This window comes from Chionomys nivalis, chromosome 4 (assembly GCF_950005125.1).
Source record: "Chionomys nivalis chromosome 4, mChiNiv1.1, whole genome shotgun sequence".
Lineage (NCBI taxonomy): Eukaryota > Metazoa > Chordata > Mammalia > Rodentia > Cricetidae > Chionomys > Chionomys nivalis.
In genome coordinates, this window is record NC_080089.1 from 52,277,438 (window position 1) to 52,854,153 (window position 576,716).

The 576,716-nt window shown below is 41.7% G+C and overlaps 10 protein-coding genes and 1 pseudogene across 20 annotated transcripts; 6 read left to right on the forward strand and 5 right to left on the reverse strand.

Moving 5' to 3' along the window:
- The first annotated feature begins 21,749 nt into the window (after positions 1 to 21,749).
- Positions 21,750 to 95,586, forward strand: Exph5 (exophilin 5). 2 transcript variants are annotated; one of them, XM_057766756.1, is made up of 6 exons: positions 21,750 to 22,049; positions 59,778 to 59,938; positions 62,286 to 62,442; positions 74,456 to 74,525; positions 81,650 to 81,785; positions 86,309 to 95,586. In XM_057766756.1, the coding sequence occupies exons 1-6, from the start codon at positions 21,931 to 21,933 to the stop codon at positions 91,558 to 91,560; spliced, it is 5,895 nt and encodes a 1,964-aa protein (XP_057622739.1). In that variant the 5' UTR covers positions 21,750 to 21,930; the 3' UTR covers positions 91,561 to 95,586. The 2 variants fall into 2 exon arrangements, with proteins under 2 accessions (XP_057622739.1, XP_057622740.1); XM_057766757.1 differs by lacking the exons at positions 21,750 to 22,049; positions 59,778 to 59,938; positions 62,286 to 62,442 and adding an exon at positions 63,651 to 63,776.
- On the reverse strand, positions 35,163 to 35,575 carry LOC130872589 (40S ribosomal protein S12-like; annotated as a pseudogene).
- Positions 95,587 to 97,535: 1,949 nt separating the features above from the next.
- Poglut3 (protein O-glucosyltransferase 3) lies at positions 97,536 to 112,882 on the forward strand. Its single transcript, XM_057768767.1, has 8 exons — positions 97,536 to 97,766; positions 99,963 to 100,160; positions 102,013 to 102,299; positions 102,925 to 103,141; positions 105,081 to 105,277; positions 106,822 to 107,016; positions 108,633 to 108,737; positions 109,837 to 112,882. Exons 1-8 carry the CDS (start codon positions 97,568 to 97,570, stop codon positions 109,960 to 109,962), a joined length of 1,524 nt encoding a protein of 507 aa, XP_057624750.1. The 5' UTR covers positions 97,536 to 97,567; the 3' UTR covers positions 109,963 to 112,882.
- An 8,884-nt stretch (positions 112,883 to 121,766) lies between these two features.
- Positions 121,767 to 146,178, forward strand: C4H11orf65 (chromosome 4 C11orf65 homolog). Its single transcript, XM_057768809.1, has 8 exons — positions 121,767 to 121,847; positions 126,430 to 126,522; positions 131,558 to 131,611; positions 134,856 to 135,056; positions 137,109 to 137,239; positions 140,029 to 140,199; positions 142,636 to 142,691; positions 145,833 to 146,178. Exons 1-8 carry the CDS (start codon positions 121,767 to 121,769, stop codon positions 145,982 to 145,984), a joined length of 939 nt encoding a protein of 312 aa, XP_057624792.1. The 3' UTR covers positions 145,985 to 146,178.
- Positions 146,179 to 149,196: 3,018 nt separating this feature from the next.
- On the reverse strand, positions 149,197 to 255,897 carry Atm (ATM serine/threonine kinase). 8 transcript variants are annotated; one of them, XM_057769046.1, is made up of 63 exons: positions 255,754 to 255,897; positions 254,884 to 254,985; positions 254,683 to 254,795; positions 252,509 to 252,654; positions 249,594 to 249,758; positions 246,798 to 246,963; positions 244,278 to 244,516; positions 242,490 to 242,653; positions 241,017 to 241,183; positions 238,130 to 238,501; positions 237,343 to 237,537; positions 235,856 to 235,951; positions 234,379 to 234,604; positions 232,138 to 232,263; positions 230,063 to 230,188; positions 229,047 to 229,136; positions 226,953 to 227,124; positions 225,843 to 226,042; positions 223,705 to 223,787; positions 223,452 to 223,607; positions 220,800 to 220,875; positions 220,542 to 220,672; positions 218,492 to 218,621; positions 216,636 to 216,809; positions 215,481 to 215,647; positions 213,439 to 213,685; positions 212,603 to 212,718; positions 211,325 to 211,451; positions 210,476 to 210,675; positions 207,172 to 207,343; positions 206,519 to 206,683; positions 205,258 to 205,390; positions 204,457 to 204,552; positions 202,614 to 202,785; positions 199,584 to 199,725; positions 198,083 to 198,259; positions 196,877 to 197,054; positions 193,506 to 193,593; positions 188,826 to 188,981; positions 186,490 to 186,577; positions 183,422 to 183,510; positions 183,228 to 183,330; positions 182,348 to 182,496; positions 181,271 to 181,375; positions 179,671 to 179,790; positions 178,286 to 178,520; positions 177,437 to 177,604; positions 176,338 to 176,451; positions 175,312 to 175,526; positions 174,569 to 174,776; positions 173,563 to 173,676; positions 172,747 to 172,905; positions 171,699 to 171,837; positions 171,517 to 171,599; positions 170,109 to 170,249; positions 169,072 to 169,188; positions 164,267 to 164,416; positions 160,923 to 161,088; positions 159,500 to 159,586; positions 157,552 to 157,666; positions 156,287 to 156,350; positions 153,959 to 154,095; positions 149,197 to 153,851 (listed from the first exon to the last, which is right to left on the reverse strand). In XM_057769046.1, the coding sequence occupies exons 2-63, from the start codon at positions 254,953 to 254,955 to the stop codon at positions 153,668 to 153,670; spliced, it is 9,171 nt and encodes a 3,056-aa protein (XP_057625029.1). In that variant the 5' UTR covers positions 254,956 to 254,985; positions 255,754 to 255,897; the 3' UTR covers positions 149,197 to 153,667. The 8 variants fall into 8 exon arrangements, 7 of the variants coding, with proteins under 7 accessions (XP_057625029.1, XP_057625030.1, XP_057625026.1 ...); XM_057769047.1 differs by having other exon boundaries at positions 218,501 to 218,621; positions 255,521 to 255,897; XM_057769043.1 differs by having other exon boundaries at positions 255,521 to 255,897.
- Positions 255,898 to 256,217: 320 nt separating this feature from the next.
- On the forward strand, positions 256,218 to 298,462 carry LOC130872444 (protein NPAT). 2 transcript variants are annotated; one of them, XM_057766337.1, is made up of 18 exons: positions 256,218 to 256,373; positions 265,678 to 265,796; positions 267,714 to 267,774; positions 268,703 to 268,775; positions 271,181 to 271,221; positions 271,797 to 272,021; positions 273,211 to 273,292; positions 274,923 to 275,010; positions 275,650 to 275,741; positions 275,822 to 275,909; positions 278,670 to 278,766; positions 280,142 to 280,270; positions 282,705 to 284,327; positions 287,774 to 287,889; positions 287,970 to 288,078; positions 293,292 to 293,352; positions 293,446 to 294,565; positions 295,806 to 298,462. In XM_057766337.1, the coding sequence occupies exons 1-18, from the start codon at positions 256,337 to 256,339 to the stop codon at positions 295,881 to 295,883; spliced, it is 4,239 nt and encodes a 1,412-aa protein (XP_057622320.1). In that variant the 5' UTR covers positions 256,218 to 256,336; the 3' UTR covers positions 295,884 to 298,462. The 2 variants fall into 2 exon arrangements, with proteins under 2 accessions (XP_057622320.1, XP_057622321.1); XM_057766338.1 differs by having other exon boundaries at positions 293,449 to 294,565.
- Positions 298,463 to 298,527: 65 nt separating this feature from the next.
- Acat1 (acetyl-CoA acetyltransferase 1) lies at positions 298,528 to 326,539 on the reverse strand. Its single transcript, XM_057766339.1, has 12 exons — positions 326,404 to 326,539; positions 317,056 to 317,103; positions 315,001 to 315,118; positions 314,413 to 314,508; positions 313,926 to 314,026; positions 310,729 to 310,872; positions 309,673 to 309,823; positions 307,555 to 307,650; positions 305,566 to 305,679; positions 304,792 to 304,856; positions 302,282 to 302,439; positions 298,528 to 301,413 (listed from the first exon to the last, which is right to left on the reverse strand). Exons 1-12 carry the CDS (start codon positions 326,464 to 326,466, stop codon positions 301,293 to 301,295), a joined length of 1,275 nt encoding a protein of 424 aa, XP_057622322.1. The 5' UTR covers positions 326,467 to 326,539; the 3' UTR covers positions 298,528 to 301,292.
- A 4,160-nt stretch (positions 326,540 to 330,699) lies between these two features.
- Positions 330,700 to 378,896, reverse strand: Cul5 (cullin 5). Its single transcript, XM_057767040.1, has 19 exons — positions 378,759 to 378,896; positions 367,241 to 367,350; positions 363,745 to 363,844; positions 361,901 to 362,077; positions 359,442 to 359,583; positions 356,898 to 357,043; positions 356,736 to 356,816; positions 350,781 to 350,874; positions 348,903 to 349,033; positions 348,577 to 348,684; positions 347,649 to 347,713; positions 344,586 to 344,718; positions 342,040 to 342,171; positions 339,854 to 339,977; positions 338,929 to 339,104; positions 337,786 to 337,947; positions 336,813 to 336,931; positions 336,165 to 336,288; positions 330,700 to 334,251 (listed from the first exon to the last, which is right to left on the reverse strand). The coding sequence occupies exons 1-19, from the start codon at positions 378,780 to 378,782 to the stop codon at positions 334,057 to 334,059; spliced, it is 2,343 nt and encodes a 780-aa protein (XP_057623023.1). The 5' UTR covers positions 378,783 to 378,896; the 3' UTR covers positions 330,700 to 334,056.
- A 17,201-nt stretch (positions 378,897 to 396,097) lies between these two features.
- Rab39a (RAB39A, member RAS oncogene family) lies at positions 396,098 to 416,013 on the reverse strand. Its single transcript, XM_057768163.1, has 2 exons — positions 415,787 to 416,013; positions 396,098 to 397,744 (listed from the first exon to the last, which is right to left on the reverse strand). The coding sequence occupies exons 1-2, from the start codon at positions 416,011 to 416,013 to the stop codon at positions 397,318 to 397,320; spliced, it is 654 nt and encodes a 217-aa protein (XP_057624146.1). The 3' UTR covers positions 396,098 to 397,317.
- A 40,965-nt stretch (positions 416,014 to 456,978) lies between these two features.
- Slc35f2 (solute carrier family 35 member F2) lies at positions 456,979 to 506,409 on the forward strand. 2 transcript variants are annotated; one of them, XM_057767943.1, is made up of 8 exons: positions 456,979 to 457,147; positions 489,574 to 489,749; positions 492,636 to 492,763; positions 495,356 to 495,515; positions 496,590 to 496,746; positions 497,757 to 497,809; positions 499,166 to 499,320; positions 505,100 to 506,409. In XM_057767943.1, exons 1-8 carry the CDS (start codon positions 457,038 to 457,040, stop codon positions 505,286 to 505,288), a joined length of 1,128 nt encoding a protein of 375 aa, XP_057623926.1. In that variant the 5' UTR covers positions 456,979 to 457,037; the 3' UTR covers positions 505,289 to 506,409. The 2 variants fall into 2 exon arrangements, with proteins under 2 accessions (XP_057623926.1, XP_057623927.1); XM_057767944.1 differs by having other exon boundaries at positions 496,590 to 496,638.
- Positions 506,410 to 539,132: 32,723 nt separating this feature from the next.
- On the forward strand, positions 539,133 to 543,320 carry Sln (sarcolipin). Its single transcript, XM_057768921.1, has 2 exons — positions 539,133 to 539,197; positions 542,741 to 543,320. The coding sequence occupies exon 2, from the start codon at positions 542,816 to 542,818 to the stop codon at positions 542,909 to 542,911; it is 96 nt and encodes a 31-aa protein (XP_057624904.1). The 5' UTR covers positions 539,133 to 539,197; positions 542,741 to 542,815; the 3' UTR covers positions 542,912 to 543,320.
- Positions 543,321 to 576,716: the final 33,396 nt, after the last annotated feature.

Consider the following 576,716-nt stretch of genomic DNA (forward strand, 5'->3'; position numbering starts at 1 on the left):
TACTCGTAGACATATCCCCACAATCATGACCTAGACTGGACTATTGCATTGCATTCTGGTCAATATACTTATAGGTGCCAGCCCTGTAACACTCTGTGTGGAGTAAGAATGAAACATATAGCAAATTCCTTCCCTCACCACTAATCGGTTGCCACCGTGCTCAATAGATATGATGTATAAAGAGAAACTTAAGGGGAAACATGATGTAACAAAATTAGGCATACACATTATACACTTTCTGCTGCAAGTTAACTTTCCCAGTACAATAATAATTCAGTTGGCGTGTCTGGCTGAGCACTAACTCAACAATGATCTGCATTACAAATGCAATTGTACTCTTTATACAACTAAACCGTGCATAAACTCATATCAAACTTCTTGTTATTTGTGTAACAAGTATTTTTCAATCTAGGAATGGAAAAATTTTAATTTACCCCGGTAGCTTATCTAAGAAGGAACAGTCTGGCCTCGCTAAAATATGAGCTCCTCAGAGGTTTCTATAACTTATGAATTTTTTTACTGTTTGCACACTCCTTGAACCATTAACTGAATAGCTCTTCACCATATTCCTGGACTGCTCGGGAAATACGAAAGGTCGAGTGATCCGTTGATTGGCCTGTGTTTTTCCCAACAAGGCCAAGAAATTACATTCTTTTCTGGGAAACATTTTGTTATTTTTATTTTTTAAAAAGACAATCTTGTTTTACAAACCAGTCCCAGTTTCCTCTCCTCTCCCCTCATCTTCTCCCTCCCACCCCCCACTCATTCCTCAGAGAGGATGAGGTCTCCTTTGGGAAGTCAACAAAGTCTATCACATCGCTTGAGGCAGCACCAAAGCCCTCCCCCACTGTATCTAGGCTGAGCAGAGTAAGGGAACGACATTAGTAAAGTACCACCACTGACCTCAGAATCTCAGAATGTGTTTCTTTCAGCTAGAGTTGTCTTGCCCTCTAAGTCTCCTTGGATGTCTTGAATATACCTGTTAAGAGTACAGCGCAGAAATGGTCAGTGGAAATATGAACATTCAGAATCCTAATACAACATCAATATGAACTAAGTAACTAGAGCTAGTCTCTAGTTCTGTGTCTGGGTGATGTGCCTGAGGGGGGAAAAACCCTACCATTTAATACAAAATACTATGACATAAAAGAAGTTTTTATTATTGAATTCTTGATGATAGATAAATATAACTTTGAGTCCATAATACCCAATAACAGTGAATAAATACACTTCATTGTTTTTGTTTATTGGGAAGAGGAATACACAGTCAAGGGAACTCTTGGGCATCTGACCAAAGAATTTTGTTTCTACCACCAAAAACTGCCCATCCATGTGCGTTGCTGCTATATTCACATGGCAAGGAAATGAAATCAACCTATCTGTGGACTGAAGAATAGTTAACAAAAAATGTGGCACATATACAATGATATTTTACTCAGCTGTAAAGGAAAATGAAATTAGGATCTTTGTAGGGAACTTGATGCAACTGGAAATCATCATCTTATAAAGCAAGGTAACCCAGAAAGACAAATGCTGCATGCTCTCTCAAGTATGTCCATAATAGCCATTTTTATATGTGTGTGTTTATGTGAGAGAGAATATAGAGACCAGGAAACTAGAAAGAGACCCATCTCTTAGAAGGGGAAACAAGCTTTGAGGAAGAGGAGTGGGTAGAGCAATAGGGCATGTTTGAAAGGAAAGTGGACAGGAAAGTCCTGGGGGTAAAAGGGTGTAAGTGGGGCTGGGGATCGAGGAAATGTGGGAGGAAACGTGGTTGGGGAAGTGTCAACTAAAACTAAATATGCAAACGGCAAGGGAAGCTTGTGACATTGTAAGTAAACAAAAAGGAAGAAAGTTAGAGAGATGGCTAAGTGATTAAAGCATTTGCTGCACAAGTGTAAGCCAAAGGTCAGATCCCCAGAAGCCGTGTAAATGCTGGGTAGATACGGCAACCAGCCTGTGTTTCCAGCTCCAGGAAGGAAGTCTGAGGTGGGGCAAGCTGGCATAGCCGGTCTAGATGTGGCACTGAGCTGTGGGTTGGACTGAGAGATTCTGTCTCAAGGAATGAGGTGACAGTGATCAAGGAAAACAACCAGTGGCATCCTCAGGCCTCCACAGAGAGTGCACACATGTGCATACACATGCCCCACATACATGCAAACGTGCATACACACATGCACACACAGTAATAAGAAAATAAGAGATAGAGCTCAGAGTCAGAACTGTGGTACTTTCTAGTATTGTCTTTGACTTCCCAGAGTCTGAGGGTTTCCTCATCTGTAATAACCCAAGAGTCCCCGACACACAAACACAGCGCCTGCTGTCACTGGAGCTGAGGATCCTTCACTGATTTTTTTTAACACTTGCTATGATTTTTATGAGCTCTAGTAAACTAGAAATTAAAAATCAGATTTTTGCCTCTAGAGTCAAGAGTCTTAGCAAATGTATTCAGTTCATGAATCACATTGTAAAAGAACGAAGGAAGAGAAAAATAACATTCTAGTTCTACACTCTGAAGATGCTAGTGAAAATGAACACACCAACCTAGGATTTTAGAGACGGTTGTAGAGGAGCAGTTCAGTGCAGGGCAAAGCAAGCACGGATTTCAAAAAGAAGCAGAATTAAGGTCACATCAAATTCATCCAAGAACTGCTTTTGTCACTTTGAGCAAGATGCTTCTAAAAACTGGATGCTTCTAAAACCTGTTCTCTTCATAGAGAGGAAAGTTATAAAATATGAAACATAGTTTTATTCAGTCTACTTTTCCATATCATTCAAGGCTCATTCTTCTCTCATATATAACTAAGAAGAAGAAACACTGCCAGGGCTGGGGATGGAGCTCTGCGGGTAGGGTGCTCACCTACCTGGGATGCTTGGGCTCCTGAGTTTGGTCCCCACAACCACAGAAACACTGCCAGGGTTCACATGTGCAGGAGGCAGAGGGGCACACACCTATAACTTCAGCACTCAGGAAGTACAGACAAGAGGATTAGAAGTTCAAGGTCATCCTTGGCAACACAGTCAGTTTAAGATCAGCTGTGGTTAGATGAAACCCCATTTTAAGACAGAAAAAAAAAGATTGCCAATTGCACACAGTGCTTTTCTGTAATGAAGAATTTTTTAGTTCATATCTCTTTTTCCTTAAGATGGAGTTCTTATTATATTCCCCAGGCTGGTCTTGAATTCATGGTCCTCCTGCCTCAGTTTTCAAAATAGACTAGATTATAGGATTGCGTCTCCTTGTTCATTCTGATGTCATATTTATTGAGAGAGCTATTTAATTATATTTATAAAGGTAAAAAGAAAAAATGCTATAAAAATAAAACATTAATATTCCTCAAATATGGCATAGTGACTTTTGATTCGGTCACAATATCCACATCTCTATCTGTTATCACCTCCATGCCAGTAGTTCTTAGCTGGTGGGTTGCAACCCCTACAGGGGGTCACATGCCAGATATTTACATTCTGATTCATTTGAGTAGCAAAATTATAGTTATGAAGTAGCAACAAAATGATTTTACGGTTGGGGTCACTGCAACACAGGGAACTGTATTAAAGGACCGCAGCATTAGGAAGATTGAGAACCACTGCTCTATGCCATCAAAAGCATTGATAATATTCATTTCTTTTGTGCATCCACATGTGTATATGTGCCTTACAGATGCATGTGTATGAATATGCACATGTATGCATATACATATAGAGAGAGGCCAGAGGTCAACCTCAGATGCCATTCCAAAGTCTCTCCACTCTCTGTTTTGAGGCAGCTTCTCTCAGTGGGATCTGGGACTCACCAATAGGCTCGGCTCACCGGCCAGAGAGCCCCACGGATCCGTTCATCTTCACCTCTCCAGCACTGAGATTACAAGCATGTGGCACCTTGCCTTGTGCTAACTTGGGTGCTAAGAATTGAACTCAGGTCTTTGTGCTGTGCAGCCGTCACTTCGCTGAGAGACAGACACAGCACTGGAGGCCCCCTTTCCTTAAACGACGTAAGTATACTTGCCTTCAAGATCTTCTTCCAAGTCCTGCTTTGATGTTGTAACTTTCATGCCTCAAGAGACAGCAACCAGGTAACGATAGTTTGCCTGTGAGCTGCCTTTGTGCACAGAGACTATGCAGTATCACCCGCTGCATGATGCATTCTGAATCCAGAGACATTAGGTATGGGAAAAGTGCACCTTGGCATGGTGAAATTTGGATAACACTTGAATCTTCAAAGACCTACTGGGAGGGTTAATAAAATACATTAGAAGACTTAATGATATGCTAGCATACACACAAGCAAATAGTAGCCATTATATTAGGAGTCACAGCAGGGCTGCTCTGACTCCTCCCCAGGCTGCTGGAACATTCTGAACTAAGTAATCACAAACTCTCAGGCTTTTGCCTGTCCTATTTCAAGTTTAGCATTTTTGTAGATGACGGACTTTAAAAGTGCAAAGTAGCCATAGCCAAATAAAATATCCATTTCATGCTCTCAGCTCCTCCATCCCAAACACCCAACACAGAATCCCGTGGCTCTCCCTGTCATGTAGATGCCTGGCAGCACCACTGCAGTGTGAGTCTCTTTTCCTTTCCTGTTTCCCATCTCACCTTCTCTGTCCCCATGGACACTGTCCACTGCTCATGCTCCACCACAGCCCCGTGGCCCCAGATCCACGGTAACTGGCCTGATTTAGAGAGTCAGATTAGGCAAACCGCAGAGAGCTGTGTCAATTAAAATATCACATTTTCTTTTGACAGTAAATGTAGAATATCCTTAGGAACTCTTGGGATTTTATTCATTGACTTAGGTCTCCAGTAAGGAGTCTGAGGACACTCCATCTATAGAAAGGAATGGGGAGAGATGCCCCTCTGAGCTGCTCCGCCGAGAACAAGGCAATGGTCCCAGACTGAGGCCGCTCTGAACCTTCCGTTTAGGAGACCACATCTTCTCTGCGAACTCCCTAACATGCTCTAACTTTTCAGACAGGCCTTGTAGTAAACTTGGACTAGGGCTTGGAGTGGAAATATTCTAAAAACGCCTGCTAATGGGAGCAGGGTAGGAGGTGGGGGATGAACAAGGGTCTCATACCAGGTAGGTCAGGCACGGCAATGTCCAATAGGTCAAAGCATTTCCATCTTGCATTATTGGCATTTTGGATGGGGAGGACTCCCCGAACATGAAAGAAAATTTATCCTCCCTGACGTCTGTGAAACTAGATTCTAGCCATGACCCATGTGCATCACCCCTTCATAAGGACCATCAAAAATGTCTCTGGGCATTGCCAAAAGGTCCCATGGGGAAGGGGCACAAAACTGTCCCTGGTAAGAACCACTGGCGTAGAAGAATATCAGCAAAGTTCAGAGTTTATTGTGAGACACCAACAGCCCCCAAAGGAATCTAAAAATGAGGAAGATTAGTTCAGTCAAGGATAGTTTTCAGGAGTGGTTACTGGCATTGGCTTTAGCTCTGAACTCACCCCTCTCTCTTGCATTTATCCTCCTGTTCCTTCCTCCTTGCCCTCCCTCTCCCACCTTCCTTTTTCTCATATTGAGGATATAACTTTGGCATGCAATGAGTAACCCTTCGAAACAGAAGTGTTTGCAATGTGTGCATGAACAATTTTCAAATATCTTCATATTTTTAATTGTGTGTGTGTATTTGCATGTGTATGTGGAGGCCAAAGGTCAACCTCGGATGTTGCTCCTCGGATGCCAACCACCCCATTCCTTGAGGCAGTTTTGTCATTGGACCAGTGAGCCCTGGGGACCCAGCTGCCTCAACCTCTCCAGCGCTGGGTGACAAGCATTTCCCACCACGTGTGTACCACCATGCCTGGCTTTTTTACCTGAGTGCTAGAGATTCAGCTCAGGTCAGCACGCTTGCCTGACAAGCAGTTACCTAACTGAGTTATCTCCCTCTTCAGACCAGTCCTCTGAGACTCTGGGGTAAAAGCACAAGAAAAACGGAGGACCCGCCTTCTCATCTACTCACCAACTGTACACTCAACCGTGGAGAGAAAGAGTACTGAAGGAAAGCTAAGTTCAACTGGTGGCTTCGGACCCTTCAGTCTTTCCGGGTTATTAGCTTGTACTGAATTTCCATTTTGAGAATCTAGTGAGCACCAACATACTTTTTCATGCTGTGATATAGGATTGTGAGGTGATAAGGTACTCTTTTGGGAAGGAAATGGGAAGATGGAATGCTTCGCAGTGGATGCAAGCTTCTGTATGCACAAGTCTTGTCCTGCTGCAGATCCAAGCACTGCTATTGCTCCTGATTCCTACTCAGGAAGCCGGAGTGAACCCAGAGGTTTGCATTCTTAGCAAGTAACCCTATTGGTTCTGGTCTTCAGACAATCCTTTGAGATAAACCAGCACCGAGTGGAGGTTAAAGTAGTATTGCTAAAACTAGTTAGAGATGCATGATTAGCCAGCAAAGATAGCGTGCAACTTTCTTCAATGAGATGAGGTTTTAAAAAATTGCTTTCCAAGGAAGAGCTCAGAAAATAATAGGTCAGAATCCTAGGGCTATAGAAATGTCTCTAGACTTGATTTAAGGGCAGGCATCTGGCAGCTGTCTCAGCTTTTGCTTGATGCAACTCTGGGTGGAGGTATGAAAGATTAGTGAAGGGGAGGGATTCCTCACACGGATAAATCACCCTGTGAGGAAAGTGGGTAATTGCTTGGCGTTTAGGTCATTATGCATGCAAATTAGAAGAGAATATATATATATATATATGTGTGTGGAGCCAAAAGAAGCAAAACAATTGTTAGCATATTGAGCCACCATGCCGGTCACACCATCATTGCCAGCCGCCAGAATGTAAGTACCAGCAATGATATGGGTTTCAAGTGATGTTCTGACAGTCATACCGAAGCAACAATTTTCCTTTGGAGGGTGCTTTTGACATTAAATGAGGGGAAATGATTTTTTTTTTCTGGTTGTTTCTATATTTCTCTCACACTAAAAACCAGAAAAATTTATTATAGAACCAAACGAGTTTAAAAAAACAATTTCTCTTTTCTAAATTTTTGGTTTTTTAGTTCTGCTTTTTATTTTATCCTTTAAAAAATTATTGAAAATTTAATATTCGGTGTTAATATGGATTGTTTCCAGCATGGGACTGTGGGATTGTTTATTCTTTCAGTACTGAAGAAAATGAATGACACATTGACGGTGATGGGAGCAAGGAAAACTCTCGATGACCTCCTACTTTGCACAGTTTTTCGTGTTTGCGTTGTAGCCATTGTCTGGCACAGCTGGTGTTTTTCTAGACATTAGCAGATCCATATTTCAGGAGATTTCTGGTTTTATTTTTAGTTCTAGACTACTTCTTGTGAGCCTCAGTGTGATGACTTCCGGGTGGTCATAACTTAAGCTCACTATATTCTGGGAGGACGGATGGAGATTATTTTCAAAGGTTTCTAAACTTAAAAAAAAAAGTCTATGAGTGGTGTGAAGGTGAGCTTGGGTCAGAGAGTGTGAGTTCAGTGAGAGAAGATGAAGCCACAGTCTCTGCTTCAGTTTCATCTGTCTCTGAGGGAGAGAGTGACCCCCGGTGCCGTGAAAGGAAGAGCTACCTGTGTGGATGAGTTTTGAGGAAGGCTATTGCCAGGCAGCAGTGAATCATAAGAGGAAGGGAGGGGAAAGGCTTCGTACACTAATGAGTCTCAGCTGAGTGTGTAGCATGAAAACTTCCTCCAAAGGTTTAACATTGAGGATGTCTTATAATCTCTAGAGAAAGTCTGAATTTAAAAGTCTCTGAAAAACTCAGTGAATAACTTACTTGACAGTAAGTTAAGTGACGCTGGCAAAAGACACACAACTCTTCTGGAAAACTGAGGCAGGTCAGTTAGAGCAATACAAAAGGATCCATGAGAGAGGCTAAGATGAAGCCAGCCTCCGAAGGGGAAGTAGGAAGACAGTGGGAATGACCGGAGAGCACGGAACAGACCGCGTGCCAGCAGAGACGACTGTTCGGATGTACCACGCAGTCTGACTGTTGGTAAGAGCAGTCGTCTCAGCTCTGTGAACTGTTTCCCAGTCCCTGGAAATTTCAGTACTTCTCAACCACAGAGACTCTACTGGGAAGGCCTCACAGCAGGGTCACTGCCTTCCTGACCAATCCATGCCTGAAAGCCATTGACAGGGAAAGTTTCTCAACCCAGATGTTCTTGTCATGGTGTCTCACCGCCACACCCCACTTCCACCTGGAACTTGGGGGATGAGTGGCCTAGTATCCTCCTCCCAGAGATCCCTTCCCATCTCTGAGACCATCATTCCCTGTTATCCCACTCTTGGGAAATGGTTTTCTTGTTGAATGACTTCTTTTTAAAGTCTGTCCCTTTGATAAAGTTTCATCCAGCTCAGCCATTATCTAACTTGTTTATTTCATGAGGGTCTTTTTTTGATGAAAAATAATTCTCTTTCCAAAACTCTAAATCAGGTCGACTGTTACCAGAATGTCCCTTCTGATCTAGTCACCAGGTACTGATACAGCCACCTGTAATGCCTATTCTCTCATGAATAATGGCCTGAAGGCTTCCCAGCATCCTTTGAGAGCCCAGCCATCTTCTGCCTTTCTCTGAAATCTATATCTGTGATCCTAGAAACAGCCTTTGCTTCCTCCAGGTCAGCCCACAAGGAAGTCGTGTTCCTTGTAACTATCAGAGCTTATTAGGTGTGTCTTCCACCCACATACGGAAATCCTAGCTGTTACAGCATCAGACTCATGTGGAGCAAGCGGGCTGTAATCGGGAACAGAACAGCTGTGACTTACAAGTGTTTACCATGCTCTTGCCTTGATGCTGTCTCGATGAACTAAGTCCATGCTTCATATTTTGGGAAGACCGAGTAAATGACAGTGGGATGTTTAATGCACCGAAGTTATATTGGACTATTCTGTATGCAACCAGCTGGGAAAGGTTTATAATTTTATCAACAGGGACAAAAATAAGGAAATGCAATCAAAACCATTTTTATTAGCGTATAATTCACATTTCCATATAATCAATTCTTTTTAAGTAGAATGTTCAATAACATTTAGAGTACTCACAAGGTGGTTTAACTTTCACTTCTGCCTAGTTCCAGAACAATTTAAGTACCTCCAAATGAAAATCAAATAACACATGTAGAATGATTTTAAACTAACTTTAGAATTTATATATGCTTTACATAGTATTTGTAATATGTGCTAGATTTCTAATTTTTTCATCCTCCTGCTCCAATATAGTCCATTTTATATTAAAGATATTTTCACAGAAGTGAGAATATAATGAATTACATAGGAGAAAACCTTCCTAGCCCAAGAAAACTGTATTTCTAGAAAACTACTAGGTAGCCTAAATCTATACAGAAGACACTCTTCAAAAAAGGAGGCGTAGGCAATAAAGGTGAAAAGTTGTTTAAAATAATCCAGGCAGGAGTTTGGAGGAAATGAAAATAAAAGTAGAATTAGACAAAAGAAACCAAGAACAGCTGGAGGGCATGCTCTGCAGAAGCCAGTGCGTGTCTATGGAATGAAAGACTGGACAAAAAATGTCTATTCATCTAGAGAAATGAGTGAATAAATGGCTGCCTTGGAAGTGGATGCCGGATGTGAACTGTTTTTAAATCAGCATGCTAAGTAGTGGACATTTTCTTTTTTTAATTGATTTTTATTGAGTTCTACATTTTTCTCTGCTCCCCTCCCTGCCTCTCCCCTCCCCCTTCAACCCTCCCCCAATTTACTCAGGAGATCTTGCCTTTTTCTACTTTCTACTTCCCATGTAGATTAGATCTATGTAAGTCTCTCTTAGTGTCCTCATTGTTCTCTAAATTCTCTGGGATTGTGGTTTGTAGGCTGGTTTTCTTTGCTTTATGTCTAAAACCCACATATGAGTGAGTACATGTGATAATTGTCTTTCTGTGTCTGGATTGCCTCACTCAAAATAATGTTTTCTAGCTCCATCCATTTTCCTGCAAAATTCAAGATGTCATTATTTTTTTTTCTGCTGTGTAGTACTCCATTGTGTAAATGTACCTCATTTTTCTTATCCTTTCTTTGGCCGAGGGCATTTTCGTAACACCTTTTGTTGTTGAGTGCTTTCCTGCAGCCCCACCCCCCTCCCGGCTCCTGTCCTCTCCCTCCTTCAGTAGTTCGCCTCTGATTCCATGTACCAGGTATAGCACAGTTCTAGAGGGAAAAAAACTGATTGCATTCCAATACTTAAGGCCAGAAGGAGAAGGGCCTCTTTTACTGCATAAATCCTTGTTTATAGGCTTGGACTGGGCCCCGTGTGGCTGTAAATTTACATGACTGTTTCTGAGTCAATCTTGGGGAAAGCACTCCTAGTTTGTATCTCTGGATGTGTTAGGTGCATTTTTCTCCCTTGTGACTATTAGTCAAGATATATTATTAATTTTCAGGTTTGTCTGGTCAACCCCTGGACCAGAAGAATGTCTGGAATGACACATATTTTGTAACCATCGGAAGCATAACAAAGTTCATTAAGGCACCAGCATATTTTCATCAACACAATAATTAACTTAATGGAGTTTAGCAAGGCATAGAAATTAGTTGATTCCAGTTCATTTGTGCTTAAAGTGATCACTTGGGGGCTAGCAAGATGGCTCAGCAGAAAAAGGTGCTTGTGGCTGGGCCTGCTGACCTGAGTTCAGTCTCCAGGCCCACGTAGTAGAAAGAGAGACTCAACAGCCTCAAGTTGTCCTCTGATCTCCACAAGAGTGCTGTGGCACTAGCATGCCCACACACACAGATACATAATCACACACACAATAGTAAATTTTAAAAATTGAAAAAAATGAACACGGTCCTAGAAATGGCTCAGACTATGAAAGTGTTTCTCACAAGCTTAACAGCCAGAGTTCAATTCCCAGATCTCACAGTGGGAATAGAGAATAAATTCCCAAAAGTAATCCTCTGCCTCCAAGGGATCTGACACCTTCTTCTGGCATCCACTGCATGTGCACACAGGTGATGCACATAAACTCATTCACGCATATATGTATGCATTAAATAAACATTCTTAAATTAACAGTTATAGAAGACAGTCTATGTCAGGGACCGTGAGTGTGTTTGGCAGGAATATTCTGCTCCCTGGGGAAGCCCCCACCCCATGCCCTTTGCAGGTCATTCTTGTGGCTCCACAAGCTCATCTTTAGGCTTACCTTGTATGTGTCATCCAATTGTCGGCTGACACTAAACCACCAACAATGTGAAACAGCATGTTTAGCAAAGGAAGACAGGTAATGCCATAAAACAGGTGATGTGAAGACTGGGACATGTGTACAGTTCCCGTGTGTTTGAAGCTTGCCTCATGAATCAGAAGAAACAAGGAACAAGATAAACAAGGGACCAAAAGCAAGGACTTAGAACTCTTCCAGGTTACCTTATGGGGTCTTGATCAGTAAAGGTAGATCAGAGCTCAGCCCTGATGATGAGCTTTGGAATAAGAAACAAAATTGTCCATCCCTATTCAGTGGAAATAGGGATTTGCCTACACACATTCCACAGTACTGAAGAACTCCAATCTTGGCTCTGGTCACATCAAATGAACAGTAACTGGACCTACTTTAAGATCTAGACTCATAAATGAAAAGGAGAATGTTCATGTAGATTGATTTAGAAATCACAGACACGGCAGAGGTGTGGCTCTGTTGGTAGAGGGCTTGCCTAGCATGCAGGTAGCCCTGGGACTGATTTCTAGGCACAGCGTTCAGGAAGCGCAAGGTTGTCTTCAGACATGTAATGCTCAGGCCAATCTACAAAAGACACCATATGAAAGAAAACGTCACAGGGAGGTAAAAGCCTTCCAAGTTAGTGTTAGTCAATGCTTGATGAGATGGAAGTGGCATATTAATTAATTGCAATGAGCCAGCTAATTGGAGGTTGCAAAGATACTGTTGAGACCGATGAGAAGGCTACAGATGTGGAAAGGAAGACAGCATTCAATTTTACTCCACTCTTTTCTCCTGGGAGGACATTCCTTTCACCTGAAAGGACCTGGGCTTCATCTTCTAAGTTAATACTTCCTTTCACGGCCCTCCACTTCTCCCTTTCTCTATATGCAGTTTGGAAGCAGCATGGGGCATGGTCCGCTCTTCCCACTAGCTCTCTACATTCCAAGTTATCCAGGTGGTAACCCCATGAGGGCAAAGGCAAACTTAATGGGTTGACATTCTATTGCAAACAAATAGAAGCTGTGATTGTTGGAGAAGTTAGCTACCTAGAACTCTATAGTCCTGTTGAGAGCTACCTAGAACTCTATAGTCAAAAGCTACCTAGAACTCTCTAGTTGAGAGCTACCTAGAACTCTATAGTCGAGAGCTACGTAGAACTCTATAGTCGAAAGCTACCTAGAACTCCATAGTTGGAAACTACCTAGAACTCTATAGTCGAGAGCTACCTAGAACTCTATAATTGAGAGCTACCTAGAACTCTGTAGTCTTGTCGAGAGCTACCTAGAACTCTATAGTCGAGAGCTACCTAGAACTCTATAGTCTTGTCGAGAGCTACCTAGAACTCTATAGTCTAGAGCTACCTAGAACTCTATAGTCTTGTCGAGAGCTACCTAGAACTCTATAGTCGAGAGCTACCTCGAACCCTATAGTCTCGTCGAGAGCAAGCTTGCTGTTCTTCGCTCCACTCCATGGAAGGGGGACTCTTGCTTGTCCTGCTCTCTTTAAATGATGAGTAGATGACCCAAAATCAAACAAAAGATTTACTTGCAAGGTGTAAGCTGAAGTGCACACAAGTGTATTGGGGTCCACTGTCTTCTAGTAAGACACGGAAGCAGGCTCAGTCTCCAGAAGGAAAAATGCTCCAAGAATGGAGACCATAGAATGCTAGTTAGGAGCTAGGTACTATGAAAAATATCAATAATTTAAATTCAGGCTGGGCATGATGACACCTGCCTGTAATCCCAGCACTAGGGAGTCTGAGGCAGCAGGATTGCTATAAGTTCAAGGCTTGTTTGGGATGTGTAACAAAACATGGTTTTAAAAATCTGCTTCTGAGTCAGACGGTAGTGGTGCACACCTATAATCCCAGCACTCGAGAGATAAAGGCAGGCGGATCTCAGTGAGTTTGAGGCCAGCCCGGTCTATAAGATCTAGTTCCAGAACAACTGGGGCTGTTCCACAGAGAAACCCTGTTTAAAAATAAATAAATAAATAAATAAATAAATAAATAAATAAATACCCAACCAAACAAAAAGAACCTGTTTCTGTAAAACACTTTCAAGTTCTCAAAAATAGTCAAGCAAGATGGCTCAGCTTGTGCAATGGCATGTGTACACATACATGTGTGTATGTGCATATGCTTGTGTGCACACACACATTAAAATAAAATGTACTACTCTCTATGAAGTTTTAAAATATTTAAATCCAGCTAAACTTGGAACTCTACAGAGGTTTTCAGTAGCAGTATAAAAAGAATTGCTCAATACCTGCCCCCCTTGACTGCTCAGCCTGCGGGTGTTCAGTTGTGACTATAGCTATAGCTATGCAGTTTTGGTACTGTGTTAATCACATCAAACAGATGATATTTTTATGTAGTTTTAAATCTTGTTTTTTTCTTTTCATCAAGAGAAAATATTCAACTCTACTAGCAAACTTTCTTTAAACTGTACAATGAGGAAAATAAAACTTCTGGCTTAGTTTGAGCCACCATGAGATTAGAGGTAAGTGGTATCTTAATTGCAATGATCCAGTTAATTAGAGTCTGCAAAGAGGCTGTTGGTCACCATGTATGGGGAAAGGAAAATGGAACATTCCATCTCCCACACTGCACACACACAGGGATAACACAGACACACACACGCCCACATCCAGCCCTGTGGAGAATGTCAGGGTGATAGTCAAATATGGGAACAGTCTTTACACACACGCCCACATACAGCCCTGTGGAGAACGTCAGGGTGATATTCAAACATGGAACAGTCTTTAGTTAGGTGTGGTTATACCTCCTTTTTCTTTTACAATGTTGGTATCATATTATAACTCCTATTTAAAACAATTTTAACCCCAGCATCACAAATGATTTCGGGTGAGTTCCTCTCAGAGGTTTGGAGTCAGAGAAGATGTATCTCGAGATCCTTCCCTGTCCCAGAATTGGCAAGGTGGAGGGAACAGTGTGAGGGACAGTGGAACAGAATCCAGCTGGCCACCTGACTGGGGAGAATCACTCTCTCCCCTCATGTCCCTCTCTTCTCCTCCCCCATTCCTCTCTTCTCCCCCACCACCTCCTATTATTCCTCTTCCTTCTCGCTTCCTCTCCCCTTTGGCCTGTATCATCGGATTCTTTCCACAACCTTCTGAGGTGGGCTCCCTCATTACCCTTTCCTGGCAGGAGGTGAGATTGCCGGCCCAGTCACACATCTAGAGTTAGAACGCAGACTCCCAACTCCAAGCCCAGGCCCTTAAGACAAGATATAATCTTTCCAACCTTGCTTACTTGTCTTATCAGACTCCTGTGTAGTCTCCAGTATTCTTTGATGTTTGTTTACCAAGGTCTATAAATATTAGCCTAGAATATGCTCATCTCTCTCCTGCCGAGGTGTCTAGATGCTTACCTCTTCTTAAAAAGTCCTTCTCCTGGCTGTCTCAAGGCTGGATCCAGACATCTTTTATATAGCCACTTACTTGTCTGTACAGAGTCGCCTCCCTGGCCACTCCATGTAAGGAGTGTCCTCGCCTTCTCCCAGGACTTCCTCTGCCATTTTGCCTTGTTTGCTTTCTTCATGTCACTAATCACTCTTAGAAAATATATTATCTATCTGTTCCTCCAGGAAGGTACACTCAATGAGGACAGCTGTTGGGTGTTTTGTAATTCTGTGTTTCAGGAACCTGGCGTAAGACCTGATTTATGATAGTTGAGGCCCTTAGTCCCTAAGCCACAGTATCTAGGGCAGTGGATTATATCTTGCATGAAGGTGATGTAGATTGCAGAGACAGTACCTGTCTACACCTTACCCACATTCCTTTCAACCCTATATCCCTTGGAGGACGTGCACTTACTTTCCTATTCCAGCACAAGTCTGGCTTCTTCTCTACTTTAGACTCGAGTGGCATCTTATCATCATCTTCCTGCCTCTCATCACCCCTCCCACCCACTACCCAATTTATTTGGATCACCATACTTATCACCTCTAAACTTATGTTGTTGTTGTTTTTAATATCTCCACATTAGTAAGTAAACAATGTTCTTGAGAAGACTATCACTGCTGCAGAATTTCCAAAATGTTTCCCAACAGACAGATACTCACAAATACCTGTTCATAGAGCCAACTCTGGCCAATTATATGTCTCTTTTTGGTTCTAATCATCTAATCATTCAAATAGTTTGTTTGTGTATGTTTGAGACAGGGTCTCAGGTAGCCCCAGGCTGGATTCAGACCTGCCCTGTAGCTGAGTCTAGCTCTGAACTCCTGATCCTCCTGCCTCAGCCTCCCAGTTGCTGGGATTACAGGCACATGTAACCACACCTAGCAAGTCTAATCGTTTTTAAGTGGATTTCTTTGTTTTTTTCCTAAGTTTCTAATTTGCATGTCTAGTCAATTTTCTCTTCTGAGAATTATAACTTTTGCTTTTCTTTTTACTATATTAACAGAACCACAACAGTATGAGGCTATACAGATACTAGTATATCTCTTTGCTTTGTCCTTAATTAATCAGTATTAGTTATGACGTTGCTAATAACTGAAACAAACTAATTCTTTATCATGCAAAGTAAATCTTTATAATCCCACTTTACTAGGGTTGTTTGGTTGCTTGGTGAGTTAATTTTGGTTAGCAGTTGGTTGGTTAATTGATTGGCTGGTTAATTGGTTGGTTGGTTGGTTGGTTGGTTGGTTGACTAGTTGAGTTTTGCTTTGTTTTTGTTTTGTGCTGTTTATGGACAAAATATTTCTGTGTATCTCAGGCTGACATCAAATTCATGATCCTTCTCCCTAATCTCCCAAGTACTGAGGCTACAGGCATATACCACCACACTTAGTACTAATTTAGAGTAAGGTAGGTTAGTTTTAGCCATAAACCACCTTGAATTTCACAAAGAAGATTTGATCACAGACTTTTCTTACTCTGATTTCCTGATGGGGTAAATTCTGGGATTTTGTTAATATTGAAACATAATTATGGGGGAAGGGGAGAAAACAAGGGCTCATATAGACCAGGCTGTCCTTGAACTCTGGCTCTTCCAGTGCCTTCCCAGAATGCTAGAATTATGGGCTAGAATTATAGGCATGTACCTCCACACCAGGCTGAAAGAGTCTTGTATTTCTGGAATAAACTAGCCTTTGAGTATTTCTGCCTTCTTTTGTTTTCTGGCACTTTTGGACCTTCAGCACATCTGTGGTCCCTATGGTATAGTGACTCATTTGTTGGGTTTATGTCTGTTTATTGAGCTGATTTTTTTTTCATGTTCTGCTATCAAGTTAGCAGTACTCTCACTGAATATGTGAAAATATGATGTTTATTTTTTGGGTGTTCACATAAATCCCAAGGCCCATTGTCTCCCTCCTTTGTCTTTTGAGTACAGTAAGAACACTGAAAACCATGAACGATGCAGGATTGCACACTGGACCTCACAGAAAAGCAAGGGCTGCTCAGCCCTGGGTTCTGCCAGGTTTCTAGTGTTTTGTTTTAGGGAAGGATGCCAGGCAGGATTTTTTTTTTTTAGATTTAAATACCAGACTATCAAACTGGCTTGAGTGAGCGAGAAGTTCTTATCTCCTTACCTCATCTAGGACTTTGGGTTCCCAAATGATATACGTATGCCATCTGTCACATCAGGCCTCAGTGACTTTCTTAAATGCCCCTGACATCCTTATGAATCCCTCATGAAGTTCATATTACTCAGAGGTCCAAGATACTGCATTATCCTGGGGAAGTCTATGCAGTCATGCAAGGGACATTACACATTATGGAACACTTTCATGTAATGTCATTTCTAAAAATCTAAACATAAAATCATCATGTAAATAATAAATAAACATTAAATAACCAACAAATGTTTTGTTCTTTTATGCATTCTTACATTTATACATGATGGACCTTATTATGGGGAATAAACACCCCTTCATTTTTCTGAGGGGACTCCCATGAATGGAATCTCACTGAACCTCTCTGCCTGACCAGTACTTGTCCCTTTCCAGGGTAGAAAGAGGAGTAAGTTATCTGACTCAGGTGGTAAGAATATGAATTCTTGCCAGGCAGTGGTGGCGCACGCCTTTAATCCCAGCACTTGGGAGGCAGAGGCAGGCGGATCTCTGGGAGTTCGAGGCCAGCCTGGTCTACAAGAGCTAGTTCCGGGACGGGCTCCAAAGCTACAGAGAAACCCTGTCTCGAAAAACCAAAAAAAAAAAAAAAAAGAAGAAAGAAAAGAATATGAATTCTTTCCTGCATGCTTTTCATGGGGAGATGTTCCTCCGTTAGAAAGTTGGGAGCACTTGGTAGCTATTATCTCTGCCACACAGCATCTCCAATGATGTCTGCTCCCAACTCAAGCCTTGCTCGGGTGCTCTTCCTCAAGGCGGATTGGGAAGAGTTGAGAGGAAAAGCCCCACCCTGCAAAACTGCACCACATGCTTACATTAAGCTCCACCGAGAACAGTAAGCCCGAGCGCTGCGTCTCCCTCTGTGACAATCAGTCTTCATGGCCATCTTGTCAGGATTTAGCACCACAGAAGAAACAAATAAGTGGCTGGCTCTGTGAGGACTTTTCCAGAGGGTTTGACTGAGAGAAGACCCTACTCTAACTGTGGTCTTCCATGCTGTACAGGCCTGGAGTCTCAGACTGATTAAAAATGAGAAAGCAAGCAGCATGCACCAGCATGCATTGCTCAGGGCTTCCTGACTGTGGGTGCAATGCACCCAGCTGCCGCAGCCTCTGATAACCACAGCTAGTGACACCCATTGCTGCGTATCTTCCCTGCTGCCACAGGCCTCACACTCTGAGACAAAATGAGCCCTTCCTGAGTTACTTTTCTCAGGCATTAAGTTACAGCTGCAAGAAAAATAACTGATACATCTTCTATATCATTCCTGTGTTATGGTCCCCAGTTTTTTTTTTCAGCCCAACAAATAGTGCTGCTTTGACAGTCAAGAATTCATGCTCTGTGCGTTGTAGGCATCTCTGTGTCCAAAGAACATTATTCATAGATGCCATTTATTAAATATATAAGCTCTGTTATCTCTGCTAGTTGCTTTGTGTCACCATTAAATTTTTACGCTAATCCTGTATGACTGGTTCTGTCATGATCTTGATTTTATAAGTTAAAAACAAGAGTAAATGTTTAGAGAGTTTTGAGGTCAGTTTTTTTTTTTTTTCATGGAATCGTGACTCTGTAACTGTGGATGCAGGAGTGAGCCTCGGGGGGACTAAGACAGAAGTTTCTATCTAGATTTGCAAAGCCAGTTACCGAAGAGAATGGTGAAAACTGAAGTCAAAGATTACAAACTCTGTTCTCGCAGCCTTCCATCTCCTCATTACTAACAAAGGCCCGACACCAATGTCTTATTTTCAAGCTGCCGTGTATTTGCTTGTTAAGCTGAGCGATGCCACCAAGCGCACCCCATAATCTGCTGTTGAAAGAGAGTGTGCAGGGAGACGGGCCAAAGTAGGTCAGGAAGATAGTACTGTGAAAAAAGTCCCCCTGACCCCGTGCTACTTCACAGTGGCCCCCCAGGGCCAGAGGGGCTTGCAGTGGCAAAAGTTGAGACATTCCGTTAAGTGATATGATCTGCTTTCCTCTTGACTGAGTGGTTATCAAGAATCCTTCTGCTGGAATTTGGTCTACAACCTGGAACAGATAGACCATGGGAGGTTCCCAAAGATTGTTTGTTCTTCTATCCAGCTGTTAGCATTAAAATCCAAACTGATGAGTATCTCTCTGGCTGAAAGGCTGGGAAGGAGGTTGCCAAGGTTGCCAGATGCTAAGATTGCACACAGCTGGTTGAGTAAGCGCTAGCCTTCCTTTAAAGCCCTGTGGTCATAATCCCAATGAAACCATTCTAAGCAACCTGTGCGGTTTGCAGGGCAGCTCCTGCCTGCCCCATCCACCAAAGTTCTCAATATAAAATGCCAGAATAAAGCTTTCCCAATAGGATGCCCTATGGAGCCATATTGAAGGATGAAGCATGAGTCAGTGCCAATGATGGAGCTGACCATGAAAGTTCTAGGCTCAGTCTTACTCCCTGTACACCCTTTACTGAATCCATCCTGTTTGCTCTCTAGGTTTTGGCAGTCATATTTAAATAAATGACTTCTCTGTCCCTTCTTCAAAGGATCCAGTCCTTGCAGGGTACTGATTGCCCCATGAATGAACTGCAGGTACTTCAAACTCCATATATGTCTTTCTTCTTCTACCTATTCTTCCTTGTCTCTGGCCATCAAAGTCATCTTCTGAAAGCTCAATTCCAACTGTGTCATCATCATCTCCCTCAAAACCTGCGCTGGCTGTGCGCTGTTCATATAGTACAGGGTATATTCCTTAGGACAACATTCACAGCAGATCTTAGCCTTATTTATTCTTCCTGTGCTCTGTAGCCCAATGCTCCTAAACCTTTTCACTGCTGTTCCTTCTGAAATCTTTCAAAAACTAATCACCCCTCATGAAATGCTAATGTTATAGATATATTTATCTACCTGTGTGTCATGGGTATATCTTTGCCTTATACATAAAAAGGTAAGTTTTTCCTCCTATTGGAACTGTATGCTCTAGGCTGAGGGTAGTGGTACATGCCTATGATCCCAGCCCTCGGAACGTGGAGCAGCAGCAACAGCAGATATTCAGGGCTGTGCTTGCCTACATACCTCAGCTACAGGGATTGTGAGACCCGCCTGGGCTACATGAAACCTTGTTTCAAAAATAAAAGAAAATGTATGTTTTAGCCAAAGCAGATCAAGTACTCACTAGTCCTCATATACACACCTGGACTTTTTAGCTTCGGAGTTTGTGCTCATCGTGGCCACTGATCAGAGGAACCGAGAGACCCTGGGAAGATCCCGAGAGCGCATTTCTGTGATCTAACCCACTGCCGTTCTCCTTGCCTAGAATAGAGCCGTATATCTTCTCCCACCGCCGTCTGTCTTCTTCAAACCTTACTCTTGCTGTTTCAGCCCAAACGCCACACCTCTGCACTGACCCATCTAGCTAAAACTAATTTCTTTTGTATGCTTAGGGGTACTTTAATACTTCAACTGTTTTTAATAAATGTATAGATACGTGCACATAAGCACAGGAGCCCAAGGATATCAGGGGCACCAGATCCCCCGGCGCTGGAATTACAGGTGGTTGTGAGCTGCCCAATGTGGATGCTTAGAGCTTGATCCAGGTGCTCTGCAAGAACAGCAAATGCTTTAACCTCTAAACCAGCTTTCAAGCCCAAGAGATTCTTTTTATTAAGTAATTATATCTCTATCCATGCTAAGTTCCTCGCGGGATTATGAGGAAAGGACTATGTTGTTCAGTATGTAAACAGTGATCCAGAATAGTTTAACTGCAATTAGTTCACTGATTAAAAATAAAAAAGTTGGGGGTGGGGGAGCACGACTATCCACATTAGAAAATTGGTATGTATACCTAATAAATGAATAAAGGAACATGCAAGAATAATTGAACAGTGTGTGACAGATTTCAAAACCACCATCATTAACAGAGGGGCGATTTATGAAAGAGCTCTGTGTTGTACAATGGATGTGTAGAGTGGATCCCCACTTCATGCAGATAATAGACACCCACAAAAAGTCATCTCAAAGGGTAGCTGTCCCAACACGCCATCAGTGATCATCAAAATAAGCCATAGGGCCAGAGGCAAAACCAGCCATTTTTTACTTCGCGGCTTTGTTTGTTTTTCTTTTATGGGGGTTTATTTACCGGGAAAAGATGGTGTGTAGATGTTAGAAGCCACTACTGTCACATCAGAAAGGACCAAATTAAAGGTGTTGGGACATACATGTTCATTGGACAAAATTGTTTTTATGTAAAGAAACGTGTTTTTTGGAGAGGCATTCATAATAATAAAAAAAAAGCACACAGATGCTCATCTTGGGAAATATCTGACTTTATTTCATCATGGAATAATTGTCTTTCTAGGAAAAGCAACTTCTGTGGTTGCACAGGATTGCAATGTGCTCCCGACACAGGTGCTTTCTAATACCCTTGGCCTCGGGGGCCACCTTCTAGAATAACCTAAGTGGGGTTTGTCATTTGTTAGCTTACCAAAGTCTGAGAAGGACTTTCTCTGAGAGTCCTTCTCTGGGAGTGTGTTTGTGAGGGCAGTAGCAAGATTGGCAAAGAACCCGTTTCTACGGGTAACCTGGTGCCAGTCCTTCTACGAGTCCCTCTGAGACAAACGGCCCTGGAGTAAGTTTAACCTTCCCTGGTCTTTCAAACGGGGTAACCCCTAACCCTCAAACTCCAACTGGCTGCTTTTAGTCAGGGAAAGACAGGATTAGTTAGTTGTGAGTCATTTTCCTTCTGTCTTTCTACTAGCCGAGCTCAAGTTCTTCCAGCCAACAGCAACAGTCAAGCAAATATTTTGGGGCTAACACTTAAGGATAAGCCTCACTTAGAGGCAGAATTATGTAGGCTTGTTTGCTTAACAAGTCACATAGAGGGTGGGAGGAAGCGGGGAGGAGACGCGGCAAGGCCCGCCCCCCCAGATGCGATTGGCTCCTTCTCTTCATTTAGTCACTCGGTTTGCATCTCGGTTGGACAGGTTGAGAGAAACATGTCATTAAGGTGTTGTCAAAAGGAGGACTGTATGTGTGGGCCGGTCCCTAGGTTTGTGGTTTTAGCTTTTCAAAGGCGCGGAGCTATTATGGGCTATGGGATCAAGTTCGGGAAAACTAGTCTTCTTTATCTTGAAAAATGGCTTTGTAACAGGAGGCGCCAAGGAGCTTAAGTACACATAACTCGCACACGGGAGAGAAAATGACGAAAGTTCCTCAGGGGTTTGATTTCAGTTTCCTAAACGAGGAAGAAGCCAGGAAGATCCTCCAGGTCCTGGAAAGAAATGAGGAACTCCGAAGGGCAGAGAAGGACAGGATCAGGTAGGAGCGCACTCCTCCTGTGTGTTGGGGAGGAGGTGCCTGGGCCTGCATCTGGGGGGGAAAGGGGGGTCTGGGAATCCAGGGAACCGCTCTGCTCTCCCGGGCACCTGCTGGCACCCTGCGTAGTTGCTGCTACCGGGTGGGAAGACGTGGAACCTGTGTGGTTTTCTTTCTGTGGGTCTCCAGATGCCTTCCGGGTGCTCTCTCCAGGCTCTCCATCCCCACTGGGGTTGGCTGTGAGTCTCCGCGGGGAGGAGGGAGATTGTAGCTACTTCTTCGCATTTTCTGTGCCTAGGTCCCCACCTGTTCAGGACACCTGGGCGAACCTCGGCTGAGAGAGGTTCAGACATCTCAGGGGTTCAGGTGCCTCACAAGCCACTAGGGAAGGGCTCTGACCGTTTGGGGCACGTGAATTATTGTGGGGCATTCCCGAGAGCTGGATCCTGGCAGCTGCTCCCTCCAAACCGGAGGCCCAGGGCGGGAGATCCAGGAACTTGTCAGAGTCCTGCGTGGGTGAATGGGACTTAGACACGTGGGGTTGGCTGCGGTGTGGTGATGTAAGAAGGAGTTTCTACGGGATTTAACCAATGACCTTATTATTAAATACAGTGTTATAGGTAAGGGAGGAATAAGTTACTAGCAAATTAAATTCAGAAGTGGTTAACTGGGGGTATAAATCAACCTTCTCCCAATCCCTGCTAGGGTAGGGACCCACAGACCTATCTAAGTCTTCTGCAGCGAACTGTGGGTAGAAATTCAAGATATCCCTCAGGCTGCAATGTAAGGCATAAGCTGGAGTTTAGAAAGCCGGTGAAGTCATCAGGTTCCCGTTTCCTCCCAGCCCCTCCCACGCCCAACCTTCTCTCCCTAACTTCAAAAGAAACCCCTTCAAGAACAATCTTCAAATTGGGGGATGCTTTTAGTCTTTGCAGAGATGGAAGACACTGTGCCCGAAGCTCCGTCTTCACCTTCCTTCCTCTCCTACAGGACTCTCTGGGGGACAAGGGGGAGGCTGCAGGGCGGGGGGGGGGGGAGCCACACATTTGAAGTTTCAGAATGGAGATCTTACCACACTCTGCTTCTGAAAATCAGGCTCCATCCCCTCCAGCTGTGTAAAAAGTCTTCCTTCTGAAAACAGTGTACAGTGTATCCACACCCATATTGGCCATACAGGTATCACCCAGCTCAGAGATGGACATTAGACCTTAATAGAGATAGCTCGAAAGCATACATAATCCCCAGGCTCCCAAACTGTAGTTCTGAATGTGTTATTGGGAATATTCTTTGTCTCTTAAGAGAAGGTGGCCATTATGTATGAGGGGAAAGCAAGGGCAGAATTAGGAAATGGTGAGAGGGAGGAGAGCTTGCATTTAGGCACCAACTTGGCCCTTTTTAAATTATAGTCTTGGGAGTTCCAGTGGCAGTACTCATACAAACCGGTAGTCCTAGAAATACTGATATAATTTATTTTAAATTCCATTCAAGGGAATTTATTTTGTACTGTATTAGAGTTATGTAAAACATAACACCTGAAGGGAAGTGGAGGAAGGGTGTGTAGGGCATCTTTATACTAATTTATTACTGTTGTGTTTATATTGTATGGGTGTGGTACATGTGTGTGAGGTGAGTGCACATGTGTATGCATCTGCATAGTCCTGGAAGCCAGAGAAAAATGGCTAGTGTCCTGCTTTATCCCTCTCTGTCTTATGTCTTTGAAACGGGGTCCCTCGCTGAACCTTGAGCTAGGCTGGCTGGTGGCTAGCGATCCCCATCAATGCTCCTGTCTCTGTCCCTCACATCTCTGGGGTTACAACCCTCACATCTCCAGAGTCACAACCCTCACTTCTCTGGGGTTACAGCCCTCACATTTCCGGAGTCACAACCCTCACATCTCCAGGGTTACAACCCTCACGTCTCCGGAGTCACAACCCTCACATCTCTGGGGTCACAACCTTCACATCTCCGGGGTCACAACCCTCACATCTCCAAGATTGCAATTCTCACATCTCCGGGGTCACAACCCTCACATCTCCAAGATTGCAATTCTCACATCTCCGGGGTCACAACCCTCACATCTCCGGGGTTAGAACCCTCATATCTCTGGTGTTACAAGCATCTACCACACTTGGATTTTTATATCCGCTAGTGCTGACTCAAGTCTTTCGCTTGCACTGCAAGTGCTCTTATACCCCTCCTGCTCCTTTAAAGTAGCTTTAGAGTTGCCCGAGCCCTTGCCTTGTGCTTTCTCTACTGCAACTCATGTTGCCCACATCAGTTGCCTTTAGGGGAAATGGGTCTATGCATAGGTGGCGAATGCTGGAAGATCAGCTATTGGGTGAAAGGCTGCAATACATCTTCTGATCTCATGACGCTCAGGTCAGAAATGAAGCACCAACAGAAAGAGCTACAATGCTAGTACGAACATCAGCTTAGAACTATTGTGTTAAACTACTAAAATGATCATCCAAACAGCTTGAAACGTCACCACTGCTGACACATAAAACCCCTTCAAGGAAAGTAGATGGTTGTATCAAGTGTCCAAAGCAATGACTTCTGGCACCTTTTCTCCTGCTTACTTCCTTGCTCCCTCTCTTGAATACCCCTATCTCCATGGGATTATCTACCATCTTCCAGCCCATGTTCGTTCGTCTCTGTAGCAGACAGTGGCCTCCAGAAAGGACTGGGTATAGCTTGGAACCCAACTGTCTCTTCTGCTCCTTATCTCAACAAGTATGATCATTATATTTTCCAACTAAGAACTCAGGATAGCTGACTTATAAGATCCCTGTAACTTCAAACAGCTCAAACCTTTGAGCTGTCTGAGAGATGCTGGGGCCTTTACGCTTCCTCAGAACCAGCTTCAAGATCTCTTGAGTAGGACAGTGAGGGACAAGATAGGGGAGTTTGACTGTTTGATGATGGATTCGCTTGTGTTTCTTATAGATTTGAGATGTCAATAGAAGACTGAAAGGAATTCCTATAGTTAGAAATATAGGATGGCACAGTTACACAGGGCCAGAGGGTTCAGATATAGATGTCAAAACTACAGGAATAGCTGAGATCCCAATGTAGGAGACAGGTGCCCCGCCCCTGACTCCCCAAGTGTTCTTAGTCATGCAGAGATGTCCCCGAATCTTCATCAGCCCTTGATCTCTTTGGTTCCTGTTTCTGGGAGAGGATTTGCATTTACTATTACAGTGGAATATTTATTTGGAAATTTATTCAAAATTTTAAGGGAACCACCAAGATTCAAGTTGATAAGTAGGCAAAAGAGAGAAGTAGACCAATCATACTTGAATATACATCAGAAATAAACAAAAGAGATGGGGAAATGTTGAGTTATAATCAGAAAGGAAAGTTAACTTTGAGATACCCACAGTAAGCATGTTATTAGCATCATAAGTAGATTGCAAACCTTTTCCAAAAGTTTTGCTTTTATTATTTTTAATTGTGCATATAATGCATATTGGTGTGTGGGTCTGAGCATGTGAGAGCAGGTGCCCATAGAAACCCAAGGGGACATGGAATCCTCCAGAGGTGGAGTTACAGGTGGTTATAAGCTGCCTGATGTGGGTATTGGAAACCAAACTTGGACCCTCTGCAAAATCAGTCTGCATACTTGACTGCTGAGCTGTCTCCGCAGTCAACCCTAGTGATCAATAGCACATTTTGGTTAAACTTTGCCTTTGACCCAGTTTTCCATCTCTTAGATATTTCTCATCAGTAGGAGGCTTAAGTAAGAGGAGATAACCATAGCAGCCTTTATTAAGTACTGCCTTTTATATAATAACAGTAATTATTGTCATAATAATAGCAGCTAACATTTACTAGGCAATACTGTATGCCGGTCGTCACAGAAACATGCTGTACAGCTTTAACAAATCTTCCCAATAACCATGTTAGGCTTACTTTTTAGTTTCCATTTCACAGAGAAGGAAGCTACTTATAAAAGCTGAGTATTTTGTCTAAAGTAATAGAATAGAATTCAAATCTAAGTCTGTCTTAGAATTATTTTTTTTTCTGTCAACGTTGAATGATAGTCACAGCCATTCCCTGGGACACAAATTATGATATTTAACAAGCGCAAAACACTTGCCCAGAGTCCTTTAGTTCACAAAGTACAAATCTAAAACTTGATCCAAGATCTTTCTGGCTTTAAATAACTTTTATTTCTCCCATATTGAATGTATATGTATTTATCTGTATAGATTTACCTCTGTATGGACTTTTATATAATTGCTTTTATTTTCATCCTAAATCTGATCAAACAGAAATTTTTACTTTTCTTTCTTGAAAGCTAACAATAGGGCTGGAGAGTTGGCTCAGTAATTAAGAGCACTGGCTGCTCTTGCAGAGGATCTAGGTTCAATTTATAGCATCACCTGGTGGCTTACGAACATCTGTAACTCCAGTTTCTGGGTTCCTATCTGCCACCTCCTTCTGACCTCCACGAGCCCTAAGCATGTACACCATGCATATACAAACATACATACAGCCAAACATCATACACATAAATTTTTTTAAATTTTTGAAGCAAAAATAGGTTACAATAATTGTACTGAAGGCTGCCACTGGCTGGGAACTTGCATTTTTTCTAATTCTTACAATGTTTTAAATCTCCAGTCTCACTAGAAGCTGCCAGCACACAAGACATAGCTTGTGCGAATACCAACAAGCCAGGCAGTGTGTGTGCTGTGTCTCGGCACAGCATCACCATACACTACTGCTGCAAAAAGCATTGAAGTGACGCTCTTGCTTTGCTAATCCAGCTGGCAGAAAATCCACAACTGAAATCTTTAATCTGAAAACACTTCCTATTTCCACTGACTGTGGAAGCAGAGAACGCAGTGACCCTAGGTAGTTATACTGGGTACTTCTGTTATTATTGTCACCAAAAACAGAATATGCTTCATAGGATTCACTCTGGTCACGGCTGGAGAAGGCAGTTTCCATGATGACAGAGAAGGTGTGAAGGAGATCATGGTTGTGGGAATGGTGTTTGTATTTCATGTTGGAGGACCAGAACGTGGAGAAAGAAGAATGCTAGAACTCAGCTAGCTAGCCTTCTCGTTCCCTTTTCTTCAATCTAAACCCAGCCATGGGATGGTGTCTACCCCAGCCAGGGTCAGCCTTCTGCCCTCAGTCAATCCTCTTGGGGAACACCCCAGAGACATACCTAAAGGCATGTCTCACTAATACCCCAGTGGTTTCTTTTTCATAGATTCCCTGGGTGAGAATCATTGGGTCTCACTTGCCAGTCCAGTCTAGCCATTCGGGAAATTCCAGGCTCAGTGAGAGACCTTGCCAGTAAATAAAATGGTAAAGAAAGGATTAAGGAAAACAGTAAAGTTCAGTAGGCACACACGCGCGCGCGCACACACACACATACACACATACACACATACACACATACTAAAAATGCCTATTGCACATTTTAACATCAGTATCTTGTATTTTATTTACTTATTTGGAGGGGGTGGCATGTGCACACATGTGCACAGTACATGTGTGAAAGTCAGAGGACCATGTGCAGAGGTTGGCTCTCTCAGTCCATCATGTAGGTCTCGGGAACCAAACTCAGGTTTTTAGGATTGGGGACATCTTTACTCAGTGACCCATCTCTCTGGCCCTCTATACATTTAAAGTTTTTTTGTTTTTGTTTTTATTATTTTCGAGACAGGGTTTCTCTGTAGCTTTTTGGTTCCTGTCCTGGAACTAACTCTTGTAGTCCAGGCTGGCCTCGAACTCACAGAGATCCGCCTGCCTCTGCCTCCCGAGTGCTGGGATTAAAGGCGTGCGCCACCACCGCCCGGCTACATTTAAAGTTTTGAGATTGTTTATTTACGTGTGTGCGCACACGATCACACGCACACGGGTGTGCATGCCCCAGTACTTGTGTAAAAGCCAGGGACAACTTGTAGGAGCTGGTTCTCTCCAGGGGATGGACTCTGGCTGTCAGACTTGGGGGAAGGTGGGTTCTCCAGCTGAGTCTTCACACTGGCCCTCTCTATAGATACATTACATAAGGCTATACTCCTAACTGTTAAAATAGTTACGTCTTAGGAATAATATTTAATTTCCTTTCCACCTTGCTTTTGAGGTCTCTCTTATTATTTCTGCTGCTGAATATGCCAGGCTAGCTGGCCCATGAGCTCTCTCTGCCTCCCATTTCCTACAGCAGTGCTGGGCTCACACGTGCAAGGCGCTCATTCCCAGGGCAGTGTTGAGCTCATGGATATAAGCCTTTCTGTGGGTTCCAGAGAACAGGCTTGATTTTGCATCCTTCTATTCATTTTTGAGGGAGGATCCCCTTTATCCCAGATTGCCCTGATATTTTTTAAACAAGAAATGAACTTGTCAGATCCTATTCTTGAATACATATAGTATTTTTAAGATATTTTCCATAATAGCTATAATATATTGCATTCCTATGAACAGAATATGAGAGTTCCAGATTTTGTCTTAGTTACTCAGGCTGCTATAGTGAAATGAACACCTTAGCATAAGAAGTTCATTGTTCACAGGTCTGAAGCTGGGAGTCTAATACCAGGTCTAATATTGAATATCAAATGTTTTCAATATTTTTATTTTACCCCATCTTATAAGTTTGTGGTGTTATTATATTCTATTTTGCATTTCCTAATGACTAACGATCGTAAACATTTTCATGTAGCTATCTGCTTTTCATCTCTTCTCTTTGATGTCTATTCAAATCTTTTGCATATTTTTGTGTTGCTCATTTTCCTACTGTTGGTTTTTTTTAAATTTCTATATATATCCTGGACACCACCTTTGAGGAGTGCAAGATTTTACAAGCATTTTCTTTCCAGTTGTAGCTTGTTTCATAGTATCTTTACAGAACAAAAAGATCACTCTGATGAAAACCAATATACAAAGTTTTCTTTTGATAATTGTGCTTTTGGTAGCATTTGGAAAACTTTTGCCAGACACAAAAGCACAGAAATCTTTCTCCTATGGTTTAAAGGGATTTTCTTTCAAGTCTGATGTATTAGATGGTTCCATTTTTGAAACATTTTCATACATAGTAAGCAGTTTAGCTTGGGCTTCATCTTATTTCCTGGCTATGGATGCCCACTTATCCCAATATATTTCTTAGACAGTCCCTCCTTTGCTGACCTACTTCTATGCCTTTGTAAAAATATGTATTGGGTTGTGTTTCTGGACTCAGTCCTATTTTTCTATCTATATGCTCTTTCCTTAATAAATACATTTGCTTAATTTCCACGGTTTTATAGTAAATCTTAACATCAAAATTATAGAGATAATTATTTTGCCTCTTATGTTCCTTCACTTTCCTGTATTAGTCTTAGATTTACCTGTGTGTTATTAGTGCAAATCCACACTAAGGCTCTTGGGTCTCAATATTTTGCTAAACTTACATAGATATGGTTTTATTTCTTCTTGTCTGACAGGTATGTCCTTTTTCCTTAGGGCTTCCAACATGGCACTGAGCAGGGCTGTAGGGGTATACATGCTGACCTTGACCCAGAAGCTTCAGTCTTTTGGCGTTAAATGCGATGTTGGTTACACTTTTATTACAGACACTTTGCATTAGAGTTTATTTCTTGCTGTTGAGATTTTTGGTCAAATGCTTTGAGACAAAAGTTAATGCATCATGCGGTTTTGTATTTTTAGACTCGATATGGTGTTTGCGGTCACCACCTTTAAAATACTAATATTGTTGCAGAAATAAACTGTGTTTTTGAAAATGCATGCTGGTCTAACCTCCAGTCCCTCAGTGTGACTCTTGGAGAGAGGGCTTTCACAGACAGGTAGATGACTGAAATGGGATCACTGAAGGGAATCCACAGTAATGACACTAATATCCTCATTTAAAAACTCTGGACACACGGAGCAGACGTAAGAGAGAAGCCATGTGCAGACTGGCATTACAGTTACACAGGAAACGAATGGTCAGGAACAGGGCTGGTCATGGCCTGGTCATGTGGAGGAAGCAGGACCCTGCCTCACTTGATCTTGACCTGCAGACTGTAGGACCATCCATCCATCCACAGTCACACAGTTTCTTTAGTATAACCCTTATCGCAGGACTTTCTTACCATCGGGCTAGCACACAGGCACATTCTCAAGGTAAGCCCCATTGGTCAAGGGTGTATCGCTACTATAGTTAAATTGGTTTGCTAATATTTCCTTAGTTTTGACGTCTGGACTGGTGAAAGATACTGATGTACTGTCTTTCCTATAACCTGTTGTTTTGCTTTATTTTTGAGACAGACTTATGTGTAGCCCCGTCTGTTCTCATACTTTGCAGTCCAGGCTGGTCTCCAACTTTTGATCCTCCTGACTCCTTTTCTAAGCATTGGGAATACAGGAACGAATCACTATGGCATGCTTAGGATTTATATCTGGATTTTTGTTTTGGGGGTTTTTTGTTTGTTGGATTTCTATGTTTGTTTGTTTTTTGTTTTGTATTGTATTTTGAGAGGGGGTTTCTCTGTGTAGCTTTGGAGCCTATCTTGGAACTCACTCTGTAGACCAGCCTGGCCTCAAATTCACAAAGATCTACCTGCCTCTGCCTCCCAAGTGCTGGGATTAAAGGTGTGCACTCCCACTGGCCAGCTGATTTTTGTCTGTTTTAATGCTGAGTAACTCTGGCTTTGTTACGGATTCTCTCCTATTCCTGTGAGAGAGAGTTGAACTTCTTCTATAAGCATTTGGGAAAAGTTCCAGAAATAGAGTTTAATTTTCTCAAAGATTTTAATTATAAATCAAATTTCTTTAATGAAACCAGGCTTTTCCAACTAGATTTCCCTGCATAAATTGTGTAGTTGACAGTTTCAGAGAAATGAGTCCATTTTGCCTAAATCATCACATTTATGTATATAAGGTTGTTAGAGTATGTTTCTTGGGGGCTACATTAATAGTGTCTTTTTTGACATAGTGACCATTTCTATCATTGCATGAGTGCATTTATTTAGGTCTAGCATTTTATTTCCTATTTTTTTATTCCTCTTTTTCTCCTCTCCTGCCTGCAACATTAAAATATTTTAAATATTTATTTATTTTCTGTTGGAAGGGGTACACATATGCCACAACACACAATGCGGAGGTCAGAGGACAATGTGAATGATCTGGTTCTCTTTTTCCACCGTGTGGATCCCAAGGATCAGACTCAGGTCCTCAGGCTTAGTAGCAATCGCCTTTATCTCTTGCAGCCTTTTTAAGTATTCTTTTCAAAATTGTTTACTGAAGTTTTAACTGTTGCCAATATACAATATTCGGTAGTTGCTCTGGGGTTAGATACATACATACATACATACATACATACATACATACATACATACACACACACACGTCTTTTTACAAAATAATCACTATTTTGCTAAGGCAGGTGCTACCACACCTGGGCCCTCTTTATACTTTCTAGTTCCCTGAAGCCTCTATCAGTCCTCCATCTTTTTGAAAGATGTAGAGAGAGGGGGAAAAAAATTAAAGCTGGGTGCGGGAGTTGCCACATCTTAGAACCGCAGCAGCTCCCATCAGAGCGATCTCCCTCCCTGGGTGTTTCAGCAGTGAGCATGCTTGCTCCCAGGAGACCCCTTTCCTGCACCCCAAATCCAAACTAGAGGCACCTTCTGGACACTTCTGGCTATCTCCCGTCCCTTCTCTGGGAATCGGTTAGAATCCAACTGAAAACCAAAAACTACTCTGTGTATAAGGTAGTGAACTGGCCTCGTGGCGACAAACAGAACCAATGAGGAGAGGGGGAGTGATGGCGAGTCAGGGGAAGGCGGTAGGGTACGTGGAACCTGCACCACAGGGGTATAGACGCCAAAGCACGCTGGGGAGTGGTTCTTCTCAGGTAATGGGGAAGAAAAAACAAACTTCTGATCTGTTGTGCTGGCCAATTTCCAACCAGCAATAGTTAAGCAACCGGTTGGCTTGTAAAATTCCTGAATGTTTAGTAATGAGAGCCAGTGCGAGCCAGCTCTAAGAGTCACCGTTTTATACATAAGAGGGTGTTCTCTAACCCTCTGGGTCCTGCAAAAGAAAGAGGAGTCCTGGTGGGTGTGAGTCAGTATCTGGAGATGATGCGAGAAGGTCATTTGCAGAAATTCCCTATCTAAGTCAGTCAAGAGAGGGGAGCAAACCCTTGGCTTCCCTCTTCCTCCTTACCTATTAATTCCTGCAGGACCACAGTCAGAGCTCTGCAGAGGATGCAGGCAGGTGTCCTCTCCCAGTAGCTAATACCCACCCCTTCTTTCTTCCCATAGTTTTGCCTCTCCTTTGTCGCAGTTTGGAGTCTTTCTCCTAGCGCTGCTCATCCGCATTCGCTACCCTGCCTGAAGATTCTCTGGAGCATCCCCCATACGCAACACTCCTGTCCAGATTCCGTGCTTTTTTCTTTGCTCTTTCCCTACACCAAGCACCTTGAGAGGTGCCCTATTCTTCTGTGGCTTCCCCAGCCTGCTGCTTCTCTCTGCCTTGCTCCCTTCTGTATGGAGCAGTTCCTTCCCAGAAGGGACTGTGACCAGGCACTATCATACATGTAAAAGACAAGGTCTTTGAACATAGACTCAGGGCAGAGCCCCTTAGGTACTGGAGGCTCCAGATCTGAAACTGAGAATTGAAGGACTTGAAACTGGACACCTCCAGGCACAGGCTGCTCACACCCCATACCCCTCTTCCCAGACCTCTGGCTCTGTTGTCCTCCAATGGGATGATCCTCCTTGACTCAGATTCTGGGTGAGGGTCATGACTGTCATGCCAGTCGCTTGCAACTCTAATCAGCTGCTCTGAGTGAGGCCAGGCACCCGCTCTGAAGTTCCTCCCGGGTGAAGCTTAGTGCTTCGCGCCTACACAGAGGCTGAGGCTGTAAATGATTGGGTTCAGCTGAAGTGATGCAATGCTGTCGTGGCAGACACGAGACTTGCCTGTCTAAGGGACTAGCTGTGCACCTGCCTTCTCCATGCTCACTCAGGTCCTTGACACATCTGCTGGGCATGTTTGGCATCTATGATGACATGTCCCAGGCCATTGTGATTCTTAGCTATGGCTGATTTAAGAAACTCTCAAAACTACCAATGCCTGGCCCCACCTCAGTATAAACTGGCTTCCTGCCTGCCTTCCTTCTTTCCTTCATTCCTTCCTTCCCTCTCTCCTTCCTTCCCTCCTTCCTGTCTTTCTTTGTCTTTTCTTTTCTTCTTCCTTTCTTTTTTTTTTTTTTTTTTTACTTAATGTCTGAGATTCTAGGGTTCCACTTACCATGAATGTGAAGCTCAGTTCATGAAGAAACCACAAGTCTTGGAATGTAAATTCATATTAGAGAGGCTTGGGGTCCAAGGAGCCTACTGGAAGCTTCAAGGATACAGCATGCCTCATGTGCTGGGCTTTTATTAGGAGGAACTACCTGTAAAGACACTGTACAATCAGCCGGGCGGTGGTGGCGCACGCCTTTAATCCCAGCACTTGGGAGGCAGAGGCAGGTGGATCTCTGTGAGTTCGAGACCAGCCTGGTCTACAAGAGCTAGTTCCAGGACAGGCTCCAAAACCACAGAGAAACCCTGTCTCGAAAAATCAAAAAAAAAAAAAAAAAAAAAAAAAAGATACTGTACAATCATCAAATCATGCTTACAAGGAATAGGGGGTTTTGCTTAGTATATCACTAGGGAGGACAAAGACAAAGGAGTATGAACAGAAAAATATGAAAATATAAGAATCCCGTACATCTCAAGAGAAGCCTATTCCAGCTCCTGTGCACAGATCATTTCCTTCTGTCCTTAGTGAGCCGGGGCTCAGAATGTCCCTAGGTGCAGAATGTGTTTCTTTCTCGGACAAAGCTGTTGAGAATATCATTTGTTCTTTGACAATTTCATCCCTGTACACAATATATTTTGATCATGCCCAACCCTGCCCCCCGTCCTCCTGGACACAGACCAACACATCCTCCTGCCACAGGCATGGTCCCCCCAAAACCGCCGAGTCTAGTTAGTGCTGCCAGCTGGAATATTGGCTGAGTTTGTTGGTTTGATCTTGTGCAGGTCTTATGCAGATAACCGTAGCTGTGGTGTGCTCATCGGTACAATAGGCACGTTGTGTCTACAAAATACCATCCACAGCACATTTTCCCAGACTCGTGTGCTTTCCCGCCCCTTTTTGGTGACATTCCCTTAGCCTTTGATAGAGTGGGTGGTATAGATGTCCTGGTTATGCATTCAACATTCACTTATTCTCAGCTCTTTGTTAATCTGTATTGCCGCCCACAGCAGAAAGAGGCTTCTGTGGCTGAGATTGAGGGCAGCACTAATCTATGAGTATAGCCATAAATATTTAGAAGACAGTTTCTAACAAGTCCGTTTAGCAAAAGAACAGCAATAGCTCCCCCTAGGGCCCATGAACTCCTGACCATGGGTGACAGGCATGTGGAACAGGCCTTTTTAAAGCTCCTCAGATGAGACTAACGCTAAGGGACCTGACAGCCCCTGGGCCCTTGGATCATGTACTTCAACTGTCCCATCTTTCCTCCACTCCACTCCTTTGCATGAGTTGAGAGAATGCTAATATTTCAGGAAATCCTGTGCTAGGGAGGAAAAAGCCTGGGGTCCTGGCATAGACCTTTTGAGGGGACCATCCTGCTGCAAACATTAGGAGCTTTGTTTCTGCTATTTCCTGATTTACAGTTGCTTGACCAATCAAAGCTATCTTCTGCCCCTGGAGCTGTGTAGTCAGGCAACTGGAAGAACCACCTTTTGCTTTCATTGTTTTTATTTTACACCACCCCAACCCCTCCAGTGCAGGTTACTGTACACACAAGGCTGTGATGGCCATAAGCTGCTCAGGTCCTGGTCCCAAGAACAGACTTCCTTAAGCTTCATTATAAGGTATAGTTCTACTTTGACTGTTGAATGGTATTTCTTTCTCTTTCTTTCTTTCTTTCTTTTTTTTTTTTTTCTGTGTGTGTGTGTGTGGTTTTTCGAGACAGGGTTTCTTTGTAGCTTTGGAGTCTGTCCTGGAACTAGCTCTTATAGATCAGGCTGGCCTCAAACTCACAGAGATCCACCTGCCTCTGCCTCCCAAGTGCTGGGATTAAAGGCGTGTGCCGCCATCACCACCAGGGTTTTTTTTTGAGCCAAAATTTTTATTTATTCATTTCTTGCACTTGAAGTACTCTTCGATGACATCCTTGGCCTGAGATTCTTTGCCATAGTCCTTAACCACTACACAACTGCAACCAACTACTTTCCGTGGCTTTCCCTCTCGATCAGCCTTACAGAGTCTACCCATTCCCCGAGATTCTTGCTGCCATCAGCCTTAATGAGGTTGATTTGGTGCTCAGCACAAAGGGCCTCCACCAACTTGACAGTCATAGGCTCATCACAGTTGGATGCAAGCACACAGAGATGGGCTTGGCGCTTGTCTAAGGCTTTGGCAGCTTCGCGGATGCCACGTGCGAGACCATCGTGGATGAGGGCGGTCTTCAGCACCTCTTGAAGAGCAGTGTTGACGTCCATTACACCTCCAGCAGCAATGCCTTCCTCAGCCATGGCGGTGGATTACGGGTGAGGCCGAATCTTGAACTCACCCGTGGCTCCGCCTCCGCGCATCTCGGGCGGCGGCAGGGGAAAAGCCACCACCAGGTTTTGAACAGTATTTCTTAAATGGCTGCTGTGTACTTGTGTGTGGCAGCTCTCTTCTCCCAAACGCCATGGAGATATCTAAAAACTGACTTCAGGGGTTGTGCAGATTTGAGGGTCATTTTAACTTGTTAGCTGGATTACATATAACATTTGTACTTGAGAGTGCACTTACATCACGTGACTTTCCCTTTTCAGCCCAGATAAAGCACTAACAACCGACCAAAGAAACAACTCCAGAGAGGTTTAGCTTCCTGAACCAGAGTTTTCAGAACTCCAGATGAGGGGTTAGCTACAGAATGTGGGTGACTAAAGGCAGCTGTATTGCTGCATTGCTGAAAAGCTCACACCAGGATGGATAGGATGCAGGAAGGCTGCATCCCCAAAACTACCCTGAATGGCTTACTTGGCTGAGCTGGGTCAGTCTCCTCTCTCTGGCAGTTGTTACTGCGAGAATAACCTTAGGGAGGCGCCTCGTGGCCTCGCAAGTTTCCGGAGCTCCCTGCACTTATGAGTTTCATTTACTTCTGGAGTCTTGAAGGACATCCCTCTAGGAAGGAATGTTTCCATTTGGAGGGCATGGCTGCACAATAACTTAGAAGTTCCTCCGCAGGACCAGGAGCCAAGTAAGGCCTCTGCTCGCTAGAAGTCATCCCTAAGTAGCTGGTGTTCTTTCAGTCCTACCATTTAAAAAGAAACACTCCTATGTGTGTGTGGGAGGGGTGGCAATGGCCCTACACGCCACTGGGGAGTATATGAAGAAGAGTATGGCCACCCCTTCAATGTTGTCAAGCGATCTCCATGCACCACAGTCTATTTCTACTGTAGGTCGCCATATAACATTGGCTCCAGAGGAGGCAACCGGAGAGGTCGATAAATGAGGTCATGTCTATCCACAGCTGTTTAATTACCTAGCCTCTGCCATCCAGGCCGATGTCTTTAAACATTTATGAGTAACATATCCCCTCCAGGTTAGCTGTCTCTACCTTCAAAGCCGTGGCAGATCCCACCTTCTCTGGCTTCGGTTGAACTTCTTCTTACTTCCAGTTTTCTTCTTACTTCCTTGCAGGCTGCCTTTTAACACCTCTTCTGTGCTTTTGAAGTGGGTCTGCTGGAATAAGCCAATATAAAAATGTATGGTGCGCGTGTGTGTGCACATATGTGTGTGCATGTGTGCATGCATGTGTGCGGAGATCAGAAGCCAGCATCAGAAACTTTCCTCAGTCACTTTACACATTAGTTTTTTAAGTGAACCTGGACTTGTCCATTCAACTAGACTGGCTGGCCAGTTTGCCGTAGGGATTCCCCTGCCTCCATCCTCCATGCACTGGGACTTACTGGTGGGTCGCCTTGCCTGGGGATTCAAACTTTGGCCTCATGCCTGCATAGCAAATGTTTTACTAGCTGAACTATCTCTCTAACTGGTGTAAACTTTTATTAAAACAATTTGCACATATTTAAAAACAAATTTGCAAATAGTGTAAATACTACAATTTCCAATCAGTAACCCTTCAAAATAGCAGAAATGGTTGTAATTTATGTTCAGAGGTCAGAGGTGTGTGTGTGTGTGTGTGTGTGTGTGTGTGTGTGTGTGTGTGTTACACTCATTGGAGGCCAGAGATTTACATCAGGTATTGTTTCTCAGGAGCCATTTTCCTGGTCTTTGAGACAGTCTCTAGCTGACCAGGGTCTAAGTAAGCTAAGCTCCAGGGACCCATCTGTCTGCATCCCCAGGACTGAGATTACAAGTGTATGCCACTGAGTCTGGTTTTTTAAATATGAGTTCTGGGGAATCAAATGTGGTTCTTCATGGATCTAAGGCAAGCACTCTACTGACTGAACTATCTTCTGAACCCCAGGGATGGCTTTATGATCCGGGTGGTACCAATGTCCGTTGTCTCCGGCTCACTCTGGCGGTATCTTTGGTACTACAGGCACCGTTGGTGGCAGCCTCCTATGGTTGAAGGCTGTGTGTACCTCCATGAGTAGGTCATGTCAGGAGGTAATCCAGAGCCTGTCTACTTCTTTGCCTTGGATTTTTTTTCTTCCTGGGAGGCAGGAGTTTGGGAGTGTAAGTCAGGCCCCCCTCAACATTACAATGTGACCTCCTTCCAGAGCTGACAGGGATGACTAGAACCTCTATTTGGTCTTTATGGAACGTGTCACAGTTTCGGGGTCCAGGTTCCCCCTCTTAGTGTTTCATCGCACCAGAGAATAGAGGTTGGGAGCTCTGTTCTTCCCTTTAATGACAGCATTATGGGACAGATGACTTTTTTTTTGCATCAGAACTCAGTAATATTAGCAGCAAGCTCTCATTCTGCCAGCAGGTGTGTCTGAGCGCCTACCATGTTCCTAGTTGCAGAGATACAAAACTCCTCGATAAAATCATTCACACCCCAAATAGTCAATGTTCAATGTCCATGGGAGATTTGGGCCAGCAACCCCCATCAGATGTCAAAATCCACAGATACTGAAGTCCCATGTTTAAAATGATGCAGTATTTCTATACAACCTGCAGGCCACCTACTTTAAGCCACCTTTTGATTATTTATAATACTTAATCCAATTTAAATGCTATGAAAATTGTTAGACTGTATTGTCTAAGGAATAATGACTAAAATGTTTATGTGTTTCATACAAATTTAATGTGATTTTCAAATATTGTTAATTCGTATTTTGTTTTTGTTTTGTATCTATGGGTGTAGAACTCAGGAATAGGGAGGGCCAACTGTATATTCACCACTGTGTGGTAAATGATCAGGCAGTTGTGTATAGGAGCCCAGAGGTCATTGAATACCATGCTGGAGGAGATGCCACCTGAACTGAGTCTGGAGAGAGATGAGGGGTGGGTAGAGGCAGGAAGGTTCCTGGACAAGCAAAGAGTAGTGTTGGCAAGACTCAGTTATGTGGGAAACCACAGTGAGGTACAATCAGAAAGCAGAGGGGGGAACCCCCAGGATACAAAGTGAGAGGCAAATTCGGTGGCATAGATGGGTCATGGAAGGTCTCTGTGCCATGCCTAGGACCCTACGCTCTGTAAAACAGAAGACCAGAAGGAACCATGGACATATTTAGAGCAATAGAATAAAGTCAAATTCAAAGACCCAGTGGTAGGTAGCACTGGGTCCAGTCTGGATCAAGGAGAATTCTGCACAAAAGTTTAAAGTCTTCACGTATTGGGAACTTTTTTCCACTACTGTGATGCTGGGGAGGGGGGTGGAACCCTATGAGGTAACCGGGTCATAAGGGCTATGTCCATCAGAATGGACTGTCATTATTGCAGGAGAGGGACTTGGTATAAGAGCAAGTGTGGGGGATAGAAATGTACCTCAGTTGGTAGAGTGCTTGCCTAGCACGCATGAAGCCCTGGGTTCCATCCCAGAACAATATAGACCAGGCACACTGGCACACACCTATAATGCCGACGCTCAGAAGACAGATGTGGGAAGACCATTAATTCAAGATCATTCTTGGTTACACAACAAGTTAATATCAGCCTGGGATTCACAGACTCTCTCTCTCTCTCTCTCTCTCTCACACACACACACACACACAGAGAGAGAGAGAGAGAGAGAGAGAGAGAGAGAGAGAGAGAGAGAGAGAGAGAGGAGAGTAAATTGAACTTCTCTGATTTGCTTGCTCTCTCGGGCTCTCCTCTTGCTTTTTTGCCCTCTGCCATGGGATGACAAAGCACCAGGGTCCAAGACAGAGAGGAATTAAGTGACAGGAAGAGATTCAAGAAATATTGGAATGTTAAGTTGCAGGACTTGGTGGCCCCTTTTCTGAAGGTAGACATGCAAAGGGGATTACGGGTAAACGAAGGTTTCAGCTGTGATGGGGTTGGGGATCCAGCTCACTGTTTACTAATCTAGTGGGCCCAAACAGACTACACACTTTGAGTCCAAGAACGGCTAACAAAGCTGCAGTCCGATGGTCATCTCTCAGAAATATTTTGACATTACTTCATGACAGTTGAGATCAAGTCTTAGACCTGTGACCAGTACTGGAGGTGAGGGGAAGAGTGGCCCCGTTTCCAGGCAGCATTCTGGCAAGAATCCTGGAACTGTTCCCCAGCTCCAGATGGACTGGGAGTGACTACTGGGAGAGAAGCTGAGAGCAGGCATCCAACAGTAGAGGAGGGGACAGAAGCCATCACAAATACAAGCCATGATGAACAAACAGCCTGTCAAACAGCAGGAAACCAACCAGCCCAGAAGAACATTCAGGTCCTTTCATTTCCACCCCTTTGGACTTCAATGAGAAGATTTCTTTCTTTTTTTTCTCCAAGCAGAAATAATCATGGCCAACTAATTGAGACAACCCTCCCACTCCAAATAAAACAAGACCAAAGCCCAGGACTCTTGCTTCTAGCCATTTGTCCTCCCTACTAAGCCGCAAGCTTCCCTTCCAGCAGCTCTGTCCCTATCCCAACTGGATGGATAGAAATACAGTTCACCTCCAGGAAATGGAAAACCCCCCACCTCAATACATCCTGCTCCCCAGCGTAGGGCACCACAGATGTCACTTTCAAAGTTCATGCAAAGTCACTAAGAGGAGAGTCAAAGCAATCATTCTGTGTGCACCCCAGCCCCAGCCAGGTAGGAGACGTTCACCTGTGTGAAGCCCCCTGGAGCGCTCAGGCCAGTGACTCCAGCTTAGCATAAACGTATTGAACGCCTCAGACCGCAAAGCAGCAAGGCTGAGAATGAGATCCAGCAGACGTGGTGGTGAAGAGATGCCTCCTTCAAGTTCGTGAGCATGAGCGTTTGCTTAGTTTAGCCCCAGACTTTTATGGAATCAGGATGGGAAGCACTTTCACTCGGCAACATTTAAGATCCTAGACAGGGGGGCTGGAGAGATGGCTCAGTGGTTAAGAGCATTGCCTGCTCTTCCAAAGGTCCTGAGTTCAATTACCGGCAACCACATGGTGGCTCACAACCATCTGTAATAAGGTGCCCTCTTCTGGCCTGCAGACATACATGCACACAGAGAGAATATTGTATACATAATAAATAAATAAATATTTAAAAAAAATATCCTAGACAGATGTTGTGAGAGTTACAATTTATGTAAGCTATACAACTTGATATTGTTAATGCCAAACCTGGGGTCCAAAAAAATGTATAATGGATTTGGAAAGACAAGACATATGAATTTAAATAATTTCCTTCTTTCTTTCTTTTTTTCTTTCTTTCTTGCTTTCTTTCTTGTTTTGTTATTCTTGCTGTTTTGTTTGGGTTGGGGGAGTTCGAGACAGGGTTTCTCTCTCTGTAGCATTAGCTTGTCCTGGAACTCACTCTGTAGATCAGGGTGGCCTCAAACTCACAGAGATCTGCCTGTCTCTGCCTCCTGAGTGCTGGGATTGAAGGCGTGCGCCACCGGACTTCCTTCCTTGTTTTATTTCACTCTGTAACCCAGGCTGCTCTAGAATTGATTGTGTGCCCCAGGCTACTTTTAAAAGTCGGGTGACACTCTGCCCTTTGACAGTTTATATACTATTGGACTGCTCGTGAGCGGTACAGATGTGGTAAAGTAGAGCTTGGGAGACAGAGAAACGTGGATGGGAGCTAAGCTTATAGTGAAAGCTGTTGCAAAGAGACTGGTCATGCAGGCTCGGCAATGGTGTGGATGTGAAGAACGTGGCTGGAGAAATGATTGCTCATTATGGCTTGCCAAGCAGTTGGCCATGCAGGTTCAGCGATGGTGTGGATATGCAGAACACGGTTGCAGAAATTGAGTTCTCATTTTGGCTTGTTGCTCTTCCACTGAATGGGATGTCACACTTATCAACATTTAATTCATAGTTTGAATATGTAATCTTCACTTCAGAAAATCTATTTCTGTTCCTATTGGAAACTGAAGCCCTAAACAAAAGACTTGGCGCTGTTCTGTGGTAGCTGTTGTCTCCTCGGTCTAGAGTCTCCGCCCTATCTCTCCTCCTCCCCCTTCCCAGTGTTCCTATTTACCTTCAGTAACTATTGCTAAATGTAAATTGCCTAACAACCTGGCACATCTAAAGAATGAGATTTCCGTAGATTGTTTCATTTCACTTCTCAACTCCACAGATTTTAAATAGAAAGGAAACGCAGTAACCTCTGGAAGACTAAGTATGCAATAACGATTTATAACATCTTTCTCTAATTTCTGGCTTTCTTTGGATCAGTTACATCAGGAAGCAATTCCCCAGAATGCAGTGCTTTCCTCTGAATAAATGGCTCATGGAGCACAAAAGGACAACTTGTCCTCATTACCCCCCAGCAAGCTCATATGGTTGTCTTAGAAGTCTCCAGAAGACTTACATGATCTTACTGTTTTAAGCAAGATCATGATCTTGCATCTATTAAGGAGCTGAAGAATCTAAGAGTTTGGAGAAATCTTGCATGTAGCCTAACAACACGAGACAACTGTGCGATAGTAGCAGATAATGATTTGACTTCCACGGGGAAATTTGGACAGCTTTTGGAAGCAAGGATTGCAAATAAAAACTGTAGACCTCTCAACAAAGCGAAACAGAACTTCCAAACAAGCCCTCAATTATTTTCTTCTGTTCTGATTCTTCTCTGTAGGAATGGCAACCCTCACCCACAACCACTAAAATACCATCCAGTCACTCACTGTGAATGAGCATCATGGCCAACAACCAACAGCCACTTCAGGCACTGTTCTAATGGAGTTCAAACCCTAGGAAGACTGGCCCTGTCTTTAAAGGGTATAAGTAATATGTGTGTGTGTGTTCACATATGAATATATACACACATACATATATATGTATGTGTGTGTATATATATATATATATATATATATATATATATATATATATATAATCCTACCTTCCTCTGGGAGCCTAAATCAAGAGTCTTGGCTTTCTGTTATACAAGATCTGTCATGTTTTAGGTTACATCCATCTTTATTCACTAATAGATTCTAAATTTCCCAGTGTCTTCATACTATCATTACAAATATTAAAGCTCATGACAGTTGAAATGGAGTTCCTCCTAGTGAAAAAGACGTTTCTTTAAAACTTTCACTAGGTGTCAGCACTGAGTCAAGTCATGGGGCAAAGAATGTGTGAAAACATTTGCATAGCAAGCAAAAGAGAAACTTGGAAAATATCCCAGAGCATGTGACGAAGACTTTAGAATGGTTGGCAAACAGGGTTTAAATGAGAGAGTAAAGGCGAACAAGTCCAGATAAGTAAACAGGGCTGAGGACAAAGACCGGAGTCCCAGAGGTGTGGAGGAAAACGAGACAGAAGTTACTTGATCAGTCCGAGGCACAAAGGGGTTGGAGCCCGGCCCATGAGCGTCCCCGCCACCCAGATATAGCATCCTCCCATCAACTCAGACAGTGTTGAAATCCCACGCCAGTCTGGGACAAGGACCTGGGAAGAGATGGCTATCTTGACTGATGGGAATGTCCTGACAGCATCGTCTGCAGAGCTGGATAGCACGAAGGTTCTCTCTGTACTTAGCGCTGCAGCCTGAAGGGGAAGAAGCAAAGAAGTGTAGAAATTAAGTGAACCGAACGTGACATTCAGCACAGGTCTGTGACACGCTCCAGTGACCAGGCCGCAGATACTTGGACCACTCATGGACCACTCGCAGCAGATACTTGGACCACCCATGGACCACTCGCAGCAGATACCAGGTGTTGCCAGCCTTCTTCTTTGTTATCTCGAGCATCAACGGACCAATGTTATCAATGACTCCTGGGTTCAAATATCAAATAAAGGTCTAGAACAGAGAAGCCATAAGACAACTCATACCCAAGAACACGTGAAATAATGTTCAACTCTCTTATAAGACAATAGCGAAGGACAAACTCGGTCTATGGGTTTATCTGATAAGCAAAAGATTAAAAGAATGTAATAGTTGGTGGCTTAGAGAGATGGATCAAGGTTTAAGAGCATTTGCTGATCTTGCAGAGGACCAAGTTCGGTTCCCAGCGCCCATATGGCTGCTCACAACCATCTGTAACTGTAGTTCAGAGGACCTGATGTCCTCTTCTGGTCTCTGTGGGTACTGAACACACAAGTGCACAGACACACACACACACACACACACACACACTAGAGTAACTTTAAAAAGCATAGTAAACGGAGTGGCTATAGGGCGGCCCCATGCAGCGTGGAGCAGGTGAGTCAGATGCCAGTCATTTCCCCCCAAACTGTGGGCAGCATTATAAAGCTCTTCCAATTGTCCCCCTCTGGAGAGCATTCCTGTCACCAACCTCCCCTGTGTTTCCACTGCCCTGATCCATTGTGGGTAAAAGGTAGGATTGCTCCAAGAAGGCTTTTTGCAAATCCCACCAAGCAGACTCCCTTCCCTGGGCTTCTTGCAGCTTGCCTGGGTTTGGGGAATCCCTTGCTCGAGTTTAGCTGAGTCTATCCCAAGCTGCTGGTATGGTTGATTGAGGCCAGGAATGCCAAACATTTGTGATCCTGTGACCCAAGGCACAGCAGTCACTCCTGACCACTTTGGTGCTAGTGTGTCCCAGCACACCTTGGGCTGACTGTGATGGTCCATTGTCTCAGCAGATCTCCCATGCTTGCGCTAATTCTGTGGTAGGATGATGTTTTGTGATGTTTATAAAAAGAATAGATATAACAGGATGATTTCTTAAATATTTATCAAATTTTATTCTGTTTATTTATGTATCGTGACACGTGTGTAGAGGCCAGAGGACAATTTGCAGGAGTCAGTGGGTCCAGGGATCGAACTCACGCCCTGCGGCTTGATGGCAGGTTCCTATCTCAGCAGCCTCAGAATGATTTTAAACAAACCAAAACAAAAGGTAGGGGCTGTCGGGTTACTCAGATTCCTGCTTCTAGGCTAGACATTACTCTTCCCTAAAAGAAAACAAGACTTGAGTAATTCACAGCTGAAGATGTTGACTTTTAAGGACATTGTTAATAGGTGAGCCACACCCATTTGCTGCCAAGTGAGCAGCTGCTTTTCCTCTATAAAATGCACCTGGCATTGACTTTTCTTTTCATTCTTGAGAAATGAGCTGGTCGTTTACACACCAAGAAAGCTTATCCTGTCCTTATTCACATCAAAGACACATGAGCTCACAGTGCACTCTATCCTGCCAGAGCTGCACTGTCATTGTGACGGTCAACAAGGTCCCTTCAATGCCTTTCCTCCAAAGACCCACGGAGACGTTATGGTTAAGTATTTAACACACTGTGAAGAAGGAGCCCAAACTTTGTTTCTGAGATCTGAAAGAATTTGGGTACTAGCTACCAAACGGGTGTGATAGTGCATGCCTTTGGTCCCAGCACCCTACTCTTTAATACCAGTGTCGATGCTAGAGACAAGACTCAGCAGTTAAGAGGTTTATTACTAGTCAGGGGGTAGTGGTGCACACTTTTAATTCCAGCACTCAGGTGGCAGAGGCAAGTGGATCTCTGAGTTCAAGGGCAGTCTGGTCTACAAAGCAAGTTCCAGGACTTCCGGGACTACACAGAGAAATCCTGTCTTGAAAAACAAAACAAATGAACAAAGAATAGATAGATGCTAGTATCCAAAAGCTGAAATTATATCAAATAACAACAGGGACACTCCCAGGGGAAAAAATTTTTTAAAAGTTAAAAATAATTTAAAAAAAAACTTTAAAAAATTATTAAAACAGGGTCTCTAGTCAGTGAGTCGGTGAGATGGCTCAGTGGGTAAGCACACATCAGGCTGCCAAACCTGATGACCTGAGTTCAATCCCTGGGACCCACAGGGTGGAATGAGAACCAATTCCAAAGAGTTGTTCTCTAACCTCTCCATGCACATTGTTGCACACACACCAACACCGACATGTTCCCCTCCCTTTACACACTCAGCTGGTCATAAATTTCCAAAACTGAGGTACATAACTTATATGCACTTGTATTCTAGCGTTATTACTTCATTTTGCTCCAAGTGCAGATTTATTATAAATTATTTCAGGACTGTTTCAAGAAAGATGTTTTGGTCTAAAAACAAGATGTAACTGTGTCTAAAGAGAAACCTTAAAGTCTCACAGATAATAACAAGCAGAATATATTATCAGCAGAGTGATTATTGATGGTCACTTTTATATATGTGTGTTTGTGCATATATACGTATGTACATGAATAAACTCAAAGTGTGCCTAGCATGGTGGCACACACCTTTAATTCCAGCACTAGGGAGGCAGGGGCAGGTAGATCTCTGAGTTTGAGGCCAGCCTGGTCTACAAAGTAAGTTCCAGGACAGTCAGAGCTATACAGAGAAACCCTGTCTTAGAGAAAATAACAACAAGAACAACAACAAAAGCTCAAAGTGGGGACCATATTCAAAGTTGCCCTGTGGTTGTATGGTTTTGGAGGATGCTGAATGCCAGGTTCTGTAGTTTGTCAGAGGAAGAAGAAAAGCAGAGTATTCACAATGCTGATCTCAATAACATTGTCTCAAGAGAGCACTTGAAAAAGGCATAACCATTGAAGTAAAGCCTCCTTCAGAGCCTAAGCCTTCCTGGAAACACCCTGCACACTATAACCAATCCCATGAGCTTTAATGTCCCCACAAAGCTCTCTCCAAGTGATTCCTGCCGTGGACTGTACCTGCAGGTCACAGGTTTCCCTGACTTCCACTGTCCCTGGTGGGAACCCAGAGCACGATATATTCACAGCGATTACATTTAGAAAACTCAGGCTTCTTTCTCTGCTTTCCTGAAGGAGAGGCCCAGTGTAATATTTTCCTCCTCTAGGCTTGCATGCTTGATCCATGTTTGAGTACTGGTTAGGAAAAGGAGAAACTATGCACGCAGTATGAGAGGTGTTAAAAATGAAGCTAATGCCAGGAAAGATAAGACAATGTCCAAACACCTTTAAGATCTGCACAGTACAGAGTGAAAGTGGGTTGAAGATGATAACTGTACGTTTTAATTACAGGATGAGAAGGGAATGCTCTGCCTAGACCCAGGCTGAGTCTAGGAAGAGAGTGGCTCTCTTTTGCTAGCCTGTGAAACTGTCTCTTTCTGTCTTCTTTTTCTGGTATGATGTGTTCTAAGAATAAGCGTTAAATTGAAGGTTGTGGGTGAGGGAACATGGTTTCCACCCTTGTTACTATAAAAGAAAGAAGGATGCTGTGGAGACACGTGCATGGTTATAGCCTGTTACCTAACTGCACGAGTACAGAGGATGTGGTCAGAATTTAGGATGTAGTTGTCTTTGGAGAACAGCCACGAATAACATAACAAACAAATCCAAGGTGTTGAGCTCATGTGCTTTGCCTGAGAGTCCTTCAGGCACCGTTCTGTACCCCTAGAATCCTCGCACTCAGCTTGTGAGCCTTAGCCGAGGTGTCTGAGCAAATGTATGAAGGAGTCAGAGGCGGGCAGCAGCTACCAGCCCTAGCTGCTCATCTCCTTGTGTGTCTTGGTTGATTATGCAACAGTATTTATGCACAAACAGCAGTCTGGCTTGGGGAAAGGACAATCTGAGGAGAGTCAGTCAACATGAAAAAGGCTTAGAGACTCTACACAAAAGTTTAATTCTAGCCAAGTGTCAAATAGTTCAGGCTCCAGAGTTTATATCATAAACTGGACATAATAAAAGGGGTATGAAGTTAGGTGGGAGGTTCCTTATTCCACTCATTTCTTGGGTGAGTTTTATCTTTCACAGTTTCACGGTCTGTGGATACCCACAGGGGGTTGGCTTTAGGGTACCCCACTACTTGTATACCAAAATCAGAGATCCTTGAGTCCCTTATATAAAATGCCATGCCACTTGTCTATAACCTTTGAAAACTTTCCAGGTGTTTGAAGGCATCTTTAGTTACTTAGAATAACTAATGCGATGCAAATGATATGTAAATAGCTGGTATGCTGCCTTGCTTAGGGATCAATGGCCAGAAGACATCTGCTCTGGCAAAGCCCAGAAACACTTTCATTGCAGGATAACAGAATCCATGTCTATGAAGGGCTGGCTGTGGTAACCCCTCCCTCACTGGGCTCTCATGGTGCTGAGAGAGGCTATGCGGACCCCACACCGCAGGTGTTACACAGCAGATGCTTAGCTCCCTCTCTTCTGGGAGGCAGAGTGAGGTCACTGTGTACTAGTTCTCAGAGTATTCCATTGCCTTAGAAGGGCGGTGCCTCCATCCTGCATCAGACCCTCGTCAGCGGGAGTCAGTGCTGTCTTTCAGTTGTTTCGTTTTAATTGTCTCTTAGATCCAGAGAGAAATCCCAAAGAGAGAGGGCAAGAAAATGAAAGGACAGTGGACACCAGGGAATGGTGAGAAAGAGCTGGGCCGACGACAGATGTCCGAGGACACAGGGTTGAGATCAATGCGATCTCAGCTAGAGCGACACTGGATTAGCAAGGAACATTCTTTCACGGGGGGGGGGGGGGGGGGGGGAATACCCTTCCAGACCCTTGTAAATGTATGTGCGCCGAGCCACAGCAAGGGAACAGGCCAAGCAGTCTCCAGTTCAGCATTTCACAGGTGAGGAATCAGCCTCAGACAACAGAGCTGTCCCCCAAATTCGTGTGCACACCTTTGTTGTGTCTGGCATTATCAGAAACACAAAACAAGGCCTTTCTGTCATGGGCTGTACTGGGGATAGGGAGTGGAAGGGTGGGGCAGGAGAAGACGTTAAATAAAGCAAATAAATGAAGATTAATGCAATTAAGGAAAAAAAGAAATTTGAGAACCAGAGACTGCAGGTGGGAGACAGAACCATTAGTTTTGGAAAGCATTATTTTTTGGAAACCATTAGTTTTGGAAGGGCTCTGCAAGGATGTGACATTTGAGCTAAGGCCTAAGTAAGACAAAGAATGTCATGTGACAAAATGGGAGGGGGCAGCAAGTGCAGTGCCCAAAGGGGAGCTAACTTAGCTCCTTGGAGGAAAGAAAGGGGCCAAGTGTTGAGAAGAGAGGAAGGCATCATGATTAAAAGTGGTCAGGCTGGCAGAAGGCCAGTGCTATACAGCTTCAAAGACTCTGGAGTTCAACTTGGTAAGATAAGCATGGAAGGAAGCTATGGAGAGATTTGACCAGAGGAATGGTGTGAAATCTCCATGAAAGAGTACTGTGTGAAGGGAAGTACCTGTCCAAAGCAGCTCAAGGAAGGACGGGTTTGTCTTGGCTCAAGGCTTGAGGACTCTGCCTGTTGATGGGGGAAAGGGAGGGAGACGTGGTCACAGGAATGTGAAGCAGCTGGTTATATTGCATCTGCTCAGTGAGCAGAGATGGGTGACTACTGGTGCTCCCCGGGGCTTTCTCCTCCTCATTCAGGGACCTAACCCATGGGATGCTACCACCATTCTATCCCACGGACTGGGGAGCTGGCTCCATTGATGAAATGTTTGCTGTGCAAGCAGAAAGAGTGAGTTTAGATTCCCACATCTCGTAAGTCGGGTGTGCCATTGCACATCTGTAATCCAGCATTGAGGAGGTGGAGACAGGAGGCTGCCTGGAGTCTACCGGCCAGTCAGCCTAGCTGAATAGATAAGACCATGATTCAGTGAGAAACCCTTTCTCAGAAAGTAACGGGGAGGGTGCCTGAGAAAGACAACAGCTGTTGACCTCGGTCCTCCTGTTTGTAGGCACTTCGCGTTTGCCAGGCTCCGACTTATATATCAACTCACATCATCCTCACAAAGCCTCATGAAAGGTCACCACTTTCATTCCCACTTCATGGGTGAAAAGACTGAGGCACAAAATACATTACAGATAGTAAAGGTTGGGTCCATGTTCAATACAATTAGTAGGAATGTGCTCTAGACTCTCAGTATTTTATTTTTCTCATATGAATAAATAATATTATTAACTTTCATAAGAGTGTTTGCAACTATGTCAGTATGCCTAAAAACGCTGTGTTACTGTGATTAGCTTTATCCGTATTTTTCTTACAGAAAATTTTAAATGTGTGTGTGTGTGTGTGTGTGTGTATGAGTTTAATTTCTATGCAGGACCTCATTTCTCACTTCTGTCAATATTGACTGAGTTCCTTCACAGTGGAGGCATGAGAAGTTTGAAGAGGAGCTGGAGAAGTGGTCAAGAGAGCTCACTGCTCTTCCAGATAACATGGGTACAGTTTGCAGAACCCACATGAGGCAGCTCACAGCTACCTGTAATTATATTGTCACGAGTTCTGATGTCTTCTTCTAGCCTCTTCACATATATACATACATGTGTGCAACCACACACACACATACACACACACACTCATTGTACACAGAACTAAAAAATAAAATAAATCTTTTATTTTATTTTATTTATTTATTATGTGTACAATATTCTGTCTATGTGTATGTCTGCAGGCCAGAAGAGGGCACCAGACCTCATTCCAGATGGTTGTGAGCCACCATGTGGTTGCCGGGAATTGAACTCAGGACCTTTGGAAGAGCAGGCAATGCTCTTAACCACTGAGCCATCTCTCCAGCCCCCTAAAATAAATCTTTTATAAATTAAAAGGAAGTTTAAGAACTAGACATAACCAGACATGGTAGCACATGCCTTTAATCCCTGCACTCGGGAAGTGATCTCTGTGAGTCTGAGGCCAGCCAGGGATGTTATACAGAGAAACCCTGTCTCAAAAAAAAAAAAAAAAAAAAAAAAAAAAAAAAAAAAGAGCTGGCCATAATGTGTTGTCCAAGGTTTTCTGCCCTACCAGGCCCCCCAGCCGTTCAGTCCCAAGAAATGCACAGAGTTCTACATTAGTTATAAACTGATTGACCTAGTTGCTCAGACTTCTGATTAACTCTTATAACTTATATTAGCCCATTATTCTTATCTATGTTAGCCACATGGCTCAGTACCTTATTTGGCAAGGCAGGTCACATCTTGCTTCTTCTGTGGCTGGGTCACAACTACAGACCAAGCTTTCCTCTCCCCAGAATTCTCCTGTTCTTGTTGCCCCACCTCTACTTCCTGCCTGGCTACTGGCCAATCAGTGTTTTATTAAAATACAATTGACAGGGTACAAACCATTGTCCCACAGCACTTCCCCACTTTAAAAAAAAAAAAAAAAAAAAACAAGAACTCTGAATCTAATATCATTTGTTAATGTAGACTTCTGTGTGATTTCTTTGGGAGTTAACAACTGCGGCAACTGGGCAGGACAGAAAGCCTCAGACAACAATAATGTCACATCCCTGTAATCCCAGCACTCAGAAGGCTAAGGCAAGATGATAATGAGTTAGAGGACAGCCTGGGCGACATAGTGAGATCTGTCACAAAGCAAAACTAAACAAACAAAAAATAAGGAAAAGAGAAAACATCAAACCTTGTAGAACTTGTGCGCTGCCACCTGAGCTGACCAACAATAGCAAAAATATATGTTGGTTGACTTTCGTCAAGGACTGTCAGAACTAGACCCCAAGGGATGCCAAGTAAATGAAACACAGTCCAGTTTGTGGTGGTTTGAAAAAAATGGCCCTCAATGGGAGTAGCACTGTTAGGTGTGGCCTTATTGGAGTAGGTGTGGCCTTGTTGGAGGAAGTGTGTCACTATGGAGGCGGGCTTTAAGGTCTCATATATGCTCAAGATACTGCCCAATGTCTCAGTTCACTTCCTGCTGTCTGCAAGATGAAGGACTCTCAGCTACTTCGCCAGCACCATGTCTGTCTGCATGCCACCTGCATGTCCCACAATGATGGTAATGTACTAAACCTATGGAAATGTAAGCCACCCCACTTGAATGTTTGTCCTTTATAGGAATCCCAGCCATGTCTCTTCACAGCCATAGAAACCTAACTAAGACACTGTTCTTAAGGAGACAACAGTCTGGTGAAATATCCAGGCAACCACATGCCAAGCAATTCAATATAATGTGGCAAGCAGGGTGCTATCTGAAGTGGTTTGAATGAACAACATTAATTTTAAATGAAATCACAGAGATAGAAGGGCCCATGCAGCTTCAAGAGGAATTTACAATAACCCTGAGTGGACAGTCAGCCTCCGGGGAGAGCCAGACTTTCATACAGCAACTTCTGTAGAGTAATTTTGGGGTCACTAGACGAGCATCAAATCAGGAGAGCAAGTATATAGTGTTCTTTTTACTTAGGTCCTCCACATTTTTCTTTCTGTTATAACTTTGTGCCATATTAAAAACAAATGAACAAACAAATTCAGGGAGGTTATAACGGTCAGTTTTAAAAAAACAAAACTTTTATCTGCGAATGGGCAGTCTCGATCACAGCCATTCAAGAGGTTAAATGGGCTATTCTGTCACACTTGGCAAAATGCCCGTGCCATTGTACCGCTTCCCGCTGCTCTTAGAGTTCTAAAGATTTGCTATAGTTACTGCTTGCTATTTAGTTTACCTTTTCTTTATCTGAGCTTCTTCCCAGGCTTCCCCAATGGTTTAATTTTGCCATTATCAAAAGAACACATCTTTTTTCAATGCACATGCTTGTTTTTTCTAATCTCTGCCCCTCCTTGTATCTTGGCTTTGGGCCTAACCACAAATCAGTCTCTAGCGTCAGAGGCAAAGGCTCTCAAATAACCTTTTCAAAAGATCAACAGGGAGAGGAGAGCAGACCCTGGACTGTAAACCATGAGTGCCCTTAGTGAATCCTGGCACTGTCGATCTCAGCTTGACTTCCTCCTCGCTGAGGTTCTTCCTTGCAGTGAGCGCATAAGAAGCTTATGCCTGGAGCTTTGTCTTACTAGGCTCTTGACTGAGTGGTGAGTCTGCTGAGGGACTCGGGGTTTGAAAAGGTTCTTGCTTGGGTGCACTAACCCATTCTCCTTTCACACTTACCTTGCATTTTTTTTTTTTTTTTGATTTTTCGAGACAGGGTTTCTCTGAAGTTTTTGGTGCCTGTCCTGGAACTAGCTCTTGTAGACCAGGCTGGCCTCGAACTCACAGAGATCCACCTGCCTCTGCCTCCCGAGTGCTGGGATTAAAGGCGTGCGCCACCACCGCCCGGCCCTTACCTTGCATTTTGTCTCTGTCTCAGGATGTAGTTCCTGCTCCGTCCTGCACATGTATGTTGTCCATGGTACTCCTGTGTGTTGTGGTTAGCAGACAGTTATGAACCAAAAATGAACTAGAATTCCTGTTTGGGAGGAAAAGCTTAGGACTGTTTTGACCCCCTGTGAATGGGCAGGCGGAATATAGTGTTGTTGGGAAATTCATTTTGGGGATCACTGATAACTGACCCTATAAGGCAGGAATAGGGTGAGGCCCTTGAGGAGTTCACAGCAAGAGGTATTTGAGATCTAGGGCAGAGGTTGGTAGGGTAGGAATGTTGGTCTGTGAGGGAGACAGAAGAAGCTGTAATCAGATCATCAGGGTAGGCAGCTCAGTTAAAGAAGAAAGGAAGTCGGAGGGAAAGGTATCTGTAAGGAGGTTAAAAATTAAAAGTAAGGACAGCAAAAAGAAGAGTCAGAGGAGTGATTTTGAATAAGCATTGAGATCATATTGGCATATAAAGCTATTTAAGCTATAGCTATAATCCCTATATTCTGCTCAGAGGACTTATTTGATTTTACATTTTTATAACTTCCCTCTCTTCCAGAACATTTGTGGGAAATGTCACTGTGTGTATAGCACTGTTGAATCTTTTTGAACCACAGACTTAAACCAGAAATATGGTATCTCCAAGAATAGCTCATATGTATCTATTTTTTAGTTATTATTTATTCTTTATCTTAAAGATTTTATTTTATGTTTATTTATGTGTGTGTGTGCACGTGCATGGCACATGTCTGAGTGTGCCCAGAGATGCCAGAAGAGGGTGTTAGATTCCCTGGAGTCATGTGGGTGCTTGGAACTGAATTCAGGTTCTCTGGAAGAGCCGCAAGTGCCCCTAACCACTGGGCAATCTTTCCAGACCTTATATCCATTTTTAAAAACCATAAACAACAAACCACCTCCAAACTTAAAGGCTTAAAACTGTTTTGATTTACTAGCTTATGGTACTAGGGGCATCCGTTTGGGTTGGCTTAGCCAGGTACTCTACCAAGGCTCCTTCTTTTGACCCCAGTGGCTAGCTGGTTCTGAGTGGTCTATGGTGGCTTTGCCCATGTGTATGGCAGTTGGTGATGGCTCTCAGCTGGGTCTCCCTCTCAAAGATTCCAGCCCAGATGTCTTTGCATTGAGGTTCCTATGCTGCGAGAGGGAGAAGGCAGAAATTCAGCATCTCTTGAAACCTGGCCTTAGAAGTCTCTTGCTTCATTCACATCTACCATGTTCTGTTAGTCTAAACAAGTACTATGCCTGCCCAGGTTCCAGAGGGCTGTGGAAGACCCCTGCCTCTTGGTTGCAAAAGTCACAATGATAACTGTAGATTTATTCAGGCAGGAGAGCAACTTGGAGGCAAACAGTCTGACAAATGGAAAAAAAAAATTTTTAAAAGAAAGAAAATTAAATATTTGACCCTGGTCATCCATCTAGGGCCTGACCCTGACCCTGTGATCTTTCCACTATTTAATGAGTCTAGCACATACTTTTAACCCCAGTACTTAGAGACAGAGGCAGGCAGATTTCGGAGTTCAAGCCAGCCTAGTCTACAGAGTGAGTTCCAGTATAGGCCAGAGCTATGTAGAGAGATTTTGACCTTAAAAAAAAAAGAAAAGAAAAAGAAACATTAAAAAAGAACAACAACAACAACAACTTTGATTAGCAGCGAGGAGAGATGAGGCCAAAAAACTTTCTCAGAAAAAAAATACAAAGAAAAGTGAGTAGGGAGGGTCACCAAGGGTCCAATATGGACGACCAGGAAGAGATGAGGGACATGATAGGCAGACCTTAAGGATGCAAACGACAGAAAAAGACCATTCACTCAGGAAGAAGAACCTTAGAGCATGTGGCATGGTGAGGACATGCTGGCATGGAGTCTTAAGCAACACAGGGCAGCGTGAAGGAAGGGCACTTGGGCACTTGGAGCTCAGGGCTGGACCAGCAAGAAGCGACCTGATCTAATGTAGTCTAGCTGATCAGCCCGGGGGTAAAACAAATTAGAAGTGTAGACAGCAGTCCCTTGTGATATGTTGAGTCAGGCAGCTAATTAAGCAGACAAGCTGTGTCCCAGTAATTTGCCTTCATGTATGTCATTTCTAACCCTGGAGTTCTTCCCATTGGCTTAAATGGACAGTCGGCCCCGGTTGACTACCAGGGTACATACCAAAGCAAAACAGGGGATGAGTCTCCTGTGGACTGCTTAGGAGTGCCATCGAGTTCTGTTTCCAAACAAAGTCTCCATGAAAGCAAGGTCAGCTGAGATGTAAATTTCTGCCCTGTCTCACACATCACTGTGCCCTTGCTTTTATGTTCAGGGTCTTTTCTTGTCCATGGTGAGTTTACTCCCTATCTTACGTTTGGGGTAAATGAGTGACTTGAGGCCGTGTTGATTGAGTGAATGTTATGTTCTTTTCAGTCAGCTGCAGAGTCCACAAACTCTCACCTACTCCAGGCTGGGAAGGCGTGTTCCGGGTCCTTACAAAGTTTAGATTTTCATGCCGTGTTAGTGTCTCCACCTTCATTGCTCTTGCTTCAAATGCCAGAACTAATTCTGGCTTTGTTTTTGTGACCCGTGAAGACAGTGTCTTCTTTGACCACCTGAACTTGAACTTCCTGGCTCCTGACTGTCCCTACTCGGTCTACCGTCCTCTTTGACAGCCCCCAGCCACCCCTGGCCTACTTGCACTTTATTTAAGGGTTTCTAAAGTTGTTCTGAATCATGTTCTTATTGTATATGGATTTCATTCCTTTACTTCCTGGATTTCATTCCTTATTGCTTTCAGGAAACAAATATAATTTTATCACAAATTTAACTATAGATTATACCTTCTCCAGCCCTGGTTAGAATCATGTTTTTAAGGCCCAATATTCAAAGTTTAATCAAAATAGAAATCAAAAACCTGGGTTAACTACTTAGAACAGATAGGAAAAAATCAGGACTTTTTAAAATGTCTGATTCCAAAGGAAAAATCTTGATTCACAAATTTTAAAAAGCCTCTCATTGCCAAAACACAAAGTATAATCACAAAATATTCAAACTTCATTTCTTAGAAATTTAGTATATTTTACTGAACATAAAGAAATTTCTCAAAGGAAAAATAATTACCAACAATTATAAATACAGAACCTTAAAAATAAGATAGTTGAAATAATTATACCTAGCTTTCTAAGGATGTCTTGTAGTAGGTTTGTACCTGGTAGCCTAATTAATAACCTTTGAAAGTCATTTTGGTTTTATGTATAAAGAATCAGAAAAATGTGTTGACTCTTTAACCCCATTATTATATTTCTGTCTCAGATACCAGGAAGGTAGAAAAATGCATGGTATGTTAATTACAGGTATTTACAAGAGGAAATCTCAGTGACTTGTTCCTGGGAGGTGAAAAATATATTGCCTTGAATATTTAGTGATTGCTCAGAAAGTTAGGAATGTTACAAGTGGGTTGTGTGTGTGTGTGTATGTGTGTGTGTGTGTGTGTGTCCGAGCATCAAGACACATTTGTGAAAGTCAGAGGACAACTTGTGAGGGTGGTTCTCATTCCTACCATGTGGGTCCCAGGAACTGAACTCAGGTCATCAGAATTGGTGACAAGTGCCTTTGCCTGCTGAGCCATTTCATTAGCCCTAAAAATGCTTTTGATAAATGTTGTTTTAATGTTATATATGCTAGATCTCTACAAATTGTATCTCCTATGCATTATATCAATAAAAAATCTAAGGGGTCTTCTTTGGCATGTAGCCTTAGCCCCTAAATCATTCCATCTCTCTAAAAACTATTTTTTTTCGGCTCCACCATCATCATCCTGTTTGAAATAAATGGCTTTTTCTACTGAACTCTACAGGTACTCTGACTGGTCTTCATCCCATGCTGGAATCTGTCCTCTGCCTGTAGCTAAATGTAAATCCAGTGTGGCTCCCACACATACACCAGTGTTTCAAATGCCCGACACCTTACCTGACCCCAAATGCTACAGAAAACTGTAACTGCCTCTCTAGATTTTCCTCTCCATTGTCACACTCTACCTAGGCAGTTCTCTCCAACTGATACTCTCCTGCCTAGGACACTGTCTCCAGCTGATACTCTCCTGCCTAGAACACTGTCTACAGCTGATACTCTCCTGCCTAGGACACTGTCTCCAGCTGATACTCTTCTGCCTAGAACACTGTGTCTACAGCTGATACTCTCCTGCCTAGAACACTGTCTCCAGCTGATACTCTCCAGCCTAGGACACTGTCTACAGCTGATACTCTCCTGCCTAGAACACTGTGTCTCCAGTTGATACTCTCCTGCCTAGGACACTGTGCCTACAGTTGATACTCTCCTGCCTAGAACACTGTGTCTCCAGTTGATACTCTCCTGCCTAGAACACTGTCTCCAGCTGATACTCTCCTGCCTAGGACACTGTGCCTACAGTTGATACTCTCCTGCCTATGATGCTCTCTGCAAGAACCTTTCTTCTTCCTTGTCCTTCCGCCCCATCATCTCAGGGAATCTTCATTGCTGCCCTAGACCAGGTCTCCTTGTCACACTCTCTTGTGACCTCTTTACTTTTTTCTTGCTGATGACTCACACACGCAGTACCCCATCCCAGCAGAATTTGAATTCTGTGAGAAGAGGGACTTAATTCGCTCACTGTTCTTTCCCCAAAGTTCAAATGTGTATTGAATTCCTAAGTCACATGCAGCGCTGCCACTTAGCTAATCTGTGTCATTGTGGGATTTTTGGGGCTTTCTCCTGTTAGACTTCAGTCTCCCTACGGAGGGCCCATTTCTGCTCTGCCTACTGCATTATCCCAGTACCTGCACAGTAGGAGGCCTTCCCCAGGTGTATACTGGAGACATTTACCATGACCATGAAAAAACACAGGAAAAAGCTACAACAACAAAACCACAGTTAGAAATTATAAAAGTAGAACAATTTTCAAATTGATAATGTAGTGAAAATTCACAATTAAAGAGAAAGGAATGGTTATTCTAATACATTGTAATTTTAGAATACATATTAAAAAGGCTAGTCGTAGACACAGTACCTACAATTATTCTACTATAAGAGATGAGAGGTTTCTATTCTCACCTAGTATATCCAAATGCTTGTGTCATTTTTGCATAACTGTAATCATAGATTCAATTCTATGTTTTGTTTCTTTTTTGCTTCACACTGCATCCAGATTGCTAGGATTCTACATTGCCTACATAATTATAGTTAGCAACTACATGGTATTCATTTAAATTTGTGTACTTGAGAGTGGTTCTTACTTTAAGATATATTTCCTGGAATACAATTCAAAGTATATGAGCATTCACAGGGAAATACAAGTTACTGGCTTCTTTGATCGCAATATGGAAAAGACACAGTGATGGTCACATGTACAAACACAGAGTAGGGCTTCAAGTGGGGCTGATTGGGATTATTTTTACAAGAGAATTAAATTTGGACCAAGCCTATAAAAGCAGGAAAATCTTTTTGTATAGGCTTATATAGAGCAACCTAAATCAGGTAACTTCTGAAAAAGATGGATATGTTAGGAGAGGAGGAGGGGTCAGGCTGTGGGGAAACCAACAGTTAGAAAGGGCTCTAAGAAAATGGAATCCATAGACTGATGAAAGACATTCTAAAGGGAAATGACGATATTGGTTGGAAGCAGATACTGGGGGTTTCTCTGTTGGCACAGAAGATGGCAATAGAGGTAGGAGTGGAGGAGATGGCAATAGAGATAGGAGTGGCTGACCAAGTGACGGGCGGTACAATAGCAGAAAGAGGAACTGGCACGAATCTGTAGGCTGTGGGCTGAATAATGACACTGCTACCTAATGCTTTTCAAAATGCAAGTCTGGGCAGGATGACCCCTGGCTTCTCAAATACGTTTTTATAAAACGGCAGTATCGTAGCCTCAAGCAGAAGTGAGTTACAGCCTTCTTGGTTCATTGACTTTAACTCCAAAGTGGCCACTTGGCTGTCTTCTTGCTTGCTATCTTCTCAGCAATAAGAAGATTAAACCCAGAAGCCAGGCACAGTGAATCAAACCTGTAATCCTAGCACTTGAGAAACTGAAGCAAAGGGATTGCTGTGAGTTCAAAGCCAGTCTAGGCTATATAGCAAGACATCCTCCTCAAAACACACACACACACACACACACACACACACACACACACACACACATGGTCCTAACACTTGTGCTTTCCAGAAGACCTTAGACAAAAAGATTATAGCCACAGGAACTTGAAATAATTCCCCAAACACTAGAAGTTCCCAAATTTGGAAACCGACAATCCTAAAGTCTTCATCAGTGCGAAACTATCTGCTTTTAAGGTTGGCATCGTGGTCTTCATCCAGGGTCGTCTCCCTCTGGATTAACACCTATCATTTTCAAATACTTCTAGAGTCCTTCTGAGAAATGATTTACCTTGGAGAGGAATTAGTTAAAGACATAAATCAATTTTTCTTTGGAAAGACAGCTGAATAAGGGAAAGTATGGAGAAAAATAGAGGAGTTAGGCTTCCAGACCGAGTATCCCACAGGGAGAGCCAGCTGCACACAGTTGCTCCCTGGCTGATATTCCCTCCATCTCAGTGGCCACTGTCCTCTTCATCCTGAGCTCTGACACTGGTCACATTCCTGGTCTTTGTGTCTTTGTGTTGAGCAGATTTTACCATCCAAGGCCATCGATTACACTAACAATCTGCGTGTTAACTTCAGTTGCTGACCACTAAATTGGATGAGTGAGGATCCTATCTGTTACCTTCCCCACAGCCTACACGGGACCTCAATAAACATTTAGTTGGTTAATGTTGCTCAATAAGCATTTAATGTATTAATGAATAAGTGCATGAGTAATCAGAACCGGAATGTTCCGGTTTCTGCATGTCATTAGGACATCTATCATTTCATTGCTTTTTTAGATTAGCTCTTAACACATTGCTTAAGTTTCTTGTCATTGACTCTGTGATTATTTTAACAACCAGTAAGAACTTTTAGGTTGTCATCGTATACAGAAGAATGCACCATCCACAGAACAATGTGTGTAAATATGGACACCACGATCAAAGAGAGATTCTAACTAGGGCAGCTTTTCCTCAGGTTATGAGCTTGTCCTGCCCCTGGAGTGCAAAGTTTAGCTCATCACACAGGTCTATTCGAATGAGGAATGGATTGAAATGGCACCCTGATATTTTTGTTTTATTTCAGCAAACTTCAAAAGACAAAGAGGGATATCAGATGGCTTCAAGGAGCAACTGGAGAATGGTTCGAAGAAATTCAAAGAAAGAAGTTCTGCAATGAAACAGATGTTAGCCAGATGTTAAAACCACCACTCACATATAGGCTACGGAAGGGGCTAGCAAAAAATGGTGAGAAAAAAAAAAACTTTTTTGCTTTAAATTATCTTTTCCTTGCCTTGTGGCACAGTATTGTAGATAACAAATCCATGCATTGGCAATTTAGCAATTTAGGGCTGAGGACTGTTTAAGGGACTTAAGTTTTGTACTATAGAATACACTAGACAGTTCAGGTGGATGACAAAATGCCTAAGACATCTCACAGTGAATATGGTCAAAGCTTTCACTCTTGATAAACTTAGATATGTTTTTCATTTATAAATGGGCATAATGTCTACCTCATAGGATAAAATAGGATTATATGTGCTAAGAATTAGCCTAAGGGCCAAGGAGACAGTTCTGTAGCTAAAACACTTACTGCACAGTGTGAAGACCTGAATTCAAATCCCCAGAACCTACGTAAGTCTGTGCACAGTAAATAAGCTGTCACCTTGCTCTCCTGTGAAAGATAGGGGTTAGAGACAGGAGAATTCTCAGAGGCCTCTGGATGGGCTACCCTGCCACAGGGCATAAAAGCAAAATACCAAGCAATGGTGGAAGGGTGACAACTGACAAATTAAGGTTTCCCCAACCTCCACATTCATGCTTACGCATGAGCATTCCATGCATAAACACTCACACCTACACTCACACACATCAACACACTGAAAACTTAAAAGTAAAAAGAATTAAGATTGCAATGGCTTGTGCCTTTAATCCCAGCACTCAAGAGGCTGAGACAGGAAGATTGTCCTGAGTTTCAGGCCAGTCTGAACCACAGAATGAGACCTTGCTCCCAAAAATATGGAAAGAAAAGAAAGGCGGAGAATTACTCAGGACCACTAAACTCCCTCTGCAGTTTCAGTGCCTCAACATAGGTGGCCGTAGGCGCCCGCCGTGGACACTCGGTTGTGACCGCCAGCCTGTCGCTTCACCCAATTTTCTTAAGCTTTTAATGAGGGTAGTGAAACCTGTTCCCACAGGACACCCATGAGCGTGGCAAGCTCTCAGAGAGTCGACTATAAACTAGCGTGCTACTGAACCAATCCCGCCGACCGCTTTCCCTTACATTGTCAACATGAGCAGCACTCTGAAACAGGTGGCGGCATTTCTGGATGCACAGATGGATAAAACTACAACTCTCATAAGAAAACAGTCTAAAAAAACAGTACAGATTCTCATTTGCGTGTGGGATAAGTGTGGTAGTGGTGCCCCTGGTGCTGGGGACCCAACAGGGCTGCAGGCCTGCTGGGCAAGCGGCCTGACCCTTACCCACATTTCCAGCCCAAAACTCAGACTTTTAGATTGAGCCCATGTTTACACCATGATGACTTTGCCTTATCTTGAACACCAATATTTATAAAAATCAATGTGCACAAAAGGGTTATGGTATTATGGTGTTTGTATGTGTTGATGGGCCTTAAATTTAAAATTGAAGGCTCACATATAAAGTTATGTTATTATACATATATTGCATGCGTATGCATAAACCAAATATATGTACATAGGTGCACACATATATACATGTATGTATATATACACACACACATATCACATGCCACAGCAGGATAGATTTTGGAAAAGAATAAGGAACACTCTAAATGGTTTCATTTCCCTTCTATTTACTCTCTTTGACATCAAAGAGTTATATGAAAAACTCCTTCATTTTAAAGAACTGGTATTTTTCTAAAAGATACTTGGATCAGCAAGCTATGAAATGAATGGGTCCTCTGGCTTGCGAGCTGGGATGTCGGGCATCCATGTAGAAGGTGTACTGAGAAAGACCCACAGAGAGGCATCAAACAAGGAATTCTGTGACACATACTGAAAACTGGAGTGTGAAGTTTTTCTCTGCCCAGCGGAACCTTGGGAGCACAGGACCCTGAGAAGCAGCTCTGCATTCCCTTTGTTCTTGGGGTCCTGTGAGGATGCTAGCTGCTTCTAGGTCGCAGAAGGAGGGGGAAACAAAAGCCACACCTCCCTTCTTCTTTTACAGAGATTTATCTGAAAGCAGGGATAGCAGCAGATGCCTGGAACCACAGGAGGCAGGAAAATCACAAGTTTGAGATCAGCCTGGCTTCCCCAGCCAGATGGAGCTATATAATCATAACTTGTCTCAAATTAAAAATAAACAAAAAGTATATTACTCTGAAACTTAAAAAAGTTATCATGTAGCACAATCTGGTCTAAAATTTAATATGTAGCTTGAGCTTTTACACACCTGTCTCCACCCGCCAAGAGCAGGGATCATAGGCAGGTGCCGGTCTATCAGTAGTGCGGCTAGAAGCCAGGGTTCTGTGTTTGCTAGGCAGGCACTCCACAACCAAATTACCTCTCCAGCCCTTTAACGGTGTAAAATCTTCCCTTCCCCTCCCCCCAGATCCGTTGGAATTACAAACATCAAGATCTAAAAACCTAACCAACCAAAAGCCATCTGTTTCTTCCCGAACGAGCATCCGGTCATCCTTTGCTTCGCTGTTCTCCTTCAGAAGATCTGGGAAGGAGACGCTCAAGCTTCAGTCTCAAAGACCAAAAGGGTGAGTTTAAGTCAGCTCAAGCGACAGCTTCCTTGATTAGTTGGTACTGAGGCCTGTTCAGTGACCGTGATGTTCAGCGTTTGTTCTTAGAATTGAAGTCCGGCTCCCACAAAGCCAGTACGTGCAGTAGGATCAAAAACCCATTGCCATTGTTCTTGAGTAGAGGCTTTGTGGGAGCCTAGGCAGTTTGGATGCTCACTTTACTAGACCTGGATGGAGGTGGGTGGTCCTTGGACTTCCCACAGGGCAGGGAACCCGGATTACTCTTAGGGATGATGAGGGAGGGGGGGACTTGATGGGGGAGGGGGAGGGAAATGGGAGGTGGTGGCGGGGAGAAGGCAGAAATCTTAAATAAATAAATAAATAAATAAATAAATAAATAAATAAATAAATACACAAATACATAAGTACATAAATAAATACATACATAAATAAATAAAAGAATTGAAGTCCGGGTAGACAGGAAGGAGTAAGCGGTGTCTCGGTGTCTCGCTCACACTGGGACACGATTTAGGGACTGTGAAACTCGGCTCACCTGGAAGCTACCTTTTAAGCAACTGCTGACCTCCCGGTGGTGAAGCTGGAGAGCATGGATTAAGTGTTGGGAAAGAGTTATTGACGGTCCTCTGCTGATCCTAGAGCAGTGTCTGTGCCTGGGCCGGGAAGATAGATTGAAATCACTGCTTTTCGGGGACCATGTGCTTCTGCCCAAAGTGGAGCTAAGTATCAGATGGGGGGAGGGGGGGAGAGAGAGAAGTGGAGAAAAATCAACTTCAAAACAGAAAGGAAGACGAATTTGATTTTCAGAAATGCTGACGCCGCTGTTCTTGAGTGGTTGGCCAGAATTTCAGTCTAAGGCGAGGGAGAGCCCACATTTGGAGCTGCGCAGGCAGGGGCGCACGCAGACAGTTCGCGGTTGGACGCTGCATAAATTCAGTCCCCCTCCACTCGAGGAGTGTCAGTCATCGGGTTGTTTCCAGACGAACAAGCACAGCTCTGCAGGGTAGCTGAGCTGCCTGCTGAGTATTTTCCGCCTGTCTTCCTGGTTACAACGCTTCCCACCCTCTTAAGGTGTTGGTTTGGCACGTGACGCGTTCCCTGCCTGGCGAACCATTAAGATTGAGTTGCGGCGCTAAATCAAAGGTGTTGGAGGTCACTGTCCCTGAAAAACGAGCCTCAGCAAGCAGCTGCTGGGGCGTGTGTTGAGGCTCTGGGACTTCGCGGAGCACCCGGATTTTTCTTTACTTTCGGCTTTTCTCTGATGAAATAAGAGCAAAATGTGGATCAGTGGAACTGAACCTTCCAGAGCCACTTGCCAAGAATACTCTTCGTCGGTGAGTTGCTTTAATAAACGAAACAAAGCATTGGGGACAACTGTTTGGGAGGTTTAAAACTGAAAAATATTTCATGGTTTGTCGAAACTATTTCGTTCAAGGAGAAAGGTTGATTGCCAGCGAGTTGGGGAATGAAGGTTTTCACTGTGATTTGTATCTCAGGCAACTGGATTTTCTTTAAGGGAGAGTTATAGAGCAGAACGAGATGACTTGGGAACCTGGGGAAAGTGAAAGAAACGTGCGTACTCCATAGGCAGGTTTGTTGGTTTTGTTTTGCTTTTTGTTTGTTTTTTGTTGTTGTTGGTTTTTGGTGTTTTTTTTTTATTTGGTTGCTGTTGTTTGAATTTTATTTTGTTTTGTTTTTTTTGGGGGGGTGCATTTTTGTTTTTTTGCGTTTTTGTTTTGTTTTGTTTTTGTTTGTTTGTTTTTTGGTTTTCTTCCAAGCTCCTGTTACAGATTGCTGCAAAAGTGGATCAAGGAAGATAATAGATCTTAAGATCTAGGATCTTCATTTATGGTATGTGTTTTAGCCAGAGGGCAAAAAGAAAACAGAAAACTTGCAGGCTCTGTTCAGCAGATGTCCTTGTCTGATACCAAACGCCTGAGCTGCTGACTGCAACCTGGAGACAGGTGACAAACGTCATCGCTTCAGTACTTCCCAGACATTGGCGTCTTTAAATACATCTTTCTTCCTTTAAAAAAAAATTGATTTTCTTTTGTTATTATTACTGTGTGTCTGAGAAAGAGAGAAAGACAAGATAGAGAGGAGGTGTGCCTGGATTATAGCACACGTGTAGCAGAGGTCAGAGGACTACTTCCAGGAGCTGGTTCTGTCCTACTATGTGGGTTGGAGATCAACTTCTGCCATCAGCCTTGGCAGCAAGTTGTACTTTGACCCACAGAAACATCTCACCAACCCCAAATACGTCTTACTTTCAAACTTTAAATGGGAATATCTAATGTTTATCTTAACGTGACCATTCATAGTAATGTCTTTTATTTACTTGCTTGCTTTTGTTTTTTCTTTTGAGATAAGGATATATATTGTAGCCTTGGCTGTCCTAGAACTCACATAGCCCAGGCTCACACTGATATTCCCGTCTCTACCTTGACAAATATTTGTTCTGCCAGGATAGAATGCAATGAAGGATAAACACTGGTGTTTATACTCACAAGGCCTCAGAGGATTGTCCAAAACGCATGCTTTTTATTTTAAAATTGGAACTTGACTCCAGTGTTCAGATCGAAATCTCAAGTGTGAGAGGAAAAAACATTTTTACCATCGTGGGGAGGTCTCATAAGGCAGCTAATATGAATTCATGGCTTCTCTAATCCCAGGCAGCATTTCCCTTTAGCAGTTCTGATCTTCAGAACACAGAAACAACCTTTAAAATACTTTCTGATCCAGGAACTCTTTCTTGCCTGAGCTCTGAGGAAGAGTCTGTGGTGGGATCTGGGAAGCTTGGTTACACAGGACAGACAACCTTCAGGTTTCCGCTTCCTGAAAGCCATCGAAGGCTTGACTGCTTGGTGCCCTGGAGAACAAGTCAGCAAAGCAATTTAGAGAATATTTTTTCACATTAATGAGTTATTTGAATTCCTTATAATTTATACTACAATGTTAATTTTTGAAGCAACTTACTTTTCAGTTTATTTTCATCTTTTTCTTTTATCAAATCATATTTGTGGTTATCATTGTAGCAAATGCACAGTTGAATACCAGGCACAAAAGTCAACATCAAAGTTATTAATATAGCTATAAGATATGAATAAATGATGTAGAGGCAATTACATCTCTGGAAGATAATTCAGAGTTAGAGGACGACCTTAATTTGGATTTTCAGAGTGGTATTTAGACAAAAAACAAAAACAAAACATCAAACTTTATATAAAACTCTTGATAATCAGGTAAATAATCATCCTCCTTCACCTCCTCCTCTTCTTCTGCATTTCTTTTTTGAAACAGTTTCTCTGTGTACTCCTGGAGCTCATTCTGTAGACCAGACTTGCCTTGAACTCACAGAGATCCCCATGCCTCTCAAATACTGAGATTAAAGGCATACACCACCATACCAAGATTATTTGCTTCTTTTAAGCTATGGCTGTTTGTTTTGTTTTGTTCTGTTTTTTGAGACAACGTCTTGTGGTGCCCAAGCTAGTCCCAAATTCACCGGGTAGCCCAAGCTGACCTTGAACTCACAATCCTTCGGCGTCAGCCTCCGGGATTCTGCGATTATAAACAAGTGCCACCAAGCTCAGCTCTGTGTTTTCCCTGAGAAATGTCCCTGCAAAGTAGACAACCTTTCTTAGAAAATAAAGTGGGACGTAGGTTTCATAATTTGTCACGATATCCTTGTTCACTTTAAGGACCAACCACTTAAAGCGGGATAGTTCCCCCTCCCTCTCCAGTTAATTCTCAACCCCGACCGAAAACCACAATATGATGAGAAGAAGCCTTGAGAGAGAGAAAAACCTAGATCCGTGTAACTTTTATTATAGTGTATTTTGTTGTCCCCGTTTGTTATTCGTTGGTGATATCTTTCTCTTCCTGTGCCTAAGATATGAATTAAGCTTTAACATAGGTGTTTATGTATAGGAAAATAAAGGTTAGTACAGGATTTTGTACTGTCTATGGTTTTTAGTAGCCACTTGGGAACCTTAGAATGTATCTCTCACACAAGGATAAGAGAATCTTATGAAGGGTTTTGGTGGTGGTGGTGGTGGTGGTGACGTGTGTGTGTGTGTGTGTGTGTGTGTGTGTGTGTGTGTGTGTTGTGTGTGTGTGTATGTGTGTGTGTGTGTGTGTGTTTGTAGTAGTCCAGGCTGGCCTGGAACTCTGTGTGCCCCTGTCTGGCCTGGATTCCATGGCAATCTTCTTACCTGAGCCTCCTGAATGTTGAGATTCCAGACATGAGCAACCAGGTCTAGCAATATGTGGAATCTTGAAATTTTGGTTTATTACATTCAATGGAAAAAAATGGGAACACAGTAATTCCATAAATTATAAAATGTTCAAGTGATTTCTGCTTCACACATGTCCTCCCCCTCCAAATCTCATACTGTCCAGATTTCCCGTTATGACTTAAATGCTATTTGCAAATGAATGAACTGCCTCAAACCACAGGAAGAAAGAAAAGCATTTGTGTTTGTTGTTTATTTGTTGCTGTCCGTGTGTTCAAGATGAGCCTAATGCAGTGCCTGCTGCTCCCCCCAACACCTTCCAGCAGAGGTGTCTCCTGGGTCGTTATGAGGTAGCTGGAGTCTGTGGCCTGTGGTGCTCTCTGCTTTCCCCCAGGTTCCCTCCCTAGAGTTTAGTAAGTGTCTATGGTATACAGCCTGGGCCCTCCAGCCTTCCAAGTAGCATCCTCAGCTACTCCTTTCTTGGTCCAGATTCCCAGTTCCAGAAATGACTCCCTCCTTGCCATGATGAGGCAATGTGTTTCGGCATGCTCCACCAGGAAGTCACCACCCTCTGTCCACCCACCACCTGAAGCCACAGCCATATATTCTCTTGCTTATTTCAATTTTAGGAATGTAGTTTGTTTGTTTTGTTTAACATTGCTCTTTCCCTTGGGTAGTCCCAAAATAAAAGCACGGGGAGCTAGTTTGCAAAGTCCTTGGATATTATGTACGTTCAAGCCTCCTTTCCTTGGAGGATTATCATAGTGTGTGACACAGAAGTGACTGTCCCCAACATGGCTACAGTTGGACTGGTAACTGGAGACTTTGGGGTGAGAATGCAGGTCCACTCTCCTGCTCCTTTAGGGGTGATGTTATTCCCTTCAAACGCAAGGAGCTTTGGTGGTTCCGCCTAGCCACTTCTCAGACATGCCCAAATTTGCCTGATCCATAGGGCGTACACAGCTTGGGCCTTTCAGCTGCAAACTCCCTTACGTAAGCAGAAAGGTCAAAGACTATTTTGGAAAGTTAAAAGATACATCATATTTTCCCTGAATTTAGATTCTCTCTGTGCCTCCCACTCTCTCTTTCCTTCTTTCCCCTCCTCATTTCCCAGCTGGAAAGTCTTGAGCTGAAATAGAGAAGACTCTAAGACCCTTAGCCAGAGGCCTCAGAGCGAGTGAGATCTTTCTCAGGCTGTGTTCTCTCTGTGGTCTCTGCCATGGCGTAGACAGAGGAGCACCAGGGAGAAGCAAGACATGGGGGACAGTCTGGCTTTTCCCATCCTGGGAAGCCAGTGACTTCCTGTTGATCCGGTTACCTTTATTAAGTCTGAGTCTCATGAGCAGTTTTCCATTGAGAGATGATCGGGTTGTGGAATCTGTCTTAGTAGACACAAGGATGGGAACCGAGAGCTTTCTTTTATTTCTCTGGGATAATCTGGAGCCCTGCAGAATAATTCATTCAGACCAAGGTAATGGCTGTAACAATTCCTAACGTGATGATAACAGTCAAGACGATAGCTTTACTTTCATGTAGTATCAAGTTCTTATCAAAGCCCTGCCCAGAATCAGACAGCACATTTACTGTGTTGGAGGTAAAATATGGACCAAAAACCAAGTCCCTTCCCAGAGGACCGTAATCTAATGAAGGCACCTGATTGTCCCGCGCAGCAGCTGGCCCGCCTCAGAACTGCTCTGCTCTATTCTTCCTTTTAGTTGTTGTTTTGGTTTGTTTGTTTGTTTGTCAAGACAAAGGGTTTCTCTGTGTAGCCTTGGCTGTCCTGGAACTCATTCTGTAGACCAAGTTGGCCTTCAACTCAAAGACCCATCTGCCTCTGCCTCCTGAGTGCTGGGATTAAAGGAGAGTACCACCAAATCTGTTCTTTAGCAATTCTGGCAAATGACGGTCAAGGAAGTCGTGTCCTTTGAACTCACACAGGGATTCCGTGTGGCCCAGGTGTAACCCAGGTCATAGCAGATAGACATGGTGAGTATCTGGGTGACTGAGGATCTTCCTGCCAGGAAGTTCTTAACTAAACTAGAGGATCCAGAGGCTTCCTGGAGGTAGAGGACCATACAGGTGACTAAGAGACAAGAGTCTATACCAAGCAATGATGTAGTAACCAGAGAAGGCCGAATCCATCTCGGTCACAGAGACAGAGGAAGTCAGTTCAAGTCAGCAGTATCTGGTTTTCATGTTAGAAAGATCCCTTCAGGTCCGCGGTTCCTCAGCCAAGGGCATGTGCGTACCCTGACAGACACTCAGCAATGCTTTAAGACGTGTCCAGTTTTCAGTGGCTGAAGTGAGGGTGGAGATCGGGGGTGCTAGGAACATTGAGGCCATTAAGACAGGCACATCAGGAAAAGCATCAGCAGTGCCAAAGAGGAAGAATCTTTGCTCCAATTTATAGCACAAACAATGGATTTGAGACCAGGCAGTGGTGGTGCACGCCTTTAATCCCAGCACTCGGGAGGCAGAGGCAGGCAGAACCCTGTGAGTTCGAGGCCAGGCAAGACTGCAAGAGCTAGTTCCAGGACAAGTAGGACCGTTACACAGAAAAACCCTGTCTTGAAAAACAAAACAAAACAAAACAAAAAAAGGATTTGAGGGAGAAACGTTGGAGTCAGCAGAGCAGGAATGTTGGCATGATGGAGCATAGCTGTGATCCCCTTCCTTCCAGCCTCAGCTACATGGTGAGTGTGAGTACAAGGCCAATCTGGGCTACATAAGACCTTGTCAAAAAACAAACAAAAAAAACCCAGACAAATGAAAATGAGAGTGAGAGTAAAAGCTAGGGTGGGAGGAGATTTATGATATTTAATCTTGGTTACCAACTTGACTGCATTTAGAGTCATCATGGATACATGCCCCACGTGTATCTTACCATGAGACAAATAAACCCTTCACCCCTACCCCTACGCTTGTCAGGTATTGATCACAAGAAACCACTTGCTACCTTACTGGGATAACAAATGTAAAAATGAACAGAGCTGTGCAGGATTTTGAGTGGAATCATGACATTGTCATAATCAGATGAGGTGGGTGAGGAGGAAGGAGAAGCAGAGGTGAGATTCCTTCCACTTTGCCTTGAGGAACTAGGTGGATGGTGGATGAAAGGAAGAGCCAATGGGAGCAGCAGAATGACCACATTCATTGACTTAACCAGACAGCACGTGAATTCCACAGGACCAGCATAGACAGGACTCTCCTCCACACGCTGGGTTCTTGTAAGGGTGAGACAAAATCAGAGGGCAAGAAAAAGGCTACAGTAGAGAAGACCCATATGGTGTGGGAGTCTCTGTGAGGGACAGGGCTTTAGCGTAAGTCTGGTTCAGTCTTCTGGAAGAAGTGACCTCTATATCATCCTTTAAGTGTAAGATAATTGTCCAGGAAGAAGAGAGTATCTGCAGAAGCTCGGGTGTCTGATAAATTCCCTCTGGCCGAGGGGCCAGAGGGAAGTTGGGTGTGTAGAGACTAGGTTGAGTAGGGTTTTGTGGATACAGAGAATAGCCTCACCTTTCACTACGAAGCAAGTAAAAGTTTGCAAGAAGAGTTCAGTTTGTCCTGATCACTGTGGCTCATGTACAGAGATGGCTTGGGACAAGCTTGGAGACATCAGGACAGTGAAGGGTTACTGCGCTAGAAAGGCAAGAGCTGATGGGTGATGCTGGGACCAGGGTTATGGCAGCTTGATGCAGAGACAGAGATGGATACTGAGTTGGAGTCAGTAGGGTTTGTTGACCGGATAGAAATGAGTGAGGATGGAAATACATGAAGTCCATGTCTAACTCATGGGGTCTGAACTGCCTGTGACCCGATAGGTGGATCTTCTCAGTGATCCAAGAGTTAGAAAAGCATATTCCCGAGCCCTGCCCTGCCCTGTTGCATGAGGATTTCTAAACAGCATCTGCAAAGGCGTGGAAATGAGAGGATAATTGAGGTGGAACTAAATTGACAGGTCAGGATGCCTAGGAGGAGAGCTGAGAGATAAGGTTGGGTGGGTAAGGGCTTGCTTAAGAGGTTCACCAGATAAAACGAAAGCCCTGGGCTAGTGAGCTACTTCTATAGGTAAAGACACTCGCCACCAAACCTGATGACCCGTGTGATGCCCAGAACACACGCAGTGGAAAGACAGAACCAACTCCTAGAAATTGTCCTTTGACCTCTATGTGCACTTGTGTACATGTGCTTAAACACACACAAAATAAATGATTAAATAAACGTAATAACAAAAACTTTTTTTAAAGAGAAAAGCCTTGTGTCATGTTAAGATTTTAAACAATTCCCTCCGGGATTTCTAGGTGGGGACTGAAAAGACGGAGTCTGAATTTTACAAAGATCTCCCTGGTGTTGGCGTGAAGGGTGGAGGGGTTCCAGAAGAGAAGCAAGATTAGTATCAGGCAGGATGACTGGAATGGAAGGGGTGAGGGCATTTGTGAGAGATTCCTGAGGTGTGACATCATTACGGACTTGGAGGTCAATGCAGAAGGTGAGCTATTTTCGCCAAGTCCAGAGGGCTTTTTCCAACACAGCCTTCGTGACACCAGAGATGCTTGCGAAGGCCTCCCAGGCAGCTGGACGTTCCCCTACAGAGTGAACGGTAGCACACACAGCAAGGCACACACCAGATGAATGCACATCCTTCGACTCTGTGCCTTTGCACGTGATGGCGATCTGTTCTGTCTGTGACACAGATGTCCTCTGTCCCTTTGGTGCCATTTCCTGCCCGCTTGCCACTCTCAGCATCCTACCCCTGCTGCACTGATTCCGAACCAGATGGGGACCTAGTGAGATAGTGCGAGGCCGGCTGTGGGGTGCAGTGAGGGCTGCAGCCACTAGGATTATAAAAAGAACAAGGACTGGCACCATCTGGGTTGTACTCTTGGCTTGCGGCTAACTGCATTGCTTGCCAGTTCCTACCCAAACTGGTAATATTCCTATCTCCAAGCCTTTTGTTCTGGGACAGTGTGTTTATCTATTTATTTTAATTTTATTTATTTATTTTTAAATTCTATTTATTTTTAAGTTTTATTTATCTTTTATGTGTTTGGGTGTTCTGTCTCCAAATATGTCTGTGTATCAGGTACGTGCCTGGTGCCTATGGAGCCAGAAGAAGGTGTTGGATCCCCTGACAGGGTTATGAGCCGCCATGAGAATCAAACCTGGGTCCTCTGGAAGAGCACCCGTGCTTTTAACTGCTGAGCCAGCTCTCCAACCCTTTATTGTTTGCTTGCTTGCTTGTGAGACAGGGTCTCATTATGCAGGCCTGGCCAGCCTGGAACTTGCTGTGTAGATCAGACTGGCCTCCAGCTGTGCATTGTCCTCTGCCTCCAGAGTGCTGGGAATGCAGGCCTGCACGAGGGCATCAGGCTGCCAGCTTTTACCCATCCTGCCCTTTGGTCTCCACGGCAGTTCTCCACCACCGTCTCCCTCCTGCCTCGTCGGGGCGTCCACTGGAAGTGCGTGTGTCCGCTCCACACTGTCCACGCATTAGCTCACCCGCTATGTTCTCCTTCTCAGGGCTAATGTGGTTTCTCAGCTCTTTGTGCTTCCTTTGGGTGAAAGTGCTCTGAAAACACAGACTGCCTCTCTCGGCCGCATTTGTTTCCTTCAAAGATTTCAAAACAATACTGGTTTGTGTACACAATACTTGTAGGAGGAATGTAGCTTCGACAGGCATAGACGGGAAGAACAGAAGCAGATGAGGCAACACACGCCTGTAATCTCAGGAGCAGATGCAGGGTTATGGCAGGTTCGAGGCCTGCCTGCTTTACATAGTGAGTTCAGGCCAGCAAGAGAAGCATAGTGAAACTTTGACTCACGAGGCAAGTGAATCAACACGGTGCACCCGCCCCAATCCAAAAACCTCAAACTTGAAATTTTAAATATTGTTTACATTTATTTGCTTGTTATTTATTGAGTATGTACGCGGGTCTGTGTGTGCTGTAGCATGTGTGTGGAGGTCAGGGGAACAACTGTCTAAGGAGGATCTCTCCTGCCACTGTGTGGGTTTAGGGGTTGAACTCAGGCCACCAGACTTGATGGTATGTGCCTTTACTGGTTAAGGCCTCTCGCTGCCCATCCCCTAAAATTTGAACCTGTTGATGATTCTACAGATATAAAATTCCACATCCAACCACATGACCTTGTGTGATAGGCTGCAGTTGGATTACATCATCTTCAGGCACCACGTGTAAGATGTTTCTCAAACAAATGAATTTTCTGTTTATACTTGGGTCCCATTCCCAACCCATCTCCTTAATTAGTGCAAATATTCAAATTTTAAACAGAACTGAGCTTATTGGCACAGGCCTATAATTCTAGCTACTTAAAACCCTGAGTCAGAACTGGGCGGTGGTGGTGGACTCCTTTAATCACAGCACTCAGAAGGCAGAGGCAGGTGGATCTCAGTGAGTTTAAGGCCAGCCTGGTCTACAAAGAAAGTTCCAGGACAGGCAAGACTGTTATACAAAGAAACCCTGTCTCAAACAAAATAAAACAAAACACCCGAGTCAGATAGAGTCCAGATTCAAGATTAGCCTTGGCAACTTAGTGAACCCTTGTTTCAAAAACAGACAGGAAAGAAGGGACAGAGGGAGAAAGGAGGGAGGGAGGGAGGGAGGGAGAGAGGGAGGGAGGGAGGGAGGGAGAGAGGGAGGAGAGAAAAAGGAAGAAGAGAAAGAGAGAGGAGGGAAAGGAAGGAAAGAAAAATTAAAACACTTCTGGTCCCAAGGACACTGGGTAAGGAATCCTGACCTGTGTTTGACATGCAGATATTATTAGTATAACTTATATTTCAGGATAATATGAAAAAAATCCACAACATTAATTCGTTTTCTGGTCGAAATTTGAACTCAACTATAAAACAGCTATGGATGTCTTTAAAATAGAAAGCCGTTGGTGTCCGGCTTTAATGGTCAACTTTCACTAAGTATGAAGCGATGAAGCAGATGGCGGATAGCTGTTGCCCAGCTCCTTTTGACTGCTCCCGTCCACAGTCCCAGCTTGTGTAACTCTGGACTCCCTTGCTGCTGCCTTGGTGGAGGAGGTGGCCTAATTTCACAAAGAGCTATGAGTCATGGCAGTCTACTGACCCTGAATAGGATCAGGAAGAGCACACGTTGGCACAGGATTACAGACTGACAAGCTCAGCGCCTGTCTTTTCTCATTTTTATAATTATTTACTTTGTGGGGGAGATGGCGTGTGCAGACCGCAGCATGTCTGTGAGAGTCAGAGCATAATGTGTAGAGCTGTTTCTCTCTCCCCATCATATGGGTCCACGGATCCGACTCTGCTCAGCAGGTTTGGTGGCAAGTGCCTTTGCCTGCTGAGTCATGCTGCCAGGCCAGCTATAAACTTAAAGAGCCTGCACCCAGTTCCCAGCTGGGACACTGACTCTTTCCTGAGCTCTGTCTCCCAAATTCACTGCACTTTTTTATCATCAGTGAAATGGAAGCACCCATGATCTCTGCCCTGAAGGTGTGGGACATCTGAGTGAAATCCGTGTGGGACACACTGATGAGTAAACATTCAGCAGTTGTGGACGGTTTGTCACGTGCTCAAATGCAAATCCACTTGGGCGGCAAAAGTAGGAACATCAGCTCTAAGCTACCATGCAAAAGTTTTCTGAAATTTTGCTCAGTGAGGCGTCCTTCAGTAGAAAATGCTTCTTATCCTCTCTGGATAGTGAGCTGTAATGGTAAATGTACTGTTACTGGTTTTTATTCCTGGTGAAAGTCAACCTCTTCAAAGAAATGATTTTAAATTCTTCCCACAGGTGTGATGACCGTGTGGCGCCTCCTGTGTCTGTGAGGGACACAACTGCCGTAGTATCCGGGGAATCAAAGGTAAATGCTAGACTCCAGTTAGAAAAGCTGTGTCTGAACCTTCAACAGCTGGAACAGCTGGGCCTCCAGCTGACCCGCCCTGATGTGCTCTTTGCATGTAGACCCCAGTGAACTGCTCCCTGCTGAACTTTTACCCTAGCGCAGCAGTGAACTGGGGTGGCACCCACTCTGCCTCTACTTCTGGTTTCTAAGAAGACAAGGTCATGGTTCTAGATGCTTCTGTGCTCTCAGTTCTGCTTGGAGGAATGCTTGAGCATCCCCCGATGTTCATGAGTCTAGGGATGTGAAGAAGATGTAGAGTCTGTAGAAAGAGCAAGGTGGGTGTCTGTGATATATAACGTGTCAGGATAACATGGCATTCTTGAGATTTGAAACTCGAATCTGAGGATCAGCAGATATTTTCCTTTGAGACTCTTGACTGTCGCTTTCAATGAACTATTTCAATGAGCTCTAAGCATATAAGGGACTTGCCAGTGAGCAACTGAGAGTGACTAGAAGCTCTCACCAGTGACAAAAGGAAAAGGAAGGAAGTTCTGCCTGAAGCTAGAACTGTGTTTGGTACCCTGGAAGCTGACCACTGATGCCACAGGAATTCTTGCCAAGATCTGAGGTGATGAACTTCCCACCACTTGATTGGCAGCCAGGCAGGAATGATTCAGAGGATGTTAGTATTTTGTGTGAGGTTTACTATCGAATGACCCTCCTCTCAGAAGAGACAGCAGTTGCTATTTAAACATTCACGCAACTTAAAAGAAGCAAAGCATTTCAGAAGCATGGAATGGAAACTTAAAGATCACCTAGCCCAAGATTCCTCCCAGACTCAGCACCGTGGGCACAATCTAATGTACTGCGTGATGTGTACCAGAGTCTCTCTACTCTGTATACATAGCACGTTCAAGACCAGCCTGAGCCTGGGCTATACAAGACTGTATCTCAACACACATGTACACTTGCATGTGCATGCACCAGACAAACCCACGGTGTGGCAATGCGTGCCTGTAATTCCAAAACTTGGGAGGTGGAGGCAGGAAGGTCAGAAGTTCACAGCAGTCTCTTCTACATACCAAGTGGAAGGTTAACTCAAGCTATTTTAAAAAAAAAAAAAAAATGTGTCCTGGGCCAGCTAATTGTTCTTAGTTTTTCTGAACGCATTCTCACTTAGCTTGCTACCACCAGCGTTGTTATCTGGAGGGACGCATCTCCAATGTGGCATTTACCAAGTAGATAGCATCTCAGTTCTCTGTATTTATCCCTCTGGGATAGCTAGCATGTGAGTCCAGGACCTGAAAGCAGGAACAAATACATGATTTTTAAGCCACAGAGCCCGGAGCATGTTGCTGAATGTAATCTCTCCTGGGAAGCAGACACAGAACAAATCTGGGAGCACCTTGAAATTTTAATTTGTTGACTTTACCAAGGCGTTTGATAATATCAGGCAGCGTGGGTTCCAGCTCCCACAGCCGCTCTGCAGGTTTGGCTGCCCTAGGAAGTTCTCAAATGTTTGAAGGTTACCCTCTGACAGGAGCTCTGTTTGTTTAGGTATGTCAACACTACAGACAGTATCAGCAGAGGGCATTGCCATTGTGTTAAAGGGCTTGTTTCTCTCCTTGGCTTTTATGTTCCCTGTTTCCTGAAAGTCCTACATCCTGCAGTGTACTGTGGGGAATCTGCCTTGCTCTTAAGTTCAACACACTCTCAGGAGTTTTCCAGAAAGTTCTCCATAACCCAAGAATGGTATCAGTCAGTGTGAAGGACTCGCCTAGGGCCTGGACCCCATTCTCAGCAGCTCCCTGCTATTAAATCAGTCAGTCTTCTTAGCAGAGGAAGTATTGCTTTGTTACTGGCTTTAATTTCATTTTACCAACAAAGTCACTAAGGCGCAACAAGGTTAAGTAATTTTCCCAGAACCATGTAGACCAGTGGTTCTGAGCCTTCCCAATGCTGTGACCCTTTAATACAACTCCTCATTTATAGTGACCCCCAACCATAAAATTATTTTTATTACTACTTCATAACTGTAATCTGCTACTGTTATGAATTATAATGTAAATATTTGATATGCAGGGTGTCTGACAGGCAACCCCCTGTGAAAGACTGAAAGAGTCATTTGGCTTCCGTAGGGGTCGAGACCCACAGGTTGGAAACCACTGATGTGGCTAACCCTGCCTGGGAAGAACCAGGCTTTGACTGTGTCACATTTTATGTGTAACCACCATGCTGTCCTCCCTCCAGCATGCTTTTCTGAGTTCTAATAGAGAAAAATCAGAGACAGGGTTTCTCTGTGTAGCCCTGGCTCTCCTGTAACTCGCTCTGTAGAACAGGCTGGCCTTGAACTCACAGATCAGCCTGCCTCTGCCTTCTGAGTGGAGAATTCTTTTCAATAGCTCAATTATGTTATAATTTTTCTAGTAGCCTCCCCTCTGTGGTTTCCTGTCTTGGCGTGTTGTAAGTCAGTTCCTAACTACGTGCACAGCGTCACTCCACACGGGAGGCCAGGGAGTGTTTAAGGTGAGGTTCCTCCTTTCAGATGGATTGTCATGTTGATATGAGCATTAGCAAAAGTCACAGATCAGGGCTTGGGATAGGGTCAGATGGGTGTGACTAGCCGCCCGCTGCAGAAGTCATTCCTGTGATGTCAGTATGACACTTATCTGAATTTTAGTTGTTTTATCCCCAAAATGGGAATGATCCTTAACTAGATCATACATTTGTTATAACGATCCAAGGAGAAAAGATATGGGAAATAATATCATATTAAAAAGTAAGATGGCTTAGAGGGTAAAGAAACACACTTGCCACCAAGCCCGACAACCTCCACCTCCGGGACCCCGCATGGGAGAATGAAAGACCTGATTCCTAAAGCTCTCCTCTGACCTCCACAACCATGCCAGGGCACACACTCCCTCAAATAAATACATAGTTTTAAAGATTTATTAATTTATATTTTATGTCTGAGTGTTTAACTGCATGTGTGCCTGTACACCACCACATGCATGCATGCAGTGCCCACAGAGGTCAGAAGAAGACATTTGATCCCTTGGAACTGGAGTTCCAGATAGTTATTAGCAACTGTCTGGGTGCTGGGAATTGAATCCAGGTCCTCTGGAAGAATAACCAGTGCTCTTAACTGCCGAGTCATCTCTCTAGATCTACAATTATTTTTTAAAATGAATGAGTAATTGTGTTAAAAATAAGAATGTTAGCCAGGCGGTGGTGGCGCATGCCTTTAATCCTAGCACTTGGGAGGCAGGGGCAGGCGGATCTCTGTGAGTTGGAGGCCAGCCTGGTCTATAAGAGCTAGTTCCAGGATATGCTCCAAAGCTATAGAAAAATCCAATCTCAAAAAAATAAAAATAAAAAAGGAGGTAGCACAGATGAGTAGAAAAAAAGTGTATTAGAGGGGCAAGGGAGTGGCTCTGTGGGGAAGAACACTTGCTGTGTAAGCATGACGACCTGAGTTCAAATCTCCAGCTCCTACATAAGAGCCAGGTCACATTCCTGTGACTCCAGCACTGGGAGGTGGAAATTAGTCATGGGGGCTCACTAGCCACCAGGTCTAGCCAAAGCGACGAGCTTCAGATTCAGTGAGTGACCCTAGCCAGAGAATAACATGGAATGTGACAGAGGAAGGCATGACTTCCTCCTGACTTTGGTAGGTGCACACATGGGTATATGTACCTTCACACTTCATATACACATGCACATACATGCACACACCACGCTATCACCTCCACACACAAATTTTTAAAAACATTTTTGGGAAGTTCAGAAGGAGAAACTATTGCTGGGGTGGGGGCCGCCTTGAATTTGGCAGTAATCGCCCCTTGCAGACTACGTGTTGTGTTGGTGTTCATGATACAAATAAGAATTCATTGCCACCTCCGGGGTCTGACTCACCTGTCTGAATCCTTGCTTAGGAGAGTGAAATTTTTGGTAGGGAGGAGCGAAAGGGAGCTCGTGTCAGCAGAAGTGAAGAGAAACCAGCTTTGGACATGACGCTGTGCTGTGGAATGTCAGAGGTGTTGAGAAGGATGGCAGGAATGAGCTCTGCTTGAGGAGCGTTGGGAACAAGCTGCTGTGGGAGAGTAAGGCCTGGACTTTGGAGGACGAGTAGTCGTTTCTAAGAGAAAGGGTTGAGAAAGAACGAAAATCAAGGATACAGGGACAAAGGTCAAGAAATCCGTGATATTTGGGACACTGCGTCAGAGCTTGGAGCACAGGGAATCTGAACAGAGGGGGAAAAAGGCTTACGTCAAAAGCTGAGAAAGCACCTTGACATGATTTTGCTGTAAAGAGGAGTTTGAGCTTCACGCTCTTAGCGAAGAAGGGGAAATAAACTTCTCGTTTCATGGTGACCCTGCAGTAAGGAGGACAAGACTGAGCCCCAACCGAGGATCAATGTCTGTCTAGACTGCATCACAAAGGACTGCAGCTGCTCCCAAGGTACTGTGGGACCTGTATTTCATTGTTGAAAATTCCCGCTATCTGGATACAGCATTGCAATAGACCAAGAACTGCGGGATTCTTCCAGGAGTAGCGAGATTCAGTAGTAGTACCAACTTTGTGGGACTATTAAAATACTGAGAAGTATCCCACTCAAAGTCCTTAAAATAATAGCGTTGATAGTCAGCATTCACTTGCTTCTGGTTAAGGCAACAACTACAGACAATCTCACACGCTGCTCAAATAAAAAGAGTCTGGAGAGTAAAGGTAACACTTAGTCCTCTTTATGCCAGGTACCAACCACTGACCAGCTTCAGAGTTAATGCTGCATATTATTAGTAAAATCTTTGGGTTTTTCTTAGTCATTCAATTCACATCTCTTTACCAGAAGTAGCATGGGTGTGTTGAGTGCGTAGCGTTGGTCCTGATGAGAACCTAGTCCCCAGATAGAGGAACCTTCCAGCCTCCAGAGGCTCATCTCTCACTTGAGCCCCATTTCACTAAAAGTGTTTGCTATGCAGAATCATGATCCAGGAGGCCACAGGCCAGTACGCTGGTCTGCAGAGAGGAAATCCGAAGTTTGTTTGGGTGTTAAATGGTTAAGAGAGAATGGCGTTTGGTGACTTTCATCCAGGAAGCCTACACCAAGTATCAAAACTATAGGTTTGGGAATAATGGATTTATAGCACCTATAACAAGTTATTATTCAAATAGAGAATCGAGTCAGTGTTGTGGTACACACTTCTAATCACTGGAGAGACGGAGACAGGAAAATTGCTCTGAAGTTGAGGCCAGCCTGGTGGGCTACCTAGTTAGTTCCAAGTCAGCCTGGGCTACTGAGACCCTGTCTCAAAACAACAAAACAAAAATAGAAAGTTAAAGAGCCACGGAAGAGTACAAAAGAGAAGCCTCTTAATACTCTAGGGATAAAGAACTAACTTTAACCACTTTTTTCAAGTAATTAACTTTTATATTATATTATATTTTTATATTAGTGTGATAGGCTATATCCAGTAATGAATAAATTATCATGGGAGTGTTGTTTCTTTATTAGTCAGCCCCCTTTGTGGGTCTTCACTTACGCCTGTAAAGCTACAAACACAAATTCATGAGATCTGGGCAGGCTCCTGGAAGAAACAAGGGAGACGTGAGGGTGCAAGAGGACCCTGCCTTTCAGCCTATGGTGAAGGAATTTAATAATCATGGCCTTAGCAAGGTTAGGCCTTTGGCCTCGGCTTTATAAATAAGATGAGATGTGCTGTGAGGTGGAGAGGGGAGTCTAGAGAGCAGAGGGACTCGAAAGGCCAGGATGGGACGGCAGAGTGAGCTGGAGATACAGGGACAAGAACCAGGCAGGCGGAGCTGAGGCAGGGGCCTGGAAATGCAGGTCGGCTCTCGCACAGAACAGTGAAGGAGTGGCATGGGTAATTGTCCCAATGTTAGAAAGACAAACTAAGGTTGTAAGTAGGACAGTGATTGAACCTGATAGCAGCGTGAACACTTGCTAGTTGTTTGTTTTAAGGAATATAACTTTAGCTTTGCATCTGTCCTCTAAATCTTTTCAAAGGAGCAGTAATTTAAAAAGATAGGCAAAATCTTATCTTTCAATGCCTTCATTTCAGAACTACTGAATCTGCTCAGGATGGGAGGGGTTTGGGGGGGTCTCCATTCTTCTTGTCTTCCTCTTAAAATATAATCTGATTTGTTTTAAAAATTAACATGACTGTGATGATTTCCAGTCTGGCATCTCCATACTTTATTTTGTCTTGACCCTCATCCCCTGCTCGCTCACAGCCTCCTTTCCCTGTCCTCTGCCCTCTGGTCCCTTTCCTCCCTTCTATTTTCATGTCACGTGTATTCAATCACTCTCTTTGTTTCTTTCATGTTCTGTCATTCGGAATAGCCTCTGGATAGAAACACTATCTTTTCCAAAGCCCTTTGAGTTCGCAAAACTCAAGGTCCACCTAGATGGCGGCTAAGATGCTTTTGATAGAAAATGCAGAGTTAGGAAATCCAAAGTCCTAGTCGTTGGCGCCATGGAGACAGTATTCCCAACTTGAGAAAGGTTAATTTCCTGGTTGCCAGGAATCACCCTCCTCCCGTAAGGCCTGTTTAATTCTGTAGGAGTCTGCCTTAACACTGTTATTAAAAGAAAGAACATACATTGAATTATGTATAGGAGGTTATACATATGAATGTATGTGCAGGGAGTGTATATATGAATGTGTGTAGGATAGTGTATTACAAAGGAATATATAGGGGAGTGGACATATGAGTGTGTATGGGGAATATGCATATAGGGGCATGTATAGGGATAATGCATGTGAGGATATGTGTGGGGAACCGTGCCTAGGAGGATATGTTTAGAGAAGTGTGCATATGACAATATGTATAAGGGAACATACATGTTAGTGTGTGCGTAGGGGACCATACATACAAGTGCATGTGTTAGGATAATGTATGTGTGAATATCTGTCTAGGAAAGCAAGCATATGAGGGTATGTGTAAGGGAGTTCTTGATCCATTGTAAATGGCAAAAATAAAAAGACACTAAATTGAGACATAGTCAGAAAATTAATCAGCAGTTCCTAGACTAGAACCATTGATATTTTTAAGGGAACATATGAATATTTTAGCTAGAGAAGATGTGAAATCTCATATTTTAATTTTAAAATTGACAGGCAAAAATATACAATTCGCCGGTTGGAAATCAGCCAGTTGCCAGTGTGTTTGTCCCTAAGCCAGCCATCATGAGGGAGGAGAGTGGCATACCTCCACCCTGGGATTCTTCCCTGCTGGAGACTGAGCTTTTTCAAGGTAAGCTCACACATCAGATCTCCCTGGGAATACCAGGAACCACAGGGGCAAATGCTAAGGGTAGTTCTTACTAAAATGTTCTAAACAAATCAAGGCTTGAACTTAGTTTCTGAAGCCCCTTGCTGAAGTGAGTTTCATTCTATCCTATGAACCGAAACCTTGAAAAACCTTGTGGTTTAAATATAATCCAAGCAGATATTCTGAGATCAAAGCCTGGCAGACGTACAGGCTGATAATAATGTTTAATGTTTTACCTCAGGTGAAAAAGAAATGCCTCTATACAGCTTGCTCTGGAGAGTTTTTATTGTCCCTGATTAGTGGGGCATATGTGCACTGTGACGAAATCCAGCAGTCGTTAAACAATTCACCTGCGCTGACCTGGATTCCAGGGGGACGTAATGCAAATGAATCTCATTATGGATATCATGGTCCACCCTCTACAGGTTATCCTTAACACCATAAGACCGCCATTAGAAAAGTGAAATCCACGGTCATTCAGGGAAGTGAAGAAGGATATTCAGTTTACAGCTAGAACTCTCCCTGCTCCCTACCCTGGCAGGAGACTGGTGGCAATCTTGAGAGACTTAGGCTAGCTCTCTATCGAAGGACATCCTGGGGCAAGAAGGGCAGGGACCAGGGAGAAATCTCTTCTAAAGGAAGATTTTGTTTGAAGAGGATGGCTTCTAGATGGGTGTCTGGAAATAAAGGTGGGAGGCAGAGGACTGATTTCTCCAGCCTCTGAAGGAGTAAGAAAAAGAGTTAATGTGAAATTCTGAACGACTTCGAATGGGCGGATTTTGTTATGGCACAGGAATGAAGAGTGGTGAGTGTTCGCGGCAGGAGCCCAGGTAGCAGAATCTCTTGTGTTTTCTCTTCTAAATGTGTTTTGTTCTGTAGTCAACGTAAAATGTGGGGGGGGGGGGAGGGTATAAACAGCAAAACAGAGAATTTTATCATTTGTTTTAGACTGTCGTTTTGTCTTGTTGACCGTGTCCTTTGCTTTACAGAAGCTTTTCAGTTTCAGGAGGTCCCATTTACTAATTGTTTTTCTCAGTGTCTGTGCTGCTGGGGATATATTTAGGAAGTGGTCTCCTGTGTACTTCCCACTTTCTCTTCTATAAGGTTCAGTGTGGCTGGCTTTATGTTAAAGTCTTTGATCCATTTGGACTTGAGTTTTGTGCATGGTGATAGATATGGGTCTATTTTAATTCTTCTACATGTTGATATCCAGTTATGCCAGCACCATTTGTTAAATATGCTTTCTTTTTTCCATTTGATATTTTTTGCTTCTTTGTCAAAAATCAGGTGTTCAAAGGAGTGTAGATTAATATCCAGGTCTTCTATTTGGTTTCATTGATCCTCCTGTCTGTTCTTTTGCCAATGCCAGGCTGTTTTCACTGATTTTATTAACTCTACAGAGTTTTGTTTTCTTCTTTTTCCTTGCCTTATAATCTGACATATCTTTATAATTTTATGTGGGTTATTTCAGTGATAGGAATGATTTAGAATCCCTTCCTCAAACTGGGCAATGATGGCGTACGCCTTTAATCCCAGCACTCGGCAGAGGCAGAGGCAGGCGGATCTCTGTGAGTTTGGTGTCAGCCTGGTCTACAAGAACTAGTTCCAGGACAGGCTCCAAAGCTACAGAGAAACTCTGTCTCAAAAAACCAAAAAGAAAAAAAAGATCCCTTCCTCATTAGATCTTAGTGGTCAAGATGAGTCCTGTCTGTCAGCTCAAGAGCACTTACAGAGAAATCCAGAACAGAAGGGAAAAGATCCCTCTGGTCCCTGCCCAGATGTGATTTGTACATTACTTATACATTGCTACTGTACACATGCAGATGCTGACATGCCTTGCTCTCCATGATTTTTTAGTTAAAAAGCAAAACAAAACAAAACAAGAAAAACTTTAAATAACAAATAAGATAACTAATGTGGGTCATGTATATCATTTCAGAAGGAAATAATTCTGTAGACACAGATTCACAGCACTTTGGAAAATAGCTATTTCTGTGTCAGATATGATTTTTATTAACGAATGTTTCATCAATAAATACATAATCGATTATATTCATCATAAATTATATATGATGACAAGTCTTAGAAAAATCTAAAAGCTTTAAGGAGAGTGCAGTTATTTTAAAATCCTAACGGTTTAATAGAGGAAAAGGTTTACTATGCCTGAAGTGGCCGAGGTGATGCATGGTGACTTGTCAAAAGTTCCAGACTAAGATAATCAGTCACGCACACAGTCTGGCCTTGGCCTCCATCCTTCGTATTATAAGGAGGTCGCTGGGCCCTGGCTTGGACATCACCTTGTCCTAAGGTAAAAGTCAGCACTGTTTGACAACAGCAGCTTCGCCTCCTCATGAAGCTGTGTCTCATTGGCAGGGCTCAGGCCTTTTCTGCATTAAGACTCAGGAGACGTCTGGGTCCAAATCACTGCACTAAGTGACCTGGGCCTTTACTTGATTTCTCTTTGCCTCAGTATCCTCACTTATAAAGCAGAAATAGTAAAAATGGTTTAAGAAGCCCTGTAAGGATCTATAAGTATTTATTAATTGATGTTATGTGCCTGACACATGGGAAGTACTGTGTTACAATAGCTTCCAGGGAAAACAATCTACAGTTAACATATTATTTAATAATATTGTGTAAAACTTTAAATTTGGACACACATTGTCCAAATTTATCCAACTTTTTGTATATTATGTGGTAATAAATCTTTGCCTGTAATTCTGTTTTCTTAACAAGACAACTGAGAAATCATATACTGTTTACAGGCTTCTTTTATTGTAGTCTTATGATATGACCAAGGGTTGGACTATTACAGCAACCCAATGATATAAAAGAAAGAGAGAAGCATGATTAATAACCCCAGCTTGCCTAGTATTTCAGTGGCAAGCCCATATTGCAATCTGCGATAGTCTCTTCTGTTACTAACCCATGCTACACAAAGAGTAAACACACCAGATACATAGAGAGAAACTGGTTAGAATTCGTTAGGACAGATATAACTGTGTGTATGTGCACACATACATGGACATATGTAGAAAGGTTTGTGTGTATGCAAGTGTGTGAATATGTGTGTTCGTTTGCATGTGAAGGCCAGAGGTCAAGTTTGTATGTGGTTCCTCAGGAGCTAGCCACCTTGTTTTATGTGTTGTGTTCATGTATATATAGGTGGACACATAATGTCAAGACTGTCCTCCTAAGTGGCTTTCTATTTTTTATTTACATATGAATGTATTAGGGGTGTGTGTGCATATTTGCATGTATGTGAGTACAGCATCAGAGTTTGTGCATACGTGTGCACATGTATGAAGAGGCTCAGATTGGCATTGGATATCTTCCTTGATCGTTCTTCACTTTATTTATCAAGGTAGTGCATAGAAGCAAGTGTGCCATTATTCACATGAAGAGGTCAAAGGGCAACTCTCAGACATTGTTTCTCTCCACCTTTGTAAAGCCGGGTCTTGCTTGCTGTTTCTGTCATTGCATAGCATAGTCCATGGTAGCTGGCCCACAAGGTTTTTGGCCCATTCTCCTCTCCACTTCCCGTCTTGCTGTAGGGGTCCTGGCTACTCCTGTAGGTGTGTACCACCACATCCAGCTCTTTAAATGTCGGTTCTGAGGTCTGCGGTCATTAGAATTTTGTAACTGCTGAGCCATCTACCTCAGCTTCCACCGTGTTTTTTGTGACAGGGTCTCTCACTGAACCTGAAGCTCACGAATTTGGCTAGACTAACTGTCTAGTGAGTTCCAGGAACCCCCATCTTTGTCTCCCTGGCAGTGGGATTACACGCGCAGGTCATCACGCCTAGCCTTTTACACAGGCACTCAGGAGCTAAACTCAAACCTTCATGCTTGTGTGGCAACCACTCTACCAACTGAGCCACTAATCTGATCTCTGTCTAGTGGAGATGAGGTCTTCCTGGGACCTGGAGTTTGCTGATTAGGATAGGCTGACTGGCCAGCAAGTTTCAATGACTCACCTGTCTCTGCCCCCTCCCCACTACTACAGGGTTTATAAATCCATGCCACTATTCTAGCTTCTTTACATGAGTTCTGGGGATCGAATCCAGGTCCTCAGGCTTGTACAGCAAACATTTTAGTGACTGCGTTATCTCCTCAGCCCCCAAATATAGCTTTATATCCTTAACAGTATATGAAAAGAAAAAGAAAATTGCACTGCACTCTTGTAAAAATTAGGTTGTCATTAAAACATACTCAAGATTAATGCTATATTACCCAGATGGTGGTGGTGCACACCTTTAATCCCCGCACTCAAGAGACAGAAGCAGGCAGATCTGAGTTCAACGTCAGTCTGGTTTATAGAGTGAGTTCCAGGACATCCAGAGCTATACAGAGACACCCTGTCATGAAAAAACAAAGAGAAAAAAAAAGAGATTAATATAGTATTTATGATAACAAAATGATTTTTAGAAAGGGGTACTCCAATGACTCTAACTATTATAAAACTACAAAATCATATACAAAAATTAATTCACATTCTCCTTTAGTTTTAGATGATTTGGATAGCAAGCTGGCCCAGGAACAATCTGCAGGCTCAGTGAATACCAGAGTACCATTCAACTATGGATCAAGAACCCAGTTCAAACATTCTCACTTGAGCAGGAATGAGCATAGTCACAGCACGGGAAGGCACCAAAACTACCACAGCGAAGCTTCCAATATGTCCATCTATGACATCCTGAGACCAGGAACTCCTAGAGAAGGTTTCAAAACCTTTTCTCCTAGGACAAAGACAATTTATGACATGTACAGGACCAGGGAGCCCAGAGTCTTAAAAGAGGACTTTATGCAAAAGAATACATTTGGTAGCACATCACTATGCTTCGACAGCCGGCAGCGGTCAGCTTCACCCGCCACAGGGCGTTTTACCGCCAGGAGCTTACACTCTCCAGCCACTACTCAAAACAAGAACAGTTTTACACCAGTAAGGCACCAGCAAAGTCCCAAAAGAACTCCTTTGTCGTCCATCATATGGAATAGGTCAGATTCTTCTAGACACAGACTGAATCCAGAGGAGTCCGGGGCACCGTCGCCAATGGACATCGACCCTGCTGACCAGTACGTGGCTCCAAGGTGTTCTCAGGAGAGTAGGAGGTATGAGTTGTACCATTCACAGAGTGCTTACCGAAGCATCCCTCTGAATGCCCCCATGGATAACGTAATGAGTCCTGACACATTGGAGAACTCAGAGAATATGCCACTCTACCATCAGAATAACCCACTCGCAAGGTCTTTCTTCAGCAGTACCTTCAGACAGAGTGGAGAACAGAGATTTGGACAGAATTCCTTTTGGAGCCAACAGGAGGAATATTCTTTCTGGTCTGACATACACCAGAGCGGGAAGCCGTTCCCTCCAGACAGGGACTTTGAAATGATTTCTGTTGAAGTAAACAGGGCACCATCTGTTTACAGCCATCGTGTCCCATCTCCACCCTGGAAGCCACATTCTCCTGGCTATGGAACATATGTCTTCAGAGGTCAAGAGGATCCACACTGCTGGAGATCTGATCTTCAGACGTCTCCACTGGAGAGCATGGTCACATCGCATGTCAATGAGAACCAATTTCCACCCCAGTTTTTCACACCGGATGGTTTTCCCATGACTGATCCAAGCTGCCACATCCAATCTTCCTGCCTGGGCTGTCAGCAAGGCCACTGTCCTGTAGACACAGCTGTGGATGATGAGTCCCGTTTGTTTGGCAAGGCTCAGACTCTAGTGTCCTCATTCAGAACTTCCTTCCCCCTGATTCCTGATGACAGAAGGGATTCTCAGGGTCCCAGCTTCCAGAATTCCACAGTTACTTTGGAGAAAATGGTCCCTAATAAGCCAGACTCTCTTCCAGTAAGAAACTGTACAGAAGTCGCTGTGTCTGGTAGCCATTCGACTGAATCGCTGGCTCTTACCGAAACCCAGCCCAACATCCCAGCCACAGAAATGAAAACTGAGAAAGACATGAATGAATCTATTTCAGACAGTGAACGGCTAAACAAGATGGGCCAGAAAAACAAGGCAAGTGGGTTACCCCAGCCTCATTCACAGACAACGATCTCTAATGATTTACCTGATTCTCAAAATGCCCACTCCCAAGACGCAACCGAAAGCGACAGGTTTGTCTTTAATGAATCTACCACAGTAGGCTCCGCAAAGTCGCCCAGGGTCTTTTCCAGGAAAGGCACTCCCCAAATGCACACGTCACTAAGAGATAAAGCCAAGGACTTAGACAAAGATCAAGGTTTTCCTAGAAACAGAAAACTTGACTCAGCGGCTTCCCCGACTTCCATCCAAGAACATGGAAAGTGTCCGTCTCTTCCCAGCCCAAATCAAAGTTGTCACCAGACAAAAGGAAGTAATGAAGACAGCCCAGGCATCATTAAAAATAGCCACTGGTGCCTTGAACCCACTGCTACCCAAAAGGCAGAGTCCCCAGAGCAGCCTGCTGTTCTAGATCTTGAGCAACAGCATCCTTCCACTCATCCTACCAATGGCAGCAAGCTGGCCGCCAGACACAGTATCTCACATGATGCTTCGGATGTGTCCTCTGGTGCACCCCAAGATTCCTTACTGTTGAGCAATTCGTTCCTTGATGCTCTCTTCATTCCTTCTACTACAGCGTTCTCCAGGAGGCTTTCCGACCAAGATCCATCTCAAGAAGAAAGAGAAGAAAAAGACAAGGCTGCGAAGAACCAAAATCCGTTGGCTGTCAATTCCACAGATAGGCAAGAGAGTCATGACGGGCCTGCTCTTCTGCACGATGCTGTCCACGGCCACCCGTACTCTCCCTTCAGAAATGGGAGAGGGACAGGACGTGTAAGACGCCACGTGTCCTATATTGAGGAGCTGGCCAAGACAGAGAATAGAGCAGCACCCAGAAGTGAAGGCTATAGCCTCACTGGGGACCAAAGTAGTGTCAAAGCCCCTGAGCTCAGCACGGTCTACTGCACCTTGCCAAGAAAACCAGCCAGCTTTCTCATACACAGCAGACAGCAGGAAAGTAAGATAACAGCGGCTTCAATTAGGAACGGGCCACTTCCATTCCAAATGAAAAATAAAGTGGGTGTTCCAACTGGGGAGAGCATATCTGACAAACCCAGTTCTCCTAAATCAGTGAGCGATGCTTCCAGTTCCATCATGGGGATGCCCGAAGCCACCAAGAAGATGACAGACAGAAAAGCCATTAGATCTGCTTCTGTTAGGAAAGGGCCGCTTCCTTTCCTCATCACGAGGGCAGTATCATGTCCTTCGGGGGAGCCGTGTACCTTGACCGACAGTGGTGAAAGAGCAAAGTCACTGGTCCTGGACATGGATGCGTCCTCTGCGATGCCCAGGCCTCGGGGGAGAATCTTCGGTTCTCTCGAAGGTGACCCATCATCTCGAGAGAGTACTTTCTCTGAAAGACACAACCGAAAAGAACTTGCTCAAGATGACGAGGCACCTGTCCCTGGGATGAGCTCACTCACCCTTTCAAACCAAACCCCCAAGCCGATGTCTGCAGACGCGTCAGGAAAAGCATTACATAAGTTTAAGACAACCAGCATGTTCTCTGTTTCTGGTGACGAAGAGAATGTGAAATGTCTTGAGGTGGTTTCAGTATATTATACTCTACCAAGGAAACCCAGCAAAAAGTTCTGCAGCCTCCTTCAGCAGTATACGCAAGGTACAGATTCACTTCGAGATGCTTTTCAGGGAGAGACGAAAGCATTGCCTAGTGCTTTAGAAGGCGATGAGCAAAGTCGTCCCTCACAAGTGCAGTCAGGAATACCTCCACTGCAAGACCTAAGGAAGCAGGCCGACTCCGCCCCACGCTGTCTTTCTCACAGCAATGAAAAGAAGACTGTCTCCCGATTACCACATAGGGAGGCTTCCGAATCTTCCTTAGAGGAAATGGCTTCTGTGGGGCCCGATGTCCCTCTTCATAAAGGAGAACCTAAGACCAAAGAGATTTCCCCAGGTAGTTTAGCTAAAACAGCCGGGGATGACTCACTAAGCAGGAAAAAGAGAGAGGGGGCATTGCTAAGACAGATCGTACAGAGCCCATTACTGCCTCAGGAAAAAGGTGCTGGAGAAGGAAACGCTAAAAATCTACAGCCTTCTAAAGGAGGAGACACTGGTCTCCCAGGCCACTCAGAAGCTAATGTTGAGAATTCCCAAACCAGAAGAAATTCTGAAGCCTGTGCAGGGGGCATAGCCACCAGATCAACAGGAAGTGGATGGTATCCTCAGAGAGATCACATGACTGTAGTCGTAAATGACAGTTCTAGTGGGTCACAGCCTAGAGAAGCCAGGGGGACAACTGGAGACTGCCAAAACCTGACTGATAAAATGCTCCCCGACTCAGAAAGCCAAGCCTTTGCTCCAACCCCAGCATTGCATAAGCTGCAGCTGATTGAAGAGGCTCAGTCAGGGGGAACAGATCAGCAGTCGGAACCCAGATGGGCAGGAATTCAAAAAACAAACACAGCAGAGGTGAGAAAGGTTAAAGATGAAACACCAAAGTTGGCATGGGATCAAACTTTACTTCCTGGAGGAAATAAAACCAACACGGGCGACCTAGAAACAAAAGAAAACAGATACTCAGTTAAACATGGATTGGCAGCCATGTCTAAAGCAAGCAGAAAAATCCCGGCTAAGGAAATGAGTCCCAGAAGACACATAGCCACTATTTTCTCCCAAAGTGAAAGCCAGTCTGGCTTTAGGAGGTTATCTCTTTGTAGATCAGAGGACAGCCCACTGTCCCCTGAACCTATTGTAAAATCCACAGAGTCCACAGACGAAAGCAGCCTGATGAATGTGGACGCATCGGAGACCCCGCTCCAAGCTACTGCAGTATCCAACCCAGAACCTCCTTGTCAGCCCTGCAGTCAGAGGCCTGCTAACATTTCACAACCACATCAGAATGAGTCAAACAGCATCTCAGAAACACCATCAAAGAATGAAGATTCTAAAGCCCAGATTTCAGGAGAGCCGGGAGCCCCAGCTCAGCTCACGCTTACCAGCCCCAGAGAAAGAAGCGCTAACCCTCAGCAGAGGTTGAGTCCCCCTTCTCCCCTGGAATCTGCACAGAAATCTACAGTAAAGCTGTCCCATTGTCAGCTGCGCCACTGGAGTGCCCCATCTCCAGAGTCAGAACCTGAGCCTCACCTCTATAGGTCAAAGAGTTTAAAAAACTTCAATGTGCACAGTGACCGGCTGTGCACAAGTCACCCTCCCAAGGCCAGGGGGCGCCACTTTTCTGAGAACACCTGCATTGACAAGGCTCTCAGCCAGCTGTCCCTTGACGACAACCCCTCCCACAGCAGGGCTTACAGCCGACGATTCAAATCTTTTTCTGAACTTCCTACCTCTGATGAAGGCGAAAGTTGGGCTTTGTATAACAATAGGACTAGAACGGGTCCCAAGTCTACGTCCTCCATTTCCAGGCCTATTGACTACGGGATTTTTGGGAAAGAGCAGCAGCTGGCTTTCTTGGAGAATGTCAAGCGGTCACTCACACAGGGAAGACTGTGGAAGCCAAGTTTTCTTAAGAACCCTGGCTTTCTCAAGGATGATGTACTCCGTGCTTCCAACCCGTCGCAGTCCGAGCTGTTGGATTCTGGTGGTGGGTCACCCAAAGATGGCTCATTTCCAAGTGAACCTCTTAATATCTACGAGGAGGACCCAGTGGACTCGGACTGGGACACAGACACAACCACCGATGATGAGTACTACCTGGATGAGAACGATAAGGAATCGGAACTGTGAGACTGCGAGAAACTGTGTAATATTATACTCGATTTTTGGCTTTTTACCAAAAATATCATTATAGTGAGTCTAGATTTATAGACAGGTAGATCTGGTTTGGCCAGTGTCTGCACCACTCTTTTCTTTTCCATATATATGTATTTTTCTTCTGAATTCTAAGAACAGTGATTGCTGGTTTTGAGGGATTTTGTTCGTTTCTCCTGATTTTTTCTCCTGGTGCGTTTGAACTTAGCCTTCTTACCTCTTCCCCCAACTCTATCTCTGAGCCACTTTCCAGTCCTGGCTCTGTCTTCCTCATCGCTGTTTTTATGTCTCTTACACTTAATAGTTTGGGCACATGTTAAAACTTGTTACTTGTTAATTACCGAGAACAGTTGCAAAACCGTACTGCCCCCTCTGTCCACAGCCTGAATTCAAGATATCAAACATAAGCAAGGGAAAGGGATAGTCAGGAAGAATACTGTCCTTGCACGCACACTGTGTTCATACAGTGCTCACACAGGCACTGAAGGGCATTGGAGCCAGAAATGGGAGTAACAGAGGGTTAGGGGTCATACAGGTGCTGGGAATCAAACCTGGGTCCTCTGCAAGAGCTGCAAGTGCTCTTAACCGCTGAGCTCTCTCCAGCCACAAGATAAAGGGGATTGTCCTGAGAGCATCCTTGCATTTCAGCAGTGGCATCTTGACACACATGTCTAGAGAACATTTGGAGGTTAAAAATGAACAGTTAGTGCCTTCAGGAATCTCTCTGAAGTCATTCGTGGTGATTGGCTGACAAGTTTTCATCAGGCCTAGCACGAGGGTGAAGCCAAGCGATGCAGGCAGTGGCTTGGCCACAGAGACACGGCTAAGAGACGGAAAGGAGCAGACAGCACATTGCTGCGCCAGCTTTGTAGCTGCTCTCTCCACAGCTGATTTTTCCCATCTCTCCAGCCATGTGCATTTCTCACTTCCTTGTTTTTAGTCCAGACTGGGGCTTATTAAGCTTTTCTCACTGAAATTCTTTACCACTTTTACATGCCCTTAAGTATACATATATAAAATAGGTGTGCAAGTCGAACATTCACTGATAACTCACATTTATTTTAAAACAGTTCTCTGACTTACAAATTTATCATTTGTTTAAGATAAAAACAAACATATGCTAATGAGATAGATACAATCCAGCACAAGGACTTTCTACTGTTACCCACAGGCTGGGGCATAAAGTAGTAACACGCCTTTGGTGTCTGTAATTGCCTTTGTATATGAGCAGAATCTTTGCATGCACAATAGAAGTGTTGTAGTTCCTGGGTTGCAATACAGGGATGGATTTTGTCTTGTTTTATGGCTGTTTTATGACATACTTTTATTTCCCACTGTTCATCCAGATGAACTGAATAAGGGCGGGTGCTGGCAAAGCGTACAGAGATCTGGTGCTGGCGTGAACGCAAGGAAGATCTGTATGATTATTGCCCTTATAATCAATCATTCTGAAAGCCGAATGACAGAGCTCAAAGCTAGTGAAGGGGAGCTCCCTAATACGGACGCTTTTCCTTAAACCTGTCCGCTCAGACTTCAAGCTCTAGCCGATTTAAAGCTCACTTGTTCTTAGTTCATTCAAACTTGAATGGTACAGAGTAACATTCAGTTTCTTATTTGATGATGTATGCTTGTGCATATGTCTTTCCTCTATTGCTATTTATCTGGTTATTTAAGTAAAACTCATATATCATGACTTTTTGTATATAATTTTAAGATATTCCAAGATATTTTAACATTAACACCCTTGGGTTTTTTTTTTTATGATCACCATGAGATGCTGTTTCAATAAATATTGTGAGTCTACATGTTTGCTACAAAAGGTGACGCGAAGTTAACTTGCTCCTCACCGAGGCAAGGCTCTGCGTGAGGGACGGCAGGGGAAGAATGGACAGTATTTGGGGCGCAGACTCTCCGGGATAGAGTCTGTTACCCATACTGAAGCCACTGCTTCTCTGCACTGTGTGTGAGGGTCCCTGCTGTCAGGCCGATGAATCAGGGGAACAGTGACTTTGCAAAAACAGAACAGCAAGCACCTTTACTGTTTATAGCTCCATGCAGCACTTCGTTCAGGAAGTGTGGCAGATGTTGTCTTTGTGTTGTAATATGTAAACCGCTTGTTTTTAATGCTCATTTTGGGCGTAGCCGTGGTAACTTTAACAACGGTCATTTTATATTGTTTTTTTCTAAAATACATTATGATTATAAAACTTTCTTGTAAATGGAATAAAACACTAATGAATCAATACTAATAAGTGCCTAGGAAATTATCAGCTTGCTTCAATGTTAGGCTAACACAGCTATAAATATTGTGTTAAAGTCACTTAAAATGGGGTTTAATAAGATTGCTTTTTAGATGTCACCCTCCTGAATGGCTTATTCTAACATCGTAAACACATTGATCTTAATAAAATGCTAATTGTTACTCATATGAGTTTGGTTAAGAAGCTTGAAAAGAGAGACTATTTTGTACGGGAGATAAAGATGAGGCACGACGGTGCTGAGAGAAGCCTTCTTAGGTTGTGGAAAAGATCACAATCAAATGGAAAATCACACCTCCGTGAAACAAGTTTCTTTACTGAATGCTGGTGTGTCCAAACAGGCCTTACTGTTTAGAGTTTGCTGTCTGTGTTGGAGTTGTAGAATATCCTATCTAACTGTACAGTATAAATATGTAAATATTTTACTTTGCGAGTTCGCATTACTACTTGTAACTGATATTCTGTTCTGAAATAATAACCCACAATAAGCACTTTTGTCAAAACTGTCAGTCATGTTTTTATTTCCTCAACTCTGTTTCCAAAGTATGGAATATGTCAGGAGGTGAAATTTTAAAACAACGCTTGTGTTGAAATAAACAACCTGAACAGACACACTCTGCTTGTTTGTTGGTTGCATTTGCACTTCTGAAGATGGAACCTACATACTATGCAAGCGCTCCTCCACTGAGCCACAGACTCAACCCCAAATTTACTGTTAGTCTTGGCTTTATTTCCTATCCTCAGATTACTTTTTAATTTTTTTATGTGTATGGGTGTTTTGCCTGCCTGTTTGTACACCACATACATGCCTGGTATCCGCAGAGGGCAACAGAGTCCCTAGAACTGGAGTAACAGATGTGTTGTGGATGCTGGGAATCAAACCTGGGTCCTTTGGAGGAACAGCAGTGCTCTTAACTGCTGAGCTATCTCTCCAGTCCCTCGAAAGATGATTTTTTTTTTAGTGTGAAATTTTCACGAAAAAAACTAAAATACTAGGGGAGATGTGCCCAATGTTTCTGATTATTGGGAGAGACTTGCCAAATAGATTATTTAAAAACAAAAAGGGTGGTTGCTTCTCTCTCTTCATAAACACCCAAAGTAGTCAACCAGCTTTGAGATATAAATTTTATTATTAGATTTATTTATTTTCCGTGTGAGTGGGTTGCTTGAATGTGCACCATATGTATGCACAGTGCCCACCAAGGCCAGAAGAGGACATCAGATCCCTGGAACTGGTGTCAGGTGGCTGTGAGCTGTCATGTGGGTGCTGGGAATCAAACCAGTGTCCTCTGCAAAGATAAGTGCTCTTAACCACTCAGCCATCTCTCTGGTCCTGACATTCATTTTTAATTACTGTCAAAGTAAATGAATTGAAAGATTTCTCGCTAATCCCTCTAGTCTATCTCCGGTATTAATTATAACAATCTTTTCTAGTGGGCTGGAGAGATGGCTCAGAGGTTAAGAGCACTGACTGTTCTTCCAGAGGTCCTGAGTTCAATTCCCAGCAACCACATGGTGGCTCACAACCATCTGTAATGAGATCTGGCGCCCTCTTCTGGTCTGCAGCATATATGTAGGGAAAACGCTGTATACATAATTAATAAATAAATAAATCTTTAAAAAAAACAATCTTTTCTAGGAAAACCCAATGCCTTTTCTTCATCAACACATATGCACACATGTATACATATGCAGAGATGTATAAATACACATGTATAATGTGATTATACTTTTAAGTAGAACTATATATCCATGGGTATGCATATTTGGGGGAAAGTACATATAATTATATTTATGTAACTATAATAAATTACTAGATATTTTCAAAATATTGGCTGTCCAGAAGAATGTTTTAATGATGTTTTCTTAAAAAGAAAAGATGGCAATTTTACTTGATTTAATGACATTTTTAATCAGTGTTGATTGGCTGACTCGTTGCAGTGATGGGAATCAATTGTTTGATCGTTCCCCTCAAACAATTGTCACCTCAACTGACATATATATAATTTCTCAGGCCATATGTCACTATCACCCAAATAACCCCCAGCTCACTTCTCTGCGAAATTAAGTCCAATTTTGGCAGAATGTGAACAAAATGTGTTCTACACAGGCTTTTGGGTTTGTTTGCTTGCTTGGGTGTGTTGGAGGGGGAGTATTTCTTTAAATGCTAACTGGAGCAGACTGGGCATTCCATCAAAGCATTCAAACAACTTCAGGAAGGAAACAGTGGAATTCACACTAAGCCAAGCTACACTGCTGCCCTGCAGTTCACTGATGACATCACCAGTTCCTGATGATCCTTCTAAACCATAGAGGGTTGTCTACCATCTCCAGGGATGGACACCAGGCTAGCCCGAGATCTGGGCACTGCGGAGTGCATACGGGCATCTGGGTGCTTTCTCCACACTGGCCTCTCTGCCCTAACCTGCGGTTGGTAATGGAGTCAGAGTCTTAGGAGCCCAATTAAAGCCTGGGGAAGGCAGAGGGCTCTGACATGCTCTGCGTTGAGATCTACCTGGTGGGGATCAAAAATACTGTGTCCATTCTATTGGATGAATTCTTCCAGCTTTCTCAGTCTGGGGACAATATTTCCTAAGAGTTTAATGTTATGTGTCCTACTCCAGTTAGCGCGTGCGCGTGCACACACACACACATACACACACACACACCCCAAAAGCCTGTGAACACATTTTGTTCACACTCTGCCAAAATTGGACTTTAAATATTCTTTTCGCAGAGAAGTGAGCCGGTGGTTATAAAAAAGAAGGAAAAATAATTAGCCAACATGAGCGAACTGGAGTGAAGGGGAGAGAATGTTCTTTTTAGCCCCTGAGCCTGAGGAGCGGGGCCAACCTGGCTGCCCATCCTACCTCCCCAAAGTGGCAGGGAGAGAAGGGGCCTGACTCTGGAGAAGCTTGCCCACACAGGGCACAGGAAGGCCCAGCCCCTGCCTGCTGGTGCCCAAGTGCCCTGCTCCTTGCTCCTCCCAAATCAGTGGATACTCAGAAAACACTGTTTGAAAGAGGAACCACACTCCAGGGACTCCAGTGAGGGAGATTGCCAAGCACAAAAGAAATGAAACAGGTGAACCTCTGTGTGAATCATGCCAGCGAACTTCACAGTTCCAACTCTGGGTCTTGTACACGGCAGACACTTACTGTACCACTAAAGACACAACCCAAACCTGAGCCTGTAACGTTTAAAGCTGGTTTTTTTTTCCTGACTGAATGTAGTAGTGCTCACCTTTAATCCCCACATTTGGGAGACAGAGGCAGGGGGATGACAGTGAGTAAAAGGCCAGGTGGTCTATATAGAGTTCCAGACCAGCAAGAGCTATGAATTAAAAGCAGGGTCTCTCCACAGGGCAAGGTAGCTTACACACATTTAATTCCCTCAGTACTAGAGAAGGCTGGGAGGAAGAATTGCCATTGGTTCAAAACTAGCCTGGGCTAAGAGGGAGACGTCCTTCTCAAAAGGAAAAAAACAAAAAACAAAATAAAACATAATCATAATAAAATATAAAATAAGTGGAAGCGGTAACAGCAACAGCTGCCTTTCTCCAAACTTCTGACAAACTCGAGCCTTTAGTGGAGGGCCTGGGGACGGTGCACGCCAACACCCTGTCGGCGCGCGGGGCGGCTCTAGGCAGAGGCCCGCCCCCGGGTGTCCCCTGGAGCCCGGCGCTCCGGCCCCTCCCCGGTCGGCCAAGCTGAGAGCCGGCGACCATGCTCCGCGTCCCGCGGGCCCCGCTGCTGCGGCTGCAGCTCGCCCTGCTGGTGGCCGCGGGGGCCGGGGCGCGAGTGAGCGCACCGCGGAGCCTGGTGTGGGGCCCGGGGCTGCAGGCCGCCGTCGTCCTGCCCGTGCGCTACTTCTTCCTGCAGGCGGTGGACTCGGACGGCCGGAACCTCACTAGCTCGCCGCCAGGTCAGTGCCCGTCGCCATCCCCGCGCGTTCCTGGCCCCATACACAGCCACTTCCCGCTGTGAGTGTCGCCCTTCCTCCTCCCTGACACCCACAGGGGCGGGAGACACCACCTTGGTCCGTTGGGTGACTAACTCCAAGGGCTGAGCCAGACGTCCCGCGCGTGGACTGATGTTGGCGTAAATGGCACCGCTGATGTCCTATGGGGTGCGGTGGCGCGATCACGTGATACAGATGGTCCTTCCTCCCTGACTACACCCACTAGGCCTGCAGTGCAGGGCCGTCTTACACGCAGGGTTTTCCTTTTCTTCTTACCTTTGACTTATTAAATGCAGACCACAGAAATCGGTGAAACTAAGTAGAATCGGGACGAGGGATGGGGGCGGGATCTTGTCCTCCTCCTCCCACATCTGACAGTTTCTCTGGACTTGTCCAGCTGGTTTCAAGTTGTTGCCTGTCAGGATTTGCTCATTTGTGTCTAAACTTAAGGCTGCTCCTAACAGGCGCCCTATTCTGCCAGCGAAGAGACCGAATAGTCTAGGCCTACCTCCTCCACAGTGCAAAGGTGCTTGGAGATCACTGTGTCATTTGGTAATCCTGGAGTTAAGAGAGGGTCTTAGTGTCTGCCTATCAGAAAACTTAAGACTCTGCTGAGAAAATGGATAAGCAACTGAGCTATCCGGGCATGCCACAGCTACTACAGTGGGATATGTACAGCGCGGTGTAAACATTGAAGAACTGCAGGTGGGCCCAGGGAAGTCTGGGAAACCTTCGAGAGTACGGGTTTGGAGGCTGAGTTTTTCTGGGCATGCTTGCAGATGTGCAAAAGCTGAGTGTGAGGACCAGTTGTTCAGAACGAAGCCCGTAGGGCATGTTTCAGATTCAAAGCATGGCGTAGTATCACTCCAAGTTAGTTTCCAGTAAATGAACCCACGCATGCACGTCTGTGGTTACAGCCGGGGAGTGAGGATTTTTCCTCTAATTCCTTTTTGCATTCTTTTTCCCAAATAAACTTCTCCGCGAAGATTCTATTTTATTTATATTTATATGGATGTGGTGTGTGTGTGTGTGTGTGTATGCCACTTGTATGCATGTGTGCGTATAGACCATAAGGGGGCGCTGAAGCCGCCGTAGCTGGAGGTCAGCTTGTGAACTACCTTATTGCTGAGAATTGAACATGTGTCCTCTGGAAGAGTAGAAGGCGCTCTTAATCACTGAGTCATCTCTCAGCCCCAGTAGATCATAATGTTTTCATAGTGAGGGGGGAAAAGCCTCTCAGTATGTTTGCAGTGCATGAGTGGATGGATCCTGGAATGTGTCCATGGTAAGAAGTCAGACATATTTGGAGGATTATGTAGTCCTAGGGCGTAACGCTTTGGTCTTCTGGGACACTCTAGTTGCTAATGTAAGATCAGTGCTTTCTCTGTAACTGCAGAGAGCTTTGGTAAACTTCCTAACCGGTCTTGGTGGGTGGCGAGATCCCTGTTGCCAGAGACTCTCTTCCACTTAAAAAGCTGGAAAGCTGTGACTGTCTCCGGGCTGTGCAGTTCATTGATATTGACCCTCGATTACTTCTTGGAGCTGGGTCTCTCACTGCACAGCGGGGGGTGATAACTACCTATCTGACATGCCAGTCTTACAGGAAGCAGGTAGAATGCTCAAGAGCTGGTGTGATGGTGAGAGCCTATAACCCAAGCACTTGGGAGACAGAAGCAGGAGAATTGTGGGTTCTAGGCTAGCCTTGACTATGTAATAAGAAGTTGATCCAAAAAATAAATAAACAGACCTGAACACAAGGAGTAGCCCATCGTAGGGGATAAGTAAATGTATTTTTTTAAAAAAATGCTTTTGGCTTCTTTGAAATTTAAGTACTCAGAATTTCTGATGTAAGGGTTTGATCCTTGTTGCCTCCCTTTGTGTCACAATGTTCCCTTCAGTCAGCTTTTCTGTCTTTATTTCTTCTCCCTCCCTCCCTTCACTGTTGTTATTGAATAGCTAACGACTCCCTTGTTAAGTTAGATCCTTGGCTTGAGGATGGGTCAGGCATAGTTGCTGCCTCAAGGATCCCCCAGGCTGAGCTGAACATGGTTTACCATGAACACTGCAGGGCAAAAGAATTCCTGTACAAAGATCCCCATCTAATCACGAGACATGAAAATCAGGAAATGGTCATGCTATTTTTATTTCTTCTGCTCCCAGGTCAAACACAATTCAAAGTAGTCGTAAAATCCCTTTCACCGAAAGAGTCAGCCCGAATTTATGTCCCTAAACCTTTGGACAGAAATGATGGAACATTTTTGGTGAGATACAGGATGCACGAGACTGTCCACGAAGGCCTCAAGGTGGAGGTTCTTTATGGTGGTGAACACGTAGCTCAGTCTCCCTATATTTTGAAAGGTAAGTGTTATTAGTCACCTGAACCTCAACTTCTGTGGGAGGCATGCTTTTCAGAATGGCTGTAATGACCCTGCAGTCAAGTTACACAGAGGAAACATTAGATATGCACTCCTTGAAGCTCAAATTTTATATCACTTTGGCATTTAAAAAAATTATCATTGTCTGGGTTTGGAGAGCACTGGCTGCTCTTGCAGAGGATCTGAGTTCAGTTCCCAGAACCCACAGGGAAGCTCACAGTCATCTGTGACTCCAGCGTCCTCTTCTGAACTCTGGGGGTACCAGACGTGTATGTATGCACACACATACATGTGGACAAAGCACACACCTAAAATAAATCTTTTAAAAAATGCTTTTCTGTTTCATTTTGTGTAGTTACTATTGCTGATTTGTTCATCTTTTTTTTTCCTGCACTACCAAGTTGCTATTAATGCCCTACAGTGTGTGTGTGTGTATATATATGTGTATATATATATATATATATATATACTCTTTTTAATTTTCTTAAGCTTTAACCCTGGGATATGGCCGAGTTGACGGAACATAATTTAATCCTTTTGAGTTAAGTTTTCACAGTTTGTTAGTAGATGAAATTGAGCCACATTTAATCTTGGGCTAATTATTCTCAAGGACTGAGATATGCTCTTCCCAAGTCCCAAGAACGAAGAGGCTCTGTGCCCTGGCTGGTACAGGCACTTTCCTCAGCCGTGTGGAGTGGTATACACTGCCCTCCAGTGTTCTGGACGGTTCTTTCCTGTACTGGGTGACTTCATCACAGATGCCCTGATCATAGGCTGGGATGTCTTCTCACTCACAGAGGCCTGCATGTTTCCAGGCTTTTCCGTGTTCTGTTCTTACCCTTCACCTACTCTGTCTTCCCAGGCCTGGTTGCCCTGTTCTCCCGTACTCTCAGCTTTCCTCAGGTCAGTGCGACTGCCCAGCTCTAGCCACTCCCCCTTCCCTTTTCCTGGGCTGCCTTAAGCAGAGCTCCTGTGACCTGGGAGGCTTGCCTTGCTGGTGTCCATCCCCCAGACTCACTGTCCTTCACTGCCTCCTGACAATAGTCTGGAAACTGTGAGTGCCTAAGTTATGACAGGTCTGATCCACCAGTTCCAAGTGAAAGAATAAGTCAGTGCCTCCTATTGGTCTTGGTCTGAAGTAGAAATTTTCAAAACAAAACCAAATATCAGGCTTAATGATGTAATCCCAGCACTAGGGAGGTAGAAGCAGGAGGATCAGGAGTTAAGGTTAACTGGGCTACATGAGATTATTTCCAAAGATCATAAATAAATCCTCAAGAAAATTTAATTTTTTTCATTAAAATAAATATGGGTATGTCCTGAAATTATATGTTAGATTTGTATACATTGTTTTCTAGATGCATCTTCAGGAAAGCCCTCTGCGTTCAGCTGCCCCCCATAGCATCATACTGAGAGGTCCTTTCAGTTACTCTGTCTTTCTCTGAGACGTGCCAACCGAGACCGCACTAGAGGCTTTGAGGGAGAGGCCCTCCAGTTTCTCAAAAACTCACTGCTTCTGCATTCGGATGTCCAAAAACTAGGAAGCTCTCCGTCTGTGTGCTAAAATGAAGTGGTTGTATACTAATTACTGACAGCTCACTAGACGCGAATGTGTCATCCAAGTGACTGGATGGGAGGAAGTATGTGCTGTCCAGTCTGTCTAAAGTGCCTCGAGAGGGGGCAGACGTGGGACTCTGACATAAATACTGCGCCACTCCCTTGTCTGAGATAGTTTTGCCTCTGTCGGTAGTTTTCAGATTTGCGAAGCTGTCATCCAGTGTTCACTTCTCGTTGTTAACTTGGGGTGACATTGTGTGTGTGTGTCACCTCCTCAGGACCCGTGTATCACGAGTACTGTGACTGCCCAGAAGAGGATCCTCAGGCCTGGCAGGAAACTCTGTCTTGTCCAGACATGGAACCACAGATCGAGCAAGATTTTACTGCCTTCCCCAGCATCAACCTCCAACAGATGCTGAAGGAAGTCCCCAAAAGATTTGGGGACGAGCGGGGTGCTGTTGTTCATTACACAATTGTCAATAACCACATTCACCGGAGATCCTTGGGGAAATACACAGACTTCAAAATGTTCTCTGATGAAATTTTACTGTCACTGGCAAGAAAGGTATGAAAATGAATGAACCAGATTTCAAAAATAGTATCATTTAATTTCTTTTTGTTACAACGGTTACATATTTAGAACTATAAAGACCCATGAGAGTGGCTTTCAGGACCCAGAACTGTGTCACGGAATATGTGTATGTCTTTGTAGATGACTCTTTCCTGTAAGGTATAAACTAAAGTGGGCTTGGTGGCTCTTGCCTGTAATCCTGGCATTCAGGCTCACAAGAGTTCAGTCTAAGCTAGAGAAAGAACAAGACTCTGAATGCCAGGACAGAAAACAGGTCCTATTCCATAGCCTAAAGGTTCCAGTAAGTCTAGGTGACATTCATGGGGGTGTAGAGATTTGGACAGCTGTGTAGGTTCGAGTTGAGGGAGGTGAAGTCAGAATGCCCAAGAAGGAAACTGAGGCAGCATTCCAAGCAAGAAGACCTCCGCGGAGGATCAATCGTGGACATGGAAACAGTGGAGGATAATAAAACAAACAAACAAACAAAAACCAAGGTAGATGGCTCTTGAGGAAAACCGCCAAAGATTGATCCCTGTCCCCTACACATATACATGCATAGCCAAGAGACTGGGGTATTTGGTGCCTCCCAACTCTGATGTTTGAGCCTTTGTTTTTGTAGGTCACCCTCCCAGATTTAGAATTTTATATTAACCTTGGAGATTGGCCCTTGGAGCATCGGAAGGTCAATGACACTCCTGGCCCTATACCTATCATTTCCTGGTGCGGCTCCTTGGACTCAAGAGACATTATCCTTCCAACATACGATGTCACCCATTCCATACTTGAAGCAATGAGGGGTGTCACAAATGATCTCCTCTCTGTTCAGGGAAACACAGGTAAGCTAAGCTTAATTCTCGTGGGGAAAACCTTAAAGATAAAAATGGTGGAGGGAATCAGAAAGAATAGATGTATATGCTTAATCATTCTTGCTTTCTACCCAAGAAGAATACATGTCTAGTGTGTGCAAGGGCCCAAGCTCCATTCCCAGCACAGCAAAGTAGGGAAAAACTCCCTACAGCCAAAAGAGAACGTTTGGGATTCCAATTTGAAAATTAAAAACACACCGTTTAGGGAGCTAACACCCAGGCCTGTATTCGCGGAGGCTCCCTTGACTTCAGCCATCTATAGGCATCTTTTCTAGTCGCGTTGGTTATACTTGCATGAAACTTTAAATCAAAGCATTGAGGATATTTAAATAATATGCTTATTCGGTAAACCTGTCACTAATTCTGACTCCAGTGATTCTTATTACTGCATAAAATGAGAGCAGCCTGAAAACCCTAAGACGGCGGTGGTCATGGTGTCATTGGGCATCATGACCCCATCCTCCAGTACTCTGTAAGGATTTCACTTCATCTTTCTGTACTTCCTGAGCCTTCAGAATTGGAATCCTTCCTCCCTTTATGATTTCTTCCATTTGCGACACAATGGAAGCCTCTTTTTGGAAACTCATTGGGCTGCGAAAAACTTGGCTTTGTTTTTTGCAGCCTCTGTTTCTCTTTATTGTTATTTGGAGACAAGATCAGAGATTTGTGCAAAGTACCTAAAGATATCATGAAGAGAAAAGATAAATCAGAATCAGATGAAAACCATATGAAGTAAATGTTGGCCTGCTTTCAATTTGATAGTGGTGACTTTCTGGGTACGCTGAGAAGGTTAAGCCCCTCCGATTCTTCTCTCTTATGATGTCCCCGGGGCACTGATGGGCATTTAGCCAACATCTTACTTTAGAATAGTAAGAGGGTTTTGTCAGAGATTGAAATTAATTTTTCTAAAACATCTCCCTTCCTAAAAAGAGAAGATACAAATGTAGAGAGAGCTGGCGTGGTGGCTATCGCCTGCACTCCTAGCACTTGGAGGCTGAGGCAGGAAGAGTGTCTTTAGTTAGAGATCTGTCTGGGCTACGTAGCAGGTAGCAGATCAGCCAGGGATGAACAGCAAGAGCCTGTCTCAGACTCCCCATATACCTGTGTGAATGCAGTGAATTGTATAATTACACTTAACGGCATCCAAGAAAAATATATTTTCTCTATTCAAATTTATGAGTAGAGGGCTGGAGAGATGGCTCAGCCGTTAAAGGCTAGGCTCACAACCAAAATTTATGAGTAGCTGAACTGGAGAGATGGTCAAGTGGTTAAGAGCACTCACTGCTCTTCCAGAGAACGCAGGTTCAATTCCCGGTACCTACTTGGTGCACAATCTGTAACTTCAGTCCCAAGATATCTGGCGCCCTCCCCTGGCTTCTGTGGGTACTTCATGCACACAGTGCACAGGCATACATGGAATATATATACACATAAAACAAAACTAAAGGGAGAAATATGAACTAAGAACTCTGTTGGGTGGCTTAGTTATGCAGTTTTCTGCTGACCTCAAGTAAGCGCAAAAGCCTAACCCCTGTGCGATTGTGAAACACAAAAGTGAAGGGAACTGTGGCCTTGGCAGTAGGACAAGTCACAGAACCGTTTGCTCTGAGTTTGCCTGATACCGTGAGGGCTGTTTCCCAGTGTGGAACACAGTGAATAGCAATGCCCGTGAAAACTGGTTGGTAGGTAAATGGGAGGGGCTGGAACAGACAGACAGACAGCCCCTGGAAGCACCTCTGGCAAACTGAGACTCAGTCCCAGGTGTTTTGGAAACGGCGTCTGTGTTACAAAATGGGTTTGTGACGAGTACCAACATTTTAAATGGAAATGGTGGATTAAATAAAGATCATTGTGCTGTCTTATGATTTCAGATTCTTAATCATAATTTTTTATGGCCTCAAACTTCTAGGGCCTTCCTGGATCAATAAAACAGAGAAAGCTTTCTTCCGAGGTAGAGATAGCCGGGAGGAGAGGCTGCAGTTGGTACAGCTGTCCAGAGAAAATCCACAGCTGCTAGATGCAGGAATTACAGGATATTTCTTTTTCCAAGAGAAAGAAAAAGAGCTTGGAAAAGCCAAGTTGATGGGTTTCTTTGATTTCTTTAAGGTATGAGTCTTCCTATGGCTATGAAGTGATAAACTATGTCCAAAGTCCACGAAACTGGTGGTTCAAGCAGGTCGCCTCGGTGTGTAGCTAACTTCACTTTCGCTCTCTCCAGTCCGACCGAGGAGTCACTGAACTCTCACAGTTTTGTCTGTTAACTTTGTTACCGAATAACCTAGAACTATATTTAATGCTTAATGTGAGAGCTAGCATGAAGTTTGTATGTATTTATTATGGCTTTTCCCTTTGATTTAATGATCTGCAAAGATATTTCTTTTATGTGAAGTGATCTTTGGTAAATAAAAAGAGTGTTCATTTTTATATATGCAAAATAGGAGGTGGAGCCTGAGGGAAGTGGAGCTGGAGTGCGGGTCCTGCCTGTGGCCCCTCATCTCTTAGTGACTCTGGTGACCTCTGATGCCTGCTATGTTCCTTTACTTTCTTTTTATATTGATTTTGGTATGCATATGTGTTTGTATATGAATGTGTGCGTGCGTGTGTGTGGTGTATGCATGCACATATATGTGTGTGCCCCTTTCTCTGTCATGAAACCCACACCTAACTGGCTAGGAAACATGTGGTACTGATTATTTAATAAATTTATTTTTTTAAAGAGATTATTAAGAGGTTAGAGTGTACCCCTGTGCAGAGGACTTCTGTTACATGAGAAAGGCATAGGTCTGATCTCCAGCACTGAAAAGGAAAGGGAGGGGAATGGGAGGGAGGAAGGGAGGAGTCAGTGTAGTTGGAAATGGACCAGCTTCATCTCGAGGGTTTCGTGGTGAAAAGAGCAGTGAATCTGCATTCAGAATGAAGGTTTATAGCTTTCTCTGTATTCCAGTTTTCTCACTTGTAAAGACAAAACGAAAAAACCTTGCCTCATAGTATAATTAAATTGGATTTTTCATGCCTTCGCTATGTGCTTTTGAAATGGAAATTAGAACTTACTAATCCAATATATGTCAGTGGAGTAACTAGTTTTTATAACACTTAATTTCTCTCTCTCTCCGTGTGTGTGTGTGTGTGTGTGTGTGTGTGTGTGTGTGTGAATGACAACTTACCAGAATTAGTTCTCTTCCTCTACCAGGTGGGTCCTGGGTATTGAACTTGGGTCATGGTTTGGCAGCAAACTTCTTTTCCCACTGAGCCATCTTTCGTACAGTTCACAGGCTGGAAAGATGTAAACTCTGTTTTACATAAACTCTAGTTTATGTTTAAGGAATAAACGAAATTTTATATATACATGAAAATTGATAATATCACTTTTCAGAATATTAAAATGTAGAACTTTGACAATAGTTGATTACAGGAGTCTAGACTCTCTGCTTCACAGATGTAATTGAAACAGACACTTGTTCCTGTGTCCTAGAAGGTCCTGCTAGGGACGCATTAGAGGCTGTTTGTCATTTTTATACAAGGAGAAAATGAAAGCTGTTTGCGGTGCAGATGTGGGGACGTGGAAGACGATCCCTCTGTGTTGGATTTAATACTGTGAGAAGCGGAAGTGGAGCAATGGCTTTCTGAGGCTCTTTCTTTTCATCTTCTAGTACAAGTACCAGGTGAATGTGGACGGCACTGTGGCTGCTTACAGGTTTCCGTACCTCATGCTGGGCGACAGCCTGGTTCTGAAGCAGGAGTCGCCGTATTATGAACATTTCTATGTGGCGCTAAGGCCTTGGAAACACTACGTTCCCGTGAGAAGAAACCTCAGTGATCTGCTAGAGAAAGTGAGGTGGGCCAAGGTATGCTTCATGCCATGTTCCTTTTTAGGGCAATATCAAAGTTATCAATATGGAGGACTTGTGTTCCATCACGACCATGTACCATAATGAAATAAAAATCAAAGGAAGTATAATTTTCTTTTTAAAAAATGTGTTCCCTTTAAATAGCTAAAGAATAGACGTGGGGCTGGAGAGGGGCTGAGTGTTAAGAGCCCTTGCTGTCCTCCCAGAGGACCTGGATTCCAGCACCCTTGTTGGGCGGCTCACGATGTCCTGTAACCCCAGCTCAGGGGATCAGAGGGCTTCTCCTGGCTTCCATAGTCACTGCACTCATGCGCACAAACCCACCTGCAGATACACACAAGTGCACATGTCAAAGAGAAAGAAAGGCCATCAGAATCATTTTGTATACCTCGTCAACATTATTGAGGGTTGGGTTTGAAGTCTAGTGTTGTTGTGATATGGATTTTTCTAAATGATTCACTGTTTGCATTTATAGATGCAAAAGAAGAATACGCAAAATGCAAATTACAGATTGAAAAGGCCAGAATTGAAAGACTTTATATTTTAAGAGAACATCCCAGGCAAATCTGGTAGTCTTCTTTTCCTTATATATGAAAAAAACTCCACAAGCCCTTACCCAACACAAACTACAAAGCATACCAAGAGCAAGGTCCCCATAAAACAAGGATTTCTTTTTTTTTTAAGGAATAAATTTTAAAATAAAATTTAAGGAATAAATATTAAAAACTACTGTGGTTTATTATGAAACTATAAAGATTTATCCTTCTACAATAACATTTTTCCATTTTTTAAGTTTTGAGAAATAATATTTTGGTTATGGAATAATGGATCAGAATCATCGTTCTGGCTTTTCCTAAGATCCACAATCGCCAGCAAATAGTTTTTCCTATCAACAGCATGCAGAAAGTTAGGCGTTTCCTGTGACTGTAATCAGGAGCATTGATTATTCCGGGCACATAGCCCGTGAGCACTAGTGGGTACATAACTTTTATCACAACGGCATTTTAGTCTTTTGTGGCTACCGCTTTGTAACAGAACATTATCTCTGCATATTTGAATGAAGCTTTATGAAAAACACATTTCTATTATTTTTAATTTTATACACGTTTCAGTGTAGAAGTCTGTACACTTGGGTGAAGATGCCCTCAAAGGCCTCAGGCCTCGGATCCCCAGGAGCTGGAGTTGAGAACCACCCACCGAGATGGGTGCTGGGAACAGAACTTGGGTCCTCTACAAGAGCAGTAGGCACATTTAACTGCCCAGCCAGCTCCCCAACACTGAAGCTTTTAAAAGACATTTTAACATGAAAATTGATCCATTCTGTCCTTAGGCAGAGGGCACTGCTGGGGAGACAGATGATGGACCCCAGGCTTTCTCCCTGGATCGCTAGGAAAGCACCAGAAGAGGCCATTGAGGCCGGTAGAGTCAGGTCCACACACCTACGAACCTTCCCCTTTAACAGACATTAGTAAAGGATCCCGTGGCCCCCTTTGCCTTAGCCCATTGCAGTCCGCTTCCCCCGTGCTGTTGACATTCGCCTCGCCTGTCTTTCTCACTCGTGCACTTAGCGTTCTCTGTGAGCTGCAGCAGCAATTTTTGTTCTTTCCTTTTAGGAAAACGATGACGAAGCAAAGAAGATTGCGAAAGAAGGGCAGTTAGCTGCTAGGGACCTGCTCCAGCCGCCCCGACTTTTCTGTTACTATTACAGAGTGCTGCAGGTCAGTTCAGAGTCCAACCTGGTGAGTCGGGGTCTTTAGGCCACGTGCGTGACCTGGACACTACGTACCATGCTTCCTGAGGGGATCAGCGGCAGCTTGTGGAAAGAATTTGGATTCAGCTGAGACTCCAGCCTGAGGGAGGAAAGAACCAGAGCTGACTCTCTCTGTAGCCTCCATCCTTTCAATCTCCGTTCTTGGAGCGCAGGGAAGTAGATTAATTAGAAGCTCCTCCCCTCTTGTCAGGGTGCGCCCCGTGGTGGTTGATTTTTAGAGACCGTCCTTCTTGTCTGTGGGTGTGCAAGTTACGTCCCCTGAGCCACTCCCCACCACCACGTCTGTCTTGTCATCCTTTGACCGGTTCCATCCTGTGTACTAATCTAGTTTTAAATTTTTAATTTTAATTGCATTTTACTTATTTTGTGATCTTGGGGAGGTGGAGGAGGAGTGGAGCGCCTGTGGAGGTCAGAGGGCAGAGGACTCCCGTAGGAGTCGGTTCTCTCCTTCCACCACGTAGGTCCCAGGGATTGAACTAGGGTTTTAAGGCCAGGAGGCAGGCATCTTTACCCAGTAAGCCATTTTACCAGCCCTAGCTTTAATTTTAATGGTGGGAGCTTTCTACCTCTAACATGTTAATTAAGTTCCCTTAGTTATATTGTTATTTTGTTGGCACTAGCCCAATGCTAGGAATACATAACAGAGTGGACCAGAATGAACACAGGGAAAGACTCGGTGCATAGGAATATCTCTGACCAGGGTGGAAGAACTTTGCACGGTTATGACTCCAGCCCTCCGGGATGGATGGATGGACACTGTCTGCAGATGCTGCTCATCTTGAGTTGCTGTCATGAAAATTCAACAAGACAGTTATTCATTAGAATGGAGGATACGTGCTGGCTCCATTGTCTCAGTTAGAGGCATTTGGCTTGGCATCTCTTTTCTAATTTATACAGAAGTGTAGATTAGGGTTCCCTGCCAGACTGTGAGATGTTTCACCAGCCTTTGGTTTGGGTCTGAAACTTTGCGATTGAAGGTGGAAATGTGTGGGAGGTGGGACTAGAATGAAGCATCAACTAAACCTTCCATGGCTTCCATATTTCAGAAATACGCTGAGCGCCAGACCAGCAAGCCCATGATACGTGACGGGATGGAGCTTGTTCCCCAGCCGGAGGATGCCACATCGTTTTGCCGGTGCCACAGGAAGATGCCAGGGAGGGAAGAGCTTTAAGGAAGCCCCGGCTTCACACTCTTTGTGTGCTGGCTGCATCTTTAAGACTTGTGAAAGATGCCAAGCCGTGAGGAAAGAGCGGAGCCAGGCCTGGTGGGTCAGGCTCACACTTCTAATCCCAGCACTCCAGAGGCAGAAGCAAGAGGATTTCTTACTGCAAAGCCTGCCTGCGATATATGGTAATTTCCTGACCAGCCCAGACTTCCCTGCTGAATCTTATCAAAAAGCCAAAACAACCGGGAAGTGGTGGTGCACACCTTTTGTCCCAGCACTTGGAAAACAGAGGCAGGCAGATCTCCGTGAGTTCAAGGCCAGCCTGGTCTACAGAGTGAGTTCCAGAATAGCCCGAGCTACACAGAGAAACCCTGTCTCAAAAACAAAACAAACAAAAAGCCAAAGCAAAAAGAAATGCAGAGAGATGCTAAGCATGTAATCCCACACCGTGAGGCTGAGGCAGAAAGATCATAAGTTCCAGTATTACCAAATGCCTCTAGATATTCATTTTATTTGGGGTGAAACTGCTCATTTGAGCATCACAATAGATAAAAAGACTTATAAATCACCTGGGAATCTGTGGATGTCACATTTCCTGGTTTGTTTCTATCTTTTCTTCACTTACTTTTACATTCGGCTATGAAGGGAAAAGTGTTGGGGGAAGGTTTTATTTTCTCCTCCCTGTGTAGTTTCTCCTTTTGCAAGCTGTTCTGATGCTCTGTGATTCCAGCCTCTTGTTGGAAGAGCTGATGGAGCTAACTAAGGAACAAGCTAAGTAAGGAACAAGTCTCTATGCTGTTAAGGGTAGCATAGAGACGGTGGAGGAACACGCTGCATTGTTCAAATCTTTTCAGCTAAGTTTTTGCCAGGGCCTAGGACAGAATTAAGGGGAAATTGTACCTAACATTGGTGAGTCAGTCTGTTTGGGTTGCGCACCTGTTAAAGACAGCATAACTATTAATGTAGACAGTGACATTCTGTGGGTATCTTTATCATCTGTATACTAGGAATATAAGAGATAACAGCTGTCAACATGAGATCTTTAATTCCTTTTGTCCTTCCAAAAGAGTCCTCGAAAGCTGCTACCCCAGCCTCAGGAGGCCTCAGCATCCTGAGATTCACTAATATGCCCAGGACAGAGGCAGGTACTGGTTCCTGGATCTACAGATGGACAGAAAGAGCCTCCTCTTTCAGTGGGTTGAACCGTTAAGATAAAGACTTTGGCACTTGCCTCTGCCTTTTAGGACAGGGTCGAGATCTAAGCCTCATACCCTTAAATTCCTGTCTAACTCCTCAGAGCACCATCAATCCAAGACACAGTTTATGACAGAGTGCACTCCAAAACCAGAGCTCCCCAAACCGGGGAACTCATGTGGTCATGTCTGTTCTCCCGAGGGCCAAAAGGAACACGGGAATTTGTGTTTTTAAGTAGACCATAGAAATGATCAGCAAGCCCATCGCCGATTTAAACCCGACCTGTGTAGTATGAACTAAAGGACAAGCTGTCCTGAGGCCGCACCTGGTGCATCTGAGTCTGCCTTCTATTGTTTATAGAGAGTAGAGCCTTATGGGAATGAGTTATGGAAAGAAAAGCTGCCTTCCTCTTTGCTACCTCTGTAACCCCAGGTCCAGGGAGCAAATGGCAGTTTGTCGTAGACACAGTAAGTCTTTTAGGTTGATGTCATATGATGAACAGTCCTAACAGTTAAAAGGAGTTGAGACAAGCTGGGCAGTTTCTCTGGACTCCTTGGGGCCCCCGCGGTCCTTACTTTGGAGCATTGAGTCTCTGATGTGAACCTGCAGGGGACATTTCACATCTAAACTATAGCACTAAAGTCTATCATGAAATTTAGATACCTCCCCCCTATCTCCCCAGCTTGACCACAGCCTTTGAAATGAGTTTTACATGGCTTTTTGGTTTACTAGATTGAATAGATCTTAGTGAAAGAAATTGGCTTATTAAGCCCTGATTCTTTCCCTCCCAGCTCATCTGTTACCCACATACCCAGAGCCACTTTCAATCCTGAAATTCTTATTAAAATATATCTGGCTTCAGAGGCTAGGAATCAAGAGAGAGTTAAGGTGATTACCTGGGAGAGGTTGGAGGAAGGAAAGGAGACAATGATTCATTTTAATTTCAACAAAAATATTTTTAATTTAACTTTTGAAAAGAGGGGAATGTAAGGGTGTAAAGATATAGTTCTGTGGGGCTGGAGAGATGGCTCAGCAGTTAAGAACACTGACTGTTCTTCCAGAAGACCCAGGTTCAATTCCCAGCACCCCCATGGTGGCTCATGACTGTCTGTAACTCTAGTTCCAAGGGATCTGATATCTTCACGCCAATGAATGTAAAATAAATAAGTTAAATGAATTTTTTAAAAAAGATATAGTTGTGCTTGTTTGAATAAACTGTCACCAATGCTTGTGGCTTCCAACACTCCACGTGGCTGTCACCCATCAATAGTGAATGCATTGCCTAGAGAGATCCTAATGCATTGAGGGCTGCGTACACCATTGGTGAGAACAAAGCAGTTATCACTGCCCTGTATGGAGAGTTTCCCACGCCGAGTTCCGGAAAGACCAAAGGTACAGGACATAGTGTGTGAAAACATTTTGCCAAAGACGAAAAGAAAATCGTTGGGTTTGAAGGACAACCTGCCAGTGTTGAGGAAAGTTGTGGAGAGAAGGGAAGTTTTTTTGCTTTATACCTTTTTATAATATTTAAATTGCTTTTTAACCATGGATATAAATCAAGTTGTAAAATAAAAATGTCAACATGGTAAAAGAATAAATCCACAGAGGATATAAGAAAGAAAAGAAAATATTAATGTTTTCCATGATGCCATATTAAAAACCTACGTATGTCTAGAACTTTGTCATGTGGTTTTATTATATACTCTTTTTAAATAAAGCAAATTTTCTTTATTAAAAATTGGAAACCATGTGCTTTGTTTTAAGAAAGGTTATCACCACCTTCTCCCTGGTGTGTCTATGACAGTTAATCTAGCCTGGAATTTCTAAAGATTTTATTTATTGATCTTCGGTGTATGAAATTTTGCTTGCCTGTACGTTAGTGCCCCACATGCGTGCCTGGTGCCCAGAGAGCCCAGAAGAGAGTTGGATTCCCTCAGGACTGGAGTTACAGATGCTTATGACTGCCATGTGGGTGCTGGCAACTGAACCTGGGTCCTCGAGCAGCCAGTGCTCCTAACCCCTGAGCCATGTAGATGAGTCTAACTTATGTCCTCATGAATAACTGAACTAAAACCGGGGTCGTGGTCATTCTGTCTGAATTCTATTCTGCAGAAATAGGAAAAAAATAGGTTTCATGCCACTATATTTTAAATACTAATTTTTAAAGTTAATATACAAAGTAGCGGGTCTCATTGTGCTATTCTGTGTAAATGTCATTATACTCAGTGTTAATCCTCCTGCCCCTTCTGCTTCCTCCCTTGCGCTTTCCTGACCCCTCCCCCACCAATGTTAGTAAAAAAAACAAGAAAATGAACCCACAGATTCACCAACACGCTAATCTGATGGAGATATTTTCCCAGTTGAGGTTCCCTTTCCTAGATGACCCTAGCTTGTTGACAAAGAGCTAAGCAGCATAGTTCCTCAAAGGCTCTAGTGTTCGAACACTTGGTCCCGGTTTGTGGTGTTGTCTATGGAGGTTATGGAACCTTCAGGCTATTGGATCTAAACCTTCCTAATTCTGTGACCCTTTAATACAGACGTCACTAGACGACATCAGTTATGTTGTGGTGACCTCCCAACCATAAACATTATTTTTGTCGCTACTTCATAACTCATTTTGCTACTTTTCGAATTGTGATGTAAACATCAATGTGCAGGATGGTCTTGGGCGACAGCTGTGAAAGGGTCACTCCAGCCCCCAAAGGGGTCAAACCCACAGTTTGAGAGCCACCGCTTCAGGAACAACAGCCTCGATAGAGGAAGGCCATTGCTGGGAGGGGATTTGAGGGGTTATACAGCCTGCTCTGCTTCCTGCACTTCCTGGGCGGAGTAAAACTTTGCAATCAGGCAGCCTCACGCTCCTGCGGCCACCCCTTCGTTTCCTCAATGCCCTCTGGAACCATAAGCCAGAAATAACTCCTTTTTCCTCAAGTTGCTTGTTCTGGCATCTTGCCGCAGCAACAGCAAAGTAGCTGACACACATGGTTTCCAAAGATTCACTGGTGTGCCCAGATTACAACCCCCAGAGAGAGACCACCAGAGAGGCCCAGACTGTAATAAGCAAGGCTTAATCAGCATAATACAAGCATGTTTGGAACTCGTCTCCATCCCCGTTACAACAAGGTAGAAAGGAGTTGTATCTCCTCTGTGGGGTAAGCTTTTTAAGGCATAACTACAAAGAGAATCTTTGAAGCTGCTTTGGCACGGGTACAAGGACTTTTGCTCCCTCCCATTCTGTTAAGTCAGCTTTTTCCTTGTTTTTAGAGCAAGGCCACTGTTCCTGAGTTAGGCCATCTCTATCAGCCTGTTCCAGGTGGCTGGCTGGGCTGAACTCAGTGACCTTGTGCTCGGATTCTCCCGGGTGGGAGAGGGGGAGGCCACTATCTTCCTGGGAAAACATTCTGCTAGGAAATTTCTTCTCGCCCCTTTGAGAATAAGGGGTGAGGGCCCCACATTCACCTTCATTGTAAACGACTGGGAGGAAAGAAGAGAAAATGAGCTCCCTCTAGAAACATGAAAGCAGTGTCCATGTCTCTAGGAGTAATGAGAGCCCCTTGTCACTACTGGCATTACTGCCTACAGACAGGTGACCCTGGGATGGAAGCTAAAAAAAAAAAAAAAAGAACCTTGTCCACTGTGCCAGGACTTTAGCATTTGGGGGAAATTCATCAAGAAATTCACTGAACTAGTTTGGAGTGGCATGGAGCCTCGCAAAAGGGGAAATGTTATAAATATTCTCTTTTTACTGGCACTGTGGAATTTCTGTTACTAAAGGGAGCCCATGGATTTGGACGCCTGCCCTTAGCCCAGCGAGCCAGAGGAGCCCAGAGACTATGGTACTTAGCACCTGAGCTTGTGCAAAACCCCCTGCAGTCAATTAGCAGGCAAATGAGCTATAACAACTGACTGGCTAACTAGGCTGTAAGTAATTAAGTTATTTTTTGAGGCCCCGTTTCTGTTTCTTATAAATCCCGATGGGCAGAGGCTGATTGAAGTTCTCAGAACACCCTTTAGCAAAGGTCGATTGCAGACTCCTGAATAGTTTTGTTGAGGCTTTTGCTTGGATTGAGTAAACCCTGCTGGCTTTACTGTTCTAGGAAATGTAAACGATTTCGTTCTAGTCATGAGGGTCTGAAGAGGAGATACACTGGCCCTTAAGGACCTCATGTAAGTTCTCCACCAGGTCCACAGCACCCACTGTTTCCTAACCGAGTCTGGGCATTGTGAGAAAGTTCAGATTCTAGTTTCTTTGATTTGTGTTCTGATTATCTTGAGTTTGGCTGTTTGCTTTAGTGGGAGAGCTGTTGGGGGTAGGGGGGTTCATGGCTTTCTAGGCTAAATGTCCTACAACTGAGGTATTATAATCCCAGACTTTGATGAGACCTGATTTTAAAAATCTACTGTGAATGGCCTAGGGAAAGTCCCAGCCGCAGCCCCCCAACCCCCTGCCTAAAAACATCCCAGACTCTGGGGTGGGGAGGACTCGTGGGGTTTTACTGACTGAGGTCCCCCCACAAAACCCTTCTGGGTGTCTCCACCCAGGCTGCCAAACTCTTGAAGATCCAAGTTCTGGGCTGCCTAAGCCGTCCAGGCCATCTCTCTCGTGAAGCCGACCACAGCAGAGGCAGCAGCAGCAGGTGCAGCGCCCCAAATCTGTTAGCTAGTGGCGGTCAAGCTCACTTTCCACCACTCTTGCTTCTGGCGCAAGCATCACCACACCAAACCCAGCCTGGGCAGTGGTGAATTTTACACCTTCCTTCCTTCCTTCCTTCCTTCCTTCCTTCCTTCCTTCCTTCCTTCCTTCCTTCCTTCCTTCCTTCCTTCTCCCCCCCCCCCCCCCCCCCCCCCGCGACTGGGTTTCTCTGTGTAATGGTCCTAGCTGTGCTGGAACTCGCTCTGTAGACCAGGCTGTCTTCGAGCTCACAGAGATCCTCCTGCTTCTGCCTCCCAGGTGCTGGGATTAAAGCCGTGCGGCTTCACTGCCAGCAGTTGCTGAAGAGCAAAGGCAGCTACGATGAGGGATTTGGTCATAAACTGCACAAGGAGGTAGACTTGGGCTCCAAGACAGCCTGAGATCCCTCTAACAGTCATTCCTTCCCCACACGAGGTAGAGCTGGCCAATGGGAGGGACATTGGTCTGGGCTTGTGGGCGGAGCTGAGAGGGAAGGGATGAGGCTCCCTCAGACAGATTTCAGGCTTAGGGCTCTGCTCCAGGATTCCTTAGTTTTCCCACAGGCGGAGGTGGTTGGGAAAAACAGAACTGAAATTTTCACCATACTGCTTCCTTCAGCCTATTTCACCTCGCCCACGGTTCCTTGGGAGGGGAGGGGGGAGAAAACAAACCTAGGTTCCCTATTTAGAGGTGCCTTTTCTCCCAGTAGGAGTCAGCATGCCCTCTTCAGGCTCCCAAGCTCCCTCACTGACACCTGGGCCACTCCTACCCGTCCCCCATCTACCTCTGCCCTTAATGTGGTCCTGAGCCAGACTGGAAGAAGAGGAAAAGTGCACATGTTGGGTCTCATGGATGCCACCCGCTGGTGGGGGCTGGGAGGAGAGGCAAGACAGCCAGACCTTGGGGTCTGGAGGCCCCGCCCACCACAGAGCTAACATCCCACCAGGCTGAACCTCAGCTGACAGGGTTGGCAGTAGCTGTGTTTGCCTCCTCTCATTTGTTGTGCTGTTTGGAAGAAGGCTTGGGTGGATGAGCTCATCTTGAGAGGACTGACTACAGTTGAGTCTTTCTGGAAGCTCTCACTTAAAGTCAACCGGGCCATAGAGTAATCCAGCGCCATTCCGCTGTTTTTCAAGCACCGTCAACACAAACCATGTATTCTGGAGAGGAGTTTGCAGAATTTCTCTCCATCCTTGAGGGGGCTCTGTTTATCAAGCAAACCAAACAGAGAGGCTAAGAAACAGCAAGCTGCAAAAGAGGCTCCCCAAGAATAGGGTTCGGGGTCAGAGATGTCCAGAGCCCTCGCTTCCGGTTCTCCAGCGGACTTTCCGAGCCATCTTCTTTTAGAGAAGAGCAGCTTCTTTAAAAGTACCCGCAGTGGGAGTATATTCAGCACCAGGAACTGTAAAACGTAAGCATTTCTTGTTTTCTTCGGTCTTTTTAAAGAGCAGTTAGCAAGGACACACCTGCCAATATCTCACATTTCTTCAGTTAAACTGTCCCACAAAACAGAAATTGGTGTCATTGGCCTCTTAAGATGGGATTAGAGAAATTCTAATCAGGCCTGACATGGGCCTTGACCTTGATTTAAAATTTGTAGCTTAATTTTATTTAATATAAAAATTTGAACTGTTTGTACTAGATTAAAAGGTACAAGTATTAAATTTTGTTCATGTCTGTGTGTTAATACATGGCAACAGCTATGTATTAATACTGTGTATCAATAACAGCTATTTATTAATAACTTATAATGATTTTTGAAGGACTCTGAAGCTTGCTTTGTCACTAAATTCTCTACAGGGTTGTTTCTTCCCTCTGTACAAATTTGTTTAGTATATAAAAAAGTATTTTCCTAGAAGCATTTTCCTCACAAAGTATCTTCCATGCGAGAGCATTGAAGGAACATAGAAGAGCTGGGCAGGCCGAAAGATGCCTCACTTTACGTCGTTACACTCTGACACTGAGGTAATGTCCATGTGTGGGATATTCGGCATTCAAGCAAATAAAGCATGCGTAAATATGCAGTAAGATTTCCGCTTCTGGGAAGTCCTCTATTTTTACTTAAAACCCGAATCACGCTAAGGAGCTTAAATTTGGAAACATTAGACTGTGGCCTCACGTCACATACAGGCGGGTCCTTCGGAGTTCCTTTCTAAGTCCTTTGCCTCTACGTCACGGAGAATGGAAGAGAGAGAGAGAACTTCTATCAGAACAAACCACAACAGGTTGAGGGCGGGGCCTAAGAAGGTTGCTTTGGAAGGAGCTATTAAGTCATTTCCCACTGCGTCGTTACCAAGGAAACAGAGAGCGAGGCCACGGAGATTGGCAAGTCAAGGGACGTGTCCCCTCCCCGGCTCCTTTTTGCTCTGGCATCTGGTCGGAACTTGCCTTTACAGGACCCTAAACACCCTTAGCACGCTCCCATTCGTCCCCATATAGATGCTCTCTATTCGTCCCGCAGTTGCTCTGGTCTGATGGAAAAGCTTTCCTCTAGCTCACCAACCCCTTCTCCAGCCCTTCCCTAATCCCGGGCCTGCAGCCTTGAGGACATTACTAATTCACTTCTCACCTCTGGATTCCTCCCCACACCTTCCCTGTTCAATGTAGTACGTGACTTTAGGCCTTTGCCCTAAAATATTTAGAGATAGAGGGAGCGTTCTAAAGGGTACATGAATTAGGGCTTCTGTTGACGTCTGTCTTGACTCTCAGTATAAGCGTCTATAGGTAAAGAGAAAAAACAAAATCATGGCACATTCCTTGAGAGATTACAGTTTAGTAAAGAGGATGGGAATACAGGTTCTGCGTTAAAACTACACGTGGCGAGGGAATTGATTTGAGATCGGCTTGAATGCCCACCTCTGAATCACATGACAATGGTATTGACTTGGAATCCGCTTGTTGTCCTTACCTCTGAATCACATGACAAGGGCATTGAGTTAAGATTAGCTTGCAGGCCTACCTCTGAATCACATGATGAGGATATTGACTTGGGACTGGCTTGCTGGCCGAAGTCACGACTTGACCGATGGTTTGCAAATACTCGAGTCTTAAAAGCAGTATTTTCACATGATTAGTTCGTCCCGTTACTCAAAGAATTTTTTATTTCCTCTACCCACTCTTGCGCCTTTAATTTCTCCTCCAGCAATATTTTCACATATTTTAGTGATCGTGTTTAAGAAAGAAAAGCCCTATTGAGTCCAGCTCCCTCTTCCAGCTACTGTGTCCCCGCTTCTGCATAACGCTCCAGAGTCTTTCCCTACTTGCCCAATTCCTCTACCCACCTCTGAATTCCCTCTGCTACCCCACTGCCTGTAAAGTCAGCATTCAGGAGACTGAGGCTGTGAGTTTGGGGACATCTTGGGCTACATGATGAAATTCTCTCTCTCTCTCTCTCTCTCTCTCTCTCTCTCTCTCTCTCTCTCAAAATGGCTACTGACTTTACTCAAGCTCATTTACCTGACCCACCATTTAGTGCATTAACAATATTTAGGACAATTGAGTTTGTGATTGTTTTGTTTTCCTGTCTTGACATGTCCTTGTTCCTCGGGATCATGTCTGCATCACTGTGCTGCTCATGATGGAATGATACACACACTACACCTTTAATCTGCATTATTAACACATCACCATGTTATCCTTACATCTTAAGGCAACCAGAAAAAAAAACATTAGGTACTGATTTAAAATGTTAGACTACTTTTATGACGTAAATACTTCTATGGTCAATCTCACAGCCTCAGGATTTGGGAGACACAAAGCCATGTTTTATCACTAGTTTCTTCTTTATCGTTATTGTTACTGTTATTGCTGTTGTTATTGTTATTTTGGAAGTAGCCTGGATTGAACTGTGGGAACCAGGTAAGCACTCGGCTACTGAGCTGCAACCCCGGCCCTCCCTCTTCCCACCATGCCGGTTCAATAGACTACAGTTCTTCAAGTATGACAATTGCTGGAGACATTTTTTTAACTTTACATGTGTATATGTGTGTAAGCACCTGTGCCGTGGCACCTGTGTAGAGGTCAGAGGGCAACTCTCCTTCCACCTTTATGGGGATCAAGCTTGGGTCATCAGGTAGATAGCAAATGCCTTTACCCGCTGAACCCTCTCCCCGGCCCTTTGGAGACAGCATTGGTTGTCACAGTGTGCGGTTGTATTTGGTAGGCAGAAGAGGGGATTCTACTCAGCACTGTGCCTTGCACTCCCTGCCACCACTCACAGGAAAATAATGCAGCCTGAAGAACCAGGAGTGCCACTCTTAAGAAATACTGAAATAGACATACATCACCTCAACGGTATTGTAATAAGGAGCTGTAGTAGCATAACTAAGAGTCTTAGGTTCTGAGTACTGATTTATAAGTCTAATTTCTTATGACTGTCTTTATGCATGGCTAAGTAGCAATGATAGCTTAGGGCTTTTTTATGTTTCTTTTGTACCCTTTCAGAGCTATACTTTAAAAGCGTAGTTCAGGTCATGTTTAATAGTCATTAAAATTGTTAGAAAAGGGGAGAAACTAAATGTGCATGTACACACATAAATATTTGCAAACCCACTGATTATATGTTTGCATGCTACAGCAATGTAAAATGACTATAAAAGTCTGTACGTGTGTGTGTGTGTGTGTGTGTGTGTGCGCCTGTGAATGTGAATGTGGATATGTGGACGCAAGTACAGGTGCACACAGAGGCCGGAGGCATCAGATTCCCTGATCTGGAATTACAGGCTGTTGTGGACCACCTGACTTGGGTGGTGGGAACCGAACTCGGGTCCTCTCAAAGAGCAGCAAATGCTCTTCGCCACTGAGCTGTCTCTCCAGTCCTTACTTATGTATTTGTTGAGACAGTCTTGGTGAACCTGGAATGCATCATGTTATCTCAACCAGTTTTCCAGTGAGTCCCTTGGGGTCCTCCAGTCTCTGCCCCACTGTGCTCATAAGGGCTGGGACTGCAGATGGCCAGCTTCCTTCTTTTTATACGGATGCTAAACATTTAAACTTGGATCTTCACGCTTACGGAGCAAGAAGTAACCCACTGAACCCTCTCCCTAACCATTCAACTTTTTGAAGGATGTAATCTCATATGCTAACATAGGAATTGAGTCCAGCATGAGTCCACAGAACACCCTCAGAGTAGCACGGCTTGCCATCCATTACCTCCCTACACAGTCGTCAAAAGTTGTATCAGGGATAGGGAGCAGGAGTGTCTGTCTGATTTCCCCAATACTCTTGACAGTTCAAATAAAATCTGTGAAGTACAAGTAGTGATTTTGTTTTGCTCATTAATAGTTCAAACTTCATCTTTCTAAAGATGGTAATGTATGATCTATATAAAGTAGGCAGTGTGGATAAGAAATCTATAACCAGTCCCCAGCTCTAGGTTAGGGGCTTGGGTAACCTTGTGGCTACAGCTGTTTCCCTATGAATTCTGGTTAAGTTCAAGTCTTACAACAAAGTAGGTAAAGAGCACAGGCTTTAGAGACACAGACTGAGCTCAACTCTGACTAGTTACTTACTATTTGACCTTAAATCTTGAGATTTATCCCAGCACAGGCATAGTAAAACCTCTGCAGGGAATGGAGAGACAACTTCATGGTTAAGCAGAGTGTTCACTGCTTTACCAGAGGACCAGAGTTCAGGTCCCAGCACCACCATTGGTGGCTCTCAAAAGACTGTGGCTCCAGTACCAAGAGATGTGATGGCCCCTTCCAGCGTCTGTGGGCACTTGCACACACAAATATCCATCTTTTCAAAAATCTCTTATGCAAGGAAGGCACTTGTTAGAAGACCAAGTGTAATATATTAAGAATATAATTTAAATACCAAATCTTACTTCATTGTTTCCTTTAGACAACTTTATTTAAATTCTACTGGGTCCCAGCTTCACAGTGGAGTATATACAATTATTTCAAGGTTCCCATTTTGCTTATTTTTCTTTTAGGACTTCAAGATGCCTAGCAAATTGCCCTCAGACCTTCCAAAGCAGGAACTGGCTGCAAGAGTCATTCAGAGGGCCTGGAAAAGTTTCCTTGTGAGTCTGTTTAGCTAATCCCTTCAGAGATAACTTACAATTCACAAAATTCATGTCCGTAAAGTGTGCACGGTTCAATAGCTCTTTTGTGTATTTATACAGGTTTGTGCCACCCTTTAACTTAGAAGTTTACTATTCAGTTTCAAAAGTTATAATTAGCAGTGGTGGTGCGCCCCGACCCGTGGGTTAGTCAACGGAGACCCTAAAGAGGGGAGAGGAATGAGAATTAAAAGGGACAAGAGACACAAAAGATGGAGACAAGACAGGATTCTGATCAAGTCTTGTTTATTAGGGGAATAAACAGGGTAGATATAGGGCAGTGGGGAAAAAGGAGCGGCTTCTTACGTCAATGGGTAACTAGGCAGCTCTCATGAAAAATGTTTCAGAGGAGATTTACAGCGAAAGTCACTAAATGCAAGGAAACAAATATTTTTAGCAATTAGCTAGAAAAAGGGACTGCTAGTAATATCAGAAGGTTAATAAATCTGAATAATCAGTTCTTAGGCTGGGAACTTAGAAGATAGCAAAAAGTTTCCCACAGTGGTGCACACCTTTAATCCCAGCACCCGGGAGGCAGAGTCAGGCAGATTACTGTGAGTTCGAAACCAATCTGGTATACAAAGCAAGTTCCAGGATAGCTAGGACTGTTGTTACACAAAGAAACCTTGTCTTGAAAAAGCCAAAATAAAAAATAAGTTAAAATTATTTCATTAGGTTCACAAACATTTACGTTCTTTTTAGTTAAAAACAGGTTTTTTTGTGTGTGTTCATGTATTGAAGGTATGTTTGTGGTATGTGTGGACATATTTGTGCGTGCATGCATGCATGTGGAAGGCACAAACCAACTTCAGACATCATTCCTCAGGATGCTGTCTCCTTAGTTTTTGAGACAGGGACCCTCACTAGCCTGTCACTTGCCTAGTAGGTTATCCAGCCAACATCTAAAGACCCATCCGGCTCTGGCTCCCCTGTGCCAGGACTGTGGGTGTCCCACTGTATTCGGCATTTTTACATGGGTGCTGGAGATCAGACCCAGGTCCTCATGTTTACACCGCAAGCACTTTCTTACTGAGCCATCCCTATGGCCCCCATTGAGTTTCTGAATGGGGTCATAATCTTTGATAATAGCGAATACCCGTAAATGTAGGCTCCTTTGACTTTGACCCATGTCGTGTTTGGGAGGAAATGGTGAGGGCTTATTTACTCATCCAGTATTTATGGAATACTCTTGAGGATCTTATAGCTTAATGACATAATTTATCTGAGCTAATGTATTGCTCGCTTACGGCGCTCTTAACTTGGATAGAATTGGTCTCAGAAGTAATTTTTCATGTTTGCTTACCTGGTTGGGTGACAACCAAGAGGTAAGATGACTTCACTCCTTTTTATAGCCCCAGCAGTTCTGTCACTGAAGGGCTTTGACAGCCCTGAGCCTGGCAAATGTGGCTCCAGGAGGTTGGGCCCTTTCACCTTCCCTCTGCCTTGCTAAACCATTAGATTACGTTCCTAAAGCTAGCCACCAAGGTCTAGTTCCTTATTTGGTCACGTTGTCGCGTGTGACTCATTCCTGAGACTGATCACCAAGGTCCAACTATCAAAACATCAAGACCCAGCAATCAAAGTTTATTATTTAACTAACCTAATTAAAATACCCAATCAGAACTTACCAACACGTCCTAGCTCATTCTAACACAGACTGCCCTAAGCCATTTGCTGCTGTTTCTGCCCTGTTCACTTTCAGCCACCAGTCTCTTTGCCTTGTGTTTGTTCATGCTTGGAAATTACATTTCTGTGTGGTCCATGCCTGATTCCGGAGTCCAGAGGGGGACCCCACGCAGTACGTGGGTCCTTTCAGTCACTATGCCTGGTGGCCTGTGTTAAGTTAGACTACTGCTTCTAGTCCACAAGACCACCATCAGATCGATCAGATCTTGCAAATCCCCTATCATCCGCCTCTGGAAAAGCCATACAACCTGTGCTGGTGCTTCTCCACTGATTTCCGTCACCTAGACAGCAGCTTCTGCTTGCTTTAAGTTTGCATTTACTTCAAACATCACATCCATGCCTTTTCTGCCATCCCCTGTGCCTTGACTGATGGCTTAAGTTTCTTATAAGTTCCAGGCAGAATATTGCTTTGGTCTTGTTTTCTAATTCTGTTGATCAACTCTATATCGCTTAATTGGAGAATTTAGTCTGTTTACATCTAAGATTATTAATGGAAGTAAAGACTCCTGTTCATTTCTTGTAATTGTCTTGAATATTCATTGTAATTTTATTTTATTGATGGTGTACTGTTATCTGATGAAGATTGATTATTCTTCATTTTCCTTTTGTTTGCTGGCTCTGGTCCGGTCGATGCTTCCACGTGCTCTCGTGATGCTATCTTTTGTTCACCTTTGAGTTGAGCACTCTCTCAAACAGATTTTCACTTAACTCTGTCGCCTCATGGCTCACTGCGCTTTCTTACGTGTACATATTGACCCCTTGGGTCTCTGGGGCCGATGGATTGCTATGTCTTTTGCAGGACATCTCTTGTCTCCCACACTGAGATTCGCACATCTGGTAGGTCAGATAGCCCCATTAACATACCGGGTAGCCTTGGTAGTGAGCGCTCTGCTCCGAAAGATGAGCCCAGCAGCATCAGTTTACTGCACGGCATTGGCTTTGTTTCCACTGAGCACCATAGCATCTTCCCCATAGCTGCTTTAACTGGAAGGGGAGACTCTGGGCACAGTGTATACCAGGGAGAGCTTGCTAGCTACTGTGAGACAGACTCATGGTCTCTGGGGGCCAACGAGAGTGGGGACTGTAGTGGTTCAGGGAGCTGAGGCACAGACATGCGTGCTCAGGATGGGCAGCACCACAGTGGGAACAGCAGCCTGGATCAGATGGTTTTTTTCCCCACACACTGCTTCTGGAAAAGTCTGCTTGCAGTGCGAGTTCCAACCGTCCTGAGGAGCCTGAGGCACCATGACCGGCCCTCCTCTTCCTCAGGATCAGTACTCACTGAGGTAACTGGAGCCAATGCATTTCTCTCTGCCATCCCAGTGGTAACAGACCCAGGCATAGAGCAGGGGCTGGAGCCCCTTTAGCAAGCCCATGTGAGTGGACCAGCAACAGGGACCACAGTGTTTCCTTACAGTTCCAGTGAACTCCATGGGTCTCTGCTTCAGTTTTGACACAAGTGCAAGGCCACAAGCAGCTGCCACACCCTGGACCTCAGGACGTAAGTGCCGAGAATTGCTGGCTCTTAAGGTCTGTGCCCCTTGTTTGTGTTCATGTTAGAAGTCCGTCCTTTGCAATGCAGAGTATCCAACTAGCATAGGGCACAGCGACTCTGCAATGTCAGGCTGGGTTTGCAAGGTAGCTACCCTCCAAGTCAGTGCAGTAGGTGTCTATGAAACCTTGGAGGGGCTGGAGAGATGGCTCAGTGGTTAAGAGCATTAGCTGTTCTTCCAGAGGTCCTCAGTTCAATTCCCAGCAACCACATGGTGGCTCACAACCATCTGTAATGAGGTCTGGTGCCCTCTTCTGGCCTGCAGGCATACATGCAGGCAAACACTGTATAGATAATAAATAAACCTTTAAAAAAAAAAAAAGGAAAAAAAACCTTGGGGGGGAGGGGTGCACAGGGATTTCTGACTCCTAGAACCCTCCAAATTTACACAACAGTACATGTCTTAAGAAGCCACCAGCTATAGCAGCCTGTGCATCCACCTGGACAGCCTGAAGTCCTTGTCCAAAGTATAGCCACCATATAGAGTTATGGTTGTTTACCTGACTAAATCATAAACCTGGGAGAGCTAAGAAGCTTTTTGCTAGCAGGGGCAGCCAAACTGACAGGAGTCTATAGGAACTCTCCTACAAGGCGTGGGGGCGGGGCTTCCTTGTAACTGCGGAGCCAGGTGGGAGTTGAGGAAATGGTTTTCTTTCTATGCTGTCACCCCAAACATCTTAATCTTTTCCTCTCTCCCTCGCTCCCTCCCTTCTACTTTGTCGCTCTTATTTAGTCCCCAATCATCTCCTGAAGTCGCTCAGCTCATAACACAGCTATGTCTGTTAAGTTGGTTCTTTTCGGCGGAGTGGGTGTTGGTCTATATATTGCATTCCCTCTGTCCTTGTGTCTATCCCCCCACCCCCCTTTTACAGTGTTCTCGAGAAGACTTAATGTCAGGATAACACCAGCCTCCTCAAAGGAGCTGGAGAGAGCCATGAGGGTGAGGAGCTTTTGCTCTCCCTGAAAGGGTTTCAGTTTGAAGCCTCATGTCTCTGCTCCTGCAGGACTATTCAGATCTGTGTTTTGGGGTAGGTGTACGAACGGGTAATAAGAAATAGAAAATTCAGGACCGATGAGATAGCCCAGTGGGTAAAGGCAAGGGCCACCAGGCCTAGTTGATGTAAGTTGTAACCCTGGAATGCACATGCCGGAAAGGTGAAGCCAATTTCCAGAAGTTGCCCCCTGCTCTCCAAATGTGTACTAAAGTACCCCCATCACAGATAAACAAATGTAAAACTACCTTTTCAAACCCTGAAAATGTAGAGAATCTAGTTTTAACCATAAAATTCTGTGTTCCGATTTTAGAATGTTGCTGTGTTCCGTCACTTCAAAAGCCTGATTGACCTGAGAAGACAGGGGGAGCCGCGTCAGATAGTGAAGTATATTAATCCCAAAGAGGTGAGACGGTTCTTACTGACACAGCATCTTCAGTGTTCTCGTGTTTGCTTCCTTCTGAATCTTTGATTGAAGCTCTAGCATACAAGGGCCAGCCAAAGAAACCCACTCTGGCACTGAAACCAGAGCCGGTGAAAGAAACCAACCCTGACCCTGAAACCAGAGCCAGTGACAGAAACACACCTTAACTCTGACACCAGAGCCAGTGAAAGAAAGATTTTATCCCTGAACTCAGAACCTAAGAAACATACCCTGACTCTGAAACCAGAGCCAAAGAAACACACCTTTGCCCTGGAACCAGAACCAGTGAAGGAAATACGCCCTGGACCCAAAACTAGAGCCATAGCTCTGCCAGGATGTTCCCTTAGGGGAGCAGAGCAGAACTCAGCTGCACTGGCTCTCTGAGAGGAACAGGATTGCTACATCCTTCAGGGAGACCATTCCCCACCACATCCCAGCTTCAGGCATCACCTGACTTCCCGACAAGTCAGGGTATCTTTCCCTCCAGAGCTGGCCATTCACAGCTCCAGGCATCACCTGACTTCCCGAAAACTGCAGCCCAAAAGAACCAGCTTCTGGGCTACAAGCAGGACTCAAGAGAAAAACTCCACAGCATTGTAAACCTAAGACTTTATCTGAGGGATTTCAGGGAAAAAGAACAAGCATATGCGTTCTTGCTGGTATTACTCTTTATTCCCTCATATTAAATCCCACAAGTTTTCTTTGTTCTTCACAGCTTACAAAGACCCACACAACCTTTGAGGCATTACATCTGACGGTCACATACCATTTCTTAAGTAAACGCTAAGAAACAGAGTCCTGTCTCGAAAAAAAAAAAAAAAGAGTCCTCTCAACAGCAATAACTACAGATAGCAAGAAAAGAGCATTTTCTTTCAGTCAGCTTCCTGACTAGTGGGCTGCAAACCACAGCTGCAGGAGGACAAGTCATTTTGTCGTCGTATCTACAGAGGTGGCCTTATGAAACTCAACTATTAAGGAGACTAAGAGAAATAAGGAAACTGTGTGCTATAGCCTATACTTTTAAACATTTAGTGGTCGTAAAAGCCAGGACTTTCTCAGACTGGAGATTTCACCAAAAGCAACGTATCGGTAGAGAGTGTGCAGCACCCTCAGCTGAGGGGCTCTTCATGGCAGGAGCTGCAGGGGAGGGGGTGGAGCACAGCAAAGGAGCTTACTCGGCACTCTTCAGGGCACAGCGACATTAGAAGCATTTTAAATCTTAAGATAGATTTCTCTGTCCTGCATGTAACCCTTGACCATAAGAGGGGAGATTTGTAATTCCTTTTCAGGGCTATGAAGTTAGTTTATATTTTGTAGTCCTGGTCAGTAAGGAATCTTTTCCCGTGGTCTCTGGACAAAAGCCATAAGACTGACGTTAGAATTTGTTCGGAGAGTTAATCGTTGTCCTCTGGCACCACAATTAGGTTGCTTCACACTATTTACTTTGGTTCAGCAAATCAGACTGCCAGCTAGTGTCCTTGTAAATAAGATTGTATTTTTCTGTGAATAGTTTGTCTTAAAATCTGTTAGCAGGGCACCTGGTCTGATCAAAAGCTATTTTGAAGTTTTATATCAGTTGATAGTATATGACTATCTTGGCAACTGGGGAAAATACAACTGTTTTCTTAGACTGTGCTCCAAGACAATTCTGAATGGTAACTTATAACCCCTGACTCAGACAGCATCTCTTTGTGTTTGTTTTATTCATCGAAACTCTGTATAATCTAACATTACTAATATTAGTTGGACAACACAGCTAAGGCAGAGCCACCTTCTTGACAATTCACTGATAAAAATGCCCAGTAGATCAGGGATGTATTCATAAGATGCACACACAATATATACAGGCTGTGGAGAATTCCCTATGGCCTCTAAAGAAAGAATGCAATTTAGCACACGTAAAATTACAGGCAGAATCAACAGATATTCTGGAGTCTGTATATCTTGCAATCTTTGCAAAACAAGTTTTTCTCCATCAGAAATTATTTCTGGTGGGTTGACAACTTGAGTATCAATTGTTGTCTCCTGTTTTTATGTCATCATGGCTCCCAGCACCCAGTGAGTCAGGATACCTTTCCCTCCAGGGCTGTAACACTCACCTGCAGAACTATTACACACATGTTGAAAGCCCAGAAAGCAAAACTACATAGTTCAATGAAATACCACAAAGCAAAACCTTGAAGTTATTTCTTTTTTTTTATATTTATTTATTTATTATGTATACAATATTCTGTCTGTGTGCATGTCTGCAGGCCAGAAGAGAGCACCAGACCTCATTACAGATGATTGTGAGCCACCATGTGGTTGCCGGGAATTGAACTCAGGACCTTTGGAAGAGCAGGCAATGCTCTTAACCACTGAGCCATCTCTCCAGCCCCTTGAAGTTATTTCTTAACTGACTGTTCCTGCCATTCACTTGTGAGCCCTTCCTTTCAATCTAAACATGTTCATTTTGAACTCAATATCATGCATTAGTTCCTTCTTGGAAGCATGCCTTGAGGTGCTGTTCTGGTTGGTTATTCTTGTCAACTTGACACAAGTTCAGGTCATTTGGGGAGAGGCATGTCTATAGGGAATTTTCTTGATAATAATTAATGTGATAATGATTGATGTAGTATGTCCAAGTCCACTTGGGTGGAGCCACTTCTGAGCAGGTGGTCCTGGGCTCTAAGTAGGCTGAGCAAGCCATGGAGAACCAGCTGGTAAGTAAGCAGTATCCCTCCATGGCCTCTGCATCAGCTCCTACCTCCAGGTATTCCATAAGAGGAGGAGAACCCAAGTTTGCATCCTTGCTCTCTTGTCACGTGATGGCCCCACAGCAGGAAGACCCTCTGCAGATGTTGCCACCACAGCCACCAGAACTCTAAGGAAAAAACTTCCTAGTCACCAATATTTTGTGATAGCAACAGAAAGTGAACTGATATATCCCAAAGCCTCTTCTATTCAATTCCTCAGTATATAACAAAGAGAAATATATAGAAGAATCCACCAGAAGAATGAAGGGTAATGTTCTCAGCAGCTTTGTAACCCAAGCTGTAGAGTCTATAGTATAGACAGAGCAAATGTGGAACAATGAGAGTTGATAAGTCAATATGATAAAATACTAGCAGTAAGCTGGGCTTGGTGGCACACACCTTTAAAACCAATACTCAGGAGGCAGAGGCAGGCAGATCTCTGTGAGTTGGAGGCCAGCCTGATCTACAGAGTGAGTTCCAGGACAGCCAAAGATACACAGAGAAACCCTGTCATGAAAAAAAGTACTAGTAGCAATGCAAATCAACCTGTGTATCTACATGGATGGATGGATTCTTATACATTCAGCAGAGATCGAAACTGAACAAAAAGTCAGGCACCAAAATAGTACACAGTGTATAATTCCTTTTGTATGAAACTCAAAAACTGGCAACATTAATCCATGAAGATAAAAGAGATTTTTAAGGATATCCAACTGGGAGAGGTCACAGGACCACAATGCTGAAAATGCTTATGATTTTTATATGACTTAGAGAGACCACTGAATACACAAATATGTAAAAATTCATATAACTATACATTTAAAATTCGTCCAAATTCTAGTGAATATGTATCTATGTATGCATGTATGAGATCACCATCCAAATATGAAAAAAATTATGCAGAATTTAATATTTTCTATTTAATTTACTAAGGTTTTTATCCAGGAAAATTATGAAAAAATAATAGATTTTTTTAACTAAAATACCTATTTTCACATCTAACCTAATATAATCAAGGAGGTAGATGAGAATTGTCTTCAGATAAGAGATCAATCCCCCTCTTCCATTTTCTTTTTTGTACATGGCACTATATTTACAAGATTTACTACACACAAAATTAAGATCTTTTTTTTTTTTTTTTTTTTTTTTTTTTTTTTTTTTTTTTTTTTTTGGTTTTTCGAGACAGGGTTTCTCTGTGGTTTTTGGAGCCTGTCCTGGAACTAGCTCTTGTAGACCAGGCTGGTCTTGAACTCACAGAGATCCGCCTGCCTCTGCCTCCCGAGTGCTGGGATTAAAGGCGTGAGCCACCACCGCCTGGCAAGATCTTTTTTCTTTTTATTTTTTTTTAATTTTTTTATGGTTTATTTAACTTTATGTGCATTGGTGTGAAGGTGTCAGATCCCCTGGAACTGGATCTTCAGACAGTTGTGAGCTACCATGCGGGTGCTGGGAATTGAACTCGGGTCCTTGGGAAGAACAGTCAGTTCTCTTAACCGCTGAGCCACCTCTCCAGCCTTAAGATCTTTTTTGAATTAACAAAAACTAGTTAGGAAAGGCCCACATAGTGTTGCGCTTGAGTGGACCAGTTATTATTTTTTTCCTGAATTTATTTACACATATGTAAGTCATATATTTGAGAACTTATTAGTTACTTAGGATTTGTAATTTTTATTGTTTTGCAACAGGATCTCCCTATCTATACGGTCCTGATTGTCCTGGAATTTACTGTGTAGACATGCTGGTCTTGAACTCCCAGGGATCCACTCTCTCTGCCTCCCAAGTGCTGGGATTAAAGGTGTGCACAACCACACCCATTTGAAGATTGTATTTATATTGCACAGAAAGGAGAGTTTGGCAGTATTGTTCCAGTTATCCTCAGGACTGTCCATAAGTCCTTAGCTCTCTAAGTGTATCATGATTTTGGGGCTGGAGAAATAGCTCAGCAGTTAAGAGCTCACACTGCTCTGCCTGAGGACCCAAGTTCAATTCCCAGCACCCACATAGGCTCACAACCACCTTACTCCAGCTTCAGTGGCATCCAATGCCTCAGACTTCCGTGAGCACCTGCGCGCGCGCGCACACACACACACACACACACACACACACACACAAAATCATAATTAAAAATAAAATACTTATGATTTAAATCTAATTATTTGAAGTCCACTCACCCACCCTGCTTTATAAACAGTAAATGCCAGCGACTATTTCTAATGGACAGATAAGAAGTGATGAGGTGCTGCTCACGGAATGCTGAGGACTATCTATCTCTTTTCTTACAGGCGGAGCTCCTAGATGCTGCGGCTGGCATTCAAGTCCGATTTAGGCTGGGTGGGGTGAGTATCTTTATTTGGTAGGTTAGATTTTCCTCATTATTGAAAATAGATTTTCTTCTCACATAATATATCCTGATTACAGTTTCCCCTCCCTCTACGCTTCCCAGTTCCTCCTCCCCTCCCCTTTCATCCAGATCCACTCTCTTTCTGTTTCGTTAGAAAACAGACTTCTAAGGGATAACGGCATGCATGATACACTATGCTAAAACAAAAACTAACACACCAGAATTGAACAAAGCAAACAAAAGGAAAAGAACCTAGGAGAAGGCACAAGAGTCAGAGCCCCACTTGTTAGTACATTCAGGGATCCCATAAAAACACTGAACTGAAAGTTGTCATATATACACGGAGGACCTGGTACAGACCGGTTCAGGCCCTGCGCATGCTGCCTCAGTCTCTGTGAGTTCATATGAGCTTTGCTCATGTTGGTTTAGAGGGCCTTGTTTTCTTGGTGTCTTCCAATTTCTCTGGCTCTTACACTCCACTTCTTCTTCCAGAGTTCCCAAGCCATAAGGGGGGGGGGGGGGGGGATTTGATAGAGATTCCTCATTTAGAACTGAGTGTTTCAAGGTCTCTCATTCTCTGCTTACATTCCAGCTGTGGGTCTCTATATTTGAACATCTGCTTCAGGAGGAAGTTTCTCTGATGCTGGTAGAACAAGGCACTGTTCTATGAATATAGCAGAATGTCATTAGGCGTCATTTTATTTGCGGTGGGCAGTATTTGGTTTTACCCTTGGTCCCTGGACTATCTAGCCTCAAGTTCTTGGCCCCCCAAGCAGTGTCAGGTATGGGGTCCATCTCATAGAGTAGACCCTAAGTCAGATAAGATAATTGGTTTTTTACTCCTACAAACTTTGTGCCACCATTGCCCTAGCATGTCTAGCAGGCGGGACAGCATTGTAGATCAGAGGTTTGGTGGCTGCATTTGGTGTTTACATTTCTCTTTTGGTAGTGTACATAATATTTTCCTGTGTCATAGATGCTCAGCTTGGGGGTGAAGGCTCTATGTAGGCACCAGCTTGACTTCACATTCAATCAGTTGTGTAGGTATTGTCTTCAGCAGTGGGGGTTTTCTGTCAATTTGTGGAGTGTAAACTATAGTCTTGGCAACAGCCTGGGTCATTTGGGGATTCAACGGAACTCCTTTGGCCAACAACTCAATTAGATGTAACCCAATTCTGGTACTGGATGCTTCGTTTGATGACAAGAAATGGCTAGATGGGGCCTGAAGAGATGGCTCACTGGTTAAGAGCACAGACTGCTCTTCCAGAGGACCCGGGTTCAATTCTCAGCACCCACATGACAGCTCACAACTGTCTATAACTCCAGCTCCAGGATATCTAATACCTTCACCCTAATGCACATAAAACAAAGTTAAAGAAATTATTTTTAAAAGGAAAAGAAATGGCTAGATGGGCATCTGTCTTCCCAATTATTTGGTATTTCATTTAGATCACCTTGATATATATATGATTTACTTGTCATGGATTATTCCCTGTGATTTCTAGGGTGTGGTTAGTCATTTTAGGCTGGAGTTTTCCTCTCAGCACCTTCTGTAGGGCTAGATTTATAGATAGATATTGATTAAATTTGGTTTTATCATGGAATATCTTATTTTTCCATCTGTTTTAGTGGAAATTTTGTTTGGGCTAGCATCTATGGTGTCTTTGAGTCTATAAAATATCTTTCCAGGCCATTCTGGTTTTTAGAGTCTCCATTGAGTTGAGAAGTCAGGAGTTATTCTAAATAGCTCTGCCTTTATATGTTACTTGGTATTTTTCCCTTTCAGCTTTTAATATTCTTTGCTCTGTATGTTTAGTATTTTGATCAATATGTATCAGGGGTCAAGGGGATGACTTTATTTTCTGATTCAGCCTATTTGGTGTTCTGTATGTTTCTTATAATTTGATAGGCATTTTTTTAGGTTACAGAAATTTCTTTGATTTTGTTGAAAACATTTTTTGTGCCTTTGACCTGTGTCTCTCTTCCTTTCCTCTATTCCAATTATTCTTAGATTTGGTCTTCTAATAGTGTTCCAGATTTCCTGGATGCTTTATGCCATGATTTTTTTTTAGAGTCAACATTTTTTTTTTGATTGACTTAGCCATTTATTCTATTGTGTCTTCAAATATCTGACATTCTCTCTTCCATCTCTTGTATTCTGTTGGGGAGACTTACCTCTGAGGTTTCTATTTGAGTTCCTAAATTTTTCATTTTCAGATTTCCCTCAATTTGGGTTTTCTTTATTGAGTCTATTTCCACTTTCAGGTCTTGAACTGCTTTATTCGTTTCCTTCCACTGTTTGCTCATGTTTTCATAGATTAAGAGATTTGTTCGTTTCTTCTTTTAGAGCCTCTATCAAAATGGCTATTTTAAGGCCCTTGTCTAGTGTTTCAGGTCTGCTGCATTTCTCAGGGCATGCTGGGGGGTTGCTGTGCTCCAGCGGAGAGATTATTCTGGCTGTTTTCTTGGTTTTATGCTGGTGTCTAGGTATCTGGGTTTGGGAAGATTGTAATTCTAGGTGCTGATGCTGATCTTGTCTTTGTTGGTTGGGTGTTTTGTTTCTTGGTTTTTGTGGCCCTCTCTGGTTCTTAGGAGATTGTAGTCGCTGTGTGTTGCCTGATAGAAATTTTTTTCTGGGATCCTGATACGTGTGGCCACTGAGAGTTCCAGATAAAATGTATTTCTAGATATTGGGCGCTCACAGGTAAGAATGGGGATGGGCTAGAAGGGAGATTTGGAGGGAGGGAGGAAAGCAGGGTATTCCAGAGGACCTGGTTAGTCCCCTGGGAGTGGGGGCAGAGAGCGAGGAGAGGCCTCAGAAGGTCCACTACAGAGCTGGCAATGAAATTCGGGGATTGGATTTAGAGGAATAGAGAGAAAGGTGAAGATCTGTAGTTGCCTGTGTGTGCCCAGGGAGTGCCTGCTGGATTAGCAGCTGAGATAGAGCAACGGAGTGGGGGAAGGAGGCTAGGAGGGCAAGATGTGTGTGGCCCATTGGAGATGGAACAACAGAGCTGAAGGGCCTCAGCAGGTGGTCTGGGGAAAGCTTAGTCAGGGGGATTGGATTTGAAAGAGCTGAGGAAGAAGTGAAGATCTACAGTTCGCTTACCTGATTCCCTGGCTGGAGTTCTGATTTGGTAGTTTTAAAGCACACTTACTTGAAGTGCCAAAGAATTTTAACAATGTAATCCGTGTCTGTTACCGCATTACAATGACGCTTTGAACTTTCCCATCTACAGGTTAAATTTCCACCGGAGATATACTATAAAATTTTTACTCACAGACATGTTGAAGATCTGTGTGCTAACAGCCCTAGAGATTACACAAAGCTTCCAGCAAAATACACATCTCATAACAAGAATGATCCACCTCAGGTTGAGGACCACAGTGGCTGGTACCGCCGCATAGAGAACAATGGCTGGAGGCCTGTCACCCAGAGAGTAAGACAATGGCAATAGTAGTCATTTTTATTTTTATATATTTAGAAATAATCTTGAATTTTAAAAGTAATAGTTGTGATTCAATTGAAAAAATGCTAACTTAGCTATTCTGGAGTTGTTAAATATGATAAATTGTTATCCTTAGATGATATTTGAATTATTCTTCTGTGGGTGTGTGGGTGTAAATGGTGTGTGTGCGAGCATGGGGGATCATGTGCCCCATGTGCATGTAGACAGCTTGTAGGAGTTGGCTCTCCTCATACCCAGGTCATCAGGTTTGGGTGGTGTTTTTACATGGTGAGTTGACTCATTGGCTCCTTACATTTAATTTTTTTTCAACACAATAATTATTTTTTTGGTTTTTCAAGACAGGGTTTCTCTGTGGCTTTGGATCCTGTCCTGGAACTAGCTCTTGTAGACCAGGCTGGTCTCAAACAGAGATCTACCTGCCTCTGCCTCCCAAGTGCTGGGATTAAAGGTGTGCACCACCATTGCCCGGCTAACATCATAATTTTTTATTGGTTCTCTGGGAATTTCATATCATGCACCCCAATCCCACTCATTTCCCAGTCCTTCCATGCCTGCCTTTCACCCCTGTAATTTCCCATCCAAAGGAAACAAACAAAAGTAAAAATTAAAAACCAAACAAAACCAACATCTTGCCGACCCCTTTGGGCAACTACCTGCTTCTCTAACAACATCAGCCTTCTCCCACACCCATCATGGCTGTCTCATCTCCAGGTCCGCCTGGCGTGTACCACTCCTCTCCTCCATCATGCCTCTCTATCACACATTCATCTGTTGTAGTGAATTAGGAACTCCAATGTGTCACACAGTATACCCTTTTGTCTAAACAGCTTTACTTGCCAACGTTCCCTGCAGTGCGTCATTGGTCTGGTTCAAGGCCTCTGGTCTCTGCTACACCATCAATACTGACCGGACTGTCACCAGGATTCCTCTTGGATATCCTGCTGTTACCCTAGTCATGGAGATCCTAAGGCTATGGTTCCACAGGACCAACCCCTTCACATGTTCCAGCAACTCATAAATGGGGTAGATGCTGGGGACCCAGGTGGCAGCACCGGCCACTCCCATCAGTCTGGTTCTCACTGTTGTCATGTCTCCAGTTACACCTCCCTCCACCGCATAAGAACTGCCCACATCTCTCTCTTCTCTCTATCCACCACATACATGCTCATCTTGAGGCAGTGGGCAGGCTTCTCTTACATTGATTTTTAACAATCAGGTTTGAAACGAGGGCATTTTTATTTTCTCTCTGCTAACTATATACTCAAAACCCCGATTATAGGATGTGGTATACTTATATAACAAAATTTTTCAATGTTTGAGATGTTTAAAATGACCAAGGTGTGAATCCACTCATTCAGTACTTGATTACGTGCCTGTTGTGCACTAGGCATGGTTCCGGATGCTAAGCACACAGTGGTAAGAAGACTCAGCTCCTTCTCTCACAGAGAATACTGTACCTAGGGATCAGTCAAGTAGGCAGGATGCTTTCGTGTAGTATGGGAAGTGGTTAAACGGGGCAAACTGTTGGGAGACACAGCAAACACAACAAATAGTGTTGTGGAAAGAGAAGATAAACTGGAACTGGGAAAACAACCAACCAGCTAGGAGGACATGGCATTCGAAGACAGCACAGTGTGGGGGGACATAGTAGTAGACACTTCTTTTCTGAGTGGATATAATCCTTGAGGTAGTCATGAAAAGCCAGCAGCACTAGGAGGGGCTGGGTATGTTCAGGTGAGATGAGACGGACATGCCTAGAACAGGTCTGCTACGCATTCATTTCACCAAGTACTGAAGGGATGCGTCCGTACACAAGTGGTTTGCCAGTGTTGCTATAGCATGTGCTTCTGAACCTGCCGTGTTCTTAATGGGCACATGACTTAATGAGAGCCGCCTCGAAAAGGCTGGCTTCTCTTCTACCCCTCTCCTGTACATTCCCACGAACACAAAGTTCTTGTCTATGGAGGGTCCTTCACAATCAGTATTTTAATTCTGTGTATATTCATCTCCACTCGGCCACAGTTTTGGGTACCATTTGAAAATGAAGTGTTGGAAAGCACAAAGGAAAGTGAATTCCATTTCTCTAAACTGAAGAGAAAACAAGATATGGAAAAGAAAAGAAAAATTAAAAAGATAGAATGGATGCGGGAAATGTAAGTAGATAATTTGGTCTTATTAAAGAAATAGTATTTTTGAGAAAAGAAGTTAGAGAACTCATACTACTTAATTTTGAATTATAAGTCTTACATACAATGGCAGTCACGACATTGTGACCAGCATAAAGCCACAGAGATGACTGGGTCAGACCACAGGACTGAAAAAAAGACCCACACATACACTGTTAGTTGGTTTTTTAAAAGAAAAGTGCCCAGTTTTTCTCTGCTGCTTTGAGAAGATAATCTGACCACAGCAATTTAAGGGAGGGAAGGGTTCATTTCAGCTTGCAGGTTATAGTCCATCACTGAGGGAAGTCGGGGCAGGAGGCCATGTACTATTTGAAGCAGAAACCATGGAGTAATGCTGCTTGCTTGCTCATCCTTAGCTAGCTTTCTTCCAGCCCAGCACCTGCCCAGCTGACCAGGCAAACTGGGTCTTCCACATTAACTAATGATCAAGACAACCTCCACACACATACCCATAGGCCAGTTTTATCTGGACAATTAAAAGTAGCTAGGACTGAGGCAGAGGCAGGTGAATCTCTGTGAGTTCGAGACCAGCCTGGTCTACAAGAGCTAGTTCCAGGACAGGCTCCAAAACCACAGAGAAACCCTGTCTCGAAAAACCAAAAAAAAAAAAAAAAAAAAGTGGCTAGGACTTTGCACGAGGAATTGCATTTAGAAGACACTGCCCTTTTACTTGAGATGCAGGCATTCTTTGAGCAATTTTCTTTAGGTCAGGTCTAGTGATGATGTGATGAGTTCCCTCAGTTCTTGGTTCAGAAAGTCTTTATTCATCTTAATGAACTTTGTACAAACTGTCCAGATCATGGCATCCTCAAGTATTTGGATTACAGGCGTGAGCTATCACACAGGGCTTTATTGTATTGAATTCTTCCAGGGCCCTTGGGCCTCTGTGCCTTCACAACCGCATCTTTTTCCAGGTCAGAGACACTTCATTGACATGGTTCCACGTCTTTCTACTTTTTGACGACTTGTACTGATTCAAATATTTTAACAGTGCCACTGTGTCCCAGAGTTTTTCTTCATTTTTTCCATCTAAGATATTACAAAAGGCCTATCTTTATGTTCATTGTTTTCTTCTCCTGGTTTAATGCAACGATGAATCTCTCAACTGCATGATTAATTTGAAATAATGAATTCCTCATTTGTAAAGATTTCCTTATCTGTATCTGCTAGAAATTTCATTCATAACTTTCCCCAGTTTTATTGAATTTTCTGTCTGTATTTCTCCTGTATCTCACTGAGTTTTCTCAGATTTGTTAAATATTGAGTAGGCATTTAATTAGTATATTTTCCTTTTGAAGTCTGTGGCTAGAGTTCTGGTCCCTTGGAAGTTTCATGTTAACTTGTTTTCGCCATACTTCTGTGCCTACACCTGGTGGTTAAGTTGGACTAACTTTATAAATGGGCCATTGGAGTAAAAAGTCATGTCTCTTTGAATGTTGGCCCAGCAAAGGACACTGGCTTTGCTTCCAATTGGTCATGGAAATAAACCACTTCCCTGCCATTGTCAGTGGCTCCTGGATACCCTGCATGCAGCAGGTTCAGACTCCCCCAAAATGAGTGTTTACATACTCAGTTCCCATCATTTTGACTTGTGTGGGTGCCAGGAATGAGGAGCATTGTGGGAGCACTATTTCCTTAGGCACTCTGGGAGCAATGTAACTTCAGGGGCCTGCTTGCTCGTTGGGGTTCTGTTCTGCCTGGTACCCCACAGCTGGCAAGTCCCAAAGAAAATCACATAGAGATCTCCATAAGTTATAAAACGGATTGGCCCATTAGCTCAGGCTTCTTATTAACTCTTGTAACTTATAGTAACCCATTATTCTTATCTGTGTTAGCCACATGGCTCGGTACCTTTCACAGCAGAGCAGATCGCATCCTGCTTCTTCAGTGGTCTGGGCAGGAGTGTGGGAAGAGCTTCCTGCTTCCCAGAATACTCCTGTTCTAATCGCCCCACCTCTACTTCCTGTCTGGTTGACCAGCCTATACTTCCTGCCTGGCCAATCAGCATTTATTTAAAACATGATTGACAGAATACAGACAATTCTCCCGCACCAGGGCAAAGCATTATTTATATCTGTTTACTACAGGTTCAGGCCTTCTCTGGGCATTTTTTTGTAGCTCAGGTCTAGTAATGATGACAAAGTCTGCTGATGATACATTCGTCTTCTCAATGAATTTCTGTGTTCCATGGTCTTGGTAAGGACTACTAATGTCTTCCTATTCATGTTTGTTAGGACCTTAAACTAATGCTTAAGATAGTATCTAGTCATAAGGAGGGTGTGCTCAGAGTCAAATTTGCAATTCCTTGACTTCTCCAAGTCTCAATTCTTTATATAAGAAAGCAGAAACAACCACCACAAATATGAAAATTATGCAGTGTATATGACACTAAGACGTAGAAAAACCTCCTTTCCCCTTCATCTGCTGTTAGCCTGGTAACTTTGTAGAAGTCACATGACTCCTCCTGGTCTTAGTTCTTCACCTGTAAGACCAGAGAGCTGGCTTAGTCTCTAAGAGACTTCTCACAATTGGATTCAGATTTTGTTATGAAACTTACAGCAGCTGAGTAAGTGAAGTCTTTCTGGTTAGTGATTAGTTTGCCCCAGGAAGAGTCTATCACACTGGTCTTAGTTTAGAAGTATACAGAACAAAAGCTTGATTTAATTTATAATTTTAATATATAACCATCTATCAATTGTATTCACTTCTAATCACTTATTGCAAAGGATGTGTGTTACTTCTTTTCCCTTATTTAGGTACTACCTGGGAAGCCTGGAGGCCAAGGCGACCCATCATGAAACGCTAAGCCTAATTCACAAAGCCACAAAAGGACTAATCAAGAGTATTGAAGATGGCGGCGTAGATTCCGTGATGGAATGGGAAGTAGACGAAGTGCTGAACTGGACGAACACACTCAACTTTGATGAGTAAGTTACAGTCACTCACAGGGGGACGAAGTCCTGTATTTTTCTTTCTACAATTTCCTGTTTCCAGGTTGAACCTTGGGTTATGAACATAACCTTTAAAAATATAATTTGTCTAAAACAGAAAAGGAAAAATTGATTTTGAGAAAATACAGTAAGGCAGAAGAGTAGATTACAGCAGCTATGTCTAATTTACTGTTTTACTTTGGGATTCAGAAACAGAAAAAAATAAATTTTTTAATATCTAAAAAGAGTAGACCATATAGATTGAAGCTATTTCTTTACATAATTAATATAAATAAATTCATATAATTAATGTAAATAATTAAAGCTTTATATATATATAAAAGCTTTATATATAAAGCTTTACTATACTATATATTCATATAGGTGTATATTTATATAAAGCTTTAATTGCATTAATTATGTAAATTAAATAAATTAAAGATTTATATATAAATATTATTTAAATATAAATATAACAGATATATAAAGCTTTAATTTAATTGCATTAATTATGTAAAGAAATAGCTTCAATCTATATGGTCTACTCTTTTTAGATACTAAAAAACTGTACCAGTAACTTAAATGGCCATTGAAAGGTATTTTTAGGATTTTGTGTGGTGGGAATTTCAGTTCCCTACAGTCATCAGGTAAACGCCAACTGAAAGCGCAGTGGGGACTTCACACCAGCGTGGCTAGTAACGAGTGTTGGCAGGAGTGCCGAGAGTGGAGCCTTGATACACTGCTGGCAGGAATGTGCGGTGGTCCCGCCGCTCTGGGAGATGGCTGGTGATTGCTCAAGTGTTGCAATGTAACCCAGCAATACCACTCCAGAGGCTGTACAAAGGAAAAGGAAAATGTACATCCATGCAAAGACTAGCCAAACGTTCACAGAAACATTTTACAGTGAGGAAAAACTTAGAAGTAATCCAAATGTCCACCAGGTGCGGATTAGGCGAGTAAAGCACAGTTTGTTCGCACAATGTAGGATTACTCAGCAGCAGAGCAGAGAAATTCTGATACGTGCCATGATACCCATGGAATTGTTGTGTGATGGCAGCTTAACTACAAGTGATATATGCAGAATAAGTAAGTTTAGAGACGACATATATTAGCAGTGGTTACCTGAGACTGTGGACCGGGGATAACAGGGAGGTTACAACTAAGGAACGTTGAGTGTCTCCTGACTGTGATGACAATGTTTGAAAATGGATTATGGTGAAAATGCACAACTCTGAATATACTAACCGTCTCTGAACCATGAGTGGACTGTAGAGCCAACAAGTCGTACCTCAGCATCGCCATTAAAATGTTCAATGCATATACAGCTGCAACAAGAACTGTGGAGATTGCATGGGCAAAGAGAAAAATTATAAAGATGGTAAAGAAATGGGAGACGTTAGAAAGAGGGAGTTAAAAGGGGACAGGAAGAATTGAGGTGTCAGTCACTGACAGAACGTGAGGAAGAGACCAGAGGAAGTAGGTGATACAAAGGAAACTTCCCATTATTCAGAGATGTCCTTGTCATCATGTCTGAGGAGATGCTGGCGGAGATGTCTTTGTCATCACATCTGAGGAGATGCTGGCAGAGATGTCTTTGTCATCATGTCTGAGGAGATGCTGGCAGAGATGTCCTTGTCATCATGTCTGAGGAGATGCTGGCCTAGACAAGTCATCTCTCTGTTAGACTCTGTGGGATGAACACACCTTCTTTTGACATGGTGAGAGAACTGAAGAACCACATTTTTCGCCTAAATGTTTCCAAATTAGGTACTTCTTTCAGTTCACTCCAGTTAAGTACATAAAAAGCAAAGTGTTTTGCTGCACCCCGACAAGAACTCAGGTGAGGTGATTGCTGGGAATGTACAGGCGGCGCTTCTGCCCACAGACACATGTTATCTGATGCAGTCAGGCTCTGCGGTGGCCTGGTCCTAGGCAGTGATAAACAGCAACCTCCCTAGGCTTTTATGGCATCCGGTCCCCATTACTGTTCTCTTCAGTTATAATTGGTTTACTGACACATCCTGTGAGAAAAATTCAGAATCTGGCATTTCTCCCTACAAAAAAATTGGCAAGTTAGTAATTTCTTGGAAAGACCTCTAAAAAATCTGAATAGATATACTTACAGGTGAATTTGTTTTAAAAGCGCCTCATTATTTTTGAGACAATGTAATCTCAACTGTCCTGGAACTCGGAGATCTGCCTACCTGTCTCTGGAGTGCTGGAGTTAAAGGTGTACGCCACCATGGCCAGCGGTTCCATTTGAACCTCTTGTAACTCATCTTGGAGATTGCCTTATAATCATGTGTGACCCACTAGGAGGTGGTAAAGTCATGAAAATCAGACACTGAGGCTAGTGAAGATGTGACCATTAGGCATTGTTAACTAGCATTATTTAGTAATAAGTCAATTTAATGCCCATATAATATGTTGCAGATATATTGCTACCTGGAAAGAAACTGCTACAAGCAAGTCTTCAGCTAAGTTAAAAGGTAGGTGATTGTTTTTTTGTATATGAGAATCTTGCCTCCATGTAAGTGTACCAGATGCATGAAGTGCCTGTGGAGGCTAAAAGAGGACATCAGATCCCCTGAAACTGAAATTACAGTTGTGTGCCAACACATGGATGCTGGGAACTGAACATGGGTCCTCTGGAAGAACAGTCAGTGCTCTTAACCACTAAGCCATCTCCCCAGTCCAAAGTAGGTGGTTTTTAGCAATACTTTATGGGAAAACCTATATGGGTCCAAATGATCTGTATATATTCATCATTATCTGAAGAATGTGTGTATGCACACGTGGATATAAATGTCAGGTCGTGGTCGTCATGTCTATCTTTATATGCTGGGCTCTCATTTGAAAATAGGTTTTCTATTTTATTTAAGGCAGGATAAAAGTTTTGAAAGTTGTATAGCTCATGGTCTCAGTAATGACTTCCAGTGAGCAAACTAGATTTGGCAAAATGAATGCCTCCAAATGTTGGAAATGTTTAAGTTCCATTCCACTCTTGTCCTTCAGTAACGGCACACTGAATTCTATCATTATGCCACAGAAGTACAATGATTCTAACATTTTAGGGTTTCTACGCTGTGATAAAACACCGGGACTGAAAACAACTTGGGGAGGAAGAGGCTTATTTCACCTACACTCCACATTACACTCAATCATCCAAGAAGGCAGGGCAAGAACTGATGCAGAGGCCATGGAGTGCTGCTTACTGTGTTCTCTGTGGCTTTCTCAGTTTGCTTTCTTATACCACCCAGGACCACCTGCCCAGGGATGGCAATGCCCACACGAGGTGGGCCCTCCATCCCCCATCACTGTCAAAGCCATAGCTCAGGCTTGCTTACAGGCCAGTCTTTTAAAGAGGCATTTCTCAGTTAGAAGTCTTTCTACCCATGTCTGTGTTTGTGTCAAGTTGACACAACCAAGTAGCACAACCGTCAAAGACTATGATTTATTTACCTGTGACCAGAATGTAACTCTGCTACCTTGTATGAGAAGCAGCCAGGCAGAGTGGTTGGAGTGTGGAGTCTGGGTCTGAGTTCCTGTTCTGCTGTTATAACACAGAGAAGAAGCGTAGACTAGGGCTTGACACTTAGCAGAGCTTAGGATGCTGCCCAACACATATCACCCCATCGGTATGAGCGATCGTTTTCTTTCGTTGTTCACTTACTCCCAGCTCACTGCTGTCACTCAAATCCAGCATGTGATTGCCCATCATCCCTTCTGCGATGGTTCCCATGCTGATAATGCCGAGGGCCATTCTGCACACAACAGATAGTGTGAACTCTTAGCAACTACTGTGAAGAATGAATTTAACTTGATCTTTCAAACAAACATATGAAACAGGTTCCATTATCTGCATTTAGGGAGGAGAGACAATATGACTTGCTCAAAGTCAGTCTGTGCTAGGATTTGAACTAAAGCAGGTTAAGAATTCACAGCTGAAACCCTGTCATAGGCTGCTGCCTCAAATACACGCTTTCCACATATAAACCATGGCCTCTGGCTGTACCTACATGAACATGTCCCGTGCTTCACTGATACTCTTCATTTTCCAGACCCATGCCTGTTCCTCAAACACACCAAGCAGTTTTTACATTGGGGATTAATGGAGTCAGTGCTGATCCGTTAGACTGTCTTATATGGTGTAACCTGTATAATCCAGCAACGGCTCCCTCGGGACAGTCTGAGAATCCCGCGGCTGCTCATTCCATGGAGGCTGGGTGCAACGTCAGCACTGGAAGCTGGAAGGGTCCCTGGAGAGCTGCTGACCTTAAGTACATGTCAGAAACCTGAAGAAGCTGATTCTGCTCTCAGAGAAAGAATGCAGCAACAGCATAGACAAACTTGCCATTATAACGAAAGCAAGCAGGCAAAGCAAGCCTTTCCTTTCCACCTTCTCTTATTTTGGGCTGTCACCAAAAGGTGCCACCGATATTGTGGGTGGGCCTTCACTTCAGTTAACCCAGTAAAGCAAATTCCTCATGGGATTGCTGATTCCAGACAAAGTTGACAGCCAAGTCGAACCATTACAATGGCTTTCTACAGAACAATTTTGGTAACTGTCTTTATAATAAAGGGCAAGGAGATGAAAACTTTGCTACAGAAATCACAAGAAGCACACACTTAAGTGATTTACTGATAAAGAATATACATGACAGATACAAAAAAGGAAACAATATGAATTACTAAGTTCTGAAAGGTTATGGTAAAAAAGGTATGTTCCTTCCAATTATCATATTGATAAGGGTAAGGGAAAACTATCTTAAATACTGAGGAAAGATGGTGGCACCAAGAGAATATGTGTGCTACCCTTTAAGAAGCTAGAGAAAGCCAGACACTTGAGGAAGGCAGGCATATCTCTGAGCTCAAGGCCAGCCTGATCAACATATTAAGTTCCCAGGATAGCCAGGATGACATAATACAAAGACCCCTGTCTCAGAAACAAAACAAAACAAAGAGACAGGGCGTGCATGTGTGGACACAGGGGCTGGATGGGGCAGGTATCCAGAGCAGATTCATAAACGGACAAGATAGTTCATTTGGGAGTGAAGAAACGGCTCTAATTACAAAGCACTCATTCCAAACACCATGGACCATCTCATTTAGTTATCACAAATCCAGGCAGGTTCTGGGAATGGCTTAGTGGAGAAGACCACTTACTGTGGCAAGTTTAAAGACCCTGGCACAAGAAAAGCCAGGCACAGCCTGTGGGTGCCTGTAATCATAGCATGAGGGAGTGGACACACATGGATCCGAAGGGCTCCATGTTCAGTGAGATTTTAGGGCAGAGTGAGAAGGATACCTCACAACATCCTCTGACCCCCATGGGGGTATATACACCATGCAGCAGGTGCTACCACAATCTTAAATTTTACAGATGAAGACTTGGGCTTACAGAACATCAACGACTGCCCCAAATTACAGAGGTATTTTTTTGGTAGGTCACACCTAGAACCTGGGTCATACAGAGACCGGTGTAGAGAGGAACAGTGGTTAAAATAGAATGAACAGAGATGGGGGCATTGAGAATTTCTGTTAAACAGCAATAAGGACATGTGTTCAAAGTGTGACGGGAAGGACTTACAGACAGGGCACTGTTGTAACCATCTGTCATTTCTTTTTAGATGTGAGGCTTCAACAAATCCAGAAAAACCTGTATGATAACTATGGAGATGAGTCAGAGGCACCAACGGAAGGGCCATATGACAATAATTACTATGAAAATCCTTACGTAAGGCCACAGTTCACTAGCTTAACACCCAATTCCATGTTTTGAATGAAACCATAAAGGACTTTCTTTTCTGAGCAATGGCCCTTCAAGCCCATTTTTCAGTTAAAGCCAAGAGACTGAATATTTCAACTATAATGACTTATGTATATATTTGCTCCTAATTAAGGAAGACTTCAGAAATACTACACTGGACAGTGTATAGTTCTTCCTGGTATTCTGATAAACTGTAGTTGTCTGAAATCACACTTAAAATAAAGTATATTTAGGTTGTTTAAAAAAAAAATCCTCCAAATGCAATTTGCTTTTAGCACAGTTGCTCAGGACAGAGTGCATTCACTGTACAAATGGCCCTCACTTATTTTTTCCTGAACTGTCCACTTAAGTATTTTTTTAAAGATTTATTTATTATGTATACAGTATTCTGCCTACATAGGATATATAGGCCAGAAGAGGGCACCAGATCTCATTATAGATGGTTGTAAGCCACCATGTGGTTGCTGGGAATTGAACTCAGGACCTCTGGAAGAACAGTCAGTGCTCTTAACCTCTGAGCCATCTCTCCAGCCCCCCACTTAAGTATTTTTTAAATGATGCACAGGTAACAATTTACACATTTCAAGGGGGGAAGTGTATTTCACAATGTATATACAACGTGTACCTGTCAAATCTGGGTGGTCATGGTTCTATCTCCTTTAGTTTGGTGCCTTTGGATGGAAGCAGTGAATGTAGGAGGCATGGATTTCTTTGATACGTTGGTTTCCTTTAGATAAAACCAGAAGTACCACTGCTGGATCACACAGTAGTTTTGCTTTGAATTTTTTGGAGTAGCCTCAGGGACAGACATGTCCAAATACAGTTAACAGTGATTTAAATACCTCATCAATAAATCATCCTCTTCTAGAAAAAGAAATGTAGTTTATATGTACAGCTGAGTACTATTTAGCCATAAAAAGAGTAAAATCATGTCACCTATCATCTGGGAGAAAATAGATCTGGAGAGTATCATGTTAAATAAAATAAAAGTCAGACAAAGCAAAACCAATAGGCACTCTTTTGTCACATGGAGATAAAAGGGAGGAGGAAACCTCCCCATGAAGATCAGACGTGATCAGTAAATTTACACACATGCACACACACAATCAATATGCCTTAGGTTCTGTGCCTCTGTAGTGGGGTAGCTGTAAGAAACAATATTCTGTATATTTCCAAAAGCCTGAGAGAAAGGGCTGTGAAGACTTACCATAAAGAAACTATACACCCGGGGCTGGAGAATTGGCTTAGTGGTTGAAAGCACCAACTGCTTTTCCCAAAGACCAAGGTTTGATTTTTCACCACTGACATGTGACTCACAACTATCTAATTTCAGTTCTAGTCAATCTACTGCCATCTTCCAGCATGTGAGTGGTACACAGACATAAACACAGGCAAAAACCCATCCATACACCTAAAAACAAACAACGAAAGCCCTCTTGAGGAGAAACACTTAACCTGATGGCATGTTTTCAATCTCAAGAAATCATACTTGTGGGAATTAGAAGTGAAAAAAAAAAAAAAGCCCCAAACAAAAGGACACCATATCTGGTTTTATATTGGAGAGAACTAAGGACAGAGTCCTAAAAATATGTCCATATACCCATGTATGTTATGAGAGCATCCTATTGTTGGGGCAAAATGCCTAAGGTATACAATTTATCAGACTCCTTCACTTCAGGTTCTGTGGTGAGACAGTATCACACCAGGGAGCAAGTTGTCTTGCAAAGCTGATCATTTCAAAGACAGGGAGCAGCAACACAAAGAGGCAGCAGGACTCCACTTTGAGTTCAAAGGTCATAACCCGCCTCTCCCCTACCTGCACTGGCCTACCTCCTAAAGATCCCATCAGCTCTCAGGTGCTGAAAGTGTATGGCTGACTTAATCTTAGGAAACCTAACAGAGTGAACACCAAAGTGACACGCTCACTTTCGGAAAGTAGTCATTTTCAGCAAGTGCAGTAACTTTTTTTTTTTTTTTGGTTTTTCGAGACAGGGTTTCTCTGTGGTTTTGGAGCCTGTCCTGGAACTAGCTCTGTAGACCAGGCTGGTCTCAAACTCACAGAGATCCACCTGAAGTGCAGTAACTGCTAACCCAAACCCCAAAGCTTCACAGCAGTCCAGGGAGTTCTTTAACAGGAAAAGGGACACAGACACCCCACTAAAAACCCTTCAGGAAACAGAAAATGGGGAATCAATGACACTCGAGCATTGGCCATGAGCCATAGGACTGTTCAAACATGACAGCTTCTTATCTTCCCTTATCGCTGCACCAAGCAGAGGCTGTGGCCAAGATTAGAGGAAGATAAAGTAACAAAACAGTATTAGATCTGGGAGGGAAAAAAAATAATTATTCATAGCAGATATGAGCACCTAAAACACCAGTTCTCAACCTGTGGGATGTGACCCCTGTGGCGGGGATTGAATGACCCTTTCGTAAGGGTCAACTGAGACCACTGAAAACTACAGATTCACCTTACAGTTCATAACTGTAGCAAAATGACAGTTGTGAAGAAGCAATGAAAACAATTCTATGGCTGAGGACAACAGCTATATGAGAACTGTATTAGGAAGGCTGAGAACCACTGGGGCTAAAAGAACCAACATAAGTTTCTAGAAAAAATAGGACTTTTTAACCTCAGTCACTGGTAACATTTCCGCGGAGAGTTAAGCACCTTAAATTCCAAATAATAATAAGAGACAAGAGACACCATATAAAAACCACAAAGGTGCCAAGGAAGAAATGAGATAACAGTATGAGGATCTCCACAACAGAAACTCTAAGACTTGGGTAGCGTTGAAGGGAAGTCCTTACAGAAAAGATTTAACTGCCTGTGAAACTGGTGATGACAATGAACGATAAGCGAACAGAGGGGGAGGAGCAATGTACTGCTAAGTGTACACTCTTACTTCTGCTGTATACAAAACCGTGCATCCCGTCAGAGCAAAGGAGGGGGCTTTTATTCCAAGGAGTAATTCCATTATACGAGATTTTTACTAAGTCTGAACCCAATCTTTCTGGACACTCTGACTACACTGTATACAAAATTCATTTTGCCAAAAGCTGCACAGAGGAACATGAAACTCTCAAGAAGAATGATTTTAAAATAATATGGTAAAATGAAACATCACATTTAGGATGTCAGGATCTTTATTTGTCATATCCTGGTGCAACTTAGTTTTTCAGATTTGAGAAATGTCAACTAGATCATTTTCCAAGGCATAGGCAAGAACACAGATGGGAGCCTTCTTACCTGGATTCTGAACTGAGTGTTGACTTCTGTGCTCACTGCTGTCTCCCTAGGAACTAGCCCAGTGACTGGCACATATCAAGTATTTCATAAAATGGACATACACTTATACTATTAACATAAACTTGTATAGTTCTTTATTAAAAATTTTTGTAACATTCAGGTAACAATGTAACAGAAACAAATCTATATAAAATATATAATTTCATTAAGGTGCAACTAAAACACTTGAAATGGCACTTTTCTCTATTTCATACTGGCCTTCTACTTAAAAAGGTGGTTATTATAAACCTTAAGGTGCCCAAAGTTCTTCCTTTTTGCTTTCGTTCCTTTTACCATATTTAAATTTGTGACAGATTTCTAGGTGCACAATCTTTTCCCCATTTTAAGCGAACACTATGACCTTACATTTGGGGCCTGACTTGGGACCACTCTGAGGGTGCACAGGGTTGGAAGAGGGACTGTTGCCTCCCTCACTCTAGACACACCAGCTGTCTAACTTCCTTTTCTAACAGCTTCTCTATTTGCTTTTCATTGACTTATACCTGACCAGTGAATGCCAGATTCTTTTTACTAAAAGCTCTTCAACTGAAGAGACTGCTTATATAATACTTGTGTGCAATGTCTTCGGGCCTCAGACAAGTAACCTTTTCCAACTTTTACTTTCTCTGGATATAAAGTGGGATAGCTGATGTCATCAGTTAACAAGATAATGACTAATCAGCAGTATGAAAAATTTCCAACTGACACTTTAAAATTATTTCTTCATAAAATAGAAGGTATACCAATGTTTTGAATGCCGGCTATCTAAAAAAAAAAAAAAAAACTGGAATACAATTTGTCCATCAAAAATATATGCTTAAAGAGTCATTGTAAAACATGAACCCAGCCTTATACGCACATTTTCTTCTCTCAGGAAAAGGGCACTTAGTGTATAGCTAAGGCATTCAGAATGAAAGTCTGACTTATTTATTGCTTGTATGTATGATGCTTGTATTTTGAATCTTTGAGTTGTATAGATACATAGTACCTTCAACATTTCTGTCTCTGAGGGCTCTCTACTCTGGTTTCCTACTTTTACACATGAAAAACTAAGAAGGTTTTGGAAAATTCAAGGGCTATATATCTGCTGAGTATCTAATGAATTGATGGTATGCAAAATCATGCTATAAGGTTTTAATCATCGTGGCTCAACTTACAATCAATGAAATTTATTGTGAGGTAATAAATACCACAATGTTGTTGCCATTTTTCCTGACAGGTAAAAGGCATAGATTATTTTTCTGTGTTTTATACCATTAACTTTCTCTAATTATAATATGCTACAAACAGTATTTTTCTATTACTAGCCTAACCATAGCGTTATTTATATAGGTTCATCATGAAAAGAATTTACACATCAGCAGCAGATGGGCATGCTCATCCGCCTGTTATGTATGATCCACAGTTTGATAGGACTGGACTAGGAGAGCTACTCATCCATTAACATTCTTGTTGGCTTTTGCCCAAAGATTTCAACTGTGTACTTTGTATATAAGTCTGTTGCCCAGTTTTGCTTTCTGGGATCAAAAGATTTACTAAAATGTAGCTTAGTTTGCTAATTTTATAGGTTTCTAAAGCGATGGAAGGCTTAATGATATACTTAATAAATATAAACCTACGAATAATTATTTCCAAAAGCAAAACAGGAATATGGCTTTTCCCAGGTGACTCAGAGATGCCGCGGTCTTTTCCTAGCAGATATGGCGGCATTATGACTTGTAACAAGTATCTTTACCTGTCACTCAAACAAGGCTGTAATGCAGAAGTACTCTGTCTATATGCTATATTTTTATCTATTAATATTTTCCTACTTCCTTTTTCTATAGGTGTATATATTGTATATTAAAAGGAGTCTGATAAAACAATTTAGTAATTTTATGTGTATAGATGAAGCACTTGTCATGGATTTAAACACTGAATACAGTAAAAAAAATTTTGTTTTCAAAGCATAAAAGAAAACCATCCAATATTACAAGTTTTTGTTGTAGGAATCAAACATGCTGCTGATAGACATGTCAGGTACTTGGCATAAAGGAAATACCTGATTTTTAATACCTGTAAATCTCACCTCATTGGCTCCTGCTAACTGCCCTCTTACTCAAGTTTTGTCAAAAATATTTTCTAACTTAATCTTTTTATATTTCAATTAGCTGCTTCTAGGTTTACCTGAAAACCTAATATAAACTTTTCAAAGTCATCAATAAAATATGTTTGTGGCATATAATTTAAGGGTGAAGAATGGATCAATTATATTATTCCAACCTCTTCAGTGATTTAACTACAGAAACATTACAAATTCATTTAACTAGCCGTTATTAGCTAATATCATTCTCTATGTGGAGGTCACCACTTTCTTAAAGACATTCTAAGTTCAACACATCCTCTTGATTACTACAGTAAGTAGATACCAAATATTCATAATATCCAAATTCTGACAAAAGACACAAAGCAGGAAAGTTAAAATGCAAAATAATTTTCATAATAGTTTGCAGAAACCAAGAGTTTGGCTTTGTGTATGTGTGTATATACATATACACAATAATGCAAACATCCATATGTGTATATATACGTGTGTGTGTGTATGGACTAAAGAATCTTAGGCTTGCAAACAGCAAGGGTGAGACGTTAGATGCACCTCCCTTCACCCTGCCACCTTGATGAGACACATGCAGGCTTAGCTTTCACTGAAAAGGGTATCAGTAAAACACTCTGCCTATTTGCACAGAGATGACAAAGTAGGTCTGTCACGGCCTGGGAGACTCTTCTGCTCTCAGCAATCTACACTATTCCTGAGACCTAGAGCCTGGAGCCACGGAATGTCTGTGATGTCCCTGGGGATGAGACATGAGCAAACACTCTTGTAGAATCACTCTTAACCTAGGCCACGCAGGAGTCGCACACACACGTGTGAGAAGGGGGCTGAAAATGAGCTCACCTTTCAAAATGACAAACTAGCCCACCAAACTCAAGAATCAACAATACAAACACCCAGACGTTTAAGATGGTTAGTGACAGAAAAGGACGCGAAAAGTTAATTAGGCTGAATACGGTGATGCACACCTTTAATCCCAACACCTGGGAGGCAGAAGCAGGTAGGGTCTGTTAGTTCCAGAGCACACAGCTGAAAATCTTTTTCCCTTGTAAAAAAAAAAAATAAGCTTCATTGTTGTATGTGTGTGGACATGCACATGCCATGGCAGGCATGTGGAGGTCAGAGGACAGCTTTACATGGGTTCTCGGGGCGGAACTCAGGCGGAACTTGTACGGCAAGCGCTTTACCTACTGAGCCACATTGTCAACCCTGAAAAACAATTTTTGAAGGAATCTAGATGAGATGTAGTTAACAGGAGAATTCATGAAATAGGAGAAAGGTAAGAAAGAAACATACAGCAACGGTGAATACTAGAGGGTCTGAAAGAGGAAGAGCACAGAACTCACTTAAACACACTTAAACACCACTAGCTATACATGCTCTTCCTCTCCAGACCTCATCACTTGGGAACATTGAGTGATCCTGCAACTGAAATCAGAACATTTCTTCTGCTTTGGTTTTAGAGACAGGGATTCTCTGTGTAGCTCTGACTGTCCCGCCATGCCTGGCTTGAAAGCAGACATTTCTTAATGTGCAGGTTTATTCAATGTCCCCTCCTAAAAATGCCGAGGACCAAGCTGCCTCAGGTTTTGGATAGTTTCAGATTGTAAAGTATTTGTGACGACTGCAAGCTAAGACTAGCTATGCACCTAATCTGAACCTCTGAAATGTGCTCAGTATGTCAGAAAGCTTTGGATACCGGAACATCTCATGTTTTGGACTTTGAAACTAAGTGTGTTCAACCTATACTACTCTGTTTTCAACACGATTTACTCCATTCCCACCACCCCTTTAATCTGCAATTCTGGTTTTGAACTTGGGGCCTCAGACAGTTTGGGCACTTGTTCTATACTGAGCTACACTCCAGTCCAACATTTATTTTAATGTGAGTTTCCCATGATATAGTGACAGTTATAATTTTAATGTCTACCCTTTCTACAGTATTACTAAGTACTTTGGAATTCGCACGCACATGCTCACACAGTGACTGTCTGGGAACTTGCTTTAACTAAAGACTGTTTAGAGCAAAAGTTACAAACTCGTCCTAACACACACTAAAGCAAAACTCACTCTGCTGCTCCCACTGGCTTCAGGTCACTGTGCACCTCAGTGATCCCACTGAAAACAATACAAGCATGATCTTAAGAGTCAACATTCATCCTAACATACAAGAGCAGAAATATTAATTTTTGGCTGGTTATGTATCAAGGAGAAAACTCGTTCAAAAGCAGTTATTAACTAATTCACATCCAAATATGGTGGTTGATATGTAATTTCTGAAGTCTTGAGTTTAGAGTAATTCCTGAGCTGAAGGTCACACCCAAGCTTTCCATCCTGGGAAGAGTCGGCTGAGATTTTTGGGATCCATGGCCTGCTGGATAAGCAAGTTCACCTGTCCGCCCACACTGAGCACAGTGCCTTCTTCCACGCCTTTCAGTTTCTCCTGCAACCTCATTAAGACACGTTCAGCTACTTTGTTGAAACTCTGGTCAGTATCACTAAGGATAAAAAACATGAAGAAATCAATGAGGTACAACAGTTAAGGGCTTGGGAGTAACAAAATCTAAGTAACTAACAATAGGTCCCTCCTCCTAAAATCTCCCACCTAAGACTTCGTTTGCATTCTTGATCTTCCGCATTGGGGGTAGAATGGAGCTCAGTCTCATCTTCTGGCCTCTGCTGCAAATACAAAGCTTTTAGAGGATTCATAGTCCAGTCAAAGAGAGGATCGTACAAAAGGACCTAGACAGAAAAAACAAATGATGTGCATGTTGGTTACACAGTTAACAACAACATAAAATAACACTAAGTCTCAAGCAGCCGGTGGAGAGAGCAGACTAAGAGATGAGTTATGTATTTGTGCAGAGGAACAATTTTAAATATAAGCTCCAAGGTTCTCATCCTACCCCGAGTTCACTCTTCCCCCAGGGTCAGGTGTCAGGCTGGATGACACTGTCCTAGCTGGAGGAGATTGTCACTGTGGTTTTCACTCCCTTCTCTCCCCAGGTCTATTTGACCTCACTCTTAAGCCATGTTCCCTAATGGAGTTTTAGCTCCAGCAAAACTAACATTTTGACCACCAACCTACTACCCACTCCAGTGGCTCTTTTTCTATTAATTAGATCCCAAGCTGAGTGAATCTAATAAAAGGATGTAAAGTATTCAACAGCAAACCACCCTGCTGTGTGTACACACAGACATTTCTTGTTTCTTAGTCAGACTTAGGCAGTCTCAGTAGGAAGTAGAATACTTGGTTACAGAGGCCAGGCCAGCATCACAGGACCACAATCCTTTCTGATAGTCACCTTCACTGGGTTTCCTCAGCATCCACATGCTAGGACAGTAAAATGTCTTCAGCATATTTTAACTGTAGGACATGTACTAGATCAGCAGTATCAAAAGCTTTTCATTTTGTACCGCTGCTCTGAGTGTCCTCCAGGACCACTGGTAAACCATGGAGGGGACTGACTTTAAAAGGAGTGACCTCAGGATTGGGAGTCAAAACATTATTGGGAAGCACTGCCCTAGAGCAGGAGACAGCAGTGATGAAAGAGAAACTGTTCCTTAATATTAGGAAAACCACGGCAAATGACTCTCAGAAATTTGGACTGATTTACCAGGGGCAACAATAGAACTTTGTGTGACTGTAAAGGGTGGGTTTGTTCTAAAGTGATACAGGTATTTTAAGTGGGAACAGAAATCATTTCTCAGATGTAATACTCTCACTCAGACCAGCCTGGCAAACTGCTAATTGAATCTTCTAAAGGACACAGCTCCACCCTTACTATGAGTCTCAATAGTGCCAGTGAAATACAAATGACTCTCAACCCTGCCTGCACAGGAGGGATTTACAAAACACACACGCTCCTACTTCTTTGTCCCTAAAAATCTGGTTCAAACTCAGTTAACATTACTCTTTAGAAGCAGAATAGGTGATACCTGTGTGCAGTCGGGCCTGTACTCAACTTCCTTTATTTCTCTCTGTAGGAAATAGCTGAGTTCTTGTCTCTCACATCCTTACCAGCTTTGTAATGACTGCCAGATGCACACAATTCTCACTTGGGTAGAATTAATGTCATAAGCACTGGAAGTATTACTTTTTTCCCCTCTCTGCCCTGGGTGTACATGAGATGATAAACCTGATTTAAACACATGTTCTGCAGGACACAGCTCCATTCAGATGAACTGTCTCAAAGCTACATAGCAAACAAGAACTGCAAGAGCCTCAACAGCAAACCTCATTCTTCAGTTATATCACTAACAATGTTGGTATTCTGATTTGCAACTAAATTAGCTCTGAAATTTGGAGGGAAAATGACATATATTATTGACTTCATGGAAACCAATCTCAAAACAATCTCATATGGGATACATACAGCTACACTGGTAGGTATATGTACACACGTGTGGGTGTGATGGGACCAGAGGTTGATGTCAGGTGTTTTCTTCAATCATTTTTCTATTCATTTTTTTTTTTTGAGACAGTGCCTATCACCGAATCGGTAACTCACCAATTTGGCTATACTAGCTGCCCATGAGTCCCAAAGATCCCACCCCACCCCCCACCCCCCGATCCCTGCCTCCTCAGTGCTAGGATTATAAACATGCACTATTATGCTAGGTTTTTATATGGCTTCTAGGGATACCAACTCAGGCCCTCATGCTTGTGTGGCAAGCACAACAGCAACAGGCCGAAGTGGGATGTCTAGGGTGTCAAAGTGCTCATTTATTTATCAGAAATTGAAGATTACTTAAAAATGCTATAATATCCCAAGACACGTTTCTAACCCCAAACATTGTGATGTAAGAAAATGTCCACTGTGTCCCTTTCTGCTGCTGCCCAGCACCAGTCTACATGAAATGAGCAATGCTCTTCAAATGAGTGACTTCCTAACAAGGCAGGCTGACCGGTAAGGGAATCCAGATGTCTTACTTCTACAATGGTTAGCAGAGTTTCCTGAGAACTGCGCATAACTTCCATGGTTTTCTCACAGCATCTGCAAGGTGAAACACATTACAAACATGAATTCTGTAGCACACCAATATTTCAGTCATCTTTGCCTATATGCACTTATGCATGCATACTTAGATGATCCTTGTTAGCAATTCCCAAAATTTTATTTCAAAGAGCAGACCAGTTGACAAATGCAGCATTTAAGAGATGTTCCAGAAATTAATATAAATAAATACAAATATGTGGTGTGTATTTTACAAGATCAGCACTTATTAAAAAAAAGACACTACTTCTATGAAATACTTTTGATTGATTGATTACTGGGGCAAGTATTAATTTACTTTTACAATCTGAGATTATAGACCATTACTGGGAAAACTACAAAAAATCTTTGGCTTTGAGCTATACTGGAACACGGTTCTTTCAGACAGAACTATCATCTCTTGAGACCAATTTGGAGATCTCTATGAGGTCCCTCCCCTTGGAGCTCAAGGACCCCCATTGAAGAGGTAGAGGAAAAACTATAGGAGCCAGAGGGGTTGAGGACCCTGGAGAACATGGCCAACAGAATCAACAGACAAGGGACTCACAGGGGCTCAGAGACTGAAGCGGCAATCTAGGAGTCTACATGGGTCTGAGAAAGGTCTTCTGCATATATATTATGGCTGTTAGCTTGGTGTTTCTGACTCTTTTGCCTGCTCTTGGAACCATTTCCCTTCTACTGGGTTGCCTCGCCCAGCCCTAATATGAGAGTTTGTGGCCAGTCTTATCGCATCTTGTTATGCCATGTTTGTTTGATATCCCTGATCTTTTATGAAAAGAAATGGAGGGAGAGTGGATCTGGGAGACAGGGGAGGTGGGGTGTGCCTGAGAGGAGTAGAGGGAGGGGGAACTGAAGTCAGGATGTATTATATGAGAGAAGAATAAAAATAAAAACAAAAAACTACTATCTCTTTAACACCCCCAACAACGAGCACCAACAAAACAGTAAAAACAGAGCATGTCAGCTAAGGTTGAGTAACAGTAAAAGTGGGCCTCTTCTAGAGGAGGTTATATGTGACAACATGTGCCATGCTGAATTAAGTCCCAGGTGGCTGGAGAGAACAATTACTGCCCGTACCAAGGGTCTTTTCCTTAGGACTAAGTACCGGGATGTCATTCTACCGCTGAATCCCATCATCTATATAAATTTATTAGCTGAATAATAAACTTGATAGCAAAAATTGTCTGCCTCCCTCCCTTACCTTCTGAAGACACCTTCCACACCAGTGATGCCCATGCCGTCCACGATGTCTCTGCTGAGTCTAAAAGGAACTGTTTCTGGAGTGGGGAGGATTTTACCCTGCTCAAAAGCCACTCCTAAAACCAAAGATGTGAAGCAAGAAAGTGTGACTGGCTGACACACCGTCTCCTTAAGTACATGCTAACTCTGTGAAGGCAGCAAATAACCTGTCACTCACACGCTATTAGTACTTGAGGATTACTCTATTTTTGCTTTCCCTGCCTACTACACCTCCATCATCTTTGAGAACCACTTCAAATGCAAAGGAACAGCTTACTGGCAAAGGAATGCACATTAAAGGATGATTTAAACAGTGGATAACTGGCATGTTTGAAATGTAGAAGACTCATGTAGTAAATGTTTTGAGATATAAACTCACATGCTTATTTTGAGGTAAAAATACAGATTCACATGCAATTCTAAGAAATAATGCACAAGGACCACCCTACATACCTTCTACCAGTCTTTCTCACTATAGGAAAAAACCATGATACAGCAGGATATGAACACTAGTACAGCCAAGGCACATAACATTCCATCACTAAGAGGTCCTTCATACAGCCCTTTTATAGCCACACCTACTTTCCTCACGTGGCTTGTCAATCCCTATATCTATCCCCAATCATCTAACAACCACTAATTTGCTTATTTATATAATTTTGCCATATCAAATGGATTATATAAATGAAATCACACACTATGCAGCTTTTGGGATGGGATTTCCTCACTAGGAGGACACTCTAATTCTCTTCACCTCTCTGTCGTAGTTAGTCCCGGGCTTTATTATGGCCTTCATGGAATATTTTCCTACTGTGGCTCAGAAGGTGACTCCTTGCAAGGCTGAAGAAATGGCTCAGCAGCTAAGATATCTCTTCCTCATGGTTTCTGAGACCTATTTTTATCTTTTTGTTTTGAGATGGGGTCTCATTTCATAGCTCAGACTGGTCAAAAACTCCCTATATAACCTAAGCTGTCCTTGAACTCAGCAATCCTGCCACAGCCTTGTAAGTGCTAGGACTATAGTAACCAAGTCCACTCTTGTTTAGCATTCCCAAAGCCTCCATCTTCAGTGTGAGATCAGAATCTCCTCCAGCCCAGGGACTTCAGTCTTCTCTACTGCTGAGAGTTTGACTTGCCATTACATCCAAACGCTTTTATATTAAGATTCCACTACTTTCCAGAAATCTCACTGTTTTAAAATAATGTGTAAAACACATAATTTTTCTTATTTTCATTTATTCCTTCATTATTTTATTTGTTTTTTATGAAGTCTGCTGTATTCCTTTGTTAGATGCTTCAGCTGTCTGGAAATCCCTCTCACTAACGTTAGTGGCAAAACCTAGAGCACAACCATCTTCAACTCTAATCTCCTGGTCACTACAACTCTAGTCCAAACCTTCATCATTTCATATCTACACTATTATTTTCTTTCTTAACTTTCTGGTCCAAATTGCTTAGAAAGTTACCTAAAATTCAAACATGATTGGCTCTTGGTTAAATATTTCCCAACATTTAGCAGATGAAAAGTCAAAACTCTTTGGCCTATCTATCTTTTTAATCTACTACCTCTCTCTCTCTCTCTCTCTCTCTCTCTCTCTCTCTCTCTCTCTCTCTCTCTCTCTCTCTCTCTACTTAGTTTCAGGCAGAGTTCCCTCTAGCAATATTTAGGAAAGCTCTCAATTATTACCCTGTCCCCATTTTTACATTTCCACCTTCTTGATCACTCTTCCTTCTTTTCTTGGGCTGCCACCTCTTACATTAAGTTTTACTTATTATTGTAGGTGAAGATGGCTGCTCCTCTCACCACAAGTGCTTATGCTGAAGAAAAAAACTTGTTATATACTTTCTCATAGGCAAATAGTCCTTGATGACTAAACATTAATGAAAGATACAAATCTTCTACTACTCACCTAAATCTATGTGTACGAGTTCTGCTGACTGCTCGTTTATCAAGATATTCTGTACATGCCTATCACCAAGTCCAAGGATGTAACCAACTAGGGAAAAAACAAAACAACCATTGAAATCTCTAACACATATTCAACCATAATACCACTGATTCTAAACAATTTTTAAGTAGTTCAGACTTTAAAGCTATTTAAAGAAAATTATACATTGCAAGTAGCATGTAGAGTTTAAGTCAAATCTAGCCAGATACTTTAATGTACATTACATTTTAAAAATAGATATGCTGCTAAAAATGTTTTCTCTTTATCAGAAAGCATTGATTTTCTCTGAAATTAGTGTGGAAAAATTAGTGGAAAGCTGGAGACCCTGATTTACCTCAGCCAGTGCAATACACTCAAATTTTTATTAAGTGTTCTTAAGAGAGATACAGTGATTGGCAACTTCAACATTCAACAGTGAAACTTTCCTCTCTGCCTAATAAACTACGCTGACCAGAAACGGATTACTACTTGATTTCACAGGTGCTTTTGCAGGCATAACTGCATTTTGATTTTTAAGACAGAGAATGACATGCCTTAAAATACCTTTAGCCCGCTGAGCTATCATGCAGTACTATAGAAAAATCACTGGGTGGCAAACAGGATGTCCCGTGCCTGGCTGGCTTTACTGTTAACTGAGCCTGATTTCTTGTTCATAATTCACACCACTTTAACCCAATTAGTGATTTTCAAGGCAGAAGAGGTTCCACAAGTACTGGGGATCTTGTCTAAACCTACATGTCCTGTCACTTTAAGTATAGTACAAAAGTGGCACAAGAAACTGTTTTCAGTTGCAAATTAACATGAGACAGTTTCTACATTGTTATTTTTGTAGGGAGAGGGCCCACTTGTTCTTCCCGGCCACCCAGTTTCTACTTTGTTATTGGTTTTCATACTTTAGGATTTTGTTAACTGATTTATCTAACAACTTTATTCCATTCTCATAAAAAAATTAAAAAGTCAAAGCATATGTTGAATAGCAAGTATTTAAATACATATCACAATTTCTGTCCTGAGATTCTACTAAACAATGAACCATTGAGGGGAAATCTATTACAGAGATTCTGTAGAGAAGAACAATAATAAAAGAAAGCCAAAGGTGCTATGAGAGGTTTTATATTCCAAAGAAAATCCCAAAGAACCTATATTAAAGGGAGTGAAAATAAACCACATCCACTATATTAAAAACAAAACAAAACTGGTTTTAGTTTCCTACCTCAGAATGGAATTCTCGTCTATAAAGATGGTTGCAAGCTAACAAATGAGCATGAAGAAACACATTGATCAAATCTGAGGACAGTTTGAGCAACAACTACCATTACTACTATCATCCTCTGGTAAGTCAGAATATAGCTATGTGCTCAATATGTAAGATATACAGGATTACCAATAGAAGATGTGGCCACACTACGCGTATATGCCAATCGTTTCTCAAACCAAACAGCTGGGTCCAAGAATTTTTCCAGGCAGAAGTAACGAAAAACTGGTTCAAAGTTTTGGCAAATAGTCATGAAGGTATTGTATTTCTCTTCAAAAGACTTCTTCTGGACATCCTTTAAACAGAACATTTGTAACATTTTTTCAGTATTATGTTCATTCACGTCATTCAACTAATATCCACAATGTTTCTATGTGAAATAGCTAACAAATTATAGGGACAATAAGAAGAAAAACGAGGCATTCTACCCACAAGGGATTAGCAACTTGGTCAGGAAAGTTTTATTCAAGCGATGATCCCATTAGGATCCTATCCCTTGACTGATTAAATTCTAATTTGAAGGGTCTTATACTATAGATGGAGTGGCACAGACATGCTAGAGGCAGCTCCCAATCATCTTAGGTGGTGTCACCACATGCACTGTGACAGGATGGAGACATCAGGCTTCTGTCCTGAGGCAAAGTTTATCCAGTTCAGCGGGCTCAGTGCCCATCCACTAGACGATGACATCCTAACCTGGTCCAGGCGCCTCCAGTTAACTTGAGTGATGTGCCACTCCATTTCCCACACAACATCCTCACTTCCAAAGCCAAACACAGCTGCTCACCTCACCATCCAGAAAACTGTGAAGAGCACACCCTTCTGTACACTGTTTTTGTTGCTGTTGTTTACTTTTTAATAAAATTTCATCCAGGTATATATTATGTATTGAGTATATTCCCCCACCCAATACCCTTCCGCTGTGAGTCCTTTGTATCCCTAAATTTCACTTATGATTTCCTTCATTTTACATATACATATATAACTGTTTAAAATTTAGGAGCCTCAAATTTGAAAAAATCATACATCTTGTCTGAGCCTGGCTTAATTAACTTAGTATTGTTATCTCCAGTTGTATCCATTTTCCTGCAAACAACATAACTTTTTTCTTCTTTAAGTCTTAAAATTTTTCCATTTTCTTTATCCACTCCTGTTGCTGGACACCTACACTGGATCTAGAATTTAGATACTGTGAACACCTGGGAGTCCTTCAGGTACACAGGAACAGTATAGCTGGGTCACAGGGTAGATATATTTTTAAGTTTTTGAAAAACCTCCACATTAATTCCATATGGCTGCTCTAGTTTACATCACCAGCAATATGTAAGGGCATCTGTGCTAGCACTTGTTGTTTTATTACTTAAATTTATTTTTAATTTTTATATATTTAACTTTATATTTATGGACATTTTGCCTGCATGCATGTATGTGCACCATACATGTGCCTGTTGGATGTCCTGGAAGGGGTTGAGGATGTGTGTGCTGATAACTGAACCCAGGTCCTCTGACATAGTAGCAGCTGCTCTTAACCTTGAAACCATCTCTCCAGCTCAATTTTATTACATTTTTATTTACTGTGTGCATATGTGGTGGGTGGTAGGGGTGTAGATGCATACACTACAATGCACATGTCAGTGAGAGGACAGCCTGTGGGAGTTGGTGCTCTCCTTCTACCATGGGATTCCTGGGGTCTGAACTCAGGTGGTCAGGCTTAGCAGCAGGAACCTTTTTATTTGCTGAGCCATCTCTCCAGGCTCCCTGTCTTAATGACTGTCGATCTGAGCATCTCCATGTAGTTGTGATTTGCTTTTCTCCAATAGCTCGTGAAGCAGAACACTTATTCACATGTTTATTTAAACTTAGATTTCTCCTTTCATGAACTGTTCATTTCATTAGTCCATTTATTGATTTGGTCATTTATTTTCTTGTTTCTTTTCTTGTGTTCTTTGTTTATTTAGATACTAACCTGTCAAATGGAAGCTGTCTTTCCATTTGATTAGCTCATTCCTTTGCTGTACAGATTCTTTTTACTATCATGTGATACCATTTGCCGACTGCTGACCTCATTTCTGAGTGACTAAAATCATACTCAGAAAGACCTTGCTTGCAGGAGTATTTCCCCACTTCTTTCTTTAGCAGTGTAACAGCACTTCTAATCAATCAAATTTTATCAGTTTTGCCTCAATATATCTCTTATCTACACATTATTATCCATATGTACCATTAATTAGTCTTACTTATATCCCTAATCTGTTTTCTCAAAATGACAACATACATTAGTGTCAGAACTCTCTTTCTACAATGTAAATCTGTAGCTGGGCATGATGGCATGTATTTTCACTCCCAGCACTCAGAAGGTAGAGACAGGCAGATCTCTGCAGGTTTGAGGCCAGCCTGGTCTACAATGAAACCTACAGGATAGCCAGGTCTAGAGGGACTCTACCTCAGCTCCCTACCCTTTTACCCTCCAGCTAAAGGAAACCTGATATCCTATTCCTCGCAAGGGTCTGTTTCGAGAATCTAACTCTCCACTCCTCCCCACCAGGCACAAGAAGCATCTCCTCCTCTAAGCCTATCCTTTACCACTAGTGCCTGCACAAACTTCCATCAAATGCTGATCACATATTTAAAATAAACTTTGAGGGGCCAGTGAGGTGGCTCAGCAGGTAATGGAGCTTGTCATGCAAGCCTGGCAACCTGAGTTTAATCTCTGGTTCCCACAGACAGGCACAAGGAGAACTGACACTACAGAGTTGTCCTGTGACCTTCAAATTTGTACCATGACATGAGTGTCACATACACAGCTACAGGGACACAAACACACATACACACAGGGACACACATAGTTTAAAACAAGCTAACAACAAAAACCATGTGACAGAAATCAAAATGAATTTTCTAGAAAACAAACAAAAATACAAAAACGAAAAACAAATGATTTACCTTGGACAGACAAGTCTTAAAGCTCTGCTATGTGGCAGGTCACTGATCAAGGGCAAATTACAGTCCCTAATCTCACTTTAAAGTAGGGATAAGAATGACTGTCAAATTTGTGAAGTCTCAGCTTAGTACCTGGTTGACAAGAGTCATTCATTCAATAAGTGCTGCTAAAACAGCAAGTAAAGTCAAACTAGACAGCCAATGGCATGGAAATTATTTCAGAAACTTGTTTCATGTAAAAATGGCTTAATTTGTTTCTCTACTTTAACTGGTATTTTGTTTGTTTTATTAAGAATCACCTTATCACAAACTGGAAGCAAACTAGTATAAACTGGGCAATGTTTATATTTTTAAGATGACAGAGTTGGAACTTCATATTGTGTAAAGACCTCCCTATGTCACTTACACATTCATCTTGGTAAGTTTACATCTCGTAAACTAAATACTATCCTCAACAATTATCTCATAAATATTTTGCAATATTTGGTAGCTTTATATATTTTTATAAGCTACTAAATAACCTTTCAACTCACCATCATTTTCTTTTGGCACTGATAGGCACTGAAATCATTTGGCCTGTATCTTTTATGAGCACCTTCATCGTTGTTGACAAGATATTCACCGATAGGGATGGTTCCTGTGCACCACTCAAGAACACCGCTTCGCTGAGAGAGGGGAACCACCTGAGGTGAAATCAAATACATTTGATTACAGAAAGACATCAAAGACCTGTGGATGACCATTCATCATCAGTAGTGCAAAGCATCTCCCAGAATTTATTAACATCCTGGGAGGAAAGGTGCAAAGCACCTCCCAGAATTTATTAACATCCTGGGAGGAAAGCAAGAAATAACAAGGCTCAGAAATGAAGACCTTTCTAGCTTCTGCTTAGACTTAAGAGAAGCTACCCATCCCTCAGTACCCACAATTCTCCGAGATACCATTCGTATTAGTGACACTCAACATTATCTGTGATTGGTCCATAATTAATTTGTTCATTTAGTAGAGAATGCTTCAATTATGCTTTGTTTCTGAAACAGGGTGGTTATGTAGCCTAGGACCCTTGAACTTGCAATGCTCCTGCCTCAGCCTGTGGAGTAGCTGGGATTATAGGTATGTACCACTACACCCACTACTTCCCTTACACTTTTGTTACCCAGGACACTTAGGACATTTCACCTAGGAAAATAATTACTTGTGACTGTGGCCTCAATTTAACATACTTTCACTATTTAATTATACTGTATTTTTGTTTATAGTCTTATTAATTTTAAGAAGAGAAAAATATACTTCTAAACAAAAATGAGAACTTTTACTGAGATAATTGCTTTTAAAATCATGATATTTTATAAACATACAAATGTAAAACTAATAAGAAACAAATACTATTTTATACATTAAACCGCTTTACCAAATCTAAGAGTTTGTCAAATTTGCAGGGGAGAAGTGAAGCTTATTTTGTGCCTCTTGCTGTGTTCACACCTCCTCCCACCATCACAATGCTTGCTACTGCTTTTCCACATTCATGCATTTTTGGTATTTTATTTTCAAATCTATTTATGTACAAATACCTGCCAACATTATTTCACAAATTAATTAATTATTACTGGGGGCATGCGTGCCAGAAGACAAGAGAGCTGCAAACTTTAAAAAAAAGATGTGTGTCAGCTTCTACAATTTGGTTTTTCTCACTTGATATTCTCATGTTTGGCTTTGTTAATATACTTAACTATCATTAATTTCATAACTTTATGGTAACACACACACACACACAACTATCCAATTTATCCAGCTTGCATTTCAACATTTATATTGGTTGGTATTGTTTTCTTATTTCCTGAAGGAGACATGTAGTAGGTCCTTGTGCTCACAGATGAGAACTAGAAAACCTTTGTCTCTTCAAAGGGAGAGCTGTATAACCTGTTTTCTGCTCTGAAGACTGGGAGCAGAGACAGATAATAGCCTGGTGAACTCTGCTATCTGTGTGGCCAGGACATACCAGCTCTTCTAAACCCTTACCTTGAGCTTATCTTGGCTAAATATAGCATTATCCTCCCCTAGACCCCTATCATGAGCACTGATGACCTTGAGTCTGCTCTCAGTTAATACATGGAACCTATCTTTATGTCACTTGTACTTTACAGGAGTTTTGATGTAGTCATGTCTTTTATTTTTCTTTTTTTTTCTTTATTTTATTCTTTTTAAATTAAAATTTCCGCCTCCTCCCCGGTTCCCATTTCCCTCCCCCCTCCTCCCACACATCGCCCCCTCTCCCCACTTCTCTCCCCTTCCCCCCACTCCTCTCCCCCTCCCCCCACTCTATTTGATGTAGTCATGTCTTAACCTTTATTGTGCACATGGGACTGAGTTAATTATCACTGGGAAATTTTTTACCAAACTGTGTTGTGCTTAAATATGCCTAAAGTAAACTACTGAGTGTCAGACTCTGGAAGTTTGACCAACACCGGCTACTGAGTTGCGCTGAAGCCGACTTCTTGCCTCTACTGGTCATAGCGTTTGTGGAGACCCCCACAATTTTCCCTGAAATACTGCTGCAGTGATAGACCACGGCTAAAATTATAACAGGGTTACAGGGAATGTACTATCTTTAACTTAATGAAGTAACTATCCAAGTTAACTGTTGCAATTTATAGACTTACCAAGAAAGTTGTTACTGAATTTTTCCAACACATTTGTCTGACTTTTACATTTTGCCACTTTCATGCTAACTGTAGCATACTGTGGGTTTTAGTCTGTATTTTTCAGATGACTAACAGAATATCATATAATAAATTTATAGGCCACACAACTTTGTATTTATGAATTCTGTTCTTTTTTATCTTTTTCTAATGACAACCATTAAATTCTCTGTAAGAGGTATTGATATAGTCTACATGTAAATTAAAATTCACTTTCTTTATGGATCCCCTGTTTTTATGGTATCTTTAATTCTAAATATTTTTTTCACTATATTCAGATATGTAGAAATACTTTGTTTTGTGTCCTGAGGAACCCTTTAGTTCCAGCTTAGGTTCTCATGCTTGCAAGGGAAGCACTTTACCCACTGAGACATCTCCCCAGCCCCATATATTACATTTCCGTAAAATAAAATACAGTGTCTGAGCTTTACTCTGCCTGAAAGCAGTCCGTTTAGCTGAGGCAGGAAGATAGGGTTATTCTGAAAGTGAAGATGGTTAACTAAAGAGTTCTACTTTACATTTATTGCGTTTGAAATGCCTTAGTCCTCTATGCAAATAACCTTACAGGAAGTATTCCTTCCAAATGGTTCTGTGCTAGGTGACACTCTATCTTTAGAGATCAAATGAAGGACAAACAGGGAGACGTTAAAAACAGGTTAGATTTCCAAAGAGCATAGGGACACAATCCATATGTAAATTCTTCTAGCAACCTGAATGGCTTCAAAAGCCCAAGCACACTAGGACATCAGCCACAAACACAAAGCTGAGTCTGAGTTACTGGAGACCTAGGCTCAAATACATACACTGATGGGGTAGGGATGGAGAGAGAAATTAAGAGCACTTGTTCTTGCAGAGGACCTGGGTTCAGTTCCCAGTGCCTATACGGCAGTTCATCTGACCTCGGAGGACACCACACACAATGTGGTGCACAGACACGTATGTGAGGAAAACACTCATATACACAAAATAAATCTAAAAATAAAAAGCTTTCACAGAACCGTAATTTTTGTTTTAAGCACTGCTTGAGAATTAGTCTTTAAAACATCTGTTGGACTGTTGTAACTGAGCTGGTAACATATACACTGGGCTTTTAGAAACGTATACCTGAAAATATTTTAAGGCTTATTCAATTTTACTGATTTCCTCCACCCCCATCTACACCCCACCCCAGTGCTGGAGATAGAACCCTGAGCAATATATGTGCTAGGCAAGCATTCAACACTACTTACAAAATGTCTTATTGAAATTTTATTATCAAAAATTATTTTGGAATAAGCTGATATTTTTCAATGCCATTCCACTTAAGATATATCTCAGCTTTCCTTTACATTTCATGCTTTCCTAAATTTTTTTAACCCATTCCTGTATTTCTTTTGTTAATGCCACTGCTAGGCAGTTACTCTTATTTTCCTTCTTGCGCAGGAACTATGTTAATTTATCTGAATTGTTCCAATTTTAGTATATGTGCTGCTGAAGTGAGTTTAATGTTACTCTTTAACTTGTGAAGGAAACATTTTTCCACTGTATTTTCAAACAAGTATTAATGTTTAGGTTAGCTCCTGATAAAATACTTAAATTTCTAGAGAAAATAGTTACAGAATCTACCCTTCTGAAAATAAAAGAGACAGATAGTTAGACTGGAAAGAACTGGTTCTCGACTACAAGATGAATTAAATGCTTTTTAGTTTGTTCATATCTTCCTGGGAAAAGGAAAAGGCAGCAGCAGTTAAGTACGGTTACAGCAGTGACAGAGGACGGAGAGGGGGATGAGACCTGGGAACAAAGCCAGAGAAGGACACACCTACGGAATTTTATCTCTTATGTTTATTAATTAATTAAAATCGTTGGTTCTTATATTAACTAATTAAGAGTTAATTAAGGAGCCAAAGATCAGCCAATAGAATAACATGATTTGAAGATTTCTACTGTGAAGGAAATGGAAATGGGTCTAACTCCACTGACTGTCCTCTAGCAAAATCTACCAAATTATAGTTGCATGTGTCCAATCACCTATTAATCCAAATTTTGGAAATCTTTCCAATAGAATGACCTGAGTATGAATGAAACCATGACCTATAAAATAAATGATATACATACAAACAACAGCAAAATCCCTATAGTTCATTACAATAAAGGCAGACAGAATATTTCAGTTGACTACAGGAAATATCTAATGGCAAATAACTTTAAATAATAATGAAAATTGTATTTATTGTCCAACCAGAGAGTGGCAATCAATGGCCTCTAAAGAAAATAACAGCAGGGCTGGAGAGATGGCTCAGAGGTTAAGAGCACCGCCTGCTCTTCCAAAGGTCCTGAGTTCAATTCCCGGCAACCACATGGTGGCTCACAACCATCTGTAGTGAGGTCTGGCCTGCAGACATACACACAGACAGAATATTGTACACATAATAAATAAATATTTAAAAAAAAAAAGAAAGAAAATAACAGCATCAATCTATTTCTGTACAGCATGCAAGCAAAGAATGGCTTTACAGATTTAAAATGCAAGGGACCTAAGTGGCTCTCAAAGTCTAAAATATTCACTATTTGTTGATTTACAGAAAACATTTGCTCATCCTTGGTACAAATAGTACACTTTACTTGGTGAATCACCAGAACAGAAGCCAGTAAGTTACCTTGTATGTGCAGATAGTCAGTTTCCTCTTTCTAGTCTCAGTGTTTCTCTGCAGTAGTGTATTGCACATCTGGAAAACCTGCTGCATGACAGCATCTTGCCTGAGGTCATCACGGCCCTTCAGAACAACCAGACATAAACAGGTACTATAAACACACAGTCATCTAAGAACAGCAGTACAAGGCCCTCAGAAATCAGTCTGAGGTATGCTCTGTTTCAGAGTCTCTTGAATAATTAATAGCTACTGTGATTCTTTCATTTAGAAAAAAAACTATGAAACTGGGAAGCAGACTAATACAAAACACTAAGTTTCTCCTGCTTCACTATTAACTGAACTCCCTCACCTGAAGGCACAAACAAAACACCCAGATAAAGTAATATCTCATCTCTTTTCTATCTTCAGCAGGACCTCAAAAGCACCTCCACAAGCAGAACAAAGCAAGGAATGCTGTCACTTTCCAGTACAGTAGCAGATGGCACAGTACCAGGCCCAGTATATTAAGCAAGGGCCTTGAATCTGTTCTAATTACCACAAAAGCTTTTTTCAGAAACAAGCTCATGGTGTGTGTATACTTTGGTAACATTCTTTCTCTTGAATCAGCCATACAATGATAGTACGCTAAACCCAGTAGGGCTGACCTACAATTTCAGGTACTCCAGAAGCTGAGTTGAGAGGGTCCCAAAGTCAAGCCCAGCCCAGTCATCTTAACAAGATCTATTTCAAATAACACCTAAAAAAGAGCTGGGATGTAACTCACAAGCAGAGAATTGTTGAGCATGAGCAAGGCCCTGGTTTTAATCCACAATAGTAGGAAAGACTTTCTCTGATAGTCCTTCAAGAAAGACAAAATAAAAAAGCAGTTTGGTTCTAGCAAACTGTATATCTACTTCACAGATGTTTCCTACCTGTCATTATTCAGGATAAAGCTAAAGTCACACAGCCAGCAAATGAGGGAAGAAGACAACATCTACTCAAATTGTTCTTGACTTTGATGTCATTAACCCTCAAAGGACTATACCAGAAACAGGAAGTCTCACCTTGACAAGCTGTCTCCTTTCCTTGCCGTCAGAACCCACACAATCTATTATTTTTGGTAAATTTAAACCTCCTGCTAAACGAAATTCTGTTTTAAATGATTTTATAGTCACCAGATTTTCATACTCTCCCGTGGGATCAACCTAGTAAATGACACATAATTATTATAGGAGAGATAAACACTGAACACCCAAGAAAAACAAATCATAAATAGTAAGCTAAAAAACAGATAAGAACATACTGCTGATTAATAACTGGATCTTTAACTTACTTTGTTTAAAGTCAGAATAAATGACATTGGTAGGTTTTTATTTCATTTGCTTATTTACTTTGTGTGTGAGTCTACATTTGTGTGTGCCACCATGTTGGTCCCAGCGTTGAGTTTTGTTTACAGGCTTGGCAACAAGTGTCTTTACATGGTGAGCCATCTTGCCAACCCAGATTTTTAAAATTACATATAATTTAGTTTACTTTCTTAAACATGTTTTAATAAAACTTCAGCATTTCAAGTCAATTAGAATAGTGTTGCTGAAAAATTACTGAAAAATTAGAACTCAGTTGTTATTTACATCTATTAAATCATCTAAGAAATTATTTAATTCACAAAAACATCAGGTTAATTTTGAAAAGTGAAAATATTCAGTTAAACAACAGAGCCTCAATCGGTTAACAAATATGATTCAGTAACAGGCCAGATTCAGTAACAAAGATACTAATTTTAATATATAAACTCACACATCAGTTTGTAAAATGGTAACCTTAACTGTTACATGCATCCTGTCTACATGGTACTTCTAGTAATAAAAGACCACAGTGAATAGCTAAATTTAGTATGCACACACAGCAACTTAAAAGTACTGTCGTACCGTAATACTGTTGTTCTATTAAATAATACAATACATCACAACCAATACTTCCACTGTATAAAGAATTATTAAAAAACAAAATAACTGGTAAAGTGCTTCCTTACCATGGGCACCACGTCCCCCTCCCCCCATGCAAGCACGTACATATTTGAAAAAAGTGGAGCAAAATAACAAATTGAATGGGCCATGGGCCTACAGTCCCAGGTACCAAGGAAACTGAGACAAGGAGGGCTGTCAAGTTTCAGGCTTGCCTAAATTACAGAGCAGGTTCTAGGTCAACTCAGTGAGACCCTGTCTCAAAATTAAAAGTATAAAAAGGTCTAGTCCTTAGTGCTAAAGTAATAGTAAAACAATGGGAATTCTCAGAAGCTTGTGACTATTTTAAGGCTTAGAAAAAGGAAATCTAACACAGACAATATCTAGGTGGAAACACATGAAATTGCAATGACTAGCCATTTGGACTACATAAAAAGGTCTACAGATAATTTAATCTACTAATGTGTAATTTAGTCTTATTAAAAATCAAGATTTAATGGTAAATTACCTTAATTTCCATAGTGGGAACAACAACCTCCTCTAAATTCTTCAGTTTAGTGATTGGCTGGTTTGCTGGAATACTGATGCCTCCTATATTTAAAAATAAAGAGTTCAGTGACAACAGTAAACCGAGGAGTATCACTGAAGGTCAAGCTCTAACAATAGCAGCAACAACACTTTCAAACATACTTCTCTGGCTCCTCCACTGAGAGGCATCCAAGTTTGCCAAAATAATGTAGGCATCACAGAGTGCCTCCATGTCCTTCACCATCTTGCACCTCTCACTTCTGATGGTGTGGATTATCCTGGTTGCAGCCTCTGTTCGATCCTATCATCATCAACAAGGAACAAAGAAAGCACGAGACCCACTGAACTAAGCTTCTTGGAGCTACACAAAGAGAATTTATATCTAGACAATGGAAGGACTATAATTCCTCAGATATAAACAAAACACCCATACAGTGAATGACATACACACATAAAATCCAAGGTTAAGACTTGTGTACTTTTCAAAAAATCTATTTTTCTGAGGCTAGAGAGATTGGTCTGATGGTTAAGAGCGCCTGCTGCTCTTTCAGAGGACCCAAGTTCAGTTCCCAGCATGCACATGGCAATTTTAGGTCTAGGGAATTAAAAAACCTCTTTTGGCCTCTGTGAGCACTAGATACATACATGCAAACACACGTATTAAAAATAAATCTACAGCCGGGCGGTGGTGGCGCACGCCTTTAATCCCAGCACTCGGGAGGCAGAGGCAGGCGGATCTCTGTGAGTTCGAGAACAGCCTGGTCTACAAGAGCTAGTTCCAGGACAGGCTCCAAAACCACAGAGAAACCCTGTCTCGAAAAACCAAAAAAAAAATAAAAAAAAAAAAATAAAAATAAAAATAAATCTACAGCCTGGTCTACAAGAGCTAGTTTCAGGACAGGCTCCAAAACCACAGAGAAACCCTGCTTCGCAAAACCAAATAAATAAATAAATAAATAAATAAATAAATCTATTTTAAAATATGGATTTTCTTTGTCTATTGCTACAAGAAAACAAAAACTAAACCAGTATTTATGCTCCAGGAAATGTTCAGGGATTGTTAACAAATTTTGGGTGGCATCATCATAATAAAGTATTTAGAATCTACTACCAGCAACACACATTCCTAAAATCTGAGAATTAAGAAAGGAACATTCTGAGAAAAAACAACCACGACAACACAAAGGGCACTTGTATTTAATCCGAATACCTCATCAAGCTGAGAGCTTTCTTTTGGTGCATTTTTGGTTATTCTACTCCTTCTTGCTGCCTCTGGTTTGCTCAAAAGTTCATCTTTGTTTGCATTTGCTAAAGCCAATATAATGAACAGAGTATGATGGGGGTGATCCATTGAAATCCTAGAGATCAGCTATCAGAAAATTAATAACTATTAGTTTTACCCAATAGAAAAAAGTTAAATATACATTTTAAATTTTGCTTTACATATAAATTCAAATTATGTCACTACTATGCAGTAAGTAGTATATGTCTGTGTGAAAGAGAACTAGGGAGGAACATGAGAAATAAGAGACAAATTTATCTGTAATAAAAGAAAACAATTTGATGTTCTAATGGTATAGGAGGTTCTCCTGTTTGTGTGTTGCTTTCATTGGTTGAATAAAGAGACTGCTTTGGCCTTTTGATAGGGCAGCCCTTAAGTGGGCAGAGTAGACAGAGCAGAATGCTGAGAAAAAGGGAAGTGTGGCAGATGCCATGAAGCTTTGGCCCAAGATGGACGTAGGCTAGACTATTTCCGGGTAAGCCATGACCTCATGATGCTACACAGATTATTAGAAATGGGTTAGATCAAAATTTGAGAGTTAGCCAATAAGAGACTAGAGCTAATGGGCCAGGCAGTGTTTTAATTAATACAATTTCTGTGTGGTTATTTCAGGGATTAAGCTAGCCGGGTGGCGGGATGCAGCCCGCTCCTCTTACTACATTCTGATTTCTCACTTTCCTTTATATTTTATTCAGTAATATAAAAGAAAGGTAATTATTACATTTTGACTTCAAGTCTACTTACATTATTGAGGACTTCATGAAATCCTAGGCCTCCCATCATTTTGGTTCCCATTCTAGCAGCCAATTGATACATAAGAGGCAAAAATTTATAAGATGAAATCTTCATTCCATCTCTCTGTCATTAAAAAAAATGCAAGACTAAGACGTGTGTAATATAACCTCACATCTAAGCCAAAATGATGACAGCAAAATAATGTTCCTCTACTAGCACAACCTAGTGGCGACCAGAACTTCACTGACTGCACAACCTCCCTTGTCTCTTGGCCTGTCTCAGTCTTTCTAACAAAGCCTAGGAAGCCTTGATTCAGTGATAATAAAAATACTTTAAGTTTTTAATAAATTTTAATAAATTAATTTGCATCCAGAGCTGAAATGCTAACCACTGCATACATTCTAGTGACTCTGAGGAACACAAATGTGGACCCGAGTCCTACTATGTTCTCCATTCCCAAGAAGTCAGTGTATAACCAAAATGCAAGTTCTTTTCCCAATATGCCAGAAATAATGAAGTTAAATACACACAGTAGTACAGACTGGCTCTACTTAACAATGAGTTTTATTATTCTTTTCATTCCAGAGAAATATTTTGCCTTCAAATTGAATGACAATATTTATAACCATATCTTAAGATTTTTTCAATAAAAACTTAGTATTCCTGCATATATTATAAAATTTCTTTATTTGTAAAAGCACTCTATTGGGAAAAAATCCCTTAAAAGTATTTAAAAAAAAAAAAGGAAAAAGGAAAATTCTTGCTTAGGATCATATTATCTTTAATGGTTTTTCTATTCTCCAGTCTAGCATTTCCTTTGAGGCACTCCCATATGGTATCTGCAAGGATAATCTCTCACCCCTACACAAACCTGTATCATTTAGACCTTATACTTATTCTCAGAGCACCAAACCCACTGCTAGGGAACACAGGGATGTACAAAACCAGACACTGAAGGGGCTTATGCCTCAGTTTTTAAAGCAGATGCTCAAATGCTGGGTTGAGTAAGACTTGCCTTCATCATGCCATTGACTTCAGCAACTCCAGAATTTTCAAGCCAGAGGGAGCAAAGCCGGAATACCCACACATCATGCTCTTCTCCACACAGCAAGCAGCTGATGTAGTTCTCAACTGCCTTACACAGGAAGCGCTTCCGATCTTCTCTCAACGCACGGAGAGCGCACTCATCTAGCTCCAGCTCTCTCTGAACCTTTACTGTGTATCTTGCATTTGATAAATTCACACATAAAAGTCACAAAACTTTACATAACTATAAAATCATACATATGTCATACAGCATAAATGTAAATCAAGGTGTTTATTCCCAAGGAAAAAAATTCTAAGGATAGTGAAAGAAACTAATTGTCACAACTGCAACTTATAAAAGTCTTCCATACACCCAAGAACAGAGTGGATTCTATAGTTAATTCTCTGCTTATTCCAAACATACAAAACCCAATGCAGACTTAAAGGAACTTGACAATGCCAAAGCAGGTAAGGCTTCTGTACTTAATTTCAGTACCTAGGAAAACCAAACAACTAACATTCACATACTCTGCCAACCAAGATATCAGCTCTCCAGAGAAGAACATCTGTCAGTGTACTGAAGACTGATTTAAGCTGTAATTACTGATAAAGTCTGTAAAAACAGCCAATTTATGTGTTCAAAACTGTAATTTAGATGACAAGTTCGAGTCACATTTCTCATGAAAATTCTCCTTTAGCTGAACACAATACCACCACTTGTAGACATATTACCTGTTAGTCTGAATTTTATGTTCCCTTAGAAGGCCCACTTCTTCTTTGGCTCTTTTTAAGAGAGCTTGCTTGTTTTCAAATTCTGATGATTTCATGTAGTTTTCAATTCTCTGGTACTGAGTATCGGAGAAACGTGCTAATGAGAGAAATGCCTTCATCTGTCCATTTCTGAGCTCACTGCTTTCGCCATCATAACTTCCAGCAACTTTCACTGCCTTCAACAACATACAATCTGCTTAGTTCATATTTACAAGTGTTAAACAAAGCTAAAGAATTACTCAAATCAAGGTAAATCACTTATGTATACGTAAATGGCAAACTTGATGACCTGGAACCCTTATCAGTTAAGAGATGCAATGAACTGTGTGAAATGAAGAGCTCTTTAGTATCAGTGACAATTACATTTCACTTTTCATATTAAACTTACTGAGTGAAATAACTATTTCCCAAATTAGTGACAAGGAAGGATAAAAAGGGAGAAATAGTAAGATCAATGGGGACTAGAAGTGCAATCCTATACCGTGCCCAGTCTGATTTGGGGGAAGGGGCTTGGTCTTATCTCAACGTGGTATCCCAGACTTTGGTGACTCCCCATGGGAGGCTCTATCCCTTCTGAAGAGGGGATGGTGGGGGTGGGGAGAGCGAGAGGTGGGAGAAGGGTAGAAAGAGGAAAATGGGGTTGGAATGTCAAATTTAAAAAAATTTAATTAATTAAAAAAAAAACCTAACCCTTACTTTGGGTAGCTGAACCACATACAAATAACAATGACAGCTTGTATGTTATCTAATAGGATAGTTTGCAAGATAAAATAAATTCTTCAAAGAGTAGTTAGGGGTGGTTCTAAAGAGTAGATGACAGACACACATATATTTAAAGTTGTTCCCTCTTTTGTAGCATTGTTTCATTCTGCTCTAAGGATTACAGATCCCCAGCAGGAACTGAGGAATGAAACTACACTTGCATTTGCTTAGGATCAAGTGTATTCATGCTAAACCTCAATCTTCAGAGTTGCACCAACAACCTACCTTTTCTAGGTAGGTCTGCATGATGACTGCAGGATTTTCCAAGCAGGTTTCCGCCAGCCAGTTGCCACAAACCCTCAGACACTCAGCATATATGACTTTTAGACCTGCATCATTCTGTATTAAGACGTAAAAATCTTAAAATGTCATTCCTTTTTAAGATTACAAAAATGTCCTCCATATAGGTAGAAAAAGCACTCAAATATTTTTCTTAATGTTTTTACCATGTAACTATTAAAATAAGTAAAGTATGAAAGTTCATGAAATAACCACTCTGATATATCATCTTCATCAACATTTACTCACATTTACTTAAAAATGCCAGAAACCTTCCAACAGATTTGTGTATATTAACTTTTTTTTTTAAAGACAGGGTTTCTCTGTAGCTTTGGAACCTGTCCTGGAACTAGTTCTTATAGACCAGGCTGGTCTTGAACTCACAGAGATTTGCCTGCTTCTGCCTTCTGAGTTCTGGGATTTAAGGCATGTGCCACCACTGCCCAGCTTTTATGATTTTCACAGGAATCCTATGAACTAACTAGGTATATCATTATTACTTACTTGACAATGCAAAAACTGAGTATACAAACAGCCCATACTTTAGGGCCTGTACCATTATGGAATATTTAAGCAAGTTGTACTGGCACCCAGTGCTTTGTTATAATAAATAATTCATGGCCCTACAAAACCCTGAACTGTCCACTGAATATGATATTTTCAGAGCACTTAGAATGACAAATTGTTCTAACTTGTTTTCTACTTTTCTTCTCTCAGACGTTTCTAATTCCATTTTTGTTCTTGCTACTTCAAAGTTATAATATGTATTTCCATTTATTTCCTCTGTATCATTCTTGACTTCTATAGAAAACTGAAAGACTTTGCACTGGGATCAATTAAATGAATACACTACAACACGGATAGATTCGTTTTAAATAAGAAAAAGTTTCCTAGTTTCATATCTGACATTAATTTTCAAAATTCTTTTTCATAATATCTTGTTCATGGGTCAGTAATTTCAAAACCTTAATCATATTCTGAAGCACAGAAATGCTTTTCAATAACATGAAAACACTAAACCAGCCAACTTAAACCAAGCACATACCTTTTTAAAGCTGGAGTCCAACTTTTTGATCATTTGTTTGAGAATATTCAGGGCAAGACCCTGCTCCTTTTTTGCCCAGAACACTTGTGCTTCTTCCAAATGCCACTCAGAGACTCCACAAATAGCTGAATTATATTGTTTAATTTTAAATATTGCTCTTTCAGGGAGCTGCAATGAAAATAGCATATGGAGATAAATACTTTTACCAGTAAGATTAAAAAACAAAGAAGCAATTACCATTCACCAAGAACTTCACTATTTGTCAGGGACTATCTTTACAAGCTCCCTGCTTACTTACCAACCTGCATACCAGAGAATCTCCCTGACACACAGCTCATGCATGTATAAGTATGAAACCATTGTTTTGTTATTTTTATCTTACAGGAAGTTGGGCATCTTCATTTTATAACCAGGAATTGGGGCAGAGTTCAGGTTTTTGTTTAATTCCAATATAGAAGTTTTGTTTTGGTTTTCCCCTTAATATTGGAGTTTGATTCCACATACTAGTCAAACAAGCATGATTCCACACAACTATAGTCCTATCCCTTTTTTTCAATATGCATTTAAGACAGGTCCCACTAGGTTATTCAAGCTGACCTTGAACTCATTCCCTTGCCCAGGTAGGTTCTGAACTTGTGATCTTCTTACCTCACCCTCTACAATAACAGGATTATAACAGGTCTATGCACAAGCCTGGCTCAACATGAAATCTTAAATAATTTTATACACAGTAGTGATTTCTAGTTTTCAATGACATTTTTTCTTTACATTATTATACTTTCTGGTATCTGAGTAATACAGAAGCCCAAAAAGTGAGATGACAAAATTTTACAAGGTTTTTTTTTTTACCTGGGTGTTCCTGAAGGTTCGGGCCAGAACAGAGAATTCTACAAGGTGTTTGGTGAGAATGTCCTTAGAGCACCCTCCTTGGGAGTTCTCCATTTCCTTTTGTGCCAGGATCTCCAGAATGACAGTGCGTAGAGCCATGAGAGGCTCCTGAAAACTAAAGTCACTGTCCTTCAGAAGCTGGGAGTGTTTCTGCCACTTCAAGTACACTTCAGAGAGATCTCTATCTGTGATTGACCTGGAAATCAAGTCACATAATTTATGTGAATAAAATAAATTAAAAGGAAAGGGCCCTCAGGTTCTGAAACTTAAGACACTGTATAGGAACTTTTATAGCAGCAAGATTAGAAGTTACAAATAGACCTAAATATTTAGACCTGTAACTATGTAGTCAGAGGTCAATAGAAAGGTTATAGATAATGGGTACTTAAAAGATTTTCTAAAAAGGCTGCCTTTCTAAACAGATTTTGTTTTGAAATGAGAATGTTGTAATCAGACATATAAAGATATGACTACTCCTCTGGTCCTCCATGCAGCAAAGGAGGACACATCCTCAAAGAAATCAACTAACTCCATTAATTACCTACACATGGTACTATGCACAGCTGTTAAAAAATCAGTTCACAGAAGAAACAGCTGGCATTTAAAAAGATTCCATCTGCTTACATCATTAAAGCAAAAGAAAATGCAGAATATACAGTTCATTAATATGAATACATTGCCTTTCACGGGCATAAAGTAAGAAATACTATCTTATCTTTCAAGACTTGTGTTGACAGGGAGACTAAGAAAATGATGAAGCAAATGGGAGGAATCATTCTAGTTGCCTGAGAGAGAAGGAAACAGTAATGCATGTAATAATGCATGCACATAAAAACCAAACTGCTACTTCCTCCACAAATGACCCCAGAGTAACAGACCTCAACATTTTAATCATAGACCTAAAACATTTTAAGCATAGGAACCTCTACATACTCTTAAAATTAATGAAGATTCTGAAGAGCTTTCAATTTCAATTCTTAAGTTATACCTGTTAGCATTACATTTCTCATCTGAGAAAAATCTAAATTGTATTTATTACATATACTAATAAATTTAAATGATGCCACAGTGTGTCAGATAGTGAGTGTGCTGAGGTCACTTCCTGGTTCACAGATGACATCTATCAAGTTTATTTTATAATAATTCTCTCCCTTTTGTCCTGTTGTCTGCCATCAACACAATGCTTCATCCAGGCCAGCATGGAAGTAGCTAATAATGGGTTGAAATCTTTGAAAACCATGACCCAAAATAAACCTTTCCTCACGTAACTAAACAAACATGCCCATCATATGTTACTATAATAAAACAATGCACTTCAGGCTTATCAAAACCTATGAACCACACACCTCGAGAAAATCTCCCCAATGTTTTCCAGTTCTCCAAGTGCCTGCAATCTACTAAGTGTGGGATACAGCGAGTACACAGATTCAAGGCTGCCCTTACACAACTCTTCAACTTCTTTCAATCTAGGGGTAAAAGAGAGAAGAGTCTGAAATGCACAGAAATTCTATTCATATTTAGCATATGCTTGCTGCTGATCTAACAAGACTAATATACACAAACAGTGATGATGACACAGCAATGCGACCAACACCAGCTTTAGGATCACCCAGTTCTAAACGGAAAGCCCAGTTCTGCCACATCTGTCTATCCTTGAATCTGCTACTCAATTCTGCCACCGCTATTGTTTTTCACCTTTGAAGTTACTTTAAAGAACGTGTGTAGAAAAAGCCTGACAAAGTGTCTAGTATTTTATATATTTATTTATTTTTAATGTATTTATTTTACATACTGACCATTTTTTCTACTCCCTCCTCTCCTCTTAGTCTGTCTCCCTATCCTCCTTTTGCTCCCACCCTCCTCAATCCATTTTTCCTCCATTCCCGTTCAGGAAAGGGTAGGTCTGCCATAGATATCAACAAAACATGTCATACCAAGTTGCAGTAAGACTAAGCACCTCCCCATGTATTAAGGCTGGGCAAGGTGACCCATATGAGGAGCAGGATCCCAAAAGCCAATAAAAGAATCAGAGACCAGGGGCTGGAGAGATGACTCAGAGGTTAAGAGCATTGCCTGCTCTACCAAAGGTCCTGAGTTCAATTCCTGGCAACCATATGGTGGCTCACAACCATCTGTAATGAGGTCTGGTGCCCTCTTCTGGCCTGCAGACATACACACAGACAGAATATTGTATACAGAAAGAAAGAAAGAAAGAAAGAAAGAAAGAAAGAAAGAGAGAGAGAGAGAGAGAGAGAGAGAGAGAGAGAGAGAGAGAGAGAGAAAGAAAGAAAGAAAGAAAGAAAGAAAGAAAGAAAGAAAGAAAGAAAGAAAGAAAGAATCAGAGATCACCTCTATTCCCATAGTTAGGAGACTCACAAGAGGACCGAGTTACACAGCTGCATTATATATATCAGTCCAATGCATGCTCCCTGGTTTTTGATTCAGACTCTATGTATTCCTAATATAATCACTTTAAGGGTAAAAAATATTATTTGCCATATGTTTGGATTTTTAATATCAGCGGTTAGTGTTAAACATTTATTTTAACTTGTTAGAGCTAACTGTCACATCATGTGTCATCTCATGTGTGACTCAAAGCCACCTAGAACTACTATTGCTCATCATCTTATGAGGCAGAGATGTAAAGGTAAGAGAGTGCAGCCATGTAACTAGAGAGGACAAAAATTGAAAACTTTTAGGATACTTGTACAGGAAGAGAACACTATCACGATCTTCCTGAGGGCTCAGAGTGAAGAAGGGACACAGAGTTCTGGGGAAAGAAAAGCCTTTCTTGAGAGAGAGCAAAGAATGGCAAGGAAACAACCAATCACAGCCACCATATTTTCATCCCTCCATCGACGCAAATACTCACATCACAACTACTCACATTGTGAGGACAACCGTCACAGCATTAAATGTAAAAATAATCTTGGCTTTTTATGATACCTGGCATATCTGAGACTTTCATAAAATGTGGAGAATTCTCTGTTTCTTAGAGACTGCAGAGCATTATACAATGATTCATGGTAACTGGCTCCTTCTAGTTCTTGGCTGCGGCATTAAAAAACAAATTTAAAAACAGAAAATCCTAACATATACATGTATAAATGACTAACTGAAAGAATAAAATTGAAAACTAAAATTATTCCTCAGTCTAACAAACAGTATTCTCATAGGAGAAGACCCTTTTAAAATTTCTACTTGTGAGCCAGGTGGTGATGGCGCACGCCTTTAATCCCAGCACTTGGGAGACAGAGGCAGGCAGATCTCTGTGACTATGAGACCAGCCTGGTCTACAGAGCAAGTTTGAGGACGAGATAGCTCCAAAGCTACACAGAGAAGCCCTGTCTCGAAAAACCAAAAAATAGGGCCAGGCGGTGGTGGCGCACGCCTTTAATCCCAGCACTTGGGAGGCAGAGGCAGGCGGATCTCTGTGAGTTCGAGACCAGCCTGGTCTACAAGAGCTAGTTCCAGGACAGGCTCCAAAACCACAGAGAAACCCTGTCTTGAAAAAGCAAAAAACAAAAAAACCAAAAAATAAACAAATAGAAAAATAATAAAATAAAAATTTTTATCTTCAAAAATGCTTGAGGCAGGGAACAATTTATCTTATGGAAAGAAGAGATTTTTTTTTTTTTTTTTTTTTTGAGACAGGGTTTCTTTGTATAGCCTTGGCTATCCTAGAACTAACTTTGTAGACCAGGCTAGCCTTGAACTCAGAGATCCACATCCACCTGCCTCTGCCTCCTAAGTATTGGGATTCTAAGTACTGGGATTAAAGGCATGTGCTACCATGACCCGGCCTGAAGAATAAAATTTAAGCTTTGCTGTTTTAATTACTTATTGCTACCTTATTTAGGTATAGTATTTAGGTACATGTGTAGCCCACAGTAGCAGTAAAATATAAAAAGAACACAATATTCATAAATAAGAAAAAAAATCTTTTTAAAGATTATATTTTAGAGTCAGACAAAAACGTAACTAGGGAAAGGCTAATGCTTTGAGAAGTCCATTTATTCTTACGTGGCAGAACTGCAGAGGTCCCACTGCATATTCCTCCACGCTGCTTGATAATGAAGTTCCTGCAGTTCAGCACCCCTCTCTCTGTTTTCATGATCTAATCCTTTTAGATAGATGGAAAGAATATGGGAGAGCCCCAAATTCTGCAAAGCCTAAAAGGAAGTTATTATAAAATAAATAATCAAATATCTCAACATAAACTACAGCAGTGGTTCTCAATCTTCCTAATTCTGTGATCCTTTAAGAATAGTTCCTCAGGTTGTGGTGACCCCAACCATAAAATCATTTTCATTGCTACTTGACAACGATACTTTTACTTTTGCTACTGTTATGAATCATAATATAAACATCTGCTATGCAGGACATCTGATATGTAACCCCCTATGAAAGGGTTGTGTGCGACCTACAGATTGAGAATCACTGAATGGGAGGGCAGCAAACAAAAATTAACTTAAAAAGTTGTAATCAACACTATCACTAAAATTCTAAAATATCGCTCATCATATTTCCTCAGAGAATGCTAATGTTTGGTGGAAAACACCTCAACGTATTAATCAGTGATAGAAATAACAGTTTCTGGGACCATCTCTACTGCAAACCAGAGATGCCATGTGAAGCACTAAGAGTATCTCCCAGCATACTGTGTATACACTCAAGAAATGCCTTCTGCTGTCGTCTAATAAAGCTTCATCAACAAAACTACACTGTCCTGTCCAGTTTTCCTGTGTATCCCTGAGGCTTTAGCCTAATGTCTGAAAGCAGTAACTCCAGTCCTATCTCCAGAGTTTACCTGACTGTGTAAACAGTTTACTGAGATGCTGAAATAATGTTAGCAGTTGTCCTGATGATGGCTTTACAGAGCAGATAAAGAAAAAGAGTGTACCTGAATTATTCCTGACTGGCGGGTTGAAGAGGAAATTGCAGTCTCCAGGTCATATGTTACTAAGGCTTTTCCCCACATTGCTTCATGTTCGTAAGTCCGTATTCTATAGGAAAAGATGATAAAAACATCTTTTGTTTTTGTATGCATGTAACTACTTCAAAAAGAACAATTACTATCTAAAAAGTGCAATTCACCTAGTAAGGGGCTGTAACATTTTCCCTCCACCACAGCCATACAGGCTGTCTGGCTCTCCTATACTTCGGTAGATCTCTAAGAGAAGATCCTGAAAACAGAAATACCAAAGATAGAGAATTGAAAAAAAGAAAAATAATCAGTTCATGAATTTATAAGCTTCAAATTTCATCATTATCAATTCATAATTCACAACATATAAATGTGTTGTAAAAGTAAAATACAGTGATATTTAAAAACATACAAAATATTTGAATCAATAGCACTGTAAATTCGTCCCAGATGATAAAATGATTATAGTCTAATTTAGAAGGAATGCTCACAGACTGGAGAGATGGCTCAGCAGTTAAGAGCACTTACTGCTCTTGCAGAGGACCCAGGTTTGATTTTCAGCACTCCCATGGTGGCTGACAATCATCTGTAATTTCAGTACTATGGATCCAAAGCATTTTTCTAGCCTCGGCAGGCACCAGGCATGCACATGGTGCACGTATATACATGCAAACAAAATACTCATATGCATAAAATAATAAATCTAAAAAAGTGACATTCAAAATTTTATGAATTAGATAAAACATGTATACCAAACATACTAGGGTTTTTTTCCAATCATTTTCAGTAATAATTACGATTCAAAACAATCTAGTCAGCAGATGAAATTGTAAATGGGAAAATAAAATTCTGCAAAGCCTAACTACTGAAACTGGTAAAAACAAAGGTCATACATTTTCTTTGAAAGGAATAATAGTTTAAGTGCACAAAGCAGCAATTTAATTACTTAAACACCTATGTGAAATTTACATAGGAAATACTAGTGCTGTTTGACTTCAATGAAATAAAACAAACAACAAAAACAAAAAAACAGAAGCTACGTTTTATAGAAAAATGAGTAAGCAATTAACTTGCTTTGGTATTTTTGCTATGGGAAGTATTTCCTAAATACAAATCCATCAATACTGGTATAATTCTACATAAAATTCTTATTCAAATATTCTATTCATAGACATGAAAAAAACCTTAAAAGTTGAAACACTTAGTCCCTAACAGTGCTTATATAAAAAGAAACACATAAAAAAATCAGCACAGAAAGGTGAAACTATTAAGTATTAAGAGAAAAAGGAACACTAATATAGTGGATCACATGGTAAGCACAAGACAGGGCTGAGGATGCATCAGGTGATGCTCAGTCGCCAATGTGCTTGCCACGAAAGCATAAAGACCTAAGTTCAGATCCCCAGTGCACATAAAAAGCTCAGAGTAGCTGCAACCATCTGTGATCCTACCTCTTGGGAGGCAGGCAAGTAGATCCCTAGAGTTCATTGATCAGCCTAGCAAAATCAGTGAGCTCTAGGTTTAAGAAGACACCTTGTCTCAAAAAAATAAGATACTGATTAAAGACACCTGACTTCAATAGCTGGCCTGCTTCCACAAACACACACAAACACACACACACACACACACACACCATGGCTGAATGTGAAGTTAAAAGTTAAGGAGAAAGAAATAAAAGGTTATAAGCAAACTTAGCAATTTCTAGTTCGTGGAAAACATTAGGCAAGTGACATTTTAATGGAATTAAGGAAAGAAATGGAGAAAGCAAATACAGACATCATCACCAAGTCCAGCTGTGAAAGGAAAGAAGATAGTGACACCTAAAGAGAACACAGAGAAGAGAACCTCCTCCTATCTCCAAGAACAGGAATGTTTGAAACAGTAAAAGTCTGAAGTGGTTACAACACAATTCTGAAGGAGCACAGCATATCAAAGTTTCTGAGAAAGAACAGATAAATAACCTGAGATAAAGGGAAAGTGTTATTCTATTTTAATAAGAGAAATGGTTATGACAAGAGGAGATTTAAGTCTGAGTGTGGAAATGTTGTAGGACCTCTACCTATGTGATGGTTTGAATAAGAATGCCCCCATAGGCTCATTCTTGAATACTTGCTCCCCAGTTAGAAAAGCGTGAGAAGGATTAGGCCATGCAGCCTATGGAGGAAGTGTGTCATGGGGGGAGGGCTGTCATGCCTTTGCTCTTCCATTATGGACTATAACCCTCTAAAACCATAAGCCCCAAATTAAACGCTGTCTTCTAAGTTGCCTTCATGGTTTCTTACCACAGCAACAGAAAAGTAACAGAGACATCAACTATTCTCTCCAAAAAGCAGAAGGCAAGCTGAAGACAACTAGAAAAAAAAGTGGACTTCAGAGGTTTAATCAAAGCAAAGAGGAATGAGCTAGACAAGGAGATTCAGGAGTGCCAAACAGTGCTACTAAGTACGTTGAGACAGTACTTAGAAACTTACAAATGAAGCTGCGGCTCTGTGACATATGTATACATGCAAAAAAGTTAGCAACTTAGAAATACTATAAATAAAATAGAAGAAAACACAACGGCAAAAACTGTGTGGTATAAATTTACACCATGAGACAGGTGATTTCACTTCAGCCTTCTAAGAGGTGCAAAGTCAGACAGGGTCAGTTATTTGTGCCGCATTACATAACAAGTGGCAGGTCAAGACTGGAAATTATTTCTCTACTCAGACCACATATGTAGGGCCCGGTCTACCCTTGTTCCTGGGGTTCATCTTGAGGACAGTTTCTGGTCAGCTAACTAAAGCATTCTGTTTGTTCCTGTGCTCCCCCTGCCCCGCCTGATGATTAGCTGTAGGGCATTGTTAACTCCATCTTTGGCATGGTACTTTCCCACCTGCCTGGGCGGAAATCCTTGTGCAGCAGCTAGGTATATAAGGATTTCCCCAAGGTTGAAAAAACGGCGTTTGGCTGATCTCCTTACGAATGACCCAGGTCTCTTTGTGTGTTCTTTCAATCTCCAGGCCCTTGCCCGACTCGCATACGGTACAGTGGCACGCGAACTGTACCGAGGGTGTAACACAAAATCGGGTGTTACACATATATACACATACATACATACATACATACATACATACATACATACATACATACATTGCTCAGTCCAGTAAGTAGCTTCAGTTTTAAAATCAATGGTATCACTATAAAAAAATAATACAACGTATCACATAAAAACCATTACAGAATTTCTAATATTTACCTGTAAGCTTATTCCTGTTTCTTCTTTACTTTTTTCACTCAAACTAGAAATAGTTGTACCTTGACTCCCTTCTTCAAATGTTGGACTTCTGTTTATTATAAGAAGAGCTCTTTTAATGAGAATATACTAAGAGGTTATGAATATATTTATCCTACTCTTTAACAGAAAGAAACTAATTATGGTTGCAAAAAGAACGGTAATACACAGAATATCACTTAGACCTGGAATTGAAAAGAAATTTGAGAAGTTATATATAAAAACAATATTGTATAAATGGCAAAGCTATATGCCAAACATGCTTATTTATATAGAAACAGGCCTGTTTAAAATAGAGTAGAAGTTTCCCAATTTGATTCTAAATATTCTATCAGTAGTCTGACCTAAAGTTCAACGTGATAATTGCAGATATACATAGTAAGACCACAAGACACATTTAACCTCCAGTAAACTGAGAAAAGTTAAGAAATTTGATGAAAGTAAGTTGGAGTCACTGAAACCTAAAATTATAAAAGTAATAAATAATGGGAGTAGAACTCAGATTTATCCACTCTAATGCCTTACTTTTAAAATTAAGCATTTAAATATATGGACGTATAGTTTGGTGACTCATTTTAATATCATGACTTTTACTATGCCTATAATAATCCAATATATAAGTTAAATACTGCTATGATAGTACCTCTCATATCTTTCTAAAATATGTTCTGTATTATCTATACTATTTCCCTCAAACTAGATAAAGTTATATTTGCTTTCTTCTTCCAATGTGGCACTTTCTTATCAACTACACTTATATACATTTTTTCGTTTTTTTTCCCCGAGACAGGGTTTCTCTGTGTAACTGCTCTCATTGTTCTGGAACTAGCTCTTTTTTTTTTTTTTTGGTTTTTCAAGAAAGGGTTTTGGAGCCTGTCCTGGAACTAGCTCTTGTAGACCAGGCTGGCCTCGAACTCACAGAGATCCACCTGCCTCTGCCTCCCAAGTGCTGGGATCACGCATGCCTTTAATCCCAGCACTTGGGAGGCAGAGGTAGAAGGATCTCTGTGAGTTTGAGGCCAGCCCACTAGTTCTAGGACAAGAACCAAAAAAGCTACGAAGAAACCCTGTCTCAAAAAAAAAAAAAAAAAAAAAAGATGGAACTAGCTCTTATAGACCACGCTGGCCTTGAGCTCTCGGAGAGCCGCCTGCCGTTGCCTCCCAAGTGCTGGGATCAAAGGCATGCACCACCACTGCCCAGCTCAACTACACTTTTGTTAACTATACAAACTGGTACAATCACTTTAAGAAACAATTCGGCACTACCTTACTAAGTTGGAAAGAGATATCTTGATTGAGGAAGCCACTATGGGGTTAGCAAGAAACCTGACTCTAGAAAAATTCCCAGGAATCCACAAGGATGACACCAGCTAAGAGCCTAAGCAACAGAGGAGAGGGGCCCCGAACTGGCCTTGCCTGTAGTCAGACTGATGATTATCTTAAATATCACCATAGAACCTTTATCCAACAACAGATGGAAACAGAGGCAGAGAACCACATTGGAATACTGGACTGAGCTCCCAAGGTCCAGTTGAAGAGTGGGAGGAATGAGAATATGAGCAAGGAGGTCAAGACCATGAATGGTTCATCCACTGAAACAGTTTACCTGAGTTAATGGGAGCTCACCAACTCCAGCTGGACTGGGAAGGAACAAGCATAGGACCAAACTAGTCCCTCTGAATGTGGTTGACAGTTGTATGGCTGGGGTAGACTGAGGGGTCACTGGCAGTGGCACTGGGATTTATCTCTACTGCGTGTACTGGCTTTTTGGGATCCTATTCTCTTTGGATGTATACCTTGCTCAGCCTAGATGTAGTAGGGAGGGTCTTCGATTTTCTACAAAGCAAAGTGCCTTACCCTCTCTTAGGATTAGAGGGGGGTGGGGTGGGAGGGTGTGTGGAGGTATTGGGAGGAGAGGAGGGAGTGGGAATTTGGATTGGTATTTTTTTTTAAATCTAATAAAAAAAATTCTGGCTAAAGTGTCTTTTAAATGGAGAAATGGGGGGCTGGAGAGATGGCTCAGTGGTTAAGAGCATTGCCTGCTTTTCCAAAGGTCCTGAGTTCAATTCCCAGCAACCACATGGTGGCTCACAACCATCTGTAAAGAGGTCTGGTGCCCTCTTCTGGCCTGCAGACATGCACACAGACAGAATATTGTATACATAATAAATAAATAAATAATTAAAAAAATTTAAAAAAAAAAAAAAAATGGAGAAATGGGGCAAAATAATCTTTACTATATAATTTTATTGAAACAATATTAATACAAATTTAAAAACCAAAATGTCAAAATCCATTACCTTTTCTCTTGTTCATCCATGCTTTTCTTATCTGAATAGATCTCTGCATAGAGCAATGCTGTGAAGTGAGCAGCACAAGACTGAGCCACCTTTGCAACCTCCAGGTAATTCAAATCCAGCCAGAAAGCATCATCAAAAGCTGTTCCTGAAGAAGGCCTGAAGAGGAAGTAAACATGATGCCATGTTACTGCTAACACAAGAAGCACAATGGTACAGAACAGAGCTGAAAGCCACAATTCTCTAGTGTATGATTATAAACCATTCTGAGACAGCCCGGCTAAAGTCCAGTTCTCAATGGTCTTGACTCATAAACCTCTCAGAGAATCTGCAGAAAACTACCAATTATTACGCTATATCAATCTGGGCTCTGCACCCACACTTTACATCATCAGTTGCAAAGGACAGCTTCATAACCACTTTCAGTATGAAAACATGGTTTCTTCTCAGACAGGAAAAATAAACTGTGATGGGCTAATTCTAATTGACTACTTGATGGAATTTAGAAAGACCGTGGATACAAACTTCTGGGCATGTCTTTTCACAGATTTCTAGAAGACCCACCCTGAATGTGGGTAGCACCATTTCATGAGCTCAGATCCTGCACTGACTAGCATCAATGACTCTCCGCTTCCTAAAAATGAAGAAAAAGCTATCATCTGCCTCCTGTTGTTGCCACCGTGCCTTCCCCAACACAGTCAAACATACACCTCAAACTAAAAGCCACAATCAACCCTTCCTTCCTTTCCTTAAGCTACTTTCGTTGGGTATTTTGTCACAGTGATGGGAAAAGTAATATACATGTCTTTTCTGTTGTAATGATTTGCTCCTATTATCCAACACTGAACGACTTAATTAAAAAAAAATGTCCACTGTGATAATGACAGATCAGAACTGAAAACTAGAGATATTATCTTTTTCAAAGCTAAAATTACAGTCATAAGACAACATAGTGGTTAAGGGTACTGGTATGGAGTAGTATACAGCTAAGTACAAAGCTAGTTTTGCCACCTGCTACTAGCTGTATCATCTGTAGCAACTTAAGTTAGTCATTTTGAGTCCTATCTGTAAATACTAGAAGAGCACAAACAACATTTTCTACATAGTCAGCACTTCAGTATAATAATTACTTCTGAGGAAATTCAAGTTCAGAAAAATCAAAGTTGCCCACAGAAAAGAACTGTACATTTATTGAATGCTAGGTATATTACATACATTGTCAATGTTGCTTACCATACATCTCTATCCTTAAAGTATATATTTTTAAAAAATATTTACTTATTACGTATACAATATTCTGTCTGTGTGTATGCCTGAAGGCCAGAAGACCTTATTACAGATGGTTGTGAGCCACCATGTGGTTGCTGGGAATTGAACTCAGGATCTTTGAAAGAGCAGGCAATGCTCTTAACCACTGAGCCATCTCTCTAGCCCCTAAAGTAGATCTTATAGTGATATTTATTTGGGACAGGGCTCACAGTCCTAGCTATCCTGGAATGCATAGAGATCCCCCTTTCTCTGCCTGGGATTAAGGGTATGCATCAAGATGCCTCTGTCCTTATCCTGATTTTTTAAGAATGAGAAGACATCAGGTAACATGGTCAGATCACACAGCTTTTAACAAAGCATTTAAGTCCTGCCCTAGTCACATCTTCTTGAGTAATTTTTATTTTATTTTATTTATTTATTTATTATGTATACAACATTCTGCCTCCATGTATGCCCGCACGCCAGAAGAGGGCGCCAGATCTCATTACAGATGGTTGTCAGCCACCATGTGGTTGCTGGGAATTGAACTCAGGACCTCTGGAAGAGCAGACAGTGCTCTTAACCACTGAGCCATCTCTCCAGCCCCCTTGAGTAATTTTTAAAAAAGATTTTTTTTCTTTTTCAAGACTTGATCTTTCTGTGTAGCCATGGCTGTGCTGGAACTCACTATGTAGAACCGGGAGATCCATCTGCCTCTGCCTCCTGAGTTCTGGGAAACATGGTACCACCACACCAGACCTCCAGGTTTTAATAACAATAAAAAAAGTAAAATTTTTTTGTATGGAGATAGTGTCTTTGTTTTGTAATTCTAGGTTGACTTCAAACTCACTAACTGAGGCTGGCCTCAAATCACAATACTTTTCCTTAGCCTCCTAAGTACTAGGATTACAGATGTGCACCACTACGCCCAGCTCAAGAATTTCTGTCTTGTACAATTACTATCTGTCAACTAAAAACAAAAAAGCGAATTTTTAGATGTGTATGTGTCTATAGCACGTGTATGTCCATCATGTGCTACTGTGCACATGTAGAGGTCAGAAAACCATTTTGGATGTTGGTCCATGTCATCATCCTGTTTAAGACAAGGTCTCTCTTGTTGTCCACAATGCATAAACCAGGTTTGTTAGCCCACACGCATCTGGGCATTCTCCTGTGTCACCTTTTATGGTTGTGGGATTAGATGCATGTTCAACTGCACCACTGAGATCCAGGATCAGGCCATGAGGCTTGTGCAGCATGTAAGGTTTACATAGTCAGCATTCCACTCACTAACCATCTTCCCAGCCCTAAAAATAGTCTCTAAAAAAGATTTACCTTCTCTATGTCTTTTTTTTTGGTTTTTTGAGACAGGGTTTCTCTGTAGCTTTGGTGCCCATCCCGGAACTAGCTCTTGTAGACCAGGCTGGACTCGAACTCACAGAGATCCGCCTGCCTCTGCCTCCCGAGTGCTGGGATTAAAGGCGTGTGCCACCACCGCCCGGCCCTTCTCTATGTCTTGCCAACAACATCATTCTACCTCATTAAGTCTGAAATAAATGGCTCTAAGATTAAACTACCTCCCATACCAGAAAAGGGCACTCACAGCTACAAGTGAAGTGCTTTCTCAGAGGAGGATATGGCATAAAACAAGATAAATTACAAACTTTGTAGTCACAAAAAGACATTAAAAAGAAAAAAAAAAGAAAAAAAAAGAAAAAACATAAAAAAAAAACCCACAAAAACCCCAAGCCTGTTAGTGAGATGGAATGTCATGAAAGGCATGTATCTTTTACAACTGTGCTAACAATAACTTTGTGGTACTCTTTGGCTCCTGACTGCCAAGATACCATTCTACCCGAGCTGCAATGCTTACACCAGGCAGAGAGGGAGTAACAGATGCTAGTGAGACATAGAATGAGTTGGATGCACAGAATTGGGTAGAGGTAAAAGCAACGTGGCAGAACATAGATTTAAAAACAAGCCTAAGCCAAAAGTCAAGCTTTTGTAATTAATAATAAACCTCTGTGTCGTTATTTGGGAGCTGGCTGGCGGGACGGAAAAAGACTCATTACACATCTGAAGAGGTAAAAGCAGTCAGAAGGCTGAGGTGGGTGGCTTGATTGCTACCCAGAGCCATGGTGATTTTTAGGCCTAGGCTGCTGCCAGGACCCATGTCTGGGTTCATGGCCCTGATGCAGCCTCAGTCTGTGCTAATGTTGGTGGATCTTGACACCACAGAAGACCTAGAGGATAGGGCTGTAAAGAGTTGACCCCCACCTCCCCTACTCGTTGCAACACTAGAGAGAACTGGTCCTACCCCTCACTGGCTAAAGCACTAAGGAAAGAGTTCTACACCCTGGGCAACACAGTAGAGCTAGCTCTGATGGTGTAGGTGTGGGAGAGTGAACCCTAAGAATGTGAAAACAGAACTGGCCCCACCCACTGCTCATAACTGCAAGGGGTGAACCAGGCAAGGCAATGTTGGAGAACTCACCTTGGTGGTGAAGACAGGAGAGCTGGCAGGTTGACCAACCCTGCAAATACCCAGGCCCAGAAGTAGCTTATGAGTTGGCCCACCCTATCTATGATCTGTTGGCGCACAGACCCAAAGCTGAAGGACCTATACAACACAAGGCAACAGCAGGGTAATCAAGTAAAGTCCTAGTGAGGGCCCAGCATTGATACTATACCAGAAACCAGAGCCCTTGAAACAGACCAATGACTCTTTGCAATGAACACTTGCAGTAAAGATATAGGAATAAGGGTTTACTACGTGACTCACTGTGTCACACTACAGCTCTCATGAGGAGACTAATTTTTCCTTTTTTCTCTTAAATTTTTTTATTTGAGGGGGAAAGGTTGCAAGGGCAGAGGGTGGCTATGAAGGAATGGAGAAATGAATGGGTTGGAGATGCATGATGTGAAAAACACAAAGAATAAAAAGAATGTTAAAAAATAACAATAGAAACAAAGACACTATATTGCAAAGTAACTTACCTAAATCAATTCTGTCATACACAAAAATTCTAGAGATTTTCATGGTAAGTATGGCACACCGCAACAAAAGCTTTACCTTATAACAAAGATGATAAAGGAGACATCTGACTCTAGGTACTCTAAGAACTATTTAATGAGCAGCAGCAGCAGTACTGAGAACAATCTGGGAAAACAATATACTTCTTTCTCACACTCACTAGAGCATGACTTAGTCACAGCAGTATGCCTGCTGGACAACTGGGATAAGAACCGACAGTTCCCCACACTTGACCTAAGTGTTGTGCTGCATACAGATTACTAAAATATAGAAGTATCATACCCATTAATTTTAGCAGTCTGAAGCAGTTACAAATAAAAAAAAAAATCAAGCTAAAATGTAGCCAGAAGGAAGGTACAGTGCTTAGTTCCCAACCTGAGAAACAACTGTTACCACATTACCTCTTCTGCCTTCTCAAATAGTCGACAACAGCAAGCATTGTTCTTTGTGACTTTTTATCCAAACAGCATCGGAGAAAGTGCTCTGGCTCTAAAAGAAACAGAAATAGCTCTTCTGAATCTCAGAGTGATATAAAAGTACTGTCTTGTCTGTGTCCTTCTCCTTCTACACTGATGGGTGGTTACCCAAAACAAAAATGCTTCTTAATAAATTTAAATCAATTTAATTTAGCGCCATTCCTTTTATTTCAAAAGAAACAATATGTATAGCATAAACAAGAACTGATGGTGCCAATTGTAATTTGTTTCTGAAGCAGTACTTACTGGCTTGAGATGTCTTATGTGCTGGGTGCTTAGTACATTCACAACCATGAACAAATCAAGACTGTTTCTGCACACAGAACTCACTGGTTAGCCTGGAGGCTCTAATATGGTGACAAGAGGAGTGAGAGAAAGGTTGAGATTGCTGTAGAATTTATGTGAGAGTGACCTCACCTGGACTAAGAAAAGCTTGAAGGAGAAAGTAACATCTGAAGCCAAAATACTGGTCAGTGGGGGAAGGGAAAGGATGGAGTACCAGGAAAAGTCAGCAGAGTCCAATGGGGCGAGTGCAGCTCAGTTGGGAGGAGTGTTGTGCTATCCTGCACGAAGCCCTGGGCTCAATCTCCAGCACTGTATAAACTGGGTGTCATGGCACGTGCCTCTAATACCAACACTTGAGAGGTAAACACAGGAGAATCAGAAGTTCAAAGTCTTCCACTGCTATATGAGGAGAATTTGAGTTGCTGTCTCAAAAAACCAAACGCTAAAAAATGTGTACCTGAGACGGTTAGTAGTAAGTAGAGTTCAGAAGGTAGTGAGGGCATCTCAACTTTCTGAATCAGAGCTAGAAAGCAGAAAGGATGATGGTGACTGAGCAAACAGAACTGGCAAGACTAGGTACGCAGAGGGTGAGAAGGGTCTCCATGTGGGCAGCAAAGCACCATTAATTTTTATTTACATAACCGAGTTTGAGATTCATGTGATACATTCAAGTAAAGGTGTGAGACTTCCAGAAACCAGAAACAGATACAGCATTTAAGATTTATAGGAATCTACATTTATTGCCATTTCAATAATAGTTTTTTATATATGTAAAGTCCAAAATTTCATTTAAGGTAATAAAAATATTAGCTCTCTATTAGCCCTCTCTAGAGACAAAACTAGATAATTTTGCTATTAAGTGATCAGAGTATAAACATAAGTGGTAAAATTGTTTAAAAAATACTTAAGATAAACTTCAAATTATTACTTATACCTATGGATCACATATTTTTTCCCCAATTAAACATAGGTGATATATTGTAGACAGCTAACAAAGTCTCATCAAGAGTTTCTATTTTAGATTTTTTACATTATCTTAAATTATTTTTTAAAATAGACTTAATTACAATAGTTACTGTACATGTGGGCACTCAGGCAGGGAGCGCATATGGAGATCAGAGGAGACACTTGTGCAGGTTGGTTTTCTCCTTCCACTATGTGGGTTTCTCAAGACTAAACTCAGGGGCTGGTGAGATGGCTCAGAGGTTAAGAGCATCATTGCCTGCTCTTCCAAAGGTCCTGAGTTCAATTCCCAGCAACCACATGGTGGCTCACAACCATCTGTAATGAGGTCTGGTGCCCTCTTCTGGCCTGCAGGCATACACACAGACAGAATATTGTATACATAATAAATAAATAAATAAATATTAAAAAACAAACAAACAAACAAACAAAAAAAGACTAAACTCAGGTCATCAGTTTTTGGTGGCAAGGAACCTTACCCATTAAAACCATCACATCAACCCATACTTTAGGATTTTTAATTCAGCAATTTCCCCAAAATTTCATTAAGCATATTCCAGATCATTTTGATGAACAACTTCTAGTCTAATAAGATCAAAGGTGGGGCAGCCATGTCTGTGTTGATATTTGTATGTTCTTTCGGACAGGTTGTTACTCTTGAATTTAACTGAAATCATACATATTAATGAGATGCCATGTGATTTTTCACTATAAGTATGTATTCTATAATGTTTTAGTGAGGTTAAATCAGGTGTATATCTATCTCCTCAAAAATTTAAGTATAGCTGGTGGGAATGCAAGCTGGTACAACCCCTTTGGATGTCAGTGTGGCGATTTCTCAGAAAATTAGGAAACAACCTTCCTCAAGACCCAGTAATACCACTTTTGAGTATATATCCAAAGGATGCTCAATTGTGCCACAAGGACATGTGCTCAACTATGTTCATAGCAGCATTGTTTGTCATAGCCAGAACCTGGAAACAACCTAAATGCCCCTCGACTAAAGAATGGATAAGGAAAATGTGGTACATTTACACAATGGAGTACTAGACAGCAGAAAAAAACAACATCTTGAGTTTTGCAGAAAAATGGATGGAGTTAGAAAACATCATTTATAGTGAGGTAACCCAGACAGAGAAAGACAATTATCACATGTACTCACTCATAGGTGGTTTTTAAACATAAAGCAAAGAAAGCCAGCCTACAAACCATAATCCCAGAGAATTTAGACAACAATGAGGACACTAAGAGAGACTTACATAGATCTAATCTACATGGGAAGTAGAAAGTGGATAAAGACAAGATCTCCTGAGTAAATTGGGAGCATGGAGACCTTGGGGGAGGGTTGAAGGGGGGAGGGGAGAGGCAGGGAGGGGAGCAGAGAAAAATGTAGAGCTCAATAAATATCAATAAAAATATTTATGACAAAAATAAATATCAAATAAAAAATTAAGTATAATAAAAAGATAATAATTATTCTTTAGTGTGTTTTAGGAAGATTTTTTAAAATGTATGTGTGGGTATATGCACATGGAGCTGGAGTTACAGGTGAGCTACCCAATGTGGTGTGGAGAATCAAACTCAGGTTATGTACTTTCCAACAAACCAAAAGGTTTTTATATGCAATCATTATTATTATCAACTGTCACCCTACCTTGTAGCAGAATATTAGATCTTATGTACATACGAATCCAAATGTAGATATCTTAGATTATATGATTATGGGCAATTTTTTTTCTTTTTGGATAATTTATTTTTAAAAAAAACTTATAGAACCTTTATTGTCTACAAAAATACGCCTGATTTGGTGATAAAAAGTTTTTAAAAAGTAGTTGGCCAGAGGTCTAAAAATATAAAAATTCCATCATACCTCTACCATGGTACCAAACATGTGGATAAGTTTACGTTTTTATCTATGTTGTTACAAACATTACAAGCACAATGCCAGACATAGAGAATGCACAGTAAGCTGCCCTGTTATTTACTGAACCATCTTTCTCTAAGGCTGAGAAGTTTACAGTATAAACATTAACAACTGAACAGCATACCTGAATCTGAACTTGCAGGAGTTGCTGATCGGCTTGCCTGTGAGAAGTGTTTAAAACAGCTAGTGAAAAATCCTCGGACATGTGTAGACAGCAGAGTCCGCCAAGATTCATGTGTATCTTGGAGTAAGACATCATGGATCAAGTATGGTAGCACAGTCTGGCAGAAGTCAGGTTTCACCTAGAACACAGTACATGCCCACACAACTGCTTAGAGTAACACAATCCACTTAAAATGTTTACCCCATTACTGACATATGAAAAATTTAAAAATACTATGTTGGTCTACCATGAACTGAAGATAGTACTAAACACCAACCACCATCACCAAAATTGTGTATCAAGTAGTTTTTAAAGAAAATAAATAAACAGTAACGCCAAGTATGGTATCTCAGGATGGTGATAGGAGGAACAGGAATTTAAAGTCATCATTGGTTACACACTGAGACCCTATCTCAAAACGAAACAATAACCAACCAAGAAAACACCAGCAGTGACCCCTGCTCCTACTGCACTAGAGGCACATACTCTCCCAGTGAGCCACAGCCTTTATCCCCAAACATTCTTGGCTCTTTGAATTGGTTCATATACTTACTATTTGCTGAAATCAACTGTACCAGACCTTCCAATGTAAAACTCTACTGCTACCTAACTTTCTTCACTCAGAAAGCATGCTGAAGAATGCCAATTGCCAGTAAACAGGAGCTGACTTTCAGTAATACAAAAAATTTATAATCACCATTGTTTTACATGTCATTACTAATTTATTCTAGTACTTTGTAGAATTTAACTAGTATGTTGTCATCTCAAAACTAAAGTGTGGCAAAGCAGCAGTGGCACATGTCCGTAATCCCAGCACTTAGGAAGCAGAGGCAGGCAGATCTCAGTGAGTTTGAGGCCACCTGGTCTACAAAGCGAGTTCCAGGACAGTCAGAACAGTTACACAGAGAAACCCTGTCTCAAAAATCCAAAACCAAACAAACAAAAAAACTAAAGTCTGCCATGTAGTCCTGGCTAACCAAAGATACCTACTTCAATGGATTTATAGCAAATAAATGTGGATCACATTGCAGGCAGATGATATACTCACCACTTAGTATTCTTTTCAAATATGCAAATCATGATCAAATACACAGAAATTAAACAGAATGGGAAAAGCAAAGAAGAACAAAACCACAGGCTCTAAATCAGATTAATTAATCCTCTTACCTCACACATTGGCTTTAATAACTGAAGAATTTCACTTTTTATGCCTCCACTGTCCAAAAAGGCACACGTCAGAGTCTTTATCCAAAGGTCATGACTTTCACTTTGAGGAACCCACAGATTCACATCATCCAGGCCTTCTAAGATATCTTCTTTAAAAAACTGGGGTACTTCTAAAAACTAGAAGCAGAAAATCATTTCCTTGTCAAATAAATATCCATGCACAGTCAAATCTGTTTCCAATAAAACTAAGTACACTTAGACTACACCTAGGGCCTGCCATATGGGTCAGCAAGTAAAGGCACTTGCCATCAACCCTCACTGACCTAAGTCTGATCCCCAGAACCTATATGGTGTGAGGAGGGAACTGACTCTGGCACACGTCTACACGTGTAAACACACAAAAGAGAAAATAAATGCTTAATAAAAGGAGTAAATCTGAATAGAACTATTTGCCTTTTAAAAGTTAAACAGATTAGACTAGGAATGGTGGTTCAGGCTGCAGTCTCAACTATTCAGGAGCTGAAGTAGGAGGATTTTAAGTTCAAAGGCTGCTTGGTATATTAGTGAAATCCTGTCTTAAAATAAAAGTAAAATAGAGCTGGGATATAGGTCAAGTACAAGGTCCTAAGGTCCAATCCCTGCTCCAAAAATAAATGAGAGGGGAGGGGAGCACACATGTGAGATGAGGGGTTTAAACTAGGGAGCGAAACAGTAACAATATTACTGGTGCAGGAGTGAGAAACCCGAGTTCTGTTAGCTCTGTCACTTGCTGGTAGTGTGTTATACAACTCACACTCTGCCTCATCTGGCTCATCTACAAAACTGGTTCAAATCTACCATAAAAAATGATTTCAAAATGAGATTTTTACATGTTAAAAATACTTTACACTAAGCTATATTAGTAACTTCATTAACAGTTCTTACTAATTTTACTAAGAATCAAACTATGATACATTAAAATTACTACTTTAATCATGAGTATTTCCATTGAACTTAAGCAGGAAAAAAGCAATTGCATATTGCTATCACTTTCTGAAAAGAGGAATGCTTAGTAACAAGAGATGCAAAAGCTCTTAACATTATTGCAGACTGCGTTCAGCAGAACTGTTATGACATCAACATACAAGAAGGATGCTTACAGTCCTCTGATATTTATCCCAGTTGTGCTAAGCAGTAAATGCTTGTTGGCTGATCACAACATCTAAAATCATCCAGGATTGATGGTGCATGGGATCAAATGGTTTGCTATACCGGAAAAGAATTTCCCTCAGCACCAAATCACCATTTCACCATTTCTCTAGTTTATCTATTTCAATGTTTCTATCCTGCCCTAGTGAAAAATAACAAGTTCCTTAAATTCAAAAATGTACACTATGAATTTTTCTAGCGAGCAGTATATTAGTACATAACTATTTTAAGCAATTTGATATCTATAGTACAAAACAAATGTAATCATTCTACAAATAATAGGTATTCAACAAACACTTGTTATTTAAGGGACCTTTTTCCTTGATGTTCTAAAAGGCTGTAAGTAGATCAGCATGGGATCTTCGGAAGTCTTATAAGCCTCCCAGAAACTGTGTCCAGTCTTTGTAGCCAAAATGTTTTTCAAACAGGTAGCAGCAGCTGATCGAACTTTGACACTGAAAAACATCACAATCAATTTGGAATGCTATGCAAATTCAACTGGAGAAATTTAAAACTAAAATTTCAAGTATTAGAAACTTCCTATCTATAAAACTCTGTAACACTGAAGAAAAAAGCCAAAGATTTTTAAAATATTCCCTCAGTAAACATGAGTTACTGATCACTTCAGCAGCAATTCTCTTCATTCTATACAATAATGACTATGTTACAATGATCATAATTTAAAGAATTCTTAAGGGGAATTACTTGGCAAAACATAGTATCATAAATATGATGAGCCGGGCGGTGGTGGCGCACGCCTTTAATCCCAGCACTTGGGAGGCAGAGGCAGGTGGATCTCTGTGAGTTCGAGACCAGCCTGGTCTACAAGAGCTAGTTCCAGGACAGGCTCCAAAACCACAGAGAAACCCTGTCTCAAAACCAAAATAAATAAATAAATAAATATGATGAATTCACCTAAGGAAACATATTGACAGTATTTTCTCTAGTAATACAAATTATTTTTAAGATGAGGTACAATGATATCTAACTCCAAATGATAAAATTATTGCAAATATATATTTTGAAGGTACATACTCATTCTGACAAAGCAGTTAGTTGAAAATCATTAGCACTTAAAATTTCTAAAAAAAAAAAAACACAAAAACACCCCAGGAGATAGAGGGCTACAACAGTCCTGAAAATATGGCAACTGGCAAGACAAAAAAAAAAAAAAAAAAAAAAAAAAAAGCTACCAGGCCCTGAAATTAGAATAATGACAAGTTAACAAAGAAGATTTAATTCTGTTCAGGTATGCTTTGCTAATTACCCAGAAGATGACCTATAAACCTGGATTCATTCTTCCACATCTAATTCCTAATTAAATCCAACTGACTCTGTTAAAAACATATCCTGCTTCCATCCATGCCCCTCATGTTCATTATTGGTCTCCTAACTCATATGATAATTTTTTCTCCTCTGTACTATAGCAATAATTTCACAACCAATTCCTGTTTAGTCACTGTACTGATTTCTTTTTTTTGGACAACTTGACACACCTAGAGTTATCTGAGGTGATGCCTCCATCAGACTGGCCTGTAGAGAAGTCTGGGGACATTTTCTTAATTAGTGGTTAGGACCCAGGCCACTGAGGGCAGTGCTACACCTGGACAGGTGATCCTAACAGATATAAGAAATGTAGCTGACCTAGAGAGCAAACTGGTATGTAGCATTCATTTATCCATGGGCTCTGCTCTAGTTCCTGTCTTCTTCTTCTTCCTTTTTTTTTTTTTTTTTGTGGCTTTTTTGAGACGGGGGTTCCTCTCTGTGTAGCCCAAGCTGTGTTGGAACTAGCTTTGGTCATCTCTTAAAGGTATGTGTGTTTGTTGGCTTTAATCTTCTGCCTATCCTCTTATAATCTACCATGTTTCCATTACCGATTTAATGGACCTTTACTTTTTTATTATCGTTGTTTTTGTTATATTAAACTGGCTGGCATGGATTCTTTCCTAACATTTTATTATATAAATTTTCATATATACAGTAAAGGTGAAAAAATTTACAGGGAATATCTGTATGCTTACTGTGTAAATTTTTGCATTGACATTCTTCTTCCATTAATATTTTACTGCTATCCTTTTTTAAAATCATGTTCCCTAACTTTCCTACCATTGTTAATCCTCTGAACTGAGCCTCCCACAATGGTAATGATGGGGTGGACAAATAAACCAGTTAAGTCAATGACTAAATAATGAGAGAGCTGGGAATATGGCTCAGTGATACCTCGGATGTGTAAGGCCCTGGATTTAGTCCCCATTATTGCAAACAATCAATAATAACAGTACAATAAATAAGAAGTTAATAAATAATGAAAGGAAAGTAATCTGACAATCAACAAGCTAAAATACTGACTGTATCTTAAAATTTTGTTTTGAACAAGAAATAAAATAGTAATAGAAAATTCTATTATTTCAAAGTTTTGGTGGTTAGAAAGCTTTTGCTCCATGGATTATTCTAAAAGACTCAAAATAAAGATTAGCTTGGAGGAACATAGCACCCTGGTTTTAAAATATCACAAAATATATTATTCTTTACATCCCTGTATTTAATTTGTAAGGGTGAAGGCGCATGACACCACCATGCTTGTAGCAGTCAGAAGACAACTTCCAGGACAAGGCTGTCTCCCTTTACCATGACTTCTGGGGATTAAACTCAGGTTGTCAAGTTTGATGGCAGGTGCATTTTATCTGTTGAGCCATCCCTCCAGCCTACACTCATGATTTACACTGTCTGTGTGGAACCACCTGGCTGTTTACTTATTCATCCTTTGTCTAACTTAGTCTCACTAGATTTAAAACAGACCTTACTCTTCATCACCATCAAGTATCAGGAACAAAGGGTATTTAATCACACAAATTAATAAAGAAACTTAATAAAAAACATACAAGATTTTTTTAATGTAAGAACTTGAAAGTCGAGAGTAAAGAAATGTCTTAGTGGTTAAGAGCACTCATTGCTCTTGTAGAGGACCTGGGTTAGATGCCCAGCAATCACATGGTTTCACAATCACCCAACTCCAGTCCAGGGTATCCAATACCCTCTTCTGAGTTCCGTGGGCATCAGGCATGCATGTATATACACACACACAGGCCAAACATTCATGTACATAAAGGAAATATAAAAGACTTAAAAAAAGAAAGAGAAACAGAAAGAAAGGAAGGGAGGGAGGGAGGGAGGGAGGGAGGGAGGGAGGGAGGGAGGGAGGGAGGGAGGAAGGAAGGAAGGAAGAAGGAACCAAGGAAGAACCTGCAAGGTAAAGTGGTAAGTGAAGCATTAGCATAATCTTCCTGAGAGCCAGATTTGGTTTCGGTTTCTGTAATTCAATGCAAGGTGTGTAAGTACTCACCTATCTTCTACCAGTGTATTGTTCAGGGTGGTTAGCATTATCAAAGTCCACTGAAGTTCTTTATCTTCGGGTAACCCAAGGGCTTTGGTATACGATGTATCTTTATTATGCTGTACAGCTATAGTAGAGAAATCCAGAGGACCTATTTCTCCCAAACACCTTCCAACAGCCTCTACATATAAAAACTTAATTTTAGTACAGCCATAAGTAGAAGGATATACAACACTTCCAATTTAAAAAGTATTAACACCATTTTGTCATGCTTCAAAGATTTCAGTGTCTTCCAACATTAAAACACATCAATGTTGTAATATATTTTTTTCTCAGAGGTGATAGAAAATAAGTTAACAATTATAGTAACAGAATATTAAAAGCACAAGTATTAACATGGCTGATACCATATAAAGTGTCAACCTTAAAACATTAAAAAAAGGAAATCCCGGGTATCACACATATATTATTCATAAATCTTAAACATCTAATTCAGTGAAAATGCCATCTATAATCACAGGCATTGCTTCCTTTCCACTTTGCACACTTTTCAGTTCTTTTTCTTGCTTGACACTCTGGTTAGAACTTCAATGTAGTGCCGAATACAAGCAGTAAAGGTAAAAAATACTTTTCTAATTCCTGATGTTAGAGGAAAGATTTCAGTCTATTACCACTAAATGAGGCACAAAACAGGATTCTTCTTGTGTGTCATGCAAGAAAGCTACGTTGGGCTCCTGGAGCAAAGCAGCTTTACGTCCAGAAGCAGGACAATGAACAAAGATGTTAATTCTGGGGGCAGGGGAAGACTCAAGGGTTCTGGTAAGGTTCAATTTCTGAATCTGGGTGGCAGTTGCACAGGTATTCCTTGATTGTATACAAATGTATGGAGCGGCAGGCTGCGTTCCGGCCGCCCCAGCTCCCACATGGCTAGCTTATGCCCCGAAATAATTACACGGAAACTGTATTCTGTATTCTTTTAAACACTGCCTGGCCCATTAGTTCCAGCCTCTTATTGGCTAGCTCTTACATATTGATCTAACCCATTTCTAATAATTTGTGTAACACCACAAGGTGGCTTATCAGGAAAGATCTTAACCTGCGTCTGTCTGGAGTGGGAGAATCATGGCGACTGCCTGACTCGGCTTCTTTCTCCCAGCATTCTGTTCTGTTTACTCCGCCTATCTAAGCTGCTGCCCTATCAAAAGGGCCAAGGCAGTTTCTTTATTAACCAATAGATACATGACCCTCCTCCATCATACAAATACTTTGAACTAGGTACATTTGGTCTGTATTCATGTCTATATGTAAGACACATTTCAATAAAAACCAAACTAAAAGCAAGTATGCTAGATAATCGTCTCCAGTGGGAACTAAGAAAGTGCACCAACAGCTCTTACACTCCCCATTCTCAGTAAGGCACCACTGCCATGCCAGTTTCCAGCCAATGTTAATCATGTGACTTTCCATTCTAAAACCACCAAATCTAAATACCTACACTCAAGGAAAAATCTAAATGGTATTTTAAAAGATGTGAGTTTAACCATCCTTCAGAAGCATTCCTATTTGCTATGTACAAAATAAACCAGTATATAAATATCTCAGAAGTTTACTAAGCAGAGATTTATAATATTCCTACATCTTTATAAGGTGTTTTAAAATTAACATTTATACACTATTAATGATTACTGCTAACTTTATCTTATAAGCATATCTAAGGAATATGAAAGGTGGGTATCTAGAGTTACCTGCAGAAACATAACTTAGTAAACCACCCTTATTTCTCCAGTAAATCAAACAACAAGCTTACACTTACTCTGACTATACTAAAGAAGACCATTCACTTAATCATTACCTAAAACTTCTCTTTCACCAGTCTGGTTCACTGCCATCTTGGATAGCTGCAACAAGCTGACAACCAGCTTCACCACAATGCCATCCTGTGGGTTATCTAGAAATAGTTTAGAGAAAAGTGCTCCAATTTCCATAAGGACTATATATATATATATTTTTTTTTTCAACACATATGCCCAAACTAGGACATTTTAAGAGATCTTAAATCATAAATGGATTTTAAAAATACAGATAGAATTCTGAAATATTGCCACATGAAAATGATTAGCAAAATTTACCAAGCAGACAGAGAAACAGCTTGAACAAGCTAAACAGAAAAGTTAATACCTTACCAAAGTCACAAATGATGAGAAAAATAAGAACCATTAAACACAAAAGCTAGCAGGGACCTTGCTTAGTCTGTTACCATACAGTATTCAGAACTTAGCACACACTATACAGTGGCCTCTCTGCAATGATGTGAATATAAATGACAATGGTGGCAATCTAACCAAGAAGAATATACAAAAGAATATCTAAAGAAGAAACAGGAAGAAAAAAATTCATAATGTTAAAATTAATACCCAGAAGCAGCTGTAGAGATGGCTCATCTGTTAAGAGCAATTGCTGCTCTTGCAGAGGATCCAGGTTCAGTTACATATATGATCCAGGTTCAGCACATATATGACAGCTTACAACCATGTTTTAACTCAAGTTCCAGAAGAATCCAATACCTTCTTCTGGTCTCCATAGGCACTGAAGTTATGTGGTGCACATATATACATGCAAGCAAAACACCCATTCACATAAAAATAAATAGTACCCTGAGATGCTCTCATAAGATCTAGTATCTCATCTTTATGTTGTTCCAGTTGTCTTCGAAGATCCTTCAATCCTTCAAGCCTGGTCAGTGGAAGTGGATTGTAAGCACTCACAGAAAGAAAATGGTTAATTTCCTAAAAGATAAAATCAACTTAGTATTAGTTGAGTATGTACTGGCTAAGTGTGAAAAATAAAACAAAAAAATAAAAAATAATAAACAGTGTCTATAGACACTGAAATACAAAACAATACATTTCTTCTTCCACTTTAGTTCTGACGATGTTTTAAGGTAGATAAGAGTCTCTTATCTACATTAGATGTCAAAACAACAGACTCTAAGACTACCACAGCAAGCAGTTCAATTTTTATTTATTTACTAGTATAACTTGAATTTTATATCTGAATGCATTAAATGTTTACAGATTTATATATAGTCTAATACAATGATTTTAAATTATAACATTTAAAAGAATACAGACATAACTAAAATTTATAAAAGATTAACATGCTAAATATCATCACTAATATAAACATTATTAATCCTTAAAGAAAAGGGCAACGATTTTCAAATATTAATGAACCATAGGACCTTATTGTATGAAAATTAATAATATTTTGCATCATATTCTTTGAATATTCAAATTCATCTTAGTCAGAGCTTTGATATCCAGACATTAAATACAATACAAGAAGATGCATAAAGATCTGTTTTGCCAGGCGGTGGTGGCGCACGCCTTTAATCCCAGCACTCGGGAGGCAGAGGCAGGCGGATCTCTGTGAATTCGAGACCAGCCTGGTCTACAAGAGCTAGTTCCAGGACAGGCTCCAAAACCACAGAGAAACCCTGTCCCGAAAAAAACAACAAAAACAAAAAAAAAACAAAAAAAAAGATCCGTTTTGAAGGGCTGAAGAGAACATCCGGGGGTTAAAAGACATGGTTGCTCTTGTAGGGGACCTGTGTTCAGTTACCAGAACAAATGTCAGGTGGCTCAGAACTATCTATAACTTCGGCAGCAGGGGAATCTGAAAATTTCTTCTGACTTCCTTGAGTACATGTACATATAAGATATACACACAGACATACAAATTTAGAATATATATGTATATTTTAAAGTATTTAGATTTTATTTAAGAAGGTAAATCTCATGCATTACTTTTACTACAACATAAAGTTTTCTGTCTATCAACAGAGCATTAAAGGTTTTAAAAAAAACTACTGCCTATATTGTATAATACAAAGTTATAAACAAAACTTTTATTACCTCTAAGAGTGAAAAGGGTCCTCCACTATATTTGATTTTCTGCTGAGTAAGCCGCAAATTCTTAAAAACAACATGGTCAGGAAAAGGATCCAAAAGTTTAATCGTGACAAAGAGGTTTTCATTGTCCTTGTTATCTATCACCAAGTACTTCAACAGGTCCAATACCTAAATAATAACCGGGGGGGGGCATTAATTATATTCAGAGAATTAAAGCCCATTAATTATATTCAGAGAGTTAAACAAACAAACCTCTGCTAACCTAGAAATGAACTAATGGTATGTGTGGTACCCAGCTAATGGTGTGCATAGCTTCAAAAACTAAAATACGTACAGTGCTACACACAGCGGGCATAACAAATAACAGGGTTAACTGAACATTTTATATGGGTTCTCACAATCCATAACTGTGGGAACTGCTAGTTCTACTTTGGACTACTACATTTCAGTGTAATAGACAAAACTAACAGATTTATTAGATCAAAATTACCAATGGTTAGGTAACTGATTTCAAAGATTAATTTACTAATAATGTCTTCCCCACCATTTATCAAAAGAACATTCGCATTAAAACTACACCAGGCAAACTAACGGCATTCAATTCCTAAGAGTTCATTTATCTCAAATAGCCCTCTGTAGATCAACTGGTAAATTACCTGTTCTTGAACCTCCGGATAATCCACAAGTGGTATAAGTGTGCCAACAATGACATGAAGATGGTTTTCTAGGGCATCCTTACAGTGAGTTACAGCTGTATGGCAAACTTGACTTAACAGATTACAACAAAGGGAAAAGCTATGCTTTGATACATCTGTGAAATGAGAAGGCCTAACAGGAAAAAAAATTAAGAAAAAATAACAAGGTCTAAGAAACTATTCTGAAATAATACTCAAATCATTTTTAGTCAATGTCTCTAATTCTGACATGGCTTGACAAAGTCACTTTTATATCTAATACTTCAATGGTTACAATTCAGAAAAAAAAAAGCATGTCAGAAAGATACACAATATACAATCCTATTAGAACTACCGGAAAACAAGAAAATTGCAGAACTCATTTAAGTAAGAGATCCAGGAATTACTGCAAGCCAGCAAGCACTGAAGGACAGTCCTAGCAGGCATTTTTGTAAACAAAAGTCTTTACTCTTTCTCTCATGTGTACCCTATCCCCAGTACTTTTGACAATGCTCCTGATAATCAAATAACCGCTGAAAACCCAAAAGAAGGAAAAGAAAGCCAGGCTGCACTGAATACTTACAGCAAGAAAACCCTAAGATAAGAGCTGGTGTTCAGTAAAAATAAAATAAGACAAGAAGGAAGGGAGGAAGGAAAGGAAGGTAGGAGGAAAGAAAAAAGAAGAAAATGAATAAAGGACAAACAAGGCCGGGATGATGGCTCAGCGGATGAGAGTGCTTACCTTGAAAGCATGAGGATCTGACTTCTAATTTTAAGCATCTATACAATGAGCAGGCATGGTTGTTCATATCTATACTATAGAACTAACTGTGGGCAAGGAGCTTGCTGGCCAGCCAGACGTGCTGAAATGGCCTGGTTCTCACTGAGTGAGAGAAGCTGTCTAAAGCTAGAGGAAGACATGGCATGTCCCACTCTAGTCTCCATATGCATACCCAGATATCCAACATGCATGGAGGAGCATTCAGAGTCAAACCTTAGGGAAAATCTGATTTCAACACTTAACCTCATTATGTACTGAAGCGGTCAGATTTTATTAACAAAACTGCAAACCCTACAAAGAAATAAAGCATGAAGTATCCAGAGTAAGAAAATCGAAACATTTCGTGAAGAACTTGAGATACTGGAGTTACTAAACAAAGAATTCAAAATAATTTTAAAATTTAATTAAAAGTTGAGAATAGAATGAAGGTTACCAAAGAACAGAGAGTGGAGATATGGAAGGATGGGGAAGAGATCTGTGGGCACTAAGTCACAGCTCGGGAATGAGACATTCCGGTGTGCTACAGAAGAGGATAACTGCAGATAACTGTAGATCAAAAAGCTACAAGAAAGGATTTTGAATGCTTTCATCGTAACAAAAGGATGAATGTTTTTAAATTTACACTCTTTGAAGATATAAAAAAATGACAAACCTCTGGAGCTATATATAAAAAAAAAAGCCGGGCGGTGGTGGCGCACACCTTTAATCCCAGCACTTGGGAGGCAGAGGCAGGTGGATCTCTGTGAGTTCGAGACCAGCCTGGTCTACAAGAGCTAGTTCCAGGACAGGCTCCCAAACCACAGAGAAACCCTGTCTCGAAAAACCAAAAAAAAAAAAAAAAAGGACAAGGACAAGGCCAAATGAACTTATGAGAGACTATTCAGAGAATATATGCCTGTAGCTCTTGTTATTTGAAAGGTCAAGGAAAGAGAAATTGCTGAACCTAGGTGTTTGTTTGAAGGCAATTCAGCAAAGCCCTAACACTTTAAAACAATTGATAGTCAATAATAAGGAAAGAAAAACTAACTTAAATAGCTAATTTGAACAAGTCAATAACAAGTAATGAGACTAAATAAAAAGTCATGCAACAACAAAGTCCAGGACCAGATGACATTACTAAATTGATAATGGTTTTTCTCAATTATTCAAAAATTAAAGACAATTTCTACTAATTCATTCCACTAGACCAGAATTATCCTGACACCCAAACCACAGAAGTACATAACAACAACAACAAAAAAAAACCCTGCAGGCCAATATTCCTGATAAGCATAGATACAAAAGACCTCCCATAAAGTACTAGCAAATCAAATTCAACATCACACCGCAAAGATTGTACAAGATTAGGTGGGGTGCATCCCAGAGATGTCAGGATGTTCAACATATACAAATCAATAAAAGTGCTAAACCATATATCAACAGAATTAAGAGTAAAATCTATGACTATCTTAACAGCCAAAAAAGGAATTTGAATAAATTTAACATCCCTTCATGTGGGGGAAAAATCTGAACTAAACAGATATTTTAGGAATATACCTCAATAAAATAAGAAGTCCAGAGTTAACACAATGGACAGAGAAAAACTGAATAGTTTCTCTATCATTTTTAAAAGGACAAGAGCTTCTCTTTCACTTCTATTTCAAGACAGTGATAGAACACATAGGAAAGAAAAGTAAATTGTGTCCAAACTAACAGAGAAAACTCAAATCATCACTATTTGCAGGTAAACTTAACAGTTCCACAAAGAGACCCACTAAAACTATTAAATGTATTCAGTAAAGTGCAGGTTATAAATTCAACATAAAACAATCAGTAGGATTTCTTCACAATGATAATGAATGAAATGGAAAAGGGTAGGGGATCTCATTTATAACAACCACAAAAAATTTTAACCTGAACAGAAATAATCTCTACAAAACAAAAACAAAAAATGTATTATATATTAATGAAAGAAGGTAAAAAGGAAGAAATCCTTTAATCATTATTAAAATGCTCACTCTACCTACACAAAGCAAAATGCAATAATATAATCCCTAAAGATACCAATGATTCCTTAGAGAACTAAAAATAAATAAAGAAAATTTCCAAGATTCAAACAGAATACACACACAAATCTCAAACAGCCAAAGCAATTTCGAGTGAAAAGAACAAAGCAAACGTATTAGACTACTTTTGATGACAATGACTTGGCAAAAACAGAATGAGATTATCATAAAAATGTACATAGAGAACAATGAAACAGCACAGTGTTCACCTACAATCCCAGGATGCAGGAAACAGATAGGTATCCTCAGAGCAAGCTGGCTAGACAGACCAGCCATACTGGTGTGCTTTGGTTCCACTAAGTGACCATGACTCAATGAAGCAGGTGAAAAGCAATTGAGAAAGATGCCTAACGTCAACTTCAACTCTACTTGCACTCATGCCCAACATGCGCTGCTTGCACACATGAAAGACCAGCACACAAAAAATATTGCTAATACATCAGTCCAATCTATTACTTACCTTTTATTAATATAGTGAATCAATGTGTAAATAACATCTCGAAGAACAAAGGCCCAAGCACCTCCCAAGCTGCTTTTTATATCTCTCAGTAATAAACTAACAAACAATTGATATATTTTAAGAATTCTGTGCTTTTTATAGACATTATTTGTCTCATTTGCTTGTTCACAAATGGCCAGAAGAATTTTCTGATAGGAATCCTACAAAATAGATATACATATAGAAAAAAAATTTTAAATCAAATATATTCAGCTACAACCAATATAGTTTATACTTTACTAAATGATCACTTAGATATGGGCTTGACATCACATGCAAAATATTTTATTAAAATTGTTAAGAGTATTTCACTTTTTAAAAAGTTGCTACATTAGTTATTAGAAAGTAAACTGAAACTTAATAGATTACTATGAAGCAGTAAACATATTCCCTGAGATAATTAATAAGGCAGGGTCATGAAATCCTGGCCTGATATATTTAGTTAACAATAACTAACATACTAAAATACAACTTGTAAATCAAGTGTTTTCCTTTTTTAAATTAGTCAAGTAAGTTTTCATGCTTATTATCCCCTGGATATATTTAGATTTTCTTTTTCTTTTTTTTTGTTTTTGTTTTTGTTTTTGTTTTTGTTTTTCGAGACAGGGTTTCTCTGTGGTTGTGGAGCCTGTCCTGGAACTAGCTCTTGTAGACCAGGCTGGTCTCGAACTCACAGAAATCCGCCTGCCTCTGCCTCCCGAGTGCTGGGATTAAAGGCGTGCGCCACCACCGCCCGGCTATATTTAGATTTTCTAGCTAAAAAGGACTTTTCTTATCAATTATTATACTAATAATGTAACATGTACTTACAGGAATTTTAGAGAGAATTTCTAAAATGCTTTTAAACTTGGTTTTATGACAGTTGCTGATGTAGGCAAATGTTGCTTTAATAACATGTGATGGAAAATATGGTGGATTAGGAGCAGGATCCAAATCCCTAAAGAAGAAAAAACAATGTAGGTATTTTAAAAACAAAATTAGAAGAGTGAACTTCTAAAATGGAGCTTTAAGTAACTCCCAAGTTAAAAAACTGGCTTCTTATTGAAACAATATATTTTAAAATCACAAACAGTAAAACAAAGTTCACATATGAATCAGACTTAACTTCAGATGGATTTGTTTAAAACAATGTTTATTTAACCTTTTATGATGTTAATGGCAGCCCCAGAGTCAAGCCTTAGCAAAACTTCCCTTCAGGTCTGATTTACAACTCTACATTAGAGTATTGCAAGACCAATAGTATCTTAAACCAGGTGACACATTAGATTAGTAACATTATTTAGAATACAATTTTAAACTCTAACTTCTTTCCCAGCATTAATACTAATTTATATGCTTAGCACAGTAAGCTTTTATAAAAATTGAGTATTTTCAGCTGGGCACAATGGTGCAACCTTTAATCCCAGCACTGGGAGGCAGAGGCAGGCAGAGATCCTTGAGCTTGAGGCCAGTCTCTTCTATAGAGAGAGTTTTAGGACAGCCATCACTGCACAGCAAAACCCTAACAAAAACAAAACACAAACAAAATATTTTGGGGACTGGAGGGATGGCTCAGCAGCTAAGAGCACTGACTGCTTTTCCAGAGGACCCAGGTTCAATTCCTAACACCTACTTGGTGGCTTACAGCTACAACTCCAAGAGGTGTGGGGTGTAGGGGGTGTACTAATGCCCCCTTTACAGCCTCTATGGGCATAACATGCACGTGATGTATTGATACTCATGCAGGCAAAACATCCATATGCAAAAAAATAGCATTTTAATTTATTTTTTAAAATTGAGAATTTCAAGTAGCTTACAATCAAGCCAAAAAAGTCACTCTAATATTCATATACAACCAACTGATTTCACAGCTAAAGAGCACCACAAAGAAAGGAGGCAGAGAAAAAGGCAAGACATGGCTAAGAGAATCAGTAATAAAACACATCAAGAAAAAGTCACAAAAGGAATTATGTAACTCAATGCTTAAATACCAAGGGAAGAGTGAAAAGACTGGGTTTCCCCAAAAAGGCAGCTAGCTGCAGTGAAGGAGACAGGTGATTGAGGTGACTCTTATACTACATATGCTAGCTTTCTATGGAACAGGCTTACCCTGAAAAGTCAGCGAGGTTAGTGCTTTGACTAGCATCAGAATCAGTTGTTTCATGGAATGTCATCAGTAACTCCACCACAATCTCTGGTAAATTACTAATGAATACTTGATCAATCTGCAAGGACACAAAATTAAAATATATTAAACATTTTTATATGTACGATTTTTACAACAGCACTAAGGGTCTGTATTAATTCCTTACTTCATAACTATAAAAAAAGATAACCAAGCCCAAGTTCTGCAAAGAAAACCTCTATATTTTCTTCTACACAGCCAATCCATAGACCAAGATGAGCATAAAGAAATCACAACAAATCAACTCTCCTTACTTCAACCCTTGTATCATACAGAATTATTTTAACAGAATTTGGATTTCACATTAAATTTCTAAAACTGGAAGTTCTCCAGCTAGCAAAGTTCCATAACTTACGCTGTTCCTCGATTTGCATTTTACTTTTTATTCATCTGTTAACTCTTTAATAATCTTAACTATTAAGAAACCTTTGTGAGGCCCTGAGATGCCCTGTACTCTTCTTTCGTATCTGGTGACAGTATCACTTTTCACCACCAGCTGCTAAAATAATGACTGTGAAAAAAGTAAATTTCTCACCAATCTGCTTCTGCTACAGGCAGGCTCACGAAGGGCAGAAATTCTCTAGGAATGGCTGCCAGCCAAGGCAAGCTGTTACATGGATGTAGGGCTATAAGTCAGGTAGCCATATTTACACAGCAAACACATTACCAAGTCATCACCCCAAGTCTGATAACCTTAGACTTTAAAGCTTACATCTTTTATCAGTAAGGGGATAACAGTAGATAAAAAGTGAAGCCATACCTGTTTTCCTAGTAAGTCTTCACCTTTAAGTATATCATAGACTTTGGTAGCAGTCTCCCTCTTCTGTATTATGCTGCTGTCTCCTGTGCCCTCATAGGCAAAGTAAGGAAGAATGTGTACAAGAATCTTTGGAAAGCAGTCTATCAACAGACTTTTCCAGCATTTCTGAATCTGATTAGCAATGGACTTCACCTCATCAAACTCACTTCTAATCACCAAATGTGGAAACAAAACCTTGTAACAAGATCTGAAAATGTGTAAGTTTAAAATTTAGGTTACAAATGTTTTCAAAGTAAAATTTTACATTAAAATAACAAAATATGCTGGGCGGTGATGTCGCATGCCTTTAATCCCAGCACTCAGGAGGCAGAGATAGGCGGATCTCTATGAGTTCGAGGCTAGCCTAGTCTACAGACTGAGTTCCAGAACAGGCTCCAAACCTACACAGAGAAATCCTGTCCCAAGAAACCAATAATAAATAAACAAACAAACTTACTTTTATATTTTAAATTATTTATTTATTTAAAATTTTACATATGCAAGTGTTCTGCCTGGTGCCTATGGAGACTAGAAGAGGGCATTGGATCCCTTGGAACAAAAAGGGCAATGGATCCCTTGGAAAAGAAGTTACAGAAAATTGCGAGCTACCATATGGGTGCTGGGAATTGAACCTGGGTCCTCTAGAAGAGAAGTCAGTGCTCTTAACTGTTGAGCCATTGCTCCAGCCCCTAGATCATTAAATACTCTAATTCTCATTTTATAAATGGAGAAATTAAAGATAAGAAAAATATAAATAATAACACACACAAAAAAAGCACAACTTCTATTTTCCCTCGCTTTTTCTGAGACGATAGCACTCCATAGCCCAGGCTAGCCTGGACTATACTTATATACACACCATGTTGACCTGTAAATTGTGGCAATTCTCCTGCCTCTACCTCTCGAGTTCAGGAACTATAGACACACAGTATGCACCACTATATCCAGCTAAGGAACTTTTATTTTTTACCCATAATCAACTTGATGCTTGATTATGGCAATGGTAATGGTAATATCAATCAAAACTTAATGTAAGGTCAATGGTAATACAATTTATAAATTCAAAGAACAAATATGAAAGTTATCGCAAAATATAATGGATGATAAAAACCATCAAATGTACATCTATCAAAAAACATTTTTTTTAAAAAAAATACAGGATCCTCTGTAGTATAGGCTGGCTTTGAACTCCTTATGTAGCTGAAAATGACCTTGAACTACTGAGCTTCCTTCATCTATCTACCTTCTGAGTGTTCAGATTATAAGTATGTACCACTATGCCTGGTTTATGTAGTCAGTGTTGAATCTAGGACTTTGAGTATGCTAGGCAAGCACTATACCAACTGAGCTACATCTCAGCATTTTTCGATAAGCTTTGAAAATTCATAGAAATAATGATTAAAGGGGCTGGAGAGACGGCTCAGCTGTTAAGAGCATTGCCTGCTCTTCCAAAGGTCCTGAGTTCAATTCCCAGCAACCACATGGTGGCTCACAACCATCTGTAATGAGGTCTGGTGTCCTCTTCTGGCCTTCAGGCATACACACAGACAAAATATTGTATACATAATAAATAAATAAATATTTTTTTTTAAAAAAAGAAATAATGATTAAATAATTCACTATCAAGCAATAGGAAAGAAAAGGAAATAACTACCCCACTAGTAGTTTACCTTTGATTATTTTCAAAAGTAAATCAAGATACATAAGACACTATGTACAATTCAAGATAAATAAGATAGCATGTAAATATATCTTATATGTGTAAATCAAGACACATAAGATATTACTACAGCTTACTCAATGACACACAACTGATTACTAATATTGCTACCAACAAATCCTACGTTTTTGAACTAAAAGCATACATACATCCTTTGATACAATCTCACTATGTCTTTTTTCTTTTTAGTAAAAAACCAGGCAACTTCCTACCTGTAGATATGGATGTGAGAGGTGGGAGGAGGGTTGTCAAACACTACTGCAAACAATATATATAAACCTACCCATAGAAATCCTCAATACTTGTGTAATTTAATAAAATAAAAGGAAAGGAAGATAAGTTGTATTCAGTATCTTGAATGTTCAGCCATTCCGAAACCAGATAATCTAGATGAGAAGTCATAAAGTCTTCTAAACTGCACCCAAAAGATTCGGAGACTTTCTCTAAAACCTGCACAAAAGGAAAATGTGATGTTTAAGGAAATGAAACAATCATTATCTCAGCTTGCTAGTATTTAAACTGTATTTGTAGCAGTCACTTAATATTTTTCTACCCTGACTTCTTTATCAATGACAGGGGTAGTAATAAATGAGAAAATGGAAAATGTTACTTACTATACATTTGCTGGAGCAGCATCCAGAGCACATAGAAAACCCACAATAGACATTAAATAAATAATAGCATAATTTTATATAGCTGACTATATCTCAAAGAAAAGTCTAAGGGAAATTTAAATATTTTCTCCTTACATTTAAATTTCTAAAAATCCACTATAATAACAAAAGTAAAAGGTTAATTCATTTAAGACCAGTTCCCTATGACCTACAATAAAGCTTCATGGAACCCATGCTGGTACAAAGTTAACTGCCCGTCAGTCCACATTTACCACATTAAACCTGCAACAAGAACTTGTAGAGGGTCTGAAGAACAGGGAGAGCCACCACAGCCTACAAACGGGATGTTATGCTTGCAATGACTGAGCCCAGGCCACTTTTCAAAATCTAGCCTAAAAGCCACATTGTCCTCAACTTATTAAATTCCAATGTGCTGCTCCACAATCTGAGGCATAAGCAAGCAAAAATCTCCAAGTGTTTCCATCAATAAACAGTATTCTAGAGGAATTGGTCTGTGTGGACACAACCACTAAATTTTGCTAGTTCTCAATGAGTGTTTTATAAAACTAAGAAAATACTGAAAACAAATATACTGCTTAAAGAATTAATAAATTTGGCTGGGGAAAAGACAATAGTTCGGTGGTAGAGTGCTTACTTACTAAGTACAAGGCTCTGGGTCCAAGCGCAGCAGTGGAAAGAATGCACCCCCTACACATGTATGTGCGCACACAATCAAACTTGTTTCTAATATTCCCAGTCTAAAAAAGAAACTGTTTCTAAGCATCAAATGCCACATAAAAACAATGTGAAAATATTCATCATACCTTTTTCACAAGATGAGGTTCTAATCCATTTTCCTTCACAGATTTGCATAAGGCAAACAGAGCCTGTTTTTCACACACAGGGCTACAGTGCAAGACCACAGCTATCACCACCAGTAAAACAGATTTTCTATTGTGAATCTCATCCAGAAGATCAGGGTTCTGAGTATCACATGACTTAAGAAAATTATAAGAATAATGACATAAATAATGAAATTGATAAATCAAGCAAGCAAGCTCAAGTATTCTCTAATCTCTAAGTAACCTGCAAACTTTTAAATCTTATAGTAATGAGCTAAAAGGAAAGACATGAGAAACAAGCTTTTCTATAATTAAGAAAAGCTGCCACTTCCTAAGATCTAAGGGAAACAATTACCAAAGAAAAAACATTTTCACATGGTATTAAGTTATCTAAAGAACAAACAGCAAAAGGATAATGAGAAGTTTTAAGAGTTCTTCCACTACAAGGTGCTACTCCTAAGACTTTTTATGTTTTCTTCTTTAAAAATCACTGCCGCCGGGCGGTGGTGGCGCACGCCTTTAATCCAAGCACTTGGGAGGCAGAGGCAGGCGGATCTCTGTGAGTTCGAGACCAGCCTGGTCTACAAGAGCTAGTTCCAGGACAGGCTCCAAAACCACAGAGAAACCCTGTCTCGAAAAACAAAAAAAAAAAAAAAAAAAAAAGAAAAATCACTGCCATCTGTCTTGCGGACAGAACAACATGCTTTCAGCTTAGCCATCAATTACTTTTTTAAAAGTCCCAACAGGCACCCATCTTCAGTTTTTAAATTTATTTTTAATTTTTATGTGTGTGGGTGTTTTGTCCACATGGATGTCTAAGTATAGTGCCTACAGAGATCAGAAAAGGGTGGCAGATACCCTGCAACTAACTGGACTTACAGAAGCCATGTGGGTGCTGGGAATCAAACTCAGGTCCTCTGAGAACAGCCAAGATTTTTAATTGAGAGCCTTCTCTCCAGCCCCTATCTGCATTTTCCGACTAGGTGTACTCACTCTGCAATCCAGGGAGCTCTCAAATTTAACTCAGTCATTGAATAGTAAGATCATAGGCACACACCATCATACACAGCATTTTCTGGTGTGTTTTGGATTTTTCTCTTTGGCTTTAAAGATTTCTTAAACTAAAAAAGGCCTTTTAATCTCTTTTATATTGAAATCCCCATTAAAGTTGGATTTGCCTCACAATAATTAGATTAGTTGAAGCAAAAATAATTGTTATTATTGACTTATTCTGACCTATAAATTTCATTCAGGAAAATTTTATCCGGTCCAGACACTTGACTTAGACCAGCTTTATAGTGCTAACTACTAAACGCAAACTCTCATCAAAAATGTGCTAAGAACCACCCACTGTGACAGTGGAACTGATTTATTAGGAGCCCACCAAGGCCAGCTGGTCTGGGACTGAATAAGCATGGGTTGATTCCGGACTCTCTGAGCATGGCGGTCAATGAAGACTGATGAGAAGCCAAGGACAATGGCACTAGGTTTCAATCCTAATACATGAACTGGCTTTGTGGGAGCTTAGCCTGTTTAGAAGCTCACCTTCCTGGACATAGATAGAAGACCTTCGTCTTCCCGCAGGGCAGAGAATTTGGACTGCTCTTCAGTATCGAGAGGGAGGGGGAATGGTGTGGGGGGAGGAGAAGAGGAGTGGGGATAGGGGGAGGGGAGTGGGGGGAGGGGGCAATATTTGGGAGGAGGGGAGGGAAATGGGAAACGGGGAGCAGGTGGAAATTTTAATTAAAAAAGAATAAAAAATAAATAAAAGAAAAAAAAATGTGCTAAGAAAATGTAACACTGACAGACCGCATGTGAGTGCGGCACAGACAACTTACTGTAGTTACCACGTCTCTTATTCCTGCCTCTGCTTTCAGGTATGCATTTTTAAAAGCTGTTTGCTGAAACTTCAAAAGCAGTGCTTTCGACCCTCCAGAGGAATCTCCATGTCTCATATCCTGGAATAATCTTTAAAAACAAACAAAATCTATTTATTTCAAACCCTACATATCAAAGCATATTCTAGAACATAAATAAACCACTCCAAAGCTCTTCCTTTGAAAGGCTACTTCAGCAGTTCAGACCATCTGCGAAATGTTAAGGTCCTTAATCTATAAGCCAATTTTTCTAGATACAAAAGATTTCAAAGTTCTTTAACTACTGGTCAGATTTGAACATCAAAGCCAAGCTGTCAGAAAGATTGTCTCCTCTTGTCAAACATGAATCATAAGAGTCTACAAACTTATTTATCAATCTTTTCTAATGTTTAATCATCCCCAAAATGAGTAGCTTAATACTTGGATATTCAGTTAACATTATATTTGATGTGGAGGTTATCAATGTCTCTTACATAATAACCACATTTTTTTTTTGTTTGTTTTGTTTTTCGAGACAGGGTTTCTCTGTAGCTTTGGTGCCTGCCCTGGAACTAGCTCTTGTAGACCAGGCTGGCCTCGAACTCACAGAGATCCGCCTGCCTCTGCCTCCCGAGTGCTGGGACTAAAGGCGTGCGCCACCATCACCCGGCAATATCCACATATTTTAAGGCAACTGTAATGAATTTTAGTCTTGATATTTCTTAGAAATTTGTTATTTTTGATTCCTTTATTTTGCTAGCCTCTCTTGAAACAGTCCAACATTAAATATCTAAAAAAATCAAAGAAAAAAACAAAATATAACAACAAGTCGACTTATCTTCCCCCCCACACCATGATATTACTTCACTGAGTTATTGCACTCAACTTATGATCTTCTATGGCCTGATAATTTAAACTTCAGTTCAGTAAGTTGAACTCCCACACATAACCATGAGCAATCTTGACAATGCACTATTTTCTTACTAAAATAAATGAGGAAAAAGGAACAACACCTGGCTCATGGAAACATCACTGTCACAGACTCAAATTTTGATCACATTTGTTCTAACATCATAGAGCATTGGCTCTCAACCTTCCTAATGCTACAACCCTTTAATACACTTCCTCAAGTGTGGTGACCCCCAGCCATAAAATTATTTTCATTGCTACTTCATAACTATAATTTTATATTGTTATGAATCGTAATGTAAACATCCATGTTTTTTGATGGTCTTAGATGACCTTTGTGAAAGGGTCGCTCTACCGTCCCAAAGGGTCACAACCCGCAGGTTGAAAATCACTGCCATAGAGTATGTACCTGCTTGGATAATTTCCTTATGGCAACCTTCTTTTATTGGTCATTTAGATCTGAAAAATATGCAATTTTCAGCTTTTTAAAGTTTTTATTTTATTATTATTATTATTATTGTCTTTAAAAGACAGGGTTTCTCTGTAGCTTTGGAGTCTTTCCTGGAAATAACTCTTGTAGACTAGGCTGGCCTCGAACTCACAGAGATCCGTCTGCCTCTGTCTCCCGATTGCTGGGATTAAAGGCATGCGCCACCACTGCTCGGCTCAGCTTTGATGTTTTTAAAGTAGCACAGAATTTCTTTTTCAAATATATTCATTTCACCAATTGTCAATGAAAAGTTACCATAGCCAAATATTATTTTAGGATAAAAACAGAAATCATATCAGCATCATACAAAATGAAGAGACTACTGACTCACATAAAGCCATTAATAGTCAAATATTCTACACCTTCTGTGTGCTAGCAGACACTTCTCATTCAAACCAATGGCTCATAAGTTCCATAGCACCAAGCCAGTTACCTTTCTAAGCCAGTTTTCAATTATAAATTGGAGACAATAATGTTATATAAGTGACAGAACGGTCAGATTAAAGAAAAAACACAATTCCCAGGCACATGCATATACTGATTAAGTGGACATTGCTGTTAACATTGCAGCTAGTGAAGATGCTGCTGCTATTAGCAGCATTACAAGAGCTTTGTGAAAACCTAACTCATTACCTGTTGATTGACCCTGCAGCCAACATCCGAACTTGGTGATGATCATCAGCAAGAAACTGTGGAAATACTTCATTTACAGGAAAGTCTTGTCCCCTTGCATCAAGGATTGCCCATTTGGAATATGGATCAGCCTATAGTAAAATAGCAATCAAAGTTAAATGCAAAATATCAAGGGAAAAATCACTCATTAGCACACAGAAAGAAAGGTGGCCTCGATCATTCCAATGAAGAACTTTCTAGTAACACGGAGTAACCCACCTCAAGGAGAACTTGAAGACACTTTACTAATGCCATTCTTACAGAGAATATACACTTCTTCTCCTTTGTTAGATGCCTGAAATCAGATAAAACTTTCAATGTAATAATTATTCAAATAAAATCAAAAACAGAAAAAAATATCAATAAATATTAACAATATCATAGATAATTTCAAAAACATTGTTTTAAATTAATTGTCAAGGCCAGTCTGGTCTACAAATCTAGTTCCAGGACAGCTAGGATTGTTACACAGAGAAACCCTGTCTCGAAAATACAAAAAGAAAAAAACAACAACCCACAAAACCGCAAATAAATAATTCTCATTATAAGAAACATGCCAGCATGCCAGTATATTTATCTTCCCTAAAATTCAAGCTAAATAAAGAGAAATTCATTCTAATGTACACTTGTTTTATATCTTGGAACTGACATACTTCAGGTAGCCATACTATAGCAAACTGAATATGAACAGAATATCCTTTAGGTTTCCGTCATTATAACATATATTTTAAAATCTATGCTCTATATTGACTTAGAAAATTCTTTTTTTTAATTAATTTATTTATTAATTAAAGATTTCTGCCTCCTCCCCGCCACCACCTCCCATTTCCCTCCCCCTCCCCCAATCAAGTCCCCCTCCATCGTCAGCCCTAAGAGCAATCAGGGTTCCCTGCCCTGTGGGAAGTCCAAGGACCACCCACCTCCATCCCGGCCTAGTAAGGTGAGCATCCAAACTGCCTAGGCTCCCACAAAGCCAGTACGTGCAGTAGGATCAAAAACCCATTGCCATTGTTCTTGAGTTCTTAGTAGTCCTCATTGTCCGATATGTTCAGCGAGTCCGGTTTTATCCCATGCTTTTTCAGACCCAGGCCAGCTGGCCTTGGTGAGTTCCCGATAGAACATCCCCATTGTCTCAGTGTGTGGGTGCACCCCTCGCAGTCCTGAGTTTCTTGCTTGTGCTTTCTCTCCTTCTGCTCCTGATTTGGACCTTGAGATTTCAGTCCGTGATGGAGGTGGGTCTTGTATTAATCTGTTGCTTTCATTGGTTAATTAATAAAGAAACTGCCTAGGCCCATTTGATAGCCAACCCTTAGGTGGGTGGAGTAAACAGAAGAGAATGCTGGGAGAAAGAAGCTGAGTCAGGAGTCGCCATGATTCTCCCACTCCAGACAGACGCAGGTTAAGATCTTTCCTGGTAAGCTAGCTCATGGTGCTACACAGAATATTAGAAATGGGTTAGATCAATATGTAAGAGCTAGCTAATAAGAGGCTGGAACTAATGGGCTAGGCAGTGTTCAAAAGAATACAGTTTCCGTGTAATTATTTCAGGGCATAAGTAAGTCATGCGGGAAGCCGGTGCCGGGGACGCAGTCCTGCCGCTCGTATTACAACAGAGAGCCCTGCCGCTTTTATTACAACAAGTCCGGTGCTCCAATGTGGGTCTCTGTCTCTGTCTCCTTTCATCGCCTGATGAAGTTTAATATTCAGGAGGATGCCTATATGTTTTTCCTTGGGTTCACCTTCTTATTTAGTTTCTCTAGGATCATGAATTATAGGCTCAATGTCCTTTATTTATGGCTAGAAACCCATTATGAGTGAGTACATCCCATGTTCCTCTTTTTGGGTCTGGCTTATCTCACTCAGGATAGTGTTTTTTATCTGTCCATTTGCATGCAAAATTCAAGAAGTCATTATTTTTTACTGCTGAGTAGTACTCTAATATGTATATATTCCATACTTTTTGACTTAGAAAATTCTTTACTATTCTAACAGAATAAGGCATCTAAGTGACATGTATGTGATCTCCTATAAGTAACAAATATGTTATTGCTGGACCTGAGTTTGATCCCTGGGACCCACACAGTAAAAGGAGAAAAAATGACTCCTACAAGTTGCTCTCTAACCTGAACATGTGCACCATGGCTGTGCTCAGACTTCCCCACACATTAAATAAAGTGTTAAAAAGATGTTTACAACTGTTATTGTGAGACTATGAATGAAATAAACAGTGACAAAGCCAATGGGTTCATTTGGATCACCAACAATTCAGTTGGTTTAGGAATGCTGCACTTTTTATGTACCATCCATGTCAAGTTATGTGTGATTCAAAATTTACAGAGCCATATGCTAAACACTTTAGAACACAAAACTTTATAAAAACCAGTGTAGCTTTTCAGTTAGGGACTGGAAGACAGAGCTGGGCAAAGGGATCTATAGCTGAAGTACATGCCATGTAAGCGTGAACTTGTGAACATCAGAATCTAGATCTCCAGAGCTCATGTAAAGTAAGATACAGAAGCATCCATATGTAATCTCAGCATGCATACAGCAAGATGAGAAACAGAAAAGGAGGAATCTGTGGGTCTGGTATCCTGGTATGGGCAGCAGCGAACATAGTACCTGCTTTAAACAGGTAGAAAGTGAGGACTGACACCCCAAGTTGTTCTTTGACTGTCATAGAGTACAGTGACACACATGTACCCACACCCATGTAAGCAATATTCACTGACATGCACATTAAAGAAATGAAGACAGATTATGTTATACTATTGTTAAATATGCAGAAAGTTACACGAGATACTCAGGAAAAAAATCACTAAAGTATAGAGTTTACATCTGCATCCCGAGGTGAAGAAAGAGACTTATGCTTACCAAAATGCCCCAATCACTGTCAGGAACTGTCCCCGAGCATTCCTTGTGCCCTCAGTGTCCGCACTGCCTTGACTTAGGTTTGTCACTATATGATGGACATGGCTTAAAATTGTTCGACAAACATCTTGGTCGCGACGATGCAGAGAACATGCAAGGCTGTGGTAGAAAAGGGTTTTGCTATAAGCTTACAAGAACATGTCAGTTAGCTTATAATTTAAAATGAGCATAATGTAACATGGCTTTCAATTCTTACGATAATGGTTTCAGAAGTTCAACAACATCTTCCATTGGCAACGAATGCTCTCTTCCAGGAAGATCCTTCAGAAGCACTAAGTACTAGAGTAGTTTAAAAAAAAGAAAAAGCCAGCTTTACCCATACATCACTCACTTTTAAGCACATATAAACATCACAGATCATTTCTAAACACAGCATATAATAAAATATCTTTAAAATCAAAGACTTAATTCAAAATTCAGCACAAGAGCTTTAACTTAAATGATTAAAAATCCTGACCGTATGCCATGGAGAACCCACACTCTCGCCTGTAAAATGGGGATATATCAATTATTTGGTCAGGTAACAAAGGAGTAGAAACAATAACTTCTATTGCTGGAATTCAATAAATGATCATCACTGTCACCACTGCAGTTAAAAGATAAAGAATCTGAAACTACTATGTCTTTGTACTCTCAGAATAATGCTAAATTCAATGGTGAAAAACTACTGAGTTCTGGGAAGCAAAGATAATCCTGAGAAGTAAAATATCCTAACCTACCTACTTAACCATGGCAACTTTCTAACTATGTGCTACTACACACACACACACACACACACACGGAGCTGTTATAAGTAACATTTAAAATGGTAGTTAAAAATAAGCAATCAATTTCTCAGAGGTGCTAAGTAACTTTCTAGTTACAAGCAAAAAATTCTAAGAGATATTTCTTATATATTAATAAAGAATTTGTTAAAACCCTCTTTAATACTTAACTTGGGAGTCATATATAATGTTACTGAGATTGTGGAATGATTTTAAACATCAAAGCTTCAAGACAAGCATATTACCCTTTTCACAAGTCAGGGGTAAAACTTTATACTAGAGTATTTGTGAGGAATGAAACCAAGGGTCCCAACAAGATACAATGAAATCCATTTCAATCAGAGAATGCCTGTTCCGCCTAATCCCATGACAAGGAATTCCATTACACAGTTAGGAATGCACCAGGTATGTCTACTAATTACCAAACCAAGTTTATAATCTATCCCGAAGATATTCAATGGCTCAAGAGGTATTACCAACTGCTTACTGGGAATAAGATAAGGACATATTCCACATGATAAGAAATTAGTTCCAGCCGGGCGGTGGTGGCGCACACCTTTAATCCCAGCACTCGGGAGGCAGAGGTAGGCGGATCTCTGTGAGTTCGAGACCAGCCTGGTCTACAAGAGCTAGTTCCAGGATAGGCTCCAAAACCATAGAGAAACCCTGTCTCGAAAAAAAAAAAAAAAAAAAAAAAAAAAAAAGAAATTAGTTCCATAGACGGTTACTGAGTAAATAAATTCATTACTTATTTGTGAAAAGGTAGGGTTCTCATTTTGTCTTATAAAGACAAACAAAGGAGCTACAAATTTTGGGGGGGAGACTAAGCCACAAAGTCATGAATTAAAATTGAAGGTATATATTAGTAGCATTAGTTTGAAAGCAACACTCAGATCTCAAATTTCATGTTATGAATTATTTTTACAATCAAGACCTGTTAGCCGGGCGATGGTGGCGCACGCCTTTAATCCCAGCACTCGGGAGGCAGAGGCAGGCGGATCTCTGTGAGTTCGAGACCAGCCTGGTCTACAGAGCTAGTTCCAGGACAGGCTCCAAAGCCACAGAGAAACCCTGTCTCGAAAAACCAAAAAAAAAAAAAAAAGGCCTGTTTTACTGACTGCTGATTACACTCATAATCTCAGCATTTGGAAGAAAGACTGTTAGCACAGGACAGCCTGGGCTACACAGTGAGAACCTGTCTTAAAGATGTTTCCTGTTCCAGTGTATAATAATACATAATAATTATAAGGAATAATATTCAAAATATATTCAAGTTTCAATGTTTCAGCCTCAACTTCAATTATTTTCATAGCATGCTAAAAGAAAAAAATGAGAAAACCAGGTGTGATAACATATACCTGTTACCCCACTTATTCAATAAAACTGCTTCTGCTCAATCTAGGAAACACATATTCCCACACATGCAGAATACATTTTATAACTAGTCTCAGATTCATCTTTCAAAACAACAAGTCTTCAAAGTTACTCTACCACTCTTACATACCCAACTATTACATTTTTTGGTAACATCATAAAAAAAAAATCAAAAAGCTTCTTCCACTTTACTCACCATCTGTAGGTGGATGGATTTAGTAAGGTCTAGTGTGCTAGAATCAAGTAGCATTAACAACTTTCTTCTAATATCAGTTGCTCTAAAAGACACTGTATTGCTCTGAGATGCGGTTACACACAAGCACAAGAACCTGAGCATGTCTAAAAGAAGATGATCTTGTTTTGACAGATAATCAGCAGCTAAAAGACTCATGGCACCTAAAAACAAAAGGCACTCATTAACACAGACAGGGCACAGTAGACTGATACTGATATGACCTAAAACATCCTCCTGCTTTCACAGTCGAAATAATATATCATGTAGTTTTTGTTTAAACTATTTTAAATTTTTCTATGAACAATAAAGTAAGTAACTAAAAAATTTGATTTTTAGGGGGCTGGAGAGATGGCTCAGTGGTTAAGAGCATTGCCTGCTCTTCCAAAGGTCCTGAGTTCAATTCCCAGCAACCACATGGTGGCTCACAACCGTCTGTAATGGGGTCTGGTGCCCCCTTCTGGTCTGCAGACATACACACAGACAGAATATTGTATACTGTATACATAATAAATAATTTTAAAAAAAATTTGATTTTTAAAATGAGAGTGATTTAAAATGTACAGTACGGAGGGCCAGTGAAGTTGACCCAGCAAGTAAAAGGGTTTACATATAGCCAACAAAACTGAGTTTAAAACCCAGAATGCAGAGCCCATAGTGGAAGGAGAGAACTGACTTCTGAAACATTGTCCTTCAACCTCCATGTGTGACCACATTAACACACATGAACACAGAAAATAATATAAACAATAATATATATTTTAAGTGCTCAGGCATAGTGGCACACACTTTTAATCTTAGCACTTGGGAGACTGAATCAGGTGGATTATTTTGAGTTTGTAGACCACCCTGGTCTATATAATGAGTTCCAGGACATGACTACATAGCAAAACTCTTGTCTACATAAAAAAAAAAAATAATAATAATAATAATGTATAGAAAAAGAACAATCCAAGTAGACAATACCTCAGGGGAATGAAATTATCATTAAAGTTCTTCTCAGTGAGGTCCTTTACAGTGATAAATTCATATAAAGTGGTAAAGGGAAACCCCAAGCAGTAAATACTTACTTACCAACAGTACTCTGGTTCTCTCCAGAATCATTTGCATCACTCACAGTACTAGCAGGGTAACCACTAAACAGACTTGAGGATGATGGACCCTGTGCCTCCATTAGATTTTCATCAGCAGCATCTTTCACGGAATTTACCTCTCCATAGTCAAATGGCTTTTTCATACAGGATGCCTTTAGAAAGAAGAAACAAAGATGCGGTTTTCAGCTTCTTTCAGAAACACCCTAATCCATCATATTGTAGGAAGTGAATATATAAACTGTAATCTGTTTAGATAACATGGTAACAACAAGATTTTAAAAATAAATAAATTCTTATATAAGAAATTACCATGGGCCATCAAGAAGGCTCATGGGATAAAGGCACTTGCTGTCAACGCCTGTTGACCTTAGTTGAATCCCTGGGATCCACATGTTAAGAGAGAATAGACTCCCAGAAATGTTGTAACACACGTGCCCACACACAGGCATAAATAAGTAAATGTAATACAAGAGTCTAGCAGTCATTCCATATTGTATTTAAACACTCAAGCACCACTCTGAACCCTTACAAACAAAAACTATACTTGGCAACATTTAATAAAACTTTTAAAATTTAACACCAGAAATTGATGAAAGCACAGAATAAGTATCAATTATTAGGACTGTTTCGTTGGACAATAATAATATCCATCGAAATTAAAATTAAAGGGCATGGAAGCATGTGCCTATAGTCTCACCTCTTTGGATACCTGAAGCAAAGGAATCATTTGAGCCTAGAGTTCTAGGGGAGCCTGGGCAACACACACACACACACACACACACACACACACACACACACACAAACTCCCTAAAATCCTCACATTACTTTGAACAATACAGTCCCTTTCTTGCATCCTTTTAAGTGCACAAATTCCAGAAGACAAAAGAGAAACACAGAAGTCTCTGTGGCAGAACTTTTGGTTAAAAGGGGAAAATGACTTGAAATGTTAATTGAGAGCAGGTGAGTATGGAAGGCATAAGGATATGGTCCCTAAGCAGATTGCTTACAAGGCTTAGGTAGGATGACTGTCAAAAACTCAAGACCAAACAGGGGTATGTAACCAGTAACAGGCTAGCCAGGGATATCCTAGAAAGATGCACTCTAAAACAGATAGGCAGACAGAAAAAAAAAAAGTAAAAGCAGGTGGATTTTTTAAAAAAATGTATTATTCTGATAGCAATATACACAGACTATTCCTAAGTTAAAGAACACCATAACTGCCGCATAAAGCACAGCAGTATGTATTTCACAGGTAAGTATATATAGCAAAAAGAAAAACAATTTGTCATTAAATACAAATAATAAAATTACAGAGTGTATTTTTACTCAGTAAGCAATTAAAGTTTTTTCAGGTACTGTTAGTGAGCATGTATAACAAAAGCCCAATGTGATAGAAATGAAGTTTAAACACCACAGTAAGAACAAGTTCCCTAGAAGACAAGGTGTTTTCCTCTACTTTGGAAGTTGTTTGTTTCTTAATGAATTGGCTAGGCATGGTGCACACCTTTAATCCCAGGACTGGGGAGGCAGAGGCAGACCTCTGGGAGTTCAAGACCAACCTGGTCTGCACAACAAGTTCTAGGCTAGCTAAGTTATATGTGAAAATATATCTCGTACAATTAAATTGAATCTATCAGTCAATGATTTAGTAGGAAACTAACAGACAACTAAACTACTCTGCCAGATACTGATATTAAGAAAAAATCAAATACATGTCCTCTTAATGCAATAAGTTTATTAAAGGCTACATTTGTTTTTTAAAAAAAGTCCAAGATGCTATATACCAGGAGATAGTATCTATTCATTATAACAAAAATTTGCAATTTAGGGCCAGCAAAATGCGTCAGTGGAAGAGGCTTTTGCATGCAAGTCTGTCACTGGATCACAGAAAGAGACAGACAAGAATCCATTCCCAAGAATTGTCCTCTGACTTCCACATACACCATGGTACACAGTGCCAGCTTGCTTGTGCTTGCTCATCCTCCATCCTTCTCTCTCACACATATATGTATATATAATTTTAATTGCATCTCAGAATCAATGAAATTTGTTAGTAAAAAAGATTCATACTTACTAAACTTTCACTAATATCTGCAATGTCATTCACAAGCTTTGAAGTTAACAATCGTAGGAAAAAGCCGGATACAATCTTGTGTGGATTCCGCTGTAATTTAAACAAAGATCCAAGCAATAAAACATAAAACAAATACAGATTATTGTTTATAGTATTTTCTCTATCATGAATGAAATGTAGATAAAGAGTCCAGAACTAAGGCCAAATTATAAGTTGAGGTACATTATCATCTTTCTTTCTTTTTTTTTTTTTTAAGAACAAGGACTTATTGAGTCTATTTCAAGAAGGCAGTGAACTATAAAGTAACCAGAATAGCAACTACAGTCTAATCTTCTTAAGGAAGTAATAAACAAAGTAAATGTCTTTGTGTTGATGCATCATTAACGTATCAGCTACTGATACTAAACATAGTAAACAACTGTCTGTGAGGCCCCTCTTTCACTTCATTCCTTCCACACTTATACAAAACTACCAGAAAACGTATTAGAAATCGAAACTATATGCTATGAACATTAGGTTGCTTATGTATTAGCTTTCAAAGACAGTTCCAATTAGCAACATTCTGCATCCGTATGGCTATCCCAACAGGCTTCTGAAAAAAATCAAAACAAGGATTATACACAGCTGTACTTTTTCTACCAAATGTTACCTAATATGAGTAAAAGAAACATTTGCATTAATATCATTTATCTTTGTGAGCACTCTACAGACTGAATTCATCCTAAGGTGGTATTATTCATTTTTGTACCACTTATACCTATGGTATAGTGTTATGAAAAATTGCAGACTTGTTATGTTAACAACGAATCAACTAATGAAAATGTGCTAACAATAAAAGACTTATCTACGTAGTGAAGTTACAAAAAAGTTTTATAATAAACCAATATTTTTGGAACATTTTTATCATTCAATTTAATTTCAGATCAGTATACAAACTTATAAATGAACCAAAAACTCAAAAATCACTAAATAATAAGCCATATGAATATATTATACTACCAAAAAGATGATCTTACCTTGGTATGCCTACACAAGCAACTTGTACACAGATGTATCACGTTTCTCAATGAACCAATTCTAGATTCCTCATTTGTCTTATTTTTAAATAGAGAGATACTTTCTCCTGCACACTGCATTAGAGACTATTTAGAATAGAGGAAAAAAGACAAATTTCAGTTGAAATAACAACTTAGTATTGCTATTTTAAAATTTCATTTAAGAATCAAAACTAAATATAAATATATATAAACTGAACATGACACTGGGAGTGGCAACTGACAATTGTGATCCCAGCACTGGGAAAGATCTTGAGGCCACACTGGGCTAAAATCTGAGACCTTATCTCAAAAGAATAAAAATAAAAAATAAAAATGCACATGGCCATGTAATAAGATTGCAAATGAGGAACACCCAAAAAAGAAAATGACAAATTTAAGTCATGTGTGGCAATACACCTATAATTCCAGTGCTCAGAGGGTACTGGATCTTTTAGTTCCAGGCAGGTTGGACTGTACAATAAGGTTGTCTCAACAAACAAAATAGGAACAAAAACTCACCAGAATTTTACACCCTGCTCCCTTTGCAAATCCCACCACAGATAAGACATACTAGTATCAAGAGATTAAGTAATTTTTAAGCTTAGAACCTACTTGATTAATATGCCCAATCAAGAATTCTTTTTTTTTTTTTTTCGAGACAGGGTTTCTCTGTGGCTTTGGAGCCTGTCCTGGAACTAGCTCTGTAGACCAGGCTGGTCTCGAACTCACAGAGATCCGCCTGCCTCTGCCTCCCAAGTGCTGGGATTAAAGGCGTGCGCCACCATCGCCCGGCTAATCAAGAATTCTTCACTACTGATTATCTTGGGGAAAAATTTTAGGAGTACAGATAAAATCAATGTGTATAGCCAGGCATAGTGGTGCACACTTTTAATGCCAGAACTTGGGAGACTGAGGAAGAAGAACTCTGTGTTCCAGGACAGTCAGGGACCCTATTTCAAAATAATACTACTACTAACAACAACAACAATCATAAATATCAGTAATGTAATGAAGTTACATTGTGATAAAGATCATTTACCATATTTATTTACTACTGGGTAATAATAACTACACATCTTAAGAAGGACACACTATTTTTTTTTTAGACTATATAAGTGAAAGAGCACCTCTTATCTAAAATATACACAACAAAAAATGTTTCAGAATTTGGAATATTTACACATACATAACAAGATATCTTTGGTATAGATCTCAAATTTAAAAACAAAACTCGTTTGTTTCATCAACCCTGTGTTTGTTAGTTTTTTTCAACTTGACAACAGCTAGAGTCATAAGAGAAGGGGGACCTTAATTGAAAATTAGTCTATAGGCAAGTCTGTGGGAGCATTTTCTTTTTTTTTTTTTTTTTTTTTTTTTGGTTTTTCGAGACAGGGTTTCTCTGTGGCTTTGGAGCCTGTCCTGGAACTAGCTCTGTAGACCAGGCTGGTCTTGAACTCACAGAGATCCGCCTGCCTCTGCCTCCCGAGTGCTGGGATTAAAGGCGTGCGCCACCATCGCCCGGCTGTGGGAGCATTTTCTTGACTGAGCATTGCTGTAAAAGGCCCAGTCTACTGTGGACAACGCCATCCACAGACAGTCCTGGCTAAGAAATAAAAGCGAACCAGGGGGATCAAGTCAATATACACTATTCCTCCATGGCATCTGTTTCAGTTCCCACCTCAAGGTTCCTGTCCTGATTATCGTCAATGTTGGACATGATCTTGCTGTATAAGCCAAACACCATCATCTTCCCCCAGGTTGCTTTTGGCCATGGTCTTTAATCACAGCAACAGAAAACTTAAGACAACATCTCACATACATCCAATGCTAACCTGTGCCTACATCTTGAGTATGACCTGTCATATGAGGAGAGATGTGGAAATTTTCATCACTGTAGTTGTGCTGGGGACTCAAATTTTCTAGTTCTAAAGTGTTTCAGATTTCCTATTTTTTCAGATTAGGAACATTCAACAAACACAAAAATTTATTTTCCCTAATTTTTCCAGGAATTCATTTAAATCCATCTAAAACTTTATCAGTATAAATTTTCCTACCTTGGCCTTCTGGAACAATTCTGATTTATACGCTTCCTCTTCCATTATTATACCCAAATAACAATAGCAGCCAAGAACGCCCACCAAAAGACTTGAACACCGGACAAGTATTTCTGAACTTGTAGTCTTAAATCATAAATTTAAAAATATAGTATTAGATATAAATAATTCTGTGTACTGGGAATTACCTCTGAAAAAGAAGTTCATGCATATATGAAGAAATAAAAATTCAGCAGAGTTAAAACTGGAATGCTCCAGGGTAGCCATTAAAATCAGCTTAAAGATGACTGTAGAGTTATGATAACCAATATTCCAAAACAAATAGTCTAAGTTACTCCTAAAGACAGGTAGGAGTATCTCCTCCTACTTCTCCCAAAGTAGCAACACACAAGAAGGAAAAAAGAACAGTCCGGCAAGCAAACAAGTGTCTTAGAACATGATCAGAGAGCTGGTCATGCTGCTCAGGGGAAGAGTGCGTGCCTAACAAACACAGGGCCTAGGTTTGATGCTCAATACTGAGTAGAAAAAAAAAACAAGACTTTGAACATGATCAAAAACTAGATTCATAGAAAAATTGGTGTGGACCACACGACAACTATTGCTGCTTGACAAAGTTTCAACTTTGCGAATCACAATTCTCCAGCACCCTTTTTCTTTTACTTTTTCATGATTCTCACTATGCTGCCATTCTCTTTGGAAATTTTGTGAAGGCTTTGGTGAAGGATGAAAATGTATAAAATGGCAGACTCTACAAAATTCTTTGGAAAAATCCCTGCCACCATGAATCATATAGGACTTTAACTCTGCCTACTCCCACACAAGTTAACACCACCTGCTAGAAAACTTAGATAAGTAACATGTGCTTGATAAACAAAGTATATTTGATATTCAAGATTTATAAATTCCTATGATCTATTCAAATTCACAGCAATATTTGTCTAGCTTTGCTTTGCTCACTTTAAGCTGATGTCTTTTCCCAAAGTCAGGAAATTAGACAAAAGTTCCCATTTTCTCCAGGGCTTGAAGAAAGTTCCTGCTTACTAAAACAGGAGTCATTCTTATCTCTAGCAAGAGGAACTTGTGGCCCTTCCATTAACCTGTTACCTTGTCAAGGTCAACGCTAGCCCTGGATCCCTGGTCACAAGCTGTGTCCCAGATCACACGCCCCCTTTCTCTCACTTACTCCTCAGTGCAATGATAGAGTATAAGACGTGTAGCCTTTTGTCAATAAAACAGGCAGCCACTCCCAATTCACCCCCAGATCACCTCAGTCTCCTCTCCACCTACTCCACCACTCCTCTTTGGAGCTGGACTCCAGCAAAAATGACATTCTGAACAAGAGCCTTTATTGATTAGTAAGCTTTATCAGACTCCAGACTGTCAGAAAACATTTTCGCAAGTTTACATGAGTTAGATAACTTTACGGGTTTTACATAAGAATCTGTAAAGATCATCTTGTTTTGTCTCAATTCTGTAAGAAATGACATTCCTAAGAGGAAAACAATAGAAAACTAAATTACTTTAGAACAAAATTAGCTACAGCTGTGATAATAAAGACCATCAACAAATGGCAATGACCGAAGAAACAGGCACACTGCCCCTACCTGGTTTTTTGGTCATTTTTCCTGGCTGCTTATTTCACTCATTTGGGGAGAACTTACAAGCTTTTTTAAATTGTGTCATTTACATAAGACAGGACTTCATATAAGTTATAAAAATTAATAAACTGGTATGCCCTTTAAGCAAATTAAGATACATAAACATATAAATACCTGTGCTGTAGAAAATTATTTTAACATGTGTTGCTTTTGTTTATGCTGCATTTGTTTAACTCTGTGAAGCTGTAATTGTTTAAAACACCTGATTGGTCTAATAAAGAGCTGAATAGCCAATAGAGACGCAGAAGAAAGGACAGGTGGGGCTGTCAGACAAAGAGTATAATTAGAAGGAGAAATCTGGGAGGAAGGAGAGGTAGCCAGAGAAGAAGGACTTGGGGCCAGCCATCCAGTTACACAGCAATCAACGAGTAAGAGAACGGAAAAAGTCCAGAGGCAAAAGGTAGACAGAATAATTTAAATTAAGGAAAGCTTATCAAAATAACAAGCCAATCTAAGGCCAGGCATTTCTAAATAGGAATAAGACTCCATGTATGATTCATCTGGGAGCTAGGGGGCAGGCCCCCAAAAGAGTAAAGACATTATACTACTATAACCTCAATTCTATTTTTTAAATAAATCTTACCTCAGACGAGTAATTATTTAGAAGCTTTTCTGATAATTCCAAAAGATAATGATCCAACGATTCCTTGAGATTTTGATGGACAGAAAAGCCAACAGTAGATTGAAATTTTTCTACAGTACATTCTTTCGCAGTGGTTAAAAAATCCATCTTGTCAAAAGTTGTCTGCAAAAATAGTTCTTCTATATCTGAAAACGAAGGCTCTTCTTTATCTTGGCAGTGCCGTTCACTTCAAGGGAGAGATTACCGATAAATAACCACCATCAAACACTTTTTCAACTTATTTGCAACATATTACATGTAAAAACATCAAGAAAGGGGCTGGAGAGATGGCTCAGTGGTTAAGAGCATTGCCTGCTCTTCCAAAGGTACTGAGTTCAATTCCCGGCAACCACATGGTGGCTCACACCATCTGTTATGAGGTCTGGTGCCCTCTTCTGGCCTGCAGACATACACACAGACAGAATATTGTATACATAATAAATAAATATTAAAAAAAAACCAAGAAAGTACTTGCAGCATTCAAAGACTGCTCATACAATTCATGAATTATTCTGCCAAATGTTTCTCTTCTATGGGCAAATTAAATTCACATTGAAAAATGTCATCATTCTGTAGCAAACTTTACTCACAAAAATATAGACATTAACACTAGTTAACTGAATGTAACCACCAAAAACATTGCCTTCTTTTTATTGCCAAAATGCATGATTTCTCTTTCATTTAATGCCTTTGAGAGAGACTGGGTATCTTTACATCACTGAGTTATTTTCAGTCACAATGACAAAATTAAGTCTTTAAATCAATCAACTAAAAACAAGGTTTTAGATATTTTTAATTTAATTGTTATTAGGGTTGATTGATTCTGCTTACACGGCTCAGGATGGTCTTCTGATTTCAAGATACTCTTGCCTCTGTCTCAGTGTTGGGACCACAGGAGATCATTATATCCAACTCTCACCAAGATATTTTTTTGGGTTTTTGTTTTGTTTTTTTGCCTCCCCACCATCCACTTAGCTAGTTAGGTTGAGAGAGAGTTTGTGTGTATGTAGCACATGCATGCCACAGATGTATGTGTGAAGCCAGAGTCAGTTCAGTTCTAACTTCCAGCATGTCAGTCTCAGGGACTGAACTCAGGTTGTTAGGTTTGTACTTATTTTTAATAATTTATTTTTGTTTTATGTGTATTGGCATTTTGCTTGTACGTATGTCTGTATGAAAGTGTGTCAGATCTTGGAGTTATAGACAATTTTTAGCTGCCATGTGAGTGTTAAGAATTGAACCTGGGTCCTCTGGATGCTCTGCTCTCCGATCTTCAGGCAAATTTTATTTATTAAAACACAAATAATATACCAATATAATTTTTTCTTTAATCAGATCAACTTAGATCATAATTAGTAATAAACTTCCACACAGTCACAATTATCTGTTTAATTAATACTATATCTTAAAACATCACATATTTTCTTATATAACATACCATTCTGGCACACTCTGAAAAAACTTCATTGCAGTTCGAGAGTTTTTCAAAGTGAGACTTACAAGAATTTTCTCCAGTACAAGATGAGGAAAATTACTAAAAAAAAGAAAAAAAAAAAAAAAGCTTTACTTAAAAGATCATATTCTATGTGTTCAAAGCTACAAATTATGACCCCCTAGAACTCAGATCCCAAACTAAAAATGCTTTCATCTGTCGTAAATCTCTTAGTATTTGGAAGATTTATTAAAGAGGTTGGAACAATACTACTATAGTTTCCAGCATTACTAAAAATAAGTTATATATAATTTTAAAAGTAGGATTTTTTAAAATTATTTATTTAATATTCTTATTTTTATGTGTATGGGTGTTTTTCCCACATCAATGTCTGTGCATGTGTGCCTGGTGCCCACTAGGCCAGCAGATGGTGTAAGTTTCCGGGACTGGAGTTACAGACAATCGTGAGCAGGTACATGAGTGCTAAGAATCATACCCTGGTCCTCTGGAAGAACAACCATGTGCTGTTTAACTGCTTGAGTTATTTTTCGAGCACCCCTTCCCCCAATACTATTTCTGAAATAAAAGATTATAAACTAAGTTCTACCCTCTGGGGGAAAGGTAAACCAGGGCCCATAATAGGGCTTAAGTTCTACTTTGTTGTTCTTAACACTCAGGTAATGAATTTCACCAGAAAACATCCATTCTGATCACGGAATAAGAACAAGATAAGGGAATTGCTCAGAAGGTCACAAAGAAATACCCCAGACCAGGTGTGGTAGCACTTGCCTTTAATTCTAGCATTGAGAAAGCAGAGGAAAGAGAATCCCTACCAGAGGCCAGCTTCGTCTATATACTGAGCTCCAATCCAAACCACCCAGTTACATGGTAAGACCCTGTCTCAAAAAAACGAGCCAAAAAAGAAAAAAAAAAAAAAAAAGAACAGGTATAATTTATAAGGGAGAAAGACATTCTGATGTCGTTCTATGGGAATGGGTGATCATCGCTTCTCGGCCTTTTGGCTAAGATCAAGTGTGGAATGGGTGATCATAATAATTTACTGTATATTTTCTAAATAAGTCAAGTCATAGTTTTCAATGTGTTCCTAATAAATAAATTACAATTATTTGAAAAGATAGTATGTTTACCCTTATTTAAACATTTTACAATGTATGCAAGTATCAAAATATTAAATGATATACCACAATTATGAATGTTTATAAATATGCTAAATTTTTTAACAAGAATTATGTGTCTATCCTTCATGACCATCTCCCATATACTACAGGGATGTAATCTTTTATTTTCGAAATGATCAAGTACAAAGATACAGGTAACCAGTATTTTAGACATAACTATAGGAAATTCTGCATTATGATTATAAAATTAAACTATCTGATATTAAATATGTAGAGTGAGCCTAATAAAATTAAACAAGTAGACATGTACAGACAAAACGAGAATCCAGGAGTATTCCAATAAATTACAATTACCTCTGAAGAATCGGGGGCGGTTCTGTGCTGACTTCTAAGTCATCCTCTAACTGGTAGAATAAGAGCCATCTCATTATTGACTCCTTTATAGAAAAACTTTTATTTACTTCACACATACTTTGCTCTGTTCCCAATTTCATTGCATCCGGAACTACACAGATAGTAAGTGCCATAGTCAAACAGCATACTGAAGGACTATACAGAAACACAAGATAACGTTTAGAAACAAGCTCTCTGAGAAGCAGAAGCCTTACCTACTTATCCTGCTTTCCACTGAGCCTCTCAAGCTCAGAGCAATACAAGGTACATTTTATTAAAAGATTACTGAGAAAACTCTTGATTTTTTTGCCCAATAAAAATATACACAACTACAAAAATGTTTATGAATAGTGAATAATTATTATTTATAGGTAAAGGATTTAAACTTTATAATCCTTCAAAGAAAACTGGCCTAAAAAAAATAAAAAGGTAGAACACAATGATTCATATCTTTAATCCAGGCAGTTGGGAAGCAGAGGCAAGCAGATGGCAGATATCTCTAAGTCTGAGGCTAGCCAATTCTAGAAGTGGAGGAAATTAGGACCACACAGTAACCCTATCTCCAAAAAAAAAAAACAAAAAAAAACAAAAAACTAAATTGGCCTAAAAAAAACCTCTGTATTATTAAGCATTTGGGTCCAAACAAAAGTACCTAAAACAAAATCTAATATATCTTCTACTGAAGTAACAAACTACAAAAGGAAATACACTTGTGTGCATATGTAAAATCAAATATAATGCAACCTACCTTGAAGGTTTACAGGCTGAGCCAGTAAATAACTTCCAGAATTCTCTGTCAAGTTCAATTAAACTACCTTGAATAATGGCCGCAAGTAAACCAAAGTTTTCATTTTGTGTATGTTCAGAAGTTATACCACGAAAGGCAATAGACCAAATTTTAATCCACAGTTTTAATAAATCTGACTTTTGAGAGCTTTCTAGGTTTGATTTCTTGCCTTGACATAAGGCAACTTCCATTAGGCATCGTAACACATATGGTGTGCGTTCTCCACGCCGCTGTTGAGGGAGAAGCTGGTACAGTATTAGTAGTAATGGCGACAGCTCACAGTTTGGTAAACTGGATGGATACTTTGATATTAATTGGGTTGTAATCTGTAGCCTGAAAGAAAAAAAAAGAATCTGAATTTTTTTCAATCCCATTAACAACCTAAAGGAAACAAATATACAAATTATATACCCGCTGGGCAGTTGTAGCACACGCCTTTAATTCCAGCACTCAGGAGGCAAAGGCAGGTGGATCTCTGTGAGTTAAATGTCAGCCTGGTCTACAAGAGTTAGTTCCAGGACAGGCTCAGAGAAACCCTGTCTTGAAAAAACAAAGACGCAAAAAACAAAAAAAAAATTATATACCTTTATGTATCCTAACTAAAGTATCATCTTCACTCTTTTCCATAGTGCTTTCAAAATAAAATAACTTGATATTTACTAGGCCCTGCTGCCAATTACAGAAGGAAGAAAGAAGTACAACTTCTGGCTGTTCCATTAGAACCTCCATCTCACTCCTGCTTCATCTGAAAGCCCCATTCCTATCTCTCTCTCAGAGAATCTTCAAGAAATGGAAGGCACCAAAAAGGCAAGTTTTGCACTCTTGCTGCTACAGCAGCTCCTCCCCTGAAATTGTCAGCCCTTCTAAAGTCCAAAGTTCCTGCCTAAAGTAGTCTGTTTTGACCATACTTGGACATAAGACCAGCTTGTGGTGGACACATCCTCACTCCTTGCCTACAACCTATATAAGCTCCCTGCTTTAGTTCAGGTAGATATATGACTTCTCCTGCCTCTATCTTGGGGGGCTGGAGAACTCACCTAGAATTTGCCTTGCTCAAATAAACCTGTTCTTTTACTTTTTCAGTGTGGTTTGATCCGGTTTACTCTATGCCTGGAGAAACCTATTATCAGAATACAGAAAACCTATTACTGGCTAACTAGGTCTTTACATAAAACCTCAAAAAAAAAAAAAAGAGAGAGAGAGAGAGAGAAAAGAAAAAAACTAAATTTCTGATCTTTAGCCACCAAAATTATTCTATGTTAAAAAAAAAAAACCTAAACATTTCTAAACATTTGTTCTTTGAAACCAATTTATGATTCAACACATCTAGAACAGTGATGCTCAACCTGGGGTTGAACGACCCTTTCACAGGGGTCACACATCAGATATCCTGCATATCAGATATTTACTTTATGATTTAGAAGAGTAGCACAATTACAGTTTTGAAGCAGTAACTAAAATGGTTGAAGTTACTACAACATGAGGAACTGTATTAAAGGGTGGCAGCATTAGGAAGGTTGAGAACTACTAGTGTAGAAAAGAATGCTGCTCAAAACCAAGAAGCCTTTATTTATTCATTGCTGCATGTCTAAAGTATGACACATAAACGTCATTCAGTAATTCTTGTTTTGTTTTTGCTTTTTGAGACAGGGTTTGTCTGTGTAGCCCTGGCTGTCCTTGAACTCAGGAAGAGATCTCCTGTCTCTGCCAAGTGCAGGGATTAAATGTGTGCATCACCATCGCAGAGCTAGTAATTCTTGATTAAATAAATAAATAATCTAAAGTAAAACTGTCAAGTATATAAATATAAAGTTAAGCAATAAGTAACAAAGTCTATATGGCTTTCCTCACAATTCAATTACATCTAAATATTCCAGCAATGTGGTGAAAACCACACAAAAGAACAAAAGCCCTGTAATTTCTAAGTGTCTTTTTTTTGTTTGGTTGGTTTTTTTTTTGTTTTTCGAGACAGGGTTTCTCTGTGGTTTTGGAGCCTGTCCTGGAACTAGCTCTTGTAGACCAGGCTGGTCTCGAACTCACAGAGATCCGCCTGCCTCTACCTCCCAAGTGCTGAAATTAAAGGCGTGTGCCACCACCGCCCGGCCATTTCTAAGTGTCTTTAGGCACTCTGCTTAACATTTCTAGAGCTGGTCCCTTTCAGCAAAGTGAACAGGCCTAACTAGACATAGTCTAATGATCCTTATCAGAGCTAGTCTATGATTCTATTTATTTATTTATTTATGTATTTTTTTGAGACAGGGTTTCTCTGTGGCTTTGGAGCCTGTCCTGGAACTAGCTCTGTAGACCAGGCTGGTCTCGAACTCACAGAGATCCGCCTGCCTCTGCCTCCCGAGTGCTGGGATTAAAGGCATGTGCCACCATCGCCCGGCTAATTCTAAAATTGGGCTTATTTAAATACGCATGAATAAAAATAAAAAGAGGAAGAAGAAAAAAAACACCCTACTATCATGACAAAGATCAAAATTACCCTACGATTCCTGAATGTTCTTTAATTCACTGCTAATCCAACCTACATGAAGGTACTTTGCACTGGGGGGAGAGGGGAGTCTTCTTAATAAGGTTTATAACTCAGTGAACCCCGAGGGCAGAAAGTACAGACTGCCTAGCACACCCAGGCCCCTCTTCCCTGCTATGTCTACGCACCTAAGAAGATAGTCTTCTCTAGTGCAGCAGATGAGCCTTTTGTGGTTAGCTCAATATGCTATAGCAATCACACTTTGTTACTACTAGCTGGTTTGGGAGTAGACAAATGACAGCTCTAGTCAGTGGACACTTTCTGGGAAAAATACAATTAAATGACATTGAATGAGAAAAATAAACATTTTACCAAGGCACAAGATCAAAATCATTTTGTGACTTCTGAAGATGATCTTTTATCACTTCCCAGCCTACTTCTATTTTCCTTTTCTTACAAGGCACACTGTAATCAGTGGATTCTCTTTGTGTAGTATAAGACTGAAAAATCTCCACGGATCTGGTATCTGCATTAAAAAGCTGCAAAAGAAAAAAAAAAGAAAAAAAAACCCCACATTTTTATTGCTACAATTTTCTAGTAAAACACTGGGGGAAATCTTTCTCAAATCAAGATACAGGAACTCATAATGATTAACAAGTTATAGAAATATATAAACATATTAAGAGAAATATTTTCCACAGCAATAATGACATTCTTAGCAAATATTTGCATGTAGGTAGCATTATTTCCTGGGGATATTTACCAAAATAAAAAGTGTATTTTCAACAGGATTAAAACTTAAATTTCCAGGCTGGAAAGATGGCTCAGCAGTTAAAAGCACTGACTGCTCTTCCAGAGGACTCAGGTTCAATTCCCAGCACCCACAGGGCAGGTAACAACTGTCTGTAACTTCCAGATATGACACCCTCACACAGACATACATCCAGGCAAAACACCAATGCAAATAAAATAAAAAGAAATTTAAATTTGGCCAGGTGGTGGTGGCGCATGCCTTTAATCCAACACTTGGAAAGCAGAGGCAGGTGGATCTCTGTGAGTTCAAGGCCAGCCTGGTCCGTCGAGCAAGTTCCAAGATAGCCAGGACTGTTTCACAAAGAAACTGTCTCGGGAAAAAAAAAATTTAAATTTACCATTAACATTTCAGAGAGCAAAACTACGACCAGGTAATCGACCAAATCTGTATGAAGAAGAGCTTTACCTAAGACACACAGCAGGGTATCAACTGATGAAGGGCTAAGCAAAATGTACTATATACATATAATTATTGTTCCATTATAAGGAATAAAATACTAATTTATATTGCCCAGTGGGAAATACTACATGATGCAAAGGAAGCCAGGCACAAAAGCTCACATACATATGATTCAATTTTTTATAAAATATTCAAAACAGACAAACCATTCAGATATTAGAAGTAGATTAGTAGCTAAGAGAAACAGATAAACCTAACTGAAAGCTAGGAGGTCTGAAGTTTCTTTTGAGATAACAGAAAGACTCTGGAATTAGATTTTGATGATAGTTTTAGAACAAACTAAGAATAATTAGTATTGTAATATCAGTGAATTTTATGCTACATGAATTCTAATTTAACTTTTTAATTAAGGTACATTCACCTTCCCTGTATGATTGTCACCACTAGCTCCAGACATATGTTCAAAAGAGTTATCTTTCAATTATAAGGGTTAATTTCAAATACACATAATTTGAAAATAATTGTTTTATGTATAGAATAATTTTATAGGCTTCTTGTGATCATGAAAGGTATAAAAGCACAGCAGAAAGAAAATTAACAGGAAATTTCAAATGTGACAACAGCTACTATACCTGGTGACAGATATCTGCCATCAAGTCAATCAAATTTTCCTTGACTGCAATATTACGAGATCCTGAAGAATATTTCCCTCTACTTCCTATGTGACTTATCTCATTCACCAGCAGGTCATATAAGTTGTACAAGATACTTTTCCACTTCGCTGATTCATAGGCACCTGTAATTCAGAAACAGGTATTTATATACAAACCCATCTGCACTGCCAGCTCTCATGTCCAGTCCAGCGTCTCTTCAGTACTAATGGCTCTTGGGCCACAGCTTTGAAAACTCTACTCCCTAAGGGTTCACTTCATAATTAGGTAACTGTGGTTGTTATTAATGTCCTTACATTGTCATCAAAATCTTCTCTTTCTGTATGATGTCCCCTAAGGAAGATAATATGCCCTCTTCCTCATGAGTAACAGTTTCTATTTTATGGGGGGTGGAGAGGGAGTGGGGTTTTGAGACAGGGTTTCTCTGTGTAATAGACCTGGCTGTGCTGGAATTTGCTTTGTAGACCAGGCTGGCCTCAAATTCAGAGATCTGCCTGACTCTGCCTCCTGAGTGGTGGGATTAAAGGGGTGCACCACCACTGCCTAGCTTTCTGTTTAATTTTTATTAGTGTTAACAGGAAACTATTATTAACTTCTTCAACGAGTACATATATGATGCCATCCGTTTATAGTGGTTATCGCACCATTCAAGTCATACTCCAGTTAACTTATGTGTCTCTTAAAATGCTGACCTGGAGTCTGCAAAGTCTGGTGAACATAATTCTCCAACTGTCTAATTATCATGGAAAATTACAGGGTCATTAATTCTCAGACAGTATACCATAAAAATAAATTATTGGAGGCTAAAACCATATGAATTTTTCTGGCAGCATCATCATCCTGTCAAATTTCCACCATAAATATGCAGTTAACTAACATTTGATGTCTCTTGTTAACCGACCTGATTTTTATCCTGGTTAGAACAGGGTAAAAGACAAAGAACTGGGAAGTCACATTGTTTCATGGGCTACAGAAATGTAAGAGCTGATACACATGGAATAGAAAGTGGCTACAATGGCTATTCTAGGTGTTGTTATTTAAGGTGGCAGTCATCTTAACAAAATTACCACTATTAGCCATGATGAACTAGTATAAGGCTAGCGTAAGCCCAAAGGCAATTACAAATAGTCATGATGGAGTTCTTTTAAGTCAGTTGTCATTCACTCTAATTCTAAGACTGAAGAGCAATACTTGGTTTAAAAAACATAAGGAAAACAATCAGGGAGGACAATTAAACCAAGGTTTTACTGTTGCTGTTTTCATTCTCCACAGAAGGTATAACTAAAAGCACAAGGTGCAGTCCTTGTCCCATTTAACCTTGCATCTCTTTGCAAAGTCTTAAGTACAAAACCTCTTTAGAAACTGAATAACTGGATTGCCTGTTTTCAATTTAGCTTGCTTATTTTCTATTAGAAATAAGAAGCAACATGTAGACAAACAAGTTCCTGCATTTTCTAAACCTCTTTGCTCTACAGCATGTGTCACCTCTTAACACTGAAGAGGGATAAATGGCTTTTAGAGAAATAGGCAATGTCTCATATTTGGTTTCATCATACTTTAGTGAATAGAAAGGCAAGATATAATTACTGCCACTAATTCAAATTCAAAAAAAATGCATAAAAAACAGTCTCAAGACTAATTACACTATTAATCAGAGATACTTCATTCACCTACAGAATATTAATGTCATGCTTAGGCCTCTTACATTTTAATGAAGCGTTTTCAAACCAGAAAAACTTCCCATTATACCTTTTTCAGGGGCTTTAGCTCCTTGTGGATGATGGATATAAATCTGCAGTTGAATTAGTTCAATAATTACTTCTTTTAAAGAATCATTAAGTCTATGTTGAGTCCAAATATACAGTAAGGTAGGAAGAATTTCATCTCCGACTTCACACACACGCTTCCGGAAGTTGACAGCCAAAGTCTTGAGGAAAATGACAAGGGCTGCTAAGATATGACTTAAGCCAGGAGAGCTCTTCTCTTGTCTGCAACAGAAGACAAAGTCAACTCAGTGTAACAGGCACATTCTAAAGAATAGAATCTAATTTTCAAACAGTATCATATCTTGGGTTCAAATCTCTTTGGAAAACAAACAAAAACAAACACAACAGCACTAACCTGTTGTGGAATATTCCTTTAACCATGTAAAGATGTGTTGCATTTATTTATGCTGCACTTGTTTAATGAGGTAAAGATGTGGTGCTTTGTCTGCCTAAGGCACCTGATTGGTCTAATAAAAAGCTGAATGGCCAATAGCAAGGCAGTAGAGGAATAAACAGCGTGGGCAGGCAGAGAGAATAAGAGAAGGATCTATTCTTAAAAAAAGAGAACAAGGGAGAAAGAGAGGAACAGCCCCAAGGCCAGTCAACCATGCAGCCAGACACGGAAGAAGCAGGAAAAGCAAAACATACAGAATGAAAGAAAGGTAAAAAGCCCTGAGGCAAAACGTGGATGAAGAAAAACGGGTGAAAATAAGTTTTAAGAGCTAGTGAGACAAGCCTAAGATAAGACTGAGCATTCATACATGATATTAACTTTCTTGATTTGGGAGCTGTTTGGCCGTCCAAGAAAGCCTGTTACACAAAAACATATTCTTCTCACTTGGGGTCAAGAAAATTGTTGTGAAATCTCTCTACTACTAAACCACTGTCTTCAAACACACACAACTGATTTGTATACCTACAATTCACACGTTTAACATAAACTAGATAATACCATAGAGATGTGTACCAATGCTTCCAAAATATTTTATTACTTTATTCTCAATATACCACATCTATCCTTAAAATGGAATTACTTAAGTGATATTCAACTTCCCTAAAATAGTTTATTACCTTATTCTCAATATACTACATCTATCCTTAAAATGAAGAGAATTACTTAAGATACTCAACTTCCCTTATTAAATCATATGAGAAAAGACCCCAAGGCTCACATTTAGTGTTAAGGAAATTTGTATTTGATCCTTGGAGAAACTGCTGGTTCTGGATGGTTACTTCTGAGACAGTATTTTACACTCTCACCAAGGCAGTGAGTTATCTTTTCTCCAAATTGTTGATAGCCTTTCCTGTTTCTATTGAACCACTTTATCTCACCGTGGTTTGGCTTTCAGGTCTTGGACAGCTAATGAAGTTAAATGTATTCATTATAAATTCACTGATTGCATAATTAGCTTTCTTTTCTCATCTATTTTCTTAAGATACAGATCAAAGGTGGCTGTAAACTTAAAATCATTCTATGCAGAGTCTCCAAAGAACAGGAATACAGAAGTACACCCCTACACCTAGCCCTTTGCCTACCTTTTATAAGAGTAATAATAAACCAATTTTATTAATTCTTTGGAGAATTTCATACAATGTGTCTTGATCAAATTCACCCCCATCTTATCTCCTAACGATATGGTTTTGTTACTCGGTTTCCTGACGTTGTCATATAATCTGGCTGTTAAGTCTTTAATAAGATAAACAGTGTGCAAAAGCCCCTTCCATTTGCAAAGCTATCTCTTCACTCTTCTCAGTATTTCCTTTCTGTTAAAAAGCTGCAGTTTATATGTTTTTATTTATCCCTTTTTTGCTTTTGTGTTTTTGTAGGGTATCCCAAAAGATCACTGTGTTTATCCTAAGAAATTATTTAGTGTGTGCAGACACACAGACGGACACAAATGCATCAAGATCTCTAAAGAAAGATGCTGTGTGTCCCAACTGTTCTCCACATCATTACCTTGAAAGAGGGTCTCTTTCAACTTGGAATTTGCCATTTTGGAGCAAGGCTGGTGGTCATCAAGTCCTAATGATTATGTCTCTGTGCTGAATTTAAAACTTGTCACACTACACTGAGCTGTTTTATGTGGTGGGGGAGGTGGTTTGGTGAATACAAACATTTGGTGTGTCCCTTCTATCAGTATCTTAAAGTGTTTCGTCTGTTTGCTTTCCTCAAGTTTCTAAGTTACAAATAAATCTTTGGTCTATTTTAAGGTTTTAGGTTTGTTTTTGTTTTTCATGTAATATGTGAAATAGAGGTCAAGTGCATATAAAAAATGAAATACCACAGGTAAACATTTGAATATAACTATATGTTCAAGAAAATAGAAATATTTTTATTTGATCATTACATACTGTATATCTATTACCATATTTTATATCACAAATCTGAGCAACTGAAATAACCACTGTTTAAAAGGTAGTATATTTTAGTCACTAAATCTAAAACATGGCAAGAAGATCCAACACAGTTTGGTACAATATGAAAACACAGTGATTAGATTACCTTGCATACTGAACAGCCTTGGAAAAAAAATCTAAAAACTGTGAAGGTAATCCGTCAGTCTGTGAACAGCATCCTCCAGTGACAGCATGAATTATTCTAGCCACTAAAACTCTATTCATCTCTTGTGACGGTCTGAGATACAGCTTGAAGTACACAGAGAACAATTCTAAAAATTGGGGGAGAAAAGTATTAGCTAATTATTTTAAAGTATATTCAACATCACAATTCAACTTAAATATGCCATAATTCTCCACAGGCAAGAGCATTAAAGATTACCTGAATTTAACAAATACTCCATCAATGTTTAGATATTGTACTTAAAATAGGAACATAAGTAACACGGTGTGAGGGAATCTGTTTTAACAACTAAACCTCAGATAAGCTACCTAACTTCTCCATGCCCACACTCCTTATCTAGGTTTAGCAAAGTCTTTGACAGAGTTTTGGTGTCCTATCAATGATGTTCTTTAAATATAATATTACCATTTATGAATGGCCTTGCATTACTCTCACTGTAATTACAATCACTCTGCTTGTAATTAATAAACAGTATAACAGTTTCATGCTTTTTGGCAAAGGATATGAGCTTCTTACTCAAAGAAAAAGAAAAGTTTACTCCTCACAGCAGTGACAGCAGGCAGAATACTTCCATCTCTGCATTAGTTTCCCAAACCTCAATAGCATCAGGAAGAGGAACATCGGATCCACATGAAAACAGTAATAGCACTTTTCTAAACAAATGGGTTAAAAGCAAAACCATTCTTTGTATGAAGGAAGCCACTGACTCTACCTCCCAAGTTATTCACTATACAATCAATACACCCTTAAAAAATAGTAGTCTGGACTTAAAAAAAAAAAAAAGCAACCAGTATCTCTAAGTCAGAGACATCAGAAAAGTAAAATCGACTGAGAATTATCCCAAATATAATAATAAAAAATAAGCTAGTGACTTACAACTTTATTCTCATTAGAAGATAAAGAGACAGTAATAAACAGAAAGTATAACAACTATTTGTATCTTCCTTTTCAATTGTTTATGTCACAATTCTGCAGAAATGGATAAATGGCTTAAAATTGGGTATGGGACAAGATATAAGGCCAATATAAATAATTTAAATATTATATTGCAATAAAGTATTTCAATCAAACTTCAAAATAAGAGTTGATAGAATTATATCAATTATGCCAACATATTTTCATTGCATGAAATAGCTACTCAATGGTAAAAATGCTTCTACATATAGAAGAGGTATTCTTTTAAATAATTTTCTCTTTTATTGACAGATTAGGTGAGATGAAATAGCAAAAGCCAAAACTGCAACTGCTTCTCATTAAAGCACAGACTTCAAGACACATGTTACTTGGAAATGATTCAAATGATCACAGAATTCATCATGCTCTGCTAGAGGGGATATAAAGGATGGCAAAGACATTTCTAGACGTCTCAGAAGAGTAGAATCCTGCTTCTTCAAAAGGTGTGATATATACGTATTCAGATGTATGTAATTTCTCCATGAATCCAGTAACAAAAAAATCAAAGTAGATAGTAAAATTACATATGAGAAATACATTTCTGAAGTTGAAAAAAAACCTCAAATATTATCAAGTGTAAATTTCTTGAGACATTATACATGAGTAATCCTGTCACTTGCAAATGGAACTAAATGATATAAACCTTTCAGACCTGCTATTTTTGTTTAGCAGCCTGGACTACAATACAATGCTGAAATGCTGTACAAATGGGCTTGACTCTGGTGAGGCCTCAAGTCGAATAGCATCACAATGGTAGGAGAACTTATTGATCAGTGATTTGGAATCAGGGTTTAATATCTTTCTCAAGTGCTAAAACAAGGATATCAGAAATAAAAAACAATCATTACCACATCACTGAACAATTTGGAAATAGAAATTAAAAAATAGCACTCTGCATGTCAAGTAATTCAATGGATAAGATATTCTAATGCATTTGATTTTCATTACCTGGTCAGTTACTTAATATCTCTGCCTAATCCAATAAATACTTATACACTTTATCTTTTCTGTATCATTTAAAGTGTCCACCATCCACCACATCCCTTTGAACTCAGAACACTTGATTTCCTTTTTTTCTTTTTCTTTTCTTTTTTTGGTTTTTTGTTGAGACAGGGTTTCTCTGTGTAACAGTCCTAGCTGTCCTGAAATTCACTCTGTAGACCAGGCTGGCCTGGTAGTATTAAAGGCGTGCACCACCACCACCCAGGTAGAACTCTAGCTTTCAATTTCTGTAACATCTCTTCCTCTTTTGGTTTTCTCCTTTCTCCATTATTTATGGTCCGGTTGAGGTGTCACTGTTATGTGTACACATTGTATGTGCACGTATGTGTATTCAAACAAACAGCATGGTAATTTTTAGTTGACTGGACTTTATTCAATCATTGGATTGCTGAATAGTTAAAAACAGAGCAGTATTCTTTGAAACCTGCAATTCCAGTTCTGGTAGAAAGCACCTACTATAAACTATATGTGACTTCATAATTTTAAAAGTATATTATACATAAAAATTGAGAACTGAATATGGTAGTGCATACCTATAATCCTAGCTCTTGAGAGACCAAGGCAGGAGGATTGCAAGTTAAAGGCAAGAACAGGATATGTAGCAAGATGTTATCTTGAAGAAGAAAAGAATTAAGGAACTGATACTGTAATGATATAATTTCATCAATGTAATATTAAACTTTGAGTCATGTGTAGGTTGTATACTGATTTTACTACTAAAATTTCATCTAAGAGAAAATAATCACAGCCTTCAAAACATACCTAGCCACTGTTGCTGAGATATTTCACACCAGTATTTCCTCACAGAAAGAATGTCTTTGAGTAGTATGTTGCTACAATCAGATCCATAAGTTACTCCATTAGATGAATCTTTCACTGTATCCATGACATAATTCAAGAGGTCTTGACATTTTAGCCTGGGTGCTCCTATTTAAAAATAAAATGAAAAGGTAAAAACATATAGATATTAAAAATAAAAAATCCTTGGAATGCCAACTTTAAATGATTCCATTCATGAAATTGCTCTCAATTCACTTTCTCCTATAACAGGGATTAGTAAATTCTACAGTCTCTGAGTAAAATTCAACTGGTTGGCTATTTTGTTAAAAAAAATTTACTGGAACACAAACATGTTCATGCATTTACTACTATAAATGACAAGAATGAGTACAGATATATGGCCCAGAAAGTTAAAAAAAAATTTTTTTTCTATATGGCCCCAATGAAGATTAAGTTTGATAATTCATAAAGATACAGTAAAAATAAAGATTAATTCTTATACTTAACGATTCACAATTCCTGGCATTAGACTTAAAAGGATTATAAGTATCTGAGCATATTTATGAATAAATTTATTAAAATAATCTTGGATTATTCTAACTAGAAATAGCTTATTTACTCTAAAAAGCACGATGACTTCTATGGAATCTAACAGCATACAAGTGACACACACATAGAAAAGGCTGAAATCTTAGCAACACATTTTAGATTCTGAAAATTCAGTGCTAATAAGACAAATATTCTTTTAAAATGGGTAAAGCAGATACCTTTTCTAAAATTTTATTATTTATATCTGTATGGGTGTTTTACCTGCATGTATGTATATATGAACCACATGCGTGCAGTGGATTTGCCTCATTTTAGCCTAAAGTTGCTATTACAAAGTGTACAAAGTCTGAGATCTCTCAACAAATGATATTTGTTCTAGTTTTCAGTGCTATACAAAACCTATTTCTTTGCAAAAGCTTATGATGGTCCTGCATTTCTGCTTCAAAAATGTCATTCATGAGGCCAGTAAGTAGGTTCCTCTGGTGAGGTGCTTACTGCCAAGCCTGAAGATCTGAGTCCAATCCCCAGGACAATATTGTATAGGGAGAGCACCAACACCTACAAGTTCCCCTCTGACATCCATGAACACATCATGGCAAATGCACATACATGTATACAAAATAAAGAAAATGTAGAAGTTTTTAAAAATCAATCCTTCAGAATATGAACTGTATGGACTAGAGATGCTGCTCAGAGATGGGGAGCTGATCTAGCACCCACAAGGCCTCAGGCTTAGCACCCAGTACCATATGTGCATCTACACACACACACACACACACACACACACACACTTAACTATACATAAGTTCAAGATGAAAGATAGGAGGTTTATCAGTGACATGCACACAAAAAAAGGACTTGACTTTTGTTCTTTAAATGACAGCACAATATACAACTGTATTTTGACTACAAGAATGCTAGCGTTATCTCAGAATGAATAAATGCTGGAGCGATAGCTTAGTTAGTAAAGTGCTTGGTTACAGGCACAGAGACCTATGTTTCATTTCCCAGACCACACATAAAAAAGTTGGGCATGGTGGCATGCACTTGTAATCTTTGCATGAGGAAGACAGACAGGAAGATCCCTGCAACTTGTTGGTCAGCAAGCCTAGCCTACTGGCAACCTCCAGGCCAACAAAAAACTCTGTAAGAAAACACAGGTGGATGGCACCAAAGGAATGACAGCTGAAGTTGTCCTCAGAACACTTGTGTGCACCCATCACTTATAGGCATGAGCACACACACACACAAATAAATGCATCATGGGGGCACATATCTGCAATCACAGCACAAGGAAGATTTGAGACAGCAGAATCACAAATCTAAGCTAACATAAAAGACCTTGTTTCACAAAGCAAACTTGAAACAAATATGTTGTAGACTATGTCAGATTATACTACAAAGTCGAGTTCCACCTTTTTTGAGAGAAATAACAAACCAAAGAATATTAAAGAGAGTAAAATAAAAACAAGTCCACATGAGCTAGAAGAATTGGGTACATTTACCTTAGGAAAAAAGAACATGGGAATGCTATGACTATTTTCAAATATATCAAGTGTTATCATCTGAAATAATTACTAGATTTTCTGTATATCACTTAAGAATTTGTAGGGGTTAGAGTGATAGCTCAGTGGAGAACATCTAATGTTCTTGTAGAGGACTTAGATTTGGTTCCAAGCATGCATGTGGTAGTTTATAACCATCCAGAACTCCAGTTCCAGAAGATTCTTCTATCTACAAGTACTAGATACATATCATATGGTACATTACACATATGCAGATGAAATACCCATATACATAAATAGATAAGTCTGAGAAATTAAGGTAGAAGCAGTAATAGAGACAGATTTTTTTAAAAATCCTTAAAATTTTTAGTATTTTTATATTTAATATTATTTAATATTTTTATATTTTATTTTTCATTTTTTACTTTGTGTGTGTGCACACGGCTCACACGTGTACTAAAACACCCCCGTCATGTACATGTGTGGTGGTCAGAGAATAGTTTGGTTGTGGGACTCACACTGAGGTGCCCAGCCATCTCACTACCCTACCAGGCTCTTACACCTTTGAAACTGCTCAGCTTCAAAACGCTTACTGAATCTTTAAGACAACACTTCTGCCGACATCTAAAGACAGAGGGGAATTAAAGAAATAATTTTGATCTTTCCATTTTGGAGATTAAAGATTTTATGCTAAATTCCCCCAAATTTTGGTACAACAGTACTAAGAGTCAGTATGTGCTAGGGATTTCAGTCAGTACTTAATTTTTACAGTACTGTATTATGATCCGATTTATGCTATGTTAACTCCTGACGCATCTGTGTGTAATACATAATGTTGCTTACTCTTATTTGCACATTTGATGAAGTATCTGACTAAACTGCTGATCTCTTGCATCTTTTTCTGTCTGGAGGTCTGTGTGGAGGCTGATACATTTGATTTTGCTGTTCTCAGACATTCTGTTTCTTTTTTAATATAATTCTGCAGGAACCTGGAAGAAAAAAATGCATATTCTCATTAACGCTTATAATTTTATCATTCAAAAGGCTCCTGTTTGCCTTCTCCCAAAACATCATTTAAACCACAGTGTTGTACTAGTTACATGAAACTATCTTTTCCAAGGTCTGACAAGGTGTAAAATCAATATAAAGCCTGGCTTGCAAAGTTTTTAAGCCTGTAAGCTGCACGGTTGTCTGTCACCTCACCTACTTGCTCAGAATGCTACTGAGGACTTCAACTCTCCTTACATTATAAGCAGCTAGTAATATTTCTGGTCTTTAAATGAAGACTGGCTAGAAGATATTGAAAGCTGGCCAAGATTATTAGGTACAAATATGGCCTATCTAATCAGCATATAAAAACAAATAACTATATTTATAATGTTTCAAATAAATTAAATGCTCAACAAGGAAGCATGCATTTTTCCATATCATATGCATTTAGAATTGAAACAGTTTAGTATCAATCAAGACTAGAAATTTATCAACTGGGAGCACTCTAGAGGCAGGCAGATCTTTGGGTTTGAGGTCAGCCTGGTCTACAGATCAAGTTCTAGGATAACCAAGGCTACACAGAGAAACCCTGTCCCTAAATAAATAAACAAACAAATAAATAAGTTTATCTGTTAGAAGTATTCTAAGACAATATAATATTCTATAAAGAAATGTGAACACCTTTCTTTACTGCAATTATTTATTTAATTTGTGATGAACTGAACTCATTATCTTCCTCTACCAACTTCCCAAGAGCCAAGATTACAGGTATTATACCACCATACCAGCTTCAGATATCTACATAAATTTAAAACACATTTGGGGGACTGCGGAGATGGCTCAGTGGTTAAGAGTGCTTACTGTTCTTCCAAAGGACTAGAATTCAGTTCCCAGCACCAAGCCAAACACATTACAACCTACTTCAACTCCAGCTCAAGGGTATCCAATATCCATTTTTGACTCCTAGGAACCTGCATATACTTGATAAAGACACACATGCGCGCGTGCGCGCATATACTCATAAACAAAAATGTTTTCAATTTTTTTTCAAAAACTTTCCCCCCAAAAGTCTCACAATATCTGTTTCTAGTTATAAATAAATTTTCAGTTAAAAATAAAGTTTTAGGGCTGGAGAGATGTCTCAGTAGTTAAGAGCACTAGCTGCTTTTCCAGAGGTCCTGAGTTCAATTCCCAGCAACCACATGGTGGCTCACAACCGTCTATATGGGATCTGATAACCTCTTCTGGCATGCAGGCATACACGCAGAGCACTAGTACATAAAAACAAATAAGTATGTTTGTAAGAAAAAAAATGAAGTTTCAATATAAAAATGTATAAACTATGCCACAAACAAGTATTTTTAGACTCTGCTAATGTGAAAGTATTCCAATATTTACTTTATTTGCCTAGTATAATTTAGCACATGCCAGATACTTATAATCAGCAACAATCAAAATGATAAACAAATATTATAACTTACTTTTTTGGTTTTTTTTGTTTTGTTTTGTTTTTTGAGACAGGGTCTCTCTGTATAGTCCTGGCTGTCCTAGAATTCATTCTGTTGACCAGTCTGGCCTCAGAGATATGCCTGCCTTTGCCTCCAGAGTGCTGGAACTAAAGGCAGGTGTGTACCACTACTGCCCAGTTATTATTACTTATAAATCTAGTTTGGAACAAATCTGTATAAACTAGTCAAAGTGAACAGAATTCTTAATCATTTGTTTTCTTTGAGACAGGGTCTTGCTATGCAGACCAGATAAGACTGGAACTCATGCACCTCCTTCCTCAAAAATACAGTATTACAGAAAGTCCATGATGGCCAGCTTCTTTCTTGATCTTAAATGACATATATCTAAAGCATTTTGTTGATAAAATGACTTAAAACTTTAAATATCCTGTATGAGTTTTCAAAATTACCTTAGATAACTAAGTGCCAACTTCCTATATAACACACAATGAAGAAAATCAAACAATATAAGGGATCACAAAACAGAAAAAGAAAGTAAAACAAAATCAAACAGGATACCTGAAAACAGCATCCCAATTCAAATATTTTTGTTGTTTGGAATCTGAATGCTTATCTAAATTTTGAACTGTTTCAGGATCCTGAATCAGACGCTTAAATTTCTCCACTTCTTTCTGAAAATTAAAAAAATAATATAATAATAATTACATGTTACCTATCAAACATTTATTTTAAGAAAAACAATTTCAAATAATTTATTACCCTTCGTTCTGTAGCTCTATCATGTTCTAATTGTCGGCAGCAAATGAGCAGATCGTTAAGTGCTAGACTCATGGTTTAAGATTTCAGACCATACATCCTCACCTGTAAATAAAAATAAATATAGGCAATTAATTTCATTTATTTTGGTGCTGAGAACTGGCTATCCTATAAATATGCAATTATTTTACACTACAATACCTCTATACATTTAAATCTAACTGCACATCCAGAGGCAGACTATGATCAAAACTGCAATAATTTTTTGTAACATTTCTATAGGACATTTTCTTAGAATATATTAAAATTATGCTCTTCTCAAATGTGTGCTTTGTATAGCAGAATAAAGTACATTTTGAAGAAAATAAAACAGTTCAGTATCCTCTCCCCCTCCCCCTCTCCTCTCCGTCCCTCCGCGGCAAACGCGGCGCTCTCCTCTCACGTTGTCGCCCTGAGAGGTAGCTGGCTAATTATCCGTGCCAGGTGGCGGGGACGGAGGGGCCCAGCGGTTAACTATTTGGGGCTGCCACGCACCTTCCCACAGAAGACAGCGCAGGTCACACAGCTGACAATAAAAACTGAACTCAGACTGATTCCCGAGTCCAGGCTCTGAACCACAAACCTCTGTTTTTTTACGAACCTGAGCTTAAATGGAAATATCAGAACCCTTCCGGCGACAGACGGGGAGAGGGGACACGCACAAGGGAAGGTTCAGGCTCACTCCAAGAGGGGTGCGCAGCCTGGGGGAGCAGACCACAGACGGCCGGGCAAGATGAGGTGAGAGGCGTCCAAGGCCATTCCGGAGCCGAGGAAAAATGGGGGTCTGAGGAGACTTTTCCCGCACCGAAGCCCCGGCGTTCGCTTCGATCCTACCGTTGCATTTTGCCTCCCAGTGCAAACCGAGGTCGCTTCGCCTTTTCCCGCGGCCACGCACCCCGCAGCTGGTTCTCCAAACACGCCTTCGCGCTTCCGGTTCAAAAGCAGCAAGTTCGTGCAGCGTGGGTCCCCAAAGGAAGGTGTCTGAGGCGCTGCACGGTGCGCGCGTGCGCACAGCGATCACGCCCTCTCCGACTCAAAACATTCGTCCCCCTCAAAACATTCACTCGGCCTGAGGAAAGGCGCCTGCGCGCGGCGCACCAATGACAAACGACCTCGCGCCGGGAGCTCCGCCCAGGGGCGGACACTCCCACACCCGGCCACCGGGTCCTTGCTAGCCCCGCCCCTCCGGGGACGGAAATGACGACAATTCGGCGGAGCACGGAGGCGGGTTTCATTTCGGCGCCTTTCTGTCTCCCGCGGAAGTGATTGGTTGGTGTGTCACGAAAGAGGCGGGACGGATTGCCGCGGGTTCAGTGCCGCCACTGGAACCGGGAGATGCAGCGGCGCCGGGGCTGTCGCGGTGTTTGCTTTGAGTTGACTCTCGCCCCGTCAGGCGGCTCCCTGTGCAGCGCGGATCATGCTGTTACCCTCGGATGTAGCCAGGCTGGTGTTGGGTAAGTGCCGGTCCCGGAGGGCGGGTGATCGGACCGGGGTGGAGGGGACGGAAAGACCGGAGGCGGGAGGAACAGTTGTTTGGGGTGGGGAAGCTTTGAGGAGTCGGCCCCTCGGGTCCGAGTTCAGCCCGGCTGAGGTGCCCGGTCTCTCGGAAGCCCGGGGTGCGTGGATGCCCCTCCTCGAGCTGCGCGGCGAGGGGGCAGCTGGAGAGAGAAGCTCGGCGTGGAACACCTGGGGCCTGGATTCCGAGGCAGAGCCAGGCCCGCTGGGACCCCTGGAAGAGGGTCGCCTACGTGATGGATGGGGCTGGCTGGCCCTCACCCTTTCCCCTTGTCACAGCTGGGGCCGAAAAAGGAAAAGGGAAAAAAAAAAAGCGCTTCCCCGGCCGCCCAGCTTTGTGGAAAGACTTTCCCAACGCCCTTACCCAGAACCCGACGTTAGCACTAGGAATTCGGGACACAAGCTCTCCATATCCCTTACCGGAGAGGCTTCAAATGCCAGTTGCATATTTTAGAACGGCCGTTTTTCTTGTTCTTGAGCAAATATTTCGGAGGGTCGGACGACTGCCTTCTGGTTGCACACGTTCTCTAGCCCGAGTTTTTCCTCCATTTTTGAAAAAGGCTCGTTCGTATACACCACTGGGTGCTCGGGGTAGATTGTCTCTGTGAAATACAGTTTTCGTTGTTTGCCCTCTGAAAGAATAAAAGGAATTGTACTGTTGGGAACAAGTGCCTCTTTGGCTCAAAACTGGGCAGTGACTTTTTGAGACATCATTTGCGACATCTCTAGAAGAAATTGGTACAAGTTTGGTGAATCCTTCCCTAATTTTCACAACCGTTACTAACATTTGCATTGGCCTAGTCCTGTTCAAAAAAATAAAACAAAATAAAAATTGCCTGGGGTTCTTGATAAGCACGTTTAGCAGGAAATATTAAGTGACTTTAAATGGTTCCACTGCCCATTTTTGGAGAACCTTAAACACTAAAACTTAACGTTCTGAATGTCCATTTTTTCCCTACTTCATCAGAATTGAGTAGTTAGATTTATACCTGTAACTTTTAAAGTTAGCTATCTTGTAATTTTTAAATTTATTAGGGATATATGAAAAGTATGTATTAATATATCCTTTTTACCCCCTCTGTTTATTGTTTGGGTAAGAATTGTTGTGTCTTTTAGAAGTCTGGCGATCCAAATAAAATCCGTGATCATAGTCTTAAAAAAGATTTTTCAGCCTTCCCATCATGGTGGTCCATGCCTTTAATCCCAACACTTGGAAGGCAGAGGTAGGCAGATCTTTGTAAATTTGAGTTCCAGGAGAGTGAGGGGCTGCACAGAGAAACCCTATCTCAAAAACAACAACAACAACAAAAAAAAAAGTTACTCAAGTTTGGCGATATAAACGTTGTGAATTGGATAATTATTTGTAGTGGTTTTCTTGTGTTACCATTTTATGAGCTGTTTATCAGCAATCCTGATTTCTCTCTACTAGATACCCTTTAGGGCCTCCTTCCACAATCATCCCCAGCTGTAAGGAAGAAATGCCTCTACATACTGTCAGTGTATCCCCCGGAGAAATTCCTGCCTGTTAAGAAAACCTTAAGGAAATGACAGGATTTTTCTAATTGGGGTAATTGTGCTTCTGGCCCCCTATCAAGCTATTAAGGGACTATTTTTCTCTTGGTCGCTAGAAACTCGAGTCTTGGCTTTTCAACCTTAAAACCATCTTCATTATTCAGATTTTCTTTTCAGTGTCATCAATTCTAGGGTAAAAACCTTCCTTCCCTTCTGTTTTGAAATTGTGATTTCTTTCTGTATACTCCACTTGCAATGCATGTTTACTCCTGTTTCAAGTCTTCCTGAAGCATTCAGGTCCTAACCACGTGTTTTAAGAATGAGACCCTCTTGGTATACAAAACATCTTCCCACTACTCTCAGTTCTGTGATTTAGTTATCTTTTACATATGTAAACTTATATCAACGGTTTACTGCTTGATTGTGATTCTTCTGTTGTGCCCCTTTACCATCTTTAGCCCCTCTCTTTTGGTCCCTTGTGATTTTTTGTCGTCGTCGTTGTTGTTTTTTTTTTTTTTGACTTGTTCCAAATGCTGCCAGTATCTGGGCATAAGGGAAAAGGTAATTTTTCTTCCCTTAGCATTCACTCCTCTGTTTTTTAACCCTTCAACACCAAAACATTTTTTTCTGAACCCCATCTCACGTTTTCCTATGCCCTTTGTCACTTACAAGATAGATTACCTTGTAAAATGACTTATTGCTTAGTTGCTTTACTAGTTCATTTTCCTCTAATTCTTCAGCTTACGATACACATCTCCCTGCTCTCTGTATGGTCAGAGATACCTTGGAGCTGGATTTGCAGGAAGTTGTAAGCCACCTGAAGTGGGTGCTAGGCATCAAACTTTAGGTCCTTTGAAGAATAATACAGCCAGGTGGTGGTGGCGCACACCTTTAATCCCAGCACTTGGGAGGCAGAGGCAAGCAGATCTCTGTGAGTTCGAGACCAGCCTGGTCTACAGAGCTAGTTCCAGGACAGGCTCCAAAACCACAGAGAAACCCTGTCTTGAAAAACCAAAAAAAAAAAAAGAATAATACACACTTTTGACTGATAAACAAGACCAGTTATTCATGGTTCTTAACCATTTGTCTTTTCTGTTGAATCTCGTTAACTATTTTTATCTTTTATTCAGCATCTATACTAGGCAAATAAATTCATACATACGTACATACATACGTGTGTCTGTGTGTGTATGGTGTTTGTGTTTTGATTTCCCAACCATATCAAGACATATCAACACCTTTTTAAAGCTTTGAATGGTTTTCTCATGCCGGGTAGTAAATTCTTGAGTCTGTATCTTCTCAATAAATAGCCTGCTATTTATTGCCTTCATGGAAATTTTCAAAATACTGGAGAGGCCAAGATACTCAAACTGTCGCTTACTGCCTCTAGCTCATCAGTTTGGCTTTTACTAATATTTTACTAATATGCCATAGGAAGTGCTCTGTGGAGCTGATTCTACTTGTCTTTCAACCCAGGCCCATCTTCTCAATATTGTCGCTAGGCTACAGCAGAAAAAAACTTGCTTCAAATATTATATATTCCTCTTTCCCTTTTTCCTAATACACTTGAATACACTTGTGTCCGAGTCAAATGTAATATCAGAAAGTTCTTCCAATAGCTACAGTTAGTAATTTCTCCAGTGTCTATTAAAGTAGATGTGTTGGTAGATAACGGTGTTTTTGGTAAGGAACACATAACAAAATTGGTCATTCTAGTAATTTATAAGCCTATAGTGTTAGTTATGTGGCTTTGTTCTGCGACCATCCCTACCATCCACCTCTAAAATTTTACTTCCTAAATTGAAACTTTCTCAGTAGTCTTTATCTTAGATTCAAGAGTTCTTAGGAACCAAAATGATGTTTTGTTTTGTTTTTTTTTTAAATAAATTCTATGTATGAAAGAAGTACTTTCATGGTTGAAGGGTTCGGATTTTCTTCAGTTTCATAAGTAGGTAACTTTTTGCGTGAGTTGGCATCCATTCAGAAAAGAAACCAGAAACTAAGTTGTATGCTTAATGTGTTAGGATTTAATGAGGGAGTTGGTTACACCAGTGAAACAAAAGCTAAGAAGCCAAACAGCTTACGTGAGACAGCATATAGATTAGCACAGCAGGAAGCCATGCTCAGCCAGGAGACAAGGCAATATAAAGCAATCAGGCAACTGTGTGGGAAGATGGAATTGAAAACCTGTCTGATAGGGGAGCGATAGAGAAGAGATTCTTGAGGCAATCAGGGAATGTGGCTTCTTCCTCCTGAATTTCAACATGAACAAGCACTTGCCATTTTAGCAAACTTAGCCAGGTGTCAGCTGACAGACAGATGAGCCAGGTAACTTTGCCTGTTTTAAATCTGGTTTCTGTTCTTAAAGAGTCCTGGAAAAAGAAGAGTTGGTTTGAGAACAAACGGGACCAGGACTGACATATTCTTAAGAGATTAAGAACCATTGGTTTTATTTACTTTTATATTAGAGACATAGATATTTAATAAACACCAGAATGCAATTTTGATTATTCTATATCTTGAGTAATACCTGTATTCACTCCCTTCAGGTATATGGTCAGAGATACCTTGGAGCTGGATTTGCAGGAAGTTGTAAGCCACCTGAAGTGGGTGCTAGGCATCAAACTTTAGGTGCTTTGAAGAATAATAAACACTTTTTTTTTTTTTTTTTGTTTTTGTTTTGTTTTTCAAGATAGGGTTTCTCTGTGGCTTTGGAGCCTGTCCTGGAACTAGCTCTTGTATACCAGGCTGGTCTCGAACTCACAGAGATCCGCCTGCCTCTGCCTCCTGAGTGCTGGGATTAAAAGTGTGCGCCACCACCGCCCGGAAATAAACACTTTTGACTGATAAACAAGACCAGTTATTCATGGTTCTTAACCATTTGTCTTTTCTGTTGAATCTCGTTGACTATTTTTATCTTTTATTCAGCATCTATACTAGGCAAATAAATTCCTACATACATACATACATACATACATACGTGTGTGTGTGTGTGTGGGGGGTGCTTGTGGTTTGATTTCCCAACCATATCAGGACATATCAACACCTTCTTAAAGCTTTGAATGATTTTTTCATGCCGGGTAGTAAATTCTTGAGGCTGTATCTTCTCATGAACTGAGAGCCATTCCTATTTTCTCATTACTTTTAACTTTTCATAAATCATTTCTATTTTCTAACTCCTTGTAAATCATAATTTATGGATTTATCTTATACTTGTAGATCTACTACATTAAGAACACGGTTATCTTTCTAAGAATTTATATTTTTTCTAAGGACATTGAACCAGCAATATTTCTAGGGAACCAGTACATGGAGGGGTATTTATACAAAGGGGGCATTAGTTCTTGCTTTCTTCAGGTTTCCTTTTGTCTTTCCCTCAAAATGCCAAGCTCTTGGAATTATGATTTCCAAACTTTAAGTAACCTTGCTGTAGTTAAGGTTTTATCTGTCGTTTGATTGATAATTGATTATGGTCAGTGGTTGATGATGGTGAGTAGGTGTTTTCGTAGCCTGCACATAAACAATATAAACAATGGCGTTGTTGAATATTTTCAAGTATTTCCTACATTGTTTTTGAACTCTTTGGTTTTTTTGAGACAGGGTTTCTCTGAAGCTTTGGAGCCTGTCCTGGAACTAGCTCTTGTAGACCAGGCTGGCCTCGAACTCACAGAGATCCCCTGCCTCTGCCTCCTGAGTGCTGGGATTAAAGGCATGCGCCACCACCGCCCAGCTGTTTTTGAACTCTTAAAACAAAGTAGAACTTAACCAAATTTAACCAAAAATGAAAGCTCATATTTTACTAAAGCATATTTTTAAGAGTAGAACATGATGTGTCCCAGGTAATGATAGGTGACTATAACTTGAGCATTTCTTTAAGAAATACATGTAATACAGCATTCTCACAGAGCCTTTTCTCAAATATGCTCTGTAGGCATGTACTGACTTCGGATGTGTCATGAACTGTCATATCTGATATTCTTTCCCCAAGGTATTCTAGCACCGTTGATCATATTTTCTTCTTATGGTGGAAGAATTAACTACATTACTCTCTCTCTAGGGCATTGCTATTCAGCCTTCATTTCGCTGTCATGCCCTTTAAGGAGTCTTTGTAGACTTTTTCTAACCGCCCCTCACATGTATTTTTAATGTCACAAGTAAACTGTACATCTTTTTATATTAGATGTGTATCTCTTGTATGTGCATAAAAATGAAATATTCCTATTCCCTCATAAGCAGTTTCTACCCTGTTTTAGGATTATATCACTTTTTAGGAATGTATATTCTCCAGGAAGGAAAATCTTCGTCGAGTCCTGTTTCACAGTGACCACCTGTCAAAATTCTCAAGAAATGAATACATCTAGGTGATTCATGTTTTCAGAACTCCCCACCATGAAAAAAAATTATTTGATGGATCTAATGCAAAATCTAAAGAAAAGTTCTCACTGTCCGAATTCTAAGGTGATTCCAGTGGTTTGTGTGTGTTCTCAATTGGTGTTCACAAATTCTGGTGCCACTTCACTTCCTCCATAGTCTTCGGGGAATACCAACTGAGGCATTTTTTTCAATGGTTCTATTTCACAAACTGGGAAAAATGCTTTTTTATAGTTGAATTTTATTATTTTGTGTGAGAGATGAAGGTGGAAACATGGGACAGAGTGAATGTGCACACATGTGAAGGCCAAAAGATAACTTTCAGGAGTCAGCTGCCTCCTTCCACTGTGGGTCCCGGGGTTCAAACCAGATCCTCAGGCTTATGAAACAAATGCCTTTACAACTGAGCTAATTTGCTCGGCCAGACCTGTCGTTTTAATTCATGTAATAATACATCTGAAATGTGATCTTCAATAGTAGCAATTTTAAAGTAGGGATATCTGAAATAAAGGGGGTTGTTGTTTGGCTTCATTTTTTTTTGTTTTGGGGTTTTTTTGGGGGGGGTTGTTTTTTTTGTTTGTTTGTTTGTTTCTAAATGTTTCTTGTGCTCCAAAAAAATACCCTATGTTTGTATGTTGGTTTTTCTTCATCTAACGCATAAGTTAGAAGTAAGGAAACCTATTTATTAACTACAAGACAGAACTGGTGAGTTGATTCCCACATCAGAGCAGGGCCTAAAATGAGATGACCTTTTCTTTCCTTGCTCTTTCCTCGTTGGAAGTCATATAATGGCTTTATAGGCCACCTCTTCAGGATTGGGTTTTTTTATTGTTTTTGTTTGTTTTTTTGACTGTTTTGCCTAGTGTATGTAGGGGGTCAGAATAGGGTGTTTGTTGGGGCCCCTGGAACTGGAGTTACAGATGGTTGAAAACCACAATGTGAGTGCTAAGAACTGAAGCCAGGGCTGGAGAATTGACTCAGCAATTAACAACATTGGCTATTCTTCCAGGGGTCCTGGGTTCAATTCCCAGCACCCACATGGCAGCTCACAGCTGTCTGTAACTCCATTTCTTGAGGATTCAACACTCTCACACAGACATACGTACAGGCAAAACACCAATGTACATGAGATAAAATAAATATTAGAGAAGGAAAAAAAAGAACTGAACACAGTCTTTTCGAAGGGCAGCAGGTGCTCTGAACCAGCCCTTGTTTGTTTTGTTTTTAATTAAAACTGTGTTAAAAAATACATTTCCAACTGGGCAGTGGTGATGTACTTCTTTAATCCCAAAACCCAGGGAAGGCAGAGACAGGCGAATATCTTTGAGTTTGAGGTCAGCCTGGTCTACAAGAACTAGTTCCAGGACAGCACAGATACACAGAGAAACCCTGTCTCGGGGGGGAAAAATACATTTCCAAGTGAAGAAACTCTTAAAATTTAAAATAAGAAGAAACTTTAGATGTCATTTATTAAGGCAAACAAAAATGTTTTTTTGCTTGTTGTGTTTTACCAACACAGAGATAAATACACTTAGGATAAGCAATGTAAGGGATTACTTAGAGTTATTACAAAAGACAAGTGTAAGCAAAGGGAATACGGTATATATAGAAAAATTAGTTTTCTGAAGAATTGAAAGTTATATTAAACACCAAAGAATGAGTTGAAACTACCTAGGCTAAAGCAAGATGAGCTGCCCAAACAAACAATACAGTATACATTTGGCTTTAAAATAAGAGCATTGTTATTTGTGGGACTTTTATAAGATTGACTTGTTTGAAGAGATGGAATGGTAAGACAATTAAAATGAAATTAGGATGCAACAAGTAAAGTTTCATACAGTATGTGCTGAATTTACAATTAGGTTTTTTTCATGGCAGTAAATAACGCAAAATAAAATATTGGAGAGCTTATAATATTTTTAATAAGCAATACTACCATTAATTCCAAAACATTTGCATATCTCCGACAGGAAATATTTACAATAATAAGGATTCTCAACTTTCCCAGCCTCCAGCAGTCACCTTCTTTATATGTATGGATTTGCTTTTTCTGGACATCACCTATAATTGAAATATTTGTGGGTTTTTTGCCTGAATTCCTTTAGCATGGTTTCAAGAGTGATTCAGATCATAAAGGGTTTAAGGATTCTGTCCCAGTTTGTATGAACTGAATAATGGTTTTCCTTTTACATTTTCCTTTGCCTTTCTACAAGTTTGTAGTATTACCCTCTTGCGGAGCTTTTGCTTATTTCTTAATTAGATTACCTTTTTATTATTACCCCTTTCAAGTTCATTATGTAGTTTGCTTTCTAGGATTTACCAGATATATGATATGCAATTTTTTCTTCCATTTTGAAAGTTGTTTTACTGGATTGATGGCATCCTTAGTAGCATAGAAATTTGAAATGTTGAAAATCAGCTCATCTTTTTCTTTGATTTCTTGTTTCAAATATTACACCTAGGATATCATTGTTCTATTCAAGACCAAAAGTTTATCTTTTTGTTATTTGTTGTTGTTTTTCTAAACATTTTATAACTTTTGCCGTTACAGTTTTTTTTTTTTGTTTGGATTTTGGGGGCCAGCTTCTTTTTTTTTTTTTTTATAGAGCCAAGTGGTTAACAACCTCTTAGCCTTTACTTGTTAAAGTTGAAGTTCTTGTTGATATTAATATAATTTAATGGTTATAAATTGAAAATTAGAATTTTCTTCTGACCTTTAACACAAGGTACAAAGATCTCTGTTCACTTTGTTAAATCTTGAAGTAGATAGTCAAACACACAAGTAATTGATACTGAGAGAATATGGCGTTTCAATAATCCAATAAACGAATATATGTCATTCCCTTTCCTAGTTACTGTCGAAGCCACGGAGTAGTGGAGTGCACTTGTTTACTGTTTCCTTGCTTTGTTGTTGTTTTTCTAAATGTATTATGCAACGATTGTCATTTGTCAAATATCTTTTTACAAGCGCAGCTAGAATTAGATCCTATGGAGGAGCCAATGTCTGTAGTCATCCTGCTTCATACTGCAGCACAACCTAGTGAAAGGTTGTAAAACACCAGTGTTTGCCTGAGGCTCTGCTAATAGTTTTCCTATATGCTCTAGCATTTTGAAAGTTACTTATCAAAAGTACAGAATTACTGCCGGGCGGTGGTGGCGCACGCCTTTAATCCCAGCACTTGGGAGGCAGAGGCAGGTGAATCTCTGTGAGTTCGAGACCAGCCTGGTCTACAGAGCTAGTTCCAGGACAGGCTCCAAAGCCACAGAGAAACCCTGTCTCGAAAAACCAAAAAAAAAAAAAAAAAAAAAAAAAAAAAGTACAGAATTACTGAAGTATTTGAACTTCTCTTCGTCATTTAGGTTACTTACAACAAGAAAACCTCACATCTACGTGCCAGACGTTTATTTTGGAAAGCTCAAATTTAAAAGAATATGCAGAACACTGTACTGATGAAGGTTTTATTCCAGCCTGCTTACTGGTGAGTTACTCATTCCTTATAGGACATTTCATTGCTAACCAACACAGAAGACTGGAAAGCAAAGCCTTAAAATGAACTTATTAATGATGTGAGGCACTGTGTCTGTTGTCCCATTTGCTTGGGAACTTAGAATAATCACAGGATCAGTTGAACCCAGGGGTTAGGGACAACTAGACAACATAGCAAGACCCTTGTCGTTCATCAGCCAAGTGAGCTATGGCAGATAGCAACATCACATAGATGGAAGACAGATTTAGTCAGGCGGTAGATATCTATAATGCAGACTTTGGAAGACTGATGCAGGACAATTGTCATTACTTGTAGAACAACCTGAGCTACATAACAAGACCTTGTCCAGAAATTTAAAAAAATATATCGTCACTTCCTTTTGTAGCTATCCATATATAAAAGGAATATTCTAGAGTTACGTGATTTCACGTGGTACTTGAAGTTGTATGTTAAGGACGACTTTTTAGTGGATTGTTTGGACTGTTCTAATTTTTCCATGAAAAGATGATCAGAAGACCCCAAACAGCTTTGGACATCTTGAAAGAGTCGCAGCACTAGGAGAGGCGGCTCAGGCGCCTGTGGCTCTTCCCAAGCACATTTCATACCCAGCGCCCATGTCTGATGGCGCTTTAATTTTTTTTTTTTTTTTTGATTATGTGTATTTGTCTATGTTTTTGTGAGAATATGTACACATGTATGCAAGGGCACTCAGAAGCCAGAAGAAAATCGGATTCCCGGAGCTGGAGTCACAGGTAGTTGTAAGTCGTCCTGTATGGGTGCTGAGAACTGAACGTGGTCCTCTGAAAGGGTGGTAGTGCACTCTGACCCTCTGACCATCTCTCCAGATAGGTGAACGAGGTCTTGAAAGGAAAATTGCATGCCCAAAGTTCAATTCATTCTTAGAAAGAATGAAGAAAATGGAGTGATTTCTTAGGCAAATCTGCCTTCTCAAGCTTAGTGCTGGTTAAGTACTCTCTGTCTGAGCTATATCCCAGCTTAATTTTTACTTCTCACTTTGAGTTTGGTTTTCCCTAACTTACCTGAATTGGTCTTGAACTTTCTCTGTAGCTCAGACAGAACTTGAATTTACAGTCCTTCTACTTTACCCTCCCAAGCAAGTACTTAGGGAATATAGGACTGTACCATATTCCTTTAATCCCAGCACTCAGGAAACCAAGACCAGCCTGGGTTTTGTAGTAAAACCCTGTTACTCGCTGTGCCCCCACCTCAAAAAAAGAAATCTAGTATTAAAAGTTGAGAGGGAAAAGAGACCTAATTGCCTGTGTCAGACCTCTTCCTCGGTATATTACATATGTCCTCAATATTATCTAAAATAATTGTACTAATATGTTTGCAGTAAATTTTAAAGGATTTGACACATGCTATTAAGTTTTTTGAAATCAGAACTCTTGGTTCCAAAATCCTTGCTATTTTAATAACTTCAAGAGTATGTGATCATACTGTTGTAACAGACTACTCTTGAATTGTAGTGAGCATAGGGAAGGCATGTACATTAACAGAAATGTAGAGCTCCTTAGGAAGAATATTTCATATGCACTTATTTTTAAAAGTTCAGTTTTACATGGTTTATGTGGCTTTCAGGTTTGACCTTGGTTTTCAGGTTAGACCTGGGACCTTATTTCTTTAAAACAGTAAAAGAGAATATCTACCTCCTGATTGGAAACTGCTTTTTATGACCATGCTTTTGTTTTACATAAGGATTCATGTAATCACAGTTCAGACGGATAGCATGCTGTCAAGTGTGTACAAATGCCTTTAGTGAATGTTGGTGGCCTGCTTCTCTACCCTTTCCTTACTGGATTTCTGCAGCCTAGATCTTTTGTTGGCTTTTATGATGGGAAAGTGATAGTTGTATGGTTTGGTAATATTTGATCTTTTGTTTTTCAGTCCTTATTTGGAAAAAACTTGACAACAATTTTGAACGAATATGTAGCCATGAAGGCAAAAGGTAAGAAGTTGGATGTCATTGTTTTTAAGATATAGTGTCATAAAAAGCTTTGAAAAAATTAATATTATTCTGATAAGATATATTTTACTGGGAAACAATTTAATTTTGCTTATAATGAGTAAAACAAATTCTAAAACTCCAAATATTAACTATCAGGCATAAGCAAAAACTCATTTTAAAATGAAATAAAGCTGAATGAACTCTAGGTTATTTATCATAATGATGAACAACCATTTATATTTGCTAAACTATTTTGAACTGACAATTTAATTTTAATCTTCTGTGTAATGTGAAACTAGGCACAGGACTTAGTCGGAAAATTGGCTCAGAGTTAACAGAACATAAAATAATTGTTTAAATTTCTCATGATTCAGAGGGAATTAGTGATTATTTTCTTGACATTGTTCTTTCTCATAGTTCATATCATCAAAACTATTATTGTTAGATTAATTATCATGAAGTAATAGCCAAAGGAAAAGTAACTTGCTTTACTAATGCCTGGTTATGTAAGCATCATGTTAGGTGCTTCATATTGTATCTCACTTAATTTTTAATCCAGTAAGAAGTAATTCTTACAACTGTTTTTAATAAAGATATCAATTAAGTTTGTACATGTAGGAGTTTCTATAATGTTTCTGAAAATTATAGTTTGCCTTTTCTGATACAAAGAAGTTAGAAAATTATCAGCCTTCTAAGTTGTTTTAGACACACTTTTTTACTAGTATTGAATTTGATTCTCTGTTTTAAGAAAATAAAGCCACCTCATTGGCCCTTTTCACACTGTTACAAATAGGCTTACTTTTCAATCACCGGTGGAACTTCTACAATTTAGAAAAGTTTTTGTTTATTTTTCTGCTATAATCTATGTTTTTGTTCAAATTGAAAAATGAATTTTCTTCAACTGAGCTTATTTCCTCTTACTATTTAGAAACATCAAATGAGGTCCCAACAATAATGTCATCTCTGTGGAAGAAGCTAGACCACACCCTTTCTCAGATCAGGTACTATGCTCATTACAATGTGCTGAGGACTGTACATGCACTTCGGCTGCAGAACTACTTGAGATCCTTATAATGTGCACATCTAGCATCTTGAGAATTTCAAAGGTTTCATAGAGGGTGGTAGAAGTTCTTTGTCTTTAATTAGTAGAAATAATTTGAAACAAATTGCATACTTTATTTTGGTTTTTCGAGACAGGGTTTCTCTGTGTGGCCTTGGAGTCTGTCCCAGAACTTGCTCTATAGACCAGGCTGGCCTTGAACTCACAGAGATCTGCTTGCCTCTGCCTCCCAAGTACTGGGATTAAAAGCGTGCACCACCACTGCCCTGCTTTTCCTGCTTTTTTGTTGTTGTTGCATACTTTAACATATTGTTTACAAATGAGGAAATTGCAATATATAGAAATTTAGTGACATTTTCAATTTTGCATAGCAACTTAGAAACAGTTCAGACCAATATACAAAATTCTTTAGACAATCATTTCTTTTTTTTTTTTTTTTTTTTTTTTTTGGTTTTTCGAGACAGGGTTTCTCTGTAGCTTTGGAGCCTGTCCTGGAACTCCCTCTGTAGACCAGGCTGGCCTCGAACGCCTGCCTCTGCCTCCCGAGTGCTGGGATTAAAGGCGTGCGCCACCCACCGCCCGGCCAGACAACCATTTCTTAATGACATAATGTGAGAACTGTTGACTTCATGCTCAGTTGATTCTTTCCTTCTGTAATTTTCTACTTTCAGTATTTTTAGTATTTTCTACTTTTAATATTCTCTCATGGTGGAATACTTAATACCATCTACCTAGTTCATAGCCTTAGAATGTCAGTCTCAGCATCCTTAGAAGTATACCAGCTCTGCTGCGATATGTGTTGGCATCTCTTATGTAGTGGTAGAGTCTCCTGAAAAACCCTTCCTTTAAAAGCTACAAGTGAATATTCCATCTAAATAGCAGAGGCTTCATTTTTATCTTCTAGTTAGGCTAATAACTCTAAATGCTTTCATCCTGGCAGTGAACCACGTCTTATTTGGTAGTTTTGTCGCTATATTTCTTTCCCTAGCTCTTTTTCTGTCCTTGGAAACAATTCAAAAGATTTTTTTGCAGTGTCTGGAGCGATGACTCAGTCAGTCATTAATAGTGTCTACTACACAAGCAGGATACCTGAGTTTGGCTTCCAGAACCCATGTCAAAAACTGTACGCAATGGTGCTTGCCTATAATGTCAGCCTGGTTGGTAGGGGAAAGAAACACCTGGAAACCTGAAGGTCATTGGCCCGCTGGCCAGCCTAGCCAAGTTGGTGAACTTCAGGTTCAGTGAAAGATCCTGTCTCCAAAACAAAAGCAAGGTAGCAAGGAATTATGGAAAGACAGCCTAACATTACCTCTGTCCTTCATACACTGAGCGTACCACAAGTGTGCACATACACCTATACCACCAAATTCACATACTGTACTTGCGTACCAAAAAATAGGCTTTTATAATATAGTCTCTTAAAGTGATTTAGTTTTGAGGGTTTTTTGGTGGGGATGGGAGCAGTTGTTTTGGTAAGCTATTACATAAGATTCCTTTTACACAGGTTCAGGTTTTCTCCAAGGTTTTAATGTATTAAAAATCTTTATTCAGTTTAAGTTTTGTAGGTCTTGTTGATAAAAATTGACAAATTTCATGGGATAAGAATACGGTGCTTATGAGTGTTTACCTAAAGTTAGTGAGTAATTAAAATTCACAGTATAAGAATTACTTTCGGTGCCTGGAGAGATTACTCAGCAATTACAAGCACTGATTGCTCTTCCAGAGGTCTTGAGTTCAGTTCCACATGGTGGTGGTTCACAGCCATAACGTAATAGGATATGATGCCCTCTTCTGGCATGCAAGTGTACGTGCAGATACAGCACTCATACATTAAAATGAATACAGCTAAAAAAATATAAAAATAATTACTGTCTACTATGAACTTTTATGTTTGCTTTTATACATATATGGAGGATCAGTATAATTTCATAGTCATAAATGTGACAGCAAGAGGTCTTGAACTGAGATTATAAAGTATTGATGTATATGAATCAGGATTTCTTTATAGGAAAGTCTCATGGAACAAAATTGAATTGAGAATGACTATTTATATATGGCTTACTTAAATATATCAAGTTCCTAAAGTCAGATCAAACTATACCTTGATATCATAGCATTCCAGTGCATAATTATCAATTTGAATAGAAGTTTTATCACCAAAATTATGTTGAATGGGTGTTTATATGATTCTGTTTTTCTTCTAAAACAAATCACATGTAGACACTTTATCTTAGGGCAATCACCCTTTAACTTGTAATTTACATTATGTCTGGCCATAACTAAGCCAGGATATATATCATCTAAAACACAATACTTAAAGAATAACTACTTTGTTTTATTTGTTAGGAACATGCAAAGTTCTCCAGGGTTTGCTGCCCATCAGAGAGGTTGGTATTTAACTTTAAGCAATCACACTCTGTCTCATGACCATTTTAGCTAACAGCACATTTGTGCTAGATCTATATTTTTTAATTGCTTTTTTAAGTACAATCATTAGACATTTTCATGTATCATAGTTGAGGGGACTTGAGGTATAGGTAACTGGTAGTGCATACACAAGGTCCTGAGGTTGATCCCTAGCAATTTAAAGCAGAATTAAAACCATATATGTATGCACATATACAAATATACATTTTCGTGTGTGTATATTCATATAAAATATATTCTAGTTTTACTAGTTGAGTGTTAAGTACTAGCATTCTTAATCCATAATTTTTAATATCTTAAATTTGGGGAAACATCAGTATGAATTATTGAAGAACAGGTGTATTTTGGGATTTGTGAAGTACAATGTATTTATTTTAGTTTGTTTTACATGAAGTTGTTGCATAAAGCTATATTATGTTTTCAAGGCTGTCTTTTAGTCTATATAGTGTATAGGCTATACAACATATAGAATCTTGGTCAGATTCTGAAATGCCTCTTGATAATGAGTTAATTTTGTAATGCCCATGTGTTTCAGCCCGAACAAGAAACGGAATTGCAGAAATCAAGCGACAGAGGTGGCTTGCATCTCAGGCAGCTCCCGTCAATTCAGAGTTACTCGTTTTACCTTATGGTTCAGGACAATTTACCACTTCTCCTTTGGTAGCCACACAAGCTGTTAAACCAACTGGTCAAATTTCAACTCCAGTGAGATCAAATATTGTAGTAGTCAACCAGTCACAGTCACAAAATACTATAACTAGTAAGTTTAAGTTTTATTCTTTACGTTCTGTAGACTGCCTTCCATTTATAATACATAATCATGACCCGAGAGACGAGAGAACTTATAAAAGGGGCAGACTTCAGGTAGTTCAGCAGCAAGAATGTAACTATGACAATGCGTAAAAATTGGCTCACCTGTAATCTCAGCACTAAGGGGGATCCGAAATTCAAGATTATCCTCTGCTATGTGCCTTCAAATAAAAAAATCTTGACTTAAAATCTGGGAGTCATCTTGGCTACAGTTCTTCCCTATTCTAATCAAACTGAAGTCCATCCTTGAATTCATCTAATTCTTAATTTGGGGGTAATAGTAGGAAAGACCTGACTGTGTTTTAAACAGAATATACATTATATTTTACCAGTCTGTCCTCCTGGAACGTCTTCCCAATATATGACCGTCTTTATGTGTTGACTATTTTGTATATTTCCAACTGAGTATTGAAGCTAGATATAAAGTTATAAATGAAGTTCTAATATCATTCTTGTTATATACATACTTATACAGAATAGTAAGAAGTGGGAAGCTAGTTAATATGTGCTTTGAGATTTGAATTCAGAACTCATGCCTCGGTTCTAAGGAGGAGTTTTATTACTGCCCTTTAAGATTACACTGGAGAGCCGGGCGGTGGTGGCGCACGCCTTTAATCCCAGCACTTGGGAGGCAGAGGCAGGCGGATCTCTGTGAGTTCGAGACCAGCCTGGTCTACAAGAGCTAGTTCCAGGACAGGGTCCAAAACCACAGAGAAACCCTGTCTCGAAAAACCAAAAAAACAAAAAAAAAACAAAAAAGATTACACTGGAGAGTCAGAGGCAGGCAGATCTCTAAATTCAAGACAGTCGGGGCAACACAGGGAAACCTGTCTCAAAACAAAAAGATTGTTCATTTCTCTTTCTTCAAATCCTGTTCTACACTAGGAGCATTCAGCTGATACTTCTCTTATACTTATTTTCTTTTTTAAATTTCTTTTGTATTTTTAAGTAGTAAAACCTTAAAGGTATAAGTACTGTATTGCATAGATCTTATTATCTTGTACCGTGCCTTGCTCATAGTGTTACTCAGTGAATGTTACTGGACTTTAGTATAAAATAATAATTAGTCTCTAATGTTTCTGATGTCATTACAAGTTTATGTGTGTTTCTTTGACTTATTGTGTTTTCTTAAAATACAGCTGCAGAGTCTTTAAATATCATACCCGGTCCTCAGGAAAGGAAAACTAGTACCAGTTTAATGTCTCCTGGTAGGCGTAAAAGGTAATTACTTCTTATACTTACTTGACATACTGCCCCAAGCCATTTAAGATGGACAAAATAGAGTTTAGTGAATATTTACATTGTGAGTAAAGTAAAAAGACTAGATTAAGTTCTTGGGACTATTATTCATTCCATAAACGGCTTTTCCAGCATTCTGACTTCACTGAATTCGAGTTGTGTTTTAATCAACGGTGTATCTTACTGTTCACTCACTTTCTGTAGTGATGTGCAGAGTAATGTGTGTCTTTCAGATGATTTTTCCTCATTTGTAGTGTTCTCTTAAATGAATGTAGGTAGTGTTAGTTTTATGGTCCCCAAGAACACATAAAGTTCAATCATACCAGTATGTTTTAAGATGTCTTTTCCAGAAAAAAATTTTTCTGTTCTACTTCAGCTTGTATTTCTTAAAAACAAAATATGAGAGATCAGAGTGGTGTTTTTGTTTGTGTGATTGCTTTTTTTTTTTCCCTTGGAGTTTTGTTTGGTTGGCTTTGGTTTTTTGTTTTGTTTTGTTTTTAGACAGGGTTTCTCTGTGTAGCCCTGGCTGTTCTAGAACTCACTTTGTAGACCAGGCTGGCCTTGAACTCACAGAGATCCACCTAATTCTGAAACTCAAGTGGTGGGATTAAAGGTGTGTACTGCCGCTGGCTGGGCAAGAGATCAGAGCTCTAATTTTTTTTAATGACTTTATTTATTTTTATTTTATGTGCTCTAGTGTTTTGCCTGCATGTATGTCTATGAAGGTTTCACATCCCCTGGAACTGGAATTACAGACAGTTGTGAGCAACCATGTGGATATTCTTTAATAGCTAGTGTGTTTCTAACCACTGATCCATTTCTCCAGCCCCTATAAGTGATTTTTATCTATTTGATCATCTGTCAACCAGTAGGTTTGGGGTTTTTGGTTTTTTGAGGGTTTTTTTGTTGTTGTTGTTGTTTTGTTTTGTTTTGTTTTTTTGTATTTTAGTTTTGGTTTTTGGTTTTAATTAAGAGTTTTCACTGTGAGCACTCTCTAAGACTTGACTATTACAAGCTTCCTTTAATTAAAAGTCTCCTTTATTACAAGCCTTCTGATTTAACCACATAAAACAGTAAAATATTTTCAGAAACTTTGACCATTTTATTATAAAAGTTCATGAATAATTAACTATTTTTCTATAAACCCACTAATACAGCTGATCTCATTCTATCATAAGGTAGGTAATGGAGCTGTGTGTGTAGCTCAGTGTTAGAACATGTGATTAGCATGTGTGAGCCCTAGGTTAAATCTCCAGCAGTACCAAAGGAAGAAGAGGATAAAAGTAACAAGAGTTCATAGACTTGAGACCACATAGCTAATTTTGTTTAAGTTTTGTTTTTGTTTTTGTTTTTGTTTTTTTGTTTTTTTTTTTCATCTTTGTAGTTTGTCGTTGTTTATTAGAGCTCGAGTCCATTACATTTGAATCTATGTCTGGTAATGCTTTCTCTATTCTTCTAACTTTGTCCATTACATTTGAATCTGTGTCTGGTAATGCTTTCTCTATTCTTCTAACTTTGTTTTTATGGGAAGAAAAAAAATATGAACTCAAGATGTATATACGTGGTCTGTTAAATATAATAGTAAAAGATAAGCTCTTAAAATGTATTTCAGTGAATCACAAAGGAAGAATTTCACATCGTCTGGACCTCATTCTTCAATAAGGAACTTACAAGATCCAAATGCATTTGCAGTAGAAAAAGTAAGTGACCTTCCCAAAGTTTGCAGCTTGAAATAGTCTCAAATTTAAAAACACTGATGTATATCTAAATAGTTATGTGTGCTTATGAACTTTGGTATGAATCTGAGAACATATTGCATATTGAATAGAGAATTGTAACTGTAAAGTTACACTTAGAGAACACACACATGCCAAATGCACCAAGTAAAAATTCTTTGTGATTGCCAGGTCCTTTGATTTAATTGAGCATTTTACCAGGATCAGATAATGAAAGGCATTGTGTGACAAAATAATGTGTAGCGCTGCGTTTTAGATGTACTGAAGACCAAGTTGGTGAAAGATCTGTGACAGCACTTCTGAATCGCAAAACATTGTTCAGGACTAAGTGTGGAGGGAGGTATCAGAACTTGGGTTTCTACTTGCATTTATCATAACTGTCTACTGCTGTTTTTTTTGTGACATTTTTGCTTATTCGTTATTTATTTAGAGATGAGGTCTTGTTATGCTGTTCAGATTGAACTCAAACTCCCGACTCTAATTTTAATCCTACCTCAGTCTCCCAAGTTGCTGGGATGAAAAAGCATTGGCTTTGGTTTGATTTGGTTTTCAATGATATAATATTTTTTTCTAGCCTTTTACTAGTCTTGATTTCTTTTTCAGCAAATGGTTATTGAAAATGCAAGAGAGAAGATATTAAGCAACAAATCTCTTCAAGAAAAGCTAGCAGAAAACATAAATAAGTTTTTAACTAGGTGAGCTATATGATTCAAAGCTCTGGTTATTTTTGCCCAATCACCCAACTGCACTAATGGTTTTCCTTTTTGTGTTGCAGTGATAATAATATTGCTCAAGTACCTAAGCAAACAGACAACAACCCTACTGAGCCAGAAACTTCAATTGATGAACTCTTAGTGCTTCCGGTATGTGTAGGGGTGTGTGTGTGTGTGTGTGTGTGTGTGTAGGTAGGTATAGGGATATGAGTGGGTGAGAGAGTTTTGGAGGATTGTACAGTTAGAACTAAATGTTATCTTGGTTTTATTTTAAAATCATTGCCAAATATTGTATGTATAAAATCTAATTTATAATAATTAAAATAAAATTTTTATTGTATATGTAATTTGTTTATGAAGATATTTGAGCAGTGAACACATTTCAAAGACTCATTTATTTAAATATTAAAAATGGTAAGAATTTTTTCTAATGCTTCTAATAGCTAATATGCTTTATAGATACCAGTGCAGCTTTATTATACCTGTAAAAAATTATTCATGGATTTTTTAGTATTTAGTACTTGCAGATTCACTACACTGGTATCTTTGTATTTGATGAACAGCAGCTCTCTGTCTTGTCTTTCCTATACATTGCTAGGAACTGAGAAGTAATTTAAAGATTACTGAAATAGTATATTAAATATGACTTGCATTCATCCTGTACTTTCTAACAAACTGATCCTAAATGTAGCATTTCTCAATCCTAATTCCAGTTTTCTTCCCTAATATTTTTTGTCATGTTGAGTCTTGTGTTGGTGATGTAGAATTCTCACTGTTTTTTAATGAACTTTCACTTCCAACACCTGAGGGATTTTCCCCTCTTGCTGAACTGTTTGTGGTATGTTGGTAATATTCATAATTTCGTAGCTGCTTCTTTCTGACTTGAAGAACTCATTTATTTTCTCTATAAAGTCACTGATTAGCTTAATTTGTGTCATATAATTCATCTAGTTTGTAGCATCTTTGTATATGCAGTAATTGAGAAGTTGGTTATCTCTTGCTGGTAGCGTCTTTGTTGGTTTTATGTGTCTGTTCATACTTTTAAGGCTTCCATCTCCAGTACCTCTCAAAGGGAGCAACCAAACTATGTCAGCAACAGCACCAAATCAAACACGATACCAAAAAAAAAATCCACCCTCAACTGAAGCCAGCTCATACATCATAAAGACCATAGAACAGAAATGGACAAAACTAATGTGGTGTGTTACAAAGTTAAAAATTAGTAAAGGTGACAATAATAAGCTAGTGGAATGAAGACTAGAGCAAAGGAGAGAAGGAAAGGTTAAATAAAAGAATGGAAAAGAAAGTTATTAAAAGGAGAAGAAAGAACTAGTGATTAAAAAAAAAATCAAGGGGCTGGAGAGATGGCTCAGAGGTTAAGAGCACTGACTGCTCTTCCAGAGGTCCTGAGTTCAATTCCCAGCAACCACATGATGGCTCACAACCATCTGTAATGAGATCTGGCGCCCTCTTCTGGTGTGTGGGAAGCAGAATGTTGTACACATAATAAATAAATAATTAAAAAAAAAAAATCAAGCCAGCCCTGGTGGCACATGCCTTTACTCCCAGCACCCAGGAAGCAGAGGTAGGAGGATCTCTGTGTTCAAGGTCAGGCTGGTTTAAACATTGAGTTCCAGGACAAGATAGTCAAAATATTACTGAAAGTATTATTTATTTAAAAAGGAAACAGAAGGATGTGGAGGTGAATTATTGTAGCAACTTCTTTATGGGTAGTATACAATTTAATCTGTGGGATAGAGGTACAGAGTGGGAGTCTCTTCGGAGACTTCTGTTTCCTATGATTTAGGCTAGTCCTAATCCATACTGGATAAATGTCTTAAACTAATAGAGCTGTCTTTACTTCAGTAGCTTCCCTCAGTCTGTAGGCTAAATTTTCCCACTTTATCAGTTCATATACCCTACGGTGGAGTCTTTGGAGTCGGGGAAGCAAACCGCACTAAGATCATACTTTGAAAACAATAGACATTAAATATCCTGTGCCAATGTGACCATGGACATGAACTAATTTGCTGAAGCTTCAGGCTTCTCAGTTCTTACCCAGTGAACTGCATAGCAGAATGGTTGTTTCCAGACAACCCACTGTCTTCAGGCAACAGTCTCTGAGCTATCAGGTGATGATGGGCTTGCCAAGCCACAGAGAAAGGGACTATTGCCAGTTATATCTTTCGATGCTCAGACCGAACTCTTCCTTTCCCTCATTTCCATATCTATCTTCCTTATTTCCTTCCCTCAGCTGTTTGACCCTGGGTATGTGGGAAGTTGGTTCTAGGTTCCCTGATTTATGAACATCCCTTGTTTTCAGATCTCAGGTTGTCTCATCTTATTAGAATCCCTCTCAAGATTGTGTCCACCTACAGCCCTCCAAGACAGGGTAGGCAACAAAATGGGCCCCTTCTCCACTGCTAGCCTGACACAGTGAGGATTCACTATCTCAGCAACACTCCCAATAGCATTTGAGGATGTTGAGAACTGGGGTTTTGTCTTGTGGATATGTAAGACTGCTGATCTCTCTTTCACCCTACCACATGGCTTTCTCTTTGAGTGAGGCTGTGTTTTTCCCTTTCCCAGTCACCACTGGAGCATGTGCTTCTTAATTCCTTTATACTGTATCACCATCTGTCCATTCACACCTTACAGCTGTCCTCTTACCCGTGTTGTCCTTCCACCCATTCTTATCCTTCTGGTCCTCACTCTTCTCATCAACTACAGTTTCTAATCCACTAGCCCAGAAGTCTTATTTTCTTTTAGATAGGCCTATTGTTCAAATCAAAAGGATTTTCTTGTAGGGAAATTCTCATATATATAAAGATAATAATAACATGAATAATAATCTCTGGTATTAAAGCTATATTAATTCTACTTGTTCATGACTTTATTTTTACTTTGCAGAGTGAAATCCACATGTCTGAAGAAGCAATACAAGATATATTGGAACAGACAGAATCAGACCCAGCATTTCAGGCTCTCTTTGATCTCTTTGACTATGGTAAATACACCATTTACTATAGCAAGTAGACAAAATTTTCTCCACTATCTTGAATAACCTAACACAGAATAAAGTAACATCACCTAGGGCTTTTGAAAATTTCCTGTTTCTTTATAGCAAGTAATGTATGGAGATGCAAGGGTACGCCTTTATGTTTACTTAGGAAAGTTAAACTATAAAAACAGAATTGGGTTTTTGGTTTGATTTGGTTTTGTATTTTTACCAGTCAACATGAGGTGTGCTGACTCTATTCTAATACAGGTAAATATAATTGAGAGATCCTAAAAGAATGTGAAGTATTCAGCATTAAAGTCAGAACAGCCATCGTATCAGCATTCTCTATGACCTTGTTACGTGTGCAGATTCTTGAACCTTCCAGAAGCTCTTAATAAACGTTTATCATGCAGAGCCACCATTTGGGATGGAGAGATGGCTCGTGATCTGCTATTCTAGAGGTCCTAAATTAAACTCCCAGCAACCACATGGTGGTTCACAGCCATCTTTAGTGGGGTCTGATACCCTCTTCTGGCATATATACAAATAGAGCACTCATGTTAAACAAACAAACAAAAATCTTTAAAAAACAAAAAAAGAGCCACTAGTTGAGCTGGACAGTGGTGGTGTAGCCTTTAATCCTAGCACTCCAAAGGCAAGGCAGGTAGATCTCTGAGTGTGAGGACAGCCTGGTCTACAGAGTGAGTTCTAGGACAACCAGGACTGTTACACAGAGAAAATTGGTCTCAAAACAAACAAACAAACCCAGCAGTTGTAGTCAGGTATCATGACATGTGCCCATTGTCTCAGTATTCAAAAGACTGAGAGGCAAGAGGATTGCTTGAACCAAAGACTTCAAAAGCAGCCTAAGGCAGCATTAAAAAAATAATAAAAGGCCGGGCGGTGGTGGCGCACGCCTTTAATCCCAGCACTTGGGAGGCAGAGGCAGGTGGATCTCTGTGAGTTCGAGACCAGCCTGGTCTACAGAGCTAGTTCCAGGACAGGCTCCAAAACCACAGAGAAACCCTGTCTCGAAAAACCAAAAAAAAAATAAATAAATAATAATAATAATAATAATAAAAAAAATTTGGTGAGAAAAGCTTTGAATTCATATTTGTAAGTGGCGTATAAAGCAACATGTTAACAATCTTAAGGGTGTGGCTATAATAATCTTCAGGGATTCAGGTAGGGATAGGAAAATCAGGAGTTCAGAGTCAGCTTTGGCTAAGTTATAAGTTCAAGGTCAGCCTAAGCTACCTGAGACCCTGTCTCAGAAAAAAGTATGATTGAAATAAAACTTTGAATATTTATTTAATAATGGCAGTATTCGTGCTTTTTGTAGTATGGTCACTTAATTATTTCTCTATTCTCTTTTTAACAGGTAAAACAAAGAATAATAAAAATATATCACAAAGTGTTTGTAGTCAACATATGGAAACTAATCCTAATATAGTCTTAACTGAAGAAACTAATCTAGCAATTAAAAGTTCTTTTGAAACAGAAGAATCTGGTAAGATTTTTTTTGTTTGTTAATGATCAACTAAAATGTTAAAATTGTTTCAAAATTCAAAAGCAGTACTATTTAAATTAGAAGTTATTCAAATTACTACATAGTTCATTTTTATGTTTATAATTCCCTGTCCAAATCCTTTGATTAAAAGATTAATTTTTCATACTCATTTTTTCATAGAGCAGTAGACATACAATCTAATAATAAATAGATTGGCCAGTGGACAAGTCTGTAATGAAACAGTTTCATTAAGGCTCAAATTCTAATGTCTGATCTATTAGAGTTTTTCAGTCTTCTGAGTTAAGCTGACAGTCATAATTATTTCAAGGAAATTATACAGTGTATGCTGATAGTCTTGAATTTGGTTATTTGTAAGCTTGTAGGTTATCCTGCATCCCTGCTGCCTTTATTCGGAGCCTTTCGGTTATGTCTTTCTTGGAGTACCAACATAGCATAGTTAGTCCATACATAGGAAGCACTTTGTGAATTAAAGAAAAACATGAGTAAATCAGTATTAAAATTTTAAAATATAGAATATTTTTTAAAGAAATCTTGTCTAATATAGCACAAATTTATAGAAGTACATAATAAAATTGTATTAGCTTTCTGTTATGAAATCAAATCAAGAACTTGCCTGTGAAATCACCTCTCAAGTGAGAAAACGGTCTTTGCCAGCACAACAAAGAGTCCATTCAGTCCCTGGGTCTCTGTTCTTCAGATAGTCATCATCTTCACTTTTCATAATTTGGTAAACTTTATGCCTTTTTCAGCACCAGCCACCTCCATGTTATTTAGTCTCTCCACAAGCTATGCTTGATCATCATTTTTCTTTACCTGTTTTGATTGATTGGTGATTTTTTTGTGACAGGGTTTCTCTGTGTCGCCCTGGCTATCCTAGAACTTTCTCTGTAGACCAGACTGGCCTTGAACACAGAGATCCACCTGTCTCTATCACATGAGTGCTGGAATTAATGCTGTGTGCCGCCACCACCTGGCTCCTTACCTGTTTTTAAGTGAAATGAGTAATGGCTTCCAGTTTTTTCACATCTTGTCCTCAAAAACTTGTTTTGGAATATCTTTCGTTGAGTTCATGTTAATAACAAAGCTCAACTATGCATTTCTGAGGCTGAACTATATTTGTGCATTTGTTTGTGTGTTTGTTCACAGCTAAAAGATTGTTTCACTGAAGCTTTAGCATAAGCAAAATAAAATTTGTAATCCTGTCCTCAGAAAGTTTTGCAAATTCATTAAGAAACCTCTTTCAGGTTGAAAATGGAGCTTGTGCAAGAGTGTTTATGTAACCTAGTGCTCAATTTAATCTTTAGCACTGTTTTTTTTTTTAAATGTTATTTGTCCTGTATTTGTGTGGCCTAATATAATTTCCCCTAATCTCTCCTTTAATATAGAATTAAGTGGGCTCTGTACACTATATGATTTTACCAGTTATGATAGTTACAGCCATTTTTCTGGATTTTTCCTTATTTCTTTCCATATTTGTTCAAATTGTCTCTATTATTACTGCTGTAAAATTCACTGTATTGATGCTACATTGTTTCCTCTTAAAAAGATTTTTTTTTTAATTTCTTTTTGGTCTTTTTCCTATATTGTATTACAATTTTCTATTCTATGTGTTTTTTCCTAGATATTTTAATCTCTATAAGATCATTGAGTCAATTGTTCATATTTGCATTCTACAAAAATGTGTGTGGTTGTCCTCAGTAAATGTGTTAAATGTTAAAGTGTACACAGAAATCGTGTTAATTGCGCAAAATGATCTTGGTCTCATTTTACCATTAAAAATAAATCAGGCAAATAGAGTCAGTAGACATGGCAAAATTTGAAAATCCCATCATTCAGAAGGCTTGAAGTGAGAGAATCACTACAAGTTCAGGGCCAGTGTGGGCTACTTACATAGTGGGACCTGTCTAAAAAACACCGAGAAGAAGAAAAAAGTCTAGATAGGGAAGCAACTATTTCCACTATTGTTTAGAGCCAGATTAGGGCATTTTGTCTTCTGGTAAGTACTGGATGTTCTTTTTTTTTTTTTTTTTTTTTTTTTTTGGTTTTTCGAGACAGGGTTTCTCTGTGGTTTTGGAGCCTGTCCTGGAACTAGCTCTTGTAGACCAGGCTGGTCTCGAACTCACAGAGATCCGCCTGCCTCTGCCTCCCGAGTGCTGGGATTAAAGGCGTGCGCCACCACCGCCCGGCAGTACTGGATGTTCTTAAGCCTGTGTACATTTTCCTTCTTTGGCGTCTGTTTTCCTAGAAACTTGGAAACAATCTGATATTTGTTATTTGTGCATCAGTCTTAAACTTAACTGTTATGCCAAAGATTAGTGTTTTTTTTTTGCAAAGTAGGTTGTACAGGAAAAATGGCTGCTTTCAGAAGCTAAACATACTCAACATAACTTTCCATCACACTGGTGTTTTACAGATGGGCAATCTGGTCAGCCTCCCTTTTGTACATCCTTTCAAAATGAAGATGTATTATTAAGTGATTTGAAGAATGGCAATAGCCACGATGTTCTTCAAGAATCCCAGGAAAATTTCTCCCAAATAAACACTAACATTCAAAAAAAGGTCTTTAAAACAGCTGTACCTGCTGAACAGAAGTGTGCCCTTGATATTACCTTTGAGTCTGTGTCTAATTTGAGTGACTTTAACCAAAGAGGAGGCTCTACTGAATGTAATGACCATTGTTCTGAGTTATACACCAGTCAGATGCCCAGTGACACTGAAAGGGCTGTGGAGGTTGAAAAGGATTCTTTGTCTACAAGTATGCTGAATGAACCTCAGATACAGCCTGATATGCCAGTGACTTCATTTGTGTCTCTCAGTGAAGCCAATGATGAAAACTTAATTCTCTCTGGGAAAAATACCCAGCTTTTGTCCCAGGGTACTCCATTAACTGGAAAGCCATCTAAAAGTCAATTTTGTGAAAATTCTAATAATATAATAAAAGTTAAAACTAATTCCCATGGTTCCGAGTCACTAGATTCTTGTCAAACTCAAAGCAGTAAAATTGAAACTAATAGTGTGTCATCAGTTGCAGCACAGCCACTACCAGATTGCCAAGATAATTCTCCATTGCAAAGTAAAACATCGCCTGGGACTGTGGAAAGTTCAGGTTTAAATGTATCTGAACAAATAGAAATTCATCTTGAAGAATCAGTCCCTTCAGATAAACAGCTATCTAATGGTTCAGCATCTGTTGACTTGAATCATATGGAAAACAAGCCTGAGACACTTAAGTCTAAGAACTCCCAAGAGCCTTCCTCTTCTGTGAAAGATGGAGATACAATTTTTCTCTCTTTGGGTGAACACAACAGCTGTGAAGAAGTTGCACTGGTTCCCCGAGAGGATAATCCTGTGAAAAATAATCATTCGCTTCCTTCAGAATCTGGTGGTTCAGTGGGAGGGTCTCCTGAGACCCAAAGTACTGATGGTAAGCCTAGCAAAGACTCAGTGGAGGTGGATGCGTCAAGTATTGTCTCTCTCAAAATTATCATTAGTGATGATCCATTTGTTTCCTCAGATGCAGAGCTTAACAGCGCTGTATCTAGTATCAGTGGAGAAAACTTGCCAACGATAATTCTGTCTTCTAAATCTCCTGCCAAAAATGCAGAATTTGTTACATGCCTGTCTTCAGAAGAAACTACAAGTGCTGTTGTGTCTGTTGAAGTAGGGGATTCTGGCTCAATGGAGCAGAACCTTGTAGTGCTGAAACCTGAGGAACCTGTGGTAAGCAACCCTCAGAGTGAAGATGGCATTACTTTTTCAACCAGTGTTGCACCATGTGTTCCTAAGGACGGAGGATACATACAGTTGATGCCTGCCACAAGCACAGCCTTTGGCAATTCAAGTAACATTTTGATAGCTACCTGTATGACTGATCCAACAGCCTTGGGACCAACTGTCAGTCAATCTAATGTAGTGGTCTTGCCTGGGAATTCTGCACCTATGACTGCACAGCCTCCTCCACAGCAGTTACAGACACCACCAAAGTCTAACAGTGTATTTGCTGTCAACCAAGCTGTGTCACCAAACTTTTCACAAGGTAACTCTAAGAGCATATTGGAGGTGAGCTGGGGATATAGTGGTGGAAAGCACTTGTGTAGCATGTGCAAGACTGTGGACTTTATCTCCAACACTGAATGAAAAGTGATGTGTGTGTGTGATTTATATGTGTGTGCGCGCATTTTGGAGCTTTTCTGGATTGCAATCTTAATTTTCTTGTGTGAAGTCACTGACTAGGAGATAATATAGATAATTCACATGACAAAATACCATACAAATAATTGCTTATGCCTTTCTTCCTACCTAATTCAGCCAGGTTTTGTTTAAATCTGGTAGGCTGTAGCTTTATTTTTTTTCTGTCATAGTTTTCCGTCTACAGCACTAAGCTGTGAAAAAGAAAAGAACGTAATTCATTTCATAGGTATAAAAATATTTTAATGTAGCAGGATATTTCTTTATTCTTATTATAGTCATAGTTGTTTTTTGGTTTTTTTTTTTTTTCTGGGGGGTAGGGGAGTTTTGAGACAGGGTTTCTTGGTATAGCCCTGGCTGTTTTGCAACTCATTCTATAGACCCACTTGACTCTGCCTCCCAAGTGCTGGGATTACAGGCGTGTGGTGCCACCACCTGACCCTATAGTAAGTTTTTAAGGAATTTGTCTTTTAGAGAGACTTTCAAGAAAACCTGAATTCTACTAAAACTCTTCGTATTTCTCAGATTCTGTTGCTATTTAGAAATCATTCTTTAGAGGCTCCACAGGCGCTCTTGTCTTCATTGTATGCTGGTTTACATACAGTTAGTAATTGACAAGCTTATCATATCTATTGGTTTATGTTTTTTAGAGATAAGAATTTACACATGTTCTCCTATATCCCCATGTGTACTGATTTATAGATTATTTAATTAAGTATTATTAACTATTAAATTTGGTGAATCTATTTTAAGAACTATTTGAAATGAGGTAAAGGAGAGGCCAGAACTGTTGCATAATATGAAGCTTGAGCTAAAGCTTAGAGAAGTGAGGTAAGATTTGAAGCCAAGGGGAGTAGAATAAGTATTCGTGGATGTTTGGGAAACTGGCAGGTTTGTGTGAAAATAAGATCAATCTGACAGGGATAGTTAGTGTATTAGGAAAAGATACATTCACACCAGGACTAAATAACTAAGCTTTTCTTGTGGCTGACTCCTAAGGACCATGTATGCACTATAATTTTCCCTTGGTAGTTTAATCTGGTCACAAAAGTATATTGTTTTTGGTCAATACCATTAAGATAAAAAATAGTTAAAGGCTGTAAATTCTCACTTGGAATCCAAGTTTTCTGATACAAAGTTCAAACATGAGACATTGACTACTCAGTGTCTAATTAGTTTCAATCTTCTTCGTTAGAAGAATCGTATGTAATGTATCTTCTAGCCATAGTCTCGAGCTTAGGATAATATTGCTAAGTGCTCTATACCTTAATATTTAGATTTGCTTTTTCTTCATTTCTCAACTTTATTACTGTACTTAATCAAAAATTTATAAACAAGATTGTCTTAATTAGGGTTACTGTTGTTGTGATGTAAACACCATTATTATTAACAGCTTTGGTAGGGAAAGGGTTATTTCACTCATTATGCCATAGGAAAAGTTAATCATCAAAAGAGGTGAGGGCAGGAACTCAAGAAGTGGAGTCAGGAATAGATGCAGAGCAGTCCTGAGGACACAGAGGGCTGCTGCTTACTGGTTCCTCCCACTCTTGCTTATGACTTGCGCAGTCCGCTTTTTTTTTTTTTTTTTATAAAACCCCGGATCGATAGCTTGGGAATGGCACCACCCACGATAGGTTGGGCCCTCCTGTGTCAATTACTAAGAAAATGCCCTGCAGGCTTGCCTACAACCCAGTCCTAGAGAGGCAGTTTCTCAGTTGAGGTTCCCTCCTTTCAGATAACTCTAGCTTGTATCAAGTTGACATAAAACTAGCCAGCACAGTTGATGCCTTGACACATCTTGACACACAAACACATTACTGTTAAGCCACAACTTTTCTTTTTCTTCTCAAAGATCACACATCAGTATCAACATTGCAGTATAAACATTCCAAATTTTAAATTATAAAGTCCCATGATCTTTAAAAATTCATTCTCTAGTGGTTGGAGAAATGTCTCAGTGGTTAAGAGCACTAGCTGTTCTTCTAAAGGACCCAGGTGTAATTCCCAGCACCCACATGGCAGCTCACAACTGTCTGTAACTCCAGGGGTTTGGCACCCTTAAACAAGCATACGTGCAGGCAAAGGATAACTTTTTTAAAAAAAATCTTTTAAAAAAAATTTGTCTTCAAAATAGGCAATCTTTTAAAATTCAGAGTCTTTCAATTGTACTCTTATCAAATCAAAGATAGTTACTTCAGGAGGGAAGAACAAGGGCACAGTCACAATCTGGACAAAGCAAAACCAAACTCAACAATATAAATCATTCACTGTCTGATGTCTGAGATTCACTCATTTTCTGGGTTCCTCCAGAGTGACACAAAAAACTTAGGTCACTTCTCAGACTCTGCTCTCTGCAGCACACACAGCTCGTTGTCTGGGCTATGGATGGCTCCACCACCTGCTACTATCCTTGGTGGTCATCCCATAGTGCTGGGGTCCCTTCCTACAACTGAGTTGCACCCTCAACGATAGCCCTTCCTGGGCTCTTTTCAGGGACTTCAGCCCTGCCACACAGTGCCAAGCCTCAGCTGCTCTCCATGACCTCTTGATGCCTTCAAAATCAGTACTGCCAGGGTGACTCTTACTTACACTACCAAGATTGGCTACCAGTACAACCTTGGCTGCTTCTGGAACACAGCTTCTGTGTGCTTACCCCAAGGAAGTACTTCTCAGAAGACTTCACCTCAGTGATGCTAGTCTCTTAGTCACAACTGGTTCTTCAGCACCAGCTATCCAGCAGAGCAAAGGTTTTACTTGAGTACTTCTGGGCTCTTGCTAATCACAGCCAATTCTTCAGCTCCAGGTGACCAGACACTACAGATTCTTCACACACAAGGCCCAGTGCAGTGTTTGCTTCCCTCTGAAATTTAACAAGTCAGGCCTTCATCATCTGCACTGTTCTTAACATTCTTATCTTCCAAGCTCCTAAAGAACGGCTCACTGAACTCTTAATATCTAGCCCAAAGTTCCAAGTCCTTCCGCGATCCTCCCCAGAACGTGGCTAGGTCTGGCGGTAATACTCCACTCGTAGTACCAACTTCTGTTTTAGTCAGTGTTAGTGCTGCGATGAAACATCATGACCAAAAGAAACTTGGGGAGGAGAGGGTCATTTCACAGCTCTGCATAGCAGCTCATCAGTGAGGGCAGGAGCCTGGAGGCCGGAGCTGGTGCGGAGGTTGTCAGGAAAGAAGATTTGGTGATAGAATTTGCTCCAAAATACTAACTTCTTTGGCATTTATTGTTGTCAGAAGATTTGTGGAAGTAAACCTGATTTTAATGAAAATTGCTTTTTAGGCTCTGCTATCATAATTGCTTCTCCAGTACAGCCTGTGCTTCAAGGAATGGTGGGAATGATACCTGTGTCTGTAGTTGGACCGAATGGAAATACATTCTCTACTCCTCCTCAGCAGGTATGTTTATGAACTAAGAATAGTGTGGGGAAGCATTCCAACAACAGCTGAGTTAATTGTTTCTGTGTGTTTCCTTCTAGGTCCTTCATATGCCTTTAGCAGCACCTGTTTGTAACAGAAGTATTACTCAGTTCCCCATTCCTCAAAAATCTCAGAAGGCTCAGGGACTCAGAAACAAGCCTATTACAGGTACTTGTTCAAAGAGCTTGAACGTTGTGCTTGTGAAGCAGCAACTGAATGTTTTCTTTCTTTTTTGTTTTTTCAAGATTGGGTTTCTCTGTGTAGCGCTGGCTGAACTCAGATATCTGCCTGCCTCTGCCTCCCAAGTGCTGAAATTAGATACCCAGAGAATGTTTTCTTGAATACTTTGTACATCCCTAACAAGCAGTTCTCTTTCCCTTCAAGCAAGCAGTTTTTGATTGGACAGCTTTGATTCTGGTAAATCCCTTTGCTTTGCTGAAGGCTTTATGTTTTATCCATTGTTTCTCGGTATGTTCTTTGGAGCTGCCTAAAATCATAATTCCCATTTTTTTCAAACAATTTTGAAGTGTTTAACAAAATAAATGTAACATCTTCTCTTGTTCCCTGTTTTTGCATGTGGTCCTACCATCTCTTTACATGTGTCAAAAAACTGAGTTACTCTTGACACACATTTCTCTTAGTTCAAATAGTCATAACTTTCTGTCACATCAGTAGTGTTCTACCGTTTTGTTTTGTTTTTAAGATCCTCAATTTTCTTTTTCATCCTATATTTCTTAGTTGAGTGACACCCCTGCCCCATACATATTAGAATATGTGACTTCCTACCTAAACAATTTCAGTAACTCCCAGTTGATCACAGGATAAAACGGAAGCTCCTGGCCTAGGGGCGTGGCAAACTATAACCTGCACATGGGAGACTGAAACAAGAGGCTAGACCAGGTGGAACAAGTTAGTGAGATCCTTCTTGAGAAGGGAAGGGAAGTGAAGGAATTGCTCCCTGAGCATTCCCTAAGAATATTCTGGATTTCATTGGAGCATGTTGTAATGTCTGTCTTTTTACTGCCAGTGTTATTAACTTGGAACTCCCTGTCCCCTCCCTCCCACCTCAATTGTTTGTTTTTGGTTAGTTTGGCATAGGAACTTTTCAGTCTTGTTAATCTTTACAGAGAATCGGCTCTTTGTGAGATTCATTCTGTATTTATTTTAGTACCTGTTTCTGCCCTGATCTTTATCATTCCTTACCATCTGCTTTCCACATTTGAGTTTGTTTGCTGGAACCTTCAGATGCATCACTGTTCTTGGAGAGATGTGAACAAACATCTCCTCGCCCCAGATGAAGAACCAGGAAACAGACCATAGATCAGACTCTAACTTGGTGAACCAATGAGCTCTTTTGGATTTACTTACAGGAACTTGAATGAGGGGTTACTAACAGCAAAAATGACTCAGACTCAAACTGTATCACCAAAGCCCACAAAAGCCTGGGTGACAGCTTACAAAATCTAGGAACCTGGCCACTCTGCACCCCCTAATAGATCTAGAAACCTGGAGTGTACTGTACAATGTATAGGCAACACAGCTGGCTGGAATCCTTTCCAGGTAACTCTGGGGATCTGAATCTCTGCCAGGCAGGTGGGCCTGTCTGCTTTTTTACAGGAATAGGTTTGAAAAAGCAAAAGAACAGGTTTATTTGAACAAGTCAAATCCATGGTGAGCCCTCCAGCCCCAGATATTGGAGCCAGAGAAGTCATGCAGCTGAACTAAAGCAAGGAGAATATATCCCTGTAGGCTGGGGTGATGCCAGTTCCTCCGCAAGCTGGGTAAACTGGCTGCTTTAGGCAAGGTCTTGGGCTACTGGCAACTTGATGGGAGGAACTGCTGCAGCCCCCATGAACTGGGCTTTTGGGCCTTTTCTTTGTTGGAGATTCTTTGAGAGAGAGGGCTTTGGAAAGAAAGAAATGGGGTTTTCCCAATCACGCAGGAGTGAGCTAGAGGTTCCAGCTGAACAGGCAGTTTGGCTGATCTACCTCTTCAGGCTTCTCTGCTAGTCTGTGACTGTCTCTTAGCAGTCCTTATTGTTTATGTATGCTATGCCTGGGGAGGGAATGACTTGGTGACTCTGATCAGCTTTAGTGATTTCTTGAAGCTGTTGAGTTGTTTACTTTCTGAGCCTAAGGAGATTCCTTGCAGGATGCATTTTTACTTCCCTTTTAACATCCTGTCTTAAGGAGCTTCCCTACAAGATGGAGGGATTTAATCACAGAAAACAACCATACAATAACCATTAGGTTATTTATTTAGGATGTCTGATTAATCATCATTCAAAAGTATTGTTTAATTTGCAAGTATCTACTTTCTGAGCTCAACCATTTTAATTAGCATATATTAGTTATAGTAGAATTTCTGGCAATGCTGTCTTGGTTACTGTGAACTATCTTAACTTGTGTTTGTCTTGGAGTGTGTTTCTTTTTGATTTTTCAGGACAGGATTTCTCTGTGTTAACCAGGCTGGCCTCAATCTCACAGAGCTACTGCCTCTGCTTCCTACCTACTGGGATTAAAGGCGTGAGCTGCCACCACCTGGCTGTTTTGGGGTATTTTCATTTATCAACCTTTTTTTTTTACTTTATAAATAATACCGATCAAAATTCCCACTTCCTTCCCTCCTCCTACTTCCCTTCTGCTCCCCCACACACCCTATCCCCTACCCCCCTCCAGTCCTAAGAGAGAAGTCCCTTACAGTTTTCACTCGTTTCTTTGTTCTGAAATTTTGGCTATTGTATGTTGTAGGATTGTTCTTTTCTGGACATTATTGGCTTTGGTTTTTGAGTTTTTGTTGTCATTTATTTTCTTTTTTGTATTTATTTCAGATTTATGTATATGACTTTTTTGTCTGCCTGGTGTCTGTGCATGCCTGGTACCCACAGAGATTAGAAGACAGCACTGTATCCCCTAGAACTGGATGGTTGTGCGATACCGTGTGGGTTCTGGAAAATGAACCCCAAGTCTTCTAGAAGAATAACTAGTGCTCCTAAGCACTAAGCCACCTCCCCATTTGGAGTCCTTAATACTTCTTGTGTTTGGATCTCTTTTTTCAAGACTTGGCAAATTCGTGGCTATAATTCTATTGAATACATTGTCTTAGCCTATGGATTTTTTTTCTGCTGCTTTTTAGAAATTTAGTTTTGTTTTTGTTTTTTCCCCTTTATGTCCACTTTATACTTACCCTTCATCTCCAACATTGATTCTTCTGTTTACTTTTGTGTGTTGCAGTGTTTTCTACTGTGACTTTATTTGATGATTTGTTCTTTCATTTCTACAACTTTTGTGTTATTCTTTTTCATCATCTCGATTTCCTTCATGAATATTTGCTTCATATTTTTACATTTTTTCTTTTACTGATTAAGTACTGTGGTAACTTATTTCTTGTCTAGGTCATGGATTGATATACTTGCTTGCGTATTTAAGTCCTTAATATAGTGGTTGATCTTTCTTTTTTTTTTTTTTAATGGGACTCTGAAATCTTTTTAAAATAAACAGATGTTGGGGCTGGGAAGATGGCTCAGAGGCTAAAAGCACTGGTTACTCTTCCAGAGGTCCTGAGTTAATTCCCAACATGGTGGCTCAAAACCATTTCTAATGAGATTTGGTATCTTCTGACATGCATACAGAATACTGTGTACATAATAAATAAATAAATCTTTTTTCAAAAGTAAATATTTAAATAGTCAAGTGAAAAGGACCTGGGAGAGGGGATCAGTAAGAATAAAGTATATGGGTTAGGAGTATGAAAACAATAGAGGAAACTTGTATGTTAAAGTCTAGAGAAAGGAAGGACAAATAGAAAACTTTAAGTTTCACCTGACCTCCTAAAAGTACAGAAGTATAAATACTAAAAGTTAATAATAACAAAAAAGAAATGAAAACATTTAGGGCAAAGATTAAAGTACAAACTAAAATTGATAGAAGGATGTTTTCAGTTTGTATTTCTTCCTGGTTGGGGAGAGCCTTCTGGTTACTTTAGTCTATAAGGGAGCAGGTTTGCCAAACTATCCATACATGTTCTTGTCAGGGTGGGGGCTGTTGAGAATTAGTTAAGACCCCTTACTGCACCTTTGTTTTGATCCCCATTCTGCTGTTTCAAGTCTGTTAGTCCCATCAGGATGTTGTGACATGTTCACCATTCTGCTGCTTTTCTTGCAGTCTGAGGATCTGCTCATCTGGGTAGTGGCAGGCTTGAGGAAATGGTAAGGGCCTTGTACCCTTTTCTGGTACCTTATATATGGCCTATTGCTCCACTCTCTTCTCCAGCTCCATTAAATTCAGCCTCCAGTTGGTACTGTCTCTGCCTGGCTCTTGTAGCATCTGGTTTTCAGAGTTGTTTGATATCACTTTTCTGGACCCAACTCAGCATAACAGTGTGGTGTGGCTGGGTATACCAGCTGGCTTTTTTATGGAGAAAAGTCTGTCTAGTCTTATCTTATTTCATGTAGCTCTTCCCTTTTTTTCCTCCTCCATTAGTGATTTTATTACTTTGGCTTCCTGCTTTCTTCCATCCAAATTCCAAGTCTCACAAACACTTACTTCTAGTTTATCATAGCTCCTTCTCTCAAGATGCTTTCTTACACTTAATCTCTCTTGATCTAAGTACAGTTGACTTCTTTTCTCAATTTCTTTGACGTTTGCAGGTTCAGCCAACCACAGGCAGAATTTTGGAGAGTTGTAACTGCATTTGTGCTGAAGAGACTTTTCTCATTGTTTTTCCCTGAACAATACAGTATTAGCGACTAAGATGATATTTCATATGAGTAACCTAGAGATGATTAAAGGATATGCTTAAGTTATGTGCAAGTACAGCTCCATTTTTCTGTAAGGAACCAAGCTATGTGCAAGTGTTGGTATCAATGGGATCAATTCACTCAGACAAACTGGTGTAGTGCCATTAAAAGCTGTAGTTCTTGAAGGCTGGATTTGTGTTGGCCTGAAATTAAGTCATTTGGTCTGTATCTAGATTTTCTTTATAAAATGAATGAATGTGCTATAGAAAATTTAAGTATTTAAAAAAAAATGGTATAGCCAGGTGGTGATGGTGCATATCTTTAATCCCAGCACTCAGGAAGCAGAGGCAGGCGGATATCAATGAGTTCAAGGTCAGCCTGGTGTACAGAGAGTTCCTGGACAGTCAGGACTGTTATACAGAGAGCACCTGTCTCGAAAAACCAACCAACCAAATAAATCAATGAATAAATGAATAAAATTAAAAATAAAGAGAATAATATATCTATGAAAATGTTTTATTTGCAAATTAGCAGGCATTTAAATTTTTTCTCATGTAACATCATCTGGCTCATTTTTTTTCAGAGGAGTGTATATACTTTCACAACTATTTTTCTTTTCTAATGAATTAACTTATGATTCCAGGAAAACAAGTAAATAATTTGACAGATTTGTCCAGTCTTTCAGGAGCATGTCATATGCAAAGGTAAGGATAAAATAATTTATACTGTAGATTATTAAAATACTCAAATGACAAATTTTATGTTACTAAAAATGAGATGTTATATTTTCATTTCAGTAGAACTGAAGCTTCTGATAAGAATATAGCCCCTGAACTTGGGAAAAAATTAGAAGAGGTCACAATTCCCCTCTCAGCAGAGAGGATAGCTCCTACCAGCAAGTCATTTGAAAGTCATAGGCGTGTGCTCTGTTTCGATAGCACTGTTTCTTCTGTGACAAATATGCAGGGGCCACAGAATAAGATGACCTCCCAAAACAAAGAAAAGAAGGACACGTCCTTTCCTCCTACTGACTCAGCCATTGTCCCCTCCACCTTAAAGCCGCCTTCTAATAGTGCCGTTAAAAGAGAGAAAGAGAAAACTGTGCCCAAGATTTTATCTAAATCAGAAGCTGCCTTTAGCCGACACACCACTGTGAAAGAAATTCAGTGTGAAAAGAAAGTTTTCCCCACAGAAGTGGCCCTTGAGTCTTTCCATAAAGCAACAGCTAACAAGGAGAATGAGTTGTGCAGTGATGGGGAAAGACAGAAGAGTCCAGACTCTTCAAAACTGCCTGTTGGGCAACAGAATGGGAGCTTGCGGAATGAAAAAGCTATAGCTTCCCTGCAGGAGTTGACCAAAAAACAAGCCACATCCTCAAACAATAAAAATGCTACTTCTATAGGTGGAACTGTGAAGGACCTAAAACAAGAGCAAAGTAAATCTACTAATCCTTTAATTGGTGCAGAAATATTGCACAGCCCAGCAAATAGGATTGCTGATACTGATTTGCCAGTACCCCGGACACCTGGCTCAGGAGCAGGGGAAAAGCATAAAGAAGAACCTGCCGACAGTATGAAGGCACCCTCTAGTAGGCGCTTTGGTGAAGATGGCAGCATGCCCAGAATAATGGTCCCTCCTGTTACTGCAGATTTGCCTGCCTGCAGCCCAGCCAGTGAAACAGGCAGTGAAAATAGTGTGAGCATGGCTGCTCATACGCTTATGATTCTCTCTAGAGCAGCCATCGCTAGGACGACAGCAACTCCTCTGAAAGATAACACACAGCAATTTAGAACATCTTCAAGGAGCACTACAAAAAAGCGGAAAATTGAAGAGTTAGATGAGCGGGAGCGAAACTCTCGTACTTCTACTAAAAATCTTGCAAATTCGTCAGTACCACTGAAAAAGAAGAAAATCAAGGCAAGTTTAAAAGTTTTTCATTCCAGTTCCACTTCTGTCCCTTCCTTCAGTGTTCACATTAGATAGAGAACTTAACTTAGTACTGTTTTTCTACAGCTACCTGACCAAATGTACCCTACGACCATACACTTAGTAGTGTTTCCCAGTCATGATGATATCATTCTTAGGAAAGTGAATGTTTCTATCCTGATATCTATCACCCAGGATTGTTCATGGGAACACATAAACTGTGAAAGACGGGGAAACTACCATTACATGAATTACCCAGTAAACACTACCTTACTTTCTTTGACTTGGAGTTTTCTACTTGTTTCCCCTCTCTTCCATGGTCTTTAAGAAAAATTCATGTCCCCGTGTTTTTTCTTACCATGATTGTCTTTAGTAAGGCAGTGCAAGGGTAGTAGCAATGATAAATGCATAGATGTAAAATTTGTTTGTTTTACTGAGTAGACTGAATCGAAAATAGGTGAGTACCACAGAGAAAATATAATAGGTGGGGAAAAGGGTATCTAGGTTTTGTGCCCTGCAACTCTGAGTTTGACCTCTGTTTCAACTGCTTGTCATCCCTGTGACTGTCCATGGTTAGTCTATGGTCTCTTCTGTGCCTCATCATTTACCATAAAATCATACATCTTACTCTGTGGTTTTATAGTCTACTACTTCAAAAAGTATCTCTATAGTTAATGGTAGGAACTTGGTGAGTGAGTGGTAATCTTTGTGTGTTAGCAAAGGGGTCAGATGGTAAAGGTACTTGTTCTCAAGACTGATGATTATGGAGTTTGATCCCTAGAAACCATATGGTAGAAGCAGAAAAGCTCCCCCAAAACAGTCCTCTGACTTGTGTACTCATCTGTGTATATGTGTGTGTACAAATATGTTACACACATACAAAATTAGTATAATAAAACAATATTTGTTAGTAATATTTTCTAAGGGCTATGGTTTTACAAACATGACCACCTTAAAGGAAGCATGTTCTTGTCTGACATTCACATAACATACTCGAGATTTGTTTCCTGCCTTTTGCCTAAACTAATATTTAATTACAATTAAAGTGTATTTTAACATTGGGTTGATAAAACCTGTCTGTCTTTCCCTGTAGAAATAAGATTATGATAGAATCAAAAATGATGCAGTTTAATAGTAAAGAACTCTATATAATGTTTTAGGTGATCTGCTAAGAAAATTATCTAGCCTAGAGTTTATTGTTTTTCCTTCTCTCTTGTTTTTGTCTTCACAGAAAAAGAAGCTACCTAGTTCATTTCCAGCAGGAATGGATGTGGACAAATTCTTGCTGTCGTTGCATTATGATGAGTGAACCCCCTGATGTAGAGAACAGTAGCTGTTTAAAATTAGTGTCCTTCAAACAGTGCGTGTAGGAAATGGGATCGCGACAGACTCTGCAAACATGACCTGCACTTTCATTGTACTGAGATTTCACTTTATATCTTAAGTCATGCTGTTTCTGAAGCAGCTTCCTGGTCTGTAAATAGACTTCCTTGCTATATTTTTATTTTAGAAAAAAAGAAAATGTGCAAAAATGTAAGTAAAGCCAATCTGCAAAACTGTACAGTTTTGACACTGTATATTGTACATGTATATATTGTGTAGAAATACAGCTTAAGTCAGCCTGATGTTCCCACACTCTTGACTTCTATGATGCCTAAGGCTTCTGGAGTAGTTTCTCATCTCCTTTGTCGGAAGATGATGGTTATTCATATAAATTACCTTCAGCCAACATTAATGAGACACTTAAATATACAGCCACTAAGTAAAACATAATGATGATAACCACCTCAACTGGTTAATAGAATACCTAATCAGAAAGCAGCAACTTGATGATTACCCTCGGAATCAATAATTTATCACTCATTTCTCATAAATGCAGTAAAAACTATATTACTGAAATTCTGTACTTTCTTCCAATCATCTGTTCTTTGTTTTAAAGAGATTTTTATAAACCATTTATTAAGTGTTCTGATAATTCAGTTATAACAATTATAAAATTTTACAGAACATTAAGTGGTTAGACTATTGAGCCATAAAAAATTTGACTTACGTAGTAGTTGAGATTTCTTTATTGTATATAAACTTTCCCTGAGTACTAGGGATACAAAGAATTGCACTAATTCATAGAATTTTTCACATACTAGTGACCAATGCACATTTAATTTAAATCTTGTATGTAAAAGCTTATGTGGAGGATTGTCTTCTGGTGTCTTTGAAAGTCATGTCCATCATAAGATGTAAAAATACAAATCATAGTTCTATTGTAATTTAGTTTGCCCTAAAGTGGGGTGTGTAAATAACTGTGTCTGTACTTACCTATAGAGCATTGTGTTCCTAGAATGTTGTAAATACTTGTTCTCAAGGGCCTTAGGGGAGAGAGAGGTGCCTTCTCTGTGCTGACGGAGTGTGTTATAGAAGTAACAGTCAAGTTGAAAAGCTGACTTAAACTTTAAAGTAATGACAGAAATTATCATTAATACTTGACCAATTGTGCCTAGATATTGAAGTGTTTTCGTAAGTCCTTTCTGTTTAACTAAATATCAGTATATTAGGATTTTTTTCCCTACGAGTGTATATTTTATTAAAATGTCACTTTCTTCAACCATTTTTTGTATTGGGCCTTTAACAAATAAATCCATCCCACTGTAATAACAAAAAAGTTTTCAATATAAAAATTACATCTTTAATTGCTAGACTTTACTGTACAAATTTATACTGAGAAATTTTTATATGACTGATCTAGTCCTAAGGAACTGAATAATCATACAGTTAATATTTACATAACTCAGTTTGGGTCTCTCCTACAGTTAAGTTTGAATAAATGTATTTTCATTAACTTTACAAGTTTGAATTTATATTGACAGTCCTATTTAGAAACTGTTGGTTCAATTTCTTTGCAGGTTAGTTAACTCTCACTGTTTTTTAGGAATTCACATGATGCAGAAAATTACAGATTTTCTTGTTTAATTGAAATCTATGTGCTACATTGTGAAAATTCATATATAAGTTAACTAATGATTTATTTAATAGTTGTGTGTGTTTTTTAGTCAGTGTCTCTCATGTAGCTCAGCTCACTTTGGATTCATTATATAGTCAAGTGACTTTTAGTTCCTGATACTCCTCTCTACCTCCTAAATGCCTAGTATTGCAGGCATGTACCACACACAACTTCTTCAGAATTCTATTCCTTGTTCTTTGGTGGGTTTGTTGTTGTTTGATTGTTTTATTTTTTGAGACAGGGTCTCTGTGTAGTCCTGGCTGACATCAAACTCAGAGATCTTCTGCCTCTGCCTCCCAAGTTCTGGGATTAAAGGTGTGTGTTACCATGCCTGGCCTTCAGGATTTTTAGTGAACTATCCTGAAGCACTAGATAGTAAGTCCAAAGACAGTCTGCACGTACACACAACCAGAGAACAATGTCAGGATGTTTTAATTCTCTATGCCATTCTCCCTTAGGACAAGGTCTCTCTAGGCCTGGAGCTTGATGATTTTAACCTGTGCTGACTGGTCAACAAGTCCCAGAAATTCTCCTGTCTTCCCTTTTGTGGGACCCTCACCCCTTATTCTCAAAGGGGCGAGAAGAAATTTCCTAGCAGAATGTTTTCCCAGGAAGAATGTGGCCTTCCCCTCTCCCACCTGGGAGCATAAGGTCACTTAGCTCAGCCCAGCCAGCCAACCACCTGGTGATAAAGAAGCAGGATGGGAGAGAGCAAAAGACCTTGTACCCGTGCCAAAAGCAGCTTCAAAAAGCCTCTTTGTAGTTACACCTTTAAAAGCTTACCCCACAGAGGAGATACAACTCCTCTCTACCTCACTGCAGCGGGGTCAGTGATGGGTTCCAAACATGTTTGTATTATGCTAATTAAACCTTGCTTATTACAGTCTGGGCATCTCTGGTGGTCTCTCTCTGGGGGTCGCAATCTGGGTACAACACTCCTTTGTTTCCCACATTCAGCAGCAAGGGTACAGGTATACAAGCCATTTACATATGTGCTGTTCATATATAGGTGCTGAAGATCTGAATTTCCATGCTCAGCAAGCACTTAGCCACTAAGTCACCTGCTCTGCCTTCATTTCCTTGTTTTTAGGTGTTACAAATAGAAACATCACTGAGCCAATTTGTAAAGAAACATCTGTTTACATATTGTTATTTCCTTAGACATTTTACTAGTTTCTCTAGGCTTTTATTTAACGTGTTTAAAATAGCAGTAGTTAACTTCTAAATCCATATGTAATTTGTTTGGGTAACTGGCGTGAAAAAATGGCGGAAGAATGCTTTCTCCTGACTCTTCGCAGTTTGTTAAAATAAGCTGTCCTTTCCCGTGTTCATTTGTATTTCATCCTGCCACAGTTCACACTCTCAACAGTTCTAAAGTCCGAAAGCTGACAACTAACTCCTTGTTCTCAGACTTAATTTAGAGCCCACTTCATGGTAAAACACTGTCAAAGGGCCTGAGGCCTCTTACACTCTTCTATTTCATTCTATCTGAACAAACCCCAAATATTCTGAATTATTAAACACGGCTTACTCCAAAAGTTGATAGTCAAGGATTTCAGGCTTGTATGACATTTACCTACGTGTGTATGAACTAATACACTATGTGCATAGATTATGTTCATTGGTTGCATCATAACTCTAGCTGTTAAATATTAATTTTTTTCTCAAGTATGCCACTTCTACTTCCTGATTCAGAATCATGTTATTTCAAACTAAAGTTCCATTGAAATCAATTTTCAAAGTACATTAAAGTCATAGCTTAATTGATGCTAAATAGCAAGTGGAGGTAAAATTGGTGGCACAAGCTTGTAATCCTAGCACTCAGATGGGATAGGAGCACTGCCAGGATCAAATGGTAAGCATCATGAGGTAAATATCAATAAAGTTATATGTATATATATATATACACACACACACACACACAACATTCCTTCCATGTGTGCTTGCATGCCAGAAGAGGGCACCAGATCTCATTCTAGATGTCTGTGAGCCACCATGTGATTGCTGGGAATTAAACTCAGGACCTCTGGAAGAGCAGTCAGTGCTCTTAACCTCTGAGCCATCTCTCCAGCCCCTCAATAAAGTTTTTTTTGTTTTGTTTTGTTTTTTGTCTTGGTTTGGTTTCATTTGGGGTTTTTGAAGCAGGATCTCTCTAAGTAGGTCTGGCTGACCTGTAGACCTGACTGGCCTGAACTCCAATAAATGTGCCACCGTGTCTGGCACGCAGTTTTATATATCCTTCTGTAACTCCACCTCTATTTATGTAGTGCCGGAATGGATCAAGGCTTTGGGAATGCCCGGCAAACACAACCAACTGAGCTACATTCCAGGCCCTGTTCTCTCTTCTTGATGGACTGTTCCCTTCATTAATATATAGTGGCATTCTTTGGTGTCTTATATGAGAAGCTGCATCTGCTTGCCCTTAGCTTCTATTGAAGAGCATATTGTTTACCATTCTGCCAGTGTTAGTCTATGAGTCTGTCAGTATTTCTCTTGTAGACAACACTTTGATCATGTTTTTAATTGAGATACTCATTTTTAAGTTGAAGCCATTGAAAGTTTGGGCTGAGAATTTGTGATTTCATTCTTTCTTATTCTAAGCTTTGCTGGTTTACTGAGTTGGGCATGGTCTGTTTTATTCTCTCTGGTTCTCGGTTCCTCTCATAGAACTTATTCTTTGTCATGCTCTCATATTTGTGACTTTCCTCCTGCTCTGTGGGATTCCTGTAAGGATTGTCAGTGCTGACTGAGTGGACATGAATTGCTGTGGTTTATGCTCACTTGGAAGAACACTTGGAAGATTTAACCATCTACTTTTCATTGGTACTCACATAACTTTATTTGAAACCAGTTTTGACTGCCCAAAGATTAAAGTTCAAAAACAGAAAACATAAACAGTCTTACTCTGTTCATTCTAATGGCAGAATGGGAGGTTTGCTGGGTGTTAAACAGATGATTTGGAGACTTGGGAAAGTCTAGGAGCCTTGTTTCTGCAATTGCAATGGTGATCAGCAGCCTTCCTGAAGAAACCCATCTGTGACCTAATCCTATTTCCTTGGTATATTTAGATGTAAAAATGCTGGATCTCTAGTCTCATCAGGAGAGAGCCCCCATTACAAAGTATCTCTTAGGATGGCTTCCCTCGCTTTAAACCAGCAGCTAGTGAGATCAGGAAGCATAATATCTGCTATCTCTGGCATCGGCAACATAGTGTGCAAGTCCTCCCTGGTTGTGTGACACCAAATATGGGTCCTGGAACCAAACATCATATGCAAGAACAACAGATGCTCTTTGTTTTGTTTTTTCTAGACAGGGTGTCTCTGTAGCCCTGGCTGTCATGAGACTAGCTCTGTAAACCAGGCTGGCCTTGAATTCAGAGATCTGATCTGCCTCATGAGTGCTAGGATTAAAGGCTGTGCCACTGGCACCTGGCTAGCAACAGATCTCTTCACCGCTGAACCAGGTCTCTAGCACCAACATTGGTATTTCAAATAGTGGTGTCAGACTGTTCAAGTTTACCAAAAATATTAAAGGAGAAATTTTTATTTGTACTTTCAATAGGTTTTGGATATGATGATTATTTTTTTTTTAAAAAAAATTTAATAGAAAATAATAAAAAATAAAAAGCTTATGTTGAATATAAGCTGGCCCAAGAGAGTCAAGTTCACTTCAGCAGGGTTTCTGATCACATGGAACTGTCTCCTAAAACAGGTTGTCTGTCTACAGCTTCTCAATCAGCACAGCAGAAGCACCTCCTCCTCCATTGCAAATACTGGCCAGACCAAATTCTCCTTTCTTCAAGGCATGAGCCAAGTGAACAACAATCCGGGCTCCAGACATCCTAGGATCAAGAAAGCATTTGGTTCTTTAATGAAGGACAGAATTTAGAGCTAACCAGAAGAGTTTCCACTCCAAATTAACTTCTTGAAAACCTTATTAGCCAGAACTTGTAGCTGTGTTAACTACGTTTCAGTTTAGGAAATGAGTTTCAGGAAGAGGTTACAGCTCTTACAGAAGCCTAGGTTTTGTTTTCTTTACTGTTCAACACTTTTAGTGTGCTGAATTGTTTGTGTTATCTTAACAAAAGCTAGATAAAGAAAACACCGACAGAAGATAGGCTGTGGATAAGACTCTAGGGTATTTTCTTTAAATAAATAAATCTTTATTATGTATCCAGTGTTCTGCCTGCATGTATGCTTGAACGCCAGAAGAGGGCACCAGATCTCATCATAGATGGTTCTGAGCCACCATATGATTGCTGGGAATTGAACTCAGGACCTCTGGAAGAACAATCGGTGCTCTTAACCTCGGAGCCATCTCTTCAGCCCTCTAGGGTATTTTCTTAGTGACTGATGGGGGAGGCACCATACCGGAAATGATGATCCTGGATTCTATAACAAGCCATGAGGAGCAAGCCAGTACACAGCACCCCTCCTTGGCCTCTGCATCAGGTTCCTGCCCTGTTTTGAGTTCCTGTACTGAGTTCCTTCAACCCTTTCCTCCCCCAACTTGCTTTAGTAGTGGTGTTTTGTCACAGCAGTAGAAACTCTGACTCAGACACAGATTTCAGAACACAGATGTGCTAAGTCTGTGTTCACTGTGGGATGTGATCACCCAGAAATCATGTTTGAGTGACACAGTGAAACAGCTGATAGATAGATAGTAGAGGCTACTATTAACTTGGGTGGGTTATTTGTTACAGTACTAACCCGATTGGATGGCCCAGAGAAACAGCTCCTCCATGGATATTCACTTTTTGAGGATCAATCTCCAGCATTTTAATGTTGGCCAGTACAACCACACTGAATGCTTCATTTACTTCCCACATGGCAATGTCTTCCTTTTTCAATCCTGCATATTTAAGAACCTAAAAATAAATTTTAGATGGTTATCCAGATACTTAGCAATCAACTCGTTTTTGTTATTTTCTGGAATTTTACAGTTTTGGTTTATATTTCCCCTTGATGTAGTTAGTTACTTAAATAGGAAGGGCTTTTCTTTTCTTTTTGAAAGGATTTGTTTTCAAATTTTGCTTTTCTCCCTGTATTATAATCAGAATTTTGTTTTCCATGCATTATGATGTCTACTTTTCAGAGATACAGAAATTTTTATGTAATTGGACATTCCACATGTACTCTACATGACAGTACATCATGCTGTATGTCCCTAACATGTATCTTGCTGGCTATATGTTACTTAGTTCTATGTTCTTGCAGAGTTTTGTCTGTTCCCACATGTCCCCTCAGTTTCCTTAGAAAAGCTGTGGGAGGCCGGGCGATGGTGGCGCACGCCTTTAATCCCAGCACTCGGGAGGCCGAGGCAGGCGGATCTCTGTGAGTTCGAGACCAGCCTGGTCTACGGAGCTAGTTCCAGGACAGGCTCCAAAGCCACAGAGAAACCCTGTCTCGAAAAAAACCAAAAAAAAAAAAAAAAAAAAAAAAGAAAAGCTGTGGGATTATCTCAGGCACAAATACCTTTTGTGAAATCTTTTTAAAAAAAAAAATTATTTATTTATTATGTATACAATATTCTGTCTGTGTGTATGTCTGCAGGCCAGAAGAGGGCACCAGACCTCATTACAGATGGTTGTGAGCCACCATGTGGTTGCCGGGAATTGAACTCAGGACCTTTGGAAGAGCAGGCAATGCTCTTAACCACTGAGCCATCTCTCCAGCCCCATTTTGTGAAATCTTGATCGTGTTTTGTTTCACTAGTTCCTCATCTTGAGGGGAAGGGATTTTTGTGCTGATTATCCTTATGATAATAATAACTTTAAAAAAATATTTCTAGTTTGTCATAGCCAGAACATGGAAACAACCTAAATGCCCCTTGACTGAAGAATGGATAAGGAAACTGTGGTACATTTACACAATGGAGTACTATACAGCAGAAAAAATAACGACATCTTGAATTTTGCAGGAAAATGGATGGAGCTAGAAAACATTATTTTGAGTGAGGTAACCCAGACACAGAAGGACAATTATCACATGTACTCACTCATATGTGGTTTTTAAACATAAAGCAAAGAAAACCAGCCTACAAATCACAATCCCAGAGAACTTAGACAACAATACAGACACTAAGAGAGACTTACATAGATCTAATATACATGGGAAGTAGAAAGTAGAAAAAGACAAAAATCTCCTGAGTAATTTGGGAGCATGGGGACCTTGGGGGAAGGTTGAAGTGGGGAGGGGAGAGGCAGGGAGGGCAGCAGAGAAAAATGTAGAGCTTGATAAAAATAAAAATTTCTAAAGTCCTCTTTCCTTAGAAATTTTACCACTGGCTGCAAATCTAGAGCATTAACTTTCAAATGTATCTGTTCCTGTCTGAGATCTGCAGCTACTTGTGTTGTGTCTGAACCTTTTCTAGTCTTATGTCTACATGCTCCTTTTTTTTTTACCTATATACTATTCCCAGATGTCAACTCTAGCTGGATGGGCAGTATACACCTGCAGTCCTAACTCTCTGGAGGCTGAGGTAGGAGGATCTCAAGTTCAAGACCTTTTCACACAAACAAGAGGTCAAGGTGAGGACATCCCTTGTAAGCATATATTTGCTGAACACATCTGAGATCTCCGAACTCTGAAGCCCTGAGGTTCAGGGTTCCACGTCCTGAGCATCTTTGTTTGCCTGTGACCTCTTAATGTGTTCACACAGGCTTGGTATGTCTGCCTTTGAAAGCACAGAAAACAATGTGGATTTATTGTATCTAGTGTTAACTCTTTTCCGCAAGACATACAGTCCATGGTTCCTGTCAGCATGGAGAAACTTCTGCAAGCAGCTACTTACTTTCTATTCTAGACTGGGTACCTTTCCTTTACCACACCAGATGTATGCATTCAGCATCATATTTACAGGTGATGCAGCTAGCCATTTCTAATCTGTTCTAATGAAGTTAGTTTGAGGTTTCCTCTCATAACTATTTTCTGAAGTGAACAGACTCAATACCAAATTGTCACTGTTCTGCAAATGAACATGTAAAATGTAAAAACTGCAATCTTTTTTTTGGGGGGGGTGGGATTTTCAAGACAGGGTTTCTCTGTAGTTTTTGGTGCCTGTGCTCTTGTAGACCAGGCTGGCCTCAAATTCACAGAGATCCGCCTGCCTCTGCCTCCCGAGTGTTAGGATTAAAGGCGTGTGCCACCATCGCCTGGCAAAAAACTGCAATCTTAATATAATAAGCAAAGCACAAGTTAGCAAAATCACCTTTTCTTACCTTAGGTACAGCATATGCGGGCGCAACTGGAAAGTCAATAGGATCTACAGCAGCATCAGCAAATGCTGAAAAAGAAACACCGTTAAACTCTTCTACATATGCCCAAAGATTCATCCATGTATATAAGAATCAAAAGCAAAGCTAACAAGTAAATGTGCACTGCCTAATCTCTGTGAAAGAAAGAAAGGAAGGAAGGAAGGAAGGAAGGAAGGAAGGAAGGAAGGAAGGAAGGAAGGAAGGAAGGAAGGAAGGAAGGAGGAAAGGAAAGGAAAGGAAAGGAAAGGAAAGGAAAGGAAAGGAAAGGAAAGGAAAGGAAAGGAAAAAGGAAAGGAAAGGAAAAAGGAAAGGAAAGGAAAGGAAAATGGTCAAACCAGGCCTCGTGGCACAAGCCTATAAGGAATGCTGTGCCAGGCAGATAACAAGATCAAAACCAGCCTGGACTAGACAGAATGAGTTCAAGCCAGCCTGTATGACTAAAGTGAGACCCTCTGAAAAAGAAAGCCTTGAGAAGCAAGCCAGATGCAGTTTTCCTCCATGGCCTCTGCATCATCTCCCACCTCCAGGTTCCAGCTTGAGTTTCTGTTCTGACCTCCTTTGATGATGAACTGTGATGTGGAAGCATAAGCTGAACACATCTTTCCTCCCCAAGTTGCTTTGATCGTGGTGTTTCATCCCAACAGTACTAACCCTGACAGACAATGTGTTTACTCTTTACTGCCCTGGATTCCCAATACCAGAAAAAGAGAAAAGGAAAAACAAGGTGAGAGCATCTACCCGCGATTCGTGCTAGTGGCTTCACGTTGAGCCTCTTGGCGGCCTCTGCAGTCATGAGAACCACAGCAGCTGCTCCGTCGTTCAGTGTGCTGGCATTGGCAGCTGTTACTGTGCCTGAAATCAACCAAATGTAAAGTCACACATTCTTCTGAGTCCATCCTCTCCTCTCCCACAAATACCCACAGAGCACTGTCTGCCTTGTCAAATATATAGACAAGTTATAGACAGGCTTGGAGGTAATTTCTGCACAGAGCTAGCTGTACAGTGAATGTCTGCTGTTCACTGTGTGTGGTGGGGATTTGGTGCGTTTCTGCAGTAGTGGAGGCACTGGTACGTGACTAACTCTCATGTTTCTTCTCAGCATCCGCATGGCAGACACTATATATTTTCCAAATCCATGTCAGAATCAGGTGTTCTCTACAGTCACTTGAAGTGGAATACTAAAATCACTCAGCTATATACTTGAAATCATTGTGTGTACATAAATTGTCAATGAAGCTATTTAATATTGACAATGGGAACCCTGCATTAGTCTATTTATTTATTTATTTCTGAGTTTTCAAGACAGGGCTTTTCTGTGTAACAGCCCTAGTTGTCCAGGAACTCACAGAAATCCTCGGGCCTACACCTCCCAAGTGCTGGAATTAAAGATATGTGCCACCATGCCTGGCTTATTTTGTTTTCTTTTAATTTTGGTTTTTCAAGACAGAATTCTTCGTGGGTAGCCCTGCCTGACTGTTCTAGAACTTGCTCTGTAGACCAGGTTGGCCTCGATCTCATCTCTCTCTGCCCTTTTCTTTTTCTTTCTTTCTTTCCTTTCCTTTCCTTTTCTTTTTTTCTTTCCTTGACTGACTTGGAATTCTCAGAAATCCACCTGCCTCTTCCTCCCAAGATATCAATGTCCAGTTTAACATGTATTTTGTTTTTTAAAGGTTTTCTGTTTGTATTGATTTTTTTTTCTTGGTTTTACAAGACAGGGATTTTCTATATATCCCTAGCTGTCCTGGAACTCTCTCTGTAAACCACACTGGCCTTAAACTCAAAAGCCCCACCTGCCTCTCTATCCTGTGTGCTGGGATTAAAGGTGTGGGCCACCACTGTTTACAATATGTACTCTTACAATATGTTTTTATTATGCTAACAAAAAGGCGACTGGTGATTTCTATACTTAGAACTGAGCAACTCTTTCAAGAAAGAGGGAAAACTAACTGCAGATTATCACAGCTGCACACAGTCAACCTGGAAGAGCTTATATTTTCTCAAAGTTGAGGGCTCCAAACCACTCAGAAATTGAAGGCTAGGCATATCACTCAATAGAAGAGTACTTGCCTAACATGGACAGTCTCCCAAAAGGATATTCAGAACATAGACTCCATTTCTCCCAACATTCTGGGGTGACATACACTAAGCGAGGCTTATTTATATATAGTATATTTATATATTTAGTATACCAGTGAACACAGCCATCAGCAGAAGCCTCAAGGAATGTATTATGTAAATTTGTATTTTTCAGTTCACAAACTATGGGGATACCTGCCTCTGAAAATTCAGTTCTCCAGCCATGTTATATAATCCCCTCTCCCATGCTAGGACTTAAAATATTAAAGGTATGAACTGTTAAACAAACTTAAACATACCTTGAATTTTTATTATTTGGCTAATTTTATTTGAATACAGTATCTATACATGTTAAGTAACATCTAGATGTTTTCTACAGTTACTTTGTTTAAATTGTTAGGCAAGGACTAATTAAATTGTTTGGCAGTTAGTGCTAGCTTCTCTTCCAGAGGAACCCAGATGGCAGCTCACAGCTGTAACTCCAGTTCCAGGGAATTATAGGTCATCTTCTAACCCCAAGGACACCAGGTACAAAGCGGTGCATAGACACACATGCAGGTCAAACACACAGAAAAAAATCTTTAAAAAATGTTAGGCAAATCCAATAATAAACATTGCATATTAACTCACGTCTGATCTCTTAGTACTGACCATTTTCCTTCTGGAACACAGTCTTCAGCTTTGGCACTTTACTGAAATCAACACGCTTGTACTCTTCATCCTCTTTCACCACCACGTCTGCTTTACCTGGAATCGAGACGCTAAGTAATCACGCAGTCCGGACAACAAATGGCCCCTCGGGTAGAAACTGTTAAACATGGTACCTCAGATATGCTTTAAGCCATTCCAAACAAGTGTCCATCTAGAAGTGAAGCCTACACCCACAACCCATTATTCCACGTGCCCTCATTTTTGAGATATGATCTCTCTATGTAGTCCTGGTGCTCTTGAAGCTCAGTATGTGGACCAAGCTGGCCTCAAATGCACATACATCCTCCTGCCTGTGCCTGCACTCCCCGTATCCCAGCCCTGTCTATGATCACAGACCTCACTGTACTTCAAGGGTGGAGCCCAGCCAGTGCTGCATGATAAAGCGTCCCTATCACCCACACACAATGATCACTGGGAAGTTATCCAAATCAAGTAATAAGTCTGTACCATGGATTTGTTGGACCGCTTTCTTTGACTCAGAGCTCTAGAGGTAGATGCCATTCATCCTTCATTTCTGGATGTTGACTTCTAATATAAATCCCTTTTAAAAAGTACTTTTTAGAGTCAGTGAGATGGCTCAGCAGACAGAAGTGCTCACCATGCAAGCTTGACAATCTGAGTTCAATCCCCAGAAACCATATCAATGTAGCAAAAAACAAAACTGATTACACAAATTGTCCTCTGACTTCCACATGCAGGCCATGGAGCACATGTGTACACATACATATGCACACTAATAATAAGTGTAAGCGGGGCTGGATAGACAGATCAGTGGTGAAGAGCATACAATATTGTCCCAGAGGACTCAAGTTTGATTCTCAGCACCCACATGAGGCAACTCACAACCTCCTGTATCTCCAGCTTGAGGGGCATCTTCAGGATCCTGTACTTACGTGCATATAAACCACACACAATATAATAAGAATAAAATCTTTTTAAGAATAAATGTAAGGCCTGGCAGTGGGAGCACAAGCCTTTAATCCCAGCACTTGAGAGGAAAAGACAAGTGGATCTCTCTGAGTTCAAGGCCAGCCTGGTCTACAGAGGGAGTTCCAGGACAGGCTCCAGAAACAGGTTTCTCTGTGTCAAGAAACCGAAAGAAAAGAAAAAAAAAAAAAGAATAAATTTAAAATGTATCTGATATATGTCACTTACATGAGAAAGAATTCTTTTTGTTTGTTTGTTTGTTTGTTTTTTCGAGACAGGGTTTCTTCGCATAGCTTTTGAGCCTGTCCTGGCTTGTAGACCAGGCTGGCCTTGAACTCACAGAGATCTGCCTGCCTCTGCCTCCCAAGTGCTGGGATTAAAAGCGTGCGCCACCACCGCCCGGCTCACACATCTTTTTTTTAAAGTTTGCAGCTCTCTTGTCTTCTGGCATGCATGCCCCCAGTAATAATTAATTAATTTGTGAAATAATGTTGGCAGGTATTTGTACATAAATAGATTTGAAAATAAAACACCAAAAATGCATGAATGTGGAAAAGCTGAGAAAGAATTCTAATAAATACATTTTCTCAAAAACAGTAAGTACGCCAGCTTTCTACTAAGCCTGATGCCCTGCCTTGAATTCCTGGAACATACATGGGGAGAAGAGAACCAACTCCTGCAATTACACCACAGCATGCACATGCCACATAAGCACAAGACCAAAGAAATAAATTTAAAAAATACTTTATAAAATAGTAAGCTTAGTGCCCTGTATACTTGGATGACCTGTAACCCTCTCCTGTCTTAAGCAGAATTGTTAATGTGTTCAGCTCAAATGAATAAAGATAACACTCATTTAAAATGGAAACATCAGTTTTACAACACAGTAAATCTATTAAAAGGAAAATCTGGCTGGATGGTGGTGGCTCATGCCTTTAATCCCAGCACCGGGAAGGCTGAGGCAGGTGGCTCTCTGTGAGTTCCAGGACAGTCAATACTACACAGAGAAAACCTATCTTGAAAAACAAAACAAATAAACAAATAAAAACCCAAACAAAAAAAAGTAAAATGTAACAAAGAAAAGACAAATGTCTATTAACTTGAAATTTACTTTGGAAATGCCTCCTCTACCTTTTATTGAGACCGTGACAGGAGTGATTTCATTTCCAAACTTCCCTGCATCCCAGGCTTCTTTACTCCTGGTGTAAGAGCTGATGGCGTAAGCATCCTGTTCGCCTCGTGCAATGTTCAGTTTCTTTGCAGTGTTCTCAGCACAGTTACCCTGGGAAGGAGGAAAAATTACCTTTGTGTAACTCAATGGTTAAGGCTTCAGTTCCATTTCTCTAATTCCCTTCCTCTACTCTAGGTGATGTTCCCTCGTGTCTGGTCTTCTAATAGTTGCAGGAAAGAAACAATTGCCATTTTAGGAGATAATACCTCAATCAAGTAAGGGGCAGCTTTTTAATAGGTGATTCACACTAAAGAAGTGGACATAGCAAAATACTTTTATAAAGTGAATGACTAAAACATTTATAGAACCCACCATAAAAGTATTAAAAATACATGTGTTATGAAAAGTCAAGGATTATGTATTAAATGGCACTCCCTATTAAAACAGCATTTGGGGGCTGGAAAGACCTTAGCAACTGGGAGCACAGACTTCTTGCAGAGAACTCCAGTTAGATTCTCATCGATTCCAGCTCCCGGGGATTGACACCTTTTAGCTTCCATGAGTACCAACATATGCACATTTCTTTTTTTTGTTGTTTTTTTTTGTTTTTTTTTTTTTTTGTTTCTTTTTGGATTTTTCGAGACAGAGTGTCTCCGTAGCTTTTGGTTCCTGTCCTGGCACTAGCTCTTGTAGACCAGGCTGGCCTCGAACTCACAGAGATCTGCCTACCTCTGCCTCCCGAGTGCTGGGATTAAAGGCGTGCGCCACCACCACCGGCCACATGCACATTTCTTTTTTTTTTTTTAAATATTTATTTATTTATTATGTATACAATATTCTGTCTATATGTATGCCTGCAGGCCAGAAGAGGGCACCAGACCTCATTACAGATGGTTGTGAGCCACCATGTGGTTGCTGGGAATTGAACTCAGGACCTTTGGAAGAGCAGGCAATGCTCTTAATCTCTGAGCCATCTCTCCAGCCCCACATGCACATTTCTTAAAAGTAGCACTTACCATATGAATTTTATTGTAGACATCAGTTAGCCCATCTTTCACAATCAGGTCTTCCAGTTTTACCCCGCCATACGGTGTTGCTCCTCTGCTCATCACATATGGGACATTTGACATGCTCTCCATCCCACCTGCCACCATCACATCCTGCTCAGAGCACAGCAAAGCCTAGGTCAGTTCAGAGCTGCAGGCTGCTGCACTCTACACACACAGCTGTCAGCAGTATGGCTTTACTAAGCATGGTTACATGGTGAATGCCCTCTTCATAACTTGCTCCCATTAGAAAATAGTGGTTTAAAATATTCAGTGACAATTACATTAAAGTTAGAAGTTGGTATGGTGGTACACATCTATAATCCTAGCACTTGAAAAGCTCAGGCAGGAGGAGCAGGCGTTCAAGTTCATTTTCAGGTACTTAGTGAGGCTGAGGCCAGCCTGGGCTAAATGAGACACTCTCTCAGAAAACACAAAGCAAACAAAGAAAAAGATAAGAATCAGACAAAGATTTGACTACACTTAACTTTTGGAAGATGGACCTGGTAGGTTTTGAAAAGCATTTGGCAACTTCCAAAAATTTAAATCCTCTCACTCAGTAATTCTTTAGGACTTGTTTTTAATATTTTTAAGATTTATTTGTTTATTATATATACAGTGTTCTGACTACATGTGTCCTTGCAGTCTAGAAGAGGGCATCAGATCTCATTATAAATGCTTGTGAGGAGCTGGAGAGATGGCTTAGTGGTTAAGAGCACTAACTGCTCTTCCAGAGGTCCTGAGTTCAATTCCCAGCAACCACATGGTGGCTTACAACCATCTGTAGTGAGATCTGGTGCCCTCTTCTGGGGTGCAGGTATGCATGCAGGCAGAACACTGTATACATAATAAATAAATTTAAAAAAATAAAATAAAAAATAAATAGCTTTAAAATAAATAAATAAATGCTTGTGAGCCACCATACGGGTGCTGAGAATTGAATTTAGGACCCCTGGAACAACAGCCAATGCTCTTAACCTCTGACCCATCTCTCCAGCCCTATTTTCAGTATTTTTCAAAGTTGTCTTGTTCACTGTTCTAGTTTCATAAATCCTAAGTACTCAATAGAAAATAGTCAGATTTAGTAACAAGTCTTCCACATATCTACCTGCTCAAAGTTTCTCCACTTTTAAGTAGCAGAGTATCCAAAGTAGTGGGACAGGATGGGGGCAGGGGGCAGGGCCTTCTATAACTGTGAAGTTTCTAGGATGTGCACATGCTGTTTGTGTGATACAGTCCCTGTCACAGTACCTCAGACCTCAGTGCACCCTTTTCTTCTTTGAAAGAGAGCACAGAGGTATGGTTTGGTTTTTTTGTTTCCATTATCTCTGTTATGTATATGAGTGTTGTGGTTAAGATGTGTTACATTTGTTTATGCTGTGGAATATTTGTTTAATGATGCAAAGATGTGTTAATTTCTTTTATGTTACATTTGTTTAACTCTGTAAAGTGGTGTTACTTTGCCTGTCTAACACCTGATTGATCTAATAAAGAGCTAAATGGCCAGTAGCTAAGCAAGAAAGAAACAGGCAGGGCTGCCAGGCAGAGAGAATAAATAGGAGGAGAAATCTAGGCTGGGGGAGAGGAAGAAGAGGGAGGAACAAGAAAAGAAGGAGGAGAGGAGGCTGCCAGGGCCAGCCACAGAGTAAGAAGGGAAGTCAGAGAATATAGAAAGGTAAAAAGTCCAGAGGCAAAACATAGTTAAAGAGAAATGGGATAATTTAAGTTAGAAAAGCTGGCAAGAAACAAGCCAAGCTAAGGCTGGGCATTCATAAGTAAGAGTAAGTCTCCATGTATTCATTTGGGAGCTGGGTAGAATAAAAAAGAAAGCCCAATTAGATATGAGTGTTTGGCCTGCATGGGTGTCTGTGCATCATGCCTGATACCCTAGAACTGGAGTAGAAATGACTGTGAGCTACTGCCTGGGTGCTGGCAACTGAACACAGGTCCTCTGAAGGAGCAGCCAGGGTTCTCACCATTGAACCATTTCTCCAGCCCCATAAGTATGTTTTTTACATATGTGAGAAATAATATGAAAACACGTCATGCTGACCTTTAGCCTGGTTGTGACATACAATGGCAAGCTAGAATGTCTAGAAATAAATTCTAATAAAGGTGTGTGTTTCCCTGTGACTCTGCATCTGTGGCTACTTCAGTATCCGTCCATCTGAGAACTGATGAAGCGTTAGTTCTTAAACCCAGACACAGCTTCTGAATGCCACAGCTCGCACTGAGCAGCCCCTCTTCTCAGTCTTAGACAAAGATAAGATTTCAAGCAACAGGCCTCAAACTTAAATCCTCCTGCTTCTGCCTCACAAATGCTGGAACAGGGCATGTGTTTAACAGAAGAGAATCTCAGGGCTGGAGTTCAGTTTCTAACACTCACATCAGGCAGCTTACACCCACCTCTAACTCCAGGGGATCCAGCACTGTATTCAGGCCCCTACAGGTCTATCCATGTGGCATTCACTCACACAAACACACACATAAGTGAAAAATAAATCTTTTAAAAACAAAGGGGGCTGGAGAGATGGCCAATGGTTAGAAGGAATTACTGGCCTTCCAAAGACCCAGGTTCAATTCTCAGCACCCACATAGTAGTCCAGCACCATTCAACAGGATATCCAATACTCTCTTCTGACCTCCATGGGCCCCAGACATGTATGAGGCACACAAACATACATGCAAGCAGAATACTAACACACATAAAAGAAATAAATCTTTTAAAAGGGAGCGGAAAGGAGGCTAGAAATGTGGCCCAGCAGTAAAGAGCATATGTTGTTCTCCACAGGACCTGAGTTTTATACTCTATACCCAGAGTGGCTCATAACTGTCTCTAACTCCCGTTCCGGGGGTCCAGTGCCCTCTTCCGGCCTCTGAACGCCAGGCACACATGTGGTTCACAGACATGCAGGTAAAACACTCATATACATACAGTAGAAATAATGAATCTCACCAACACAGCATAAATGTGCTTAGATATTTGGTGTTTTCTAGGATTTGAAATTATTTTAAGTGACAGATAAAACAAGTGCTTCTTTTTTAATTTTTTTTATTGTTTTATTGTTTAAATGTTTATTGTTATAACATTTCTCTCTGCTCCCCTCCCCTTCTACTCTCTCCTGTGCCCCCCACAATCCCAATCTATTAAAACAGATGTCTCTTACCTGATGTCCGCACATAAGACTTTGGGAGGCCATCATGATGGCTTTCATTCCTGACGCGCAGACCTTGTTTACTGTGGTGCACGGAGTGGAAATCGGTAAACCTAACGCCAACATAAATCATACTTTTGAAAAAAAAGAAAGTCATTTTTCAAATATAATTGTACAATTAAAATAGAGCATGTGACCATAATCTACAAATGTTCTTTTCCATAAGAATCATTCATTTACTCGTTTAGCTGAAATGGCCTTGACATTTTCAAGAATATTAAGTATAGCCGGGCGGTGGTGGCGCACGCCTTTAATCCCAGCACTTGGGAGGCAGAGGCAGGTGGATCTCTGTGAGTTCGAGACCAGCCTGGTCTACAAGAGCTAGTTCCAGGACAGGCTCCAAAACCACAGAGAAACCCTGTCTTGAAAAACTTAAAAAAAAAAAAAAAAAAAAAAGAATATTAAGTATAAAGTATAACAGCAAACGTGTTCGTCATACCTGCACCCAATGCCGCTTGCCTTGTGGGGGCCTGCCCTTCGCCCCCTTGTATGACATTGCCCATGTAGACTTCCTTCACTTCTTCTTTGGGAATCCCTTTTAAAAACAGCAGAAAGGAATGTCCTGGATTTACTCAATTTCTTTTTTAGAATTTTACTTATTGTTATTTTATGTATACGGGTGTTTCCCCTGTATGGATGGTCTGTGCACCATGTGCATGTAGGACCCAGGGAGGCCAGAAAAGGGCACAGGGTCATCCAGAACTGGATTTACCGACAGCTGTGAGCTGCCATGTGGGTGCTGGAAACTGTACCCAAGTCCTCAGGAAGAGCAGCCAGTGCTCTTAGTCACTGAACCTTCTCTCCTAACATTCAATTTAATAATTAAGATTACCAAGCAAATTACATGACATGGAGCAGGAATGATTTCTCTTTCCTGTTAGTTTTGAGTTTCATTCCTATTGAGTACAAGGGAATTTAGATATGCAGGAACCACGTAATTTCTAAGTTATATATACAGTAAATGCAAAACAGTTATGTATCCCCCAATCATTTGGCCCCCTCAACTCCAAACAATGCAACCACTGACCTGCCTTTTCAATAGCTCCCTGAATTGCAATAGAACCAAGCTCAGTGGCTGGCTGAGAGGCAAGGCTGCCCAGGAAGGATCCAATAGGCGTTCTTATAGCACTTACTATAACCACTTCCTGGCAAGGCAGAAAAAGGTAAAAATTAGCATAAGCATATTCAAATCCTGTTTCATTTATTAACATTCATACTCAGACCACTTATGAATAGTTAGCAAGGATTAAAATAATATTTGAGCAGCTGGAAAGCACCATGGCACACCACAAAGACAAGACTTGGGTATCGCTCAGGGGTAGAGTGATTGTCTAGCAGGCACACGGCCCTGGGCTCAATCCACAGTGGCTGGGGGGCAGGATACGGGGGCGACACAATGAGAGAATGAGCAACGTGGAGGAAGAAATTAAGGCAAATTCTAAAGCAGACATAAAAATCCCTCCCACTTCTCTCTGGGAGGTTTAAGGCCAGAAGCTTAAGTTCCAGTTTTGCTTAGTCAAAGCTTTAAAACCTGGGGCAGTCAGGGTGGCTCAGCAGGTAAAGGACTTTCAACCTTATAACCTTATAACCTGAGTTTGAGCTCAGGAAAAAAGTCTGCAAGGTTGTCCTCTAACTTCCACATGTATATGTACACACAAGAGTGCATGTGTGCATACATATCAACACACATGCACCATGCATGCATAAACCCCAGATAATAGAGTTTGGTTTTGTTTTTGATTTTCTTTTCTTCCTTTCTTTGTTTTGTTTCTATGACACATAACTGGCCAGCATGGAACTTGATAGGTAGTGCTGACTGGCCATGAAATCAGAGTTGCCCCCTCTGCCTCCTCACCTTATCTAGCAACAGTAGTTTTAAAACTACTAACTTGAATACTGGGAACTAAATTCAGGTCTTCTGTAAGACCAACAAATGCTCTTTTTTATTTTTTATTTTAATTTTTTTGGTTTTTCGAGACAGGGTTTCTCTGTGTCCTGGAACTCACTCTGTAGGCCAGGCTGGCCTCGAACTCACACAGATCCGCCTGCTTCTGCCTTCCAAGTGCTGAGATTAAAGGCGTGCGCCACCACTGCCCAGTCAGAAAATGCTCTTAGCTACTCAGTCATTTTTCCAGTGCTATTAATTTTTAAATAAAAAATAAACAACGCTAACTAAATGCTCCTTTACTGACAAACACTCTGGGTTAACAATCCAGATGTGTATGCTACCTGGGACAGTACGAATTAGGACACAGCCAGAACCATAATATCCTAAACTATAAAATAAGAAAAGGTAGATGAAAGTCCTCATCAATACTATGAAACACATTTTTCTCACATTTGGATTCTACAATCTCCTACTAAACGTGAGATTGTGAAAAGGATGGAAAGAATTGGTGTCACTTTGGGAACTTATAGACAAAGGCAGAAAGCAGCAACTAGGGAATGAAGTAGAGACCCTTCTGGTCTACCCCAAGCAGTCAGCCAGCCCCAATCTTGTCAAATCCCCCATGTCCACTGCATTGCACCACCCACAATGCAATGGGGGCTCATCACAATAAAGGAAGACTACTCCACAGGATTTCTGTTTGTTTGATTGGTTGGTTTTGGTTTTTTTGAGACAGGGTTTCTCTGTAGCTTTGGAGCCTCTCCTAGAACTAGCTCTTGTAGACCAGGCTGGTCTTGAACTCACAGAGATCCTCCTGCCTCTGCCTCCAAAGTGCTGGGATTAAAGGGGTGCGCCACCACCGCCCAGCTACTCCACAGTTTTAGAGAAAACTGTTTTATAGTGGATTATAGAGAATTACTCACGGACTGAATGAATGTGATAATGCAGGAACTTAGTATGTGCACTGTTAGCTTTCCCTAACTGCATAACCTTGTTAATTGTCAATTACATTCAAGACCTAAATATATGCAAATATGCTTTGGTAGGTTTGCTGGAGATAGGGCCTCTGGCCTCACCTTCCTGAGAGCTCACGCTGCAAGCATGGGCCACCATGCCTAGCAACATGTGTGTTTCTACTGGCAACATTGCTTTAAGTTCTTGAAACTATATGGTGCTTTTTAAATGTATACTTACATTCAAAGTGGGTTTGGATGCATAACTTCGCTCCAGGCGTCTTCCTTCCTATAAGATAAATATTTATGTTACAATATTTTAAAATTCATCCATTAATTTTATTAGCAATAATAGAATTAAGGTGATTTTATTCATTCTTACACTTTTATTTCCAAGTTTTACACAATCTATATACACCATTTTTATAAATCATAAAGAAAATGGTTACAATAAATATTACTTTTCTGATAAGCTGTTCATTAGAAATATAAATTTTAACTTCTGATAAACTGCCATTTAAAAAATATTTTTAATATTATTTATTTTCATGTGTATGGTTTTTGTCTACATGTATGTCTGTGTACCACCTTCATGCAGTGCCAGTGAAGGACAGAAGGTATCAGAGCCCCTGGGACTGGAGACATAGATAGTTGTGAACTGCCGTAGGGATATTAGGAACTGAACTCAGTTCTTCTACAAGAACAGTCAGAGCTCTTAACCACTAGGCTATCTTTCCAGCCCTTAAAACTGTTTAAGTAAACATAACAACAACAAAAAGATTCCTAATAATAAGGTAAATACTTACTACAATTTAACGACTTTGTTCGGTGGGTTTGTTTTGAGGGTGTTGGTTTTGAGACAATCACGGGAACTAGGCTGGCTTTAAACTCACCGTACAGTAAGAGACGACTCTGACTTCTGATTCTCCTGCCTCTCTGCTTCCAAAATGCTGAGATAACAGGCTGAGCACCCACACCTGGGCTTCAGAGATGGGGTCAGACCTAGGGCTTTGTGCACACCACGCTATCATACTCTCTCAGACACCACACTCTAGCAGCTGAACTACATCTCTAGTCGTGGGCTACATTTTTGGAAAAGCACCCTCCTATATAGCCCAGGCTGACCTCAAATTCACTGAGACCCAGAGTAGCCTTGAACACACACCTCCCTCCTCCTGCTTCAGCCTCTTGAGTAAAATATAATTTAAGTTATATCTAAGTTCTCAATTATGTAATATTAGAGGTCCACAGTTCTCATTGTTTGCATTTTTAGTAGGCAGGAGATTGCGGGTCAGAGGCTACTCCTTCAGAGGACCCAGGCTGGGTTCTAGCATGCACACTGGGTGGTTCAGAACTACCTGACTCCAGTTCCAGGAGATCCAAAATCCTCTTAGGACTTCCACAGGCACCAGCACATACACATAATAATAATAATTAATAATTAATAATAATAATAAATTTTCTTTTAAAAGACTACTGTATGAAAAATCCATTTTTAAAAAATTAAGTAAAACTTGCCATTACTCCCCAAGACCTTCCAGCAAGTGTCTCTTGATTTACACAAGGCAAACAAATGTCATACAATATGGCCTATTTTGCCAGATAATTCTTAAGAAGTAAAAGAGGGGGCTAGAGTATGAGTCAGTGGCATGTGTGAGGTTCTGGTTGGTCCTCAGCACCATACTCAAAGGAACAGAAAGAAAGACATCTAAATTCTGTCCAGGCTATTTGTAGAAACAATGTCAACAAAGATATTTCTGAAAATGTAGGGCAGAGTTCAAAGCCCTAGCTGATCTGAAGCTGGACATGAAGTCAACAAGCCTAATATTCAAAAGCAGCAGCATACAGTCACACATCAACTGATAGCCACAGTTATAGCTCATGGAAAGAGCACTAAATAGCCCACAAAAGTCTGGACTTACAGGTGATCCAAGAATTTAGCCTTTCACAGATTAAACAAACACTCTGTCCTAACTGAACGCAGATAACTAAAACTTTTCATTGAAAACTTAGAATAAATTAAACATAAGTTTAACAATGGAGTTATAAACAGGAACAGCCATGGAACCAAACTGGTTTTCACAGTGTTTGAATGACAGAAGTGTGTACGAAGGCAGCCTGACCCGGGCATACTTTTCACGACAGAAGTGGCTCCACAGCAGTGGTTTTCTCAATGAGAGCGTGAGAGAATATGATGGGAAATGCCTCACAATCAACTCTGCTATGCAAACAACTTAGTCTAGATTTGATTTTAAAATGTTAACGTCACAAAATTTCAATGTGTCTCTGCTTTGAAGAGGTTTTCACAGTCTTTGTGTCGTGGGGAGATGACCAACACGCGCAAAACGATTTGATTCTTCCTGGTCAGCAAAGCACTTGCGCTCATTCCCCTGAAGAAGGCATTTTGAGAGTGGTCACCATGGACCTTCGGCCGCAAAGCAAGCTTGTAAAGAAGAAATGTTGAAATTGCCTGAACATATTCCTTAGAGTTTGATAAGAACTACAAGAATAGCACCATAAGCAAGCTACCCTGGGGTTCAAAGGAGAAAGATTCCTTGGTTTGAGCAATGGTCTTCAAACCCTAGGCTAGGGCTCCACTGAAAAGCATGTTTCATCCTACTGTTTAAATCTGATAGGAACACAATACATAGATAGCATTAGTTACTATCAAATTGACCTGTGTTTATTCCAACTCTGAAATGAAACAGCTACTATCTCTACCTTTTTTAAAAAAAAATTGTTTTAGATAAGGTCTTACTATCTTTATAGTCCAGGTAAGAACTAAAATTAAGATCCCCCTACTTCAGACCCTCAAGTTCTAAGATTACAGGTGTGATATCAAACCTGGCCATGTACTTCTTAAAGACTGTCATTACGTTAGGAAATGTTTTACTCTCCTGAGCTTTACACGACCCTTAAGTGACAGTGCATTCAGCCATGACCAAAAAACAAATGTGTGGGCAAGGCCCAAGTGCATCTGCTTCATGGCTATCCTCTACAAACACACCCTCTACATATGGAAATCAGGCTGTTATTTCCATGTAATCACACTGTCTTCAATACAACTCTGAATGAAAATTCTGGTATGATAAAGATGCCAGTCATTGCTACCAGCCACACTCTTCCTCTCGAAGGGGCACCTTAAGTCCCTCCAAGACAACTCCATCCCCAGCTCTGAGCAGAGCTGATGACACCAAGAATGGACCAGACTTACCTGGCTGGCACCCTGAGAGCCTGGCCAGTTGGCAATGGGTATTAACCTGAATCACTGAGGGGCTGAAGGCAGTCAGACCTCAGCCAGCTAACACCACATAAAAGAAGAGGCTGGGGGCTGGAGAGATGACTCAGTGGTTACGAGCACTGGCTGCTCTTCCAGAGGTCCTGAGTTCAATTCCCAGCAACCACATGGTGGCTCTCAACCATCTGTAATGAGATCTGGCACCCTCTTCTGGCATGCAGACATACATGGAGGCAGAATGTTGTATACATAATAAATAAATAAAATCTTTAAAAAGAAGAAGAAGAAGAAGAAGAAGAAGAAGAAGAAGAAGAAGAAGAAGAAGAAGAAGAAGAAGAAGAAGAAGAAAGAGGAGAAGAGGAGGCTGGATCCCAGAGAGAAAAGCCACAGGAAGTAGAGAATGAAAGGAAAAGCACAAGCATACTCGAGAAATGGGGGCTTGGCGCTCTGCGAGAGGCAGGGGATTCCATGGTCAGTGAGTTTCTACTTAGGGTCTAATAAAGCCAGCTGCACCCATTTCCTGTCCTTGAATGTCCAAGAATTTGTGTATTCTATCTCTTCAAACAGTTCTGACGTACTTAGTGGCAGAGTGTGCTTGGTATATGGAAGCCCTGGTTCTAATCCCAGTACCACCCCCCTTAGCTACTGTAAAGGGGGTTGTGCCCATTTTACTCTGTCTTCTCTTGCAAATGTCTAGTCCATTTTCACTGATGGTCCCTGTGTGTCCACTGTGACTCTTGTGCCACATGCATGCTTTCCTATTGTGCATCCTTTCTTCCTCTTCCTTCTGGATCATTCCATACGCATGTAATTACACTCTTGTCCGACTCCTTTAGCCTAAAAATTTAAATAAACATATCCCTAGCCCACATTACAGTGAACTCTGACATTACCCATACTGCCTGCAATGTCTCCTTACCCTTGGTTCCTGTTATCTCTGCCAGTTTACCACTGTTAACTCTGAGCAAGGTCAACACTGTCTGTGGAGCAAAATCAAATAACACTTCAGAGACTTTGCACAGCAGCCTTGTGAGACCCAGACACGGCTGGCTATAGTTATCAGTCCTGATATCCCTCCACATGACAGCTGTCTTGTTTAGTAAGTGGCAGTCCATATGCACATGCAAAGCTGTTTTATGAAACACTTGCATACAGTAATAAGTGTGAACATTTATCCATGTTTATGTATGTGGCTCCAGTCACCATTCTTGGTATGTAGCAGAAAACAGTGGTATACCTTATGCACTTGTATACTCTATCACTATCTATACATTTACCTATACTAAAAAGATAATTCTATCTATTTAGAAAAAATAAATGTTTTTTTTTTTTTTTTTTTTTTTTGGTTTTTTCGAGACAGGGTTTCTCTGTGGTTTTGGAACCTGTCCTGGAACTAGCTCTTGTAGACCAGGCTGGTCTCGAACTCACAGAGATCCGCCTGCCTCTGCCTCCCAAGTGCTGGGATTAAAGGCGTGCGCCACCACCGCCCGGCCGAAAAAATAAATGTTTAACTACAATCTTTTCAACCTCAGCAACACTGGACTCTCCTTCCTTCTTTGGGAAATACCAGCCTGTTTTTATTGAGTACTTCACAGTAAATCATGTGGGCTAACTTTATTTGGGGTTTTTCTTTTGTTTGTGGCAGGGTCTTGGCTGGACTGAAACTCACTATGTGGCCCAGGTTGAACTCAAACTTAAAGTGACTCTGCCTTCTGAGTGTTGGGATTAAAGGTGTGTGTCACCATGTGCAGCTTCTTTTTTTTTAAGTTAGACATTGTGTGTGTCTGTGCACGTGCGCACACACACACACACATGTGCACGCAGTTATCATGGCACACATGTGAAAGTCATCTGGAGTTACCTGACTGAGGTTGGGTCTCTGGTTTCTGCTGCTATGGCTGACCCAAGAACTGGCGATTCTCCTATCTGCATCTCCCATCTCACTGAGGGAGGGCTGGGATTACAGATGTGCACCACCACATCCAGCATTTGAGTCCAGGGATCTGAACTAAGGTTGCCACTTTCACCCACTGAGCCATCTCTCTGGCCCAGCTGGTTTATTTTTGTTCTTCATATCTAAGCACAAATGACAAACCCTACATGATCTTCTTTAATTACTTTTAAAAGTTGGGCCGCCAAGGATAATAGCACACATGTTATTCCAGCACTAGGAAAGTAGAGGTGGGAGGATCCTAAGTCCAAAGCTAGCTGGGCTCTATAGTAAGTTCTAGCATAGCTTAAGTTACAGTCAGAACCTGTGTCTAGATAATTGATATAACAAAGTTGACCTCTATTTATTAACTCTTTCTTATGTTGACATCATCATGTATTGAATATTGTTATCATCCCTTGGTCCTCCCCCAAACAAAATGCAATCACCCTGAGACCAGGACTGTGGCTCTTCTTCACCAATACATCCCAGCATCAAAATTCTGAAGAATGAATGACAGAATTCAGTATGCTGGAACATGCCTGAGATCCCAGGACTTGGGAAGCAGGGGCAGAGAAAGTACAAGACGGAGGTCAGCGTGGGCTACATAGTGAGACTGTCTCAAAATTAATTACAATTGAAGAAGCAACACTGAACACTACGTAATAAATATGTACTAAATTAATAAAACCAGTTCAGGCAAGCACAGCTCAGCCTCACAGCCAACCCAGGGACCCTACTCAACCAGACCCCGCAGAGGAGGGACTTCCATCTTGCTTCCATAGTAACCTACACACATTCTTCTTCTCTTTTGTGGTGTATATGAGTGGGTGGCTGTGCATGTGTGTGCATGTGTTTTGACCATGTTTTATGTGCACAGCATGCATGCCTGGTGCCCAGGAAATCAGAAGGTGTCAGATACCCTGGAACAGAAGTTACAGATGGTTGTTAGCTACCATATCGGTGCTGGAAACAAAACCCTGATCCTCCACAAAAGCTGTCATTGCTCTTAACCACTGAGCCATCTCTCTTTTTAGATTTATTTTATTTGATCTGTGCACATTCTTACTGCTCCTCCATGATATAACTTGAACTTGAGATGGCCCTACTGTCTTCCCACTATATGGTGAGTTACAAGACATGATTTTGTTTACTTCTTATCTCCGTGAGGGCTGCAGGTGCTAAACGAGACCACAACAAAGATTGATGTTTACTAACAAGGCTGAAAAACAAAATCCCAGTGATGCCTTAAGAAAGAAGCAAAACCAAGAGCCAGGAGTGACTGCAGCCTACTGCCTTACAGGCTGGAAACGTAACTCAGAAAGAGCAGAGGGCAAGGCTGGGAGCAGACCTAAGTGGGAGAAGCTTGCTGAGGCCCTAATGTCAGTCCTCAGGTTAAGGGGAAAAAGGAGCATGTGGAAGTAGCACGGCCTGTGAGCTGACACTGCAGAGGTAGATAGAGACACGGGAAAGGTCAGATTCTGCCCATGCCACCCTCAGCCACTCACAGATGGCTTTGCTACCAACACCATAGCCAGTGCATAAAGACCTGAATGTAGGGGGCTGGAGAGATGGCTCAGTGGCTGCTCTTCCAGAGGTCCTGAGTTCAGTTCCCAGCAACCACATGGTGGCTCACAACCATTTGTAATGAGATCTGGTGGCCTCTCTTGACCTGCAGGCAGACATGCAGGCAGAACACTGTATAGATAACAAATAAATCTTAAAAACAAAAACAAAACAAAAGAGCTGAATGCGGCTGTGTATAAAGAGGACAGGCAACAGCTTGTGTGGCTGCTGTCAGGGTATGGAAGAGCTGAACACAGGATCTGGAATACCTTTAATGTCAGGAGTAGCCATGGGAACTGCAGGTCTCCTTTCACGGACAGCAGTTTGAACCCTGGCCAACTCAGCATCTGAAGTCATGAAGTAAGCCAAGGACAAGTCCTGTCCTCTAGAGCCTCTACTCTTGGCATCTGAACTACTAAATCTCTACCTTACTAAAGTAATAACAGGTCCCAGGAACCTCTTACCAAAGCACTGCATCGCTGGTTGACCAGTGGTTATCTGCTTCGCTGGTCAAGCCTGTCAACAGTGACACTAATTTTTTTATTGTCCCTTTGTAGGGATAGGTATAACCGGAGACACAAAAAAATTTACCGGTAAATCCTGTATATTAAAGTAAGTGTAAAACCCTGCCCAGTATGTTAGGCATGGAGGCACATTCCTGTAATCTCAGTGCTTAAGAAATGGAGGAAAAGGGACCAGAAGTTCAAGGCCAGCATGGGTTACATGAGACTGGTGTTAAAAAAGGACAGACAGACAAAGTCCCATAAAAAGTTTGTTGATTCGTGTGTATTCAAAGCAAAGGTTAAAGAGCCCATGTAATGGGTAAAAGGTCAGATTCCATTCTACAACACAGCAGAGACTATTGAAAATTCTTTTCAGACAGGGATTTCTGTGTTTAAATAAATGGTTGCTCAATTTAATTGAACTGGCATCCACTAGGTCATTTCTAGAGTTTAACAAAGTGAACTGGACTGGAGAACTTGGATGGGATCCCAAACACATGGCAGCACCTGACTGCTAATTCCAGTACTCAGGATGTGAGGCAGGAAGAGCGTGTATTGTAGAGACCATGGGAAGCCCATGGCATGCACTACATAATCTACAGGTAGTAAAAGGAGCCCGGACCACAGGATAGCAATCAGTGCTGGAAAGGCACACTTAGGTCACTAAGACCCAGAGTTGCAGAATATAGAGAAGACCCCAAAGCTGGGACTGATAGAGACTCAGTGACCCTTAAAATGCATTTGATCCTATGCAGCAATCCTTCCTTCAAACTCCTATACTTCGATCATTCTGATTGCACTATTCTGAGACAAGCTCTCACTATGCAGCCCAGGATGGTCTCAAATGCACAATCCCTCTGCCTCGGCTTTTTCCATGTGGATTCCACGGCCCTGTGGGTTTACCATTCTCATGCTGAATGTATTTGCTCTTGGTGATGGACACTTTTGTTCTGCACTTTTGTTTCGACACACCTCAAGTACCTGGCTCATCTAACTCATCAAGGCAACATTATTCGGAATCTCAGTTAACCGGACTTCTCTGTAATTTCTCTAGCCACCCCAAAGACACTAACAAACTAATCAAGAACTGCCGGGCATGATGGCCTGCTCTTTCAATCCCAGGTAATCCAGAGGCTGAAACGGGGGAGGGGAGTTCAAAGTCAGTTTGACCTACACAGTAAACCCAAGTGGGAAGAGAGAAAAGAGGAGGGGAAGGAAGGAGAAAAGATAGCAGAAGGGGAAGAGGAAAAGGCAGGATTAGGAGGAAAAACACCAGTGTCTTTTCCGGGAACATTTATTTTAAAGGTGAGGTACTGCCCATCTCCAGAATAGACAATAAACTGTCCTTCTGGCTTTCCAATTATCTCAGTCATTCAGGATTTAATTTAACTTTTTTATCTTTCCGAGCCCGGGTATTCCCAAATTGCCCACGTGGGTTGGAACCTTGAGCTCAAGCTCCTCTCGCCTCCACCTGTGGAGCGGCTGGCAATGCAAACACCAGCAACTCCGGTGGTAAGATTAATTTTATGGTTGTTTTCCCTCCGCTCCCACCCTCAGGCCACGGCCCTCGTGCCTGCAGTGTTCTTTGGCAACCTCTCGCAGAGCACTGCTCTCCTTCAGCGTCCATTGCCAGAACTACCCAGTTCCATGAACCCTGATTGTTACAGAAACAAAAACGGCAACCGTCCAGACCCAACTGCAGGCTCGTAGAACGTAGGTGGATTTCAAAGCTTCCTATTGCAATCAAACTGGAAACGCCAAACTTCACAACTATATTGTGGAGTTTCTCACCCATTCCTAAAACTGTCAAGCGTTTTCTGGAATGCAACATTGCAAAGTTCTGTCACTATCGTGTTTCCCAAACACCATAACCAGAAAAGAGGCAATCGCTCCAAATATATTTTATTTCTTGTAGTGTCTAAGTAGCCATCTTGTTAGTTTTAAGGAGCGGCTGTATAGTATCTTTTGATTGTCACATAGTGCCTCAGTTCTGATAAGATCGATAATTAAATCAATGATTAGCTACCAGATTTAAAGAAAAAGGGGGGGAGGGACAATAAACTCACTCTCCCCAATAAATTCATAAGTATTTATGACTTTAAGGAACGTCTCCGAAACTCCTGGGCCTGTAAAGAGGCTCGACTCTCTGCAGCCTGGGATCGCGCGTGGCCAGGTCCAGGCAGGTGTGACAGCAGCACAGGCGGACCCGGAGACACACACGGCCCCGGGGCACGCGTGGTGAGCGCCGTCGCCCGCGAGCACTTCACCCCGGTGGCTCTGCCCGGGCCTTGACGGAGGGCGGAACCTTGGACGGCCGGCGGCAGGCTGCCCCCCGGAATTGACCCCGCTCACCTGCAGCAGCCCGCGAAGCAGAGACCGGCGGACGCCGCCGCGCAGAGCCGCCAGGGCAGCCATGGTGACGCGAAGGGCTGTCAAGGGCAGAGAAACGGGCCGAGGCCTCCGCTTCCCACCTCAGATCCGAGACGTCGGGGCGGAAACCGCCCCGACCCTCTCCTCCAATAGCAGTCCGAGGTCGCTGCGCTGGCAGGGATTGGCCCGCAGTCAGGGGGCGGGCCCTGGCGCTGGGCAGAAACCGTCCGGGACAAATTGACTACTGACCAAGACCAACATGGCTTGACACCTGGCTGGAGCAGTTTGAACTGTTTTTGACCTCCGGACGCCGGTGATTTCCCTTACAGCTCAAGACTTTCCATTCACTTAGCTGCACCTGACCGTGTGACTGTGTTTGCCCAGACAATGGATATTGGTAAATGTTACCAGTAATCCAATTTTATACATTTATAACACAAATAAACCAATTACGTTAAGAGAGTTTTGAAGTTTTTCGACGGATGCGAAATAAAATGCATGTTACTATCTAAACTTCATTGAATAAGATGAAATCAACTTCCACAACCCTCTGCAGGCTGGGTGTGGTGGCAAACACTCAGGAGAGAGGAAGTGGGTCTGTGAGGTGTTCCAGACAAGCCCGGTCCACGTGGCGAGTTCCAGAACAACCAGAACAACGATTGGAGAACCTGTCTCAGAAACAATTAAAGCAAAGTAAAACAAAAACCCTCTATGTATTTATTGATGTTAAGTGATAATTATTCTCACATTTGTGGAACCCATTGCTGACATTAGAGGTTTGTTTCGTTTGGGGTTTTGTTTGTTTTTAGACAAGGTCTGGCTTGCTATGCAGCTCTGGCTGTACTGTAATTCACTATGTAGCCCAGGCTGGCTTTGCCTCCCCGGTGCTAGGATTAAAAGCATGTCCCACCATGCCTAGCTCAGACTTTCAGTCTTCAGCTGAGGATAGCAAATCTTTCTGACTTGTAATATTCGTTTTCCTTTATGTTAATTTCCACTTAGAAAGTATGGTAACATACAACTTGAACAATTTACTTTAAACCAACCTGTTTGGTGTATGTAGTTGTATGCACTGCTGTGAGTCACTCGGATGACTCCTGTGGCTCTCTGTCTTATTTTTGTTTGTTTTGAGACAGGGTTTCTCTGGGTAACAGCTCTGCCTGCTCTGGAACTTGCCTGTAGACAAGGGTGGCCTTGAACTCAGAGATCCCTTGTCACGTCGGGAGTGCTGGGATTAAAGACGTGACACCACTGCCTTTTTTCTTTTTTAAAGACAGGGTCTGTCATTGCACCTGGAGCTCACTAGAATGACTGACCAATAAGTCTGCCTCCACTCCTTCTCCCCGACCCATCCACAGAACTGGGAATACAATCAAGGGCCAGCATACCTGGCTTTTCACATGGGTGCTGAGGCTCTAAACTCAGATTCTCTTTCTTGTGAAGCAAGCACTTTGCACATGCCTCAGCCCTATTGAGGGTAAGGCATAAGTAAGTGTATATGTATGTACACTGCTGCATTTGTGAGCATGCAGGTGCCTGAGGAGGGCAGTAGAGGGCAGCAAAACCCCTGGAACTGAAGTTACAGGCACTTGTGAATAGCCTGGTGTGTTTTGGGAACTGAACCCATGTCCTTTGTAAGAACGTCAAGTATTCTTAATTGCTGAGCCATAATCCCCACTTATTTTGCTTTTTAAACAGTCTCAGGTAGTCGAGGAAGGTCTCAAACCCATTATGTAGATCAAAGATGACCTTGAACTCCTCCACCTACACCTCTGGATTGCTGGGGATACAGGTGGGTATTGAATCTAGGACTTCATATAATCTATATATAGTCGTCACATAGTTTAGGTAAGTATTGTGCTAAGCTACATCTGCAAGTTGTCTTTTGTTATTTTGTTTGGTTGATTTTGGGGTGTGTGTTGTTCTGGTCAGAGAAGGGATGGATGTCCCACAGCACACATGTGGAGGTCAGAGGAAAACTTGCTGGAGTAGGCTCTCTCCTTTCATTTCCTTATGACTTCAACCTTATTGTTATGCTTACATTCTTTTCATTTAGTTTTGGGAGGTCATAGTTGTCTATAAACTTATCTAATTCAAGACTTTCTAATTTGTAACATTTCTTTTCAGCTATAATTTCACTTAGATTTTCTTTTTTGACCAATTCAGCTGGAAAGTTGTCATTCCTGTTCATTTTTCTTTTCATAGAAATAGTGTTGATTCTTTGTTCTTATTTGTTTCCACTTAGAGTTTGCCATTTTTGATTTGTTTCAGGCTGTTTTACTAAGACAAGGTTTTCCTGTGTATCCTTGGTTGGCCTGGAACTCACTGCAGACCAGGCTGGTTTTGAACTTGCAGTGATACCACTGCCTTGGCCTTCCCTGTATGGGAATTTTCATTTCTGCCTTGTTCTATTTTTCTTTTTTAAAATATTTATTAATTATGTGTACAGCATTCCTTCCATGTGTGCCCACATGCCAGAAGGGGGAGCCAGATCTCATTATAGATGGCTGTGAGCCACCATGTGGTTGCTGGGAATTGAACTCAGGACCTCTGGAAGAGCAGTCAGTGCTCTTAACCACTGAGCCATCTCTCCAGCCCTTGTTCTATTTTTCTGATGGTTTTGATAATGCTATTTTTCTAAGACCTTAAAGTTCATTATTTACTTAAGACCTCTGTGATTAAAAAAATTTTTTTTTATGTATGAGTGTTTTGCCTGCATGTATATATATTCACCAAATGCCTTGTGGCTATGGAGGTCAACAGAGGACATGGGAGCCTTGGAAATCAGCTACAGATGGTTGTGAACCACCAGGTGGGTGCTGGGAATCAGACCCAAGACCTACGGAAAAGCAGCAAATGAGCCACAAGCCCCTCAAAAATCTTGTGAATAAAAAAATTAAGCCGGGTGTGGTGGTACACACATTCAATCCCAGCACTCAGGAGGCAGGCAGATCTGAATTCAAAGCCAGCCTGGTCTAGTGAGTTCCAGTACAGCAAGGGCTACAAGAAAAGACCCTATCTCACAAAAATAGATTAACTGGTTAATCTAGCCCACTTGACATTACCAGGATTCTGTTGTTGGGAGAAAGGTGTTACCTTTTTAGTCTTTAGAAATGACTGTATGTATAAATAATGGACAGGCCTTCTATCCATAAATTCCATTTTCCAAAAACGAATAAGTCTGTATTATTAGTCTGTGATCATATAGTGCAGTTGTGGAATCCGATGGTAACTTTGCGGCCTGGAGTCCCTGGTCCCACTTCTACGTAAGTTGTGGGAACTGAACACAGGCCATCAGGCTTCACAGCAATGCCTTTGCCCGCTGCGCCACCGGGCTAACCCTTTGGTTTGGAGACGGAGTATTATGCAGCTCCAGCTGGTTTCAAACTCCAGATAACTAAGAACTCTGAGCTCATCCACTTCTCAAGTACTGGGATTTGGGGAGTGTGCGGCTACAGACTGCCCATCTGTTTAAACCTGTGACAGTGACCTGTATTTATTCCTTGCAAATTCTGTCTTTCATAATAGGCATATCTACCCTATGCCCATCCAGCTGTTTCAATGTTGCCTGCCTCTAAGCTCCATTCGGTTGCTATGGTTGTGTTCTCTTAACAAGGAAGATAGCTTCCAATTTAGCTCACTGTGCAGCTGTTTGTTTGGGTGGTGGGGGGTTCCTTAGGACTAGAATGCTCAGTAGCTCAAAATGCTTGGGAGTTTGCCAAAGCTTTGGAAAGGGCTGGTGAATGAAACATAATATTTAAGCTTACTTACTAATCCTGTTTTGGTTCAGGTGAACCTTCTACTTCTCTGTAACTTCAATCCCAAGTCACCCCTACTTCTTGACTCCCCTAATTTCAGCGAAGGTACTAGGTTTAGATTCTAGCCATTAGGAAGTCATGAATTCATCCACCCAACTCTCTTATTTCTGGTATTTATAGTGGCTACAATTTATTATTATACCACAAAACAGAACTAAGCATTCTTCACTGAGAAAAGTCTCACTGTTCTACACATGCTAGCCTTGAACCACCAGCTACCTCAACATCCCAAGTAGTTAGATGACATAGGTGCATCACTGCCCAACTGAAACGATTTTCATTATTTTTAAAGACAGAGTAGCCTTGACTGGTCTGGAGCTTGCAAGCGCACACTCAGGGCTATGCCTGCTCTGCCGCTGGACACTGAGATTAAAGGCACATGAAACTATTCCTAACTTAGCAAAAACCTTAACTGTTTTAAAACCTCTTATAGTAGAACAACAAGATTTTCTGGATGAAAGCATTTATATTACACTTTTATTTTTGCAAGAAAATAAATTATACAACTTAAAAATAAAATCCAAATGTAAGCAGTTCATCAAAATATTTCAGCCTGCTGCATACAGAAGCTGCTCCCATGTAAAACTGGTGTCGTCTCAGTATGTAGTGGTGCGCATCCCAAGCTGTGTACACCGTGAGGATAAACTAGACCACACGGGAGTGTAGGTGACAGGGATGCTCTCAAACAGTGTTTCTTTCAGAACTGTGACTGGGAAGAACTGGTGGCAGCAGCCCAGTCGTTCCCATGAAAACAGAAGAGCCAGCTTGAGTTTATGATCGCAAATCTTTCTGTAAACTAGCAAGTATTTCACCTAGACTGAATTTTAAAAATTTGCCCTTGGAGCAGGGCTAATGATATCATATTCAATTTAATGAACAGTAAAAATAAGAATGATAACATTTCATTTTTTGGAGACTTTAATATTTACGCACAAAGTAAGAGCAAGAGATTTAAATGAACAGGTTGATAAACTCAGGGACCCCCTCCAGTAATTGTAAAAACTGGGCGACTTCAGAATTTGAGGATCCTTATAAAATTGTTAGAACAACGATGGTCTAACATGTGTCTAACTGTGAGCGGAAAGTGTGTTCCACATTTTCCAGCCTGTGAATCTGTTCTGTCTCCTTAATCTGGCCATGAGCTGGCATGAGGTTACCATTTATAGATGGAAGTACTCAAAACTGAGCCTGCTACACTATTCATTTAAAAATGGCTCTTTGGTGGTGGGAGAGGTGGGGTTTTTCTTCCCCTTACCTGTGCAATACTTGGCCCTGCTCAGACAGCAAGAGTAAAGTCTGCAGGGAGAAGAGAGAGGTCAGATAGGGAACAGTAAGGGTGGTTCTGAACCTTCAGAAAACTCCTGGTTAAGATCTGTTTCAGAATTTTTAATTAGCAAATCTATTGATAAAACATTTAACAAAAATCTCAACAATGGTATAGGCAATAGGCACCTTGTCAACTAAACAGTTTTGATAAACACCAAAAAGTAGTTACACTTTTGTATATATATTTTAAAAAAAGAATGAAAACTTTTAAGTCTGTGGTATTTACTGCTGTTCATTCCCCAAAATACAATTAGGACATAATTAACTATTAAAAAATTTATAAAATTTAATAAAAAACTTTGCTATGGATTTAGTGTTACCCACTTTGCATTAAGTTTGCCTTTATAAACCAAAACATCACAGCTCTCATTCTTAAATGACCAAAGCGATTAGAAATTTCAAAGATGTTCTAAGAAAAATTATGGTTTAAAATGACAAATCTTAAACATTAAGAAATGGCCTAAAATTTTTCCCTTGATTGTTTCCTCCTTTGGCATTCTGGTATTGGGACATGAAAATCTGCCAACACCAAACTATTAAATAGAAGGGCCACAGTCATTATAAAACTATCTCTTTGAACTCTGGATGCGCCGATGTCGGCTGCCATCCACGACGCGGAAGCAGCAGACACTGAGCCGCTCTTCACACCTGCTCTAGCCACGGCCTCCGCAGAGCAGCAGGGGAGACGGTAAGCACACATGCACTTCCAACTTCCTATGAGTATCACAACAGACATTTGACGATAATTAGCATAACCTTAAATGTCTGACATAGATTCTCCTTCCTTCCAGGAAGGGGCCACAGCTGCTGAGGCTGCAGGCAGGTCCACAGCACACTGTGGTGATATAATACTGTACGCTTCTCAACACTCCAATTTCTGCTAGCTTCAAAACCATATTTCAAAATATTACTTAACATCAAAGGTTATAAAATAATTAGAAAACTTGAAACGTGCACCACAATGAGTAAAAATCCACACGGAGCCACTGTTCCTGATGGGGAATAATTCTCTCTTTAGTTGCTCAAGTCCTCAATTTCCAGCTTCCCACTCACTGCACTGTGAAGTCCTGAGTCACCGCTCCAGATTAACTGAGAGAAGCAAGGTAAGTGTTGCCCTCTGAACATTTTAAAAATGTTTATTTTTAAAATATATAAATATATATGTACATATTTGGCAAGGTTACTGCTCATGTTAAGACTAACAGCTCTGGCCAGGCGGTGGTGGCGCACGCCTTTAATCCCAGCACTGGGAAGGCAGAGACAGTGAGTTCAAGGCCAGCCTGGTCTACAAAGTGAGCTCCAGGACAGGCACCAAAGGTACAGAGAAACTGTCTCCAAAAAAAAAAAACAAAAACAAAAACAAAAACAAAAAAAAAATCAAGACTAACAACTCTGAGTGCTTCTCTGGTCTCAGGCTTAATCTCACCCTCTCTCCCTCATAGGTGGCAAATAATAATTACTCTTTATCAGAGAATGCCTTTCCAGAAAACTGAGGTGGTAAATCCCTAATCACAACACTTTCAAAACACCAAATAATTCTATGCTACAGGTTTAGAAAGCAATTTTCTCACGGTTCTGTATCAGAGCATATTTCTGCAGTTTTCAATAAATTTAGACACAGCATAATAGATATTACGTGTATAAGGATTAAGTGTATTAGTAACACACTTAACATTTTTGCTTTGTGGTTCTGATTATGCAATCAATGACTTACCTATACTCATAAATTTAACAAATGAAGCAACATTCATTATAATCTTCATATTTTCAAACAAGCTCTCCAACCATACAAGACTTAGAAAGAAAACCCCAAATCCGTATCATTTAACAAGAAACAACTAAAACAGCAATCTCCTGCTTAATGACAATCAGGATTGTAAGATAGAAATATTTAATACCATTTTCCGGTCACCATTTAAATCCAGTTATCAAACTGCAAGCAGTGTTTAACAAACAACTTGATAATATTACATCTCCGTCTTCTCAAGTACACCTGCCCTTTCCCAACATGGTGTTGACAATTTCACTCTTTTCATCAAGAAGCTAAGAGTGCTACCTCTAGCTTTAATTGCATTAAAAAAAAGATTAAAAGCCTTTCTCAGTGCAATATCTGATATCCTTCCTTGTGCAAGTCTATTCCTTTGAAAAGGAAAAAGGGGGTAAAAGAAGCAACAAGAACCCTACCCTCACCCTTCCAAAACATTACTTCTCCTGGTTGGTAAAACTGAACTGACTCTGAAGTTCACAATGGGCGCTCTCCATGAATGCGATCTTCTCCACGAAACAGCATGCTGTTAAAGAGTGCAACATGAAGGGAATGAATGCCGTCATGCTAACTAATGTGACTGCAAAATACAGTCGTTCGTAAGGTAAGGCAGAGAGTTTAATATTTATGTAATCAAAGTCCAAATAAACCTTCCTCCAGCTCAAACTGGGACAGCTTTCTGTCCAGGTGCTCCAGGATCTGCGCGAACAGAGGCACAGTGCTCAGCTACGCCATGTATATGAACGTGTTGATGTCGGCCTCGTCCCTCCTGATGTACTTGTGCTCGATCAGCCATTCAATCTGCTCTTTGATCATTTTCTTCTGTGGTAAGAACATGTTTTTCAAAATTTCTACTAATTCAGTCTGCAGCTGAGCATTGCTAATTTTCTTCCTCATTTTCATTATTTGTATGATGGCTTCCTAAGAGAAAAATGAAAATGAAAGACATTAATACATTAAACTTGTTTAAGAAAATCAGTAACTTTTCCTACATTATCTTCTAACACCAATCCAATTGCACTACTGGTAGGTAGGTACGCACCTGGATATTTACTATGATTTCTTTCATTACACTTATTTCAAATATTTGAAAAGTGAAGAGAGCCAATATTACCCTATAATCTCTCTAACCATTTTTAAAGATTAAAATATGTTTGGGTGTTTGTCTCCCTATATGTCTATGTACACATACATGGCTGATGCCTGACAGGCTGGCGAAGGGCACTGGCTTCTCTGGAACTGTAGTTACAGACGGTTGTGAACCACTATGTGGGTGATGCTGACGAGACAGCTCAGAGGGTAAAGACACTACGGGGTGATGCTGATGAGACGGCTCAGAGGGTAAAGACACTACAGGGGTGATGCTGACGAGACGGCTCAGAGGGTAAAGACACTATGGGGTGATGCTGATGAGACGGCTCAGAGGGTAAAGACACTTATTTGCTCCCAAGCATGATGACCTGAGATCCACCCCTGCCGGGGACCAACAAGGTGGAAAATTGAATCAAATTTTAAAAGTCGTGCTCTGACCTATATATGCTCACACACAAAGAAATAAATGAACAAAATGAAAAACATCAAGAATCCCCTTAAGATCCATTTGCCTCTAGTATTCAGGTATCCCTTTTTATAATAGATGTGAACCATGGGTGTGTGTCTTGAAAACTAGACTAACAGAGTGCCATTAATGTTTACCACAGATTCTGTTTTCAGTTTTACTGATTTAATTACATGTTTTATATGTTTTAATGTTTCTAAGGGATCAACATTTTTCAAAGTAATATTTTATCAACATGCTCTTGGTGATTTTGAAACTACACAGAGCTCGACAATGACTGTTACCTACTGCAATTACCATTATCTTTTAGCTTTCCTTAGTCAACTAAAGCAACATAGAGTCTTCGTGCAGACTAGAATATTTCTATAAAGGAAATGTGAAGAGATATAGCTGGTTCTCTGTATCTATGAGTTCCATACTACAAATGAAAAATGTAATCATGAGCTAGTTGTGGTGACACATACCTTCAATCCCAATCTAAAAAAACAAACAACTAAAGTGTAATTAGGCCTATGATAGCTGTGTTAGTATTAATCATACAAACCTAGACGACATTCCCTAAACATAGTATGGTGACTAGGAACACAGCATTTATACTGTATTAGGTGTTATGATGATCTAGGTCATATAAACTATATGGGAGAAGATGTGTAGGGCATATTCAACTACTACATGTTCAACTATACTATATCTTTTTCATATTATATTGTGTTAATTTCTCTTGCGGTCTATGTGAGTGGGTGTGCCATTTTTTTGTTTTGTTTTGTTTTGTTTTGTTTTTGCATGGAGGCCAGAGGACAACTTTCCCAAGAATTGGTTCTCTCCTTCTAACACAAAGGATGGCGCAAGCTGTCAGCTTGGTATCAGATATCTTTCTTTACTTACTGAGTGGTCTCACCTTCCTAGTAATGAGTATGTTCAGAAATCATCATATTTTTACAACTTTAAGTTCTATAAATTCTAAGTTGCTGCTGAAATACATTAATTCAGTTACAATCAAAAAGAGACATAACTAAAAGCCAAAGCATTACCCAAAGAATATATTAGAATTTACTGGAAGCCTCCAAACTTTAGAGGTGTATTTCTGGTAGCACTAAAGAATTAGATTAATTTTTAAATTCCAGTCAAATGCACATTAGCTCTCCTTTACAAATAAATAACTTATATGGTTATTAATTCAGGGGCTGAGGTTGAAAGACTGTACCACCACACCTAACTTTTGAAAAAAATTTTCAAAGAAGCTTTGAAACATTTAGACTTTTCTCCCTATACAAACCTGGGTTCTTAATATTCTTAGTTGAACTATCCCTTCATTTTCTTCTTCTCTCATTCTTTCTGTAGTGAGCTGCAAGCGTCCAATCAAATTTATTTTTCCCCTTTTCTGGACTTTTGCATTTTTTCTGCAAAAAAATATGAAAGTGTTAAACATCTTATTACAGTACAATATCAGAAGTTAGAATTATTCTAAAAATTAACATCCAGTGCTGCTTAAAGGGTTTAGTAACAATCACGACATAAATCTTTCCTTTAAGCAACCCCACCCAGGCTTGTTATGGGGGCTCAGGTAACAAACTATTTCAAATAAAAATGCACAAAGCTCTTTGATTCCTGCTAACAAGGAATAGCCTCTGCTAGCTAGTGACTGTTCTCAACAAACTACATTGCCATGAAACAATAATATTCAGCAGTATCTGACTGAGTCTTCAGATAAATAGCTCTGCTGGATAAGGCTATACTATCCCACCCACTCAACCTTCTGGTCTCTAATACTTTTTAAATTAAAAAAATGAAATGATACAAATACAGTGATAATATTCAGTTATTGCTTTTAACATCACATAAGTCAAATGATTATTTTAATAAAATCAAAGCACTAAAATTCAGCATGGTACTTTTATTTTAAATCAACCAACATGAACCTCACATTAGGCTGAATTCCTGGTTCACGGAGAAGAGGGTCCCTTCTGTGAAGTCTTTGGGGGAGTTGACTTGAGGTTCGTACAACAAAACTTGCCGTTTGAGCTTGGGAAAAGCTACTAAGGACTATGAGGAAAAAAATACAATTAGCATAGTAAGTTATAAAGAGTGCTAGGATCAACTCTACAACCCAGGCAACAATGACTTCTAGACAAACCTGCAAGCCAAACTTTAACATAACAGCTTTATGTGCATGCAAAGTAAATGGATTATAAAAAGGAGAAAAAAGATTTGGTTCTAGAATGTGATAAATGTTCTTTTACTACTGTAGTGAGTCAAAAACTGGCCGGTCATAGAACCCTGTCTGCGAGGGATATTCAGGCAGTTTCCTCATTGGAAATAGTTTATTCTAGAATTTGAATTATAGAGTAAGCATGAAGTGCAATTATAATCAAGAAGAACTAAAACAAATCAACCAAAACGAAGTAACTCAATCTCTCCCTCTTTTCTTTCTCAGGTACTTTTCTACTTTGGTAATTTTCTTTTCTTTCTTTCTTCCTTTCTTTTTAACGATAGATTCCTCAATATTGTGCATTTTTTTTAGTTGAAAGTCATATTCAGAGTGTTATGAATTAAAAAATTTACAGTGGAAAAAATAGAAAGCCGTGGGGTGGTGGCACATGCCTTTTAGTCCTAGCACTGGGAAGACAGAGTCAGGCTGAGTTCAAAGAGCATGTGCTACAAAATGAGTTCCAGGACAGTCAAAGCTACAAAGACAAACCCTGTCTCAAAAACCCCTAAATCACACCCCCCCCTAAAAAAATTTTTTTTACAATGGCTTCGGTATGTAGTTCAGTGGTAGAATGCATGCCTAATGTATGGAAGGCCCTGAATCTAACTCTCAGCACCAAAATTCTAGTTACACAAGTGATTCACATATTCTCAACTATCTAACACGACAAACAGAAGAGCAGACAAACCCATAAAGTCCTTCTGAGTTCAGCATCAGGGAGTTCCGTTGCAAGCTTTAAATTTTCAAAGCTTATTTTCTCTCTGGGCCTTTGGTTCCATGCAAACAACACAGCCAACTGAAATGTGGTTACTTCCAAATCATACTGACCTACTTCATTCTTAAATGTTATCTGTAACAGATAATGAGGCTTTAATAAGTAATTTCTTCATGAAGCTTGCTCCAGTATCTAGTAATATGTACATGACAGACTAGGGGAAAATAGGTTGCTAATTTTCTTCCTTCCTAATAGTTAATAATTTTAGAAGCCCTCTAACCCATCTACCAGCTTCAATGAGGTCATGTGACTTCATTCTGTCCAATGTGTTTCAAGTAGAAACTGATAAAAATATTCACCTCCTCCTTTTCCTTCCTTTTTGCAGGCTGACAGAGTTAGGGATCAGATAAAATTCTACAGTCAGGGGCTCAAGAAATGGCTCAGTGGTTTAGAGCACTGGCTGCCCTTCCAGGACACGGGTTCAATTCCCAACACCCACATGGTGACTATCAACCATCTAAAATGGGATCTGATGCCCTCTTTTGTCTTATGCTCTCTTCTATCTCACAGGCATATATGCAAATATCACTCATATACATAAATAAATACTTAATACATAAATAAACCTTTTAAAAAAATGATTCTATAGCCCAAGTCACTGAAACTTGAAAACTGTGTACCTAAAACTAGGGACAGAGCCATTATTTTTGTTCTTAACATTTTTTTTTTGTCTTTTATTTTATAACAATATTTACTTTTACTAGGCGGTGGTGGCACAGGCCTTTAACCCCAGCACTGGGAGGCAGAGGCAGGCGGATCTCTGAGTTCAAGGCCAGCCTGGTCTACAAGAGCTAGATCCAGGACAAGCTCCAAAACTACAAACAAACCCTGTCTTGAAAAAAAAAATTACTATAATTTTGCAAATGTGTATGTTTTGCTTGTATACATGCCTACACGCTACACATGTGCAGTATCCATAGAGGACAAAAGAGGGCATCAGCTCTCTGGGACTGGCGTTCCAGACAGTTGGGAGTCACTGGGAACTGAACCATTGAGCCATCCCTCCAGCCCTTAGGTAACTCCTGCCAGCACCCAAATAATAGCCCATGTACTTACAATTCCATTTGACATGAGATGATGCCAATGTAATTTTCTACCACTATGATTTTTTTTATAAAATTCTTCTACCTCAGGTATCAAATCCTCCAGTTCAGTAGGAAGTGAGACAAAGACTTTCTCAGAGCTTCTAGACCAGGCACCAGCATTCAGAATCTTTATATTAACTGAATCAGCTGCAGGTAAGAAAATCAGAAATTATAGTTGAACAAGTTAAAAAAAAAAATTTGCTTTGGTTTTCAAAACAGTGTTTCTCTATATAACAGTCCCAACTATTCTGGAACTCACTTTGTAGACCAGGCTGGCCTCAAACTCACTTGAGATTCACCTGCCTATGCCTCCCAATGCTGGGGATTAAAGACATGGGTCACCACAGCCAGGCTTAACAAGTAAAATTTTACGGAATAAAAACAAGGATGAAGCTTTTGTTAAAAGGGTCCTTTTTATATTTTGAGATAAGTATTCATAGACCATATTTTGATAAGCAGCTCTGAGATGGATTTTATAAAAATCTTTTGATATTTACTTTTTTCTTTCTTTTCTTAAAAAAGATTTATTTATTGTGTTCTGCCTGCATGTATGCCTGCACAGCAGAAGAGTGCACTAAATCTCATTATAGATGGTTGTGGGCCACCATGTGGGTACTGGGAATTGAACTCAGGACCCTGGAAGAACAGCCAGTGCTCTTAATCTCTGAGCCATCTCTGCAGCTCTCCAGCCCTCCCTCCCTCCCTCCTTCTTTCCTTCCTTCCTTCCATTATTAATTTTTGTATTTTGTTTTTTTGAGACAGGGTTTCTCTGTGTAAAGCTTCCAAGTCTGTCCTGGAATCCACTCCTCTGTAGACCAGGTTGGCCTTTAAATAACTGAAGAAGATACTCTTTTGTTAAGCTTAAAAACACACTTCCATTTAATTATAAATAATACCTGGTAATGCCAACTTATTATTTTTGTGCATTTCCTTAAAAGCTTGATTCAAGTCTTCAGATACTTTAATGTCCTGGAACATTCTGGCGAGCTTGTTCACATAATCTGCTGGCATACCAACTTCCTACAAAAACCAAAGACAGAAAGACAATAACCATATAATTTGACATAGCAATAGGAAAAAAACTTATAAAATCTTTTTTTCTTTCTTTCTTTTTTCCAAATTACCACACTTGATAAATCTTTATTTTTTTTTTTCATATGCATTGGTGTTTTGCCTGAACATATGTCTGTGTGAGGGTCTCGAATCCTCTGGAACTGGAGTCAAAGCAGTTTTGAGCTGCCATGTGGGTGCTGGGAATTGAAACTGGGCTTTCTAGAGGAGCGGCTACTGCTCTTAACCACTGAGTCATCTCTCCGGCCACAGGGGAAAAAAACTTATTTAGAAAAAAGAAAAATCTTGTTTATTATTTGAGGTTCTGGGATGTCGGAGCCCATGAGGGTCCAACATAGATTTCCTAACCCGGCTGAAACGGAGTTGCGAGGAATAAAACTGACACAGCTTACAAGGTCATCCTGGAAAAGGCCAGCATTCCCTCTTTATTCTCGGAACATCTTATATCTACATTCAGTGGGGGAAAACACATTAGGCTGTCTCCTAGGCAACCAGATGCCTGGACTTAGATCATGTCCACATCTAACAATCAGATAGGCCATAAATTAACATCTCTATAAGACATCCTCTTAATAACAAAAAAAAAAAAAAAAAAAAAAAAACACCAAACCTCTAAAACTCTTGAGTCATTAGCTTTAGCCAACATCTCTCCTCAGGTAATCCACATTCTAACAAAAAAAACTAAAAACAACACATCCAACACATCCTAACTTTTGTTAAAAAAAAACGACAGCTTGTCTACTGAGCTATATGACTAGCTCAAACCGGGCTAATGGCTACTATGCCAAAACCAAAATATGGGCCCACACTGGGACTGAATCCAGGGCCTAATGCATGCTAAGCAAGTTCTCTAGTTCTGAGCTTCATCCCTATGCTGTAATAAAACATTCTCTTCTCTTTATCAGAATATAATGTAATACCTATTACATTTGATTCTTAGAAAATAAACAGGATAGTTTTAGACAGTCTTTGCTTTGTAAAAATTCCAGGATGCATGGAACTCAGTTCTGCAATGTGAACAAAATCAGCTCCCAACTCAGCTCAACTCTGGATGACACCTTTAACAGCTCAATCAGAAAAGCAGGACAAAGACTGACAGAAGGACATCAGTACAGCTGAGTCAGAGCATCCTAAGGGCCTAGACTTCATCAATAACCTAAAAAAGAAAACAAACTCAAACTCTCTATTTATCAGAGGATGGCTTTGACAGATTAGAGGATAATGATCCTCTAAGCCTCCATTTCTTGACACAAAGGCATGTATTATCACTCGCAGCCTTTTGTAAAATCAGAGCGGCTGCAATTTTATTTATTTATTGTTTTTTTTTTTCAAGGCAGGGTTTCTCTATAGCTTTGGAGCCTGTCTTGTAACTAACTCTTGTAAACCAGGTGGGTCTCAAACTCACAGAGATCCGCCTGCTTCTGCCTGCCAAGTGCTGGATTGAAGGTGTGCATCACCACTGCCACGCTACACAGTGGCTGCAATTTATTTATAAATATTTCTATAGTTCCAAGTATCTAGTACCAAAGACATGTTAAGAGTTGATCATTTCACCCTGGATACTGCTTAAATGAATTCAGTTAAAACTGAAAGAGGGTGTGAATGGAAGCTCAACAGCAAAAATAAAGCAGGCTTAAGACTTCAGAAAAATCACTTTATTAGATCAATATTATATATTTGATCATATATTCTTATAAAATGAATCTAATTGATACTAATAGTGATACAAAAACACATTATTTTACTACACATGTGAATCATGTGCTATATATATATATAAAAAAACAGACATTAAAAACAAAAACAAAAAACCCAAAAAAAATACTTTTAGGCAATTAAGATGGCCAATCAGGTAAAGGTGCTTTCAGAAGGACCTGATCATCTGATTCAATCCCTGGGACTCAAAGGTAGAAAGAGAAAGCAGACTCCTGCAAGTATATCCTTTTACCTCTGATGCCTGCTCCCCACCCGACTCCACCCACAGAAAACGTGAAGGAACTGCTGCACTTACTCTTAGCCACTCCACCATGTTTTCTTCAATCTCGCTATCAGCAGAGATGTCCAGTATGAGACGTCGGGTGAGATGAGCTTTATGATACCTCATAAAGACATCCTTATTTTGTACATATTTAAGTACCAAGAGCTGAACAAAAGACAAAGTTATTTTAAATTCTTATGTTCTCAGCCATTTGTGTCATGTAGACCTTCCTGTATTCCCCAATGGTCAAGATGTGGAGATTTACAAAAACATAAACAGAGGCCTATTAACTCCTATAATACAAAGTTAACAAATTTGAAACTTTTTTTTTAAGACAAGACAGGTTCTCTATGTAGTCCTGATGTCCTGCAACTCACTCTGTAGACTAGGCTAAACTCAAACTCAGAGGTCCACCTGCCTCCAACTGCTACATGCCTGGCTGTATATTTCAGATTTTAACCAGTTAATCTTTTAGTTCCTACTACTAAGTTTTTCAGATTTTATATATGCATGATAAGAATACATTATGGGAAAACCAGCAGTTATGTCTCTTCTTTTGTGATACCAATCATCTTTCTAGGCCTCTGTCTGATCCCACCTCTGCACTCCTGGGCAATCATTTTACTCACCAACAATGAGGAGGACCCCAACAACAAAACAACAACTAACTTTCATACACTCTCACTTGTCCCCATCTATCTGAGGCTCTCACAAAAAGGAGTGAAAAGCTCCACTTGCTTTTTGTTCTTTAACAGAAACCGACCTAATGTGCCAGGTGGTGGTGGCGCATGCCTTTAATCCCAGTACTCAAGAGGCAGAGACAGGCGGGTATCTGTGGGTTCGAGGCCAGCCTGTCTACAGAGTGAGTTCCAGGACAGGTTCTAATGCTGCAGAGAAACCCTGTCTTTGGGGGGGAAAAATCACCTACTGCATCAAGACAGAGGCAGAAGTGTTAAAACTCCAGTACTCAGGAGACAGAGGCAGGCTGATAATGAGCTAAGGTAAACCACCTACATTAGAGAGAACCATTCTTAAAAAGCACAAGGCTGGAGATATAATTAAATGGTACAGTGTCTGTCTAACACACACAGGCCCACCTGAATCTCCAACATCATATACATGGGCAAGAGCCCACACTTGGGAAAGGGTATGAACACACAATAAATGGTATTTTCAGGAAGCTATTGAACAAAAAATTTTAGGTACAACTAAATACCTTATGAAAGTGTAACACTGTAAAACTTTTGTTTACAGATAAATACTCATTTCTTTGTGTTATATGCACATGTGTGCAATATGGAGGCCATAGGTTGACATCTGGCACCTGGAACTTTTCACTGTTTCTCTGCACTTTTCTAAAATTTATTTATTTTCTGTGTATGGGTGTTCCTGCATGTACCACAGGCATACAGAGCCTGTGGAGGCCTGAAGAGGATATTAGATCTTTTAGAACTAGAGTTACAGATGGCTGAAAACTTGGTCCTCTGGAAGAACAGCCAGTGTTCCTTACTACTGAGCCATCTCTCCAGCCCCTTTTCTGGGAGAGAGTTTCTCATGGACTCAACAAGGCTAGTCAGAAGGCCTTAGAATTCACCTGTTTTATGCCAAATGCTTACCCCCAGTGCTAAGTTATAGTTGCTCATCTCCACAATCAGCTTTTGGCTTTAGTTGTATTTTATATTTACTTTATATACATTGGTGTTTTGCCATGGGTGCCCAGTGCTCTGGAAACTGGAGTCACAGACATCTGTGAGCTGCCATGTGGGAGCTAGGAATTGAATCCAGGTCCTTTGGCAGAGTAATCAATGCTCTTAATGACTAAGCCATCTCTCCATCCCCTCAGCTTTTGGCTTTTTTACACAAGTGTTGAGGTTCCAAATTCAGGTCCTCATGCTTGCAGAGCAAGCACTTCTAAATCCATTAAGCCAAAGTTAAGTTAGTTTATTTAAGAACATAAAATATAGCAAAATATCTATTTCTTCCTTCACAGGAGGACACTGCTGCCTTGGAAAAGAATCCTCATCCTCTCCTTACTGGCACTGCTAAAACTTCTAGAGAAACACACACATGCCCATTCCTGGATGGCATTCTAAAGACAGAAGCTGAACAGGTCCCAAGCATTCCTATGTCTCATTTTAATCCTTCAAACATACGCTTCATGCCTTGGCTAAGTATGCCCCAAAGCATGCCTGCTATATTTCTTTCCTGGTTAGACTTACTGAACGTGCTCAGGACTATATGCCTTACCTTGACGTGTTTTCCTAGATGAATTTATATAGACCCCCATATAACATCTCCATACTTTGTTGGAGTAGAACATTGATTTTGATACAACAGTTTCTCCTTACAGGAAGTAAGTCTTTAATGATTTAAAAAAAAAACTGATTAAAAACATCACTTCTGGGGCTGGAGAGATGGCTCAGAGGTTAAGAGCACTGACTTCTCTCCCAAAGGTTGAGTTCAATTGTTAGCAACCACATGGTGGCTCACAACCATCTATAATAAGATATGGTGCCCTCTGCTGGCCTACAGGGAAACATGCACTGTTTATATAACAACATAAAAATATATATACTTACCACTTCTTTAAGTTTTGCTTCAATCTCCTCAGACGTTAGTTTTTTGCTTAATGGTGTTTTCCTTAACAACATGTCACAGTAATTGGCGAGCAACTCAGGGCACTTCGATTCAGGCTGGGTTTTCAACCCCACTCTAAAAACACAAAATCAGTTTTTCTTTACTACAGTATCATGATCAGCTGAGCATCTGCTTCTAAAATGATTTTTCTTCATCTCCACAGCATTGGTGATGAGCTGTCAATGGGCATCGTGAAGACACAAACAACAGGACATACGTTAACAGTGGGTTCACCCTTTGGTCTGCAATGGGAAGAGCTGATCACTAATCAAAGTATAAACTGAGCTAATTCAACCTATGCTGCAGTTATGATAAGAATCAGTCTTCAACTGGTTTATCACTACATTTAAGAAGTGTCAGGTAGGGCTGGAGAGATGGCTCAGCGGTTAAGAGCACTGCCTGTTCTTCCAAAGGTCCTGAGTTCAACTCCCAGCAACCACATGGTGGCTCACAACCATCTGTAATGAGGTCTGGTCAGCAGGCATACAAACAGATAGAATACTGTATACATAATAAATAAATATTTAAAAAAAAAAAAAAAGAAGTGTCAGGTAGGTGGTGGTGGTGGTGCACACCTTTAATTCCAGCACTTGGGAGGCGGGTGAAACTCTGAGTTCCAGACCAGCCTGGTCTACAGAGAGAGCACCAGGACAGCTAGGGCTACACAGAGAAACCCTGTCACTCTAAGCTAGCGTGACCACCAAAAGCTCTATTGCCCTATGGCAAACAAGATTTCTTGAAAAGCAGGGAAACTGAGACCCTGGAAGCTCCTTGATCTGTTTCTGTAGCTCTGTAGTATCAGAACAGCTCTCCCAGCATTTACCTGATTGTTTCAGCTCTTCTCAGCAGACACCTAGGCCTACCATCAAGCGCTTCATTCCTTCTCACAGATGAATGCCCTATATAATCTGGATGCTACTACAGGTTTACTTTATGTGGTAAATTAATATTGGTTGGCAATGTGATTTCACGGAGAAACACCTGTTAGTAAAGCACCTGCTGGATTTGTCTGTGAGACAAATCTCTGTTTCCAGTCTCTGGTATGAAGTCAGATAGTGAAGTCTCAGAGGCTGTTGTTAGGTGGCCTCGCTGGACACAGTAGGGCAGCAGGCTGGGGTAGGCGTGGGTGTCCAGACAGCTGTCTCTTCCCTGGCCCACTCCTGGTAGTACCCCAATGTTTCCTCCTGTCTTGATGCAAGCTAATGTTATACCCTCCCTGCCATGATGGACTGACAAAACACAATAAAGCCTTTTTCCTTTTCAATTACTTATTTTTTAAGATTTATTTTTTATTATTTATTTTCTTACATTATGTTTGAGGTAGGATCTATAAAGTCTAGACTGGCCTCAAACTCAAGATCCTGTACCCTCAGGAATTAAAGGAACAGACCACACACCAGCATTGCTATGAAATGCTAGTTTTTAGCTATGAAGTGTAGTGGATTCTATCCAGTAACTGGCGAGACTTAGAACTACTAGATGTTGTGTCAAGATCAGATTAGTCCAAATTCCAAGTTTCCATTTTTCTCTAATTTTTACTTAGTATAAACCAATTCACTTTACCAACAAGAAATAGTTTTGTTGTTATTGTTGTTTTGTTTTTCAAAACAGTTTTAGCTGTGTATCTCTGGCTATCCTGGAACTCACTCTGTCAGACCAGGCTGGCCCCCAACTCTCAGAGATCCGCCTGTCTCTGCCTCCCTAGTGCTGGGATTAAAGGCATATACGGCAACTGTCCTGTGGTTTATTTTCTTTTTAAATTAAAATTAAAAATTTAAGTTAGTATAGAAAGTAATGGGTTTCTTTTACTTATTTAATTAATCTATTTATGTGTGCGGGTATGTGAAAATCAGAGAGAGAATTTGCAGAAGTCAACTCTCACCTATCATGTGGGCTTCGGGGATTGAACTCAGATTATCTGGCTTGGCAGACAATATCTTCCAGTTTAACCATCTGGCAGGCCACATACAGGCTTCACTCTGACATTTTGTGCATGTGTGCCATGCCCACTCCCCATCCCTGCTCTGGCTCGTTTCCAGGCTCCGCCTTCATGGTATGTGCATTCTCTTACTACTTCACCTGCCCACTTCTTCTGAGCTGGAGGTCAAACCCAGGGCTATCTATTTGGTAGACATGCTTTACCAAGGAGATTCAAAATTCACATTAAAATTCATTTCCCCTTTTATATCATTATGATAAAACACTTTGGGTAACTAATAAAGGGAAAACAGGCAGAGATTCTAAAGACTCTGAACAAAATGTATTTCCAACACTCAAAACATTCAATTATTTTGGTAAAAGAGTTCTAATAGCAGCAGGTAGCAAATATTCTAAGAACAACAACAAAAACCAAACCGAGCAAGGAAAAGCAACACGGAAGCACTTCAAGGCTGGAAACAAGGGTCTCTGTAGGCAAACTTTCTTAAATTCAAAGAAAGTCAGGTGTGGTGGCCCAGGCCTTTAATCTTAGCGCTGGTAGAATGCGGCTTTCTGTAACCAGGCCAGCCTGATCTACATAGTAAGTTCCAGGTCAACCAGGGTTACACAGTGAAAAAACAAATTCAAAAATTAAAGAGGTTATGGAGCAATGGCTGCTCTTCCAAAGGATTGATCGTGAGCGCGCACATAGTGACTCACAAACAGCTGTAAATCTAAGGTCAAAGCATGTAGCTCAGTTGGTAGAGTATTTAGCACATAAAAAGCCCTTGGTTAAATTCTCAGCATAGAACAAACCAGGCTAGGTGCCCAGAATCTGTAATCCTAGCACTCAGGAGAAGAGACAGAAAGATTAGCAGTCTTTTAAGCTCCTCCTTGGCTACACAGGGGGCTTGAGAGCATCCTGGCACACAGACCTTTTCTCAATAACAAATAATACCAACAATTAGAACTTAAAAGCAAACCTAAGAAAAGTCCAAACTTACCAGGGAAACAAAGCACCTTGATCACCCAGCACCCCAGTAATGTGTCTCCCAAAGAATTATTTTTTAAAGAATGTAGAAGCTTACCCTTTCTGCTTCAAAGGTAATTCAAGTTTAAATATGGTAGCATCATTAACAACTGCTTTATATGCCTGTAAAAAGAACCCAATTTGAAATAGAATGACATTTAATATTTAAAATATACAAAGAAACAAATTAACATGAACCAGATGTTTTCTCAGGTTTTTTTTTTTGTGTGTGTGTGTCCTGGAATTGGATGAAGGCTGCAAAATTAAGTATATGCTCTTTTATTTTTACTAGTACATCCATCTAAATGACTCAGCACTTCTTTAAACTTTATCACTACTGGGGTGGGGGTAGGCACAGACAGTACATGTGTGCTGTGGTGGGACCTCTCTTCTACTTTTAAGAGTTCTAGAGAAAATACTCAGGCCCATTCCCCACAAATGATATGTTCTCCCATTTCACTGAGAATGCTCCCATGGAAAGCAAAGACAATCTGAAAGCCACTCCAGGAGCTCCAAGGCCGGAGGATGGAAGCATCAACACAGGTAAAGGCAGCTGCTGACCCTGATGCCCTCCCTCATTTTGAGAAAAACATCTCTGGGAAGTTGTCTGTTGACTTCTCTACTCACATGTGGCTTGGCACACACAACCTCACTCCCCCTCAAAATAAATAACTCTGCTTGGGATGAGGTATGGAGAACAGTGGTGTAGAGCAGGGAAGGTCTTAAAAGGATGAATAAAAATTCAAATATCAGAAACCTTCAAGACAAAGGGGCAATGCTCATGAAAAACTAAGGAGGGAGCAGCTCACTGGGTGAATCCAGTTCACAGGTACCTGCAGCTTACTGGAAGGAACTGAATAATAAACTGCTGTAAGTGAGCTGCTGCCCACACTTCTAGTTCTCAGCTTAGCAACATGATGACACTGCTCGTTGAGCCAACTTTAGTGATGTGCACTTTTACACAAACGTCCTCAGAGAAACATTACCTTATCTCTTGCAGTAAGGAAACGAGGATCATCTTGAAAAGCTTCTTTGACAAGTTTGCTGAATCTATTAAACAGAGTAAGCAATTGCTCCACGTACTTCTCGGAGTCCTGGGAAAAATGTTTTGCATTTCATCTTTTAAAAGGGAAAATATATGAAACAACAAAGTAATATTCTAAAAAAGACTAAGGCTTTAATTTAAAATTGGGAAGATTTCTTTTCTTAAAAGTAAAACTGAAAAATATTCCAAATTACTGTTTTGCTGTTTCAACCCCAACCTGAGACGCGATGCTGGACACGCACGACTCCCGCCATCTAAGGAACTTACAGTAGTGATGGTCTCAGCAGCCGCCACCATGTCTGCCAGGCCAGCACTAATGATGTGCTCCTCCAAATCCTTCAACATCGGGTCTATTCCATTAGGAACTTTGTCCATCAGCGAAAACATCAAATGTAACTCTGAAAAAAACCACAACACACTCACAGAATTACTTTATACATTAAATTAAATTTCTTTCTTGCCTTTTGTTTTGTGCCGGGGTCACTAGGTAACCCTGGCTGTTACTATGTAGTGGGGGTTGCCCCTCAGACTCACAGAAATCTGCCTACTGATGCCTCCCAATCTGTGTGGCACTGCACGGAGCTATGGCTTCAGTAGCAAGATCCTGCAGAAATGCTACTTTGGAGTTTGAAATATACTATTGGGTATCCCGTGGCTATAATTTGTTTAAAAGAAAGTAATTTTCTTTTAAGAATCTAATTAAAAGCGATCTTTTATAGCCAAGGCAACCTGACTGGACCTCCAAAAAAATGAAAAAAAAAATTTATTTTAAAAAAAAAAAAACAAAATGATGCTGGGTGTAGAGGCAGACAGGACTGATATTTTATGGACAATCTAGGCAAGTTCTGGGGTAGCCTGAGGTACAGAGTAAGATCATATATCTTGAGGGAGAGAGAGAACACAAATTCACACCTAAGACTGCTATTCATAAAGCAAGTGTAATGTTAAAAGGACTAAAAACAAAAATTATATAATTTTGTATCAGTTAACATAAAACTGTATAAAATTTATGAAGCACTGAACTGACATTCACACAGCCTTACTTTACAGTGCTGATCACAAAATGAACTGTTTGGACCAGTTTGGACCAGTATGGACCAGATGTAACTGGTCAAAGTCATTCTCAGCTGCATGGCAGTCCTGGCCTTGCCCAGACACATGGGATCCAGACTCAATGGGTTTTGAACTGGAGTGAGTTGAAATACATCCTTTAAGAGTCGCTACACACTGGACTCCAGACACAGACACAGGATAATCTGAACAGTACACATAGAAATTTTAATGTGGTTTTGTTCAGAGTGGTAAAGCTGAGTAATTATTTTCATTTTTATATATACCTGCTACTTCCCAAAACACAACGTAATTAAGAAAACGTTAATTTTTGTGTGGGGAAAATAAACAGATTTTTGGATTTGTGGGGTGGTTTTCTTGGGGGGCGGAGGGTTCAAGACAGGGTTTCTCTATGTATCCCTGGCTGTCCTGGAACTCACTCTGTAGACCAGGCTGGCCTCGAACTCAGAGATCTAAGATTAAAGGCAGGATAAACATTGTTAACACAGTTTTATACTATTAGAGAGTGTGCGTGCACACATGCAGACATGCCTGAGTGAAACCTAAACACGTGAAAGTCAGGTGACAACTTGTGGTAGTCAGTTCTTTCCTTCCATCATCTGGCTCTGGAGGCTGAACTCTAGTCATCAAGGCCCACTGAGCCATCTTTATTATTTTCTAAGAATTCACCAAATTTCTACACAAAAGTCAAATACTCAGTTGCAGAGTGGGGGTAGGGGGTGAAACAGGGTTCCTCTGTGTAACAGTTCTGGCTGTACTGGAACTCACTTTGTAGACCAGGCTGTCCTTGAATTCAGAGATCCACCTGCCTCTGCCTCCCAAATGCTAAGATTAAAGCCGTGTGCCTGGCAGCTCAGTTCTAGTCTATACTGCATTTCTACAACTTATACTAGCCTTTAAAAGCACAGTTTACCTTAAAGGAAAAAGACAAAAGCCTCCCGAAACAAGTAAGTGTTAGTATATTCAGAAGGAAATTCACCCCAGTCTCTAAGAACAACCCAACAGCAATTAATTAGGCGATTTGCTTAAGATACTCTCTTAAGAGGTTATGTCTAGACTTGAGATTTTACCTACTTTCAGTTTCATTCCGTTTGATCATGCCTTGGCATTCTGCTAAAATAGTCTCTTTAAATGAGGTCACCAGCGCATTTACACAGCATTCCATGAGCTGAAAAACAGCAAAAACAATTAACAGTTAATAATAACCTTTACAGAATACTTACAAGTCCAACCATATTGGTTCAACAGTAAGAAAAAGAAAGCACACTGAAAGTATACTTTACCTACCTTGATGCAGGTTTACTGTTAACATATGGATGAATAAATAAACCACACTACTTTAAAGTAAAACTATAGAACTGAGGTTCTCTTTAAAATATAATTCAAAAGAAATAAATAAATAAAACTAAAAAATAGACAAAAATTCAAAAAAGGGTGAACTTTGCCTAACTCCTACTAGCTGGTAAAATCTATGAGAATCCTAATATTCCACATAATTCAAAAACTAGTAATACATTCTACAAACCACTGTGTAATGCCTGAGCACCAGGATAAGACACAGCTGGAGTCTATACTGAAGAGGTAACTAATTAAGAGGTAAAGGAGGAGTTAAAGTAGTCATCTGCTAAGATGACTTCTGAATCATATTTTCCCCCTGGGCTGGAAAGATGGCTCAACACTTGTTACTGTTGCTGAGGCCCTGGGTTCAAATCCCAACACACACATAGGGGCTACAAAAGTCTGTGATTCTAATCCTAGAGTATCTGATACTTTCTTCTGGGATCTCAAACACTGTACACACATGGTACACACACAAGCATACAGACAAAACACCCATACCCGACACCCTTATCCCTGGTGCTGGAGATAAAATCCAGGGCTTTTCAAGTTAGGCAAGTGTTCTACCGCTGAGCTATGCATGCCCATCCCTTGTTATTCGCTTTTGAGACAGGGTCTGATTGTGCAAATCTGGCTGGCCTGGAACTCACGGAGATCCACATGCCCTTAAGTGCTAGGATCAAAAATAAGTGTGTACAACTATACCAGCCCTGGGCTTAAACTGGATTTTGAAAAATAAGTAGTCCTAAAATATACTATACCTTCTAGGGATAATAAAGTAGACACAGTAAAGAGAGGAAGTAGAAAAGTGAGGTGAAGACAGAAAGAAAAATCTAGTTTATAGTTTTTAGGCATAACTAGGAAAGAAAAACCAGAGAAATTTTAAACAGAGTCTCTTCCTTCCAAGTGACCACTAAAGATCAATACAGTGGTTTTCAGCAGGAAATGGAGGGTGGCAGAAAGGTTGGTGAAAGAAGCTGTTGAAAAAAAATCAGGGAAAAGGCAAAGGTCATGGTTTACAGAAGACCATCAGGAAAATCTCCTTACAGGGGCAGACAATTTACACCATCCCTGCTCTCTCACTGCCAAGAAAATATTTATTCACATAAAGATCAAATAACGTAAGATGTGATGTGTGATTCCAGCACTCAAGATGCTTGAGCAGGAGAACACAGTTCTAGCCTACCCTCAGCCACAGAGACCCTGTCACAACCAAACAAAAATTATGAGCATAGAAACAAAATACACTAAGGCTATCTCTTTTGAAAAACTTAAACAGATCGTTACCTGTATTAAGCAGGAAAGAAATTATTATGTGTACCTTAAAAATTAATCTGTCCAAAATTCCCCTTAGAATTGATGTAATATTGATAATCACTGAATATGAATTAAGTAAAAGGAATTTACTGTGGCCCAAGCACAGAGAGGTTTAAGTAGGGGGCCCTTGAATTCCAGACAGCTGAGGCAAGATAGCAGAGACTATTTCAACAAATAAAACACAAACCATTCTTTCTATTTCTTACAGATTTCCTAATTAAAAGCTTCTGTGTTAAGTCTCTCGCCTACACCAAGGACTGTCTATTTCATTTCTAGCATTCAAAAATAATACACACATGGTTAACAATGTCCTACCCCACATGGCGGGAAGCTCTGCCCTAACTGCCGAGTGATGTGTCACTATACCACAGGACCTGAGTATGCGCACTCAACATCATCCTCTTAAAAGATTAATTTTATGCTACATGTATGAGTGTTTTTCCTGCATGTGTGTACATACACTGCATCCACGGTTGGTGCTAGTCGAGGCCAGAAGAGGGCACTGAGTCCCCAGGAACTAGAATTATAGATGTTTATGAGCCTCCCAAGATGTCACTGGGGACTGAACTACAAGAATCAGTGCTCTTAACTGCTGAATCATCTCTCTACAGACCCACACTCACTTACCTATGCCAATGACATGTGATTAAAACCAGGTAAGTTTAATCATATAGAACTAAAAGAGAAACAGAAATCTCTAGATTTCACAAACAGTTCAATTTAAATAAGTTTAACCCCCAGCTACTTAATATTTTCTATTTCAAAAATTTGCACATAAACATGTTGTTACTGGTAATCCTGAATTTTCAGGTTCTAAAAATATAACTTATAATGTTTCAAAATGTAGACAGGCTTAAAGGCTACGACTTTGTAAAATGTCCTAAAACAGTACATTCAGGTATGATGGCAAACATCTTAAATCCCAGCACTTGGGAAGCTGAGGCAGACGATTTCTGTGAGTTCAAGCCAGTCAGTGAAACATCTCATCTCCAAAACCAAGAAAGTCATAGAATAGCACATGATAAATAAAACAACCACAGAAAATATCACATCTTATAACTTTATTACAAATATGATACAAATAAATTATAAACACATACATATGCATAAACATATATACTAAGATACTTCTGTATATAAATATATATTGTATGTAAATATATATTTTAAAAACATGGATTAGAGGTCAGATTTAAAAAAGAAACAACTGCACAGAATTTTGTACCTATCTCAATGAAAGGAATCAGGTTGTTGAAGCAGTTCCTAGTCTGAAACATTCAAATGTTCCTAACAAGTACCGTTTATATACCTTTATGTACATGGGTGTTTTACTTGCATATACATCTGTGCACCACTCCCACGCCTGGTACACATGGAGTTCAAAAAAAGGCATCAGATCCTCTGGAAGGTAGTAAGCTGACATGTGAGTACTGGGAATTGAACTTGGTTCCTCTGGAAGAACAGTCAGAAGTCCTCCAGCCATATATATACGTATTAATACATATCTATACACATATATAGATTTATGTGGATACATAAAAATGTGAATATATATGCATGTGTGTATATATACACATGCATAAATTTAGATAAAAGATTACTAACATGAATCTAAGAAAAAAAATAAGCAAGACAAATTACAAAAAGAACAAACATTCCTTACTGGACCAGAGTGACACTTGCTGAATATTACTAATTACTAATCAGATCTATCCATACATTCCAAGCTCGTCCTTGAACTCATGGTTTGCCACTCTGCCAAGTATTTTGGAAAATATTAAGGATAAAATATAGGCAAAGGCCAGATTCTGAAGGGCTTTGAATAAAGAATAGGAATTTTTTTTTTTTTTATTTTGGACATAGGTGTATATGCAGCCTTAACTGTCCTGGAACTCACTGTGTAGACCAGGCTGATGTGATACAGAGATCCACCTACCTCTGACTTCCAAGTGCTGGGATTAAATAAATGGTTCTAAATGAAGAGGTAAAGCATCAGTGATTTATTTAATGTGTAAGAATATTTTGCCTGAAGAGGTCAAGACTATGATGGGGACAACCAGTTTACCTGAACTAATGGGAGCTCACCAACTCCAGCCAGACAGGGAAGGAACAAGCATGGGTCCAAAGTAAACCTCTGAATGTGGGTGACAGTTGCATGGCTGGGACAGACTGCAGGGCCACTGGCAGTGGCACTAGGATTTATCCCTACTGCTTGTACTGGCTTGTTGGGAACTCATTCTCTTTGGATGGATATCTTGCTCAGCCTAGATATAGTAGGGAGGGCCTTGGACCTTCCCCAAAGCAATGTGCCTGCCTTACCCTCTCTGAGGAGGGGATGTGGGGCTAGTTGGGGGGGAAAGTGGAAGGAATGGGATGAGGAGAGGGAGTGGGGACTAGGATTGACTTTTTAAAATGTCCTAAAAGAGTACATCCAGGTATGGTGTGGGAATTTAAAATGTCCTAAAAGAGTACATCCAGGTATGGTGTGGGAATTTAAAATGTCCTAAAAGAGTACATCCAGGTATGGTGTGGGAATTTAAAATGTCCTAAAAGAGTACATCCAGGTATGGTGTGGGAATTTAAAATGTCCTAAAAGAGTACATCCAGGTATGGTGTGGGAATTTAAAATGTCCTAAAAGAGTACATCCAGGTATCGTGTAGGAATTTTGGCTGATAGGGATCAAACCCAACATCTTTTCTTCTTTTGAGAGAGGGTTTCTCTGAGTAGCCCTGTCTGTCCTGAAACTCAGTCTGCCTCAAACTCACAAGGGCTCCACCTACCTCTGCCTCCCAGCTGGGATTAAAGGCGTGCACCACCATGCTCAACTAACCCAGGGCCTTTAGCATACTGAAATACTGAAGGTTAAGGTGTATTTAATAATTTATGAATCACAGCTAATTTGATTATTTCACCACCATGCTCAACTAACCCAGGGCCTTTAGCATACTGAAATACTGAAGGTTAAGGTGTATTTAATAATTTATGAATCACAGCTAATTTGACTATTTCACAGTTGTGTCTGTGTGTCTATGTATGTCTGTGACATAATGTGTGAAGATTGGAGGACAATTTTCAGAAGACAGCTCTTCTACCTTGCAGAGGCATAGTCTCTCTAGTCTCCCTTGTTTCTGTGTCCATGCACTGTACTCCAGGCTAGCTGGCCCTAAAGCTCCCCAGCCATTCTCCTGCCTGCCTCCCATCACTGTCTTAGGAGTAGGGTAATTACAGATGTGTCACACTGAACCTGGCATTTCACATGGATTTTGGAAAATGAACTCAGGTCAGGAGACTTTCATTTTCCACTAATAAGTCCTTTCGTTGGCAATTTTATATTTTTCAAATGTTTTAGACTTGGTTGTTCTATAACAGCACAACTCACTTGCATAGCAAGCACTGAACCCACTGAGCCACCTCACCAGGCCATGAGGGATGACTTTGACCAAGGAATACCTGTTTAAAAATATACAATGGCCCTGACTTCTGAATAAGCCCAAGCCTAGCTACAAGTTTCTACTAAACAACCACTAAATTAGCTCAACTTATTTTGGATCAAAATTACTTTAACTACTAAAATCCATATAGCCTTCTCCAAGAAAGAACAGGGTGAAAGATTCTACTCAGTGTGATGTTTGTTCCAAGAATAAAATTAGCATGACTATCACAAAATTGAAGAATCAAAAAAGGTCATGAGTAAAATCCCACTGATTTTTAGATATACTTAATAAGCATGATAAAAGATTAAATACTGAGCCGGGCAATCATGGCACACACCTTTAATCCCAGAACTTGGGAGGCAAAGGCAAGTGAATCCCTGTGTTTGAGGCCAGCCTGGTCTACAAGAGCTAGTTCCAGGACAGCTAGGACTGTTACACAGGGAAACCCTGTCTCGAATAACAAAACAAAGTTTAAAAAGTTAAAATACTGGACATTGCACACAGTGAAGACTAGAAAGTTCAGAATAAGATACCATTGCAGATGTATTTTTCAAGGGAGAAGAACATCATAACCAATTATCAATACTAGTTAAAGAAATAACAAAGAGAAGTGTGAGAAGCTGGAGAGATGGCTATGAGCACTGTCTGCTCATAGATTTAAGATTTAGAGATTCAAAGCTTGATTCCCAGCATCAGTTCCAGGGACCCAGACCCTCATCTGACCTCCACAGGTACCATATATACAGTGCACATACACACATCTGACCTCCACAGGTACCATATATACAGTGCACATACACAAACGCAAACCACTCAAACATATGAAATAAGTTTGAAAAGAACAAAAGAGGAAATGTCATTAGTGTCTGCATTTGCCACCCCTGTGCTACACCAGAAGGAAACCAATTGCTTACTGATGCAGCAGAGTTGAATACTTACTGCTTCAACAGAGTTACATTCTCGTCTTGTTTCTAAGTAACGGAGTGCTCTTTTTTCTTCTTCTTTTAATTTAGCATCTGCCTGTCCAGAAGCAAAATAGCAATCATTTTAAGAATATCAGGAAACTAGATAAACTATAAAATGCAATAAATTCTGACTTACATATTTCATGTAATTCTGCACACCATTTTGCTGTAAATACGAGGGTGCCTGTGTTCTATAAAATCGCTCTGTTGAGTCCAAGTATGCCTTCTCAAAATTATCCCTATAAATCTGAAGCTTGTCCTCAGGGTTAGAACAAAGGTTAACTGAAACGCAAAAGATAAAGCTGTTTTAATTGTTTTTTACTATAACAAATGAGTAACATACTAAGGTATGGTTGTAAGAGTCTAGAAAACTTCCAAAGATTATTGCACAAAGCAGTAAACAAATAAATTTTATAGTCATGTAAAACATTTTTTTAAGAGGCTGCTTTCTAAGTGATGATCATAGAGCCATTCATAGAACAAATGGCATTTTAATGGAATCTTCAGGAATAAAAAGGATTTACAAAGTCAGGATACGAAAATCAATACCCAGAATAACAAAAACACAGTGTATTGACCAAGCTACCTAATAGGATGATAAGTGAAAACAGCATGGAAAGCCTCAAATCTGAATTTAGCATGAGATACCCCTTAAAGGGTAGAAAGTAGAGTGCTGATGTGACGGTTCACAGGTAAAGGCACTCGCTGCCAAGCCTCATGACTTAAATTCAATCCCTGAGAGCCACATGGTGGGGAGAACTGACTCCTACAAGTCATTTTCTAACCTACACACATACAAGGGGAGGAGGGGAGGAGAGATAGAGGAGAGAACATGGCACGCACATGTCACACACAAATAAAAACAAAATAAAATTGGGAAAAAGTGCTGGGGTTATAGTTTATTAGCAGAGTGAAGGCATAGCATGTATGAGGCCTGAGGTTTAATTTCCAGTGTGGAAAAAAATTAAGAACATTTAAAGTCTAGATGTAGAATTTAAACCAATGGTATATGAAATAAAAAGGAACAATTTCAAAATAATACTAAGGGAAATCTAAAGACCTGAATAAAACACAGCAGCAAGATGGAAAAACAGCTATGGGATTTTTTCAAACTGTTTATGCGTTTTTCTCATGAAAATACTCCATCTAGGGGGCACACATATAGATGTGGATGGTCAGGAAGATGACTTTTCATTAAACTGTACAATTATGACGAACAGAAATATGCCAGCATATGCTTCATATAAATAGATCTATTTATTGTTCTACGAAGACCGTAAGACATGTAGAAGCCTGTTTTGTTTCTTTACTCAGATTAACACAAGAAAACAATTTTTCCCCAGTCTAAGACAAGCTACACACATTTAACTGATTTAAGACCTCAGAACAATTTCAAACTAGACACTGTCTCTGTAAATGGATTGTAAGTTAAAGACTTTACAGATATGCACAAGGACAGAGTCACAAGTGTCTAAACCAAGGTTATTAGTACACAGCAACCTAAAATACTATGTGTTTCTCTTGCCAAGTGTGGCTGATAAAGACCTACTCCTGCCAGGTAGGGCTGGTGCACGTCTTTAATCCCAACACCTGGGAGGCAGAGGCAGGTGGCTTTGTGAGTCCAAGGCCAGTCTACTCTACAAGAGCTAGTTCCAGGATAGGCTCCAAAGCTACAGAGAAACTCCGTCTTGAAAAACAAAAACAGAAACAGAAAAAAGACCTACTCCCTGCACAAATTCTTCAGCAGCTTGTCTCACTGGGCATTATGTATGCCCTCCCCTCAGGTCACAGCCTGTCCTCCAGCAACCTTGAGGCCCAGGCTGCCATGGTTACTCAGTCCCCACAACAGTAGCATTTGTAACCTTTTATACTGAAAAAGTTTGTTCCTGAACGTGTGTGTGTGTGTGTGTGTACGTGTGTGTGTGTGTGTATTTGTGTATCAGCGAGGTAAACAAAGAAGCTAGAGAGAACTGCAACAGGAGAACAAGAGCTGGAAGAATAAAGGCTGGCCATCAGCTCATGGATGTGAGTCTTTTACCTCCAGATAGACAGAAAAATTTTCTGTTACTGCTGCTCTCAAGACATTCTTTTCTGCAACTGGGGTGCAGTCCTGAGAGCTGGTCTCACAGGCTGCAGTAAGAATTTCATGTGAGATATACTACACTCAGTAAAATGAAGCATGAGTAAGACACTTAAGAAAATTATGCCAGGGAGAAACAATTACTATGAATCACTAAACATGAGGACACAACCTAGTCTCAAAATTACGAATGGTCTCCATGAGAAAATGAGGGAAGAGTTTGAAGGTGAGGAGGAAACAGGTATTTGACGGAATAGAACAGACAACATCATTGTTAGAACTTGAGAAAACAGAGGATACACACAAAAAAGCAACATCTAAAAATATCAACACACAAAAAAGTTATCCTTTATGAGTTATAGGTTGCAATTTATAGTTTTCTAGTTTAGGACACTAGAAAGTTTTAGCTAAGAGGTTAATTAATGATGAGGAAATATGACAAAAATGAATTTGAACTTAGCAGGTTTCTTTGACACAGAATCAATATCATTTTCATACTGTTAAAAAAAGTACATGGTACACAAAGTAGATGTGATTCTGGCAGAACTATATTAGAAGATTTCTAGAAAGGAAATGTGATTATAAAAGTTGAGAACATACCGTAGGACTCTCGTACTCCTATGACCAGCTGGGAATCAAAAGCTTCCCCTAATCTCTCAGCATGCACCAGCTTCATTGCACTATCCTGGAGTCTGTTTTTTATATTTGAAAAAATTGACTCATTCCACGTATCAAGCATGAGCTGGGAAAGTAAGAAAATAAAGGATCATCTTGGGTTATTAATATGTCCAGTATCACACACAAGCTTCAGGACAAATGGTAGAAAAGAAAATCCTATCACTAGGTCTGTATTGTATAATGCTTTAGGAGGTCACATATATATCATAAAAGTAAAGAACTAGGGCTGACATAGCGATGGACCTTTAATCCAAGCACTCACAGGCAGAGGCAGGGGGATCTCTAAGAGTTTGAGGCCAGCCTGGTCTACGCAGTGAGTTCTAATACAGCCAAGATTACATAGAGAAACCCTATCTCAAAAATCCAAAACAAACACAAAAAAAGACCCTAATGCTTCAGAATGGAATTTGGATCCTACCTCTGCTATTTATATCCTTTTACAAGTGTAAAATATTAATCCAAATTTCTAGTGTTTGTTACAAAAATTAAATATGGTAATACATGGAAAACTGTGTTTAGAATGCTCACATGTATGCTTGTGCTAACCATCTTCATAAAAATATGTGCCCATCTATACCATCTATACCTACTAGCTGTAAGTACACACTGGTAAATGAAGATCAACGTCCCCAGGAACTTTGTCAGGCATTTATCAGGAGCAGTAGAATGTTGGTTAAAAAAAAAAAAGAAAGAAAAAAAGAATGTTGGTAAGAGGGTTAACAATTCTATACCTCTCACCATGTATCTGGGACTGCACTATGTAATACCCACAGACCTCAAGTAAGAGCTACCATGATCTCTTTATATGTGAAAGCTGGGGCCCAGCAGGAAACACTCACACACCACACTTAAATATAACAAATATGGTCCTAGAATCAATGTTCATTTTACTCAGTAAGCTTCACAGCAAATTTAAAAAAGATGGTAATTCACAACAAAATTAATAACCCAAAGAGGATAAGATTATAGGGCTACAAGTTAAATGGCATCTTCATATTTTCTTGCCTTTAAAAAGAAAATAAATAAATGTCTCAATTTGCAGCTATTTCTAGCACTGAAAAACCATGTATATCAAGCCAGGTGGCGCACACCTTTAATTCCAACACTCAGGAGGCAGAGGCAGGTGGATCTCTGTGAGTTCGAGGCCAGCCTGGTCTATAAGAGCTAGTTCCAGGACAGGCTCAAAAGCTACAGAGAAACCTTCTCTCTCAAAAAGAGAGAGAGAAAAAAAAGGTATATCTAATTTTATAGTATTACCAAATAAATCGAATTCTAAGAATAGGATGAGATGGTAATACCCAGACCATATAATTCTAATGTTGGTCTATTAACATAACCTTCATAGCAAACAGTATTTGAACTTCAAATGGCAATTTTTATTTTCTACCCTTCATTAAGGCTGAGGATGTAGTTCAGTGGTAGAGTGTACATAGCGTGTATGCTCACACATATAAGCTCTGGTTCCATTCATTTCTCACTAGTAGGAAAGCAGTTGGCTAATGAGTATGGCAATTTTAAAAAATAATTCAGAATTGAAAGGAAGCTTGGGACACTGAGGTAGCCTTTGTCCCTTAAAGAATAGTTAGTTACCAGGCACAGGTCTTTAATTAGAAAACATGCAATATATAAAAATAAGCACAGTATACACTAAGCTTAAACAATGAGCACAAAGAACTAGAGAGATGACAGCTGGCTAGCCACAATTAAACACAAAGTTAGAAGGTAATCTAACGAGAGGGTTTTTTCAAAGACAAAACAAGTAATTCTCAGGAAGATAAAGTACAAAGAAATAACACAACAAAAAGGTACTAAAGATAAAACTAGGAAAAGATAACAAGAAAAGGAAGAACTGAGGAGGTAATGTCTGGAAGTAGTTATAGTTTAAGAACATAAAAAGATGAAAGATGGAGCATGTGAAGGGGCCAGTCCTGCAGACCCAAAGCTGCAGGACCTTCATGGCACAGGGCAACAACACGATATCCAAGGAGGCCCAGCGAGGGCCCAACACTGATAGCAGAAACCAGAGGCCTCAAATGAGATCAATGACTCTTTGTAATAAACATAGTTCCAGGACAGGCTCCAAAACTTTAGAGAAACCCTGTCGCAAAAAAACAAATAAATAATCCTAGCCAGCAGATGGAGGCGCAGACCTTTGGAACCAAAAGAAGCAGAAGGATCTCTGTGAGTTTGAGGCCAGTGAGGTCCATAGAGCCAAGTTCCAGGACAGTTAGAGTTGTTATACAGAGCACCCCTATCTCGAAACAACAACAAAAATCCTGAGAGCTATAAAGAATGGTGTGAAGTAGCAAAGCATATGTAAATTATTATGAAGTTCCTTCTTCCTGAAGAAATTTAGGAAAACAATGGGGTAAGAGACATACCTTTCTAACAATACTATCTTCCATATTTGACTTTTTATTGCTGCTTTGTTTACCCAATAAAGTAACCTCTAGTTGACAAAAAGGTTTTGGTAAAATATCACACTGGGTAAAAAATTTTCTCCATTCAACAATATACGCCTTTAGCAAAGCGGTATCATCTTGATGACTCAGGACACGCTGAAAAACAAAATTGTATTAATGTGAAATACACTTAAAATGTCTTGAAAACGAGAATATAAAGCAATGATTTTAAAATATATGATTCATTGCACAAACTATTTATAAGAAACTAATGCCCTAAATATTCTGTAAATAAATGTTCACAGCCATAATGTTTACAGTCATTTTATCCAAAACAGTAGTAAATTTAAACTGGGCAGTGATGTTTCAATCTGAGTAGCTCATGACAACCTGGTCTACAAAGCAAGTTCCAGGAGGGCTAGGGCTACCCAGAAAAACTCTGTCTTAAAAATCAAACACAAATTACCAACAACAATAAGTGGAGGAAATGTCAAGGCCCATTATCTCATGAAGGGTAAACAAGCAGTATGTGCTACAAGCTACAAAACAGAGCAGTACTCAGCCCGAGAATAGCACACAGCTAAGTCTTGAAAACAACCCAAGTGAAGACCAGTCATAAAGGTCACAGTTTAGGAAAAGCCAAGAACAGAAAAATTTGTGGTTTACTGGAACAGGGTCTGAGCAGAGAGGTAACAGGAAGTGACTGCCTGCTAACAGAAGTGCTTCTCCAGAGGGGGCTGAGATATTCTAGGATTAATGGCTGATGATCTAGAAACTAAACCTCTCAGCAAGATACATTTGAGTTGAGGAATTTTGTTTTTTGTTTGTTTCTTCCTCCTTCCTTTTTGAGGCAGACTCCATTATGCATTCTTGGGTTGGCCTGGAACTCATTCTGTGAAGCAGGCTTACTTTCCACACAAAGATCAGCCGGCCACTGCCTCCTGAGTGCTGGGATTAAAGGTGTGCACTACCACATCTAGCTAAAAGAGTAAATCTTATGTCATGCAAATTATTTCTCTTTGAAGGGTTGAAATACTGCTGAGGTCATACTAGAGCCTAAACACAGTAGAGGCAAGTAGAACTCAGTCAGTCAACCTAATCTATATGATGTACACCAAAATAGCCAGGGCTATGATGAGCAACTGTCTCAAACAAAATAAAACAAAAAACTAGTTCTCATTGGCCTGCCACTTGCCAACTAAGCTAGACTGACTGACCAGAGTTCCAGGGATCCACTTCCCCAATGCTGAGATTACAAATAAATGCCATGAAGATAATCTTATTGCTATTATTGCTGTATTAAATTATGAATAGGTACATATCACAGCATACATGTACAGTTGTGGATGTATCTGCACAAATGAGTGCTGATGTCCATATAGGTTAGAAACATTGGATCCTCTGGAAGTAGAATTACAGATGTTATGTGTGTTTGATATGGGTGTGGGGTACCAAACTCAGGTTCTCTGCAAAAGCAGTATATGTTCTAAAGCACTGAGCCATGTCTCTAGCACCAGATATATAGATTTTAAAGTCAATCCAAGGGGACAGGCACAGTGGCGAACATCTTTAATCCTAGCATTAAGAAGGCTGAGGCAGGTAGAATTGATGCTAGCCTGGTCTATAGAGTAAGTATGAGAAAAGCCAGAGATACAGTGAGACCCTGTCTTACTGTCCAAACAAAAAGAAAGAAGCCTAAGGATGGGGGTATGGCTCACTGACAAATACATGCTTATTAACTAACCATCTAAGGCTCTGTAATAGATGTCAAACACCAAGGTAAAAAAAATTGTGAAACAAAGGTGAAAACATGCACAACTTACTGCCTGTGCTTGCTTAATAAACTCAAGAATATCTTCTTTTAAAGCCTGATGAATTTTTGATGAGCCTTTATCATCCCAGAGACAGACTGCATGTACATCCCTGTAAAATCACAGCAGTGGGCAAACATGAGTAATGAAACAGCAACAGGGACAAGCACTCATCTTAAGTTCTACACTGGTATAGTTCTACAGTTCCCATGGACCGCTGTAACAGTGCTAAACCATTCACAAGAACCAAACAAGTAACTGTGTCCATTATTTCATGGGTACTGATTGCTTGCTTTTTTCTCCCTAAACAGGGTTTCTTCTCGTAGTCCTGGCTGTCCTAGAACTGCTTACCAGGCTGGTCTGTAACTCACAGGAACCCACCTGCCTCTGACTCCTGAGAGCTGAGATTAAGGGTGTGTACCACCACCACCTAGCAACTTTCCTTAATTCTCATATTCATTACAAAAGTATGTCTGTCTCTTAATCTCTATCCTCAAAGTTAATTTCTACTAATATTTTGTTAGCCAGTAGTGTGGTACATGCCTGTAGTCCCAGCCCTGAGAGGCAGAGAGAGGAGGACCAAACCAAGAAAGCCAATTTGGTTGAATTGGTGAGCTCCAGGTTTAGTAAGTAAAGACTTACTAAGAAAGGCAAGGCATTCAAAGTCAATCTTTGGCCTCTGTATACACATACACATGGAGCACATGCATACACATGTATTACAAACACACACATTTCTGGGGATCAACTCAGGTTTTCCTGCTTGCATAGCAAGCACTGTATATACTGAGTCCTCTCTCTAGTCTAATTATACTTTGGTTGTGACTTTTCCCTACTCTACTACTATTTGGTAATTGATTTGGTAAGGTTGAGTATGCACTAATATGCAGTATTTTGGTTTGTTTGTTTGAGACAGGTTTTCTTTGTGTAGGTCTGGGTGTCCTGGAACTTCCTCTGCAGACTAGGTTGGCCTCAAATTCTCCAGAGTGCTAGGATTAAATGTATGTGCCACCAGCACCCAGCAATATTTAATATTTTTTGTAACTTACTGTCTTTTCCTGTTGTAACATAAACCTATTCAAAGAAATTTTGAAATTTGGGATTTCATCCTGACTGATTCACAAATACTCCATGTCTTTTCTAGTAAAGATATAAAGCTATCTTTTCAATTTAAAAAAGCTAGTTCCAGGAGAGGCTCCAAAGCCACAGATAAACCCTGTCTCGAAAAAAAAATAAATAATAATAATAAGGTTTCTGTTCTTCTCAGTTCTGAATGAATGAAAAAAACTGAAGTTCCATTACTGAATGGGGTACACTGACTTTCTAAGAAAAAAAAAAGAAATGCAGCACCTGGAAGTCCGAGAAAAAGATCATTACTACTGCTGTGGGTGCCTTCTATTCAGACTGCAAGCACACACCGTACCTACGGGCACTAACGGTGAGACAGCTGGGATAACCTTCATTTCTTTCTGCACTTGCCATGCGGAACACTTGTTGCTCAGCTTAGTGCTGTGGCAGGTAAGCAACACAAGGACGAACACAGGAACCTGATGTCATAGCTTCCGATTAGTTTGCTAGCTGAACTGGAAATTCCAAGATGGACGATGGTTCCACAACACTGGCAAAATCATTCACTGGAACTACTGATCAATGCAGGCTTTGCTTGCTATAGCCTAACAATTTTTTTAAATATTTATTTATTTATTATGTATACAATATTCTGTCTGCAGGCCAGAAGAGGGCACCAGACCTCATTACAGATGGTTGTGACCCACCATGTGGTTGCTGGGATTTGAACTCAGGACCTTTGGAAGAGCAGGCAATGCTCTTAACCGCTGAGCCATCTCTCCAGCCCGCCTAACAATTTTTTTAAAAACATCTTTGTTTACAGTGGTAAAATGTGTCCTCTGGAACTAAATATGCTCGTGCACATGCCCTGATCAAAGACACGACCTTAGCCCTGGTAGTTCTTTCAGGCTCCTTCAACTTACTTAGGCTCTCTGCCTGAATTAATGCTTCAGGTCTTGGCTACTATGTTCCTGCTCCTACCTTTCCAGGCCAGTACTGGAATTAAACCAAGGTCTTTTTCTTGTTAAGCAAGTACCGCTGAGGTATACCTGGTAGACCAAAAGTTAGTTTTTAAAAGAAGTATGAGGGTGGGAACACTGGAGAAATGGTCCAGTAGTTAGGAACACTTGTTTCTCTCTCAAGAGGACTTGGTTTCAGTTCTCATCACCCACATAGAGGCTTACAGTGCAAGGGGATCTGACATACTCTACTGGCTTCTGCAGGTACCAGGCATGTATACAATGTACTTGCATATATACAGGCAAGTCACTCATACATATTAAAGTAAATAAATCTAAAAAGTTCACAGAGAAACTGAAGGAGAGCTGGACGGTGGTGGTGCATGCCTTTTATCTTAGCACTCAGGAAGCAGAAGGTGGATCTCTGAAAATTTGAGGCCAGCCTGGTCTACAAAGAAAGTTCCAGGACAGGCTCCAAAGCTACAAAGAAACCCTATCTCGAATTCCCCCAGCTCCCCAAAAAAGGAAACCAAAGGAGAAAGCCATTTGGCTTTCTAAGGTAAACTCTGTGATTAGCTGCTTTAACTTGCTGCACTGCTACTCAAAAAACTGTGCCCTAGCCGGGCAGTGGTGGCGCACGCCTTTAATCCCAGCACTCAGGAGGCAGAGGCAGGCGGATCTCTGTGAATTCAAGACCAGCCTGGTCTACAAGAGCTAGTTCCAGGACAGGCTCCAAAACCACAGAGAAACCCTATCTCGAAAAACCAAAAAAAAAAAACAACAACAACAACAAAAAACCTGTGCCCTAAAGACATCTGGCCAAGGGCTGAGCAGTAACAAAGCAGATCTAAGATTGAATTCCTTTGAAAAATCTGATTGTAAGGTTGGTCTTTAACTGGTATCTAGCGGAGAACATTTAAATAAAGCTTCCTAAAATGATAATACTGGTTCAGTATACCTAAACTGTTGTTATGAACATGATTTATACTGAAAGCTTACTCTTCCTAGAAGTCCAGAATTTGAGTGACTGCCAGTCTTGCTGCTGAAGAAATTAAATGTCCCAGGACTGGAGAGATGGCTCAACAGTAAAGAGGACCTGAGGCACCCATGATGGCTCACTAACTACATTTCCCAGGGATCCAATACTCCTGTGACCTCCAGCAGCACTAAGCAAACATATGCTACATATACATACATGCAGCAAAATACTCATACACATAAAACTTTAATGTCCCATGTGAATTCTCTAGAAAAGGAGTCTTGGAAATTTGTGCTTAATCTTCCAACTGCATACCACATGCCTTTCCTTGTAAGGTCAGGCTTGTGAGTTCACCTAAGAGATTAGGGAACTGTACTAGCAATCCCCATCACAACCAGTAGGGGTACACAGGTAAGCAGATCACTTAAACTCACTATGCATCTCAGTATACAAAGACACCAAAACTTACTCTGTTAACAAATAAAATTACTGAATTACTTACGAAAACAAATCAAACCACTGCTGTTTTGTTACAGATTCCTGGCGTAAAAGCTTCAAAACAATTGGACGCATGAAATCCCACTTGTCTTCAAACTGGAGAGAACCTTTATTCTTAAAAATAAGAGATAAAAGATAGATTAATTTTAAAATGATTTTTAAAAATCTCACATTCTTTTTTATTTTGAGATACCAAGAAAAACAGAGATCAAATTTAACATGGCTTTCCAAACCAGAGAAAGGGCAGGCCTCCCACTGGAGTCAATAAAACAAGGCTCATCAAATTGAGGCAGGACCAAGATGCTCCCCCTGCATCAAGGCTGCAAGGCATCCCAGCATGAGGAATAGGTTCCAAAGGTCAGCTCATGCACCAGAGACAGGTCCTGACCTGACTGCTAGAGCCCCACAGACAGACCAAGACTGTCACCTACATGCAGAGGGTCTAGACCAAACCAGAGTCTTATAAGCTTAATCTTACAGCAGAAAATCAGAGAAACAAAATTCTGGGCTGGAATTATAGGGTGAAAGTTTAGCCCACTGTACATGAGGCCCAGGGTTCAATACAAGAGTGGGGGTTGGAAAGACAGCAATACTAAGATTGATTGCATGAAAGTGTTCTGTGACGAATTTGCTCTAAAAGGGTCTGGTCCTTCCTCTTGGCTCTTTCTGGTAGATACTCCCTGAACAAATGGAATGTGTACCTAGTATGAACCTAAGAACCTTAGGTCCTGTGTATGAAACAAACTAACCAATGTGGTTTTGGTATAGGACTTAACCATAGCTACATGCAGGAGCTGGCCAAATTTAGAAAGATTAACAATGTAATTTAGAGAATGGTTTAATGTCAATCTAGAGATTCAAAGTTCCAAGGGAGCAACCATTTGTCTTTGTGAAGAAATTCCACACAAATTGTCAAGGCAAAAATTAGATAAGCTTCCTTAGGCATAATTTCTGTATGTTGTCATATACTGACATCAGAAGAGAAATATCTGCAGACTACAAGGAGGAAAGCAGAAGCTGTGCTTAGACCAGGTGGTGATGGCGCATGCCTTTAATCCCAGCATTTGGAAAGCAGAAGCAGGTAGATCTCTATGAGTTTGAGGCCAGCCTGGCCTACAAGAGCTAGTTCCAGGACAGCTAAGACACAGAGAACCCTGTTTTAAAAACAACAAAGTTATGCTTGTTACCTCCTAGACTCTGGCCTATGTTTCTCCCCATTTAATCGACCTAATGTTATATAATAAGTAACAGTGATGATTATATCAGCTTGCAGTAAATTCTGTGTCCTTCTGGTGTTGGAAATGAGCAGACACATTACAGAGTAAACCCTCTTAATTTTGTAGCTGTCCTAAACTTCACAAAAAGAAAAGCTGTCAGACTGGAGAGATGGCTCAGAAGTTAAGGGCGCTTGTGACTCTTGCAGAATGGTAACTCTAGTTCCAAGGCATCTGACATTCTCAGGCTTCCAGGAACACCATCCATGCACATGGTGCACATACATGCCATAATAGTCTGCTCTGTCCCTTTTTTTCTTTTTTTTTATTTATTTATTATGTGTACAGTATTCTTCTTGCAGCACCAGAAGAGGGCCCCAGATCTTACTACAAATGGTTGGGAGTCCCTATGTGGTTGCTGGGAATTGAACTCAGGACCTTTGGAAGAGCAGTCAGTGCTCTTAACCTCTGAGCCATCTCTCCAGCCCCTACTCTGTCCCTTTAAGAGACAAGCCACGCCTACTCCCCCCACCCCTGTCAAGCAGTGGCAAGCTGATCTTTAGTTTCCAGAGTCCCCCCTCTCTCAAAGAGGGAGCTTCTGTCTCTCCCTTCTTCCCACTTCTTCCCTTCCCCGCCCCATCTCTCTGTGTCTCTCAGCCTCTCTCTGTTCTCCCCCTTCTCCTCTTCCCTTCTATAATACACTAAATAAATATCCAACCTCACTCTGTATGGTGTGCCTATCCATGTCTCTGAGCCTCCCTCAAAGAGGCAGCTTCTGTCTCTCCCTTCCCACTTCTTCCCTTCCCACATCTCTCTCTGTCTCTCTCTATTCTTCCCCATTCTCCTCTTCCCTTCCATAATCCACTAAATAAATATGCAACCTCACTCTGCATGGTGTGCCTATCCATGTCTTTGTCTCTCGCCCACCGTGTGGCTCCCTACCAGGACCAACTGCCTTCAGAGACCTGCCGCGTGGTCTCATCTGTCTCTCCTCGTGGGACTAACCATCGAGGTCTCTCATGCACCACTGGGACTCTTGGCCTGCTGCAGCCACTCCAGGAACTGCCTGGGACTGGCTGCTCTCAGGACCTGACACTTTGGGGGGACCTGTGGCGCAGTCTCATGGCCCACTGCCTGCTGCATCCACTTGGAGATCCACAGCATTTTTCTTAACCAGTCTTCTAGGATTCAGCTCTGTGTCATAGTTTACATGCATACGGGCAGCTGTCTGTCTTAATTTCCTGTGTAAAGTCTACCAAAGCCATAGAGCCACCTTTTCTTAAGGCCCCGTAGACAAGTGCAGGGCGCAAACAGCAAGCACAGATCCCAGCTGCAGAAGCTGATGATTAGCTAGGCAGCATGCATCTGCAGCGTGGTCTCATGACCCGCTGCCCACTGCAGCCACCCACTCAAGGATCCGCAGCATTTTACTTAATCCAATACACATGCACATAAATTTGTGCATGTTGGTATTTTTTTTTTTAATGAAAAAAGGAAAGCCTGGGTGTGCTGGCACCTGCCACTAATCCGAACACTCAAAAGGCAGAATCTACATAGTAAGTCCCTATCTCATCTATGGCTACATAGAGACCTTGTTCAAAATGGCAAAACAGCCGGGCGGTGGTGGCGCACGCCTTTAATCCCAGCACTCGGGAGGCAGAGGCAGGCGGATCTCTATGAGTTTGAGGCCAGCCTGGTCTACAAAGGGAGTTCCAGGACAGGCTCCAAAGCTACAGAGAAACCCTGTCTCGAAAAACAAAAACAAAACCAAACAAAATGGCAAAACAAAACCAAAGTACAGCTGTCTATGCTTGGGGTATGGAGAGCACAACCATGACAAGCTCAATAGGTCTGAGTTTCAGATTACCTGGTTCCAGGGTCCAGGAAAGACCACAAACTGAGACCACCCAGGTACCACCCAGGAAAGGACCATGGAAGGGGAAAGTACCTACCTAACATTCCAAAGGAAATTCTTAACTTTCCAGCCATTGTATTAAGTATCACCTGATGTCCCTTAGCCTAGCACACACAAGTCCCCTTTCACCAAAACAGGACCTCTTAAAAAAGAGTTGCAAGGTTTTGTAGCTGAAACTGAGTCAGGAAGCCTATCTTAAGTGAGAGTGCTTGCCTCTAACAAGCAGAGCCCACCCAAGAAAGTGTTGCTTTCAAGAAGCTGTGTTTAACACTGTTATTTTGTATCTAGAATTACTTCCCAAGCTTCTCGGGTTTTATGTGGATGCAGTTGTCCACATGTTGGGCATAGGAGGTATTTCTCCTAGCAAAGATGCAGCTAAAATTTTTAAAACATGCTTAGCATTTTAAGAAGCACCCCTGGACAGTAAAGAATTACAGATAACACAATAAAGACAGATTCAGATATAAAAGAACTCTAAATGGGTTACGGTGTTGGATAAATGTATGTAGGCTTGGGAGAGAGAAGAAAAAAGTAGAGAGCTGGAAAAGAAGTAAATTGTTTTTTAAAAGTCTTTAAAGAGACAGAATACAGTAATTAGTTAAAAGGAGTAAAGAAAAATAAGCCACATAGAGATGGACTATACACTGAGAGAATGGATTATGTATATTATTGTGTTTTCTTTGGATTTTTTGACTGTTGAAGAACTAAGTACAGAGAGACATTTCATTGTATGGTTTGCTAAGCTAAACCAGCATGCATATTATAAAGGTATTTTGACTTCAAGAATTTGGGTCTAAGGATATGATGCTTTGTAAAAGAGGTTCTTTTTTTTTGTTTCCACAACCCTCTAAGAGGTTGCCATGAACACCCTCAAAAAATTACTTCGCCCAATAAACCACAGGAAGAAGTTTGGACAGAACTGTGCCCGTATTCCAAAATATTGTTTGTAAATGTTTGTTTACATTTAAAGGAGAATATGCTATAGAGATGGATATGCATCGGTATGGATCTTGGTTTATTGATACAAGTTTTAGATCAGTTCTGTTGTATGTATATATATTTCTGCTCTTGATTAAGGTATTGTGATTGTATAGCTCATTTAAAAATATAATGTATAATTAAGAAATAGAGGTTAATAGATAAGCATCTATAATAGTCAAGGTTATAGTCACATTAGTTAGATTTTCTAGATGTACAAAGATGTATTTCAGATGAATAAGCATTCCTCAAACCTTTCAAAGACTACAGAATATGGCATTTAAAATGTTTAAGTTAGGATTTTCCGGGCGGTGGTGGCGCACGCCTTTAATCCCAGCACTTGGGAGGCAGAGGCAGGCGGATCTCTGTGAGTTCGAGACCAGCCTGGTCTACAAGAGCTAGTTCCAGGACAGGCTCCAAAACCAAAGAGAAACCCTGTCTCAAAAAACCAAAAATAAATAAATAAATAAATAAATAAATAAATAAATAAATAAATAAATAAATAAATAAAAGTTAGGACTTTTCATGACATGAGACACATCTAGTCCTGGCAGCACCAATCTACTTCAAGAGGAAGATGGGCGCCAAAGAGGCTCCTCGTGGAGTCTGTTAGTCATTTGGGCAAGAACAGCTCTTGCCTCAACTGCTTAATGAACTGAACATGCAGGACCCGTAGAGAAATGACTAAAGGGTGAGACAATCCTTTGAGGTTCCTGCTTCATGAAAGTCTGCCAGACATTCTGCAAGAACCAGAAAAAAGTGACTGACAAACTGTCAATATAGGTGAAACTGTCTTTGAAATTTCCTGCTTCATGGGAAAGTCTGTTGGATATCATGGGCCTGTAGGCTGAAGATGGATGCCCCAATGGTACAGAAGAACTTTGGGTGACTGTCCAGTCAGTGAGATGTCTGTCAATTCTAGAATTCTGAAATTTCCCTACAATGCACTTCCTGTTTACTTAGGTAATAAATATTATATTCTTCTGTAGTCTTTGATGGAGTTGAAGAACAGATATAGTTTTCATTAGTTACAATAAAAGATAAAGTTAATATAAATATTATAACTGTAATTTTTGCTTGATACCTGCTTTGTTATATGTAATTTTACTATATTAAAGCCTTCCTTTTTGTTTAAACAGAAAAGGGGAAAGGGTGTGGGAAGTCCTTCTGTCTATGTGTTGCTTTTATTGGTTAATGAATAAAGAACTGCTTTGAGCCTATAGCAAGGGCAGAACAGAACTAGGTGAGAAAAGCTAGGCTGTATGCTGGAAGAAAGAGGGCAGAGTCAGGGAGAAACCATGGATCTGCAGCCTGAGACAGACACTGGGAACTTTAGCTGGTAAGCCACTGCCATATGGTGATACACAGATTAATGGAGATGGGTTAAATTAAAATGTAAGAGCTAGCTGATAAGAAGCTAATAGGCCAAGCAGTGTTTTAAATAATATAGTTTCTGTATGAATATTTCGGAGCTGAGCAGCTAGGTGTCTGAGAACCAAACAAGCGGCCCTCCTTCCTCCTACAATTATCCTCCTACTTTACCTCAAAGTTGTTTTCTTAACAGTGAGAACCTTTCACATCTGACCCCAACTTTTGTTTTATTCTACCTCTTGTTTCCTTAGATTCTGGGGTACTATCATGCAACAGTTCCAAGGTGCATCATCCATACACAATCCCAACACAACCTGCCACTTATTTCTCCATTCCTACCAAATTTATTCCATCACCACCATGAAGACTACTCAGAGGCAGGATGGTGGCAGCGCACTCCTTTAATCCCAGCACTCAGGAGGCAGAGGCAAGCGGCTCTCTGTGAGTTGGAGGCCAGCTTGGTCTACAAGAGTTAGTTCCAAAACAGGCTCCAAAGCTACACAGATTAAGAAAGTACTCAGAGGCTGGAACCATCAAGAGCCCTTGTTCTGGGGCAGGAGAGATGGCTCAGTGGTTAAGAACATTGCCTGCTCTTCCAAAGGTCCTGAGTTCAATTCCCAACAGCCACATGGTGGCTCACAACCATCTATAATGAGGTCTGGTGCCCTCTTCTGGCCTGCAAGCATACAAGCAGACAGAATACTTTATACATAATCAATAAATATTTTAAAAAGCCTTTGTTCTTCCTAAGGACCCCCATTCAGTTCTCACAGTATCTCTTAACTCTAGTTCCAAGGGATCAAATGACCTCTTCTGACCTTCGTGAGCACTGGACTCACAGTACACCTACATACTCTACACATAAAATATATCAAGGCCGGGCGGTGGTGGCGCACGCCTTTAATCCCAGCACTCAGGAGACAGAGGTAGGTGGATCTCTGGGAGTTCGAGGCCAGCCTGGTCTACAAGAGCTAGTTCCAGGACAGGCATCAAAGCTACAGAGAAACCCTGTCTCGAAAAACAAAAAAACAAAAAACAAAAACAAAATATATCAAATAAAAGCAAACTTGAAAAAAAGATATTTTTTAAAAAGTACTTGGAAAACAGAGCAATGGCTCTATTTTAGTAAGTATTTGCCTTACAAAAATGACAGAACTTGAGTTTAATCTTACAGAACCCACATTTAAAAAAAAATAAAAACAATAAACTAGTAATGGTGGCATTTGTATAATCCCAGTGCTGATGCATCCGTGAGGGTCCCTGCTAGGCTAACTGGCAAATTCTAGCCAAGTGAGAGTCACTGTGTCGAAGAACAAGGTGGACAGCTCCTGGGGAATGAGACCTGAAGCTGACCTCTGGCTTCCACATTCATACATGTATGTATGCATATTCATACATGCACACCTGCAAACAGAGTACCCATTCTTCAAAACTCAGCTCCAATGCTCTCTTCACAACACTATTCCATCAGAAACTTTCTTCACCTGTGTAGCACCATTTCAGAAATGTCTGCCTTTGAGTAAACCATCAGTACCATCTTCTCTTTGAGTATAATGAACTCCCATAGAGCAAGGACATTATACATACCTTTGTATTCTTAACGGTACCTTGCATGTTGTTTTCCAATAAATAATTTTAATAATGAATAAGTTCTAGACACTTAGAATTGGTAATTTATATTTTCATTTTCCTTCTCTTTCCAAATGACAAAAATTTTGTGATGAGAAAAAGCTAAGCTTCCTATTTAATCCTTTTTCAGTTTCTTGTTAAGAGTCAACTGGAAAGTTCTCAAATGATTGAACTACAGACGGTATCTAAGCAAGAAATTGATATGGTCAGATAGAGATCAGATCAGCACTAAGAGAAAAAAATAGTGAAATAGAACCAGATGGTGGTGGTATACTCCTTTAATCCCAGCACTCAAAAAGCAGAGCTAGATGGATTTCTGAGTTGAGGACAGCCTGGTCTACAGAGTTCAAGGTCAGCTAAGACTACACAGAGAAAACCTGTCTCAAAGGGAAAAAAAAGTAGTGAAATAGGAGTTAGGACTGTACCAGAAAAAAAAATACAAAGAGAGAAAGTGCTGAAGATTCAATCCTGAGAAATAATTTGGATGTCAGTGAAAAACAGGTAATTGGGGAAGACAGTAAAATATGGAGAGCGAAAAAAAAAAATCACACAAACAAGTAAGACAGCAGATGATGTGATCAACAATACCAGAAGAACGGATGACGCTTATCAAGAGAATCTGGGTTGTCAATCAGGATACTATCAATGCTTTTACACTTGATAGCTTCAAGATAACCACGTGGGTAAACTAAGGAAAAAGAGCTACAAAGCAGCCCATAGACAAAGTCTGAGGCAGAAGCAGAGTAATGGCTAAGTTTACAAAGGAGACACAAACTTTCGTATAACTTAGAGAAGTAAGGGAAAAGGGATAGCAGAGAAGGGAGACATGCCACCAAGTCTTGGGGGACAGCGAAGGCTAAAAAAGAACAGGTGGAAGGTGACTTGAAAAGCACAATACAGAGAAACCAGAAAAATGTGTGGTATGACCAAGGGAATACAGGTCTTAATTGGTAGGTAATGTGCTAAGAACTGAGGTATGAAATTCAACTGCTTTGATAACTGCTATTTGGAATAGAATAATCAACTGAAAAAGAAGAAAATGAGCCCAGATGACAACTACGAAAGAAAAAGAACAAGCACAATTAAGTTTCAGAAGTAATCTAAAATAGATGAAAGAGCACTATCACATTGCGAGAAATGTTCTACAGATAGACTGTGCAAGTAAAAAAAAAAAAAAAAAAAAAAGATAAAGTACCCAAGTAAAAGGGGGTCAGATTTAACAGCTGATGAACTGTATGTCAAAATAAACTACACAGATCTTTCTATACTCAAAAGATTTCCAAGATCCAATAACAGTTCACTTGATAAAAGAAGAAAATACAATCTCAAAATTCCAATATAAAACCATGTCTTAGAATTTCACATGAAGTTTCTTTTGTTTGTTTCGTTGGTTGGTTTTTTGGTTTTATAGGACAGGGTTTCTCTGTGTAGCTTTGGAGCCTGTCCTGGAATTCACTCTAAAGACTAAAATGACCTTGAATGATCCTCCTGCCTCTGCCTCTCTTAAGTGCTGGAATTAAAGGTGTGCACCACCATTGCCTGGCTCACATTAAGTTTCTAATCTTAAATTTCTTTAAGATTAGGATGTACTAGTTATTTCTCTGAAATATGTCAACTAAAACAAAACCCCACACCAAAGAAATTAAACAAAACAAAAATACCACCTTTTGTCAAGAAACAAGTAAATAAGGCTTCCTTGGAGGGATTCAGCATGCTTCACGTAGAGTTAGTAGAGCCTGGCCGACATTTTTTTCTCATCTCTGGACATACTAATTTTCACTTTGGTAAAATCTTGTTGCAGAAGGAAGTCCATGGCATTTCTCTACTAATCCCCCAAAAAGAAAAGTAGGCTAATTTGGTCTCTCTCTAGTCCTGTATCTATTCAAGGTATTAGCAGCCTTGAATTTAATAATCCCATAAATTACATTACAGATGGACTCTGGCAGGTCTTCACATATTTCTTCAGTCTTCCCATTTTATGATTAGTACTTTTCAATATGCATTTGGAATTCAACCTGCCAGCTTTTAAAACAAAATTATGAATTTAGGATGGAGAGGGTAGATCGTACCTTATAGGCAGTCAAGCAATGAACAAGTCAGAAGCTTGCAAAGAATCAGGAACCCAATATTTCTTAAACACACTTCAAGTAATCACATAAAAATACTGTTTATGTGAACATGAGAGCATTAACATGGATTTTGAGAAATTTCTGAACTACTGCATTAGGATTATAGGCAGGGGTCCAGGAAGATGGCTCTGGGGTGAAGTGAGCTGGAGTCCTAGGAGCTACATAAGGCTGGGAGCAGAGAACTGACTCCACAAAGCTGACCTCTGCTCTCCTACACCCATGCGATGTACTCACGCACACAGCAGCTTAAGGCAAACTGGGAAGTGAGCATGATCAAAATACACTATGCATATGAAATGCTCCAACATTAACAAAAATAAATTAGAACAAAAAAATCTAGGGGCTGGCAAGATGATACAGCAGATAAGACGCTCTTGTGCCAAGCAAGCCTGACAGCCCTGAGCTTGACCTCCAGATCCCAGGTGGAATGGGAGAATCCTCACAAGTTGCTCTCTGACCTGGGTGTGTGTCTGCACTCTCACACACACTACTATGAAAAACAAAGCCAAGTAGAGTCAGTAATACCACTTCTGTGAATTAGTCTATAATGTAATTTCAGCTGGTTCCAAATTCACTACTCAATTCCGGCTGCCGTACTAACAATGACCCAAACCTCCAGGACCAGATTTAACTGTTTTCGTTTTGTTTGGTGGGGGAGTGGTAGGGTTTCTCTGTGTAACAGCCCCGTCTGTCTATCCTGCGGAACTCACTTTGTAGACCAGGCTGGCCTTGATCTCACAGAGAGCCGCCTGCCTCTGCCTCCCGAGTGCTGGGATTAAAGGCGTGCGCCACCACCGCCCGGCCGTTCTTATAGGTAGTTCTAGGGCTTTAGTGATTGTATATTAAATGCCATCACTGTTTGTTTAAGTATTTTACATAATTAATTTGATCATCACAACAGCGTTATGAGAAAAATGGTACTAATGGTTGTGAAGGAAGAAACTTGGGCAGAGGTTAAGGAACTCAAAGTGATACAGCTCTTAAGAGACAAAAATCTGTCCGGCGGTAGTGGCCTTTAATCCCAGTACTTGGGAGACAGAGGCAGGTGGATCTCTTATGAGTTCGAGGCCAGCCTGGTGGTCTACAGAGCACGTTCCGGGACAGGCACCAAAAAGCTATTGAGAAATCTGTCTCAAAAAACACTAAAAGTGGTGGCCTGCTCTACAGAGCTAGTTCAAGGACAGCCAAGGCTACGCAGAGAAACCACGTATTGAAAAAAATCAAGACATAGAAATTCAGGGAATCTAAGTCCTTATTAAAGGACTCCCCAGGGCGGTGATGCAGGTCTCAATCTCTGCAGACCGAGGCAGAAGGATTTCTGTGAGTTTGAGGCCAGCACGTTCTGGCAAAATGGAGATAAAGAGACCCTGTTTTTGGAGGGGGGTTAGGGTGGGGGTAGCGTTTTCTATTTTATTATTATTCGTCCACGCAGCCTGAAAACAGTTTATTTTCCCTCAGATGATCACTACTCCCATTTCAGTTAGTATTTTTAGGATAGGATTCTTACTAAATACACAAACATAACTCAAATTCACCCCATAGCTTCCTCAGTCCTTCGCTAACTTTTTAACAGAATCTGCTCCCCCCATCTCCCCCGTGCCTCTCTTGGGATTTAAAACTTTTCAATGTCTTCTTTGAGAAAAGAAACTTGCCTACAACCTAAAATGATGGTAGCACTTCATCAGGGTGCCATCTGATGTATAAGGGGAGTCGGGTTGGAGAGACAGTTCAAGGAACAAAAAAGGGTGTAAATATGAAGTCAAGAATGAGAGAACTAGAGGGAAGGTGTAACATGCAGAAAAAGGAGAAAAGGGGTAGAATGGGAGGAAGGCACTGCATTCTGACTCGCATTTCCTGAAGAAAGAGGGAGACCAGAAATTAAGGAACTGGAGGGGAGAGGGGTCCAGTCATTGAAACCGTTTAGGTATCATTTTGTTGGGACTGTTCCTATTATGTCTTTGACTCTCGCATCAGAAGAAACGGACCTTCCGAGTCACAATGACTGGGCCGCGGAGGGCCCAGCGACACTGCTCTCGAGAGCTCGCAGCCTGGGTTGGTCCCCTCGAAAGCATCGCTCCGAGTCAGTCTGCGGTAGGAACCGCCGGAGCCTCAGGACCCCGAGGCCAGGGCCCCGCGTCGGGGTGCTGGGGGACAGCCGCCCCGGTTCCCCTTCTGGTAGACAACCCTGAAACACTCACATCTCGCCTCTCACTCCGAGCCCGGCCCTCCCAGGGCAACTAAACGCCTAGGTGGCGAGCAGGAGCCCGGCAGGAGGCAGGGGCTTACCTTTAACAGATTAGACGTCGCCATGTTCCTTCAACTTGGACTCTCGCGAGAGGCGGCGAGAATTGGCGGCGCTCCGGGCCAGGCCTCCTTGGGAGGCCGGAGTTCCCAGCAGGGCCCCGCGGGCTGCGGCCGAGATGCTGGGGGGATGCTGGAGCTGCGTGCCGTCCGCGCCGAGCTCGTCCCCGGCACCCGTGCTTCCTCGGGGGTCCCCGCTACATGGTCACCGTGGCCTGCCCACGCGAGAGAACGCATGCAAAGACTCCAGGGGACGCGAGCGAAGAACGGTGGGAAGGGACCAGGAGCCGACCTAGCCGGGAAGAGGTAGCATCTACCTCCTGGGCCTCCCACACTCGTCTCCGGGTGAGCCTCTGGGGTTGCACTCGCGGCGGCTGCCGGCAACGACTTTTAACTCGGCTGAGGCCTGGCACCTCGGGTTCCGTGGTGGCGTCACGTGACGCGGCGGGCGGGGGCTCGCTGGGGAGCAACCGTGGAGCCTGCGAGCCGCCGGGTCCGGAGGCCGGGCCGAGGGTGCGAGCGCGCCCTCTATTGGCTGGAGCCGGCGCCGCCCTCACCCGCTCGCCCCAGATCCAGGGACTACGGTTCTTAGCTCTGGATTAGATTAGCCCAGAGAAAAGCCAAAAAAGAAAAAGAAAACAAAACTTTTGAGCCGGGCGGTGGTGGCGCACGCCTTTAATCCCAGCACTTGGGAGGCAGAGGCAGGTGGATCTCTGTGAGTTCGAGACCAGCCTGGTCTACAAGAGCTAGTTCCAGGACAGGCTCCAAAACCACAGAGAAACCCTGTCTCGAAAAACCAAAAAAAAAAAAAAAAAAAAAAAAAAAAAAAAATTGTCTACTGCCATACCACCACCCTGAACGAGCCTGATCTCGTCTGATCTGGGAAGCTAAGCAGGGTCGGGCCTGATTAGTACTTGGATGGGAGACCACCTGAGAATTAAAAAAAAGAAAGAAAGAAAACAGTGGTTTTAGTGACATCTGCCTTCAATCCCAGCACTTGGAAGACTGAGGCTGGTGGAACTCTGTGAGTTCAAGGCCAGGATAGCCAGATTTACACAAATCCTGTCTTGGAAAAACAAACAAAAAAAGTTCTCTAATCTCTTCCCTCCTCCCTCATAAAACTTTCCTTGTTAGAAGTGTGTTTTTGCTTTCTCATCTGTTTCCTCTTTATACATTACAGTATATATTAAAATTTTTCTCAAATATTGTTGATGCATTGTATTTTGTATTAATTATATATTAGAATAACCTGGGGTGCTTTTTAAAAAAACAGACTTTCAGGCGCCACTCTATTTTATTTCATAAGTAAAGAGATCTCAAATTGCCAGGCAGTAGTGGGGCACACTTTTAATTCCAACACTTGAGAGGCAGAGGCAGGCGAATTTTGTCCCAGGCATTCCAGATAGCTTTGTTTGTTTGTTTATATTTAGATGTCTTTCTAAGTAGACTTGGATGGCGAGGAATTCTCTATGTAGACCAGGCACTAGAGTGCTGGGATTTTAAGTGTATGCCTCCAAAATAACCAAAAATTCCTTGTATCTGCTTTGGGATGGGTGTGTTAGAGCAAGCCTTTAACTCCAGCCCTCTGGTGAGTTCCTACCAATCAGAGCTATACAGTAAGATGCTGTCTTAAGAAAATGATGCTTAAGATGGGATAAGATCTCCATTTCTCTTAGACATTGAGTGATTTACTTAACCACAGTAAATCTTAATTTCCTCATTGGTGAAATTAGTATAAAAACATCTACATCTTAGAGCTATGGCAAAGATTGATAAAGGCTAGAGAGATGGCCCTGTGGTTAAGAGCACTGACTGCTCTTCCAGAGGAGCTTGGTTTGATTTCCAGTAGCTACAGGGGATTCACAAGTGGTTTCTGTCTGACCTCTACGGGCACTAGGCATGCGCATGGTACACAAATATACATCAAGCAAAAACACATAAAAATTTTTAAACTTTAAATATAATAATGATATAAAATGTAATGTTTAATTTGTTATACATATAGGCATTCAGTGTGATAAGATTTAAAGTGTATGTTTACTATATGTAAGACATAGTTCTATATATTTTAATAGGTTAATACATTGAATGCTAGAATTTATTACTTCTTGCAGAGACCTTAAGTATTAATTAGATGTCACAGGTGAGAAGAGCTGTGAAGGAAAAACAAAAACGCAGAAGATACAGCCAGATGGGCTAGTCAGCCACAGGCCAGCCAGGGTCCTCAAGGCCCTGGCTGGAGGAAGACCTCCATGGGTCTGCTCAGTGCCGATTATGATAAGCAAATAAGTGTGGAGAAATGGGAGAGAAAGAAAAACAGAATGGTCCACACACTGTGGAAAGAGACAGAAAGGAAGACAGTGAGCAGTAGGCAGATGTTAGATGCCTACTTGCCACCTGGGGCTGTGGTGAAGGCCATGAAGAGTAGACCGAGGGGGAGGTCTGCTTGCTACCCAGGGCCACTGCCAAGGGCCATGTGTGGGTCCCTGGTCCTACAGCAGCCAGGGTCTGTGTTGATATACATGGCTCCTGTTGCCATGGAGGGCCATGCTGATACCAGCGGCCTGAGCCACCACCTGGGGCCATGTTGAAGATCCCTGGCCAGGCTGCTGCTGGAGCCATGCTAGTCTGGGTAGCCTTCGCCGCTACCTGGGGCCATGATGACAGCCAGACCTGGGCTGCTGCCAGGGGTCATGTCTGATCATGTCCGACCCTATTACAGCCAAGGTCTGTGTTGATATCCTTGACCCAAGTTGCCACCAAAGGCCACATAAAGCCTGGGGTCTAGGTAGCAACCTGTGGCCTTATTGGTATCTGGGGACCACGCTGCTGCTGGGATCATTCTGATCTGAGTGGCCAGGGCTACCACCTGGAGCTGCAATGTCTGTGGGGCCTAGCTGAGGGCCATGCTTGAGTCCATGACCCTACTATAGCCAGGGTCTGTGCTAAGCAATGTCCGAGGCTCCTTTTACCATAGAAAGCCATGCAGATGCCTGAGGTCTAAGGCCATGTTGTTGTCTGAGGGCCACACTGCTGTGTGACCCATGCCAATCTGAGTGGCCTGCACTGCCACCGGGGGCAGTGGTGACATCCAGACCGGGCTGCTGCCTAGGACCATGTCTGGGTCTGTGTGATCCTACCGTGGCTGGAGCACATCTGCTGGTGCACCACCATGCTTCCCACCATGATGATAATGGACTAAACCTCTGAACCTGTGAGCCAACCCCAGTTCAGTGAGTTGGCATGGTCATGGCATCTCTTCACAACAATAAAAACCCTGAGTCGGCGCACACCTTTAATCCCAGCACTTGGGAGGCAGAGGCAGGCGGATCTCTGTGAGTTCGAGACCAGCCTGGTCTACAAGAGCTAGTTCCAGGACAGGCTCCAAAACCACAGAGAAACCCTGTCGGGGAGGGCGGGGGGCGGGGGGGGAACGACAATAAAAACCCTGAGCAAACTAAGACACTTGGGAACAGGAAGCTGGAAGCTCAGCCTCAGGCAGTTCATCCATGGAGAGAAAGTCCAGGCAGAAACTGACTGCCTCAACCCCCTCGGGACTTTCTACTGGATATTTGTAAGCACTAGACATGATGTTCTCTATCCGCTGCTCTTTGCTCTTTCACTTGGAAGCCTTTACTTTGGATACTCTGCTTTGCCCAGGACGGTCACTTGGGAACTCCAGCTGACAGCTGCAGTGGGGTTTGCACGGTTGATACCTGCTGCATGTCTGTAAGCCTGGATTTGACGGGTTATCTTTTGTGTGCTTTCTCAGGTGGATTACTCCAGTTGTCTCTGCTGGATGTTTTGCTGTCTAATTCTTTCAATCTATTTTACTTCTGCTTACTGTGTATTTAATAAACTCACTCATTCAAAATGGAAAGTGTGGCTGTCGTAGATCATTCTGGACCATATAGAGCAGGGGTTTCTGCACCGTTGAGTGTATATAACCTTTGAGCTCTCTAAATTTTGCTTCCTGAGTCTCATTAGCCTCCCTCCTCTCTTTAGGAAGAAGTGTTTCAGTAAGGAGGAAGTAGCTACACAATGTACCATCCCTTCCTCTGGCTTACATTCTTTCCATCCTCTTATATGATGTTCCCTGAGCGCGCGTGTACGCACGTGTGTGTGTGTGTGTGTGTGTGTGTGTGTGTGTGTAGGGGTGGACACTATAGGTACCTGATTATTTTCTTCCATTGGTCACTGAGCACTGGACCACTCTGCCACAGCAACCGTTATTCTCAGGAGGCTAACTAGCTGGTTAATGAGTCTCTGCAGTACACTGCAAGAAAAAAATATCCCTCCAAGACAAACCAGGCTGACAGCAGCAGTAATTATGTGTATAATCACAGATGTTTAGAAGGCAATTTAATAGGCACATAATACCCATTTAACAACACAGTTGCAATTGCTTCCCCACTGGGGCCTAAGACCTTCCCAGACATTGGCTTTTTGTCCTGGCTTATGGCACTACATGTGAATTTTCTCCCGTGGAGCAGACTTTAAATCCACTTGGAAAATAGTTGTTTACACTCGTAACAGTCATGCCACTATACACCAAGGAGCACACTTCCTCTCTTAGGGTAGCATGAAGATCCATGCCAAGCGCCAGGCAATGGTATCGCATACTTTTAATCCCAGAATTCGAGAGGCAGAGGAAGGCAGATCTCTGAGTTTGAGGCCAGCCTAGGCTACACAGAAAAACCCTATCTTGAAAACACACACACACACAGAGAACAAAAGATCCAAACCAAGCAAGATGATCTACCCCCAGCATCTTACGTATTCCACTCAGGAATGAAAGCTAGGAGGGAGTTTTGTGTTGAGTGTCAGGCCGATTTCCCTTACATCCTTTCAGACAAAGCATGGAGTGTCTTCAGAAATAAGAACTTACAGTCAGTGGTAAGACTCGGGGTGGGGTAGGGATATTCTAGGACCTCCCTGACCAACAACTCCTAGGGAGGGTCCACCCTTAGCCATGGATATTTGCCTCCAAACCTTCCTGACTGGATGCACTATCCGATATAGCCTGCTTTGTATTAGTTGTCTTGTCAAAAGAGCGTAACTTAGTTGGTACAGTTCTTGCTCAACATGCACATAAACAAGGAGAGGTGCTGCCAACCTGATCAGAAATTCAAGATCATCCTCAACTAGTAGTGAGCTCAAGGCCAGTCTGGGCTAAGATTCACAGTCGGACACGAGGTTAGTGTAGTAGTCAATCTTGTCTACTTGACAGGATTTAGAATCACTGTGAAAACAGCCTCTGGGCCTGTCTGTGAGGCGTTCTCTACATTGGTTAATTAATTGCCATGAGAAGATCTGACCTAACTGGAAGAGAAAGGAAGCTGGACAGTAGGATTCATTGCTCTCGGTTTCCAGGGTAGATCTAATGGGACTATCATAGAAACCTGGGACCAGCCTCATTTAGTCTCTGTGGCTCCTCCCAGAGCTTCTCACCCCGCCCCCTCCCCTAACCCTCTCCTGTCCAGGGGCTGGGCTTCCCTTCCCTCAGTTTCAGATCCCTTGTGACTCAGCCCTTTTGGGAAAGCCCTCTCGGTCTCTTGGTTCCCGACACTCTCTGTGTCCCATTGGCCTCCTCTTCCTCCTCACTTCCTCTCGCACTCTCTCTGCCCCTCTTCTCTCACAGCCCTGTCAGTCTCGACCCTCCCACACACATGAACTTTCCCTCATGTCTTTTCTCGACGCTACTCCCTGGCTAGGATGGGTTGTACCCATGAACTGTGAGCCTCTTCTTGAGAGCTTGTGTCAGGGTGTTCTGTCACTCTGATGAGAAAAGTAACTTAGCTGGGTAGAGAGGCCTGAAAGACACTACCCCATCCAGCCCTACATAATCCACAGCCATTTTCATGAGTCCTTCAGCCTCCTTGCTGGGGTGCTATTGCTGCTGCTGCTGTGGCGGCGGTTCCACTGTGCTTCTCCTCACCTGATGGTCTCTGTAGGGCAGGCCTGGCTGCTTTATTTGGCTCAAACCCAAAAAGGTCCAGGGTTCACTCAGATAAGAGTCTTTCCAGTGCTGGGACCATAGGTATGCCACTGGTCATAGTCATGGTCATGCATTTGGATCTCTCCTTCATCAAAATAAATATATATTTCCTCTTTAATATATAATATAAATATTTTAAAGGTTTATTTATTTATTGTTTTTTTTTTTATTTTTGAGGCAGGGCTTCTCTGTAGCTTTGGAGCCCCCTAGCTCTTGTAGGAGGCAGAGGCAGGCAGATCTCTGTAAGTTCAAGGCCAGCCTGGTCTACAAGAACCAGTTCCAGGACAGGCTCTAAAACTTCAGCAAAACCCTGTCTCAAAATAAATTAATTAATTAATTAAAAAAAAGCCAGTGGATAGTACCCTAATTCATAGTCTTCTGGAATATAGTTCTTATAGTATATAGGTGTGTGTGTATATATATATGGTATAGTTGTGGGCTTCTCAAAGTGATTACCAGAGGACTCACTGGATTTGATTCCTTTTGTTAATGGTAGTGACCTTGGTATCACACCTCTGAGGGTGTTAATAACTCCTCAATTGTTCCTGCCAACTGAGTTATTTCCCAAATTACCCACTTATATCCCAACTCTCTGTCTCAAACACTGCCTTAAAACAAAACACTTTACTGGGCTGGGAAGATATCTCAGTAGCTAAAAGCTTTTGTCCCACAAACCTGGTGACCTGAGTTTAGATCTCTGTGACTGACTACTAGACTGGGAAGATATCTCAGTGGCTAAAAGCTTTTGTCCCACAAACCTGGTGACCTGAGTTTAGATCCCTGTGACTGACTACTTTACTAGACTGGGAAGAAACTCATTGGCTAAAAGCTTTTGTCACACAAGCCCGGTTGCCTAAGTTTGGCTCTCTGGAACCCATTGTTTGGTTGGGGGCTTTACGCCAGCCCCCTAGCATCCATGTATACAAAGAATCTGGAATGTTTGGTCAGAAGTGTCACCTCAACCCCTCTCCATTTCAAACTCCCTCCCCTGGGAGTTGCCAACCTCTACCTCCAAGAAAGCCAGCCAAACGATGACCCCTCTCCAGGGAGGGTCAAGACGACTCTCATAGGCTATTTAAACTCCCCAGAGAACCAACACGTGGTCTCCCTTTTACCTCTCCGTGTTTTCCTGGTGCTACCCAGGAGTGCTGGCATCCATTAAACCTTGGTTTCTTCTAATTCGGTTTGATTTGGTCTGATTTGGATTATTGCATTGGCAGAGAGGTTTGTCATTTTGGAAAAAAACTTAATGCCCTGTAGAAGTTGGACATGATAATATATAACTGTAATACTTGTTCTCCTACCACCAAATGGGAAGCAGACAGGCAAATCCCTTGGAGTTCAAGGCTGTTAATATTCAGGCATCTGTACTGGTCTGCCCTTGGGGTCCTGACAGAAGATGTCCTCAGCTGCAGCCCCTAAGAACACCCCCTGTGCACATTCCCTACAGTCTCTTAAAAGATGGACCTTGCCCACCTTCAGGCTCTTTCTCTCCCTCCCTCTCTCTTTCTCTTCCACCACTCTTGTCCCTAGGGACAAGTCCCTGCCCTCCTCACACCCCTTTCCCTACTCCCTTCTCTGCCTTTTCTCTCTCCTCTTCCAATAAACCTCCCATGTGAGCCCTGTTGTAAGGCTTGACTCCTTCCCACAGACTTTAAATTATGACACAGATATTTCTCCAGCACCTTTTTACTTTCATTTTGAATGATTCTCAATAGAATCATTTCCTTTGGGAAATATGTGTGGGCTTTGGTAAAGGACAAAAATATATACAATGGTAGCGTCTCTAAACAAAATAATTCTTTAGAAAAAAAAATCCTGGCCACTGCGGAACCAGAAATTGCATTGTGCCTGTCTAGTTACACCAGGAGCAGAAAAGTTAGAGATTTACTAGACACCTGATCCCAAGGATGAAATGCCTACAGTTCAGATCCCGAGCCTGAGGCCATTAAGGGTAAGAGTTCAGTTAATAAGTGTAGAGAAATCAGAATGGTACAATATAATGGGAAAAGAGTAAGACATCAGGACCTTACCTTTTGGGAACATTAAGAGGGGAGCAGGCCCATATAGAAAACTAAGAAAGTGTAGTGTAGTATTCATTCCCCAGAAAAAGTCCTTTTCCTGAGGTCGGGCATTTGTATAAGGGTTTCCGTTCCCTTGGGGGCTAAGGCAGTCATTCTCCTTATTTCTAGCAAGAGGCACTTATGTCCCCTTCAGTAACATGCAGGGCCCAGCCCCACAGGCTTGCTAGAGACCACCCAGGCACCACCCAGGAACAGACCAAACAAGGGGAAATATCTAACATTCCAACCATTATATATAGAATCACCTGATGTCCTTTAGCCCAGCATCACCCATCCCTTTCACCAAGACACCCCTAGACAAATGTCAGCCAATCAGGGGTCCTGGACCTTAGAAATCCCCTCACCCCAACCTCTGCTATGATAGAAACCGCACCCCAATTGGACTCATAGCTCTCTGACGTCACTGCTACGTCAGATGGATGGAAGGTCCAAGCTCAAACTTGAATATAGACTCTTTGTTTTTGCATGCGAGTGCAGACTCTGTGGTGGCCTTGGGGGACCCCGCGATCTGGGACTAACAAACATATGACTGGTGCCTATTGTCAAAGTCAAGGCTGGCTTCCTCAATCCCTGATTTCAAGCCACATCCCAGCTCACATGCCCCTTTTCTCCATTTAATCCTATGTGCAATAAAAGGTGTAGTTTTCTTTTCTTTCTTTCTTTCTTTTTTTTTTTTTTTTTTTTTTTTTTTGATTTTTCGAGACAGGGTTTCTCTGTAGCTTTGGAGCCTGTCCTGGAACTAGCTCTTGTAGACCAGGCTGGCCTCGAACTCACAGAGATCCGCCTGCCTCTGCCTCCTGAGTGTTGGGATTAAAGGCATGCGTCACCACCGCCTGGCGTAGTTTTCTTTTCAATTAAACACTGCTGGCAGCCATCCTGGTTCACCCTCAGATCATGTCTGCACCTCCCACCCCCAACTCCATACATCTTTGGGACCTGAACTTGAAGAACCAAGTTCCTCCATTTTGTCCTCTACCTCCTTCTTGTGTAAGCTATTTTCCATAAAACAGTCCAGTCCTTAGAAACGGCTAGGGGCAGAAATGACAGGGTAGCCACCTGGAGAGTATAGATAACTGCAGATTGTCCCCACCCGAAGGTCAGTTGACAAGCACAGGTGAGGTTCAAAAATAAAATTTCTGAAAAGTCCCTAGACACGAGCCAGTCAGCATTGAACCTGTCACCCCACACCCTGCTAAAGTAACTTTTCTGGCTATTGCCTTTAAATAATGCCCTCTCAAAGGGAAGGGTACCTCCTCTGGCTGCTGCGCTGACAAGGTCCCTGCACACAATAAACCTTGCTTTTGCATTTCGGTGAGTCGATCTCCCTGGTGGTCTTACTGGACATAACAAACCCCATGCTGAAGCAAGTCTCCAGCAGTTCCCAGTTGTCTGAATGAGGGGTGTACTGAGGGTTACCTCATCTCCTTTGGAGAGTAACATAAGGCTATGGACATTACAAGTTTGGCGTTTCACCTGACGTTTGCTAGAGGCTGTGCAGGGCCAGGGACAGATAGGCTAACATGGAGCTGATGACTTTGTAGCTCTTCTCAAAGGAACTGTTGCATGGTCATCAGCTCTTTCAAGGTTCTTCATGAACTCCTGTCAACCAAGGCCAAAGCTTACCCTTCAGTTGTATTTCTAAACAAGGACAGATTAAATAATACTATTTATACAGCAGAAAACAATCTTCAAATGCTGAAATACTAGAAAAATGTCTAAAGGTTCCAAATATTCCAAAAAGAGATACTGTAATGGTCTGTCCTGTCCTGTTAAGAGACAAGCCCCACTCCCTCCCTCCCCTGTCTGCCAAGGAAAGTGGATCTTCCTTCTGCTTCCAGCCTGTGAATCCTTCCTTTCTGTCTCTCTCCCAAAGAGGCAGCTTCTGCCTCTCTCCCTTCTCCCCCCTTCTCCTCTCCCCTCCCCCGTTCTCTTTTTTTCTCTCTCTGCCTCTCTCTCCTCATCCCCCTTCTCCTCCCTTTCCCTTTCCCCTTCCCTTCCATAATCCACTAAATAAATATCCAACCTCACTCTGCACGGTGTGTGCCTATCCATCTCTGTCTCCCACCCGTCGTGTGGCTCCCTGCTGTGCTTCCATTGTTTGGTTGGTAAAGGGTCCCAGGGGCTCCTGTAATACTAAATGAGTAGCCTCATGTGTCCACCAGAAATTTTACAGGTTGACCCCCTATGGTGAAGGTTACCATAGACTCCTGGGGGCCTGGTTTGAAGGAGCCTTGGTCTCACTAATCCTCCATAGCTAGGATTGGCCTGGGTTTGGGGGGGACCTGTCTGTTTCCGATGTGGACATTCATTTTTCCAATGACCCATTTCTTTGCCAGAGGCACACTGGTCCTTTTGTAAAGGTCTGCTCTTTTTTATCATGGTGTGCACAGGCAGTTGAGAGTGGCTGGGGCTTGTAGTGCAGCCACGTGACATGCCCCATCTTCTTTATCAGAAGTTCTTCGTTGTCTCTGCCATCAAAAACTATCTGGGTTACCTCTAATAGTTCTGACCTGTTTTTTCCTGCAAATCCATCTATCTTTTTTCCCCCTACATCTGCCAGGGGCATTCCTGGCTCTGCCACATTTTTGTGTGTGTGTGTGTGTGTGTGTGTGTGTGTGTGTGTGTGTGTGTGTGTTTTTAAACAGAAGGCCAGAAGAAAGGGGACTGTAAGCATGGGAGATTTTATTGATTTGGGAGCATTTTCAGGAATATTAGTTTTAATGCTCTGGCAAGACTCTCAGAAGATAGTGCCAGCCTTTCCCCAGGATGGCAGGCAGAGAATGTCATCCACTTAAACCACAGCTGGAATGCTGAACTGCCGTGACAGTAGAAAGAAGGCTGAACAGGCCCAGAAAATTGAGCATGCTGGATGGATGTTCTATGTGAAGTGAGAGGCTCTCCAATACCTGTGTACTGCAGAGAGGGCAGTGAAGAGTGTCCTAGCCAAAAGGGAATTAGTATCTCTCTCCACTCCAAGGTGATAGGGGAGGTCATTCAGAGTCTTCCTGATAGGAATAACAACTGTGAGGCACTATTAATAGAAACCGTATGACAACACTCAGTGACATATGGTTGCAGTCATGTATGTCAGGTTCAGAGGGCAGCCAGGTGTGACTGTTTTGCAGCTTCCTAGAGTGAGTAATAAGACATGGTGTCTTGTGATGGCTAGCATTTAAAAACCGAGTAGTAGTTGAAAGGATTTTAGCCAGCCCAAGCATTGCAAACACAACTCTGACAGGCCTTGCCCTTCTCCCCCATTCCCTCTGCCTTGCTAAAAACCCATACCTTACATTCCTAGTCATGAAGAAGGTCTGTTCCCTCATTTGGCTACTTCCTCTTTCTGGTGCTAACTACCAAGGTCCAGCTATCAGAAGCCCCCTATTGGCTTCTCTAATTAACATGCCCAATCAAAATTAAATATCTCTTTTTAGCAAGGCAATGGTGGCACACAACATTAAACCCAGCACTCAGGACACAGAGACAAACTCACAAATCTCTGTGAGTTCAAGGCCAGCCTGGTCTGCAAAGTGAGTTCTAGGACAGGCTCCAAAGCTACACAGAGAAACCCTGTCTCAAAAAAAAAAAACAAAAAACAAAAAAACAACAACAACAATAAAAAACAACCCCCCCCGCCAAAAAAAAAAAAAAAAAACCCTCATCCTAACTCAACTCAACTTTAGCTTTACAAACTGCCCTTTGCCCGTGTGCAGCTACCGGCTCCTCTCTGCAGAGGCAGTTCTTTGTCGCCCCACTCTCCCTCCCCCAGGACAAACATCCCTTGTTCCTCACCTTTCTCCCTCCTTTATCACTTGTCTTTGTCTCTCATCTCCTGCCTTTGGTGCCTCTAGGGTGAATAAACCTTTGTGTTGAGGGTGTCTTGAGCTGATACTGATCCCTTCATTAGTAAACTATATATATGTATGGGGTACAAAGGGATGCAATGACATATGTATATAATGTGGAATTATTGAATCAACCTAATAATAATATCCATCACTGTATTTGTTGTCCAGTAAGTACTTATTGTTCATTCATCTTATCTAATTGAATGATTATATCTTTTAGTCAATAACTTGTTCATTTCCTACCATTCCCAGCCTCTGGTAACCAACATTCTCATCTCTGCTTTTATGAGTTCTATTGTTCTAGATTTCACAAGTCAATAAGAACACTTTGCTTTTCTGGGTTTTGGGGTGGCCAATTTAATGTGGCAACTTTGTTGAGCCATGACACCTATGATCATTATCATTCTAGATGTTTCTGTGCAAGTGTATTTGGAGGAGATCAGGGATTTTTTTTTCTTTCTTTCTTTTTTTTAAGACAGGATCTCTACATAGCTCTGTCCATCCTGAAACTCACTGTGTAGACCAGGCTGGCCTCAAACTCAAATAGATCTGCCTGCCTCTTCCTGCTGAGTGCTGGGATTAAAGGCCTGTGTCCCCATGCCCAGCAGGGGAGGTTAACATTTAAATTAGTGGACTTTAAGTAAATGGATCAGCTTTCATAACGTGGGTGAGAACAGAATGAAAAGGCTGATCCGCTCTGAGCAAAGATGAAGTCTCCTGAAGACTGCCTTTGGACTTCATTGACAACACTGGCTTGTTCGTTTCTAGGCAGGTGGCTTTGCAGTCCAGCTGCAGCATCAGGTCTTCTGAGTCTGCAGCCTGAAGACTTCCGACCTCACAGCCTCCGTGGGAGAAGTGAGGCTCATTTGCTATGTAACAAACACAACATAACAAATGAGCATCATGTAGATTCTGTTTCTCTGAATCACCCTGGTTATAACATGGAAAGAGAACCAAATGGCCTAACATGTGCAGTCAAAGGAGGTGATGTGCATGTGACTGGGCTGTGTTTCCAGTTTCCGTCTCTAACAAAACATGTGAAAGATTAACTTATTGAAAGGTTTATTTTAGTTCACACTTTTGAAGGCTTACGTGACAATCTTCACTATTTTAAATTAGGTCGCATTAATAACATATATCAAGTTTATACCATATTTTACTTTTCTCGTCATTCTGGGAAAAAAAAAACCAAGAAATTAGGATAGCAAACATCTATTCTTCCATGGAATGTATTCTTAAAATTAAATATATGGAACGCAAATTTCAAAGTGTGGAACTCACATTTAGAAGGCATAATTCAACACCATAACTACATTAGTAATGGATGTCACAGTTACAACAATGTGTTAGGCACTACTTTAAATAGGCACAAAAATTCTACCCAGAGAGTTAACAACATATACTCTTTTGTGATATGTCTTCATAAAACTTTTTCATTTTATTTTCTAGTGTGATTGTGTGCAGCAAGCGAACTAGAATGAGTGGTGACTGATTCAGGTTGCCACAGCCCATGACTCAGGTCTCCTTGCCCAGTTACTGGTGTAATCAAGGAGTATCAAGTCACACAGCACATCATTCAGGTTCAAGAGGAGTGTTCTTACTTCACAGGTGAAGACTAGTTGCCCAGGAGAAGATGGGTGGAAACATTTGAGGTTCAGAAAGGCTCTGAAGCATAAATGACTATTTATCAGCTAGGGGATTTTTTTTTTTTTTGACTTTTCAAAACAGGGTTTCTCTGTAGCTTTGGAGCCTGTCCTGGAACTAGCTCTGTAGACCAGGCTGACCTCGAACTCACAGAGATTCGCCCGCCTCTGCCTCCTGAGTGCTGGGATTAAAGGCGTGCGCCACCACTGCACAGTCCAGCTGTGGGATTTCTATTCTACTGTTGATTGACTGATACGCGATTTTGCTCTGTAGTAGTGACCCTGCAGTCTCTGCATTCCAGCTGTGTGCCACCACACCTGGCTCTGCTACTCTACTCTTTTGAAATATAAACGATCTGGCTCTGAGTGATGTTTCCTTTGCATTTCCAATTGAACTCTTTCCAGTGGGTCTTTAGTCTTTGGCTCATTCTTTCTGCCTGATCAGATCTAAGGAACTATTCAAACACAGGGCACTCTGGGATTGCAGAAATTAGGCTCTTCATTGAACCAAAAAGTATAAAAACAGACAATATCATTCTTAAAATGATTTTAGTAATCTAGATCCAGTTTTTCAATGATGTAAAACTCAATAAAGATGTGTTAACAATACATGATTGTAGCTGGGCAGTGCTAGCGCATACCTTTAATCCCAGCACTCAGGGAGGCAGAAGCAGGTGAATCTCTGTGAGTTCAAGGCCAGCCTGGCCTACAAAGCAAGTTCCAGGACAGCCAGATACACAGAGAAAACTTGTCTCAAAAAAAACAAAAAATAACACACGATTATTTTTGGTTGCTTGATGCTTTTGGAAGCCTAAATCCTCAGGTTTCCAGGCTCAAAAATTCTCTCTTACTTGCTCCTGTGGTGATGCAAAGAACATAAAGATCACATTGAAAAGCATTCTGATCACTTGGACATTTCATTTAAGCTTACATACAATGAACCAACATACCATTACATGTTCTGAAATTATTAGCACTGTGGATGAGCAGTCTCAATCAGGTACAAGTTTATTATACACTGAGTAGATTTTTGTTCATTTAAAAAATTCTAATGGCAATGAGCTACAGCATTTAGAGTATTAAATTTTAATAAGAGTAAATAAAGCATAGTAATGACATAAAGTATGTCTTTTTTTTTTTAAGACAGGATTTCACCACATAACTCTAGCTGTCCTGGAACTTGATCTGTAGGCGAGGCTGACCTCAAATTCACAGAGATCCACTACCACTGCCCCCTGAGTGCTAAGATTAAAGTTGTATATGTGGTTTCTAAGAAATCTGGGCAGCAGCCAGGTATTGGTGGTATACACTGTTTATCCTACCACTTGGGAGGCACAGGCAGGCAGATCTCTGTGAGTTTGAGGCCAGTGTGGTCTGCAAAGGATAGCCAGGACTGTTACATAGAGAAAATCTAAAAAAAAAAAAAAAAGAAACCTGGGCAAACTCTTTTTTGCCTAGAGCAAATGTTGACTGTTTTGGCATTATTGTTCACATCCTCTATAACAATATATAAGAAACAGGTCAATTATATATATATATATATATATATATATATATATATACACACACACACACACACACACACATATACATACATACACGTATATATACAATACTATATATATATATGTATATATGGATGGATAGCTTTGAGGTTATGGGTATACACATTTGGCAGTCTTTTTTTTTTTTTTTTTTTTGGTTTTTCTGACGGTTTCTCTGTGGTTTTGGAGCCTGTCCTGGAACTAGCTCTTGTAGACCAGGCTGGTCTCGAACTCAGAGATCCGCCTGCCTCTGCCTCCCAAGTGCTGGAATTAAAGGCGTGCGCCACCACCGCCCGGCTGGCAGTCTTTTTTTTTTTTTTTGGTTTTTGGAGACAAGGTTTCTCTCTATAGCTCTGGCTGTCCGTGAACTCACTCTGTAGACCAAGCTTGGCCTAGAACTCACAGAGATCCATCTGTCTCCGCCTCCTGAGTGGGATTAAAGGTGTATGTCACCATGCCAAGTTTATCACTCACTGTTGATACCTCCTCTATGAGGGGTGGGGTATGGGGAAATACCTCCTCCATAAAGTCAAAGCAACTGGATCCAGCTTTACTCAACCATGAATGTGTGCACACCCCCCCCATATAAGTGTTTCTGCCCTACAAGTATCAACTTCTTGGGGTTCCACCTTCCCATTTCTTCTTCCAGCTTCCTAGTTCTATTCTGAGTATAGAACTCATCCTATCCTTGGTCTTTATCCAGCATTGCTATTATTAAAGGTGTCCACTGAGAATGAAATCATACTTTAAATTTTCGTTGTTTAACTTGACAAGTAGAGTACAGGTACAGGAGGTGCCTTAAATGGTCAGTCCTCCAGCATTTTAGATCATACCATTATGGATGTGATGGAAAACTGTAATGTAAGACTTAGAATTGTAACAGTAAAATAGACTACTTCATGTGGGCAATTTGAATTCATTCCCACAAGACAGCCTGGGGATATAAAAGTGTTGACAATATAAATATTCAAAACGTTCATAGTGATATAACATATTCTCTTCACAAGCACTATTAAAAATACCCAAACCTAGAAAATGTTCAAGTGTTAATGTTTTAAAATACAATTAAATGCCCACTTCAAAGATTCACTAAAACATTTTCAGGTGTGACTTTTTGAGTGGATTAATTTTCCAAGGGCTTTAATCTCTATTGTTTATGCTTTACAGAAACATCAGAGGTTCAAGGTAGGAGAGAGGACAGTGCCAGCCAAGGACTCCCCTGGGTCCATGAAAACACACACCATCTTCTGGTACCTCCACATAGAAATGAAAGAACACAAGAACATATTCTCATCAACTGTAAATATAATGTGTCCAGAAGCAGCTGCATCAGCAACACACATGTAAAATACCTTCTGCATTCAAAGCTTTTTAACACCATCTGCTTGATTTTCAGAATAATTTCATAAAATTCAACAAATTAGTAGGCTCATTTTATAAGCCAGAAGAGTTATGGTCAAGAGATCGTAGGGCATTCTTATGTTCTAATACTAACTAGTAGAGTAAAGGCAAGCTTAGAACTTTGTTCTCTGACTTCTTGCTTAATATTCTTTACACTATGCCATTTTGGTTTTCAAAGAAATAAACTTACTATAATTTAAGCATAAGAAACTTACAATCTCAAAAGGCAATTTCATTGGGTAATTAGATACCCTTCTACAATTTATAGCATAAAACAGATATACACATTATGAAATATTTAACACTGTGATCAAAATATCCCTTCCATGAATGTTCAATCAGAGTTAAAAATTAGGTATGGTAAGCTGCATGCCTTTTATCCCAGCACTCAGAGGCAGAGACAGGCCTAGTCTGTGTATTAAGTTCAACACCAACAAGGGCAACCAGAGTGAAACCCTGTCTCAACCTCCATGCCAAAAAAGGCACATACCCAGCACTTGGGAGAGAGACTGAGGCAGTGGGTCTGAGCTATATAGCAAAACTGCAAAAAAAAGTACTAGTTTTAAAAAACTGAACTTGAACATCATTTTTTTCACTTGAGTATTTTATCTTCCCTTCTATTGATGAGATCGGAAAATAAAATGTGAATGCTAAATCAAGTGGCTAATACCATTTTTCCTACTCAAAACATCTTGTCTATTTTTACTGGAAATAAGATAATTTGGAAATTGAAAAACTACCATGTATGTATATTGATAATTTTGACAATAGTTCAAGATAAACTGCTTTTTTTCCTTTGAAAATGCCATTATTTTTTTCTTGGCTAAATTTGTTTTTGCTTTCCTTGGCTAAGTCTGGACAGTGTATTATAGCATCAAACTATTTGCTACTGAGTGGTCCTTTTTGTTTCCTGTGAATATTTGCTCAAAATATCTCCTTTGAGCACTTACAAATCTTGCCAAAAGTGACGATTCCAGGACCAATAAATCTAGAAACAAAAAGGAATATAAAATTTATTTTATTATGTTCTAAGAATGGCAAACCTGGTACTTTGAAAAGAAAACTTATATTTTAGTCCTAGTCAGTACTTCTGAGACTGCTTAAAAGTACTTTGCCTTTTCCCCCTCCAGTGTTTGTTTTCATTGTTGTTCTTGTTTTGGTTTTTCAAAACAGGGTTTCTCTGTGTAACTTTGGAGCTGGTCCTGGAACTTGCTCTGTAGACCAGGCTGGCCTCGAACTCACAGAGATCTTCCTGCCTCTGCTTCCTGAGTGCTGGGATTAAAGGCGTGCGCCACCACAGCCGGGCCCCCTCTCCAGTTTTGATGCTGGGATTGAATCTAGGTTTTCAGAAACTAAGGAAACATTCTATCACTGAACTATGACCCCAGCCTGCAAGATGTACCTTATGCATCTTTCATATTATTTGGTGTATGTTGCTGCATGCACTCATGTGTGTTTGTGTGAGCACATGTATGGTGGCGTGCATGTTGAGGTCAGGGGACAACTTCAAGTGAAATGGATTCTTTCTTTCCACCATAGGGGTTCCAGAGATCAGACTCAGGTCTGCAGATTTGGTGGCAAGCTTCTTTATCCACTGAGTCATCTTGTTGGCCCTCCAAGTGCACTTTATATTTAATACTAATTGATTGAGGAGAATATAATCCTGACACATTTATTTTCAGACAGACTACGTGTATACAAAAAATCCAATTTCAATTGTCAAGAAAGATGAATAATACAGACATATCTGGACACTAAGGTCAGCTATATGCTAAGAAAGTGAGAGTGGATGTAATTTTGTAGACACTGGTTTCAGAAAGAAGACTGTCTGCTTTCCCTCCTAACTCAGCAGACTACCCTATCTGTCCGTGTAGCTAGTGAGCAGAGAGCGCTGTAGCCAGCAGCTCACGATGCTACCGTGGGTCTGGATGCTTTGTGACGTTCACTCCTTGCGTTTTTCTGCTGTAAATGTTGACATGTATCCAGAAGCGTCTTGGCCTGTATACGACAGTTCTTTGGCGTGTTGCAGTCAGCAAAAGCACTCTCTCCTGGGCTTAACTGCTTCCTCAGAAGAATGCACAGTATTTGGAACAAAACCACTTTTAACCCCTTCCCAGCCATCCTGAATACAAATCTCTCCCTTCTTAATAAGTTCATATATGTCTCTTGTCAAGATTGTGAAGGTCTCCTCAACATTTGTAGCATCTTTTGCTGAGGTTTCTATATATTTCATTCCGCAGTCTGTTGATAGTTTCTCGGCTTCTTCCCTTGACACCTGACGTTGTGAAGCTAAATCACATTTGTGTCCCACCAGGAGAAATATAATATGAAAAGGCTGTACGTGCATTTTCGCTTCTTCCAGCCAATCTTTCACATGTTCAAAAGACCGTCGGTTAGTAATGTCAAATACTAAAAATCCACCAACTGAGTTGCGATAATAGGATCGAGTTATTGATCTGAAAAATAAAAAAGGGTCGTGTAAGGTCAATGCTCTTTGCTCCTCCTTTGAATAACGAAACACCAAAATCAAATTTGAAAATAACATTATTTAAATAGAGCTTATAAATCCAATATGAAGTATCTTCGGTGAACAAAAATATTCTGAGATTAACACATATGCCCATCTCATAGATGGACAGAATTTTGAAGTTGCACTTCTTAGACACATAAGAACCTTTGCAGCATATCATCCTGCAGTGTCTGTGAGGTTTATTTTTACGTATTAGATAGGAGATTTATTACAAAACTGGGTTAAAAACAGATAATAGAGGACTAGGGATGCAACTCTATAGTAGAGTGCCTACATGCAGGGAGCCCCGAGTTCAGTCCCCACACCGTAGATGACATGTATGCTGGCTACACTCCTACAATCCCTCCACACGGGAGCTGAAGGTAAGAGGATGGGGAGTTCAAGGTGGGGCTGAAAGCTGACCCAGCTGGATGAGCACTTGCCATGCACGCATGAAGATCTGCATTTGGCCCCTAGAACTCATGGGGAAAAAATCCTGGTGTGGCTGCTCAAAATTATAATCCTAGCACTGGTGAGGTAGAGATAGGAAGAACACCCCTGGGGCTTGCTGGCCAGACACCTGAATGTCATCTATCCTTTCTCTCTCTGTCACACTCCCATTTATCCTTCAATAGTTCAAGAAAGGTATTATCTGAAGAGCCTTCCCAATCAAAGACTCCTTTCTCAAATAATCCCATCTAATGGTTAGCAGACTGCTATTACATTTGCAGCAAGTTTTATAATGTGCTGCCTGGATATGTAGGTGTGTCTCTGGCTCAATCCATGGTTTCCCAAAGGTCAAACATGTTTTATACATATGTCTTACATCATATTGGCTGGCAAATCCTAGGAATCACAGAATGTTTGCGATACAGGGATGACTAGCCAAAAGGGCAGAGGAAAGTGCTAAATGCCAAGGACCTCCCGAGTGTCAAAGTTCAAGCTGTCAGTGCCCCACACTAAACTCATCTACGTGACCAAGGTACAGAGACCGCTATGAAGGGACAGTGGGATGCCCCAGACGCTTGTGCTCACTACACTCTCCTCACTCCTAAAGCCACAGTAGTTCAGCGACCCAACACTATGCCCGCCTTTGCTGCTAGAGCAGCTGTTTCCAGTCCCTGGGTACTTATTGAGCACTCAGGAGGCCCTATGTCCAATACTTAGCACTGCCAGAGAAACCCACCAGCTTTGCTTTCTGAGTGTGAAGAACGTATGTACCACCTCCCCTTATTTACACACCTCCCTGTTTCTCCTCAAAATTCATAAAATAGCCCCAAGTGACTCCCTTCCCTTCTCCTGTGCTTTCATCCATCATTCTATTTTTGAGAGACGGTATTCCAAGTCCAGCTCAGTTTAGAACTGCTCTGTGGCCCAGCTGTCTTCCAGCTCAGCCTCCTGAGTCCTAGGACTGTAGGCGTGCACCATCATGCTAGGCTTCAAGCAACGGTTTCTGGGGACTACAGTCCTGTACAAGCATTGACGACAAGAAAAATTGTCCACCATACTTAGCGGGATTTAAATAATCTGGTTAATTAAGGTGTTGCTATCGTCTTTAATTCTGTGGGATAATTAATTTGTTACCGTTCTGCCACTGTTCTGTCTGTATGTGTATGAATTTAGGCAGATGTGCCAGGTCATAAGAAAAATCCAATTAAGCCTACGTTGTTAGGCCGAAACTTTATCAGCACCAAATCTGCCTTGCTCTCTATAACTTACCATCGGTGTAATTTCATTACATTTATTTATTCACTTTATGTGTATATGTCATATATGTATTTGGGTACATGCATACCATGGCACATGTGGAGATCAGAGGACAACTTTCAAGGCTTGGTTTTTGTTCTTTTCACCATGTGGGTTTTGGGATCTGTGGTGGTCTGAAAAAAAAAAAAAAAAAAAAAAAAGGTCCCCAAAGGGGGTGGCAGTGTTAGGAGGTGTGGCCTTGTTGGTGTGGTATGTTTGCAGACATGTTCTCGTTGGAGGAAGTGTGTCACTGTGAGACAGTCTTCTGCTGTTGCCTTCTGATCAAGCTGTAGCCAGCACCACATCTGCCTGCATGCCGCCATGCTCCCTACCACGAATGATAATGGACTGAAAGTCTGAACTGTAAGCCACCACCTCAAATAAATGTTTTCCTTTATAAGAGTTGTCGTGGTCAGTGTCTTTTCACAGCACTAAAAACCTTAGCTAAGACAAGATCGAAATCAGGTCCTCAGGCTTTGTAGCAAGGTCCTTGACCTGCTGAGCCTGGAACTCAGAGAGATCCACTCGGCTCTGCCACCCAAGTGCTGGGATTAAAGGCGTGTGCCACCACTGCCTGTCCTTCACCAGTGTAACTTTTAAAAATAACCTTTTTGTGGTTGAAAATGCAATGTTGAGAAGATTACTTAGTGCAAGTTTTTCAAGATTTTACTGGGATATGGGAACTTGGGAGACAGCTCAGTGGTTACAAGTATGTGTTGTTCTCTGAGGACGGTTAGGTCTCAGCACCCATGTTGGCTCACAACTGCCTGTCACTCCAGTTCCAGGGGGATCAGATGTCTCTGCCCTTTTAGAACAACTGCATTCAAATTTACATACTTACATGCAGACACAAGTATACATAATTAAAAGTAACAGAGCCTGAACAAGGATGACACCAATACATACTAACATTGAAGGGGGAAAGTTAAAGTTTATCCCTAGACAAAGAATTACAGGTAGCTAGCTAAATGGTGGTGGTGCACGCCTTTAATCCCAGCAATCGTGAAGCAGAGACAGGCGGCTCTCTGTGAGTTCGAGGCCAGCCTGGTCTACAAGAGCTAGTTCCAGGACAGGCTCTAAAGCTACAGGGAAACCCTGTCGAAAAACCAGGAAAAAAAAAAAATTACAGGTAACTAAGGAATGCTGAGAGTGGGAGAAATGGCCTTCCCTAGGAAACCATTCCAAGTGGTCAGCTCTGGAAACAAACATACAAGCAGCATTACACAGACTGAGTAGGTTGTATTTATATATTTAGGGGCATGCACATGCGTGCGTACACACACACACACACACACTCCAGCAACAACAATTAAAGAGAAAAAAAAAGACCCTGGGTTTGAAAAGGGTAAGGTCGGGGGGTACATAAGAGGGCTTGGAGAGAAGAAAGAGGAGGGGAAATGATATTAATCTAAAAAAAGATTTTAAAAAAAACAGGGATGGATATTTAAAAAATTACTGGAATCTAATACAAACAAATTAACCTTATGACCCCATTAAATAACCAAGATATTTAGAGTTAAATTATTTCAGTGAATATCTACATTTACAAATTAAAAAATGAGTTACCACCTAAAATAGAAAATTCTGCTGGGCGGTAGTGGCACACGCCTTTAATCCCAGCACTTGGGAAGTAGAGGCAGATTGATCTCTGCGAGTTCGAGGCCAGCCTGGTCTACAAGAGCTAGCTCCAGGACAGGCTCCAAAGCTACAGAAAAACCCTGTCTCGAAAATAAATAAGTAAATAAATAATAAAATAAAATAGAAAATTCAACATTGAAATGTTTATGTGCATGTATATATATGTGTACACATGCATACATACCCACACACAGAAGCATGCCTTACATTGTAGAAAACACCATGTTTTCTAGCAACTTGCATTTTTTTAAAAAAAAAAATCTTAATTTTTAATGTTAAAGAGGGAATTATTAATTGTGAGACTATCCTCTGGCCAGAATGCAAGAGGGAAGGAATACAGAACCCAAAGGGAAGGTCCAGGTTTTGTTTCTTTATATCTTTTAGGATTGAGGATTAAGCCCAAATCCTAATCCGTAAATGTGCCCCTGAGCTATGTCCTCAGCCCCACTGCTATTGCCCGTAAAAGAAGCCTGCTGAGCTTTTGCTGCTGGAAGGTGACCTATCTCACCCACTTTCAAAGGCACTTTGAAAGGCACTTTCACTTTCTCCTCTGGCTTGGCCTCAGGACCCCCCCCCCCCCATTAACCCCTCCAATCCCTCTGTAAACAAATCCTCTGCTCCTCTGAGATTGAAGCCATCAGCTGGCACCTGCCAGCTCTGGGCCTTTCTCCACAGACTAGAGATTTTAGCACTTGACTAACTTTATCTCAAGTCCTGTCATTCTGCTGATGCAAGCAGCATCCACTCCGGCAGGTTGTTCCACAGCACCTGTTTTCCAGATTTGGGGCCCAGCGAGATGGCTCGATGCACGGAAATGCTGGCTGCAATGCCCGATGGCCTGAGTCGTCTCAGGACCCACAGAGTGGAGGGAAGAACTTACTCCTACAGGCTGTCCTGTGGCATGTACCTATCCTACGCCTCCTAATAAATAAATGTAAAATACTTCTAACTGCAAACCTGGGCTGAGGAGATGGTTCAGGGTACATCGGTTGAAGTTGCTATGAATTAATTATAACCAATCCCAAGTGGGCACTCAACAGTGCCAAGGAACCGCTGGTACTTTTGCGTGGTACCCTCTACCCCTCTCCACTTTCTGTATCCATGCTACTGGCTTGCTAACTTTAAGGGGCATGAAGGGCCGTGTCTGTTTTGTTCACCGCTGAATACCCAGTGCCCTTTTAAGCGTGCAGTACAGAATGATCAGGTCAGGGAGCAACACAGCTGGTGAGGACATAAGCGACATGACAGAATAGTGGAAGCCAGGACATGCTGTCTAACATCTCATCTCTCTGTAGTCTGACCTTACGTGTCACACGGGAGCATTGCCATCAGTGTTGGAGGGGCTGATTAACACACAGTCGCCAGCACTCTCAGGCAAGTTCCTTGAGGGGTGACTTTTATGCTGGAGATGTGTTGATGAAACCAGAGAAAGTGAGTCGCAGCGGCCTTAAAATCAATTAACTGGGCATGGTGGTTTTCATCTTCCATGACAGCACTCAAGCACAGGCAGGCAGATATCTGTGAGTCCAGGGCCAGCCAGGTAAACACAGCAAGATCCTATCTCAAAAAATTATCAATAATTACCATCATTATCATTATTATTGTACACGTATGATGTATGTGTGTGGGCATGCTGTGAGGTCAGAGCACAGACTCTGGATTCAGTTCTCTCCTTCTACCTTTATGTGGATTCCGGGATTTAACTCAGGCTACCAGACTGTACGCCACCTTGTAGTTATATATTTTATGACCCTGTTAAGAAAGATTTTTTTTTCTAACCTTAGAGGGAACTTGCATAGTATAATGTACTTCTCGGACCCATTAGTGTGAGATCCAAAAGGTTCCAGCTTTAACAGGATTAAAGGAGAAGTACCTTCGATTGGTCTATACTAATAACTCTGAGACCCCTTTGGGGGGTGCAAATGACCTTTTCACAGGGGTCGCCTGAGACCATCTGAAAACACAGATATTTACAAACAATTCAGAACAGTAGCGAAATTACAGCTATAAAGTAGCAATGAAAGTAATCTTACAGTTGGGAGTCACCAGGACATGAGGAACTGTGTTGCAGCATTAGGGAGGCTGTAAATCACTGCTCTGTGCTGTAACACATGCAACTTGGCCACTTAGCCCATCAGATCTAATGGTACCAGCCTCAAGTATACACAGAAGACTGAGATGTTCAATTAAGCCTAGACAAGGCTTCGATGGACCATTATAGCCGTGACATTTTGGAGCAGAAGCATGCTCTTCATCAAAGGCTGTTACACTTTTGAAAAATAGTTCTTGCTCATAGTCTGGCTTTGAAAGAGACTAAATGCCCATCTTTAGAACCCAAAATGCCTGTGCGACTTGAATGCTCACTATGAGGGTATTCTTTGATGCACCAGACTTGGGCTTTGTCGTCACCACCACCATACACACACACACACACACACACACACACGTATACACACATGGGGGCGGAGCAGGGAGAGAGAGATCAAGCTAGCACCAGTCAGCTCCATTCTTTGGGGAACTTAAAGCTAAGTAGAGAAGGAAACTCTCCCATTTGGAAAGCTACTGGTACGACTCACTGTCCACTCTTCCTAGAGGATTCCCGTGGCTCAAGATTCACAATTCATTAGCACAGGCTAAGGGTTTGTCATGTTGAGAAACAAAAACCACCATCTACTTATAAAGAGGTTTGAGGGCCATGTTGATGAGTATGTAATAAACAGTAATGAACTATTGTAGCTTATATGAAAGCCTATCAAAAGGCTCCTCCATACAGGAATTCTTTTTTTGTTGTTGTTCTTGTTTTGTTTTGAGACAGGGTTTTTTTTTTTTCCTGTAGCTTTAGAGCCTGTCCTGCAACTAGCTCTTGTATACCAGGCTGGCCTCGAACTCACAGAGATCGATCTGCCTCTGCCTCCCAAGTGCTGGGATGAAAGGCTTGTGCCACTACTGCCCGACTAGGAATTCTTGATAATCTACAAAACAAAATGCCCTGTCCTGTCATTATCAGTAAAGATGTCCACTCCAGTTTGAATGCGAAGTGGACATGGGAGTTGTGCCAAGGCTCAAGGGTCTTCCTCTTACCCAGGTTGACTTGGACAGTCACCCTTTGCTACCCACATCTCCAGTAACTGCTGATGTGAGAAGCTGGATGTTCTCACTGTAAAGGATTCGCTCTGGAATGCGGACGTCTTAGTGACCATCCACGAAATCATAGGATGCCTCATTCCTTGCCGTGGTATTATATGTAGGGCACGGATTAAAGTATTCAGTTAATCACGGTGAAGATGGGACGTGGGCTGATGTCAACTACAGGATTCCAAGCTTGCCACTATGATCGAGAGGCAGCTGGTCCTATACAACTGTGGATGGCTCATGAGGATTTAGACATGTGACGTCCAGGAGAGGTCACCTTGCAAGGCTTTGACACGATCCTTCAGGATGCATGCATCCTGAACTAGTGCAGGAGGAGGGGGAGTTTTCTCTGAGTCACAGTTGTCCCATGGGAAGGAAGCGAGGGGTGAAGGTTGGGTGATGAAACCTTTCTCAATTGCATTTAATGAGTCACTAAATCTTATTTTATTTTCAAATGTCTTTTCCATTTTCTGCTAGTGACTCATCCTGTAGCCCACTAGGCCTCGAACTCTAGGTAATTCTTCTGCCAAGCCCTCCCAACAACTGGGGTTATGAGTCACCATGTTTGGCTCCTGAGTCACTAAATATTTTGGATACCTTTAATCCCTTTCTTTTGTGCTGATGAAGAAGTTTCTGCAGGCAGGGGAGGGATGTTTCCACTAGAGAACACTGTAATGCTTCTAGTGAATTCGTCCAGGCTGCCAACTGGCTCCTTGGAACTTCTATGACAGTAGGTGAGCATGTAGAAAAAGAGCAGCCCTGTCATGTGAGGACTACAGGCTTCCTGTGGTTCTGGCTGCTCAGAGCTCATGGGATCTACTGCTTCTTCTAAACGTGGTTCTCCAGCATGGGGACTATCTTAGCCTATCAAGACAGCCTCAAGAGAGAGCTGAGCAAATTTCCATTTTTATGAAGAGCCTCAAGATGATTTTATCTGGGGCACCCAGGACATAGCTGATCGAAGAAATTTGCACAGACGTTGTCTAGGAAAAATGATAGAAATCAAGAACACAAAACCCTCATAACTTCCAACATGGCTTTACAAGGTAAAGGTTCAGTTGGTTTTTTAAAAAAATATACAGCTGGGCTGGAGAGATGGCTCAGTGGTTAAGAGCATTGCCTGCTCCTCCAAAGGTCCTGAGTTCAATTCCCAGCAACCACATGGTGGCTCATAACCATCTGTAATGAGATCTGGTGGCCTCTTCAGGCATACATATAGACAGAATATTGTATACATAATAAATAAATAAATTTTAAAAAATATATAGCTACATGCCGGGCGGTGGTGGCGCACACCTTTAATCCCAGCACTCGGGAGGCAGAGGCAGGCGGATCTCTGTGAGTTCGAGACCAGCCTGGTCTACAAGAGCTAGTTCCAGGACAGGCTCCAAAGCCACAGAGAAACCCTGTCTTGAAAAACAAACAAACAAACAAAAAATAATATATATATATAGCTACTGATAATGATATGTTGTATATATTTTTTAAAAGCCTAAGGAAAAGAGTTTATATGTTTTCAAATAAAATGTTATCTGAGAGACCAAGCGGTGGTGGCAGTGCACACCTTTAATACCAGTACTTGGGAGGCAGAGGCAGGTGATTCTCTGTGAGTTTGAAGCCAGCCTGGTCTACAAGAGCGAGTTCCAGGATAGCTAGGGCTGTTACATAGAGAAACCCTGTCTTGAAAACAAAACAAACAAACAAAAAATGTTGTCTGAGGTAAATTAATGTATCATATTTAAACATTAGACAATAAATATGTATATAAAAATGCCATGGCACCACTATAAACATGTTCACTTTTTTGTATTACCAATAAACAAATCTAATAAATTACAAAGAAATAAAAACCAATGGGAGATCCTCCTCCATGTGAGTCAGTCAGACTATATGTCACTATGACAAATACCTTAGAAAAGCAATTTAAAGAGGAAAAAGATGTATTTTTGCTCGTGGTCTCAGAGGTGTCATGGAAGTAGGGTGGTGAGCTGAAGTAGGGCTGAAGCAGGTGAGGAGAGGCAGAGGAGAGGGAGGGAGAGCAAAGCCATAGGCAGAGGGACGTGGAGGGCAAGGAAGACACACATTCCAGGGACAAGGCGTGTTTGTCAGTGACATTTCTCCTGACCACGCTTCAGCTCTTCACATTGCCATCATAATGTGACACCATTGGGGACTAATCCATCATCAGCTAAGTCAGGATTCAGTTACTTCTCCCAAACTCATCGGCTCGCAACCAAGTCCCTTTCATACAAGCTTTGGGTGACATCAAGACTCACGTCATCACACCTCTATAATTATTAGGTGTATAGTACAGTACTGTTAATTTTTCAAGGACAATGTTGCTCAGACCTCCAGGTATCCAAATCTAGATCTCTTCTGACCATCATTCTATTTCCTGCTTCTTTAGGTTTGACAAGTTAAATGCTTTAATAGTGGAGTCATGCGTTATCTGTCCTCCAACAGCTCTCTGTCTTTGTCTCTTTCCAAGACTTCCCTGTGTAGCCCAGCCTGGCATCAAACTCCTAGCTTTAGCCTTCTGAGTGCTGGGATTATAGGTGTGTGCCACCATGCCCAGCATGGCTACATAAAAGGTTTTAGCTGTTGCGTTTTCTCCCCCAGAGATAACATATACGTGAGTGATTGCTGGCAGCCTCGGAGCTCACCGACATTTATAAAGTCTTGCTTAATGTATGATTAATGTAACGAACTGGGAGCAAACTGCTGTGGGGAAATTGGAGTCTTTTGGCATAAAAACAATGATCGAAGTTCTAAAAAAATACAAATGATATCTCAGGCAACTATTTTGTTTTCTGGCAGACACTGAAAACAAGATGCTGTTACTAACTGGAGGACAACACTCCATAAGCCCTGATGTGCTCAAGATTTATAGCAGTGACATATCTAAATATTTAAATGTAAGTGTTAAGATTATGGAGTGCTTGCATGTCATCATGGACTTTGCTGGGCAGGCATCAGACTCTTAAAAACACTGGGCACTTGTTGGCTGAGGTTAAATGAATTAGATGCTCCCCTAGGAAATACCTTCCTATGGCGTTGCCGACTGTAAAATAGGTATTTAGAAGACAGAAGTGCTTTGATGCTGAAGACAGCTAGTAACCCACAAATGCATTAGCCTCCCCTGCAGCCAGGGCTGGACGTTCTGACGGCCCTTATGGGAGCAGACATTGTGATGATGCTTCACTCACTGGCTTCTTCTGCCTTTGATGCTAGCCCTTAGGATGACTTCAGGAATATACAGCAAAAGTCTCTCTCCTCTCTCATTTTATCAGGACTCAGTCCCTCCCTTACCAAGGATTCTCATACTGTGAACTTAGGATAGTCTTTCTTCACCCAAACATTAATAATTTCAGCATCTCCCTATTTAAAAAAAAATCAGGCTGTGGTTACAGAGACTCCAAGGAATACTGACAAGGAACTAATGGAGCCCATTTTCCCTTTGAACATGTAACTCCCCTGTGGGCATCTTTTATCTCCCTTTCATGACACATCTTCAATGCTGACAGGGCTTCTTGCTATCCCCAATGCTCTATTTGCCATTGTTGTTCTTATTCTCCATAGCAATTAATACATTCTGACATTCTATATCATTTTCAACTTATTTGAGTATATCCTGCTCCCTGCCCCTATTATAAAATAAGGTCCACAGAGCTAGTCATGGTGGTGTATGGCTATAATCCTGAGACTGAGAGGCTGAGGCAGGAGGATCATGAGTTCAAAGCCATCCTTGGCGATGTACTAAGGCCCTGCACAAACAGATACATGCCGTTTTACATGAGTTCTAGGATCTGAACTCAGGTCCTCAAGCTTGAACAGCAAGCTCTTTCCTCACTGAGCCATCTATTAGACCCTATTCCAGTGCTTTCTGGTATCTTCTGCAGAGAGTACTGTACAGCTTCTCAATATCACTTTACTTTTCACAGAATAAAAGGGGGAGAATGGGAGGTGGTGGTGGGGAAGAGGCAGAAATCTTTAATAATTAAATTAATTAATTAATTAATAAAAAAAAGGAAAAAAAAGAGACCAATCAGAGATAATGAAATACTACCCAGTATAAGCAAAGAATAAATGTTTTTGGTTTAGAGTTCTCCTATCATTTCTGCATCTGTAGTCTACTCCTTTGTGTTTCTCTGTTGTGGAATATTACTTTAACTCTGCAAAGGTGTGTTGCATTTGTTTATGTTGTGGAATATTACTTTATGAAAATGTGTTGCTATTCTACCTTGCCTGCGTAAGGCACCCGATTAGTCTAATAAAAAGCCGAATGGCCGCTGGACAGTGGTGGTGCACGCCTTTAATCCCAGCACTCGGGAGGCAGAGGCAGGCGGATCTCTGTGAATCTGAGGCCAGCCTGGTCTACAAGAGCTAGTTCCAGGACAGGAACCAAAAGCTACAGAGAAACCTAGGCAGTAGAAGGATAGGCTGGGCTGGTGTGCAGAGGGAATAAAAAGGAGAGGGAATCTAAGCTGAAGAGAAGAAAAAAGAGAGGGAGACATCTGGGGCCAGCTAGTCAAATATCCAAGTGGGAAAAGTAAGACATGCAGAATGAAAAAAAAAGGTAAAAAGCCCTGAGGCAAAATGTAGATGAAGAGAAACAGGTTAAATGAAGTTATAAGAGCTAGTGGGACGAGCCTAAATAAGGCTAAGCATCCATAACTAATAATAAGTCTCTGTCATGATTTGGGAGCTGGTGCTCTGAGAAAGCCTGCTACATTTTTCTGCACTCTTTGTTTCATATGATTTCGTGTCCTGAAACTTATTCCACTCACTCTTTATCCTTTCATGATTTCAGCCTGCTTCTAAAATTACTGTTTTCATTTAGAAATCAATGGAACTAATGGGGATTTTCACAAGTAAGTCGTCATGCCTTCTCAGGGTTGGGGCAGAGGAAGACAGCATATAAAGACTGAAAAGTATTTCACAGTACTTATGAAAATATAATATAAGGACCATACCCAGATGTGTTCTCCAAGACCTCTCCTTATCTAAACAAACAGAACATTTCAGAGTCAGGGTGGCCAGTAGGTAAGAAGGCTCAGCAGGCAAGGAACTTGCCATCAAACCCTGAAGACTTGAGCTCAGCCCTTAAGACCCACACGGTGGATGGACAGAACTGACTCCCACTTTGGTGTAAGGGCTCACTGTTATTAGTATGTGTAGCAGTGCGGTCAGCAAGGGCTGCACAGAGAGGAAGGCTGTCATTCACTGGTGCCACTGATGTGTGTTGTCATTTTGGTATTGCAACCACTATGTAAAGCAATTTCCCCCTTTGTTTCCTGCACAGAGCAGTAAGTAAAATAATGGTTTGGACGGATATGAGTTTGGGTCCACTGGGATGGGTGTGGTGTCGTTTGGAAACAAAGACTTTCCAAGATAGAAATTGTGCATGCCACATTGTAGTTTACTTCAACCATAACAAGAAGTCTGGCATAGAAAGAGCACTAAACACAATGCTGAGAGACCTGGGGATGCTGGGGAGTGGCTCAGAGGGAAAGAACACGGCTGCTCTTCCAGTGATCAATTCTAAGCACCCACATAGTGGCTCATTTCCACCTCTAACTCCCGTCCCAGGGCATCTGATGCCCTCTTCTGACCTCCACGGGTACATACATATGGTACACTGGTATATATACACATGGAATCAAAATCAATAAAGTCAGGGCTGAAGAGATAGATGACTCAGTGGTTTAGAGCACTGGCTGCTCTTCCAGAGGTCCTGAGTTCAATTCCCAGCAACCACATGGGTCCTCACAACCATTTATAATGAGATCTGGTGCCCTCTTCTGGTCTGCAGGCATACATGCAGACAGAACACTGTATACATCATAAATAAATACATTGAGAGAAAGAGAACTGAGGTTTTTTTGTTTTGTTTTTGGTTTTTTGAGACAGGTTTCTCTGTGTAGCTCTGGCTGGCTTGCAATTCACTCTGTAGACCAGGTTGGCTTCAAACTCACAGAGATTCACCTGCCTCTGCTTCTCAAGTGCTGGGATTAAAGGTGTGTGCCACTATTGCCCAGCAAGAACTGAGTTATTGAGAAAACCAATAATAAGCTATAAGATCTTGGGCAAGTAAAAACTCTCTCTATATATATTAATTATATGACTTAGAAAATGGCATTTGAAGCCGGGCAGTGGTAGTACAACCCTTTAATCCCAGCACTCAGGAGTTCGATCTGTGAGTTCGAGGCCAGCCTGGTCTACAGAGTGAGTTCCAGGACAGCCAGGACTGTTTCACAGAGAGAGCCTGTCTTGAAAAACAAAAACAAACAAAAATAATTGGCATTTGAGAAGTTAAGACAGGAGGATCAGGAGTTTAGTTTTTTTCTTTAAAGATTTATTTATTATGTATACAGTGCTCTATCTGTGTGACAAAAGAGGACAGCAGATCTCATATAGAGGGTTGTGAGCCACCATGTTGCTGGGAATTGAACTTAGGACCTCTGGAAGAGCAGCCAGTGTTCTTAAAGTCTGAACTATCTCTACATCCCAAGGAGTTCAGTTTTAAGGGAATAACTACAAAGTGAGTTTGAGCCAGCCTGGATTCCATGAAACCATTTCTCAATAAAAACATATAAATTTAGTTTAATAAAAAAGAAAAGACTTTCTCTCACATTGAATACTATTTCAAGGAAAAGTGGTGGGATATACCTATAATTTGAGAATCTATAATCTTTCTTCATAATGCCTTTTTTTCTTCACAACTAGGGAGGTTCTTAGGCGCCACCTAACTCCCCTTTGCAGCCTTCTCTCTTGATCTCACTTGGTTTTAGTTTGGATCTCTTACTATACTCTATATGTCTGAGGCAAGCACCTACATGACTCCATATCACACTAAATCCTGTAGAAAGGGATGCACTGGAGGGGCTAAAGAATCAGAAAGAATGTAGGGAAATTGCTCAGCGGGTAAAGTGCTTGCTTTGCAAGAATGAGGAGCTGAATTTGGGTCTCCAGCACCCACATAAAAAAGTCAGATGTGGCAATGCGCACCTGTAACCTCAGCACTAAGAAAGACAGGAGCCCTGGCGTTAACTAACCATCGCTTACAGCTGACAGCCTTCTGCTAAGTTAATTAGTCAGCTAACTCATTTATATGGGTCTGCTATTGCTTCAAATCTGAGAAAGATGAAAGCAACTTATCAAAGGAGCCTTTCCCAAAGCTTCCTCCTTACACATCAGCTATACCTAATTGGGTATTTTGGAAATAGCCCAAGTAAATCTGTTAATTTAATCAAAGTTAAACACATTTTTTTGCTGCACTATTTCTTAGCAGCTTTCTTCCTCCAGTGCTGGGGACTGCCTTGGGAACGGTAAACAAGGACTCTGCCACTGAACTACAGCGGTAGTCCTTGGTATTTTGAGACAATGTCTTAATATGTAGCCTACACTGGCTTCAAATTTACAATCTTGCCTCTGCTTCCAGGTGTTTAGATCATAGGCATACACCATCATGCCTGGCTTCTTAAAGGCTTTCATAAGGGGCTTTAAGGGGATGTTACATGGATAGAGATTTCTAAACACATGCAGCTATACAAAGTATCCTTTGAAAATATAAGGGATGAACGTTCTACAGAGCTCACCTTGAGAGCACTGGGGGAAGAAGGCACTATTCTCTCAGCATTATAATTTAGTGGCTATAGCTGGGTGGTGGTGGTGCACACCTTTAATCCCAGCACTGGGGAGGCAGAGGCGGGCGGATCTCTGTGAGTTCGAGGCCAGCCTGGTCTACAAGAGCTAGTTCCAGGACAGGTTCCAAAGCTACAGAGAAACCCTGTCTCGAAAAACAAAACAAGACAAAATAATTAGTGGCTATAATTGTAGTACTCCAAAGGTCAGACAATCTGATAAAAAAGGTCAAATTTGGTTTGAAATCTGGAATTTTCATGGTATGTGTGTGTTCAATATTGCTGCTATGCTTTCCCACTGTCTACACCAGACCACATTCTGCTAGTATAACAAAATATCTGAGGCTGGATACAGAATAAAGGAAAGAGTTCATCCAGCTCAGTTTTGGGAGCTGACAGTTCAAACAGCAGGACACTAGGTTTGGTGGGCTCCCCTTAACTGGTAGGTGACCTCCTCATGGCAGCATGCTTGAGAGGAAGACATCCTACAGCCAGACAAGGTCCCAGAAGGTGGGAGGGGTCAGGCTCATTCTTTTGTAAGAACTTACTTTCATGAGAAATTACTTTTTAAAATTCTCTATGTTAAATTTTTCTTTAAAATTTTATTTTGTGAATTTACTTATGGGTGGGGGCACACCACAGTACACACATAGAGCTCAGAGCCATTGTAGACCCCAGGAATCAAACTCAGTTTACCAGGTTTGACAACACATTCCTCTTTACCCACAGAGCCATCTTGCAGACCCTCCATGAGAAATTACTTGTATCCTCCCAAGGAGGATGTATCCAATGACCCAATAACTTTATGCTTTAGAGCCTTCCTTTTAGAAATCCCAACACCTCTTACCAATTACACGGGTGGAGCTGGATGAAACTGGTTTTTTAACTTAACACCTTTCATATTTTTAACTCTTCCTATAAACTTACTAACACTATACGGCCAGCTGGTTGGTGGTGCGCACCTTCAGTCCCAGCCCTTGGGAAACAGAGGCAACTGGCCCTCTGAGTTCAAGGCTAGCCTGGTCTAAGGAGTGGGTTCCCAGAGGGATAGATAGAAAGAAGATAGATAGATAGATAGATAGATAGATAGATAGATAGATAGATAGATAGATAAGATAGATAGATATTATCTTAGACACTGCACTAAGCATTCTTTTTATTTCTTTTACTGCTAAACTTCCCCACTATAATTAAAAGTTATAAAAAGTGACATTTTTCTTTTTTATTGTTTTTACTGAGCTAGGAAAGTGGTGATTTCTAGTTCTTCTCTAACCATTCACAATCCTAGACTCCCCTTCCCCACTTCCTAGACACATAGTGGCCCTTTCTTATTGAACTAAGGTTCTTCATGGAATCCTAAGCATTGTATAAACCAAATCAATATTCCTTGATTTCAGTTCTTTTATTTTTTTTGACAATGTCTCACTATGTAGCACTTGGTTGGCCCACAACTCTCTATGTAGATGAGACTGGCCTAGAACCCAGAGACTTGTTTACCTCTACTTCCCAAATGCTGGCATTAAAGGCCTGTACTACCATGCCTTGTGCTGTTCCCTTTAAGACGTGTCTGGCTGTGGAGCCTGGTATGACCTCACAAGATCCTCCCGGTTCAGTCTTTGAATGACTGGCAAGTGTCACCAGGCCCAGCACGGCTTGTCCCTTTTGTTATGCAAGTAGTTAAAATCCACTAGAATGTTAACTTAAATACTGAAAGCAGAGCTAGTCATGATAATTCCCAGCTGGTCATTTCATTGTTCTGTAATGTTTGTTTATGCTTTCACACTGCATCATGAGCTCTCTAAGTTAAGTTCCTTTTTTGCTTTATATCTGATCACCAATAAACCTCCTAATACGATATTTCCCACAAATCCTCAGGGCATGATTGTAATGACAGGCATATATCTCCAAGCACGCTTGAATGTAATAAAACGTGCCAGGAGACCCATGATTCAAAACAAATATCTCTACTTTCTAGAAGATGCGGGATGATTTAACAGCAATTGTTTTGAATGCAGTTGTATGGTGAAGCATTCTGCTATATGCTAGAAAGGCAAGCATTGTAGGTAGCTACTGAAATATGTATGTATTTATGAATATATCATTGGTAAAGGGCCAAGCAAAACAGAAAAGTATGACTCATTGTAAACATTCTCTAACTGTCCTTGCATTATTACGGGGCAGTTACTGGGTTGTTTAAATAATGTATATATAAAATGAATTGCTATTTACATTTTTCTCAAAGGCATTGCAAAACTGTCAACTAGCAAAGGTCTTTACATTCTAACAGATTAATTATCCTTTATTTTCCTGTCAATAGATCGAGGAATTACTTTTAAGTAAACAGACATAGGAAGATTTTACTACCTTTAAAGGGCAGAGCAAGCACTAAGTAAATTTTTTTTTCTGACCCCGAAATAACTCAGAGTTCAACCTAAGACCACAAAGGAAGAATCGGTAACTGATCTCAAGAGTGGTTGAACCGGAAGGAATCTTAGAAATCATGACGATATCTTCATTTTACAGATGAGGCACAAGGTTTAAAAACTGTTTCAATTAAAGGCTGATTGAAAAGGGAACAAAAATGTCTTCATGGAATTCTAAACAAAGCTGATGCCCTTTAACACCTCTGAAAGCTGGCCTTACCGTTTCTCTACTTCACACACAAAAGTAAGAAAACTAATGTACAAGCAAGCAAGGCAGTTCCCAGAAATGAAAGCCAAGATTTTAGCGTTGGACATTCTACAAATGTAGGCTGCACTCATTCGGAATGGATGCTGGTTAGGAGTGAGGGGGAGCCATGTTTGGAAGTTCCTAAAAGGAGTTCTTTAGTTCACAAGCAGAGCACTTGCTGAGAGGTGTGACAATGTTTGCCTAGAAGAGTTCCGATTGATCATGTGATTTTAAAGGAACAAGACAGTACATTACCAGCTTCCTTACCAAAGTACTGTTCGATCCAAAATAACTGGAAATAGGCTTTAGATATGATTTTATCTCAAATATCCAAGGAATTCAGTTTTGGTTCCTCTTATTTCTGTAACCTCAGTCGTCTTTGTACAATCTCTCAGGTTCCCCAGTGAACATCTGGAATGCGACTATTTACTTGAGAGCCTTTTTCTCCATTTAGAAAAGTATTTTCTCTTGTTATCACTCCGGAACGTTAAGTACCAATCAATGAAATAAAGGGAAAGTTGCAGACAAACCTCAATATTACGTTTTTCACCAAAGAGGACAAACTTTTAAAGGCAACTCCACCCTTTAAACACACACACACACACCCTCAGTTGTGTCGGTGACTCCGCTGTTACATTTAGTTGTTTTCCAGAACCTAATCCCTAGGGTCATGGCCCAGTATTTTCTGATGACCACATTTGGTGCTTTTCAAATCAATTAACCGCATGCATCTCGCTGTGAACCGTTCCAATGGAACCCAGGCCATAACCCCGGCTGGAGTTGTTTGCTGAGAAACTAAAGATTTTTCACAGATCAGGGAACACCACTAGGCATTTCTACCGCCCCTTAAGAGGCTTGGTCGAAGCTGAAAAGGGGACGCTAGGAGGAAGGTTGTTGAGTCAGGGCGTATGTGCGAAGTCGAGTTTGGGGGAGAAGCCAGCGGTGAGCCAAAGGGACCCAAATGCCTAGAGGAGCAGACAGAGCTGGGGAAGACTAGGCGATCCAGGTTAGGACAGGAAAGGAGACAGAAAGGGGGCGCAGGAATCCGCGCTAAAGAAGAAACTGCGGAGGAGGAAGTAGCCCCTGGAAGGGGAGGGGCGAAAGGGAAGCGAGCAGCGAGCGCTAGCACTTTCGAGAGCTCGTAGAGGGTGACTCCCTACCTGAAGCGCTCCTGCCCCGCCGTGTCCCAGAGCTGCAGCTTGATCCTCTTGCCAGGCTCAATTTCCAGTAGGCGCGAGAAGAAGTCGACGCCAACCGTGGGGTCGCAGGCGGGGGAGCGCAGTCCTGGGAAGCGGCCCTGGGTGAAGCGGTGCAAGAGGCACGACTTGCCCACCGTGGAGTCCCCGATCACGATGAGGCGGAACTGGTAGATCCAGATAGTCTCCATCGCTTTGGTGCTCCGCGCTCTCGGGGGCAAGTTCTGCCGCGGGAACTGTCCCTTCAGCACCTCCGCGGTGCGCGCCCGCCGGCTTCCAGCATCTTCCTGCGGCTGCGGCCGCCGCCTGGTCGCCGCCCTCTGGGGAGGGAAGGGCGGGACCGCGGGCAGGGGGCGTGGACCTGTACTGTATGGGGGCGGGAATTGAGGATGAGGGCGGGGCTACAAGTCAGGGCAGGATCGCAGGTAAGGGGTGTGATCACGGGCACGGGGCAGGGATCTAATTTCCAGAGGCGGTGTCTTGGGCTGAGGGCGGGGCCCCAACCATAAGGGGAGGGAACTGACGGTCTGGGGACGGGCCCTCGAGTACACGAGGGCGGGGAAGAGGGGTTTGGACTGGGGGCGTGGCAAGAGCCTCTGCCTAGGATACGGGGGATATGGGAGACCCCCAGACTCAGTACAGTCCTTTAGTCCTGCAGTTGCTGGAAGCGGACCAGGAAGTGAAAAGACGTGACAGCAAAAACAACCAATGAAAATGTGTTAGAAGGTTAAACTCCAGAGAGTTCAGCCAATGGGAAGTGAGAATCATTTTCTCTCACGCATCTTCGTGGGTTTCTCATATTAGGACTCTGATCTCTCGGAAGTCCGCCAGGCGCTAATGTGTTTCTGTGTGTGGATTCCTGGTGTCCGTGTTTTTCGGAATAGTCCAGTTGGCGGCTTTCTGCTGAAGGAAACAAATTAGCAGAACTAGTTCTGGTTGTTTCTGTTAAGAACTGCCTGTTGCTTTTTACCTCAGCGTTTTCAGGATTAGCCAAGTAAGAGAAACTGCCCAGTTCTAGCCCTGTGAGGGGCCCCCCAGCCTGGAAAAAAGTTGAAACGTTGAGAAGCGCGTTCAAATCATCACTATTCGCGGTTGACAGCTGCTCTCCGCTTGCATATGGTCAGTGATCTACTAAACGAAGTAGAACTTAAATTTAGGTGATATCATGTTCTCATCCCTTCCCTCAAATTTAAATGATAGCTAATTTAAAAGTTCTCTTCTTGCCTGGGGATGTAGCTCAGTTGGTAGAGTTGTTTAGCCACATGACACCCTGGATACATTCCCCCGCTCCAAATAAACCAGTTATAATTTCAGCATGAAGCCAAGCGGGTGGTGGTGGTGCACGCCTTTAATCCCGCACTCGGGAGGCAGAGGCAGGCAGATAGAGATCAGAGACGTAAGTTCGAGGCCAACCTGCTCTACAAGAGCTAGTTCCAGGACAGGCTTCCAAGATACAGAGAAACCCTGTCTGGAAAAAAAAAAAAAAGAAAAATTCAACATGAGCCGGGCGGTGGTAGCATACACCTTTAATCCCAGCACTCGGGAGGCAGAGGCATGTGGATCTCTGTGAGTTCAAGGCCAGCCTAGTCTACAAGAACTAGTCCAGGACAGGCTACAAAGCTACAGAGAAACCCCATCTCGAAAAACCAACAGAGAGAGAGAGAGGAAACTCCTATTTAGAAGAGCAATTATAATTTTCACAAATACTGCAAAGAACATGAACACGTATATCCCATCTGACTTTAATTTTATAAAATTTTTTTTGTCCCTCTATTTAGTAAACTCTACCAAGCTCTCTGACCCAGAGTCAAGCAGCTGAAATCAGAGCTTTGGTTCAAGTTTAATCTGTCTCTGTGAGGAACAAGAGGTTCCAGGCACTTCACGCAGCTCCCTCAACAGTCTAGCTCCAGATCCTTGGTGGGAGCCACTGCAGAAAGTTCCAGTTTTGGCAGAAAATCTGTGACCAAGTTAATCCACCTACTTTAATGTATAAAAAAACCTCTAGAAAATATATCAAAGTGGCATAAGAACAGACAGGAGGACCAATGGAACCGAATAGAAGACCCGGATATCAATCCACACATCTTCGAACACCTGATCTTTGATAAAGAAGCAAAAAATATCAAATGGAAAAAAGAAAGAATATTTAACAAATGGTGCTGGTATAACTGGATATCAACATGTAAAAAAATGAAAATAGATCCATATCTATCACCATGCACAAAACTCAAATCCAAATGGATCAAAGACCTCAAACATAAAGCCAGCCACACTGAACCTTATAGAAGAGAAAGTGGGAAGTACACTTGAACTCAATGGCACAGGGAACTTCCTAAATATAACCCCAGCAGCACAGACACTGAGAGAAACAATTAATAAATGGGACCTCCTGAAACTGAAAAGCTTCTGTAAAGCAAAGGACACAGTCAACAAGACAAAACGACAGCCTACAGAATGGGAAAAGATCTTCACAAACACCACATCAGACAGAGGTCTGAACTCCAAAATATACAAAGAACTCAAGAAATTGGACACCAAAAGATCACATAATCCAATAAAAAAAATGGAGTACAGACCTAAACAGAGAACTCTCAACAAAGGAATCTAAAATGGCTAAAAGACACTTAAGGAAATGTTCAGCATTCTTAGTCATCAGAGAAATGCAAATCAAAACAACTCTGAGATTCCATCTTACACCTGTAAGAACGGCCAAGATCAAAAACACTGATGGCAATTTATGCTGGAGAGGATGTGGGGTAAAGGGAACACTCCTGCATTGCTGGTGGGAATACAAGCTGGTACAACCCCTTTGGATGTCAGTGTGGCGATTTCTCAGAAAATTAGGAAACAACCTTCCTCAAGACCCAGTAATACCACTTTGGGGTATATATCCAAAGGATGCTCAATCATGCCACAAGGACATGTGCTCAACTATGTTCATAGCAGCTTTGTTTGTCATAGCCAGAACCTGTAAACAACCTAAATGCCCCTGGACTGAAGAATGGATAAGGAAAATGTGGTACATTTACACAATGGAGTACTACACAGCAGAAAAATATAATGACAGCTTGAACTTTGCAGGAAAACGGATGGAGCTAAAAAACATTATTTTGAGTGAGGTAACCCAGACACAGAAAGACAATTATCACATGTACTCACTCATAGGTGTTTTTTAAACATAAAGCAAAGAAAACCAGCCTATAAACCACAATCCTAGAGAACTTAGACAACAATGAGGACACTAAGAGAGACTCACATAGATCTAATCTACATGGGAAGTAGAAAGTAGAAAAAGACAAAAATCTCCTGAGTAAATTGGGAGCATGGGGACCTTGGGGGAGGGTTGAAGGGGGGGAGGGGAGAGGCAGGGAGGGCAGCAGAGAAAAATTTAGAGCTCAATAAATATCAATAAAAATTGTTTATTAAGCCTAGCAGTAGTGATGCATACCTTTAATCCAGAGGCAGATTGATCTCCAAGTTTGAGGCCCTCCTGGTCCCTAGAGAGAGTTCCAGGACAAAGAAACCCTGTCTTGAAAAACCAATTTGCTCATTTATTTAGAAACAGGCTTTCTGGTTGGCCTGGGGCATTGAAGATTAGGCTGACCTTGAACTAAGGCTGCCTCCGCTGCCTGTGTCCTAGGATTAAAGGTGTGTGCTGCCACACCTGACTGTGAATGAGATTTACTAGTAAAAAGTAAATCAGACTGGGTGGTGGTGGCGCACGCCTTTAATCCCAGCACTCAGGAGTCAGAGGCAGGTGGAACTCAGTGAGTTCAGGCCAGCTTGGTCTACAAAGTGAGTTCCAAGACAGTCAGGGCTGTTACACAGAAAAACCCTGTGTAGAAAAAACAAACAAACAAACAAACAAAAAGTAAATCAGAAAGCCAATGAGAAAGTGTAAAAACTAGTGTAAATGTTTTCTAGCCAGTGTTTTGTTTTGTGATGTGCACCGAGGGGCATCTGAGTGATTGGATTTCCTCTATTGACTTCTCTGTGCTTAAATATTAAAAATTAACCTGTAGCCCATATCTGGGATCCTAACACTCTTCCGAAAAAGAGGACTAACTCATGTGCTGGGCTAGCCTAAACTACGTAGCAAAACCATGTTCCCTAAATGAAAGACAAAGAATGAAGATCCTTCAGCCATTGCATTGCGAAAGCCTTTGCACCTCTCAGCTGGGCTAATGTTCAGCTTCCCTTCCCACTTCCAATCTTTTGTTGCTGTTGGGTTTTGTTGTTGTTGTTGTTTGTTTGTTTTTTGCTTTTTTGAGACAGGGTTTCTCTGTGGTTTTGGAGCCTGTCCTGGAACTAGCTCTTGTACACCAGGCTGGTCTCGAACTCACAGAGATCCACCTGCCTCTGCCTCCCGAGTGCTGGGATTAAAGGCGTGCGCCACCACCACCCAGCTGTTGTTGTTGTTGTTTGTCTTTTCAAGACAGGGTTTCTTTGGGTAACCCTGGTTGTTATGGAACTTGCTCAATAGACCAGACTGGCCTCAAACTCAAGAATCTACCTGAGTTTAAAGATTAAAGATATGTGCCACCATGCCCGGTCCCATTGCCAGTCTATGTGATCCTATAACCATCCAGGCATTTGGATAATCTGAACAAACAACGGGGGAATCCTGAACTGGCGATTTAAATCTATAACAATATTGAAAAAAAATACCTTAAGTATGTTATATCGTCAGTCAAGTGGACTCTCCGGATGACTACCACACTGAGCAGAAGTTGTTAGTATTCTGGCACGTGCACTGGCCTGACCTTGGTGTACACATCCTCAGCAGCAGCCCCTAAGAGCACCTCCTGCGCACATTCACTACATTCCCTTTTAAAAGGGCCCTGCCCACCTCCCATATAACTCTCTTTCTCTGTCTGTCTGTCTCTACCTGCCCCCAGAGGCCAGTCTCCTCCCCTTCCCTCCTTTTACGTTCCCTTTCCCTTAATAAAAAAACCCCTACATGAACTCTGTCTCGTGGAGTCTTTCTCTCGAGTGCCGTTTTTTTCTAAATTACGACAGAAGTTACAGCTCATTTCCACCCGCATCAGTAACCTGAAAGTCACTTGCCTACTTCAAGAGAAAACTGATACAGTGATAGCTGAAGTGTAAGAGCGACTTCAATGGTGTACATTGCCAACAAATGCACCACATTTGTCCAGACAGGACACGCGAGTGAGTCGCGGTGCTTTGGTGGAGGCTGTATCTTAATTAATTAATTTTTAAGTGTATAAGTGTCTTGTTTTGCCTGCATTTAAGTCTGCATGCAGTATATTCGGCGGCCGTCATGGAGTTTTGATGACTCTGAGCAGTTATGTTGGTGCCGGAAACTGAACCCAGGTCCTCTGGTCCTCTGTGAGATCAGCCAGTGTTCTTAACTGCTGAACCATCTTCCAGTCCCAGATACTGCCTTGTTGCTGTACCTGCTCTTGTTATTTTGTAGCCTGTAATCCATTTGTCCAAAGCCAGTATCATGCCACGAAGGTACGGTTTTTAAAAAGGAGGCAAATATTAGGTCTGTCTGCTCCACCAGGAGTGTTTATATGATGTTATTATACCTGTGAGAGGGCTGTGCCCATATGGAGCATACGGTTGCCTGTTAAGTGCTGAAGAAGTGCCCAGCTGCACTGGTGATCACAGAGATGAAAAGTAAATCAACGGCACGCGGTTTTTCCCTATTGCGCTGACAGTTCTGCTGAGGGCGGCGAACTCGGGGATTGATCGCTCTCATTTTCCTTACCTCACTTTTCCCGTCACCGGAAATTAAATAACTCCAAGCTTAAGGTATAAATCATTGCTGTGAATTTCGTGATCATTAAAGGAAGCTGTTTTGTTGGAACTTCTAAACTGTGAAAGTAGAGGCAAATTTTGCTCTAGTTCCAAACCTACGGAACTAGAAATCAGTGTTTCTGGGGAGTGGTGGTGCAAACCTTTAATCCTAGCACTCTGGAAGCAGAGGTAGGTATATCTCTGTGAGTTCAAGGCTACCTGGTCTACAGAGTTAGCTTCAGAACAGCCAGCTTCAGACAACCTTGTTGTCTCGGAAAAAACAAAAACAAGGCGGGGCAGTGGTGGCCCACTCCTTTAATCCCAGTACTTGGGAGGCAAAGGCAGGTGGATCTCTGAATTCGAGGTCAGCCTGGTCTATAGAGCAAGTTCCAGGACAGGCTTCAAAGCTACAGAGAAACCCTGTCTTGATACACCAAACAAAAACAAAACAAAAAGAAGAAGAAGGAAAGGAAGGAAGGAAGGAAGGAAGGAAGGAAGGAAGGAAGGAAGGAAGGAAGGAATCAGTGTTATTGAGGGATGAGGGAGAATTGCCTTTCTCCCAACACCGAGCCTTCTCTGGTGCCACGTATTTCAGGTTGGAAGTCCAAGGAGTATGGAATGGGTTTTTGGCTGTGACTATTTCTTAAGAACACACTTTCTAGATGAGCAGTGGTGGCGCACGCCTTTAATCCTAGCACAGGAGGCAGAGGCTGGTGAACCTCTGAGTGAGTTCAAGGCCAGCCTGGTCTACAAAGCAAGTTCAGTATGACCTGTTTCTGACAGAGTTAAGTTTTCAGTACTTAGTTGTTGGGTGAAGGGACATGGAAGGACAAGTGAAAGGCTGGTGGCTGGTACCTTAGAGTCACCCTTACTTAGGACAACTTCTGTAAGTAATGGCTGGAGAAAAGTATGTAGATGTTTTTGAATCTTTTTATTTTTTTATTGATTCTTTGGGAATTTCACATTATGTATCCAATCTCACCAATCCCCCAGTCCCTCTGCATCTGTTTCTTACCTTTGTAGTTTCCCCCACCAAAGAAAAACTAAAAAGAAATAATAAAAATAAGATAAAGATAATAATAATAATAATTAAATAGAAAATTAAAAATACAAATAAAAATATCAATTTCAATTAAAAAGCAAACAAACCAACAAAAACAAAGAAAACAACAACTATTGTTGGAGACTGTTTATTTGTTCCTGGCTGCTTAGCCCTGAAATAACCACACTGAAACCATATTATTTGCAGTACTGTTTGGCCAATAGCTTCAGCATTCTTCTGTCTAACTCCTATCTTAAATTAACCTATCCCCATTAATCTGTGTATCGCCAGAAGGCTGTGGCTTACCAGGTAAAGTTCTGCTGTCTGTCTTCGGCAGGGCTACATGGCTTCTCCTGACAATGCTTTCTTTCTCCCAGCATTCAGTTTAGTTTTTTCTGCCTAGCTCTATTCAACCCTGTGCAGGCCCAAGACTGCCCTTTATTAACCAATGGTATTCACAGCATACAGAGGGGAATCTCACATCAAACAACATCAAGAAACCCCTAACCCCCAAAACAAAACATTATGCTTCTCTGTCTGCCTCTCCTTTGTCTCTTCATTTTGTCTTTGAGTCATTGGCAGTCATGCAGCATTCCTTTCTGTCCAAAGAGCATTCCTTGCAAATGTTCATTGTATAATGTGCTGTTGGTCAGATTCAAGGCCTCTGACACACCTTCCGCACTGGACCCCCGCAGAAATCCTCAGACATCCCCCATTGCCCCAGTCACGCAGACCATTCTTCGCCCATGGTCCTGCAGGTTCAGTTCCTTTATACACTCTAGCAGGTTATAGATGAGGTAGATGTTGGGGTGTGTCAGCCCAAGATCCTGGATGTGTACCTGGATGGCTGTTGAGTTGGTCAGTTGAGTCCCTTAGTTAAGGGGTGGGGCCAGTTCTCCCACAACTGTGGTGAGGTATGGGGCCATCTTTCCCAAGTGTTGGGGCCCAACTCTTCTATTAGGGGCAGGAACAGCTTTCCCATACCAGGGTCATCGGGGTCCATTATCCCAGGCCTGGTGAAGAATAGGGCCAACTCTCCATTGGGGAGGGCAGCTCTCCCTGGGCCAGTGAGGGCCAGAGACAGCTTAGTGAAGCCCTTGTACCTCAAAACATGGTCCAACACATGGTTCACTTGGGCCCCTGTGGTAACATGGGCAACGGACATCAACATAGACCCCAGATGTGGCAGGACCACGGACCCAGACATGGCCAACAACATCAGGTTGAGCCCGGATGTCACCATAGCCCCAGGTGGCAGCTTAGGCTTTTCAGATCACCATGGGTACCAGACTCCAAGAGGGTTCCAGGTGTCAGTAGAGACTCTGAGCAGCCACACAGCCCCAGTGGCAGCAGGAGGCACAGACCCAGACATGACCCCTAGCCACAGCTTGGGCCTGAACATCAACATAGCCCCAGGTGACAGCACAGGCCACCCTGATCTGCATGGCCCTGATGACAATATGATCTTTGGGTACCTACATGGTCGCAGGTGTTGGCCTAGATCCCTTTGGTGGTAACCTGAGCCAGGTGTATAGACATTTTGACTAGGGTTTTCAGATGATTACATCCAACTGTTCTTAATTAATTTTTGAGACAGGCTCTCTCTATGTAGATCAAGCTGTCCTGAAACTCACTATGGAGACCCGGCTGGCCTTGAACTCAGAGATCTGCCTGCCTTTGCCTTTGAAGCATTGGTATTATAGGTATGCGCCACTATGCCCAGCCAAACTACCCTTATCAAAGGCAGAAAATAGGGTAATTAAGACCATGGAATTTGCAGACAGGCACCTTTTGGTATTTGATCCTCAGACCCTAGTGATCTCATTTGCTAGCTGTGCAACCTTTCCCTCTTCAAGTCTTTCAGAAGAATCTGATATTCAAAGCCACAAAATCAAAACTGTATTTTTCCCATTTGTCCCTTATCAGGCATCTCTTCTATGTGCACGGGTAAGTGCTCGAAATATCACAAACATTTGTACAGGTTCATGCTCCCAAAACTTAAGGAAATCATTCTTCATTGTCTTGATGTTTTTCTCTAAATCTTAAGACTACAGCTCCCAACAACGCTTTTATTCTAGTTGATGCTAGAAAGAAATGTAGAATTCTACTACTTCTGACTAACACTTATAGGAAAATAAGATAGGAAATATTTACATTTTTCTTCTGCCCCTTTTTATTTTTATTCCTTAGAAAGATGTGTGCATGTGGGATGGTGGTGGCACACACTTTTAATCCCAGGACTCAGGAGGCAGAGGCAGGTGTATCTGTGAGTTCGAGGCCAGCCTGGTCTAGAGTGAGTTTTAGGACAGGTTCCAAAGTTACAGAGAAACCCTGTCTCAAAAAAACAAAATAAAACAAAAAGGTGTGTGTGTGTGTGTGTGTGTGTGTGTGTGTGTGAGAGAGAGAGAGAGAGAGAGAGAGAGAGAGAGAGAGAGAGAGAGAGAGAATCTGTATGAATGTATGTACACACGTGTGTGCATGGGCACATGTGCCTGTGTATGCAAAGAGGTCAGAAGAGGGCACCAGGCATCCTTTTAACCACTCTGCCTAACCTTTTGAGGCAGGATCTGTGTCTGGAGTTCACATCTCAGCTAGGTTGGAAATGGTCAATCCCAAGCAACACTTGCATCTTTAGCTCCCTCAGAACTGGGGGTGCAGTGTTTATTTATAGGGATTCCTGACTTTTACGTCAGTGCTGGGATAGGATCTCTGATCCTAACGGCTATAGAACAAGCACTCTTAACCACTGCGTTGTCTTCAGGTCCTAGCTCTTACTCTAACTTGTCTGTGTCTTCTTACCGCAAAAAGCTAAAAATTAAGTCATTTCAGATTTCTGAATCTTTAAGTCTTGTTTTATGTGTATGGATGTTTTGCCTGCATATATCTTTATGTTCCACATGTATTCCCAATGCCTGTGGAGGCCAGAGAGGGCATTGGATCCTCTCAAGCTGGACTTACAGATGGTTGTGAGCTGCCAATGGTACTGGGAATCCCAACCTAGATCCTCTGGAAGAACAACCAGTGATCTTAACCACAGAGCCCTCTCTCCTGCCCCGAATTAATATTTCATATGTCATATAGAAACAATCACTGATAGCTGAGAAATATCAGGCTATAAAATAACTTACAAAAAGTTTCCTAAATGGTCACTTAAACTGAGAATCTGTTGGGTTACTTTTGGGGTTTGAGTGTGTGAATGTGGATAACACTAGCCTAAAAGAATGAAGGTGATTTAGCTTTTGCTTTGCTATTGCAGCTTAGCTACACTTGGAGGCAGTACAGTGTAATGGATGGAATCCAAGGTTGAGAGTCAGGCTGGCATTTAGAGGCAGGATTTGCTTGTATGATGATGACCACTGGCATAAGCTAATAAACTTATGTCTTTGTGTCTCCATGTATAAACGGATGTTTTGTAAATTAATAAGACCCCGATTTACTATTAATAGATCCTAAGACTTCTCTTCTGAGTGGCAGATGTTTTTAACACCTTGCTCTGCATTTCCATCAGCGCCACTCAGAGGCATCCCAGACACAAAGTCCAGCCAAGTCTAGGTTTGAAATGATCACTTATTAATGATGTAACACATTGGACAATTTATACGAGCTCCCTAACGCAGTGTCTTCTTGTATAAAATGAGGATAGTATTTGACCTGTAGTAAGTGGTGATCATGATTCAATGCTCTTTAATTAATTGATGTATGTATTTGTTTCGTAGTGGGGGGTCTTAAGGCAGGATCTTTTTATGTGGCATAGACTGGCCTTGAACTCACAGCAATCCTTCCTCAGCCTTGTGGTGTGTGGGGAATCACAGCGTGAGCCAACATACTTGGCTCTTTTTTTTTTTTAAGATTTATTTATTATGTATACAACATTCTGCCTTGATGTATGCCCGCACGCCAAAGGAGGGCACCAGATTTCAGTATAGATGGTTGTGAGCCACCATGTGGTTGCTGGGAATTGAACTCAGGACCTCTGGAAGAGCAGCCAGTGCTCTTAACCTCTGAACCATCTCTCCAGCCCCCCACACTTGGCTCTTGTACTCTGTTTTCTTTGGTGATTTCTGTGTCTGGCTTCTTTTGCTGACCATAGGAATCCAAGGTCAGAATTTTATTAACCTTTATAAACAGTATTAATTCATCACATATGTGCATATATCCATTCATGGCATCTTTCCAGCATTCTTTGGGTCTAAGTTTGCCTAACCTCCAAGTCTATTGCCGTTCTACCATCCAGTTCCAGGTCTTAATATCAACTTTTCAAATTCTTCTAGTAATTTGGTGACACCATAAAAATTCACCAACATGGTGACTGCATAGTGATGCCCAGTGGTAGGCAAGAGTCTAGCCGCGATAGGCTTATACAGGGAAATAATTCCAAACATAATTATTGCTTGAATTAATATAGAGATGGGGCCAATTCAATTAGAATTCAGAGACTCTGAATGTGCTAAGTGAATAATTAGAAGTCATCTGTATAATTTTTTCTTTTTTTTTTTTTTTGTTGTTGGCTTGAGGTAGTGTCTCATTGTGAAGTTCAAACTGACTTTAACCTTGGCAATCCTCCTGCTTCACCCTCCCAAATGCTGGGATTACAGATGTTGGCCTCCAGGCTGGGCCATGTTAGCTTGGCTCTGGCTGATCTCACAGTTCTAAAACAATCAAATACAGGAATTTAATTAGCAAATTAATCAAAAATCATTTTGTTTTTATTTTGGTTTTTCAAGACAGGGCTTCTTTATGTGGTCCTGGAACTAACTTTGTAGATTAGGTTGGTCTCGAACTTGGAGATCTGCCTGCCTCTGCCTCCCAAGTGCTGGGGTTAAAGTCATGTGTCACCACCGCCCAGGTCAAAATTTATTTTATTTTCCGTTATGTGTATATGTGTGTGGCTATATATATATGTGTGTGGGGGGGGGGTATATGCATGTGTGAGTGCAGGTGCCCTCAGAGTCCAGAAGAGGTTGCTAATTCCCTAGAGCTGGAGTTTCAGGCAGTTGTGAGCCATCCGTCATGAGTGCTGGGAACAGAATTCAGCTCCTCCAAAAAAACAATATGAACTCTTAACCACTGAGCCATCTCTTCTGTTCTAATTAAATTAATTTCTTAAGGATGCAGTTATGTAATTGGTTCAGGTTACTAGTACAGGTGATTTAGCTATTACATACAATTCCATATTATCCTTTCTAAAAATTCTGTTTTCATTATTAATTGAAATATCAGTGAATGTGTATTTTATTAGTGTTCATCTCTCTTAGGTGAGCTAAGTGTGTTTAATTAAAAAACTTCTGGACATTTATCTATCTCTGTCCCCTAATGTATTATGTTTCTGTTGGCAGAGTTCCTTTACAAATGCAGTCAGGGTGGTACACACACATGGAAACTCAGCACTTAGAGGCTGGGGTGGGAGGGGCCCGAGGTTGAGACCTTGTCTCAGTTAATCAAAGCAGAAAACCAGAAAACGTTTCTGATATCACTCTCTCTCTCTTATTTTGTTTTTGTTTTTTGAGACAGAGTTTCTCTGTAGCTTTGGAGTCTGTCCTTGAACTCCCTCTGTAGACCAGGCTGGTCTCAAACTCACAAAGATCAGCCTGTCTCACTACCCAGTTCATTCAGTAATGAGAAAACAAACCCAAATCTTCAGGTTATCTTCCATCTCTTTCTTCCCCTTGCCAAGCCTTGACTCAGGAACATAGACCACATAGACACTTCCTTTGTTTCGGTTTCTTCTCTGCACAAGTGGGCCCTGCTCACCACTGAAATTTCTTTTTTGCTTGTTTTTCTACAGGGTGATATTCTTAGTTCTCTACTGTTCAAAACAAAACTGCAGACTTCTTAACTACTGCCCACAGTCTGCAGAATGAAACACAAATTTTGGCAAAGTCTCTGTTCAAATACTAATCATAATTTAGTTCTCAGGAAAAGTGGCTGAAGTCCTTTGAGTGAGATGTCCCGCACATTCTCAGGCATCCAAATACTTGGAAACCCAATTGGTGACACTGGGGAGGTTTAGGAGGTGTGGGGTTTCATTGAGTTTAGGAGGAGGAGTGCTTGTTTGTTCTGGCTGCCCAGAACCAAAATAATCATAGAAACAGTATTAATGTATTAATTAAAACACTGATTGGCCTATTGGCTCTAACAACAACAACTTCTTCTTCTTCTTCTTCTTCTTCTTCTTCTTCTTCTTCTTCTTCTTCTTCTTCTTCTTCTTCTTCTTCTTCTTCTTCTTCTTCTTCTTCTTCTTCTTCTTCTTCTTCTTCTTCTTCTTCTTCTTCAAGACAGGGTTTCTCTGTAGCTTTGGAGCCTGTCCTGAAACTAGCTTTTGTAGCCCAGTCTGGCTCAGACTCACAGAAATCCACCTGCCTCTATCTCCCAAGTGCTGGGATTAAAGGCGTGCGCCACCACTCACTGCCCGACTTAGCTCTAACTTTTTTTTTTTTTTTTTTGAGACAGGGTTTCTCTGTGGCTTTGGAGCCTGTCCTGCAACAAGCTCTGTAGACCAGCCTGGTCTCGAACTCACAGAGATCTGCCTGCCTCTGCCTCCCGAGTGCTGGGATTAAAGGTGTGCGCCACCATCGCCCGGCAGCTCTAACTTTTTTTTGGCTAACTCTTACATCTTAATTTAACCCATTTCTAGTAATCTGTGCATCACCACAAGGTTGTAGTCTTCCAGCAAAGTTTCAGCACGTCTGTCTCTAGTGGCGCTCCATGTTGTCTCTCTGACTCTGCCCTTCTTCCTCCCAGCATTCAGCCTAGCTTTCCCTGCCTACCTAAGTTCTGCCTTTGCTATAGGTCCAAAGCAGTTTTTTTATTCATTAGCCAATAAAAGCAACACATAGACAGAAGGACTTCCCACACCAATTGAGTGTGTCTTTGGTCATAGTGTTCTGTCACAGCAATTAAAAAGTAACAAAGACAGGGCCATTTCTACCTTCATCCCAACCCAGGGTTCTGCTCAAACCCACAGCTGTCTTAATCATAGTTATAAATCCATGTGTCATTACAGCGGTCAGTATATTCATACTTTGTTAGGGAGCTTATAATACATATGTTTTAATAAATTTCTAATTTATTTTGTGTGTGTTTGTGTGTAAAAGGTTATATATATGTATATATACGTATATATATACACATATATATGTACACACACACACAGGTTCACATGCAGTACATGCATGTGTGAAGTCCAGAAATACACTGATGGTAGCAATCCCCCTCTGTTATTCCCCACTTTTTTTCTTTTTGAGACAAGGTTTCTTTGTAGCCCGGGCTATCCTAGAACTCACTCTGTAGACCAGACTGGCCTCAAATTCAGAGAACCACTTGGCTCTGTCTTCCAAGTGCTGAGATTAAGGGTGTGGGCCACCACCACCTGGTATCTGACTTTACTTTTTGAGATAGGGTCTTTCACCAAACCTGGAGCTAACTGACTGACTAGACTGGCTAGCCACTGAGCCACTGGAATTCTCCTATCTCTACCACTCAGAGCTAGAATTATAGGCATGTATGTGATGCTTTTTGCATGTTTGTTGTAGATCTGAACATGGACCCTCATGCTTTCTGGACATACCATATAGACTGAGTCATCTATCCATCCTGTAAATTGCCATTATAATTTCTTTTGCTAAAAAGAGTTATTTTTAATTGTGTGTGTGCACACGCGCGTGCAACATTTTTTCCACATGAATGCAGAGGACAGAGGCGTCAGATTCCCCTGGAGCTGAAGCTACAAGTGGTTTTGAGCCTCCTGATGTGGGTGCTGGGAACTCAGCTCCTCTGCAAGAGCAGCGTGTAATCTTAGCCACAAGCCATTTCTCTAGCCTAGCACTTATCTATTAATACACTTAACAGCCGAGGTATAACTCAGCATATACCTTAGTGGTATAAGTGCTTAGTGCATACAAAGTTCTGGGTTCAATCCATAATACCTATTTAGGAAAATGAATATATATATATATAAAGAAAATAGTATATATATAAATATACTATTTATACATTGAGATCATGACTAATATATTAAACTAAAATTTGGAAATTTAGAAATAAGTTCTATGAAAATACTATTTGATGGGTGCTTCCAACTTGTGAAAAATCCAGGTTTCATAAACAGCTTTAAAAATGATTTATTTTCCAGGCAGTGGTGGCGCACGCCTTTAATCCTAGCACTCAGGAGGCGGAGGCAGGCAGATCTCTGTGAGTTCGAGGCCAACCTGGTCTATAAGAGCATGTTCCAGGACAGGCTCCAAAGCTACAGAGAAACCATGTCTTGAAAACAAACAAACAAAACAGATTTATTTTCACTTTATATGGGTGTTTTCTCCACATGTATGCATACGCACCATGTGGTGTCTGTGGGGCCCAGAAGACATTGGATCCCTGGATCCCTTGGAACTGATGTTATAGATTGTGTGCTGCCACCACATGGGTTCTGGGAATTGAACCCAGATCCCCTGGAAGAGCAACCGTTCTCTTAACCACTGAGCCATCTCTCCAGCACCTCTTAAGTGGCTTTTAAGTTCTTATTTGTTGATTTAAATTTGCTTTCCAATCTCTCTCTCTCTCTCTCTCTCTCTCTCTCTCTCTCTCTCTCTCTCTCTCTCTCTCCCTCTCCTCTCTCTCTTTCTCTCTCTCTCTCTTCATGTCACAACCTACATGTCGGTACCTGAGAACAACTTGTTGAGGGAGTCAGCTCTCTCCTTCCACCACGTGGGTCCCGGAGATTGAACTCGGGTCCCCAGGCTTGGCACGAGGTGCCTTCATCTCCTGAGTCACCTCACTGCTCGCAATGTGTTTTCATGGACGGGGTAGTAATGATGACGATATCTACTATATGTGAACTCAAAGTTTAACTATTTTTCTGATCTAAGAAGAAAACTAGTAGATCAAAGTCTGAAAATAAAATACATTAAACCTCAGAATACTCTTATCCGATTTATTTCGACAAGTGTTTAAATTATTTAACGATACTGAATTTATTTGGTTTTAATTATTTATAACAACACACAGCAGTGCATCAGTAAATGTCTTAAGAGTGTTTGGTAAAGGCGGACGCTAAGATCACGATAGCCCTGCCATTTAATTTTTGCTGACAAGTGGTCTGAGCTGATGAGGATAATTGTAAGGAACATTAAAGGATGCTTCACACGTGATTGATACAGGATGAGGCTGCGCTAGGCTGACGCTGCGCTAGGCTGACGCTGCGTGAGGTTGACGCTGCGTGCAAGGATGACGCTGCACTTGCCTTCTGAGTTCTTTGTTCCGCTATAGTTCCTCCTACACTTTTCAAAACTGTCAGTAGTTCAGTACGTTCAAGTCTGTAACTCGAAAGACCATCTTTACGTGCATTCTTCAAGTGCTTATCTACTAACGGCCGCACTTTGCAATGATGCTCTATTACATCCCAAACCTTCAAAGATCTTTTTTTTTTCCCACTTGTGCATGCAAAGTTTTCAAAGCTCTTTTGTATTTGCATAGTGATGTAATAAAGTCCACTGCAGCTTTCAAATATGCAACAATGCCAGGCAATGGTGACTAGCTTCCTTATGCATTTTTTATTTTGCCTTTTCCCTCTTTGATATTTTGAATAGGTGCTGTTGAACATATTCCTAAGTGAGGAGGAGTTTAGCAAAGAAAGCTACATTAAGGCATTCCAGAATTTGTTGGCCCTGAGAGGAAAACTAAAAATACATTCATTATCTCTCAGAGTGGACAGCATCCAGCAGGAACGGCCACTCTAGGATGATGCATTGCTAATGAACACTGGGACCAAGATACAATTCTGAGGCTGGTAAAATAAATAGACCAGAAAGTTAAATCTTTGACACACCGGAGGCAGAGGCAGGAGGATTGCTGTGGCGCTGAGAGCAGCGTGGGCTGCAGAGTGAGGCCTTTTGTAAGAAAATGAACAAAAAAGCCCACAGAAGAAAAGAGAGAGAGACACCGTATTTCATGGCTATCGAGATCCCGGGTACTGCGGATACAGATTCTTCTGTGGACGGGGCTGCTGTGTTCCACTTGTGTGCTAATATCCTGCTTAGCGCCCACTTTCCCTCTCAGTTCTCCTAGTGAGCATTCCCTCTTTCCAAAGGCCAGAGCGCTCAAGGTTAGATTTCCCCTACTGTTTTGTATGACTCCCACTTTTTCTCCTGCTCCTCTTTCTCTTCTCCCACTATGGGTACTTTATAAACCATAAGAGTAAGAAGATTCGTATTTGCAGTAAGAGCTCTAACATTAAGACGAGCCCTAAAAGTGATTGTCTCTTGTATCTCTCCCGAGTTGCATTTTATGCTCTACATTTTTATTTTCCTTTCAAATTTTAGAATTGGAGGTAGCATGGAGCAAGTGGACAGGACAGTCACTTACAGTACCTCAGACATCTCTTTCATGCCTTCTTGAGTTTATAATATAGTCATTTTCCAGGTCTGCTATAGCAGTGTTTCACAAAAAAAGTGACTTACAACACATGTTTATTTATTCTTTTATGTAAAAACAATGAGCCTTTATTTTAATCAAGTTTGCAACCGCGTATCCAACGTATTAGAATAACTGGAGAGAGACATGTTTATTTTTTTATTTTTTCATGAATCTGGAAACTGAAGTTTAAAACCACTGGAGGGACATTTACCTTGTCCCTTCTCCTAGTTTCTGTGCTCTCTGTCTCTCTTTCTCTCTCCGTCAAACACACACACACACACACACAAACACAAGACACACACACACTAGTTGGGTTTTTTTGTTTGTTTTGCTTTTTGTTTTTCAAGACAGGGTTTCTCTATGTAACAGTCCTAGCTGTCCTGGAACTAGCTCTTGTATACCAGACTGGCCTCAAACTCACACAGATTCACCTGCCTCTGCCTCCTGAGTGCTGGGATTAAAGGCATGCACCACCTGGCTAGTTGCTTATTTTTTATGCTGAGCTTTTTGTTCATTGGGGGCTCGCCACCCAGCTCCCAAATAAATGCACACACAGAGGTTTATTCTTTCTTATGAATGCCTGACCTTAGCTAGACTTGTTTCTAGCCAGTTTTTCTTAAATTATTCCATCTACTTTTTTTGCCTCTGGGCTTTTGTCTTTCTCTATTCTAAAATCCCTTCTTTCCTTCTTACTCCATTGCTGGTTGTGTAGCTGGGTGGCTGGCCTCTGATATCCTCCTCTCCTTCTCTGAAAGACCCTACAGACTCCCTCCTCAGAACCCGCAGCTAGCAGGCTCCCTAGGAGAACGTCCTGTTTGCTTGAAAGATTCTCAGGATCAGTAGCTAGCCTGCTCTCGTGAGAGGAAAACAGGATATCTATAAGATAGGACATCTACAAAGCAGGATGACTGCAAAGTAGGATATCTATAAAATAAGAACAGGATGTCTGCTGCCAGACATCCATGCTGGGAGAGGAAAAACCATTCATGCCCCCCGCCTCATTCTGACAACCACGCTTCTGCTTCTGTAAAACTTGCTTTTGCTACCCTCTTTCCTATAAAATACCTCCTCCGAGTCTGCTGGTGCGCAAGTCCTCCGAAAGACTTTGTCGCCCGCAGGTACCTGTGTCTACTTAATAAACCCCTTACAGTTTGCATCCATGTGGTCTTGGCCTGTTCCTTGGCTGCGGGGAGGTCTCCTCCCAAGGGAAGGTCCTCTTCGGGTGTCTTTCATCTCTTCTTCTGATTCCTCCCTCTCCTCCTATTTATTCTCTCTGCCTGCCATCCCCACCTGTCCTTTCTCCTGTCTAGCTATTGGCCATTCCACTCTTCATTAGACCAATCAGGTGTTTTAGACAGGCAAAGTAAAAGAATGCAACACATCTTTGCATCATTAAACATATATTCCACAGCATAAATGAATGTAACCCATCTTAAAATAATATTCCACAACAACACACTCTCCTGGAGGCTATTCAGAGAAACTACAGGCCAGAGGAAGCTTATACTACAACACAAACTTGAGATTCCCCCCCCCCACCCCCCGCTTCTTGATTATGGATGCGCTATGGCCGGCCAGTCTCCTGTCCCTGCTGTCACACCTTCCCCACCATAATGTCCCTCTCAGACTCTCTTCAAAGTTCCGCTTTTTAAGTCTCAGCACTGATCATCCTTCCTCCTTAGTCATATAAGACTGCTGTTTACTTCAGTCCCAGCGCAAAGGCTGGCCCAGTGGACTGCTCTCCTTGCACGGAGCCCTCAGAAGAGATGATGGCAGCTTTTCCTGTTGTACCTATTGTGTTGGCACTAAATTCACACTTTAAGGAACAAGAAAAATAAAACAGACAAAACGAGAGAATGCAGAATATGGTTCACGCTTGGTTAGTGTGTGGTCCAAGAAATCTTTCTCTGTTGTCTTTCTGTCTTTGCACCGAGTGAACTGGAGGTTTTCAAATGGCTGAAATCCTTGGGGGACGTTTGGTAAGGCCTGTAAAGTCATCACCCACAATAGCACTTCCTGTGGGGCTCTCCGGGGCCAGTGCCAGTGCTTGTGGAGCCTGCATCCCGTCAGAAGACGCACTCAGAGCCTTGCGGTTTGTCAACATGGGGTGGAAGATGGAAGAACATGGCATCTCTAGACAAAGCAAAGCACAGTAGTTATTTCTTGAAGAATATGGTGTCCAAAGTCTGACCACACTTCTTAACAATCAGAGGATGACTTTGGCTTTGGTACCTTTGATATCACTCAAAAGCCTAATCAGACATGACCGAGGTGGAACTGTCTCATCCATGACCAACCTTCCCCCTGTAACACGTCTCTTCAGAATTCCTCTTCACACACAGCTGCCAAAGGTGCAGGCTCTCACAACTCTGTATCCGCTATACCTACAAATGCAACCCTTTCAATATTATCTCGATGCTTAATTCCAGTTGTCAAGGACATGTTCGAGAATCGCCTGAGAGGAGACTCAATGAGGGAAGGGCTAACTCTCAATAAGGCATTGTCCTGACTGCTTTATTGGTTTGGGGAGACCTGGGCCTAAAAGTGGATGCTGCCAGTCCCTGGGTTCCTGGCTCCTGGACATGAATTCACTGCTTTTTCGCACAGCACATGAATAAAATGAAGGCAAGAACCTTTCCCGTCTCACCGGAGAGGTTTCCTCAAGCTCAGCATCGCTCAGTTCAGTGAGCTTCCAGTTCAGTCTTCCCGACCAGGCAGCCCACTGGCCTTGGAGGGTTTTTCTGTGCAATGCCACCAGACACTAGAAACCACATAACAGATGCCACTTCCAACAGTACTTTATTGAGAATCTCCTATTACAGCACCACACCGGTCCAGAAGAATCCCTTTAGCAGGGGAAGAAGAGGTAAAGGATTGGACCATGCCTCTGTCAATCTCTTTCTATTCATTACAGGGGCCTGTAAGGCCCTGCTTTTCTATGGCCAACAACACAACCCAGAGGAGAAGATTAGACTCTGGGGTCCTTGCATGGGCAACTGGGCTTTTTTCTGGTTCCTTTTTGTCTGGGCCGAAAGCCAGCAAGTTCCAGCAATCCTCCTGTCACTGCCCGACCCCCACTTTGCTGGAGTTATGCTCTGGCCTGGGCCCACACATGGCTTAAATTGAGGGTGCCAGGATCTGAACTCTGGTCCTTGTGTTTGTCTAGCAAGAGTTCTAACTCTCTGAGTCATCCTTCTAGCCCCATGACTGGTTTTTAATCGACAATAAACAGGCAATGGTAATTCTTTGTTCTTTGAATTTGTGAAAAAGAAATGACAGTGGCCTAATCTATTTCTGAAGTCTTTGAAAAGTTAAAATAATGTCTGTTGCATCTTTGACTACTTGGGAGGAAAGAATGCATCTAAAAAAGTTGATGGTATTGGTCAATGCCTAGAAGACACTGTCAGCAGTTGTGTTTAGTGGTTTAGATTTATATTAAATATTATGCACTACTTGTATGCAAACTGTTTGCTCTCATTTACACTTTAAAAAATAATTTTATTTTCTAAAAAAGACTTCACATGTGAGCACAGCATTTACTTTCTGTATTTTCTTTAGTTGTACATAGGTGCTAAAAAGGAACTGTCATGGCCTAGATGCTTATCATCTCCTTTCTGTGCACTCTTAGTAAACCAGGGCTATTAGGCACTGTTCTATTGCTGTGATAACACACACCATGGCCAAGGCAACTTACAAAAGAGAGCGTTTAGGCCTGATGGGCTTATGGTTTCAGAGGGATTGGAGTTCATAATGGCAGAACAAAGGCATGGTGGAAAAATCAGCCGGGAATTCACATCTTGATCTGCAAGCAGAAGGCAGAGAGGGGACACTAGGAATGGGTGCATCTTTTGAAACCTCAAAGCCCATCCTCAGTGACACACCTCCTCTGACAAGGTCACACTTTCTAATCCTTACCAAACAGTTCCAACAACTGGGGACCAAGTATTCAAACATATATGGGGCCAGACTCATTCAAACTGCCACACAAGGAAATGCCTTAAAACCAGAATTATAGCTTGTACATATCAGAAGCTTAAAAGGGGTCAACACTGTATGTAAATACTTAAGAAGTAGCCATATTAAATTGTGTTTTTGTTTGTTTGTTTTTGAGACAGGGTTTCTCTGTGAAACAGTCCTGACTTGTCCTGGAACTCACTTTGTAGAGCAGGCTGGCCTTGAACTCACAGAAATCCACCTGCCTCTGCTTCCCAAGTACTGGAATTAAAGGTGTGTGCCACCACTGCTCAGCTGCCATAGTAAATTTTAAATTAATTTTTATGTGTATGAGCATTTCTCCTGCATGTATGTAAGTGCACTGCATGTTTGCCTGGTGCCCTTGGAGGCCAGAAGAGGGTATAGGATCTCTGGAAACCGGAGTTATGGATGGTTTTAAGATATCACGTGAGTGCTGGGAACCAATCTCTGCTCCCCTGCAAGAGCAGCAAATTGCTCACAACCACTGAGCCATCTCTCCAGCCCCTAGAGCAATGTTTGAAATGAGAAAATAGTGGTTCAGAGGACATCTGTTTGGTCGCTGCATTATTTAATGATTAGTATACGGTTAAAAAAAACCTAAGTATCTGGTGAAATAATTTGTTTTAATATTTCTAATTATGTCTATGTATGCCCACAAGAGGGCATCCTGTCCTATGAAATTTGAGTTTTGTGCATATCTGAGCTGACTTAACATGGGTGTTGGAACCCAAACTTGGAGCTTCTGTAAGAGCAGTATGCGTTCTTAATCACTAGGGCATTTCCAGCCCCTGAGTATCTGGCCAAAACAAAACATATGGTAGACGAGAGATCTTAGGTATCCTGCAAAATTATCCATGAGTGGCTGGTGAGATGGCTCAGTGGATAAGAGCTCTTCCACAAGAACTAGGAGTCAATTCCTGGCATCACATTGGCTAACAAGTATATCTAACTCCATTTCAGGAGTATCTGATGCCATCTTCTGGCCTCTTCAGGCATTGCTGGGCTCTTAGGTCAGAATGGTGCCTTGGCACTTCCAACAGGGTGTCAGTTTTGTGGGGGCTGTTACAGAGTATTTTTAAATTACCCAGTAAGTTTCCATGGATAACATCAATTAATCAAGAATAATGAATGGACTACTTCATAAGAACAAAATGTAAAACAATGTTTTGCTTTTGTTGTTTTGATTTGTTTGTTTGCTTGCTTTTCACCTGCAGAGGATCTACTTACAGAGACGACAGGTGCTGTGCCTCCCATTACAATGGCCCCATATTCTTTTTGTAGTGAACAGAGAAGCCACACCCCAAAGCAATGTTTTGGATAAAACAAATTTCTTGATATTGTTTTAAAACTGGTAATAGAATAAACTGGAAAAAAAAAACTGGAATTGCCAGTCCACAACTGACATTTAAGACCATTAGGTTAGACAATAAGGAGAATCAGTGTCTGAACATAAAATTAAAAACATCTTCAGGTGATTTTCTGTCTTAAAACTGTTTTATTAGATTTTTAGGTTATACATGCAAGGGGTTACGCTTCCTCGTGGCATTTTCTTTTCTTTTCTAGTTTTTCGAAACAGGGTTTCTCGATGTAGCCTTGGCTATCCTGGAACTCGCTCTTGTAGACCAGTCTGGCCTCAGACTCACAGAGATCCTCCTGCCTCTGCCTCCTGAGTGCTGGGATGAAAGACCTGCGCCACCATTGCCCAGCTCATCATAACATTTTCTTATGTGTGCATCATTAAACTCTTATTTTTTGATGACTATTCTGTCTTTGTTAGTTTTCTTCTTCTTCTCCACCTTCTTCTCCTCCTGTCCCTCTCCTTCTTCTTTTGGTTTTTTGAGACAGGTCTTTCTGTGTAACAGTCCTGGTTGTCCCGGAACTCGCCTTGTAGACCAGGCTGGCCTCGATCTCACTGAGATCTGCCTGCCTCTGCCTCCCAAGTGCTGGGATTAAAGGTGTGCGCCACCACCGCCTGGAAAGTTTTCTTTTTCTCACTTCTTCACTGTTTATTTCAGGAGTTTTCTGGCCTTAGGAATAGGTGTTCAGACCACACCTGGGAAAGAGATGAAGAGATGTCTTTTAGGACTGTAGATGGGCAAGAAAGGGCATAGTGGGGCTGGATGGAAGTCATGAATAACGAGGGGGAAAATCCATCTTCTAGTGTCTTTCCTCTTCAAATGGTAAGATCATTTGGTCTTGCATACAAGTCTCTGTATGTATTAAACTGTAAATAGTTTGAGGGTAAATCAAAATGCTTTACTGTTTTGTTCCTTTAGCCACATGGCATGGGTCCCTCCACATAGCAGATGATCTAAAAATGTTTGTGGAGGGAAGAATGTTGGGTAAAAGTGCTTTGAATTCATCGCTAGAACATCACAGATCACACTGGAACTGTAGTCTGCACTCGTTTTGCCCTAATCCGATATTGGGCTGATTGATTTTCTATTATTTTATGGTAAGCTAATTGTAAGGATGTGAGCTCTCCAGAGTGGCCATCCAAGCACAGAGCGCTATTGATCCACTTTGCGGAATGATAGATAATTCTGACTTTTCCAGGTGTTTGCTACCCTTCAAATCGAAGACAGCTTAGCATTGATGTGGCACTGATAGAGATTTTTAGATCTCAGAAGAGAAGATGAGGAAGCCTAGCTGGGCTGAAAGGGCTGTCTGTTTCTGGAAGATTCAGTGGTACTTGCAATAAATGCATTTTATAGGATGCATACAAATAAAACTCTTCAAATTCAGGCTTTGATAATGATGCCTTTAATATAGATTTAGATACAGATTATATTTAGAAAGTTCTCATTAAATTTATGAAAAATAACATTATATAACACCTTGGTCCAAGATTATAAGTCTAATTGGTTTTTGCTTTTAATATGGTATTCACTTATTACCTGATACAAAGCATAATTATCAGATATATTAATGGGATCCCATGTTATGTTTCATGTACACCGTGAGGGTTTGTCTTCTCTGCCAACTTGATTGGATTTGGAGTCACCCAGGAGACACACTTCTGAATGGGTTCCCAGAAAGGTGTAACTGAGGGAAGACCTAACTTGGCTGAAGCCTTGAACTTAATAAAAAAGTGGGGAAAGAAGGAAAGACTGAATTCCAGCATTTACCTCCCTCTGCTTCCTGACTGTGGACACGTGACCAGCCGCCACATGCTCCCACAGCCATGCTCTTTTTACCAGGATGGACTGCATCTCATCCTAAACCATGAGCCAACGCAATTCCTTCCTGTAGACTGCCTCTGTCAGGTGTGAGTCACAGAAACGAGACGTGACTAACATGTACTGCATGGTGTTAAAATCAGGTGAAACATTTATTTCCTCAAACAATTGTCATTTATTTGTGGTGAAACTTTCAAAGTACCCCTCTTCTAGCTTTGTTTACTCATGTTTATCGTGACTGGTTCTGTAGCGGTTGAGGTTAGACGCAGTGGCTCCCCATTCCAGGCAGCACCCTTCTTTTGTGCTAAGTTCCTAGCACTCTTGTGGCTTTTAGACTCGTGTGAAGTTGTTCTTGTCTTAGCCACTCATTGTGTAAAAGCGCGTTAGGATTCCTTGGTCTTGCCAAAATATACTTTTATATGTGTTTAGACCCTTTCCCCACTCCTCTGTCATCATGCCTTTACCCTGTCTTTGGAAACCTATATAATTTTTAACTTCTGGAGATCAACTCTTGACTTGAGAGCTAAGTGAGGCTATGTGGAACCCATCCTTCTGTGCCTGGCTTATTTCACGTAACACAATTGCCTCCAAATTGCCTCCTGTTGCTGCAAATAGTAGGACTTCATATCTTCCTAGTGCTAGAATCTGATTGGGTCTATGCACCCTGTTTGCTCTCTCTATCCATCTATCAGTTGATGGGCATGTAGATTGCTTCCATTTCCTGGCTCTTATGAATTGTGCGATAGTAACACGGAAGTATGAATGTCTCTTTGAAATTCTGATTGTTTTTCTTCTGAATATGTCCTATAGTAGGCTCACTGGATCATCTAATAGTCCTTAACTTTGGGGAATCTCTCTGGTATTTTCCATAATGGTTGTGCTTTTTTATTTCCATGTGGGGTATGAGGGAAGCCCCTTGTCTTCACCCCCCACTGGCAGTGGTTGTCTCTAGATTTTTCAGTAGTAGCCATGCTTACCAGGGTGAGAGGGAATCTCACTGGGGTTTTTATTTGCCTTTCCCTGATGATTAGCAATACTGGCCATTTCTCATACACTTGTTCCTGTTTGAAGTACCCTCTTGCAAATGCCTGTTTAGATCTACTGCCAACTTTTAAATGGAATTACTCAGTTTCTTGGCTCCTGGGCTTTGGGAATGCATCATGTCATCTGGATTGTCGCAGGCACGCTTTGCAGACAGTCTCTTCCATCTTGTGGGCTGTCACTGGATCCTGTCGACTCCCTCTTGTGGTTTTTGGCAGGAAATTTTTAGTTTGCTGTATTCCTATTCTTCTATTTTTTTTTTGTTTGTTTCCTTTGCTTTAGGGGTCTTGTAAAAAAAGTCCTTCCTATTCCATTATTCTGAAGTATTTTTCCTATTATGCTTTTTTCCTAGAATTTTCTTATTTTCAGATTTTATGCTTAAATATTTAAGGTATTTTTGAGTTTATTTTTGTATCTGGTGAGAAATAGGTGTCTAAATTTCATGCTCCACCCAGTGAGTAACCGACCTTTCTGAACTATTTCTCGAAAGACTGCCCTTCTTGCAATGCATGTTCTTTTGTTGTTGTGTCCTTGCTTGTTTCCTTCGATGTGGTCTCTGCAGATTGTGCTGTTATGGAACTCACTACGTAGATGAGGCTGACTTCACACTTGCTGAGATCCTCCTGCCTCTGCACCCTGAGTATTGGGATTGCAGGCATGAGCAACCATGACTGACTTCCATATACATCCTTAGCACCTTTGCTCAAATTCAGTTGGCTGAACGTAGGTAGCTTTCAGTTCTGTTCTAGGCTAAGGCAAGAACATCACAATTTCAAGGCTGTCCCATGACAAACTTCTTGGGGATGGGCAACACACACTCAGTCTATAAAGGGAATACTCAATAGACCAAAGTACACCAAAGTCTAGCTTTGTGAACTAATGAGTTTTTATTGGGATTGCTAACAGAAATATGGGCTGTGACTGCTGATAAGAAAAGCAGCTTCCACCTCAAAAGAATGGAAGAGATGGTTTATTCTGTATCCAACTATGAGTGACCAGTGGCCTGGGAACACAGACTTAGGTCTCCCCAACCACAGCGTTCTAATAGGATAGCAATTTCATGAACAAAGAAAGCCATAGGGATGGGCAAGGAAGGAATGGCTACTTAGGGGCTAAAGCTAGCCCAAGACTAATCGCAATTAGGCCGTGGAGCCGCAACATTCTACCCTCTCCACACCGCTGATGCTGTGCTAATCAGTCCCTGGGCCTCTGCAGACGCAGCTCATTCCCAGGAATTCTTGTTCATAGCTCCCCCTGCTGGCCAAGTATCACTGTTTGTGTGTGGGGCTGGCCTCTTGATTAATAAATCATGAGTGCCATTGCCACTGGTGACTGATACCTTTTGCACAATTTGGATAAAAAGTGACACCCCAAATCTCTGAGAATTCCATATAAGAGTCAATATGTAGAGGTTATTTCCTGGGTGTGTATGAGGCTTCCCAGGGCCTTCCAGGCCTGATAGTAGTATTTATATTGTCTGGCATTTGGTTGAGTTCACCACGTTGCTCCATGAGTTGGAGATTGATATATTTCGTGGTTTATCCAGCTGCCCATCCAGGGCAAATGCTCAGTAGGGCAGGCTATGCTGCAACAGGACACATAGGCAGCTGCAATAGATTGACCACTGTACCCCAGAATCTGTTGTACATTAACATCGTCAGTATCAGCAGCAACACAGTAATCTGATTGGCTGGACCCAGATAGAATTCTTCCCTCTTTCTTAGTGGGAAAACTTTTTATCTCCTTGGAGATAGGGGTTGTGGCCCTAAAATAGAGATACCCCACAAAGGAAATTCCCTTAGGCAGATTTAAATTAGAACTCTGTGAGTTCAAAACCTTTCTTTATCCAGATTATACTGAATCCTCTCTTGGAGGCAGTGAAGAATTGTATCTTTCCAAGCACGAAGGTTTGGTTTCCGTAAGATGGGAAGGTTAGAAGCAAACAAGCGTGATGAAGACAATGGAGGTAGGGAAAAGGGAACCATCAGTCACTGTTGCTGAGATTGCAAACTGGTGCAATCAGTATGGAGAATCCTCAAAAAGCTGAAAATCAATCTACCGTATGACCCGGCTGTACACTGGGCATAGGCGCAAAGACTCCACATCCTACTCCACAAACGCTTGCTCGGCCGTGTTCGTTGCTGCTCTACTCACAATAGCTCAGAAATGGCAACAACCTAAATGTCCCACAACCAACGGTGTGTAATGAGAATTTGGCACACATACGTGGTGGAACACTATTTAGTAGTGAAGAAAAGCAAAATCATCACCTTTCAGGTGATTGGATGGAACTAGAAAAGATCATACTGAGTGAGGTAACCCAGACCATAAATCAAACGTGGCATGTTTTCTCTTATCGGAGGCTCCTGGCTTCAAATCTTCAAATGTGAGCCCACAGCCTGTAGTTACTACAGAAACCAGGAAAGTAAAATGGGACCATGGCCAGGATAGGGGTGTGGGAGTAACAGAGAGGGGGAATAACAGGTTACATGGACCTGGTCAGGGAAATGGGAAGAGGTGGGGCTCCTTGGGGAAGGAGAGGGAGGTAAATACAGAGGAAGATGTGAAGAGGGTAAAGGGGAATGGTCGGGTACAACTTATCTGATGGGGAAGGGGGTTCCTTAGAGGAGGGGAGGAGAAAGGGGAGGAAGGTTTAAAACAGAAGGAGGGAGGTAAATAACAATATGGATGTCTGAGAAAACACGCGAAATCATGTTTCTCTAAAGAAAGAAAAAAACCTACAATGACTGTCATTCAGCTTATAAAAATATACATATATAGTTTTAATAAACTCTTCTCATCTGAACTGAAAGCACCTCAGTCCAGGAGCCGCTGACCAGATGGATAGCATTCAGTGATTCTGAGATTTGGTGACTATTTCAAATACATTGGCCGAAGGAAGTCCTAAATCCACCCTTGCCACCACAGACTGCTGTAGTCCCATGCCACTCCAAATACATAGTGAATGCCTGTATACATGCTGGCTCTTCTGTTTCCTACTAAATGGCGTGCTCTGGCTGAGGCTGTGAGTTCAGCCATCTGAGCAGATTTATATAGTTGGTTTCATTAGTCTTTTGGGGGCTCACCATCCAGCTCCCAAATAAATACATGGAGACTTATTCTTGCTTATGAATGCCTGGCCTTAGCTTGGCCTGTTTCTAGCCAGCTTTTCTAACTCAAATTATCCCATTTCTCTTCTACGTTTTGCCTCTGGGCTTTTTACCTTTCTTTATTCTATATGTCTTTCTTCCCTTCTTACTCCATGGCTGTTGTGTGGCGGCTGGGTGGCTGACCCCTGGTGTTCTCCGCTTCCCCTTTTCTTTTCTTTTCTTTTTTCTTTTTTGGTTTTTCGAGACAGGGTTTCTCTGTCGCTTTGGTGCCCGTCCCGAAATCAGCTCTTGTAGACCAGGCTGGCCTCGAACTCCCAGAGATCTGCCTGCCTCTGCCTCCCGAGTACTTCCCCTTTTCTTGATTCTAGCTCTTCTCTTTCTTCTTCTCTTAGATTTTTCTTCATATTTATTCTCTCTGCCTGGCAGCCCCACCCATCCCTTTCTCCTGCCTAGCTATTGTTTGTTCAACTCTTTATTAGCTCAATCAGGTGTTTCAGACAGGCAAAATAACATGACTTTACAGAGTTAAGCAAATGCAACATAAAAGAACACAAAACATATTTGTATCATTAAACAGATATTCCACAGCATAAATGAATGTGTTTAAACTCTTATTCCACAGCAGATTTAATCCCAGGCAAACGAGCAAGCCTCAATTATGTAAGTGGAGGTAACTGTCTGAAAATGTTCTTGTCCATCTTGTGAATAAAAACCACCATAAATAAAATCAACTCTGCACTTGGGGTAGCTGTTTCCAATATGTCTTTTCTAAGGGCAAGAAGTCGACAGGTTGAGTACAGTAGTGCTCAGCCTCTTCTAGTTCACATGGCAAAGTGTGACTTGAGGTTTCTCTCCCACCCACCAGTTCTCGGAGGCTTAATATTAATTCCAAACTGTTTGGCCTATTAGCTCAGATTATTATTAACTAGCTCTTACAAGTTAAATTAACCCATTTCTATTAGTTTGTATTTTACCACAAGGCTTGTGCCTTGTTACCTCACATCTTGTTTCTCCAAGGCTGCTGGCATCTCTCAGACTCCGCCTTCATTTTCCCTTTGTCTTTGTTTGGATTTCCTGCCTGGCTCCATTCTGCCTGACCATTGGCCAAATCAGTTTCTTTATTAACCAGTGGTAATAAGACATATTTGGAACATACAGAAGGGCATCCCACGTCAGTAAAGAGAGTGAGGCAGCAGGGAACCTGGGAGATGAAAGCAGCTGTGTTCTCACAGGAGGTCAGGCTGCCCGCTGCATAACGCTGGTGTGATGGGGAATTAGCACAAATTCTACAGAAGGAGGCTCATAAATGGCGAGAGGAGAGCCTAAGGTGACTTCTGCTGCTTTAAGTCCAGCGGCAGAGGCAGAGGCCTTTGGCACTCGGCACTCAGGCAGGATGGTGTCCTCTGGCTACTGGGTCTAATTGCTGACTGAAGTACTGCAAGGGGCTGGTGTCTTTCCTCATGGTTCTGAGTCAGCATGCCCAATTCATCCATTCCCTTTTCATGAATGGACAGGAAGAGGAAGGACTGTAGTTTGGTTGTCCTCAGGCAGGGGCCTGGTTTAAAGTTAATTGCTGCCTGTTCCTTCAGGCCTAGTTACCTGGTTTCTGGCAGGGCCTGTTTACGTTTCTTACATAGTGACTTGAAAATTAAAGAGTAGTTTAGAATGCAGTTTCAGTAAAAGTTAGTTAGTCATAAAAGTCTCCTTAATTGTTTCGTTTGCTTGTCTGTTTGTTTTGGAGGTGGGAAAACTCCTTATAGTAGAAATATGGTCGGGATTTTGAGCAATCTTGGCACATCACTGTATGACAAGACATTTAATTTCCCATTTGCAAAGCTGCATTTTGTCTTTTGATACTTTATGGCCCCTTTTAATTGGTTGCAATAAGAGGATTATAGGAGAGAGAACACAATATTAGGTCATCCACATATTGAATTAAAGCAGATTCATGAAAGGAATAATATATCTTGTAAATCAAATTTAGGAATTTGAGAAAAATATCTGGGACTTTCAATGTGTCCCTGTGGCATCAAGGTCCCAGCAACTGCCATTCCTCCTGAGGGAAGGGAACAAACCCTGGCTGTTTGATGGGTCAGGGATGCTAAAGGATGGCGGTGGTCACTGCACTGCTGAAAACACCCAGTGAGGGGTGGAGATTGGGCACCGCTGGCTGTTGAGGGATGACTAGCTTATTCATGGCCTGGAGGCCCTGCACAGGTGTGCATCTGCATCTTCTTTCCTTTGACTTCTTTGTGGGCACCATGGAGGAGTTGCAAGGACTGGTACGGGGTTATATGCTATTTTCTGTGTATTCTTTTTTTTTTTTTTTTTGATTTTTGAGACAGGGTTTCTCTGTAGCTTTTGGTTCCTGACCTGGAACTAGCTCTTGTAGACCAGGCTGGTCTCGAACTCACAGAGATCCGCCTGCCTCTGCCTCCAGGTGCTGGGATTAAAGGCGTGCGCCACCACCGCCCGGCCTGTGTATTCTTTGATGGGTTTGATTTCCAGTAGGGCTTCTTGCCTCAGAGGGTGTTGTTTTATAAGGCAAGGGTCCACTCTTGCCTGTGGTCATCTCAGTTGGAGCAGGTGATCTCACCTGTCCTGTACCTGTTGAGGAATTTGCCTGTCATTTCCCTGGCTGTGGGTTTCCTCTGGTGAGGTCTTCTGACTCTCACAAGTGTCCTGGAGACAGTGTTGGTGGGGGCTGGAGATTCTCAGAGTCACCTAAGTTTAAGGTCACTGCTCCCTGCTAGGAGATGAAGACATGAGCATTTTGTGTTTCTAGAAAATCAGCATAACACAGTTCACCAGTTGAGAATAGGATAAAGGCTGGAGAGGGGGTCGAGGTGAAGAGCAATGATTTGCTCTTCCAGAGGACCCATATTCAATTAATTCTCAGCATCCACATGAAGGGTCACACTCTATAGTTCCAGGGCATCCGACGCCCTCTTGTGGCCTATTCGGGCAGTGCATGAAGGCAAAACGTTCATATGCATAAAATAAAACAGAAAGAAGGAAGGAAGGAGAGAAGGAGAAAAAAAAAGAAAAAAGTGGAGCCCTATGGTTTCTCCCAAAAGGAATCTTACAGAATTTGTCTTAAAGGCGATTATGTGTAGTTAGAAACTCCCACCATTTGAATTTTATTTTACTTTGAGGAAATACTTAAGCATGGCAAGGTTTTTTGTTTGTCTGTTTTAGTTTTTGTTTTTCAAGACAGGGTTTCTCTGCAGAGCCCCCTGACTGTCCTAGACCTTGCTTTATAGACTAGGTTAGCCTAGAAATCAGAGATCCACTTGCCTCTCTCTTCTGAGTTCTGGTACTAAAGATGTGTGCCACCGTTGCCTGACTTCCTTTTTCCCCTTTGGTTTCTCTTCCCTCCCCCTTAAAGTTTAGTAAGGTGAAAAGAAAACCTCTGGATTCTCTCAGGGCAGCCCGGTTCTAGCCTGGTCTTTCTCTCTAGAGCTCTCTTGGAGGCCAGCTGTCCCTTCTGGGAGGGCATCCACTTCAGTTTCATAAAGCCCTTTTGAAGTGGCCCAGCTTTTCCCAATAGCTGTAGAGTCGCAGTTTTCAAGAAGGAAGGAATTAGCATCTGTCTGTTAGCATAACTGCTTTACCTGTAAGCGTGTGATTTAGCTATGGATGTCTTTTTTCATATCTATCTATTATCTATCTATCTATCTATCTATCTATCTATCTATCTATCTATCATCTATCTATCTATTCATCTACCTATCATCTATCATCTATCTATCTATCCATCTACCTATCATCTATCTATCTATCCATCTACCTATCATCTATCTATCTATCTATCTATCTATCTATCTATCCATCTACCTATCATCTATCTATCTATCCATCTACTTATCATCTATCTATCTATCCATCTACCTATTATCTATCTATCTATCTATCTATCCATCTACTTATCATCTATCTATCTATCTATCCATCTACCTATCATCTATCTATCTATCCATCTACCTATTATCTATCTATCATCTATCTATCTATCTATCTATCTATCTATCTATCTATCTATCTATCCATCTATCTATCTATCCCCCCCTCTCTCTGAAAGTTGGTTTACTCAGGCTAACAAGGACCTTTGTGGAAAATGAGGAACATGCTGGACTATTTCATTTGACTGAAGTGGCCACATCTTCCTGCCCTTACAGAAATGTAGAATTCAACAAGGTATCACTTGTGAACCTCCAAGTTCTCGGGGGAGTTCCTCAGACCTATTTAAATGTTTGTTTGTTTTTATTTTGTTTTAAATCTGACCCAAAAGTCAGGTTGCCCTGGCCTTATCTTGCATTGCTGTGGTTTGGCCCAGTCAAGAATTTGTGGAGATCATTTTGATATCGCACAGCAGAGGTGCCTCCCTAATTCCTGGAAGGCATTTTTATCATCAGCATCTATTTTATTAAAGTCCTGAAGGCAGTTTCTCCATTCTGCCAAGTGAAACCACTCCTCACTTTGCTTCCCAAAGCCAGTAATTGAATTAGTTGGTCAGAAACTCAGGTTCATATGTCCACAGGGTGATCTGAAATTCTTTAGCAGAATCTAGAGGGTCCTAATATGGGTCAGAGACCCCCATAATCAAAGACTTTAACTCACATTTTGTTCAGGGAGTTTAAACAGTATATGGGTCCTCCCTCCCCCTGAGTTATATCTAACAGGAGCCATAAATTTTTTTCTTTCAACCAATATTTGCTTTATTCCACACTGAAACTTAGAAATCTGAATACAATAATCAAAGCATGTAATGTATGTGAAATTATGAAAGAATAAAATATTTTTGTCTGCAATTATTTTTTTAAGTAAAGGATTTTGTTCCTCTTGGGAACAGGGAAAAGGGTAGAAGGGAAAAGTTGTAAAGGGGAAGGAAGCTGGATTTCTTCAGAGAGAGGAGTCAAGAGAAGAAGGGGGTGGGTGGGAACAGAAGGTTGGGAGAGTTAAGTTCTTCAACACCGGTCTTTAGTTTGAATACAATTTATTGAAGCACGATTAATAAAAATCAGAGACAGAAATTGGGGTTCAACCTGAAGGTCAGAAAAGCAAAACACCCAGCCACTGTCTCTTACCTCTAACTGTCTCTTAGTACAAAATGGCAATCCTGCCTCCAGAAATCTCAGAAGGAGCCTAAGAGCTGTCTCTTCCCATTTTACAATCCTCTCTAGTTCTGGGATTACGGGTGCGTGTCACTACCACCTGGTTTCTATAGCAAGCTAGTGTGGCTACTGGGATTAAAGGTGTGTGTCATTGCTGGCCAGTGCAGCTGTTTTACTTTTCTGATCCTCAGGCAAGCTTTATTTATTAAAATGCAAATGAAATGCCACTACAACTTATAACATTTTTATTAACCTCCTGTTCTTCAGTATCTGTCTTTGATGCTGAGAGTTTCTAAAAGTCCCTTATTCTTGTCCCTACGTTGTCTACTTGGCATTGGCTCAAAACACCCAAGACCAAGTTCTCAGAACAAAGATGATTTATTTGCCCCAGAGAGACAGAGGACAGGGAGTTAGAGACAAAAACAGGATGAGGGAGAAGGGGAAGGGAACAAGGGAGAGGGGAAGCATTTTTTTTTTTGTCCTTGGGGAGGAGGGTCACGGCTGCCTCTAGATTGGGAGGAGACAGTCTCTACCCATAAGCAAATGACAATTTATAAAAGGAAACAGGAAACCCATGTGTTTAATTTTAACTGGGCATATTCATTAGGACAGCCTAAAGGGGGCTTTTGATTGTTGAACTTAAATACTTTGATAGCTGTACCTTGGTAGTCAGCCTCAGGAGGCAGAAGCAGCCAAATAAGGGAACAGTGGCTAGCTTTAGGAATGTAATCCTAGGTTTTTAGCAAGGCAGAGAGAATGAGGGGGAAGGGCAAGGCCTGCCAGAGCTGTGTTTACCATGTTCACGCTGGCTAGGGTCCCTTCGTTCATTTTCTGTAAATTATGAATCTTATCATTTCTTCTCTTAAAAAGCTTCTAAATTCCAATTAAAGTATGTTGTCCATTTATGACTTTTGCCTTATTGCCAGTTTTGTACGTAAAAAAAAAACTATCAGTTTTGGAACAGCAAATGTTCCATGATGAAGAAACTGCAAAGCTAAGTGATCGTTGGTTAGATCTCCCCATTTTCCCAAATATTTGCAAGTTGAATGTCCGTAATTATTATATCTGAAGCTGCCTGGAGCACTGATGGTCGTTTATCTCCTAACAGTTCCTCCCTTTTGGAGGCCTTGTTACTCTTTTTCTTGCTCCTGAAAAGTTGCAAGCCTCCCTAGGGGACTTGTGTCTCGGAGCAGGCTTATATGCTGGTTTTGGGATGTACTTTCTCAGCTTTCATCCCTGTCCCCCACTGAGTTTCAGGTTTATCCTGAGAGTTTATGGAAATGTGTGGGTTCTCAAGACAATGGGTGATCAGACCTTTATGTCTGTCTTCTCCAGGCACGCTAATGTTCCACTCTGACCCAGGAATAGGGCATATTTGTTTGGTTTCCCTATGACGTCACTGCACGTGTGGGGAGTTCTTGCGCGTACCTCCTTCCTTTGGGTTGAAGGGAACCGTGCCTCTTAAGTTTTTTAATGATCAAGCACTCAAAAAACTTATTTTATTTATTTATTTATTTTATTTTGCATGTATGAATGCTTTTCTTGCATGTCTGTGTACCACATGTGTGCCTGGTGCCTGCAGAGTCTGGAAGATTTGCAGATGATGGCTGGGAACCTTCACGTGGGGCTGAGAACTGCATCCGAGTCATCTCTCCAGCCCCACTCAGAAAATGCTTAAAAGTAGCAAGGCTGCAATATGCAGGAGGAGCCCCAAGAAAGTGTTGAACTGGGTATTGAACGAGTATCAAGAGGCCAAGACCAACTAGGGAATAAACCAAAGGTTCCCAAGGCAAACAACATCAAGACAAACCAGACCAGAACCCAAAATACCTTCAGAGATCTTAAGAAAACCAAGCTGAAAACAAACCAATCAGAAGCCAAAATACTTCTGAAGCAAATACCTTGAAAACAACAACAAAAAATACGCAAAGTATCCAAACACATATCCTGAAAAACACAGGTCAGAATATAGCAAGAAGGTCTGAGCCCCAAGGAAAAACTCACTGGTTTCCTTTTCCTTTTTGAGACGGTCTCTCCTACATACAGCCCTGGCTGTACTCTCTGTGTAGACCAGGCTGGCCTTGAAGTCACAGCCGTCTGCCTGCCTCTGCCCCCCATGTGCTGGTGAATCGGTGCCGGATGGTAGGCCACAAAGGAGCCCTGTCCTGATACCTGGTGCCAAGCCAGTTGATTCCTTCAGTGAAAAGTGGATTGTTCCTGGGCCCCACATTGGGCACCAAGAACTTGTTGATGAAAGAAACTGATCTCACCCCAAAGGAATGAAAAAGATGGTTTATTCTGGATCCAAATATGAGTGACCAGAGCCTGGGAACACAGACTTAGGTCTTCCCAAACAGTGTTCCAATAGGGTAGAAATTTCATGAGCTACTCATAGTAACAGAACAAAGAAAGCCATGCACCAAGTTACTTTCCTAACACATTGGTGGGTACTTCTGGTAGGTGGGTTACAGCAAAGCAGAGAAAACTGCTGTAGGCTTTAGATGCAGTCGGACAGCACACTTAGCTCTTTGATTGATGGACACTATGGGGTCTGTCCATGCGTTCCAGAGGATTTCTATCTGTTAGTCACAGGATGCTAAGTCTGACACAGGGATGGACAAGGAAGGAATGGCTATGTAGGGGGCTAAAACTAGCCCAAGATAAATCGTAATTAGGCCGTGGAGCTGCAACATTCTATCCTCTCCACGTCACTGATGTTGTGTTAATCAGCCCAGGAGCCTTTGCAGATGCAGCTCACTCCCAGGGGTGACATCACAGAACCCCCTGCACAACCTCTGGGCAGCTCAAAATGTCCAGGAGAACCCGGGCAAGCTCAGTTGGTGAGCCCCCTTCCCCAGCAGGTTTTACACATTTTACAAAGCCTGGAAAGAACCTTCAGGAAAGAATCTTCTCAAATCCCCCATTCTCAGAGAGGTGAGATTTTGTTTATGTCCCGAGTTCCTTTTCCTTCCTGGAGAGAACTCTTCAACTGGGTAGAAACTGCTCTGTGACCATGGTATAGTGAGATCCCATTGTAAAGGATCTCACTGTACTTTACACTGTAAAGAAGGGTGGGCCTGTCTCTAGTGGAAGAATGCTGCCTAAGGTCCTGGCTCATTGCCCAGCACAATAAACATTATGATTTAGAGAAAGGACTTTCTGGTGGTCTTTTGTTAGGGGGCGCTGGCTATGTGTGTTGACTTCACTGAATCAGCCTGGGGCTGAGGGGAACAGCTACCAAGCAAGCTGACCAAAGGCCTTGAAGGACAAGCAGACCAGGCTGTGAGGCGATCCAGATCAATCCACAGAGAGGTGACATGCAGAGCCCCTAAACTAGACAGATGGCAGAGTCGCAGGGCATGTACTAGATGTTCTGTCCTCACCTCCTACTCGCCCGGCCTCCGGCTACCTTCTCTCTGCGAAGGCCAGAGACAGTTCCAGCCCATACCGTCCCCAAACGCCTGACCCACAGAAACCACAAGACATAAAAAATGATTGCTTGAGACCACAGGGATTTAGGCTGATTTAAGACATATAATAGATACTATTAGGTACACGGAAGGTGTTTAGTAAGTGGTAGTTTTTTTTGTGTGTGTGTGTGTGTGATTTGAACTTCTAAAAAGTGAGGTTATTATATGAAAAAAATCCCCAACTACTATTTTTTCCCTCAGTAAATTTCCTTTGACAAAAACTTGTGGATTGGTGCCCACAGATCAGTTCAATATGTTTTCATCCTGATACCAAAATAACGCAGGCTGATCAATACCCCTCAGTCAGGGATGAGCGCATTGTGGAGCGAGGCTCTGAAGGGCTAGTTTCTGGGGAGGACTCTGTGTATAGAGAATGTATACAGTGTAACTTTACAGCCACATGTCCAGGTCGCCTGTATTTCCTGGTGACATCTGACCAACTAAAAATGCTTCAATGGAATGTTTTCAAATTTCAGAATTAGTCATATGCCCAGAAGAACACAAGATGAAGACAGATAGGAATCTCTCTTCTTTCGTCAACCCAGCACACTCCTGATTGTGCCCCTGACTTAACCACTCTCAGTAACCTGGCCAGGCTCTTCCACCTTAGCCCTCTTCTTCCTTTACAGCAGGGTCTAGCTCTGCAGCTCTTGCTGGCCTGGAACTCACTAGTAGGTCAGGTTATACTTAGACTCTACCTCATCTCCCAAGTGCTGGGATTACAGGCTCGCTGTACACAGAGTGGCTTTAGTTTTTGGTTTTCGTTTTTTTGCTGTTTTGTTTCCCTTCTTGAGCTGGAGGCTCACTATAGTGCACAGGCTGGACTCCAACTCCTGGTGAGAGGCAACCTCCAGCACAGTCTTCCAAGTGTTGGTTACAAAGATTCACAAGCATCTCCAGCTGCCCTCCTCTCCTGGTCACGTAAACAGTGTAAATATGTGTATAGTGCACATGTATACACACAAACGTGTAGTGACTTTGCTGGTGACTGTCCTTGATGGAACCATGCTGCGCAGGTGCCCGGCAGGCTGTTTGCTTCACCTGACAGCAGATTTTGATCTTTATAAAGTAGCCTATGCCTTCCCTGGCTGCTGTCACAAGTTGTCATCAATTTGTGGCTTAAAGTAGGGCAAATTTATTTATTCCTTAAGTTTTCTGGAGGCCAGAGGTTCCAGATCAGTTTTCCCTTATCACAATCAAGCCTGAAGTTCTGGAGGCTCCGAGCTTGTGACAGCTACCTGTGTGTATGACTTGCGTGTATACTTCCCTCCCTCTTTAAAGTATGTCACCCTTGGTCCCCTTATGTAATTTCTCCTGATGAGAATCTCCCCTGTTTCCCTCTGTGAGGACAAGTCCTCAATCCCCCTTCCCCCACTTCCCTCTGTGAGGACATTTCCTTTACGGCCCACTAGATAATCCGGGATTGCTTTCCCATCTCAGGGCACAGACCGCAATCAGAACTACAAAGTCCCTTTTGCTGCTTCAGACCATCATCGGTTCTACAGATCCAGTCCATCTTTGGAGGTGTATAATTACAGCACGTGGGAGGCTGAGGCAGGAGGATCATGATTCCTAGGCCAGCCTCCGTGACATAGGGACACTCTATCTCTAAATAAACAGACAGCAGTCAGGCAGTAAATCCAGCACTCAGGAGGCAGAGAAAGGTGGATATCTGAGTTCGAGGCTAGCCTGGTAGAGAGAGTTCCGGGACAGCCAGGGATACACAGAGAAACCTTGTCTCAAAAACAAAAACAACAAAAAACACATACATACACAAAAACAAACAAACAAGAAATCAAACCAGTCAGCCATCCAAACAAAAACAGTCTCATCAATTAATTAAAATTTAGTTAACAAGTACTTTGTTCTGGCTACTCAGTGGGCATCGGTGGTTCAGTCTGACATTTATGAAGGAAGGATGGGAATCTGAAAGGTCATTGGATCTTATACAATCACACGGGGAAGCTACTTCTTTGTACTGTCATTTACAAGAACGTAGATGAGTACAGGGTTCAGGTGAAATTTCATGTTGTAGTGTTTTTTTTTTCTTTTCTTTCAGTTTCTCTGTGTAGCTCTCTGGTTTTCTTCAACACAGGAGATTGAACCCAGGCCCTCTCTGCCAACTGAGCCACATCCCAAGCCCCTACATGTGCTTCTGATGTTCTCAGAAGGCTCATCAAACTGTTTTTTTCAAGTGCTTGTAAAGAAATTTTGATTAAGTCCTTTTGACGTTAGGAAAAATAGCCACGTGTGATGGCCCACGCCTTTAGTCCCAGCGCTTGGGAGGCAGAAGCAGGTGAATTGCTGTGGGTTCGAGGGTGAGTTCCAGGACAGCCAGGACAGTTTAGAGAGACCCTGTATCAAAATAAAACAAACACACAAAACAACAAAATGAATAAAGAAAATTAGAAAAATATTTCAGCAATCATTTCAGCTAGGCATGATGGTACATGCCCCAGCCCTTGGGAGCACTGCCTTAAATTGGAGGCCAGCCTGGGTTACATAGTTGAGTTTCAAATCAGCTTGGTCTATGGAGTGAGATTTTGTCTCAAAAATACAAAAACAAAGTAACCATATTTAAACTTTGCAGCATTTATAGTTGGTAAAGCAGAGGCTCTTTTAGCTACAGTTTTCAAAATCTATTACCTTTTGTACATCAACAATTTTTTTTTGCACTGATTTGTGTGTTTTTGTGTACTGCTGCCTGGATATGGAGTTCAACCTGCCCGAGTCCATTCTCTCCACCCACCATGTTGGTTTTATGAATGAAACCTGCTTTACCAGACAAGCCACACCCCCACGCTCTGCTCACCTCGGTGTTTGAGGCAAGATCTCCCTTTAGCTTAGGCTGATCTAGAACTACACTGTTCTAGGCTAGCCTCCAGCTCAAGGGATGCTCCTACTTCAACTGCCTAGGTCCTAGGAACTGCGACTGAAGACATGAGTTACCAGATGGTTTAAAACCCGGTTCTTCTTAATGTCTCTTACAGAACTACCTGCTCTTCTGCATCCACAGTCTTCTAGAATTTACTGTTGACCGTGTTCCTTTATTCACGAGAGGAGGAGGTTGGGGAGGAACTAAAGAGGTGGGGATGGGTCTCAACACCTTTTCTTTCATCTTCTTGGTCTCTTTCAGGAAAAAGGTGCTTGAACAGCACTACAGACTTCTTTCTTTTAGCGAGAACCAGGAATTTCCCCACCCCATTTTTTATTTTATTCCCTCTTGTCCCTTCTGGGACCATTCACGCATCAGAAGGTGAGCCTGGACCAAGGCCAGGACGGTGCTGAGTGTGACAAGGCAACCCAACACACCCGCCAGACAGATAGGCTTCGCCCACACCACAAAGACACACTTCTCAGATCTTTGTTTTGCGAGGAAAAGAACTGTAGCTTTTCTTCAGTTCTTTCAGGGAGTGGGAGGGAGATCAGGATACAGGCGCGGGGTCAATCGGTCCTTTCAGTTAGCAAAGTTCAGGCTGGCACCTGCTCGCCGCATCCCGTAGGACACGCGGGGAGCCAGCCAAAATAACCTCAACGCATTACCTAGTTTGCTGATTTCAAACAAGGAACCATAAAATCCTGAAATGTGCCGGGTGTGATAGTGCTGGCCTGTGAATCCCAGCCCTCCGGAAGAAGAGGCAGGAAGAGTGTTGCAAGTTCGAGATTAGCCTCGGCTACGTGATGAGTTCCAGAACAGTCAGGGCTACCAGAGTGAGGTCAAACAAGCTAACCAAATCAACTCCACCCACCCGGGTTGGGGTGGGGGAGAAGAAGCCCAACCCCCAATCTCTTAAATTTACACCGTGTCCTACACAGCACCGACGCTAGCTGAGAAAACAAACCTGCCTTTTCTCCCTCCCCCTCCCCCGCCTCCCTCAGCTTCCCTGAGGTGCCAGGTGATGATCTGTAAAAGCATCCTCTGGCCCTAAGGACTTGACAGTTAATGATTTGTCGCACGAGCCGGGGAGGCGAGCGCGCGAGCGAGCGCAGCAGGAGAGCAAGGCAAGGCGCGGGCCGAGACCGCGCTGTCCTCACAGGCGCCGCCTCCTGTCTTCCGGGCCGGGGCACTTCTCGGGATTCCGGGCTACGAGAGGCTCGTAGGGACCCCATGGAGGCCGAATCGCCGGCGAGCGCGGGGGTCACGGAGCCCCAGGCGTTGGGCTCCGTGGCCACGATCGGCAGCCACCTGAGCAGGATCCGAAGCAAACTCTTCACCTGGTGAGTGCAGCGCGGGGCGGGCCCGGGTGGCGGGACCCGCGCACACGTGTCTGCGGGGGCGGCGGCGCCCCGACTTGGGGTTCGGAGCACTCCTCACTCGCACCCGGAAGGTCTCGTTTCATCTGGGTGCTCCCATACCGTGGCACACCCTTAGAAACCGCGGCGATGGTTTTCAGAGGATGTGCAGGGGATTCATCCAGCTGGCACTGTGAGATCGGTCCCCGCGCCCCCGCGGCAGGGTGGGTGTCCCCGTGGACGCAGTGGAGGAGGGCTGCCCACCCTGTCGCTTGGCAGGTGGAAGTGCTGCCCTTCCTGGCGCGGCGCCCGCATTCTTTCAGCCTCCAACCGGAGTTCACTCAAGTGAGCAAGCTGGGTTAAGTTTTGTGCTGTGGTAAACCGGACGGAGACTGCGTCTACCCTGTTTTGGGGCCTGAGCGAGGTGACGTGACCACCTCCGGAGCGACGGTCCAGGGAAGCAGGTGGCTGATGTCACTGTGCTCCGTGGGGCCCTAGGTAGGGAGGGATGTTCTTAAAGACTTGGCAGCGACTCTGGGGAAAGCTTTCTGTGGTTGCTGGACGACTTGTGTTCTGAAGACACATAGAGGCTAACATCCAAATAATGAAATCCATTTACCGAGCATTCACTCCGTGCCAGGTACTGCCCTTAGCCATTTATGTGGACAATAACACCGCATCTCCTTCACTTTAGGATATGGCGCTATTGTTAGACTCACTTTCTAGGTAGGGAAACACAAGGCTAAGCCGTTCGTTCACCTGGGGATTATGAGAGAGCCAGGGTTACAGGCATATGTCACTATCCACCCTGGGCAATGAATTTCAGGAAAGATTTTGAAAGCTACACCCTTGAAAAGGCATCTCACTTTCAGAGCTGGTCAATAAATGTGTATACATGCATTTTTTTTTTGTTACAAATAAGCATAGTTTTAAAATAGATGCGTGTGTTCGAAGGAGTAGATTGGCCCCAAATCGACCATTCTCTTCCAGCTGTGTAATGTCCTGGTGTTTTAGCAGTGATTTCTTAGCGGGGAGACATTACCGTGACATAACTAAGGAGACAGACTTTGAGTTCAAATCTTAGTGAGCTGGCCTTGCTTGGACAAGTCACTCAGTTCTTGTGTGCTATTTGAGGATCGTGGCAGTTACTGCACTGCAGCGCAGTGTGAGAGAGGGATCATGCTTAGCCTGGGTCAGACACTGGGTTCAGTTCTCAGCAAGAGCAAAAAAAAAAAAAAAAAAAAAAAAATGGGTGTGGGTTGGGAAGGCAAGATGGCCCAGTGCTTAAATACTCCTGCCACCAAGCCTGATTACCTGAGTTCAATACCCAGAACATACATGATGGAAGGAGAGTCAAGTTCCCAAAACTGTCCTCTGATCTTCACATGTGTGCTGTGGCATGTATGACTACACATATAAACATACATGGGCAGTAAATAAACAAATAAATAATGCAAGAATGCAAGAAAAGATTACTAGCAGCCTTCGCCATCACTTCCCCCCACCTGCTTAGCCCGCAGGGCTGTGAGAGGATTCGCTGGTTGACCACACAGCAGTGGGAAGAGAGAGTCCTTTTCAGTGTCCTGCATGGGCTAGTTGTCACCATCAGCTCTCTCCATTCCTCCGTAATGGGAACAGGTGGTAACTGGGAAGATGCCAGTGACCCTAAGGCTGGGGTAGATAATCTAGCAGATCTCAGCTCAACAAGAAGTACCAAGAACTAGCAAGTGTGATTTTTCTCTTTGTAGCGTAGTGTTTTCGGATAGTATGTTTTATGATCAGAAGAGTCTAGGAGCCCCATGGGATTTCTTCCTTCTCTCAGTGAGGTTTATTTTGCACCCCCCTGAGGCCTTTTACTCTCTTGTGTGATGGTGGTTTGTGGGTGTTTTACACTCCTGGTGGATGGGCCTGCATTACAGCAGGCCTTGCTCTTCTCCCTTGTGCATTCTGCACAGCCCATAGCTCAAGAATGAATGAATGAATAGCTGAGAGATGACAAAGTTCTTTTATTCCTACTTTCCTTTGGTCATAAGCCATTTCTTTTTGTGATCCAAAATTGCATGCTAGAAAAGGAAGTTTAGCTCAGCAGTATGGTGCTAGAGTCATGGTAGAGCCCATGAACAACATTTGCTCATCTTCTGCTTTTAGCCACCCACACCCCTTCTTTCATGCGGTGTCTCTCTGTTGTCTTCAAGCTGGTCTTGTGTTTAAATGATCCTCTTGACTGAACCTCCTGAGTACCTGGAACTACAAGGTGTGTGTATCTGGTTTCCATGACAAAGTTCATTAGGTCTCCTATTCATTAACCACACTCCAAATGCCTCCCTGTGTTGATGTTTATTCTGAGGGTCAGGGCCTGCAATTTCCCTTCTTTGTTATTGCTGTTTTTTGGTGTGTCAAGTAGGCCACGCTGACTTTCAAGTTGCTGCAGTATCTGCAGCTGGCCTTGAACTCCTAACATTCTTGTCCAGGGAACTGTGGGGTGTGGAGGAAAGACAGGACACAGAGAGATAGCTTATAGTCTCATAGAGCTTTTTTTTTTTCAAGATCATAGAGTTCTTTAAATTTTGTTTTGTTTTCCTTTTCTTGTTCTTTTCACCGAGAATACCACTTTTGACATGTGGGTACTAAATACAGGAAAAAGTTAATGGCCTGAAGCGGATTGCCTTCTTTATCTGAAGCGTATGTTCTAGGTGACCCCCAACTCTTGACATATCTCTCTCCCTTAGGGTACAGACATTTTTCTTTGGGGTTGATGACTAGCTGATTATGGTGGTACCTAACTGTAGTCCCCAGCACTCAGAAAGTGGGAGGGAATGTTCAAAGGCATGCTGGGAGTTCAAGGCCAACCATAGTGACCCCTTGTCTCAATGACAGAGGAGGGGGAAATGTCTCGAATCCCCTGAGTACTCATCCCACAAGTTCAATGGCACTAATTGTCTGAAGCATTCAGGGTAACAGTCCCAGAATATCCCCAACAGGTTCTGTCCCAGAACCTGACTTTGTTTTTCCTAAACAGGGTTTCTTTACGTAGCCCTAGCTGTCCTGGAACTTGCTCTGTGGAACAGACTGGCCTTGAACTCAGAGGTCCACCTGCCTCTACCTCCCAAGTGCTGGAATTAAAGGCATGCACTGCCACCACCCTCACCTTGAACCTAACTTTTGTTGTTTATGGCTCTCTAGTCAAATGATATATTCTAACAAAAAGCCCTGGATTTCCAGAAGTGCCAGAGGACACTTAGTATTTTTACACTATCAGGCGGTTTACCGTCTGACAGAGACCTTAATTTATTCATATATTTCAAAATGCATATTCCGTATGATTGTCAACTTTCTTTCTTTCTTTCTTTCTTTCTTTCTTTCTTTCTTTCTTTCTTTCTTTCTTTCTTTCTTTCTTTCTTTCTTTCTTTCTTTCTTTCTTTCTTTTTTGGTTTTTCGAGACAGGGTTTCTCTGTGGTTTTGGAGCCTGTCCTGGAACTAGCTCTTGTAGACCAGGCTGGTCTCGAACTCACAGAGATTCCCCTGCCTCTGCCTCCCAAGTGCTGGGATTAAAGGCGTGCGCCACAACCGCCCGGCTGATTGTCAACTTTCTGTCTCTAGCAGAAAACTTAATTATTTCATGTGGTTATCTTTTTCCTTAACCAATGAAGGATAAAGTTTTGAGACAGAGCTTGCTATTGTATTCTTTTTGTATTTTTGTAACGCCATGGTGGTCAGGTTTCTTTTTTTCATTCAATACACCTTAGCTATCTATATCCAGGTCCAGGCCCTGTTTAATTCCTGTTTCCAAGAAGGTTCATAATCAAATTATAGTAAAGGAATCATGGTAAGTGCCAGAGGAGTAAGTCCAAAGTTCAGTGGTGGTGCTGGGCTACAGTAGTGAAGAGAGCTGCCTTCCAAAGTTCAGGATTGGCACAGAGGAGAGCAGAGAACAGGCCTGCCCGGGTGAGGGGCAGCTGAGAAGCTTGAGGTTTTGTTCCTACTAGGTGAGAGAGGTAGCAAGATTGGAAGGGCTAGAGAGGGCTTTGCTTAAAGGACTGGAAGGAGCTTAGTGTGTAGGGGGCACGGATTGGAGGAGGTTGAGCCGTAGTCGCCCGTCAGCCTACAAGCGAGCTCCTTATTTCTGTCTGTTTATAGGAGCACTCCTTGTCACCACCCATCAGTCCACAGGAGGGGAGCACTCCTTGTCACCACCCATCAGTCCACAGGAGGGGAGCACTCCTTGTCCCCACCCATCAGTCCACAGGAGTGAAGCACTCCTTGTCACCACCCATCAGTCCAAGGAGGGGAACACTCCTTATCACCATCAGTCCACAGGAGGGGAGCACTCCTTGTCACCACCCATCAGTCCACAGGAGGGGAGCACTCCTTGTCACCACCCATCAGTCCACAGGAGGGGAGCACTCCTTGTCCCCACCCATCAGTCCACAGGAGTGAAGCACTCCTTGTCACCACCCATCAGTCCAAGGAGGGGAGCACTCCTTGTCCCCACCCATCAGTCCACAGGAGGGGAGCACTCCTTGTCCCCACCCATCAGTCCACAGGAGTGAAGCACTCCTTGTCACCACCCATCAGTCCAAGGAGGGGAACACTCCTTGTCACCATCAGTCCACAGGAGGGGAGCACTCCTTGTCACCACCCATCAGTCCAAGGAGGGGAACACTCCTTGTCACCATCAGTCCACAGGAGGGGAGCACTCCTTGTCACCACCCATCAGTCCACAGGAGGGGAGCACTCCTTGTCACCATCAGTCCAAGGAGGGGAGCACTCCTTGTCACCATCAGTCCACAGGAGAGGAGCACTCCTTGCCACCATCCATCAGTCCACAGGAGGGGAGCACTCCTTGTCACCATCAGTCCAAGGAGGGGAGCACTCCTTGTCACCATCAGTCCACAGGAGGGGAGCACTCCTTGTCACCATCCATCAGTCCACAGGAGGGGAGCGCTCCTTGTCACCATCAGTCCACAGGAGGGGAGCACTCCTTGTCACCACCCATCAGTCCACAGGAGGGGAGCACTCCTTGTCACCATCAGTCCACAGGAGAGGAGCACTCCTTGCCACCATCCATCAGTCCACAGGAGGGGAGCACTCCTTGTCACCATCAGTCCAAGGAGGGGAGCACTCCTTGTCACCATCAGTCCACAGGAGGGGAGCACTCCTTGTCACCATCCATCAGTCCACAGGAGGGGAGCGCTCCTTGTCACCATCAGTCCACAGGAGGGGAGCACTCCTTGTCACCACCCATCAGTCCACAGGAGGGGAGCACTCCTTGTCACCATCCATCAGTCCAAGGAGGGGAGCACTCCTTGTCACCATCAGTCCACAGGAGGGGAGCACTCCTTGTCACCATCCATCAGTCCACAGGAGGGGAGCACTCCTTGTCACCACCCATCAGTCCACAGGAGGTATCACTCCTTGATACTGTTCACCGTCTATAGGGACATCAGGTGAAGGGTGTTTTGTTTAGATGTATGTCTGTGCACCGCATGCCTGCTTGGTGCCTAAGGAGGTCAGATGATATTAGATCACCTTGGACTGGAGTTACAGTTGTGACCCCATGTGGGTGCTGGGACCGAACCCATGTCTTCTGGAAGAGCAGTCTTTTAATTGCTGATTCATCTCTCTAGCCCAACGAAGGGCGTTGTTATATAGCATTGTTTGAGGAAGTTATATGAAATGGGAGCTTTCCTATGCTTTGTGCTGTGAGGACCTGGGTAGTCCTTTATTCTAGCAGTCTCGGTAAATTCTCCCAGCCACCTTCTATTACACAATTAATTACTATCTGCTTCTTCTAGCCCCAGGAGGCAGGAGAAAAGTCAAGTTTTGTCCACTGTTATATGCTTTATTCTAGCACACTTTGAACGGGATAATTCCTCATTGCGGACAGCTGTGCATCCTGGCCTCTGTCCAACAGATGCCGGCACAACACACATCCAATATGACAACCAAAAATGTCTCCGGACATTGTCGGATGTTTGTTTTTAACTGCCTCAGATATTTGGGCTTCATGGCACCCAGTGACTTCCTGTTTCCACCCTCAGAGCACAGCTCTGTGCTGAGCGTTCATTCTCCTGCCAACCCTGGGCCACAGCACACAGTTGAGAGCTTTGCTGGGTTCTGCTCCCATCTGACCTGTGTCGTCACTTCCTGGGCACTGCACAGAGTCAGAGGACATTCAGGGATTGCCTCTGTGTGGCACAGGGGAGAGAAGAGAGTAGAACTTAAAGGTTCTCTTCCAGCAGGCCCTCCACTGGCCTCTGTCCATGCTACCCAGGATGTAGTGCCTTCCCCAGAATAGTTCTCGACAACCTCTGGGTTTGTCCTGCTTCTCTTTGCTCCTTTCCCAGACTAATTTGAAAGTAGGGAGGATGGATGGCTGCCAGAGCTTGTTCTTCATCTTGACATCGTTTCTAAACTATTCCTAGAGCCCGTCTCCCCTTCAGTCCTTACAGTCCTGACTTCAGCGTCCACCTTTACCGACTCTCATCCGGATTCTTGTGGCGTCCATCCAGGGCTTCACACAGTCAGAGAGGTGTCAGATCAAACAAAAGGGCAGCAACAGCTGTCATCAGATGAGAATTCCCTGCTTGCATTTCACCAGTCCTGTGACACACCTACACAGTTTGGTTTCTCATTTGATGGATCAGATGAGTAACTCGCTTGGATCACATAGCTGGCGAGCAGCAGAGAGAGAGATAGTTATGTCTGATTCCAAAGTGAACCTGCTTTACTAGTTTGGAAGCCTCACCACGTCGTATCTTCAGCCCAGGCTGTAGGATGCCTCCCTTCACCTGCACCGACGGTGTACGAACTAAGACTTATCTTGGGGGGGTCCCTGGAGGTTCCCCAGAGGTTACCCTGGGGAGCGAGTGAAGAATGGGACCTGGTGAGTTTCTCAGCTGATCTCTGGAATCCACAGACACATTGCTATTGCTTTTTTGTATAACTGGGATTTTATGCAAGACGTCCAGATTATTAATAGCAGCTGTCCAGGCTGGGCGGCTTGGAGACTGTCGCTGGAGAGTGGGGTGTCTGAGGCTGAGGCTCCTGCAGACTTGGTGTCTGGTGTAGGCATATCTACTGCCTCACGGATAGCCATCTTCTCTCAGCGCCCTTGCATGGCAGAGGGTTAGAGAGCACTCTCTTCTGTGTGCCAATCCCGGTCATAGAGAAGAACCCTGTCCCAGTTACTTTCTCTGTTGTGAAAAACACTGCGCTCCAAAGCAACCTGGGGAGGAACGGTTTTCTTTCATCGTGATTTTCATCTGTTATGCAGGGAAACCAAGGAAGGAACTCAAGTCAGGAACCAAAACAGAGGTCAGGGAGGAACATTGCTTACTGGCTTACTCCCTGTGGCTCCATTCAGCCAATTTTCTTATATAATTCAGGACCTGCCCAGGGATGGCACCTGCAGGGGTGGTTTGGCTTTCTCATGTCAATCATTAATCAAGAAAATGCCCCCACAGACTTGCCTATAGGTTAGTTTGATGGAGGCAGTTCCTCAGTTGAGGTTCCATGTTTTCATCTTCTCTGGTTACTCGTTTATATCAAATTGACAAAAATAACCAGCACACATCCTCACAACCTAAGCACCTCCCAAAGCTGTGCCTCCAAATACACAGTTTGGGGATGAGATTCCAACACAAGAACTTGGGGGAGGGTAACAACGTTTAGTCTATCATCTGTGTTTGTAGAAAGCTACAGCTAACACAAGTCTGAGAGCCACTGGTCGCCCAATAGAGGTCACATGACTGCATGTCCCTCTCCTGACAGCCTCCCTCCTCCATTTCTCTCTTCTTCCTTTTTACCTGTTCATGATAGTTGATTTCTGTTTTAAAAATGATGCTGAAATGCCCATAGTTTGAACTTTTCCTTTTTAGCTATTCTGTGTGTGCTGTTCACAGACAACAGAGGCAGGCGTCATTAGACGGTGTAGCCTTCACCACTGTCCTCTTGCAGAACGCGTTCCTAATTCCAGACAAACCACAAGCAAACACAAACAAACCAGACTATTCCCTGCCTTCTCGGCCCTGGCAGCACCCGCCCCTGTCTTCAATCTTCTTACCTTCCTTTCTTTTTTCCTTTCCTCCTTTCCCACTTCCCTTCCTTGCCTTTAAAAATATCTGTGTATTCATTATCCATCTGTGTATATGTGGGTATGCTCACGCCGCGGGAGTATAGGAGTCATTCTCTTCTTCCGCCATGCGGGCTCTGGGGATTGAACTCAGGTCATCAGGCTTGGCAGTAAGTACCTTTACCTGCTCTGCCATATGGCCAACCCCTGTCTACTTCGTCTGTGAATCTGACTTCTCTAGATGCTGTCTGGTGATGGCCTGGACTCATACTGTATTTGTCTCTGTGGGAGTACAAAGTCTCTGTCACCTGCACACTTCCCACTCCTGGTTCACCTACCACAAGGCTGATCACTTCAGCGATAGAGACATCCGCGCTTCCCTTGTGACCACCCAGCCTTTTTCCTGGGGCTCCCTCCTTATTGCTTGCTGCCTTCTTCTCTTGGAGGCTTAAAGAATGGATGTGTGTGCCGGGCGGTGGTGGTGCACGCCTTTATCCCAGCCCTCGGGAGGCAGAGGCAGGTGGATCTCCGTGAGTTGAGGCCGGCCTGGTCTACAAGAGCTAGTGCCAGGACAGGCTCCAAAGCTACATGGAGAAACCCTGTCTCGAAAAACCAAAAAAAAAAAAAAGAGTGGATGTGTGACTCTTTCCAATATGGCTCCACGCACATCTCGGTTGGAGGCCCCTCTTCTCTAACTGTATGATATATGTCCCCAACCCGTACTGTGCTTACTGTTGAACTTGACAATAATTACCACTAGCCCTGGAACATGCCTTAGGGCAGAGGCTAGCTCATCATGGAAGCTCCTGTAGTACTTTGCCCTTGGCACAAATCCAAAATGGTAGCAGATCTTCCCATTCTGGAGATGGGGCAGTTCTGTGGAAACACTTAAAAAAAACAACAACCGATTGTTTAAAAATATTTATTTATTTATTTATTTATTATGTATATAATATTCTGTCTTGTGTGTCTGCCTGCAGGCCAGAAGAGGGCATCAGATCTCATTTCAGATGGTTGTGAGCCACCATGTGGTTGTTGGGAATTGAACTCAGGACCTTTGGAAGAGCAGGCAATGCTCTTAACCACTGAGCCATCTCTCCAGCCCACAACAACCGATTTTTAAAAATGGAATATCTTTACTTTTACATGTAAATAATGCTGACTGATTATATCCACCACCAGCTGTCCCCAGAAACTCCCTGCACCTCCCCTTCCCCCTTGTACCTTCTCTGGTTTTGTTGTTGTTCTCTGGTTCAGACTCTGAGCCTGATGACGGCTTGCTGAGCTTATAGATGTATTGAGTTTATGGATGTAACAGCCATATCATGACTCAAAGAGAGAATTTCACATACTCTTCTCCATCCTCCAGTCCCTACATTTTTCCACGTCTTTCCTGAGCCTGAAGGATGAGGAGGGGTTGCTAGAGACGTCCCATTTGGGGCCAAGCCCTCAATAGACACTTATTCTTAGCCCTTGGCTAGTGACAAGTCTTCGTATTAACTGCTGACCACTGCAGAGAGAAGTTTTTGTGGCCAAAGTTGAGGAATACGCTCATCTATAAGTGAAGCATAAATATTTAGAAAGCAGTGTTGTTTAGCAAAATGACAGGAGTAGATTCCTCTTGGGCCTTGTGACCTCCCCGGAGCCATGGGCTTTTGACTAAGCTTAAATATAGTACAAGACATGAATTCCTTCCCGTGAAGCCGGTCTCAAATTCGATCTAAAAGCCATTGCTTTCCCCCATGCCATTCATGCCACTATTACATCACTGGACATGTCTTACCTTTCAGGGTGGTATTGTAGTATAGAGGCTTGGCTGCATGGGTCCCATTGGTGTCTACATAGCATCTTCTGGCGCTAGTCATCAGAGGACGTTTTCAGGTCACTTACTGCTTGGTTCCTCTGTCTTGCACCTAAAGTGTATTGTCTCGGTGCTAGAGTCTTCCCACCTGGTTCTAGCAGCTAACCAAGAGCAATGGCAGTAACCTGGGTTGTTTTGGGGGCCTGTGGGACGTCCCTGATCAAGGGACGTCCCTGATCAAGGGGAGCTATCCCATACCTGGTACTGAGATTTTCATTTAATAACCCATATTCTGGGAGAATCATGGTGGTCCATGTGTGGTCCCCTCCTTTTATTTGGTGTGGTAAATAAGATGTAAGAGCTAGGACTGGAGTAAAAGTAGGTGCTTTCTGAAGGGCAGCTTTCAGAGATGTTTAGAAGGTGGCTACATGGGCAGACAATGTGAGTCACCAAGCCTGGAAACTGTTTTGATGAGTGTTTTGGTAAGCTCATTTAAAAGTTAGGCATTGAGGCTGTAGTTCAGTGTGTAAAGCACTGGCCCAGCACACCAAAGGACCTGGGTTCAATTCCACAGCACTTCCTAAACTGGGATGGTGGCGCACAGCTCTTTCACCTGAGGAGAACGATCAGGAGTTCAAGGTCAATCCAGCCTTGACCATCTCCTGGCCCATCAGGGCTACAGGAGACCCTGTCTCAAAACAACCACAACTGAACAGTTAGATCTTTACAACAAACACCCTTTATCCCCGCCCCTCACACAAAAAAGCTAGAGCGATTTCCTTCTATTACTTACTTATTTCAAACAGGCTGGTTTTGCAGAAAACTTTAAGCCCTCTCTTCTAAACACGAACTTTACTTAGAAATCGGACCGAATGGCACTTCTTCTGTAATGATCTCTCACCTCGGCTAATTTATCTATGTAGAGTTTTGGCAGCTATTCTCCAGTAGAGTTGGCTGGTCCTGGACAACTCTCTAGCATAGGTCAATTCATTTAATTACTTAGGAGGCCCATTTGCTGCTAATCCTAGAGATTTTGGCAAGAAAAAAAAATACCTTTACTTGAAATTCTTAATTGGGCATCATGGCCACTTTTGTAGTCCCACCACTGAGAGACAGAGGCAGGAGGATTGCTGTGAGTTCAAGGCCAGCTTGGGCTACAAATGATTTCAGGACAGTTGGAGATAGTTAGCAAGATCCTGTCTCATATGAAACCAAAAAAAAAAAATACTTTCAAAAAAAGTCCATTTACTGATTTAGTATATATTTGTCTATCTGTGCTTGTGTGTGCCTTCATGTACACAGAGGTCAGGAGTGTTGGGTGTCCTCCTCTGTCACTCTCTGCCCATTCCTTTGAGACAGAATCTCTCCCGAGCCCAGGACTCAAGGTTTTCTTGGATTGGTTGGAACCCAGCAAGCCCTAAAAATCCCTGTCTCCATTCCCTTTGGAACTGGGGTTACAGGAACACTCAGGATCCCTAGCTTGCTGCATGGGTGCTAGGATTTGAACTCTGGTCCTTCCGGTTGCACAGCAAGTTCTCGTAACCACTGAGCCGTCCTTCTAGCCTCAAGAGGTACAGTTAAACTCTTCACTGCACGTTTGCAAGCCAAGACCACGCTCCCTTCCATAACCCAGTGCCTTCACCCTGGCACCGCTTCCATCGGTGTGGGCTCAGCTTATTCTGCTGAGCAACAAGAATGTGCTCTGGGGCATCTAAGTGAATTATTTGTCTTCTTTCTTCTAACTTCCACCCCCACGTGGTCACACGTGGCTTTTTTTCTGAGTTATCAAGCAGATCTCTGGAAACCTGTGTTCCTTTAAAATTATCGTTTCTACCTATTAAACCCCCCAGGAACCAAATGACTTTGTGCCTCAGAACTACTCGCAGGCAAAGTAGGAACAGGCCTGCACAAAGACTGCAGTGGTTTTGATTTTTAATAAGTTATAACAGATTATCTCTTGTAGTCCAGGCTGGCCTTGAACTCACTGTGTAGCCAAGAATGACCTTGAACTTCTGATCCTCTTGCTAGCCTTGAACTTTGGGCTGTGGTGTTGCTTCTGTCTCCTCATGGCTAGGATTAGAGGTGTGCCACGTTGGTTCCAGCGCTCCTGGTTTTCATGTAGATTGTTGGGTGAGATATAAACAGGAAGAGCCGAGCTTTGCTGAGCATGGCCCCCTGTGTACTCCAGAGCAACCACCAATTCCAGGACTTCAGGGTTCATTACTTAGTTCGTGTCATCCTTCTGCTAACTTCTTTTCCTCCGTAATGTGGGGTGGCCTGGAACTCATTTGAATCCAGTTGGTCTTAACCTCCTGCACGTTGGGATTAAAGGTGTGAGCCACTACACCTACCTTAAAGAATGTCTTGTTTGTTTTTGTTTTGATTTTTAGAAACAGGGTCTCACGCACTCACTTCTGCACATCAACCTTGTACCCGGAATCAACCGAGCTCCCTCCCATTCAGGCAATGTGGCGGCCAGCCTTCTGTGCTGTTAGCCTTGGATATTTTCTTGCATCTTGTGAGGTGGATGGTAAAAGCAAGCAAGCAAACAACCCACACACCCCAAACAGACCTTTGGCAACCTCCTGCTGAGCCATTTGTATCTCCAGGCATGCCTGACAGTACATAAACTTCAAGATAGACATCTTCTTGAAACATCGTTTAACTTATTTCTGTAGACTCCAGTTGCACAAAGCAGATTTATCTTAATTCCTGGCTCATGATATACCCTCAGTGTGGGCACATGAATGGCTCTGTTAATTTTTTAATGTAATACATTCCCATAAAACCGCTGCTATTCCTAAACTAGAATTTCTATGCACCCAGTAGTCAGTAGTCATTCCCTTGTTTGACTACAGATAATTATAGATAGGCACCACCTGAATCTTCCTGTCACCATTCTCTTGCTTTCATATATATATATAAAACATATATATGTGTGTGTGTGTATTTTAAAATAATTTTTATCTTTATGACTTCTCTTCCCTCCACCCCCCCCCACTCTCTTTGTGAAAAAGGTTCTCACTATGTAACCTTGGCTGGCTTGTAACTCACTCTGTAGACCAGGCTGGCCTCCAACTCACAGAGGTCTTCCTGTCTCTGCCTCCAGAATGCTGGGATTAAATATGCACACAGCTATACCTGGCCTAAAAGGTATTCCTAAAAGATTATTGTCGCGAGTAATTCGGCATGGATGTGTGTGTTTTTGTGGGTCCGCGATATGAAGACTCAGACACATTAGAATGACTTAGCCTCTGTGGTGCAGGGGCCTCAGCTTTCCCTTTGCATCCCAGCATCTTTATTTTTTCCTATGTTTACACTTCAGCTAGTAGATTTACATGTTTAAATATGCTTTCACCTAGGAAAGTAAATTGCTGGTTTGCGGGCTGTGAGATTTGAGCTTTGTAAGACAGTATCACACTGGCTCCCAAACTTGTACTGATTTAAACCCTGCCAGGTACACTCTTACACACGTGAGAAACCTTGTGGAGCCAGGTCCTTTGTCACACTCGCTGTTGTGAGACTTGGCATTTTCAACAGCCACACCAATGTAAGTCTCTTAATTCACAGATTTGGTAACTAGTGTGTGTGCATCTCTGTGTGTGTCTGTTGTGTATTCATACATACAAGAGTGCACCTGGAGACCAGAGGATCACCTTGGGTGTCTTTCCTCTCACAGGCCTGGAACTCAGTCAGTAGGCAAGACTGGCTGGGCCTGTTTCCCACCTTCCCACACAAGGATTAGAAGCCTGAGCCACCACATTTGGCTTTTGGTGTTTTTTGTTTATTTTGGGGGGGAAAGGGGTGGTGTGGATTTTGAGGATTGAATTCATGTCCTTGTGTTTGCAAGGTAAAAACTAAATTACGCTACCAGAACCATTTCCTCAGACTAATTGTTTTTATCTGAGAATAAAATAAAAAGGGTCTCACTTTTTAGCCCAGGCTACCCTGGGATTTGATATGAGGAGCAAGCTAGCCTGAAGTTCTTCTGCTCCATCTTCACAAAGATTGGGATTCCAGAAGCGAGGGACCATGCCTGGCTCATGAAGTGAACTCTGGGTGTGGTTATTTGCTGCCTGTCTTTCTACTGCTGTAGAATGTGGTGGTTTTCTTTTTTTGCACAGTATTATTCTTATTTAGCTTCTGATAACATCATTCTTACACTAAATGGAGCATTGCACTTAAAATTTTATTTTATTTATGCATGCTGTCTGTGCGTGTATGTGCACATGCCTGTGTGGTTGTGTGCCTGTGCACACGCAGAGAACCAAAGAAGGGGTAGATGCCTTGGAGCAGCAGTTACAGACACTTGCAAGATGACCAGCTTGTTATGTTGTGTGTACTGGAGTCCCAACTCTGGTCTTCACTGTTGTACAGTAAGCATTCTTAATGGCTAAGCCATCTTTATAGCCATGACATAATACATTCTATGTGTTGTAGAGGTTTCCATGACTGAAAAGCTTGTGTGTGTGTGTGTGTGTGTGCTCACGCGCTCGTGTGCACACCAGCTTTCCATTGATGCTGTTTCCCTCTGGTCTGGTGGTAGAAGTTCTCTTAAAAAGTTTGAGAGTTGCGGGGCGGTGGTGGCACACGCCTTTAATCCCAGCACTTGGGAGGCAGAGGCAGGTGGATAGGATATCTGTGAGTTTGAGCCTGGTCTAGAAGAACAAGTTCCAGGACAGGCTCCAAAGCCACAGAGAAACCCCGTCTTAAAAAACCAAAAAAAAAAAAAAAAAAAAAAAGTTTGAGAGCACTGAGGGCGAGTCGACCAGCTGAAATCAACGCCAGCCCACATAAGGGAACCTGACTCAAGGAGGAGTGTGACAGACAGTCTTTCTGGTTTGAAGCTGGTGGGTGTGGGAAGCCGGCAAAGGACCCAGTGACTCACAGGAAGTCTCCCCAAACACCTCCCCTTCCCGGTCTCTCACTGGGCCCTGTCCCCAGGAGCTCTGGGATCCGTTTCTCACTTCTGTCCTCAGAGGACTGGCTGGCACTTGATGCGTGTGGTAGATGGGCTCTTAGGGAAACCCAGCTCATCACTGGGTATGGGAAAGGACGTTTTGCTTTACAGAGTCAAGGAGTGTGGAACTGCCAAACCACAGCCTGGAGGCAGCTGGAGCCAGGATCCCAAACCACACCAGGGCTCCGGCTCTGCGCCCCACCTTCACTGTGGGCTCCTTGATTCTCACTGTGGCATTCTACAGTGTAAGCTACACCAACAACCCGAGGGAAAATGACTTCTGTTTTGCTAATCCACAAACAGGTAAACCCAGATGTTTAAAAAAAAAATGGTCTTTGAGAACTTTCTATGAAATCTCGCCCGGCAGGCAGCATTAAGGGCTGTGTGTTTTATGGGCTGTTGCTTCCTGGTTTCCTGTTAAGCACAGGGTTAGTCCGCCCTCAGTTCTTCTGCCAGGTGCTGGGCAGAGCCTGCCTTGTGGATTGTCTCAGGGCGGAAACTCTTGCAGGTCAGGCTGAAACAGCCATGTCGATGTCACCCCAGGTCAATCCTGCGCCTCTTCATCCTACCCTCAGCCCCTTTCCGGATAGATTTTATCCCTTCTTTCATATTTTCACCAAAACACCACACATTAAAGTATTTGTGAAACATGTCCTCAGTGGGCTGCTCATCAGTGCCCGCTGTTAGAGGTGTGGGGTAATTCATGTCAGCTGGTCTCTGTGTGGCATCGTAATCCTCAATATCGTATTTTATTATGATTATAAGGGATAGTGTGCACAGCAGGAAAAAGACAGACTTAATAATTCCCTGACATAGGCAAGTTATTCCTCTGAGTGGCTGAAGCTCAGTCTCTTGCCTATGTAACTGTTCCCGTAGTCCGTGTCTTGCAAGAGTTTTGCTCAGATTTTAGTGACGCAAAAGGTTGTTTAATGTGATATCTGGCCCACAGGTATTCTCATTACACTGTCTCACGTCTCTTAGGATATATGAAGGTTGTTATTAATCTTTTTTGGGGGGTCCTCAGAGACAGGGGTAGTTCTTTTTCAGCACAACTTCACATCTTTGCATCTTTGTCTATTGACGGGAAAATAGGAGCAATAATAGTGCTTCCCTCATAGGCTGCTGGGTTAAAAATGAAGTAGGGATGTGAAATCCTTAGACCAGGGCTCTGTAGTGTGCACTCCGGCACAGTCCTTACCATTACTGTTACCACTAGATGGTTTATGTGACTGTAGATATAGGGAAGCAGTCAGAATATCCATGATAGTGTCTGCGTTTACAGACCACTAAAACAAATGCAATGTATAGTGTCAATGTAGAAAATGGGATTAGGAAGATTAGAATCAAAAGGAAATGGGAATTTATAGGTTGACATTCTGGTACTGGGCCCTTTTCCTTTGTGTGTGTGCGTGTGTGTGTGTGTGTGAGTGTGTGCATGTGCGTGCGTGTGTGTGCATGTATGTGTGTGCATGTGCATGTGTGTGCATGTATGTGTGTGTGCATGTGTGTGTGTGCATCTGCATGTGTGTGCGCCCATGCATGCCATGGTGCATGTGTGAAAGCAAGGTGACAAGCCACTGCAGTCAGTTCTCCCCTCCTTCCATGCAGGTCCCAGGCATGGCACTCAGATAGTTAGGCTTAGCAGCAAATGCCTTTACCCGCAGAGCCAGCTTGCCAGCCCCCATCTCTTTTCTTACTTTCTCTCTTCTCCCTTATTTCATCTTCCAAGTCTGGAAGAATGGAGAGAACACCGGCAGCCTCTAACATTGTCTTTGGACTTTAGTGTTCCTATATTGATTTACCATTTGAATTTGGTTAGGCGACATAAACTTTGAGGAGGTAATATCTACTCTTACTGTTGTGTGGAAATCCAGCAAGATAATAGATGTGGGAACTCAGTATGGTGTCCTATGTGTTCCTAGTTCCTTTTACTGTACAGGGGAGAGAGAATATTAACACGTCCTCTATATTCTTGACTTTCCAAGGCTCACACAGATTTTAAGATGCAAGAAGAAACCGCCAGATTTACAAGTTTAATTTTTGTTCATCTGTGTAAAACTATTTTATCAGTTTCTGGCTTGAAGGTCTGGTTTTTATCCCCCATACAAGTGGTGAGTGTTTTAATCCAAAGTGGCTCCTGATTGACTTTGCCCGCTGCTACTTAATAGACTCTCTACTTGATGTGATTATCGTTCTCCTAAGCAAATTTACTAAGAATGTAAGTGGTTCTAACAGTGTGACTCGTACTGTTTTTAAGTAGCTCATGTATAGTTAGTTTTGGCTGTTAGTTATCTGCAGCTACCATAACAAACTACTTGCCTCTGCCCCTCAAGGGCTGGAACCAAAAGCATGCCCCACAATGCCTAGCCTATCGCCTTGGTTTTAAAATTATGGCTTTTAAAGTGATCATGTCTCTGTTATTTCGTCTGCATTAAGTTTAATGGCCAAAGCAACATGACTTTGTTATCTTTCATGGCTCCAAAGGCCAACCAATAGAAGCCTCATTGGGCCAAAATTAGTATTGGTAGAGCTGTAGCCTTTTATAGAAGCTCTAGTTGGAAATCCGGTCCTTTCTTTTCCTGCTTCTAAAATCATGTCTTGTCTCCTGGCCCTTTCTCATCTCCCAAGCCGGCACCTCTAATCTGTCTGTAGTTGTATCTTTCTCTGATAAATTGTGAAAAGTTCTTCCTTACAGGATCTTCCTGGGTAATAATCAATGACAGTGTCCCTAGCTCAAGGTTCTTACCCCATGTCCTCTTTACAAGTCTGGGGGAAGAGTGTGGCTGTTTGTGGAATGGCCTTTACTTTCCACCCACATTTACTCACAGGATCTAAAACGGTTACAACAAAACACATAGCTTTAAGGGTGGGTGTACACACCTATAATCATTTGGGGAGCTGAAGCAATGTATGGTCAGTAATGAGCTCTGGGACAGCGGGTGTGCAGTCTGCATTTGGTAACAATGTAGCAATAACTTATGTCAGGGAATCTTCCTCAGTTCTTTTCACTTATGTAGCTCTCCACACATACTCATTCTTTGCAATTTCCAGTCAAGGGCTGCTACGACTGGTTTCTAGTGGTACCACAGGCTTGAGAGAGGTTTTGTAGATGCTGACTGATACCCTAGGATGAGTTACTCCTCCACATTGGTCCTGGAGCACGCTCTTGTATCTGATGGGATAATGGTTCCCATGGAATTTTTTCATACACATCTGTTGTATGTGTGTTTGTGTACACATATGTTCATGTATGAGTGTTTTTGCATGTGTGTGTGTGGTGTGGAGACTAAAGAACAAGTTTGAATATTGTTCCTCAGGATGGCTCTTCTGGTGGTGAGCCACCCTGTAGGTGCTGGGAACTAAACCCATGTCCTCTATAAGAACAAGTACTCATTTATTTACTTATTTATTTGGGGACAAGGTTCTTCTGTGTAACGCTGGCTGTCCTAGAACTCAATCCATGTCCTCTGCAAGAACAAATGCTATTTATTTATTTATTTATTTATTTATTTATTTATTTATTAGTTTTTTGTTATAGGGTTTCTCTGTGTAACCCTGGCTGTCCCAGAGCTCACTCTGCAGACTCTGAGATCTGCCTGCCTCCCAAGTACTGGGATTAAAAGCATTGAACCACCACCGCTCTGTGCAACAAGTATTCTTTTTTTTTTTTCAAGGGAGAGACAGCAGGGCTACCGCTGCTTTTTTTTTATTTATTTATTTATTTATTTATTTATTTTTATTTATTTATTTATTTATTAAAGATTTCTGCATCCTCCCTGCCACTGCCTCCCATTTCCCTCCCCCTCCCCCAATCAACTCCCCCTCCCTCAGCAGCCCGAAGAGCATTCAGGGTTCCCTGCCCTGTGGGAAGTCCAAGGATCTCCCACCTCCTTCCAGGTCTAGTAAGGTGAGCATCCAAACTGCCTAGGCTCCCACAAAGCCAGTACGTGCAGTAGGATCAAAACCCAGTGCCATTGTTCTTGACTTCTCAGAAGCCCTCATTGTCCGCTATGTTCAGCGAGTCCGGTTTTATCCCATGCTTTTTCAGACCCAGTCCAGCTGGCCTTGGTGAGTTCCCGATAGAACATCCCCATTGTCTCAGTGTGTGGGTGCACCCCTCGCGGTCCTGAGTTTCTTGCTCGTGCTCTCTCTCCTTCTGCTCCTCATTTGGGCCTTGGGATTTCAGTCCGGTGCTCCAATGTGGGTCTCTGTCTCTGTCTCCTTTCATCGCCTGATGAAGGTTAATATCCAGGAGGATAACTATATGTTTTTCTTTGGGTTCACCTTCTTATTTAGCTTCTCTAGGATCACGAATTATAGGCTCAATGTCCTTTATTTATGACTAGAAACCCATTATGAGTGAGTATATCCCATGTTCCTCTTTTTGGGTCTGGCTTACCTCACTCAGGATAGTGTTTTCTATTTCCGTCCATTTGCATGCAAAATTCAAGAAGTCTTTGTTTTTTACTGCTGAGTAGTACTCTAATATGTATATATTCCATACTTTCTTCATCCATTCTTCCATTGAAGGGCATCTAGGTTGTTTCCAGGTTCTGGCTATTACAAACAATGCTGCTATGAACATAGCTGAGCATATACTTTTGTTGTATGATAGGGCATCTCTTGGGTATATTCCCAAGAGTGGTATTGCTGGGTCCAGGGGTAGATTGATCCCGAATTTCCTGAGAAACCGCCACACTGCTTTCCAAAGTGGTTGCACAAGTTTGCATTCCCACCAGCAATGGATGAGTGTACCCCTTACTCCACAACCTCTCCAGCAAAGGCTATCATTGGTGTTTTTGATTTTAGCCATTCTGACAGGTGTAAGATGGTATCTCAAAGTTGTTTTGATTTGCATTTCCCTGATCGCTAAGGAGGTTGAGCATGACCTTAAATGTCTTTTGGACATTTGAACTTCTTCTGTTGAGAATTCTCTGTTCAGTTCAATGCCCCATTTTTTAATTGGGTTAATTAGCATTTTAACGTCTAGTTTCTTGAGTTCTTTATATATTTTGGAGATCAAACCTTTGTCTGTTGCGGGTTTGGTGAAGATCTTCTCCCACTCAATGGGTTGCCTTTTTGTCTTAGTGACAGTGTCCTTTGCTTTACAGAAGCTTCTCAGTTTCAGGAGGTCCCATTTATTCAATGTTGCCCTTAATGTCTGTGCTGCTGGGGTTATACGTAGGAAGTGGTCTCCTGTGCCCTGCAACAAGTATTCTTAAACACTGAGCCATCTCTGGCCCCTGTCCATCTTTTTCAAAAGACTGTCTCTCACTCTGGCCTGGAGCTGACTGATTTGGCTAGGCCAGCCCCAGGGATCTTCCTGCTTTTGCCTTTCTCCTGCTGGGGTTAGAAGTGCGTGTCACCGTGCTCAACTGTCTACCTCTTCTGGGGATTAGGCTTCCGTTTTCACGCTTGCACACAGTCTGAGATACCTCCCCATCCCCCACAGCTCTTCTCTTGACCTGAATAACCTCTGCTTATTCTTCAAGTCTATGAACTGTCATGGCCAAAGTCTCCCATGAAACCCCATCCTAGCTGCCCATCCTTTGAGTGCACCCACCACCCTTTCAGTAATTTCTTTTCTGCTCTTCCCTGCTGTGTTGTGAATTCCCTGAGGTCAGGGGCTGTGTCTCTACTTCTCTTTGTTTTCAGAGTGACAAATTGTTAAGATCCCCTAGATCCTAAAACTATTGCTAATTGACATCACCGAAAAGGTGGCTCAGCAGTTAAATTGCTTGCTGTGTAAGCAGGAGGACCAGAGTTCAGATCTCCAGAAGCCCTGCAGATGCTGGATGAGCATGGTAGCGAGCCTGTAACTCCACTGCGAGGAAGAGAAGAGCTGGAGTTTCTTGGCGAATCCAGTTACGGAGCTCTACTTCAGGGACTCTTTCCTTCTTCTCTTGCAGTTCAGAGGCCTTGGGGCAAACACCACCCAACTGAAGCAGCCCCTGAAGGTTTCTTATCTTTTAAGGAAATGGGCTCTAATGGTGGAACAGAATTTTAGGGTGAGCCAGTAAGACGCTGAGTAAGAGTTTAGGGAAAGGTTTTTTTTTTTTTTTTTTCTTGGTTTTTTGAGACAGGGTTTGCTGTAGCTTTGGAGCCTGTCCTGGAATTAGCTCGTGTAGACCAGGCTGACCTTGAACTCACAGAAATCCACCTGCTTCTGCCTCCTGGTGCTGAGATTAAAGGCCTGTGCCACCACTGCCCCAGCTGGGAAAAGCACAAGAGTTGAGAGAAAGACAGGTGCATGGGAAGGAAGGGAGGGAGGGAGGGAGGGAGGGAGGGAGGGAGGGAGGGAGGGAGGGAGGAAGGAAGGAAGGAAGGAAGGAAGGAAGGAAGGAAGGAAGGAAGGAAGGAAGGAAGGAAGACACATCGGTGTGGGCATCTCAAAGAGGCACCGATGAAGTCTTTACCGATTGGGTAGCTTCTTGAAGTTGCATCTCAGGAATTTAAATGACATCCTAGGGTCCTAGGGTGGTTCCTATGCTTTGGGCAGGACTGCAGTCAATAAGGTAAAAGTCTCGTTCACAAAAGTTGTAGGGAGGTTAAGAATATTTTTGTTTTTGACTATAAACACAGCTTTAGTCTGTTTTTGAGATTCCCAGTAAGAAGGAGTAAGACTGTACTTGAAGGTCATGTAAGCTTGGGACCTAAGCAAGGCTCATTGTTATTTTAGCATTTGATGTAATGTTTCTTTGTTGGCAACCTTCATGACAAATGTCGTTAACTGTAGTGGAGTTTTTGGTTCTCAGCCCGAGAGGCCCCGACCCAGACTCCATGGTGAGGGGTTCTCTTTTCTTTTGGTATCCCCATACTTTTCTCCATCCTTCTATCCTGTCCCCTTGGGCTCTGTCTTCCATTCAGATAGAGAAGTCTTGCTAATGGACCAAGATTCCCCAGTTGCCAAGTTTCCTTTTTCTGGAATTCATGCTGCCCAGCAGAACCGATCACTGCCGCTCTGCTCCATTTCACTGTGTGTTGTAACTTATTTTTATTTTTGCCATGCCAGGGATCAATCCTAGAGCCCTATGTCCGCCATTGAATTACACCCCAGCCCCACATTATTACTGTTTATAATAATAATAATAATTATTATTATCATCAGATTTACTTATTTGTTTAATTTTATGTGTTCATATATGTATCTGTCAAGAAGGCCAGAAGGGAGCATTGGATCCCCTGGAGCTGGAGTTGGTGACTGAGCTGACAAGGGTGCTGGGAATTGAACTTGATCCTCTGCAAGAGCTTTCAACAAATGCACATGCTCTTAGCTACCAAGCCACTGTCTCTCTTGGTCCTGGGTTTTGAGACAGAGTCCAGCCCAGACTGACCTGGACCACGCCATTCTTGCAGATGGCCTTGAACTCCTTAGCCTCCTACCTCACCTCCCAAGTGCTGGATTATAAACACTTGCTTCCATGCCTGGCACCATCATATTTAAATACATGCTTGCTGGCATTTATCTGTGGGTCAACACTATTAGGAACCGTTTTCCCCCCATCAGAGATATTTAGCCTCGTAAGGGCTCTTATTTCTAGAATCTTCCCATTTGTACAGATTAACCAACTGTCTTCAGATTGTGAAGTTGAGCTCCCACCAATGAGATAAGATGCAATCACCACCTATAACAGGGATAAAGCAAAGAAGCCCTCTTGGCCAAGTGTGCTTGTTCGTCCAGTTTGGGTTCCGGCACACACACTTGCTTTGCTAAGTTACTTAAATTTTTGCTCTTTTCCTTTGTGCAAGACTAAGATCACTCTGTTCCTAACATGTTTCTGAGTTGCACTCTAGAGTGGTTTTGTCTCAGGATGTGCTGTGGATGGGCCGCTGCAGTCCTCGGAAAGCCTGGCTCTCCCTGTGGTGTTACCCTTGCTGTGGTTCAGTCAGTTGTTACTGACTCATACCCAGCCAGAGATGAGTGTGAAGCTGCCTTTTAGGGCCTGAGCCTTGCACAGGGATCCGGACAGAAACAGATACTCTGTTTAACTTTAGGTCTTCCTCCATGGAAATTCTTTTTGACTTTCCTTCTTATTTTTGGTTAGAAATGTAGGCATTCTGTGTTCTGAAAGATTACTACACATTGTTCCTATCCTTGCATTTGTGAATAAAGAAATTATTTTTGCTATCTTTTAACTAATCACACGCTAGAACTTCTGATTAGCAAGAGCAAATGAGTGTTACCACACTCAGTATAATTATAACTGAGACCACACATATGTGCTGTTTCAGTGTGTGTGAAAAATCTTGTCAGTGGGCATGGTGATGCATGACTGTGATGCCGGCACTCTGGAGGGGGAAGCAGGAGGATTATTCATAATGAATTTGAGGTCAGTTTGGAATATATGAGACCCTATTTCCAAAAAATTATATGTATACATATATATGTATATGCATACATACATACATACATACATACATATATACAGAGTTGTATGTGTGTGTATGTGTGTATTTGAGGTCAGCCTGGGGTATATGAGACCACACACACACACACAAAGTTGTGTGTGTGTGTGTGTGTGTGTATTTGAAGACAGAGTCCCACCATGTAGTCTTTGCTGGTCTGGAGCTCTCTCTGTAGACCAGACTACATTCAGACTCATAGAGATCCACCTTGCTTTGCTTCTCAAGTTTTGGGGTTAAAGGTGCCTAACTTATAGCTGTTTTTTTTTTTTTTAAATTATGGCTTATAAAGTGATCACGTCTCTCTTATTTCATCATCATTAATTTTCCAGAGTTCTACAAACTCTCCTCCTTCACCTCATGGTACATAATTTGGACAGACAAGGCAGGGGAGGGACTGGAGAGATGGCTCAGCAGTTTAAGAACATTGGCTGTTTTTCCAGAGGACCTGGGTTCAGTTCCCAGCACAAACATGGCAGCTCACAACTGTCTGTAACTCAAGTTCCCTGGGATCCGATACCCTCACACAGACATGCAAACAAAACACCAATACACATAAGATAAATGAATAAACCTTAAAAAATAACAAGAAAAAGCAGGGTAATGTTTATGCTTCCTCTCATTTATTCGTTCTTAAGTAATGAGTCTTTCTAAGGCCAAGGCGTGCCCCTTCTCAAGTTGGTGCTGCTGTTAAGTCCCAGGAACAAACATTTTATGTCTCTGTCCACTACACCATCTTTACTGTACCTGTATGCATTTCAGTCCACTGCACCATCATTACTGTTTTTGTATGCATTTTGGCCCACTGCAGCATCCTTACTGTACCTGTATGCATTTCAGCCCTCTGCACCATCCTTACCACGCTTGCATGCATCTCAGCCAACTTCAGCATCCTTACCATACCTGTATGCATTTCAGCTCACTGCACCATCATTACTGTTTTTGTATGCATTTTGGCCCACTGCAGCATCCTTACTGTACCTGTATGCATTTCAGCCCTCTGCACCATCCTTACCACGCTTGCATGCATCTCAGCCAACTTCAGCATCCTTACCATACCTGTATGCATTTCAGCTCACTGCACCATCCTTTCCGTACCTGCATGCATTTCAGTCCACTGCACCATCCTTACCGTACCTATATGCATCTCAGTCCACTGCAGCATCCTTACCATACCTGCATGCATTTTGGCCCACTGCACTATCCTTACCATACCAAGAACGCCTATTCTGTTGGCTGCCACTCACTGTGTGCATTAGTCACCAGGCTGTGACAACTGCCTGGCAAAAATCCCCGAAGGAAGTTCGTCTGGCTCCCAGGTTGAGGATGTCATGGCAGGGAAGGCATGGTGGCAAGAGCAGGAGGCTGCTCACATGGCATCTAGGGTCAGGGAGCAGAGTCATGAATAGCGGCTTCATGCCCACTTTCTCCCTTTTATTTGGTCCTTGAGATGGTGCTGTCTGCATTCAAAGTGGCTCTTCCTTCTTCCATTAAACCTTTTTGGAAAAACCCTCATGAACACACCTGTCGTAGTTATGGTTTCTATTGCTGTGAAGAGACACCATGGCCATGCAACTTTTATAAAGGAAAACCTTTAATTGGGGCTGACTTACAGTTCAGAGGTTTAGTCCATTGTCCATGGTGGGAAGCATGGTGGCACACAGGCATGCATGGTGCTGGAGAGGTAGCTGAGAGTTCTACATCCAGATCTGAGGGCAGCAGGAAGAGACTGTGTGAGCCACTGGCCTGGTTTGAGCATCTGAGACCTCAAAGCCCACCCCCACAGTTACACACTTCCTCTAGCAAAGCCACACCTACTCCAATAAGGCCACACCTTCTAATAGCATCACTCCCTGTGGGCTAATGGGGGTCATTTTCTTTAAAACCACCACAATACCCAAAGGTATGCTTTCACGATGAATCTAAATTCATTCTTGTTAGCAATGAAGATCAACCATCACGTTGCGTAGAGAAAACCTACTTGAATTAATTGAGTTTGTATGCATGTAATTAAAGTGCTCTAGAAACAGAGCTGGGTAGCTTATGTGTTAAGTGTGAGGACTTAGCCTCAATGAGTATTTCTTTTCAGTTTTTTTTGGTTTTTCGAGACAGGGTTTCTCTGTGGTTTTGGAGCCTGTCCTGGAACTAGCTCTTGTAGACCAGGCTGGTCTCGAACTCACAGAGATCCGCCTGCCTCTGCCTCCCGAGTGCTGGGATTAAAGGCGTACGCCACCACCGCCCAGCCAAGATGGAGTTTTGAATCTGCTCAAAGTAGATACACTTTATAGATGTCTTTCAGATTTAATCCTAAAATTGTCTTCATCTGACTACATGTACCTGTCAGCACAGATTTATTGAGACATACAGTAGAGGGGAGCCAGGGATCAGCCAACCTGTTTTATCAGTCATTTGGACCTCTTCAAAAAAACCAAATGAAAAGGAGAGAATAATTGAGCAGTTACCTTTCTAATCATGTCTTACACTTCTTAGGAGATGCTTAAGTAAACCCACTGATGTTTAGACTCTACTTCTCAAGAATCTGATCAAGTTGGTCTAAGCAGAGGTTTTGGCTATTACTCTTATTTGTTTTTTAGCCTCTGATGATTTTGAAATATATATTTAAGTAAAGGACATCTGGCCCAACTTGAAGCTGCATTAAAGAAGAGCTAGAGACAGGGCTGATGGCCATTGTGAAGAAGATTTGGGGACAGGGATCAAAGATGGTCATTTTGAATACATATGCCAGGAATAGGGGTGATGGTCATTGTGAGAAGTGCTGGAGACAGGGCTGAGGGTCACTGCATCTGTCTCTTACATAAACTGTGTAAAGTTTGCATTTGAATTAGGCACAAAACCAAATGGTAACCTTCCTTCAATTTCCCTTGATGTTTTTCAGGGAGTATCCCATCCTGTCTTCCTTTGGGAACCTCCTGCAGGAAGTCCTGGCCCTTGGCTGCCAGCACAGCTCTTGTTCTTGCCTTCCCATTATATCCTCTCTGCATGGTTTGGGTCTAGATCCTCACAGAGACAGCATGAGTAAACATGCCTTCCATGTAGACTTTGTGTTGATCACAAAGGCTGAAGTTCCCTGCTCTCGGAACCTAGGGTTTTGGAGTGTGAGCCGTAAGGAGTCTGTGGGGCTTGTGGAAAGAGTCTGGACTGGGAGATAAGTACATTGAAAAAAATTCTAGATTCCTTGGGTTTGGTGCATACCGACATCCAGAGTTCACAGACAAATTTACTGAGTGAGGCAGAAAGAATGTTAAAAACTGGAGGAGGGGCTAAGTGTTGTGGAATGCTGTCTTTCAGGCGTGATGTGGCCCTGTACTCTTGTACTCTTAGCAGCCATGATTGACTGCACAAGACCCGAACATGACTGGGCCTATCATCGTTCCATCATGGAAGTGGGAAGGGACTCCCAGGGCCCCCTGCTCTTCTCTGGGATCTGAACATGACTGGGCCTATCATCGTTCCATCGTGGAAGTGGGAAGGGACTCCCAGGGCCCCCTGCTCTTCTCTGGGATCTGAACATGACTGGGCCTATCATCGTTCCATCGTGGAAGTGGGAAGGGACTCCCAAGGCCCCCTGCTCTTCTCTGGGATCTGAACATGACTGGGCCTATCATCGTTCCATCACGGAAGTGGGAAGGGACTCCCAGGGCCCCCTGCTCTTCTCTGGGATCTGAACATGACTGGGCCTATCATCGTTCCATCATGGAAGTGGGAAGGGACTCCCAAGGCCCCCTGCTCTTCTCTGGGATCTGTAGGCAGTTAATGGTTGCTTGGGAAGGGAGAAATATTTTCATCAGTGGTGTAGCCACTGGCAAGTTGCCCATACTCCTGTAATTAACCCTAATCAAGCTATTTCATACAGACTCACACACACACCCAGCCCACATGAGCGTGAAAGAAGGAGGAAGGGCTGAAGAGAGGGTAGTGGGGATAGATATGATCAAAATACATTATGAAACCCAGTGTCATGTGTGATTGGTACATATTAATAAAACACTTTATAAAAGAATTTTTTACTTAAAAGCAGCGCACAGCTGTGTTTTGGTGTTTCCAAGTGAAAGAGATATTAAGAGTTATTAAGCTATGTACTTTAGACTTTCCTGGAAGAAAGAAGAGGGGGTAATAAAATGCCCTTTCTTCTTTCATTTTTATAGGTTCTCAAATTCATAGGCTTTGTGCAAACAGAAAACAGAGAGTATTCAACCCGTTTTCTTCCTTTGCACTCTGGGTGGGGCAGTGCCTGGGTTCCTGGAGACCCTGCTCCCACAGCGAGCAGACAGAAACAGGGAAGTGCAGGCAGAGCACATCCGGCCCTTTGAGGTTCACTTCAGTGGAGGTTCTATTTGGAAAGACTGTGCCAGGATATGGTCCACAGTGGGCTGCGTGTGCTTTGTACGGTGTGGAGTCTGCTCAGAATCCAGCCACACTAGCCCCCTTCTGGTAACATGCAGGCGTGCATGTGGGGCCCGAGGTTGTTCTGAGGTCTTCTGTGATTTCCCTTCTTTCTTAAACCTCCACTCACTCCAACTTCTCTCTGTCCCTCCCTCCCTCCCTCCCTGCTCCCCGCTCCCATTATAGATGAGGTCATCAGGATTTGGAGCCAGGAGAAGTACATTTCTGTCACTTTAAATCTCCACATTCAATTTGGAACACACGCAGCCCCTCCCCACTTTGAGGAGGCAGTTATACATAACCCTTGGCGGACAGTGCTCTTAATTGGGTTCTTGTAGGCTATAAAAATGAGCCGGCTGGAGGCTTCTGCCAGTTTGTGATCAGGGCTCAGTGCCTCCACAGTTCGTTTTCTCACTCATTTTACACTGACTGCTGCTTTCAAGTCCATGATGGGCTGTGAACCAGTCTGGGTTTGATCAGTTTCTCAGCGATTGATCGGATTTTCCGTGCTTTGTCCTGTGAATACCCAACTTGCTGGCTTTGCTTGAGGAAGGGGTGTGATGGGAGAGGCCCGGGTGTGATGGGAGAGGCCAGGGTGGGGTTTCTTCCTAATGGCAGGGTGAGGGTGGGGCTTTGAAGAAGAGGTCTTCCAATAGAAGCTGTGTGGTAGAACCCTGGTGGACAGAAGGATCGTGCACAGTGGTAGGGAGGGGCCAGGAAGAGTGAGGAGAAGATGCAAATCTGGGAAGACATTCACCCGTGGGATGCCTCACTTGTTGGGGTTACCAAGGAGGGACAGTAAGACCCGAGGGGATTTGAGTTTCACCTGTTGCTGTTGTCTGGGTAGGGCCTCCTCAGCCGCACCCAGTGCAAACCACGCTCCTTCAGTGAGGCGAGCTCCAGTGGAGAGATATCCTCCCTCAGGTCTTGCTCAGGCCTTGGCCCATAGAAGTGAAATGTCTGGAAAACAATCACACCTGCTGGGAGCCAGTTTTGAGCCTATGTTCTTCTTGGTGAAAACTCCTTTCAACGGTCTTCTGGGGATTGGCTAGTCCGTGACGTCATTCTCCTCATGGGTGCAGATCCCTTCGGTGCCTTCTTTGGGGCTGCAACAGACTGAGCCACAGGGAAGAATAGTTTTTTGAAGAGGGACCTAGTAAACCAGTGAAGTGGGGTGTTCTTCCATCCTAACACCAGGCTCTCCTTCACCGTAACTGCTTTAAACTATGACGCAAGCAGTAACACCCTGGGACACTGAAGCTGCAGCAAAAGTTGGCCTCTTTCAAGAAGCCTCCGGTGGCCCTCATCAGATATCCCGGAGCGCCCAGGAGGGCTCTCTTCACATGTTTGTGGCCCATTTGTACCAAAACAGATAGTGATTAGGGAACCTAAGCAAGAATGTTTGTAGGGGCATTGTTTATAAAAACAAGAACAACAAAAAGCTGTAATTTAACCGAAATATCCATCAGCAAAAGAATAAAGTGTGATAGACTCGCACAGCACAATACTGCCCAGAGGCGAGAAGGAAACAGCCGGAAGTGAAGGGTTAGTAGGGAGGATTTTCCCAAACAGTGTGCAGCAAGGTAGAAAATGAACATTTACAACTAGTAATCCTTGCATGAATGTTGGTTGAAATGTATGCAAATAATAAATAGCAAGTTTTCAAAAGTATTCAGCGCTAGGGAAGGTCCAAAAATAACTGGGGAGAACCAAGAGTTTTGGGGTTCCTAGTGTGTTCTCCAGGCCCCGGCAGGCAGTCCATATCGGTTAGACAGTAGAAATTGGTTCTCCATAGCTGCACGTTTACCCTATGGAGCCAACCGATTTCGTTTAAAAGTATTGAGAGGGGCTGGAGAGATGGCTCAGCGGTTAAGAGCATTGCCTGCTCTTCCAAAGGTCCTGAGTTCAATTTCCGGCAACCACATGGTGGCTCACAACCATCTGTAATGAGGTCTGGTGCCCTCTTCTGGACTTCAGGCATACACGCAGAAAGAAGATTGTATACATAATAAATAAATATTTAGAAAAAAAAAGTATTGAGAAACAACATGGCACTTGCACTGAACGTGTGCAGATCTGGCATCAGACGCTGAGAAGCACATACCAGCGGCTACTCACACGGCGCCGACATTGTACTAGGCATTATAGACCCGGATGTGATGTAGCACATGAGAGGGTGTGCGCAGGTCGTATCAAAACATGACACTATTTTACGGAGGGTGCTCAGCCTTCATTGAACTTGACTTCTGCGGCAGGTCCTGGAACTGAGGCCCTGGGGACAACTTTGTTATATGCTAGATGTCCTGTAAGAAATTTCAGTAGTTGCGGCTGGGGGTGCATGTGGCTCAGTTGCTAGAGGGCTTGCTTAGCATTCACGAAGCCCTGAATTCTGTCCACAGGACTACTTAAAATGCTGCTTGCACGTAATACCCATGCTGGAGGAGTAGAGGCAGGAGGACCGGAAGCTCAAGGGCATCCTGTAGTATAGTAAGTTTGAGGTCAGCCTGGGCTGCATCAGCCCTTTCTCAGAGAAAAAAAAAAAAAAAAAAAAAGAGATGGAAAACAAAGAAGAAAATTTGATAATTAAATAAGCCACGAGGAAGAACATTTCCAGATTTAACTGGAGCCAGGCACAGAGGTCAGACACTGGGTGACCTTATCAGCCATTTTAAAGTTGTGCGCTCAAGTGAGGGCAGAGGGGAGCCACTTACGGCTTTAGACAGGAGCGATCCGTTAGCTCAGACTTTCGAAAGGGACTCCAGCAGTGTGGAGACTGGGTTTGGGGAGAGAGGGTGCCTCAGAGGAGCAGTTAGGAAAGGCTACCGCTTCCCAAACCACAGCGCCTCTGCAGGAACACCGCACAACTGGGCCATGTCACCAGAACCCAACAGTCAGTAGTAGAAGAGAGCTGAGGGTGCTGGGGAGGGCTCAGTGGTGAAGCTGCCGCCAAAGCGGGCGACTTGAGAGAATGGGTTCCTGCGAGTTGTTCTCTGGCCGCCACAGGCATTTAAATGAGCATGCCCAATACAATAAAGAAATGTAATAGAGGGCTGGAGAGATGGCTCAGCGGTTAAGAGCATTGCCTGCTCTTCCAAAGGTCCTGAGTTCAAATCCCAGCAACCACATGGTGGCTCACAGCCATCTGTAATGAGGTCTGGCGCCCTCTTCTGGCCTGCAGGCGTACACACAGACAGAACATTGTATACATAATAAATAAAAAAAAGAAACGTAATAAAATATTTAAAAATTCTTTCGTATTTTTATAGAAAGTCTGTGGCTGCATTTTTTTTACATTTGAGTCTTTAATCTTAGTGTGATATTGATTGTTTATTTCTGAGGTACTGTGGGTTATACCCAGAATTTTAGGTAAGCATTCTATAATTGGGCTACTCACCCCCCACAATGTATGTGTGTGGCGTGATAGCCACAGGGTGTGTGTGTGTGTGAGTGTGTGCATGTGTGTGTGTATCACAGGACAACTTGCAGGGGTTGGTTCTCTCCTCAGCACGTGGGTCCTGGGACTTGAACTCGGGTCATCACTTGGTAGCAAGTCCATTTACGTGTTGAGTCACCTTCCTGTGGCCTCCTCTCTTTTACTTCTTATTTATTTAGTGTGTGTGTATAGGAGCGCATGCATGATACACTCCACCCAGCACCAGTGGGACATGAAGAGCTAAATAAACAAAATGATCTTTAAACGGATGACCAGTGAGTGGAAGAGTAGCTCCGTGGAAATGGAGGGTGGAGTATGAGAAAAATAGAGAATAAAAAATACAATCTTTCAAGCTCTATTAATTGAGCTTTTGTGCTCATGAAGTAATCAGTGACATGAGTTCGAGAGACTCGGGATATGTTTTGGTTGGTAGATTGCTTACCCACCATGGACGCAGCTCTGGGTTCCATTTCTAGTATGTCGTAAACTGGGTATGGTAGGACATGACTGTAACCCTAGGAAGGTGGCGGTGAGAAGGCCATGAGTCCAAAGTCATTCTCCACTCCGTGGCAAGTGTAAGCCCAGCCTCGGCCCCGGGAGACTGTGTCTCTAAATGAAGTGAGTAACTGGGCTCCGTGGGCCAAGTGCTGGCTATGCAATTGTGAAGACCTGAACCCTGTAAAGTTGGGCACAGTAGTAGACCTGTGTAACCCCAGTGATTCTGCAGGGAGATGGGAGCTGGAGACAGGAGGATCTTTGAAGCTTGGAGGCCAGTTCACTGGGACACACAGTGGTGAAGCAATAAACCAACCCCTCTCACAAAGTTGAAATAGGAAGATGCATACCCAGGGCTGTCCTCTGACTGCAGACACATATATACATACAGACACATCACACATACACACTGTACACATATGGACAAATAGATAAATACTAATTACACATTATACACACATATACATATAGACACATCACAATACACATAGTACACACATAGCACAAAGAAATAAAGAATAATTACACATTGTACACATATATACATACATATATGTTACACATACACATTATGCACATATGGACAAATAAAGATTAATTACTCATTATACACACATATACATATAGATACATCACACATACACATTGTGCACATATACACAAAGAAATAAAGAATGATTACACATTGTATACATATGTACAAGATATAAAGAATAACTATTTAGAACAGTTATGAGAATAAAATTTAGAATAATTCATATTGTGTTTATAGCAAAAAGTGTGCGTATATGTGAGCTCCAGGTTCTTGCAAGTCAACCTGAGTTATTCCTCTATTTTCCAGGGATATTCTGAAGACCATAGCTCTGGGTCAGATGCTGTCTTTATGTATATGTGGCACAGCCATCACCAGCCAGTATTTGGCGGAAAAGTACCGAGTGAACACGCCCATGCTTCAGAGCTTCATCAACTACTGCCTGCTGTTCCTGGTCTACACGGTGGTGCTGGCATTTCGATCTGGTACGTCAAATGTGGGAGCCATCTGCTCCACAAATGTTCGTGATTTTCCTTAAACTTTTGTTGCATGTGTATGTGTGGTGCGTGTGTGTATACATGTTTGCATGTGATATGTTTAAGTGTGTGCGTGACCTAAACTGACCCGGAGGGTGCGGGACTTCTATTTCCATCATTTAAAGCCACTACTATCTTGTTACGCCCTAAGGGAATCAGTGTTGTTTCTGTGCGGCAAGATTAATAACTTTGTTTTGTGGTACTAGGGGGTTGAACCTATGGTATTGTCCCCAATCCTCTTTCTGCATATTTTAAAATTTATTTATTTATTACACGTGTGTATGTGTCCATGTGAGTCTATGTATGCGTGTGTGTTGGGGTATGAATAGAGGCAGGGTCTCCCGAAACTTAGAGCTATGTTTTCTTCAGCTAGGTTGGAAGTCAGCAAGCCCCAGAGATCCCCACTCACTGTGGAGCTGGGGTTAGAGGTGTGTGCCAGATGCCAGTTTCTTCCTCGGATTCTGAGATCTGAACTCTGCTCCTCATGATTGTGCAGCAAGTGCTTTAACCTCTGGGCCATCTCTCTAGCCCTTTGTAAATCTTTTTTTTTTTTTTTTTTTTGTTTTTTTTTCGAGACAGGGTTTCTCTGTGGTTTTGGAGCCTGTCCTGGAACTAGCTCTTGTAGACCAGGCTGGTCTCGAACTCACAGAGATCCGCCTGCCTCTACCTCCCAAGTGCTGGGATTAAAGGCGTGCGCCACCACCGCCCGGCCCCTTTGTAAATCTTAATCTCGAGGCAGGATCTTGCCAGATTGTTCTGGCGAGGAGCTGGGACTATAGCCACCAGACCTGCCTATTAACCTCATTACTGTTAATTATCATCACTACTGTAGGAGGTAGAAGCCAGTTGTGAGATTAGAGGACTTGTTAAGGTATCACAGTTGGCAAATCTCTAGGGCAACGGGGTGAGCGGAAGTAGCAAGCGAGTGGTAGCTCTGGGCTCTGCTTTCTGGGAGGCCCTGGCCTTCAGGAAGTCAGTGTCACTCACTAAAGCATCAGTGTGGTCCCTCGGAGCCATGGCTGTCGTGTGCTTCTCTGTCATGTGTTGAGAATACCAGCTCTGAGTTTTCAGAACGTTCTTGGTAACTGGGTTTCAGTGGTAGTTATGTTGCGGGAATCTTTCTGGAATAAACACCCGGGAGGAGAGGAGATGTCCCCAGCGGACCGAAGCCACGACGGTTCCTGAAAGGCTTCAGTGCTGGGTCCGGTTTGTATTCTCATTTTATACTCTAAAACACCAAGGTGGGCCAGGGAAGCAAGCATACAGAAACGTATGTGGCCTGTCAGCAGGTTGTCAAGGGCAACGGCCTTTGTTTAGCGATTTGTCCTGATTATTCTGTTCCAGGTACCAAGTGAAGTCATGCTTGACAACAGACAGTATAACAGTGCTTTAAGTGAACCACCAAATAAATAAAAACACCAATATCTAATAATTGGCCTTTTTAAAAGCTTTATTCTTCTTAAATTAATTACTATACTTGATCTTAGTCAAGATGTCAGGAAGCGATAGCTATATGGCTATGGTATGGATTTCATGTCTGTGACTACATGTATGTCAAATGCAGCCTAAGGGAGAAAGGTTTATTCTGGCTCACAGTTCAAGGGGACAGCCTATCACAGTGGGTAGGCGTGGAGCCTGGAGGTCCGTCTTTTAGGTGATTCTAGTTCTTGTCAGGCTGACAGTGTTAACTACCATAATTGTGATTCTCAGTGCTTTCCTTCCTTCCTCTTTCCTCCCTCCCTCACTTTCCTTTCTTTCTTTCCTTCCCTCTTTCTCCTTCCCTCCCTCCCTCTTTTCCTCCCACCCTCCCTCTCTTTCCTTTCTTTCTCTCTCTCCCTCCCTTCCCTCCTTTCCTCCCTTCCTCCCTCCTTTCCTCCCTCCCTCCCTCCGTCCTTTTCTCTCCTCTCTTTCTGTTGCTGTTTTTTTGAGATAGGGCCTCAACTATACAGCCCTGGCTGATTTGGAGCTCCCTCATGTAGACCAAGTTGGCTTTGAACTCACCCTTTTCTACCTACCAAGTGCTGGGATTAAAGGCTTTTACCACCACACCCAATATTTCTTTATAGATGTTCTTACCACAAAGCCTCCCCAACATATGTGTGAATTCTTTGCCTCCTGTTTATCCAGAGACGAGTAAATTCTAGTTAATTTAAAGCGGTAGAATTGTGCTGTGTGAGGGTGGTTAGAAAGCATTTGTCAATGGTACCCCTAAAAACGTACCCTAAGCTTGTCACCGGCTTCAGCTGCACTTGAAAGGTACATCTCTTTCCAAAGAATGACCTTGCTGTGTTTCCTTCAAAGAAACCCATGCTAGGGGGTTCAGCAACCAATTAGTTTGTCAAAACATGATACTTTTCCAGAACACTCTGTGGCTTGTCAGAATGGCCTTAGGCATGCTCATAAATAGATGTTATTTGTTATTATTGTCTGAGGCAGGGTCTTATGTATCTCATGCTGGCCTTAAATTCCCTGTGTAGCCAAGGATGACCTAGACCTGCTAGTCCTCTCATTTCCACCTCCTGATTACATACATGTACCATGCTGGGTTCACGTGGTGCTGGGGATGTATACATGCTAGGCAAGCGCTCTACCAGCTGAGCTACACCCCCAGCCCTGAATATCATGTGTATGTTGACTTGTCTCCAGCTCTCTTCCTACTGTTCTCCTCGCATAGCTTCATAGTTTCCAGCTTCATCCGAGACAAACCTGATGGTGATGGTTCGGATGTCTGGCCTCTGAAAAATACCACAGCCCCTTGCTTTGATTTTCTGCTCTGCAGACTGAAATGTGTCGCGTCGTGTGTACCGTGTCCTCACCCAGCTTTCTTTCAACCAGGCAATGATAACCTTTTAGAGATTTTGAGAAGAAAATGGTGGAAATACATTCTCCTGGGGCTTGCCGACGTGGAAGCCAATTATCTGATTGTCAGAGCATACCAGTACACGACTCTGACCAGCGTCCAGGTAAGAGGGAGTTTGGACGTCTCGGGTTTTATGCTTCCTAGAGGAGAACGTGTGCTCCTATATGTTCATCTGGTTTTATTGGAAGCCTGTGCATTTGAAGAAGCCCGAAACACAGGTGGAAGATAGGTGTTTTCCAGCACAGCATATGCTCTGCTGAGCCGCGTTTCCTGAACCTGCTGACAGTGTATACACGTTAATCACTTCCCAGGCTGCTCACACTATAGCAGATTAGAACAGTGCCGAGCAAAAATGAGGGTAAATATTTAGCTGGCACTTGTTGTTGTGATGCTGACAGTTCTGTTGTGTGTTTGGCTCAAACACAGAAGTAAGTGTGGTTCCGTACTGCAAAGCTGGAGGTTTAGAAGCCAATCAGGATGAAGGAGCTGCTGAAGGAGCCTCTGCTGGTCACACCAGGGAGAGGTGGCAACAATGGTGAAGCGCTTGTCCCTATTTCTCCGTATTATTAGTGTGTGGAGGTCAGGTGACCACTCCATGGACTCAGTCCTTTCCATCCACCTTTCCATGGGTTCTGGGATTGAACTTGGGCCTCCAGGCTTGCTCAGCAAACACCTCCACCCACTGGGCCATCTCGCCAGCCCATTGTTGGGTTTAGTCTTGCTGGGTCGAAAGGAAATGTTCCTTTGTAGCAGTACTTCTCAACCTTGTGGGGTTGAGAAGACCGAGTGCGGCTGTCTTAGTGTTAGCAAGGGATGGGACATGTCACTGTCCTGCCTTGATAGCCAAATGTCCTATAAATGAAGGTGAAAGTGAGATATACCACTGCCAGAGTTAGACTTCAGAGTTCAGTGATTCTGCATCTCTTTTGTTTCTCTGTGTAGCCCTGGATATCCTGGTACTCACCATGTACTGAGTGCACATTCCTGTGTCAGCCACTTGCCACCAAGTGCTAGGATTACAGGGGGGAGTTACTGTTTCTATAGCTTCCAAAAAAATCTTTTTAAGACAGGGTCTTGTGTATTGCAGGTTGGTCTCTGTTGTAGCTAAGGATGATCCAGAACTTCTGGTCTTCTTGCCTCTACCTCCCAAGTGCTGTGATTACAGGTATACACTGCCGCATTCCTTTTCTGCAGCACTAGCTAGGGATTGAAGCCAAGGCTGTGTGCATGCTAGGCAAGGGTCTGTAGATACATGGCCCAAGGTGACAGGTGTCAGACAAGACGCGGTGGCATTTCAGAATGGGTGAGACCTGAGATCATAGGATCTGCTCCCGGGATTTTGTATTTTGGCTCAGGGTCTGGCTGGCTGGAGATCACTCAGTGACAGGGTTGGGGCTGAAGCCTCTGTGGTTCATCCCATGACATAAGCAACCCCCTCATAGCCTGTCCCACCAAGGATTCTTAGAGATAGATTAAATTTAGGTGTGATATGAAGATACACATTGTGGGTAGGAAGTCTCCTGTGATAGTTTTTAGAGTGGGCTTTTCCCTCTCTCTCTCTCTCTCTCTCTCTCTCTCTCTCTCTCTCTCTCTCTCTCTCTCCTTCTCTTTCTATAAGAAATACTACTTAGATCATGTTAAGCCATCCTGGCTGGATTCCACTGGTGTCTTCCAGGACATTGCTTGGTGGTTTGTTCAGTCAGGCCCACAAAAGCATGGCCAGGGCCCATCATGGAGGTATGCCGGCGTCCAGTACCTCCAATTGCTATGAAAACAGGCAATAAGCTGCTTTAGTCAGGAACCCACGGACTTTTTGAGGTTTAAGGCGCTGACTGACTTGTCCATGACTTGACGAGTGCGAAGAGAACCAGGGACAAACTTCAAACCCCGCAGAGTGAGCGATGAAGTAGCAGTTTCAGGACTAAAATTAGTGTATGGCATACATTTATGCTTTATTCCTGAATATACTTTAAGACATCAAGAATTATCCTTTAGGAGTTGGAGAGATGGCTTAGTGGCTAGGAGTGCTCACTGCCCCTGCAACTAACTGGCATTGTTTCCAGTGTGCATATTAGGTGTCTCACAATCACCTGCAACTCAGCTCCAGGAGACTCAACACCCTCTTTTTTTTTACCCCCCCCCTCACAAATTAAAAAATATTTTCAGTATATTTTATCTTTGAATTCATTATCTTTTAATGTCAAATTAAGAACTAAGTAAATTCTCTATTCTTTCTTAGTAAGACATTGATTTTGGATTTGCTATAGTTAAATACCCTTAGTCCCCATTTGATCAGATGGGCAGAATGAGGGGCATAGCAAGTATCTTATGGACCCAGAGATAGAGGAACATGTGCTAAAGATGAATAGGGATCTCTGCTGGGAGCAAGCGTTCATCTCACACGGGAGAGATCAAAAGCACCCTCCCAACTGAGCTACATCCCCAGCCTGACTTTTAACTGTATGATTTGGAACAAGTAATCTCTCTTTAGCCTTTGGAGTTTTGTGTGTGTATCTAAAATAGGTTTGCAGTTCCAATCTGAGAGTTACTCTGAGGATCACGAGTTAGCTCAGGTAAAGCACTTGTATGTAGGGCCAGCCATAATCCGTGTTCCGTCCTCCTGAAACTACTCAATTATGCCTCTTTGTTTCAAGCTGCCGAGATGTTTGAAGCTGCTTGCTTTCCTTCCCTGCAGCTCTTGGATTGCTTTGGGATTCCTGTGTTGATGGCTCTCTCCTGGTTTATCCTCCGTGCAAGATACAAAGTGATCCACTTCGTTGCCGTGTTTGTCTGTCTGCTGGGTGTAGGGACCATGGTTGGCGCAGATATATTAGCAGGGAGAGAAGATAATTCAGGTGAGACTGTGTCTCTTGCTCAGCCACAACAGTACATCCATTCATGTTTTCAGTCTGGCAAAGTTACACTGACAGGGTGGGTGGTGGGGGAACTCTTGTGAAGGTGAGCAGGGGTCCACGCTGTGGGCAAGTGTGCTCCCACGTGCCGAGCTGGCTTCTCATCAGTGGGGTTTGCTGACATGTTTCCTCAGAGCACGCTGCTCTTCCTGGAGCGCGCTGCTCACTTGCTGCAGAATATTTTTGTTTGGTGATTATTTTTTCCCATTTAATTGCATTTTCCCATTTAAGCATTAACTAAAATGTCATTTTAAATATATTGTAGAAGTCATCTTTTGCTTCAGACATTTTGGATTAGTTACTCCAAAACCCTGTATTCTTGAGCCAGCTCTTTTCCTCTCCTTTTAATGTCATTCTTTCTGTTTGTTTTTCTTCCTTTTTTCTGTTTCTTCTCTCTTTATCTTTTCCTTCCCTTCCCCTTCCTTCTTTCTTTTCCATCCTTTCCTTCCTCCCATGCCCTCTTTCTCATCCCTCCTCCTTTCCTTGGACACAGATTCTTCTTCCACCCCCCAATCGCTGTGGGACAACACACCTGCACCGCCACACTCAGCGGTGCTTTGTTTTTATAAAAAAGAGACTTGGCTGCAAACTTTTTTTAATGACTCTGCTCTTCTGAATGCTTTGGTATATTTCAATAGAAAACATCGACGCTAAACCAGTTATCCAGTCTCCGAGGCAACTTCAGTGTGTGTCTTTTTAAATCAAGATAAAGTCACTCCCCTTACCAACCATTCTTTCCTAGAGTTTAAAAAAATCCTTCAGTACAGTCCGTGAATTTGTCATGTTTTTGAATGGCTTTCTTTCTTGATGGTATACTACACCATCCTCCAGTCTGTTGGTTTCCCAGGTAGTCAGAATGTGAAAATCATAGCAGTTTTCTGCCAGACAGTAAGGACAAGAGCCTTTAAACTTATAGAAAGTAGGATTAAATAAAGTTTTATTTAAATGAACAGAGTTTGGTAACTCCTGGCTTACCTGTTGACAACACATTTCTTTTTGTGTCTCACTGCCCTGTAGGGAATGATGTTCTGATTGGTGACATCTTGGTCCTGCTTGGGGCTTCCTTGTACGCGGTGTCTAACGCCTGTGAAGAGTACATTGTAAAGAAGCTGAGCAGACAGGAGTTTTTAGGAATGGTGGGCCTGTTTGGAACAATTATCAGTGGCATACAGCTGTGAGGATCTGAAGTTTTTCATTAAAACAAAATGAACGAGTATGGGGGTAGGGGCGGGACAGTTGGGGGTATGAATTACAGCAAAGTATAATAATAATATGTGAAATATGTCAGAACAAAGGGCCAGCAAAATGCCTTGGTAGATAAGGATGCTTGCTGCCAAGTCTGATGATCTGAGTTCAATCCCTGGGACACACACGGTAGAGAGAGGGAACTCCTGCAAGTTGTCCTCACACCTCCACCGCACACCGTGGCGTGTGTGCGCACACACACACACACACACACACAAGAAATAAAATATAAAAGTAAAATAGAAAAATGGAACCCATTACTTAACGTGCAAACTTGGATTTTTTTAAAATTAGAAAATAGGGCCTAGAGAAATGGCTCAACAGTTAAGAGCTCTTGCCATTTTGCCAGAGGCCCCCAGAGGATCAGTTCCCAGCACCCACGTCGTGGCTCACAACCATTGTAACTCCAGTCCCAGGGGACTTGACTCCCTCTTCTGACCTCCACGGGCACTAGCAATCACATGTTGTACAGACATACATGTAGGCTAAACACTCATACACATATAATGAATATAAAAATGATTTTTTTCTAAAAATGATTTTTAATGACAAAATATTTGATAGATGATTACTTTCTCTAACTACTAATATTTGTTTAACCCAAAATCACACTTGAAATCAGTTACTTGATAAAAATCTAATAGAGGATTCTATTTATTTTTATTACTATATTTGTTTGGTTATTGAGACAGGATCTTACAATGTAGCTCAGGCTAGTCACCATGTTGCCCAGCTTTATGGCAATCCTTCTGTTTCAGCCCCCTGAGATCTGGGATTACAAGTATGAGCCACATGCCTGTCTAGATAATTTTATATTCCAAGGAAAAAGTAAAACTCAACATAACTCTTTACCTTAGCTGAATTACAACAGCTAAACTTCCTATAAAATAAGAAAAATTAACATGTGGATCTTTACTTAGCCTCTTGTTTTGATCTTAGATTGATTGTGGAATATAAGGACATTGCCAGGATTCCCTGGGACTGGAAAATCGGTATGTATGATGATTTTTAAAATCCAATTAGTATTCTGTCCTTTAGCTGACAAAAATGCACACCAAGACATGAACACTTCATTTTAATCATATTTTCGTAACTTTGGGAGCTGACACCAGTGATGGTAGCTAAGCCTCTAGAATTCGTTCTTAATCGGTGTAAAAAATAGCTCTTCTTTCCTCGGAATCTTGAATAGAACCAAGGCTGACCTTTGTCACACGAGCTATCAAGGAGATACATCTACATTCTAGGTCCCTGAACTTGTAAAGTTTATCATGGGCTTTACGCAATGTGTGGAGCATAAACCTCAAGCGATGGATGGATGTAATCATGGGCTACCTCCTGCTGCTCCACTCCTCTGATATCTTTGGACATTTGTGGGAATAAAGCAGGAAGTGTTAGGAGAGCAAGATAAGAACCGTAATTATGTAAGGAAGTAATTAAATAGATTGTATGCCATGCTTAGACAATGCAGGGAAATTAAATATCTTAGAAGTCCCAAAAGTGCATGTGTGTGTGTGTGTGTGTGTGTGTGTGTGTGTGACTGTGTGTTTGTGAGTGGATGTATGTTTATGCGTGTGTGTTGAGCATAGGATGTGGTTAAAGTTTCTTACAAGACATATGGCTCCTGCAGTCATCTGCATTGCCAGCACTGTCCTAAAGTGGAGAATAATATTGTTCTGTCTTGGAACATGTAATTCAATGGGTTGAATAAAATATAGTGGATCTAATGTCTATCTTTGATGTCCTAAAAATACTATATTGTAAATTCAGTCATACATACCACATCCAACCAACCAACCGACCAAATAAAAGCAAACAAGGCCAGTGAGGGATTTCTTTTTTTGACATGTGATACTGACCTGACTTTTATTAGGCTTTTATGTCACAGCCAACTTTTTGTCTTGGGAGGGTGGGTGCTACAGGGTGATATAGGCTATTGAGTCTGTCACACCAGAAGGAAGATTTGATGGCCTTGATCATCTGACTCCCTGTTGGAGCCTCACAGCTTGTTGTTTTAGGACTATTATTTTTAGAGGAAGCTTTGCAGTCTTTTTAGAATGCTGGCTGTTAACGGGAAGCATTGTGGAGAGCTTAGGCTATTGACTCTGTCACACCAGAAGGAAGATTTGGTGGCCTTGATCGTCTGACTCCCTGTTGGATCCTCACAGCTTGTTGTTTTACGACTATTATTTTTAAGGAAAGCTTTGCAGTCTTTTTAGAATGCTGGCTGTTAACGGGAAGCATTGTGGAGAGTTTGGCAAAGGCTCAGAGAGTCTTGGGTCGTGTTCAGACTCTCAGCACATTGCCTTCTGCCGTCTTTTCCTAACCTGAGTTACTCCATTTCTTCCTAGCCCTGCTGTTTGTGGCGTTTGCCCTCTGCATGTTTTGCCTGTACAGCTTCATGCCGCTGGTAATTAAGGTGACCAGCGCCACTTCGGTCAACCTGGGCATCCTGACAGCTGACCTCTACAGTCTTTTCTTTGGCCTTTTTCTGTTTGGGTATAAGGTAAGAAAATAGAGTGTGTTCAGATAAGAAAACATTTTGGACTTAAAACAAGTTTACTTATTTATTTGAGATAGAGTCTCAGGTTTCTTAGGTTGGTCCGAGATTCACTATGTAGCTGAGGATGGACGACCTTCAACTTCTGTTCCATCACACATGCTGCGGATGAGACCTAGGGCTTCATGTGTACTGAGCAAGCACTCTCTCAACTGAGATGCATCCCCAGCTCTAAAACAAGTTTCTTGAAGACTCTGGATTTCGAAGTAGAACTTTCTTTTTCCCTTAACAATAATCTCATTGGATAGACTTCACTCATTTGGTTACTGTGCGCATCTTAGAACTTGGTGGGAAGAAGAATTGCCCTTCTGAGGCTTATCAAAATGGTGCAGTAATATAGCAGGGTCCATCTTTGACATGTGGTTGAGAACCCCAGCTGTAAGAAATGCTAATGCACGTCACAGGGGCTGCTGTTGACCTTGAAAAACAATCCAATTTAGGCTGCATGCTCAGAGTTTCTGTTCACTCTTTTCACGAACAAAAGGTCTGGAGTAGCTGGTGGAAGGGCAGGAGAGATGGGCGTATCGCCATGTGTGTGTGGTTGGAATGGTTCCATCTTTGGCGGTGATGTTTTTCTTTGTTTTCTGAAATAAGGTTTCACAGAGCCTAGGCTAGCTTCAAGCTCACTGTGTAGAAGAGGGTGACCTTGAACTCAGGATCTCCTTGTTTCCACATTCTGTGTGGTAGAATTGCAGACTCGTGTTACCCCACCTGCTTTCCTTCCAGATATCTAAACAGGAATCCTTGGAGCTGATTTATTCTCTCCCTGGGAGCTAGCAGCCAGGAGCTCACAATGCTTGTCTGAATTATTGATACGTAAAGCTCACTGGGTTCTCAGAAACATCAAGTATAAACCTTTAACCCTGCATCGTGACCTGGGATGGAAGCCAGCTGTTGTCTCTGAATACTTGCTGGTGAAGGAATTTCTCAGTTAACACTGGTGAAGTGTTTATAGATTATTAATGGCATCACACAAAATTGTTAAAGTGAATAAGTGAATCAGAGAAGTGGGTTTTTTTGTTTGTTTGTTTGTTTTTCGAGTCACAGTTTCTCTGTAGCTTTGGAGCCTGACCTAAAATTCACTCTAATAGACCAGGTTGGCCTCAAATTCACAGAGATCCTCCTGCCTCTGCTTCCCAAGCGCTGGGCTTAAAGACATGCGCCACCACTGTCTGGCCAGAGAAGCGGCTTTTACAATAGGCCCAGTTTGGGATTGTATTTTTTGAGATTATAATTGTAATATTTCCTTCTTCCCTTTCCCCCCTCAAGCCCTCTCATATACCTCTTCCCACTCTCCTCAAATCCATGGCCTCTTCTTTCATGAATTGTTTTTGTATGCACATATGGATGTCTATGTCTATGGGAATTGTTAAAGGCAGCACCTTTCTCCTAAGGGAGGGTGTTGCTCTCTGGTGCTGAGGCTGCACATGGCCCTCTCGGGACAAGGATGCTCTTAAGGGGACTCCAGCCTAGGGGAGTGGCTGTCTGGGACCTTCCTCACCTGTTCATTTTTTCCTCTATATTTAAAAAACATTATTACAGCCGGGCGGTGGTGGCGCACGCCTTTAATCCCAGCACTCGGGAGGCCGAGGCAGGTGGATCTCTGTGAGTTCGAGGCCAACCTGGGCTACAGAGCAAGTGCCAGGACAGGCTCCAAAACTACAGAGAAACCCTGTCTCAAAAAACGAAACAAAGCAAAAAGAAACAAAACAAACAAACAAAAACATTATTACAAAAATACCATTATTACATTTCATTTATTTATTGTGTGTACGCACTCTTGTGACGTGCACACCTGAAGATGTGAGGAAACAAATTTGGGAGTCAGTTCTCTCTCCATCATGTATGTCTCAGCAGTTGAACTCAGCTTTCTAGAACCTGGGCTTGCAGGTACCTTTATCTGCTGAACTTTCTTCCTGGCCCCACTTTTTCTATTTTTTTTAGCCAACCGTATTATCATCAGTAATTAGCTTTTTATTTTCTGTTCAGGAGGAGATAAAGGTAGAACAATGAAAGCTTCCAGTTCAAGGTACACTTGTCCCAACCCATTGTATTTTGAATCATAACAAATACTTTGTTTCATAAACCGTGAATATTTCAGCCTAAGATCTTAAATGCTTTCTTGTTAATTGTTCCTAACATTAAAACAAAGATGTGTTTTTATGTGTCCTGTTGTCAGGCATATGACAGCAAACGCGGAGAGTGCTGCTGGGTGACCACCCTGTCCCTTCTTGTCTAGCAGCGCACATTGATATCAGGCTTTATTGGTTTTGGTCAAAGGCCGTTTGAAGACTCAGAGAGCAAAGGGCAGCTCTACCATGGTCTTCAGAGCTCTAGATACAGTTTGTGTGTGCGCGTGTGTGCATGCGCATATGTGTATGCAGAGGCCAGAGGAGGACACACGCTGTGTACCTTATTTTCTTGAGACACAGTCTCTCACAGAACATGGGGCCCCTGGGATCTTCACCATTCCCACAGTGCAGGGATGACAGACTTATGGGTCACACCTAGATTTTGTTATTTTTTAATTTTTTTTTTTTGCTTTTTGAGACAGGGTTTCTCTGTGTAGTAGTCTGGGCTGTTCTGGAACTCGCTCTGTAGACCAGGCTGGCTGCAAACTCACAGAGATCCGCTTGTCTCTGCCTCCTGACTGATGGGATTAAAGATGTGAGCCACCACTGCCTGGTCACACCTAGGTTTTTTTTTTTTTTAATGTACTGGGAATCTGAATTTAAGCCCCATGTTTAAACAGCCACCCCTCTCACCCCTGAGCCATCCTCCCTGTCCCCTAAGTGTAGTTTCTTATAAGCCACTGGTTTAAAGAATTATAATCCTGAAAATAACTTTGACTCATATTTTTCTCCAAGCAAATATTTAAAAGAGGCTTAAATTCTCCTTAAAACTTAACCTGTTTCAGCTCTTACACACTTGGCATCTCTAGTCTTGGTCCTGATGGAGTGCCTGTTGAACAGAATTGTCTCTAGAAACTTCCCATGCAGATCCAGATGGAAAGGATCAAATTAAAAGTGGGGAAAGGCTTCAGGAGACCTACCTCCTTCACTTAGTCTGTTTCAAAGAAGTGACACCTTCTCAGGACACTGGAAAAATTGCTAAAGCAAGCAGGACATACTCTGAGCAAGCTATATAGGTTTTCCCACTGGTCACATGCACACTTCCTAGAAAGCAGGGATAACTTTCATAACTCTGATTTTAAAAGTTTGCTAAGCTGGGTGCAATAACACCATGGCCTAAGCGTGCAGTCTCAGCTACTTGGGAGTCTGAGGCAGGAGGATTCCCTGAGTCCAAGAAGTTCAGACCAACTTGAATAACATAATGAAATTCAGTCTCAAAGGGAGAAAAAGTTGAAGCTACATTAAATAACTTTAACTTCCTCTAATGGTCTCTGAGTCATCCCTCCTCACAAACAGTAAACACCACTGATGTGCTGGGCAGCATGCTAAATACTAGATGTAAGGCTATAAAAACTCATGGTAGGAAAGTGAGCCAGCTGTTCAGCTTGGCATTATCATTGGCCTTTCTTGTTATGTTATTTTATTTTTTTGGTTTTCCGAGACAGGGTTTCTCTGTGGTTTTGGAGCCTGTCCTGGAACTAGCTCTTGTAGACCAGGCTGGTCTCGAACTCACAGAGATCCGCCTGCCTCTGCCTCCCAAGTGCTGGGATTAAAGGCGTGCGCCACCACCGCCCGGCTTTGTTATTTTATTTTTTAAATTTATTTTGTGCATGTGTGTACGTTTATGTGTCCATCTCTTTGTGTACCTACCAGATGTGTGGGTTCCTGAGGTGGTCGGGAGAGGATGCTGGAATCCCTGGAGCTGGAGTTACACATGGTTATAAGATTCCGGTCCTCTGAAAGAGCAGCAAGTGTTCTTAACCACTGAGCTATCTCTCTAGTCCATGTTTTCTTTATTTATTAAATTTTGATACAAGGTCTTTTTATGTAGTCCAGGATGGTCTTGGAAATTCAATCCCCCTTTCTTTACCTCCAAAGGACTGGGATTACAGGTGTGTGCTTCCGTGCCAGGGTGTCACTGGGTTTACATCATCACCTAATCCAGGGAAGGCTCCCTTGTCTCAGGGAGGCTGTTCCAGTCCTTAGGAAGGTTAAGATTAAGCTAGGTGTGATGTTCCATAGCTATAATCCTGGCATTTGGTGTGTTTAGGCAGGGACAGCCTAAACTATATAAAAACTCACCTTAAAACAACAGTACCACCTCCAAACCCAAACAAAACAATGTCTAATTGTGCTGGGCCCATCCTTGTAGATTGTAAGTAGCCGAAAATGAGAGAAAACCACAGATAAATGGGGGTAACTGCATTGATTTAAACTTGAACCCTTGAAAACAATTCTTAATTTGAATGAGACCAAATATACAAAGTATCCAGTATAATTGACTAACTTTTGGTTATGTCAGGATGGCATTTGTGGAGTACATACCAAGTGAACTGGTGTTCTCTCCTCTGACATTCTGCCCTGGGTGATCATTTTCAGACTTAAAGAGAACAGGTGAAAGGGGCTGGAGAGATGATTGTGTGGTTAAGAGTACTGGCTGCTCTTCCAGAGGCCCCAGATTCAGTTCCCAGCACCCGTGGTAGCTCACAACTGACTGTACCTCCATTCCCAGCAGAATCAATGACTGTTTCTGGCCTATGCAGGCCCAGCACAGTATACACAGACTTACATGCAGGCAAAACATCCATTCTCACAAAATAAAAATGAAGGAAAAAGAACAGGTTAGGGACCCCAAACTCTCTCCATTCTGTGGTGCCCATCAACATGGGCTCCTTCTGTTTTGGTCTTTGTGGAGACAGGAAGCAGCTGCTACCTGGGGGAAACATTCCACGAGCTGCCCTTGCCCTGGTCACCTCACTTGCCTAAGAAATAATGTCCTGCCGGGTGGTGGTGGGTCTTTAATTTCAGCACTCAGGAGGCAGAGGCAGGTGATCTCTGTGAGTTTGAGGCCAGCCTGGTCTTCAAAGGTTAGTTCTAGGACAGGCTCCAAAACTACAGAGAAACCCTGTCTTGAAAAACCATAAATAAAGGAAGGAAGGAAGGAAGGAAGGAAGGAAGGAAGGAAGGAAGGAAAGAAAGAAAGAAAGAATGTCTTGACTCTCCTTCGTTCTGGATGTCTGAATTTGCTCAGATGGAATTCACTGAACTGGTGTAGCCTGAGGACATGGTCCTGTACTGGCTAACAGTACCATAAGCTGGACTTTCTTGTGATGTGCATGCTGGTCAAGAATTATCCCATTTTTGAGGGTGCTTTTCAGATGGAATCCAATCCATGAATCACATGGAGAAAGGCAAAGAGGCTCCTCCCAAAGCCCAGGGATCTGGTCAGGGATGTTGCTCAGTTGGTAGTTTATTGACCTAGCCTGTATGAAGCTTTAGATCAAATTCCCAGCACTGTATAAACCATATGGGAGGATCAGACATTCACGGTCAGCCCTGGCCACCCTGTGAGTTTGAGATCTGCCTGGCTACACGAGACCTGTCACAAACAAACAGAAAAAACCCAAGGATCCAGCTAACTGTTGAGCCAGGTGCTGTTGTCCCAGCCCAGTATTCACCAGCATACAAGGGAGGTGTTGGCATTTCCTTTGACAACATCCAGAAAGAGACTGTGGAGATGGATCTCATAGAACGGTGGGCAACAGGCCACAGTACCGTGGTGTGAGGGAATGTAACCGTCTGTCTTCTCCCAGTTTTCAGGGCTCTACATCCTGTCCTTCACCGTCATCATGGTGGGCTTCGTCTTGTACTGTTCCACCCCAACACGCACGGCAGAGCCAGCAGAAAGCAGTGTGCCCCCTGTCACTAGCATCGGGATCGACAACTTGGGACTGAAGCTCGAGGAGAGCGGTCTCTCAGAGACCCACTCGGCAGTCTTGTAGTCGGACAAGCCACAGACTCCCGGGTGTCACCAGGAGAGAGCGGAGCCTGCCACTGGCAAGGATGTGTCTGAGGAGACATCTGCCCCAGAGTGAACACCCTCTGCCCTGGATTGCATCCGGGGTTAGATTTTAGAAAGGAGCACTGACCAGTGGTTCCAAACTAGAAATACCAAAATAGAGCAGAGCCCAAGGGTAGTATTTCTGTGTAGTGAGTACCAGTACTTGTCAGAGTCAGAGAGACATGTGCAGGCCCCTTGCTGGGGTCTCAGGGACACATGTAGGAAGGGAAAGAAGGATGGGGGACCTAGCCTAGGGCTGTTCAGGTAGTTAGGAGTTGAGACAGTCTGGGACGGTTGCGTAATAAGATTCCTCTGGTGGAAGCGTCAGGTTTTTGTTCTTCCGGAGCTGTCCCTGTCCATAGGAATTTAGACACCTGTGATGCCTGGTCCCTAATGGCACGTGGTAGGGAGGATGGGTGGGGCAGCATTTGAGAAAGCAGCTAATGAGTGCAAGAATCCAGGAGTCCTCTCCCAACTGGGTTTTTATCTTTTATAACAAATCCCTCTTCTCCATCATCTCTTGCTCCTCACCAGCCACAGTTGCTGCTGTGTTCCAAGTTCCAGAGCAAACTGCCCCCAAAGCCTTTTACACTGGGCATCCCTCATCTTCAGCCCCACACCATACTCTGAGAGTTCTCCAAGTAAATCCGCCCGTGTCTAAAACCCAGATATTTTAGAAATGTCTCAGATGCCCGGAAATATTTCCATTTACCTCACCTCACTGAGCCGCAGTTTAGAAAATAAACCTGTGTTGCAAGTTCACACGGCAAGACGAGAACTTGGTTACTGTCCTTGATTGAAAAATGTAAAATCATCACAACAAAAATACCATGCTAATCATCCTCCAGGAGGAGCACGTGCTGGAGTCCTGGAACCCCGACTGTCAGGAGACGCTGTCAGGAGACGAGTGTCCTCCTCCTTCCCACAGGGTCACAATGCGCCCAGGTTTCTGACAATTCCTCAATGCGGTGCCAACATGTAGCCTCAGCGTCATGTCAGCCCCCGGAATGCCACCTTCTGAAAACTATGTAAATCTTTTTGTATAAGTATAATAAAGAAATTTGGGGCAAGTGTTCATATTATTAAAAGACTTTAAACTCATGGAAACAGACTCACACTGTGTATTTTTGTTTGCCATTAACCTATTTCAGAACTCGATCTGTGTGTATGTATCTTATTTTTAGCTTTGTGTGCATCTGTGTGTGTGTATGATGTGTGTATGTATGCACTTACATATGTGTGGGTGTGAGCATGCACGTGCCACAGCTCTCAGATGGAGGTCAGAGGTCAGTCTCAGGTGTCAGTTCTTGCCGTCTACCTTGTCTGAGGCATCTCTTGGCTGTTCCCTGATGCCTACACCAGACTTTCTGACACACAAGCTGTTGGAGGGTCTTTAGTCTCCTTCCTCCCACTTCACCGCAGGAACATTGGGAATACAGCATCCCATCACAATGCCTGACTTTCCATGGGTTCTGGGGATTTGAACTCAGCTCCTCACACCCGTGTAGCAAGTGCTGTACCAATTGAGCTATCTTCTCAGGTCTTGTTCTTGTGAGACTGTCTTACTGTGTGGTCCAGGCTAGCTTTGAACTCCCAGTCCTCCTGCCTCAGCCTCCTGAGTGCAGAGGTTAGCTGCGCGGGATCACACTTACTGTCCCTTATAGATATTAAATAGCTTAATACAGACACAATTTTCAGAACCAGATGCCCGTGAGGCAAGGCAGACATACTTGCTTGGGGGCTGCACTGGGACTGAGTGGCCATGAGTTCTTTGTAGCAATCAATAGTTTGTAGGGTTTTTGTTTGTTTGCTTGCTTTTGAGACAAGGTTTCTCTTTGTAGCCTGGCCATCCTGGACCAGACTGGTCTCAAACTCTGCCTGACTTTTTTATTTAATTTAATTTATTTATTTATTTGCCACCGCTGCCTGACTTCAGTTTTTTTCCTTGATTTTCTTTGAGTGCTACATTTTTCTCTGCTCCCCTCCACTTCAACCCTCTCCCAAGGTCGCCATGCTCCCAATTTACTCAGATCTTCAGTTTTATACTTTTGAATGACCACAGTGAGTGTTAATTGTTCTAATGAAAGTCTCTCATTCTCCGCAGTCTCTTTAAAATGTGTTTTCAATGGCTGTTGTTCTTTTTATCCCCATCAATTCCAGCTATGTAGACTCTAGAATCTGGGGCTTCCCAAAAGATCACCATCAGCTATGGACTCATTCCAACCCCAACACCTACCGGGACATTATGGAGTTGCTCGCTGGCTCCCCCGTGTGGATGAGATACGCAGCTAGATTGTGGTGCCCCTATAGAGAAGGGACTTTGCTGATGCCATTGTTATTCTGTATTTGGATGGACAGGTACCATTTCTCCCCTGATGCCAGGGTGTCTGACATCCAATTAATATCTATTTAATCAGGGGGGGTTCCAGCCAGTGGAACTTTAACAACTGTAGTGGCCCCAGGACTACTTGTAACGACAATCTCATTTTATATTGCTTCAGTGTTGTTTGTTAAAGGATTTTTAAAATAAAGTATTTGGGGAGGGAGGGAAGGAGGGAGGTAGGAGGAGGGAGAGAGGGGAGTGGAGAAAGAGAGGGAGAAAGAGAGAGAATATGAAGGTGTGTATGCATTTGTGTGCAGAGCTGTTTGCCTGTGTGTGCCCCGTTGTGAGCAGAGGCCAGAGGTTGACATCAGGCATCTATTGCTGTCCACCTTGTCTTTGGAAACAGGGTCTCTCTGAACCTGGAACTCATTAACTCAGCTAGATTTTCTGGCCACTCAAGCCCCAGGATCTGCCTTTCTCTGCCTCCCAGACTGGAGATTGCAGACGATTGTGACCACACCCAGCTTTTATGTGGTTCAGATCTGAACACAGGTCCTCATGTTTATACTTTACCCGCTGAGCCATCTCACTAGCCTGGTGGGTTTTGGTTTTGTTTTAGACAGGGTCTCACTGTGTAGTCACGACTGACTTTTTACTCCCAGGGATCCACTAGCTTCTGCGTCCCCATGTGCTGGGATTAAAGATGTGCACCGCCTTAACTGTGGTGTTTGTTTTAAAGAGTGTATTGTTAGGACTGCCCTCAGCAGGGAATGCCCCAGTTAATGTTGTGAATACACATTTTACTCACCTGGAAGTGAGTGAACTCACCATTGATGGCTAAGGAGCAGATAGAATCCAGTTTTGTAACCCGTGGCCAGCATCAAGGCCCCAGGCAGTGAGCCCTGAGGGAGAAGATCTTGTCCTGAGGAGATGCTGAGCCAGCCACACGAAAGCTGCTGGGAAGGCCTCTGTGGAAAAGCACGTCTTGGGAGTGACATTTGCTCTGCACCCTGGCGCCTGCCATTTAAGGAAGCTTTAATGTAAACATTTGTCTCCGCGAGTCCTTCTGTATGCCTGGGCACGACTCTCTTTTCCATCATGATTATGGTGATGTGCCATCTCATCCACGTCGAATTACTTAGCTTCTGGGCATAGCATCAGCCCTCACAATATATCAATAAATGAGAGAAATTCAACAGAGAGCCACTTAGCTGATTAAAAAGCAAGAGGTTTGAAGAAATTAGGTAATGCTGAGCACACAGCCCTCCAGAAGTCACATGGAGGGAGCATTCCGAAGTCTGCCAGCACACATAAACGGCGCTTTAGAGGATGAAGCTCATCAGAGCGGCCGACCATCACCTGCCCTCCGGCGTCTTGACCTGTGTGCTTTAATAGCATAAGGTTCTATCTCCCAACGTGAAAATCTTCACCATGCAATTTATTCCTTGTTTGAAACAGTGCTGCCTTCTAACAATCAATTCAAAGCACAGCTAAGTACGGGGATGGAAATTTAAATGAAAAGGGTAGTGGGAACGGAGCTAATATAAAAGGCTGTTTGAACGCTTATTGCCTTCAAGCGACCGGCAACACACATGTGAATGTTTCAAACGCTTGTTGGTTTGTCACCTGATGCTGCTCAGGATTTGCCAGGTGAAAAGGTCAGAGTTCATACAGGACACGACTTACAGATGTGCAGAGCTGGTGTGGCGAGTTTCCTTGTGGAGTCCCAGCTTCTCTGAACTTGGGTGTTAATTTTGCTTGCTGGGTATGTTTTCCCATGGCTACTCCGCATACATATATATTGTAATATACACACATTTAAACTGTTTTCAGCAATGAGGCTTAAACCTAGAAGCACTATTTTAGTATGGCGTGATGCATTTATTTTTTTTTAAAGATTTATTTATTATGTATGCAACATTCTGCCTCCATGTATGCCCACACGCCAGAAGAAGGCGCCAGATCTCATTACAGATGGTTGTGAGCCACCATGTGGTAGCTGGGAATTGAACTCACGACCTCTGGAAGAGCAGCCAGTGCTCTTAACAACTGAGCCATCTCTCCAGCCCTACATGATGCATTTATTATAGATTAGGAAAATGGACCCAGAGTGAAAACGCGAATTGGAGGTCTACCTTCTGCCTTGCATTGTCAATTCGCCTAATTAGCAATTCAGCTTTACAACATCTTAAGGATATTAAATTACATCCCCACTAACACATGAGGAGGTGAGGCCGTATCAGTCATCTGGATTAGGTCCTGGCGCCATAACAAACAATACTAAATACTTTATTGTTTTAAATACCACAGATTTAATTTCCAGCCGTGCTGTCATCCCATGGTCAGCCTGCTTCAAGTTGTTGTCCCTCTGGAACACGGGCCAATGCAGTTGCAAAGGGATAAGAAAAGGGACCATGAAAACCCATCCTGGTTCTTCCCTACCACCCGGGACCGACAAGCTTCACTTTATCTTTCACTGGCCAAAGCAAATCAAATGTGCAGTCCAAATTTAATAGGGCATAGGATGGAAGTTCCACTATGTGCTTGGATGGGGAGAAGTAAAAGGTGCTTCTATGTGTCTTTCGGTCGTAAGACTTACAGAAGTAAAATAACCCTATCAAGTTTAGGCCCTCTTCTCCTTAGTCCTGGACCTGTATTTTTTTTTTTTTAATTTACCATGATGTATTGACATGGCAAAATCATAACACTGTGTTTTCTACCATTGTTGAAATAGTAAAACCAGGGGACTGGAGAGGTGGCTCAGTGGTTAAGAGCACCGGCATGTAGAGTTCTGGCTCTGCCTCCTGCTGGTGAGTCTGGGTAAGAGAGAAATTGACCTAGTCCATTTCCTGGCCTGAAAGAAAGTGAGGACTAAGTAAATGTCCATCAGGAGCTGAGTGTTCCCAGCCAGGGCTCCTTTGGGGCTATTTGGGGCTATTGTGCTCTGCATGCGGCAGCCCAGCCCCTGATCTGGCGGCACATCGCTTCCTAACACCTTGGTTATTTCAAGTTTCACAGGCTTGTCACCTCCCTTGTCATCTTGAGATAACCAGTTGTTTCAGTGTCAAGAGCACAGGAGAATATCCAAAAATAAAGGAAGTTCAGAGGGATGTGGTATTAAAAATAAGCCATGACATAAAACAGGGGCATGTTTCTACTATGCTTATCTTACTAAGGTTACTATCGAATTAGTTCAGAACTCATGGTCTTTATGAGCCCTCAGAAAACTCAAGACGCTTGTTTGTTTTGTCTAACTTCTGTTCTGTGTGATTGGCAAGGCATGTCACTCTGCAGGAGGTCTTTTTACGATGGAAAAATCTTCAAGCATCTCACAGAAGACACCGTTGCTTTCCTGGCTGAGACCCGTGCAATTGAACATTTGCTCAGATTTCCACTGGTCCTTTGTTAGAGAATGAATGATCTAACCCTGCTGACTTGCCTGGACACTTTGAGACCCCAATGTTTAGTGCACGCACCCCCCCACCTCAGGTCCCAGATAGGGTCTTGTTATGTAGCCCAGGCTGACCTTGATCTTGTGACTTTCCTATTTCATCCTCTGGAATTCTGGGATTATAATTCTGCACCACCGTTTCCAGCTTAAGCTTTTAATGTGCACATAATTTCGACCTTATCTCTTAGGGTGTCAGTCAGGGTCTGACAGCAAGGAATGACTTGACGGTCCAGCCAAGCAATATAAAACACTCAGTTCTCAAACAGAGCAACCCACAGCCTGGTCTGTGCCAAGCTCTCTAGTCTGCCCCAGGGGTACAACCTTATACTTTGAGTGTTGTAGAGATAACCCACATTTTCAGAAGTGATATTTCCAATGGGTGTAAGTGTGTCCACAGCAAGATCTGGAGTGGAGATTATTTTTAATGACTTTAAGCTAACCTGTTCCAAAGGGGATACATTCTCAGTTTATCTAGGCCAGCTGTCTGGTGCCTTCCATACTAAGAAGGAGAAAAAAAAAGAAAACCTTAGAAACTTGCTAGCTCTAAGGTTATTCTACCACATCATCAGACTGACTTACACTTAAGAGCAAACTATCAAATTTGAAAAACATGATCACTTCTCTTTAAAAGCACGATGCCAAGAATCTCTTCTCTGGTGCAGATTAATAATCATTTGTGCTTTATTGCCATAGCAATAACTTTTCCTCCAAGAGTGTAATTTCAATTTTTGGCCCAATGGAAATATTAGCCTCCTTTTTTTTTGCAGTGAAAAAAAATCTATCTTTCTAATACCAGCGACATTCTGTTTTATTGCCTTCCTGTTTTGTGTCAGTTTTATGTTGCCTCTCTCAGAATGACCAATTTCTGCCTCCTAGCCATTGTCCAGCCCGCAGCAAGGACTTTGAAACTGATGGAAGGTTTCCCACCTACCCAATTCTTTCTATTGCTTGAAGAGTCTACAGGGGATGGAGCCCAGGGGTAGAGAACTCAGGTAGCACACACAAAGCCCTGGGTGAGGAAGCAGATTGTGTCTTGCCTAGGGAGTTGGTTATATGTTTGCCCGGTTGTTTTTTGCCTTCATTCTGAGGGACTCTTCCATTGGACTTGTACCTCAGGCCTCTGGGGTTTTCCTGACTTCTATGGCCTCCTTCTATGTGAACCTGCACTACTTTTGTCTTCTCTGTCCCACACAGCCCTTCACCTTCCATCTTCTGCTGCCCAGCATGACTTCCTTTGAGACTTCTGACAATGGAAAGTTACTGTAAACTGGAAGAGGAGCTGAACAAAATGGGCCATGGGACCAGCACCATGTGGCCCTGGCCTGATGGCAAACAGCACAGATGCAGAGCTGTGTGGGATCCAACCTTACCCTCAGAGGACAAGGAGTAAATTGGAATCTTCTCTGTGTGCGAGGAGAACCGGGTACTCTGAATAGCAAGCCCCCATCTAAATACTCCTAGTTGACTTATGGAATCAACCTAATGTCAGCAGGCATGGTTCTCTGAAATTATCATTTTGAACAGGCACAACCCCAGTGGGAAAGGCTCACCTCCTCTTGCTGACTCAGAACATGGAGAGGCCACATAAGCCCAGTGAGAATGGTTTCTGACTTGTGATTGCCCAAACTGTGGGTTAGTCCAGTTGGAGTGTGTTTTAAGCTACCAGGCTTAGGGTAGTGTTTTTTTTTATTTATTTTATTTTATTTTTTTTATTAGGAAATGAATACACTAGCCATCTGTGACCAATATATGCTCTTGAAAGTCAGCGGGTGAAGCAAGGAAATAACAAACTATCCCTAAATCCCATCAACCAGAGATAGAAATCACCAATTATTTGGAGAATCTACCAGTCTGTTTGTCTGTCTTTCTGTCTATCTTCTTCAGTATATGGTCCCGGGAATTGAGATTCCAGAGCTCATGCCATTCCTGGCAAATGCTTTATTCCTGAGCCATATTTCCGGCCCTATGTCATTTTTTTTTAAGATTTTATTTATTTATTATGTATACAACATTCTGCCTCCATGTCTGCCTGCAGGCCAGAAGAGGGTGCCAGATCTCATTACAGATGGCTGTGAGCCACCATGTGGTTGCTGGGAATTGAACTCAGAACCTCTGGAACAGCAGCCAGTGCTCTTAACCACTGAGCCATCTCTCCAGCCCCCTATTGTCATTTTTTAACATGCACACTATGAAAAAGTTTGTACACATACATGCACATGATCCGTGTGTATGCATGTGAGTGTACATACCTCTTTGAATCTTTTTCTCCCCACTCAAAAATACATCATAGCTATTTTCCCAAGGCAGAGAAGTTTGACCTCTGCCACTCACGGTTTAAATAGCTGTTCTTTCAACTTTAAAGCTGAGGTTTGAGAAGAGAGGGCACTGAACACTAGGTGGCAGCATTGAGATAAAAATTTTGGAAAATAACCGGAAGCCTCCCGGGACTTTGTTCAACAGAATCGTATCCTTACCACCATTCTGATAATTAATATAACCAGTGAAAGAACATGTGAATTATTAGGGCTGTATTTCTCTTAGGGCTGTAAATCTCTAAGATTTCCCAAATTGGGCACTACAACCAACTAAGGACGGAAGGATTTGTTACGATCACAATCAACGTTTGCTTCCATATCCGGTCGTGAAACTGCGAATTTGTGATCTTAGGGAGAAGGAAGACGCTTGCCGTCTCCTTCTGCCTCTCTCCCGATACTGACATTAGACACAGAAGATGTTCAGACATTTTTGCTGCCTCTTCCCTCAGAAAATGGGGTCTGATTCTTGGCCCCTGCCTATTCCCGCTCTGCAGAATGTCGGGGAGACCAGGCTCCCGTTGGTGCAGGCACTCTGTGGGTGATGCATCCAGTGAGACCTCAAATCTCAGAGCCCTCAGGGGAGACTCCTGGGAGAATACTCTACACAGCAACACTGAGTTCGGAGAGACAACTGGGTAACCTGGACCATCAGAAGCCCATCCTTCCTAGGGTCAGATTAGATCACTCGTTTTTATTGAAGACTTTCCATTCTAATCCTGCATTAAACACAGGACAAGTGGGCCCTGGAATTTTAATAACTGGAGGGAGAGCATTTATCTTAAAATTGTATTTTTACTTTAGAGGTGCCATATTCTCCCAGGCTTGGCTGCAAGTACCTCACACCCCATATGCACAACTTGATGTTTGTGCGGTGTCATTTGCTGGGGAGAAAGCAAGAGGCAAATCTGGCAGCCCTTCCTCTCAGTCGCTAACTGACCTTGTCATCTTGGTCACACCCCACAGACTGGGTATTTCTCTCTCTCTCTGTTCATGTGAGACCCAAACGGCGACGATATACCTCGCAAGTTAAGTTCCTGTTTGTCCTGTGTTAAGTCTTTGAAAGTTAAGATTTCTACTTGTAAATAGGAAGAAGTTCCTGTTTCTTAGACCGGATGTAAACGGGAAAGCACGTTTTTTAACCTACACTAAACTTGCGACCCCGTTCACATGATATATGTCCCTACCCTTGCTCCCTTTCGTCGTATTTTTCTAACGTATAACAGCCATCTTCTCGCCACTGTGAACACCTTATCTCTCTTGTAAAAGGGACCTCAAGAGACTGGCAAGGGCTGCTCTCTCAAGTCCTAATTTAGCATGAGACAGCTGGCTGGCCAGTTCCAGGTGCACCCCAAAATACAGCTTGCTTTAATTGGACAATTGTGGAATCTTAAGTTTAACAGTCAAATGGAACAAACCACAGCACCTGGTCCCACTCTAGATTAGCATATGTGTGCCGAGATCCCCCCCCCCCCCACCTCTTATTACATTTAAGAAGGGGAATTTAGTAATTTATATTTTAAAAAACAGCTATGGTGGTTTGGGATCTGAGTTCTTGAATATTCATTCTCCAGGCATTGCAGTGCGTCCTTTAATCTCAGCACTGGGGAGGCAGAAACAGGTAGATGTCTGAGTTTGAGGCCAGATTGGTTCCAAGCCAGTCAGGGAGCCAGGGCTACACAGAGGGTCCCTATCTCACAAAACAAGAAATAATTATTTTATGATTTAGCCTTTTTAAAAATTCAGCACTATGTCCCAGGAGTAATTCCACAGCAAAATAAAATGGAGGTTTTCATCATTTCCTTGTATAGCTGTGCATCACACCATTGTGTGGCTCTGTCATAGTCTATTCAAGAAGTCCCTCACGGGGCTTATGAGATGGTTCAGCGGCTAAAAATACCTGCTACCAAGATTAACAACTTGAATTCAATACCAAGGATCCATGATTTAGAAGGAGAAAATTTATTCCTGTAAATTGTCCTCTGATCTCTACACATGCTATGGCACGTACACATGCATATGTATATGTATGTATGCACACACACACCATACATTTTTCAAAATGTAACAGGTGGTTCCTTCAGGGGTAAATGTCAGGATTCCTAACAGTCTTCAGGGCAGTAAATACTCTTGTTGAGTATTACATCATGATGTAGGTCTTGGCCAGTGTTAAAACAAACAGGCATAATGACATAAAATGTAGATATAAAGACATGACATAGCACCCAGACTTCTCAGCATGCTTACCTATTAGAGCAAATTAAAGTGTTTGGTTGTTGTGAGATATCTATATACAGTGTGTGAAGAGATATTGCTGTGATTGTTTTAATAAAGAGCTGAACAACCAATAGCTAGGCAGGAGGTATAGGTGGGACTTCCAGGCACAGAGAAGAAGTAGGAGGAGATAATTGAAAGGCAGAGAGGTGCCAACAAGACATGGAGGGAGTCAGACATACAAAAATGAATGAAAGGTAAAAAGCCACATGGTTTGACTAGATTAATAGAAATGGGTTAATTAAACTATAAGAGCTAGTTAGGAACAAACCTAAGCTATAGGCTGAGCTTTCATAATTAATAAATCTCCATGCTATTATTTGTGAGTTGGTGGCCCCCCAAAATCCGTCTGCATTTGGCAAGATGTCTAGACTCAAGGTTAGCTTCCAAGAACACACATTGCTCCTCCCTCATTTAGTAAGAACAAACTTGAAAATAATATGGAAAAATTATTTTCCATCAGCAACAGCAATAACAATTGCATAAGAGAATAGTAATTAACACATGTATTGTTGGAGGAGGCTGTTTGTTCCCGGCTGCTCAGCCCTGACATAATCACACAGAAACTGTATTATTTGCAATAATGTTTGGTCAATATCTTAAGCATATTGCTAGCTAGCTCTTATATCCTAAACTAACCCATTTCTATTAATCTGTGTATCACCATGTGGCTGTGTCTTATCAGGTAAAGTTCAGGTGCTTCTGTCTCTGATGGAGGCTACATGGCTTCTCCTTGACTCTGCCTTCTTTCTCCCAGCATTCAGTTTAGTTTTCCCGCCTAGCTCTACTCTGCCCTAGCACAGGCCAAAGGAGTTTCTTTATTCATTAACCAATAAAAGCAACACATGTGCAGAAGGACCTCCCACATCACATGGCAGATGAAGAGTGCAATGGAAGCTTGACGGGGGTAATCATGCTAGGATAGACACAAGTTGTGAGTGGTGTTGAAGCCATAAATGTAAGAGAATGGATCAAAATTACACTAAAGTGGTAAATACAACGCTGAATATCTGAAGATATGTGTAATGCTAGAAAATATGTCACATATGGTGACTTTGGAGGAATAAGGGGAAAATGAGGAGATAGAAATGAAAGAGAGGTTCATGGATCACTCATGATGTGCTAAGAATTAAGATTATGCTTAATGTAACTCCTCATCTAAATTAGAATAAAGCCGAACAAAGCCTCATAAAACATCCTGCAAATCCGGGGCCCAGGCTTCTTTTACAGTCACAGGCAGAGGTTATATAAACGGATCATTAAAAGTTGCATGGCATGCTGAGAAGCCCTGTGACAACTCTCCCAAGCTTGTAAGCACTTCGTTGAAATGAGCTCAAGAATTTGTAAACTCCAGGCCCCTAGTCCTTAGCTGAAATGGCAGATGTGGTGTTTGGAACATCTCGGCTTCTTCTGAGACCTGGTCCCAAGAAAATTCACAGTTTTCTTACATGGGACCTGGTTAGCAAAATAATAGTTTTCCGTTATCAGGTGGTAAGTGTCCCTCGCAGGATTTGAGGTGGGAAGCAACAGTGAGTGACCTTAAGCCACCAAGGTTCACAGTTAGAATACTTCTGCCTGCTACAGTACTCTACTCGAACACCCCCTCCTCATGGTGAAATCATAAGGGGTCCCCTTGAGATGGTGTTACAGCCTGCACAGCTCTAAATAGGGCTGCGTTCCAATGGGCTTACTCCATTTCCCTCAAACACTGAGCTCTGACACTGTGCTCAAAACAAAGGTGTCCAGGGAAACAGTGTCCTTTTGACTCAGCAAATGCTATTTTTAGGAGGAGTGTATTAAACAGTCATTCCGTCCAGCCCTCTCTGACTCTTAGCAAGCTTCCATTAGTCATTGGAATATGATTGAATAACTTTTGTCTGAACACTATTATCCCAGCTAGAGGGGCTACCTTCTTCATTCCTTAATGTATTTGCCAATTCAATGTTTGTTTATTTATTTAATTTATTTATGTTTGTTTGTTTTGTTTTTAGTATTATTTACTTCAGAAACAAGAAATAAAATATTTAAGAGCATTTAATTTATATTTTTGGGGGGAAAATTAAGAAAAAAGAGCCTTACAATTTTGAAGTCCTTTATGTTTCTATTTCTTACCTTGTGGTAGCTATTATCATGATTTTATATTTAGCCCATTCTTTTTAATGTTTGCTTCATAGGAGTATTAACATCAAGTAGTTATTTGATTTTTTTAAAAATAGAGTATTGCTATGTTGCCCTGGCTGGCTTTTAACTCATTGTAATACTCTTACCTCTTCCTCTCAAGTGCCAGGATTATAGGCAAGTGCCACCAGACTGGGCTGTAATTATTTTTAACTCACAGGAATGGTAGCATGGGGTAATAATATTCCAAACATGAACTCTTGTGCTTTTTGTTTTGATGACAAACAATACTTCAGTGACTCTCAGGGTACACCCTGTTCTACACATATGTTCCTTTATGTACATATTATGTACATGGGAGTGGAATCCTTGCCAGAGCATAGAGCATTTTTAGATTACTACGTATTGTCCTATTCCCTCCCAAAATCAAGATCTTTGTCGACCTATCAGTACTTGAACTGTTAAGACTTTTAAATGTCTATTAATCTGACTAGGTGAAAGGTTATCTCATTACTCTGTTGTGTGTATCAATTAACAATGATCATTCCATGTGTCTTTTGGCCATTACAGTTTATTGTTCTGTGAGTTGTGTGATTATATATGTTGTTTGCTTTTTGATGAAGTTTTTAATCTTCTTGTTAACTTCCTATTCATTGAACACTAATTTTTTTCTTAATTTTTTTATATCAAGTTAGTATTTTTTTCCAGTCTGAGGTTTATCTTTTTTTCCTTAGTAGTGTTTTAATTTAAGGGCCTTATGCATCCTAGGCAAGCTCTACTATTGAGCTACATCTCTACCCTTTTAAAACTGTTTTATTTGGTGACAAGGTCTCACTAAATTGCCTGGGTTGGCCTTGCCTTCACTCAAAGCTGAGGCACATCTTCAACTTGAAATCCACCTGCCTTAAGTCATATAAGTCACTAGAATTGCAAGCCTGTGTCATCAAGCCCAGTTTATTGCTTTTATTTCTGTTTATAGAGTTCTAGTTTAACAATGAATTTTTATAAACAGTTTATACTTTTATACCGTTAAAATTAACATTTTTCTAAAACTTTGTAACAAGGCTGACCTATAACCTAATATCAAATGAAGGCAAAGCAAGCTCCCATCACTGCATTTCCCCATGCTACTGGCAAATGAGTCAGAATTGGGCTGTGTGTCGCTAGTGGCCAGTCCTATCAGGTGTCAGAGTGCTCTTGCTTTCTGGAAGGAGTTTTGGAAGGGGAGTTATCTCCTGCTGGCTCTGTTTCTGCTTATGTGACTTTGGTTGCTAGCTAGGGTGTGGCAAGATGGGCACTGGGAGTCACCAGAGGGCCTGGCTCCTTCCTGCTCTATCAGCTGCTAATTCCATCAGAACCTCAGTGTCATGATCTGTTAAAATGAATCTGCTTTATGGGGCTCCACTTGGACAAGGGTGAGGACGTTTTGCAAGATGACAGATAAAAAAGAAGCACTGATTCCTAACTTTCGTGTAGTTTGGTGTTCCTATTTGTATGATAGGAGGACTAGAACTTAGTGTTACATGCTCCTTTCTGCTAAGTGGTAGTCTGATGTGGAATTCCCCTCTCTATGCTGTGAATACCATTGGTTAATAAAGAAGCTGTCTTGAGCCTGTGATAGGGTAGAACAGAGCTAGATGGGGAAAACTAAACTGAATGCTGGGAGAAAGGAGGCAGAGTCAGAGAGAAGCCATGTATCCCCACTGGAGACAGATGCTGGAACTTTATCCAGTAAGCTGCAGCCTCATGGTGATACATAGATTAATAGAAATGGGTTAAATTAATATGTAAGAGCTAGCCAATAAGAAGCTAGAGGTAATAGGCCAAGCAGTGATTTAATTAATATGGTTTCTCTGTGATTGTTTTGGGAGTCTGGGTGGCCAGGAAATGAACAAATGGCCTCTTAAAACAAATTGGTGCTAATGTGACCAACTAAAATCTACTTAAAATCAGAGAGAGTTTGGGAAAGAATTCTAGGCACAAAACAAACAAAAAACAGAGTTAAGCATGGCTTAATGCCATAGCTCCTTTAAGAGAGGTTTTCCTGATTCAGTGGTAGCAGAAAAAAAGTCATGCAGTTTTGAACCAGTGGCATTCTGGTCCTTGCTGCCAGCACAAACTCTGGCTCTTTCAGGAGACTGAGCATTTAAATGGGGTTTGTGGACAGAGTGCTACAACTTGCTTAAAGGCAACATAGACCTGCTGTGTGCCTAAAAATGGAACAATGTGCTTGGCTTTCAGAGCTAATGAACATGCCTCAGGCATGTTGGACTGGGCAGAGCAAGCAGGCACGGCTGTATTGTCCCTAGCCATGCCCACTTAGCATTAAAAAAAGAAACACATCTAGTCAGAAAATAATTACAGATACACAATAAAGACAGATTCAGATAAAAAAAAAGACCTCTAAATGGGTCACAGTGTTGGATAAATGTACATAGGCTTGGGAGAAAAAAGAAAAAGAATATAAACAGTTATAAAAAGAAGTAAATGGTTTAAAAAAGGTAAAGTCTTTAAAAAGACAGAGTATAGTCAGTCATAGATTAAAGATGTAAAGATAATAAAATACATATTAAAAAGTAACAGAGTTAACACAAGTAAGCCATGTAAAGATGGAATATACACAGAAAGTCTGGATTATTATTATTGTGTTTTCTTTGAATTTTTGACTTTGAAGGAGCCAAGTAACCAACATATATACTTTAAAGGTACCTTGTTCTCAAAATTTGAGTCTAAGGATATGTAGCTTTGGAAAAGAGGTTCTGCTTTTGTTCCCACAGAAGATGAGAACCTGTTGATTAATTCCAGACTAATGTGGTTTGATGGACCAAGACCACCTGAAAGGTCACTGTGAATACTCCCCAAAATACTTTGCCCAACAAAAAGCAGGAAGCAGTTTGGAGAGAACTATGCCCAAATTCCCTAAATGATTGTTTATAAATATTTGTTTATATTTAAAGGGGGATGTGATATAGAGATTTGCATTGGTAATAATCTTGGTTTATCAGTACAAATTTAAGGTCAAATATATATATATACACACACACACATATATATATATAAAACAAAACATATGTGTGTATATTTCTGATCTTGATTAAGGTATTGTGTTTGTCCAGCTCATTTAAAAATGTAATGTATAATTAAGAAATATAGGTTAATAGATAATCATCTATAATAGTCAAGCTTGTAGTCATATTAGTTAGGTTTTCTAGATATATATAGATATATTTTAATTAGATAGGTATTCTTCAAATCTTTTAGAGACCTTCAGAATATGGCATTTAAAATGTTTTAAGAGCTCAAGACTTTCCATGACAATGAGGCACATCTGCTCCTGCTAACACCAATGTACTTCAAGAGGAAAATGGGCACTGAAGAGGCTCCTTATGGAGTTTTCTAGCCATTTGGGCAAGAAATTGCTCTTTCCTGGACTGCTTGATAGTGTACTGTGTGAACTGGACATGCAGGACCCACAGAGAAATGATTGTTGAACTTGCCTAAAGGTGAGACGGTCCTTCAGAGTTCCTGTTTCATGAAAGAGTCTGCTAGACATTTTGCAGGACACAGAAAAAAATGACTGTCAAATTGTCAATATAGGCAGAACTGTCTTTGAAATTTCTTGCTTCATGGAAAAGTCTGCTGGATACTATGGGACTGTAGGCTGAAGATTGTTTGCCCCAATGATACAGAAGAACTTTGGGTGACTGTCAAGGCAGTGAGATGTCTCTGTCAATTCTAGAGTTTTGGAAGTTGCTTACAATGTATTTCTTGTTTACTTAGGTAATATTACATCCTTCTGGAGTCTTTTTGTTTGTTTGTTTGTTTGTTTTGTTTTTTGAGACAGGGTTTCTCTATGTTTCTTTGGAGCCTGTCCTGGAACTAGTTCTTGTAGACCAGGCTGGCCTCAAACTCACAGAGATCTGCCTGTGAGAGAGAAAGAGAGAAAGGGAGAAAGGGGAGAGAGAGAGAGAGAGAGAGAGAGAGAGAGAGAGAGAGAGAGAGAGAGAGAGAGAGAGACTGAACATTGAAGGATGAATGCGTGTCAGAGAAGTTGTATATTTGTTCAATCATTGGCTCAATAGAATTTTTTGGGGTCCTACTTCACCTGCATGGCTGTGAAAGTGAAAGACACTTTGTACTTTCCTCCAGAAGTTGCTCCCTCCCTGCAAACCTGCAAAGACCTCCTTCTCCCACACTGACCTCTGCCATCCCACACCTCAGCAGCTCTTCTGAGAGCGTGTGCACTTGCTACATAGGAAGTCCTGTGGGGTAGCTGACACACATGCCTGCTCTTGTTTCAGAGTCCTGGAGGTTTCTGTCTTGAGGAAGACGTGAGGGCTTGTGTTTCTCTGTGTTATGATCAAAGGAACACAGCTGTTGTGGGGACCTCTGCGTGAATGTAATCCATGAGTCCCGAGTGCGGTCTGGACCTCACCATCTGTCGCAGGCCTCCGTTTGAGTGAGGACTGTCTTTGGCTGGGTGGGTCAGACCGTAATGCTGGCACCTGCCAAGGGAAACAGCAAGGTTAGAGAAAATAAAAATGGAACACAAGCCAGAGGACGCTTTATAGAGCAACACACCCCATTTCTCAGAGTGTCTATGGGGAAGACAGAAACACAAGGTTACAGGCAGGTGGGAGAGAAGTTCTTAAACGGGCCATTTTGCAGTGACACAAAACCTGCAGCGAATTTGTAGGTGTTCTAGGGAAGAACAGATTGTGTGTGTGTGTATGTGTGTGTGTGTGTGTGAGATTGGGTCCTGCCTGTTTTTCCGACTTGGAGACATTGATGACGTTTAAATAGTTGATGCAGGATTGCTATGTGGTTTATAACCCAAGCAAGAGTCCAGAGAGGGGGGAGGGGAGAGGGGATGAAGGTATGCACTCACATTTTCTTACTTTAAAATATTTATTTATTTTACATACCAAAGCAGTCTTCCTCCCTTTTTTCCTCCACTCCCACTCCCCTCAATTCATTCAATCCACTTCTCTGTAATCGCTCAGAAAGGGGCAGGCAGGCCTCCCACGGACTCCAACAAAGCACGGCATATCAAGCTGCCATAAGACTAGTTCCTTCTCCCCCTACAGGGTGGGCAAGGCAGTCCAGCATGAGGCACAGGTTAGAGTCATACATGCTACTGATTTATTTGGTCTGGGCTTGGCATATGCAGTATTTTCTCTTATTAAGGACGTTTTCCCAAATAGACAAATCCAAACTAATTCCCCTGTTCAGAAACAGCCTATTCCTTTCCTTTTATATACCCACCACAGACTTTATTATGTATTGCTTATTTTATTGTACTTCCCCCATCAAAATGGGTCAGCGAGAATACATACTTGTATATGTACACATATACACATCCTACTGATCTTGCAAGTAATAAAATCTCAGAACCCTGAAAAGAAACAGTTACAAAGAATAGCAGACAGGGATGGAGCTATAGTAACCCTCTTCAAAGGCTGAAAAAAAAATCTCAATTCTGCTAATTATTGAAAAATGTGAGAAGAAAAAAACTTGTTTTCAAAGACACTTGTGCCTCAGCTCATTACAGAAACGAGTCCCTTCCTGATAAAAGCCAGCGCTCCCTTTCATGAATAATTCACGTGGTTATGAGCGACTAAACCATGGCCTTGCTGTCATTTTTTTTTTTAACTAGCAGAATAAATTTCCATAGGCAATTTATTGCAATTACAGCAGAAGTTATTGCCACACAACTTTTTAACCAAATGGATCTCTGTCTTCTGGGAGTGAGCTCCCGGTGTGACTGGTCACACCTAGCATGTAAACTGCATGAACATGTCCCCTTCTAGAGGCCCTCCAGATCTCCCTTCGCCACCCAACTTTAAGTTCTTTCTCAAAAAATAAACAAAACCCCACCCAATACAATCTTCCAAACAACAATAAGCCCCCTAAACCACGATCCTCCCCCCCCCCAGTCCTAACTGTAACTAAATTCACACCCTTTCTCTCTCCCTTGTGGATCCCATTTTCTGTTGGTCAACTAGTCCTGAACATGAGGCCTGTCCTGGAGTGGTTGATACGCCTGCAGGGAGAGGAAAAGTCAGCTTTCTTCACTAGAGTGACTTTACCCTAGTGTCCAGGCATCTCTCATTCACTTATCTTGTAAAAATGTAACAAAATAAAATACAATAGGATAAAACAATACCTAGCACTTTGGAGCTGGACAAGACAAACAGAAGGAAAAGCCACAAAGAAGGCACAAGAATCAGAGACCCCCTTGTTCACGCTCAGGAATCCCATAAAATCACTGCGCTGGAAGCAATAAGATGTATGCAGAGGTACACCAGGCTTTTTCTTTCGGACCACCAGCCAGCTCCCAAATTATGACGCAGAGACTTAATAGTTTTGAATGCTCGGCCTAGTTTAGGCACGTTTCTGGCTAGCTCTTTTTAACTTAAATTAACCTATTTCTCTTTATCTACCTTTTGTCTTGGGTCTTTTTGCCTTTCTTCTGTAGATCTTATTTTCCCTGCTTCCCTGTGTCTGGCTGGCCTCTGTCTGGCTTCTTGCCCCAGGCATGCCCCTTCTTCTCTCTTCCTTCTGCTGTTCTTCCTTCTCTCTCAAGTCTCGATTTCTCCTTGTATTTATTTTCTCTCCTGCCTAGCTATTGGCCATTCAGCTCTTTATTAGACCAAACTGGTACCGTAGGCAGACAAGGTGGAACAGATACAATTTATCTTTACATAATTAAACACACATCTTTATGTCATTAAACCAATGCAGCATAAACATTAATAACACACCTTCACAGAGTTAAAGTGATATTCTGCAGCATAAACAAATGTAACACATTTTTGCCTAGTTAAAATAATATCTGCAACATAGAGGACCTAGAGCAAGCCAGTGTAGATTCTGTGTATGGCATGAACTTCTTTTTTTAAAATTTATTTATTATGTATATAGTGTTATGGGCACCAGATCTCATTATAGATGGGTGTGATCCATCATGTGATTGCTGGGAATTGAACTCAGGACCTCCAGAACAGCAGTCAATTCTCTTAACCTCTGAACCATCTCTCCAGCCCTATGAACTTCTTAATTACAAGAGTAGTAAGTATAAATGTTGGGAAAGGAGAGACTAAGAAGGAAAAAATAAGCAGAAAATAACAATGTTACTTAATATTAATATTTCATTACTTGTCTCCTTGACCTGTACATAATTATGAGTTTTTAAAATAACTTATGTAGATTCTTTTTTACTTTATATTTTAACTTTACAACCACAGTCTCCCTCCCATGCCTCCTCCTGGACCCTCTCACCTCCCATTCCCTATCTACTTCTCCCAATGGATAAGGGCTCCCATAGGAAATCAACAAAGTCTGGCACATTAAGTTGGGGCAGGACCAAGCCCCTCCCCCCTGCATTAAGGCTGAGCATAGCATTCCACCAACGGGATGGGTTCAAACAAGCTAACTCATGCAACCAGGGATAAATCCTGGTTCCACTGCCAGGGGCCCCTCAGATAGTTCAAGCTTCATCACTATCTCCCACATATGGAAGGCCTCGTTCAGTCCCATGGAGGCTCCACAGCTGTCGGTCTATAGTCCAAGAATTTCCGTGAGCTTGGTCAGCTGTCTCTGTATTTCTCCATCATGATCTTGACCTCCCTTGTTCATATATTCCCTCCTCCCTTTCTTTGATTGGACTCCCAGAGCTTGGCCTTCTGCTTGGTTGTGTACCTCTGCATCTGGTCCCATTAGTTACTGGAGCTGTAGATTGTTGTCTGGTTATCTTTTGTTTTATGTCTAATATCCACTTATGAGTGAGTACATACCGTGTTTGGCTTTCTGGGTTACCTCACTCGGGATGTTTTTTTTTTTTTTTTTTTTTTTCTAGTTCCATCCATTTGCCTGCAAGTTTCATGATGTCATTGTTCTTTTGCAGCTGAGTAATGCTCCATTGTGTAAGCGTATCACATTTTCTTCACCCATTCTTCGGTTGAGGGGCATCTATTCTGGCTATTATGAATAATACTGCTACGAACATTGTTGAGCAAGTGTCCTTGTGGTATGATTGAGTATCCTTTGGGTATATGCCCAAGAAGATATAGCTGTGTCTTTAACAAATAGAGTTTATTCTTAGCACTGTGAATGCTTATTAACCTCTTTCTTAACTGATTTCAAAGATAAAAGTTTTTTTTTTAGAAAGAATTAGTACAATAAAAAGAAATAGAAGCATAACAGTCAAAATTGAAATATGGAACATGATCGTGACTTTTATTTTCCTTTAATGTTTCCAGAATATTGGTAGATCACCGAGAAGCAAAGGTTTATTGTTTTCATCCATGCTTAACTTTGTCAATATTATTTAATATATAAAATGTAGGAACACAGCCCGGGCATGGAGTCATGTGAGGAGAATTCTGAGTGCTTGTGAGAAAACAAGGCAGAGTTGTGTGACCCCAGTTTCTTCGAAACACGGGAATTGCTGTTGGAATGTGTTTCCAGGCTCCTCCCAGGTGCTGTATACAGGCCTGTGTTTATGACACGTTACTCATTATTGGTTGCTGTTGTTATTCAAGTAAATGTTTAAACTATCTATGGAAAAAAGAATTTTTTGGTGTGCAGCTTGTACTTGTGACTGTACAGTTCGAAATCATGAGGACTTTACTCATGCGATCTTTTCTTAATCCTCAGAGTATAAATTGCCTGAAGCTCTGAATAAGTTCAGCTTTTGTATTGAAAACAATCACTTATGTAGTATTTATTTATTTATTTATTTATTTATTTATTTATTTACTTACTTACTTATTTATATGGGAACTGGAGAGATGGTTCAGCAGTTAAGGGCTCACACTCCTCTTACAGAGGACCAGAGTTGAGCCTCCAGCATTCATACTGGATGGCTCACAATCACTTCTAACTTCAGCTTCAGTGGGATCAGATACACCTGTTCCCCTGCATGTTCATGTTAACTGCATATATGTGCACGCACACACAAACATGCAAAATTAAAAATTTAAAAATACATAAATCTTAAATAAAAAACTGTGGACAGTTTGAGTGGGGAGGGAGGATGGTTCACTTACTCATGATAATATATGTGTAAAAAGTTAAATTTAGCACAAAACTACATCATTTAGGCTAAAAGGAAAAGAAGTCTATTCTCTTTAACTGTAATTTTATGGAATTCGTCCTATTCTAAGTTTGTGCGGATCCGTAGCTCTGTAACTGACGTGAGAGATTATCTTGTCCAACCTCCACTTTATAGAGAAAGCAAAAAAGCCAAACGGCTAGACAGCAAGGCCACAGTTCTGACCCTTTGCCCTTCATGCTACATGTCTTATTCAAACCCATTACCCATTGTAATTAATATATGCTAATGAAACATTAAAATGCACTGGACAGGACAAGCTAGCAATATATGGGAAATACTGGAGAGAAAGTAACAAGTTGAATGAAATCACAGGGAGACAGAACACATCGTTCAGAATGTGGGCATCAAAGATGTTAAAAAGCTAAGTGTGTGGGGGTGCCTATCCAGAGCTCACAGTGCTGTCGCCTCACTCCCTAGCATCACAAAAGGAAACAAAACAGAACCCAGTCTGATTATTTAAAAAAGTATTGAACTTATTTATATTTGTTTAGTGAGTGCATGTACCACACAGCATGTGTAGAGGTCAGAGGATAACTGACTGAACTGGGTTCTCTCTTTCTACCATGTCAATCCTGGGACCTGAACTTGGGTTGTCAGGCTGGGCAGCAAGTACCTTTACTTACTGAGTCATCCCACTGGCCCTTGATAAAAAATCTAATTAACCTTGTTATGAATTGTTGTTAGTTACGCTGCCTAGTTAATTTTCCCTAAGGACTTCTAATCATTTCAATATCCTCAAGTTATTTTTTGTTATTAGTGTCAGATTTGTGCTTGTTTGAATAGGGTCTCTTCACATAGTTCTGCAAGTCCCAGAACTGTAGATAAGGCTGGCCTTGGACTCACAGGGATCATCCATCTGCTTCAGCCTCTGGAGTGCTGGGATTAAGGGTGTGTGCCACCACGCCTGGTTTCAGATTTACTTTTTGGCATTTATTTTTCTGTAGGAAGTTGGGACCTTTCCCCATGGCCCACCACTGTGGCATCCCTCCAGGGTTCTGTGATTCCTCAAGACCCTCTGACAGACTTCAGATGAACATACCTGTGGGTTCAGGGCTTCACTACAACTGTGATGCCTGTAAGCTTAGGTGCTGAAACTTCACCAAAACAGCTAATTGCAATAGCGATCATGTGTCAGGGTTAATGCAGAGGGTGGGTGTGCAAATAAAAATTGAGTAGAGACAAAGTACTCTTGAAATCCCTTGAATTGGCCACACAGAACATGATTCTGGTGTACAAGTCTGTGAGCAAACACATAGTCTATGTAGTGATGCATATTATAAGATAGTTTCTATGGAAAATACATTACACACAGTAGGTGGACATACAGAGCCACGATGCCCATAGGGGCAACAGACTCAGAGATCCATGCAGGGAAACTGCCAAGTGTGAAGTGAATGAAGGAATGAATGAGGGCCCATTTGTCCACCTTTACTATATCTGACCCTGAATTCATATAGTTCAGTCCCATGAATAAAATCCTTTTTAGTGGAAAAATAATTTGATGAAGGGAAGTGATTTATGGAAGAACTTTAATGAGTAGAGATATGTTTTATCTATAGGTGGAATTCGAATATTACATGTATGTGGCACCTACTAAATTCCAAATGAGGACAGCAGTGGCTAAAGTCTTCTAAACCACCAGGACTTCCTGATAAGTTTTAGAAACTCTATATCTTAGAAAACCGTTATCAGCTGTCCTGCAATTTTAAGATCAGTAGGATATTCATCTGTGTTCCCATTGAATGAATGATTCATTTTGGATTCCACATAATCAAGTTGTATCAAGCCTCGCCTAGTTCGTTGAGAAGTTCAAATAGAGTTCCATTATGTCCTATTGTTAATGAAATCTTAACAGATAAAAGGTGTTTTTTGATGCCAAGAGGTTATTGCCAAAGTCTGTGATTCAAGTCCATTTCAATCTAATGATGGAACACATCAGATTTTCTACTATTTATTAGATATTTGTAGGATCTACAAAATTTAACACAATACTTGAAACTATTAAATTACAGGTCTAGGAGTTTGCTCAGTGATTAAGAGCAGTCACAGGTCTTGTAGAGGACCTGTTTCTGTTCCCAGCACTCACATGGCAGCTAACAACCACCCGTAATTCCAGGGTATCTAACACTCTCTTCTAACCTACATGGGCATGGGCATGTACACACACACACACACACACACACGTGAGCACACGTGCATAGGGGTGGGGAGGAGAGAGCGGGAGAGAGAGAGGAGAAAGAGAGACAGACACTAAATAACACACACACACAGATAGATAGATATAGACAGACAAACAGACACTAAATAAATAAATCTTTAAAATCTCTTCTGGGGCTGGATAAATGGCTCAGTGGTTAAGAGTACACAACCGTCTGTAACTCAACTCCCAGGTGATCCAACATCCTCTTCTGAACTCCACAGGTGCCAGGTACACACATGGAGCACACACATACGTGCAGGCTAAACACTCATATATATAAAATAACACAAAAGTCCCTTATAGTCTAGTGGTTCACTTGTACAAAACAAAAGAACCACCATAATACATAGATACTGTTTATTTTACAAAGTTCTTTTGAGAAGAAAGAGGGAACCTATTTAGCAGGCTGCTCTAGCCCGGGTGGCAGGTTTGAAAGGGTTAATTATTGGAACTTGGATTATACACCAAGTTCATAGAGGGAGAAGTAGGAAGGAGACTAGAACTGCATATGGATGCTCCATGGGACTCCAGCTCTATCCAGAATATTTTAACATTTATTTAACAAAAGACAAAGCAATACAATGAACATTAAATTGCTAATTGTGTGTGCTGGGAATGTGTTAATTACGTTTTTTTTTAATGTTCATAATTTAACTTCTTAGGTCTCTCTTTCTTCTTTTCTTTCTTCCTTCCTTCCTTCCTTCCTTCCTTCCTTCCTTCCTTCCTTCTTTCTTTCTTTCTTTCTTTCTTTCTTTCTTCTTTCTTTCTCTCAACCAGGCTGGTCTCAAACTCAGAGGTCCTCCAGCTTCTGCTTCCCAAGTGCTGGGATTAAATGTGTGCACTGCCACTATTGTTTTCAAACAAAGAAAAATCTACACATTTTGCTGCTCAGCTTCAGCAGCAGAGAAAGCCGTCCATCTACGTGATAAGCTGCCGAACAGCTGTCAGGCTGGTGAGTGGCGGGGTGCCTAGGACACACTATTCTTAGATCAGGAGATCCTAACTTGTCCAGGTTGCTATATAGCTCTTGTAAATATCACCATTTCTGAACTTAAAGTGATGAAAGATTGGGGCATTTTTTTCTTTTAACCCCTACCCTTTACTTTTTTTTTTTTTTTTTTTTTTTTTTGTGGTAGTGTCTCATGTATTACAAGCTGCCCTTGAACTCACTATGGAGCTAAGGCTGGTTTTGAAATCCTGATTCTCCTGCCTTCACCTTCTGAGTCCTAGAATTTTAGGCATGAACCACCATAAGCAGCTTGTAATATTGTATGCAAAAATCAAACTCTCCAGAGTTGGACTGTTGCTAGTTAATACATTTTTTCATATATCTATTTTTTTTAAAATGAGTTATTTTTACTTTACTTTATTCATTTTTATTTTATGTTCATCGATATTTTGCCTGCATGTATATCAGTGCGAGAGTGTTGGATTCCCCTGGAACTGGAGCTACAGACAGGTTTGAGCTGCCATGGGGATTGAACCCAGGTCCTCTGGAAGAATAGCCCGTGCTCTCGACTACTGAGCCCTGTCTCCAGCCACCTCAAATGTACTTATATAACAGCCTTAGAGGTGGTTTACTCTACACTGGGTTATCACACGACTAATTTGCAGGGGTGAGAGACACAGTCCTGATCTAAGACGGGGTGATGTCAGGAAGATTGGTGCTAATTCTGCGGTGACCTCAGAGGTGTTCAGAGCTGCCCAGGCCACAGAGGACTGTTCATCCTGGCCGCAGTGGTCAGGGAATGTGACCCCTGAAATCAGCTCTACTTATTAAACATCAGACCGCCATGGGCGCTGTTGAGCACATAGGACGATCTCACCAGGGAGAGCGGCACCAAATAGGAAAAAGTCTGAGAAAGAACAAGTTGCACGATTGAGAGGAGGGCGATGAGGTTAGACGCAGGTCACTGCGGCTCTTGCTTTGCAAGATTGTGAACCTAATCTGGGAGCTCTGAGAAACCAGAGAAATAAGAAACAGGACGCGTTTCATCTGGAACACAGAGAACCTGTTTCTACCTGGATCTCGGTTGAAAGTTCATTGGCAGAACACGTGGCATGCTTCCCGGTTTGTCCAACGATGCTGATGTTGCTTCCCAGTTGTCCAAGGATGCTGATGTGGTGGGGTCTCAGCTTGACTCTGGTGCGCAGTCTGAGGTGCTAACAGAACAGAATTGGTTTTGGGAGGAAAGGCTCACCCTGAGCGAAGGCTAGAGGTATCCATTACCTCTGTGTATTCTCTGCTGCGTTCCCTTATGAACGCATATCTGAGCAGACCCTGGAGTGGAGGCAAGGTAGTATTCCCTAGTTCTCAGGATGGCTATGCATCAGGCTAGGGGGCTGCTGTGTTGTGGGATATTTGTACACTGTATGAAGACATATTGCTGTGATTGGTTTAACAAAGAGCTGAAGAGACAATAACTAGGCAGGAGGTATAGGCAGGACTTCTAGGGAGAGAGGGAGGGAGAGAGGGAGGGAGGAAGAGAGAGAGAGAGAGAGAGAGAGAGAGAGAGAGAGAGAGAGAGAGAGAGAGAGAGAGAGAAAGAAGAAGAAGAAGAGGAGGAGGAGGAGGAGGAGGAGGAATATAGTTGCTCAGGAGACGCCAGGAGAGGTGGTAGAAGCAGAAGCAGCATGGGCAGTATGAAGAGATGAGGTTCTGAGCCATGTGACATGGTGAACGAGTAAGATTGTTCTCAGACTGGAGAGATGGCTCAGAGGTTAAGAACATTGACTGCTCTTCCAGAGGTCCTGAGTTCAATTCCCAGCAACCACATGGTAGCTCACAACCATCTATAATGAGATCTTTTGCTCTCTTCTGGCCTGCAAACGAACATGCAGACAAAACACTGTATATACATAATAAATAAAATAAACCTTAAAAAACTGATTGCCCTCACCAGCTTACATGGCCTTTGTCAGCCCATAGGGGTTCTGAGTAGAACAGGAGGGTGGGGGAGGGGTTCCTGTCCTCTCCTGTCTCTGAACTTTCTAATCCTTGGGCTCAGGTTCTGGGACTTAGGCTTCTTTTGTTCTCAGGCCTTCTAACACAGTCAGAATCACACGTCCAGCTTACCTTGTTCTCCAGCTCATAGATGGCAAATTGTGAGATATCTTGGTCTCTAGAGTCATTGGAAGCAACTCCCATAATAAATCCCTTCAAACTCCTATAGAACCTGACTAACGCAATACTGCTCCATAGGGTGCGGCCATGGAGAGAGCCGTGTTTTCGCACTCCCACCCCGCAGTGTGTCCAGAAGTAATGGTAACTTTGATAACTCCACTCTTCCAAAGCTGCAGGGCCCATCAAAGGTGGTGCTTGAGGAAGGGCACTTTGTAGGCTTAGGTTATACCCAAAGCAAATGAAGGAGGAGTTTGACAGACTGATCTATCTGTCCACAGAGGGTACAGTGGGGTGGTTTGGAGTGCACATTGGTCTTTAGTGGGAAGGGTAGAAGAGTGATTTCACGTGCCTGCAAAATGCTGTAAGATCTAGCAAATGAGAAACAGACTAGGAAAAGAGGAAGATAACATTAGCTGATTTGATGTTTGTTAACACAGTGAGCTCCCATGACAGCATAGATGCGATTAGTGGTGTGTGTGTATGTGTGTGTTTATTGGTAGATTCTGCTTGACAATGGCTGAAGGAGACAAGAATCAGTGCAATGCAAGCTAGAGTATGTCTGACCCAACTCTCTGGGATATAGTCCCCGAATTCTTGTTAGTTAATATTAATTTAATATTAGTAGCTGGCAGCAATTCCATGTTTGCTCTTACTGTGAAGGTGTAGAAAGTTAGGTTATTCTCTGACTTGTTGGGCGTGTGTCCTGTTGCTCTGAGACGACCTACCCCTAAGCCAAAAGGAAATGTGGCCTGTAGCTTGTATCCTGAGACCTTTCTTCTGCAGCTTTGCAAATGAGTGATTTGGTTTCTTCTTCCCTTCAGGGAACAGAGATTTTTCACGACCCACGGCGAGTGTTATCTTAGCCTTACCAGCTAAAGGCTGAAGCCAAATGAACTCTTTCACAGTAACAAATGAGTTTGTCTGGTCCCCACCATTCTTGCTGAACCTGCAATTGTGTTGTTAGCACTGGCAGATTCTCAGAATCTGTAAAATTTTGTGGATTAAATTCAATAAACAACAGGATATTTCCAGTAGGCGTATCTGGCTAGAACCTCCCAGAACTGTCCAATAACAGCACATCAAAGTCCTGTTGAATTCTCACTTTCCATGAGAAAAAGAACAAAGCCAATCTGAAATCCAGGAAAGTTTGGCGGGCAGATGGTATTAGCTTAGTAGTAAACACATTTTGGCTGCTTTTTACTCCCAAGAAGCTGTTCAGTGTGCTAAGAGAAAGTCATCTGTTTACATAATCTTATTAAGGAGCAAAAATATACTTGTTCTAGAGAAAAGAAATTTAATTGGTTCTAGCAAATGATGTTAATTGGTGTAACCTCACTGACTCAGGTTGTCATAAAGAAGATTCACACATCATTTTCTGCCTCTTGCTTTCACCCCTTATGCAAGATCCCATCCCTAGAATGTTCCCCATAGTTCCAGAACTCACATGTGCTCACGAGCTAGCGCTGCTGGTCCTGTTCTTAACTTTGGCCTCTCTCAGTGGCTGTCTGATCTTGGATTTGTATGAACTTCAGATGAGTGTTGGTAAGTATTGTTGCTTCTGCCAGGTGCCAAGACACGTCAATGAAAGGATATTACATTGCTGGGTCTGTGGATACCCTGAGGTCTGCAAGATGACACACACATATAGGGACTGTCTCTCCGAGTCAATGTTGCACACTGTTGAGGCTAAATGTTGAAGGGTAGAGCATTCTAGAGCTGTTGCTATAGCTCTTTCTCCATCCAGCACTGCCCCCTGCTCCTTTCCTCCCACTTCTCCCTCTCTCCCATCTCTTTGTCTCTTTTATCTTTCGAGATTTTGAGACAGGATTGTATATACTTCAGGTTGGCTTCACAACCACTATGTATCAGAGTTTTAGCCTTGAACTCCAGCTCCTCCTTCCTCCACCCCACTAATGCTGGGATTACAGGCACATGCCACCATCCCTGACTTTGAACTTTTCTCTCTTCAATTTTTAAAAGTTTTATTGTAAACTGACAATGTCTTATTGCATATTTTTATAGGGTGCAAAATGATATCAAGATACAGGGTAGAATAATTATACCAAGCTGATGAACATATCCATCACTGAAAAAATATTTTGTTGTTTTTTTCAAGACAGGGTTTCTCTGTGTAGCCCTAGAACTTCACTCTGTAGACCAGGCTGGCCTTGAACTCAGAAATCTGTCTGTTTTTGCCTTCCAAGTGCTGGGACTAAAGGTGTACATCATTATACGTGGCTCTGAAAAGTGCTTTTTGTAGGGAGAGCACTTGAAACTTCCTCTCTGTGGTGGTTGGTCCTGGTTGCTGCCTTGCTTAGGCTGAGAAATGTCTAGGATTGGTGGATGACACCTTTGGGTGTTTCTGTGGAGGGCATGTCCGAGAGGAGTGATGGGCAGATAGTGACACGGGAGACGGTCTGTTCTAAAGGTGAGTGGTACAGACAAGGAAGGTAGCGCACACACGTGTGCAGCTTCTGCTCTTCCTGCGTACGTGTGGGCATCGCTGCTGTTCTCACCGCAGCTTCTTCATCTTCTTCAGCCTTCTGATGTGAACCCATCATCATCCAGTTATTGGGAGGCTTCTAGGCAGCTGGCACAAGCAGGTGCATTTCTTTGTATAATATCTATATTTATATAGATGAACTTATGTGTATAATTGGTTCTGTTTCTCTCGAAAACCCTAACACACTCAAAGGAGTTTTGCGTATCTTGTTCTCACTGTCCATCATGCTCCAGAGTAGATCTCAAACACTCAGGGTACAGCACCTATTCCCTCTGTCTCCTCTAGCCACCATCTCCCACTTCTCGGAGCCTCTGTACTCACTACTCCACTCTGCTTTATGAATTCATTTGTGCGGGACTGGCTCAGTTTCAATTATAGTCAGCATACATTCTTGTTTCTCTCTGCTCAGCTTACTTCCTTAGCACAATGTTCTCCCGTTTTTCCATGTTGTCACAGCTGACAGGGCTCCCTAGGTCTTTTTGAAGGCTGAGTAGTCTTCCATGGTGCAAGGTAGCCAATCTTCTGTAACTATTTGTCTGTTGATAAACACTTATGATTCCATAATTTATTGGGTTATTGCAAGTAACCCTTTCTTAACTCTCTTCTCTCTGGGGCATTGGCCCTATTAGTATTGTGATTTATGTTTAGACCAATGTCTTGTATGCAGTACTGTTCACTCGGTACCAGCTGTACATTCTCAGCAGTGATAGCAGGATAGTGATGTTGGCCCTTAGCAGGGTATTTTCCCGGTTTTGCCCTAGCGGAAACTGTCTGAGGAGCTAGCTATAGGGAGTGGGAGGCAGCTGGTCACGTCGATTCCCTGGTCAGGAAGCAGAAAGACCAATGTTCATGTGGCTTCTTCCTTTCTATTAACTCTGGATCCCCAGTCCATGGGATGGTACCACCTTCACTCTGGGTGGGTCTTTCCTTCCCAGTCAGATCTCTCTCGAAACATGCTTACAGATACCCCAGTCAGGTAGCTCCTAGTGATTTCAAACACAGGCCAGTTGGCAATAGAGATTAGCCCTCACACATACTACCCGACAGCCTGTTCTCTGTTGGTTGTAAGTAAAAGGACAAGTTTTGTGCCGGAGCTAGAGAAAGGGGTTCCCTGTCACTGCTTGACTGTTTTCAATTACGGATACCCTCTTAACTTAAAGACAGGCAGGTGTGTCTCCGTGCTCCTTTTACACGCGGTGGAATAGCATTAATTCTTGCTCATGCAGAGAAGAAAGCTGGTGATTTTATACAACTTGTCAAGTGGATTCTGCATGCATACACATTTTAAACTAGAATTAAAAATAGTTTTATTACATTTATTTACGCAAGTAAGATGGAGTGCATGTGGAGGTCAGAGGACAACTTGTGTGAGTTGGTTCTTTCTTACAACCTTGTGGGTCCTAGGGATTGTCACCAAGCAACCTTATGCACGGAGCCATCTTGCTGACCCTGAGGGTTATTTTCCTAATGTTACTTAGTGAGTAGAAAATTCAGGATGTGGGTACAGGATTTTGTGACTCCACTTTCTACTGCCCTGCACCATCCCTTATGACAGGGTTCCCCTGAGGAGGCTTAGACTTCCTGTTTGAGTTGACAGTTCTGTGCAGACCCTGAATGTGTGCATTCAAGCATCTTCACAATCTGGGCATCCCTGTGCCTAAAGAGTAGGTCTTACAGGATGATCATGGCAGCAGACACTCAGAGGAGCTTTGAGAAGAAGGTTTCTGCCTTCTCTGGGCTTGTCTTTATGCGTTAGGGTCAGGGTGCCCCGGAAGGCTACTGCTCTCTTCCTCAGCGGCTTCAGGAACAGCCGGAGAGGATAAGGCGATGGTGAGCGAGTAGGCGCAAGATGGCAGTGCTCACCCCTGCGATGTGCAAGGAGCTCATTGCCATTCAAGAAGGCCTTGGCGCATCTCCCCACAATGAATGGTCTTGCAGCATTGCAGGGCTGATGCCTTTCTTCATTTTCCAAAAATCTCGATGGAAGTGGGAAGTAAATAAAACCAACTAACTTAACAGCTAACCGAGCACAAGAGCTCAGGGCTGAACCCCAAAGTACATGGTATTTTATCCATGAACAGGCGAGCGGTAATGGTGCGGCAGATAAACACTAACAGCTTCAGGGCCATCAAGAGTCCGTGACATTGCTGGCCCTTGACTAAACTGTAGATTAGGAGGCATAGACACAGTGTCAAAGACTGTTTAGTTCTGTCCTGCTGCTGACAGGCGGAACGGCATTTGTCTAGGAAGTTGATAAGTGAGGAATGCCAATGAGCCATAGAGTCAGTATCATGAAGGAAGGTTCATAGCACGAGTGCATTGGTTTTTACCTATAGTGACATTAATGCTATTTTTTCTTAAAATTATTTTACATTTATATTTTAATTATATTATTATTATTTTTAAGACAGGGTTTCTCTGTGTAGTCCTAGCTGTTCTGGAGCTCACTATGTGTACCAGGCTCGCCTCTGCCTGCCTCTGCCTCCCTCTGCCTCCCAAGAGCTGGGATTAGAAGCATTTATTATTTTTAAAAATATATGTGTGAATTTGTGTGTGGGCACATGGGAGCTGGTCTATCCTTCAACCATGTGGACCCTGGGGACTGAACTCAGGCCGCCAGGCTTGGAAGGAAGTGCTTTTACCCACTGCCAGGCCCACATGAGTGGGAATTTAAATTTCTTATACATTTATATGTTCTTACAAAGGCTACCTTGAAAGTGTTGGTTTTTTTAAGTGGACAAATAATAATTTTTGAGTGGATAGAAAAGGGACAGCTGCGGCTTGGTGACCAAGACAAGACTCCCTAGCGTTTGAAACAATCTGGCAGGAGCTGGGAGGAGGTAAAAGGCAGAAATCTGACTGCGGTTGCAGGGCTTGCCAGATGGCAACAGATAACAGCCAACGTTCGATTGTGCTATAATTAATATTCTCGATCTGTCACTTCAGCAAGCTATCGTTTTACAAGACAAGTGGCGACAGAATGTTGTAATTAGATTACCCTGCGATGGGCTTATGTTGAAACGAGAAAATGGAATGGAAAATCCTTCTGTTGGTTCCTCTGGGGAGGTGGGGGTGCTGAGAAAGACTTGACCATGACAGGTATGCAAGGAGCCGAGTGTGCTGCTGCCTTCGGGGAACGCCTTCTTTTTATTGCCCGAACTGGGAACTGCCAGGGGAGATTTATGTATTGTCTTTAAGGACAGCATTTGCTGAGCAGCACAATTACTGGAATCATGTGTAAATTTCTTAATTAATGATTTCTAAGTCCATTTAAACACATTAGAGGCTCCTCTTACCTCCCAACATCTGATTTGTTACACGCTCATCCTTGTCTGGTTTGGGTCAGTGTCTGTGGTTGAAAACGGTGTCATTCTTTTCCCTTAAGATCTACTCTCTGGGCTGGTGAGATGGCTCACTGGTTAAGACCACTGGATGTTCTACCGCTGGTCTCGGGTTCAAGTCCCAGTACCCTCGTGGTGTCTCACAACAGTCTGGGACTGGACCTCTTCCAGCCTCCCAGGACACTTGCCACACACTTACATGCAGGAAAAATATCCACAGCAGAAGGGAAGCAAAAAGGATATATTCTAGGTATTTCTGTCTAGTCTAGAACTCTCATTCTCACAAGTTTTGAGCAGGTCTACTTCCCACCCCCAGTTAGCCCAACCATTGCGTTTTGCTGTCTGTTTCACTGCTGTGCTAGTTGAGCTAACACAGATACAAGCTGTGGCTTCCACGGCTGTTGAGGGAGAAACCAGCTGAACATGCAAGCTCTCTGCTCATGGCTTCGCGGGAAAGTTCAGTGTAGCCGGTGATGGGGTGGGGGCAGGGGCTAGCTTCCATCGCTAGAACAAAAGTCAGTTTTGAAGGAGAATGTGTGGAATTCTGGAGGGCGGTGTGGGGAGTGTGGGTGCAAGGCAGAGAGTGCCTCATGCTTCAAGCAGCCAAAGGTAATGGGAGATGAAATGAAATCACGTTTTCATAGCATCACGCGTTGAGTAGTGAAGTCAGTTCCACGCAGCAATTTGTTCAAAACGCTCTATGGCTCTTGCATCTCTTCAAATGTAGTGAAGACCTTTATAAAGTGGTAAAAGGTGAATCTAAATCCCACAGCATTGCACCAAAAGTGAGCTGGGAACAAGAGTTCTCACAAACCTACATTGTTAATTCAAATCGGCAGCCAAGGGAGCAAAGCCTTAGTCACCTCACCGTATTGCCATGTCCCCCTGAACACCAACAGGCTGGAACCTCCGGAGCTTGTCTCTTTGAGATGTTTCACCAGTGACATCACGGTGATTGCCACTTCCCTCAGACTACTTTAGGCCCTGCCCAGAGTCCAGGAGCTCAGACAGCAGTGAAGACAGCTGGAGTTGGGGAGAGAGAAGAGAAGTCTACAGCACCCTGGGTGTGTCCTGGTCCCTCTTCAGGTAACAGAAGGATTTTTATACTTAGCAATCTCTCTCTCTCTCTCTCTCTCTCTCTCTCTCTCTCTCTCTCTCTCTCTCTCTGTAATTTTCAAGTAAAAATGTTAACTGATGAGTACATTTACCAATGGAACAGGTAATCATAATATAGGGCGTTTCTTAAGCTGTGAAGTGAATATCCTGTTTTTCTCTGATATGCATTTTCTCCTTTTCTAATTTTATATTGTTCCAACATCACAGAAGAAAACCAATGTCAAGCTTCTTGTACAGTTTTCTTCTGGTTTGTTAGGTTCATACATGGGACAACCATTTTGGCTCCTAGAGAAGGCATAAAAGGAAGCCAAAGATCTTGGGTGGGCTCACTGGGGAAAAAATAGTACAGTGGCGATTGGATAGCTGCCTAACTTTCTCATTCCTCTAAAGAGTCTGGATGTGTGTGAAGGAAAGACCCAGACTTCAGCGGTCGTACACCTTGATAGAATTGTACCCATTGGGAGTTCATTGGATTGGTGTTTTTTTTTATTTAAAAATACACAAAACAACAAATATATAAGGTTGCCATCAAAGTACAAGAAGTAGCAAAGGTTAAGCCACAGGAAAGAGAAGTGTGTGTTCACTCAATTCAGAGAGGCTGGAAAGAATGCAAAGAGTGCAAAAGATGCAAGAAGTTAAAAAATGAATTTTAAGAAACAGGAATATAGCTATCACTTACCAAGACACAGATTACTGGCAGAACCCCAGAAGTCCATTGTCATCATTCCCCTTCTGCCTCTGTCCCCAGTGTGGAGCTTGTCTGTCCTCTGTTCTGAAGCTTTGCAGCCTGTGTCTGTGTCCCTAAGCAACACCATTAAGCTCCCTGCTCTTGACTTTGGGTAAATGGAGTCACATTCTCTGATATTCTTGTAAACCCTCCTTTCCTCCTACTGCTATGTTGTGAGATCCATCCATCTTGCACTGTGTAGCTTGGGTATGTCACGGATTTTCTTTACTCCATAACATTCAGACGTATGTGAATACCGCAAGTCACATCTGTTCTACGGCTGGCGACCAGTTCTTTCCAGGGGCCATATTCGGGATTTCCTTGCTGTAAGATCTTCATCTAACATGCTTCCCTCTCTCTCCCCTGCTTCACTGAACACTCACAGACATTCTGTTCTCCTCTGTTACCCCTCATTTTCTTCTGCTTCTTCTCTGCTCCAGGGAACTGTGCGTGAAGATTTTCACTCACGACTGACAGTTTACATCATGCTAGGGGTTGAAATAGGGATAAGAACGGAAAGGGGGAGGGGCTGGCAAGATGGCTCAACATATAAAAGCACTTGTTGCCCAGGTCGATAATGTGAGTTCAACCCCAAGTTCCCTAAGTGGAAAGAGAGAATCAACTCTCTAAAGTTGTCCTCTGACTTCTGCATGTGTACTGTGACACACATGTGTATCTGTCCCAAATACAGACATAAAGAAATGTAATAAAAATTAGGAATTTAAAGAAAATGTCATTGGCTACATTTTAAAATGAGATCCTATAATTCATTCACTGGCATAATATAGTGTGAACCTGTATATTATACTATCAAAATGTAATAAAAGTTGATTATTCTGCTAGTATCTATGCAGTTAATAATTTGGTACATTGATGATACAACAATATAACAATTACAGGTAGTTCAGTCAGGCCAAAAGTTTGCTACAAAGCTTTGGCCCCTTGAGCTTTGATCTTTTGCAAGCCTTTCCATCTAATTTTTCCCTTCCATGATAGAATTTTGTCCTACGATAATAATATCTACTTAAATTATCTAAAATACGTAAATTCTAAATTTTGTTTTGATCATATAAACCAAGCATCAGTTTCGTTACTTTACCAAAATTAATAATCTGCTTGACAGCGTTGCCTACAGACTTGGAGTATACTTTCCTGCACGTCCAATCTGTATGCACGTTGAAGATACCATCTCGGCCTTCTGAAATGTTTACAGTCTAGGCACATCCTGAGCTTGACTAAAAATAGCTGGCACAAGCCCTTGTTGAGACAGAAATGCTCACGGGGCTAACACTTGCTCTTTGGACTGAGTGCCTGCTGTGCGAGGGACTTCTGTTGACCCCTGCAGGCTGCACGCCAGGGCAGGCTTGTGTGAAGCCATGCAGCTGTTGGAATTGCTTTATCCCTTTCACCAGGGTTGGATGAAGACCTAGGGCAGCTTTAAATCAGAAGGATGATGTTATCCTACTCCTAAATGTGATCCAAAGAAAGAGCAACGCTAAACTATATATATATATATATATATATATATATATATATTTTTTTTTTTTTCTGTTTTGGTGTCCCTGCTTGAGATACTCCAAATAGCAAAGTTAACATGTGCGTACAGACATGCTGAAGATGAAGAGAGAAAAATGTAATATTTTATTTCCTACCCAAAACAATGCGATTAATACAGGTTAAAAACATTGGTCTTGGGATGACAGCAGGAAGAGAAACTAGGCTGTCTCTATACATCCATGCTCTTCAGAGAAACACAGTTAACTCTTTCTCTTCCTCCAATCTCTCTGTATGCGTGTGTGTGTGTGTGTGTGTGTATTTGAGAAATTGGCTCATATCATTGTGAAGGTTGGTAAGTCCAAAATCTTCAAGGTGAGCTGCCAGGCTGGGGCCTCAGAGAGGAGTGGCCTCTTAACTTTAAATGAAGTCTGGGGTCAGATGTTGGAGACCAGGGCATCAGCAACGCTGGTTCCTTTAAGGCTTTTTCTTTTCCTTTGGACTGAGAGTGGCCATCATTTCTGTGTTTTCACAGTGTCTTTTCTCTATAAGGTCTGTGTTCTAATTTCTTTTCTTTAGACACTGATCATGTTGAACTAGGGCTCACTAGTAACTGATCTAGTTTGCTTCTCTTTCTGTGGTAAAACACTGACCAGAAGCAATTTAAGGTGGAAGGGTATTTTTTCAGCTCATAGGTATAGTCCATCTGGAAGGAAAGCCATGGCAGTCACTCATGGCAGGAACTCAGAGGCAGAAACTGATGCAGAGACCATGCAGGAACACCGATAACTGATTTGCTTCCTCTGGCTTGCTCAACTACCTTTCTGTTTCTTTTTTTTAAGATTTATTTTTATTATTTAATGTTTACTTTTATTATTTTCAATTATGTGTATATGTTTGTGTGAGGGTATGTGTACATAGGTGTAGGTGCCCAAGGAGGCCAAAGGCATCAGATCACACCAGAGCTAGAGTTATCGGCAGTTGAGAGCCTCCTAACGTGGGAGGAATTAGTCAGTTGAGGTCCTTCTTCCCAGGTGACTCTAGGTTTAAAGCTACCTATGGCAGTGGCCTCATATTAACTTAATTACATCTTGAAGACCCTGTCTCCAAACACAGTCACATTCTTAGGTATTGGGGACTAGGATGTCAATGTATAAGTTTGGGGATTAGGATAGAGCAAGTCATCACAAACGCTCTCCTCTTCCACAACACTTCATTTTCCTCTGAAGGAAGGCTGGGCAGCTTCCAGGCATGTTCCCTTATCTACTGTGTTGTCTCTCTTACTTTGTTAGGAAGCGAGGCTAAGCCGGAGGCCCTTGGTGCGCTCTCAGAAGTCTGCCTGGAGTTCTCACCCAGCAACTCAGAAGATGGAGCGGTCTACCCAGGAGCTGTTCCTCAACTTCACAGTTGTCCTGATCACCGTTCTTCTTATGTGGCTTCTTGTGAGGTCCTACCAATACTGAGGGGCTATGCTGCGCTCCTGGGAGTGACGCCTGTGTGCCCTGAGCTTCTGCTGCTGTTATTGTCATGGGATGTCACTCTTGGTACTGCAGTGTCTCTGACCCACACTCACAATGCCTGACACACCGCAGCACTAGGTCCCTTGTGTGCTTTCTAAAGATGCTGTTCTTGTGGGCTGCCAAAGGCTCGTCAGCCAGTGAGCCCTAGGCTTGTTTCCTAGCAAATGCACTATGCAGGCCACCAGGTTAAAATTAAACCGGATTCCTGATGATGCAGAGTAACTACAAGCCCCTGGTCTGTGCCAACACACATCCCCCCAACCCACTCTGTCTGCCACCAAACTGACTCAAAGCTTCAGAAGACCTGGAAGAGAAAGTCTTTGTCAGTCCCATGAATTCTCATGTCAATAAAGTTAAGCCACTCATGAAAACGGCTTTTAGAATTTATTTTAGCATCTGCGTGACCCTTGGCTGGGACTGAAGTGACAAATAGCACATTATTTCTAGCATTTGAGATTAGCCAAGATGCTCCAGCTGCCTAGGATCAGAAAGCAAGACAAGCCAGAGTGTCCCATTTCAAATGATCCCATTGCTTCTCAAACCTTCCCTCTGCTAATCCTATGGCCAGAGGGAGAATGAGTCCAGCCTGCTGGCATCTTGGGGCAGAGCCCAGAGTGCCCACTAAAAGCACAGAATTCATCTGGTCTTGTGCCTTTTCCATAGCTTTCACAGAAATGGGCTCAGGAGAGAGTGCAGTGGGGAAAGTTCTTACTTTGTAAGTTCAAGGGCCCGAGTGCAGACCCTCAGTAGCCATGTGAAAACCCAGGATAGTGGTGTTAGCTTGTAATTGCAGGGATGGCGAGGTAGAGGCAGAACAGCCCAGAGAGATCCTGGAAATTTCCGGGCAGGCTAGTCTAGCCTGCTTGACAAAGTTCCACACCATGAGGGGCCCTCTAGTGAAAGATGGGGGGCACCTGAGGTATGACGCCTGAGGTTGTTCTCTAGCCTTCATGTGTTAGAAGCACCCTGCTTCTCATCCCCGTCTGCATTCAAAGAAAATCAATAAAGCAGGGAAGATCTTTCAAGCTATTGACACAGAACCTGAGTCAAAACAACAAACATAACCTGAACAGAAAGCACAGTATCATCCAGATGACCTTAGAGTGCAGCCGAAGTTGAGAGTTGAAAGCCACCCAACTGCGGCTCAGATGGGCATATGGGAGTTGTTTCTTGAAAGATGGATTCCAGATGATCCTAATGCATGAAGGCTTTAAGAACTAATATGCGTGCTGGACAGTGGTGGCGCACACCTTTAATCCCAGCACTAGGGAGGCAGAGGCAGAGGCATGCAGACCTCTGTGAGTTCAAGGCCAGCCTGGTCTACAAAGTGAGTTCCAGGGAAGCTAGGGCTATACAGAGAAACCCTGCCTCAAAAAACAAAACAAAACAAAACCAACCAACCAACCAACCAACCAAACAAACAAACAAACAAAATATACTACGCTTTGAGAGATTCCCAACAAAACATGGTCCCTGACACCCTGGCTCTAATTTTGGAATTAGCTCACACACACATGTGTGTGTCTTTAAAGAGTTAGCATGTGGCACACATTCTCAGAGGTCTGGAGGGCCCTTGGCAGATGGTTAGCAGAATGTCCTTTACTTGTAGAACACTTCCGAAGGTCTACGGCTGTTTGAGCAGGTATGTGTGGTGGGACAGGGAGGAACAGGCCCAGGAGTGACACACACACTCTTCAGACATCAGATCCCAGACTCGTTCCCTGAAGCCTGGATCCTGGTGCCACACAGGGTGCTTATGACAGGGAGCACTTGATGAGTCCACTGCATGCTAGGCCTGTCCAAGGATCTATGTTTGCATCACACCACGAGCAGCCATGGAAACTGAAGCTCGGAGACCTCACTAATGGGGAGCTGGTGCTGAAGCTAGAGGCGGAAGACAAAGACAACAGGATCACCTTAATCTTTGCTGGAGACAGCTTTACTGGAGACCTTCAAACTGTTTGATGATGCTTCAAGTTTTATCCTCGTGTTCTTTAGCATTCTGGCTTGATTAGATAAAGGTAACGTTGCAAACCTCTGTATGGTTTCTCTTCCCGATCACCACCCTCTTTCTGTCCCTAACTACTAATATCAGGGACGTACAGGAAGATTCCTAAGTGTACAGGATGGGTTTTCAGGACATGTCATGAATCACCTTCCCAGGGAAAGGGACATTTCCTAACTATCAAGTGTGGAGCTAGGAAAGCATCTAGTGCCTTCCACGTGGAGGAGTCTTAGTCATTAGAGCTAAATTCCCACCTCACTTATAAGTCTCTTTTTATGTGTGAGTTTTCTTGGTCCCTTGGGCACTCTGAACATCATAATACCTTTTGCTGCCCCCCAGTGTTTGTCCTAGGACCTCAAAATGGGTGGCTATCCCAAACATGATCTTTGCTCTCCTCTAGAATAGAGAGAACTGATTTCTAGATGCGGACTAAAGTTTCTGCCCATCTGAACTCATTCTAACATCTTTCTTTTTTTGGTTTGCCCATTCATTCATTCATTCACTCATTCATTCACTCATTCACATCCCTATTTTGCAACTGTTATGTGTTGAGCATCATACTAACCACTGGAGATAACATGGTTAATAAGACAGGTAAACCATCCTCATGGAGCTTAGTGGGGGAAGACAGGTGTATTAGTGGGCAGTTGGAATGCTGTAATAGTTATTAGGCAGGAGAATAATCGTATGGAGGGGATTCTGGGCAACAGGAACATCAAAAAGAAAGACAACATGGCAAATTCTGGAAACTGAAAAGATCTGCTGATCTCACTACTGGCAGCAGTTACACCACGTAAAGACAGAACTCAGAATCTGACCACATCTCTTTTCCTACCAAGTTGGATTACCCCTGGTATCCCTCATCCACAGGAAGGGACCTTTTGCCACCAACAGTTGTTAGAATCATGTCTGTTTTACATAGAGCGTAGACTCTGGCATTGAACTGCCTGTCCATATTTAGTAACAGCAGCCAGACAATGCTCTTCACTAACAACCTTACCTACTGAGCAGTTCTCTGTGGTACGATGTTCTCTTCTTCCTGTTCTAAATCCTGGGATGCCAAGACCTCAACTTTACCCAGAGTTGAGTTGCTCACATTATAATGCCAAGCAACCATCGAATTAAAAAAAAGACTCTTGCAGTGTTGGTTAGATTTTGCTTCTGGTATTTTATTTATTTATTTATTTTTGTTTTGTTTTTCAAGACAGGGTTTCTCCGTGTAGCCCTGGTTATCCTGGAACTAACATTGTAAACCAGGCTAGCCTTGAACTCACAGACATTCACCTGTCTCTGCCTCTCAAATTCTGGGATAAAGGCGAGCACCACCATTACTTGGCTTACTTCTAGTATTTTCAATTCTCACACTAAATTGTGTATGTTTGAACCATCTCGTTTTTTATCTACTGAAATTGTTTGAGGTTCTAAAGGAGCATAATGGACAGGATGAATACTACAAAAGGCATATGTTGCGTTGGCACACATGACCCAGTCTGGGTTGTCCAACAATGGCTGTCTGTGCACCAGAGAGGCAAAGAACCCAGTGGCTGTACAGTTCAACAAACTAGATGCCTTGGCAGTCTCAATTTGGCGTTGAAGGCCTGGAGGATTGCTGAAGAACCTTTCTTCTGTGTCAGAAGACTGATAAAGCTGGCAGTACCGGCAAAGGCTGACAAGAGCAGTGGCAGCAGCAGAGTAGATGCACTTACCAGCAAGGAACAGAGTGGGGCAAAGAAACAGCACTGCATGCCCTTCAGCCATCCCTATATCTGGGCCAACTCTGGAAGATGTAGCCTACTCTGTGGGAGAGTCCTCCCGCTCAGCTAATTCTTCCAGGAAATATCCTAACAGACCCTCCCAGAGGTGTGCTTTTTATTTGATTTAAACCCAATCAAGTTGACAACCAAGATTAACACCAATTTACTCTCTTATACCGAAATAAATACTCAAACTGGGCATAATGGCATGCATCCTGTGCTGAATAGTTTTGTCTCAACTTGAACCAAGTTAAAGTCATCTGGGAAGAGGGAACCTCAGTTAAGGTTAACCTCCCTAAGATCTGACTGTAGGCAAGCCTGTAGGGCATTTTCTTGGTTAGGTATTGATGGGGGGAAGGCCCAGGCCATTGTGGGTGGTTCCATCCCTGGGCTGGATGCTGTAAGAAAGCAGGCTGAGTGAGCCCTGATGAGCAAGGCAGTAAGCAGCTCCCCTCTGTGGTTTCTACATCAGCTCCTGACTCCAGGTTCCTGTACTGTTTGAGCTCCTGTCCTCATCGCTTCAGATGATGAACTGTTACATGGAACTGTGAGTGAAATAAATCCTTTCCTCCCCAAGTTGCCTTTGGTCATGATGTTCCCTCTTTCTTCAAAGCAATAGAAAGACGCTTCGGGAATCCCAGGACCAGGGAGGCTGAGGCACTAGGAGTTCAAGGTTATCCAAACAAACAAACAAACAAACAAACAAACAAGAAAACAAGAAAACAAACAGTCCCCTCAAACCCAAAACCAGAACAACATGTACTTGTATTCATATCTGACAACTTCAGCACTGTCTCTGGCCCCCAACTCCTCTCAATGGGGCTCTGGTACAGTTGCCTTCTTAAAGCATTCAGATCAATTAGTGTCCCGGCTCACAACTCTAAGAAGACCCCAAGATACTGGAACACAAACCTCTATCTGGTTTTGCTTCCCTCGCACAGATTAGAGTACAAGAAGTGGCCAGAAGACGGTGGCGCCTGCTCGGTTTTCTTACTGTCTAGAAGGCAGCCCATAGGGCGACAGGCTGTTCTTTAAAGCTCATTAGCTCCTATGACTCCACTTTTCCTTTCGCATCACTGGAACACAGCTCCTTGAACCGCTTGAGTCCATGGTCTGTGCCTTACCAATATGATACCTCAAAGCCTTCCTCAGCAGGGAGGAATGCCCAGGGAACCCCATAAAGCAGTCAAGGGCAAAAGTCAGCTACTTCTGCTCTTTGTTTTCTTCTGATGATGTTTTCACTGTTCTAGGCATTTGATCATTTTTTTTTGTTCCAAAATTATCATCACCACCATCATCATTTTGTACAGATGGCCTTAGTGGATCCCTGGCCATCTATGGTCTATCTTTTGGTTGCCTGCTTTATCTGCTTCTCCTCAGCTCTCATTTGCACTACTTCTGGCTATTTGTAGTTTCAAGTGTGTCCTCTGTCTCCTCTCGCCACGACCTTGCAGAGCTATCATATGGTCTGAATGTCCCAGAGTTTTCCTGGCTCACTCCTGCTCACTTGCTAAGAATGCCATTAAGTGTTAGTGCCTCCTGGAAACTGTCCCCAGATAATTCCTTTCTCTCCGGGCCTCCTGCCCACATTCTCATAGCACTTAGCACATTGTGCTGGTTTGTTTGTGTCTCTCCCGTGTGTGCTTCTCTGTGCTTAATTTTAGTGTCTAGTGGTCCAGCATCATCACCAGCTCAGTATCTGATGAAGACATTATGACTTCCTGGCCAGATAGTAAAAGCTTTGGGGGTACATAGGCAATGTTTCTATGACTAAATACATGGTCTGTGCTCACTACCACATTTTTTAGAAGCAGGAATGTGGGGGAAAAAACTGGTCTAGTTCTAAAAGTTCTACTACATGAATAAGAAAACTAAATTAAAAAAAAACTTTATCCAGTTGAAAGAACCTTCTCATAGGCTGTTAGAGCCCTCATGAAATATTCAAGGTACTTGCTGCTTTTGATCTTTCCCTACCACCACCCTGAACAAGTTGACAGTGTTTATGAATTACTCATCAAAGCGTGATGTGTTGAGCATATTTTCAAGTTCATCTACCAACATGAGAAATTTTCATTATTTAACTGTGTGTAGCTGGGGTCAAACTTCATGGACCTCTTCGCTGGATGCCTACTGTGTGTTAAGAGCTCTTGTTGCAGGAGCGGCTGGAGAGATGACTCAGCAGAGGACCCAGGTCTAATTCCCAGCACCCTCATGGCAGTTCAGAACTGTCTGTAGCTCAAATTCCAGGGGATCTGACACCTCCACACCAATGCTCATAAAATAAAATAAATTATTAAAAAAACTCTCATGGGTTCTGTTTCATTTACTCATTTTTTATCATGTGAAATATTTGTTTTTTATTTGAATTTTACTCATTTGGACTTTTTTTAAAGACAGGGTTTCACTATGGAGCTCAAGTTGGCTTCAAACTCATGATTCCCTGCCTCAGTTTCCTTATTCTGGGATTACTATATCCAGCTTGCTTTGTAACTAAAAAAAATTATTTATTTATTTATTTATTTATTTGAGACACTGCATTGTCTAGGCTGGTCTCTGGACTCAAGGGATCATCTCATCTGAACCTCAGAATTACAGATACACAATACTGGGTCCCTAGAGTTAATGGAGCATTTATCTTGATTCTTATCTCAAAATTGAGGAGATGAATGCTCAGAAAAGATATGTACTTAACTCTAAAAGCCAGAACATAAAAGCAAATTTAGTTCTATCCAGTTCTGAGACCAAGTAGTCACCTCTTTCCAATCATGGCTATTAGGTAGTGAGAGATTAGCAGACTTAGAAGTTATTGAGGATGGCCCCTCCCTTACAATGAAGGAGAGGAAGGGAGAGCGTGAGGGAGAAGGGAGACCCCAGTAACTAACCATCAAGGCTGCCCCTCACACCATTAGGCACATGGTTCAGAGTTTACTTTGGTTTCTTCACTGCGGTCCGCTAGTCTCAAAGGTGTGGTGTACATGAGCGTGCCCTCCAGGTAAACACTTTGTTGTGCCGCTCAGCCACATAGCACGTCCAACTTGTATAGTTTTCTGTTTCCCGAGAACAGGGTCCTAGAACCACATCCTTCGCTACTGTGTAATTCGCCCTGATCCAGCCTTCAAATCCAAGTCAGTCCATTAGCAAGAGGCCTATTGGCTGGAGAATAAGCCCACACGCCTTTGTTTTAAGATGCCACGCTTTTGTCTCAGGTCAAGAGAGTGAGGAAGAAGCTGGCTATCTTGGAATTCCAGTCTTTATTACCTCCTCACTGTCCCTCTCCCTGCCTGCTTGCTGACCAGGGAGTCTGTATCAACTCCTTACAACTGCCTTGCGTCAGCCGTGCTCCTGGAAGCAACCGCCATTAATCTCATCGCTCCCCCAGGCTGAACTTGGTGGGGTCCTTTCTTCGGTCCACCGCGGTTAGACATTGTTTTCATCTCCGCAGGAGAAACCCCACTACAGGTGCTGGTTCTGCTGCTGTGCGGCTTCAGTGCTATTTTAGGAAAGATGATAATGAAACAGTTCGCAGGAGTTGACGATTTCTTTAAACGGAGGAAAGAGGTGGGTTGCAGTTCCTTTGCTCTGAAGAGGGTAACAGTTCTCACAGACACAAGGGCTTATGTGAATAACAGCATTGCGACTCCTCGCTCAGCCACAGACTGCTGCACCCGCCCCAGCCCCACGGGACGGACTCTCCAAGACTGGGGTCTGGATTGCCGCATCCTTCTTAAAGCCGCTTCCTGAATGATCCTTTCACTCCCTAAGGTTTGAGGACGGTTATTTTCAGCACCCTGACACACCAGCCCTTGGGACTTGCATTTCTAATTATTATCCTGGACTCAGTCAGCAGTTGGCCTGAGATGTTTGCACATGACCTCTTTGTCTGAGGGACCACAGATTTTTTTTTTTAATCCCATCCCCACGAACTACAAATTTATATTCTTGTCTTTCCCACCTCTCTCTGTATCCTCAACCTTGCTTCCTAGTGAGTCCCACACAGGCTTACTGGTGCTGTGGAGGGGAAGTAGGGCAGAGAGAGCCATTCTGATCAGCATAGGGAAGAAAGCAGAGGCAGAGAAAAAGAATGGACGCCCCCACCCCAACCAGGACCAAGCGACAGAGCATGTGTGAGGAAAAGTCGGCGCTATGCGAATATGGGAGGAGGGCGATCTGCAAACGACCTATAAAGAGCTACACTCGGTCTTGGATCTTCCTCCAGCCTCTCTCCCACCCTTGGAAGGGCCTTTCTCCCTTAATAAATTATTTCTTTTGCTACTATTCACTCATCTCTGTACAAACCTTTGTTGAGGGACTCAAGTGTCTGGAAATGTCCACGGGGGCCCTCCAGACTCCGCTCACAGCAGATTCTAGCTCAAACAAGCTCGTGCCATCGAGCCAGAAAACTCCGACTGTGTCTATAGATGTGATTAGTAAAATGTGGGCTGGAGAGATGACTTGTGGGTAAGAGGACTCGACTTCTGGTCCCCAGCACCAATGTAAAAGCTGAACACGGCAGGCAGGACCTACAGCCCAGTACTCGGGAGCAGTGTAAGAGGCAGAGGTAGACAGATCCCAGAGCCTTGCTGGTCAGCCATCAAATCGAGTTGGCGAGCTCCTGGTTTAGTGAGAGATTCTGTTTCAAGGAGTTCGGGTGGAGAGAAACCAAGGAAGACATGTCCCACTGGACTCTGGCCTCCACATGTTCCTCACGGGAATGTATGTGTACCTGCTCATACACTAAAAAAGTTAATGCATTTTTTTTTTAAAAAAAACAGATTTATTTAGTACACTGCCAACTGAGCAGCGGGGGTGACAGCAGCAGAGAACCTCCTGCCAAAAGCGAGACCTTAAAACCTAAAGTTATGCAATCCGCTAGCCTCTATGAAAGGCATGTTTCAACACATTCTCAGAGAACACGAAGGAACTGTCACTCAGATTTTAAAAGCGCTGGGAACATCAAGCTTGAATAAATCTTCCCACACTGCTCTCCCTCTGATTGAACTCTGCATTTTGTTTCTTCTTGTTTCACTTACAAGGTTTGAGGAAGGGACAGTCATGCTTTGGGGTGAAACCCTGGTTCCCACTCCTGTGAGCCATCGAGGGTTCCTGACCCCCAACCTTCTTCCTGACAGCCGGATTAGACCAGAGGAGAAAGAAACAGCACAGAACAACCTTCTCTTTCGAACTCAGTGTTTTAAAATTCAGAACTGTGTCATTTTCACCTGGAGCAAGCGAGACGAAAATGCATTTCCTTTAGCAGCGCACATGGAGTCTGCACCACGTGACTGTGGTCTGGCGCAGTGCCTATAAGCTTCAGTCAGTCCTGTGACCCAGATCTGAATGTCAGTTGTCAATCCCCTTCCACCCCCGCCTTGCATATGTTTTATGTTTTTTTGGTGCAGCCCTGAGAAGGTGCTGGAGAAAAAAACTAGGCTACTTTAATGGTCAATGGTGACGACATATATAGGGATTCCCACCACACATTCGGCCAGGCCCCGGCCAATCTGTCTTCATAATGGCAAACTCTTAGCGAGTCAGAGGATTCCTGGCAGTGTCAGAAACTTCACCATTAAAGCTAGTCTTATCTTGACTTTGTCCCCTTTGAACCTTCCAATCATCCAGAATTATAAGGCCTTCTAATATCTTGCAATCCGTTTTCAGATTTCTCTTTGGGGGCTGGGGATGTAGCTCAGCCGATAGAGTGCTTGCTTAGCAGGAATGGAACCAGGTTTAATGAAACCCAGCACTGTATAAACCAGGTGTGGTTGCCCCAGTAATCCCAGGCCACCGGAGGCGGAGGCAAGGGAATCAGACGTTCAAGGTTATTTTCAGCTACATACATGAAATCTTGTAAAAAAATATCAACCAATTAGCAAAACAAACCAGCAAATCAATAGCAGCCACAATAACAAACCCACCAAAGGGAGGAGAGGTGGTTTCTCTGTGAATGGAAGAGCTATGGTTGAAAGCCGGTGACAAAGAGAGCTCTTTCCTGTAAACCATTTCTCCCACCCTAGCCCGCACTATCTGTGTGACAGGACTCTTGTTCAGAACACAGAGAAAAGGGGGAAGGCTGGACTTGTAGAACTGATCTGGTCACGTGGTGGCTCCCATAAATCCTGACCTGGGAGTGAGAGAGCCCTATGCTTTGTGAGTGACTGCTGATCTGAGATACACGGCACATTACAGCATACACAACTTTACTTTAAGAACGAGTTTGGACCAGTTCATTTTGAATGCCACTTATGAAAGATCCCATCTTTGACATTTAATATGATTGACGGTTAGTCTCTGAGCCATCGCAAGTCTCGGAGCAGAGAATGACATGTATAGTGAAATAAATACATGTCTGCCTAAGAGATCGCTATACTTGGCTTCATCTTTCTTTTTCATCTTTTGCTGATATTTTCAGTGTTCCAGATATGTTTGTTCTAATATCTCCTGGTTGATGCAGAGGAGGCTGTATGTTCTTCAGAATAAAACGATACCCTTCTTATCTCCAGTGGAGCGGTAAAACAGAAGAAGCCCGATCCTTCAGACACTCACATCTGGGGATGAGAATGCGGGCTAGTTCTTCAGGGGGAAAGTGGTGTGCAGTAGCCGGCAGCTGGACGCACAATTTGACAGGCTCAGTGTTCATTTGCAATTCAAAGTTAGCAAATATTCTTTAGAATATTAGCTATGATGACTTGAAAAAAAGATGCTAGGAGATTTTTTTCCATCTAGCTATCAAACGGAAAAAAAAAATCTTGACCTTGAATATGAGATGTTCTGGGCCAGGAGAGATGCCTCAGTCATTAGGAACTTACTGCTTTGGCAGAGGCCCGAGCTGTGTTCCCATCATCCTCTCTGGGACACTCACAAATTCCTTAACTCCAGCTCCAGGGGATCCAAGATCCTCTTCTGGCCTTAGAAGGCACTGCACTCACGTTCAAAAACCCACACTCACGTTCATACACAAAGGGGGTTTCCTGTGTAGCCCAGGCTGGCCTGGATCTCAAGACCCACCTACCTACCTTTGCCTCCCAAGTGCTGGAATTAAAGGTATGCACCGTCATGCCTGGCCTAAAAATTTTTTAAAATCTTAAACAATATGAGTTGTTCTATGTCACTATATTGTTTCAACTATAAGTAATTATATCATAATATCTTACATATTTGGAATAAGGCAATTTAATTAGCATTTTCATGGGGGGACAAGAGAGGGCAGTTGGGAGAGGATAGCAAGAACATTTTGTTTGGCTTAAATTTCCTTGTTTTAAAAAATAAAAATAATTAAGTTTATTAATTATTTATGCACGTTTGTGCGTATGTGTTTGGGTGCCCATAGAGGCCAGAAGGGTATCGGAGGCCCTGGAGCTGAAGCTACAGGAGGTTGTGACTTCCCTGTTGTGGCCACTGGGAACCAAACCCAGATTTTCTTGTGAGAGCAATAATTGCTATTAACTGCTGTGCGGTGCTCCCGGAATAAAGCTGCTCATGTAAGACAAGGTCTCACTGTGAAGTCGCTCTGGCCGGCCTGCAGTTTGCTATGTAGTCAAGAATGGCTTCAAACTCATGGCAATCCTCTTGCCTCTGCCTCCTTACTTCTGGGATTATAAGTATATGCCACCAAACCTGGCTTCCTTGAAGTTTTAAAGTCAATTTCCTAAAAACATTAGCTTCTAGTCACATTTAGTAAGGTAATTCTTAACTCTTCTATAAACATAAATTCAGCTATGTTTGATGAGATTTTGTTCTAATATTCTACAACTACAAAATGTCTCAGATCAAGGGGTTTGTAACTATCTGTGCAATTAGGTTTTATGGAGAAATAGAGGAGAAGTATGATGTAGAGCCCGTAAACGTGAGAACACAGTGCCTTAATGTGGTAGAACCTGTTAACATGCGAACACAGTGCTTTAATGTAGAATCTGCTAACATGTGAACACAGTGCCTTAATGTGGTAGAGCCTGTTAGCAGGAGAACACAGCACTGTTTTCAAGGGCAAGTAAGAGGGTTTATTCTATAGCCAAATATGAATGTTCACAGACAGGGAACATGGATACAGGTCATCCCAAATAACAGTTTCATGAAGTTTTTGTATGTATGTATGCATGTATGTATGTATACATGCATGCATTCAGGCCAGAAGACAGGGCTGAATCCTCCGGGATTACAGACAGTTGTGAGCTGCCATATGGGTGTTGAGAATTGAACTTAGTTTCTCTGCAAAGGCAACAAATGCTCTTTACTGCTGAGTCACCCTTCAGCCTATTTCATGAAGTTTTATCGTGACAGAATAAAGAATGTCATAGACCGAGTCTTTTAAAAATACATTGGTAGGAACGTGGGATGGCTTGATGGGCAAAGTGCTGGTTGTGCAGTTATGAGGACCTGAGTTTGGATCCATAAAACCACATAAAAGCAGATACAGCGGTAGGCATCTATAACTTCATCTATAAGCTGAAATTGGAGAAATAGGGATATGTGGAGTGTACTAGGGTCAGGCAAGACCCCTGGAGTTCACTGGCCAACTGGTCTAGCTGAAGCTATGACCTCAGGGTCAGTGAGAAGCCCTGTGTCAAAGAAATACCGGAATCAAAAGTATTCTAAATCTCTCAGGCTTTAAAAAAAGATAGCTGGCCTTCAACTCATGATATTTCCTGCCTCAGCCTCCCAAATACTGGAATTACAGGCATGTGCTACCGTGCCTGACTATGCAGTGGGAAGGGAGTTTCAACAAGGGCTGACATTTTAGCTGTATGGAAAACAGGTGGTTGCCATGACCTCTGAGATTCCCATCATCTGGTTGGCTGGTTCCCTTGAGAACCTTGCTTACAACTCTCAGATGCTAAAACCAGCTGCTTACAAATACCCTCCCCTACTCTCAAGGAACATGATCTAAAGATGAATCATCACAGGCACCGAGATTTTTGGCTAGGAAATCCTCCTACTGACATAGTATCCCATTCCCTGAGATGAGCCAGAGGCATTCTTTCCATAGTCTGTTCCTCAGAAGAGAGGCCTGGTGTAGCGGAAGAAACACGGGCCTTTGCAGTGCTGGCTTGGGTTTTAATACCGACTTAGCCACTTTAGTGATTGAGCCAAGACAAGAAAATGAAAGTTCCGGAGTCATAATTTTCCCTTCTGAAGTTGGAGGTGCTGGTACCTGCCTTAGAAAGTAAGGATAAAAGCAGAAATAGCAGGTACAAAAAAGAGACAGGAAGAGTCCCACACTGTAGATTCTAGATAAGTAAAACCTGTAACTGCGATGTTTGGTTTAGGTGTGGCTACTAGAATAGATGCCACATACATTTTCTATATAACGTAAACTGTGGGAGTTTGTTAGCCTCCAGAGCTGTATGTGTGTGTGTGTGTGTGTGCACATGTGTGTGCATGTCGGGCTGGGTGAGAAAAGACAAGAAACTGTTGTCTTTCTACTACAAGTTCAGCATCTTAAAAACATTTTTTCTGTTTCTTTTATTTCTTATTTATCTTAGAAAATATGGCCTTAAAATGCTAATACATTGTTATTGAACAATGTAAGCAGGAACAACCTTGCCATTCCTTTTCTCTGACTAGAGGAGAGTTATAATAGAGCCGCTGCTAAGCAATGACGCTCTGGCCAGCACAGTGTCCAGGGTGGCCCTCCTGTGGGATGCACCATCCCCTGAAGTGTCTGCATACTTACTGTTGAGAATCCATTTCTGAGAACTAAAATCATTAAGATATCAAACATTCCCCACCATAAACAGGGTATTTCCCTCAGATTTTCTAATCTGTTCTTTTTAAAATAAGCTCTTCAGATCCAGCGTGGTGTGCATGCCTTTAATCTCAATACTTGGGAGGCAGAAGTACTCAGATCTCTGTGTTTGAGGCCAGCTTCGTTTACCTAAAGAGTTCTAGGCCAACAGAGACTACATAGCAAGACCTCATCTCAAAAGGGGTGGGGTGGGCAGGGCAGGTACAGTGGTTAAGATAACTGGCTGTTCTCCCAGGACCTGGGTTCAAATCCCATCACTTGCCCTCATGGCAGTTCACACTGTTTCAGGTGATCCAGCACCTCTCAGTACTACATGCATATGGCACACACACGCATGCAGGTAAAATACCCATACAGATAAAATTTAAAAAAAATTCAAAACGGGGGAATTTCAATAAAATTTTTGGTTTATTTAAAAGATCTCATATATTTTTTAGAGTTATTTTGATTCATAATTTTTATAATTACAAAGTAAACTATTTTTATTATTTTTTCTTTATAAAACTTTTATTTATTTATTTTTTAAAGCAACCTTTTCTCATTTTATATACCAATCCCAGTTCCCACTCCCTCTCCTCCTCCTTCCCCCACCTACCCCCCATTTACTCCTCAGAGAGGGTAAGGCTTCCCGTGGGAAGTCAACAATGTCTGGCACTCTGAGGAAGAACTAGGGCCCTCTCTCTCTCTCCCCCCCATATCTTGGCTGAGCAAGGTATCCTTCCCTGGAGAATGGGCTCCAAAAAGTCAGTTCACACACTAGGGATGAACTAGTGGTCCCACAGACTGCCCAAGCCACTCAAATGTCACCCACATTCAGAAGTGATTTCTGTTATTTTTGAAGTACTTAGAAAGTAAGTTTGCACTTGGGAGGCAGAGGCAGGTGGATCTCTGTGAGTTCAAGGCCAGCCTGGTCTACAGAGTGAGTTACAAGTCAGGCTCCATAGCTACTGAGAAACCCTGTCTTGACAAACAAGAAAAAAATATAAGCTTTCCGTCAATAGTATGTTTATCAGTGTGTTTGTGCATTTACTCTCCATCCAGCCTCATCACTCAGCTCCTGCGAGTGTTGCCTTCATTTGTAGAGTGTGTTAGAACGGCTGCATGGAAGTTCTTGTCTAATAGTGTTGACATCTGGTCATCTCTGGGTTTCTGTCTATTGTCTGTCTCTCATACTGAGAGTTTCTGTGACTTTCCCAATTATTCATACGTTAAGTTAAGTTAGCTATTTCCTGGATATTTTGAAGATTGTGTTACGAGGTCCCTAATTATGAAAACCTGCATTCCCAGATATAAACCCTGACATGCCATCTGTTCTTCAGTTACAAAGACAACCCATTTTAAAAAGGCTTTATCTTATTTTACTTTATTATGTATTTATTTGTGTGTGTATATGTGTTTATGTACGTGTGTGTGTGTGTGAGTGCCTGCAGAAGCGAGAAGAAAGCCTTGGATCTGGAAGTTGGAGTGACATGAATTTATCAGCCACCTGACACGGGAACTGGGACCCAAATTCCAGTCCTCGTGATTGGGCAGCACGCACTCTAAATAGCCAATCATCTTTCCAGTCACAGTCTATTATTTATTTATCACTATTTCTTTTTCATGGTGCTGATGACTGGACCCAGGGCCTAACTTATGCTAGGCAAATGCATTACCGCCAAACTACAACCACAGTCAAAAGAACCAAAACAGACTCTCCTCTTTCTCTTTTAATTTAATTATTAAAGATTTCTGCCTCTTCCCTGCCACCACCTCCCATTTCCCCCCCCTCCCCCAATCAAGTCTTCTTCCCTCCTCAGCCCAAAGAGCAATCAGGTTTCCCTGCCCTGTGGGAGGTCCAAGGACCACCCACCTCCATCCAGGTCTATTAAGGTGAGCATCCAAACTACCTAGGCTCCCACAAAGCCATTATGTGCAATAGGATCAAAAACCCATTGCCATTGTTCTTCAGTTCTCAGTAGTCCTCATTGTCGCTATGTTCACTGGACTGAAGTCTCACGATCCAAAGGAGGAGCAGAAGGAGAGAGAGCACGAGCAAGGAACTCAGGACCGCGAGGGGGGCACCCACACACTGAGACAATGGGGATGTTCTATTGGGAACTCACCAAGGCCAGCTGGCCGGGGTCTGAAAAAGCATGGGACAAAACCTCTTTCTCTTTTAATTTGAGACAAGGGCTTGCTTACTCAAGTTGGTCTTGAACTCCTGACCATCCTACTTCAGGAATCTGGGATTATAGGCCTTTGCCATGGGGCTCAACTTTTGGTGTAGCATTTCAACAGTGCTACTTTGGTACACAATGGTGTGTTCCACCCAGAGGCTAGTTTGGGACATGGGCAGTGGTTGACATTGGTTTGGTTTTCAAAGGCTTTACCATGCCAGTTCCCTTCGGAATAAATGATTGTTCTCTGATTTTAGATGCCTGCGGGTCCCTGGATGTTGCTACCACAGTTCTGTGATTTACCGTATGGCAGAACCAAGATGTTAAGAGTTAAAGGCAGAAGAGGATTTATCGAGAGCATTACTGTCTGTTCCTGGTGTGCAGTCCCAGGGTTGTGCTGTCCTGTGGTCTGTCAGGACACGTGGATGGGAAAGTACAAACGAGGAAGTCGCTTGTCCAGCACTTATCCTATGAGTGCTGAGGAAGAACTAAGTTGGGACAAGTTTACTCATTTTAGCGAAAGTCAAAATTCTCCGAAGTTAAAATTGAAGTCTCTTAAGTCTCTGATTGGTGACGGTGATATGTAATTGATGACATCACAACAGCCCAGCAAAGCACATGGAAACTCTCAGGAGAAGGACAACATAACCATAAGTCCCAACTTATTGTTATTATTTTGCAATTTAACATATTATATTTGATACTCAAAAAATATCATGAATAATACTAGTATCAACTTGGACACTTCAAGTTTGGCAAAGCAATGTTCTTTGAATATGATTTTGAAATTTTAGAATTTATTATATGCTTACTTACATGCATATGTGTGTGGACACACATGTGCCATATGTGGCTATCGGAGGACAAGTCATAAGAGTGGGTTTGTCCTTTCCACCATGTGGGTTCTGGGGGTCAAACTCAGGTCATCAGGCTTAGTAGCAAGCACCTTTACCCGTTGAACCCTCTCACTAGCATGGAATATGTTTTTAAGGAAAAGCAAAACCCAAACCGAAAAAAAAAAAAATCTTAACCAAATGATGCTACCCCCATACATATCTACCTTCTTACAAAAGTTTATAGCAGCAACTGCTAAGATAGAAATGAGACATTCTTTTTAGGCAGAAAGTCAACTTTCTTGTAACAAAATAGCCAATAGAAGAAAGATGTATTCAGCTCACAGTATGAGGGTTCATCAAGACAAGGAAGGCAAGACAATGAGATTGGCCTTGCTGGGGAAGCAGGAGTGGGGTGGTGTGACTGGTCACATTTCTTCCACAGTCAGGAAGCAGAGACAAAGGAAGGCTGATGCTTTCTCCTTTCCATTCAGCCTGGGCCAGTGATGGTGCCCCCTAGTGGAATTTCCTGGAAGCACTGTCCTCCCTCCCCCACTCTCCTGCCTCCCTATCGTGTCTTTTAGGTGATTCTCACCAGTTAAGTTACAGTGAAACTCATAACCATCGCTAGCCCACCCATTGTCAACCTAATGCCCAAGCATTCAATTCCTTATTTATTTTTGAAGCAAAAATCTAACTATATAGCTCTGGCTGACATGGAACTGGATGTGTAGAACAGGCTGGGCTTGAACTCACAGAGATCCACCTGCCTCTGCCTCCTGAGTGGAGGTATTAAAGGTGTGTGCCACCACACTGAACTCACCCCAACGTTTAAGTCCATGGTATTCTACCCTGGGCTTTTACAGTTAGTCTCATATTCATTTCATTATCCGAAACATGTCAATTTCCCTATAGGCTCTAACATTCCCAACACTCCTCCAAAGTCCGAAGTCTCTTCTGAGGTTAAAGACAAACTCTTTACTCTGCATTCATGAAGTCAAACACCAGCTACATCCATCCTTCCAGTATACAATGGTCCAGAGAGATACTCTCATTCTGAAAGGGAGGAACGTGACCCTAGTAAAAAATGATTGAGACAAACAAGAACGAAATACAGTAGAAAAACCCACTAAAGCCTGCAGCTCCATGGTGGGCATCTTGGATTTCCGACAAAACATTTGGGCCCCAATAATCCTGGGAAGTTCTTTCCTACCATACCCATGACCTTCCTCAGTGGGCGTCTGTGCTGGCTAGTTTTGTGTCAACTTGACACAAGCTAGAGTCACCAGAGAGGGGGAACCTTGGTAGTGATATTTTATTTGTATTTTTAATAAAGAAAGCTTGCCTGAGGATCAGAGTGCAAAGCTAAGTCACGAGAGGTCAGGGAGTGGTGGCATATACCTTTAATCCCAGGACTCAGGAGGCAGCAGCAGATGAATCTTTGTGAATTCAAGGCCACCCTGGGCTACCCAAGATGGATCCAGAAACATATCCAGGTGATGGTGGCTCACATATTTAATCCCAGTGTTTGGGAGTCACACACATTTAGTTCCAGCACTAGGGATTTGGAGACAGAAGTGATATGGCTGGGAGGAGAGAAGAATATTAAAATACAAATAAAACATTACTACAAACCTCAGTGTTTCATCCAATGGCCTCTGAGGGCCTTCTGGTAAGGAATCTGATTCTACCACATATTGCCTGGCTTTAGAAGCTTGCTGGAAGATCGGTACAGGCCTCTATGAATCCCTGACTCTTGCATGTTGCTTGTCTGCACAACCAGCACAGTGTGGTGGCCGTTGCCAAGGTCTGCTGTCAGTCTGTAATACAGTCTGACTCTCATCTGTCTCAGATAAGGAGGCCTGTGTATGCCTATGGAAAAACACTTCCCTAGGTGGTTGCTTTTTAGTGGAGAACCTCTGTGGCTGCTGTTCCCAGTCCAGACAATCTCCTTCCTAATTAATTTGCATCTTCACGAATTAGGCCCTTGGTGGGTTGGACCTTGCCCCATTGTCTCAGAGCAGAAGGCAAGGTTTCTCTTTAATGACACTAATCCTTTTCATACGCAAGTCTGTTTTCTCACTCAAGTCTTTAAACGTGTTCTCTCCTTCTTTTGCTCAGTCCTTTCCTTCACCCCCCTTCCTGTTATCTGAGTAAGCTCAATGAGCAATAACCATGGTGCCGCTTGCCAGCTGTGCTGTCTTGAAATTCCCTCTACTGAAACAAAATTGGTCCATTACCTTAAAATTCAGCCTGAGTAAATTTTTTTTCCCCACATGGTTAGAATGTAGTCAGATTCTTTGTCAGAGGATAACATGAACGGCCTCAGTTCAGCTCCCCTCAAGAATCTCATGAGCTGGGCCTCTACTGTCTGAATTTTGTCTACATTCTGGTCTCCCTAACTCCCGCCAGAACGGCCCATTAAGCTCTGCTTAGAGCCTTCTCAGGCTTCTCTGGTTCACAGCTCGCATACCTTGGTTCCAAAGACTTACTACCCGGTGATCTGGTTTATCAGAGCGGTGGCACATCCCGGCACTGTCTTTGTTATTTTGCTTCCACAAAGTACCTGACAAACGCAACATAACCACAGCTTGAGGATGCGGTGGTCCCTTATGTGGTCCATCATGCAGAAAAGCCGTTGTGCTGGGAGTGGCTTCAGCTCTGGCTGCAGGAGGTGAGGTCGTATTGTGACCGCAGTCAGGAAGCAGAGAGCGACAAAGGCTGGTGTGACCAATTGCTTTCTTCTTTTTATTCATTTTGGGATCCTGGACCACGGGATAACGTCACCCACATTCAAGATGGAACTTTCCTTCGTTAAACCTCTGCAGTGCCTACAGACCTGTCTTCTAGTGATTCTAAGCCTGGGCAAGTTCATCACAGCAAATGTAAGTGGTTCGTTAGAAGGCCAATCCTGATATTTTATCTTTGCTATTTTAATATTCTAACATATATGGTATGATTAGTAATCATGGCATACAATCTGGTTTATGAATTTTTTTATGTGGTAATCTGTGAATTTCTTTATTCCGTCAACAAAAACACTGCATCCAGATGCCTGTAATTAAACTCCTCTGCGTGGAGCTGCTTTTTGTCTTTCAGACATGGCAAGTGTTCTGTTTTTCATTTGTCATACCATCTCTAGCTGTCCGTCACTATTTATGAAGGGATTATTTGTAATCTAAACAAGATACAAAACCTAAACCAAAATTATCTTGTTGATTCAGATCACAAAGAGAGCCAACATGACCTTGACAAAGTCAGCGCAGTGACTTTGGGAACTGGCGCTCTTGGGCTTTGGGTGGTCCTGACCATGTGACTTCTGGGGCCGGATCTGTCCTTCCTCTACTAGGAGAGCCCTTGGCCACTTTCTCCCCATTCCCAGCTGCTGTGCTCTGGACACTACAGGCTCTCTTGAGACCGCTTTTCACAGGTTCAAGGAAGATGTTGAGAGTTTCAGGGCTAGATCCAGAAGGGAAAGCCTCTCCATTTTAGCCAGCAGGGGAGTAGCTGGATGTTCTCTGACACCTTAACCCCTTGCAGCTGGGATGCCTCTTTCTTATTTCTCATTAAACAGCAGCATTATTTTTCTACCAACAAACAAATATACATTAGTGGCATCCATGAAAGGAACTGACCGCGGTTATGGCCCTGGAGAGAGGCCGAGAACACCCATGATTAAGGAAATGGACCATTTGCCTGGAATGAGCCATTCTGGAAACTCTGTAGTAGTGTGCTCAAGACAAACATACACACAGCAGAGGGCGCTCTAGTACAACACAAGAGGCCTATGGCTCAAGTGAGTTGTCCCGGCATCGGGCTTTTTAAATCTCCAGGTGTGGTGCTTAACCCCATTGGCTCCTCATAAATAAGACTATTACTACTCTCTAGTCATGCTGAGACATGCTTTAATTGAGGAAGGATAGTTCTTGTGGAGAAATAAGGAAACGAATAAGAGTCAGGCACATGTCTTTAAACTCAGCACTTGGGAAGCAAAAGCAGGGTGGATCTGAATGAGTTCGAAGCTAACCCGGTTTACATAAGTGAGTTCCAAGCCAGCCAAGAAAGTTACATAGAAAGACCACAGCTCAGTAAGGGGTACACTCATCCATTGCTGGTGGGAATGCAAACTTGCGCAACCACTTTGGAAAGCAGTGTGGCGGTTTCTCAGGAAATTCGGGATCAACCTACCCCTGGACCCAGCAATACCACTCTTGGGAATATACCCAAGAGATGCCCTATCATACAACAAAAGTATATGCTCAACTATGTTCATAGCAGCATTGTTTGTAATAGCCAGAACCTGGAAACAACCTAGATGCCCTTCAATGGAAGAAAGGATGAAGAAAGTATGGAATATATACATATTAGAGTACTACTCAGCAGTAAAAAAATAAAGACTTCTTGAATTTTGCATGCAAATGGACGGAAATAGAAAACACTATCCTGAGTGAGGTAAGCCAGACCCAAAAAGAGGAACATGGGATGTACTCACTCATAATTGGTTTCTAGCCATAAATAAAGGACATTGAGCCTATAATTCGTGATCCTAGAGAAGCTAAATAAGAAGGTGAACCCAAAGAAAAACATATAGTCATCCTCCTGGATATTAACCTTCATCAGGCGATGAAAGGAGACAGAGACAGTGACCCACATTGGAGCACCGGACTGAAATCTCAAGGTCCAAATCAGGAGCAGAAGGAGAGAGAGCACAAGCAAGGAACTCAGGACCGCAAGGGGTGCACCCACATACTGAGACAATGGGGATGTTCTATCGGGAACTCACCAAGGCCAGCTGGACTGGGTCTGAAAAGGCATGGGATAAAACCGAACTCGCTGAACATAACGGACAATGAGGACTGCTGAGAAGTCAAGAACAAAGACACTGGGTTTTGATCCTACTGCACGTACTGGCTTTGTGGGAGCCTAGGCAGTTTGGATGCTCACCTTACTAGATCTGGTAGGAGGTGGGAGGTCCTTGGACTTCCCACGGGGCAGGGAACCCTGACTGCTCTTCAGGCTGATGAGGGAGGGGGACCTGATGGGGGAGGGGGAAGGAAATGGGAGGCGGTGGCGGGGAGGAGGCAGAAATCTTTAATAATTAAATAAATAAAAAAGAAAAAAAGAAAAAAAAAGAAAAAGAAAAAGAAAAAAAAAAGAAAGACCACAGCTCAAAAAAACTGGAAAACAAAGTAAGGAAAAAAAACAGTATTTAGAGAAAGAGGAGAGTAACCTAATTAATAGTTGGTGTTCCTTCACCAGTGATCTGGGGAGTGTACAGATGGCCATATTCAATCCTGACATCTCAGTGCCTTGTCTCTGATTGGATGATCATTTTTGTGGATGGATTGTGAATGATGAGTAGAAACGCAAAGTAAGAAAGAGAAGCAAGCCTCCTAGGCAGAGGGTACAGCATGCCAAGGCACTGGAATATGATTGTGAGACTCGGGACACGCTAAGTAGTTTGAGTTGAATGAAGGGAGGTGGAGAAAACGTTGGAAGATACATTGATGTCTCAGAGAGCAATTAGTGGATAAAATGTCATCCTCAATGGAGAGGTTTACCAATCAGCATTTATGCTTGCAGAGGATGGGTAGAATAGCCTGAGTTCTCTACTGAACGGGGCCAGACTTGGTTGGTTTTAGCTGGGCTTAATCATAAGCAGGTGGTGACCTGGTGACCTGGGAGATGTCTTGCCTAGGCTGTGTGGTTGGCTGGACACTGGCAGGGTGGATAGAGGTGATGGGGCTGTGTGGGTCTTAACAGGACTTGTGCATGTGTGTGTGTTCGATAAAAAGGAGAAAATGTGGTCAAGGCCCCTGAGACCTTGGTTTGAACTTGGTACTCTGTCTTTTCTGCCATGTGTTATTTTTTAGAATGGGTTTGACAGAGGCACCGTAGAAATAAAGGACAGAAGATGGGCATCTTCAGAAGTAGAATCATTCTTTTTAACCAGAGCAATGGAATGGCCATAGTCTCTGAGGAAACTGAGACTGTGCTGTGGCACTGGGGGCTTGAGGCTTTGTAGGGCGTGAAGAGGGGAAGGGAAAGGGTGTATCAAGGTGGGGGCTCACTGGGTAATTTTCTGGCCTCGTTTCTACCCCTGCGTTGTCAGATAGGAGCTGTCTGTGGCAGCAGCTATTCTTGAGTGTGAGGAACTTGCAGGTAAATGTTTGCCAGACTGAAATGTTTTTACTCTTCATTATTGGCCAAAGAAACCCACACCCAAAGCCAAAAATCAAAGGTGGGGTACGGAGAGTAGAAAAGGAGACATGTTTGCGTCGAAACTGTTCAGCTGAGCTCAGAAAACACAGGGTAATCACTTTCTTAATGCCAGGTTTATTGTGTACTTTATCATGTACAGATGGGGAACACTTGAAGTCATGACATAGGTTTTCATTTTAAACAGATTTTTCTCTGGTAGTGGCATCATAAAAAGTTCAGAGGGAGAAGAGTTTGAATGTAAAGTTTCTTTCATTATCACAATTGGGGTTTGAACAAAACCTATGATAATTTCTGCCATCTAGGTAGCCAAGTACTGTCTTTTGAGGAGGGTCATATGTTTGAATACTTAATCACCAGGGAGTGGAACTGCTCGAGAAGGATTAGAAACATTAGGAAGCATGTCCTTGCTGGAGGAAGTGTGTTGCTTTTGATAGACTTGTGGGTTTTTCAAAAACCCACACCAGCCAGGCAGTGGTGGTGCACGCCTTTAATCCCAGCACTTGGGAGGCAGATGCAGGAGGATCTCTGTGAATTCAAGGCTAACCTGGTCTACAGAGCTAGTTTCAGAACAGCCAAGGCTGTTATACAGAGAAACTCTGCCTCAAAAAACCAAAATCCAAAATCCAAAACAACAACAACAACAACAACAACAACAACAAAAACCTAAAACAAAAACGAAAAACAAGAAACAAACAAAACTCAAAACCCACAGCAGGCCCAGTCTCTCTCTGCTTACTGCTTGTGAGCCAGTATGTAAAGCTCTCAACTGCTTCTCCAGCACCATATCTGCCTGCCTGCCACTGTGGTTCCCATCATGATGATAATGGACCAGTCCTGTAGAAGTGTAAACAACCCCCAGTTAAATGCTTTCCCTTATAAGGGTAGGTTTGGTCATGGTGTCTCTTCACAGCAGTACAACAGAGACTAAGACACCAAATTAGGTCAAGGCTATGTCCCCTATATCCGCTGCCACTGATTCACTTTGCACAGCCATTTAAAGAAGTGAGTTTCACCATGTGAGTCTAGAAAATAATTTAGATGCCTAACTGTCATCCCTATGATGTTCTCATCAGACTAGGAAGAGTCTTGTCTATGAGTATTGCAAAAGACTTGAGGATAAGCTGTATCTAAAAAGTATTATTTTACATAAAATAAACACAGCTTCTGTGGAATCAAGGAAGACTTTGACTAATTAAATAATATGATGAACAACTCCTTTGATAGGTCAAATTTCACAGGCTTCCAAATGTCTTAAGAATTCTTCTATTCTTTCTAGGCAGTAAATTGGGTTGGTGTCTCTCCTTCATTTTTCCTGCCTCTCATAACTGTATCTTTACTTTATCTCCTTTAGTTCTTGCATCCTGCAATACATCCTTCGTCATATAGTAAGATGGTTATAACATACACTTGATCATGTCAGAAGGATGCTTATGCTCCCTGTGTATATATACACACACACCCTATGTATATAACATTATTACTTGCACACATGGTATATAGAAAATAGTCCTGGAGATCAAACTCACACATGTTAGGCAAGGGCTCTATCATTCAGCCCCAGTTCTAGCCCTATGGTATATACATTCTTAGTCATTAATCTCCTTTTTTTACTTCCCTTTATCTTTATCCAAGTTATAGGGTACGTATAGTAGTATATGATTTGTGTTTTAATAAATAAACCTTGCCTGAAGATTGGAGGGCAAAGCAGCCATACTGGTCAGCCAAACTGGCCAGGGAGTGGTTGCACATAACTTTAATCCTAGAACTCAAGGGACAGAGGTTGATGGATCTCTGTGAGTTCAAGGCCACTCTGGGCTACACAAGATTGAATCTGTCTAAAAGAGAAACAGAGCTCACACAAAGTTATTCCCAGCACTTGGGATCACATGCCTTGATGTGGGATTCCCCTCTGTATGCTGTGAATACCACTGGTTAATAAAGAAAACTGTCTTGGGCCTGGCAGGGCAGAATAGAGGTGTGGGGGGGAACGAAACTGAATGTTGGGAGAAAGGGGGTGGAGTCAAGGGAGAAGCTATGGAGCCGCAGCCAGAGACAGAAGTGCTGAAACTTTGCTGATAGGCCATGACCTCATGGTGATAGACAGATTAATGGAGATGGGTTAAATTAAGATGTACGAGTTAGCAAATAAGAAGCTAGAGCTAATGGGCCAAACAGTGATTTAATTAGTACAGTTTTCTATGTGATTATTTCAGTTTGGGGCGGCCAGGACAAACAAACAGGCTCCTTCCGAGAATGCCTTTAAATCCAGCACTAGGGAGATAGAGACAGGAGCGATATGACTGGACGGAGAGAGGAATATAGAGGGGAAGAGACAGGAACTCAGGGAAGTGTGGAGTCTTAGGTTTGGCAGTCTGAGGATAGCCCTTTTAGTCCGAGCATTGGAAGAGGTAAAAGGTCTCTTTAGTGGTTGGCTGCTTTGCTTTTCTAATCTTTAGGTCTCTGGGTTTTTATCATTTGTGCTACAGGTACCAACTAACAGTATTTCAATGAATGTGTGAGTGGAAACTTGAAGATCGATTGGTTTGATTTGCCAACCGCTTTCTTGTTTTCTTCCAGCTTTTAACACTTGAAGGCCTTCGGCTGTGTGCCCACTGCAACAATCTACTTTGGCGGAGTCACATGTTCACCCTTTGCTCTGTTCCCAACCAACACCACCACCTGTGAGTATCTTAGGCTTAGCTACCTTTGGTAATCATTTTACCAGTCTCCTTTAGACACAGATTGATGCTTTAGAAACCCCAAAACTTACTATTTTTCATGAATCTGTGGCTGAGTACCATGTTGCCCTGCACCAGGCTTGGCCGATCTTGGCGAGGCTTGTGCAAGCATCTGTGCTTGGTTCACAGACCAGCTGGGGACTGGTTGATCCAGGGGAGCTCTGACACGAGCAACTTGGCTTTCCCTACGTGGTCTTTAGTCTTCCAGCAGGCCAACTCAAGCTTGCTCTCAGGGTGTTGGCCCAGTTCAAGCAGAGGAACAGCAGGGAACTTGAAATCTCTTCAAGCCTTTGCCTGTGTCAAATTCATTTTGTCTATTGGCCAAGAGTAAGGCCCCAGGCAGGCCCAGAATCAGTGGGAAGAGCAGAGAGAGTGTATTAAGGGAAAGGGTGAAGTTGGGGATGGCTGGTCTAGTACATTGAGCACAGTAGCCATCTTAGCCGGAGTGAAACGTTCTAAGGAGAGTCAACCTCCCTTTGACTCTCAGGCTGTGGGATAATGGGCCTCCCGAAAGTGGAATTTCCCCCAAGAATCTCCTGCTGGGAGAAGGAAAAGCTGAAGCCTGTTGACAGCTGGACGGGGGAGGGAAGCTTTTCTCCCCCTGTTCTCACAACTTGTCTGGCTACAGTGCCAGAGATCCTGGAGCTGAGGCAATGATGGCTGGTGACTGGGTGTGTGGTGTGGGGGAGGGGAGGGGAGTAGGCAAGCTACATATTGACCAGGATTGTTTAGTTACTGTCCTCTGTTTAAAACTGAACCTCATGTCAGGACCCAAAAGACAGACTTGTTCCTCTTCTCAATGTGGTCACATCAAATAAATCTCCATTCTCTACTTTTACTATTACCTGTCTCTCACTGGTTTGCTGAGGATGAGTGCCTGAGCCCAGGCTCTGATTCTGCCAACTCCAGGAACAGCACAATATTCAAACTAAAGTAGTTTAAAACTGTCTAAGTTGGTTGGTGGTTAATGGTGTGTGTGTGATATGTTTATGTGTGTGTGGTACGTGTATGTGTGGAGTGTGTGTGGTGTATGTGGGTACGGTGTGTATGTGTGTGTGGCATGTGTGGTGTGTGTGTGTTTATGTGTGCATGTGTAGTTTTGAACCTACTAATAAAATGAATAGTAGCTGCTTTAGCATTTGCCCTTTACTTTCCATTTCTACAACTTCTTGTAAAGGAACTTGAGTTCCTTAGTGGTGTATAACTCTCCTGTGTAAGTGGGAGATGTTTCCAATATGATGTTTAGCCAATCAAAGACTCATGATCTTCTAGCAATGATGATTGTTCCAGGATGGGCCTATTTGAAATTGGGCTAACAAGACCCTTTAGTCTTCGTTTGAAGCAGCTTTCCCCTTGCCTTGCTGGGTTATAAATCTCACAGTATACAGAGAGGGAACTGTTTTTGTTATCATGGAGCCAAAGGATGGGGCTAACTTAATCCAGCTGCTGTTTCTTCTAGCTGCTAGATTCACTTATATCATGTGATGCAGACATATGACTCATTTCTTTTCAGCCACACAAAGCAATACATAATTTCTTTTTATTTAAATGAGTTCAAGGTTTGTACATATCAAATACTTAAATCAATGTCTTCAGGAAATGTTCAAACATGTGCTATTGTTTATACTAATTCAAGTTGGATTTTCTGTCCTTTGCAATAAAAAGAATCCTAACTGATGCAACTGATAAGAAAACAGGATTGTAAAAGAACCAGCTTACAGTAGCAACAGGGGAAATTAAAAAAGGTATTGACATAAGAAATAAGAGAGAGATATGTGAATAAAATGACAAATTTATTAAGTGAGCTTAAGAAGGTCTGAGTATTTGAAAAGAAACAATCAGAGCCTGGATGGAAAGATTCCATATTTAAATGGATTAAATTTCCCTAAAGTAATCTATAAAAATTTCTCTTAATAGGTTTTCACCCCCTCAACCCTCTCCTCATCCTTCCAAATGGACACCCTTCTCCTGTAATCATTTTTGTGGTTTGAATAAGAATGGTCCCCATAGGCTCCTATATTTGGCCCTCCAGTTGGTGGAAGGATTAGGAAGCGTGACCTTGTTGGGGGAGGTGAGTCACTGGGATAAGTTTTGAGGTTGTAAAATTCTGTGCCATTGCCAGTTTTTTTCCTCCTTTGTTTCTCCAGCTTGTGGATCAAGATGTAAGCTCTTAACTATTACTCCAGAGCCATGCCTGCCTGCCTGCCTGCCTGCCTGCCTGCTACCATGCTTCCTGCCATGTAACAGGTCACAGACTCTAACTATAACCATGAGGCCCCCTTAAAATGCTTTCTTATATAGGTTGCCTTGGTTATGGTGATGGAAGAGTAACTAAGACAACCATGCATTATTTCCTTCCATTTTCATCATATGCATATTTTCTGAATCTGTTTCTTTGACATTCTCACTTTCACACTTTCAGTTTGGGCCTCTATAAACCTGAACAGCTTTTCAGTGTTAATCCCCCAACAGTCTTGCTGACATAGCCAAGCTCATCAGCTCTTTAACAAAGAGTTGAAGGCCACCATTGTCTTGTCTTCCTTCTTTTCCTATGCTCCTTTTCTTGGATAGCTCTGAATGGTTTGTAGCACTCTGCTCTGGTCACCTTTCCTCACTTCTGTGTCATTGTGCCCTCAGGATCGGCTCCCCAACACCATCCATGGCTCAGTAGCAGGTAGACTTGTTCGTGCGTCTACCTTCCAACTTGACTTGAGGGCAAGAAATAGACCTTACTTACCTTGGTAAACTGGCCCCATGCCTGGTACACTGCATGACTTTGTTTGGACTGATGAACAGATGAAAGAATAAATATCTCTACTGCACAGGAGCAGGGAAAATGAGCACTTCTGGGAGAGGTCTTCCCCCTCCACAATAGAGGCATAAGCAAGGCTGCTCTAGGGTGTGTGGAACTCATGACTGCGAGTAAGCACCTAGGTGGAATAGTCAGGGTTGAACTAAAGCAGAATGCACAGGCTTGAGCACCGGCAGGAAAATGAATACAGTCACTTGAGCTGAAACTGTCATTCCCCAAAGCAGTGACAATAGCAAGACATACATATTCATGATGCCATTATCCCGAGATTTTATGAGGTGTTGGCAGAGGATGAACTTTCAGGAATTTTCGCTTCACTGCCTGAAATTATTACTGATAAAATAACAGTAATAACAAAACCCAACAAAGCAAAACCCAGTGGTCTCTGTGAGCCAACGAGATGATAAGAAGCTCAAGGTAATGGAAATAACTGAGCAGAGGCGGAACTGGGTGAGCACCCACCCAGGGCTTCTGTCTGCCAAGACTTTGACTGGGAATATCCTTAGGTTTGGCTCGCACTCCTAGGCCTCATTGCTGAAGACAGTTTCTTCCTTGCCAAAGAACATGCATAAATTTAGACTCCCGAGGCTGTGATTGCTTTCTCAGAGAGTATTATCTTATTATTCAAGTGAAACTAGATTTCTTCAGATTATGAGTACCCTATGTGCTCAAGGAAGAAAACATGGAAAAATATAAGATACTTATACAGTAAAAGTAACTTCTAACCTTATTACTCCAACACAATAATCTTGGCATCTTTTCGTTCAAATCATTTTACAGAATAAAGCTTAACAAACGGGATCTACTCTCTGGTTGCCTAATAAAGACCTGAAGAAAGCCAGAAAAACTGGCTTTGCTAGTTAGCAGTTGGCGAGCTTAGAGCACAGCCCTCAGCTTTGCTTTGCCTCAGTTTCTCAGTCTCTAAAGGATGAATAAAAGCAGCATTCTCTGAGGTAGCTCTAAAGTGAATGAGACAAGGGATGTAAACAACTTGACTCAAGGGCTAGCATGGGGTAGGGAGCTAGTGACTGGGAGCTGCTGCCCTCAGAACTTCCCAGAGTCACCCTGCCCTCCTCCCAGCTAACTGCTAATTCTGCACCCATCAGTTTCCAAGCCCTATGGATTTTACATATTCCGTGTTGTCCTAACATGGATGGTTTTCTAGAAGAGACAAGATACTTTATTCCCTCGGTGTCTGCTTCGATTTAGGCCCCCAGGATCTCTTACTTGGGTACCACTGTTCCCTTTGCCTCTTTTTCTACTAACTTCCCAATTATTGCTCATGTAGGAAGCAGAGAGAATTTCTTTTTTCTTTTTTTTTAAAAAAGAGTTTATTATTATTAATTATTTTGTTCATTTTCAAGACAGGGTTTCTTTATAACCCTGACTGATTTTTTTCTTTTTTTTATTGATATTTATTGAGCTCCACATTTTTCTCTGCTCCCCTCCCTGTCTCTCCCCTCCCTCCTTCAATCCTCCCCCAAGGTCCCCATGCTCCCAATTTACTCAGGAGATCTTGTCTTTTTCTATTTTCTACTTCTAGTCCCATGTAGATTAGATCTATGTGAGTCTCTCTTAGTGTCCTCATTGTTGTCTAAGTTCTCTGGAATTGTGGTTTGTAGGCTGGCTTTCTTTGCTTTATGTTTAAAAACCACCTATGAGTGAGTACATGTGATAATTGTCTTTCTGTGTCTGAGTTACCTCACTCAAAATAATATTTTCTAGCTCCATCCATTTTCCTGTAAAATTCAAGTTGTCGTTATTTTTTTCTGCTGTGTAGTATTCCATTCTGTAAATGTACCACATTTTCCTTATCCATTCTTTGGTCGAGGGGCATTTAGGTTGTTTCCAGGTTCTGATTATGACAAACAAAGCTGCTATAAACATGGTTGAGCACATGTCCTTGTGGCACAATTGAGCATCCTTGAGATATATACCCCAAAGTGGCATTATCCCAAGGCCTACCACCTAGCAGTTCCTTCAGGGAGTGAACTATTGATGTATATCAAAACATAAATGCAATGGATCTGAAGGGAATTACACTGAGTGATAAATCCAGTTTGAAGTAGTCAGGGCTGGAGAGACAGCTCAGGAGTTAGGAATGCTTACTGCTCCCCCTGAGGACCTGAGTGTGTGTTATAGCACCCATGTCAGGTGGCTTATAGCTGCCTGTAACTCCAGTTCCAGGGGACCCAGAGCCTCCATGGGCACACACTTTTACAAGCACACACACACACACACACACACACAACTTAAAATAATAAACGCTAAAATAAAATGCATATATATTGTGTAATTCCATTTATGACTCGAGGTGATCCAACAGTCGATAAAGAGAACAAATTAGTGACTGTTGAGATACAGAGACTGGGGTTCGGGAGGAAAGGGGATGCAGATATTAAAGGACAGCACCAAGCAGCTTTCTCCCCCAAATTCATTAATTTTACCCATAATACCCCCAAAAAGCAATTACGTTTTGCATAATACTGTTAACGCAGAGAATCATTATGGTGATGGAATTGTTCTAAATATTGTCAGGGTTGGTGATGGTGCAAATCTACCTTCATGTTAAATTACCTTAAAACTAAACAACAGACACTTTAATTCATATAAAAATTGGTAGAATTAAGTAAGCTAGATAAATTTTATTAGCATTAGTTTTCTGATGGCCACATGGCACTCTAATTATATAGAACATCATGGCAGGAGGAGAATGCAGGTTAGAATGATCTATTCATATCATTCTTGAAAGCTGTTTGTTTTGAGCAAGATTATTAGAGGCTTCATAAAAATCCTACTGAGAGCTTGGTTAAAAAACAATTCATATGATCTAAAACTGTTAATAAATAAAAAATAAGCCCACAGAAAATTAGGAGTGTTTTAGAAAAATCCTATTTAGGCCATTCATGCAGACTCACACTTGAATAAATAGGAGTAATTAAGAAGAGAGGGCCTCACACATTTGCATATTCATACCTCTCAATTCATCTATGTGGCTTACAGTAAGGATAAATGTAACCCCAAACCTATGATTTGATAACAGCATTGAAAAATTGTAATTGGATAGTAATTTTTTTAAAAAATAATTTATTTTAACTTTATTTCATGTACATTGGTGTGAAGGTGTCAGATCCCCGGAAACGGAAATTCCAGACAGTTGTGAGCTGCCATGTGGGTGCTGGGAATTGAACCTGGGTCCTCTGGAAGGGCAGTCAGTGCTCTTAACCATTGTGCTATCTCTCCAGTCCCTGGATAGTATTTTAAATTGAATTTTCATACATTCTATTATAGATCACAAAAAGAATCAGATTACTGTTAGTCTTTTGATTTAAATATTGATTATATCTTATTATTAAAATATTTTGATGTTCTTTTTAAAACAGGGTCAATAGGAGAGTAGAGTTTTTTTTTTTTTCTTTTCTTTTTCTTTTTTGGTAGAATTGGTGACTTCAAGGCCTGGATCCACTCCACGATGTGCAAGGCTCAAACTTCCAATAACTTCTACAAAAAAAAAAATTACTACTGAAGATTGAGTTGTGTGTGCCCTACACCCATTCATACACTGAAGTCCTACTATCTAATGCAACTTTATCTGCAAATAATTAAGATAAAAGAGCTTATAAGGGTGGGACTCTTATCCAATGGGATCGGTGTTCTTGTAATAAAAGATTGCTATGTCTCCATGTGAACACAAAGGAGGCCACATGGGCACAAATTAGAAGGTGGCTGTCACCAAGGCGTGCCTGTCCTGGCATGCTGATTTTGGACCTCTGGCTTCCAAATCAATGAGAATGATTAATCCTCCCTGTCTATGGTATTGTGAATGGTAGCCCAAGCAGATGAAAATAGTTGCCAAGCTACAACTGGATGATTTTATTACAATGGTAAAAATGTAGAGTCTTCTGGCTTTTACCAGCAGCTAGGAGGCTTGGACATCCTGGCAGACACCTTGAGAGAAGGAAACTCAAAGAAAGCCCTCTAGTGGGGGTCTGTACCTGCAACACCAGCTTTGCCTACTGCAGGAAACCCCTGGGGAACACACCAGTGGGAAGTGTGAATAAAATCTCCTGAAAGAAGCTGTGTCTGCAGAGACCCATTGGTTGATTAGAAAGTCAGGGCTGTGGAGAGACTGGAAGGTCGCAGGTGCAAAGGCTAGCCTCAGCTTGGGCTGGTTCTAGCTCCCCAGGAACAGCCACTCCTTGCCCACCTCTGTGTTGGTACTAAGGTCTTGTGACGAATAGATTAAAACCTTTTGGAATCTGTTAACTTAGCAGACTGCTAGCTTCTACCAACCCACAAGCTAAGAATGTCATCAGATGTCGCCTTGGACTTATAGGAAACCTTCCCCCATCTCACTATATTTGTCTCTCTGGTATACTCACCAACATATTTTAAAATGGCTATGATTTATAACTCTCATTGTTCTGGAAAACTAGCTTTGTGAAACTGCTTCCATGTTGGAACATGGAATTTGGGGTAACCCAAATCTGTGTTCCTAGGCCACAGTCACTCAAAATGGCTCCAGAAAAAAAAAAGCTATCTCTTATTCCCTTTAAGAGGAGAGCCGTGGTTATGGGGCCAACAGGAAGCAAATACTTGTTCTGGTGATACTCCTGTCCCTTCACCATGCCCACCTGGCTGTACCATGAGATGAGTGACAAAGGAATGCACAGTCTTTTTTACAATAGTGGCTGTTGTGTGAGTTTTTCTATTTGACATGAACCAAGTCTACTGACATAGACCAAATAAATCATCGCACCAAAACCCAGCCTAGTGAACTGGGGAGTTCACTGAAGTTACACACAGGATCAGAGATTGGGGGTGACTTACAGGAACATGGATGACTCATGACAACTACAGCACCAAAAAGCCCACCCCAGAATGGGTGATGACTCCCAGGAAGCTGCATCACTGGAGCTCTGTGTTTAACTTTCAGGCAGATCAGCCCGCCAGTCTCCTCTGTTATTGTTACTGCTTATACCACCGTGGGGAGAGAGAGGCCTTGCGAATGTCATAATTTCTTTAGCTCTGGGAATCTGGTAGGTCACCTTTCCCAGCTAAGTCCCATGAAGCTCCCTTGATGTGGGATTCCCTCTGTATGCTATGATTACCATAAATGAGTAGAGAAAACTGACTTGGCCTGATAGGGTGGAACAGAGCTAGGCAGGAAAAACTAAACTGAATGCTGGGAGAGAGAAGGCAGAGTAAGAGAGAAGCTATTAGTCTCTGCTGGAGACAGACATGCTGAAATTTTGCTGGTAGGCCACAACCTTGTAGTGATACTCAGATTACTAGAAATGGGTTAAATTAGAATATAAGAGTTAGCAATTAAGAAGCTAGAGCTAATGGGCCAAGCAGTGATTTAAATAATATGGTTTCTATGTGATTATTTCGGTTCTGGGCGGCCTGGACGAACAAGTGTCCTTCCTGCAACACTCCTTCCCTGCTCCCAGGAGAGGATCTGCCAAGTCTGAGGAAATAGC

Excerpts from the sequence above, each read along its gene's own strand:
- Exph5 (XM_057766756.1), top strand. The coding sequence starts at position 21,931 with ATGACGAAAGTTCCTCAGGGGTTTGATTTCAGTTTCCTAAACGAGGAA. Across the intron at positions 59,939-62,285 it reads GAAGGGGCTAGCAAAAAATG|ATCCGTTGGAATTACAAACA; the intron begins GTGAGAAAAAAA and ends CCCTCCCCCCAG. Across the intron at positions 81,786-86,308 it reads GGAGACTGAGCTTTTTCAAG|TTTTAGATGATTTGGATAGC; the intron begins GTAAGCTCACAC and ends ATTCTCCTTTAG.
- Poglut3 (XM_057768767.1), top strand. The coding sequence starts at position 97,568 with ATGCTCCGCGTCCCGCGGGCCCCGCTGCTGCGGCTGCAGCTCGCCCTG. Across the intron at positions 97,767-99,962 it reads CCTCACTAGCTCGCCGCCAG|GTCAAACACAATTCAAAGTA; the intron begins GTCAGTGCCCGT and ends TTCTGCTCCCAG. Across the intron at positions 105,278-106,821 it reads GTTTCTTTGATTTCTTTAAG|TACAAGTACCAGGTGAATGT; the intron begins GTATGAGTCTTC and ends TTCATCTTCTAG.
- C4H11orf65 (XM_057768809.1), top strand. The coding sequence starts at position 121,767 with ATGCCTAGCAAATTGCCCTCAGACCTTCCAAAGCAGGAACTGGCTGCA. Across the intron at positions 126,523-131,557 it reads AGTATATTAATCCCAAAGAG|GCGGAGCTCCTAGATGCTGC; the intron begins GTGAGACGGTTC and ends CTTTTCTTACAG. Across the intron at positions 142,692-145,832 it reads GTCTTCAGCTAAGTTAAAAG|ATGTGAGGCTTCAACAAATC; the intron begins GTAGGTGATTGT and ends ATTTCTTTTTAG.
- Atm (XM_057769046.1), bottom strand. The coding sequence starts at position 254,955 with ATGAGTCTAGCACTTAACGATCTGCTCATTTGCTGCCGACAATTAGAA. Across the intron at positions 254,796-254,883 it reads ATAGAGCTACAGAACGAAGG|AAAGAAGTGGAGAAATTTAA; the intron begins GTAATAAATTAT and ends TTTAATTTTCAG. Across the intron at positions 210,676-211,324 it reads AAATTCTCTCTAAAATTCCT|GATTCCTATCAGAAAATTCT; the intron begins GTAAGTACATGT and ends TCTATTTTGTAG.
- LOC130872444 (XM_057766337.1), top strand. The coding sequence starts at position 256,337 with ATGCTGTTACCCTCGGATGTAGCCAGGCTGGTGTTGG. Across the intron at positions 275,742-275,821 it reads ATAAATAAGTTTTTAACTAG|TGATAATAATATTGCTCAAG; the intron begins GTGAGCTATATG and ends TTTGTGTTGCAG. Across the intron at positions 294,566-295,805 it reads TGAAAAAGAAGAAAATCAAG|AAAAAGAAGCTACCTAGTTC; the intron begins GCAAGTTTAAAA and ends TTGTCTTCACAG.
- Acat1 (XM_057766339.1), bottom strand. The coding sequence starts at position 326,466 with ATGGCTGCCCTGGCGGCTCTGCGCGGCGGCGTCCGCCGGTCTCTGCTT. Across the intron at positions 317,104-326,403 it reads TGCTTCGCGGGCTGCTGCAG|GAAGGAAGACGCCTGGAGCG; the intron begins GTGAGCGGGGTC and ends TTTATCTTATAG. Across the intron at positions 315,119-317,055 it reads CATCCAAACCCACTTTGAAT|GAAGTGGTTATAGTAAGTGC; the intron begins GTAAGTATACAT and ends CTGCCTTGCCAG.
- Cul5 (XM_057767040.1), bottom strand. The coding sequence starts at position 378,782 with ATGGCGACGTCTAATCTGTTAAAG. Across the intron at positions 362,078-363,744 it reads TTATTAAGCAAGCACAGGCA|CGTGTCCTGAGTCATCAAGA; the intron begins GTAAGTTGTGCA and ends TTTGTTTTTCAG. Across the intron at positions 344,719-347,648 it reads TTACCTTTGAAGCAGAAAGG|AGTGGGGTTGAAAACCCAGC; the intron begins GTAAGCTTCTAC and ends TTGTGTTTTTAG.
- Rab39a (XM_057768163.1), bottom strand. The coding sequence starts at position 416,013 with ATGGAGACTATCTGGATCTACCAGTTCCGCCTCATCGTGATCGGGGAC. Across the intron at positions 397,745-415,786 it reads GCGGGGCAGGAGCGCTTCAG|ATCAATAACTCGATCCTATT; the intron begins GTAGGGAGTCAC and ends TTTATTTTTCAG.
- Slc35f2 (XM_057767943.1), top strand. The coding sequence starts at position 457,038 with ATGGAGGCCGAATCGCCGGCGAGCGCGGGGGTCACGGAGCCCCAGGCG. Across the intron at positions 495,516-496,589 it reads AGGGAGAGAAGATAATTCAG|GGAATGATGTTCTGATTGGT; the intron begins GTGAGACTGTGT and ends ACTGCCCTGTAG. Across the intron at positions 496,747-497,756 it reads ATTATCAGTGGCATACAGCT|ATTGATTGTGGAATATAAGG; the intron begins GTGAGGATCTGA and ends TTTTGATCTTAG.
- Sln (XM_057768921.1), top strand. The coding sequence starts at position 542,816 with ATGGAGCGGTCTACCCAGGAGCTGTTCCTCAACTTCACAGTTGTCCTG.